This window comes from Pomacea canaliculata, linkage group LG4 (assembly GCF_003073045.1).
Source record: "Pomacea canaliculata isolate SZHN2017 linkage group LG4, ASM307304v1, whole genome shotgun sequence".
Taxonomy (NCBI): Eukaryota; Metazoa; Mollusca; class Gastropoda; order Architaenioglossa; family Ampullariidae; genus Pomacea; species Pomacea canaliculata.
The window spans coordinates 10093266-10648741 of NC_037593.1; the positions used below are offsets into that span (position 1 = coordinate 10093266).

At 40.2% G+C, this 555476-nt stretch overlaps 34 protein-coding genes and 5 long non-coding RNA genes across 88 annotated transcripts; 18 read left to right on the plus strand and 21 right to left on the minus strand.

Annotated features, from left to right (window-relative positions):
- Window positions 1–4211: 4211 nt before the first annotated feature.
- LOC112562651 lies at window positions 4212–14635 on the minus strand. The gene is made up of 2 exons (XM_025236030.1): window positions 13271–14635; window positions 4212–9661 (listed from the first exon to the last, which is right to left on the minus strand). Exons 1-2 carry the CDS (start codon window positions 13402–13404, stop codon window positions 8872–8874), a joined length of 924 nt encoding a protein of 307 aa, XP_025091815.1. The 5' UTR covers window positions 13405–14635; the 3' UTR covers window positions 4212–8871.
- Window positions 14636–16989: 2354 nt separating this feature from the next.
- Window positions 16990–25405, minus strand: LOC112562579. Its single transcript, XM_025235892.1, has 2 exons — window positions 24571–25405; window positions 16990–21337 (listed from the first exon to the last, which is right to left on the minus strand). Exons 1-2 carry the CDS (start codon window positions 24717–24719, stop codon window positions 20527–20529), a joined length of 960 nt encoding a protein of 319 aa, XP_025091677.1. The 5' UTR covers window positions 24720–25405; the 3' UTR covers window positions 16990–20526.
- Window positions 25406–37749: 12344 nt separating this feature from the next.
- On the plus strand, window positions 37750–45459 carry LOC112563107 (2-(3-amino-3-carboxypropyl)histidine synthase subunit 1-like). Of its 2 annotated transcripts, none has more exons than XM_025236851.1 (12): window positions 37750–37883; window positions 38858–38931; window positions 39389–39522; window positions 40817–40938; window positions 41476–41630; window positions 41765–41883; window positions 42655–42723; window positions 43075–43231; window positions 43549–43649; window positions 44079–44157; window positions 44529–44732; window positions 45186–45459. In XM_025236851.1, the coding sequence occupies exons 1-12, from the start codon at window positions 37784–37786 to the stop codon at window positions 45267–45269; spliced, it is 1398 nt and encodes a 465-aa protein (XP_025092636.1). In that variant the 5' UTR covers window positions 37750–37783; the 3' UTR covers window positions 45270–45459. The 2 variants fall into 2 exon arrangements, with proteins under 2 accessions (XP_025092636.1, XP_025092637.1); XM_025236852.1 differs by having other exon boundaries at window positions 38861–38931.
- An 852-nt stretch (window positions 45460–46311) lies between these two features.
- Window positions 46312–49698, plus strand: LOC112561348 (SRR1-like protein). The gene is made up of 7 exons (XM_025233767.1): window positions 46312–46920; window positions 47217–47257; window positions 47531–47730; window positions 47864–47962; window positions 48454–48605; window positions 48896–48938; window positions 49465–49698. The coding sequence occupies exons 1-7, from the start codon at window positions 46745–46747 to the stop codon at window positions 49645–49647; spliced, it is 894 nt and encodes a 297-aa protein (XP_025089552.1). The 5' UTR covers window positions 46312–46744; the 3' UTR covers window positions 49648–49698.
- Window positions 49699–50440: 742 nt separating this feature from the next.
- LOC112561347 (phosphorylase b kinase gamma catalytic chain, skeletal muscle/heart isoform-like) lies at window positions 50441–69982 on the minus strand. 2 transcript variants are annotated; one of them, XM_025233766.1, is made up of 13 exons: window positions 69842–69982; window positions 66434–66668; window positions 63707–63882; window positions 61914–61968; window positions 59186–59251; window positions 58773–58845; window positions 58098–58188; window positions 57654–57744; window positions 56518–56547; window positions 55508–55631; window positions 55124–55204; window positions 54820–54861; window positions 50441–54231 (listed from the first exon to the last, which is right to left on the minus strand). In XM_025233766.1, exons 2-13 carry the CDS (start codon window positions 66529–66531, stop codon window positions 53989–53991), a joined length of 1170 nt encoding a protein of 389 aa, XP_025089551.1. In that variant the 5' UTR covers window positions 66532–66668; window positions 69842–69982; the 3' UTR covers window positions 50441–53988. The 2 variants fall into 2 exon arrangements, with proteins under 2 accessions (XP_025089551.1, XP_025089550.1); XM_025233765.1 differs by lacking the exons at window positions 66434–66668; window positions 69842–69982 and adding an exon at window positions 64547–65894.
- Window positions 69983–75641: 5659 nt separating this feature from the next.
- Window positions 75642–83604, plus strand: LOC112561346 (cartilage matrix protein-like). Its single transcript, XM_025233764.1, has 12 exons — window positions 75642–75761; window positions 77126–77166; window positions 77704–77744; window positions 78380–78510; window positions 78630–78781; window positions 78974–79177; window positions 79558–79631; window positions 79987–80001; window positions 80419–80611; window positions 81439–81619; window positions 82360–82558; window positions 83221–83604. The coding sequence occupies exons 1-12, from the start codon at window positions 75729–75731 to the stop codon at window positions 83262–83264; spliced, it is 1308 nt and encodes a 435-aa protein (XP_025089549.1). The 5' UTR covers window positions 75642–75728; the 3' UTR covers window positions 83265–83604.
- A 4434-nt stretch (window positions 83605–88038) lies between these two features.
- Window positions 88039–113186, minus strand: LOC112562640. 7 transcript variants are annotated; one of them, XR_003098889.1, is made up of 4 exons: window positions 112849–113186; window positions 111784–111931; window positions 95528–95774; window positions 88039–90449 (listed from the first exon to the last, which is right to left on the minus strand). XR_003098889.1 is itself a non-coding variant. In XM_025236015.1 (4 exons), the coding sequence occupies exons 1-3, from the start codon at window positions 112470–112472 to the stop codon at window positions 95530–95532; spliced, it is 438 nt and encodes a 145-aa protein (XP_025091800.1). In that variant the 5' UTR covers window positions 112473–112548; the 3' UTR covers window positions 88039–90449; window positions 95528–95529. The 7 variants fall into 7 exon arrangements, 6 of the variants coding, with proteins under 6 accessions (XP_025091800.1, XP_025091796.1, XP_025091798.1 ...); XM_025236015.1 differs by lacking the exon at window positions 112849–113186 and adding an exon at window positions 112428–112548; XM_025236011.1 differs by lacking the exons at window positions 111784–111931; window positions 112849–113186 and adding exons at window positions 104003–104132; window positions 104417–104659.
- A 3926-nt stretch (window positions 113187–117112) lies between these two features.
- Window positions 117113–125633, plus strand: LOC112562633. 3 transcript variants are annotated; one of them, XM_025235990.1, is made up of 7 exons: window positions 117113–117769; window positions 120901–121838; window positions 122152–122265; window positions 122928–123155; window positions 123320–123614; window positions 124389–124511; window positions 125244–125633. In XM_025235990.1, the coding sequence occupies exons 2-7, from the start codon at window positions 121038–121040 to the stop codon at window positions 125426–125428; spliced, it is 1746 nt and encodes a 581-aa protein (XP_025091775.1). In that variant the 5' UTR covers window positions 117113–117769; window positions 120901–121037; the 3' UTR covers window positions 125429–125633. The 3 variants fall into 3 exon arrangements, with proteins under 3 accessions (XP_025091775.1, XP_025091778.1, XP_025091777.1); XM_025235992.1 differs by lacking the exon at window positions 117113–117769 and having other exon boundaries at window positions 117816–121838; window positions 123401–123614; XM_025235993.1 differs by lacking the exons at window positions 117113–117769; window positions 124389–124511 and having other exon boundaries at window positions 117809–121838.
- On the minus strand, window positions 123520–125768 carry LOC112562641. Its single transcript, XR_003098890.1, has 3 exons — window positions 125627–125768; window positions 125262–125468; window positions 123520–123656 (listed from the first exon to the last, which is right to left on the minus strand). It is a non-coding gene; the product is annotated as an uncharacterized LOC112562641 (long non-coding RNA).
- Window positions 125769–131471: 5703 nt separating this feature from the next.
- LOC112562637 (proline-rich protein 11-like) lies at window positions 131472–138561 on the minus strand. 2 transcript variants are annotated; one of them, XM_025236004.1, is made up of 9 exons: window positions 138445–138561; window positions 137734–137896; window positions 137486–137593; window positions 135389–135679; window positions 134612–134719; window positions 133882–133979; window positions 133233–133289; window positions 132928–133027; window positions 131472–132561 (listed from the first exon to the last, which is right to left on the minus strand). In XM_025236004.1, the coding sequence occupies exons 1-9, from the start codon at window positions 138450–138452 to the stop codon at window positions 132472–132474; spliced, it is 1023 nt and encodes a 340-aa protein (XP_025091789.1). In that variant the 5' UTR covers window positions 138453–138561; the 3' UTR covers window positions 131472–132471. The 2 variants fall into 2 exon arrangements, with proteins under 2 accessions (XP_025091789.1, XP_025091790.1); XM_025236005.1 differs by lacking the exon at window positions 138445–138561 and adding an exon at window positions 138002–138397.
- A 26-nt stretch (window positions 138562–138587) lies between these two features.
- Window positions 138588–144434, plus strand: LOC112562638 (spindle and kinetochore-associated protein 2-like). The gene is made up of 9 exons (XM_025236007.1): window positions 138588–138662; window positions 139302–139385; window positions 139666–139761; window positions 139994–140074; window positions 140639–140855; window positions 141382–141515; window positions 141998–142041; window positions 142156–142231; window positions 143083–144434. The coding sequence occupies exons 1-9, from the start codon at window positions 138630–138632 to the stop codon at window positions 143140–143142; spliced, it is 825 nt and encodes a 274-aa protein (XP_025091792.1). The 5' UTR covers window positions 138588–138629; the 3' UTR covers window positions 143143–144434.
- On the minus strand, window positions 144389–150738 carry LOC112562636 (RING finger protein 215-like). Of its 6 annotated transcripts, none has more exons than XM_025236003.1 (11): window positions 150225–150738; window positions 149734–149871; window positions 149161–149232; window positions 148559–148644; window positions 147899–147907; window positions 147599–147653; window positions 147256–147360; window positions 146849–146896; window positions 146437–146559; window positions 146094–146196; window positions 144389–145421 (listed from the first exon to the last, which is right to left on the minus strand). In XM_025236003.1, the coding sequence occupies exons 1-11, from the start codon at window positions 150525–150527 to the stop codon at window positions 145384–145386; spliced, it is 1080 nt and encodes a 359-aa protein (XP_025091788.1). In that variant the 5' UTR covers window positions 150528–150738; the 3' UTR covers window positions 144389–145383. The 6 variants fall into 6 exon arrangements, with proteins under 6 accessions (XP_025091788.1, XP_025091783.1, XP_025091787.1 ...); XM_025235998.1 differs by having other exon boundaries at window positions 146849–146968; XM_025236002.1 differs by having other exon boundaries at window positions 147256–147363.
- LOC112562634 (GTPase Era, mitochondrial-like) lies at window positions 150736–159453 on the plus strand. Of its 2 annotated transcripts, none has more exons than XM_025235995.1 (12): window positions 150736–150830; window positions 151050–151271; window positions 151885–152012; window positions 152469–152546; window positions 153772–153818; window positions 154305–154366; window positions 155695–155807; window positions 156325–156529; window positions 156968–157218; window positions 157687–157836; window positions 158271–158351; window positions 158669–159453. In XM_025235995.1, the coding sequence occupies exons 1-12, from the start codon at window positions 150800–150802 to the stop codon at window positions 158807–158809; spliced, it is 1509 nt and encodes a 502-aa protein (XP_025091780.1). In that variant the 5' UTR covers window positions 150736–150799; the 3' UTR covers window positions 158810–159453. The 2 variants fall into 2 exon arrangements, with proteins under 2 accessions (XP_025091780.1, XP_025091779.1); XM_025235994.1 differs by having other exon boundaries at window positions 150739–150830; window positions 151047–151271.
- Window positions 159454–162096: 2643 nt separating this feature from the next.
- On the minus strand, window positions 162097–177749 carry LOC112562635 (signal peptide peptidase-like 3). Its single transcript, XM_025235996.1, has 14 exons — window positions 177455–177749; window positions 175266–175317; window positions 174610–174687; window positions 174259–174341; window positions 172878–172997; window positions 169586–169664; window positions 169127–169239; window positions 168818–168924; window positions 167743–167814; window positions 167446–167534; window positions 166778–166823; window positions 166239–166389; window positions 165650–165759; window positions 162097–165281 (listed from the first exon to the last, which is right to left on the minus strand). Exons 2-14 carry the CDS (start codon window positions 175301–175303, stop codon window positions 165213–165215), a joined length of 1155 nt encoding a protein of 384 aa, XP_025091781.1. The 5' UTR covers window positions 175304–175317; window positions 177455–177749; the 3' UTR covers window positions 162097–165212.
- A 3064-nt stretch (window positions 177750–180813) lies between these two features.
- On the plus strand, window positions 180814–183708 carry LOC112562642. The gene is made up of 3 exons (XR_003098891.1): window positions 180814–180982; window positions 181878–181962; window positions 183101–183708. It is a non-coding gene; the product is annotated as an uncharacterized LOC112562642 (long non-coding RNA).
- A 192-nt stretch (window positions 183709–183900) lies between these two features.
- On the minus strand, window positions 183901–191943 carry LOC112562639 (ras-like GTP-binding protein rhoA). The gene is made up of 3 exons (XM_025236008.1): window positions 190939–191943; window positions 187948–188120; window positions 183901–186486 (listed from the first exon to the last, which is right to left on the minus strand). The coding sequence occupies exons 1-3, from the start codon at window positions 190970–190972 to the stop codon at window positions 186016–186018; spliced, it is 678 nt and encodes a 225-aa protein (XP_025091793.1). The 5' UTR covers window positions 190973–191943; the 3' UTR covers window positions 183901–186015.
- A 3877-nt stretch (window positions 191944–195820) lies between these two features.
- Window positions 195821–229575, minus strand: LOC112561808 (clustered mitochondria protein homolog). 3 transcript variants are annotated; one of them, XM_025234549.1, is made up of 37 exons: window positions 229299–229575; window positions 224903–225023; window positions 222432–222673; window positions 220170–220341; window positions 219220–219363; window positions 218808–218920; window positions 218159–218228; window positions 217845–217929; window positions 217284–217362; window positions 216936–217086; window positions 216085–216221; window positions 215812–215903; window positions 215425–215527; window positions 214365–214485; window positions 213953–214044; window positions 213715–213755; window positions 212897–213030; window positions 212563–212668; window positions 212084–212195; window positions 211784–211916; window positions 211272–211337; window positions 210767–210828; window positions 210520–210597; window positions 210010–210080; window positions 209775–209847; window positions 209295–209456; window positions 208895–208955; window positions 208550–208640; window positions 207998–208184; window positions 207374–207565; window positions 206830–206910; window positions 205039–205164; window positions 204364–204449; window positions 203509–203638; window positions 203036–203170; window positions 202378–202451; window positions 195821–201138 (listed from the first exon to the last, which is right to left on the minus strand). In XM_025234549.1, the coding sequence occupies exons 1-37, from the start codon at window positions 229344–229346 to the stop codon at window positions 200886–200888; spliced, it is 4224 nt and encodes a 1407-aa protein (XP_025090334.1). In that variant the 5' UTR covers window positions 229347–229575; the 3' UTR covers window positions 195821–200885. The 3 variants fall into 3 exon arrangements, with proteins under 3 accessions (XP_025090334.1, XP_025090333.1, XP_025090335.1); XM_025234548.1 differs by having other exon boundaries at window positions 222432–222676; XM_025234550.1 differs by lacking the exon at window positions 229299–229575 and having other exon boundaries at window positions 224903–225230.
- On the plus strand, window positions 226056–228538 carry LOC112561809. The gene is made up of 2 exons (XR_003098728.1): window positions 226056–226218; window positions 226608–228538. It is a non-coding gene; the product is annotated as an uncharacterized LOC112561809 (long non-coding RNA).
- A 180-nt stretch (window positions 229576–229755) lies between the features above and the next one.
- On the minus strand, window positions 229756–236502 carry LOC112562318 (keratin-associated protein 10-7-like). 3 transcript variants are annotated; one of them, XM_025235507.1, is made up of 7 exons: window positions 236349–236502; window positions 235858–235989; window positions 234490–234633; window positions 232820–232885; window positions 232418–232456; window positions 230170–230755; window positions 229756–229913 (listed from the first exon to the last, which is right to left on the minus strand). In XM_025235507.1, exons 2-6 carry the CDS (start codon window positions 235948–235950, stop codon window positions 230201–230203), a joined length of 897 nt encoding a protein of 298 aa, XP_025091292.1. In that variant the 5' UTR covers window positions 235951–235989; window positions 236349–236502; the 3' UTR covers window positions 229756–229913; window positions 230170–230200. The 3 variants fall into 3 exon arrangements, with proteins under 3 accessions (XP_025091292.1, XP_025091293.1, XP_025091291.1); XM_025235508.1 differs by lacking the exon at window positions 229756–229913 and adding an exon at window positions 231819–231896 and having other exon boundaries at window positions 229945–230755; XM_025235506.1 differs by lacking the exon at window positions 229756–229913 and having other exon boundaries at window positions 229945–230755.
- A 128-nt stretch (window positions 236503–236630) lies between these two features.
- LOC112562319 (NADH-ubiquinone oxidoreductase subunit 8-like) lies at window positions 236631–242127 on the plus strand. The gene is made up of 6 exons (XM_025235509.1): window positions 236631–236724; window positions 239880–239942; window positions 240433–240522; window positions 240923–241095; window positions 241468–241596; window positions 241716–242127. The coding sequence occupies exons 1-6, from the start codon at window positions 236688–236690 to the stop codon at window positions 241845–241847; spliced, it is 624 nt and encodes a 207-aa protein (XP_025091294.1). The 5' UTR covers window positions 236631–236687; the 3' UTR covers window positions 241848–242127.
- A 124-nt stretch (window positions 242128–242251) lies between these two features.
- Window positions 242252–247111, minus strand: LOC112562320. Of its 2 annotated transcripts, none has more exons than XM_025235510.1 (2): window positions 245699–247111; window positions 242252–244068 (listed from the first exon to the last, which is right to left on the minus strand). In XM_025235510.1, the coding sequence occupies exons 1-2, from the start codon at window positions 245839–245841 to the stop codon at window positions 243723–243725; spliced, it is 489 nt and encodes a 162-aa protein (XP_025091295.1). In that variant the 5' UTR covers window positions 245842–247111; the 3' UTR covers window positions 242252–243722. The 2 variants fall into 2 exon arrangements, with proteins under 2 accessions (XP_025091295.1, XP_025091296.1); XM_025235511.1 differs by lacking the exon at window positions 245699–247111 and adding an exon at window positions 244834–245687.
- Window positions 247112–248590: 1479 nt separating this feature from the next.
- On the minus strand, window positions 248591–255239 carry LOC112563352 (developmentally-regulated GTP-binding protein 1). The gene is made up of 11 exons (XM_025237272.1): window positions 255212–255239; window positions 254922–255037; window positions 254452–254617; window positions 253831–253961; window positions 253340–253409; window positions 251573–251742; window positions 250975–251160; window positions 250255–250367; window positions 249667–249789; window positions 249392–249487; window positions 248591–248906 (listed from the first exon to the last, which is right to left on the minus strand). Exons 2-11 carry the CDS (start codon window positions 254958–254960, stop codon window positions 248900–248902), a joined length of 1101 nt encoding a protein of 366 aa, XP_025093057.1. The 5' UTR covers window positions 254961–255037; window positions 255212–255239; the 3' UTR covers window positions 248591–248899.
- Window positions 255240–255380: 141 nt separating this feature from the next.
- LOC112563349 (eukaryotic translation initiation factor 4E transporter-like) lies at window positions 255381–288999 on the plus strand. 4 transcript variants are annotated; one of them, XM_025237263.1, is made up of 26 exons: window positions 255381–255608; window positions 258196–258335; window positions 258742–258815; window positions 259131–259300; window positions 260180–260354; window positions 261101–261320; window positions 261496–261553; window positions 264048–264326; window positions 264584–264753; window positions 265289–265493; window positions 265842–266054; window positions 266473–266601; window positions 266802–267025; window positions 269583–269645; window positions 271538–272039; window positions 273615–273721; window positions 273955–274103; window positions 274423–274507; window positions 277505–277610; window positions 278080–278303; window positions 278422–278545; window positions 279085–279441; window positions 279684–279938; window positions 281766–281929; window positions 283441–283477; window positions 288579–288999. In XM_025237263.1, exons 2-25 carry the CDS (start codon window positions 258231–258233, stop codon window positions 283462–283464), a joined length of 4182 nt encoding a protein of 1393 aa, XP_025093048.1. In that variant the 5' UTR covers window positions 255381–255608; window positions 258196–258230; the 3' UTR covers window positions 283465–283477; window positions 288579–288999. The 4 variants fall into 4 exon arrangements, with proteins under 4 accessions (XP_025093048.1, XP_025093047.1, XP_025093046.1 ...); XM_025237262.1 differs by lacking the exon at window positions 288579–288999 and having other exon boundaries at window positions 283441–285018; XM_025237261.1 differs by lacking the exon at window positions 288579–288999 and having other exon boundaries at window positions 281766–285018.
- A 106-nt stretch (window positions 289000–289105) lies between these two features.
- On the minus strand, window positions 289106–310214 carry LOC112563350 (tectonic-2-like). 3 transcript variants are annotated; one of them, XM_025237268.1, is made up of 19 exons: window positions 310030–310214; window positions 309491–309575; window positions 308955–309058; window positions 308652–308710; window positions 307228–307339; window positions 304360–304448; window positions 303937–304123; window positions 300960–301069; window positions 299021–299207; window positions 298637–298752; window positions 297600–297850; window positions 296332–297152; window positions 295984–296097; window positions 295148–295265; window positions 294230–294334; window positions 293486–293740; window positions 292811–292892; window positions 290110–290256; window positions 289628–289769 (listed from the first exon to the last, which is right to left on the minus strand). In XM_025237268.1, exons 1-18 carry the CDS (start codon window positions 310094–310096, stop codon window positions 290119–290121), a joined length of 3000 nt encoding a protein of 999 aa, XP_025093053.1. In that variant the 5' UTR covers window positions 310097–310214; the 3' UTR covers window positions 289628–289769; window positions 290110–290118. The 3 variants fall into 3 exon arrangements, with proteins under 3 accessions (XP_025093052.1, XP_025093051.1, XP_025093053.1); XM_025237267.1 differs by lacking the exon at window positions 292811–292892 and having other exon boundaries at window positions 289106–289769; window positions 300960–301006; XM_025237266.1 differs by lacking the exon at window positions 292811–292892 and having other exon boundaries at window positions 289106–289769.
- Window positions 310205–328356, plus strand: LOC112563351 (pre-piRNA 3'-exonuclease trimmer-like). 3 transcript variants are annotated; one of them, XM_025237271.1, is made up of 22 exons: window positions 310205–310268; window positions 311069–311120; window positions 311424–311497; window positions 311728–311764; window positions 312593–312668; window positions 313868–313915; window positions 315435–315529; window positions 315829–315929; window positions 316216–316307; window positions 316513–316595; window positions 319079–319139; window positions 319529–319598; window positions 319820–319905; window positions 320269–320342; window positions 321295–321362; window positions 321702–321755; window positions 323216–323258; window positions 324052–324151; window positions 324466–324555; window positions 324699–324787; window positions 325740–325838; window positions 326877–328356. In XM_025237271.1, the coding sequence occupies exons 5-22, from the start codon at window positions 312624–312626 to the stop codon at window positions 326944–326946; spliced, it is 1368 nt and encodes a 455-aa protein (XP_025093056.1). In that variant the 5' UTR covers window positions 310205–310268; window positions 311069–311120; window positions 311424–311497; window positions 311728–311764; window positions 312593–312623; the 3' UTR covers window positions 326947–328356. The 3 variants fall into 3 exon arrangements, with proteins under 3 accessions (XP_025093056.1, XP_025093054.1, XP_025093055.1); XM_025237269.1 differs by lacking the exon at window positions 310205–310268 and adding an exon at window positions 310433–310559; XM_025237270.1 differs by lacking the exon at window positions 310205–310268 and adding an exon at window positions 310583–310864.
- Window positions 328357–331736: 3380 nt separating this feature from the next.
- LOC112561732 (sterile alpha and TIR motif-containing protein 1-like) lies at window positions 331737–356525 on the plus strand. 4 transcript variants are annotated; one of them, XM_025234381.1, is made up of 12 exons: window positions 331737–331838; window positions 332256–332290; window positions 336463–337628; window positions 338183–338338; window positions 338624–339100; window positions 346276–346452; window positions 347883–348007; window positions 348291–348526; window positions 349858–350029; window positions 350868–351057; window positions 351377–351498; window positions 351829–356525. In XM_025234381.1, the coding sequence occupies exons 3-12, from the start codon at window positions 336669–336671 to the stop codon at window positions 352037–352039; spliced, it is 2826 nt and encodes a 941-aa protein (XP_025090166.1). In that variant the 5' UTR covers window positions 331737–331838; window positions 332256–332290; window positions 336463–336668; the 3' UTR covers window positions 352040–356525. The 4 variants fall into 4 exon arrangements, with proteins under 4 accessions (XP_025090166.1, XP_025090165.1, XP_025090168.1 ...); XM_025234380.1 differs by having other exon boundaries at window positions 331746–332290; XM_025234383.1 differs by having other exon boundaries at window positions 331746–332290; window positions 349873–350029.
- A 2041-nt stretch (window positions 356526–358566) lies between these two features.
- On the plus strand, window positions 358567–379400 carry LOC112561045. 2 transcript variants are annotated; one of them, XM_025233202.1, is made up of 18 exons: window positions 358567–361293; window positions 364775–364989; window positions 365227–365307; window positions 366408–366528; window positions 366800–366975; window positions 369195–369370; window positions 369754–369832; window positions 370015–370116; window positions 371417–371568; window positions 372233–372270; window positions 372443–372548; window positions 373119–373277; window positions 373626–373752; window positions 373973–374095; window positions 374829–374880; window positions 375626–375792; window positions 376070–376379; window positions 376740–379400. In XM_025233202.1, the coding sequence occupies exons 1-18, from the start codon at window positions 361206–361208 to the stop codon at window positions 377783–377785; spliced, it is 3318 nt and encodes a 1105-aa protein (XP_025088987.1). In that variant the 5' UTR covers window positions 358567–361205; the 3' UTR covers window positions 377786–379400. The 2 variants fall into 2 exon arrangements, with proteins under 2 accessions (XP_025088987.1, XP_025088988.1); XM_025233203.1 differs by having other exon boundaries at window positions 370033–370116.
- LOC112561051 lies at window positions 361227–366875 on the minus strand. The gene is made up of 4 exons (XR_003098645.1): window positions 366738–366875; window positions 365265–365464; window positions 364794–364902; window positions 361227–361329 (listed from the first exon to the last, which is right to left on the minus strand). It is a non-coding gene; the product is annotated as an uncharacterized LOC112561051 (long non-coding RNA).
- A 92-nt stretch (window positions 379401–379492) lies between the features above and the next one.
- LOC112561046 (nibrin-like) lies at window positions 379493–384379 on the minus strand. Its single transcript, XM_025233204.1, has 3 exons — window positions 383610–384379; window positions 382598–383165; window positions 379493–381731 (listed from the first exon to the last, which is right to left on the minus strand). Exons 1-3 carry the CDS (start codon window positions 383888–383890, stop codon window positions 380109–380111), a joined length of 2472 nt encoding a protein of 823 aa, XP_025088989.1. The 5' UTR covers window positions 383891–384379; the 3' UTR covers window positions 379493–380108.
- Window positions 384380–384570: 191 nt separating this feature from the next.
- LOC112561047 (translation initiation factor eIF-2B subunit delta-like) lies at window positions 384571–395112 on the plus strand. Of its 5 annotated transcripts, none has more exons than XM_025233209.1 (12): window positions 384571–384687; window positions 385262–385794; window positions 386329–386380; window positions 387145–387316; window positions 388337–388454; window positions 390055–390131; window positions 390554–390656; window positions 392578–392702; window positions 392960–393048; window positions 393326–393411; window positions 394039–394219; window positions 394591–395112. In XM_025233209.1, the coding sequence occupies exons 2-12, from the start codon at window positions 385315–385317 to the stop codon at window positions 394791–394793; spliced, it is 1686 nt and encodes a 561-aa protein (XP_025088994.1). In that variant the 5' UTR covers window positions 384571–384687; window positions 385262–385314; the 3' UTR covers window positions 394794–395112. The 5 variants fall into 5 exon arrangements, with proteins under 5 accessions (XP_025088994.1, XP_025088993.1, XP_025088992.1 ...); XM_025233208.1 differs by having other exon boundaries at window positions 385307–385794; XM_025233207.1 differs by having other exon boundaries at window positions 384571–384631; window positions 385307–385794.
- A 177-nt stretch (window positions 395113–395289) lies between these two features.
- Window positions 395290–406540, minus strand: LOC112561049 (sorting nexin-17-like). 2 transcript variants are annotated; one of them, XM_025233210.1, is made up of 16 exons: window positions 406323–406533; window positions 405528–405602; window positions 405162–405279; window positions 404754–404818; window positions 403712–403822; window positions 402831–402921; window positions 402098–402188; window positions 401595–401664; window positions 401060–401152; window positions 400398–400535; window positions 399821–399883; window positions 399314–399427; window positions 399006–399083; window positions 398337–398420; window positions 397530–397583; window positions 395290–396575 (listed from the first exon to the last, which is right to left on the minus strand). In XM_025233210.1, exons 1-16 carry the CDS (start codon window positions 406380–406382, stop codon window positions 396489–396491), a joined length of 1392 nt encoding a protein of 463 aa, XP_025088995.1. In that variant the 5' UTR covers window positions 406383–406533; the 3' UTR covers window positions 395290–396488. The 2 variants fall into 2 exon arrangements, with proteins under 2 accessions (XP_025088995.1, XP_025088996.1); XM_025233211.1 differs by lacking the exon at window positions 397530–397583 and having other exon boundaries at window positions 406323–406540.
- A 31-nt stretch (window positions 406541–406571) lies between these two features.
- LOC112561050 (adenylate kinase 2, mitochondrial-like) lies at window positions 406572–412020 on the plus strand. Its single transcript, XM_025233213.1, has 5 exons — window positions 406572–406818; window positions 407228–407273; window positions 407692–407882; window positions 408916–409083; window positions 409612–412020. Exons 1-5 carry the CDS (start codon window positions 406726–406728, stop codon window positions 409837–409839), a joined length of 726 nt encoding a protein of 241 aa, XP_025088998.1. The 5' UTR covers window positions 406572–406725; the 3' UTR covers window positions 409840–412020.
- Window positions 412021–415812: 3792 nt separating this feature from the next.
- Window positions 415813–426078, plus strand: LOC112563089 (carbohydrate sulfotransferase 9-like). 3 transcript variants are annotated; one of them, XR_003098961.1, is made up of 6 exons: window positions 415813–415978; window positions 416384–416460; window positions 421435–421552; window positions 421826–422870; window positions 423526–425080; window positions 425606–426078. XR_003098961.1 is itself a non-coding variant. In XM_025236818.1 (5 exons), the coding sequence occupies exons 1-5, from the start codon at window positions 415963–415965 to the stop codon at window positions 424109–424111; spliced, it is 1842 nt and encodes a 613-aa protein (XP_025092603.1). In that variant the 5' UTR covers window positions 415813–415962; the 3' UTR covers window positions 424112–426078. The 3 variants fall into 3 exon arrangements, 2 of the variants coding, with proteins under 2 accessions (XP_025092603.1, XP_025092604.1); XM_025236818.1 differs by having other exon boundaries at window positions 423526–426078; XM_025236819.1 differs by having other exon boundaries at window positions 415958–415978; window positions 421521–421552; window positions 423526–426078.
- Window positions 426079–431334: 5256 nt separating this feature from the next.
- LOC112563088 (MFS-type transporter SLC18B1-like) lies at window positions 431335–447418 on the plus strand. Of its 2 annotated transcripts, XM_025236817.1 has the most exons (14): window positions 431335–431411; window positions 435694–436220; window positions 436695–436790; window positions 438818–438891; window positions 440514–440661; window positions 441024–441092; window positions 442974–443064; window positions 443452–443591; window positions 443771–443869; window positions 444184–444278; window positions 444499–444594; window positions 445053–445127; window positions 445501–445594; window positions 446431–447418. In XM_025236817.1, the coding sequence occupies exons 2-14, from the start codon at window positions 435876–435878 to the stop codon at window positions 446578–446580; spliced, it is 1572 nt and encodes a 523-aa protein (XP_025092602.1). In that variant the 5' UTR covers window positions 431335–431411; window positions 435694–435875; the 3' UTR covers window positions 446581–447418. The 2 variants fall into 2 exon arrangements, with proteins under 2 accessions (XP_025092602.1, XP_025092601.1); XM_025236816.1 differs by lacking the exon at window positions 431335–431411 and having other exon boundaries at window positions 435647–436220.
- Window positions 447419–447628: 210 nt separating this feature from the next.
- On the minus strand, window positions 447629–455090 carry LOC112562262. Its single transcript, XR_003098831.1, has 3 exons — window positions 454960–455090; window positions 450883–451004; window positions 447629–448250 (listed from the first exon to the last, which is right to left on the minus strand). It is a non-coding gene; the product is annotated as an uncharacterized LOC112562262 (long non-coding RNA).
- Window positions 455091–463968: 8878 nt separating this feature from the next.
- LOC112561923 lies at window positions 463969–507980 on the minus strand. 5 transcript variants are annotated; one of them, XM_025234783.1, is made up of 38 exons: window positions 507604–507980; window positions 501863–502333; window positions 485591–485912; window positions 485410–485478; window positions 482972–483057; window positions 482002–482069; window positions 481642–481814; window positions 480854–481216; window positions 480168–480407; window positions 479515–479643; window positions 479173–479412; window positions 478686–478862; window positions 478171–478407; window positions 477912–478019; window positions 477381–477488; window positions 477145–477255; window positions 476591–476701; window positions 475601–475711; window positions 475276–475390; window positions 474664–474765; window positions 474116–474162; window positions 473548–473710; window positions 472806–473077; window positions 472235–472380; window positions 471864–472020; window positions 471547–471651; window positions 471169–471300; window positions 470644–470973; window positions 469963–470082; window positions 469596–469736; window positions 469213–469346; window positions 468732–468951; window positions 467772–467882; window positions 467388–467498; window positions 466830–466991; window positions 466117–466485; window positions 465719–465781; window positions 463969–465182 (listed from the first exon to the last, which is right to left on the minus strand). In XM_025234783.1, the coding sequence occupies exons 2-38, from the start codon at window positions 501899–501901 to the stop codon at window positions 465067–465069; spliced, it is 5808 nt and encodes a 1935-aa protein (XP_025090568.1). In that variant the 5' UTR covers window positions 501902–502333; window positions 507604–507980; the 3' UTR covers window positions 463969–465066. The 5 variants fall into 5 exon arrangements, with proteins under 5 accessions (XP_025090568.1, XP_025090567.1, XP_025090566.1 ...); XM_025234782.1 differs by lacking the exon at window positions 507604–507980 and adding an exon at window positions 505656–505797; XM_025234781.1 differs by lacking the exons at window positions 501863–502333; window positions 507604–507980 and adding an exon at window positions 496111–497187.
- A 5733-nt stretch (window positions 507981–513713) lies between these two features.
- Window positions 513714–519330, plus strand: LOC112561990 (cholecystokinin receptor-like). Of its 2 annotated transcripts, none has more exons than XM_025234884.1 (2): window positions 513714–513924; window positions 514708–519330. In XM_025234884.1, exon 2 carries the CDS (start codon window positions 514750–514752, stop codon window positions 516247–516249), a length of 1500 nt encoding a protein of 499 aa, XP_025090669.1. In that variant the 5' UTR covers window positions 513714–513924; window positions 514708–514749; the 3' UTR covers window positions 516250–519330. The 2 variants fall into 2 exon arrangements, with proteins under 2 accessions (XP_025090669.1, XP_025090668.1); XM_025234883.1 differs by having other exon boundaries at window positions 513715–513924; window positions 514680–519330.
- On the minus strand, window positions 516808–529129 carry LOC112561991 (oxalate:formate antiporter-like). 2 transcript variants are annotated; one of them, XM_025234886.1, is made up of 12 exons: window positions 528958–529129; window positions 527485–527718; window positions 525710–525899; window positions 525075–525201; window positions 524605–524744; window positions 523804–523924; window positions 523463–523530; window positions 522722–522866; window positions 522270–522392; window positions 521641–521850; window positions 521108–521207; window positions 516808–520282 (listed from the first exon to the last, which is right to left on the minus strand). In XM_025234886.1, the coding sequence occupies exons 2-12, from the start codon at window positions 527681–527683 to the stop codon at window positions 520227–520229; spliced, it is 1479 nt and encodes a 492-aa protein (XP_025090671.1). In that variant the 5' UTR covers window positions 527684–527718; window positions 528958–529129; the 3' UTR covers window positions 516808–520226. The 2 variants fall into 2 exon arrangements, with proteins under 2 accessions (XP_025090671.1, XP_025090672.1); XM_025234887.1 differs by having other exon boundaries at window positions 528954–529129.
- A 1268-nt stretch (window positions 529130–530397) lies between these two features.
- On the minus strand, window positions 530398–548206 carry LOC112561992 (16 kDa calcium-binding protein-like). Of its 3 annotated transcripts, none has more exons than XM_025234889.1 (5): window positions 547962–548094; window positions 544049–544332; window positions 533792–533966; window positions 532425–532516; window positions 530398–531791 (listed from the first exon to the last, which is right to left on the minus strand). In XM_025234889.1, exons 2-5 carry the CDS (start codon window positions 544063–544065, stop codon window positions 531587–531589), a joined length of 489 nt encoding a protein of 162 aa, XP_025090674.1. In that variant the 5' UTR covers window positions 544066–544332; window positions 547962–548094; the 3' UTR covers window positions 530398–531586. The 3 variants fall into 3 exon arrangements, with proteins under 3 accessions (XP_025090674.1, XP_025090675.1, XP_025090673.1); XM_025234890.1 differs by having other exon boundaries at window positions 547947–548030; XM_025234888.1 differs by lacking the exon at window positions 544049–544332 and having other exon boundaries at window positions 547962–548206.
- Between the last annotated feature and the right edge of the window lie 7270 nt (window positions 548207–555476).

The window sequence follows — 555476 nt, forward strand, 5'->3', positions numbered from 1 at the left end:
GTGTATATATCAATAGCATATTTATAGATGGGTCAGATTACTGGTCGACAGGATTCAGTAAACAAAAATGGAGAGTTGGAAAAAGCTAAGGAAACAGTTTAATCTTTTAACCCTTTCAACTGACATTTAAGCAGATAATTGCTTTTAATCTTTGCATTTTGGCAAAATGCTTGTGATGCATTGGGCCACTGTTGTGATCGTTAGAAGAAACTGATGTTTATTTGCTTATTTTAAAGACGTTTTAAGGCTACTGCCTGAGCTCAGTATGTACCCGCCAAGAACTGACGTGAAAGTGGTTGTGCAGAGGTGGGACTGAAAAGCGAACTGAATAAGCTGACACTCCTAAATACCTGTATGGCAAAACAACACATTTAAATAGCAGCTGGTAATGAAAATGTTCTGGATTACTATACAGAGAGTGGTGTGGTCCTAAGAAGTGCCCTTTTAATTTCATTAATTTGATTTAGAAATCACAAATATTTGTTTTTAATACCAATGCTACGTTTTCACTTTAAAGAAGATTCTGACATCTTCATCGCCTTAAGCCGACGACTTTCTGAAACTTCTGTTGTTGTGCTGTATGCAGGCCTAGCACTATAATCTGTGGAGGCCGACCTTGTTAGTTGGTCTACGAGAGTTTTAAAAAAAATGTTCTCATGACTGGGTTAATCTCAGTTCATGATGCTATTTCACGAAGACTGAATAAATAATCCCTCTCTGTTTTCGAGATAAAAGCCTACATTAAATCCACGAGGTCACAAATATCCACGGATATCCTTAATTGACATACTGCTCCAGCTGTAACCTTGACAACCTCATGTACATGTTTTGATTCTGATAGAGCACGGAGGTAAATCTCTGCACACCCATCGGTAGAGGTTTTTACCTCTTTATGTGCTCGTGGTGACATTAGTGGGCTTGTATCTACAGAATGGAGGGGTGGGGGAGGGTTGGAAAGTGGATTTAAATTTCGAGAAGATACTACCTTAAAATGAACATCATGCCTCTGTAGGCAACTATGTCAGCTGTAGCACCTATGCTGTACCCCTCCCACCCCTGACGAGGTGTTCGCTTAAAACAGAAAATTCATCCAGTTCGGGTCAATGGACTGATTTGAAACTGGACTGCCCGGTCATTTTTGAGGAAGAAAAAGAAAAATAACCTATTTCACTCATGTAGACCTTTAGCTCCTTTCACTTTTCTTATCACCGTTGGTATCAGTTGATTGCCCTTAGATTCTGATCCTGTGATAAAGCTTCTCATAAATTAGAGGACCAGAAAAAAAAGTCGAGGCGCCAAACTATCATTGCCTTATCTTAGAACCAACATAGATGTCGTGGTTGTGTTGTATCTCTTGGTTTTTCCCATCATCGTGAATTTAGCATGATGTGGCATGAAATAAGTGGTTTGACTGTGATGTCCATGGAAAGGTTTTTCATCTCACTGAAAGGAGAGAGAGAGAGAATGAGAGAGACAGCATACGTGTAGAATCATGATCTGCAACGACAGTGTGACTCCATTTTCACTGAAATGAACTTTTTCAGCTGCAAACACTTGTGCTGTATTCGTTCTTCATTATCTATTCGGTTAGATTAACGGGACTGAGGTCGGCTTAAGAGGCTGAGACAATGAGCTTAGGGTGACGTGGAAGGGTTAGCACTTTATAACACAGGTTTGTTGCTAAAATTAACAGGCCATGCTGATAATGAGCGAGTGAAGGTGAAAAACTAGCTAGGCGGGTAAAAGGCGCCAGTCGAAGCTCCAGGTCACCCTGAACTTTTCCCCGCCGAGTGCCGTCGCCACCCGAATGTTAATATTGATGTTACTGCAGGCGCCCGTCCGCTGGCACCCGATGGCGCTCTGCAGCTCCAGGATGTCGATGCCATTAGGGAACTGCTCTTAAACATTTGTCTGAGGGGTAGAATGTGCACTGGGTGTGAACTCTTTTAAGTAGGCAACACAGCCACTTTAGAGCAGGTCAGCGAGTTCATCGAGTGCAAACTGAGTTCTCCTGTTTAACATGTAAACAGTCTCGGCGACCGTTAAGCGAAGATTTCCGTTCTCAAATTTGGTTACAGTCAATGATAAGCGAAACGAAGGTGTAACCAAGTTACGCCTGACATTTGGTTTCACCTGACATAACGGATTGTTACGCGCATGTCAGAATGTTGATGGTTTAGACTTTAGAGACTTGTTTCATCAGAGTTATTCCCTCGGGAATTAATATCTTATAACAAGCTTTACTAAATCATCCGAGTTGAGGGTTAGGGGGAGGAGGAAGTTGCGTTCAGATATTTTGTCTTGCAGAAGCGAGGGAAAAAAAACTACACAGAGGTTTTGATGAAGTAAGAACCTGTCTTCATGGCTAGGTATTCCAAGCTCGTCCTCTTTTTTTGACGATGCACAGCCATCTTGGGAGAAATTTAATTTCCTTGCTCTTATCATGTTTCTCCTTGATATAAGGTGTCGGGTATTGTTCTGAGATTCGCAGTCAAGCGTGACTGTGACTGGGACAAAAGCTGAAACCTAACTTCATCCCATTGCTACAAATGTTGAGAGTGATTATTGTAACTAAACTTACTAAAAGAAAAGACTTAACAGTTTCGCAAACGGTGGTGACTAGGTCACATTATTGAAAAGCTGGAAATCTGGAAAACAAAATATGTGCACACGTCGGCAACAGAGCGGTTGATTGGCTGTCGTTGTTGGGTTTGTCTACCAGTCTGTTCGTCTATCTGTCTGTTAACCACTCTGTCACTATCAAAACTTCGTGAAGGCTTCAGATACAACGAAAGAATTGTTCAACACATATTCAAGTAATAGACTGATATTATGTTTATCGACTTATTTTTAATTCAGACTTTCTTTGATTGTTAACACAGTCCGTCCACGTAGGAGGGTCCGATGGTTAGAAGGAAAGGAAAAAGGGAAATAGTCGGGGGAGGAGAGGTGACGCCATGTACAAATCCCGACAACTTAATCTTAAAATTAAATAGTATTCTTAATTGGACACCGATTGTCGAAGTTGGAACAACGGTAACGTTTAACACGAGGGTCATAGCCAATTATTATGATTAGAAGTCCCTTTACACACACATGGCGAAGTCACACTACGTTGTTGACACAATATTAAATGTTTGACTTTAAAAAATCGCACGAGAGGTGGACTTCATGCCGAATCAATCTTGTGTAGAGATGTTTGCATTAAAATGTATTTCCTGTTAATTAGGTTCTTATGAGCGGCCTATTTAAGTGGAAGCGAATAGCCAAGTAGTGAGAGCACCGGCCTCCGAGGCTTAAAGGGCAACACGAGCGCTCAGCAAAAATCGCTTTAAATAAAGTATGAGGCATCATAAAACGTGTTCTGGTGGTATTTTATGACGAAGAGGCAAGATAAATTTCTTTTCTTAATCACACCTAGATTTGTCGAGGAAGTGAGGAAAGGGTAGTATTTCTAAAAATAGCATCGTCTGCATGAGCGGCATTCGAAGAGGAAAGATGCAATGCTGGGTAAAAGAAAACTGATCAGGACACAATGTGCTGTTGCTGAATGTTCACTCCCCAACAGCTGAAAGGTTGTGGGGTTACTTTTCTACTTTTGTTGTTTCCCTATTTTCCGGGCTTGATGCTAACAAAGTCTGAGTCTTTTTGTCGGAATATTATACTGTGTGAGGTTAAATTTAAGATTTTGCGATTGACAGAGCAATACACATGCTTTAAAAAGTCACTTGATTCATCACATTTATTCAGTGGTGCTTGGTCATAACATCAATGCATCTTGCATTTACATCAGAAAAGACTTGTCAATGAGACTGGAAAGTATGTTTCTTTCTAACTTAAAAAAAAATATTGTTGCTTAGAGGGCCGCACTTTAAGCATCGCCGCAGTCCACTAACGTGTTTCAGAGTTATATTCTATCTATTACAATGTCACGAAACCTTTTAAAAGAATTAGCGTGACGAATATGGGAACTAGAATAAATTGTTTACTAATCTTGAAAAGATTTGTTTGTTTGTTTGTTTGTTTGTTTTTTTGTTGTTTTTTTTTTTTTTTTGGGGGGGGGGGGCTTTTTTTCTTTGCATTTGGGGTGTTGAGTAAGCATCGAAAGACATCAAGATAAAAAGTCTTTCAAAATCTGACTCATTTACAAAAAAAGGTGCAAAATTACAATCCATACAAGAAATTCACCAAATCTGAAACAAAACACTGAGTTTGCTCACACAATATTGCATTATTTATTTTTTGCAATTAAAAGTGTATGTGCTCAGCATTATTTACATTCCACACGTGGTCATGTTCATGCTCAAATCCAAACAGCTGCCATTTTTTTATTTTTTTGGGGTGCTTTACACCACAATATATGACACCACAATTCATGACTTTTATAATGCACCATATCACTGCATATATAACATCACAATACATGGAATACAGTACACAATAACGCAGAATATCGCACACAACAAAATCAAAATGAGCCTGTGAGCTGTTTCTCTTAGCACATTGAGACAGTAAAGCTTTCCACGAAGTCCAACATACCCCGGGCGGACACCCTAACCTGACACCGGAGTCGTTTCGTCAGGAAAGGGGTTGCGGGGAGGAAGCTGGTGTCGCTGCGTTACTGACACCCGGGTGGACTGAGTTCACGGTGCTGTGAAGTTCACGGATCTTCAACTACTGGATAGACACTGCGCACCTGTTGTCATGTAACTTGCGGAAACCACCAAGCAGCCATCTTACCATTCGTAATGTTATTTAAACCAGCATGGAAGATGAACAGATTGACATTTCTCCTACTTCTTCAATTTTGAGAACAAACAACTCAAGCAGTTCACGAAAACAAAAAACATGCAAGTTTGAGAGATTATGGAAAATATGAAAATGCAGTGGCAGGGCATCCCCTAGGCCAAAAAAAAAAGACAAAAACAATACTACATAAATAAACAAACAAACAAACAAACAAAACCAAACACTGAGACTGTATCGTCTTACAGGTAAGAAGCTACTCGCCTTTAAGCAGACCCAGCCAGGGTTTGTCCATGAGTTTCAGGTCAGTGGTGGTGTCGCATTTTCCTCTGTTCCTACAACCACCACAACCCTATTGATAAGTCGCTCAGAATGAAAAGTCTACAGTTTATGTTCACAAGGAAAAACAATAGAAATGTTTGGAGATACATGTGTACACCAGCTTCCAGTTTCACAATATTGTGCACACGAGTTGAATGAATTATTCATTCTGCATAAACATTAATGTTTATTTCCGGTGGTCAGGCGAAGTGAATTCCGAATGATTTGTCACGTGACAAAGAACAAATAAACTGGCTAAACGAGAAAACAACGTCTGTACTTCCAAGAGAAAGTACTGAGTATACATTGACAGCATTATCGAAAAATTATCATTTTATACTTTTAAAAAAATGCTGCAACAAAGCATCAAAAATTGAGCCGAAAACAGGATATCGATAAAAAAAAGTCAATCACATGTCGCTAAATTATCAATGGCAAACATGATAAAGAACAACATAGGTAAACGTGATGCTGACAGATAAAAATGGATGTCTATAGTGGATCTATTCTGTCCCACCTAACTACGACAAGGTCTAAGTAAGTAAAGTAAACATGATAAAGGGAATCTAGAGACGGCATATTACGTATGTAATTGTGTTAACATGTGTCTACCTTTTACCTATTAAGTCAGCTGTTGGCTATACCTGTCATGGGCGATATGCTTTTTTTGAGTCCGTGTGCATATCAAAAATAGTTCACACCTATTGGGCAGAACTATATTTTACTATGTCGTGCTCACCAGAATTACATTCTAGTATTCTACTCCACATTTACAATGGAAGATTGTTTTAAGAATTACAAAAATTAGGGTTTATTATTATGTTCCCTCCATCGAATGGAGTAGGAATAACATGACAGCGTTCATAAAACACTTTCACTGTAAGTTGTCAAACGACATGGGCGTCTCTAAGAGGGGCGCTGATTAAGGGACAAGAGCGCTCATGCAGCCGACCCCATGCTGTTAGTGTCTACAGCAACATCGATATCGTCACATTGACTCGACTTGTGGTACAAGGCCCACGGACACTTGACTTCAGGGTACTCGAGCTGACGACGGTGAGCTCTGCACACCCCCACCCGACTCACCCCATGCACCGACTAGACAGCTCGTCATGCCACCCGACTTCTACCTCGTTATTCTAAAGTTTGGCTCTGAAGTCGACCGGGGGATGGGGCAGGTGAGGAAGGGGAGGGGGCTAGCACACGTGTCCCGATATCACTTGACCTACGAACCGTTGCAATATCTAGCGACGAGTCTCACCTCTATCGATAGCACCCGTGTTTCTCAAAAATTGACACGTCACAGCGAAGGTGTTTCTGAGAAAATGGCAGCTACACTGATCGTGCATGATAATAAATGTTCGTCCTCGTACTTCTCCCCTTCTGCTGTCACAGCCAGAACACAATCTGTACAACTAATTTATGTGTAAGTCATCTACGTCAACGCAAGTGGGATCATTTCGCTTGTTTTTTTGTGGTTTCTTTCTTTTTTTTTTTTTTTTTTTTTTTTGATCTGCCCGTTGAACATTATAAAACTTGATTGTGAGGATTTAGGTCGGTCGGTGAAAGAGAGAAAGAGAGTTTACCCTCTCCACACACACACACCTCCCATCTCCCACCCGTGCAGGGTGGAGAGAGGTGCAAAGGACGACAGGTACTGAACACGTGACAGCGTCCGGGTCAGGTAGAAAACCCACAAGTAGACATGTGCCATGTGCCATGTGTCATGTGCCAGAGGTTACCTTGTCGTTGTTGTTGCGCCACGTTACAACTACTCCCTCAGCTGTTTAGATTAATTCCTGCTTTAGGGTCCGTTACAGGTCGAGAAGATTACTAACCAACAGAGAAGAGCAGTCCGACTTGTGTGTAGTGTGTAGTCAGTCCTTAAATTGTGTGACACACGGATAGTCAGAGATGAAGAAACTCAAACTTTGATATAAATCGTAACGGAACAAAGGGCATCAGAACTAATTTCTGGGACAGGTACAAAGAGGAGGGGTTGGCACAGTATTTGCTCACTAGAACAAAGTGACATAGACTCACTCTGATTACGTATTAGAAATGTCGGCCAGAACACAATAAAATTATACACAAATATGGACATGGTGACAAAAGTTTGCCCATGTACTGAGCTGAACATAAGAATAAATTATTATTAGTCGAAGTAAAATACATTTAAGTTTAATGATTTAAGAAAGTATTTGTTTCATACTGTATTGAAATCATTTTAAAAACACCCTGAGTTGTGGACATTTTCTTTCGATAAAGGATGGAATTGAATATGCTGCCAATTGTTTTCGAAATTGTTCTGTACAATGTCCTCAGCAAGTTATGTCACACAGACATGTATGGAAATGAGTTACATGACACTCAATATGACCTTCAGTCCTTTTTTTATAATTTTGGAAATTTTCAGATCTCGAGAAACATGATTGCACCACATTGTGATTTCTCAAAAATGTTTTGTGACTCAGAGGCAATCGTTTTTTCTGGAGATAAAGGTATCTCGTGTTGTCTAATGCCAAAAAACTTTTGATCAGCCGATCCATCGCTGATTACTCATTCTGGTCCGGCTTTTGGCACCGTCTGATACCTCCTGTACAATATATTTACAGAAAATAAGCAGTAAAGGAAGTCTTTGGTTACTACCACCGACGACTACGGGACCAGTGATGACTAGGATCAGAAGGTGGTCATGGTGGCGGCGAGGTGGTGGGGAGGTTGTTGGTAGTGGTGGTCAGGTCGGTGAATGGCGGGGAGGGAAACTGGTGGCAGACACAAACAAGTGATGGAATGTGTCATTGAATCCTTCTATTTCCACTTTACCCGAGAGGGTCGTTCTCACGGGTAGCTCGTATTATCACAGCTGTCCTGTAGGTCAGGTAATACACAGGGATTATCCAGGTCGTCTGCTGTGTGATCATACAAAAGATTCAGGCATGCGCAGCCTTCTCTAACATGCCATTAAAAGGCCGACCAACCACAAAACAACACGTAAATGTAGTCCGTAAGACATATTCCTTCCTATCATCGTGACATGTGTCTAATATGTCTTAGGTTGTGGCTTCATTCGTTGCTCTTTGAAATGTCGTACTGTAAAAACTGGACGTCTCCCTTTTCTGCAGTAATGGCGCAGCAATGTAAGTCACGAACTCTCAGTTCCCTTCGATGAAAATCACTTGCTTTCTAGAAAATTCTCACATGTCATTTTCTTGCCGCGAAATTCATCTTATGATTGGACCTTATGTGCGAGATCAGAGAATTTGAGGAATGATTTCTTAACTCCAACAACACCAGCAACAACAACAGCAACAACAAAATTATCTTTTTATAACCTTGCCATGTGGGTATTTTTTTAAAGTCGTCTTCTTTTTTTCGTTTGAGCAGAGCATACAGAAGAGTTTAGTTACCCTGTCTTCTTTTCCTCCGCTAGAGGCGCTGGGGGACAAGCAGGTCCAGTGAGGGCTAGACATGTGAAGTGTCAGAGTTTTCCGCTGATCCACAAGCAGATGATACTGTAACACATTAGTCTAGCATAAGTCTCACTTCATTGTCAGGCTGTCTGTAGGTTTGATGCCTTGAGATCATCCGCTCGTAGATTGCCCACAACGCCGGTAGCAACGACTGTCCCTTATGTCCTCTACAGTCCTTCTGCTTCAACCACTGTTCTTTGAAGCTGGTTTCAAGAAGAACACCAACTTTTTTCTTACTGCAGTTTCAATTCAATTTTTTGTGTAGTCTTTTATCTTAAGCTCTTTTCACTCTGCAAGTAATTTACAACAAGCAGAGGCGAGAGTTTATAGACTATCGAGGATCACCCAGCTCTAGCAGGTTGCCGCCTCTCTCTTGAGTTAGTCTCCATCTCATCCGCCTTTCTCTGATGTACAGCCCGCTAACAACAAGCAGGAGGATGCCCAGCACGGGATAGCCCAGCCACACAAAGTTCCTCTCCTCATCGACGACCTTCGGTCCCTTGTACGATTGTGCAGGATTGTTGTCAGGTGAGTATCTAGGGGTGATTTCATTATTCCTGGTGATTCTGCAGAAGTACTTGGCGCTCGAGCTAAAACGCTCCGCCGGTTGGGCGACGATCAGAGAATAGCTGGTCCGCAAGAACACCGTGATGTTCGTCGTCCGCCCCGCGCTTTCGTTTTTCAAACCATTGAACTGCTGCATCCCTTCATCCACATCCTTGATGGAAGTTTTCTTGGGACCAACAAAACTCTCATGGTCGCCGTTAATCTCTACGATCTCCATGTAGATGTCATTGGCTGGCTTCTCGAGCTCAAGGTCGCATCTGAAGATATCAACTGCCTGAACAAAGCGATAGGGTGTGACATTATTTGGTGTGTTATTTTCTTTACCATCTCCAAATAACTTGCACATATAGTTTGGGGCTATCTCAACAGGAAGAAATTCTAAGAAACTGATCTCCAGAAAGCTGCGGTTCTTGTTTGTGTCGATGAATCCATGCACGGCTACCTCCTTCGACGCCTGCTGTCGCTCAGATTCCGGGCTTTCATTGGTTTTGACAGTGGCTTCTTGGATCTCGTTGCACCCATCTGTCTTCCTTTCAAGAATCATACTGGAACCTCTGCGAGAAGAGAAAAAAACCGTTATTCGACATCGAACGTGAGTTCAAAAGTATTAACAAAAGTGTAATGCTAACGAAGGATTACAACAGGAGCTTCAATTCTCGTTTTCCGTGCGACTAACTGTCCAAAGGTTTCAGAGGGTCAACAGGTCAGGAAGTTGATAGGTGACGCCCCACCCCCATGTGTGGACTGGTGTGACAATTGGTGGGAAACAATCATGTCTGAGATAAGGCGAGATTTGACTTGCCCTCCTTCCAGTAGGTTCTGTAAAAACTCAGAGTGTGTCTCAAATGTTCCACGTATATTACTTACTCAGTCACTAAAATTAAACAAATCACCAGATCCACATGATCAGAAACTAACTACAACTATTCATTTTTATAATCAACTTTGGTCAAGATACAACTAATATTACACAGTTACCAAATCCACTCTTAGTCAGCATGTAGCCAGTATTGTTAATTACTACATCGAAAAAAAATCAGTTATGTATTATATAATTACAAACTCATGCTAGAGCGACAAAATCTCTCAAGCTCTTGGTTAAAACTTATAATGGCTGAAAAATGCTCAAACAGATTCGCTTAAAAAGATACAATCGAAAAGTAAATTAATAACAAAAACAAGTTTGCTGGTATTTGAAAATAAAACTGTGTCAATCCAGGAAGCAACCAGCACAAGGCAGCGAAAAATAATGCACATATTTTAACTGAGAGATTATACTGGTCAAAGAAATGTCTGTTGGGTGGCAACTGTGATCACAACTTCCTGGAATATTCCTGGTGAACCAGCCGAGCTCTTAGACACTTACGTCAAGATTCACAGTCTGGGTGAGGTCAGCCGAGCGTGAAGCACAGCAGCTAAAGTTTCCAGGGCATTCCTTAGAAACGACATGCAAAATAGGCCACGCAAAGCAGCCGCTGTTATTACTTATTATACCTGCTGTAATATATCTATTGGCGCCAGGAGTGTAATTTTCGAATATGTCTAACCTTTGATCCTCCATTTTTTTCTACGATAAAATTTTAACTGTTCATTTCCATGCGCTCAGAAACACACTCTTCCAGGAGCCAAAGTTAGACATTGGTCTAGAGACTGGTGGGACCTCTATGGCATGTATATGTACCTCATGGGGGGGGGGAGAAGTGGTGTTTTACGCCGTGCCAGCAACTGAGGCTATATTACGGCAAGCAGCCAGCCCTGTAAACAGATGCCACGTGCAGAGAAAGAACAGCATGCCCGAGACGAGAAATGAACTCTGGACAGCCAACCTTCACTGTATTGATGACAGGCGCTAACCGTTGCGCCACCGGACCGCTGTGTACCTCATGGGCCTGAGCCTTTCTGTAGTAGATGTATAAAAGGGATATGCATGAGTGTATCCATGCGTGAGCATGTTTGTATATGTCCACGACTATATATATCTTCAATGTAGTCCCTTGACCTAGCTAGGTTTTTGGAGAAGTAGTGAGAGGTGGTGGGGGAGATAGAACTGAATTCATACAGAGTGGGATTTTTTGTTTTTTTTTGCCATTGAGATATTTGTTATACGGTGTTAAGGACGTCAGGTCTATTTAAGTATGCACACCCGTATTCAAGCACGCACGCACGATCGCGCGCAACACACACATCTTTACGGTTTAGTATTTTGCGCCACCAGGAAGAGATCAACATTTTACAGACGTAAACACAGGTAAGACACCTGCATCTTCCCACCCTCCTGCCACCACTTATGTCAGGCTTTGGACATACCTGTTATACACTTATCATATCACATTAGCCCAGATGGATGATATCAGCTCGTTATGATGAGTATCAACACAGAGAACACCTGCCTAGTAACCCACCCACCAGTCCACCTGCCTAGAAATGAGCCGCCGGGAGCGATTATCTAATGGATTTCGGATGCATCCTCCTCTGTTCTCGGACATCCAATGTTCTTTCCGCCCTAGAATGGCTTTGACTTTCCTTTTATATTTGTTTTTTGTCCTTTACGTTCTAACCGTTCATCGTTAGGACAAAGCCTAACCCATGTCTCTACCTCTTCAACAGTTTCATGGCTGGTAGGATCAGACAGGAAGCTCACTCAAGAGCTACTTTCCGTCGTGTCAGCAGATACCACCGTTTGGAGATGGGGTGGGGGGCGGACGGGAGGGTGCAGACTGGTTTAAGATGAAAGTTCACGAGAAAAGGGTCGTTGAGCAGAGAGGAAACCAGGGTACCCTGAAAAGAAGCCTGAAGGTCTGCTGTGAAGTAGAACAGGTGTCGCAGCCAAAGAGCATGAACTGATTTGTTGGTTGGATGGTCGAAGGTATAGTGCTTCTATCCTGAGATGTATTCGCACTTTGGAGGAAAGGCGATGAAAAAGGATACAAATGCACCAGGAAATTTCCCCGAGGGTGGATCTTTCAACAAACTTTTTTCGAGATACTCTTACGTGCTCGTTCTCTAAACTGCTGGTATTCTCGTCCTAAGAAATAAATTGTCTGTCATTTTTACCATTATGCACAATCCACAACTAAACTTCTGATGCTGTATTTGTTATGTTGAGTCATGAGTAGGATTAACTACAAGAGGAAAAGAAGATCATTGGGATCATCAGCATCATCATTGTTGTCGCGTCGTCGTCGTCGTCCTCCTCCTCCTCTTCCTCATCATCATCATCATCATCACCACCACCACCACCACCACCACCACCACCACCGAAACATGTCACCTGAGCATATCTGTGACCCTATTTTATGAAAGTAGGGTAAGTCGTTGTCCTGGGGAAAAATATGGAATTTGAGGACAAACTTCTTGTCTCCGTAGTTACGATGCCCCGTCCAGACCCCGTGGATCTTGTTTTATGTTACTTTACTCCAGGAAATATTTGCCAAGAACTAATGTCCCAGTAGTAAAGCAAAAATCCACGGAGTCTGGATATCGTATTTTAAGTGCTGACACATTACACCTGCCCTTGATTTCCCCGGGACAATGACATACCCTCGCTTCGTGACCACAGTCCCATTGTCGTTAGCAATAGAAGTATTACTGCGCTCGTGACTGTAACTCTAGCTTGATCTCCCTTTTTATCTTTTCTACTTTTCTTCTCTCTTAGTTTCTCTTTCTCTGTTTCTCTCACTCACAATCAGCATTTTATTTAGGCATGCATGCACATATAACATCTCTCTTTCTCTCATTTTCTCTGTACTCAACCACTCACATGCATTCACTTGTTTACTCAGGAAACGAGTGGACAATAGACAAAAATCTAATGCGCAGATATACCCCTTGCAAGAGGAGATTAGGGAAAATGATAAGTCGAAACAGGCAGTTTTAGATTATTGCATTATCTATGCGTTTTTACTAATAAATAATGCCCTCAATCCCACGGTTGAAAGCCAGTAAACCAAAGCATAAAAGACCAACTTCCTGTCAAAGATTACGTCATGCCAGGTAGGCTCCGATACCAAAATAATGGCGCGCATTTACTTTAGCAACGAGCTTTGGTGCATATAGTAGCAGTCAGCGCACTTACAGCAGCAACTATTTTACACGAAATGTTGTGTAGATCATCACACACCTGCTCACCCCAGTACAAGCACAAAGAAATTGTCTCTACTTACGTTGCCTTCACGTCACAAATGACTCGTACAAGGTGTCCGCGCATGACAGACAAGCTTGCAGCAGGTGCAGTCATCGCTGATCTCGTCATCGCAGCTGTCATCAGAACCAAGATGCAGATGGTAGAGAAAGCCATTGCGACTTGCCTTCTACTGCAGATGTTACCTAAATAAAAACCACGCAACCGCGCGAGGTTTGCTAATAGCTGACAGTCCTACGATTGCGAGGCTGTCATCTAGGCTGTCATCTAGGCTCCGCCCACAACTTTGTTGTCAAAGACGACCTGCTCCACGTCCTGCAGACATAGGTATGATCGATCGAGAAGGCAGTGGACTGAAGAACGGTTTCCAGAAACAGGACAGGTGTGACCTCTGTTGGAGCTGGACGAGAGTCTAATGAAAGATAAAGTTGTGTATCCGGCCCTGCTTGTGACCTCCGATTAGTCCGCACGACATCTCCAGACTGCTTGAAATGATTTAATGTCACGCTCTTGCAACCAGAAGATGGCAAGATACCAGGTGAGCTTTTCGGTGAACGTTGAGATGCAAAGCAGCTAGACCAGCTTCTGACACAAAAGGTTGAATCCGTCTACCTGCAGTGTCTACCAGCATAGCTTATATACCTCCTAGATAATGTTTTTTTAAACAAACAAAAAAACCTGCTCGCCTACACCAATCAATGATATGATAAAGCTTGTATTTTCCTTTTACGAAATGAGCGAGAGAAGGACTTATCAAAATTGTCCAAGCACCCGGAAGGACGAAGGACGTGCAGGCGGGTAGAGCGACCTGTAGGTTGTGTAACTCTCCTGCGTGGAGTGTAATCAACCTGACGCGACACGCGCTGGCGTGGCGTGAGTACATCTACGCCAACAACAAACTTTTTTTTTTTTCTTGTTAGCTTAGTCGCTTTAATGTCTCTTCGTAGTCCTTTTGTAGCTAATGTTTGTCGACTCCCGTTGTGCATGCCTTCAAATTAATTTTGAATATTACGCATTACCTGCCCAATAACATTTATTTCTAAACAGTGTGGTGAAGAGGTTGGTGTGGGTGGGTGTAGATGTGTGGTGTAGGGGGAGGTCTGGTGTTTATACCCTGAGCTAGCAACTAGGGAGTTATCACCACAGCTGTTGTGAGCGATAGAAATACGTTTGACCTAACAAGCAAAGTGTGTCACTGTATTTACTCCCCCTTGGTGGATTACACTTTAAAGATCTCGTAGGGTGCACATATTTTTCCTAGTATATCCCTCGAGTTCTCGAAATACACGCCTACAAATATTCCGTGCACAGAAAGAGGTCAAACTCGTGACATCAGATTTGTACACAGACATCTAATCCCAGCTGTTCCACTGGGTGAAGAATTCACGAGGTAAACGTATCGATGTACTTTCATGGTGTGTTGTTGTTGTTGTTGTTGTTGTTGTTGTTGTTGTTGTTGTTGTTGTTGTTGTTGTTGTTGTTGTTTTTGGCTAATGGTGATGTTTGGAGCCATGTATCTGGAAAAAAGAATTGAGGTATTCAACCATATCAGGGAAATGGTATCTTGTACTGAGATTTACCCAGCCATTAAAATTATACCTCACTAGACCTTTAAATTAAAGACAAGGAGTCAAATAAATAGGTTGCATAGGATTGTTTGAAGCGTGAACAAGAAGCCAATTTGTTGCAAGCGAGAACAATGAGCACCCGTAGGGTGGAAGGCAGGAGTGACTTTGACTAGGCAGACGGTACTATTAATATAGGTTTTCTTGTATTGTATGTTGATATATTTCCGGCGATGCTTGAAAACTGTGAAGGAAACTAGGTAACTAGGATAACACAAGATGATAACAACTGGCATAACCGACGGGATATGATTCACACATTTCTCTCTACAAACGTTGCTGCAGGAATCAGTGTATTTAACACCAGGCTGATTGTAATTATTATTTAAATGATGACTCGTTTACCTCCATGCACGATACATTTTCTTAAATTAAGAAAGGATGTACTCCTTTTCTGACTGAAAGATGAACTAAACTATTTCCTTTTTCTTTTCTTTTTTTTTAAAGGAATGAGACATAGGGGGATGCCCGTTTATGTGACAAACATAACATTTGTATTCTGGTAGACTTGGGAACATATTTTCTTTGCACCCAGCTACTTTATTTTGCTCACAACAGCCTATAAAGTATTCCGTTTGATTTTTTCAATTCAAATGTTGATGAAACTCAGATCCTTACAACAGCATCAGCCACTCTAAATAATATGGCATGTCTGTTGCCATTGGAAACTTCTGAATACTGCCTAAACACTGCATACTTGAATAGCATAAACAATTTAATTTTCAGTTTTCCTATTTTCTTTATGCTATTCCCTTTTCTGCATATCAATCTCTTCCTCCTCAGATTTTTCGGTCTGACACTTGTCATTTTCTGCTCTAAAAGCTAATGTGCAAGATGTTTGTTTATGTACTTATTGGCTTGTGCCAAAGTTAATAGAACACTGAGCAATGATGTTATAATTTATTGTCATCTTTTTAAGATAAAAGCAATAATTTTTCAGAAACATAGATAAATAAGTTATCACAGGCGTCAGACAAAAGTACTATGTCAAGTAATTGATAACAGCAATCATTTGAACTCTGTGATTGTTATTATTTGTTGAATGTTAATGTCTGTAAGTCATTCTGGATAGTTTTCATGGCAACTAGTCATTAATTTCACATAAACAATGTTTTATTTTAGCATTGTCAACATAGACTATCGACACAAGCATATGCTAAATGGAGAAGGTGTAAGTAAACTGGTGGAAAAGTTTCCAGTTTAGCCGCAAAATGGATGGCAAATAATTATCTTTATATCGTTCGCTTTCTTTGTCCATCTTTCTTTCTGTGTATGTGGGTGGGTGGTGTGGGTAGGGGGAGTGTCTGAGATGCTTTAACTTAAATAAAAAATGGACCCGTCACGGATACACAAGTGCTCCTTTTTAAATTGTTGTCCTTGGTTTGTGCGTGAATTGCATTAAGAAAGCCCTAATTGTTCCACATGCTTGTTTAAAATTGAATTCTGCATCTCAACACATTAATAAGCCACTGCTTACTTGACCCCCATACTTACTGTGACCGCCAGAAACGCTCCAATAGAGTGAGAGACACACAGGTATCTTTCCATGTTTCTCAACTTGCATTTTGATTGCAAAGCTGGTTGAGGTCTGGGACTGTCCGGTAGGTTCTGGCTACTTTCTGACTCATTTCTGTGCTGGCAGTCTTTCTGTCGTATTGACATCGTTGCCACACTCTTGTGGAAATCTTTTCCCATTCCTCCTGGAATTCTCTTCCCGTGAACAACTGTTCACACACCTCAGAGTTTTGTGGACGTCTTCAGCGCCACGTCTCTTCTGTCCCCTGCCAGCCTTCGAGACGATGAAGAGGATGTTTTTCTCCTCTCGTCTGACGGACACCTCAACTGTTTTCTCTCGAGTATTATTTTCTATCATTAGCAGCATGTGTGTGTGTGTGTGTGTGTGTGTGTGTGTGTGTGTGTGTGTGTGTGTGTGTGTGTGTGTGTGTTCCTCTGTGCCTTTGTGTGTATTGTGTGTCTGAGGATAGTGAAAGCAATTAATTCTTTTGCCTCCAGTTATCACATCGAGCACAATGATGAAAATCCCTTGTGACACCAGACAAGCCCCTAGATGTTGACATTACACTCACACAAGTCACTGAAACGAGGGTAGTCGACATACAGTATTTGATATTTATTTTTTTATTTTCGTGGATAAATCAGAAATCACTAGAAAACTACAAAAGCAAAACAAACAAAAGATGGCTTAACTATTTTACTGCATACTGCTACAGCTATTTTTACACTGATTATGCTAGTTCCTAAACACATTTATTTCAGTTTAATATTTTACAACACTAGTATGTTACCCTTTAACCAGAAAGGCTCTGTGCACGTTGATATAATTGTTGTGATAGTTTTAAAATTGCACAACAATGTGGTTTTCTTTTGTTGCGTAAAAAACGACACGAAATGCTGACCAGGTGAACACGCCCTATGAATTAACTTCACATTTCTTTAACTCTGTTTTCTTCTTCCTTTCTTACTTAGAAGCAATATCAACATCAACCATTACAAGAATAAATGATACAAGCAGACTGTATGCACTCACTAGTAGGATTCCAGAAATGTGCTTTGTGAAATCACTACTGTGATCTTGCTGACCGCCAACATTCAGTGACATCCGAACACTGAACTCTGGTTCTTATGAACGGCACTCACTCTGTGCTGTCGGCCAGTGTTTTATCAACATGGACATCAACAGCCACTGTTCTATCCAAAAGAAAACAGATGTGATTTGTGGGGCATGGATACCTGTAATTCTGTGTTTGTATTGGCACATCCTCTAAAGTCTTCAACTTCATAACTTCAACAGCCACTAAAATTACTCACTGTATGCAAACAATAATAATTACAAAAACAATCATCATAATAGTCATCAGCAGCAGCAGTAGCAGCATTGTCATCGTCGTCAACAATTGTCATCGTCGTCAACATATTCTTACCCCTTACCATTATAATTAAGTGCCCTTAACAAACTTTCCATCATAATTCTGTTATACTATTTCGATCGTTCTTATAATAAACAATGTGAGTGACTTTACTTAAGTCTTCTTGTTTGTAACAGAAAGTAATGCGAGAAATACTCTTATTACACCTTTCACAACAGTAAATAAAATAATGTACTAAAAATAAAGTAAAGAAGATATTCTTGCCCTTCCATTTATAACGAGTGGCAAGTGTTGTTTGTTCTCTCATCAGGACGTATAGGACAAATAATATGCGTGGTTTTCTCGTTTCTCTTAATGTAAATATATATTCACATATATTTTCAAATATATATACACATATAAGGTCTTCTTATTATAATTATGATTTTGTATATCTATTACTACAATGAACATTTGTGTCATTGGGCAATTGTAAATATTTTGCAACTTTTAATAATAACCACAACAATAAAAAATTGCAAAACATCATTAAAAAATTTATTACATTTGAATAAAATATCAAAACATAAACTCTGAATCGTCAAAAAATAATTCTTAAACGTTATAAGCAATGTTAAAGAATCGCAGAAGAGAATTGAACAAATGGCACTTTAAACTGTAAAAATATCCTATTTGGGAGCAACATCATTTACACCGAAGCTGAATAGTCAGCTGCCTCCCGTCCTGTGCCACCTGAATGTTTGCATTGAGTTCACCAACGTGACGTCACATGACGGCAGTAGGAGGCAGCACCACAACGTGAACTTACGGCGGCTGTTGTGGTTAGTGAGAGAAGCAGAGACACACAGTTGGCCTTTAATCTGCTGTCTTCTTGTGACGGGATGAAAATGTGGCCCTTTAAACAGCTTGATTAATTCACAATGGATTTGTTTCTTTGGTATACATACTTGGTCATTTTTTATTATGTGTGTTGTTGTTGGCTCGACAGACATATATATGACAATTATTTAGGGTTTGTAGTTTCGACTGAGCAGACACGGGTTGTTGTCAAAGACAACACAATCCTTTCTTATGTTGCCCGACTTGCTTATCATTTGACTATTATCAAGGGGACGGAACTGTGAACAATACACTTTGAGCATTTATTCTAGGTTCCATGCGAGACAAAAATGGGGACAGTTGCACATTTTATGTGTTTGTCGTCCTGACCATGTGAATACAGAAGTGCAAGCCGTTAAAGAATGTATTCAATTTACAGCGGGCACTTTTTCTGTAGCCAGTGTGGATGGAAGTCATCATTTGTTCTTCCATTCGGTGACCCTTGGCTTGTACCACCTTATGTCCAGCTCTGCTGAACTTCAGGTATTAGTAGCCAGGGGTGGGGACAACTGACAGGTGCAGAGGCTGGCAAGGCCCATCCCTGTATGCAAGTCCTATGTGGTATGGCCGCTCCATTCATTTATGTTAGGAAGCCAATTTTTTCTGTGTTCCTCTGCATCCATCACTTTCGTAGGTACGCTGAAGGACGGTCTTACACACAGTGTCATGCCGGGTGGTATCCATGGCCAAACCATACCCGCAGTTTCACTGGGGTTCTTGGTGGCCCGTGAGGTTGGTTCCACGTTGTTTATAGAGGGAATGCCATCACTCGTTTATTGTTGAAACTTCAATAGTCTTTTATTAGAATCGTCAGCTGTGAGAACATTCACAGCTGTTCATTGTTGGAATGTCGACAGGAGTTTACTGAGGGAATCTCAGCTGTGGTTTGTCGTTGGACTGTCAATATTATTTCACTAAAATAGGGAGAATCAACAGTGACTCATAATGAAATTGTCAGCACTGTTTTCTATCGTCAAGCTTGCGCGTTCTTTGACCACCAGATCGTAGAGGGAGGGGAAAGGGTGAGAGGGGCAGGGGCTCTTTTCCTTGATGACAAAAAAAAAAAACCCTCGCCATTTCCCCATTTTAGCAATACACCACACAAAGCAGCAATGGTGGTCATGGGATTACTAAACTGACCTAAATTTTCAAAAATAATTAATAATAATAATAAAGAAAATAATCTGTAGCACTATATCTTTAGATGTGGACAAAAGTCTGATATCTCCATAAGTGTTTATAATTTCAGAACTCTTTTCGATCACGTGACATGGGTCGTCCACAGTCCAGGACCTTCATTGTGACTGGTTATCGGGACCCGTCCTGATCACGCGCTCGGATCAAAGTCTCGGACTGGCACGCGCATTTTTAGCCCACCTTTTCGCTAATGGAGATTCTTGTCTCCCCTCCTTCAGCGTCCGAGCAAACCAAAATAAAAATCTCCCCCTCCCACCACACAACCGCTCGTTTGTCTTCAATGAATGATGTAATACAGATGCACTTCTGGGATAGGAGGAGCGGTGGGGTGGCATTTCCTGTCGTTACCCGTGGAGTCCGTATGTCTGATGCTGATAGAATCTCTCTGAAAGTCTGGATAGGAAACACCACCAGACTGACATTTGGAGCAGGCTATGACCAGCACACTCAGGCTATGACAGACATCCTGTTTCACCCTGAAAGACGGTAAGGGACTGTGATGCTACAGGAAGCACAGGGAATGGTATTCTTCCATTTGCTTAAATAGATGAATTGACTCGCTCAGAAAATAGTGTCGTTATTGTGATGAGCTGAGATCGATGTCAATTCAAATAATCTGTGAGCTCGGAATGAGGGTTAGATAAACTGTTTTCCACTCTACACACTCATTTACACTGTCTTTCACACGGTCAGACTTGGCTCACCTCTGACCCATTCGACGGATCAGGGATTAACCTATTTTGGCTCTCCGTATTCGATTGATGATGCCGAGTTCTGGATCTCCAGTTCCGCTCCCTAACGATGAACGCCGCGATGACAGCGACCAGAATTAAAACAAGAAAAGGGTAACCAAGCCAGCTATAGCTTTTCTCAGCCTCGGCATCACCCTTGACTCTCGAGCTATTTGGGAGGATGAACCCCAGGCTCATCGGGAAGTCTTCAGTTCCCCCCGTCTTTGTGCTGATGCGGCAGAAGAGCGAGTCCGAGTCCGGATTATGGGATGTGATGACGTGAAGCATCTGCGATGATCTCTTGACCACCACCCACGTGGACGCTCTCTCATGACCACTGTCTCCCCAGTATTGCATTTTGTTAGCAACATCCGAAGCCGAGGTGCTGTTGGGCCCAACGAATGACTCGTTCTTTCCGCTCTTTCCGTTCTTCTCCACCACCACGATGTTGGTGATGTCGTCAGGTGCCGCGTCTGTGCCGCAGACGTACACGACAGCATCTTCCCACCGTTCGTTCAGCTCGCACTTGTGAGGAGTGTCAGAAATGAAGTTGCAGCCGCACACAAAGGTCTTGTTGGCATAAGGTAGCTCTTGGTAGCTGATCTCGAGGTAAGCCGACGGTGGGTTGCCGCTGTTGTTGATGTAGCCATGTACGGCGACGTCTTCTAACCCTTCGTGGACTGCACCATGTTTGGAAGCGTGCACAAATGCCACCTGTTCGTTTATGCTGACGTTTTTGCTGATGTTGAGGGTGATGTACGTTATTTGGCTGCAACATACACGAATATAGACATGACGTCACACAGAAGGTCCTACAAGTATTCTACAGTTACAACGTTACGCACACAAACGCTCGTGCAGCGTGAATAAATGTCAAGTACCCAGTATTCCTACAGCAGTACTGACATCACGAGCGTAAACGAACAACGAGTACTTACCTGCCATGTGAACACTGAATGTCTGTCAAGAAAAAGTTTAGCATTCCTCCCTTCACTCTCAATACTATAAAAAAAACAAACCGGAAAAACCCGGGTAAGTTTATTTTGAAATAATTTGAAAGGGAGACTCCTTAGTGTGAGTCAAATGAATTTCCTGTACCACAGTTCTTGGTCCTGCTGAAACAATCTTGTTTGCGCCACACGCTTGAAGTGAAGTGCACTGCCTAAGAAAAAAAACCCCAATGCATGCCGGTCTGAACTCTCGGGTAGAAACGTGGACAACTGTGAGCCGAGGCCAATATATTGGATCGCAGACAAGTACTGTAGCAACTACTAAGAATGAACAGCAACCATAAATTACATTTATTGATGATGATGATGATGATGATTGATTGATGAATGATGATGATGATGATGATGATGATGATGATGATGATGATGATGATGATTGATTGATGATGATGATGATTGATTGATTGATTGATGATGATGATGATGATGATGATGATGATGATGATGATGATGATGATGATTGATGATTGATGATTGATGATGATGATGATGATGATGATGTGATTTCTACAGCGCTTTTTCCCGTCATCATCCTAACGCTTTACAAAAACAATAAGACAAATAAAAACTGCTAATGGCACAAGGTCTATTCTCAGAGAGTACAAGACACATCTGAATAACAAAAGTAAAAATTGACCATAGTGAATGAGTGTCTGCATTACAGTCTACATCAGATCGTTTGTCATCAAAAAGCTCGTTTGTCAGCTAAGTTGCACTATCACCTGAAGGAAGATAGCTCTTCCAAAAGGCAGTCGCATCTTTATACTGTGTTTTCTACATTTTTAGTTACATGACACAGACCTAACATACAGCGAATGGTACTTTGTCTTCTCAGAGTTTTTTGGGGAGAGGGAGGTGTTGTTTTTGACAATTTCTCCCTCCACCTTACCCCCAAAAAGAACCCAAGAGTTTTGTAAAGTTAATGATCCAGAAACGGATAAATAAAAGAAGGGAAAAATTTTTAATCTGCTCCTTTTTATAGATAAATGGCCATCTGACGACCATCTATTCTATCTGGATGGCCTGTAATGCAAAGGCATCAAGAAAGACGGGATGGGGACAGGAGTAAGAAAGAGAAGACTAGACTGCAGCAAGGTTAGCTACACTTCTCGTGACAGTCTCGCCTATTTAAAATAAACAGTTCGTCTCCCTATTAGCACTAACTGTCGTGATTAGAAATGCTCTCGACACGGAATACGGTGTCTGTTGTCTGGTCAGAAAGTGAACTAAGAACATTTATGTCCAAAGAGACATCCACCTGGAGTTGAGTCCGCACAAGATGGCGACGGAATTCCACAGGACACAGATGGAGATGTTTGTGTTATTGAGACATGGACGCAGCTGTTGCATCAATAAAGTTTTCGTCACCCCTGTTTGCATGATAATAAAGGTCACTTCCGAATAAGAAATTTGTGTTGCCTCACACCCATCTTTCTTTGATATCCCTTCATTTGTTTTACCTTCCTGCTTTCTTTATCTGTAAACCACGTGGTCGTGCACTTTGGCGCCTTAGACACTCTTGACACTTTTATTTTAGGCACAAGGCGAGCTATTTGGTTTCAACACAAGTAACACATGACATGCCTGTTTCTGACACAAATAACCGATGCCACACTCGTATTAGACAACTACACCAACCAACACTTTCTTGAGACACACGTAACTACATGACACCCTACATGTCATGTGACCTGCTTGTCTTGGCAGTTGTACAGTTACTAGTCAAAAAGTGATATAGATTCCATGTCTACTGCTTTTATTCCAGGTTATTTGCATTTCTGGTAATACTTTCATAGACACGAAGTATCATGCAATCCGAAAAAACTAAAATAAATAAAGCTCGAGAAACGAAAGTGGGGTGAAATCAGCCAACCATGTCAACAACCCATTTTCTCGAAAAGAACCTACCCAACGTAAACAGCTGAGTGAGATAGGACCGGGTGCTCGTGAGCTCAAATAAAGTACCTCGGCAATTATGTTAAACGGTAAATATGACGCTAATGACAACTCCCTTTTAAACTATGGCCATTTCTGGTAATGTGTGGATGGCCGGGCACATTTCTAGAAAATTGCAAAAGTAGACCCAGATCAAAAACCCAGCTATTAATTTTTTTTTTTTTTTTAGGATACATAATAGTAGTTTGGGAATATCTACAGTAGGTCATAGACTAGATAACCATGGTCTAGATAACGTATGCAAGCAAGTCTTTGTTTATCTCTTCTTCCGCCATGCCACCCAACACCCCTTGTTTGATATAGCAGCCACCCTGAGTTAACAAGGGGACAAATCTTCTCTCATGGCTTTCTCGGTTACCACGTTAGACAGGAGACTACATGTAACCACATGACAGCCAACATGCGATAAATCGCAGGTGCGTGCATATGTTAGCAAATCACGTCACACAAGGATCTGGTCCTAACCTGAGTCCTCTATTCATCTGCTACCCTCAATCTACCCGAGGGGGAAAAATCAATCGGATCAGGTGTTAATGTCTTTAACACTAAGCCTCGTTAAGTACAGAATGTTTTGGATATATTTTGCATATGTAAAAAGCTAGCGGTGGGCTTTGTCACTACCTGCCTTTTTTTGGTCGTAAACCTAAAAATATCTTCAGTGCTTTCTCTGATTTTCAAGTGGAATGCTTCGATCATGTGAAAATAACCGCCGTTATAAACAAACTAAAACTTTTCATGAAATGTACCTAGCCTAAGTATGAAATATTAATTTAGTCCCTTAAACGCAGGTAAAAAATGTAGTTTAGAAATTCAAACAAAAGAAAAGGAACAAAACGTGCCGATAGAAACCGAAACTCAGCCCACTGTCATTACAAGGATGTTCTTTTTTAGGTTTCTTTGTTAGGTTTCAAACAGAGGCTTAGTCTGATCTTCATGTGTTTCAGTGAATACCAAATTACAAGTCCAAAACATGTTACGTACGTAAGGTTTCAGCCACCATAACTGTCATGAACAAGAGAAAGCAAATGCTAGTTACTTTTCTTTGCCTGTAGTCGCTGAGCAGCTAACGCGCAGGAAGCTGCTCCTCTGGACCAAAGATGTGACACCTGGCCCGCTTCCGTCAGCTTTCATCGAGTTCATCGGACCAACACACAGCAAGAGAGCACAGATCGCTAGAAAGGCCATGATCGAGTCCTGCCTGCTTCCGGTCTAAATGTCGGTTTTGGCGGTAGTGGCTTGGTTATGTTGATGTAGAGTTGCACCTGAAAGTCTGAAAGCATCAGTAGAACACAGCACAGCCAGCAATGACAGTCGTCCGTTATACGCTGCTGTCTCGTGTCAACTCTGCAGAGGCTTTGATGACCGGCGAATGATGTGCGGATGAATCAAATGAAGTCCCCATTCAAACGGGCATTCCCAAACCGCTAGACCGGGTGGTGGCACGTTAATGACTGGATTTACGTCACGCTCACCTGTACAACTTTTGAGGACTTGGTTGGTTGGTCTCGATAGATGCCATTTTGTATGCAACCCTTCCTCCAGTCTTCCCACATCCGTCTCTATCCCTACCTCACTCTATTTCTTTGACAGTGTATCCTACCACCTCCTCTTTCACTCTCCCTTTCTCACTCTCTGATTATATACATATATCAGAGTTCTGTATAGAGAAACATTTTCTATCTCATATGTATATAATGCATGCGCAGCACACACTTTGCTTCAATTTAATGCGCTTGTTATCGCCATCAGTGCCGGATGTTGCACACCAAAAAAAACCGCAAGACCTCAATAATTATTTATACTGTGGAGGGAAATTCCCACATGCTGCAGTGAAAACGCCTACTGACAATCCAGAGAAACTTTGTTGTCCAGACTCGTGACATCACATGACCCAGAAAGCAGTGACACAGCCAAAGGCTAGTCTCGGAAAGCAACAAAATTTATTTTTACGACAATACAGCTTCCTAGAAACTCGAACTCTTTCCAGTGACGTCATTTCCGAATTTTCCAGAAAACGGGGCATTTCCGAAAAACATAGCTTTCCTGAAGTAGCAAGACAAAAAGATAGAGGCAGGTATAGACTGGGAAAGAAAGAAAGACGAACGCCGCTAAAAGCAGTTAGCGGGTATAAACATAACCAAAAATCCCATTCGCAGTATTTTACAAAAGGGGGAGGGGAGTGGGTACAGAGGGGCACACCCGATGTACACGCAAGTCGCTTGGTGATGTGTGCAGCCGTGACACATTATGACCTTCGTCGTTGTTTTTTTTTTTTTTTTTTCTCCACGGTCGTCACGCAGTGACCTGTGACGTCTGCTCAGCGACGGCGCGATCTGAAGAAACAAGATGTCACTAGATGTACCCGTATAACCTGCACAACGGGTCTGATGCCACAGACATTTTTCCAGGCCCACGTGCAGTGGGAGCTGCTCCCATCGGAAACGCCAAGAACATCCTGAGATAGTTATTCATTGAATTGAAGGAGAAGTTTTAGACCAATCAAACATCTGAGCTCAGACCAGCCCTCCATAGGTAGCAACCCTGACCCAGATGCTCCACTTCTGGCAGCGAAGGTCGGCCATGTTTTTGACTGTGGCAAAGGGCACTGACATTTCCTATAACCTTTTGATTCTGGTTTGTGGTTCTCTGAACTGGTTTACAAACGCAGTTTTTGTATACTTTATTGTCAAATAATGAAATTTAAATATTTTATACCATCAACTGTCACACTTGCTGTGGCTGGGTTCCGTAAGTTAGTTTCTCTCTGTCTTTCTCTATTTTTAATTTTTTATGAGTAGTGCATAGACAGAGCAATTAGAGCTAGAGATATATAAATGTATATTAAGCGATACATGTTGTATCGTCAGAGACAGGCCTGACGATGTGTGTCGATGGGTGGTGGGGAGTCAAGTGTCCTCCGGCCCGCGGCCGTTAAGGGGCTCAACCTTGGTCACTGGATTTTGTTACGTTACTGAATGAATTATACATACTGCCAATCAAATTGTAAACATATTATATCCTGGGAAACTAATTTATGATAGCAATTACAAGAGGTTTGGAGAGGTGTCTTCCGGTGCTGGCTCTTGGCGGCCCTGGTCAAAGTTGCAATGAGAGCTAGAGATACAAATGTATATTCAGAGATACGTGTTGGATAGATATGCAATGAGCGCCAGAGATATATAAATGTATATTAAGCGATACGTATTGTATAGTCAGAGATGCAATGAGAGCTACAGATAAAAATATATTAAGCGATACGTGTCGAGACCTGGAGATCGATCAGCAGTTTGCAGTCGCTCCAACGGGAATTGTCGAAGGTGGTTTTCATCCTCGCTGCCTGTTTCAGCCAAGGTCTTAGACCTCAGAAAAATGGTGGGACAGGTCTCGCCATCGCCAGTAATTCAATCCCAACCTTTTATCAGTCCAATACGTAAGTCACGTCTTTATCATCTGAGACTAACGAATACAGTTGATCGGTTCAAAGTGTAGACTTTCATCCTTCGGCCTTGTTGTCCAAAGGCTTACCTTCCAGCCTATGGCTTCACGAACAACGTCTTTATCGCTTTTCCAATCCACGAAAGCTTCTAGAAATGTGTAAAGATGAACAAGTCCTACTAATACAGATATGCATGTATGTGTCAACAGACACGCATAGAACAGATACACTCTCTCTAGTCTCTTCTACAACAGACACTACTCATACACAAAGTAAATTACGCTCAGGGTCAGGACAGGGTCACAGTGAAGAACCATAAAAATACGAACAATGACACAAACGTAGCAAGCAGTCCATGGAAGGGACCTATAAAAGTATTAACGACAGTCCAAAAGCCTGAGTGGCATGGATTGGTTATCAATGTCAACATTGGATTTTACTAAAATGTGTAATAGTCCAAACTTAATGCTCTCAAGACTTGAAGTGGCTGAACTCTCCTCACCTCCTAGCCTGGTTTGGATTGGGATTTTCTTTCCTTGATGTGTTTTATGAGGATTATTATTTTTATTTATTTATTTATTTATTTATTTATTGGTTAGTGAGCTGGTTGGGACTACAAGTTGAAGGCCATTACGCCCCTGACATTATTACATTATACTACCACTGCTCTAATACCTCAATGATGGAAAGAAACTTGTTTTGTATACAAATCTGTCTTGTGCGTGTGCTCTCCTTTCCTTGGTGCACCGGAATACCTGGTGTTCACCTGTGAAAACTTGACAAGTTCGTTCCTGTGCTTACCTTCGATGTATAAATCGTTGTCTGATCTTCACTTGATCTTAGCAACCGCTCGAGTGCCCATTTCTTCAAAGGCGTTCATCGTCGAGGTCACCGATATTTCTTTCTGACTGTGAACTCTTCCCCGCAGACGGTGGATTGCGTCTGACAGTTTAGAACTTTTCACAAGACTATAATACGGCAGGGCGACAATACCTGTCAAAAATTAAGATCTCGAACTTTCTATAAGGCGTCTTTCAGGAGGCCCAACGCATGGTAGAAGTCACAGCTGGGTAAGTCGAGACACAAAACATTGAGATCAGATGAGAAATCTCATATGACAACCTAACTTCTTAAGATGATAGTAGCTATACAACTGTTGTTCTACTCAGTACCAGGCTGGTCGCTGTACAACTCTTACTGTTTGGATCAGAGCCTAAGACAGCCGCTCGAGCTTTGGTCAAAACCTGATACAGTCAAATCTCCCTACTATGCCACCTACCGGGACCGAGCAAAAGTGGCATAGTAGCGAGAGTGGCATAGTAGAGAGGGTTCGTAAAAACGGCTTTATTTGTTCAAGTTACCCATCAGTCCAAAGCAGGGGTGGGCAATTAATTTTCCCAAGGGGCCGCATGAGAAATTGGGATGGTTTTAGAGGGCCGGACTAATATAGTTAACTCAGTTTTACCTAATACTGTATGTATAGTATATATACTGGCGGGCGGGCCGGTCAGAGACAGGAGTCCTTTGCCCAGGTCTGGTCCAAAGCTGTCAAGAATCGTCGGCTTCGCTAGCTGTCTCCTCTCATTCTCCCCCTCAACTCTTCATCCTCCACCCCTCCCAACCACATCCGCGCACCTGCATCCTGTCGCTAGTCGACCCCCTCACACTTTCCCTCTGTCACGTGGCTGTCACCCGGCCAGCGACCACCACCCCCCACATCGCCAGCCTCCACCCTCCCTGTGTGCGTGCTATGTTCCATCCACCTAACTGCGATGTCCCACACTACCATACAGTATAGTAATCGAGCACTGCGCGGAATTTCACAACTTGTGTCTTTTAACAGTCACAAAAAAGTGGCATAGTAGCGAGAGTCTGGGTGGCATAGTAAATTTTTTTTTACATTGAATTTATAGTCGGGACCGAGCAAAAGTGGTATAATACCGAGAGTGGCATAGTAGAGGGGTGGCATAGTAGGGAGATTTGACTGTATCTACTGTTTTGCAGATGATTCCTGTTGGTATCGTCAAGTCCAAAAAGATTTTTATTTATTTGTTTGTTTTATTTTGGGGTCAAATGACTGAGACGAGCTCAGAACACATTATTGCCTCCCAGCATGTCGGCTGTCATGTATGAAACGGGCTTATCTAAACCCCGTTCTTTGGACAGATGAGGGAAGGAATCAGTGTTTTATGTCGCGCCAACAACTAAGGCTACCATGGCAACTCGCCAGCCCTGTAAAAATGTGCCACATACAGAGAAAGAACAGGTTTGAACCCAGGCTAGCCAATCCCCATTGTGTGGGCGTTCACTGGATCACCCTTTGGACGGTTCAGATACTTCAAAATCCGAGGTTTACAGAACATGAGATGCGTAGACTCGAAGTCCGGAATAACGCTTGTTATTTATTTATAATTTGGGGAATTCTAGCTTTTGTGCATACTTCAGACTTAAGCAACAAAGAATAAAAATTTTCTCTGCATGTCAGCGCACTAGGTAACAATGCAAAATCCACCCAAAGGCTTGTTTATTGCTGTTGAAAATTTTTTTTTAATGTTCCATGTCGTTGTCTTTGTTTATAAGGAAGCAATAAATAATGACAAAATAAGTTAAGTAACAAAAGGAAATGTAGTAGACAATGAAGTTTTACTACCACTAACACGCTTAGACAGAAGGGAAAATTATGACATTTTATAATTTATTGGTAAACAAGGGGAAAGCCAGGATAGAATATGCCATTGTAATAATAATAATAATAATAATAATAATAAAATAATAATATCATCATCATCATCAACAACATACGTGTGATTTATTCAGCGCATACTCACGCTCACGAAGAAGCGTAATCTTAGCCCTTGAGATAAGTAGGAGACATGAACAGAACGAAAGGAGTAACAACAAATTAACAATAAAAGACAAACATGTAAGACACAAAGAGGAATCAGGGAACAAATAGTAGGAATAGAGAGTGTCATAAATCTTCAGAGGAATAAGAGAAGGCGGGCTAGTCAATGGACTATTATCATATTTATAGACAATAATAATAATAAGTGGGAATTTATAAAGTGCGATATCTCAGCCAAAGGCGGACTCACTGCGCTGAACAAGATCACAAAAGAGTAACAAAAATGTAGAACAAGTCAACAAAAAAGTAACAAAGATGTAGAAGGAAGAACAATTAACTCGAGGACTCGCTGAGCTCTGGCAGTAAAGGGAGATCACTGTAGATAACGGAAACGACTCCAGAGAATGAGGTCGGTGACATCAGGAGAATACTGGGACGATATTGAGTAATCTTGAGAATATAAAGAAATGTTATGAAGTGGAATCCAGCCAACAGATCCCAACAGTTCGCACTTCAAAATAACATTATATGTATATTATATACATTATTATAGTCCTGTTGCAAACCAGCAGAGGAAGGAAAACGCAGCAGAAGTACATGTAAACATGAAGGTCCAACACTTTTATCCAAATCGAAGCCCGACAACAAAACATAAACAAAATCCAGGAGAGACGAACCCCTCAGTCTGTTACTCAAAGGGACAGACAACAATCTTGTGTAAGGAGTAATGCTCGTAATATTTCCTTTCGGACTGCCGAGACCAATGCTTAGCCTCTTGCGAAGTTCTCCTGTTAGTCTTGACGAGCCTAAACAATGAATTTGACAAAACCGGAAGCTTTGTATACACCAGCCTCGTTTTTGTAGTTAACTTGTAGGGGGAAAAAAATCTTCTGCAAGCAGTCCAGTAATATAAGTTTGTGGACGAATAAATCATTCCGGTTTACCGATTAATGCTAGATAAGAAGAAAGTTCCAGTAACATTCTTCTTCGCTTTACCCTTCCATTGGATTTTTCGATCTTCGCAAATCAATTGTCTTTACGTTGATGCCGTCTGTTACATTATGAATGCGTTAGAATAACAATTTAAAAGAGGTTAATAAAAAATTCTGTCTGCTCAAATGGCAGGTCGAGTTTTTCATCAGACCATTCGGTAATAATGAGAGACCAGTTTCTGCAGTTATCTGTTTTCTTCAGTTTCTTCAGTACCTTTCTTTAATTTTGCAAATATATCTTTCCTAATTAAAAGTCGAGCATATAGATATAGAAGTTTCCCATAATTAAGTGAAGCTCAAGATTAGGAGTCTGCCAGGAATTTTTATGTGCCCTTCATGTAGGTGACAGATATGGTATCCTTGGATACGCAGCATCCTATCTGGCGGTTATTTCCGAGCAGACGCTAGAGTTTTCCGGAGAGTGGACTCCAGTGGCTTATAATCACTCAGGGTCTTCATCACATCACCTGGCCAAGTGTGCATTGGTGACATTTCCCCAGCGTATAGACAATGGCAAGAAGCTGAAATTTAGTTTGACAGTACTTAGTTTCAGTCTCTGCTATAAGAAGCTCATTTTGCATAAGCAAGGCCCCACGTTTGGTGCTATTAGTGTCACACTGAACTGCCTGCTTCATGAGCTTCAAAAGTTTCAAGACCACTTCAGAGCTAGTGAGTTGTCTAACTGGCTCAAGACAGATAGTAATTAATGTGATCGCAAAAGTCGCAGGTTTTGATCATCTTCAAAACATTCTTCATTTAGACCCACGATTAGCCTCGAAATAAAGTGCGTAGTACCCAGATTTTGAAAGAAAAATGGCGGTCGGATACAATACAATTTTATTAATACTTAAAGGATGTTACAGATTGTAGCATGGTTCCTTGGCGTCTCATTGTTTGCGACATCATAAAGGTGGGCTGGCTGACGAGGTAACGCCTCATTTGTAGATACTGGATGCTTTCGCATTGACTGCGACCATCGGGGACATCAGAAGTTAGAATTTAGGTCAATCACACTTGTTTATGTTGATTAAAACTTCGTAACGCATTTTTACAACACAACTAATGACAACACTAGTGTCTGCTAGTTTGCCTGCAGCTCTTTATTTCAGGCTACCCCTTGATGCATGAATTTTTCGACTCATTGCCAAAGCCCTAGGAGCGCGTGGAGTGTATAGTCTAGACTTGCCCCGTGTCGCTCGACAGAACAGAGTCATTCATGGAAACATGAGACACCAAACCACGTTCTTGGCACTGGTTTTGAGATGATACACTCAACGAAGTCCTTGACACTAAACATGTCCAACGCAACACCGTGACTGAACTGTGGTCTGAAGCGAAAGTAGGAAAAAATAGGTCAATTAATAAAAAGTATCTCTGTTTTATAAGTCCGAAAAATAATTTCTACATTATATAGAAAAAAAGAACCTGCTCAATTTTAAATCTTTGACGAATCTTTTTGTTGTTGTTGTTGTGACGCATAGGTAACAAGACTTGAATCAGCAGTCCATTGACATATAAGGTACCTTCATTTGAGCTACCTGATTTGGTGCTCGATGTTTGTTTCTGTTTTGAGTTGTCATTTATACTGCTTTTTCTCTTTGGGCGTGAGAGCTTGTGTGGAGAGGTTTTATGGTGCAGTCTCTCTTAGTCTTGCTTGTTTAAGGTTTTTGGTAAATCGTGTGTCCACCTGGCCTATGGTATTAGCTCGCCTGAAGTTTGTTGTTCACTCTGAATAAACTGGCGACCATAAACTTTCCGATCATTTCGTAAATTATTATGCTCAAATATAAAACAATAAGTCACATTATTGAACATACTGTAACAACAGTCCAGCTGTGTAAAGTATGGAAGAATTTGTATTTTACGCCGAGCCAGCAGCTGAGGCTACGAGAAAGCATATAAAGAACAGTCTGCACGAGACGAGATGTGAACCCAGGACTGTGTTGGTGACAGGCGTTAACCGTCGTTCTACCGGGCAGCCCCGAGAAAATTATGGAAGGGAGGAACACGAGCAGATGTTATGAATACTTCAACAGTGGACCATAGAAACCAAGCAAATATTTAATATGCGAGTGTTTGTGAACTAACCTCTTGTCAATAGCATGGCCCTGATGAGCATATGTGGAAACATGTATTATTGCGTAGAACTTATTTAAAGAAGTCAGACTCGAAATAACAAGAACTAGTTATTTATGTAAATTTTAAACTCTGGTGTTTTAAGAGCATGCCATTATTGCCATAAACAGACAAACAGACGACAGGTATAGATAGGATGTAATTTATCTGGCCTTTTGATTACTTTGCGCAATGGGTCAACCAGTTCTGACCTTGAGTCGAGTACTTTCGTCAACAGTTCTTGTCATGTGATCATTTGCCGAGCTCGACCTTCCCTAATCATACCTTTACCTGTGTAAACCTGATCACATTTTTCTACTGCGCGTCTGAAGGTAGCGCTAAACATTTTTGAAAAATGTCATGTTATATCCAGTTACTGCAATCTTCGTCCACATGTGGTGCTACAGTTGTACCTTTCAAAGCGAAAATGTGACGTGCATACAGGGCGACAATCAGAATTTGTAATAACTTGAATCTTATCTATATATATGACTAATCCTCAAAATGTAAAATGCATTTAATTTTCTCAATTTCAAATGAAAGATTTTACTCATGTCGTCGGGAATGATGGCTGGCTTGTCCTCAGATGAAGCCAGATTAAGCAGCTAAAAGTAGAATCGTAATGAACAATACAAAATAAACAGAAACAAAAAATATTAATAATTGAAATAAAACCATTTTCCCTAACTTAAATTCACATGCGTTTAGATATTCTGATGTGGATTTATAAACTGAAGGTTCAGACAAGATCGGGTGACGGGAAGCCTATAGATGTGTGGACGGGCACCTTGTAGTTGAGGATGAGGGACAACAGAATGTGGTCTCACTGCACCTGATGACACGGGTTCTTGAAAAGCAACACTAAGATTGAAAGGACTATTGGAGAGCAAATTTTTTTTGTAATCTCAGAGCAAAGCTCAATGCAAGATACTGTTTACCCAAGTCTGGGTGAATACCCCCTTCCGTTCCCGAGATACACACCTACAAATAATACAATGCAAAAAAAAAAAAAATCATCACTACAGATTCCATGCGAATGCGTTAATAAGTTTACGAAGGTCTCGGCTAGAAAAGCTGTCAATGTCAGCTAATTAGTCAGATTGGGACATCACAATTATATCTTATTTTTGTGCATAATGGTGTTAATACGTTAATGTGAAGAAATAATTAAACATAGCATTGACCCAGATTGGAGGAAATAGCATTTTGCACTGAGCTTTACTGGCCCAGTTATTAGACATTTTGCCCTCAATCTGTCCTTAAGAAAGGCTTGTTTGCTCATTGTATCCTGTTCCTCGTCTTACAGCGTTTACTAATAACCAGGTATTCCTCGGAAAAAAAATCTCAGTCCCGTGGTTGACCTCAGGACTTGACTCCCTCGCTTCAGCAGCGATGTGCACCGACGAGGATATGTCACAGACGTCGTGTCACCGTGTTACCTGTCGGCGCGGAAATTCCATCCTGTGCGCGCAAGCGATACCTTTATCGGCAAGGAAGACAAGGAAGTCTTTTGGCCAGTAAATTTCAGATTTGTGTGTGTGTGTCTCTCTGAACACAATGAATAAAACGTTCACATATATGTACAAATCGAAACAGCATATCCTAACTTGACCATAGTTTTAACATGCCATGGTGTTAGGGGTGATGATGGTTGTTGGCGGATTATTTTTTACACCGAGCAAGCACACGATTATTTCACTGCTCTTTTTCACATCGGGGCACTTAAAAAATGTTATCTTCCGTGATACCTGACCTTTTTTTATCAAATGACTAGGCTGAGTTCAGCGCACAGTATCATTTCCCAAAAAATCTACAAAACAGGTACAAATCATTTCTCGAAATTTATGTATTTAAAAAATCTATTGTCATGCGCAGCAAGTATTCAACAACAAAGCTCTCCTCCTTGACAACGTCATCGCATCCACACAAACTTGTGATGTTACAGTTTTCACTCATGTAATTCTCTGTGTGATGTTTAGGTTGGAATTTCGAGAATGGAAGAGGGTACCTTCGCCTTCATTTTGAAAATAGTATTATCCTGTTCCGAATTGTGCAGTCTTTAGGAAAAACAAATGTTGCGCTCTGCAGACCTTTAACAGTGAGATCATTGAAAATCTGAGGCAAAAGGAGTGGACTGTGAGCGACCAGCAGATTGTCTCTTTATCATCTCCGTATAAAGCAGAAGCGGGGGACGTCTGGCCCGCGAAATTGTATAATCTGGCCCGCCAAGGGAACCTCATGTTTCAGTAAATCTGCTAACATTTTTCATACCAACATAAATATTTGTATTAAGTGAATAATGTAAATTTTGAGGGACAAGCAATGAAAGTCCATTACGTCATGCCAGAACGAGTACACGAGGATACAGACACGTCTGTCGCTTCTAGTCGGCTGCTCGCCGCCTGTATGGACGACTTTGGAGAAACATGAATAAATGTGACCTTCCCCCCACTTCCGGTTTGATGTCGGCTGTTGATTCGACCATAACGGCTCATACAATAAAAGAAATGATCGTTGAGCTTGCTGTTTACATTAGTGGACAGTTCAGGCCTACAAGTATTCAACATTATCCCTTTATGGATATCCAAAGGATGAGCAAATGAAAAAGATTGTGGTGACTCAAAGAACAGCAGTGCCAGGCAAGATGGGACTGTACACGCTGTGGCGAAACAACCGCTTGGCCAAACAGAGCAAACTCAATGGCTCACGAATGATGTTATAAATATCAAAATGGCTCTGGTAGTAAGAAAGGTTCCCCACCCCTGGTATAGAGTATCATGCCTGTCAATCAAACCAAGGAGACAATCTTCACACAGTAATTAAGGGCAATATTCCGGCGTAAAAAAAAATGCAAAAAAAAAAAAACAACAACAAACTGGGCGTAACAGATCCCGCGTGCGACAAACCTCACTCCATTCTCCGCTCCCCGCCGTCCTCATTCAGTGCCATGTCATGGCCTGCCCCTTCTGCAATTAAGGTCATTGATATACTGGCTTTGGTCGGAAACCAGAAAAAATTATTATTTATTTTCATCGACAGCAGCAGCATAATATATCTTGTAACTAAGAGCGTGTGCTCAGTTCTTCGACTGACTACCCGTGATGGGTGTTTGAATCTCGCAGAGTTGGTCTCAGACCTCATGTTGAGAGTTATTGTCGATGGTGATTTAGTCGTGGTATTTTTTTTTAATCCAGTTACTAACTGACCCTGAACTTGCAGAAAACGTTCAGGCACGAACATCTGTTTTATTGTGTCTGTCGTTACAACTTAGTACTTACTCACGATCCAGCAGGTCCCAGCGGACTGACGCCAGCCATATGCATATGATTTTTTTTTTTCATTCTTCCTTCCTATTCCAAAAGATGTATTTCCTCGTTTTTATTAGTAGCAATATTGTTGCTGATGTTGCGATTTTTAGCTCTTTTCTTTAAAAGAAAGTATTTATGTCTAATCATCGAAAACTTTGACAACCAATATACCACTAAAATAATTCACAATGAAGTTTTGAAGCGACGTTTAGTCGCCACGTTTAAATCACAAAGCGGCAAATAGGACAAATATTGCCTGCCCAAGGTGTAAATTAAGTCTGCTGCAGAAAAATATTTCGTTACCGATGATTTATGGCGGAAGACAGAACAAGCTCTTGAAGAAATGTCTGAGTGTCACAGTGAACTGTCCTGTGGCATGGAAATCGGGATAAGACGTGAATAAGGTGTTCTACTATACTAGAAAGACATTCGACATTTATCCCTCTTGAACAATAGAACTCACGATGATCGTAGTTTTAAAGAGAAGAGCAAAAGAGTTCTGTGTATGTGTGAAGGGAGGTGGGTATGTCTAAGTCTGTATGTGTGATCTCTGGCCGTTAAGTTGATAGTGTTCAATTTTTAGCTCAAAGGTACTTTAGGGTACGTATGTGTACACGTGTTTAGTGTGCGCCTTCTGTTTAAGCTAATATTTTGCTTCATAAAAGAAATAAAAACGGAAGAGATTTTTGAGTGTTTCAAGGCATAATTAATTAACTCGTTTCTTTTTTTATATTTGATCAAAGGAATGAATAATGTACTACAGTGCATTCCATGTTTTTTAATATCCCAGTGTATGGCTACCACTTATTTAAATTCTTAGTAACTTTGCGATGCAATGAACAAGAAAATCTATAGTTTTTGATTTAAATTTGATTATAATTACTAACGTGCGTATTGTTAAATGTTAATTTACAACAAAACACACGCACGCGCTGTTCCCAAAATTTCATGAAGTTTTTATAAAAAAAAAGAAAAGAGTTTATATATTTTTTCAGTACATTGTTTTCATATGATTTGTGGATTGGGCTTCTAACAAACTTGATATAAGCACTCGATCCGTTCTCTCTGAGTGGATATTGTTGTCTGTCTCCTATATACGTATCTCATCTTCCCCAGTTGTTAAATTTTGTGATGATAAAGTTGAACAATGGACGTTCGTCTCATGCTTTAACTTCTGATGCAGCAGATACTGCAAAGTAGACTCTATACTTAACAGTTGCTGTGAGATAACGAACTGATAATTTAATTAGAACTCTGCTTCGATCATTGCCACAAGCAAAATGATGGCGAACATAAATACTGCAGTGGACTGTGGACTGTACCGGTACATTGCTTTCTTTTGCACGTCTGTTTTTTTCACACAACAACTCTCTAGGATCTGGCTGTTAGAAAATTCGGGGTTATCAAAATTAATTATACGTGATCTCTCTCCTATCTAAAGACCGTGTTGTATTTACGATCTTTGCTTCCCGTTGATCCAAAACTCAGGCTGTTGACGTTTTCATGGACTGGGTTGCAGGGGAGAACACTCCGACTAGCAGAAGGAGACCCTCATGGCAGACGCTTCTGAAAATCCACCATGCGAACGAGAGAAGCCGTGTGGAAGCGCTATAGTTGTTTCTGCAAATTCTCAGCGAAAAATTTTCACTAGAGGTGAAAGTTATTTCCTTCGAAAGTCATGGTAGATAGGATGTCATTTGCCCAACCTTATCTAAAGAACATTTGAGGGTGGGGTGGGGGAAGTAAACAGCGGGGTCCACTTCACCAAAAACAGTGCATATCAAAACTTCGTGACTTTTAAAGCTTGTTTGAATAGGGAAGAAAACGCGATGAAAGCTTAGCAAGCAATAGAAGCCTATAACACTATCAATAGATGACAGAATATTATTTGCTCAGTGCGGTGAAATATGGATGTGGTTGAAAGTGCTTTTACGTACACATGTAAAGATGGGTATATATATTTGCAAATATTCTGTTCTGGGTAAGTTATTCCCCTCAAACTTAGGCAACCACTATTGCAGAAAATGTTTGATTTATTATCCCTGTTTTGTTGGCAAAAGTTCCACTTTTAAGGTTACAGAAGGCTTATTATACAGCTATGTAAAGTGTGTATCAATTATTACTGTTGAACACTGTAAAGCATAAAAGTAGTTTTTGAAGAGAATTTCCATTGAACTAAAAGTACACAATGAAAATTTTCTCTTATTGAAACTGATGTAAAAATTTAATGTTATGTTTAATTTATTGCACCATTTTTGGGAAAGGTTTATCAGGGCTTCTGCTAAGGCTAAATTCTTTGGGGTCCCAGGGACCCCTTCAGATTTTTAAGGGGTCCCTGTTCTTCGCCCAAATTTGAAGGGGACCCCATTGACGAAAATTGAAGGGGTCCTCCGAACTTTTAATGCGTACTGTACACAATTTTTTGCATAAGCAGAAGCCCTGTTTATGGATTATAATGATGCTACAGTTAGAAAGTGAAAATATCTCAACAACTAGCTTGAGAATATGGCATATTTCTATTTTGTGGGCTAAAAATACAAAGGAACAGTATATTCTGCAGTCGATCGTGCATGTTCTGATGTGCATTACTCTCAGATTATTATTTCATGACTCATTTGATCTTGCAGCAGATAAAAAAACAGCCCATCAAATTCCACTTGATATATTGAATGACCCAGAAATTGAACAATGTATGAAACAGGTAAGTTCTTCCATTACTGAGTCGTGACTTACATACTAAAGTACAGTGATTCCATTTCTATTTCTTTGGAATAAAGTTCCAAGTCTGCCTACATAAATTTCGAATCAGCAACTGACATATGCCTTCCCTCATATCAATCACATTTAGTCACAGTTTTTTTCCTGGTGCTTTATGGAAAGGTCTTGAAATTTTTTAGAATATTTTTCTTATATTTTGGTCATTTTCCTGAGGCCAATTTAAGAAACCACATAGTAAATTATGAAGGATGTGTATAATATATAATAGCACGCGTTAATTTCCGCTGTCTGTCACAAATTTGTTTTCACAGTGGAGAAAAATATCAATTCTTTTCCCTGCAAAAAATGGGGTGGTGAAAATTAATGTCAATTTATATTTCCTTTTTTATGTGTCTTTTATCCTGAGAGATAAATCAGACTTATCTGGATCTGTTTAACAGCTCCCTGGAAATTACAACTTCGAGATTCATAAAACTATCTGGAAGATTCGTCAGATCAATGCTCATCGAGTTGCATTGCAGTTTCCAGAAGGGCTTCTTCTTTTTGCTTGCACTATTGCAGACATTATTGAAAGGTAATTGTTATAGTCAAAATCATGTACAATTTTTAAGTTCATCAGTAATATTATAGGACAAAACCTTATTAAATTGTAATGTATTTTCCTTGTTAAATAAATCTGTTGGTGTATAAGTATTACAACGATATTTCAGCTTTTCTTTGTAAGAAAACATGTCATTAAGAGGAATATTGGGTTTCCTAATTTCTTAAGTTTAGATTGCATAGAATGTGGAACAGGGAAATGAGGATTGTTGCTTCTTGACATCTGAGGCAAGGATTATTATATTGAGGAATTTCCAGGCTATGTATTCCTCAGGTCATTACACAAAACAATCCTACAAAATAAATCTGGTCACACTTGAGGCAGGTGAATTCAAGGGCTGGTGCTACTTCATCTGAGAATTCTTTTATTGCTTGCATGGATTCTGTACTTAGATATCTTTAGACCTCAAATGTGGATTATACTTTTAATCTCACTGCTATACCAATGAACTGTCTTGAGAACCTCCTCACTCAAAATGTAGATCATGTATTGGTGCAGTTTCTTCAGTAATCAGCCCTTCCTTTTATACAGCATACATAACCCTGTCCTTTCAAACATGCTGTTGTCATCTTGTTGCTAATGAAAACTCATTCTGTGATAATCCAAGATTTGATATCTACAGCTACTGACGTGAAATATGGGGTGCCACAAAGTTCTGTTGTTGGGCCATTTTGTTTGCCATTGATGTCCAGTTACTGGGCCCTGATATGTATGATGACAATGTGCAGCTTCTTGTTCTGGACTGGGTGTCTGTCCATGCCTGACAAGGTGGTCTCGCTCTGCTATCATTGTCTCCATGGCCTTGTTCGCGGATATTTATGTTATTAATACCTTAAAAGCCCATTTGGTCTCTTTGATTTGCTTATATCAACCTGCATGTGCCATGTGTCAGACAGTAAGAGTTTGGCCACTGATAATTTTTCTTTCCATGACCCTAGTGTCTGGAATGCTTCACCACCATCACTTCGCACTTACAACCTTTGACGCTTTCATTTCTTGCCTTAAGACCCCCTTACTGTGAATACTTCAAATAGCTGATGGCTTTCTCTTCTCTTTTTTCATGCCTTCCAGTTCTTTTTGCTTATGTAGCTGTTTTTGTCTAGGCACCTTTTTGTGTGCATGTGTTTTGTGTGTGTCTTATGTATATGTAGGATATAGTGCTTTGTGTTGTGAGTAGAGTGTAAGATATGATGCTTGGTTACATGTCTTGTAGTTCATAGGGAGAGTGATAATACATGATATTATTTTGAATGTTTTCTGCTGACAGATTCACAGAAGCAGAGACTATGATTATGGGTGATGTAACCTATGGTGCTTGTTGTGTAGATGATTTCACAGCACGAGCCCTGGGAGCTGATTTAATGGTGCATTATGGTCACAGTTGCCTCAGTAAGTACCAAGTTCCAACACTGTTGGAAAGCATATCACAAACACATTAAGTTGAAGACCAATGATACTTAACAGTTTACTGTTTACTTTTTTAAGCATTCAAATTAAAACTGTTAATTTTATTGGAATTGTTTCCGTTTTCTATAGTGAGTACAGAGTTCACTTTTGGACGTCTTATACTGTAGGTGTGCAGCAAAAAAAGGGTATAACACAGGAAAGAAATATTATGCTCATAAACAATGTTGCACTGAGAAAAAGTAGTACTGTACTTCGTGTTGTACTTCATAAAGTGTCATAAGCACTTTCTGTGCCCTTGACTTGTCCGAATAAATAAATTGCTGTGATTTTCTTCAAGTGTAGCTCTGAAATATTATTGACATCTGGTTTATTAATTTGAAGTTTATTAACTCGTTAGGATTTACCAGTCATATGTTGATCTAGTTTCTTCCATGTGTTTTTGACATCACACAGACTTTGCTAATCATATTGTGAGATATGAGCAACATCATGCTATCAAAATATCTCATGTATTTGCAGTTCCTATAGACCGCACCCAAGGAATCCAGATGTTGTATGTGTTTGTGGATATAAAAATTGACACCTTCCATTTCATTGAAACGCTACGTTTCAACTTTGAACATGGCTCTCACCTTGCTCTTGTCAGCACAATTCAGTTTGTAGCAGCCTTGCAGGTAAGGGGCAGTCAGAATGCCAAGTAGTTTTATGAATATTACTTGAGAGCAATATATATATATTTAAATTAACAAAACAGCAGTGTACTTTGAGCAAATAAAACTCAAAATTTCTTTTGTTGTTCTGTTTACAGAGTGCGAAGCAAGAACTCTCAAAGGATTTTACCATTCTCTTACCCCAGTGTAAACCTTTGTCCCCTGGAGAGATTTTGGGATGCACATCTCCTCATTTGCATAAAGCTGATGCTATCATGTGAGCTTTTTAATGATGGTGGTTTAGATCTCCTTTCTACTACATTAACTATTAATATAAAAATAATAGGGAAAAGGATGAGGCATGTGCATGTGCATGCTTCTTTACTGGCAGCACATAAATGTCATCTTATCATGTAGAATAAACAGTTTCGGCTAAGAGGCACTAAAGCCTAGTCTCAGATTCATCTCCTCTAACTGAACAGACTGCCTACATATCTAAACTTCAGCTAATAGAGCATTTTACAATTTTCAGTTTTTCTAATTATCTGACTGACTGATAGTCACCTCTTACATTATTTTCATCAGTGTTTATATATATAGATACATAATGATAAAGCATGTCTAACGTCTTTTTTTGAGTAGCTTATACTGCACTTGATTCAGCAGTGACACAGCAAGTTGAAAATGTTGTTTCTGAATATCCGTTTCTACAAATTCTTATATTTTGGAAGGTGTTAACAATCATGATAAATCTCCTTAGAGCTTGCAAAAGGATATAAGTCGTCAAGTAAAATTACCAGCGAGGCTGTTACATGCCTAACCTGCTCACTGCCATTCAGCAAAGGTCACAGTGGAAAACCCCATCCAGTTTCCCCAGTTAACAGCTAGTTCAAGGGACTGGACTATACAGAATCTTGAAATGCATCCAGTCTCAGAATGTCGTGTCAGTTTGTTTTTCTTTCTTTTACTTAAGTTTCAATGAAAATCTTCATCGTTATTATTATTAGTAGTAGTATTATCTACTTTAATTTTTCATCATTTTCTGCAGTTATCTTGGTGATGGCCGCTTCCATTTGGAATCCATCATGATCCATAATCCTAGTGTCCCAGCCTACAAGTAAGCTGGCTTTTGATAAAGATTTCACAAGAGACTTTTTTGTCTCAAAAGATTATTACTCAGTGTCTTAAGTAGTCTGGAAAATTGTCACAAGTTGTCCACATTCTTAGGAATTGTAACTGTTTCCTCTTTCCAACGCCTATGTACAAGATATTCTAGTCACCAGTCTAATGTGATGATTCAGGCTGGTAAACACAAAACTGATTTTGCTCTGGGAATTATAACAATGTACAGCACTAAAAGAAGTCAACTTTTCCAGTAAAAATAACAAATAAAGCAATTTCAAGGATATCAGGAGTAAATGGACCATATGTGAATACCTTGAGATAAGTACTTTTCTGTACTTAACAGGTATGACCCATACAACAAGGAATTTACAAGAGAATACTATGACTTTGATCGCATGAAAGCAAACAGACAGGCAGCCATTGCAGTAGCGTCCCAGGCCAAGAGGATAGGCCTGGTGCTTGGAACCCTTGGGAGACAGGGTTCTCCACAGGTTCTGGAGGTGATTGATTTTATCAAAACACATTAACGAAACACTAGTCTGAGATGAAGTCTTACAATTAAATCTTTGTGGTTATTGATTGAAATATCACTATGATTCTTCTGACTTGTGTATTGAAAAAGAATGTTTCTTCTTTAGATCACTCAGAAAGAATTCATAAATAAAACATGCCTATTCTTTAATTTTGTTGTTGGCTATTGAACTATATTAATAAAAAGTTATGTAAAGATATGAAGGTTATGCAATAAACATGTTAGTATGGGTATGCCCTTGTGTGTGTGTATATATATATATGAGGTATATTTTGGTATATACAGACTATGAAAGAACAGATTATTGCTAGTGGCAAAGAGTGCGTAACAGTACTGCTGTCTGAAGTGTTTCCAGACAAAATGAAACTTTTCCAAGATGTTGATGTGTAAGTTGAGTTTTTATTGTTTTGTCTTTTGACCAAGGAACTGCATGAGGAACAACATTTTGTGTGTGCCAATTTGTTTATCAGTGAAGCCTCATTTCCATATTTTATGTTCTGCTTAAAAATATAAAAAGTTAGATAAAGCCAATTGCTGAGACAGGTTCCAGGAAAATCTGTATCTTTTGAAATGTGTAATAAACTGATGTGAGCATGGAGTTGCAAAATAATAAAATTTGTGCAGAATCACACATCCTGTTGAGGCATTAATGTAGCTGTAAATGATTTTGCAAAGTAAGAAAGTGGTTGCATATACAGGTGCCTGAGTCACTTGTATACACATGCATGAAGACATGAAGTAAAAATCTTATCACTTATCTTTTGCCTTAAATGCAAATTATCCTTTAAATCTTAATTCATTTTCTCCTGTGTCAGTTGGGTACAGATCGCATGTCCACGCCTGTCAATTGACTGGGGTACAGCATTTGAGAAGCCATTACTGACACCATATGAGGTGAGTTTTTTCCTAAAAATTCAAGACAGTAGGTTTTTACCAGAATTTGGTCTATGATAACTAGATGTATTCCATGCCAAGTTTGTTTTATTTTTTCCTATAAAAAAAGTGAACATTGCAGAGATTTCAAAACATGGCTCTGAATGTTTACTTTTTCGCTGTTAGATGTGGAATATATTACAGATTTCTAACTTTTAAATTATTTTGCGTATAATTTTTCTTGTTCTTGTTAACAGAGAGCATATGATCTTATAACCAAGCTGTTTAGTGCATAATTTTGGTTGCTGTTGTGCTCAAAAGATGCATGAAAACCAGGCCCAGTGTGTTAACATTTGTTTTTTGTCTATAAAATATGAGATCCTATTTTTCAGCTTGCAGTTGCACTGAAGAATGCAGAGTGGTATGAGACATATCCAATGGATTATTATGCGTATGACAGCCTCGGACCATGGACTGTTAATAATGTTAAGCATCAGTCAAATAGTCGACAGCGCAGACCTCACAGAAAAATTTCTTCAACTGCAGATAAAAGTTCAGCTTTAACAGTACAAGCTGGAAATAGTTCTGCAGGAATGGTAGGGCTTGATTAAATTTTTAAAAGAAAAGATGCAAAAAAGGAGTTGAATAAAAGGGCCCTTGATGAGCAAGGACTTTTTTGTTTAAAATTCTTACATTTTCATATTTTAAGATCATGGGTTTGATAGTAGAGATTGAAGTACCTAAGAGGTACTAGAAATTGGTATATATTAAATCTTTCTCATATTTTCTTTGAGAAGAGGGAGAATAATAAAAAGGGAATATCTCATTTTCCTACTTTGCATAATGACACATAATTAGGGGGTCTAACAAATGTTTAGCATAGAAGAAGCATACTGAATTTTAAAACAATTTTTCTCTTTTGCATTTGCTAAAAAAGTTAGCTTTTATGACAGATTGACGGTGTTCTCATTTTACTGACTCAGCAAAATAATTGGACTTGTTTATGATCAAAGTTTGAGCATAAACCTGCCTTTGCTAATTTTGTCCAGGAAGGCAAAGATGATGCAGCATCAGATATTAAAGGTATCCAGAGAACAACAAACTGTGGAGACAGTTGCGATTGTGACACTTAAGTCTGTGTATATTTGTGTGTGTGTGTAAGAGAGAGACTATTGAAGTGCATGTGCATCAATGGGTACATAAACCGTACATTCATGTGTGCTTGCATGTTTGTATATCTGCATATGTATTTGAGAATGCATGCTAGATTTATACCTTTGAATGTTGCAAATACAAAATGAGAAATAAAGGTTTATAAATCTATAATGCATTTTTCTCATTATCATGAAGGGTTGTAGTTTTTTTTTTGTGCTTTTCAATATCTTTAGTCATAAACATTTTAGGGGGATAAAACACAGAGGGCTTAAGCTAGGGTGCCATGCTATATAAGCTCATTATTATTTTTGAATTTTGTGAAATGGAATGTTTGCGTCATTAGACCAGCACATTATTTTCTGACTGCACAGGAACTCGAAAATACCTTAAATTCTGGTGTTTAGACATCTTTACAGTTTAATATAAAGTTTTTTAATCCAGTATAATGCTACCGTGCAAACATACCCGAGTTAAAGAGCACAGTTTTCAGGTATTAAGAATGTTATGCATGAAATCGACCTATTAATTTTTTGCGACTCCTTATTTCATAAATGCAGTTTGTGCGTGACACAAATTACACAAACTATGTAATCAGATCCAGCCACCTAACATTTGGAGGAGTTAACTCGGGCCAGGGTTAGATGTGTACCTAAATCCTAATCATTTATCTTGATGATGATGATGATGTCGATTTGTAATGCGCAGGTATCCATTCCGAAGAATGCTCATTGCGCAGAAAAAAGAACAAATGAAGAACAAAAAAGTTAACAAATATATAAAACACCAGGAAAAGTAAAAAAATGGACAGAAGTGTTTCTTGGTAGTTTAAGACTGGCTTGAAAGAAACAGATGGGTTTTCAGTTTCTTGCGGAACGTGGTTGGTGAGGTGATGGTGGAGAGTGACGATGGCAGAGCATTCCACAGCTTAGGTGCCGCATTTTTGAAGGCCCTGGCTCCAGTGCGCTTCTTGTTGGTGTCTTCCACTGCAGGGAGACAGAAGCGTGACTGGGAGCCTGAGCGCAGGCTACGTGACGGCTGGTACGGAGGACCTATTTCCTGCAAATCTTCCGGGTTCACCATGATTCGTAATAAGGAGGGATTATTTATTTAGGTTTATGATTAACTTTGACCTAAAATTCTTCAAGTGTCGGGTGCTTGACTGTATAGTCTATGTGATATACTATGTTTCTAACTGGGTGTCGCCTAGTTCCCGTAGCTGCTGTCTGCTGTTCCATTTCTATAACGTCTGTTGGCATGGGAGATGACTCTTCCTAAGCAGGGAGAATACATAGAATATTTTTTCCAATTGTGTCAGTCCTGATAAGATCAAAGTGACGTGACGTTATAAAGAAAATAGCTCTTACTTAAATTAAGTACCTTTTAAAAAAGATTGGCTTTGTTTTCCGTTAAATTGAGTAACGACAGAGACACTCCTAGGACAAGATCTCCCAAAATGGCTGACCACGAGAGAAGCTGCAATAAGCTTGACGAATTCGAGGTGGTGAAACACAGGAAACGAAGAGAAAGACGAAAGATTAGGCCGGATTTGTTGCTTGAGCAGTTGACAATCATGGACAGTGACGAAGTTGTTGATATCGATCGCATTAAAAGGAGGATCCGTCATTGCAGGTAGATCCTGTGATACGCAAATACCGGCCTCAGTACAATTATACACACTTTACAGCTGTTCCGTTAAAAAATGCAATCACTCGGGAAAACTTAGATGCTCATAACATCATGACAAACATACGAGTGTATTTAGTTAGTCCTATTCATCACATGCAGTTCATTGTAAGTTTCAGAAATTATATTTTTGAGAACATCTGAACGAACAACTAGCTCCCGTCTCCAATCCCTTGTTAAGTAGTGAAAAGTTTAAGTGAAAATTGATCACTGATTTTTTCTTTTCGTGTTTCTTTTTAAAGAGAGGATTTGATAGCATCAGACTTTTTCAAGAGAATTGTAGGTGAGTTGGAAAATAGTATCTTTCTCAATCAAAATTTTGTATTTTAAGCTGTACGTGTGTTTGGGGAAACTAGTCTTGAACAGCAGAACATTACTTATGTCAGTGCATTAAATGAAAACAGCGTAAAATTTCAATGTTTAGGGCATATTATTTTTGATTGTGGTGAAATGATACAAATTGGATGAAATGAACATGAATTAGAAGGCCATGCAGAAATGTGTGTTCATAAACTTCATGTTATTTTCCTGTAATATTTAGTACATCTCATGGCAGATACTTTGGAGAAGGCATTGAGATGTCAACCAAGGTTTCCAGTCCCTGATACTAGTAGTAGCATTGGGCAAAAAAAAGGCTTGTCAGCAGATGTTCCCAGAGACTTGGATATGCTTGTGTATGGTCTTGGAAACTTTGCAACATGCCACATTGCTTCCTACCAGCTAGCTTTGATGCTGGCTCTTAGGGATCAAAGAATAGTAAGCACAGAATCATTTTCTCTATTTCCTGTTGCTACACAGATATGAAAATTTCATTCCTTTATTAACTTGGCTGTAGAAATAAAGTTACATATAGACTTTGACTATCTTTGTTTTCTGTTATTTGTAATAGGTATCTTGTGACAGGTGTGATGTGTATGACCCACGATTCACATGGTGGGAAAAGCAAATTCTGACAGATGAAGGCTGTTCAGTTATACCACATAATGAAGTTAGTACTTATTCTTTTCCCAACAGTGATATTGATTATAAATCTTTGTGTGCCCTTGCACAGTTCAATCTGTCTGTCTTTCCTCAAACTGAAGATGATCAAGAGACAAAGTGGAAAATGACAAATTGTTCTCTCTGTGCATGTTGGTGACGGAGAGTTCTAATTTTACAAGTTTTGATAAAATACATACCGTCTAGTTGCATTTAGACAAAGTATTATTTTTGCCCTGTTTATTCATCAGCATATTAAATCTCGCCCTAATTATATTATTTGGCTTGAGCAAAAATTGTTGCATTAAAACACCATTGTCATAACAGTTGGAAATTTGAGCACTTATGCATCATTTTTGTGTGTGTGTCATTACCTAGCATCATGTTATCAGTCTATGATTCATGCCTCTTTAGAGCAGTGCTTTTTGCTGGTTCTTGGGATCAAATATTGTTTGTGGTATCGAAGGTAAATGACCTGTTTTCCTGTTGTATTTGTTGAAGGAAGGGAAGCGACTTTGTAGTCGACCCACTTTGGTGTTTATGCCTCATTGTGGTAAGGCTCTTTTTAACAATTTTCTGTGGGCCAACTGGAAACTAGATGTCCTAACCAACTTGGTCATCCTCGGAAACAGTTTTTCCAGCATTATTTGCAGGTGAGAATCTCTGACAGCTTTTTTTTTTAACTGTATTTAATCTGTAGTATTTGTACTACTAAAATTTCATTGACTTTCCTGAATGTTTATTACTTGTCTTAGTGAAATCACATTCCTAATCCCCAGACTTGACACTGAAGCTTTTTTTTACTGTTAATATGCTGTCAGATTTGTATAGTTCTTTGACATTGTAGATCGTCTGTTGCCATGTACCTTTTCTGACAGTTTGGTATTTCAAATAAAGAATTCTACAGCTTGAAATCAGAAACTTATCTGAATTTTGTTTTCAGTTTACCTCTGCAAAGATTAAAGAGCTACAACTACATACAGAGAGTATCCTTTTGGATTTGAACAGATAAACATACCTTTGTTTGGTAGGGAGGTAAGGAGTTCAAGGGTTTTTTCCAACCCATAAGTTTGTGTGTTCATCTAGTTCTCATTGTATTACAGGTGGAAGAAATTTAACTCAGTTTTTACATCAGAATTCTTCCTAAAGCTTTTATAAATTCTTTTCACTCTATATTTAGTATATGGTATAAAAAATGATCAGTACATCTGATCAATTATGTGTGGTAGTCTATGTTGTGGTATGTTCAGCTGTGCATAAGTGGAATTTTAGTGCTATTAATGTTCATTATAGATTTTAAGAGAAAGCAACCTATGGTTTTTCTAATGTTCGGTACAAATGTATGCAGCATCTTGCAAGTTGGCTTTTTGTTGGTCAGTTTTCTTTACTCAGTGTAGACATGAACTGCTTGTATGTGCACAAGCATCTGAAAACACACACTCTGATGTATACGTACAAGCATGGACTTGCAAATAAATCAAAAAGTTATTGATTCCTTAACTAGTCCCACAGATTCAAGTATTTATGCTGGAAGATCCAGTTACCAACAACTTTGTTCACAAAGACATTTTTAATGACATGAGCATTCACTGGTTTCCTTTCTCAAAACTACAGCAAGCTTCACTCAAGACATGGCAGGATACCCCTGAGCCAGTATATGATTGTGAAGAGTTGGAAATAATTCTTGCCTCTTGAAATGTAGAACATGTACACTCCTTTCTCATAAAGCTGATTTTTTAAATGTTATTCAGATTGTTGTTCTGTTGCATGGTTTACTGTGAAATTTTCTGTATGTGCAGTGCATCAGACAAATCTCACTGGTGCTCCTTATCTGGTCTCTCAATGCCTAAAATGTCTAAACCTGTCACTTCACACAGCGACCACTTTTGAGGCTTAGGGCTGACTTGTAGACATAGACCCACCCTTTCACAGAAGCACACTAATTTAACAAGAGCATTTTTTTTTAATGAGAACTTCATTACATAAAATCTGTAGTGCATGCCATCTCTGGGCCAAGGATTTGCTAAACGGAAACAACCATCAATCATACAAAAGAGTGCACTGGAGCCCAGCAGCAACAGGCTTGAATTATCTATCTGCATAATCAAAGAGCTTTTGCATGCTACGGGAAAATCAAAGATGTGCATAAAAGCTCATCTCTGAGTGGGACCTCTTGTATCTGGCTTTGACAATTCTGGAATATGTAATAGCAGGTAATTCAAAATGACACCTTTTGCAAATGCCATGAAACATGACATTATCTGGCATTATATAATGTACATGCAAAACTTATCAAAATCAAGGTCTTGAGAGTGAAAAATTGTATACCATCATCTCAGCAATACTTTTTGCTCCAGCCCAGTTTAGCAGCTTACAAAATTTACAGGTGCTCTTTAAATCAACTTTTTGCAGGTAAACTACACACAATAAACACTAGCATTATTAGATGGCTGACCTGCAGCTACGAAAAAAAAAACAAAGCCTGTGGTGTTTGATATTGTTTGTATTTGCTAATGTCTCGCAGAAAATGAAATATTAGCTCATTCAATACGTTTGAAATTGATGTGATTGAGCTATACCTGTGAAGAGATTCAAATCTGCAGGTGCAAACTGTAAAGGAGCTTTAATTCTTGCTTCACTACGACTGTTGACCATTCCATATACAGAATCACCAGCATTTCACTGGCGAGATTTTGTAGCCACTGGTGAGGATTCCTAATTCGCGTGATATAAGGCTGATATTAATGAACCTCTTATCACAGGGTCAAAATTGTTAGGTCAAATTTACACCTTAAATTTTTAATATTTCTTGCAGTAGCTGCACAAAACATAGCTGGAGTATGATATGAGAAGTGACCATAGAAGATGAAATCTCAATCGCTTTAAAAACCTTATGAAATTACTGAACATCCATTTTTCTCTTTTTTTTTTTTTTTTGTAATTTGACAAAAGAAAAACCTGCATGGTGAGAAACCCTAACGTCTAGCTACTCAAAACAACCAGCATGGGGGGAAAAACAACAATCCTTATCTGGATACAAACCAATATCATACCAAAAACTAAATCTTTGAAATTGTCTTTAAGAGTTTGCACACTTTTATATTTTCTGTTATGCTTTCACAATTCTCAATATCAGCATTTACAAGTGCTGACATAAAAGCACATCATTCATTGGATTCTGATGGCCAAGATATTAACATCAAAAGCACCACAGTGTTTAAGAGGAGGTGGAGCGTTCATTTTTTTAAGTCCACTCCTCGAAATAAGAGAAGGTGCAAGAAGTTTGTACAAAGTGGCATAGTAGGATAATGACAATCTGGATTAAAACCATCTTTGAAACTTATCTTTTAAAAAAAAAATACTTAAGAAGGCTATGCTAACCAAACCATGAGAACTCTGGGGTGATCTTGTGAAAGGATAACTATTTCATTACATAATATAATAAATATCATTGTGCTGCTGAAATGATTTGATTATAATGTAAGCACTGCCAAAGGAAACATTTTCCATTTTTGATATGCAAGATTTTGGAACTCTGGTCAGTTGTGGTAATGATTCTGTATATTACTGTAGCAATGGAAATTTTTTTTTTAATACTGTCTATTCTCTAATCTCAAAACATCCAGTCAGCATAATCAAAGCACTCAAATTATTTAAACTCTCACCAGTCCATACACTATCAAATGCACACAAATCCACCGGTGTCAACTGAAAGTTATTTGCAGTATGTACACTTCCATGAGATGCTAAGTTTTGTGCAGAAGAAAACCCTTTTGTAAAAAATCACGAAGAAAAACTGTGTAAACCATTTCAAGCTTGAGTATATAAATCATGTGTGCACACTTGCATAAATTATTCTAATATTTTAAAGATATAAAACTATGCACACAGTTTGGAACCAGCTAAAGCAAATCATGCAGCAGTTTCAAAAGATGATGATTAGTTAAAATGTAAAGGGCACTGCCAAACCAAATTTACCCCCCCTTTCACGAACAATCACTAGCTTTCTTGAGCTAATCTGTTGTGCAGTGTAGGTACATTCCCATTTAAAATGTTCTTTATACCCAAGTGAGGTTAATAAAATTTTTATGATTGTCATGTTTGAATGCATTTTTTTTTTAAAAGCAGATTTTATCCATACTTCATCAATGCTCAAAAACATTCAGACCCTTTTGTTAATGTTCCTAAAGTTATACTGCAGACATGATGTATGTGAAAGGCAGGTCATTTAAATTCCATTGCTAAATACAAACCTTCATATGGCAACTCATACACATACCAACTTTACTATTTTGGGTCTTCCCTTATAATGTTCATCTAAACCTTCCAGAAAAGTACTGAAAATTTAAGAAATTATACTTTTCTTTTAAGCAACTTTCTATGAATGGTAACTCTTTAAAAACACTACCACAGAAGTCTAGCACATCGGTGTCACTAAAGTAAAATTACAAGCATTGCTAACACAAAAATGATATGTTTTATGGACTTTGTGTCAAGTTCTGACAACACAAAAATCACATGAAACTAGTGCTTCCTGCTGAAATGTGTTCTGCATCGACATTGACATGCTATAACTGATCAAATGGTCCAGAAAGCTGCATTACAAACAAGTGCTGTGCCTTTGCGCATCACACTTTTCAAGGTGTAAATCTAGCATATTCCACTGATGACTTATCTCAGGATACTGTTTAAGGATATTTTAAACCATCCTTTTCATTTCCTTCAGCAACAATTTGAATAAAATGTGAACTGGATCACAAAAGATTAATCTTCTACAAGCTGAAAGCTATCACAGAATATGCCACATTATCATCATCCACTAACAAAACCACTGGTTGAAACAGGCATACTGCCAAGTATAGCATTCAGTGTAAAAAATAGTTCCCATTACTTCCCTTACAAGAACCTTCTATAAAAGGAAATCAGCCACAAAAAGTTTTCCTAACCTGGTTTTTAGCAAAACTGCGAACATTGTACAACCATGAATGTCATGCAAAAACATCTCACAATAACTTAAAACTCACCATAGTCTTTTAACTAGAAACTGGATGTAAAATATTTTATAAGTGTAACAATGGAAGAAAATACAGTACGTCTTCTGTGCTCCAACACCTCTTGCAGTCTCCTTTGCACACATACACATACATTTATAAATACCACGCACACACAGAGATAGGTATGTATATGTACACAAAATTTCTGCATGTGAATGTATATTCACACACAACCATGTAATCAGGTTTCATCAAGCAGACTTCTGTGACTTTGTGCATGATGAAACTTTCAAAATATTTATAAAAATGGTGAGGGAATCACAAGTAGGAATTATATCCACAAGACTTAGTGAACATTAACGCTGTTGTGATGGTAGCCATCCAAACACTTTTGTTATGCTTTTGTTGATTTATGGTAAAACCATTCTATAAGCATGTAAGCTGGTTGTACAACCTAGGGCATGGGGAAAAATGAACAGTTTGCATTCATTTTAAGCAAACTTTAAATGGGTTGTTACAAACTGCTTTTTATTCCACCTGCACTGTTTGCTGCCACAGATTTAACACCTTTAACATGATTCTCTATTCTTTATGTTGTAAACCAGCTCCTTATTCATGTCAATTCGTTGTTTAGTCTCCTATTTTCCAGCCAGTTTAAAATAATAAGATAAAAAGTATCAACCAAACATTTTTTTTCACAAAAGCTACAGTAAATGAGATCTCCAAATTGATTCATGTAACAGTGAATTTTTTTAAACTAAAATCACTCAAAAATAAACAAAGGAAAAAAAGACCCATGCTTTATTGTTTAAAAGCACGTAATAAAAGTATGACTCGTTTTTAATTCAGGGAGCTTTCATAAAGATAAGTACAGCCAGAAGGGCTAGTAGCCTTAAAGAAAACAAAAATGAAGTGTGGGATGGAAGAAAAATATTTAACATCATTCAGTTTGCCGAGTCCGACCTTCTTACACAGCCATATGAAAGCAACACAAAAAAAAAACTATAATCAGAAATGTCTCTTAAGATGTGGATTGTGCAAGTTATTGTAAACATGGCAAAGTCTTCCAATCATCTCGCATTGAATGTTCGAAGAGAGCGGCACGGTTTTGGTTGTCTCCCCTCTTGACCCAATGTGCATACATGCAGAAAGCGATGCCATCTATCAATTTGCGAAAGTTCTTGACACCATAGGGATTTGTCACCAATACCTCCACAGACACTGGTTGAGGATGATGATAAAAGTACTTAAGTCGAAAGTAAAACCGCAGACAAATGATTGCAATCTGGAAATCAAAAAAGAAGTTATGTTACTGTACAAACAGGCTTAAAACACCAGTAGTTTTACAGATAAAAATATTTGCCATTACTCTTACTAGTGTGTAAATGTTGAAAAACTGTGAATGACAGCTCCAGGAGGTACCACTGCATGATGTCACATACTAAACACTTAGCATTGACAAATATAGTTAAATAAAATATAAGATCAAGCTGCACTACATTGAACTATTCAAACTGATGTGAATTTTTCAAATAAAAGTTTACATTACCAAATTAGTTTGATTATATGGCAAAGGCATGTTAAGCAAACCAGGATGTAAAACGGTGTTAGATCCATGCAAACTCGCAATATGACCAGCCCAACCTATATGTCTCAAACAAAAAGGTCCATTTCCAGTAGCTTATATCCAAGTTAATACAGCTGACAGGACATTTTTCTTCATGGCAACTGTACCAAGAAAGTGAAACAGCTTTAAGAATATTTTTTTCTGTTGTACATTTCAGCAACGGAAAACTATCCCCATCACTCCCACCTCTCACTAGGTATTAGGAAACAATATTAGGCGACAAGACATACTGAATGTTGTTCTTACCCTGAATGTTCGGCGTGGATAGAATGTCTTAGCTTTTTCCACCTGAAATTAAACCACAACTAAATAAGCTATTCACGTCATACTGCTACAGAATAATGAAGCAAAACTATACTGTCCTTATGGTGCATACGTTTGACAATGATTTATATTTATGTGCATAGACAGAATGGGCAAAAAAGAGAGAGAGAAGTCCACAAAGGATTTTTTTAATTACGTCTAATTTACTAAAATTGTTATGGCAATATTTACAAAAATCAATCCTAACTCACTGAATATCTTGCTGTGTTAAAGAAAATAAACAGACCTCTCTTTTGAAGAAAGGATGGTTGAGAGCTTGCTCAGCTGTATATCTATCCTTGGGTGAGACAACCAGCAGATGCCGAATCTGCAAGAATATTTCAGGGTAACTGTTTCTTAAACATTTTTTCTTTCTAAAAGAACCTATTTACATAACCCTTCAACAGACACCTTTCTCTTTTCGTTGTGGGATATGCTTGTTGTCAAAAGAGAACAAGAGACAGAGAAGGCAAGTCACCATGCCCAAACTTGTCATTTGTTCTGTCAGAAATTTTAACCTCATATTACTCTCAACACTTCATGCATAAACTTGCATATATGTATATGTACAAAAGAGCACACAATCTTGCGCATTAACACAAATACAAACACACTGACATCATCCACTGACCAAATCTTTGGGTGCATCAGAAATATCATCCCATTCTGGTGAGCTGAAGGTATAGTTGCCCTGCATAATAGACCTCAACATCATCATCTGCTTGCGGTGCCAAAAGGGAGGAGACCCGCACAATCTGCATCAACAAAGATGATTTTCCAACATCTCAATAAATTAAAAAAAAAACTTCTTCTACGAATCTGTCTTTTATAATCACTAAATTTAAGACTAGACATTTGTACAAATCTGTTGTTTAATGTTCCTATAAATCAGGCAGGCAAGTACAAAGAAAACCTGGTGCTAGTGATAGACGTCAGTTAAACCCCAGTTTTAACGTCTGTCACTAACCTCAAGATCAGGTGAGATTTGTTTTGCCACTCCTGTTTTGACAAACTCTAAACTTAAAATATTTTCTGCTTAGTGGTAAAGATGAATAACTGGAAAAAACTAGCTATACAGGTAGTCCTCGACTTACAACATTGATCCGTTCTTATGCAGCGGCGTAAACCGAATTTCGACATAAGTCAGATCATACATTCATACAATACTGTACCATAATAACAGCACAGTACAGCAAACACTTAGCCTATCCAAACACCTATCCTATCACAGTACCCTACACAATTATCAATAAACATAAGTACAGTACAATATTGTGCAGTACAGTACACTTTGTTATCACTGTCGCTTTCATAGGAGCAGATCCTTTCACATGTTCAAGGATGCGATCTTTATCCTTTATAATCGTAGCGACAGTCGAACGACTAAATCCTAATGACCTGCTAATTTCTGTTGCGGTTTCCCCCTTCTCAGATTGCCTGATGATTTCCGCCGCACGTACAGTTCGACTTACGACGCTAAACCTCGTAAGTCGGAATGAGCGTCGTATAAAGCGTTGTAACCACGAAACGACCTAACTCAAGACTTTCGTAACCCGAGGACTACCTGTATAGCTATATGTTCTAAATTTAAGATAATGGAAACAAATCTCAATTAAATTTAAAATAATAAAATTAACTTACAGTGTATACATGATGACACCACAAGCCCACCTGCAACGCAAAAATAAGTTAAATAATAAGGAATCATGGGAATAAGACCAATGGCTTGAAATATGCAAAAAAAATGTTTGCTCTCCTTACAATGCTAATGAAGCAAACAATCCACTCGAATTAAGGCTATACAAAGTGCTGCCATTTTGAGGAAAATGCTAACATACAAAAATTATAATCCAGCCTGCAAATGCTCCTATCCACTCTACAGTTCCTTTGTTACTAGGTTCCTCTTTGCGCTTTTTGTATTAGTCTTCTATTTGTCATCAATACTGTTGTTTATCCCTCTGTTCATTTATTGTTTGTTCTTCTGTCCCTCGTATGTTGTCCATATCTTGTTTGTGTTCTTAAGCGCTACAAGCATGCTCCTTGTAAGTGCAAGTATGCACTATACAAATCTTGTGCTTATTATTACTAACAGAATGGATGAAAATGGTGGCTTTTTTTGGCTGCAAAATGCCTCTTTAAAAAACCACGATAAGTTCACAACCTGCCGGAAAAGCTGTCAATTTAATGGTCTAAATACGTATCAATAAGGATGGCAAACTTTCGACATCGGGAGTGGGGAAAAAAAATGTTAAAGTTGGGTAGATAAGAACACTTTGTTTAAGAAGTGGAAAGAAAAGTTAATTCAGTGATAGTGTTGCCAGTTAAAGCCATCAAAAGTTGTAAGAAAGAATTTGCTTCACATGCTGAGGAGGAGTGTAAAATATCAATGTGTGAGAATAAAAAAAAGTTACTTTCAAGGATTGATGTGATAGCGTTACTGAGCAAACATATGAAGCCTAGAAACTGAGAGAGATTGTGCCTGCTGTGAGAGGGGCAACCATGGAGTCTTATATCTGTATAAAAGTGTTCTTTCATTAGACTTTACTTCAGTGATGTGAGATATCTTATTTTCTTTACTAACTAGACAGCATATGGATGACACTGGACCGCATTGGACAAACCCTCTTATGGAATTAATAGGGTTGTGAGAAAAAGGGAGACACCATAAAAAAACCACAAAATAGACCTCTCAATTACTTAGAACATACAAGGGATATGACAATGAAGGTGGCAGTTTAACACCAAAGCAATATAAATATATCTATTCATATACTCACATATCAACTGCCAGACCATAGCCAGGAGCATCCTCATACATAGAAACTGACAACACTTCTGGGGCCAAATAGCCTGGTGTTCCACATAGCTCTGTAGGCAAGATCAACAGTTGAATGGGATTACAATACATGTAAAATAAATATAAATATCTCCCCATTAAGTAGCGGTTGGAGCCGTAAATAAAATGGGTTTTTTCAATGACAAAATTAGGCAGCGAACTAAAAATCAGAAATGAATTTAAAAGTCTCCTGGCAACAGGCCACTCTCAAACAAGAACAGTTTCCAATCTGCATGTCTATAGCAAAACCTTAATCACATTAGGAGAAAAAAATAAAGGAAGTGAATGTCACATTTAATGAAATATCAGCAGTGAGGGGAGTAAAAAATTAAAGAATAAAAAAAAAAAAAAAAAAAAAAAAGTGTTTGATCTGATATGTTCTCACCTGTCAGTTCCTCTTCAGGTTTTATCACTGTAGCAAAACCAAAGTCTGATACTTTAATGTTAAGGTCATCATCCAGGAGTATATTTTCAGGCTACAAAAGAAAGTTGTAAAAAAAATGTATGATTAAATTTAAGATTGTCAAATCCCTTCATAAACAAGAGCTCATCATTCTGTCCACATTCTGCATTATCTCCCCTGGATTACCATTGCTAGATACTGTATCAAAAATCTACACTTCAGGTTTAATTTCTGTATAACACAAAATAGTTTGTCATCGCATCATGTCCTTCACTTTAGGATATAGTGTCTGAAGAGCTGTCAGTATGGCAGTCAGCTCAGCTGTGAATATTGAGGTATATGTTGGGAGTTTGCTGGAGATGGTCAGGCTGTCGAGGGAGTAGATGGCCAGTCCAGTTGTTGTGTCTCTGGGTTGTAAAATCCGTCAGCAGAGAACTGTTAATAGCCTTTGTACGTAGTGTTTAGTTTGAGTGCTTACTTTTGTTCTGATTTGATTTTGGTGTTTTCTTTGTTACAGTCTGTGAAGTCAATGTCTATCTGTGGTTGTGTCCATGGTGGTGATTGCATGTTAGTATGTGGGTAAAAGGCTATGATATATATATACACTTCACAAAGTAAAATACAGTAAAATTTTCTTGGGATATTGTTTTCACTGACCTTGAGATCTCTATGCACAATATTACGCTTGTGAAGGTAGTTTACACACTCCAATAGCTGTCGCATGAAGAATCTATATCAAGAGCATGAACAAACTATCACTGTTGTGATCAATATAACAAAATATAAATAAATATCACATCACTATTTGTGCTGTAACAAAGGACTAGTGAATTTTTTTCAAACCTTACATGTTCAATTTCTGTTAGTCTGGCTAGTAGTAATTCTGTGTTATAAACACCTGTCACAATTCAGCTACCCATCCATACCATCCTCACAAGAAACTATCAGCCCTTTGTAATGGCTTCAGAATGTTTGTTCAATGTACCACAACAAAACCCTGCTACTTATTAGGGTTGCTTCTTTTCACAATAGCATTTTGTAACAGGAGTATTTTCTTTTAGGGAACTCACCTAGTTCTTTTCTCTGATAAAGATACCACTTGTGTCAGGTAATCAAAAAGCTCCCCTTTACGACATCTGGTAAAGTAAAAATGCATATTAAAATTCACATACGCAATTAAATATACATGTGTACACATGTATGTATGTGTGGGTGGGTGCGCATGCCAAGTTAGTTTCCAAAAATTTCAGAATGTTTGTTCAATGCACCACAACAAAAGCCTGCTGCGTATAAAATATTTTGGTGAACGTTCTGTCAGGAAACAATGCAGCCTTCATGCAATACCTCGTTCAACCACTAACGTCAAGGGGGGAGGGGGGAATCCAGTTTTGCTAAATACGCTCATGGTTACACAGTCGCAAGGTTGTAGTGCACGCAAACAAGCACTATCTGGTTCAATTGTGGGCCATGCACGGTTTTTGACCTTTTGCACACGGCAAGGTAGATCCTCGCCTTCCTCTTGGCTAATGCAGAACAGATCGTGTTCCCTACCGCCAGACCTACATTTCAGGAGCACGGGGTGAGAAAGGCGCGGAGCTGCATGATGGTTGCCAGGAAGACACGTCTGACACAAGTTGTGTGTGATGCACTTCTTCGACGCTATCACGCGAGATGTGACTAGGTTATCTAGTAATTCCGCTCGAATCTTAACATTCAACCACCGAAGTTTTTTTTGTTTTTGTTTGGCTTTTTTTTTTTTTTTTGGGGGGGGGGGGGGGGGAAGGTTTGCGAGTGCTACCTGATCACAAGCCTAAAAGGTCAGGTGCCCCTGCAGTTTCGGTGCAGGCATCCCAAAATCGAAACTGAAGGCTTTTATGAGCGCGCAACAGCAGGGTGGGAAAGGGAAGGAAGCGAGGGAGGGGGCAGTTGGAAAATCACCGACTTTCTGAGAACCCGCGCCAACCTCCTGCACGGGCGGAGCGTGGTTCTAAACCACTACCTCGTGCAATTGCGTCATCAGACCTGGATTGTAAACAAGCAGCCGCCGAGCTGCCCTAGTTTACAGCGACCCTTCTCCCACGGCATCCTACTAACGCGGTTGATAGAATCTGAAGGGTTTAGGTTGCCTGTCGGTTGGGCCTCCTGTGTGCTTACGTGTGCGCATGAAACTTCGATCTTTCAGAAAGCATTTAATAGTAAGCCTTGGTAAGATTTCACACATGTAACCCTGGATCCACCCTCTTATTGAAAACACAGACGATTCTTGGTGTTCATCACTGCACGTTCTACTGCAAGCGTTCCTGGTTGACGAGTGGTTCAGTGGTACTCCGGGACTGTGGCGTGATGGACCTGACTAACCGACACAACCCACACACACCAACGCACCAGATACTCGAGGATCGACTGGCGGTGTAGCAGATGTCCCTCCCGTTGCGCAACTAAAGCAGCCGTGCGTGACGTCACATGGCGCCCCTCCCGCGGAATGCAGGTGTTAATGACAGTGTCACGCGTCACGACCGAGTCAACGGCTGGAGAGTACCCCGGCTATCACATTATTTTCTCCACACCACACATCCGTCATACCCGTAATGTATCTTAGTGTCATGTCCCTTGACGCGAATACTCCTCTGACTTTGGTTTCTGTCTCAGTGTTAGCATAAATGGAATGTCACCTGCTGCCTCTCACTAATCAGAAGTCCCCGTGTAGGGCTAGGCTAACATTATCAATGTCGTCTTCATCATTATAGCTTTATCATCAATTGCTTCCACAGAGAACCACAGAGTGAAAGCTTAAATTGTTGACTACCAATTAAACTGTAAATTGCTAGGCATCAGTCTTGTTAAAAGCTCCAGGTATATTACCACCAGCCAAAGAACTAATACAGACATAAAAGACAAACTGGAAAAGTCCTATATTCTTTACTTAACAACCACTTTAGTCATGCTGTGAATACAGCGAATAAATGACCTCAAACTGGCTGACCCCTTTATCTTGATCACTTCTGTGGTTAGGTATGCTTTGTGTTTGCTCTTCGCTGCTATCTCTAAACTCCACATAGAGCTTCCAGTGTGAGGGACAGGCACTACCATCATCAAGAATGAGAATAGCTGATTTTTTCCAAGCTAGGTCATCTCATCATCCTCCTTATACTATTATCACAGAAACTACGATCCAGCTATACAAGGATTTTTTGGTCAGTTTCCAAAAAAGTCATGGTTAACTGGTCAGATCACAAAGGAATTTCCTGAAGTGCACCTGGTGTTTTCCAGAGACACAGTAGCACTACACAGGCATTCAAATTTTGAACTGCATTCATTAGCACCATCAAGGATTCCCACTTAAGGCAATGACAGCATAATTAATGAAAATATGCCAATACCAATAATGTAGAAACAAATAATAGGTTTTTAATAGTAAGAACTGTCTCCAGTAACTAGCATGTAAACTATCTATCTATTCTATTCCTCTTCGTGCATCAGATTGCACATAAGGCCTCAACCAGAGTCCGCCACAGATGTCGATCAGCTGAAACCCGCTTCAAGTGACATCCTGTCCAGCCCTTTCCTTTCCTCTCCCTTTCCACTGTTCTTAGCATGTAAACATTCTGTGTCAAATAAATGCTCTTTGAACAGCTTAAAATCTGATACAATCCAGAATGTTACATTTGTAAAGCCTTGTGTGACCCAAAATCTGCATAGACACATACACAGGCAAGGTGCATATGCTTGTGCACTTACAGATTCACAAATGATTTTGTACAGCAGAAAATGCTTACATCAAAATAAATCAATACTTACAGTTCAAAGACTAGAAATATGAAGGTAGGCGTTTCAAAGTAGTCATGAAGCTCAACTGAAAGCAATGAATGAAAACATGAAATTTATTATCAAATGGATCTCATTTTCTGTGACAGAAATTAAGTCTAATCAACAGTAGCCTCTCTTGTTCATGCATACAATAACACACAACAGCACATAAAAGAGCTATGCACATTAAAGAAACAGATGACTAACAGATTGAGAGCCTTTGCCCATGATGAGATCAATGTGCTGTGTATTAAAAACTAGAAATCAACTGACATATACTGACATACAACTTAAAATTTATAACCACACAATGAAGAAACATAAAACATCTAATGGATGACACCAAAGCAAACATAAGTTAACTGCATGGAAGAAGATGGGAATTTGAGATGTGAGCAAAAGAGTTGATTATTAATGCATTCTACCTATGCATCATGCAAGTAAAAACAAACTATGAAAGGCCCCATAACCTTTAAGTTGTTGGTGAGTGAAGTTTTAAAGTCACACTTATCTTGCGAGCAGTTTATCGTTTGTTTTTTGTGGGTGGGGGGAGGGGGTAGTGAGGCAGTGCCCACCTACTCTTGCTTTCTACATTAACTTTTCACAGCTCTCTAGGTGTCCAGTCCCCATTCAGCAGTTAAATCAACTGTGGACAGTATGCTATGCTACTTTGGTATCCAGCCAGCTAATGTGTACACCTGTAGCCTGAAATGCTGGTGCTCTAAACAATCAACTATGCTTTTCTACATACTAAGTGCGATCTAATCAGAAGCAGGAATTTCTCAGTAATTTTGTTGGAATCTCACTGTGTATTACTGTGAAGAGTACTGGATCATCTCACAAAGACAAATCAGATCTATTCATTTCTCTTATAACAGAGATGAAAAGAAAATTGTTCATTACGTACTGTCAGTTTTGAATTTCCTGCACCCACTTATGCTTCACTTGAACAATATTGGATAAGCATCTCATCTAAGTAGGATAACGTCAATAAAAAAAAAAAAATCCAGAAACTTCAAGACCAGGAGATAATATTATTATGCATAACTACTAAGTATTCAGTATTTTCCATGTGCCACAAAAATTGAGAAGTTATTAAATCACACTTACAAGTATGAGATCATAATATATTCTACAAAAGCTTGTGTTAAAAAAATAGAAAAAGGGAAAAAGAAACAAGAATTATGTTGTAGAGGCAGGCTGAGTGCCAAGGGTGAATTGCACAATCATTACTGGCATCAGAGGTGGAAAGGTGCAAGGTGTAATGTAGTCTTCTACTCCTTAATTAAAACATGACTGTGACATCAAACCTTGACAGGCAACCAAAAAAATTAAAGGTAATATGTTAAAGTCAGTTTTCTACAAAAACAGCAAATCCCTCAGCATTGCCATTCTTATTTTATTATTTCCACATGTGTATGTAGCTCAAGGATGCTTTTTTCTATCATAACATTTAATTTTCATGTATTTCTGCATACGCATAGCACACATTAATGATAGAGAAAAGGCCCGAACTTGAAAAATAACAAACAGTAAAGAAGCACAGAAAAAAAGAGCATCGTGAAAAACTGAAATTTAGTTTTTGCTTTAATCACTGACATTTATTGACTACATTATATCACCAGCTGTATTTGTATGATCTGTATAATTTGCATAGTCTGTAGTATTATTTACTCATGATGCACAACTGTGTATCAGTTTCAGAATGTGTTAGTGTGCTGGAATCTGCCATCTGCTACCAAAATATATGCTTGTTTCTTCAAATCATTATAGTGCCAACTTACTGATGTTAGGATGACCATGGCACATCCGCAGAATGTTGACTTCTCGAATGGTATCACGCTTGAGCTGTTCCACAGCCATTCCATCTCCTTTCTCTCCACTGATATCAATGATTTTGACAGCATATTCCTTTGATGTTTTCTTTTCAACCACTCGCCGTACTGTACTGCTCACTCCCCTAAAAACAAAAGTTAAATTTGTAGTCACTTTTGATTCCCTCCTTTATTTCATCTGCATACATAATTATTATAACTACAATGCCGTAAACTAATAATGGAAAATAAACAATCCATACTTGAACAGTACATGACTACAAGCAAACAAAAACAGGCAGCTTCTAAGAATAAAAAATATTCATGGACAAAATCCCTCTTTGCAATATAATGCACGGGAATATATTTTAACGATTAATAAAAAATTGCTTCTTTAATTTATTATCTTTTATGATCATGGATACAAAAATAAGTGGATATTTTTACCAGTGTGCTAAGTTACCAGTGGGCCATGTATACCCAAGTCATATTTGTTTTTGGAATATGTGTGGGCATATACTTACAATGTCAGCAAGTTAGAAAAATATGTATGTTAACTTTAGTCATAATAAGAGTATATGTGTGTGTTTTTTTGTGGTTGGTTTTTTTGGGAGGTGGGGGAGGTGCAAGAGATATGAATATGGAAATGAAAGCTGAATCTGATTGTATAAGGAAATCTGAATCTGTTATTACATAGCTACACAGTCCATAACAATAAATATATCCAATAATACTCTAAAATTATAAAAGCTTGCTAATATGTTTCTTTTCTGCCATAAAAATGCCAGAAGTATAGAAGGGACAGTTTACCTTCCTATCACACCATACAGAATCCAGTCTGCCCGGAATTTGTTAAGATAATGCTCGTGACCAAGTTTTGCATGTGATCTGCAGTCATGTGGCAGTTCTTCCATATGAATGTCTTCGTCCTCCATGGGCACCGGCCCATCATCCAAGTAGGGACTGGACTCAGGTCCATCTTGTGCCGGCACGTTGTTGTTGAGGATGTCACTGGAATCCATTTCAGCGGTATCACGTACTCCTCTAGCTGTGACCGACAAGCACCATGATGCTGCCCGTCTCCTCGCATCCTACCTACCACTACGACTGACGCACCTCATTCTGGCACCAAGCGTCGTCGAGCAGAATTTTCGATGATGTGGCAGGCGGCTTTCTGGTTCTCGAGATGTTATCACACAACGGTGACTTACTCCATTGTTCTCTGTCAACCGCTTCGTATCCGCGTCCCAGTCAGTCGTGTGACCGCGACATCGTCTGTGCTAGTGCAACAACCCTGGTTTCCTGTACAGTTTTCGCAGTAGTCTACATCATTGTCAATACTATATTTAGTTTGACCTAACCTCTTCAAGCAGCAGGTTGTCTGTTTCGACCTTGCTTGGTGAACTTCTCGCAGTTAATCCCACGACTGGATCAGAAATGGGGGGAGGGGGGAAATACACACTCGACACTGTATGATCCGTTGAATAGATGAGTGACACCTCGCAATACGATAGTGTTTAAAAGCTCAATCCAGCTACTTCCCTTGAAACCGGAAACACATCAAAAAGAATAACACGTATGTACAAGTCGTTTACTTTCGAATTTCACGCTGCTTTTCAAGTTAATGGTTGGGTTTTGTTTTCTTCCCCTTCTTAACGATCACCTGTCCAGAGGACACACACAGAGCAGCGAGAGGTTATAAAATCTGGCACGGTTCCGTCAAGGGAGCCTACCATCCGCTGTGCTCCTACTTCTAGCGAATCGGCATGCCGTGTTTACTTAGTGACGGGGCAAGCACGCGCCGCGTGGAGCGACCCACAGACAGCAGCAGCATTCAATCGGATTTTTTTTTTTTTGTAAGATATCCTTTACCCTCCCACTTCCCCTACAAACCGCAGTTTTTGATAGGTTGTTAAGTGGGAGAGGCGGCCATGATGTCCATCCCATGCTCCCCTTCGCACGCCCCTCGCCGTGAGAGCGATGACCTCTGACCGCGGAGCGGAATGGATGCTGATGCAACAGCTGACAAACGTAGCCTATACACGTCCGTGGTTTTCAACACTCGGCTTGGTCGTGGAATGAGGTTAGCTTGCATCGGGCTTCGCAAAGCCTCGCTATAAACCCCCACGTCTGCAAATGACCATAGCGCTCTTGGGCTGTTTAGCCCTGAAAGGACCGTTGACCGTTTCGGAAGTTCTAAAATTCCCCAGTAAATATATCCATACCCAACACGTGTGTTTCTCCACCCACTTCTCTGTAGGCCTCGACTATTCCCGCCTGGTTTACCTTATCGATGAACAGAGGCAGGGGTCGACCAGGCAGCTGAACATCAACAGGATGTGTACTTTACAGTGATAACCAAATTTTAAAATAAGCATGTTTTCGATGTCTGGACATAACATTTAGGTGAAGTCATATATTATGACTCAAACAAGAAATTAAATTTTTATTTTCGCTCATCTGTGCTAAAAAAAAAAAAGTATACTAACCGAAGAAAGGTGGTCACCGATTATTGAACGACGCAATGAAAAATATATGGTATGACTGCCAAACGTCGTGATGCTAACAATCTTGTAAAGGATTATATAATATTTTAAAAAAACCAACAAAAGACTGAAACCAATTTAAGTGAAACAACAGTATTAATAATGTTTAATAAATCTTTAACGTAAAAAAAAATGAAGTCTGTTCACTCACTTTCCAAGAACATTCCTTGGCTCATATCTTGAGTAGAATTCTTTAGCAGAATCTTGTTCTGGAAGATCAGAATCCGCTTCATCGTTTGTCCTAGTCATGTTATCCGAAAGTTTTCTCTACCACTAAGACTACAAGTCCAATTCAGCAAAGCTGGTAATATACTTTGTTTTATTTAAAACTTGTGATCATTCTCTGAGCCAGCAGCATATACATTTTTCTTTCTTCCCGAATATACCTGAAATGTGAACAAACTTGTGTAATTACTTAATAACTATGGCAAGAGCATGTGACAAAATAACTTAAGCAGGGACCATTGTATATAACATATGGTGTTAACGTAAAACACCAAACACCGCTAGATGAGCATGCTGAAACTATAAAATACTAAATTCCTAATGAGAAAAAATCTTTAACAATTAAAGGATTTTAAAATTGCCACCAAAGAAGCACGTTTATTTTAATATATTCCATGCATTTTCTGATGGACATCACACAAGTCATCCCAAGTTAATGTATTAATTTTTTGTCATTGTCAGAGTCCCTGGAGTTCAAAAGTAAAAATTTACTATCAGATTTTAATTAAAATACAGTTGGTGACTACTCTCTTACACATGTTAAGATACTTGAAGATCAGAAGATGTAGTACATGTATCATTCAAGTATTAATTTTTCTTTTTTTCTAAATGATACAATTATTGTTAATGTATTGATAAATGTAACAGCATTGTCCTGCTTCTACTTTACCAACTATGCTACTGTGATACTGCACATATTCTCCCTTATTAGGTTTGACGTATGATTCATAATCTACATCTGGAAAGCAGTCAAATGGTTAGAGCACTAGAATTAGTGGAAGGATTCATAGACTCTAGTCAGTTCGATGTATATGTGGTTTATCCGAGTTCCTCCAGTTTAACCCAGCTGTGAAATTGGTGCATAACTCTTTTAGAGGACTGAGAAAGGTAAGGCAGAAAGGGCAGGATACTCATTAAAAATCTGCCCCCCCACAAAAGCGCCATCTGTAGCACCTCACTCTCCAGTGACCAAAGGGTTTGAGGATTTTATAATCTACAAAATCATACCATTCATGGACTGCACTGTGATGCACATGTCTTTAACAACTGTGTCCTCATTTAAATAAAACTATTCAAATGTGTCTAATACTTTATTTTTTTTTACTTTACTATGATTAACCTAGACAGTCAAAACTGCATAAAGGCAAACTTAAATAAACATTATCTAGCTAAGAAAGTTTAAAAAAAAATTTCATAATTTGATAAAATAAAACCATGGTGTCAAAAGCTAGGACTCAGAGAAAAATAATATTGTAATTTAAAATCAAATTTTTACTAAATTACAGACAATACTATAGTACATATATGTGCATATATTTTAAATGGAGGGATGGTGGTAATGGATGGATGGTTTATCGGATAAGCAAATGCGGTTCTCAACCTGTGGGGCGCGCCCCCCTTGGGGGGCGTGACGTGCTTACAAGGGGGGAGCGAAGGTGGTCATTTTTTAAAAGTTTCTTATACCGGTATTAGTGAAATTAGCATACATTGCTGGCTAAGGGGGGTGCGCGGACGTACCTTTGTTCGTCAGGGGGGCGTCACAAGTAAAAGGTTGAGAACCGCTGCTCTACCTACTGATGATTTCCTATTATAGGGAGTACGAATGAGGAAGAGGGAGAAAACCTCCAGGAAACAGTCCTGTCAACATGTATCACATGCAGAGGAAAATATGTGTGCCCCAAGACAAGATCTCAAGTCCTTATGATTCTCAATTGCATTATGTTATAATATATAATATTATATAGATTGGTACACTATTGGACCATCCCGAAATGGCAGCTGTAGTGGTAGACACTGGACCTTAATTTTTCATGTGCCACATATATGTAAGCACAATCTATCATAATAGCTGAGAATGTGACTAGCAGGTACCATGGAGATTAAATGAAGTATTCGTAGACCAAAAAAAGTCATCTGCCTATGCTAGCTGCAAATAAAATGCTATGCTGAAAATTCTAAGGAATTTAATGTTTTTAGCCATTATTTCATGTGAAACTTTAGCTGTTTGCAATCTATAATATTTTTCAAGCCACCTCTCACTGTGTCACATGCCAGTTATAGCCCTAGTGTTAGTGGCCTAAAAAAAAATTCCTTTGCCTACAATCATCTGCTGCTCACCACAGTTTGAGCACTTTATGTCCAGACATTTAAAAAGTAAAAGAGTTGAGCTGCTGTGAACAGCCACCTATTAATGAACAGTGAAAGATACAAATGAAAATGTCCCAAATTGAAAGTAAGGAGAAGACATTAACAATAATCTTTCCTGAGTATTAAAGGGCTAATAGCTTTTGATATCTAAAGGACATTACCTCATTATGCTTTTTGGAATGTGGTCAACTCTGTACTTAAAAAAATAATTTTAAACGTTGTAAAACTCTGTAAACACTTTAGTATAAAGAGTTATTAGTTGTAGAAAGAAGAATGCACTAGTATTTTCTTAATTAATGTTGCTGTTGGAAAAGGTTAAGAAATGCATATAAAACAAAATGATTTCAGAAGATATGTTCTATGTTCGATTTGTACACAATTTTTCTGGTATACTCTAAACAATGATTTTAAAGGCAAATTTCTGCAGCAAGATTATAATATTCATCAGCAATCAGCAAATGCATCCAGTCTAACATACATGACTGTATTTAAATCTGATTTATAACAATGTGGAAAGCATTCTACTAAATAATGCTAAAAGATATGAGTATATACACATTCATTAGTTACGGTTATGGAATAATGCTGAATGATAATTGCTCAAAGCCCCTTACGTTTATCTTTAACGATAAGAAATGCCGAATATTTGCTATTCCTTTGATTTATAATATGGGTGTTTTCACCGAAACGTCTCCTATCGGTCACTCAGCTATGAACTTTAGTAACAGTGTTTACTGTATGGGTGTAACTCGTCCTCTTACTGTGCTACGATTCAAAATGTATCGCACTTTCCTTTTCGTATTTTATGCGTTAATAATTATTTTGAATGCGCATTCCGAACTTTGAAGAAAGATGTATTTACAGTTTTTGTTTTGCCTACGACAGCACTTACATAATCTAGCTAACTTCTTTAGCCCCACATTCACTCCAAATAAAAACAAATAAGCACTTATAAGAAGAGGAATGCAGATTTAGCATGAAATAACACGAAAAGTGATTACCCTTGCATTTAACCGTTACCTCTACAAATGATTCTTGTCTTCTTGTACATGGCCGACGTGATTTGGGAGTTAGGGGAGGGGGTCTCTTCGTACCTAGACGCTCACTTCTCTATGCATTGATCTGATCTACAATACAGTTCAGAATTGACACGATCAAATGACAAAGAGTGTAAAATCATACTCACGTATAATGGATGATAAAAAAGGAAACTGGCATCTGAGAGTTTTCACGATGATCATCTCATACTCAACTGTCTGACCTAGCACGGGACGTTACTCTCGCTGTAGTTATGCGTTCGCGCTGCGCTTGTCTGTCTTGCGGAACAATTCGGGCGATAGCCTCAGCAACCTTCACCGACTTTCTCAGTAGCCTTATAGGCAGATGCTAAGCTAGTGTTTGCATCTTTCTTCTCGTGGCTGGAAAAAAATCCCCAGTCGAATTACTGACCCAGATTAAGAGCCAGCAGCTTCGAGACCTAGGTTTGAACTTGTCTAATCGACGTTTCGACTATAATATGCCAAACTTGCTTTAGTAGTACGTGTGTAGCTGTTAAAATGATTGATCGCTGGAAGTGTTTCTAAGGATCATTAATCGGCTATAGCGATCAAATACAATCTGTAGCTAATAGCTACACCATCAGGTTAGCATAGTTAGTGTGATTAATTAGGTGATTAATTTGTTAGATCTCCATGTGCACTAAGATTAATTGGCATTTATATATGGTTTGTTTTAACAGCTATAGTGTGGCGAAACTGCATCTTGACCAAATACATATGTATAGAAGCAGGCTAATTTTTCAGTTGATAATTTATTATGGGATTCGAATGATGTTATAAATATACAATCACTACTTGAACATAGAGTTGTTTACACGTGATCGAGTGGTAAGTAAATGAGGTAAAAGCTATATATAGGACGTTACACGCTACACGAAGGTGTGCCTCATTTAAAAAAAAACAGAAACAAACTCTGCATCTCTTTTACAATAAGATCTCTGGACCTTTGGTTTGTAGACTGTGAACGTATTTTTAGTCTTCGTGCACTTACACAAGGAAGTATGAATTTAAATTATTTCTTATCCTTCACATTTCTCTTAATTTGAAATATTTTCTTCGTGATTGCAGATTTTTCATACCTTTAAATTTTTAACATTGAATACGTAGACACTAATGAAATCTTATTTCTAAACTTCTTGTATTTTGATAAGCATAAGGTATTCTGCCTTCTATTGTAGCTGAATTGTTCGTCTGCTAACGAAAATGTAAGAGTACCATCCCCTGAATTTAAAATTGACTGAATCATCTCCCTTTGTATTATCGTGAAGTCAACCTTATAATCAGAACAAGTAAGAAGAGGTTTTAGAACCAACAAAATGTGCCGGGTCATGTGGGATGGACGATAAATTTACTAGGTCACAGGTAAAGCATCTTCTCAACTTTAATTTGGGTCTTACTCAAGCTCAAAAGCCAAACGTGAGAAATATATCAACTTTGCTTTAAAAACACGCTCACACATAAAAAGGGAAAGTTTGCTTTTCACACAGACTTGACGGGTGAATAATCCGTCAGTCGAAAGAGGGATGACTGAATGTTTTTTTTTTTGGATTAGGTGTGTAAAGCTTCGTACAAAATGCACAGGTAAAATTATAGACCCTTATATTAGTCTAAAACTGACAAATTTAGTTTTTGGGTTTTACACACGCATCATCAGCCCCCATTTCCTCTATATATATATACCCCTTCTTACTACATTTGTCAGCAATTTCTTCTTTTGTTTTGAACGCGTTTTTCTCCATTTTTACATCAATTAGTGTTTAATTATACAAATATATTTAGAGCATAAACAGATGAGGTCGTTGATCAAATCTTTTACATTTTTATAGTCCTCAAGACCACGACACTCCTCCTCCTTGAGAATCTCTCCAAGTCATAAACAGCTATCATCAACTGCACATTAGACGATTAGAGGACAGTTTTTTCAATGTCTCCGCCTCGCGCCGGTCGCTAGTGCCCGCTTCTTGCCGTGCTGAACAAGTCGGGTGTGGAGAGGTGGGTGGAGGACATCCGGCCTCCACACCACGTGACTGCAGCCATATGTGACTAAACACGGCCGGCAGATAATGTGGCCACAAAACATTATCTAATTGGGCTCCGTGAACTGGCTCAAACAAATGGGACACTCGGGCTTATCACATGTGGCTAAGAGTGGTGCTTCCGCCGTGTCCATTCCTGTCAAAACAAATAAATATATAGCAAACAAATAATGAAATAATACCAACATTCAATCTGTCATGTCGTGCATTGTCTAAGGGGAAGAAACGAGCAAACATGATTGGAGTGTGTGTGTTATACAGTGAGAGAAGAATGTGCATGCGCGGTATGTACATAAGACGGATATTAGTAACTTAGAAACTAATTTTCATTTAGAGATTCACTTACTGCTTGTAATAATCATTATTATCGTAAGCGGAACAAATTAACAAACTGAATATAGTTCTCAATTTCAATTACACATCACGTAAAATCGCGGGCACGCACTCACGCACGCACACACGCAAAATGTTTCTATGAATGTAGCCAGCAGTCTTTGATTATATTGCCCAGAAAATATTCCAAATACTGAATAAATAAAATAATAAATAGTATTAATAGTGCGCGCGCAAGCATAAACTAATAAAATAGCTTTTCCCCACAAGAGACATAACTGGAGAATCTTTTGATTGCTTTTTTAAATGATGTAAGTATATATATATACGTGTATGTGTATGTTTGTGTGTACGCTGTATATTATACCCTCTTCCAGCACTATAAATTGCTTTCAAATATTAAGCTGTCATGAGAAGCAGTTAGAAAGAGAAAGGGAGAAGGAAGAGGAGGAAAAGTGTCTGTTGCTATGGCTGTCGTCAGCTCACCACCACCCCCCGCCACCCTCCCTTTGACACCGATCACTAAGATTAACTTATTAACTTTTTAGTCACCTGAGGGACACCCAGGTGAGATTGCACACCTCCACCCTCTCTGACACCGATCACCGTGAGTTGTTGTGGTCACACAAAGCAGATGCCGCGGTCTACTCGCCCTATATATAGTCGTGGCCTAATGAGTTCAATTTCTTAAAACTTAATTTGGCTTCACTTAATCACAGAAAATGAGTCTAACAAGTACTCCAGACATCTCGGTTAATATCAATAATTCCACACAAGTCGCCAATACTTCATACCGGGGAATATTGATGGTCTTCATTTTAAAATGACTGACAGAGACTTTATATCATGTGAAACTAAATTTGAGTTCATATACTTCGTTGAAACTTGGATTCTTGAGAGCTTCAAAAACGATCTGTTTGCGTCCTATGATTTTTTTTAAATGCCTGCTAAAATATTATCTACCCAGTGTTGGATCAGGGAAAATAATGCTTTTAGCAAACACAAACCTCAGCAGATTTATAAAACAAATTGAAGTAAACTTTATAGTATCGTGGTTATTAACATCTCGAGAACTCTTGTCAGTACTACAACAGACTTGTGTCTCACAAGCTTCGAAAATAAACACTTCGGTCAGCTTCAGGTCATCTATCTCTGAAATAAAGTGCGTAAAGTGAAAATCATGAGGTTTTTTTTTTTTTTTTTTAAAAAAAAAGGTGATCATCCGTCATGCAAATGAGGATGAAGGCATAACATTAGTCAAGACAGGAACAGGGTCTGGTGACCACCACTCAAGCTGGACCTGTGGTGAGTCTTATGTCAGCCACTGTGTTTAACCTCATCTCCCTCCCCTCCAGCAACCGTCGGACTAAGTTAACTGGTGGCCAACTGGCATCAGTCAGGGGTTGATGATGAATAACGATGATGACTACTCTGGTTTGTCATGACGATAATTCATTTGTACCGAAAGATAAGGTCAAGAGATTTTAATGTAGTGGCTTGGACCCCCTACTGAAATTGGGCTGATGGTTTGTAATGAATTTGTTTTGGCGCCGCTAATTAAACACAACAATCACTCTCTCTGCAGAAGAATGCTCAGGAACGACAATTGGAAACTGAGAAGGGGTGACAATCTTGGTGTTTTGATCTCTGCTTTTGTTTATGGGAATAATTGGTGGCGTTTTGCCAGAAACCAGGAAATTCCAGCATCAGTAAAAATTTCCGTCAGGCATGGTTAATTGTAATTATGCCAATTAGCATCATTGCTGGGGTGGCGTCCTTCACATGATATTAGCACTGCACCTACTTCAGTCACTCAAACTGCCAGCCAGAACACGATTTCGACCTTTCGGAGATTAATCACTGAAGACCGGGGGAGTGATGTATCACTATTCATTAGCTGCATGGCTCACAGTTAAACAGTCAGGTACACGGATGATATTTATTGAGTATGTTTAGCTGACTGCTTTGCTAACCATGCAGCTAGTGTGCCATGAAGATGCTATGCACCTTAAACCAAGAGAGCGTGCAGACGAACGCTTTTGATGGGTCGATCATGTTCAATAGAAGACACTGTACATTGTTATCTACATTTCTAGCTCCTCCTTCATTCCTAGTTCGCTTCGTGGTATTATGAACAGTATGGCAAAATTCTGTGAGTAGCTGTTTGGTCAAAAGAAGGAAAAGAAATTAATATTTCTTATTGGAATAGGTTTAGTTGTTTTATACGCCTGCTCATTCCCTGCTCCACTGAAATATTTTAATTTTTTTCTCTAATAAATAAGTGTATTTTAGCATATCTGTAATATGTAAAAGTCCTACATTAGAGCTACATAAGCATTAAATTAGGTAAATTAATACACTGTATGATGCTTAATTTATAGATAAAACTATTGTATTTTATGTTTTTTATTTTATAAGATATCATTTCTTTCTTGCACATTATTTCTTTCTTTCTTCTTTCTTTTGATCATAAAACATTTTATTACAAGGGAATGGTCGGGCACATGCAGCCAAAAATCCCTATTAACTGTTCTATCCATTTGATTTATCTTGATATTATACCCTATACAATATCAAAACAATGGTCCAGTAGCAAGATGTAGCAACATACACACATATATATATATCATAATCAAGTACTTGTCGTAGTGGCGCATTCTCAGACTTCTACAATCTGTGGCACTTACGGGTAGAAGGAACGAGCACTCCTCACAGTGAGATGTAAATCGTCTCCCCTTTTTTGAACAAGACATCGATGCTTCCTTAGAAGAGGAAGAACAGAAAGAGAAGGAGCAAACTTCATGTGAAGTGGGCTCAAAGAAAAAAATCAGTCGTCTTTCACTAAATCCCACCTCACCTTGACCTTCACACCACTGACATGGCCTTGACCTCTGACGTGCGTTACATTGACCATCTGCCAAACAGAATTAATTAGGCAAACTAATACCACACACAGGGTAAAAATAAGCAGCAAAATAATGTATCCCCCAAATACCTATGGTACTAAATTACCCCAATTAACTGACAATCAACGCCTCTCATTTGTTGTGCGTTCCCGGACGCATCAATTTTTGATCATTAGTTTTTGTTTTTGTTGATCATTTGCAAGAATTACTGTGTTTTTTCTCAAAGACAGCATGCTTGCAGCTAGGAAAACATTTTCATAACAACACTGATGGAGAAGATGGAATATTGGATACCCAGAAAGCGCGGGTAGGGACTATAGGGTGAGCGCGGGTAGGGACTCGGTTCAGGCACGATACACATACATGTATCAGATTACCATACCCTAAATGGGCAAGACTGTGGGGGTGGGATTTGAAAGCTGTAATAGGTGAGAGTTAGCACCACAGTTAAAAACATCACTTACTGGTCTCTGATTGGCTTACACAATTATCCAGCACTTTGCATCTGCAGGAGACATACTCTCCAATAATTTTGGTTCATGAGCTGCCCGTGGAGTGGAGTAATCATTTCATCAGGGCGTGCAATTGTCTCCAATTAAGGAAAGATGGCCGGTTTAATTATTCTACTAATTGAACCTATTAGGGCATCGCGTGGACTATAAATTCTAGCTACGAGACTTGGATGTCTGTCGTCGCCCTCGCAGCAGTGGAACCTTCTCGACTTGCAGCTCTCATCGAACATGTGGCGCTACCTGGCGGTCGTTTCTGTCTTGGTGAGTCCTCTTGTTTTGTCAGGGCATCAGTTTATTGTGTATCCAGACACATGTGAAGTCTGTCTATGCACCTTCTTTGTTGTTTGTCTATACACCTTTGTTGTTTCTGTCAAGCACGTTGTTCGTTCTGTGTGAGAATCTTTAGATGTCCTCTCTGGTGGCCAAGGTTTCTTCTGTGTCTAGACCCCTACTTAACAGTTGTCTTCGTTGCCATTCTTTGCGGAGCATGCTGTCTAACTGCTTCTTATTTCAAATAATGTTTCTCTCTTTTCCTGATTTTCTGGTTTTCGTTATGAGCTATCTAGCTTTATCATTGTCTGACTTGGCGTGTCCCTTGTCCTTGCTGCTGATCATCTAATTCTCTTGCTGCCTGACCTGGCAAGTCTTATAGTCTCTTGTTATCTGTTATCTAGTTCCATCACTGCCTGACTTGGCAAGTCTTATAGTCTCTTGTTATCTGTCATCTAGTTCCATCACTGCCTGACTTGGCAAGTCTTATAGTCTCTTGTTATCTGTTATCTAGTTCCATCACTGCCTGACCTGGCAAGTCTTATAGTCTCTTGTTATCTGTCATCTAGTTCCATCACTGCCTGACTTGGCAAGTCTTATAGTCTCTTGTTATCTGCCATCTAGTTCCATCATTGCCTGACTTGACAAGTCTTGTTTTTCGTGTTGTCTGTGTTGTGTGTTTTGTTATATCATCGCTTAACTTGGAAAGCTCGTCTTTTTTTGCTTTCTATCAAAACTTTTCCCATCATTCGTGTATATATTTCTGTATCATGATGTGTACACTTCGTAATCTGTAGCTTCTCTAGATATTATACGAGACCATGTATTGTTCTGACGTACAAAGTTCTGTGAGTTAGTTATCAGTTATTGTATTTTTGAAACTCCTGTGATCATTTATTGCATATATTACCTTTATACTACACTTACATTACACTTACGTTCCTTCTTGAATTTCTTAGTAATGGATCGTGTAGTCATATCAATTGAAGGGTGAGGGTGTGCGGGATAGAGAGAATGAATGTTGTTCCCCCCTACACACACACCCTTTTTTTTTTAAACTGATTTAATATTCAGAGGATTTGGGGTTTTTTCACGAAACTAAACCCATCCCCTACACAGTCACATATTTTTCCTATTAAGGCAGTTATTGGCTTAGTCTATTCAATTTGAATTTTTTCTGTAAATTATTTTCTTCGCTCGCCCCGGGCGCCCAAACCCTCGACACACTGTAACATGTAGTGTAGCCTGATGTACTTCATGTAGATGCTTTCACTGATGTATCTCATGTACCTGTATCTTATTTCCTGATGCAATACATGTCGTGTATGTTGGCTGATGAGCTCACTGTTTTCCAGCTGGTGGCTTGTTCAGCAGCCTCCTGGAGAGACTTTGAAAGGTAAACATTAGGTCATAGGATGATAATTAATAAATCTTTCACCTCGTCGAAGCGTATATTTTATCACGAGAAAATGAATAAGTGGTAATTAATAATTGTCTTGCTTTCTATCACTAGTAAATCAATAGGTAGTCTTGATTCTGAGTGTAATAAGTAGTTTTCTATTATCGTGAGTAAATAGAAAGTAGCCTTTTCATGATTGTATTAATAAGCATCCTACTGTTATCATGGGTAAATAAATAAGCAGCCTACTTTGATCATGTGTAATTAAATAAGTAGATTTTTCATGAATGCGTCAATAAGTAGCTTTGTTGATATTGTGAGTACATCACAAAGTAACCTTGTTTCTCTTATCAATATATCAAAGATCCAGCGAGTTCATGGTTCCGTTTCTCTTGTTTTCTTTCTTTCTCTCGCCTGTGTACACGTATACCTGTATCACAATCTCTGTATGTGTGTGTGCAGCTGTCTGTGAATTTGTGTGTCTATGATTTAAATGATGTGGTTAGTCACACCCGTATCTCTAATCGTTCGCAGGAACAGGCGAGTGCTGGAAAGTAATAACAACTGTCCCAAAGGTAAGAATCCTTACTGAGCATGGTAGAACTGAGCTGAGATTAAATCGACAGGACTGGGACGAGGTAAATGACTTATTGTTGATCACAAATGAGTGAAACTAATCACATCAAATGAGCAAAACAACTAATGGACCAGCACTGAGTAAGACAGGCAAATGAGTGGGAGTGAGCGAAAATGAGCGAGACCACAACAGAACCAAACGTGGGGAAAAAAGTGAAAATGAGCACAAAATGATTATAAAGACTGATTAAAAAGGTCAGTTTCTGCAGTTGATGTTGAGACAGCATGGAAAAAGGAAGAAGCAAGGCAAAGGGCGAGCTCGGGATGGGGGAGGGAGAGATGTAGCAAATTGCACCCTGGGGGAAAGCGGGTAGTGGTCACAGAAATGTTGTACGAACCCGAAGTTAGGTGCACCAGTCGTTTCGACACCCGTGTGAGGTAGCGTACTTCACTATAATCCCGCCCCATATACATACACTCTTTGAAAAAAAGAAAGAGAAATCTCTGCGAGTGTAGAGTTACATATATAATTTAATACATACGTAATTTTCGCGACTTTTTGAATGTTCAGGTATCCTCCCGATCAACGGATGCCATGTTTAACAGATTTCTTGTTTCTGTCGGTGAACTGTAGAATGCAAGAGCAAGCCCATGGAAATCTCCTTCGTGGTTGACGCCTCTGCCAGCATCTGGCCGGACAACTTCACCCTCGGCTTGAACTTCATCGAGGACTTTGTCGGACTTTTCGACATCTCGCCCTCTGCTGTGAGTTGAGATGTTATCTTCTATATTTTCTATTACTTGATCCTTTTACGGCAAAAATCACAATGCATTCTTAGCTAAAGCTGCTTTGTCAATTGTTTCTTGCTTTCTTGATTGATCAGGTGAGAGTATCTCTGGTGACATATGGTGAGGTGGCCTATGGTGACGACTCTTTTGGCTTCAACGCCTACACCAACAAAGATTCCCTCGTAAAAGCAATATCGGAAGTGCCGTATCGATCAGGAATCAAGACAAATACCAGCGGCGGAATCAAGTACGTGATCGATTCTCGTTAGTTTTACTGCTGTCACTTTTGATGTCTCTCCTCTTTCTTTCTTGTCTTCAGCATTTCATTCTTGACTGTGTTCATTTTTTTTTTCTTTCTTTCTTCCTTTCTTAAGTTGACGGTGACAATCCTATGATGTCGCCGATGTTGATGGACGATTGACCATGATGATGATGTTAGTTTCATGATGGACAACCACAAGCCGGAGGCGCGGCCCGAAGTTCGTCAGGTGGTCATCGTGCTGACGGACGGCAACTCTCAGGAGCCGGACCTGACGGCCCAGGCGGCCAAACGAGCCCGAGAGGCGGGGCTGGAGGTCTTCGCCATCGGTGTTGGCCAATCTGTATCGGCTGAAGAACTTCACAGGATCGCCAGCGACAACAGGTCAGTTTGGGTGGAGAACCTTTTTTCCTGCCGAGGACCATTTGGAAATGTATAACATCATTCGCGGACCTTGTCCGTCCTTCACACGTTACGACATTGTTACGATTCACAAATTATAAATTTCTGCTGCCGCGAAAAACGCTCCCAGATTTATTGAATTTGCTGCAGTCAGCTTCAAGCAAACACATCGAGGGCCTCTATCCATTAGTTTCAGATCAGCTTGCATGAGGCGCCATCAACAGAATTTCATCACACGAGCCATAATCTCAGAAGAATTACACTTCTCCAAATAATGTTCAGGAGTAGTAGAAGACGATTGCGGGGTTAGAGTTGTGGGAATGTAGGATAAGGTTCATAGATGTTGCCTCTGTGTCTTACAGGCATGTGTTTGTGGTATCTGGATACAAGATGCTGGAGGACATTAAAAAGCGCCTCGCATACGAAGCATGCGATGGTGAGTGCTCACTCTTAAGCCACTAAGAGTTAGATTATATATATATATATTGTGAATTTGCAGAGAGGGTGGTCATGCAGACATTTGGTCTTAGTATACACGTGGCTTGTTGCTCATATGACCTGGCTGATCAGAATAAATAAATCAAAGATTTGGGAAAATGGATATCCAATGACATTAATTTGCTAACCATGCTATAACAACACTAATGTGTATACTTATTTGCATCCCTAAGACTATATTGCACTTATGTAAATTAACATATTCTCTTTTCATTTTATCTTTGAAGTTTAATTTCGCACCTTCAAATATGAAACGAATTTTTATCATTTTAACTTGTTCTTCTCTTTTTCAGTGGTCCCTTTTCCACGTGAGTACCCAGATACTATTTATATTCACTGACACAAAAGACTGGACCTACATCACCAAAAAGGATGCATAAACACTCTTTACATAAGACTTCTTCATAGTTAACTGAATTTAAAATATAAAATACTTTGCAGTGTCCAGATTAAACGCTAGTGTACCAATGCCATTCCATAATTTCTAGTCTCACACCTCATTTCATTGTCTAGCAATATCTCAAAGTGCGAGTTCTTTATAGTCTCTCTCCACTTCATCTTTTTTATAAAAAAAACCTGCCGCTCGCTGTTAACACGTGATGACATTTGTCGTCGGCACTAGTGAACAGACCAGTTTGACCCGTTACAATGTTGTGATGTTCGTCTGCTCTAGAATACAGGTCACGTCGACCCAGTTAATTTCCTTGAGTGATTGTGATTCTCAGCGTGCCAGATGGATCCAGTGGACCTTAGCCTTATAATCGACTCGTCACAGAGCATCGGGGAGAGCAACTTTACCGTCGGCATGGACTTCGTACAGAACTTCGTCAAGAGCTTCCAGGTCAACCCTCACACCGTCCGCGTCTCCGTCGTCACCTTTGGGGATGTTGTCTACACTGACGACGCCTTCGACTTCGAGTGAGAACTTTCCCCCAAATATCCCCCTTATTTCTCTGTCAGTGTAAAGGGCCACTTGTTAGAGCTCGCTCTGGTCTGTGGAGGGAAAATTCTAGGAGCCATGGGTGACTTTTTCTTGAGGAAGATAAAAAATGGCGAAGGGAGAGGAGTTGCCTCTCCTTAATACATCCTGACCCTAGAGACATTAAACTGCTGACAACCTTCACGGCTACAAAGCACAAGAACCTTTACATTTTTTTTTTTTTTTTTTTTTACCGTCAGTGTGGTCCATTACTCTTGTAAAATTGTTTTTAAATAATGCCATTCATCTGCTCAATATCTATATAATCAATTATCTCCCAATTTTCATTGCTTGGAAGATATTATTTATCCCAGTCTTTCACTTGCTTAGAACTTGCGTTTCTAGTGACTGTGCTCAGTCTTTCGAAACATTATTGGACGATTTAATTGACATCTAATGCCCATACATTTTTTTTTCACTAGGAAATTAACGTATTCGCTGATGGCACCTACACTATGTATAGATTTTAACATGTGATAGCTAGCTTTTCTTCACATGACCTTTCATCATGTATTTCCTCCACCCCTCTCTCTTTCTCTCTTAAATCTCTTCAATTCCGCAATCGTTTTGATCTTTGTTGCAACTGTTGTTTTGCCTGCTGTTTCAAATAACTTTGGTCTTCCTTGAGACTACGCATTACATTTAGATTTCCATTGGCAAAAATATTTGCTGAGTTTCATATCGTAAAAAAAATACTGCCAGAAAAAAGTATCCATCAGAAAAAAGTCCAGTGAAGATGCCCTCTTTGGTCTGGTTTTTCTTGCAGCACGTACGATAACTCCAAGGACCTGCTTGACAAGCTGCAGGCTATCAAGTGGCGCCATGGTACATCCACCAACACGGGCGCTGCCATCGAGTACATGCGGGACGTGCAGATGGTCAAGTCTCGTCCCACTGCAGCACACGTCTGCATCGTCATCACCGATGGCCAGTCGCAGCTGTGGATGGTAAGTCACCTCCTGCAGATGCCACTTCCGGTTGATTGGCCTGCTGGGTCACGAGCGTTCCTGTCTTGTTTCCACATATAAAAGTCGCCGCTAAAAAAAAGTATGTCTTCATTTTACTTGTACATTAAGATGCCCGTCTATTTCGAGCTGATATGCAAAGGAGAGAGATGACAACGCTTGGTCGACCCAATTGTGTGATTGTAATGTAAGGGTAAACGAACTGGCTCAAATTTCAGATATATGTGTGTGTAATCCTTTCAGTTTATAAAACGTTGAGTACTCTTACCCATCATCGGCTAGGGTTATACACCAGCCCTGAATGTATTGGCAGAGATCGTGTTGCCATATAGTTATGTAGTCTGTAATCAAAGAAAAGTACTGGCTGTGTAGAGGGGTAACTGTCTTGACAGTAGTAACTCTACCAACAGACTAGTGTCATTAATCACAGGGTTCGCTATAGTTAAAGCGTTGTATCTGAAGTCACACCTGTAAGCTTTATCTAGAATGTGTGTCTGAACTTATAGTAGTCACTATATCTAAAGCCGTGAGTCTGAACTCATTGTGGTAACTGTACCCTGCGATTACAGCGGTGTATTTGTCTTTAAAACGGTATTACAGGCTTCATACAACTACGTGTAGCTAAGACAAGTAAGTCAAGGTGAGGCGTGTCTGTGCTCAAACGCGATCATGGTAGCCACAGAGATGGGTGTGTAACCTGTGACCTCTGCCTCGTTCTGCAGAAAACCAAGGAGGAGGCGAAGAAAGCCCGTGAGAAGGGGATCGTCATGTACGCCGTGGGCATCGGGAAGCTCGGCGAGGAGCTGAGTGAGGATGAACTCCTCGGCATCGCTGGCGACCGCAGCCGCATGCTGATTGCTGACAACTACGCCAAGCTCAACACCATCCGCGAGCAGCTCACCACCATCACGTGCTCCGGAAGTGAGTGCGCGCGCATCTTTGTTTACGATCTTCAACCAAAGAACGAAGTACAGCTTTAAAAAGTTTTCAACCTGTAGGGTGGTCTGAGATTACTACAGTACTTCGTGCTGTAGACATTACTTTCTCGCACTGTAAACAATGTCTCAATCTTCGGTAGACACTAATTTACAGTAGCACATTCTTACACTGACTTTAGCGGCACCACCAACACATTTTTACTTGACACTCTCACACTCTCACACTATGACTTTATCACATTTTTTAGAGCACCTTTTGTTTAGGTATCTATCAAAAGCCTTTAAATTATCAGCTAAAACTAGGTATTGGGACAGCCATTGAATGAGAACTTATGTAAGTAACTGTTACACTCTGGGTTTGTGCGCGGAGAGGACGTGGTGGAGTAAGGAAGATAGACGAGAGACGGATGAGAGAAGAAAAGAGAGCTAAACATACTGATCGACAAATGACAAGCATTCACTATGAGCACATAAACAACATAGAATAGAGAAAGCGCAAAGATAAAAGAGAGAAATAGTGGAAGGCACGGGTCAGAGAGTACAAAAAAAAAGATTGAGGGGGGAACAACATATTGGGGCGGAGGAGGCCGAGTTCCACGCCACTCGAAAACTTGTTAACTTGATTATTTATGTCAATTTTTCCAGTCATAAACGCCCTGCACCTTAAGGCTACAGCCTACAGGCAGTAATGACAGCCATCACAGTGTGTGGACAACCTTCGTCTTTTCTCTACTTTGTCATCAACACCAGCTTTCTGCCGCACGTGGAGGCGTGGTGCACGGCAGCAAGGACGGACGTGCATGTGCGCGTGCCACCAAGGCAACACTTTAATTAAACACTGAACACTGAACACTGTGATTGCACAGAAGATATGGCGGTGAACCGAGTTTGCTGCCAACGGAAAATTTGCGTGTGACGCTACATTCAACTGAGGACTGCGTTCACTGTATACTCACCTCTCTGCACACTCTAGAGAAATATTCCCACTTATCAATAAATAAATAGATAAAAATAAATCACTGAAACGGCGTTGCGTTTTCATACTTGGGTCTGTTTTTTCCAACGAACGAATATGAACGAAATTCTAAAGCTGTTTACATGTTGTTCATTTGTCAAGGCGTCTGTAAGGTCTCTGTAAAATGTCTAAAAAGCTTGTATGCAGTCTCGGGAAATGTAATGTTGTGGAAGAAGGTGTTGGGGGGGGGAGGGGGGGATTGTGTTTTACGCCGAGCCAGTAACTAAGGCTATATCACCAGCCCTGTAAACAGATGGCACATGCAGAGAAAGAACAGCGTGCCCGAGAAAAGATCAAAACCCATGACAGCCACCCCTCAACGTGTTGGTGACAGGCCTGCGCCATCGGTCCGCCATAGAAGCCAAGTCGGGAATGCAAAGACAACAGTTCCAAGCGTCGCACATGATCAGTCACAGAAATAGTCAGGACACGATTGACACCAATATCTTGGTAAAGCTCAGGAAATAAAACCTGTACAGCAAATCATGATGATAACACGGCATCTGAGGGCGATGACTTTCGACAATGAAAGTAGCGGCCAGTGTTCAACTCTCCGTGTTCGCGACCATGGCGACCCTTTGGGTAAAGGGTATTCTGTAGTACTGTTTGGAGAGGACACTGGCGCAACAAAGCGCATACGCCCAAAGAAAAAACAAATCAGCCAAACAAACAAATGGTGAAAGGAATACACAGTCGCATCAAATCCATTGCGGAGGAAATGCAAGCAGAATGATAAAATAGCTTCAGACCAGACTGAGGAGACTGGAGCAAGAACAAACAGGCTTTCGTCAGGGTATCATGCACAAACCATATCGCTACACTGAGAATCATTATTGAACAGTTCCTCGAATGGTAGTCACGACTCTACAATGCGGGTCAGCAACAAGCAAGAAGCCCCGCTCCAACTACATAGGAAATGTATTACAGAGTCTGACCCTTTAACCTACCTTGGCAGCATAGTCAGCAAAAATAAATAAATTCCGACTAGCATTCCATACCCTACGACCTGTCTGGAACTCCAAGGGTTTATCTCTACACACCAAGATCCGCATCTTCAACACAAACGTGAAGTCAGTCCTGAAACAAGATGTATGAATTACTGCTATCCACAAGACAAAAATTTGAGAGTAAAATTTTAAATGTGAATCAAGCTATAATTAAGTACGTTTTACTGATAAAAATCATGTAACAACCCTAGACGAGGTAAAGTTGCCTCATTAAAATTTAGCATAGTAAATTTTGTCATAGAGTTATAAAAATCCCCCTTATTGGTCGGCTACTAACCGAATTTTTATAATTATCTCCATTTGTCCACTGAAAGTTTTTATATTTTGCTCTGAAATACTTTACACGTATTGTTTACACAATTGGTGGTGCCATCGCAGTGCATGGGAAGTAACTCTGTAAAGCAGCAAAAGCAAATAAATTTTGTGGTGTGACCTCCCTTGTACAATTTCGCTAAAGGCGGCGGACTGCTGCGACGTCAAGTTTGTCTCTATTTCTCCACAATAAGCCGTGTTTGTCAATTACAGAAGTTTAATAAGCATGGCACGATTAAAGATAGATTCTAAGCTGGCAATAAACAGCTGATAGATTTCGAGAGAAAAATCAGTACCAGGACTAAAATAAAACTGACCTCTCAATTAAGCAGCCTGGTAAAGCAATGTTTATATGGCCCGGTTTAATAATAATAATAATAATAATAATAATAATAATATGCAAAATTTGTAAAGAGAATACTCACACTCATAAGGAGATATAGGAATATATGAGGATTAAAGTATGGCTAGGTTTCAGAGAAGAGAAAACAGAACCAGCAGCAAAAATTATACCTGAAATCTATGTAATGGAAAGAATGGCAACCGTTGAAGTACTTCCACTGATAAAAATCAATAGAATTCTGCACAGGTTGTGAGGATGTAGAAGATTATAAATACATGTAACTATTTCTATGTCTTGAATTGCTCTAGGGGAGCAAGGAACATTTTATGTAAAGTTGCCTCATGAAAAATCAGCGTGGTTATCTATGTTTATTTGTCTGAGCGTTATAAAAACCCGTCCTATTTACTAAACAAATGTTTATAATTAACTCTCTTTTTCTTCTAAAAGGTAACAAAGTGTGGTTTTTTTAATTTGCTCTGAAGCACTTTAGTTTTAATTTTTATGTTACGAGTGGCTCTAGCACCGTGCATGGGGAGTAACTCTGCAATGTACCATCAAACAGTTTGTGGTGTAGCCTCCCTTGCAAACATTCGCTGAAGACGGCGGACAAAACTTTAGTTTGTCACTATCTAACGACACTAAGCCAATAAGAGAGATTTAATGAGTTGGGCTCGATGGAATGATCCAAAGCTGACTAAAAGCGACACACACCCGAACACACCAAGCTAGCGGCCACACACGCATGCAATAGCTTCCTTAACACTACAGCACACTCTGACTCCACAGTCTTGACGCTCACTCTCACCGCTTATATACAATGCATAAAAGGTATCTGGAAACATCCAGCATCTACTCGTTACGTATGCGCTCTCTCGCACTGGACATTCCAGGTGTGAAAGCTTGCGTCAGTCACACTCACTCATGCACTTGCTAGAATGGTCCAGGCGGTTTAGTCAGTCGTTCAGGTCAGCAGGGGTCAGATACTCATCAAAGCGCTGAGGGCGCAGGGTGACATCTTGCAAAGACCGCAACGTACCGCATTTAATTCGTAACACTCATATACCAGCAATATGCAGATAAGTACGTACTTTAATATGCTGACGACAGTAAAAAAAATTCTTTTGTTTTATATATATATGCACACATATAACCAGCAATAGTAAATTCAGTTGGTGACCTTAGGTCACCTCGGGTTACTCAAGATCACGGCCAGTAGAGTTCATCAGATGAATGACACGTGGAACGAATGAGTTGCGGTGACGGTTCGTTCTGCATACAAGCATCGCATACCTGCGACCAGACCGCAAGAGTGAGAATTCACATGCCAACACATGATCAGGAATAGTGAGAATACGGTGTCACCTGCACTCTACAGTGATGTTCAGACGAGATAATAATACAACACAACAACAGCTGAATTTAAAAATAAGTATATTTTGAAAAGAAAAAATTTTCAACCACAAATAATTAAAATATTGTTTGACATCCTCATTCTCAGCGTGCCAGAAAAGTCGGGTGGACCTTAGCCTTATCATCGACTCATCACAGAGCATCGGAGAGAGCAACTTCCCCATCGGCATGGACTTCGCTTTCGTCACTTTCATCGATATTGTCTGCACTGACGATTCCTTCGTCTTCGAGTGAGAACTTTACCCTAGATATCACCCTTATTTCTCTGTCAGATTAAATGTCAGCCTAGGTCTTTTATTGTCCTCTCTTAAATATCTTTATTGCCAGCAAGTATGATAACTCCAAGGACCTGCGAGGGTCTCTCCAGGCGATAAAGGTGCTCTACATCCAGTACATATACACTGGCCAGTGATGGAAGGCACTTGACTGTGGGATAGGACAACACTGAGGGCTAGGGCTGGAGGAGACTAACTTGGTAACTTCATTGTTAATGTCTTTTGTAGTATCAGCCCCACTGCGAGTGATGCCCATGACCTACCGACAGTAACGACAGCCATCACAACATCTCAAATCTGGCAACCTTCTTTTCTCTACTTTTGTCACCACCAGCCTTCTGTGGCCCGATGCGAGTTTTCCAAGAGACAAGGATGTGCGCGAGAGAGAGAGGGAGAGAGTGAGCAATCTCTGTAAATGATTCACAGCAACATCCAGACATCCCTTGGCTTTGAGTCAGGCTGCACACAGACTCGGCAGACAGCACTTTGATTGAACACAGAAGATGGTAGCGAAGCGAACTGGTTGTTAGTGTGATGCAAAATACGATGACCACGAGGACAGCGTTCACTACTTTCTCACTGAGATGTGTTCTCACTTTTTTTATAACCAAAACTATTCTCTTCTTGTAATGAACCACACATGAACAAAATGCTCAAGTTTTTGTTTTTATCTCGGGACGTCTGTCTGTAAAATAACAATACATGAAATATAAATGAAGATTTATATAGCAAATTTTCTCACTCCTTTGGAGCATACTCACTGCGCTTACAACAAGAATGAAACGTGCACAACATGGACAGCATACGAAGGACTGAAGAATAAATAACAGTACTGACGACGAATAGAAGACAAGTATAGAAAACACAAAGAGGTACCGAGTAACAACAACTAAGAAATGTCTGAAACGTGTGTGTAATGTTTTCGGAAGTGTAAAGCAGTAGAAGAACGATTGGTGAGTGTTCCGTTGTTGATCGTGTGATGCAGTTTTGGGAGCATTATTAGGAGTGATGTCATGATAGTATCCAGTGTGAGCACACAATTACACTTCCAGGCATCGCACGTGATCAATCATGGTAGTCATGACACAATTATGGCACATCAAAAGTCACGATATTTTTATGTACACGAATATTAACAGTTTTCTGTTTGAACTGACATTGCCATTTGCAAATCTTCACATGTGCACACACGTATATATATATAAATATCCACATATCCACTCAAACTTGCTTACAAGCACAAAGGCGCTAATACGCAGACACGCTACTTTTCCCACATACCCCATTCACTCTCTCTCACACACACACACACACAAACACACCCACATGCACTCTCTCGCGCGTACACACTCCACCCACATGCACTCTCTTCCGGATGCACAAAGCAAGCACACATACACTGCAGTCACTCATGAATACGCACTCACGCGCGGGCGCACACAGCCCGCGCTCGAATTCAGTCGCACCCCTATAACCCACATAGGAGCAGTTACGGATGCCACCCGGCGGGCACGACCTGCAGCACCGCATTTCAGACTTTTGAATCTGACCCGCGGGATGCAACCTCGACCTACACTCCAGCGCCCTCTTGCAATCACTCTAGCACAAAACCAGCATCTACACCTCAGCCTGCAAGAAATACAGCCTTGTACTGCACGTGGCACGTGGCCATTTCTTCTGCGAGTCACGTGACACCCTGTTTTTCGCAGACATCATGTATGTAATGTTCATGACAAAACAACAAAAAAAATTAAAAAAAAACTTAGCACAACGATGTGCCACTCCAGCGTGACCATCTTTACAATTTTGCACCGAGTGTAATGTACATCATACAAATGCTCGGCCTTTGTTCAGCGTCCACGGTGTCTATCAACATTTTCGGGCGTTTCATAATGGCGACTCTTTTCCTCTCGCCCCTGGTCGACTGTGGGTGGAGTACTGTTTCAGCTGTTTCGAAGAAATATGCTTCAGCTCTGAGGTGGTTTCTCCTCTTTTCAACCTCTGTGGTGATCGGAGTAGCAGCGACAGAATTGCCAGGACTGCTGCGCATGCGTGATCTTCGACCAGCGGAAGCGGACAGTCTGTATCACGTGACTCGTGCGCACAGACGACATTTGCTTCGTCCCTGTCATGCACGATGTGGCGATGTTACTCGCCAGATAAACTGAGCACAGTGGAATAGGGATCAGGGGTTAACGTTAACTGGTCAGAGAAACTGCTTGCTACCCGGGTAGCGTAACGGGAATTCCCGAAGAAAGGGTGGCGCTGTACACGTGTACAGCCGAAGTCGCAAGCTTGAAGCCTACAAGAAAACTTACGAACATGAAAAGAAGAACCGGAGACAGTGAGCAAGAAGTTTTGCAGTCATTTGTATCAACGTTTGCCAAACTGTAATCGGCAAAGAACCAAAATATCTACCGTGAGACTTTCACTGTCTCCTACTTGCCACTAACATCTACTCTCTTGATTATCACTGTCAAATGTCTAGTCTCCTGATTATCACTGTTTGCAACATCTAGTCTCTTTATTAGCACCGATATCTACCTTCCTGATTAGCGTCGTGTAATTATTACCAGCGTCTATCACGGACTCTTCATCGCCGCTATCTAACTTTTAATCATCCGAAACTCACAATCATCTACTCTTCTCTCATCTACTCTCCTGTGTAACATCTGTACTTCTCCGTCTCTCCTCTTAACCTCGAGTGTCTGAGTTTCAGCCTCTTGTTCTCCACATCCAGTCTTTTGGTGTCTGTCAGGCATCTAGCATCCGTGCAGTGACCTTTGATCCTATATCCTGACATTCAGTCCTGCCCTCGACACTGTACACACCCAGCTCGTGTTCCTCCCTAGTTCCACGGAAGGAGAGTCCTCTGCAGGCGAAGGGTAAGGGGTTCATTTCTTACCAAGTGTGGGAGTGTTCGGCCACCTCAGTGTGGCAGAGTGTTCAGGGTGCACGCGTTCTTCCTGGTAAGGGGTGTGGTTGGGCAGGGAGACAAGGGTGGAGTAGGAAGCGCTCACTTACAAGCGTCAGACGGGAGAAAACAAAAAAAGCTACAATTGCCTGCCATAGGGCCGCCTCAAAGTGTAAGGGAGCCGCCGCCTGTAACACCTTGCGCACGCGCACTCGCACTGTGTCCGCCACTCGACTGATCACGTGAGAGGGTGTGTGTCATGACATGACGTGACGTAGAGTGACGCGGCGCCCAGGACAGAACGAATGTCGCCACACAAAGCCTCTGCGTCACGCCTAGTTGTTGTAGTTGTGCTTGGTGTAGTCGCAGTAGCACCCGAGCTTGAATTTCTGGAACATGACGCCGCGCCCTTTGATCTTCACGCGGCGGTACTGGCTGTGCGCCCGGCACAGGCCCGTCGTCGAGTTGCGTCTGGGGTTTCTATCCTTGCAATGGGGGCCACATTCATTGCAGCGTGTCTGCAGGATGAAGACAGGCTGGCGGTTGAAGTCCACCGTCAGCTCCGCCACCGAGGGACAGTACTTCTCTATAGCCTCGTCTGCAGACACATGCACAACGTAGTGATGTTAGAATAGTTCACATGTATAAGTTGGATAACATACCGACATATATATATATGGGTTTGGGTCGGATCAGACCTATAGGTTGGAGCAAAACCTGATATATCTGGAACACTAGGTTGACACATTGTCAGGTTGAACTATCATAACGACATTTTTGTGACGTTAGTTCGACTCACAGTGTTAGGTTAGATCATAGACTGACATATCTGGTTCACTGGGTTAACTACCAAATTTTAGGCTGGATCATAAGAAAATTGGGACATAGAGTCGGATCAGACAGATACGTTGGAACAAAAGCTGACGTAATTTGGACGTTAGGTTGGCTAACACACGTGACTGGACACTTTTGTGAAGTGGTTATGCTCAAATGTGTTAGGTTGTCTCTTACTTTGACATGCTTGGTACACTGGGTTGACACGCACGTTTTAGGTTAGATCATTAACATGAAATATTCGGGACACTAACTTGGATCACACGTGAAGTTGGATGATAATATTGATATATGTGTGATTACTTTATAGCATTAGCATTTACAGCTTAGTACACGTTGCGGTGGATCGTCTATTTATATATTTGATTAGGTTGGTTCATGCATTAAGTTGCATTATCGTTTCATGTCATAAAAGATTGTTAAATTTGATTTTATACGGACGTTTTTGTGGCATTAAGTTATCAAATTAAAAATGGACGCTGTTGCAATATGGCCTATGGATACCTCTATGTATGTGGGAGAAAAAAAAATATATTCTTTGCTTACTTTACGCAACACCAGAGCAATCGTCATGGCACACCTGTAAGGCTCATGGCCAAAAAGCGGGCCTGTTAAGTACAACTTCAAATGGTCTGTAAAAACTGCACAGCATATCTGTTACTCAAATTAGCCATGTATTGTGCTTGCAGAGCGGGGTAGGTGGGGATTGGTGTTCGACACCGAGCCAGTAACAAAGGCAATATCACGGCAAGGCAGCCAGCCATGTAAATAGATGCCATATGCAGAACAAGAAGAGTATGCACGAGACGAAAGGTGAAACCAGGGCAGCCAACCCTAACTGTCTGTGACATCCAGTCAAATGTATCGCATGCCTTAGTCCACTCGACCCTGTCATGACCATAACGCCCCATGTATACATCGTCCTAACACCGAAAGTCGAATCGTCCCAGGCCCAAAAGACGAATCGATTACCGATGACAGGAGTAGTTGTTAACATCAAATATTAGCCCCATCTTAATAGACACAAATGGCCGCTTTGCGATACACATTCTGAGAACAAATCTCACAATGGCGCAAACACGAGATTTTCTCGTAAATCCTTTGTCATCATTGTTCTTTACCTTGGAGATTCGTATTAAATCCGTATGCAAACATTTGGTTAGCATGAAACAGGTATTATTGTTCTGGCATTCTTTCAGCCGGACCGACTCAACTCAAACGGAATATTAGGGATTTGGGGCGGGTTATTATCTCCCTTACAAGAATAGGAAGACGCATTTACGTCCCTTACGTTTGTAACTTTCCGGTCCCACCGAGCGTTTTAAGACGGACAAAATTTGTGTGAGACCTCTTTGATTTGATAGCTACTAGGAACTAGAGGGATGAGGCGTTTTTGTATCTACTTGTTATTCTGATATGTGTAAACAAGGATATTCAAAGCTTGCATCTTACTACCTACATTCTGACTTTATGGCAAGACCTCTGGAACACCCTCCATCAAAATAAATTATTCGCCACTCTTCCCTGTCTTTCTGACCGCCCACCTTTGTGTCACACCACAAGGCGGGAGGAGGTGGTCCTCACAAGACTAAAGATAGGACACACGTATGCCACGCAAGGATACCTCTTGCGAGGGAAGCAACCACCAGGTTGCCCCTGGTGTAAGGGACATCTCAACGTTCTACACTTTCTAATAACATGTCCAGAGCTCCAGACCATCCGACGACAGTGTTTTACAATAAACTCAGTATACATCTTATTTAGGTCCGTCCCATCGGCAGCTATTTGTGGTTTTTTAAAAAAGATAGGACTCTTTCATCAAATATAATTTTTCACAGTTTGATATAGCTCATTTAATTTCTGGGGTGTTGGTGGCCTTTTTGGGCTCCACCACCCTTTTTACACCACCTTTTTTCTTTAACATTTAGTTCATTTATTATCCTGATTTGTTTTTAAGATTAATAACTAGAGAACTATCTTGAAACTTTTAAACTTTTAAACGCAAAAATCCCTTTTATTGCCATGATATAGCCTTAGTTGCTGGCATGGCATAAAATTCCAAAAAACAAACAAACTTGCATCTGATTTTCCTTGTGTTGTCTTTCTCATGTTTCAGAGGATATAACTGATATTGAGATTGCATGTTCTGTTCAGCTTTCCATCTGTTTACTTTTTCAGGCTTGCTTGGTAACAGTAAACAAAGTAACTCCAACATATCAATGTTTGTTGTTGTCTGTACAAACTTTATTCACTATTTCATGTGAATAAAATGTATAAGCACACATGCACATGAAAAACATGTATACCATGAAACAAAACTAGTATTTTAGCATGCTAATATAGATGAGTCTTGGTTCAGTGGAGAATACAGCTTTCTCAGTACATTATGGACTTCCTCGTCTGTACAATACTGAAATACCTCTGTCAGCTTTGTGGGCCTTAAACACAGTCGTGCACTATATTACACTTTCACCATGTGATGAAAGAGATATTACACTCATGCCAATCTTAAGCAGAATACCCACATACCCCTGCATAAAAAAATTCACTAAAATGAGCAAAACAGACTTAAAAGTTATTAGAAATCAAACAGAAAAATTATCTCAACATATGCTAAATTACCATTTATTTCTGACGAAAGTGTCGCAGGCCTTGCTTCGCTTACCTGCAGAAAAACATATTTCCTAATAATAATAAGAAGAAGAGGTATAATTTATCATGCCCTTTACCACCCATTTAAAGCGAGCTAAGTGCGCTTTCCAAAAATACTGCTACAACACAAAATGTAATATCATTGTAAATACTTTGACTGATATATAGTTGATTCATGATAAAGCAGATCCATGATGTGAGGTCAGCAAAATAAATACTTAATAAATCCGTAATTTTACAAAGGGCATCAAAGCTGCCCTGTCACACTCAGGTCAAAGAAGGTTGGTGGCTATGGCTTTAACTGAAAAAAATCGACAGTCAAGTAGCAGGTTTAAAAGTTGCAGAGGAAAGAGCCCCATATGCATTGAAACAGTTCAATATAAGGTTGAAGTACAGGAAAACATAGGAAACTAAACTTTAAAAAATAATACAGATGACTGCACAAGAAAGAAAAACTCAGAGCCAGCCTCCCACCTACTAATCGAGTCAGGCAAAGGGACATCCTTGAACTATTATGCTTTAAATTTTGTAAATATTAATTAGCCTTAACAGAACAAAGCTAGCTTAGTGGCTTCATATCAAAACTACTTCTCTGATGCTGGCCAGTGAATGTCAGTTAACAGCCAACATTATCAGGCAGATAATCAAGTTTTTATCACAAAATGAATCGTAAACTCACCACTGAAGTCTGGCAGCAAACAGTGAAGGTATTGTCGGGTATCTTTTCCTGGGAACCGCTCTCATTAAGAGCGCAGAACAAAGGGAACTGTTTCATGTGTAAATAAGCTTCTTCAACACCAGTTTTATTCTCGCCTTTAACAGATTTTCCACCGTCTGGTCTGCCGAGAATCGATGGAGAGAAATCTTCTTCCCATCTACAACCACACCACCAGTGTTCTGACAGACACAGTAGCAGTGGTCGCTGTTCTGACTGTTTTTATTTGTTTATTGTTTTTGTAAGCCCGTGTTCACATCACTTTTCCTTAGTACGTCAACACGCCGTAGGGCCCGGAAGATGCAAATAAACAAACAAATCTCCACATACGAGAGATGGAAAGGGACAATAACTATGTGAAACTAGCTCCGCCGAACCACTCGAACAGCCGGGGTGACAAGGTTTTCAAAAATGACCGTTCTCCGCTCATTGTAGTCTCTTTTCTTCTCACATCAGTCGACTGTGCTTCATTAACCACCTTTTGCAGAAGTCACGTGTTTATAAAAATACGATTCTTGTGACCGACTATTCGTGCTTTTGTAAGACTTTTTATAGAAAAAATGTTTAAAAACAATAACTAGTGCATTTTAAGGCAGCGGCTTTGTCTACCCTGGTACATGTGTATTGATCCATTACACTTACCTTAGTTGCCCTACAAATCTTCAGTCAAGCGTAACAATGGCAGAATAAGCAAGCAAGACCGAAAACGACAAAGAAAGGCATTAGAATGTGATTTTTAAGAGCTTTATATTAAATATTGAAATAAATGATCTTCAGTCTATAGGTGTTTGAAGTCATGGTTCGTGGAATGAAAGCAGACTGATCGATTTTCTTACTACGACCTTCTCAGTCACGACCGGACTCGGGTGGATTATAGCAAGTCTTATTAGGGAGGGTTTACTCCATCTAGTTAGGTTATCTTGTGCACGTTAGTATAAATAGTTTGGTTCACATGAGTATCAAGACACAAATACAGGGGGTAAAATTACGAACGAACACACACACACACTTTCTCTCACACGTAAACACGCGCGCGCATGTATGCACACGTGTACAGATGCACAAAAAGAATGTGAGACAGGACACATAAGGACTGGTTCTTGCCATTACACCTTAAGTATAAACACATCTCAATTAAACATACAGAACAACACGGCTGACCGAGTCCTCACACCAGCAAACCCTGACAACACGGTAGAGTCCTCCCGGAGAGAAAGCATGACGTAATGGGAAAGCTATGCGTTGTGAAAAGGTGGAGAGAGGGAGCGGCGGCGGAGGAGGAGGAGGTAGTATGAGGAAGCGGGTGCATTTTGGGAACGCGACAGAATCGTGGGAAAGCCCTAAGGGGTGGGGGAAAGCGATAGGAAGGGAAGGGCAATGTTAGAAGGCGGTAGATGTGGAGGCGTTGTGGGAAAATGCAGGAGTGCGCGGTGTCATGACAACGCAAGGTGCTGTGCAGCGGCGCATGTACATACCTCTAGGTGGTTTGTGGCAGCTGCTGTTCTTGATGATCCAGGTGAAGTTGGGAGAGTCGTTGTACAACTTGCCGTCTTCCATTACTAGGTGCAGCACTTCCTTCAACTGCAGCAGGCTGGTGTCGATGCCATCCACGAAAAGCTTCTTGGGCTCGACACTGGAAGGCCACAGCACGACGATCAGGACCAGCAGAAGACAGCCCTGCACACGGCCCCCCGAAAGGGTCAGGGAGGCCACGGTGCAATCCTGCACACAGAGAAAGCTAGTGACAATAAGAAATGGCAGGACAAGCATTCCCTCACAGGAAACGTAGCAGGTTTTCATCAAAAAAAAAAAAAAAAAAAAAAATGAAAACGATGACCGCTGGGTATCACTGCGCATGTCAGAGAGTAATGAGGGGAAATTACAACTGAAGTGAGACCTCTGCATGTCCCGAACAGATCCGTACCATTGTAGGTGTCTATATTCTGAGTTCGATTTAGTTCACTGTCACATATTTTACCAACAAGGAAGAAATATATCGGTTGGGGCAGCTCTGATAAACGAACCGGTAAAACGGTTTGAGTAGGTTTACGTTTAGCTCCATAAAATACGGGGTTTTAGCCGCTGTCTGCGGGTACTCCATTTAACCACCTCGGATAGGGTAACAGGCTGGGTAACCACATTTTGACAGCTCGTCAACATCTGTTCATCAACACATGTTCAACACAGATTTATCGCACGTCAACAGTCGTGACGTGGACACGTGACCCTCCTACTCCTTCCAAGGGACAAGCAAAGTTAAATGGTACGTTTGGCTTAAATGATAGAAACTCACTTTCTGAATCATGCTCCATCAAATTTCAGGTTACAGAGGAATCATTTACTGACAACCGTGTCTAAAACACAACTTCGGACGGCGCATGAATGCCGCCATGTTTGCGGACTCCTTCGTGAAAGAAAAAAGAAAACAAACGGACTCCAATCCGTGACGTAGGTGGACCCACTGGACAAGAAAAGTGTCGAGCGATGCTGGGATGCTGTTAGTAATCTTGCTCACTAGCCAGTGCAACCTTGGTTTCTAGCTAACACAGGAAGCGCTTGCAGTCTGGGGAAAGGCAGAATTTGCGGGACTTGACATAATTGCCTCCTACTACTTTGCCCTACAATCTAAATAAAGAAGTATGTATAAATAAATGTGTAGATAGTCCCTCGTGATTGCGCCGTGTACTGTAAATGTCATCCATTCAATCTCTCCAGCCAGCCGTCAAGTCCTATCTACCCCAGCACTTAGTGTAACCTAATATACCGTGCGGCACGAGGTGGATCCAGCGCCTGTCCCCGCTAATAACTAAAAACTCTTAATCTGTGCGTTGGGCCTCCTGCAGCGATACCGCAACGGTGATTTGTATTTGTTTAGACAGAATCAGCTAGAGCTAGAGTTTATAATTTACTCTGGAAACAGTCTATTCGTCCCGACACCCTCAGTAAGGTGTCTTCCAGTGTCCCCAGTGTTCCAGTGTTCAGATGTCCCCAGTTCAAGACTTTTGCTGGCACCGGTACGTACTTGCATATAATAATAAATAATAATAAATACAAAATTTGTAAAGCGCATGCTCACACTCCTAAGAAGCATGCTGTTAGCGCCTAAGAACAACAACAAAACATGGACATCACGGAAGGACAGGAAAACAAACAAGTACAGCTAAATATATCATCTGACTAAGGTTACGACCCGAAACTGCGATGGTCCACCCCATTGTGAAGGACAAGGCTGGGTAGAACTATTAGACCGTAGCGAGTAAAACACAAACATGAAAAGTAAACACAAACATGCAAAGTAAACACAAACATACAAAGTAAACATAAACATCCAAATGCACCCAGTTCCGGACAGGAGTTTAGTCAGAACAGCACAAGTGCAACACTACTAAAGAGAATCTTTGCAGAGAAGAAAGTAACTTGCAGGACAGCCGAGACGACAGACAATCGAGGAACACGAGATGCATTACAGTAATTAAGAAGAGCTTGGAAAAAAGAAAAAAAAGCCGCTCAAGTTACCATGGCTGCCCACGATTTGCTCTTATCCAGACCGTGGATGCTGTTGCACTGCTGGCCTCGCGTGACAAACACAAATGATGTTGATGAGGACCATCGTCCCCGTGGCTTTGCCCTCGTCTGGCGAATGAAAGCGCACCTGAGCACGTCACTCAAGGTCAGGCAATTCGACACTAGTGGCTCGCAGGTAGGAGACAGACAGACATGGCGAGCTTCGCCCTTGTGGCGGGTGGAGTGAGCGGGTTTCCAGTGGGGAAGGGCTGGGGTGGAGGACGGCGGGGTTCAAAGGGACTGTTCGCAGAGTGAGGTTGTGCGTGTGAGAGAAATTCCTGGACACAATGTCTGGAGGGCAGCGGAGAAATGTGATAGGTCAGGATTACCTACTGTCACAATTAGCACTTCTTGCAGACGCGTAGTTGGCGCCACAGTGCGGGACTTTTTTCACTACGCGCGCACGAGCACACACACACACATCCACAGGCACACATACACAAACACATCCACAGGCACACATGTTATAACACACACGCACACATGCACAGGCACACATATTATATAACACACACAGGCACACACACGCACACACAGAGTGATGCCTGTAGAGAGAAGGTAGGCACGCATGCGTGCGTGCAGTATCATATTTATAAGCAGCAGCCAAACAAATATTTTCACTACGCGCTCGTGTATATATATACAGATACAAACAAACATGTTCATGCATACATAAACACACATTCAGTACCTCGCAGTCATCTAGAAATATACAGTCTGTACCTACAGTTAGTAATGAAAACTATGTGTATGTATATAGATAAAATCAAAGCGTACCTGCAATTTTCAGCAATCATACATACACAACCGAACTGTACCTGTGGTACAAATGGATCACAGACATATGCAATCAAACTGTAATTGCTATACTAAGCAGTTCATATATCAGGGCATAGCATTGGAAAACTTGAGTTCCGCTTACAGGGTCGGGGTCCAGGGGCCGACGTACCCCTGGTGGGGTGTAGGGGCAAAACCCCTACTGGGGGGTCAGCTGAAAGATTTTCAGTTTTTGAAGCATTAATTTCACCCTTTTCCTGCAACGTTTTGCAAATATTTCATTCACAATAACATTAACAAGACACACACACACATGTATACCAAACATAAATCCATTGGGACCAATGAAACACACACACACAAATTATACTTATATAATTATTTACTTGCTGTCAATAAAACTAGCAGGAATTGTCACAATATCAGCTTGCGTTGGTTTTTTTTTCTATGCACTGTCAAAACTAAAGAATGAAGACAGCTTTGTTTTGCTTTGCTTTGGTTTGTCTGCGACAACTGTCACAATGTTCAACTACTTGTCAGCGTTGAATATCCTCCCCAGCACCCTTCTGGCTGCTGACAACATTCACTCCTTGTTAGCATCTTCATTATCCTTGACACTTTACTAGGCTGTCAATAAAAACTAGCAGGAATTGTCACAATATCAGTTTGCATTGTTTTCTTTTCTATGCACAGTCAAATCTAAAGAATGAAGACAGCTTTGCTTGCTTCTTTGGTTTGTCTGCGACAACTGCCACATCAACTAATTGGTCAGATATATCCTCCCCAGCATCCTCCTGGCTGTTGACACATTATCTTGACAGCATCTGCTTCTGGCCGTTGACAACCCTTTCTTGGTCAGGATTGTCATTCTGGCTGTTTGTTTTCTGCTTCTTGCTAGATTTTCTTTCGAGCACTGCTTCATCCAGTATTTTCCTTTTTTCTTTGCTTTAGACGGCAGTTTCTGATCACATCACAATATGCCTTGCCCACTGCTGCGAGTTTTTTAATGCAATGATCGTAGCACAAGATCATAATCTTGGTCTGTTTTCCTTTCTTCCCCTCCTTTTCCGACACGGTAACACTGTATTCTTTTTCAAGCCATTCCCAATTCCACGAATAACGGGAACCCTTATCGCTGAATAGCTCACCGCGCCGTACGATGTCAGATCTTGCCATCGTCGAACGTACCACAAGCTTTTTTCTTTGTACTCGCAAATGCCGCGCAGCGTAAGAACTGACTAAAGCCAACACGTGTGGCGCGCAAAGGAAGTAACACAAAATGCAAGAATCGGAGACCGTTTGGGAACCGGAGACCGTTTGAGTACAAAATGTGCTACTGACGAGGCGAGCGCGATCGGCGTACGCTACTTCGAAATCGGCGTAAGTCAGAAGTCAAGTCGGCGTAAATGCGCCGAACGGCGTACAATGCTATGCCCTGATATATATATATAAAGAATCTGCGGCACAAAAAGGATCACACACGTAGACAAACTGTTCCTGCAATACTATAAGCACTCATATGGATATATATACACACAAGAATGACATGATTGACCTGTGCGGTCAGAGCACTTGAGTCACCCCCAGCCCTTCTTGACACCACTGCACCCTGTCTGATCGTCTTTGTCGGCTTCCTCTTTGTAGTCTAGGAAGTCGACTAGACACCTGCTCTACTTTTCATCTTCGCTTTGCCGCCTCTTCAGCACCATGCAGCATGGCGGTCTGGCACCCAGTACTTCGTAACTCACGGCTGGCTCAGCAGATGAAAGAAAGAAGATTAGGAGGAGGAGGAGGATCTAGACTTCCTCACTGAAAGAGATGAGGAAGAGGAGGAGGAAGGTGGTGATGATGATGAGAAAGAGGAGGATTTCCTTTTGCTCTCTGCAAAAAAGATAATGAAGAGACTGGCTAAAGAAGCAGCACTACAGGACTGTGAAAGGGCTGGAAGTCCCATAACGAGAACATGAAAGAGGGAGATGTTTTGGGGGGAGTTGAGGGTTGTCACTTTAGATAAACACTTAGCTGCTCGCAGAAGAATGATTGTGGCAGCCTCCGCATGTATCAGCACAAGAGATGGGAGGCTCCCAAGCAGAGGGGTGTGGAATGCTCCTGCCCTCATCCCCTTCTCTCCCAGACTCTTTTTGTGTATCCCCCTGGACAAAGGCAGACGACAAAATCTTGGACCGCGAGTCCGACCAGATTGTGCGAAGTGGCTCATGCTTGGGCGCCGCCTGTTTTCGCCTACGTGAAAAATACGTGGCGCGAACGTATGCACAGTTGCACACACACACATGCAGATGACCAGTTGTACCCGTCCCCTGATGAGTGCTCTTTAAGAGAATGAACAAAAGGACCAAACAGTTGAGCTTCAAAGGCACCAACAGTTTCCTCTGTGAGAGACCAACGGGTCTACCTAAATGGACCAACAGTCTCCGCTATGTGACCGACGGAGTAAACATTGGTCGAACAATACTGTTGCGGAGGATAAAAATGAGAAGAAAAAAGTGCACTACAAATAAAAAATGATACTAATAAAAACTACTGCCTTGGTTGATAACAAGATTTGAGATGATTGGTAGTAATCTTGTTATGAAACAGTACTTCTCAGTTATTTAACACACTGTACCGCGCACTCTCATTCAGACTTTGAAAGTTACCGCGCGCTTAATTTAAAGAATGAGAACTAAACTAATTTATAAGTATCAAATAATAGAATGATTAAGTATCTGAACATTGACATTTTCTGAAATAAAGATCTCTAAAATTAAAAATGAAAGTCAATGCTGACTCATCGCGGAAACTAGAGGCGTCAATCGTCTGCTGGGAATTTTCACATCCACATTAGTCACAGTATTTGTGTCTGCTATATTCAGAGCACGAGAAATAAGAGCGAGCATCTAAAACTGATGCTGCATGTAATTACTAACAATGTTTCGACGATAATTTATTTCGCAGTAAAAACAGACGTTGTTCAAATGCTGCACACTATAACAAAACAGTCTGCATCCAAACCGGAAGAAGTTTGGGATGAAGGTCACGTGCACGCATAATTCTTCAAAATTGTTCATAGTCGTTGGGAGACCTTTGCTCAATGCGCAACTGAGGTCCGAATAACCCGGCCAAAAAACCCGTTACAGCAGCGGTTCTCAACCTTTTACTTGTGACACCCCCCTGACGAACAAAGGTAGGTCCGCGCGCCCCCATTAGCCAGCAATGTAAGCTAATTTCACTAATACCGGTATAAGAAATTTTTTTTAAATGACCACCTTCACACCCCCCTTGTAAGCACGTAAACACAAAAATCAACCGTAGTAAACATGAACGAAATGAACAGACGAAGATGGCGAATTGTGGCGAGCGGGAGGAGGACGAGGAGGAAATTGGTGTTTCATGCCGAGCCAGAAGCTGAGGTTATATCACAGCAAGGCAGCTAGCCCTGTAAACGGATGCCACACGCAGAGTAGGAATGGGGAGCTCATTATGAAAGGTATTTCTTACAGAGGTTGAGGCCGGCCTTGAAAGCCTCGAATCCAGACACAAAAAGAGAGAGAATTACAGACGGTGGGAGAAAGCAGCATTAAGCGAAATCACGGATGTTTTGGAGTGGATAAGCTATCTATCCCTCGCCCTCTGAAAGCCTTGTTCACAAGTTTCAAGCACGTGCTGCGGGTGAGACCATAGACATTGTAGTGTGCACATGCAAGAGTGGATGTACCTAGCCTACGTCACGTGTTGAGAGTCGGATTCACGAATGTTAGCAGAAACTTTTTAAAAAAAATGTTTAATGGTTATGTTCAACTAGAATTCAATCAACATCGGACAGATCTTCCAGAGCATGCGTAAATAAAAATGGATGTGGTCGATCTCTGGCAGAGACGTGACGGGTCACGTGATTTGAGTCAGCGATCCTCGTGTAAGTTCGTCGACGAAGTCTTTGCTGCTGTCGGCCAAGATACAGTTTGTAACTACCATGTTCAGTCGACCAAATTGTGCCGTGTGAGGCGGACCTTAGCAGAGGGCTTTGCACCCTGATCACCGGGATATGACATTTCCATTGTGTGCACGAAGGACTCATCGCCTCCTCTGTATTTCCTGGCCTCAACTGTCACTTCATTGTGCTTAAATGAGGTAAATAAAGAAACAGGAACGCTAGATAAGCACAAAGAACCTTGTTATTCACTATTTTTAACAAGGATGTCTAATATCAGTCTGGAGCTACCGAGAAGACTGAGTAGCATTTATTGAGAAAAACAGGGAAAAGCGTTGTTTCTAATCTCACAAACACAATTTTCTTTGTGTCTCAACTTCCTACCAAAGGTTGAGCAGCCAGAGTTGGAAAACCCAAATTTAAAATACTCGACTGTTGACCAAAGGTCCAATATTGAATAGAGCTTCATCTGGTGATGAATCAGATTATTGCAGTACCACCCAGTTCCACCCTTAGTCATAGAAAACATTGTTTCGCCCAGACCCAGTGGTCAGGCTTTTCCCCTCAACCGAGCATGCACTGAAAACAAGGACAGGCGGACCTTCTAAAGCTTACTTCCCGGTAGGTCTTGTTGTACTAAGGGCCCAAAATAGATTGTGTACAGTACAGCAAAACTACATCCCGATCTTATTACCCTTAAGGGTAGGTCTCACGTAAAATAAAACCGCATGTTTAACACCAACGGGGATTTTGTTCTTTCAAATGCTAGAAAAGCAGCTTTGAAAACTGTTTCGGAACTGTCTTGCCACACTGCAGATGGTTCACCCTGCCTAGGGCAGGAAATGCCCAAGGTTGTATTGCAGCTCTCTCTCTATCCTCATACCGCACATGAGCGCGCGCAAAGGACTTCAGCAACATCACGTAAATCTCACCTGCCTGTGACATTACTGAGTCGTCACGGTACGTCACCACAACCGCCCCTCTCCCCATGGGTGACTTTGAAAGGGTCCTCAAGTCTATGTGCACCCAGAAACACAGGTGAGCATCTTTACATCAAGTTGGTCTACATACAGAGGACTACACCTTTAGACACAAGCCAGCATCACACAAACAGACTTTCAAGATTTAAACATTGTTTACCACCTCAGTGAGGGCGGTGAGGCTGGACGTTCCTCAAAACATTCTGTCACTCTCGATAGCTACGACTTCTATGTGCAATTGTCTTTTATTATCCACAGCTTTGTGTCACACAGTATACTTTGACTGTCAATGGTTACAATGTGTACCGCAAACTGTTTTTGTACCGCACAGTTTAACTGTCAATAGCTACGGCAGCGTACCGCAATACTGCTTTGACCTTTAAGTACCGCACCTCGGCTCTCAGTCGCTGAAGCAGCTTTGGACCGAAATAACCGCCTACCTTAATTTAAATAGCTGCAACAACAGTTATGTACCTCGCACTTTTCATCGGCTTTAACACAGCCACGTGGTACGCACACGCGGTAGTTTCAAAGTACCGGCGGCACCCTACCTCGAACCGTTAGCCGCACTTGCTACAGGGCGCTACTTCATCAAAGCAGAGGATTGTGGGAAAAAGTTCGGTAGCGTGTTGTCGTTATATATACATGTAAGCTCCTTGCACACCTGACCTTAAAGACAGCAAGAAATTCCCAGTGCTTACCATCCGACGACTGCGCCGCTGATTTCTCACACTCGCCATCACTGCTGCTGCAGCTTCTCGCTAGCTCACAGGCGGGTACCCTGGTTTTGTCGGCCTCTCCGCGTCCAAGCACATCTGCTATCTGATCGGACTGGAAGAAGGGGGAGATAAAGGGGAATGTGCAGGTCGGTAATCCCCAATGACGTCAAAATGACGCGACGACGACAACGACGACGACGACTGAAACCCAGCGGCGACCTGTCAACCGGCGGGACACCCCTTTACAGTTGACCTTCAAGACGAAGTCTGCGGCTCGTCACGGTGGCGGCAGACTGAGGTGATCGTCTGGCATCTATTCTCCCCCACCACCACCACCACCACCACCTCACCCACTCACCGACAAACTCGCCCCCACCCCATCCCACCCCTATATACCTTCACTCGAGAAGGAGGATGGCTGCTTCAGCGTCGGCGTGACGTGGAGGCTCGCTGCCTCCCTCCTCTCACCGTTGCTCGGAATCGGCGTCAGGCGATAGTCGTTGTCGCCTTCCGCTTCGCGTTCCGGGCTCCGTGCCGCGCCCGACCTCCGCGCCGACTGGTAGTCGACGTGTCTCGGTTTTTTTGTTGCTTGCAGCAGGATGCGACATGAGAGACGCAGCGTGACTGCCGTGACTGTGGGAACATCGTCTCGTCATGTAGTTCCGCGAGGGTCGTGGGAAATTCCAAATCGCAAGCAACCTGCCGGGGAAGAAAAAAAAAATTCCACCGGGAGAGCTTGAATAGACGAGTCTTAAAAACATTGAGCGAGGAAGATGTGTGGTGGGGGAGGTCTGTACAAGGGATAAGCCAAGCGGAAATCACCCAAGACCGTGGACTACAGACACTTGAAAAACTTTCATTGTTAAGGAGAGGTGGGTGTTGTTTGTTGTTTGGTTGGGTTTTTTTTTAGAGGGGGGGGGAGGGGAGAGAGAGTAAGGAGTTGAGGGAGGGTCTAAGGGGTTTTACATCCTTGTTGCCGTTTTTTTACATTGCGGAAAGAATATTTTTGTATATTACGCAAATTCTAACTTTTTCTGGCCTAACGTCTTATGTGTCAAGGCCAACTGTTACTGTTTACATTATCTACACACACTTGCGTCTTTGCAAGTCAACAATGCTCTATTTTCATTAGCATTTTCATTGCCTCAGTATGTCTTGATGTAGACAGATTGCAGCTCAATCTTTTTCGTCGAACAACCCTTTCTTTACGAAGTCCTCCCCTTAATTAAGAAGTTAACAAAAGACACATATATATCATGAAATAAGCTACAACATTGGTGCTTCTGTCTCCTACCCGGGGAGAGCGAACGCGCGGTCAACCAACGCACCCAGGATGGAATCGAGTTGATGAGATGATCTCAAATGTTGCACCTTGGCTATGATTTGACGAATTCTGTATCATGAGTCACAATACTTTTAACAAATTCCTGCAAGACAAGAATCCAATCACAGAAAATGATCCAGCACTTCAGAAATGGAACAACTGACTGGTGGAGCAGGTCAAAGTTTGCGAAGACTCAAACAGAAAACTGACAGACTGAAGGACAAAGAGGAGAACAAGAGAATTAGGACGAGTTAGTCCCTGTCAGCTGACATTGGTCTCTCAAATCTTTGATGGACATAGGAGGACCTACGAAACTGTATCCAAAGATAGAACTTTTGTTTGTAAACCTCAAAACAACATTTAAAGCCATATTCAGTGTATTTTGTCCCTCAGCAAATAACTTTTGATGCTTACTTTCTGGAATGTTCTGATTCAGTCTCCACAAAATGTACCCAGTTTTATACAAATAGAAACTCCTCAAGGATAAAGCATTCCCTTTTTAAATCGGAACACATAACAGAAGATGAAAAAAAATTGACGTGAACATCTGAGCTATGTTAAATGCAGGAGACATTTATATATTTTTAAAAATTCATACACCCAGTTACAAATCCGTCGAGATCCTCACAGCCGCCTTATAAAAGTCAGGCGCTTGTCAGTTGGAGAAAATAAAATAAACACACAGCACTTAAACAAATCAGGCGAAACACCTACACAGCCCCATCACACAGCAAATAACCAGGTAGTGGCCCCAGGCAGGTAGACTGATTAAAGGTATCGCACACACAGGTAAGTTTCACGCAGAATCCACACCTTCGTTTCTCATTCACTCTCACTTCTCCTGTCTGTCCACTCTCTTCCTCTTTCCCTCTCTTCCTTCTGTTTTTCTCTTTTCTAGTTCGCCATTTTTATTTATCTACCCTCCCCCGTGTATACTCCGTTATATAAACCGGTTCATAAATATAGGCTGCCTAAGGGGGAGAGACACCTGAAGCACGCACTTTCTTCCCATCCTTCACTCGATCCACACCTGTTCATTCTCAGCGGGGCTGTCAGGCTGTCTGGTACCCGTGAACATTGTCCCTATCTCTGGAGAATATAATTAACGATATAGCCTTTAAGACAATAAATCTGTATCCAGTTTCACTGTTACATGACAGTTTAACGTTTAGCGGCGGATAGTACACTTGTACCTGTTGGCTGTTAGATAAATAAAATGTGTCATGCGGTCTAATTGGTTCTGATTGATTGTTGCTATTAGTGAGACACGGCTTCTGATTCTGGTCAAAAGTAACAGTCAAGTCAAGCGTGCTTTTGTTCTCAGCGTAAAATAAAATAATTTCTTTATAAAATACCTTTCAATGTACCTTCCAATATACCTTTCTCGCGTTTACTCTTCTACCTTTAATTTTTATCTTATCCGTGATTTTTAACTTTCATGTTATTTCTTATTATAAATTACTGTTCGTAACAATACTGGCAAATGTAACAAATGTAAAGAAGAACGAAGTATGGAAAGCATGCGAGAAAAGACTATTTGGTATGTGTGCAAAAGATGGCGTCCTCCAGGATGAGAGCTACAATGGCTTCTTGAGCTTTCCGCTCTCATCGAGTCCCCCGAGGATTGACATCGGTGAGTTGGCCCCAAGGACAGGTGGCTTGTCCGGGTTCAGCCGGTGCTAGTTAACATGATGATGATTGATTGATTGATTTATGGGGTAATATTATTTCACCCCAGGAAACACTTACAGTAACACATCTGGAAACCACTTTATAACAACAGACAAGATCCGGGATAGCGGCTTGCCCTCGCTCCATGAATACGGCCCCTGGTCGAGTCGGGCATAAAATGGTCGAGACGCCGTTAAGACGAGCGGATTGCTGGTGGATACATTGATGGTGTGAATAGATCTCTCGAGATGTCCTCCTAACTGTCAATGCATCCCTCAGCCAAATGTTTTCTCAGTAATCTAACAACGATCGACATCAAGGGTCCGTACACCACCAACTTTTTCTCAGAACATCAAGAAGGCTGTCCGTGCACGACAGACAATATTACTTCCAGCATCAAAGGACCGTTGTGTCAAAGCTGAGTAGCATGAATGTGTAATCAGGTCAAGCGTGAGACTGTCAAACCGTCCTTCTCAGGTGTCCAGTTCCCTTTGGCCTGCGACACTAACAATGACAATTTTTTTCTGGTCTAACCAATAAAGTTTTGTAGTCTAGCCATCACGTTTAAACAACTGGTCCAACAAGGATGCGTTCGTTTGCTGGTGGCATTGCATTTTGATGATCCAGGGAAAAGCTGAGAGTCCAAAGGTCGGCCTAATTGTCGGAGTGTTGCAAACGCGCGCGAAAACTGCGTCTTTGTGTCCGGCGTCTGCAGCTGCACCGTGTTTGAGCATGCGCAGAGAGGAAGCTTCCGGTGACCCTCGGTTTACGAACTCGGGCCACGCCAAACACGCGCAGACATCTGCTCTTGCTCACTCACGCGAATAACTCTCTTCACAAAGGATGCCGAGGCCCGCGCGTGCACGTACAAAGATGAACTTGCAACACACCATCCCACCCGACACCCACCGAAGCTGGCGACAGCGGAACCTTCACTCACCGGGCGTTGCGTCTTTCCAACATTTGTTGTTGTTTTTTGTAAAGCACTTTCATCCTGATGATGGTCTAAAGTGCTAGATAAATCAGCTTTATTATTATTTATTATAACGCGAAGCTCTTCTCATGGAGAGTCGCTTAAGTGAGGCATGACATCTTTCTTATGAAAGTGCTGTGTAGGAAGATAGTGTGCTCGGCTGCAGAGCAAAAGCTCTCAGGTTCGAGATTTACTCTGACACTGGCTGATAAAATGTGTTACTCTGTTTCATGATTGGAGGTCAAGATTACAGAAAGAAAGGGTTGGGGTTGGGGTTTCCCCTTTTACAAAAGCATGACCTGGATACTCAGCCACAGCTCGATCACTGTCTCTGTGGCCTCTATAGTCTTAATTGTTATGAAACAGAAACATATCAAAAAGAAAAACAGCTAAACAGCGTGAAAAAAAAATACTTCGAATAAAGTAGTCAAGAAAAGGTATAATCGTAGAGCAAACACACCCGATATCTTCCTGCCATCGCACCCTCTTCCTACCTAATGCCATTTTATGGATTCTTGATGTCACGAGGAGAGGTTCACCCAGTTCCTATGTCCATTGTTCTCTTATCTCTGTCATTTAACTCAGTTATTTCTTCACTTTCTGATAACTGTTGGAGTGTGTGAAGGGGGGAAGAATGTAATTTCCTTCAGAGGCCACTCCCTGTGTACCTGGCTCGCCACTCACGAGACCCAAGCTGTGATGACGGCTGTGCTCGGCCTGTATTTATTTACTCAGCACTTACCACATTTCATGGTGCAGTCCAGGAGGACGATACTCCGCCAACGAATCAGCCTACTCTTCCGATGATAATGTCACACCTGATTGACCAACGCCCACTTTGGTTTCATAACTTTCAGTGTCGTTGGACTCCTGTGCATTCCGGTAAAATATAAACAAATAACAAAAAAATTCAGTTCTCAAACCCGGGTTTAGTAGAGCTGTAAAATCCTGTGTGCACTTACCGCCATGCTTAAGGTCCCCTGCAGCTCCCAGGTGATCTTCGAAGTCTTGTGACAGAGGTGCTGATCAGTGGCATGTGAACTTACACGCCGGTGACCTTTCGTGACAGTCCAGAGCAAAGGTCAGCGTCGTCATCTCAAAGCTTATCAGGTTTGACGACTGTGCAGGCGGTGGTGAGGTCGGACGGCCATAGCTTGCAGGTCGGAGGTGTACATCCTGCACTGTCGGCAGTCGGTACAACAAGGCCCGGAAGTAAAGAAAAGAAGGCAGGAGGTGGTTACAAGAGGAAAGGGGTGGCTGTTACGAGGGGCCAGTTGCACCCGACATCGCTAGCCTCCCCCACTCCCTGTCTCCAACCTTCCACGGCCACCCCCTCCTCCGCCCCCTGTGGACTCGTCTGCATCGTGGTGTTATCAAACGCCGGTCTCCTCCGTAACCCTGCAGCACTTCCCTGCTCCCTGACTCATGTTACATCATATACATCCTCGGGCTGGCGTGACTCCGGGGTCACTTTGTGTTTCATCGTGTTTCAGTCTCATTTTGCATTGTACATCATTAAATTTCATCGTGTTTCTGTCTTGTTTTGTGTCACACACCACGAAGTTTCGTCAAGTCTCGTTTTGCATTTACATTTTATGACCTGAGTGTACAGTTTTGGTGATGAATACTCCAAACACCGCCGACCAGTTGAATTTAGGGGCAGGGGTGTCTCACAGTAGTAAACACTGTAATCAATAACTTGTTTAAATAACAGACACACGCTAGAGGTTTCTTTTCCCCTTTTTTATGGGGTGGGGAGTAGGAGTGGTATCCTCGCTCTATGCAAATGAGTCGACTTCCTGGTTGTTGTTGTTTTTTTCTCTCTCTCTCTCGTCTCTGTTACAGGAACGCCAGCACAGACTGGATGTCAGGGAGGAGGGTACAGGGTAATGCTTTCCTGGAATAATCACGTGACCTTTTCACAAACGCTTCTTACAGGTGCCGATAAGCTGCAGATAGCCATGCACAGGTGAAGACATTTATAAAAGTCACGTGTCCTGGAGGTTAATTAACGGGTAGCTTGAAACTTCAACACAACGCGTGCGAATCTTGAATAAATAGCAAGAGTGCAGTAAGCAGTTGGTGCCCGTGTAAATATTCTGTATATTTATTTTGAATGTGCAGAAGATTTCCCGTACACAAAATATTTGCATTGATTGCAGTAAACATAAATAGTTAAAACACGCACAAATATGTGGACGACCCTTAACGCATAACTCTGGAAAATGCATTGTATCAAACTATCGTCGTTGTTGTCGTCGTCATCATCACCATCACCACCACCAGACACCATCACCGATATTTTGTCTGTGGATCTGAGAGGCAGGTGTGAATCATCCATGTGTGTGTTTAACAGGACTGTGGAGTGTGGGGAGTCTAAGTACTCCTGCATTTGTGTTTCAGGAAAAATGAAATAACACTTCTCTCCTTTTCTCAACATTTGTTTTCTGTACGGAATAAAATTAACTAAGTGTGTGAAAACACGATGTGAAGTACATGTATGATGCAATGATGCACACAATGAAGAGAACGAGTGGGGCTTAGGACTTTAGGAGTTCGCCCTACGTGTCGAATAAACAAAAATTGTTATACTTGAATGGTATACCTCGGTACATTATACACGAAATGCAAGAAAACAATCCAGAGCAATGTGGTCTTTACCTTGATACAATCCATCACTCATACTGACGACTGTGATAGCTACAAATCAACTCAAACTACCGTCATAAAAAGACTAACACCCCTTGAACTAGAAAGTACAATGTTACATCTCATCCCATAGTCCTAGGCATTGGAAAATGTCAGCAGTTAATTCGTCTACTCCAACATTCTAACAAAGCTAAAACGAAAGCTGCTGCTGCTGCGGCGGCGGCGGTGGCGATGGTGGACGTGGTGGTGGTGGTGGTCATCTGATCGACAACGAAGAAAGTTCCTCTCAGCACTTCCGTTGATCCTCACCTCCTACACGTGGCACAAGTGGTGTCAAGTGTGTGTCTTGGAGTCTGTAACATGGGGCATTGATCGTACCTGTCGCTTCGTCTGTACTTTTCTCGCACCTGTTCTTCTTACCTGCCAGGTGTTTCGGGTTTTGCTTCTGTACATTATCGCCGGCATCGGAAAACATAGCCGAATAAAGAAAAAAGAAAGTATCGCTGTGCCCTATAAGGGGCTCCGGCACGACAGACAAACATATCCACCTGTGCCAGGTGTGCCGAAGACAAAGAAAAATCAAAATTATCGCTCGACGTAACCGTTAATGTCAGGTGACTGTGGCCGCCATTTTGAGCTGCACGTTGACCGCAGGTGGGCGTCACCTAACCTCATCTTCTGTATAAGAAGCAACCGTTTCAATTCTCGACATTCTGCGTACAGCACTTCTCTGAGAGTTCTTGCAGACGCCGGTCCGTTGCCTGGTGAGTATGACACTCCCTCACTTGCACCTTTTGCTACACCTTGCTGTAAGGGCTCTGGGGACCCTGAGGTTAGGACATGCGACTGGGCAACAGCAGGGCGCTGTTCAAGACTCACGTGCCCGGGTAACCTGTACTTGAATACAGTAATGGGTATTTGATTGAGCAGGAGAGGTGAAGGCGACGAATGGAAAAGGTAGCAGGCTCGACCTTCCACGTCATGGACTAGACACGATAAACCAGTCACTGCCCCTGTGTTGGTTTTTTTTTTTTTTTTATCTTTCAGATTTCTTACACCTCTTTTTCTTAGCACTTACCAGAAGGTCAAGTATTCGTTATAAGTTTTCAAGCTATGTAACACAGACTTCTGAAATCCAGATCATACCTTTCGGGTTGCCAGACTCTGGAGGTATCAGTCGTTCAAAGACCAGCGCCCGATGGCCAATGCCGAGAGCAGCCTGACTTGACCATGAAACCTGCTGCGATCGCCACCTCACGTGATGCGGGTCTGGGGCTAGTTGTATCACATGTTCCTAAAATAAAAGAAGCAAATTTAGAAACACGTGTCCTAAATAACTCCTATCCTATTTAAATGCACAAGCACATCTGAAAACTTGTGCTGACCGGAACAAAAGTCTGTTAAAGTGTTATCTTGTTTAAAACTTTTTAATTTAAAACGTTTTGAAATTGTTCTACATTGTGTCTCTATAAAACAGGTTATCTGAATAGATTTAAGGGCTAAAAGTGTATAAAATTCGAAAGGTGTTGTGCAGCTGGCCCCTGTTGACGCAAATCTCTTTTAGCGATCGAGGTGCCCAACCCCTACCCTAGACATGCAGTACGATGTAGAGAGGTACCCTTGTAGCCATGTAGCCATGTCCTAGGTGTGCAGTTCACTGTCGAGGTTACCCTCTAAGCAGTTCGCCAAAGAGATGTGACCTTTGAACTCACACTTGACGTGTGCCCCGTCTGGGCATACAGTTCGGGGTAGAGGTGCCCCTCTAAGCACGCAATACCCAGGTGCCATACCAGAACGCACTTGGCCCCCGAGGCAAGTAGTACCCGGATGTCCATCCAGACAGTAGATTTGACAGTAGATGTGGCAGCTGTTCAGACCAACCCAACACGCACTGGTTGTTTTTATTTCATTTCCCCGGTTGACCTAACCCCCGCTGGAGGTAGAAGCTGTTTATCCTACACGAGTTAAGACACGGTGTAATGTACAACACAAGTACATTATTTGTATATCAGTTTTAAAATACTGAAACATAGAAACGTAGCATGACAACAAGCGCATGATGTTACAGAAGTCTCTTGAAGAGAGAATTTTTTTTTCTAAAAGCGGAACATGTTTCTAGTTCAGAATAATAAGTGAAGTCTACTTCTCTGTGAAGCTCTCTCTGTTTCGGTTCTCTGTCTTTCTAAAATGGAATAAATAACAGTGACTGACCTGAGCTGGTCTCCAGCCAAGATGTAGCACACCCGGCACGAAGCTAGGAGTCCTCTACCCACTGGTAACAATAATTTCGAGCAAGTTAACTATCCTGACCAGTTCGTCCTGAACGAAGAAAAAAGTCTTTGTTAGAGATGCATCGTCTTTTTATATTCCTGCGTGTCGCTAATCTTAACACCACTTTCTTTCCTTCCCACGTTCTTCAGAGCAGATGGTCCTGAGCACAGGAAATGTTTGTGTTACAGATTCACTGCAATATCCTTTGTAATCAACATTTTTCTTTTTTCCCTCATTTTGATTGGTGCCAGTCTGTCACCTCCTTAAAAATTTATTTGATTCTGTACCTGCCCACCGTCTTACCTGTCCACAGCGGTGTTGACGTCATCATGTCAAAAATAGTCTTGCTCGCCGTTGTCCTTGCGATCGCCATGACGTCATCGGCGTCAGTCATCAAGAGAAATCGGAGACACTACCGGGTAGAAAATGAAGGCATTCGTCGGCCGCCACCACCACCACCACCACCACAGGTGCTACCCGTAGCTCCGCAGACGATCGCCCCGCAGGTAGTGGCCGCCCAGCCGGTGGGCCTCATCACCCCACCGCCCACCACCAGCACCAACACCAACACCAACGCCAACACCGTAGTGTCGGCGATACTGCAGCAGTTGGTTCAGGCCCTCTTGCAATCGGGTCGCTAAGGACTGCATCCTGACAGCATCAACGTTGATGGCAAGTGCTTGCATACTGTATTACTTTAGTCAAGTTTGTATTGTTGTAAAAAGAATTTATGATTCGTCATCGTCCTCCTCCTTCACCTCATCTGTTAGAAAGATGTCTCTCGCAATGTGGTGTAAACCAACAACCTAAGTGTTAGATCTGAAGCTAAAGACCTTTTCAACCTGTCTGTCATCGGTTGACATTTGAACTTCGACATAATACTGATATCTTAGACCACTTTGTTTACGGGTGACACTGGAATGTCGGGCGGTGTAATAATGGTATCTCAGACTACTCTGTTTACCGGTACAGCACGGACATAAACAAAACATCAATTTATCTTTTGATTATCCAGGGTGGATAAACAAACGTGAAAAGTTTAAAATCATCCGACTTTAAGAATAGGGTGAGGGTTAGGGTGGGATTGCAATTGAAATCAAGTTCAAAATTGAAGGGTGGCATAGCTCTAGTAGAGTTTTCCGTTCTTTGTCCTACCTAATTAGTTAACATTAGTCTATCATTACATGTATCATTGGTCATCATTACAAAATTATTTATTTGTCATTTAGCATTGTTGGTCTTTACTGGGTAGTAATAAATAGTCTGCCTTTCACGATTAGATTGTTGTAATACTGTAATAGTCTGCATTTCATGGATCGTGATGGACAGTGACAGTCACAATGGTCTAGCCAGCGGCCTTTGAGAATTCCCCATTTTGATTGGTCCATTATCAGAATGCGAATATCAGTGACAAGAGTAATCTGAGGCGGCTGCAATTTTTCTCCTTAAAATGTTTCATTAACTACCAGAACCCGACAAGTTGTGGAATCAATAAATTAAAAACAAAGCTGTAAGAGATGCCGGTTGTTATGTACAATCATGACGACATACTGCTTGCTCTTCTGTCACAAGGTCAGCAAGGAGGTCATAGGTCACGCATCGTAAACATTACATATGCGCCAGCTGCAAAACTAAGATAACCTTTTCCTCGCCTCATAATTTTTCCACTTCTGATTGCTCTTTTCAGGTGTCTGAAAGGAATCCCATCACAGTCTGAATAATATGTCAAGCGTCTAAATATATCCACTTAACGATAATGTGTTCGGGTTAATGTCAATTTAATCTGTTCTCGAGTTACTCTCACTTATTACTGTCATTGTTGTCTCTTTGGAAGAAGCACATTTATTGCTTGAATTATGCAGGCGGAGTTCGAATGCCTGGATATCTTCGTATTATGCTCGTGAGTGTAGCATCAGAGAGTCGTGTGCACAGCAAACAACGCGGACAGTTGAGCGAACCTGATCTGGCCCTCGCTGTTTTTGGGGGGAGTTTATGTTCTGACATGATAAGCCAGTGGCCGACTTTGTTGATGACAGAGGTCACTGGTGCTGGAAGGTCACAAACGAAACGCCAGAGAGCAAAGTTCAAAGATGGCGACAAAAACAAAACTTGTATGACAACTTTGAAGGATCTGACAAAGCTGTCTGTCGAGCTTTAAAAGGATCCAGACATGACTCTTTGTACATAAATTACCAACGCTGTGCCCGGATGATACCAACAGCAGCTTTTCTGGCGGGAAATGGTGATAATCATCACATAAAGCTTGCTAAACAAGTCCCTTTGTTGGCCTTTTAAGCCCATGCACCCACGCTCCCTCGAATGACAGGTGAAGGTGACAACCTGTACAGGTGTTAAAAGGCTCCACGTTTCTTTTACAACTGAAGCAAGTGAGTTATCCGCTTCAAAAAGTTTTAGTTGTTTTTCAGCTGTCGAGGATCGTCATTTCAAGGACAAAACAGAGATTCTGTGTTTATATATAACTCATAGAGATTAAATTTATGTAACTACCAAACTATATGTCTGAAAATATCTTATTAATTACAGGGGTGTCTGAGCACTGTAGAGGTCACTTTTCATGGCAGTTCTTTTGTGTCTGTAGTTTATAGATCGACTTCAAAGCCTGGTAAACTTTAGCGGACAGCCAAGTGGGTGGAACACTGATGTCCAAAGCTGGAGAGTGCGTGTTCGATACCCATGTGGCGCAGCAAACTTTCCCCCAGTTAATCCAGCTGTCATGAATAGGTGCCTAACTCTCTAGAGAGATGGGGAAAGTAAGTATGCGAGGGGGGTGAGGAGAAACGGGCACCGTCCTCACCAAAAGCTAGCCCCGAGAAAAATGGAGTCTTAAAGATTTCACAACTGAAAGACTAGAGACGACCTTTTGTATCTTAAATTTCAACCACGGAGCCAGACGAACGCACACTAAAGGAACATAAGGAATATCTACAGTCTTTTCATCTCCCTTTTGTGGGAAGGGACCGAGAGCCTCACGAAGCTGTCCATCTCTACTGTTCCCACGCGTGGAGAGAAAGCTTGTTCTTTCATCCTTCACTGATGCAGATGCGCTCGAAGCTTTGTTGCGAGGCCTTATACAAGGAGACAACTTACTGCGCCTGTCACAATTTAGCAGGTACATGTACTTAATAAATTAAGAAATCGGTTAATAATACCTCTTTAGAGACAAACAGCTGGGATCGGAGAAGCAAAAACACCTTTGAACAGTGATGTAACCATTATAATATAATCGTGCAATCCAGGAGAGAGGTCAAGGTTTGACCACAAGTGGTTAGGACATAGACGAAAGATCACCATACCAAGGGTCAAGATACAGGCCAAGGTTGAAGGACAAGATAAAAGGACAAGATACAAGTCACGGCCGAATATGCTGCAAACAGAATACAGACCAAAAGAACAAGAACTTCTCGAACACGCACGTGATACAACATGGTCAGATATACATGCAATGCAACGTGGGTGGATATGCACGCGAAATAACATGGTCTGACGGGCACGCAACCGGGTATGCACCCGATCCAACGCTCCCTTTAACGTAGAATTGAAACGTAATTCGTCAAATCTCTTGTTTAGCAAAACGTGTTTTACTCACTCTTACTGACCTTTCTTTGCAACCTGGAGACACACTCGGGATAAAGTTACCTTGTACAAGGTTATTCCCCGCAATGTGGGGTTATCGTGGGGTCTATCGTGGGGTCTATCGCGGGGTCTCTGTTTCTCGGTGTTTAAACTCGCACGCGCTGTCATGATACTGTTGGTGTGTTGCATGTCGTGCAGAGCTCGCCGGAGCGTGACGATCCACAGGACCCATAGTCACCTCATCGTCGGGTCCTGCAACCTTCATCCCTCACCTTCGTGCCACAGACTGTCGAGGCGAGATGCCGCACAGATGTCGTCAACAATGCAATAAACGATGAGGACTGAACGCCACAGCAGTTGTTGTCTTTGCTCTTGCGTGGTTGTGCTGTGCTTATCATCAGTCGTCTATCATTTGTCGTCAGTCAGCTGCAGCCTTTCTCGTTGTTTCTGTCGCTTTCGTTGTTATTCACGTTGTTCCGTGTTGTCCAGAAACTTGACTGCATGGGACACAACAGACCAAATCATCATTAATAACTAAAATAACTTTGTGTGCGTGCGTGTGTCTGACTAGAAGATGGCGTAAATAATGTTACTGTTCCCGAATGTAACCCAGTGTGTTTTTCTGCAACAATGTGAGAAAGTTAAAAGTACCATCTCAAACAAAACAAAACAAAACAAAACAAAAACAGTCTGCATTCAATCGAAAAATATTTACAACAAAGCAGGTTACAGAGCCGGGAGAGGAAAAGAAGGGTGGGTTGGTGTTTCACGTCCAGCCAGCAAAGCAGCCAGCCCTCTATACAAGTGCCACAAGGAGAGGAGGGGAATCCCCACTGGATCTCTGTTGGTGTGAACTCACCTTACACCTCCACAATACTGACCTCGCGTGACCCAGAAAAGATTAAAAGCATTGAAAATACTTATATTATGGGGGCAAGGGGGATAGGAGCAAAGAAAGTCTTGTTGCTTGGCTGTCGATAAGTGAGCATGCTGGGGCATAAACACGATGTTTTCAGTTTCACCAGCAAACTGCTTTCTGTATCTCGGGAATTTAACGGCGGGCGATGAAAAAATGTGTAAGGGATGTAATAAATCTTGTATTTCTCGGGTGCACATCTGAGAGCAAATTATTCGCTAGCGTCGCTTAGGTAAACAGAAAGCCCTGAGAATGTCAGAGGCCGGTGTGATCGAGTGACTGGAGGCATACAAACACTCCATCAGCTGAGGTTCTAATCTCATCTCAGCGCTACACAAGCACCTACCCAGAGTGAGTAAAAGAGACGGTGTGTGTGAAAGAGAGATGTTTTTTATTGCTTCAGCATAAGTCCAGCCAGCATCTGTAGCTATAATTACTATAATTACATTATTAGAATATAATAAAATGTTATATCAACAATTAAAACAGAAAGCTATAAAATATGCAATACACAATAGACAATATACATACATGTCAATACATAGCATCTAGGATAATATCCACTCGTAAACACACGAAGACTCTTACTCATGCATCATCACCATAGACTTCAAACACACGACAAAGGAAATCCTAGAAGAGGAAACGTCCTCAAGGCCATTGGCCGGCAAAGAAAACTTAACAATCTTCACTCCCCTCACAACACTCCCCACCCATACTTCATATAAAACCACCTCTCATACAACATCTCCACCACCCACACAGAGTTCATGGCCCAGCAAAGCTAACTAATCCAAAAATTAGCACCATACGGAGAGAGAAATAGTAATTGATTGAAACTGTTACAAAAGCCTATCTCCAAACAAGGATATGACAATACATGCAACACATGACACTTATTTCTGTAGAGGTAAGCCAATGCACAAATACAACCCAAAAAATGACTTCTAAAAACATATGTATGTACACATAGACATTATCCACCACATAAATAAACACAACACTAAACAGGTAACACACATGTAGACACCCCACCCCTTACACACACACACCCTATACAGACATACCCTACACAGACACATCCCCCCCAACATAGACAAACACACACCCCTACACACACACACCCTACACAGACACACACACACCTACACACACCCTACAAGTCCTTCACAGCCAGAAAGTTAGACTGAACAATTGATACCAACCTCCTTTGTTCAGAATCAAAAATATAGAAAGACAAAATTGCATAATTTTCTTTTCATTTATACTGCTGAACAATAGTTTCAGGTCATGTTGAGCATCGCTGAGCTCTCAGCTCTCAAGTCATAAAGAGGGCAGAAAATAACACATGTACTTCATCCTCCAAGTTATCTGTACAGAAGGGACAATGGTGGGATATCTCATATTGTGCAGATTTCTGTGGCAATTGATTTCTGAGACACCAACTCTAAAACGAGCATAGAAATGTGAAATCCTCTAATTGCCATCTCTGACACATGCTTGAACATCTCTATACATACTTTTTATTATCCTCCACAATTTACACTGTATACCTAATTTTGCTAGTTCCTGTAGTAATATTACTCGTTGCAGACTATCATAAGCTTTCTAAAAATCTATAAATGCTACAAATCCTCATGTTCTGGAATAATTGTTTCTCTACTGCTGTATATAGGGTGAAAATGTAATCTTTAGTTTAACGGTTCCTGTTAAAATATGCTAGTGCTTCATCTATTAATCAGGTTACTTTCTACCATTGAGTTAATTTTTTATTTAGAATGCATGTGAAGATTTTGCTTAATGTATTAGTAAGAAACACCTCTGGTTGGTAACCTGGTTGGTTGGAGTCACCCTTTATGTAAAGTGGAATAATAATAGATTTAGTCCATGCCTTGGGCCAAGATCATAAATAGAGTTGAAAATTTTGACAATGAAAGAAGTAATAACAATGCTTTTAACATTTTATTGTACCTCTGGGCAATCTACACCAGACCCCCCTGTCCCCCCTCTCGTCAGGCCTGTTCACTCTTCTGATAATAGTTTGATCCCTTAATTAGGGCTTAGGTGGTGAAAGAAAAGTAAGAGAAGAAAAGGTGGAAGGGAGAGAAGCGAGTTTTGATGTTTACGCAGCAAGACCGTATGTTCTCGGGGACAAAAAATACTACTCGGGCATTTAACACCCACACACACATATATATATATCCTTGTATGTATACACAACCACTCTCTCTCTCTGTCATATCTACACACGCACGCACTACACACATTATATTGGGGCCTACAATCTGTGTGTGCTGGTCATTAATTCCTTTTTCTTTTTTTACTCATTATACCGCCTCGTGAAAACACACGCACGCACACGCTCTCTCTCTCTCGCACACACGCACACAGATTGGCGAGCAGAGAAAATGTACACGTACTCAAATACTCGTCTCGCGTGTCCGCGGCCCGTGTACGTCAAGTCTTTAGAGCAACGACATTAACGGCAGTCGTGACCTTCTCTCGCTCCTTGTTTTCTTGTTCTCTTTGTGTCTGTGTGCATGTGTGTGCGTGCGTGCACGTGGTGTAGTTAAGACCGAAATCGACAACAGAAGATAAAGGTCATTAATCGTCAATCGTTTCGTCGAGTGACTGGCGTAGCTACAGTTCCTCAATAGCGCCACTCTCCATAGAGCTGTACCTGAGTCTATGACAACTGGACACACCTACCGACAGGGGGGAGGGGAACAAGGGGGCAGCACAATATCCGTTTTCGAACTTGCCAGACAAACACTCCTTGACACACGACAGTTTGGCGGTATAAGCAATAGAGAGTTCTTTATGGATCACAGTTTCCTTCGGGTGCGTATATCCACCCGCGATCGACAGGCATAGTGAAAGGCGCGGGTTGCCGACAGCTACCCAGGGTCTCTCAGCAGACTGTTCACACGGAGCGCTCGTCAGGTGCAAGGTCGGCGGTTTTCATCAGGGGTTGTTACCACGAAGACGGAAAAGACGATGTCGTTGTTCAACGCCAGTCGGATGTTGAGCACTACCTCACGATCACCCTAGGATTGTACATGCTCTAAGACCGTTAGCCATTTCCGGTTTTTTGCCATCAGCCATATGGCGGTTCACCTGGTTCGTCCTGATACGGGTGTCCAGTCATTTTTGTGTCACCCCCTCACCCCCAGCATTGCTCGAACTTCCGATACTGTGCTTGTAGAACAACGTACCCGACCATCGTTTGGGTAAAGATGTGAGCGTCAGTGACATAAGAGGAAGGTAGAACTGTGAGGATTCAAACAGTCAAGGTTTCGATAAAGGTAAACACAGATACAAATCTTTGTTCAGGTCTGGTGATAGTAGTGAAGCATTTGTCGACGATATACAGTTACAGATAATCCTGCTAACAGATGTATGTTGCCCAAACGGTAGAATGTAAGATTCGATGACCAGACGTGGTCCATGGAGGATTTATTGCTGTTCTTCCGTTTCTGTAGAGAGAATATCTGGGCAGCTGTAGTAAACCGACGAGCTGAACAGCTGCTGTAAGTATACAGTGACAGCGAAAGAGAGACCAAAAACCTACAGTACAAAGATAAGAACCTAAAAAAAAAAAAAAAACTCCATTGCTAGAATGAGCAGCGAATCAGAAACAAGGAATTCTGCTGACGCCCAGCCTCTGGCGCCCCCTGTGCCCCCGGCGAATCCGCCCGTATCGCTGGAATCGGAGCGGCGCAAGGCAATGATGCTGGTGCACGGTGTGGAGAAGGACGTGCATCGCTTCCGAGAGATTTACCTCCAGAACTACCACAACCCCCTCAGCTCCGACATCGAGGAATTCCTGGTCTTCGTGGCGGAGAGGTCGGAGACGCGGCGGCCACCCAGGACGCAGGAAGACTTTGTGAGGTTGCTGGAGAGCGTACAGGACACTGCGCAGCTCGAGTTCCCAAACGAACTACATCACGTGAGCGTTGCTATGGAAAGGGTGCGATGCTTTCACGACCTCATGACCTCCGTCGAGAGCCGACTGAAGGCGGCGCTGGACAATCACGTGGGGCGCTACTGCCACGCCTTTTCGGCGGAGGCGGAAGGTCACGACATCCCGTGCGTGCTGGAATACGAGAATAGCATTGTGAGCTGGCGGAGTGCTGTTGGTCAAGCCTTCGCCCTGCTGCAAGATGTCATAGCCAGTGTGGTGGAGGCCAGCATCTCCTTCGAGAACCTGGTGCTGAACCACGATAAGGTGCTGCAGGGTATGCGGCGCGCGCTGGAGGTGCTGCAGCGCATCTACGCGCCACTCAAAGACTGGGTGTCTGCCGACGAAGCTTACGTGCGCAAACTGCAGGACGAGGCCCACGGTCTCCTCCGGAGGAAGGTCGCCGTCTTGGAGAAGACACGCCGCCAGTCCAGCCAGGCTGACACCATGAAAACTAAGGTTAGTACGTGCACGCAAGCACATTGGGTTTCTCTCTCTCTCTAATGCTTCTCCCTCCGTCAGCCATATTACAGAACAAAATGTCTTGTGGATTTCTTACAAGAAAGAGTTGGGTAAAAGTCACATCTGTACCGGGTCCCTGTTGCTAGCCATGAGCCGCTCTCTTACTGCCATGGCCAAATCAACTTCCGGTAATTGTTGCACTTACGATGTTATGCCTAAGTTTCTACACATCCTGATAAAGATTCAAGTGCACGTGCATGTCATTGGGTTCCTGTCATTTGCTTCTGTTTGACCTCTGTCCTTGACACAGGTGGCGCGTACCAACCACGAGACGGTCAAGCTCAAGGAGCGGGTGGACCAGGCGGAGGATGAGTTTCACTCCACCAGGCGTCACGAGATGGAGCTAGCGGACAGCGCTGCCCAGGTCAGCTTGACCTTTGCTTACGACACTTAACGTCCTACCATACTTGACGCCAGCCTGACATTTAACGGCAGACTTGCCACCAGACAGATCCTGACGTCAGACTATGATCAGTGATGTTAGCCTGCAACACTAAGTCCAGGGCTGCCTCTCAATATGTTGAGACTCACCTGTTGTATTTATGGTACACTGGGTAAGGCTGCAAGCGGGCTGTGAGTAGGGCGCAGCCCACCTTCGTGATTTCACTCCGTAGTCAGCAGTTGTCGTCAAGTATACCCTAGCTTGCCTTCTATTACGGAACTTTCTTGGTGGATATTCATCCCTCATCTTGCGTTTAGGCCCCATTCAGAGGACCTAAATAAGTTAGGTGATGACCAGTGGAGTACTTGCCAAATGTATTAGTATTTTAGAGTTAATGGACAATTTGTTTTAAACATGGATTTATTGACATTAATTTCATCTGAAAGGAAGCCCCATTTAGAGCTAAAACTCCACTAGGCACATCACCCATAGCGCAGGCACGCGCAAACGTCGCGATAGGGCTGGGACTTGCAGGATCATATGATCTAAGTCAGTACTTCGTTAAAAACCTATGTTCGTGCTTGATATCGCTCAAAGCTGCAATCCGCCTGAGGTCTATCAGTGGGCGCCTGGCGTGTGTGCAGGTGGAGATGGAGATGGCCAACAAGCGGCAGGAGCTGCAGGGCCTCGAGCGCCAGTTCCTGACGCGACAGTTCAACTCAGAGGCACGCGACAGGCGCCTGATGGCGCAAAGTGCTGCACTGCATCAGGAGCTGGACACGCTGCGCAAGCGTCTGGACGCCACGCACATGAAGGCGGAGCGAGCGCGCAGGCAGAGGCTGCTGGTTCAGAGGGAAGTGCACAAGCTTAAGGTGAGCGTCACCGGGGTATTCTGCTCTTTTGATTTGTGTAAGGAGCAGTAACTGGTTGTGCATCAAACGTCCGTTTGAGTCCTGAGACGTTGGCGCATATAACGGTACTTATGTGTATGAGCAGCTTATTGCTTCTACAACATTCATACATTCCTCATCTCCAGCACCATCACACACACACACATAGATACATGGACACCCACTCACCATTTCCAGTGGCATCTGATCCCCATCCTTTTCATCAGACCTTGCACGAGCGCAGCATTCAGGCCGTGCTGGTAGCCAGCGATGATGCGGAATTCAAGTCCCATGATGTGCATGAGCTTCAGGAGGCGGTCAGAGTCATCAGCCAGAAGCTGACCGCCGTGCGCAGGATACATGCCCTGAAGACCCGCCCAGACATTTTGAGGAGGCTGTACAGGGAGGGGTATACACCTGGCCGCCAGCTGACCATCATAGGTGGGAAGAAGGAAATTGTTTCATGTGATTGTTGACCTTAACCTGTCATCAAACAAGCAATGTACTCTCACTCCTGAGTGATGCTTATTTATTGTCGTGCAAATATTTTTATTAACTTATTACCTTATATAGCAGGAAGTTGTTAAAGTTCTTACTATTGCAACTGCAGATTTTCAAATAAATAACTGGATTATAAGGTGTTCTGCATTAAAACAAAATGTACATTCTACCAATCTGCTTGCACTGAGCTGAAAATATTTCAGAATGATAATTTATTATTGAGAAAAATTACTTGTATTTATCAATTTTAGAACTGAGGCAGTGCCACTAAAAGCAGTTGCTTCTAGTGTGTGGCCTCCCTAAAAGAACAATTTTCGCCATATAAAAGGTTCTTAAATAACAAATACACTGAAAAAATAATAAGGAACAATCAACAAATAACATGAGATCAAACGTTAAAACTAATGAAATGCATAAAAAAAGCATGAATTAACAGCTAGACAACATAATTCTATGATCAAAGACAAATTTAAGGGCAAAATCTGAATAACTACACAAACAGGTGGTTCATGTGAACACCTTTTATCAGTTCTAATTGGCTGTTTTGTCCATTAAAATATCTGTTCTAAACTATTGTAGACTGTATTCGACCAAAAGCTGAGAAGTAAATGGACACATTTTTTTCTTTATCTGTTGCATGATGCTGCATAACCAATAGTGTTTATTTCATTTCACACAAAGGGATTACTGATATCTTGTCCAAATATTTATTAGATCCGCTTGAGGAAGCATTTAGTGTGGCTGCTGCTGACATTGGCAGAGACTGGGAATGCCTCTACAATAACCTTCCCTTCATCCCTTACCGTGACCTTGTGACCCGTAGCCATGATATCAGAGGTCAGTCATTCCCTTGACAGCTTTTTCAACAAAAAAAAAAATAAATAAAAAGGCTTCCTGCAACACCATTCTCTTGCAAAAAAATTTATTACTGGCTTCGAAAATAGTTCTTTTACGAGTGTACGAGTTTGTAGGCTGCTTTTTTGCTCATTTGTTCAGCTTCTCAACTTTTGCTGTTTTTTGCTCAACGTTTGGTCCCACTTAACATAGATTTTATATTTCTGAATAATTTATATAACTCTTGATATGCATCATATCAATCAAAAGCTTCTTTGCTTTTAACTTTTTTGCCTACATATGTGTATTTCCCATAGTGCCAGTAATATGCTGTCATTTTTGTTTGTTTGGATGGGTTTGTATATTGCTGTATAATGTTAGTCATTCTGCCTTCAGCCAAATGTGAATATTACATTGGCATTAAGATCTTTGTATTTGCTGTACCATCAGCATTTGGCTGTAGTCATCAAGCTCTGTATGCTGGTTTAACCAAACCCTTCCAAGTAAAAGATCTTAACTAGATTTATATTTTTGAACGTGACTTTTTACAAATTTCTTTCACATGACCAGCATATAAAGCAGTCATATATTTAATAATTTAACCTTAATCGCTTTTTTAACTGTGTCCATCTGTGAAAGTGGTATTGTTTTCTAGTTGTTTTTTATGTTAAACCACGACCCCCTCTTCGGTCATTGTATTGCTTTAAAATGCTAATGCCCGCTATCTGTCTTAAGCCATCATGATGGACTCACAGAGAAGGTACATGGGACTTCGTGGTGCAGCGCAGCGCAGCCTGGCCAAGTGGAGGCATCTGAGTCGTGCAGCCTCGGTGGACCAACTAGTGCACACCCTGAGGACGATCAATAAACAGGCTGTGGCCAGCAGGATAGAGAGGCGTGTCAGCTCGATTAGTGTCTGATGCTTTAGCTTTCTAGGCTGTCTGATGCTGGTCATAGTTTCTAGTAAGAAATGGAAACAAGAAACTTTAGCTCCAAATGTGTGTAAGAGTGATAACATGAAGGTCTGTTGTTATTTCTTGTAAATTGAAATACATGCCATTCAGGTTCATGGTGAGAATTACTACATGATTACATGATACAAGGAGAATCATATTTACCTTGCCAGAACCTGCTGCTGTGTGCCGGAGTCAGGTGAACAGTCAGCACCTTTGCTTTATGGCATGAGCCTGTCCAACACCTGCATGCTTAATGCCTTCAAGCCTAGTGTCAATGGCAGGTTTACAGTACAGGCATATTGTGGGCATTCCAGACCCACAGGTCAATGCTACAGACATGTCAAACACTACAGCTAGTGTCATGCATGCATCCAGACCAATTGCATGAATGTCCAGCTCCTTCATATTTGTGCCATGGGCACTGTTCAACAACTTCAGGCCTAGTGTCATGAACATGAACAATGTCAGGCCAGTGTCATGGGCATGCTCCACACATACAGACCTCATTTCATGGGCATCAGTGTCATAATCCTGTTCCAAACCTAGTGTCATAGCCATGTTTACCTACATGACATCACTGGCAGCAGAAGCAACACTTAATACACAATGTTTAGACCTGTCAATTGACTTGGTACACAATGACTTGTCAATTTACTTGATGCATGTTTAGACCTGTCAATTGACTTGATACATGATGTTTAGACCTGTCAATTGACTTGATACACAATGTTTAGACCTGTCAATTGATTTTGATACATGATGCTTAGACCTGTCAGTTGACTTGATGTTGTTGGGTCCAGCACATTAGGTTGACAGCGGATACACTTAGTAGAGTTAACTTCAATACTGTGAACCAAACAACCTCAAACACAGTCTGATCTCAAGCTTCTGCAAGTTATTTATTTCACTAGAATCTTCAAAATTGTATCAAAAATAAGCCAGACTTCAAACTACATGCTTCAAATAAAAATATACTCTCATTTAGAATGTGTTTGCAACCAGACATTCACACTGTTTGTTCTCATGCCAGTCATTAACATCAAAGTGACATAGGATTTCTCCATGCATAAATTACATAAGACAGCTCCAAATAATGCAAGGAAAAATTGCTAAGGGAATTTCAAAACAATCTGGTGTTAGGTGTTTGAAAATGTAAACGTTTAAGTTGGCAGTCGCATTGCTTCAGACATTTTGTTAAAGTTTATGGACATGCTGGATAAGAAAGCATACATTTTGTCATTAATGATTATCAGATTTTGGTGATGCAGATTTATATGAATAAAAACAGTAATAAAAGCAATTTCTTGACACTGAAAATGAACTATGTTCTGAAACTGAAATTTAAAACTCAAACTTTGTTTAAGGACAACTGGGGGTAAAGGGGTAAAAAAAATTTTAACTGAGGGTCTGAAAATTGCCAGCAATTTTTACTGACAACTTGTGTGTAATAGATGGTCAACACTGTGACACATATATCCATGTATGTGTATTTTCCATGTGTGCATCTCACAAACGTCCTTAGTTTATTATTACAATTATGTCTAAACATTAATGAATATTTCTAATAGTTCTGAATGAGAACATGTACATAATAATATTGTACAGGTCTTTTAGTAAACAGGAAACTTAAAAATAATAAAACAGTATGTGCACACAGACCAGTGTAAAAGCATACAGCAGATAATGCCCAGAAGAATTAGAATAAAAGCTGTGATGCTGGATGCAGGGTTCCCAGGGATCAGGGATGGTGCCAAAAAAGGACCTTAAAAGGACCTTTCATGCATTCGAAAGGACCTAAGTGACAGTCATCAATGCTTAAGTTTTTCTCTTGTGTGGTCGGAAAGATGTATTATTTATGAATCTGTGGTCTTCTCTATGTTCTCAAATACATGTATTTCTAGTAATAAATAATCAAAGAGTTAATTTTGATGCCTGTCTGCCATATTTAGATTAGATAACTTAAAAAGTGTCCTTAGCGCGCTGATAACATACACTGTTAATGTTCCAAGTTTTCTAGAAATCTAAGTAATAATAATTGCAAAACCTGAAAGCCATTCTTTGGTGTAATACAAAAGTCAGTTCACGTGTCTCTCTCTCGCACACACACTCTAATGGGAAGAGAGAGATAGAAATAGAGCTATGCACAGTAGTACTAGAAGATCAAAGTTCAAGAAAGAGTAAGTTTCTAAAGAACTTTTGAAAAAAAGAGCGTTTTTTGCGAATACGGAAGGGCAACTAGTGTTGTACAGATGTGTAGACCAAACATTTTCTTGTGACTACAAGGAATGCCAAGGATTGGAGGATCAGATGAGGAATGAAAAGAGTGTGATCCTAATGCTAAACCAAAGATGGAATGAGTCGAAACTGTCAAGCATTACAGCCCATTTATTTTTAACCTTGAGATATTATTTAAGCATTCTTATTACACATACATGTAACACATGCAAACATATACATAAACAGCATGATATACTAATACACATAAGATTAAGATTACAAAATGACAAAGCAATCCATCTACTATAAGCAAAAGTTTCATTGATGAAATTCAATTCTTTGTCACCCCTACAGCTTTACCAATACTAAACAATACAATTTCTTTACACAACCTAATTTCCTCTAAATAGTTCTGGTTTTTTAACATGTTCCATAGCATACATGTACAGAATTGTGCAGGCTTATTTAAACTGAAATAAACATTAATTCTGAATGTCACAATTCAACACCTTTTAATTTCTTCCTGTAATCTATCAATGTCTGACTGAATCTTTGTTATCTCCTTCTTCTTGTCTTTGGCTAACAAACGCATGTTGTTAGATCTTTCAATAAGTGAAAAACTTTTTTGCTCTTCAGCCTGGAAACTATGTCTGTCAGCCAGTTCCAGCAGGTGTCGTTCTTCGGCACTGGTGGTCTTTAGCCTTTTTGTGAGTATTACCAGCTCATCTCCTAATCTCTTTCTGTGGACCTGCTTTTCTTCTGTTTCCTTCTGCTGCTTCTGCTCAGAGAGGTAACGTTCATACCTGCCATAGGCACTAGAAGCGGATATCATCAGTGGTTTGGAGATCTCAACATTTTCCACCCCTCCCACACTGTGAATATGATCAAGAATTACTCTGCGTGCTTTTAGTGCAGTCTGACTAAGATTGTCAGCTACTGTTTCTTTGTTGAATGAAAATCCTCTTTCCACTGTAGCTTGACCATGAGAGAGTAGGAGTAACTGTCTGACAACAGACCACAACACCTGAAACTCTGCTTTTCCAGCAAGGGCATCATAAAACCAACTATCCAGTCTTTGTGTCATAGGGTCAAAAGCCTTACTACCACACTCACCTGCAGAACTGTCAAGAAAATTACGGAACTCTGACAATACCTTGTCACAAGTCACATCATCAAACCTTTTCACACCTTGGCAATACAACAAAACCTTTTTCATTTTTTGTATTGATTTGTCTTTTTCCCCCATGGTCTTTGGGTTTAAGAAAGTTATGTTTCTCACTAGGGTGTACTTCAGTGGAGATTTATCCTGCAATTTTAGAACAACTGCTTTCAAAAAATCTCTGCATTCAGCTCTGAAGGCCATGAGAGTTCCATCGTTTACTGATGACTGTTTCTTAGCTACAGCCAGTAGTCTATCAACCCTGAAGCAAGTTCGATCATGCTCAGATTGACATGGTTAGAACTGTTGCATATATCAACCTGCACAAGTTGGAGGGCAGTTTCACATTTATTAAGTACATTTGACTTGATAAATTTGTGCATCAGATTTTTCATAATGTCATGTAAGTCTAAACAAAGGAAAGGAAGAAGAGGCTGATCAGCTTGGTATTTTCTCAAAAAAGGTTCAAGTATACTGGCAATTAAACTAAAGAAAGCCAGACGACATGAAAGCAAAGGGGTAGATAAGACTCCAGCTTTTACAATATCAAAAGATTTGTTCTTTGGCAATGTTATTTTTTTCTCCATTGCAGCTTTGACAAATTTTTCCAAGTATGGAAGCATAACAATTGCTTTTTCAGCAACAGAATTGTTTTCAAGCCATCGGTGAGCACAGAACTTGGCTGGAAAAGATGTGGAACCAGTTACTTTTATATAATCTTCTCTTCTGGCTGGGCTGTCTCTGAACAAGATATAAGCAGATGTAAGAAATGACTCAAGCTCCCATTGAGAAGCCTCGCACCCACGCCTAAATGCATTGTGCATAACATGGAGTCCACAGCTGCCCACATTTAACAAACCAACATTGTGATTGGTAATCATGTCATTATTAATTTTCTCAAGAAGGTTTAGGTTTACAGAAGGTCCATCCATAGAAATTTGAAGTAAATTAGCTTGCTTGAAGTTTGATTCGCTAATTACCTTACTGAACTTTTGTTGAAGGTCTATGGCCGCGGAATGACCCAAAAATTCCGAGGTCAGGTAATGAGTCCTTACAGCATTGTCACTCCAGTAACGAACATGGAAATCCAGCTGTTTAGTTTGAGTCTTATGGTTAGAAGATTCATCAAACAAAAGAACATACTCAGGCGACGAATTTACACAGTCCAGAAGCAATTTCGAAAAGTGAGGAGCAAGCCCAAATGAAGTTAGATAACTGGCTTTTGTTTGACCGCACTTAAATTCTGCAGCTACTTGGCTGTCTGGGAACATAAGTCGAAACAGTTCAGCAGACTTTTCAGCAGATCTGAAACTGTAGTGTGATTCCACAATCTTGAGAGTCCACAGGATCTCTGCCTTCAATCGTTCATTGCTCATCACGAAACCTATTCAAAGAAAACATTTAAGTTACCATTATGTCTGTAAACATTATGTTCTGTCTGAATAAAAGACAGGTTTCAAAAAGCAATAATTAATGACATGATAATATAAATAATACTAAACTAAGTTAAAGTATAAAGATGGCAGCATAGTTGAAAATGAAAGTTATTTTCAGCTAACTGATTTAGCTTTAATGTTAAATTGTTTGATTTTAAAAATCCAAAAAATAATGTATTTGCTGGTAAAATAGGATAATAAGCATACATTATTAATTATACTTTCTTTTTAATCTTTCCTGATCAGATGCCAAAAATTCAGATCAATTTTCTGCAGCAAAGCTGTAGTAAGATTCGTGATTGTATAAAACTCTATTTGTAGTTCGAATCATGAGAAAATGAAAATCTCAACTTTTTAATTTAAATAATTCTTTGCTATTTACTGATCTTTAAGCTATTGGCTTCACCGTAAATTAGACGATAGGCTTAATAAAGAGTGGAAAAAAACCGCAAAATGTTATGCACGCTTTAATTTAATGTGTTTTTCTAAGTACCCACATCGTTAACTAAATGAATCGCTAAAGATAAATAATTGTCAACTTACTGGACACACTTGCAGAGCTGGTCGGTGCCGTCTGATTTTGAGCGGGCTGTGGATGTTCTCGATGACGAAAGTAATCAGTTACACAAAAGCGCGCATCTTTCAGAAATACTTTTATTTGCCTTTGGTGTCTTTCGGTAACCATGTGCTGTTTCAGAACACTTTCGCCCATTGATGAAAGATTCAGAGATATTTTTGCAGGCAGCACATCGTGCCAAATGTTTATTGCTCGAGTCTTTTATTAACCAATCTTTATACTTGTCTTCCTTTAGCCACTTCTCCTGAAAAGAGCACTTCCCCGGCATCTTTCAAATTGTTAAGCAGACAAAGAAATGTGGTCGACACGACGAGAGTGAACTCGCGAACGGCCGAAACGGACGTTCCCGCCGCGAGCGAGACTGGGTAGTCATGTGATTAAAATAGCAATGCAGCGAAAAATCGTCGGTATTTTGCGCCAAAGTCTACTCCGGAAATAAATTTGTTGTAATATTTTATCGATAAAAGGACTTAAAAGGGTCACAGAGAAAATGTAAGGACCTGTGTGAGAATTTGAAAGGACCGCATGGCAAATAAAAGGACTTAAAAGGCCTTTTGGCGAAAATTCAATATAAAAGGACTTAAAAGGACCTTGCAAGGACCTGGGAACCCTGTGGATGGGACATGAAAAGAATTATTGCTAGGATTGCTTTCCAAGGACATCTGAAAGTCAAAGGCTGCAAAACTAGAACATAACAGCAATTCTCTGCCAGAAGCAGACAGCAGAAAAGTTACAGCACTGGCATCTGAGATTGGAGACATGCACAACAGCCCTTTAGAAACCCATGCAGCAAAGGAAAATTTCTTTCTCCCAGCAGACCCAGCTGTGAAATCAGTGCCATACTCATCAAAGGGTTGGGAAAGGTAAGGCAGCAAGGAACAGAAAAAGCTGACTCTGAGGAAAGTGCAGTCTCTAACACCTTACTCCATAACAACCAAAAGTTAGGAAATGATCTTTATATCTACTCTCATCCTAAGATCACTGATGTCTAAAAGAAACAAAACATAGAAATAGTGACTAGAAAACTGTGCAATAATAGATAGTGCTCCTGCTATCAAAACAAAACTGTAGTGCATTTAATCACAATACCCATACTTCTTACATATTATCACAGGCACCCACAGCAATGCTGATATATTCAAGAATAAAACTAACAGAATCAGGGGGATGGGAAGAAGAAAATGGAATGAAGAAAGCAAGAGAGAACCTGCATTCATGAACAAGTCTACAACAAGCAAGCAGTTGTTCAATAGATGCATATAAATCTATAACAAAGCATGAAGGCAATAACAATGAAGTGAAAAAGCAATAACAATGAAACAAGAATGTGATCACAGCAAGGATGGGAACAAGTCTACAATAAGATGGTACAGAAACAATGCAAGCATGCAACCGTAAAGCAGTGATTCTGTAAACGGTCTATTCTTTCTGAATAGACATCTCTGGCAATACCGTTATTAAGGGATAAGAAAGTCTTCTTCCTGATAAACAACGTACTGTTGTGTCTTGTTGCCATTACTGTTTGACCAGTTGTTTGACACACACCTAAAATATGATATAAACTGTCTCTGTAAAGATTAATTACAGAGACCTTGGTGTTTGCAAGCAATTTCCAAAATTAAAATGAAGAATCAGCAGCTGAACTGCTGAAATCAGGACTTGATGTCGGACTAGGCTCCGAACTAGAAGAAACTGACAGTGTCTTGCCCTGAAACACACATTCACAGTGATGTTCAACACATAATTCGTTTCTACATCAAATTCACCCCAAACTGTATTTGTGCTTGTTAGTATATGTAGTTTCTGTATGCATGCACCTCAATGTCAGGGAGTGGTTTGTGAAGCTCATTTTGTACAAAATTCACACAAACAGCAAACATGACTTTTACTGCACATCCAGAAAAGAATCAGACTGTGCTCTGTGCCTGCAAAACAGGTAAAAGTCAGATGGTATGTCATAAAAAAAACCTCTGCCACTCTCTATGCAAGCAGCTTTCTAGTTGTAGTTAAACATTGGTCAAAAGAGATGAGGATAAAATACAGACAGCAGCAAAGAAAAAGACTGTATTTATACCTGAAATTTCAGACGCAGTGCCCTTGTCATCATGGGTGTCAGACCCTGCCCTGATTCTCGTCTTCGTTTTCTGTTGAGCATTGGTGTTCCCCCTGGGCTCCTGCAACATACTGGCTATCTTCAATGTCAGCTTGGTATTAACATATTATCATGAGGATGTTTGTATATGTATGTATAACAATATAATCTGCGTATGGGAGGGGATGTGTATAGGAAAATATACTTATGAATAAATATGCATGACACAATTGTAAATATATCCTTTAAAAAAATCTTGTTCACTGAGGGCTACAGATAATATATACCTTTTTACACCAGTTTTTTTCAAGTGTTGCTTCTGACGTGCAACATCTTCAAGTGATCTGAAACACGACCCAACAAAAACAAGAAATTCAATATGTGCCAGTGGCCTATATGGCATCTTCAAGTAGACACAGGCATGATTTGAAATGTTGATCCCAGAAACCAAAAAGGATATCTTTATAGACTCACACACCTGATCAAATATTCTGCACAAAATACGTTGTTTTCTTCCAGTTATTTTGTAAATGGAAAGATTTTGGTGAGTATATTTTTCGTTATTTCCTTTGTTGCGTATATCATCAGTTCTTTTAATTGTGTCTATCATCAGTTCCTTTGTAGTCTGTTGTCTACTGACCTGTCATCTATTTTTGTTATTGTCCAAGATATAATTTTTTTATTTAAAACACACACATGCACACACACACACCATAATATTTTTCTTGTTTTCTTTACTGTCTTTTATGCAGTTTATGTGTCTTTCCCAAAGCCTAGATAGCAACAGTTACATGTAGTCACTAATTCTTCTACCCACTTATAGAAACCTCTTATTCTTCCCATCTACATTTGAGTGAAAGCCCAGAAAAAACCAAAAAAAACAAAAACCAAAGACAAAAGTGTTACAACAGGGGCTGAATTTTAATCAGTACATACATGGGTACCATGTTTTCTTTGCCACCAATGAAGACATCTGATAGTGCTTTCCTCAGCACAGGTCTTTGCAGGACTGTCAGCAGTACAGTTGGTTTGACCTAAGATTAAAACAATTTAGATTTTGGCACTGTTCTTGAAGGAAATCAAAAAAACTATTATGAGCATCACCACTGTGACTTGTAATCTGGAAATTTGAAAATAAAAAATGTTAAACAGTGCTTCTAACAACAGGAAATAGATATATATAAAAAAAACATATTTAACGATTAAAATCTATCAAAATAAGGAACTGAATAAACAGATTTACTATAAGGTTATGAAAAATTTATTTTTAGTTTACTTATATCTGCGGTGTTTGTATTCAAGTGGAATAATTAATAATAAAGCACACCAATTCCACAGTCTATACTTCCACCACAATGAACTAAGATGGCCACTGTTGAATACATAGCAGTACTAATCTACAATGTCTATGGTTCTAGTATTTGGTGTTGACTTCTTGCATTAAGTCACAGGCATTGTTCATCAAGCAATGAAGGCCCACAGCAAGCAAGTCAGAACATCCACAAAGCCCATGCAAATTTTGATTCTGATGACTGGAGACTTTGTCTGAACCTAGCAAGGGATGTAATATCTCCTCTTCTAAAGAACAATATGTAGATCCTCTGTAAGCTGTAATCAAACAAATTTGCAATGGCATGCTCATCCATGTGTATGGCACTCCACCTACATTCTCATCTGTGCCGGCTGATGGTTTTAAGACCCTCTCTTCTGGTTTTCTTAACTTTACACTCTGCAGCTCTTCTGCTGTGATGAGAGGTCGTGCATCGGTTTTCTTCTGCCAGGAAAAGTGCAAACATCAAAACAGAATCAGTGTGTTCAGATTAGCATTGCTGTTCAGTGTCATGGAGGATTAATTAAAGGGATGTGTGGGAGTGTAAATTGCATCCTATTAAGCATGATTTCATGCTTGTTTATGATATAAGCATGTGTGTTATAATTTCAAGACATTTTGACACAGTTTCATATGCCATTTCTACACAATACTCTTCCTATACAGTTCACACCTGCATCTTCATAGCTACAACTCAATTCATCTGTATTAATGACTCCTTGGTTATCAGGTCAGGCTTAAAATTAAACTTTATACGCCCATTTCTCTTATCACTGCTAGATTCTTCCCCGACTTATTCCTGTCCCTCACTCCCAAGATTGCTTTTACTTGTTCATTTCAGACCTGAATTTTTTAAAAAGAAAATACATTGCCGTTTTCTGTTATTGTGCCACAGTTGGAGCTTCCATTGAGAAGGATGGGTATGTTATATTACTGGTAAAATTCATCATCATAAAGGACCTACAATCCTTGGATTATCTGCTAAAAAGTAGCTCAAGAAGTAAACATATGAATTACATGCAAAAACATAAATACAATAATAGTTATGTTATCTGCATGATACAATAACTATCAAGATCTATAGATGGAGGTACCTTAACAGTAACAACTCACTCTTCCCTGCTTTCCAGCTGTTGAGCAGTTAGGTTCCTGAGAAATATTCATTGATTTGAATGATCTGCCTGTGAACCTATGTAGTGGTGGTGGTGGTGGTGGTGGTGGTGGCGGTGGCGGTGGTGGTGGCGGTGGTGGTGCTGCTGCTGGAGCATGACCAGAAACAATAAATGATATGCAAGAAGTATCTTGTGTCATGTCTGCTACCAGCTGACAGTGATTGCATACCCATCTTGAACAAGGATGCCCTGACAACTGCTGATGTTTACCAAGGCTCTTCTCAAGAGCTTCCTGACAACACAAGAATTCTCCTATTAAAAGTCAGCACAATGTAAGAAACAGTACAAATTAAATATAAATTATAAACCAAGAAGTAAACCAACAGACAAAAGAAAGAAAAATGCACTAATTGGTTTGTAAATGAAGCAATATACATATTATACTTAGTGGGGTTTTGCTCACAGGACTGACCCCTTTAAACAGTAATGATAAACATTATTCCTTCAAATGCCAAGATGTTGGATGGGAGCTGTTTGATTCTTCTTCTTTCCCTATAATGATTTATAAAATCAGCATACTCCCAAAACAGCAGCTTACAATGTTAAAGAACAACATGAGTGCAATTTTTTTCTTTGTGATCAGGTTAAGTTCATTTCAAAATAATAATTCCCAAAATAATTCCCAAAACATAAATACATAATTATGCTTAATTTTAAAGATATAAGTCTTCAAACATCGGCATTCTAACCTGTCACTAAGAAATCAGAAGAAAGTTACTATCCTACACTGAAAAGTTACGTAGTGTATAATATTTGTAACAGCCAGTCCAGCAAATCTATTCATGTCTTTTAGTCAGATAAAGGAACATTACTCAGTTAATAAAATATAAACACATTTCAAATGTGATTTGCCTAACTCCTGTAATTTTTTTCATTAGATGATTAATTTTCAGCACTTAAATTTTATTTTTTAGTTATAACCAATTGCAGATAATGACGTTGTGACTACTAAAAATATAGCAACATTAAAAAAATTTATACACATTTATCGATGTAGAAACTTACTTTCTCATTTAGATGCATGCAAAATTTACTGTTTACTTACTCGCACATATTCCCTAAGCTTTTCATATGTTTGTCACCCTCACTTAAATTTTATTTTTTAGTTATAACCAATTGCAGATAATGACGTTGTGACTACTAAAAATATAGCAACATTAAAAAAATTTATACACATTTATCGATGTAGAAACTTACTTTCTCATTTAGATGCATGCAAAATTTACTGTTTACTTACTCGCACATATTCCCTAAGCTTTTCATATGTTTGTCACCCTCAATTTTTAGTTGTTCTGAGCACTCACATCAATGGTACCCTCACACTGTCAGATGTTGGATAAGGATATGACTGATAGTGTGTTTCTGACTGGGTCATGATGTTATTTGTAGACCAGAATAGTGTAGATCTTGCAGATCTGGTGCTTGATCTTTGTTTAAACTTTTTATCAGCAATCGTAGTTGGTTTTAACAGCTTATTCGTTTTGTATACTTGGCACTTCTGTAGGAAGAAAATCTCTTCCCTTTATTTAAAGTTCAAAACTTGCTTGTACTGTTTGAGTGACTGGATAACAATCCATTGGTGTTTGTAGCCATTATCTTTGGGGACTAAGTTCATGTAAGTGTCAAAGAAAACATTTAGAAATAGCACACAGTGTCCTGAACTGTTTTCTTTTACTGAGGATTGCATCTTTCCTCTTTGAATTTAGCTCATGCAGACAACACTATTTTTAGGAATACTACCCTTTCATCACTTCCTGTTTTCCGGACAAATCCAGGTGTGATTACAAAAAGAAAAAATTAATATTTCTCGTGCTTCTTCATCATAAAATACCACCGGAATACGTTTTTGTGATAATTTATGCTCTATTTCCAGTGATTTTTGTTCAGCGCTCAATTTGCCCTTTAAGGCGAAAGGCCTATCTAGAATCATTATTATACAGAATGTTATAGAATACAACACAAACGAAACACAACTGAATGCACCTTTCCCAAAGACAACATTCAAAAAACTAGTTGACTATGAAACAGAGACACAAACCTTTTCTGCCATAAGCTGTTGCATCTGCGTTTCCAAACACCTCACTTTTTCCATTGCTTCTGGGTAATGAAATCCCCCCTGTACAAACTCCTGAACACGACTGTAGACCTAAACACAAGGGATACAGTTTATTGCTAAATATATTTTCTAGTAACCTACATTTATTTTATGAATCTAAATATGCAAATGCTTAATTTAAATTAGAATACCTTATGGTAACTGACAATACAAAAAAAATTCAACTGTACCAAAAATAGGATCCTCTGGCACCAACTGGCTAGAGACTCAAGTCCAGTAACACGGGTAGCCATTTGACCATAATGTCTTAAGTTGTGCACAGTAGCTTGTAATGATCCCTGCAGCACCTGAAGTCTTCCCACGATAGTTAGGTATGTTTGTCTGTTTAGATTTCTGTAAGAAACCGATGTCATGACAGTAAATTACAGTTATACATACATTTCCTATATTGATTAAATATTCGGATACTATAACGGTTTTTATATAAAAACTGCAAACCTGTTTCATCTTCGACAACTTTGGTCTTCTATTCCCTTTCTGGCCCCCAGAAATTTTTATTTTCCGTCCAGAATATCAACACATAATGTAGTATAAAGTTCAAGTTAAATTTGTGGATAATTTATATTTAATTTCGTTGCAGTCATTGTGGGCCAGAAGTTGATCTTGTGAACAGGCACTATATGCAAGTACGGTAATCTTTATTTCACTTTCATCTTTTCATTTTCTGTCATTTTAATTGCTTAGCCAACTTCTCCATCTATGGAGCTAGCATCTTCGTGATGGAAACCTACGCTTTGCAAAAATCATTATTTGAACACCTGTTGACATGCGTCTGCGCTTTAGAAGCAGATGAGACTCGAAAGCATGTTGTTATTGATTTGTTTGAAAAGAGAAAGGCACACACACTATCTATATATACAAGATACATGTTTTCAACTTACTCAGTCATTTTTATGGGACGTGAGTGATAAAAATGTTTAGTCTCTAAGGAGCACGACTTTTTCCCATTCAAGTTTACTGTGGGTGGAGTTTACAAATAACAGGAAGTGGTTTTGAAGTAAGCGCGATTCTTCGACCAATCAAAATCCTTTTAACAACTCACGGAGGTTTCAAATGTATTTACAAAATGGAAGCTGCTGCGGGATTGTTGGAGGCACAGGTACAAACCATCCTGTTAAAATAGGGAAAATTGCTAAAAAGTTAATTTTAGTACAGATTAAATGACGGTTAAGAATTATTTAAACAAATTTATCACCGATTATATAATAAAACTATAATTTAGTTAAAATCCACATGTAATAAGCAGGAATGACAGTAGTAACACCTTTACATCAGGAAAATACGTCAAAAGGGAAAGTAGAACCAGAAAGAGGATGATGTAAAGATCAGTTTCTGATCAAGGCCTTTTGAAAGTATCAAGATATAGCTTTATGTATAATTTTTGTAAAGACATAGCTAATTAGTGCAGCCGTCCAACATGTGAGAACAGTGAACAAGGATAGCAGACACTCCTGACTACATACATACCTCAGTGTAAATTGCGGTATCATATGGAGCATTCATGCAGTGTTGAAGTTTCTTAGCCACAGAACGTACAAGCTACACACGAATTCATCTTTCTGCCTGTCATATCGAATGAGCCATTTTCTCTTGCATACCTTCAGCAAAACTCCCTTGTTTGTATTTATATTTGTGTGTGTTAAGTTTATTGAGATTATGTGGAACATCTGTTCATGTTATTTATGTACGTTTTAAAATGAAAATATTAAATGTTTCCGATGTGGGTTTTTCCCCACAGTTTCAGAAAGCAGAATCAGACTTAAATTATCTTTCTCGAAAGTTGGAGCTTCGATGTCAAAACTATGCAGAAGGAGACTGCAGAGTGAGTCTATGTCATGAGTTATATAGACAGATTTCTTGCATATTCGAAGTACACATGCATGTTCTTAGGTGTGCATGAACTTAAGAATGAAATGTTTAGTTATAAACAATATGTTTGATACCTTCAACATTTTGTGGAGTCACCAAATCAATAATTACTCTTTTTTCCTATCCCACAAGGATGATTATTTATTGTGGTGACTGGCTGAATTGCCAACACTTGCTCCTTAATTTTTTAATGTTTCAAACACTTTTTCTCATGAGCTTCTCTCCTTGTGCAGAAAAATCCCATGGAGCTTCTTCAGAAGCTTAAGACTGTAAAGGATCAGTACAAATCTTTAGTGCAAGAAGCTGCAGAAATCCAGAAAGCTCAAGCTGTAAGTTCTGACCATTTAGCTGGACAAAGCTCATTTTCTTAGTGATCACATTACAAACAGTGAAGAAGATTTCAGACAATGATTAACTTTTGTTCTTAAAACATTACTCAGAACCTTGTTCTAAAGATGAAAATATCTTAGTACACTGGTTATCTAGTATTTTTTTTAGAAAGACTGGTAAAATTCCTTCAAATGTTAAAATGTTCACTGTAGCTTCTTGTTGATTTTTTAGGAAGCTATGGATTATTTCCGGATACAGCTACCAATTGTAATGCAGTTACTGCAGGAAATGCAGGCTCAGACACAGATGCAGGTCAGCATATATGATTATGGAAGATCATCATTATCATGTGTTTATATGTACTGGAGACTCAAAGGCTGATGTTTGATGATGCAACTCATTTCTTGTCAGCAGTGAAAGGTTAGGGTGAAATATTCTATCTTGCTAGAGAAAGAGGCATAATAAATCACGTTTATTAATCACAGAAGTCCATGAAATCAAAAGAGAAAAATTTGAGAAAATTCCATTTATATTTTTAGACATTAATATTTCACCCATCTAGGCAAAACAATCCCCGCAACAGGGTTTGCTTCTAGTTACATATCTTTAGCTTAGTAATCTTAGAAATTACCTGAAGTAAGCTTGACTGCCTGCTGTGTATGTAGCAGTAAAGGAGGACCCAATGCGTTAATATGTATGTTTTGTATGGAGATCATTTTCACCGGGTTGCCAGAGTAATTCCGGAAGTGTCACACCAATATATGCTGATGATTTTTTAATATTTTCATAGCACCGGTGATTCTTGCTATCTTTTTTACCAATTCCTGCACTGTGTTATTGACTGCAACTATATGTTTGTTATCAATAATTTGGCAGGGGGGTGAAGGAACTAGAGCGAAAATTGAAGAGCTTCAGAATCTGCTTGGAGCTGAGCTACCATCAGCAGCATTCCAGCCACAGTCTGGGAAACTAACACCTGTTGACAAAATGCCCACAAGTCCCAGCAACCACACATCAATCTCTTGTGTGCAGGAGGCTGACCAAGAAAAATGTGAAGATTCTTGTGATAAAAATGAGGTAGACAATAATCCAGGTAAGTCTTTGTGTAGAAGTGGGGACAAGGAGTTTATGTTTACCACAGCATTTGCCTTCATTCTCAAAATTCTTTAGCACCTGTATTGTCATTTTGACAAGTGCTTATTATGTCCTTGTTACTCTTCAGACTCTTGGGATGTTAAGGAACTGGAATAAATATTAGTCTGCTTCTTTGTATTGTGTTACATATGTAGTTAAAGTCACAGACATCTCTGGATTCTATCAAGAAAAGATTCTAACAAGCTTTAAAATATAATGTATCTTGCCATCTCCAAACTACTGAATACAAAAGCAGTTCTGCAGTATTTAAATATCCTTATTCAGCCCTCTATCTTTGTCTGCATCTTAGAAAAGTAACAAACATGGGTTTCTCTCAAGAGCTTTGTTTTAATCTTCGGCTAGCTGGGGGCAGTTGTACATGTTATGTATTGATGGAAACAATATTTTTTGTGTACGCATGTGCTTGTGTATCTGCCCGTTTCTGCCTTGTGGAATGTGCGTACACATTCACTTGCATGTTGCAGTAAAAGAAGATCCTGTAGTTCTGCAGGCTATGATGCGTGCATCTAGCAAGGGATTTGTTGAAGTCAGTTTGGAAGAGTTTGAATCTGTCTCTGAACTGGTTCGTGGACGTGTCAAGTTGGTGGATGTTAATTCTGTAAGTTTGTGGATGTTAGTTCTGTAACTTGGTGGATGTTAATTCTGTCTGTTGGGACTTACAGTCACTTCCTACTCCCCTACCACCCTTTCCTGGTCAAGACAAGAGTGAGTTTATGCTCCTATCTGGCATTCAACTGTTGCATATAATTAGTAAAATCTCTGTTGCTATTTTCATCATTTTAAAATATTTCAACATTATTTCACCTAATGTTTACAAAGCAAAACAATCTCAAATCGGATAACTCAAATTGAAGTGCCAGACACATTTTATTTTTAAAAAAAAAAACCTGCATAGTTTTGATAGTTTCATTTATGACAGACTCAGATTATACTTGGCCAGGATTGGTAATTTTCACCCATCTAAAATTTGTGCTACTGAAAAAGGCACAGTCTGCTTCCTGTAGATCCTGTAGATAAACATACAGACAACAGCACTTTGACCTTTGAATCAAATACAGAATTATCCTGGTTTGCTTGCAGACATACAGAACTCTTTGGAAACACTTCAAGGAAGGAAACAACAGGTATCTATATCTCACCTTCATTTATGCTGAATATCTTAGTGGGCTTGGCATGTATTGACTCAGTTTATCTAAAAACAATTCAGTAATGATACCTTTTTTTTTTTCAATGTACAGTGCTCTTCTCTCGGTGGCAGACATGCACAAAATGGGTCTCCGTGTTTCAGGAGCCACTGGAAAAGCAAAATTAAAGGTAGGTGTGGATCACCCACCCTTCATCCTGCATTACTGACAAAGTGTGAAGAATCTTCTTTTGAAATTGTTTGTTTATACGTAACATAAGTATCTCATCAGTCTTCGCAATTGGTGAACATGATACTTTGAAAGCATTTTATTTCCTTACTATTTCATTTTTTTTAAACCAAAGTGCTAGGAAGTTATGAAACCAAAGTTTTCTGATAAACCCTCAACAAATTAATCAAATGAATGTGTTTCACTCGCATACAACATCTGTCTCTTTTTTTTTTTTAATAATGTGCATATGAATCGATGTAAATGCTGTTTTATATGAGCCATGTATGAATGATCAACTGAATCATGTCCCTTTGCTTCTTGGCCTTGAAATGGCTTTTTTTGTTGTTTTGTTTTGTTTTTGTTTTTGTTTTTTTGAATTGATATGTTGTGATCTTGGTTTTCATCTGTTGTTTCATTTTTGTTTGTCAAAGTGACTGTATGAAATCAGTGCAATGTGGTCTATCCTCTCTGCCTCCTATTCATATGGATCTAAGCAGCTGATGAACAGTTGTATCTACAAATAAAACTTTTTTGAATATCAATTGATCTGCTTTTGTCAGATTAAATAATGACTTATGAGCAGCAGATCTGCACTTTGAGCTGTAGAACTGTGACTTATCAAAACTTGATCTGAGAAAAGATGCTTCACCACTGCATTTACTAATCATAACACATCATTGTATCCTCTTGCACCTATTCCTCCATTGGTCTTCTGGCCCCTTTAAGTTACCATTAGTAGTGTTATTAGCTGCTTTGACAATGCTCTTACGGATGTTGAAGGGCTCATTGAATTGTTTTGGGTGTTTCTAGGTACTGAGATCACTTAAGCTGATAACCATCTCCTCCAAAGAGGAGGTAAAACTGGTATGACAAAGAAGCACTGGGTAGTGTTACATTGTGTTCAACTGTACCAAGGGAAAGTCTCTTGCCATCCTGCTATCAAGAGACCAGAATGGGAAACCAGGTGTTCAGTTAACCACTGGATTAATGTTCAGACTCCACAACAAGAACCATATGACATTCTATATTTGTATATATAGATTTAAAAAGTAAATCTTATGATGATTGCCTGAGGCTTGAAACTTCAGGCTTATTAATGGCACCTACAGGCTAAAAAGAATCTTGATTGCTTTGTGTACAAGATGGATTTAGTAAAGAAGTTGCTGAAGATATTTACAAACTCATTTTCAGTCTGCACTATCTTTTTTGGATGCTTCCACTGAAGCAGATGTTTAAAGATCTGCACTTTTTACTTTCAATATATTTCTCTCCTGAAGTAACACTTTGTAAGGAAGGACTTTGGTTCATGCCTGCCTTATTTATTTAAAAATTTTAAGTTTACATTTTTAAAGTTCTTTGATGCAAAAATAAAAGGAAGTCCAACTCATGTGCATTCAGCATAAAACAGATTGAGTGAAATACTAAGTGCAGGATTTAGTCTCACACTTCTGCAGTTTATAAATTTGTGTTTGCATATAAACTGCACAATAGACCAACTCATACTTGTTTTGTAGCATATAAGTGAGTACATCAAGTCAGCCTGACCCACAAGATCTTTGAATCCAATGCTGACAAACAGCTATCCACCAAATCAAGGACAAGACTGTATATATTCATGACTGAATGTTTGATCTGTGGTAGCGAAGCAATTTCAGACACAGATGCTTGAAAAAACATCAGTGTATGTTTATTGATGCTTGAAAAAGAAATGCATGCCAAAAAAAAAAAATATGCTTCATAGATAAATGTAAAGAGATGCAGAGAAAACTGTCGAAAATGTTGCTATTTAAGTTTCTTGAACAGAAAAAAATGACTTGATTGTTGTAATTAGTATTTAGTACTTTTCACAAGTACAAATAGTTGTATATATATCGTTGTACAGATTTCTAGATGATGTTTCTAAAAATAAAAAAAATCAGCATAGGAAGCAGTGGTGCAATGTGATGCTACCTTAAATATAGCAAAATTAACTTATCACCATAACCATCCACAAACATACATACTAGTGGATGCACACCCCTCCATAATTTTAGGTATACACACATGCATGCGTCAATTGTGTCCTAAGGAAACTCGTAGCTCATAGTTGTTTCTTTTCATAAGTAATTTTCTTTTCTTTTTTTTTTTTTTTCGGTATAAACAATAAAGTCACCTAAATGTTCTGATTTTATCTTTTGTCACTCTTATTGCATGTGTTAACTGCATCTCTAGCCAGAACCACTGGTCTCTTCAACTTTGTTTTTCAGCTCCCCTTGCAAGTCACAGTCAAATAACTGAATGGGGAGCCAAAGGTAGAGCATGAATTTAAAAGCATGTCAGAGATTTCAATTTTGCTAGCTCCCCTAAACTGAATATGTGTTTGCCTGTTGGATGAAATGTAGGGTTACCTTATGTATGCAATTTACAATTAAAAGCCACACAAAAATCGACATTCATATGTTACTGGAAATGAAAAGGTTGCTTCAGTCAAACAACAAATATAAACTTCTGTGAGATGCATTTCCATATTCTAAAAGTGTTGCAGATTTAAAACATTTTTTTTTAAAACCCTGTGATATACAGACAAACCATTGACTTCTATCTGGTTGCACTTGCATACACTCAAACATGCACAAACTGATGCTGGCATACCACACCATCTGGTGTTGGCTTTTGGCTGAATTCCAAGTCCAATGAATCTGTTATCGCATCTAATTCACATTTTATAATCTATTTTAATTAGGTTGAAGTTAAAAGTTTTATTTGATACCATCATTTATTATCAACCTTGCCATTTAAAATCTGTCTAGTACTTTGACTCTGTTCTGGACTATGTGTATGTATTCTTGCTGAAACAGCCAATTGTTCACATGCACTATTATTATATTTTTGAGTATGGAAATGAGACTCATTTTTTTGAAGTTTATTACACAAATAAATATCATGTAGACTGGGATGCACTGTAAAATAAATATAAAATTTTCTTGACTGAACATTGAATAATAAATCTTGATGTTTAGACTTAAAAAAAAACTGTACCCGCATGTTGTTGACAAGAAGCAAATTACATCACTGCTGATTTCAAAATTTCCCTTGTGCTTATACACATGGCTAAAGCAGTCCAACTACAGCTTAATTAATGTGCCGACTGTTATCTTCCTGCAGTTGGTCTGAAACAGCAAATTTTAAAGCTAGAGATGGAAAGGTTGTACTTCCTACAGGGTGTCAACACTATTGGTTTCCATCATACAACTCTTACTAAAGATGTATGGACAGGAGGCAAGTAATGTGTCAGACCAATTTAGCAAATACACTGCCACAAATGTAATTCATCAGGCACAAAAGATTCAACAATTCAGTATTCAATTTACAGATAAACTTAATGAAAAAATATCAGCCTTACCTCAATTGCAAAACAAGGCAATAGAGCTAAGGCTATGATTTTGTTCATTATGTTCTGCTCCACATTGTGAAGCTGTTTTCTCAGTGTAGAAATTCACTCCTGTTTTGCTTAGCATTATTTCAGTATCTAATTATGTTCGATTATAAATTTTGAGGCTGTTTGCTCAGTGTAGAAATAATAAATGACTGGAATTCACTCCTGTCTTTTTTAACATAATTTCAGGATCTTATTACAACACCTGTCCACACTCTCAGCTGGGTGAACCATAAAACCGCTGAGAATAATTCTGCATCACCCTTCCGTTTACCCCACCTGTTTTGTTTATATAAATATGTTTTCACATACCATATACTGTTCTCTCCTGTATAAGTGTCATTCATCATCATTATTATTCCACAAAACTGATGTTTGATAAACCATCAAGATAGAGACTTCTCACCTATGATGTTGAGTTTGCAAAGTGGACAGGTACGATTGCTCACAAGCCAGGGATCCACACAGCGTGTGTGATACTGGTGGTGGCATGGCAGAATGCGCAAATTCTAAAACATAACCATAGTTTCTCAAAAGAATTGAAAGGAGTAAATAAAAAACTTTAAACCTTCAAATCTGTTATGTAACAACTTATTATTTGTTGATATTTCTTTCGTGGCTGATTTGATTTTGGGGTTAATTAAACTTGCTCTTCATAGTAGATGGATTTTGACAAGTTTTGGTTTTGATAACAATGTTGAATGTGGAAAAAATGCAGCAAGACAAAAATGATGTGCAGAAAACACTACCTGTTTAGGGTAAAACTGATCCAAGCATATAGCACAGGTATCTTGTCCTCGGTCCATTACACTGTGGTATTTACATGTCTGCATCAGAGCCAACGTGTGACACGCCAGCTGACGTAGTGAAGCCTGTACAAATATCTCGTAGATATATAAACACGTGTGCATGCATACATATGCACTCACACACATACCAACAGGTCAACGTTTTCAATTTTAAAACTACTCGCATAAAACAAATTTATATGCATATCATACAAAATGCACCCTTTCCATCAACACATATACAAAATATGCATGCATGCTCAAACATGCACACACAATATGCACTGAATTGTACACATTTAAGCAGAAAATTTCTCATAGTTAATTATATCAACATGAGATGTGAGAGAGATCTATAAAATCCACATCAAACCTCAAGTTCTTGGTCAGCTGGCCCCCACTCTCCATTCCTCATCCGTGCCTTAACCACAAAGGACAACATTAAAAGAAACACAATCAGGTAGTAGCAGTTCCAAAATACACCTGGATCCACCTGCAGAAGTATAGAAGATGGAATTTGGCATCTACAGTACCAAGGTTCTACTAAGCGTTTACTGGAAAATGGGGTCAAATGGCATGTGAATGCATCTTAAATGTGTTAACATCATCCCTAATGTTCTCTCTCTCAACACTCCATCTCAAACTTTTCTGGAGCACACACATTTCAAGATAGGCAGTGACTAGGACAATCATTTTCTTTAATTTTATTTTTTACTGCCAAGATCATGACATTTTTCAGACAGTAAAACCTGAGGAGTCAATTAGAACTACCAAAAATACCTTTACACCTCTCTTGCCAAGTTGCTGGTTGTCAAGGCAGACAACATCGTAACTCTTGCCTGCACTGCGGCCACAGGCTGACCACATAGTGAGAGTAGGTACATGCTGCTTCATACAAAAAGATTAGAACATGGTCAAACACTCGTGTATTAAATGCACAGTATACACATGAATATGTGAGCATCTATGAAAACTCTATGCATATTATTGTAACATAACATTGTCATTAACTTTTTTAAAATTAGCAACATTATAACAGCCTGACAGTTTTCTTTGGTGGATAAGTCTTCTAACAGCCATGGTTTCAGTAAATCTGAAAATGGAATTGATGAGATTTACAAACCATAACTTGCTGATGCAGCAAGCCACGTACAATCTTGGCCCTAAGACGCACTTTGCTGAAACAATGAAAATATTTCCAAGTCCTGGGTTGCAAAGAACTAGGTGCAGAGGAAATATCTCTTATCCACACATACACAAATAATCTGTATTAAGGTTGCAAATATAGCTAAACTGTCAAGGTACTCTAGAATGCTCATTCAAGAGAACACCAACCCCTATAAAGGGATACTCTTATCCTTTTCCACTCAAAGTAAAAGTGCATGCAGCTTGCCATGTGACTTGAATTTGTCCCGATACCTACCTCTGACATCTGAAAAAAACAAACAAGTGTCAAGTGTCTGAATTCTAGTTGAATGTCCTGATCAGCATTTAAGACACTGGATATTCTTGGTAGATCATAAAGTCATTTTCCCCAGATTGACTTTTCTGCATTTTTGGCTGGAAAAATGATTACATCTCAACTGACTCAGTTTTCAGGCTGATGTAAATGCTGAGAATGCTTTTCTCCATCCTGAGTATGATTTTTGTGTCTTCATGCAATGTTTGACTGCCACCCACACCCCCTATCCTGACATCTAGAAGCATCTTCGCTGCCTACTGCCCTGAGAAAAGCTCCTATACTTCACAGTTTTAAATTTCAGCTAGAAATGTACTATTTCCCTCTGCTGTTTTCATAGTTCTTCATTCGCTTTTGTACAATGTATTACTTTTCGTGTTCTTACTGTACAGTTGTGTGTCAAGGATTGTACTTTTTCTGCATGTATTGCTTGTTTTTTGTCTGTGCATGTTTATTAGGGGTGTTTGTGTGTGTACATGTATATCATACTTGTTATGCATGTTGAGTCTTTGCAGGAATAGTGCTCTATGGATGTGCTTTATTAATATTGTTATTAAGAGTGACTATTAGTTTCTAAAGCTGACAAGTTATCTGGTGTGCAGTTTATTTTAAGCTCTTTCTCACCTGAGAACCAGTGTAAGGAGAGCTGTAATGTTGTCAGCATCATCCATCAGCAAGACAGGCTGGGCAAACAGCTGAGAAATATCCAGCTGCCATATAAATATTGTGTCACATAGAGGTCAATTGGTTTAATTAAGTAAAACATGGTGTGCAATAAAAACATGACAATCATTCTCCAGTGTTACTGTCTCACAGTAAATCTTACAGACATGAAAAAACATAATAACACCGACATGACATATTAAATATAAAAAAATCCACTAACAGAAAATATTTATATCCTACACATATTTTATACACTACAATTTATCATAATATATAATATATAATCATATATTACTGGAAATACCACTTTTCATTGCTCAAAGACTATTGCCTATGATGAAATCTTGACTATGTGTCCTTCGATAGCCACAGATTGCTGATAATTGCTTATTTCAGCAGGATTCCACTGTCTGCACCAATCTGAAACTATTACCCTCTGCCATCAAAGTAAGCATATGTTTTATTCATGAAAACAGTTGATTTTCCTTCAGTTACTGCCTGCATGACATGCAGCATCCTAGCTTTCTACACAGGCTTCCAGGCAGCAAACACCAACTTACTTCCTTCATGATGTGTGGATTGAGGGTCAGAATAATGATGGCAGAGGCCCCAAACATCAGAGCCTTTTTGACCTGTCAAAAACATGATGATATGCAGGTGTACGGCTTCAAACTGCAGCTGTAGGTTACTGCACCTACAATCAGTTCACAAGTTCCAAGGAGGACATGTTACGGGGCTGACTTACTTCACTAAAACATTGCCATATAAGTAAAAGAACCCATAAGGCCTATTCACACTCAGCCACCTATGTATACGCTTTGAAGTCTGCAAAGGGGTTATAATCACTTATGTAACCAAGCCCAGAGGAGTTTCATTAACCTAAATGTATCTCATTCTCAGCCTTGCAAGTATGGCCTAATCACATTGCATACATAATAAAGTTAAAGGAGAAAAAAAAAACATTCAAATGTTCTAAGCCAAGTATGCCCCTTATTAAAGCATATATATGGACTGCATTGTCAAAGACAGACTTTCTCTTTGTACTACCCTTTTTTGTGCCCATTCTGTGTAGGTTATAGAGTACTTAATGTTATCTACAATGTTTATTTTATATAGTATTTTGTTTTACCCACCCTATCTAACACATGAGGACAGTCTGATCCTGTTTTGTTGCCTTCGGACTGTTCCATCTGATAATAAAAAACGCCAACCCAGTCACGAGGCAGACGAGAAAATCCTCCCTCATCATCCTGAAAGCATTCACTGGTAACCTGCCAAAACAGTCCCCAGTGGACAAAATAGTGACAGTAAAGCCTATCCGCTGCTACACGATTTTTGAAGAACTATATATATGCACACACATAAGACATTAAAATGTTATTTATTAGACACATGCTTTTATGTTATTAACTATTATTATTTACAAGTTATCAGATTTCATTACCAATTTCTACTCGACCTAAAGAATTACGTTTATCTTAATGCTAATTAGTTTATTCCAGCGTAGGATATGTTGGACAATAAACATTTGTCGTCTGCTATGATGGGTACTAACAAAACAGCTTTCGCAAAGCAATTTCTTTTCTTCTCTTAAGCTTTTTCCTAAGTTTTAATATTTACTCACCCAGTGAATTCTGCCTTCTGCTTCTTTTATTGAGCCTACTTTTGTATAAAATCCTCGAAAGGATTGAAAGTCGATTACCTCAGTAACCTCACCTAACGACTTTGTCGTCTGAGTTGATCGACTCTTTGTATTTTGTTTATCATACTTCTCGAGATGTATATTAGCAACTTGACCACCAGGAAATGCTAGAGATGGAACAAGACACGCACTAAGCAGCACAAATAGTGTGCATATCCTATTACTACGAGGATACCGAATGAACAACAAAGATAACTGGATCCAAACAATTGCCATGTCAGCCATGTCTATGCATACTACTTTTTGCTGTTTCTAATTGAAAAAGAGTGCCATAAACGAAGCTAAAATCTTCATTTTGTGCTTGGCTTTAGTAATTTAGCTTTCTGCACTAATAAAAACCGTGCGTATGCATGCGAGTGAATGCAAAGTATTGTCGCAACTACACTGCATGCAACGGTAGTTTTCACAAGACTTAGCAAAGCTAGCAGCAGAACCAGGGGATATAACTCTCATGTAGTGGCCAAATATAGTCACCTTGCAGCATCAAGAGGATTAAAATGAATTTTCGGACCATAATGCACATGTATGGTAAGCTAAAGACACAAACACTCATTTTTTACTACGTAATATGGTTATTATTCTAGTATATGTGTGTATACATGAAACCACATTATCGTCTGTTTATGAACCAATGCAGCAATTTTATTTTCATGAAGAGTTGCAGATTGTGGTCAGAAGATTAGATTTTACTTAAGAATTGAGTGGTTGATTGTAAATAAACTAAATATATATGACTTGATTCAGCAGGCTTTACATGGTCACATGTGGTCCATGGCCTGAAGAATCAGTCAATGCAGCAAGGGAACAAACCTATTCGTCAGGTGCCTTCATGTTCCCGGTTCAAATGGCTGAGCACACAAACCTCAACAGGACCTCCACTAAACAGCCTTTCAGACCACCAGGTATCATCCTCAGAACATAAAGAAAATCAGGAAATAGGAAACATCCGTGGAGTTGGCCGCAATGAGGGTAATTATTAATAAGTGACTGGTTCTCAAAATCATTATCCACAATTGTTAATGGCATGGTCCTGTTTCCTAGCTCTAAGCACCAGACGTGCAGCAGAGTTCTGTACTCTCTGGAGTTTGTGAAGAAGGTATTTAGAGCAGCCAGCAAGCAAGGAGTTGCAGTAATCAAGTCTGGATAAAACAAACGCACAGACAAGAGTGTGTGTAGATAGCATGTGATGGATGGCACTGATCTTGCGTATCTCATAATCGGCAGATTGACAGACAGCTGTAACTTGTTTAGTAAGAGTCATAGTTATAGTTATGGGATAGCAAAATGTATTTTCACCCCGTAGATGGATATATGGTATAGAACAATCATCTCCCCCTCCCTTGTTGCAATATGTTTTGTATGCATGTGTATGTCATATAGGTCTAATGCACTTTAACATATCTCTAACTCATCCATCAGTTGTAATAGATAAATGCACTGTTTTTATCATTTTTCTGTGCTTTACTTATCTTTATTTTTAGATAGTATATAACAGAAAATCAAGTAAAACTTAAACTGATACAATATATCAAACAAGAAAAAATTAGATGTCATCTCAAAATATTTGAGAATCTTTTCCCAGATGAACAAATCTCAAGACTACTTCTTCCACCTGATCAACCTGCTGATGCCCGAATATTGCGGGTGGCCATTATAGGACTGCCCAACTCAGGGAAATCCACCTTAACCAACAGACTTCTGGGATGGCGGGTATTGCATGTTATTACAATTATTATGTCTTATTATTAGTAGTATTAATTATTATTATATAGTAGGCATCATTTTATTGTATAATTTTGCAGATTAGTGTAATGGGCATGAGTATTATTTACACACATCATAGTCTGTTTAACCTTTGCATGCATGTCAACACAATATTTACAACTATGTTCAAACACATGCACAAGCCCTCTCTTTTTTTGTGCTGTGGATTATTACGCTGTTATTAAGAATAGTTTTGTTTTTTAGTTGTGCAGGAAAATCAAATCTTTCTTCTATTTTATCTAAATTTTCTGGCTCAACTAAAAAACTCGAGCAAAATTCCCCCCTCCCACCCACCATCTAAAAAGCACACAGATATACCTATGTGCATGTCTACTGCAAATTTGGAAATTTCAGACATTCACAGCAAGTCTGTATGTTAAAGATATTTTCTTTCTAATCCAGGTCTCCTCAGTGTCAAAAAAGGTCCACACTACCAGGAAAAATACCTCAGGCATCATGACACAAAGCAATGTTCAGATTGTGAGTGTAATGTAATGAATTTCTGGTGCTACTTGTAATATTTAGACATTAGGAAGAGACTGCAAGACTGCAATGACATCTTTGTGTTTGTGTGTTTGTGGATGCATTTGCTTGTTGTAGTCAACCAATTTCTAAAGAAACAGGGTGTCCCACTCGGGGCTGACCCTTGAAAATTTTGAATAACTTGGGAACGTGTTGGGAAGGTAAGTTGTAAGAACCTGAACATAATTTATTTAATGCAAAACAAGTCTACATGAAGGAAGATGCTGAAAATCTCCTCCCCCAACATCTGCACTCAAGGCAATAGAACGCTCAATTATTGTGATTGTCCTCTGCAACATGTCACTGACGTGGTATGGCTTGATTTTCCCTGGCAGCTCATTGACAGGTAGACTTTGAGTACCCACTTTCTTGAGTAAGCGACATATTGATTTTTGGGGGAAATTTTCCAAAGGGTCCTTAATGTCTTGCACAGTCTCATCAGACATGCGAGGTCATCACCACAATACGGATCCACCAGGATTCCTGTCTCATCCCACCTTTTGGACAAGTTTTTGATGGTGTTCTTGCTAGGTGGAGTTCTTCCTTCAAATTTCTTCCGATATTGTCACTGACACTGTGTTACGGACCATGTGACCCAGTACGTAAAACGCTCTCTGTGGTACTTCATGCTTGCTTTCACCACTCTGCAGGAATGGAGTCTAGGCGTTAGTCATCTGTGCCACGCCATGATGGGCTGGCGCTTTGGAGCCACCATAGCAGCACTCACTACTCTACTGCCTCTTTATGACAATTCTGCATTAAATAAGAAATATTTTGAGCCTTGTTGCATGATGTTAAATGCACATGTTGCAGAGTGATATGCATTTTTAAAGGGTCAGCCCCCAAGTAGGACACCCTGTATAAAACTTCAAAATAAAGAACTTAAACTGATTATATCTTCATCAAATGGATAGCTAACAAGAACTTAAAAGTCAGGCAGACTTTGGTTGACATGGAAAAAAATTTATGTTATTTGCATTTTTTTTCACTGTACATTATTTTTTAATGGATCTATATAATTAGAGAATTTGAGCTAGATAAATGTGAATTCTCGTTCTTCTAAGAAGGGTTTGTTATCTGTTAACTGAAATATTTGGTAATCGGTTGGTTACCTTGTAGTCTATAGATGAGATTTTTTTGTTAATTTTTATGTTTAAAACTTGTCCATTTGTAACATTACTAGGTCTTTTTGGACACCCCTGGAATTTTGGACCTGGCAAGTCGGAAACGGTAAGTAATGACCACTTTCCTATAAGCAATTGGCTTGGGGTCACACTTAGCCATGATTTTACGCTGCTTCCTCAGGGTAAAACATGCCCCCCCCCCCATCCACCCTTTGAGGTCAACTTCATCCTCCCATACTTTGTTCAGAACATGTTACCCTTTGGCTCCTTATCCCCCACAAAATCTGCTGTGCTAGCCAGCTCACCCTTATCTACACAAGTCCTTGTGCTTGGGACAATCTACCCATGCCCTTCTGCCAGGCTGCCTCTTCAGTGGTTTCAAGAAGCACCTTAAAACTCATCACTTTAAAGTAGTATTTGCAAGCAACGAACCTCAACAGCTCCTTTAAATGTTTTATATGATCAGCATTCCATACAAGATTCCTAGTTAAAGGTTTAGTACTAGATTTTTTTTTTTTTAAATACAGTACTGTACCTACTGTTTCATCTGCAACAAGTTAAAATGACCACTGAGGAAATGTTCTGTTTGCAGACATAATCTTGAAAAGGAAATGGTTATAGACCCTGAGAGAAGTCTTCAATACGCCCATCTTGGTGAGTTACAGACTTTTGTTGAATTTCTGAAACTTACGTTTAGCTCAGGGGTGGGCAAATAGCGGCCCGCGGGCCGCATGCGGCCCGCCAAGTGGTTCTCTGCGGCCCGCAGAAGCCCTTTGGCAACACAAAAAAAAAATATTACCGAAAACAAGTTACGCTTAGTCCCTTCCCACGCCTGCTGCGTACGTAATGGCCGGCCTTGAACTGTCTCGCCGGTAGCCAGTGGACCCTTTGTTACACGAGTTACGAAGCGGCCTGACCAACTTAATTTAGGAAGGTCATGACCAGACAGTGCGGGTGGGGGGATGTAGACGCGCCGTTAGGTAAGGTGACCAGACGTTCATGTTGATGATGCACCTGATGAATTACAACTTGAACTGATACACCTTCAATCAGATCATGCATCGAAGGAAAGGTTTTATTCCCTGTCACTGGTTGAGTTTTATAAGTGCCTCTCCAACAAATCATTTCCTTGTTTAAGAGTATTTGCTGCCCAACTATTTTCAACATTTGGTTCAAGTTACATCTGTGAGCAAAGTTTTTCCTGCATGAATATAAACAAGTCAAAGAACAGGTCATTGCTTTCAGATGCAAACTTGCAGTCAGTTATGAGAGTATCTACCAGTAATTTTGAGCCAAATTTTAAAAGAATTGTTCAGCAAAATTGTATTCAAAAATATTTTTCTCATTAAATTGTGTGTGCTTAATTGTTCATTCTGGTTTTATATTTATTCCTACAGTGTTACATATTTCATGTGCTCATTATTAAATAAATGCGTTTGTTTACAATTTGGCGATTTTACGTCGTTTTTGTATTCAATTACAAGGTGCGGCCCTCGGACTAGTCATGACCCAGCAATGCGGCCCTCGCAACAAAAAAGTTTGCCCACCCCTGGTTTAGCTAGTTGATGTAAACATTTACCCTGACTGTCTGAAATGCATGAGGTTTCCTCATGTTAATCAAGGCTTGAAGGATTTAGCATTGTTCTTAAAGAGTAAAATATTCTACATAGACATGCATAGATATCACAACGCTGTTAAATGTAGGATTACAAAATGTAAAGAGATACATGAAATAACTGCTTTTTCTGATCTTTTGCTTATCCTTTGAGTATTTTTTTTTTTTTTTTTTTTTTTTTTTGGCCATTATATGTTTATGTTACCCAGTTGAAATTTTTCTGAGTTTTTGGCAGAGACTGAGTTTAGGTAGGCCTCTTTGTGAAAATGATAAGATATTAGCATGTCATGGTAGGATGTGGATTTGATTGTGTGGTGCGTCTTGATGAGATATGAGTATCCAATGTGGTCTTGACTGGATTGTCCAGTGGCTGTAGTGGTGGATGTCTCCAACAGATGGACTTGCAATTATCTTGATCCCTTAATACTTCAAATACTTCATCTTCACAAAGACAAACCTACCATTCTTGTCCTCAATAAGGTATTATTTCCTATTTACCCTTCTTGTGGCAGCATACTTTTATGCAACACATTAGCACTGTATCCATCATTTGAGTCTGTCAGTCCATCAGTTCTTTATTTCAAATGCGCATGCATCTGAGTCTGACATTGCATGAAAGGACATGGACATCAGATAAAATAAGCATGAAGCAACTAAGAGATTACAGATGTTGGTGATTAAGAGACAGCACCGCTCTTAGGGTTGGGAGATGGTATGATTCTTATTTTTATAATCATTTCAAACAGGTTATTGTAGAGTGAATTGCTAAGGAGCCAGTAGAGTTGATTAAGTAAATGGCACATGGAATAAATGGGTTGTGATGATTTGTTCTGCATACAAAACATATATACTGATGGTGTACATGACAAATCTGTCCCTCGAAAAAAATTTATTCCATAACGGTTTCCATGTGTTTTGCCTCAGTAGCTGTCAGAAGACATCAAGGGGATGTATCCTGTCATGTAAACTGTAACAGTTCTTTCCTCTCTTGTCACAGGTGGATATACTTAAGCAAAAGCAATTGCTTCTGCAGTTAACACGAGAGTTGACTCAGGGGATTGTAGGAGGTAAGCCGTTGCCTGCGAAATCCAAGAAGAAATCAGAAGCAGATCGGGTGCCAGACTTCAATACCTTGTTTGATGCTATGGAAAAACATAGTCAGAACCCACTTGTACAGTCTGAGTCCATGAACCAAGAACAAGGTTTGTGTGTGCGCATGTATGCATGTGTGTGTGCACACATGTCCAAAGAAACCACAGTGAAGTTGCAATTTAAGAGAAATATCATGATATAAAGTGCTGTGAATACTTCATGTACAGCACAATAACCAACTGAGAGATGATGCCATGTTCCAAGAAGTGTGGCATGGGTGACAAGCTTATAACTGAGTTGTAAAAGCAAGAGTTAATTATCACATGGATTGTATTTTATGTAAATGGTGACAATATGACACAAAACAGCGCTGAATCGCAAGTGGTAAGTTTAATCATTTACAGTAATGCTTGTTTAAAATGCATTTGGTATTCATAATAATAATATTACAGGTTATGCTTTGCAATATATTATCCATAAATACTGTTTAAAAAAATAATGGTGTGTTTCTCTAAATGTATGATGTATTGATGTATTACATCACTCAGAGAGGGTACTTGAAGGAGAGACAATTTCACTTCTCCCAACGGAGCCAGAACTACTTTCTACAAGAGCAAAAGATGCAAAACCATCAGAAAACGGAGAGGCAAAAGTGTCTGCAGAGCAGCAAGACTGGACAGATTATTTCAAAAGGGTTCAGCAGGCTCGCAGGGCAGTGCGCAACTTGAAAGGATGGCCACACTTCAGTCACGTCTTCATGGTTTCAGCCCTGTCAGGAGACGGGATCGCAGATCTCAAAGTAAAGTTTTCACCTACTTATAATTTACTTCCTAATTGTCTCTCTGTCAAACAGAACTCATATGAACTGGATTTACATAGTCTGTACGTCTATCTGGCCTTGGTGAGAGGGTTACCCAATATGTAATTTGAAGATCAGAAATGATGGCACTTGGGTTTGTCAAGCTCTTGTACCGAACCATTTTTCACAATTTTCACCAACTCTTAGATTAGATGCTGTTGAATAGAGATAGGCAGTGGTTAGGAAAATATGTAGCATTCTTAAGGTAGTAGCTGTGGGTCAGTGAACTAGGATTGTATGTTTACTTTCATACGAAATACATCCTTTTCCCATTATCATCAGGTATCCTCACGCAAGGTCATTAAAGAAATGACATTGATATGCAGTCTTTAAACTACTGAGACCCAAAATATAACACACTCCTAAATATAATGCTAATGAAAGGTACTACTACTGATGTATTCCCAGGACTTTCTCATCAAAAGTGCTCATCCAGGTGATTGGGACTATCACAGTTCACTGGTCACAACCCAGAATCCACAAGAAGTGGTACTGATGTGTGTGCGTGAAAAACTGCTCGAGCATTTGAAGGATGAGGTCCCCTACATTCTAGATCTGGTAAGTATCTCCAGTAGCTGTAATGTGGTGGTGCTGATGCTGGCATCATAACTGATTATTGTTTTGTCGACTGGAAATTTTATCACAGCTTTTTTATTTTTGATGCATTCCTGCAATTATCAAAACCAACACCAGCTCAATGCCAACACCAAAACATGTCATTGCTGCCATTTGTGTGAATTTTCAAAGTCTTAGTCATGCAAAATGATCCTGGTGCCATTTCTTGTGCAAGATATAGTACAAAAGCATTTAGTATACTTGAGGGCGGTCCAGTATAGTTCTGATTTAGTTAACTCTTTCTATACTACAGTTTGCACCCATGAATGTGAACATCATCATAGTTCAATTGCATCAATACACTCATATCAGACTAGTTAAAAAGTTTATTACACTTCTATGTGGCAACTATAATCACAACAATCTTGTCTGGACAGGACATGGTTCTATGGGAAGTTGATAAGGATGGAATTTTGAACATCATCATGAATGTCATAGGTTTCAACAAGCGCCATGTGGTATGAACATCTTCAACTTTTTTTTTTTTTTTTAAACAAGGGGTGCTGGTGTGAGGCTTGGAATCTACACAGAGATGACTAGTTTTGGCTTCCTCTCTAAACAGAATAAATTAAAATTTGATGTTCTGCATCATTAGAAGAGCTTTAATTTGAAGAATACATTATCATAAACTTGCACTTGTTTATAAAAATTGTCCTTTTTTTTAAATATCTTTAAAATATCCTTTACTAGAAATATAGTGTCCATTTTGTGAAATGAATAATAAACGATTCAATAGTGTCCATTTCACCATAACTTTTTTGTCTTTGATTGCCAGGGTTTTCTCCTAAGGCATCAAGGGAAAACAATTCAGACAATTGCCCAGGAAGCAAAGCAGGAAATGATGAACACATTTCGTTGTGAGATACGGCTGAAATTAATTGTTAAAATGACACCTAAAAAGCGGCGTAGCCTGTGATGATGTGCAACATCTAATGCTTTTTAGATAATGGTTGTAGACTTCTGTCTACAAGCAGGACTGTGTTGTTATCTTTGATGACAGTAGTGCTGACAGAAAAGATAAGATGATAGATGTCATTTTCATCGATTAAATAAAATAATTTTTATGTTTCTACCTTGCTTCTTGAATCAACTTTACAGATATGGGACTTTGCTAATGGGTTTTAATGGAATTTTTGAAAATGAGTCTTGCCATTGGAAAAATCCTTATCAAAGTACTTATGCTGATTAGCCAACATGCTTTCTGGATCAGAGGAAGCTAACTGTCAATCTACTATCTGGGTCACAGCTCTATATCTGTTGAACTCTAGATGCACCAAAGCATTGTGTGCCAGTTTTACACTCATTCCCAGGATCATAAAGTGAAATGCACATCAAGCTGGACATGCATTAAACTCATTTCTCTCACAGTTAAAGAAAATCACACATTAAAAAATTAAGTTTTATGCAAGGAAATGTGGAGTTTTCAAGCTTTAATGCAATATCAATTACATTTATTTTCTGAATAATCCCATACCAAAACATGTTTTACAATCTCTCTCCTGAATGCAAACACACATCCAGCTATGGTATACAACCAAAAAAAAAAAAAATGGAAAAAACTATTGTATAGTGTAGAAAGACAGACACACTAATAATGCACAAAAAATGAGACAATGAGCTTTGACAATTACAATCCAGCAAGAATGAACCACAAAATCCATCTCCTTCAACACCAACTTGGATAGTTACATATGAGCAGTTGTCAAAAATTCTTCCCTACCCTCTTCAACACATTCACATATGCAGGGCAACAAGAAACCTGGAACATTCTGAGGAAATACTGCCATTGACTAGCGAATAGTCTTTGCTTCAATCAATAAGTTTTTGCTATTGTTATTGTTCTATGCCTCTACTGTTGGTAGACAGCTTAAATGACACAGTGTTGATGCTGAGTCAGCAAACTGCTGGTATTGCTGCTGTTATAGCAGTAGGGCAAAGAAAATAAATCCAGTGAACTCTGTATGCATCACTGATACCCTCTTGCATGCATTAAAATATGCCCTCTGATAGTACACTGACACTGAAAATTTCGTGCATTGCTACAGTCAATTATGTTTACGTCTGGTTGCATTCTTTAACTTTTAAAAAAAAGTCTTTATGATAAATTTGTCCACTATTCTAAAACAGAATATTTGTTAATGTCACATATCAAACGTACAGCAAAAAAATCATATCAAAGTTATTATCACACCAGGAACTACTTTTTTTGTCGCAAAAGATATACATTCTCGCCTATTTGATCATGCCACAAGCTTGTGCCCCCCCCAAAACCCCATTTTTATGCTTGCTTTACATCAGTTTAGGGAGATAACCACCAAAAGAAAGTAACAGTGAGAGAGTGTGCATGAGAGAGAGAATGACTCCATAAGCTCACACAGGAGGGTTAATACCAGAAAATCTAAAATAATTTTCAGTTCCTATTATTTTCATTATCTCATCATATATGGTGAAGAAAGTGAACCCTGTGATTTTATGATTCCAAGATCATATGAACAGGTTCTTGCAAAGCAGAAGAGCTACAAAACTGGTCAGTTCTTAAATAATTTGTCAATAATAGCCCATGATTCATGATGCACATGCATTATTTGGCTACCTGACTGCAAGTGTCTTGACAAATCTAAAACACCATTTGATCTAAAATGATGAGACTATTCTACAGATATAAAATGCTACATATAAGCTATTTTGTACATTATCATGCTACCCTGCAACATTACTATTCCAGGATATTTGAGATGTTCTAGGGCAGTGATGCACAACCTACGGCCCGCGAAACTTCTGCCCACAGTGCAGGAAATCGGCATGTTAGTAATAAAAGAAGACCTTAAAAAAACGAAAAAAGGAAGAAGAAGTATTTATCCCCACGTAGGGGAGTTTCCCAATCTTTTTTTTCGATGGACGAACATTTCGATTCAGTGCTCGGACTTGGTGTCTCTACAATGCAGCCGAACATTGAGAAGTTGGTTTCGGGAAAACAACTTCAAATATCCCACTAATTAGTACATAATTAATGGTATCTGCTCTATTTTTTTTTTTCTTTTTTGTATTTTTGCGGTGAAGTGGTCCGCGACACGGCTGTCCGAAATGGATATGGCCCGCAGGCCGAAAAAGGTTGGGCATCACTGTTCTAGGGGAATCTGTTTTAAATCCCAAAATAGTTTATAAAAGTAGACAAAGACCATAACTTTAAATATTATAGAGATGGTAATCTAGTAAGCCCTGTCTTAGTCTAAACAGAATGGCACATAGCCAAATAAATACTTGGTCACCTTATTGTTTTTCTTCCAGGCATTTGCTTTTGTTTTTAAAACTCAGACCTAATACCAACACAAAGTACTGTTAACATCCAAAAGAAAAGTAGCTGCAAAGTACACTGATCTCATCATAATTAATCAATGTTCTGTTTAGCCAAGGTCTACAAGTCATGTAATTAAAATTCCTATCACTCAACATGCTATTTGAGAAGATGACAAAGGCATACAAGAAAGTTGAGGGTGCTAGCTCTCTGTTTCTTAGCGTCAGTCTATTTTGATTTAGAGTGCCTATTGTTTGACCTACACTTTTTGCCAGCATCCTTATCCTTATGCTGGATTAATTCCTTGCCTGTGATCTTTTTATCATCTACTACTTAAAATTTTATATCTGTTGGTCTTTTCCAACTACATAACTATCAATGAATAGGGAGAGCAGAGGATGCTACATCACAGCATATAAGCTGGCCATAGGGTTAACTATAAGACAGCACCTGCTCTTTTCCTACTGCTGCTAACCCACAGTTCTTTGGGTTCCATCACATTTACTTTATTATACAGAGCTTTCATTTTCAGTCGGTAGTTACCATCCTGTAAGAACATAGGAGTCATTGTGTGGTCAAAACAGATGTAAAAAAACTGCATCATGACCTTTGTCATTCATTCACAGAAGTGTATAACGTCACCATACTTATACAAAAGTGTAGTGTCATCATATTTCTACAAAAGTTTATGGTGACTGTGACAAGGGATGTTTGTATTTGGGACAGAAGTTTATGCCATTGACACAGTCAGCATGAAGTGCATGTAATACCATGAAGAGAAAAACTAATGATGTGCCTGGGTCCACGTGTTCATACTCTTATGAGACTTAAGTTTGCTTTATGCTGGTTGCTTCATGGACATTTTGTCTTTTTTTAAAAAATATCAACCAAGTTTTTTTGTTTGTTTTTTTTTTTTAGTAAAGTGCTATGAGCCTGGCTTTGGTTTGAGAACTGCACCATATAAGCTCACTGATTATAATAATGTGATTTCTATTTTATAGCACCTTTTCCCACTATAAAGGCAGACTCAAAGTGCTTTACAAAACCAAGACAATAATTTTTTCTGCAAAAGTTTGCCAAACCACCAACATTCAGTTTGACAGTGAAGTGTAGACATAATTTTTGAAGCATCAATTTGTAAAATCTTTTAATGGGCAACTCCACCCAAAACCTAAATTAGGTTTAATGCATGCCACAGCAGTCATATAGCCTTTAATCATTGCATTTTCATGTCATAGTGATGAAAACCAAGCAGTAAATCACCAACATCCTGGGAGTTAAATAGTAGATAATATGTTCTGAATTGTTTCTGCTCACAAATTCAGTTGCAAAATAGTTGTTTTTAAAATCACTTCTAAAACAGCCCATGCCCAGTTCAAGAAGTCTGTCTCATTTTGTTGGCGTGACTTTATGATAGTTCACCTTTGGTCTCCTTATGGTGGACTTAAATACGAGACTGGATCTGAGTCATGCTATATGATGTCAAACAGAGTGCAGTGAGGAAAGAGCAGAACAAATTGAAGGATGCTGGTGAGACAAAAGATAAGGTTATGAACATGAAGTGCAACTGTGGCAACTCCTATCTCAATATGGCAATTGTTTCCAAAGATAATGCCACTGATCAATGTGTGTCAAAAATATAAAAATGCTACAGTATAATGAAACAAATCTCCTTTTGCATCATTGTAATCATGTTGAATTCAGTGGAACTGGAAGTACAATGTGTACAGTTTTTTGCACACAAAGCCAAATCCCGCATGCACCCTGCTTGCTCAAAGGTAGGATGCAGTCATGACATAATTTTTTAGCAACTCAAAATCATGAGCAAAAATAATTTTAAATCTATGAACTAAACTCAAAATTTCTAGTTGCATTTCCTTAAACCATGGGTGTTAAAATACCTTAAAAGACATGCATCCACACATTAGCAGGCAAAAGACAGCTGAACATGACACAATCATGATGTGTGCTTCGCCACTTCACAAGCACATATGAGGTCACAGATAAACAAATGTAAAGGGAATATAAACTTCAAGTGAAAAAAACACACACAATAAAAAAAATCACAATTTAAAATTTTTCAAAAACAAAGTTTTCCTATGGAATTTAAAAAGCATTCCATGTTTTCATGATCTAAGCACTTGCTTCCTTGCACATCATGCCCTGCAAATCCTCTTTCAATTTATTACTGCTCTTGATCTTTTTAACCCCACACACATTTATCATCACCATTTCTGCATGCACACCTATCACCATCTCAGACACACTCATGCATCCACATAGATACACTTACCCTACTTTCCAACACCATGCAAATTATTATGAAACAAAATTATTTAACACATTCACCTATGTGTCACATCCCTGTTCGTTTTGTAGGATTCAATGAGAGTTAAAATATGTGGTAGGGATGGGATGGATACTACAGCACAGAAGGACCAAATACATAGAGTTTCTGAGCACACCAGCCACACATCTCTCTTGTGCTTGACACTGTTTTCACTTAAGAACCATTCACTGTAGTGTTTTTGAGAACAAAGTTAAGTCACATTTGTCAGTCTCACTATTGGAAAAGATTAACAGTTTATTTCCAGTCTACTGCTATTCACTGGGACTGATAGAGGGCCATTCACCCACCTGCTAATGTCACCAAATCTGTCATCTGTCACCAGATACAACACTGCAAGGTTTGTTAAGTTTACAAGCCCCATCATCATTCACAGCTTGTCGAGTCAGTTGATTCTTCACAGAAAAAAGGATCTATTAATCTCATCAGGTCTGGTCAGCACTGAATGACTTCGCTTGAACTGTCATTTGAAAGGATTTGCCATTCTGAATTAGTCTATAAGAGGACCTTGCACCTCACCACCCAGACTTATTTTTCTCAATACACTCTGTGTACAGCAATACACAGTTACACTGTCTTGCTATTCCTATCACACATGGAAGCACAAAGCTAGAAATAAAGTTATTTGACAGGAAGATAATGCTTCTTTTTCAACTGTTTTCTCACTCAAATCTGATGTCTGAAAGATTATATCCTATAAAGCATCACCAGATGATTGTACTGGTGGCATCATTGAAGCAATCAAGTTTTATAAAATATGTTAAAACAAGTACCTCAGTAGTGCTCGAGTTAAGAAAGCTCAAAGCAACCTTTACATAGGACCTACTCATGCCAAGCTGCTTGTCTGGCATATTATCACTGAAAGCTAGAGTATTCTAGGTAGCAAGTACCTTTGTCTGTGTCTATGCATGCATGGACATAGTGTAGCCATCTCAAGAATCAATGTCTGTGTAACAATCCATCTGCAAGCAACAACTGTAGTGTAAATATCTATTATATACATTATTTTCAGAATGTAGCTCATCTGACTGAACAGCTGCTTTTTTGTGCTTTCTAAAATATTACGCCAATTGCTACTGAGCAGCCTACTGAATTAATCTTTTAGATTTGGATATTTCCTTCCCTTTTACTTTACTAAAAGAAAAAAGGCAATTTCTGACAAAATGTAACAAAAGTTTACTACAATATGTTTTCCTTTTCTTGTCTGGGCACCGATCAAAAATTCATTCTGACCCAACTGTCAGATGGCTTAATAAAAGTAAAAGGTGCAATATCAAACACAAGAAACACACTGTTCACTCACATTCTAAAGATGCAATGATCTGTTCACTCGAATGTCACACTGCATTCTCTTCAGTCCACAACTTGGAAGATGGAAGTACCTTTGTATACTGGCCACAACATGTAGTCCACTGTAGCCTACATAAAGTTTTTTTCTTGATCCAGAAGCCAAAGGAACCCTTGTTTCCTGCAATGCAGTACAGTACAGACAGGATTCCTAATGAAGTTCTTCCAAGAAAAAAGGTAATGAGATATACCCTGGCAGATGACAAAAACCTGACAGCAGAGATCACTGTAGTTAAATCTGTCTGTCATTGTCTTCTTGCTCACAGGGATAATCTCTCTCCCATCATCACACTTGATATCATTGATAATCCAGCAGCAACAACAGCTCAGCTACACCTCTAAATGCTTGGGGGCAGATGATTGAATAAATGGCTCATGCCACATTCGCCGCAGATCACCCTGAAACAGCAAGTAGTAGAATATCTTAAGACACACCAATCTTTTACAATGTATCTTTTGAATGTTGTAAATAAGCTGAGACTTAATCTATTCAATTTAATCCCATACTGCCAAATTTGCCCCTTTTATCCATCCCAAAACAGTTGACATAATAGGTCAAACTATTTACATTTCCTACAGCATGACTGAGAACTTTTGCCTATATTAACATTTGATTTGTGAGCTAATAATCTTCCTGGCAGTCACAAGGAGTAGGTTTAGTCTTTAATTATAACTCTTACTTCTTCACCTTCTACTCAGTACAGGAAATCTAACTACTTCAGGGCAAATGAAATCTACTGATAACATGTCTGAGTCTCCAGCCTGACCTTGAGGTAGGCCATGGTTAGGAGAGGCAAAAGCGTGAAGGGCACCAGATACAGCAGTGCCGGTTGTGCTGCTTTGAAGACCTCTGACGACACTGTTGCTGTGAGCAGTCCTGTAACATCATGTTGTAATGCTTGTATCAAGGCACATTCAATACCTGCCATAAAACTTGTCTACACTTCTGCTGCACTGCTGGTTGAATGCTTAAATTTTGCATTTAGTGTTTATCACAACATAATGGATGTAGGGAAGTGGGGAGCTGGGGAAAAAGTGAGAAAGGACAGGTCATCGGACCAACACAAAGATAAATAGCTTGTTTATTAAAATCTCTATTATTAAAAATCTTTATTAAAATGCAAGATCAAAACCATAGCTGTTATACCCAAAAACGATTTTTTTTTTAATTAAAAAAAAACAACATTACAGAACACCTAACACATAATGGGTTACTGTAGCCACAAAGTGGAAAACTGATGCAGAAAAAAGTCTTATCGTAACGGAATTCCATGAATGCTTTAGCACTTTTAGCAATTTCAAATCTTTTTACTTCCTCTCTTCTAATCACAAACTCAAGCCTTCACACAAACATACCAAGGAAATAGCCAATAAGTGAACAATGGAAGTAGGAGATCCGCTGCACATAGTTAGGAGGGGGAGGCACTCCAGCCTCCACAGATGTCAGCTGGGATTTTTTGTAGGTGTCATAACGCAGGACAAAGCACAACAATAGGCCTGGCATTACCTGGTGGAGACAAATGTCACTGTAGAAATATCACAAAGCCATAAAAACTAACAGTGAATGCAATGGACCAATACAATTGTCAAATATCATCACCATGTGCTATGCTACCCAGGGATGCAAACAATATCATGACAAACAGGGACAATATCCACCAAAAAAGTCTTGCTATCAAGAACACAGTATGGAAAGTTGACATTATAACTGCACGAGGCTCTTCAATAATAAGACTGTCCAAATTCACAGGTATTGCACAAGTAGAGACTCTGCTAACAGAGGGTGGGTTTAAGAGTGGGAATTGGTGTTTAACACCAAGCTACAAGCTACCAACACTAAAGCTACATCATGGCATTCAGCCATCCCCATAAACAGCAGCTAAAGCTACACTCACAATATCACCCAGTCCCAGCATGTTGAAATGGCTCGAGTTCTGTGAACTGTAAGATCAACAGAGGACACAGTCAAAATTTGACAAATGGCATGCTTGCATAAGACTTCAAGAAAGGTGCAGGCCAGCTAGTGGAAGCATTATTCTGACTACGAACACAAATCTAAAATAGTTATACAATGCTTTTCAATTTTTAATGAACAGTAAAAGTTAAAAGTTTGTTATCTTTTATACATAATTAGGCATGAGACTTAAATCATGCTTTACCTCAGGTGTCCCTATTGCTTTTTTAATGTGGAGTAACATCTGTTTACGACATTCTCTAACTGTATTTATTACAGGTAGCTTTGGAACACGATTATTCCAAGAATAATAAAATTCAGAAATAAATGCACTTCTTTCTTGGTCTTTCAATCTTTCAAAATTTACCTATTTGGAAGTTATAACAGTAGAAAATTTGAATGCTAGTCATTTTGGTTTATAGGAACATCCAATATTTACTTTTTATTTTTGGGGGAATTTCAGTGACTTACCAACAAGACTACTCTTGACAAGCTAGAACATTAACTTTTATCACAGTAATGTTAAAAGTTTAACAGTTTTACAAGAAATACAAATATGCAATTTAGAGAAAGGCATATAACTAACTGTAATATATGACACTGCCTCACCTGGGAAATACAAGTTTGGCTGGTAATGACAGTTTTGGAGCATCTCTGACAAGCCCAGTAAGATGAAGTTTTTTAGCAAACAGCCCAACCTAACAATGCACCATTTACAACATCATTTTAGTTATTGGCAAATCAATATAACAATATAAAAGTATATTTAACAAGCCATTTATATTTTACCTCAAAATGATCTGCTTTCTGGAGTCCTAGATTCAAAATGTCAGGAATATAACAGTAAGAAATATCAATCAACATTTGTGTCTAAGCTGGTTATAAACAAAGCTGGGACATACTTACAGGGTTTTCTGCAGGCCTTGTAGCTACCTTGACCATGACATTTGCACTGAATATATATGAGGAGAAAAAAACCTGCAACAAAAAATATTACTTCAAAATACTAGATGGCACTTAACATGCACTACACACAAAAGAGGACTTAGGAGCACCAATGTGACAAATGTATATTCAATATGACAATCACTGCTGAAGAGAAACACTGTTGTCTTGCTGATGATTGCAAGGCAATCGTAAAAAAGAAAAGACAGCAAACTCTAGTGGTTGGCTGCAAAACACATCACTGGTCTGAGGCCTACTTGAACCTGTGGCTGGAAACCCCCCCCAACCAACCCAGCACCTGCTCTGCAGAAATGGGTACCTGATATCTGTGGGAGGGTGAAGACTATAAAGGGTTTGTTGTCACAAATTTGCTTTTAAAAAAAAATATCATTCACAAGGGAAGGGACTGGAAAGCAGAACAGGTGGGTGGATGGTGACCGGCTAAAATTATTATGGCAAGAAATTTGAGAAACAGATACATCAGCTATAAAAAGGGGTGTATTCAAAAACACAAATCAAAAGCATAATGCAGATGGAAGAGTAAAATAAAAATACCAAAGAAAGTGGGTCTCCAAAAGGCAAAGAAATATGACCTAAACCAGTCTTCTTTTGGTAAAATGTTGCACCAACTCAGAAAGACTGCAAATGGTAAAAAGTGATTGAAGTCATGGACTCTCCTCTCTTTTTCTCAGGGGAGCAAGGGGTAGAGGAGGAGGGGTACTACTATTACCTACCCATTTTGAACAGATTGTACACAGACATAAACACTTATTTGTATGATGCAAAGATTACAAAACTATGTGTCTCTTAGTATTTCTTATTTCTGTTTTCCTCTACAAACAGATGAAACAGTGCATCAAAAGGACCAAATGGAGTGGTGATAATTGTAAGCTAAGATACACTTCACAGGCACTAGTGTAACTCGTTCACATAAATGCCATAAAAGCTTGATACTCAGAGGTAAAGCTTTTTCTACACGTAGGTACTGCTAGTACACACACACATATATGTATATACATATTTGAAAGATACAAACCCAGAAGACATCATAAATAAGAAGGCCAACCAAAAGCATGGTGGAGACTTTAAGACTGGGCAAGCGGACCAAGGCAATGAAGGCCACACAAAGACCCATGCCTAATGCTGAAAAGACAAGATTTCAATGACAATTAGAGGTTACTTTTGTATGTATGCATGGATGCATATATAAAGTAGCATAATTTTGAGTGTGCATGTGTATATTACATGCATGTGTATGTATGCAAGATTGTATCAAAAGCATGCACATTTGCATGTTCATTGTAAGAAACTCTGCCATGATATAAGTATGAGTCATGATACTGACCATCCATAAGCAGCCAGTGGCCCGTAAGAATCCAGACACAGACAATCATGAAGGAGAGACAGAAAGCCACAATCTCTGCTGCTGTGAACCGGCCACACATTCCAAATGAGATCCTGCCATATCACATAACTCATGAGCCATTGTACTATATTACTACTAAGGCTTTCTGATTGATGGCAGCTATAGGTAAACATTTGCATTCACATACATGATAAACCCAACTGAACTGCTGCTCTCAATCCAGATTCATATACCACACTCTGCATCATCTGACTATCCCATTACATATACATACAAAGAAATACATATGACCACCAGTCTCAAGTTACAACAAAGAAATAAACACAGGTCTAAGGTATGTTATAACAAGAAGAATCGTGTTCTTATCACACAATATTTAAATATACATCAGCCAGGCTAAAGTAAAACTAGCTGGACATAAATGAAAGCAATACTTACTTTTGGGCCCCAGCACATGGCTGAATCATGTACTGGCACATTGGCAGCAGCAGGAAAGCAAATGCCACAGTGGCAAGGACTGGAGAAAAAAAAGCACACACTGCTTTCTATACATTGCGTTTTGTCTTCAAAGTCATGCACATTTACTTCATGTTAAATGCATGCACATGCATTAAGTGTTTTCCTCCAACATGGATGTCACAGAGGGATGACATGAGGCTAAAAAGCTAGCACAGCGAGGGTGGCCCAGTCCCATCTGTCCCATGAATAATAGGTTTTTTATTCTAGAAGAAAAGGGGAAGACCATATAATTAACTGTTGCTGGCCAGTGCTTCACTTCCCAAGGAGGGGGGGGGGATTGGTTTTTTACGCCGTGCCAGCAACTAAGGCTATATTACGGCAAGCAGCCAGCCCTGTGAACAGATGCCACGTGCAGAGAAAGAACAGCGTGCCCGAGACGAGAAATGAACTCTGGGCAGCCAGCCTTCACTGTATTGGTGACAGACGCTAACCGTTGCGCCACCGGACCGCTACTTCCCAAGGAGACAGGAGACACAGCAAGTGGAGGGACACTACGTGTAGGGGAGTAAAGGCTGCATATTCCAAGAAAGGTGAAGTGGGGTTTGTTTTGTTTTGTTTTGTTTTGTTTTTGGGGGGGGGGGGGTATCTCGGATCGTTTTTTGTGTAAGTTGAATTTTTCCATTATTCTTCATACAGAGATATATATTACTAATTTGTTTCTGGTGGGTTTTTTTTTGTAACTATGGTAAGCGCAGCTATTTGGAGCTGGTTTTATCCTGGAGTATTTGGCCCAGGAATGTTGTGGTCGCTCGTCCCTAAGAGGCAACTCCAGTTTGTATGACCCGTTGGTAGGCGCAGCTATTTGGAGCTGGTTTTATCCTGGAGTATTTGGCCCAGGAATGTTGTGGTCGCTCGTCCCTAAGAGGCAACTCCAGTTTGTATGACCCGTTGGTAGGCGCAGCTATTTGGAGCTGGTTTTATCCTGGAGTATTTGGCCCAGGAATGTTGTGGTCGCTCGTCCCTAAGAGGCAACTCCAGTTTGTATGACCCGTTCCCCAAGAGGAGATGCTATTAAGAAGAGAGTGCAATTGCTCATCTCAAAGTGGTAGTGCCAGTTGTATAACACCTGTTTCCCCAGAGAAGGTGTCTATAAAAGAAGAGAGTGCAGTCCCTCGTTCCAAGAAACAGCGCTGACTTTTTTTTTAATGTCTGTACCCTAGTGGAGGTGTCAGTGAATTGTCAGATTATTAGTGGAAAGTATATAAATATAATTTCTTGGGTAATAATAATAAATGCAAAATTTGTAAAGTGTATGCTCACATTCCTAAGGAATATGCTCTTAGCGCTTAAGAACAAGAACAAAACATGGAAAGCATATGAGAGACAGGAAAACAAATAAATAACATATGAACTATAAAAAAATAACAACCGTACTAACAAAGAATAAAATCAAATATAGAAAACACAAAGAGAAATCAAATAACAAGAACAAGAGCTGAGAGTAATATGATATTGCAAAAGGGTGTGAAAAAGGACTAGCATTATGGGAAAGGTTGTTAGGAGTAATATTTACAGTAAAGGTGCATTTTCAGCTCACATTTAAAGGATTCAATAGTGAGTAGGTGGCAGATATGGAAAGGGAGAGAGTTACATTGTTTTGCTGCACGTTAACTAAAAATCCTGTGGCCATATGTCGTTGTTCTGGTGACAGGAAAAGATGATCATCACATGAGGAGTGCAGTTGTCTAGCTGAAATGTAAGGGAAGAGCCGTTCAGAGAAATAATCAGGGCAGGTGCCAGCAAAGAAATTAAAACACAGCACAGATAGTTTGTACTGGATGTGAGAATGAATGGGTAGCCAGTGCAAAAAACAAAGTAGAGAGGTGGCATGGTCCTGTTTCCTAGCTCTAAGCACCAGACGTGCTGCAGAGTTCTGTACTTTCTGAAGTTTGTAAAGAAGGTATGCAGGACAGCCAGCAAGCAAGGAGTTGCAGTAATCAAGCCTGGATACAACAAACGCACAGACAAGTGTGTTGGTAGCATGCGTAGACAGAATGTGACAGGTGGCGCTGACACACAGTCTGCGTCCTATAAGTGAGATAGGAGTTGAACAACACTAGTGCAGGTCCAGAAATCCCTTAAAGGGTGTGTAGTCTATGAAGGAGCAGAGAGTGGTCAATTGTGTCAAATGCAGCAGACAGGTCCAGTAGAGTTAAGGCAGAAACATCACCACTGTCAAGGGCAGATAATATGTCGGTGGTCGCTTTAATTAGTTTCAGTACTGTGAAAAGGTTTATATGCTGACAGAGCATATAGGGGATGAGCTGGTGCTCTTGTAAGTAGGACTAGAGCCGTGTCAAAACTACTTTCTCTATGATCTTTGAGAGAAAAGACAAGTTGGAAACTGGGCGATAATTGTTCAATACCTTGACATCAAGCATGAATTTTTTAAGAAGTGGTTTCACCAAGGCATTTTTAAACAGAGATGGGAAAATACCTGATGACATGATGACACTTACAATGTTTGTGATGGCAGGAAGTAAAATATCTAAGCACCCAAGAAGAAGACTTGTGGGTATTGGATCTAACTGGTAAGTTGTTGGCTTGGCTTTCAGAATAATCGCCTTTATATTGGATTAGTGCAGTATCAGGCTCCAATGACTATAATTTAACAGTGTTGAAAAAAGGACATTATCAAGAGTGAACAGTAAAAAGTGACTTTGTGATGGACTTTATAAACTTAAGTATTCTTTGTTAGCAATGAAACTGAAAATTAACAAACTTTACTTTTAGAATATTTGTTAGAGTTGCTAATTAGTAACTTTCGGTATTTATGTTTTTCTTGAACAATTATCATAGAATTTTATTAAGTATTTTACAATATTTTTGTTCATATAATTAAATGTATACAGGCCTGCAAAAGGGGCAATTAGATGTCTTGTTTTGTAAAGTAAAAGAATGCACAACTGTCCAGGCAACTACGTGTTCGTGTCTGTGAATGTTCAGTGTGGTACTATTATTGTGCATATTATGCCTATCCACTGCATGGGTCTTCTAAATTTAAAATGCTTGAGCAATTTTCTTTGGTAAATACGTCTACTAAGATTAACTTCTAGAGGTATATACATTAATGGTGGTGTATCTCTAGTGGCATTTAATATATTTGCATGGTATACATGCCTGAACATTTAGCTCTCATCTTTAGCTCAACATAGTACCCCTCCACAAGAATCCAACTTAAAAGGTCATAACTCAATTACACCATACTCACTTGCAGTAAAAATGGCAAAAATCATCTGGAGGGAATCGAAAAAGAGAAACATGATAAGCAGAGATGCGGAGGCTCCAACAGGCAAGAACATGGCTTGGCAAGTGTCAATGGTCTGCATTTCTGTAACAAAAATTGAATCTTTAGATACATTCATCAGATTTTGCAAAATATTTGCACAGACAGGCTAGCAAACAATGGAAGCAGTCTAGTGGTCTGAATACTGGCATTTGAACCTGGAGGCCCTCTGCTTTGACACCCATGTGGTGCAAGCCCACAAGCCACCCAGCCGTTGGAAATGGTAATGGACTCATCCGAGTACTGAGGGACCCATTGTAAAGATAACATTCAGTTAACTAGAGCACCAGGCATAGGAAGATAAGAAAACATAGGGTAGCAAACTGACAAAATTGCAGAGTACCTATAACTTAATAATAATAAAATTTGTAAAGAGTGTTCCCCATGTTGATGCAAGTTTGATGCTTTGAACACAAAAGACTATTAACTATCCAAGAATTGACTATCAAAGAAACATAAGCTTCAGCAAATAAATGACACAAACCAAGTGCATGGATGAAAATAAAGAAGTGAGGATTGAGTGGAAAAATATGCTTGATTATGTACAATATCTCTCAAAGAAATTGGTTTTGAGCCCTGCTTTGAAGGCTTTGAATGCAGACACAGTCTGAAGAGAAAGGAGAACAGAAAACCTAACAGTAGGGCCCAAGAAAGAGTGCTGAATTTCTCCAGTCTAATGTGTGGCATAGTTAGGAGGGCAACATAAGCAGACCAAATAAACCAACTTGAGTGGTAAGGCATCAGTTGCCCAGACAGGTATGCTCAGGTATGCCTTCAAGACAACAATATCATGGTCTATTGTTGTAATCAATGCAAGCTCAACTGGCAATCAGTGATGTTCATGGAGGAGGGGCGTAGTATGGTCTGCTTTTCACCAATGGAAGACAATATGTGTGGCATTATTATGAACCTGTTGAAGTATGTCCAGCAGGCAGTTAGGGAGATCAATGAGAGTTGGAGTAATCCAGCTGAGATAACGCAAAAGCAGACATGAGGTTTTTGGTAGAAGAAAATGATAGGAAGGGTCAAGTAAGATGCGACTGATCCTGCCAAGCTGAAGGAAGGTGGACATAATAGACTGCATTGATGTAAGATTCAGAAATAACAATGAGTGAATTTTGGACAGTTTAGGAAAAAGAGATGTTCACCCCAGAAAAAGTAAAAGTAGCAGAGGATGACACATTTCAGTTTATTTGCAAAGGCTACTGAAATGACCGAATGTAAATAAATGTAAAAATTGCAGACTTTTAGTGAAAATATCACTGCAGATTCTTCCTCAACCGCATTAAAAAAAAAAAATACTCACGAGATTCATTGTCTGTGGATGTGTATGGGGCTTTCTCCTTTTCTTTTTCCTTCTCTTTATTCTCCCTCTCAAGATTTAGTGATCTGTTGACAAATTTTCAAAATGAAAATGTGCCAGCAAAGCCTACCAAAAGGTCACATGTAATACAAAGTTTTTAAAAAACAGTGATTGTTACAACTTATGATTCATCTGTTCTTTTAACAAGCACTTTAGACAAGCAATGTTTACTGACTGTATGAAAATATATAGATTTTACATGCAGAGGCTAACATATTATTTTAATGCACCAAAAAAAAATATGTAGCTTAGACTTTGTGTGGTTTTTTTTTTTTTTTAAACAGTATGCTTTACCTGAAGCTGCCATACACAATCAGCAGGATTGAAATGACGAAGGTTGAGAGGCGCGAGGAGTCTACTATACTAAATGCTCTGTGAAAAATATAAATCAAAAAAGATGTGGCAAACATTTTTTTTAGTCTAACATCCAATTATTAATTTTACTTACTGGAATAGAAAGAAAGACAAGATTTTTTCCTCAAGATTACTAAAAAGGTGTATTATTTCTCGCAAAACAACCCAGATCAGTCTTTGTGTGCTCACTTTCAAAATCAATAAAACTGTTCCTTTTCATGCCACACAACACTTCTTAATCTTTATCACACTAGTTCCATGTAGCACATCAAGTGATCATGACCTAGGCTTATTTGAAACTTCAGCTGGGGTGGCCTCTATAATGCTGTAAATAAGGGTCCATGACGTTTGGGGAATCACTTGAACGATTTAAATCTTTGTAAAATTGCAACAATTTCTCAAAGTCATGGAATGTATAGAAACTAGACTTTTAGTTCCACTGCTGAATTACAAATATATAGAACACTGATCATTTGTCTGCTAACACCTTTTTAATGAAATTTGTTTATTAAGTTTTAAATCCTCTATATCCATCTTCTTAAATACTGTTGCAAAGCACAAAACTTAAAGACAATGCATTTTGGAAGCAGTCTTACGTCACTGTCGTTGTCTCACTGAGCTGTTCTTCACCCATTGTCAGTCAAGGACCTGCAACACCCAAGACACAGGTGCACTCAGCCTTCATCTTCAACAAAATTCTATAAGCAAAATTTTACGGCAAGCAAAACACTTTCCAGTAATTGTAAAACCCCTCCCCACAATCACTGTCGCAAATTCCACACAGGCCATCAAACTTGTAATATTCGAAAATGCACTCCCATGGAGTGTGTATCCCTGTATGCACATAACGATTAGAAAGAAAATGATTTTGTTGAGCAAAGATTAGGATCTTCTGTATTTTTGTTCTTCAGGGTAGGTTACTGATCATAACTAACTGCAGGGCAAACTTGCCATTTGTGATGAAAAAAAAAAAAATTAAAAATAAAGAGTAAAGACCAATAATTGCTTACTAGAATATCTCTAAAAGATATGCTTTTGCTCGTGTTCATAGCAATAATCTAATAAAAAAAAAATTATGTTAGAGTCCAGGAGATATTGTATTCTACTTTTTGTTTTAAAATTTAAATCACAATGTCAAGAAATGACTCTAAAAAGCAGGCACACAGACTTCTTGGTTTAGCCCAACAGAATTAGGGTTACGATTATCATATAAGAGAGGGATAGATATTTTGCTAGCAGTACTAAGCTGTAGTGATTGCATCTATGCTAATAGCATTAACCTTCCTTTCAATAAAAGAACATAATGAGGTCTTTGTTTTGAGACAATTACTATTTTTATGTCTGCGTGTTTAATTTTTTTCTTTGTAAAAAAACTTTGAGCTAGACTTTGATGGTGGGGTAAAGGGCTATTTAATTCACTTTATTTTTATTATATAATAATGGTGAAATCTCTTATATTCCATATATTTTCTCCAGTCAGATACTGTAAAGCTGCACACTAAATTCAAGTTGATAAGTACTAACAAAATATGTCCTGTGATGCAGCTGAATTTTTCGGACAAGATGCAGTATTATTTTCATACAATGTGATCTTTATCCCATCTTCAGAAGTACAGTTCTGATTCAGTAAAGCCTGCACTTTGCTAGGAGTCGCCTTTGAGGTCAGATAACCTGATTGCTAACTTTGTGAATGTGACACTGAAAAATATTACTATGAACAAACATATCATTTACAAATAATCTGAAAGTAGACTGCAGAAAAATGTTGAGTTACACTAACTCCTTTTTAAACCCTATGACAATAACTTGTTCAGACATAATTATATGCAATCATAAACAATTCATCCCACTATAGAAGGATCTGTAATTAAATTTTAATGAGGAAATGACATAAACAGGTGTTACTGATTCTAAAAAATCCTACACTTCTCACAACAGAATGAAGTTCCAGTATATATGATGCAGTTTTTGTTTTGAAGACTTGAGCCTATCTTTGACAATCTATGCAGCTGTGAAAGCAGACAAGATGCACCAACCACCTAGAACAACAAACCTCACACTACAATATTGTAAGAGTTTTAAATCCTCTGAAAATCTCATTCAATAAAATTAAATCAAATTTCCTCAGCATTCCCTGAATCAGAATAATTCTTAAAATTCCAATTTGATTTTTACTTAATTGATGCATCCGAGCTTCTTGCCTACCAACCATCAAAAAATTTTGGATGTACTTTTGGGTGTCAAAAACGCTGCTGTTTATTGCTTTTGTCATTTGTGAAACAAAACAGAAGTAGGAAAAATAATTCCAATGAATTTAATTATTCAATGATTAAATAACGTTATCTGCCTCTGTCCTTTCACTTACCAATCTTACCTAATTCTGCAGCTGTTACGTCACTTTTTTTTTAAACTGTGATCATACGATCATGTAGCAGACGACTTATCCAAACAAAAACAGGAGGGGGGGATCTTGACTCACATAATCATTACTTACATGCGAGGCATAATGCAAGTTCCAGTTCCATAAAACATTTAAAAATAAAAAACTACATATTTCAAATAAAACGTCTTAAATTAAATCACCCATTTATTGCACGTTAACATAGTACTGTACGTTAGTAAATTGCAAAAGGCAACAAGGGTCGAAGTTTGGCTCTCAACATGGCGACTATGGATCAACATCAGTCAACGTTTCTTCAATTCATCTGTTTAACATGATGCAAGAAATGATTGTCTGCAATAGTGTTAAATATGTAAACTGTATGAAATATTAAAAATTGCTCACCCGTTAAACGGAAAAGGAAATTTCCGAAAAGAGCGTATCTTCCATTTAATATATTCTGCTGTTAAAAACCAACCGTGCTTTTGCGCGGACTGGACAGGATTCTTCCTGGAAATCTCTTTCATGCACAACAGTTTTACACGTCGTATTTGATGCTAAAATTCTTTATGAAGTCAGAATATGGCGTGATGTGACGCTGAAACTGAGATTTGTAAATGTCCTCGTATTCTTCTGAGACTACTTTTTGCCAGAATCACCTTTGTTTACTATTGCCCGTCAGGGGTCGCTACACGGAGACACACTTCCTGTATTCTTACGCCTGGACTAACGTTGTGTGTATGGTATATACATGTACATCCTGATTATTATGGTTCATTCTGTCTGATGGATAGCCTTTCATCATCGTAGAAAAAAATCTGCTTTTGTCACTGAGGATTCAATGCAGGGCTGACCTTAGAGTCTGATGATTTTTTTTTTTCTTGTTAGTAAAGCCATCAGACTGGACGAACATTATGGAAGAGGGATCAGGGGACTAAACAAAACGAGGTGTTTGCATGTCTCTAAATTAAACTGTGTACAATATATTTATCTTTTTAAACCGGAGACTGACGTGGACTTCATAATATTTTATCGTTTGTTGATAGCAAGCATAAAAAATCCCAAGTCTAAACTTTAAGCAGCAAATAATATAACCGGTTTCGATCGATCGATCGAGCGTCTTTAACACGTATATAATTATATACCTCGAATTCAACAACAGAAAAAGGGTATAGAAAGTGTTAACTACTTAATAATAAACTGCCCACACGGCCAATAAACCATATGACTTTTTAAACAGAAAAATGAATAAACAGCCATATTTTTAAATACGTATATTAAGTTAATTGTTATGATTTTAATAGCGTTCAAAACATTTATCTTTGATCTTCGATCAATGCATGAATTAAAGGTCGATATCGACCTTATTGGGATCAGTTTGATCACTGATATTTAAGGACATTTTAACGTACGAAACACGTAGAGATTATGCTATACATATATGCATTTGTGCGCAGGTCTTTACACATATATATATATCACTCTCCTGCATATGGGGTGGACTGGACTCTTATTTAGAGACACGTACTGTATATATTATCTTCTTAATCTTGTTTCCTCCATTGGAGCATTTATACGCGGATCTGGTTTTGGGCGTCCTTCTTCAGCTGGGTCCATGCCATCCTGGCTGGCTCTCAGCAGGACCGATCTCCTCCACGTCTGTCTGGGTCTCAACCCTGTGCTTCCCCTAGCTGTGGGTTCCATGCCAGGAGAGTGAGGAGACTATATATATATGTACAATAAACTGTTGCAACGCTCTGCGCTCAAAATAAACACACCACTGCCCATGGCGGAAGTAACACTAAGAGAGCAATGTCAGCGGACCTAACAGGTATCGCCACAGGTACAGACATCCTCAAAAACAGAAAAAAATATTATGCCAATATATGTCTGATGGATATAAAATATACAAAGTCAAAGGAGAAAGAGAATAACAGATGCTAAGCACGCATATATTATTACCTATTCCTTTATTATCTTACTTAAATGCATGATGTTTTATGTGCAATATCTTTATTTTATTGCACTCTAAAGGTCTATTTAATACTTTTGATTTTTATTTTGTCTTTATTTTATTTGGTCTGCCCTGTTGATCTGCGATAGATCTTCCATCGGTACCCAAAAGTCACGTGCTTCAACGTTTTAGTGCAATATTTGCTTTGTGATTATCGGGGCATTCTCTTGGTGATTTGATCCACGTTTCTAATTATTGGTCTATACTGCTCTAGGCCAATAACTTCCCGATCTGTGACCTGTCTCGTTGACATCTTGGTCTATGAATGTCATCCGGAAGAAGAACGACCTGGTATTCCCATTAACCTCGCAGAGAGAGTCACATGAATGTTGTCTGTGTTGTGGTTTGTGTTTGTAATGCTTGGAGAGCCTGACTTTAGCTGGAATACCGCGCTATAAAAGCTTGCATCATTATGTACAACCGAGAACCCAGATTTCTCGGGTATGCTTTATTAATGAGCTGGTATTTGTGCCATATTTATGCGTTTTGATGCGTCTGTTTGCTGACATATTGGACTGTGTCGGTATGAGTGTTGTCTACATTTTGTGCAATAAACTTTCTGCTGCGTAGGGAACTGAGTTATATATATAAATTCGCTTTGTTGTTATTACGGTGCTCCGCTCTCGTGTATTAGCGACCATATCAAGCTCACATGCATTAATTGTGAAATATGTGTACCCGCTTCCCTTAGTTTGGGCCCATGAACAGATTGCTCGATCCTCTTTGAACGAAATGTTCTGGACGGACTCTAAACTTCGTCAATTTGCAGAGGAAGTATGCGCTGCTTGTGTTGCAGGAAGAATGACAATTAAGTCCAGACATGAACCGAAAATACGCGATAAATTTCTGTGCAGATCTTTCGTGCAGCTATTTACGAAAAGGTCCATAGCCAATGGTCTCAAAAGAGCAACACGCGTGAAGTAAGTATATGTTGGTGTTGTTAACAATGCCATCCCCAAAACAAAGATGTTTAGTAGTAGTAGTTAGCCATATTCTGTAGACTAAATCGACGAGCACAATAACAAAGCCAGAGGCAAAGAGACATTCGACCTGCTCCACACATTTTCTTCCCCCAAAAAGCTAATCAAGGTTTATCACACCATCCCATTACCTACTTCCATAGCTATACAGGCACCAAAAAATACATTATTAAACCATTTACATTCAACATATACACTTAATTAATGATTCCGATCGACAAAGCCTAATAAACAACAACGAAAGGGACAAGGACTGGTTGTGAACATGGCCCCCAGAGTATTGCCAATAAGGTGGGTTAGCGTGGCTGATGTCTGTGAGATGATATGTGTCTGGGTTGATGTAGGTTCCTGACCGGCGATGCGCCAAGAACAGCTCTGCGACAGTAGGCGTAAAACTGCTTCCAAAATACGTTATCTTTTAATCAATCAGTTTTGTGGTCTGCAGTCTTTACTAATATGTGTAATGTGAAATTTATGCAATTCCTAAAAATACTGTTCGTAGATGAGAGTTCAAAGCATTCCAATGTAGCATGCCAACACTCTCGTAATTCAGTATCAGAGATGACTGGCTGTCTAATGAAAACTGTATATTTAATTAGTTGTAGTATAGCTTCCAGACTACCTGTTTCATTCCATTCTCGATACACCTCAAGAGACTGCCTCGATCTGAATCTGAAGCGATTAGCAATAACCGACAGGTGTCGTGTGGCTATACATGATGTCAACAAGGCAGTAAACAAGGTCTCAGAATAGGGCGGTGAGGGCGGTGATCCAGTCAACCCTAGGCCTAGACTAGGGTCCGGGTTTATCTTTATACACCCCGACACTATTATCATGGACATTCATGAACCCCTCTGGTCTGTGGTACTCTGAGGCATCAAATATGCACAGATGCGTGCGCAAGCGAATCCACCCGAAGCTGGGATACTTGTGCTTCAGGTATGTTGTTGGTTTCCACTTATTATAATAGTAGAGCTAGTCTTATGGTAAGTTGAGCTTATATGAAATTTGATGGGACATGATTCAGAACGTCGGTGTCTCTCATTTAAGCCCAACTTACCATCTGACTTGCTTTTCCTTTCCTTGCTTTAATTACCCATTTGACTTCTATCGACGCTACACAGACTGTCAATATTCTTTTTCCGTATATACCAGATATAATCTCTTTTTATGGCGGTAGTTAACATTCAGAGTCAGAAAGTGCAGTCAACCCTGGGGCGGTCCAGAAGCGATCCCCCCAACATTCCAATGTTTGGAGTTAGAAAATCATCTCTAGGTGATAGTACTTTCTTGTTAACAAACCATCTAAGCCAGGGATGCACAACCTACGGCCCGCGGTGCCATCCGGCCCGCGAAACTTCTGCCCACAGTGCAGGAAATCGGCATGTTAGTAATAAAAGAAGACCTTAAAAAACGAGAAAAAAAAAGGGAAGAAGAAGTATTTATACCCACGTAGGGGCGTCTCTCAATCTTTTTTTCGATGGACGAATATTTCGATTCAGTGCTCAGACTTTGTGTCTCTACGATGAGGCCGGACATTCAGAAGTTGGTTTCGGGAAAACAACTTCAAATATCCCACTAATTACTACATAATTAATGGTAAGTACAACTTTTTTCTAATAAAAAATGGTATCTGCTCTATTTTTTTGTATTTTTGCGGTGAAGTGGCCCGCGACACGGCTGTCCGAAATGGATATGGCCCGCAGGCCGAAAAAGGTTGTGCATCACTGATCTAAGCCATCAACCTAGCCCAGAAGCATAAACACGATCGAGGAATTTTTGGTTGGTTGGTTTGTACATGTAGTAATGTTTCCTTTTATAATTGTGATTTCAGGTTAGGAAGACGATGTAGGAGGGAAAAAGGGCGAAATTGTTCCTCCCACAGGAAAATTGCAGTGACCCCTGGAGCTATGTGTAGAGTACGTGTATATTTACTAAAATACTTGCTCTGTTTATTTTAGCTTATTATATTACATTATTATTATTACTATTATATTTATCAATTGTATTGGTGTCTGAGACAGCCTAAAGGCAATTGTTTGTGTTATGTAGAAAGAATGCGCGAGTGACTCTGTGCGCGGTGTGAAACACCACAAAGAGTTCCTGGCAGTGACAAAGGGTGCCTGTTGAGTGCACGTGCTGACCGAACAACTGTAGAAACACTTGTGTTCAGACTTACCACCACTGCACAACCAGACTGCCCACTATAGTCATCAACACATTTACTGCAGAATCTCCTAGAAAAAAACAACCTAAGCTGACTGCAGAAACTGCGTTAGTGACCACCAAATCATCTGCAGAAAATACTCTCGTGAATAGTACATTTACTGTGGACGTCGCTGTACTGACCAGCTAATTTACCGCAGAAAAGACTGAGTGATCAACAAGTTTATTGCAGAAAATGTTATGATCAGCTCATTTACTCCGGAAAATGCTGCAGATTAGAGTTACTGCAGAGCAAATTGTAGTGATCCCGTACTGCCAAAACTGTAATGAAAGTCAGTAAAGATCTGTCACCAAGCTTGCTGGGAAAACGGACTAGTTTATGACATACAATGACGGATTGTGCAAATATAGCGCATTTGTAATTGTGAGCACTTATATATATAGAGAAAGAAAAAATGCAACTTGTCTAACGAGAGTGTCCCGAGACGAGATATGAACTCCTGGTGTGATGGCCAGTGTTTTAACCACTACGCTTCCTAGCTGGCACCCTTTAAAACGAGAGTATCCAACGGAATAGAGAGAGAGAGTTTAAAGGAAGGAGTGTGCGTGCATATGTGTGTGCAAGAGAGAAAATGTGAGCATATAAAGATGTATAGGTCGATATGTATTTTTGTGAAGCGCCTTGAGCTTTTCCTTAGGGTAGGAATAAGGCGCTATACAAGCGACCTTTATTTTATTTTATTTTATTTTTTACGCTTATATCTTTGTACAATCTGTATATTTACTCAGATAAGTTTATATTTGTGCTCAGGTATACATGTGTGTGCTCTTCTGTGTAAAGTGCATGTTTATGTGTGATATTATATGAGTATATATTTATGTGTGTGACAGACAAACACGAGACGCCTTTTCCGCCCCGTGGCTGGCGCTGCCAACCTCAAGTCAGGGGAGAGGAGATTACTTTCAAGCCGTCAAGGATTTCGTGTTTACCTCCGTCCCCACATCATTTGCTCTGCTGACTTTTCACCTCTCAAATCACGTGAACTAAGGATGCCTCTTGCGCGGGGAAGGGAAATAAGCTTCAAGAACTTCAACTCCTCACGTTCCAAGCTCTTACACTAGCGGACGGGAGATGGTTGCTTCCCGTTTCACTTATTTTCTCTCTCTAACCCATTGAAGCTGTATGTCAATGTTTCGTTTGCCGCAGTACTATATACATAAATGGGACTTGCAGGATCTGTTGCTACGTGTCTCTAGTTTCTTCATTTTTATGTGAATGTGCATTTAATGAATATGTGTGTATCTGGGTTGAGAGAGTAAGTGGGCAGGGAAAGCAAGTGAGTTGGATGGATGAGAAAGGGAAAGGGTGAGTGGGTGATAAAAATAATGTGAGTAAAACAGTTAAGAATACAGTCACTCCAGCAATAGATTCATATCCAAACACACACAACCCAGGTACACACAGCTCTACCAGTGTGTGGACACTCATTGTCCACAGCCAGAAAGGCAAAGGTATGGATCATGATTTAGCATCACATTGGATACGACGTGTGTTCAAAGCGTTGCGTGCAGGTTCATAAACGGCTAACAAACAAAAAACAAAAACAAAAACAAAAAAAAAACCAACAACAACAACAAACCTTAGTGCTAAATGGCTGGTTTTTGCCTAAAAGGTTATAAAACTCTATATCTCCAGCTCCATGTTTTATTGTCATCCGCCTGCCAAATCACATTGCACCAGCTGAACAGTTCTCGATTGTGCAATTTCACGTGTTTTCGGGGGGTGTGTGTGAGAGAGAGAGGTGGGAGGGATAGTCATAATCAAGCTGTGTGCAGGATGTGTGTGTGTGTGCGCGCTTGCGCTTGAGTTAGTTATACAAATGACATCTGCATCTTCGTCGAATTTTAGTACAAAAAAAGGAGCTTAGGATAAGTACAGCATGCCATGTAGTCTAGAATTTCTTAGAAAATTATGTTTGATAAAATAAGAAAATATAAAACGCGGCAAGCTATTGCTGCAGTTTACTTCCGTTACTGATAATTCTGAATGGATTTCATTGATCTGAACGCGAGCACCCTGGCTGCACCATTCACACCGTACGCCATTTCATCAATGCTGCAGCTCCGAAAGCATCCCCTGTGTATGCCTAGAGCGTTGTCTGACTTTTGTCCCCTCCGTGCATCAACCAAAAACGTCAGGTGTTCGCCAACACTTTGTGCCTCAGCCATATATTTCCACCAGTTATTAAAACTTGTAAATACAAAATTACAGCTATGAGTTTTGAGTGAAGGTGTTTTTAGTGGCTAAGCCATTATTTTTCAGTTCATTTCTTTAGTGACAGCAAGGGAAATTGCGAAGTGCCCGGCTGGCATGCAGATCGTGAGAATGTCGTAAAATAAAGTTCAAGTACAATGCCTGCTGATACGACGCACCGACTGATGTTTCTTTTCACACGATTCTGATGTCACGGGTCGTTTCACTGAGTGTGTTGATGCTTTAAATAGCAAACTCTAGGAAAGAGTATGTGAGATACTAAGATGGAGTGTACAATACGTCTCTATTTTTTCCCCTCTCTCTCACATACCTGACTTTGATGCAGGATGTGCTATACACAGTTCCTGTACACAAGCTGCAGGTAACCCTAATCGGAGTTATTTGCTGATGGAAAAGGGAGATAACTTCGCAGGTGGCGGCAGCTTCCCCGAGGATTGCTTTACTAATCGTTCATTGGTTCATACATAAAGCAGGTGACATAAACTTCTTCCTGCTTCTTCCTCTCCCCTCCCAACACAACAGAGAATTAATTCCCATTCTCCTGAGTATTGATTAATTAATTTTCGCAGATGAAATAATGGATTGTCCTAGCTGTCGATCAAATTAAAGAGTCATAAACATCTTTGGGAGTACCGTGACATCCTGCTGAACAAGAATTCTGGTGCTTGTCTCCAAAGAACAATGCACAGGTGTCGTGTCTTACTGCTGCAATGTGTTGCTTGCTATTTGATATGTTTATGTATGCGTCCCTGCAAGAATGAGTGACGAGTTTTTATATATTTGATTATGTAACGCCTTTGATGGCTGGGTAAACCGCTTTATAAATATTATTCGCGTGTCAAAAATCGCGTGTTGTCTGGCGCTTTCCTCGCACCAGCATACAAGTTGTAGGAAAACCAACCGATGAGCTAAACGAACAATAATAAAAATAAAGGTCTCTCTTTTTTCGAGATGAATGTAGAAATAAGCCATCGGTAACGGAATATTCCGTTCACCTCGTCGACCTCGATCCTTCCTGCACGCACCCATCCCCGATTTTTAAAAAAGTGCCAAAGCAGATCAGCTGCCGTGGCTATAAACTCTTCGTCGATATTATGAAGCTTTTGAATGGAAGTACATAGGCCCAACAGACATCTGCAAGCTTCGGGAGATGTCGGGGATGAAGCTGTGGTTTACCGAAAGAAGCTGTTGTTCCAGAGGTTAGCACTTTTAAGAACTACCACACTGTCTGGCAAACTTGATAAATATTCGAGGCTGGAGGGAAAAAATATACCACTGCAAACCGACTTGAATCTGAGGGCCAAAAACAAAAGACTGCCTCAAGATCAAACTCTGAATTTCGCGCACACTCTAGCTCTGGAGTCTCAAGGGATCACGAACAGTTAAAAGACAACCTGTGGACCTTGCGATCTCGAAACCTTGCGCAAACAATCCGCCCTCTCTAGCACTGGAGGTGTGAATGGCTCCCACCAGCAAGAACGGACAACCGCTAAATGTCCCGCTCCTCTCTAGTGGTGGAGAAATAAAAGGGTCACAACGGCAAGAAACTTCGAAAAGAACGAGTTCGTCGGTGACGTTTGAGAATCAGACGCGCTGTCTCCTGGAAAATCGATGTTAGTCCCTGGTTAATTTTCGCCGAGCATTCAAAGTACGCCTTGGCTCCGATTTCCAAGGCGACCTTTTGACCCTCGTCGTAGCTAACGGGGCGTCTGTGGCTAGGGCTGGCAGGAGACTCGCTGAATCTCGACTCCTCCGGGAGGTTGCCGGGGACCGAAGGATCGAAGAACGTCGAGCGGAGGTCGGATTTAAGCCCCAGCAGCAGGATGGGCACCTTGGCCAGGTGAGTGCGCACCTCAGGTAGCCAGAGGTTGGAGACGTTGCGCAAGCTGCTGTGACTGTCCACGGAGAAGCAGATGAGGATGACGTCAGAGTCCGGATACATGAAGGGGCGCAAGTGTTCGTAACCCTCCTGACCCGCTGTGTCGAACAAACTAAGCATAATCTGAAACAAAACAAATCAAAAAACGAGTGAACTGCGCGTCCGTAACACATACGAACATCAGCGAAGCAAACTAAAAATAGCATCCAAAAATACAGTGGAACCTCGGTTAACGAACTTAATCCGTTCTGGAAAGCTGTTCGTTATCCGAAATGTTCGTTATCCGAAACAATTTTTTCCATAAGAAATAAAGGAAATAGATTTAATTGGTTCCCAGCCCCTGTTGACTCGCTAATATTTGAAAGTTACAGGCTGTATAGGTTTTAATGAGAACAGTTAGAATGCAATTTAAATGGAGTTAAACATAAAAACATTAACGAAAGAATTTAAACATCAGGAAACTTGCCGTTTTAACGGCGTGGTTGGAAGCAGGTGTGGGGAGGAATGGGTGGAATTACTGCTTTGATTCCCCCCTCCATGAGCACACGTGACATTATAAAATCGGGGGTGACTTCCCTTTTCTGTAGCTTTGAGGTTAAAGGAAAAAACTTGTCCAGTGTCTGTTCCTTCTGTCTTTTTGTAAAACTCTTCGATAATACGACATCACATATCCAACAGACACATGCCACCTTCATACTTTGAAATCATTTCCGTTTTCAATTCATTTGTTGGCCGCTTCCTTGTCATTACCTCACTACTATTAATTGCTCTTAATCTTCTTTGGAGCCATGATTGAGGATTATCATTAAAATAAAGCACAAAAATCACTAAATAAGAAAGATGTGCATAGATAAGGAACGACCGATCGTAACTGTGTCTCGAGCGCGAGTGATTACCTGCTGGTCGGTCACGTGTGGTTACGTGGCTGTTCGTTATCCGAAATTTTGTTCGCTATCCGAGACAAAACTTTAACGAAATTTTTGTTCGTTATCCGAAATATTCGCTAACCGAGGCGTTCGCTAACCGAGGTTTCACTGTAGTATCTTCTGTCGTAAGGTAGTAAGCGTAATTCACTATAAAAAAAAAAAAAATTACGCAGAGCAACAACATAGCGGTATTTGGGGGAGGGGGGAGTGTTGCAAATAATTTGAGTTAACCTTTTTCATTCTTAGTAATCTGATGCATGCGCTGAATGAGCAAATACGTATGTTTAACCACTGCTAACCACAATCAGAAATGGAAAACTCGTCTACTCTAAATTCATTTGTTGTGTTGTTGCTGGCTAGTGAAGACACACATACAAATCCGCTGCATATCTAAAACAGCGGGGCAACGTCCTTACACTGTATCCTTCTGGATTACTGCCAGATTAGCGGCTATCAGCGAGTATCTGTCATTCACTGCCAGCCCAACTTGCTCAACCACAACCCAGCACAGCCCCAGACATTCGCTCACTCACCCCAACACCAATCACAAACACAACAACGCAGTCCAACTCGAATCCAACTCACACACGCACTCACTCCTTCCAACCCATCTCACAACAACCCAACTCTCTCACTGATCGCCAACTCACTCGCTCACCTTTCTCTTCTTGAGAAAGACCGGCGCTGCCTGATTCTCGAAGATGGTCGGCTGGTAGCGTTCGTCAAACTCGTTGTTGACAAAGCGCAGGAGGAGGGAAGTCTTGCCCACTGTCCCGTCCCCCACCACAACCACCTTCCCCACCAAATGACAGTCTAGCTCCTCGCGGTCATCTGAAAAACAATATCAAGAGATAAGCTATTAGTCTAGTAAGTGGGATCTACTGAAAAGAAATGCGTGAGAGAAAGGGGTGGATAGGGTTCAAGTATGACCGGACAATTCTCTTGACATCAAAACACATAGAGAAACTAGAGGAATAATTACATACATCCTCCTATCGATGGGACGGAAGAAATCTACCATAATAAAATCATCTGTTCTTCATGTCTGTAATGCCAATAGGTTGTGTGTGTGAGTGTAGGGACGGGCGTGTGTGTAAGAGAAAGAGGTTCTGACCTGTTGATTATTTTAGCATTGATTTAGCCATCTCGTTCACATCAAGCGGTAAGTCCTCAGTTTTATAATAACATTGGGTCCACAAACGTTATCTATAACTATTAAGATAGTAAATAGATAAGGTTATAACCACAGCATAGGTTAATGGAGGATAACAGCTCAGCCAAAGGCAAATAAGACAGGATATGGTCAGAACAGAAGGCACTTCTTCAAACCCGAAAAAAGAACAACCTGAACGATTAAATACGCGTAATACACAAAACAAAAAGAACGGAATTGACATTAGGAACAAATGAAAGTGAATAGGTGGAGTGTTAGACTACACAGCATCTCCTTCAAACAGCATCTCTCAGAATTCTTACAGGAGGAAAGTTTCTAGAGCACACACACACATAGAGCTCGTAAATAACCATGGTTGTACCGTGCAGCACATAATTGTTAACAGACCTTTGTTTTGTACAAGTTTTCCCGCAGTGCTGTAACTTCAGAGACAGAGAATGCACAGAAGAGACGGGTGGCGGTTGTGTGTGTAGGAGAGGGTGGGGGTGATAGTGGGAGTTAACACGCTGCTCTTTTAGACGTTTCCTTCCCCATGAACACTCAGCTGCTATTCAATGCTTATCGTGTAGACGTTTCAATCTGCGAGCAGCCAGCAAACGTTTCATTGTGTTTTGTTTAGCAGCTGCAGCAGGAGGAAGCTACAAACCAAAGGATGCGAGAGTCTACAGTGAGGCTTGTGAGAAACTAACCAAACCAGGGCGGGGGAAGAAGTGGGGGGGAATGACATTGTATAGCTGAATGTACACGCTATACCACGTTTACTTTCTGTGCACTGTATGTGGGGTTTTTTGGTAATTTTTTTTAGATGTTAAGTCAAGATAATATGTCGGTTATGTGTCGACTGGCTCACGTCTCCGTAAGAAAAAAATATTTTTTACCGTGTGTGTGTGTGAGAGAGACAGAGTTTGTCTCTCTCTCTCTAGGTGTGTGTGTGTTCGCGCTTATGTAAAATGTTGGTTATTGTGGACAGTAGTGGCTAAGAGTATCATGACAATCAGGCCAATGGATCATTTGCTGGATCGATCAGCTTTGTGTCTGACCTGCTGATCAGGGAGTTCTACTATGTTAGTGACCAAACGACAGCTGCTGTGACACCACCCAAGACACACTCCTGCTGTTCTCTTTCCTCCTAGAGTCTCGTCCTACTCTGAGCTACATTTACTTTCTGCAAGAGTTTTTGATGCTATATTCTGTGTTCTTATGGTAGAATTCAACCACGTTCTTCCAGAAAATAATCTATTATATTGCCCCAAGACTTCGTTCCACAAAAACTATCTGATGTTAATAGAAGTGTGTGTGTTGGGGGTTGGTGGGTGGGTAGAGTGGTGTTTAACGCGAAGCAAGTAAGTAAGGATATTTCACGGTAAAACAGCCGGTCCTGCAAACAGGTGCCAAATGTAGAGAAAACAGACGTTTCTAGCAAAAATCTCTGACATTAGCAGCAGAAATCGGTTACACATCTAGCACAGACTAGCCAAAACGGAGAGCTAATCGGGGTCTTCAACATCAGAAGTGAGCGTGTTTGTGGGAGTGAAGAGGAGAGGTCGGGTGGAGGGAAAGAACGATGCCAACAGTCGTGAAAAAAGTCTTTACGAAGCCACCATCACCGTGACACGTGCAGTACTACTTTAGCCACAAAATAAAAACTTGAAACTAGGATCGACTTCCTTCTTTGAGGTTTTTGACAGGAGCAAATGCAGGACGTTTAATATAAAGGAGTAGCAAAAGTAAAACGCACAGATTATGTGGATGTTTTATAAACCAAGCTTGTTAATGAATCTATGTATGCATTCTTGTGTGTGTGAGAGAGAGATGACTGGATCCGAGGTGTTACGTGTTGCTATCTATGTAACAGAATCTAGAAGTGTAAGTCGAAATTTGTAGATGTGATGCCAATTGTCCAGGGGATAAAAACGGGATATAGGTCATTAGGGTCAATATAAAACAGGGCTTCTGCTTACGCAAAAAATTGCGTACAGTACGCATTAAAAGTTCGGAGGACCCCTTCAATTTTCGTCAATGGGGTCCCCTTTAAATTTGAGCGAAGAACAGGGACCCCTTAAAAATCTGAAGAAGGGGTCCCTGGGACCCCAAAGAATTTAGCCTTAGCAGAAGCCCTGATAAAAGAACATTTTCTCTTATAAGTTCACAATGTGTCGTGTAAAAACAGAATGTCGTTATTATCATACTCGACCAGTGACGGGACAATGAAGTCTGAAAATGAAGTGAATCACATCATAACCTCGCGTTTTCCTGACCATTTAACACATCTCAATAAACACACCTGTACGTTTGTTTGACGCCCTCACGCGCACTCACCAGTATGCTCATCTGACCTCGTCTCCTCACAAAACACATCTGTCAACTCGTTTGATGTCGTCCACTCACACACTTTATAACGCTCACCTGTCTGCTCGTTTAATGTCCCCTCACTTGCCTGATTTCATCCACTCACCAAGTTCTCACAAAACTCACCTGACTGCCCTCGTCCACACGAGAAGATCGACATTGCAGTGCCTGAGGTTCTGTGATCCCAGGTGGACCAACGGTAATCCCTTGCAGCACGAAATATGGCACCCGGATCACCACCAGTTGCTGCTGTTGTTGTTATCTACCCATGGTAGTTCGAAATGTGTGAGGCCAACTCTCTCTCTCACACACACACCTCCTTGTAACGCTGCGTGGGAAACGGAAACCGTCGAAGATTCCTGATGCTATTGGCCTACAGCTTCAGTTGCGGCGGCTGGGGCGCGAGGAGAGGGCGTTACAATAGTCAGGCACGCGACGGATTACGTCAAGCAAACACATGCGGCGAGACCCGATCGTTTGCACCACAGACGGAAGAATGTCGCAGGGTTTGCACTGTGCTACATGCCACACTCTTCTAATGTCTATGCCTGATGCCACAATATTTATGCTAGATGCCACACAATTTTAGTGTAAATACCGCCCCGATTTCGTATCTTTGCTAGATGCTACACGGTTTCAGCAGATTGTTAGACGCTGCAAGTCATTTATAGATGAAAGTATACCGCGTTGCTTACAAACAACGTCCATGGTAGATATCACGCGTGTCCAGCATATATGCTAGATACTACGAAAGCCGTGCCATCTACAAAATGTGTCAGCTATCTCGGCTAGAAATCACAAAGATACCGGGGTATCTATTCCTGCGCGTCCATGGAGGTCAGTCGCCGCTGGTCGCACGTGAGCTGAGATAACATGCTGTCGACTTGAACGACGCTGCGGTGATGCTGCAGGAGTTCGTCTTTTGGGTTTCTGTTGGATTTTTTTTTTACCTTTTCATCGCTGGAAAATTACTGCGCGCGCAGCTACCAACCCTTCCGATCCCTCACTTTCTCTGAGCTCTCTGACGAATCGATCGGCCGACATTCCGAGGGTTAATTACTTCTCGCGACATTGATCAACAGCCGCCGCGAGCTCGCTCTAGTCACTTCCACAGGTGAAGAGGCAGTCGATGCCCGCCAGCCGCATGCGCACTCACAGGCTTTCGGATCTGTCAGGTTTTGGAAAATGATAATAAACGCAAAATTTATATAGCGCATACTCACACTCTTAAGGAGTATGCTCTTAGCTCTTAAGAACAAGAACGAAACATGGTCAACATACGAGGGACAGAAGAACAAACAACATGTAATGGGCAGGGTGGGGGGGGGGGATCTCACAAGATTTCCAGATGAAAGTATAGAAGTCTGTGGATGACCTTTTACGACCGTACCTGTTGTTTGCCCTCCAACGCAATCACCGGTGCAGTTGGACTTTCCCCGCCTGTTCCTTTTTCTCAAAACAACGATTTTTATCATTCCTTCACTATCAATCCTCCCAGCCACCCAGCCAAGAAGGACGCATATCTTTATTATCGCAAAGTGGCTGTGTCATCCGTTTGACACTGACAACTGTGTCGGTACACCACGCTCAACAGCATTTTAATCACTTATCACGAGAATAGACAACACTGTTCTTTGGTATTGTTTTTTAAATGTCGCAGACAGAGATAGTGTGGGGAAGACTAAGAGTATGGTAACTGAGGGATGGGGTTAATTGGTGTTACCCCAGCCAGCAACTATAAGGCTATCACGGCAAAGCAAAGAATGTCGGAAGAAATGAAAAAAAAAATCAATAACAAAAACAAAATAATGGCCACTTTATTTTTGAATGACAGATTTTCAAGGGATGTTGTTGCTAGCAATATTACAAATAACTTTAGAATGGTTTCCATTTATTTTTCTGATTTCGCCGTCCTATGGAGGGAGCGGCAATGCCTGCCACGATCAAGATTTTACCCCTGTCTGGAAATGCTGCATGCAAGTAAGAGAGAGAGAGGACAAAGAGTCCATTATTTATTCTTGTTTTCAAAGTTAACTCTTGTGAAAAGAAACACGAAATCGTCTTCGACGAGTTTCTATTTTTAGCACTGGTCTCACCAAAACCTACCGCCGCTGATTTAACCGAGTTTTACATCGGTTCCATCCGCGGGTTGTATTCTCCATGCTATTTACATTAATTGTATGTAAAGTATAAATCCATCGCATCGGTTGTTTAATGACTTCCTGTTATAAATCTCCGCATAAACAAACCTTATTTTTGTTGCTGCTCATACTCATATGTCGTGTAATTTGTACGATATGTTGATTGCATTTTCTCATCTGCGATGTATACTCTGCTTCGATGTAAAGTCATAACAAACAAAAAATTCTGAAAGTAATAAAGAGGCATGGTATCGTGAGAATTAGAATTAGGAAATAGCTGTTTAAGGAAATGATGTTGCAAAGAGAGGTCTACTCTCAAACCCATTGTCGGTCTGTGTGTTTATGTAAACACAAAACACACTGCTATTTGTCAATAGATTCCCCACTCCCCCTAAATTTAGGGAGTTGTTTTATACAGTATAATAAAGAGTAATCTCGCAAGACCACGCAGGCACACACACAGAGGCAAACATTCACTCACAGCATCAGAAGGAATTTTGAATGTTAACTCAGAAAGGGAAAGTATAAAATATTTCCTGTTCTCCTCAGACCAGCAGGTGTACAGGTAAACTGTTTACGGAGAGTGGCCTAAGAACAACACGGAATTTCGCATAATCTCCTTTGTTGTCTCCCCCGCCTCTTGTTTACCCGGATGCGGCGGGTCACAGCAGGAAGTACTGACCGCGGGAGATTATACAGAGGGGAAAGGGGTTGGTTGATGGTGTTTAACGCCGTGTCAACAACAAAGGCTAGATCATGGCGAGCAATTGTCAGATTTATTAAAACAATGAAACAAGACTGATAATACGGTGAAAAAACACTAAATAAAGAACATGCACCAACCCCAAAAAGACAGGGAATAATGACATACAACTTATTCTGGCCTAAAGTGTCCCACTGACAAAGAACCAGGTGAATGGCAGACTGCCTTAGCGCCTGGTCAGCAAGAACATTGCCTACGATGCTAGCGTGAGCGGGAGCCCAGATGAAGACAATAAGTTTGTTGCGATGAAGATGACCTGCATGAATAGTATAAAACTGAAACTGAAACGCAGTGGTCAATGTGGTGAGTAAGAAGAGCTTGGAGAACAAATAAATTCTGGTCTGGATACCAGCAAAAAAAGTGCATCAACTTAAAGCTACATAGAGGAAATGGAAAATCCATCAATGTAGATGAAACACGGTATATGCATGATTGTTAGAATGAGTCTTTAAACGACACACATACGAAAGGATAAGTTTCAGAGGGCGAAAAGGAAGGGGAGGTTCTACGGCATCTGTGTAAAAATTTTGTACAAGAGTGATGCACCAGGCAGCCCTTGATGATGAACAGGATGGAGTAGTTTGAGGCAGGAGTCTCGAACAGAGTCATGAATTAATAAACCATAATCAAGCTTGTAGCTGATTAGAGAATGACACAAACGAAGATTCTGCGATCCGTGCTTCCCAGATGGCATTGCCAACTAGACGAAAAACGGTCAGAGTAGTACCTTGAGATAAGAAGTGTTTAAATGACCTTGGGTTGTTTGTTTCCTAAAGTAAATGGCAAACAGCCGCCTGTGCAGGTTTTGAAGTTAACTTTTTCCCCATTAGTGTAATTAAGCTCTTTTTTGTCGAATACCACTTGTAAGTGGAGCCTCCACCCCGACTTCTCCCCACGACATGAACACCATCTCTTTATTTTATAGGGGTTTCTTTTACTAACATGTGAGCGCCACATAACCACAGTGCCGTACAGACAGTGGAGAACTGAATCTGATGAGCTTTCTTGTACCGCCGCCCTTCAAACCTTCCTTGATACCTTGATAAATCAGATACCCGTAATTGTTGGATGGACAAATTCAACAGATTTTAACAGTCACATTACGGTAGGAGGAAAAGTGACTCATCGATACGACGCTGCCCTGGCAGAGTGACCTCGAGTGGTCATCCACTAAAATAACGCAGTGGGTACAACGATACGACAGGAATGAGATACACCTGATGCAAGCAATGTTCGGTGTGACGATAGAGTTCAAGCGGGGTCGTATGCGATTCGATATAGTGCAAAAGGGTTCGTTTACGAATGGAAACTCCAAAGGGTTCGTCTGTACCTGAAGACAGCGACAGTGTGAGTGAATTTGGAGTTCAAATATTTCATCGGGTCTATTTTAAGGACTGACGTGATTCTAAGTCTGTGACATGACAGGGGGACGGTGGCACCTGCTGTCCACACTTCCAGCCGGCAAAGAATGGGAGACCGGAGGGTCTGAATTTTGGGGTTGCAGCTAGTTGTGGACAAATCGTCCTGCAGGTACATGGTGTCATTTGAGAAGAACGAGCCAGTTTTATCATTCATTCCCGTGAGTTTGACACGTGACGCGTCTTCAGGGCCGTTACCTTCCATTAGTAGACCACCCTCCAGCAGACATTCTGTCTTCACGTTAGAGAAAGATATTTGCATTCGCATCTAAAGCAGTACTAGAGCGTGCAAGCTAGGCTGACTTATGACCAAGAGGCGGTTTTGCTACCGTTGTGTGTGCGTCTCACACACTAACGACCAGACAGATACGTTCTTTCCTTAAAAACATTAGCTGTACGTCGTCGCTGAGGACGGGCCAACTTCCAGTAAACTGAAAATACAGTTATTCGTCGTTGGTGGGGACGTTTAAACTTTTACTCCGATTATTTTTCTTTATCTTTCTTTCTCACTAAACATTTTATCCTTCCAGTTTCTTTCTTCTCTACGTCAGAATTCCCATTTTCGCCACTCATCTGTTCTTTTATGTGGGAAATGCGCTTCTAGTGCAAGGCAGGGTGACAAACTGTAGGTCATGGCCTGGTAAATGACATACAACAGACATTTAAACAAGGTTGCACATATTAACTCAAGCTTCTTTTCACTTTATTAGTCACTTTTACAAATCAAACTTCTTGATTACAACCAGAACTCACTGCATCTACAGCACTGCATATAACAAGCCGTCAAGTCTACTCTATCATCTGGTTCTCCTTGCTTACACCCTAGCAAACTGTACTTTAGCATACCCCCAATCACGGCACAAATGGTAGCATACAACCCATCAACAACATAGCAACCAATCATCAAAATGATAAATGTTGACTAATAATTACCAAAATGATATATGTTTACAATGAAACCCACAAAAAACCCTTTGGTGTCAAGATTTAATCTCACTACTTTTCTACACTGAAGGTTTGATTCCTTTAACATTCTTTCATAATACCTGCTGATAATCTGTGTTCAAATTATCTGTAAGTAGCTTTCATTACACTGAATACCATACAGAACACATCTTTGTTATTGTAATGCAGTCAAAAGCATCAAGTGTTTGAACCAAGGCTGATGTTTCTCAATATTTTGCTATGTAACTTGAGATCTGGCATAAGAAAAAACAATTGTACAATGCAGCATGCAACACTCTATGTTGCTAAAACAAGTGTTAAAGGGAAGCCAGCTCATAAAATAGAGTGTATGAAAGCATTCCCAATGTGCTAAGTTCTAGCACCATGAGACCACCGCTATCAACATCCCTACTTCATCATGCACTAAATCACACATATGTACATTTTCTCCAGAAACAAAAAAAAAGTTTTCCCAAATCATGTGCACACCAAAAAATGTAAAATGATGTAAATATAAAGCACTGCAAGCATATGTCTGGCTATGATGAAAATACAATGATAAATGTCCTCATTATTAAAAAAAAAATAATCAAGAATTCTATACTCCCTCATGGCAAGTCAATGTGACATCCAAGCAGGAAATTAAAACTTTCATCCAAAAACCGCCAAGATATAACAATCCTCTACAATCTTAATGAACAATAACTGCAAAAGGATGATAATCATGAGAGGGTGAGAGAAAAGAGAGATGAGTAAAGAGTAGAAAGAGAGCATGGACATTATGTGGCATGTGATGTGTTATATACATTTGAGGGTTGGAATTTAGCAAGAGTTGCCTCAGCAAATCAGGAACAAAGAAACCATCACAAGTAAAGGTGGGTTGGCACAATTGTTAACTGTAACAAAAAGAAGTGGTCTGATCCTAAGACTGCTACCTTTCTGGCTTCTTTGAGCTGTGAGCAGCTAACTGGAATCACAAGGGAAATAAAGATCAAACTGACAGGATTGTCCATGATACATGCTCTTTTTCCGGGGTTTTCACATTGAAAAAAAAGTTTGTTGGGCACCTATAAATGCATCAATACTACATAAATCACATGAATCAGAAACAGTGATATGGACAATCTCAACAAAATTTTGATTTCCTAGGAGTCTACATCTCAAGTCCTGATGCATCATAACATACAGCTAGATAAATATTTTTCAACAAGGTTTTACCAAGCAAATAGTCATGCCAAAACAAATTTTAATACACTCAGAAAAATCAACAGTAACAAATAAAGCCCTGCGGGAATGTTCTAATGACCTGACTACAACAGCAAAATCGTGACATGCTCAGCAGTTTTCTGGAAGAAAGCCACTAGGCACTTTACTGTAAGCACAAAAAACAAGCCTCGGATGGTTTAACCCTCTTACGAGTTCTGCACTTCAGCTTCTGCTGCCAAAGATGATGGTTACAATGATGCCCTGTACTTCACAGCATCCACCAGACTTCAAGTGAAACTGAAAGGCTACCTTGGTAAGGAGTATAGTTTTACAAAAGTGCCCAGTGGGGTATGAATCACAACTCAGCTTATAGAATTTTTATGTACATGGCTTGTTTTACGAACATCAAATCCAAGTTATCAAAATTACTGCCTGCAGCTTTGCTATGTCTTCATGTGGATAATAGCTTGCACAATCACAGTTACCTCCACACACCTAAAACTACCGCTCGACGGGTAAAGTGGGGTATGATGCTTTATTTTCATGCAAATTCTTAGAATGAATGTTCTTATGCTAGATTTTAAAAAAAATGCTACCTTGGTTACTTTTCACTATTAATAAAGTAAACTGTTTGATCATGATTATATGTGAAAGGCATGCATTTTCTGGGCCACACAACAAAACAAAAATCAAATATATGACATAGATGCACAAACTTTTTACGATTGTTAAACAAAGAAAACGCACAATTTTTTTTTTAGACACACTGGAAACAAGAATCCTTGACTAGCTACCTTTTCTGTATGAGCTTGACTCTAAGGAGAATTACAGTGGGGTTCTATGGCAACATAATGGAAATGTCTGGTAAGCCATATACATATCTTAAGACACTCCAGGCAGTGAGATTTAATGTGCTGCCTTAGTGATTCTACCACACCAACTTCAAAGTTCAACTTAGTTGTAACATAAGCAGGGGTGGTAAATCTGTTTGGCCTTTTTTCACTCTCAAGACACCTGTTCATCAGTACATGAGATTTGTGACACAAGATGCCTTATAAAATGCTCTGATTGTAGCAAGCTCAAGCGATGTCACAAAGGCTAGACTGTTCATCAGTTAGGAGGTGCTAGTGAGTGGCGAACAGCTTACCTATTGCCAGAGATGTGATGCAATGTCTTCAGGAATGGCAGCCACTGGAATGTTCAAAACTTGCTATGCATTAAAAACACAGGAAGCCCTCACTATCTTCCAACGTGAAATCACTGCCACTGAGCTCAAGGCTGTGTAGGGAGTTCCAAATCAGCACCAAGCAGACTGCAGCTACCATTCAGAGCAAGGGTAGAGGATCCAGTAGCCTGTTGCAAAAACCTGGCTCTTCTATGGGAAGGAAAACAAACAAAAACATGCCTTGCAAGGGACAACAATCATGCATATGGTCTGGAACTTCAGCCTTTTATAATTTCTTTCCCTTAAAGGCAGTGGGAAGTTGTAGAATATGTTAATGTTTTCAAATTCTCTGTAGCAGTAGGATGGTGCTGTGCAAACACCAAAATACCTAGACAATTCCCCTAAGTGTAAGCAACTTGTTCCAGTTTACCAGAAAGCTGCCAGTGTGTACAAATGTGTTCAGGCCTGTTGGCAATGTAAAATCAGATTTCAATATCACCCTAAGGGCACTATCTAGCTCTTGAGTCAGCATTCTGATATGAGAGCTAAACACTGATATGCATGCAGACAGACTTCTAAACAGAATGCAATCAGAACCAGCCAATGAAATCATTTTACGCATGGACCAATGCTTTTTCATTGGATAAAATATGTACAACAATAATCACTGTATTGGACCTTACATATCACTGTAGCACTCCTCTTGAAAATAAACCTTTGCTGTTCAATATACACTCATATATTAACAACTGCTATTCACAATTTGTCAATAGCTCAGCATGCAACTCATGTCTGCCACAACCATTTCACTCCATTTCACTCAAGCTATGATCTGCCCATACATAGTTTCTCAACATTGACATTCCACAGACATCAGCCACCAGGCATTTTCATGTCATGCATAACGCAACAATTCTTGCATAACACACAAGTGCAGTATAATAGTAATATAATCTCAATATCTCTATCACCTCAGCTTCTGTTACTACAAAAGCCAATCTCACATTCAAAAATTAGTATTCCCTAGAACAAAAAACAAAAATCTGCAGGTGTTCTTTCACTAGAAACTTAATGACTTGTATAAAAAGTCAGGATGTTTACAAACACTGGTAAATAGCGTCTTTTGGATACTAAAGCAATAACAATACTGCACGTGGAGATGTTCTTAAGTGATAGATAACAGGAAGACTTGGATTGCATAGGGAGGGAAGTATTTCCGTCTGTGACAGTTCAGAGATGCCAACATACAAAAAATTCTGGTAAACCTGAGCCAACACACATTTTTGAAGTAAATCCTACTTCTTTCACAAGCATACTTTTGTGGCATTTTCTTTCTACTGAAATCCTTCATATAAAATTCAGGAAAATTATAAAGTTGTTCTGCAGCAATTTCTAGATCTTTTCCTGCTAAGAGTTGGCTTCTATGGCCTTTGTGCCTTCTTCAGCTAAATATCATGATTCCAAAAGAAAAAACAACAAACTTTCTGGCATTCAACAAAAGGAATTCATATATGCAACAATAAATTCTATTGCTGCAATTAAAATGGAATTAAAGAAAAGCATAAATAACATTTTTAAGCAAGAGCAAATGAAGATAGAAAGATAGCATTGATGAATTATTTGGTGCATAAGGCCACAAAAACTAGCTTTGGAAAATTCACTTATTTCCTTACAACTCTCATAAAGTGTTATTATAGATGTTAATTGCTAACAGAATACTTCCATGCACTAATGCTGTAAAAAATGCCCAAGAATTTTCCCCTCTTCAAGGAGCCAAAGATATTTTTAAAACATATTTTGTTTCATGTAACTGTTAAACACTTGACTCTTATTATGGTCATCTCACCAAAGAGGAGATGACTGGTGTCCTGATGGATGAGCACCTTTTACAGCAAGAAGAAAAAAAATTAATCTGTATATTTCATAAACAGAATACTCAATCATTAGCACTTGTTGAGAATGGTCTAGGCTGAGTTCTGGCCAGATCAAAGCACCAAAAAAAAACTCATTCGGGTGATGCTCCCACTTCAGTTTCAGTACTTTTTATAACACACTTGCATGCCCAGATGGACTAACACTTTTATTCCTCTCTGGATCTCCTGAAATGGAGAATTACTAGCAAAGTTCTGACTTGTAGATCATCCACTTCTAGCAAACACAGTTTCTTGTAGTATGGGTAGAATGCACACATGACAAACTTGCAGGCTACACCATAGGTCAAGTTGTGCCTTGATCTGCAGCATACTACAGCCCTACAAACACACTGCAGATCTCTCCAAGATTTTGTTTGAGTGTTTTGAGTCCTTGTAAGGGCTGTCACACTGCTAACAGCCCAGCCACTGGCACTATCATGAACAGTTTTCACAGTAGCAGCAAATAACCATGATATAACCAGACCAGAAGCAGAACACAGATACACTGGCCACACCCACCTTCTAACGCCCAGCGATCAACTCCTCTGGCATATGACACTGAATACTTCCATTTTCCAAATGTTCACAAATCTGCATGGAGCACATCTCATCTGTCTCTTCAGCAGCCTTTTTCTCTGTTTCATTTGTTTCACACCCCTTTTCCCCGTTGAGTTTTGTATCATCTTCTGATTCCTGCCCATTGAGTTTTACATCATCTTTGCCTGTGGGCTCTCGTTTGGCCATCTCCTGTCTAAACTTTTCCAGTTCATCTTGACTGAAACAAAAACATCAAAATAAACCTTACTTTTTAAAAAAGTGGGCTGGGGGTCTCCTATTGAAGTCCCAATTGCAAAATAAATCATATGATCAACTGCTCAAAAATGAGTAGAAAATAAATTGAAAACTGCATGCTCTGACAAAACTTGGAGAAACTGCTGGGTCACACAAAAAATAATTTTCTAGATGCACAACTTTCATGCCAATTTGTGTTTGCTCATACACATGTACTGTTCTGTTAATTCACTCATCTGAATACTTCCCCTTTATTCAGTAAAAAGCACAAAATGATCCACTGGCTTCGTAGATTAAAAGCTTATGATGCTTTGTCACTCAGATACGTTTTTGGTATGCTATGCTTTTGATTTAAACAGCAAATGATTTTTCATCCCCTTCAGCCTATCGCTCAGCGCCTTTCCTATCGTTACCAAGGAAAGTTCAGTTTTGGATTCTCCCATTGGATAGCGTCATGATCAATGACCAGATTTGTTTTGCAGACAAATCTTTTACATAATTAATATCTGAATCAGTCATTAAAGTGATTTAAAATACAGATTCCGGGCTGTCTGACAAAGTATAATACGATGGGGTTCTGAAAGGGAAGTAGTACCGAAACAACATTTGAATTTTATCATTCTCCTGTGGGACCAATCGCCGTGGGGTACCTTGATTAAAATGTATTTGAAGACAATATCTTTTACTTTAACACAGCAGTATATTTTCCCATTAGTTTAATAACCAAGGAATCTATTTTGAAAGAAAAGTCAAACTGCACCAAATTAACCATAATAACCCTTTTGAGGCCTTTACTACGAAACTGCTCAGCACTAATTAAGACTCATTTCGTCATGGCGGGTCGCAAATATTAAAGAAGCAGTCTAATGAAGGTAATTGTGCGCATGCTACCGAAAGGCTATAGTGATTTGTATGAAACTGCAACATTTGACAGCAAGGTGAATATCTGAAAAGACGGGAAAACTGCCACATATACTAAGCATCATTAAAACTGTATCTCTTTTACTAGGAAGCATATATCAGCTTTATATGACAAAATATTTTGTATGTCTCAGTACCATTATTACATGTTTTATCATATGTCAGACTCACAAAGGATGGCCTCTTACAAAACTACAGGGTTTAAGCATTTCACTCAAGTCTCTATCTATACCGCCTTCCTTTCTTTTGGTCATTATCTCAAATGCAAAAGTAATTTAAGCTAGATAATATCACCACATACCTGATCTGTACATAGACAATGCCATTAATGACATTAAGTGTATCAAGAACACTGGACAATGATGGTGTCTGAATCTGAAACATTAAGGAGGGAAAAAGTCGGTTAAAATTTTTGTCAAGGGTCTACATAGGTGAAAAGACTCGGTAAAATACTCCAAAGATTACACTTTAGCCGACATGTAGAAATTAATGTTCAAAAAAAACTTTCAAAAAGTGTAATCTAACTAAATTAAAATACACCAATAAGCATTACCGATGATATGCCAGCTTTTACTTTACACTATATATAAAATAAATAGTAACAGTCTTTGAATTGTACTTTCCTTTAAAAAAAAATAAAATCATAATAATACAAGGTGCACATTTTAAAAAACCAAAAATTACAAATCATGGTTTGAAACAACGAAACTTGAACTATATGTATACGTGCATATATGTATGTAAAGGAGTGGAAAGCTAAAGAATAAATACATTATCCCTTTATGAAAAGGATTTCTATTTACATTCAGTGTTACCTTGATTCTGATGTTCTATTTATAAAGAAGAAATGTGGTTGCCTAGAAGTTCACACCGAAATTATCTGACCAATGTCTAAATACCTGCTGCCTGCCTTGTTCTGCACCAAATTCACATAAACAAATGTTAAAACAAACTCTTACCTGGATAGGTGGAAAGCTTGTGGTCTTGTCACCTTTTTGGATTTCATTCATCTTTTTTTGTAGAACCACAGCCTGCTGTGTAAGGTGCTTCAGGCACTCTGAGCTCTCTTTTGTTCTTTCATGTTCTTCTCCAAGCTGTTATTAACATGTGCAGAGGCACAAATAAATTTTGAAAATAAGAATCTTGTAATAAAATAACCTAACTCACATGAAAATAAAAATGTTCATCACAGAGGATCTTTAAGGAGGCCACAGTCTAATCTAATCCCACAAACAAACAAAAATAGAGTAATTAGTCACAGCAATATCTGTAACAATACGATATCAGTTTATGGTCAACTACCAAGATAACTGATCCTTCTAGAGTGAGAGCACCCATTCCACAGAAACTTAATAGTATTTTTGAGCCACCATTATTATTTTGATAAAATAATTCAGGACGTGCACTGAAGTGACTGGTGCATAGAGATTACCATTTTTCTGTATATGGCAAAGGCCTCCTTTTCACGTCGCAGAGCATCACGGAATTCTCCACGACAAGAATGTGTCCGAGCAACAAGGTGGTAGGTCATAGCCACTTTAAGACTATTAGCATTGTAATACCTGGAAAAATGAATGTTTGGATTTAAGACAAATAAAAACAAAAGTGCAGAAAACAAAATCTCTAAAGGTATTATGCAGTGGCGTTTATCCCAATGGGCACTTTAGGCACCTGCATAGGGGTGGCAGAATTTCACTTTTTTTTTTTTATAATTTAAAGCCTTCAAGCAATGGGTTGACCAGTTGTTGATAGGTTACAATTATGGCATCAGGGAGAACAGATGGGTGCTGGGGCACTTAATGGACAATATAGACTGCTCAGCACTCCCCCAGACCCCCTAGATCAGTGGTTCTCAAAGTATTTCAGACTGCGGACCACTTTACTTAAGTAAAAAATATGGCGGACCACCAAGGCTTAAAAATCACTCTGAACTATGAATTTCAAATTTAAATTGCCGCAATTGTTTCATTACAATTCAAAACTAAATGTACTTCTGTGACAGTAGTATAGTAATAAGTTGACATAAAACTACCTCGTTCTTTGTAATTAAAATGTTAATGCGAGGAATGCATCACTTTAAACATCACTTAATTTGCTGACATATGATGACTGTCAGCCGCGGACCACCTGACCACCTGTCCGCGGACCACACTTTGAGAACCACTGCCCTAGATGGAGGAGGGGACAGTGGTAGCATGAATGCCTATGGGTGCCAACTGGTGTAAATACATCACTGGTATTACGTTATAATACTATAAGAAATGATAGTATTTCACAAAGTATTCACCTTATGTTCAGTGTAAGAGCATGCTCCAGAAAACGAAGGGACAGATCATATTCTTCTACAGCATGAAGAATCAAACCAATGTTGGTCTGCAAACACATGACATTTTTGTAATAACATCTTTTTCATAGTTTTGGTGGCTTACACATAGAAATCTTTTGCACTGGTTCCATTCTCTAACACTTCTGATTGTATGCTTTCTCCTTTCAGGCACCCCTCTGACACACAGGTTCTTTCACGCCCAATACTCACTGCATACTATTTTCAAGATGGCATGACCCTATTTGTACAACACCAACAAAGGCAAGCCAAGCACTGACCACAATATCCTTGGCTCTTAAATACACAACACTTGTTTCTCTTCTTTTAACACTATCTGAATCTTTCCAAAATAAAACTACCACACTTCTTATCATATCTTTAGACCGTATGTCACTCATGTATATGTAATTCTAGCATCTATATTTTCTTTTGTAACTAAAAAAACTCAGCCCTTTTTCAGTACTTCTTCAGTACTATTAAAAAACTTTTATCAGCTTTTTCTGTGCTTGGTTAGCTATTTGGTACATTATATTAAAATTTAACAGCAGTGAAGAGGGGGTAAACGCATCCCTTTATAAAAATGTCACAAGCAACACAAGAACCATATACATTCATGAAAACACGGAGCAGACATACATCAATGAGTGCAATCTCAGGATGATTTTCCCCATGGCACAGCAATGCCAGGTATCGTGCTCGGTACATGAGACGCAAAGCACTGGACACCTGATTGTTGGCAAAACAGTAGAGAGCAAGGTGGGCCTGCAACACAGAGAGTATGTCTGCTAAAGCAAGTTTGTATACGCGGTCAACTTTCTGCTAGTTACCTAGATGCAATGACCATACCAAAAATATTAAGTCAATATTAATCAAAAGCAAATATCACCTGTCAGCTTTGTCTGGGCTTAACTATTAGCCAGGTCAGTCTCAGACAATTTTCCTGACCAAACATATGGTTAAGACTGCCTTGCATTTTATAATCTTATTGATTTTACACAGCAATATGCTCACACCAGTCCAAGCTGCAGTAGCAAAGATACAAACAATAACTGTGACAGTATAATAACTGTAACAGATATTCTTACACAACATATTCTTCATATATGCCCAACAAATGTACATCTTCATGCTTAAAAAAAAAAATAAAAAATAAAAAAAAAAAAACACAAACCACCAACTAAAGTAAATAATAGCTAAAAATGTAGCAGATACAAACTCACATTAAACTAATTTAATCATATAATTCTGTTAAATTCATATTGTTCAAGCCTCTAATAAATCACAGCCAATTCATTTTTTTCTCCAGTCCAAAATGTAATATTTAAATAAAGATAATTCAAGCAAAATATTTCACATCACCTAACAGTTACTTCACCAGTAATACTACGGGGTTTTCAAGTTAAAAGATTTAAAGGTAAATGGTTTGTCACAATAAGCTTTCTTTATTATAGGCAGACTGCTGCGGTCAGCTTCCACCATTCAGAAAGTCACATGGAACAAAGATTAGGCTTAGCAAAGACAACCGGCTCTTGTTGAGCACTGTTTCTCTGTGACCAAATAATCCCCTATTCTCTAGTTGTTTTCACAATGCTGTTAGTACAGCACAACTTTGTTAAGGAAATAGGTCTGTGAGAGGTCAACAAAGGAGAATTTTTACTTTTCTGAACAAAGATAGTTTGATCTTATTCCTTTTAAACATTCTTAGGACATGATTTATATACTGATGCAAAATGAACATATGCATGCACTCTTTCCTATACAAATGTGTAAATCATAAAGAAAACAAAGTTCGCTGTAATCTTTCACTGCTTTTAAGCAACATTTAAGATGGCGTCGTCTAGATTTTGAAGATTACAACAATTATCATTTATAAAAGCCATGTATGCTTGTTCACAACACTCATGCACACAGCAGACATGGTTAAAAGAAGTGACATCTGCCAGAAGGTGGGCACTGTTTAACTTGGCTGAAAACTTGCACCAAAATAATGTCACGTTATTTCAAATAATCATCACTTTCATGTTAATGGAGACATGCAATCATGACTCAAGGGAGAGAAAAAACACCATTACAAACCACTGCTCTGCACAGCCTGACAGTTGCTGCAGTAACCATGGTGATGCTGTCAAGGAAAAGACACTATCAGCTGCTTGAGCTAGAAGCTCCATCTCTCCCCTGATTCAGGTCACATTTATCATGCCACATTTTGGAACTTAAAAGCTAAACCTTGCAATCCATTCTAGCTAATGTAATAAACTACCCAGGAGAATCCTTGATTATTTTACTATGCTCAAAAGGAACGACAAAAAATAAGAATTATGCTGCCTACCGGCATGCACATGCTGATCAACATACTTCCTAATATGCTACACGCAATTTACATGACAGGTCAGAACTGTTTACACTTTGTTAGTAACAAGTACTTACATATTCGGTGATGGTGTTGGGATGGTCAATGCCCAGAACACGCTCACTCATTAACACTGCCCTCTGCTGATGTGACATTGCCTACATAGCATACAGACAGAACTATTAGAACATAAATACCACACATACAAGCCACTATTCACTGCACACACCACTTGTGCCTTGCTACTCTACAACTCTGTAGACATCCAAGTACTCATGCATGCACCCAAACCACTCACCCACCCACCCCTGACAATTTTTCATTCATCTTTCATCCCCTCACCCGCTTCCTACCACAACACTCAATAATACTTGTTACCTCAAAACCACGTCAACTTTAAGACCTGTCAAAAACAGTTGACTCGTTCAGAATGTTTTTCAAATTTTGGACGGATCATTCACAAAGCCCTTCCATCAAGTTTCATCCAACAAGAACACATCATTTACTCCACCCCCTAACCCTTCTCATCATCACTCCATCACAGATAAAACTGTTTCCACCAGAGGTTAACATATTAGTCTGAACTGTGCAGCCTGCTGAACTCCCTTGCAGGTTTCTCACCTCGGGATAGTCTCCCATAATGTAGTTCAGTCGTGCCAAAAGACGGAGACATGCAGCCACTTCAGAGTGCATTGGTCCATACACATTATTAAGAAGATTGAGGGCCTCACTAATCAGCTCATAGCCTTCTCGCAGCAAGCCCTGCTGGATTTTTCCTTGCCCACTTGTGAAGAAGTGATATGCATCTGAAGCCTAAACATGAATCAACAGCACAGTCAGAACTATGCAGCACCTTTATCTCTTCATCACAATCAGGATGTCCACCATTCTCTGACACATTCTCGTAGCCAACAGCCCACAAAGAATATTTCATTCCTGTCAATGAAGCTCCTTTCTCAATAGGCATTTAAACCATAATCAGTTATATGTGTAGCCATAATCATCACTTTTAATCAAAAAACACAGCTCACTAAAATGGGGTTGTTTCTCTAAATAAAATGTCCTGACAAGTTAATTAATTACACCTTTCTACTTTGTACTTAGCCCCGCAGAATCAGCCATGCAGAGCATTTCTAATTGACAAGCATCACTATAACCTGCTAAATTATGCATTTTCTTTTATATACACTATTCAAATGTCTGCTAGTCCAGCAAGCAGCTATAAATCAACTGTTTTGTTCTGACCTTAGGATGAATATGTTTGACAGCTGGGAAGACATTGATGATGTCCTCCTCAGTGAACAGCTGTTTGTTGCGAATATCTAGGTGATACTCTCGTAACAGCAGCTGAACACCAACTGCTCTAGAGAATCCTCGCAGCAAGGAGATACGCTGCATACCATAGCGTTCACAAGCAGTGTCCACAGAGTCACTGCAGAGAAACAAAGCACAAACTTTATTTGGTTCTAGGTGCTAAATCACCTCTTGTTGTTAAGTTGACCAACCCAACTACCCTTTAAGGCAGCTTCAAGGACAAGGATCATGACTTGCAGCCAGATTCTAAGCAAGTAACTAGACATAGCAAACATCCACAAGGTCAATACATTTATAACAACAACTCCCTAACAAACATAAATTTAGTGCACTAGCATGATTAATACAAAGATGTTCTGGAGGTGGGAATCACACTTAAATGGCTTGTATTCATTGAGTCAAGACCTTTAACATATCATTCATATCAAATAATCACAATTTAAATCCAGCTAAACTAACAAACTACAAACTGGCAAAACTCACCATTCTAATGTATAACCATAGTACTCTTCTACTTCATCCACAATTTTCTTCCACAAGGACTTAGGTGTTTCCAACAACCATTCAATGCTGTCTGCAAAGCAATAATATGAAAACTGTGTATTATTCTATAAAAAAAATACCTTTAAATATTGACAATAGGTAATACACTGTACAATCTGAATACTAGCTCTATCCTTCCCCAAATATAATCCTTCAATAAATAGTAAGGTCAACATGGGGAACAATTTATTGAAAGAATCATTTTGTGCTGCTAAGAAAACTACTGCAGGTCATATCTACACTTGGTCTGTACAAGCAGGGCAACAGCGATACAAGGCAACTTACCATTACTGAAGACAGCGCTTTGCTTATTGCGCTTCTTGCTTTTCTTCTTAGTTGCTCTCGACTGCAATACAATGCCATTGGACATTTTAGACACTGACAATCCTTAATTTTCTAGGAGATATATGACCAACCATATAACACAAACATGATCAAATAAAACAAATTATTTTATCTTACAAAAACTGGAATGTGAACATGCATTTCCAAAATACACAGTATCTTTGTTTTTTATATATATATATCACATTCAATGATCACACCTGTCTGTGATTGATGTCTTCTTAAGTAACGTATAAGTCACAAAACTGCAACATTATTACTATTTTTTAACATTCATTTACTATTATTACAAAATTATTTTTTCAGAATGTTAAAAGTCTTATAATCCATAGCTACTTACCTCATCTGCAGTGACTTGGACATGAGGAAATGGATAGGAACCAATCAAGCAGTTCAGGAAGTGGCTAATGGCTGCTGATATATTCATCATGTCAATACCCTGCATGCAACATTTGAAGATGTGTTTTGCCCCTCGGCAGATCAGCTCGCAGATTGCTATTGTCTGCACAAAGATAATGCCATCAGGAAATGCCATTTTTAGTATTTTGTTATTTTTTTGGTGTTAATATTCATTTTGCTCTAATAAGCACAGAAAAGACCACAAATCCCTGAATTTTGAGGCAGTTTAAACTCTGTGCACAAACATTTAACAGCATTATTATAACCCCAAACATCAGATTCACTGAAAAGAGGCATGTAGCATGTGTCTTTGAAACTAGTTATCACCTCATGTTTTAGCAGACCTCACAAAACAAGCATTCTAAACCAGTCTGAAAGGTATTTATTTATCTTTTAAATAATGATTATCCATGTTACTTACATGAACATACTGAACTGATGGATACTTGGCAAGCATTTCAGCTACCTTCCCAAGATAGCGCATGTTGATGCCCCTAGAAATATCAAAATCAAAATCAAAATAAAATCATCATTAGCAGCAATGAACCAGAGTTTCTAAACTAATGCCTAGTTTTTTTCTGGCAAGTGCCACATAAAGATGTCTAAAAATAAAAACAGGAGGAAAAAACCCCAAAGTAAATGAAGACAGACTTTACCTTGCCTGCATAGCCTCAGAGAGCGTAACACCATCTATGGGCGAAGAAGAATGGTCATGGCAGTCTTTGACCTAGAGTGAAAAAACAGCAACAGACTTATAAAGCATTATAAAATGAATTACAAATTACCAAAAGACAAATTAACCATTGCTTTATACTTTCTTCACCTTACCAGGTTCATACACAATCAATAAGCCATAAGCCTTCATAAACTCAAAACTATGGCACTGCTTTCAGCTGTTTGTTTCCTAGTTTGTCTCCAGATTTAATTCATACCTTTCTCACTCACTTTCTCCACATCTTCATATAAACTTATGTGCACATAATGACACTGTAAAAATGTTCCATACATTTGTGTCTGGTGTGAGGTGGGAGGGGGAGCAAAGTGAAAAAATAGCAGCAGGCATGCTGATGCACATATCCATATTTAGATATTTATTTCCAAGCTTTACTGCCATGTTTGCTTATTGTAAAGAAAGAACAAACAGCTAATAAAGAGTAGCAACTTACAAAGCTTGGAATTTGTTGCAGTACAAGGAACTCTGCTGCATCTTTTACTAACTGTTTCTCTCGTCTGAAGTTTTCTCCCTGAATTTCAACAAATAAATTATCAATACCTAAGAAACTTTCAAGTACTGGATGTAAATTCTAGTGTTACAAATACTGACACGTCACTCACATACAAAACTGTTATTGGTACTGGGCAGATGCATGGTGCATAAAGAAGAAAGTAAAGAAAAGTAATGTGAAGAAATACCTCGGCATCAGTATGAACTACATGAGGCTGGAAGACATCTGGGTTGAAGGCAATGCTGAATTCTGTTGAGCAAAAAGCCCCAGTGATCTTAGTGGCAATTCACAAATTCATGCCACCATAAAATAATGAAAGAATGAAAGCTGTGAAAGGTTTTATTTTCTCATACTTCATCACCCACCCACTAAATGTTACTCCCAACCATTTACTCTAAGTGGCTGATGAGTAGCAAACAAATGGAAGGCAACAATTAACAGCAAATACAGCAAGAATGGTTGCCAATATTTCAGCATGCATAATTCCCTACAACACTTGTCCATGTGCTTAGTAGTATCCACATGTATATGCACACACATATGCAAACTCTTTTTCACCTCTAATGATAAAATGTTAAACATCTTTAGCAGAAAACTGTTAAAGAAATATGGTTATTGAATAACTGTTTATGAAGATTTATCTGAAATCTTAACAACTTATCAGCTTGTAAATTAATCAAGTTTTAACTTGCCTGTGTCACTGAGCGACCCCACCAGCTGGGCAGCCTTTCTGACAACCTCTTTAGTATTTTCTTCAACTGAGTAAAAGGAAGAAAATGACATCTCCAAACATGATGAATTATATCAAACCACATTAAAGGTAATAATCTAACAATTAAAACAACCTCAAATACTAGCTTGCAAAGTTGTCCCCTACATTCTACTTTCCCCAATGCAACAAGCTGACTTACTAACACGAATACTTAGCAAATAAGCTGAATGTCCACTAGTGTTTGTGTTACTGTCAGCATGTCAAAGCCTTCAGTACATCAACAATCAAGGCAAAACTGAAAATTAGCTGTTTACATACTTTTGTGATGTCAGCCCATCAAGTATTTGTTTATAAAGTAGTTATCTTTCCCCCAACTTTCTTAAAGATTAAAAGTCACTGATGGAAAACATTGCCAAATACCAATGACCTGCCTGCTGGTTTCAGTGACAGAAATTATCGAAAGGATGAGAAAATCTGATGGGGCTAACTTACATGTCTGACTGTTGGTCCCTGTGAGTGTTTCAACAATCTTCTTTGCCTCCTCAGTCATATCCTCTTGAGATTTATCTTCCTGATCACCGTTTTCATTAACCATTTGGTCAAAAGTGGGCTTAATGGGCAAAGGCTGCAAATGCCAAAAAGAAGGCGTCGACAAACCACCTTAGTCCATCTTCGTTACAACATGACAAAGATGACAAAGACACCCGAAGTCTATCAAATAACTATCTTCTCAGCACATTTTCTTTGCTATCTGTTAGTGTCAAAATATAAAGAGGGTTTTGTAAAAAGCACCTTAATCTGAATGCTAGAGGTATCCTCTTTCTCTTTGTTTTCACTTCGTTTCAAAAGTTGCAGCTGCTGAAAGCGGCATCCTGCTTCACGCACAAAGGCAACATATCGGTTTCTGCAAGACATAAACCAATCTCTATTAGGTAAAATGATAATCACGTCTGTTATTTTTATTTTAAATCAGCTCTCAGAAATAATTCTTTTTTTTTTTTTTTTTACATTTGCATGTATGCACACACACAAACACACAAAACCAAGAAATCGTGGGTAGGAGTATGACACAAAGGAAGCTTTCTGAACCCTTGATGTAAAGAGACATACATGTGCTGGAAATAATCCTTTTTTGTATGTTAAGTAATACAGCTTGATATCATAAATGTTTTAAATACCATGCAATATACACACACAAAAATACATATACCAGTATCTATTTTATGTCTACAAAATATACTAACAGAGAAAAGTTAAAATAAGCCACTCACTCAACAAATGCTTCAATTAGCTCCTGGCGTAAGCAAGCGAGTTTGTGTCGATGAGTTCGTGGGTAGCCCTGCTCAATCATCTCCTTGCTTAACTCCTCTCCTTCAACTACAATAATATATAGTTTTTACCTTTATTAATCTCCACACATGCAAAACAAATCTTGAAGACGAAAACCTTCTTATAACATCTAGACAAAACCTTGTAAAGTGTAAAAAAACAACCAAAAAACAAAAACAAAAACAAAAAAGAAACGGTAATTAGTAAAATGACAATTTTTAGGTGCAAGTAAATTATAAGCCATGTTAAAACAAATAAAAACCTAACTGTACTAACCAGGTAGGTAGTTGACATCTGGTGGGAAAGTGCGCAGCAGGTCTAGAATATAATGCCGTTGGTCATTGCCCACAATGCCTTTGCATTCAATGGATGAAAATAGTTCAATTTCTTCACCTTTGTTGTTCAACACTCTATATGACAAAGGCAAGAAAAGAAAAAAGAAAAAAATGTATGCACTGGTCCCTATTGATGCAATACAGACATATCAAAGGTTGTGAACTGTTAAGTTCATGGCTTACAAAAAAATCAAAAACAAAAAAAAAATCACCTGTAGCATAATGTCAAACAAATGTCTACAGAGTTAGAGGGGAGGAACTTGTGTTTTACACTGAGCCTGCAACTAAGGCTATATCATGGCAAAGCAGCCAGCCCTGTAAACAGATTTCACATGCTGAGAAAGACCATCCCCAAGAAAAGAGCTGAACACTGAACAGCTGACCTTCACTGTATTTGTGACGTGCTTAACTGTTACGCTGCCAGTCCACTCTGTCTAAATACTTAGCAGGATGCACAGAGTAAGTATAGAAACATAGGCACATGCTAACATACACAATCAAGTATATTCCAAAGCATGCGTATGCAAGAACACGAACACTGTCTGTCCCACCACCTCAGTCCTATCAAAGATCAGCACCATAACCTCAGTCATGAGAATGTCTGCAGATAGTTTCATCATTGGTGATAAGCAAACATGACAAACACTCATTCAACTAAAACACTCATGTGAAACAAAAAAATTTAGTGCCCACACCTCCACCATCAGCTGACACACACTCCCCTTGCCAGCTACCTCAAATGAAAAACATTCTTCTTACCTATGTGGTCTGATCTTCAACTGTGATGCAGTCTTCTGAAGCTACAAAAAAATACACATATATTTTTGGCAATGTTTCTGTAAAGCAAAAGATCATCATTAAAATAATATGCAACTATTATGTATGCCAACACATAAAGTAAAACAATCTCTCATACATGACAAAACTATAGCCCATGAAATTAACTTATAACTTAAAAAATACAAAGTAAACTTGTACTGGAGACAACAGTACTCACCAGTTCTTTATACTTGGGGTTTGTGACAACAGTTTTGCCAAAGTCTGCAGAGCCATACACCACGGACTGCTCCTGTTCCCGTTCCAAAATGCCTGTGATGAATTTCAGAAATCCCAGTCATAAAAACATTCAGTTAACAACAAGATCAGCAATATTTTAATCCTATTTTTAAGTAATTCTTCTTGAATTGCCCCTGGGTATTAATAAAGTTGTATTGAAAGTATTGAGCAAGCATCTGGCTATAATGCATGTTGCAAACACATGACGATGCACAGACAGTCAAGATTCTAATTTCCCGCTTACTTCCAGCCCAGTAACAAAGGTCACTCATAACATAAAGGTCACTACATGCTATTTAACAAAAGCTTTCAGTTCTTTAATTTCAAATTATCCCTACAGTGTATGGACCCACCTGGAATAATGGACTGTGCAGTGACACGATAGCCTCGATAGTCCACCACTACTGTGCCTAACATGTACAGCCCCTTTGGATCCAGGTTGAAGTAGGCTTTGACACCTTGAAGATCATTGCCCTAGAGAACAAAAAGAAAAAAATGCTTTCATGCCTTTACATAACTGTATTATGTCATTGTCTCATTTTCAAATGCACACAACACTGTCACTACCAATAATAATAATAACAGGAACTTATAATGTGCAGCATCACTACCAAGATCACACTCTCTGCACAGACCAATAAAGATAAATGAAACATAACAGCCAGTGGACAGTGAGGTATGTATAGGCACACTGACAACATAAAGACGAGGTATAAGAGTAGAATGTAATGCAATGAATGAAGGTACAAAGGATACTGTAAACAGTTAGAACCGTACTAGATGGTTAACATAACAATATTACAAAGGAGTTAAGGATAGTAATTCAGGGATAGTACTTTGTGAACAGACATGTTTTCAGAGAGCGTTTGAATGTAGCCCTTGAGTCCGAGTGGCAAATGTGATGTGGAAGCGAGTTCCATTGCTTAGCAGTACAGAGAGAGAATGTCCATATGTGACTGTCTTTATGGAAGAGAGGGATAGAATGCAGGAGTCTGATGAGGAGTAAAGGTTTCAGGCAGGATTTCAGTGAAATAGTGGGGAGAGGAGCATAGTGAGTTGTGGGCATTATTTGTTGTTAAATACTTTTCATGAGCTAAGAATATGCATTCTTTGCAGAGTTTACCTAAACTGTCCCCTATACACTTCCCATTATGCAAAGCAATCTTTTCCCATAACATACTCCATCATAATGATAGTCTCATCAAGTCAACAAATGCTTTTTTGGGGAATTTCCCTCATGTATGTACCACCTGTGTAAACCAGCCACACTTTTCATCTGAACCAATTAACAACCCTAATATGCTTTTACCACCTGGGAACATTATAATATGCTTTCACCATTTGGAAACATTATCTTTTCCATTGTCTTAAGAGCTTACACCCTGCACATTTGTACTGCACAAGTAAACTCACCGGGGCTGCATAGGCAGCTGCATCTCCTCCAAAATCCTTGTAATGATCTTTGACATCAAAGCCAAGACTGAAGAAAATGTTGTTCCATATAAACATCTGCATTCTGTAAGAACAAATAAACAAATTGATCGTTGACTGAAGACATTAGTCTCTTTAATTTCACTTCCCTGTGTCAGTCCCACATAAATTCACTCTACAGATGAAGTGCAAGTGGCAAAAGCACCCAAATTAAACATATTGGTATAGAACACAGAAAAGATACCCTGAACCAACTTATACAAAATTCAATTTTTCAAAAGCTGTGAAAAAGCAGCTTATTTCCTCACAAAGATGTCACATTGATGTCTTGGACAGTATAGCAAAGTTTCTCAAAACACTTGTACTAACTTGGCATCCTCTCCTGGATTTATAGCCATCACATTGCCATCAATGACAGCCATAGCACCTCGTGTTGCTGCAGCAACAAAATCGCTGTGCACCTGATATTTAGAATGAAAAACAGTGGAGAATGTTTTAGTAGACTTAGTAACTAAATATGTTTGCAACTTAACAACTCTATAATCAAGAATAAAATATGCTGCTGGAACAAAGAATCATTACCTGCTGTGTGTAAAGCTCATCACAAGGATTTTCAACTTTATGGTATGGGACTGCACCTACCTTAAAGATAGCTCTTTCACGTATAAGTCTCTCTGGTAAATGGGACTGAGGCAATTCCCGTGTTGTCTGAATCTCCTCGTTCCAGTCACGTGTCTGACCAGGAATATGCTCTTCATAGCCCAGGCGAGTAGAGAAAGCTGTGAAGAGGAAACGTTATTATTAAATGTTCTGCTTAAATCACCTCAACAATTTTAAGCTTTTCCAGGCATGTGCTGCTGATTTAAGTCCTTGATGTTCTAGGCATATGAATAAATTAGATAAGATATTCTTTAACACTGAGAACAATAATGAAAGATGGAGTAGCTGTAACTGTCCATGATAGGAACAGTTTGAATAACATTGTCCACATCTGTTCCAAGATAATTGGTATTAAACAGAGTGACTTGACTTCCTTCTGTAATCAACAATTAATTAAGAAAGCTTCCCGCATTATGTCCATACCTGAACATGTGCTAGCGGGAGAATTTGTTTTATTAAACTCCGGTAAACGCTATGCCATGCCAGTATGCAAAAGCAATAGGCATCTGAAATCTTTTATGCCATCCGCAGTCCAGCTACTCAATCACAGATGAACTATCAGCAGTGTGTGTGTGTGTGTGATGGGTAGGTGTGCATGTGTGTGGTTTTTTTTTTCATATACATATATTTTGGAAACAGGGCACAGCTCCCATCTAAATTGCCCGTTGGGATTAATAAAGTCGGTTGTTATTGTTATTATTGTTACTGTAGCTTGAGCAAGCTAGGTGCTGAAGGAAATACAGATATATGTGATAGAGATATGGCAAGATCTCTATCATAAGCAAGCAATGTCTAGTCTATGCTCCAGTGTTTGCACTCAGTCTTATGCTTACCATCCTCAGCTCGAATATAATCCACCTGGTGCTCTGACTGTGGAGCCAACCAACTGTACACTTGATATGGTGTAGGTACCCGTTCAAAAGGATGTTTCTGGCTCCTCTTCTTCAGCAGCATTACAAAACTCCGCTTGAAAGTAGGGCTGATCTAGACAATACAGTTTTAGACAATGAGGTACACTGATAACAGAAGAAGCCCAACAGATTGAGATGACCACTATTTTGAGATTTTAGCTAGTGAGTTGATAGCAAAGAAGATGGACTGAGATGAGTCAACATGTCAGATTAAACTGGAAACTGGTTTGTTACACATGGCCACAAATAAAGCAGAAGAAATTGACTAACCTGGTTCAGGAGGTCAATAAGAGAATGTGACAGGTATTTTGGTTGTGCAGGTTTTGGGTTGAAGTTATCTTCTGTTGATCTGCACAATAATTAGCATAAGGAACTAGGAACTAATAAAATGTTTACTTAAATTTTGTTCACATTCTTCAAAAGGTGTGCTTAACTTCATGACATGCATTGTATATGACCAATAGACATAGGAAATTCTTTTATTACACTGTACTTATGCTGCATCCAACATGATAAAAGTCTGTAATACAGTTTTTGCTTGATGCAAGTGGATCAGTTTTACAGACATTTACTTAATGCAAATTTGTCCCTACACACACTTCATGTAGCCTATATAACAATGGCATAATCAAATACCTTTATACCATTAATATACAACAGGTATGAAAATGGACTTTGAAAAATCAGTAGTTTTCCAGCAAAATAATGCTATCATTATTGAATGCCAAAGTTCTATACCACCAACCAGTCACTATATGTTCCTCGTTAATATAACACTTATCTGGGCATTATTTGCAAATAATGGAAAAGAAGTTCTGTGTTGCTACTTACTGATTGAGATAAAAGCCTCGTGTGGAACCTGTGATGTGAAATCGTTTGTCTTCCAGAGTCACAACATACAGGTAAAGCAAATCACCTGTGCAGGACATAGAAAAAATGACCAAGAAAATGCCTTTACCAATAAAAACCAAGCCAATAAGCTGATATGCGATACAGACAGGCTCATTTACACCTACAAAGAGACCACAATCTCTCAATCACACTGTAAACTTGTTTTTAAATTAATAAAAAACTCATTTGCTTTCCTGATGACTATTATAAACAAAGCAACAGCCTCATTTGCTAGTCTATTACATTATACCCACCATGCATTCTGCGGTTGCCAGGTGGAGGGTTCCAGCCACTGTATGTTAACACCTTTAGACACTGAGGTCCCTAAGAGTATAAAAAGACACACTACAGCTTCAGATGTGACTTCTAATGCTATGATTAACGAACTATAAATAATACTAATTTTTATATATATATTAGCATTTAAATGCTTTAAGAGAAGTAGACATATTGAGATTAAAAATGCCCTATGGGAGGTATTTAAAGTTATACTTTAGAAATAGATATTTCAAAAAGACATTCTATACAATCACAAAATGATTTAAAATTCTGTAACTTACATGAAGGATCTAAATGGGCACTTCTACATGTGAACATATGCGGTTTTTTTTTTAAAATGTAATAAATTCTTAAAAAACATTAAAATTTCAAACACCCCAGTTTTAATAAATGAGTCAAGTTTTATCACATACACAATGTTTGGGAAGGGGAGTGGAAAAAAGGTTTTTAACTTAAACACATGAGCCAAGAAGCTTGTTAGCTCCAGCAGCAATGATACCAAGCTATTTGGTACAACAACAACAACAACAACAACAACAAAAAAAAAAAAAAGTCGAGTAAAAAAATAAAAAATATATCTAATGGTTTTAAAACTCCTGATAATATAATTAATCTGCTAATTACCTTTAGGTCCTTAATACCTGGATGAAGAGCCAGTAAAGGACATTCCTTAGCTCCAGGCATAATAAAATCTGGTGGTGTGCAATCCACAGAGTCTGGCTTTCCCCGTTTCTTTTCTGTTTAAGAAAAATATATGTCTGTAAAATACTTCTAGCAACAAATCATTAATGCTTCCATGGATCAACACTTACCAGATATTACAGCAGAAATGCAATAAAATATAATAAAAACTGATGTACATTAAAAACTTTTTATATAAAAAAAAAATCATGTACTGGTAATTATAGTCATTTCACATTCACAGGCAGGACAGCTTAGCAATCACCGAAATCAGAAGGGTGTCAATACATGAATGACTAGAATAGTCTAGACATTATTCAACAGAATAGAGTAAACACAAGGATAAAGAACTAACCAAGAATATCACCACCAGTTACAGTGTTGAGGTAAGATAATGAGCTGCCATCCAGTCCACAGAAGGCATCAGTCAGATCAACAGACTTTAACAAGTCACGTATATGACGAACATGAATCCGGGCTTCACGCACAGTGTATGGTTCTGAACATAGAAATATTAATACTGCATAAATATGAAATTATCCCCACATATACATCCACCATGGACACTACTAGCCTACTTTTGATGTCCAGTTTTGTTTTTATTTTTTTACAACTGGTGTTTTTTCTCATGCCCTAACCTTGCAACTTAATCAATCCTGCTCTGACTTACCCATAAATTTTATCTAAGAAATCAAATTCAGTGCTAAGGTGTGAGATGAACTCACCTACAGTAATGGACACATATAAATGTTCTGAGCAATACTATGTGTGCCAAACTGGTGCATGTCTTTACAGAACTTTACCAAAAAAAAAAAAAAAACTGGTAAATGAGATTCTTCTTATCATTAGCAATTCTGATCGTAGGTTGACTGCCATATTTGCCTCTACTCACATACTTCACTTGGTTTTATTAAATCACTGCATAAAGTACTTGATTATTATGATATTGTTGATTTATAATGTGTATCATAAAGTGTTATTTAGGAGAATAAGATTAATCAACTTTGTAAAGATAAGGTGATCAGATAAAATTTTCCTGCAAGAATAATAGAAACAGGGCTTATGATACTCAAATACTTGCTATCCAAACCATCTTCCACAACATGGTACATTCAAACAGTAAAGTTTTTATAGAACCTGTTCCCACTTTTATAAGGAATAGTACTATAATGAACTACAAAGTCTAGGAAGAACAAGATTTATATAATATAATGACCTAAAAAGTCTCAACCACATTTTAGTGTTACACACTAGTGATCTGAAAATTGTATTCTAAACAAAAATCATTTTTTTAAAATTCCTAACCTTCCATGACTTTTATAACAGAACCTTCCTTCAGGCCCTCAATAGACTTAAGTTCGGCAAAGTTGTCCAGGGTGACATTATCAAGCTGTAAGGAAAAGCAGGTTCGAAAGCAACTGTCTTCACGATCCATGAGCAATTGGTGTATCTCCTGTACCAGTTCCATGGAGCTTACCTGAAAAAAGAGGGAATCATTTTGAGTCATTCTTAATTTGAAAGCAGTTAACAAAACATGCATTATTAAATTAAATATTCAATAATAGTAAAAACAAAAATCCCCAGATATCACCAGGCAAGTCCTGTCAAAAGAACTTCTGAATGTTACTGTTTTTCTTTCCTTGCTTCTATGTAAGCCTGAACCATGAATGTATGAGAATCAATTTGGTGCAGCGGTTATGAATATGTTATGGTATTGTCATTGTGCTTCCATATAGAGTTGCCTCTAAATGCCCTTTGGGATAAATAAAGTCTTATCGTATAAATATTAAACTAAACCGTAAAGAGTTATGGCTAGCTTTGAAGATGGTCACTGTGTGAGGCAATAAGAGCCAGGAACTCCACATATTGACACCAAAGAAGGATTGACACCCATATTTAACTTGTCTGACCATAGGACAACACAGGTCAGAATAAGCAGACCAGAGTGACTGTTTAATGTCAAACCATTCGTTTAACGTACTTCAAGATCAGACTGGTTTAAAAAAAAAAGTTATGCACACATGCCTCCATGTTTTTGGGTCATTTTAACCCCTTCGCTACTTATGGACTGCAAGAAAGAAAGCATGTATGGGAGAATGAACGAGAATGTCAGCGGGGAAAGGGTTAACTGTGACACAGTGTATTTGGTGAACACTGTTAAGCAGTAGAATTTTTTGGCGGGAACGAGGGTGAAAAAGTACTCAGGCCTGGGATGGTGAAGGAAGATGTGTCTAAATCACAACTTGTAAATCTCCCTAGATTACATAGTGGAGCAGGGTAGTGTCCATCGAAGCTGGATGCAGCGCGATACTGACCCTTGGTGGATTAACCTTGCCTAGACAAGGTGACGTCTTTTTGGGTTTTTGCTTATGGAATTGTAATAGAACTCACTTAGGTTAAAAACATGAATATATGAGAAAAATATGTGGTTTAGAATAGTAGTATAGTGTAAATTCGAGTTACAGGTTTTTTCCTGTACGGGCTAATTGAGTTGGAGCCCTTCTGAAGGAGGAAGAATCAGCTCCCTCACATCATTCCTTGATCACCTTCAGTCCAATGCCCAGAACCTGGACTAGGTGCACCATCGGCCTCATGAGGTCACCGTGGAGTACCACTGCTGTAATTGCAGGAACCCCCTTCCTGACACTGCCATTGTGTATGGCATTGGAGTGTTATCTTTTGCTGAGTGATGCGGAGCGACCAAAAAGTGTCCTATCCCCTCGGGGAAGAAAAAATCCCTTCTAGAGGATTATAAATGTAATTTGTGTTATTCGTATTCTGACTGAAGATGCAAAGGGTGACAACCCTATGCTAGTCATGCACCAAACTGTGTGTATAGTTACAGGCAACTGCTATTTTGAAGAGGTACTGAGAAGAAGCTTAGAGAGGTGTGTTGGCAAGTCAGTAAAATTAAGAGTAGAGGCTATTGCATTACCAGATGTTTACTTATGATAGATGGTTTTGACCATCTTCTCTAAAGAACTGTGCATTGACACATTTTTGTATAAATATATTTATCTGTGTTCTATGTCGTAAAGTCCTGAGCCACTTGATAAGGAAAATAACATGATTTGGAGAGCCTCAAGCAATCGTTTTGTGTTGAAAGAACGTTGTTGACATCGTGTGTGGTGCTCTTGTGAGAGGCGGCATTTGTGACAATCATTACAACACTGACAGCAAGATGTAAACCTAATTAAGTTAATCAAAATGCATGTTTGAAATTAAGATCCCTAGAGGTGGTGTGAGGGGGAAACAGAAAGAGAAATATATGCAATTTCAACTTTTCTTTTTGCATGAATTTAGTAGTCTTCTGCAGTCTCATGGGCCCCATACAGTTATATGGGGGAATAGCTGTGCCGCTCTGATTCATTTTACACATGATTTTTGTTTGGGGTAAGTGGACTGGTGCAAAACACTATCACACAAAGGCAGCAAGACGTAATCACCTCAAAACAGCTGTGCTGACTCACAATATATTATGTTATAAATACTAAAGAGGCACAATCTAGGTCAATGAACACAAAAAAGAAAGTCACTCTCACACATTTTCATTTCCACGACACTCACTGTTAGATCAAAGGGCTCACTGCCTGGAAGTGCAATCTGTATGGTGAAACTGGTGTCCTGAATGACAAAAATTTCTTGATCTTTCTTGTCTTTGTCCTCCAGTTTGTCATCCCCCTCCTCCTCTGTCTTTTCCTCCTTCTTGCAGGAGTCAACATCATTTTCGCTGCTCATATCAATCTCACCACTGGAACTCTCAGTAGAAGAAACAGAGTCCATACTGCTGTCTCCATTCATCATGCTCTCTACTGACACACAACAATATTGTGTGGTCAAGTTCAAAGATTACCCTTGGCAGATTAAAAAAATGCTGTACAAAGTAATGAACAGAACTATTGTAACTGCACTTTATACATGACATCTACTGATTAGGACAGTCTTGGAAACATCCAGTGTGACTGCAATGTTCTAGTAAAAAATGCTAACTGTATGCCCAGGTTTTGCTTGCTTACTAACTTCATCAAACTATAAAAGAATATAACACTGCCCCATTGGGCACAGGTGCGATACCCTGGTGTTCCCCAGCAGGGACTGGATTCAGCATCCTATAGCATCATGCCAAATGAATAAAGATTTAAGGATTAGCCTATGAACACTGCAGGGATCTCCAGCTTAATCCCCCTGGAAAAGCTAGACACATGATCACGTGATGCCAGGCATCACAGAAATTCAAGCAACTGTTAACTGTGATGAGGAGCATGTGTGTGCGCATGTGTTAAGTATGTGAATATGCATAATACAAATTATGTTGTATAAAACTATTTAAATTTAAGCAGCATGCTGCCAAAAAAAAAAATGATCAAAATATTTCTGTGAATCCTGCATGCTGATTGCAAAAAAAAAAAAAAATAATAATAATAATAATTATATAGAAAACTGTACTTCATAATGTAGCTATAAATAGTAGATAAATCTGAAAATATTAAAATGAGATGAACAAAATGCTAGGTCAACAAACTATGTCATTAACATATTAGAAACCTAGTGTGGCAACTGGAATCAAAAACAGATCATACTGCAAGATGTAAACCTTTGTAAATGATGGCAGCAAACTTCATTGCCATTACATTAACTATTTTCATAAATAAAATTCACAGAAACAATAAAATGCTTCTATCTGTGGATGTGATTAATTCCACGACGTACATTCTTTACCAAAAGACAGCTTTTTAACAACATTTGTCTAGAGTTCATATCAATGTTTTTATTTGGCCTTTGGGGATCTGATGATAAAGCTACACACATTGCATATACTACTGCAACCACCCAGAAAGAGAAGTAATTATTAGTCATTAATGCTTTTAGTAGATGAACAAACAAAATAGAACAAATCTGCCTGACTGGTGCCAACAGTTGAGTGTTTAATCAACTTATGCTGAGCTAAACAAATGGAAACTATGTAATGCCACATCACCTCCTTCACCTGATCCATATCATAATCCTATGTCATTTATTTTTTTTTCATCTTTTAAAAGAATAAAGCATGCATTAGACCTTTACCCCAATCTGGGCCTAACATTATATATCAGTTCGTAACATAATTCATTCAGCTTTAGATATACCATGATTAAGAAATTATAAATGATGCTATCGTTTCACACTCTACTCGTACTTTTTTCAATATTTGATGAACTTGACGACTGTACTAAACATAATGGTTTTGTTATGCTCGCCCTTGAAAGAGGCCGATGGTTTATTTAATAAAGTGATTCTGATATTAAACAATGTGAAGGATAGCTAACTTTTGATTAAATGAATATGCCAAACTGCACTACGATATGAATCTGACGTCTATTTCTAATAACAACAATGGAGATTACTTTGTTTGGTTAAAAATCATACCAATCTTTTGTCACTGCTTAATAATGATTGGAATGTCAGAAATACACCGACCTCCACACGATATTGCCAACGAAAAATCTCGTCACATAAGTATACGATATCAGATATTAATCCAAACCTATATAGCAGACGACGCTTGTACAAACGTGCTTGGCTAAGCCCGACCCTTCGACCTTGAGGAACCCACATGGCTGTAACTAAATTCTGACGAAACATTCGATCCAGGTTACCGAAGGATATGTCATAAATAAATGTAAGCAATATTAACACTACGACATTCACGTCTTTGCAGACACCCTGGTGCAAACACGCAAACAATTTTGTAGCTGTGTTGGGGAATCGTGGTCTCTGCAACTTCGTTAGTACGTCTCTCATACCCTAAAGCAAACTACCAAAGAAAACAAAAACGGAGTTTTTTTTGTGCCGAATTCTAGATACGCTAAAAATTCAAAAGTTACAAAGAAAAAGAAAAATGCTTGACACTTGTACTTTTCTGTGACTAAATTTATACAATCGCCAAAAATTACAAGTAACAGACAAGTAACTACGAAGGCTGTCCAGCAAGTCGACTTTGCCCTCCCCTTTACACGGACATAAGAAAATAAAATATGTAAATATCAGCTTTATCTCACCATGTCCATTTTGAAGTGATTCGTGTCCATTCTGGCAGCAGTTTTCAACATTTGCCGGCGTTCCGTTGTTTTGCTGGCTTTCTTCAGCACTACTTATTCCAGCCATTCTCTTCTCATGCACCTGCGTTAGGTAACACGTGTGGACACAAGACCTTTGAAGGACGACTTCTCTAGCTAGTTAGCCTCAAACCCAAAAGCGTTCGAATTCAAACACTAAAAATATCAATGCTAGACAGAGAAACGCTAGAGTTTTTTTGCAAACAAAATATTTCTTATCTGCATAAATACTATACATAATACTAATGAGTATTACACACCAAATGTTTTCATTTTTCGCATACAGGCAAAGGTCACTCTATCGGTCCACGGACGTGTACACAACTTATATAATTCGTGGTCTTTTATGAACAGTAAAACAAATAAGACTATATTTTGTTTCCTATTTTTGGTGTATAAAATGAAAGCGAGAAACATTTTAAGTTGAAAACAAAGCTGTTATGTATTTGGATGCTGGGGAAATACGTTTCACTGATTTCAAGAGCGATGGAAACAGTCCGATCATGGATGTGTAATATAAGTTCGTACGGGTCCATTCATATAAAACAACGTGCATTCGTAAAAGCTATGAATAAAATTAGGCTGATATTCATTAACTTATTTTAAAATTAAGTGTGATTTTTAAACGTCGTACAGCGAGTGACATTAAAACTTAAAACAATCGATGTCACGATCGAGAAGCTATATAAAGTCACGTAGCAGACGACACATTTTATGTAAGGTGGACTTCGATCGTGATTAAACCATGCATGGATCTATAGCTGTATCGTCCGTGATGAAACCAAGCACGCATTTCAACGGGAGATTTTATGCACGTATGAACTCATACTCATGCTTAAAAAAAAAAAATAAGTATAAATCTAATCAATGAAGTCGAGTGATCGAATGTTATACGCACATTTATATACATTCATTCCACTCATCGTATAATTGTCCCTGATTCTATATATTATAAACACATTTTCTTCTATATAGGAAGCATGGCTCTACCTAAACTGACAAAACAGCGGATCCGTAGTAAAAAGCAAATGTGTGTATGTAAACATGCCCTCTCCCCTCACTTACATGGGGTGGAGGGGGCGGTCACCACTATAGGCGCCCGCGCATGACGTCACCGAAACTTAAGTAGTGGACAGCAAGCCTCCACAAGCTTTCTAGCCGCGCGTTGTTTTGGTCCGAGTGCACGTTTCAAACCTACAAAAATGGGGAATTTTTGCTGTATTATTGTCTGCGGTCATCGCAACAACCGAGACGAAAGTGTAAGATTTGTTCGTATCCTAGCTAGTTGTACCAAACAAATCTAGTGAGGAAGAGAGAATTTCAAATTAACGAGAATAACTGAGTCAGAAATGATCGAGATTACAGAAAAACATTGCAATACCATATTGGCATCGTGTTTGGTCCGTGCACTTTCTCCCAGGTTAGCGGTAGTAATCTTGCTATTTAAATATAGAAATAAACGAGATTTTGTGCTTTTTACTTTTTTAATGACGTCGAAGATTGCTATAGCCTAAAGATGATAGGTATAAGTACGCATATATAATGTTTACTAATGTAAAACATTGACTGTGCGCGTGTTTGTGTGTGTGTCCGATTTACCTACTAGAAATGAAGACTTCCTCATGAAGTGTCTTTTCATCACTTACAGGAAAACCAGAAAATCCCAATGTCTTCACAAATTCTCACTGGATGCTAATCAACTTGGGTCACAACAAGGGCAAAAAGATAAAACCAGAAGAATTTCAACTCCCCAAACACAGGAACAAAAGAAATTATATGGTAGATGCCTTGGACAATTTACAGGAGATGGAGACTGAGAAGCAGAATGAAGTGCAATATGATGAGAAAGAGACACAGACATGATGGTGGATTATTTAAGTAAACTAGATGATGTTTTAACTCCATCTAGAGACCACCGGGTAACCTGCCGGTTCCAAGCCCGGATGAAGGAGGAGGGTTGGGCATGGGGCTAGCAACCCCATCCTGTAAAGAAAACTGCTGCAGAAACTGCAAAAATATTAACTGCACAACAAGAGCCTGGACGGGAAGATCCCTCTTCAGAAGGGCCTATGATGCGTGCTGGCGAAAGCCCTCGGGAAGCCAGCTGATCAACCCATCTTCTCAAGGCCAAGAAAAAAACCAGGATAGGGACCTGGAACATCAGAACCCTGTACGAGAGAGGTAAATCAGCTCAGGTAGTCCAGGAAATGAAGAACATCAAGCTCCTCGGCCTGAGAGGACCAACCAAAAACCTGCCACCCAAGACATCAAGAAGTGGAAGTGAGGCTGTATCGGTCACACCTTGCAAAAGCCGGCCAACAATTTAACAAGACAAGCTCTGGGTTGGAACCCACAGGGGAGGTGCAGGGTTGGGAGACCCAGACAGACATAAAGGAGATCAGTCCACAGAGAGGCGGGGACAGCTGGCATGGCATGGTCCTAACTGGAAAGGGATGCCCAGAATCATGTCCAATGGTGGGGTGTGGTTCCGGCCCTATGCTCCACCGGGGCCAACTAGGATCAAGAGAGAGAGATGATATTGTCAACCAGTATACAGCAGGAAAATGCTACAGTGAAAAAGAAAATTGACGAAAAAGATATACACACCAAAATTATTATCAACAAAATGCGGACAGAGTTAGGTTCTATACAAGGTTTCCAAATATGGTTGTGCTCTTAGCTTTGGTCAACATAGTTAAAAAAGACTTGAAAAACAATTTGCAGTCAAAGTTTCAGTAGGTTGTTTTAACTTTAATGAGATTGCATCTGAATTTAGCTTTTGATTTGTTATCAGAATTGTTTTTTGTTTCCCAGTGTACAGCAGCCAGAATATTTTACGCTATTCTTAATGTTTATATTTGCATTTACACCATTTAGTGTTTTTGGCCTGACAGAGAAAACATAAGGAAAAACAATGCCACTCAGCTTTCTAGAAAATTTTAAAAGAAAGGTGACTATAATCACTGATTGCTTTAAGATGAGATTAGAAGAATCATCAAATCTTCAAGCATAAAACCAGACATTTTCTAACTACAGATGTGGAAACACTATGAAATTTCACATTAGTATTGCACCACAGTGCATGATCACTTTCATTTCCAAGGCACGTGGAGGCAAGACCAGTGACAGACATAGAACAGAATAGTTTTTTAATATAATTTGCATGTTGGTGACCTTGTTTGGGCAGATGGTTTAATAGTCATGAAAGTGGTCTGCAGAAGTTAAAACCCCAGCCTTTACAAGGATCAAAAAACAACTGCATTTGGAGTGGAATCAAAGATCAAAGCCAATGGAATCTAAGCTAATGTTTGTATTGGAGTCCACATTATCATTAGTAAGTCTTGATGAAAATAATATGCCAGCTTTAGACAAGGTGGTGTTTGTCTGCTGTGATCTAGTTAATTTGTGTCGTTCTGTTGTTTTGTCTGATGAAGAAGCCAAGGTCAAAGTAACTGTTTTTAGTAATGTCGAAAGAGAATTAAGCACAGGTGGGGGAGACTCCAAATAATTAAGGATAATTTGCATTTTGAAATGTCAAGTGCCCTGTGACAATTTGATATTAACTTACATTGATGATACCATTTGGATTTGAGTTATGATTTAACATTGTTTACTTCAAGAGCATCTCTCACTCCAGTCTCTTCAAGAGCATCTCTCACTCCAGACTCCTCTTCCTAATCAGCAATAGTTGCAAAACAACCATATCCAGACATCACAAGGGTCTCTATGGTCATGACCCTGTCCCAGTCTGTTGTGCTATGCTTCCTTCTTCTACTGACAGTTGTGACACCCAGTCATCACAAACAACACAAGCATCTCAAACCACACAAGCATAAAAATGAAGAAAAAGGAGAACAGCGACCCAAAAGCATCTAAAAGGTAGCCTTATCCCTACTGTGATTTCTGTTTTGTATAAGGAGTGCAAAATCCAGATGCATAAATTAAATGGGAAACAATAGAACAGGGATAAATTATACTTTTTTCCTACTATTATCTCATTCTCAACAGTTTTTTTTATTGAAACTGAAAGCTTTTATATTAAACTAAACTAAAAGCTATTAAACTGAAATACTGATTTTTCTTTTTGCACTATGGTGTAACACTGGTCTAATTCACTTCCTATCCTATCCTGCTTCACAGCTGCTGCAAGTGTTTTATGACTATTTTGCTAGACTTCAGACATGGGATCATCTTTGGACTTGATATCGGTGCCTGACAGCATCTCTTGTGATATTCTTCTTGTATGCTCTCAGACCAAATTTCGACCAGTCTCTGATGATATAAATGCGATCATTCTGAAAGCCAAGCCAACAACTTGCCAGTTAGACCCAATACTCACACGCCTTCTTGAGTGCTTAGATATTTTACTTCCTTCCATCACAAACATTGTAAATGTCAGCTTTTCATCAGGTGTTTTCCCATCTTTGTTTAAAAATCCCCTGGTGAAGCCACTTCTTAAGAAATTCTCGCTTGATGTCAAGGTGGTGAGCAATTATCGCCCAGTTTCCAGTCTTTTCTCTCAAAGATCATAGAAAAAGTAGTTTTGACACATGCTCAGTCAGCATATAGACCTTTTCACAGTACTGAAACTAATTAAAGCGACCACCGACATATTATCTGCCCTTGACTGGTGAATTTTCTGCCTTAACTCTACTGCATCTGTCTGCTGCATTCGACACCATCGACCACTCTCTGCTTCTTTATAGACTACACACCCTCTATGAGATTTCTGGACCTGCACTAGCGTGGTTCAACTCCTATCTCACTGATAGGATGCAGACTATGTTTGTTGATGGTCAAACGCGCGCTACCAACACTCTTGTTTGATCCAGACTTGATTACTACAACTCCTTGATGGCTACCTGCCATGAATACCTTCTTCACAAACTTCAGAAAGTACAGAAATCTGCTGCACGTCTGGTGTTTAGAGCTAGGAAAAGGGACTTTGTAAGGTCTGGGAACAAAAAAAAAAAGAGAAAAAAAAATTAAAAGTTTGTGCAAAGTTTATTTTAACTCCATTTATCAACATATAATTATAAAATTTATTTTCTGCAAAAGAAACTTCAGAAAACAGTTGAATCTCCTTGTTGATGGCAGTTTGGCAGTGAAGCTTTAGCATGACAAATATGCAGAAATACAAATGATCAGATATTTTAAACCTATAACCATAATTCATACTTGGATTATATTACTTTTATTTGCACACTAACCTGCACTTTTGTTCTGCAAGCCAAAACACATTCACATTGGCAGATTCTTGGTAAGCACACTTTTCTTTGATCTTTTTACCCTCTCAGCTGAAAATGACATGAAGCTTACTGGTTCTTCCACTCTGTCTGATGTGGTCATCGCTAATGAGAGAAATCTTGGTGACATTGTCATGTTCCTAGGTAACTGACCATGCTGTGACCCTGTGCCAGTTTGCCTGTAAGATGTCATTTCGTTATATGGACTTATGGAAGAGTGCACCCTAGGATTTCTTTGACCCTCATGTTGAAGGGGGTATGAAGCAACAAAGGTATCTGCAGGCATGTGAGTAGCGGGTCGCATCCAGTCCCTTGATGTTCTTGGCCGTTCAAGGCTCAGCATCCTGTCATGTTCATGGAACACACTCTTGGCTGGTAGGGACTGTTGATGAAATGTTTGATCCATAGGCAATCCAGGAGACTTGGCATTACTTGATTGATGGACTGGAAAAAAACCAGCACGCTCTCTGCTGGGGTGTGGTGGGGTGTTCACCAGACGGATCTCAAAGCACATGCAGTTGCAGGTCTCAGAGTCAACTTTCTTGCAACACTAAAGACACAAACGCATGCGCATTATTTACAAACTATACCTAATTTTCACAGAGCAAGTTGATGATAAATTTTGATTTGTGATAAAAAGTATTGTGGAACATTTATGTTTCTCATAAATATAAAAACAAATCATTCTCTCTCTTCACCCTATTATTTGGGTGAGATAATTAAAACTTACATAGCTATATCTACTTGCATCTATTAAGAAAGTTTGTTTTGTCTGCACTAGCATGATAATGCCTGATGGCATATACAGTTATTTGTTATGCCAAGTAACAGTTCTACAGAATGAATAAAAATGCTATATCTAATATTGCCCGATAGGCTCAAGGAAAAATTAAATGCTACATTTTGATCAGATTACAGCAACTTTGGCACTAAACAATTTACCAGTCACATATAAGAGAAATGACAATGCTGAATCCAAGAAGGTAATTACAATCACTATGGATGAAACAACTAATAATCTGCAAATAATTAGTTTCAGGTTATGGTTATAATAAAAAGCCTTCAAAGAAGACAAAGAGTATCGAGCATTTAACCCCCACCAAAAAAAAAAAGATTAAGAATATTCATGCATGAGTAAGCAGTTATTTTCTTCCAGAAAAAGTTTAAACTAGGGGAATTTATACATGGTGCAAACTAGGCAAAGTACAACATTGTCTATTCACCCAAAAGGAAGCCATGCTTGCAAGAGCCTGTATACGTGTCAAAATGTACAGGCATTTTCTTCAAATATGCTTATATAAAATACACGTGCAAACATATACAAAGGCTTTTGCACAAGCAGATGCTTATAAATACTTTTGCAGGCATTATTAAAAAAGCACAGAAATGTTTCTTAACAGCAGTTATTTATTTACAGTAATTTCTCTGTAGTAATCAAGGGCATAGACTCTAAGAATGTTACAAGTAAAATATATCTTGACAATCAAAAGACATGTAAGTCCAAAAGAAGGCAAATGACAACTGAAATTTCTTGAAACAGATAAGAAAAAAATGAAGCTGGGGAGCTATTGGCAAACAAAATCTACATTGTACTATATAAACCATATACTTACTATACATGGTTTTTTTTTCAATCAGAACCCTATAGATTATGGCTTGGGTGGAGGTTGATTTCCATAGTCATAGCATTTCTGATAGGAATAAAATAAATCAGTATGGCATCCAACTTCATGGTAAACAACATGAACAATCTTCTAATGAACACCTAGAAAACGGCACAAGAATTTTCAGTATATTTAAGCAGACAGAGTGCTTTTATGCAACATTTTGACTGCAAATGTCAACTGTCTCAGATTAACAATGGTGATCAAAGTATGGTGATTGTTTTTTAATAGCTGAGTTTATTATGTTCCAGATTTTAACTCATAAAATCAGCTTAGATTTTTCCTTGTTACTCCTCAAGCAGCATAGTGCTGCAGCATAGCAGCAGAAAGAACATAATACTTTTGAGAGTTATCTGTGTAGATCTATGCCATTGATAACTATTTGAAGTAGAATTGTAAAATGCAGCAAAAACCATGAACTGACAATATTTCAATTTAACAACCATACAACAACAAAACACAATTTCAACGAAATAATGAGAAAGCGGAAGGTTAATGTATTAAAATATAACTGTTTTCCACAAAAGGACTACTTAATAGATACATACTTTCTTTGTACATGAGCTTATCTGCTTCTTTTTCACCAGCTACAAGATGTAATACCAATGAAACTACAGAAAAGAGTCTTAATAAAGATATGCTAAACAATGATATGGAATGAAGACATGCTAGAAGAATGAGGTATCCCAGCAATCCTTAATTCATTTAGGTTTTTCTTATCATTTTTGCAAACTGAAAAACTTTAGTTTAAATTTCTACATTACTTTTCTATCCTACAGTGTCGCATATAAAATGAGCATGAATTCTATTATTTGCATTTTATTTCTCATAAGAAATCTTTGAGTAAAAGTCTATGAATGGAAACAAATCATTAGAGAAACAAGTCTTTATAGCTCTTTTTTATGCTTTGATCCTGAGACAAAGCAAATCCTGCTAAGAAATATACTTACCTCCCAGAATGATGGTCCTTCTGACGCACAGCACTGGCACATCAGGATGTCAACACAGGTAATATGCTGCACAGTTTTGATCATGTTCATCAGCTTACCACATAGCAGCATATACTAATTTATGGAATACAATTGTCTACAAGATTGCAGGTCTATTAGTCTATTTACACAAATACATAATAGTTGCAGAAATCATCTTGGTCTGAGAGTACACTAAATATTACACAAAAACATGTCCAAAACAATTGTCTGGGAACTAGAAAAAGGCAACTAAAAATTTTTGCATTATGCATTATTATATACTTACCCTTCCCATACTCTCTTCTTACATCCCCCAACTACCCAAACAAAACACTTTAACTATATTGCTACTAATTTATTAAGACAACTTCATCATGCATCCTACATCAGTTTTCTAACAGCTGATATTCTATTTAATTTGCTTGAAGATAGCTGTAACAAAAACTGTACTTTAGCAAAACAATATTCACATTTCACAGGCAAAACAGAGATTTATTGTGACATGAACATGAACATTATGTAACATCTAGTTTTATTGAAATCAATGTTGTCTTCACAATCTTCATTAAGTCAGAATTATTCAATCAGAAGTAATTTTCTTTATGAATATATTTGGCAAGTACAGAAAATTTTCCGAGATCAGAATTATTGCAAACGTAATTTACAGAATGAACATTTGATGGGTTAAGCATAGATCCGAATGAGCGAACAAAAAGCACCAGAATCAGAAATTAAGATCAAGCATTTCTAGCTATGAAAAAAACTGAAAGCAAAATATTTCACCATGAACAAAAGAAAAGAGGGCCATAATCAGATTTAGAGAAGAGAAACATAGGCTGATTATAACTCAAAATACTTCAACACAGTAGCATAAATAATGCAGTCTGAAAATAGAACAATTAAAGGTGCTGTAAGGAATCTTAATAACAGTCTGCAGAAAAGTGAACCAAAGATATCGTGCAAACTCAAATTAACAACACTATTCAAAACATTACTATTAAGTTTGACATTGTTATCTAGCAAACATCAACTGAATTATGATCCTGTGAGTAAACAGGAAATATTGACAATGATAATGGTAGGCCCCTTTGCTGCTTATGCAATCTCACTGCACACTGTATATATGATTTTGCAATGTCAGACATCATTTGTTTCCTATTTGAGGTCCGAGCTTTTTCAATTCTTTGCCCTGATCATTTGTGACATATAAACATTGCAGACTTTCGTGATAGGCCTAAAGAAACATTAATTTCATGAATACCTTTCAAATACTGTACTATGTATTTTCACTCTCCAGGTCAAGCAGGCACTCGACTGGAATCCTCAGGGAAAGAGGAGAGTTGGGAGACGAAAGCAGATTTGGTAAAGAACAGTGGAAAGCGAGGCAAAAGACATTAGAACCACATGGGCCCAACTGAAGGGGCCTGCCCAAAACTGGGTTCGCTAGCGAGGTGTTTTTGCAGCCCTATGCTCCTCGAGGAGTAACAATTAGGACTAAACTAAGCTATGTATTTTTCGTGCTCCAATTCCTTTTTATTGATGTGTTGTATCTGATTTCTGTATCTTTATTCCTTTCAGTTGTTTTTATGCTTTGCTGTCTTTTATCATATTCCAACATAGTTATAGATTTTGCATCAAATATTTCTTACCTTTCTGTTTGGACAGCAGGACTTAAGGCAAGATTTGAGAGATGGGCTCTCACAGCAATTGCAACTCTCAGACAAAGCAACACAGCAGGGCTGAGATCCCTCAGACTTCACACAGCACTGTGAGCCACAACACTGAATGCGGTCCTAGACACATTTTAGCCAGTTTAGACAATCCCTACACTTAAAACCTGAGAGATAACCAATAATCATACCTGATTCTTGGTAACCAATAGAGTCCATTATCACCAAGGTGTTGCAACCCAATTTCCTTCAGTTTAAAACTATTAAAGTATTTTGAGTCCATGTATTATCATGCAGTAACAAGGATCTGGCAGATTTTACCAATGAATTTGTAACCAGCTATTTAATATCAAAAAATATCATTAAATATGTTTTTCACAAACCAAGCCATCGTGACACAAAATCTGTAACATCGACTGGTCAGAGTATGTAATGGGGATTTAATCACACTGTATCACTCATAAGTGATAAGTGTATCCATAAATACATCTCTTCCATCTTATTTAAGGAAATTGTAGGGAAAACTTTTAGTTCTTAATGATTTTTGTGCATTCCAGTTTGAGTTAAATGTTTAAATAATGCACTGAGAACAGCAATTCAAGCTTTTTAACTTTTCTAATTCTTTCTCACAAGAGACTTCTGCCACATTGGAAAAGCTGCTTTTTTCTGGAAACCCTGTCCATACCGTTTATGATATGATGTTTTTACATTAGCCTTAGTTCTACTTCTGTTGTGGCCCTATGCTCCTCGAGGAGTAACAAGGAATAAAAAATAGTTCTACTACGATCTTCTGGTGCCTTATACTATTCTAGCCATCTAAATTTACTTTTTATTAACATTACTTATAGCATATGTGCATTTCTATCTCATGCTTTAAAGGCAGATGTTCTTGATAGCCTGCAATTATCTTTCTGGCATTCTTAAAAGGAAGACCAGGGATCACTCACCCTGGGTATCACAAGAGAAGTGCTCCTAACAAACTCTTTGCTTTCTTTCTTAAATGATTAAGTATATATACATAAAACTCTTATTAAAACATGTTTATTCTTTTAATATTCTCCTTTTATGTAGTCACAGTATAGCTCTTGCTTTGATATTTAATATTGTTTACTTCTCTTCTACATACTAAGATAATATTTAAATTGATGATGATGATGATGATGATGGGTACAGTTTGTTTCCCTTACCTTGGGTACTGAAAACAGTCAGTACACGTACAGTACTATATTTCAATAAAGATTTCTCACAGAAAGATATTTTATAATGTTGATAATATGAAGAAATCGTATATGCTGATTTTTTAAATTCAGCGAAACATGTAATATTTGCAGGCAAAAAATTACTTACCCTCATGCAATAATAAATTAGCACAACTGCAACCATTATCAAGACATAGAGACCAATAGCAATGCTGATAATGGCAGCCAGAGGAAAAGCCATACCCAGCTTCTGTTTTCACATGTTCATTCCTTCAAGATGCTTTAAAACATGACAAGTATATAGTGATATTTTAATTAAATGTTATGCGTGTAAGATTAAATTACTATTTATTATATACTCTCTGCGACTTGCTGAATTTTGCTACTTATGAAAAACTTATGTCTGTTTTCTAATATTTGTGCTGACAGAAATGCAGACTTGGCAATGAACATAGCTTACTAGCTCACTAGCTAGACCATTGCTAGATAACATGCATCTAATTTTGCAAACATGTAAAATCTTGCATGAAGCAAACTGAAAATAAGCGTTTAAAATACACTATATCTTGTAAGCTTACAAATCGTAAACATGATTAGAAATACATCCCAAAAAAACCATTGCTATTTAACAATGCTGACCTAAATTTTGTTACTGAAAGAATTTCTGCTTTCCCATCCAAAGTCATGTCGAAACAAAAACCTTGCCAACTTCGTCACGTGATATCAACAAACTTCCCCATGATTAATATGAAAACAAAATTATATACAGTTTTAACCATTTACGAACAAAACAGATTTGCTCAAAATCTTCATGGAAACTTTCAATAAAAAAATATTTGTTATTATCACATCATGCTATATCAACAAATATATCGTGGTTTTTCTTATTCCTAAGATCGAATAATGCCGTATCGCCAAATATTAGGTGGATGGGGGCCATTTTCAAGAGTACTCCCCCTTAGATATAATAGGCAAAATATGGCGTCTGTCAAGTTGTTTTATGCTCGAGCAAACAGTGCGTACAGCTTTGTATTTTGTTTTTATTGTGTGTATGCTGTCGTTCGCTAATATTGCATTGTATAGTAAAAGTTGTTTACTGATAAATTGAAGTGTTGTTTTAAAATGTTGATCAGTCTTTAAGTTAATACATCGATTATTTTCTCAGTAGTAAGCTGCATTTTTGTTTCAAGAACTCTGAATGTCAAATATTATATGAAGTCGTCGATCGTTGGCACTCTCTTTATTAGCGGCTGCCAAATATATTTAAAGTTAAGCAGAAAAACGTTAATATAATGAAGAAAATATTACCTATACACTCATACATATCATGCATTTTGGTGGCTGAGATCTGTCAAGTGCTACCTTTGTTGACGCCTTTCTTGGCCTGGAATGATTTTAGAGAATAAAATTGTTTTCCCTCATTTGATCTGTAGATGTACATGTGTTCATTTGCTTGCACATGAACAACAAGCTATTAATCAGTTGAATCAGAAGCCCCATTTAATAATAGTAAAAACTTTTTACAACTAGTTAAAAGCAGTAAAGTACTAATTTCGTTGCGCTATTTATTTTTTTGTTAATTAACAGACTTCTCGTTGTTCTACTTTCTAGGAGAATTATGTTCCCTCACTCTTTCTTTTGTATAGATGTATGTAGGGCTGATTGTAACAATGTTATTTTTAGATTAAGGTAAATCATTTTTATTATAATTTCACATTTGCGAGCACATGCACACTCCCCCCGCCCCGACTCTCAAACCAATTGTCATTTCTTCTTTTACAGATATTTACACATTTCTCCATACACTTGGTATTTTCCTTAATACATCCATTAAATAGGTCCAGGGCCCCATTTATGTCTGTGTCTATCAATTGGATTGCCTGACTTAAACTATATAAAGTCTCTTCTTTATTCATATTAGTTATAAATTTTGAGGCATTATTATTATCCCAGGCAAAAAGTTTTCTTCTGTGTACGTTTCTTTTGTGTTATTTTACATGACTTCCCACTCTCTCTTGCTTATGATTTAGCAGACACATTTCATTTAAATTTAAAAGCAATCGACAAAACATCACCCTCCACATTCTTTGTTGCCTCTGCAAGGATTAATTCCTATGATAAAAATATTTGTTGTGCAGCAGTTCTGTAAATATTTATGATTATACATTTTGAAACAGTACAAAAGTTTACACTTGTAAGGCTCTTGCCCTCAGTTGTTGTTTGGATGTGTCTGTATTGCAGCACACATCTTTCTCCTTGATGGAATCTAGATGATAAAATATAGGGCACTTATCTGAAATCTTGACATGAAATGTTAACTACATACTTTTGAGTTTGTTGTCAGCATGGAGTTCTCTGTGTATAGCTTGCAAGCATAAATTTCTTCTTTATGCCTTTTATTCATTTAAAAATTGGAAAAGTAGGTGATATTAATTAACTTTCTTTTTTTATGTATTGTTGTGACAGTTAATAACACAACAGTAATCTCTTTTACTCATTTGTTTATGTTAATGTCTTAGTAAATCTTAGTAAATACAGTGCTGATAGGCTAACAATTGCAAGTTTTACAGCACATGAGCTGAATATTTGATAAAATATCCTCATTATTTGGGTACAAATGCATTACTCGAGGGCTTGTAATACTAGGCTGACAATGGAAGCAAAAGAGGTGGGAGAGGTTGGAACTGCCTTCATTGAGCTGGGTGATGTGGTTTTTTTAATTTTTTATCTATTAAACTTAGGCCTAGGCCTACACCTTACTAATATGATGATGTTCCTGCCTCACATTATTTTGCCTCTTGCCAATTTATACATGTGCCCTCAAGTTATGCATTTGTTCCAGTTTATATTTTAGCAGTGAATATTTAAAAGTTTCATCTGTTATGCTAAGAAATTTGTATAAACATATTAGAATGGTGTAATTTGTTTTTAATGTTTTCATATGGCATGATATTTTCAAATAGTGCAAATCACACATTGAAGAAAGTCCCACATGGGCACAGTGTGGCTAATCTTTACATCTTGTATCAGAGAATGATTAGTGTCACGCTCATGGCTTGTGGCTATTTGTCACCTGCACTCTACAGTGCCTTTCAGACGAGGAAAATAAATCAAATCGAAACACAGACACAGTTAAAATTTTTAAAATAATATAATTTGAAATCCATAAAAAGGAAACACAAAACAATTCCTAATTTCCCAACCCCACAGTTTGAACACTCGTTTCTTCCAATGTCTCACAAATATTCAATCTTCTTGCCATCAGTACAGTTCCTCACAAAGTCTCCACTTGAACAGCACAAAATCCACAATGTTTCCACTTCTGACATACACAAATACATCCACGTGAAAGTAACACAGAGTTTTCACCTCTTGAAGTTATATCCAACTCAGCCCTGGTCAGTAATCCCAGGTGGATACAAAGAATAGGAACAAACAGAAGAGAAAAACACAAAACACAATAGAAATCCAAAAGAAAAAATCTAAAAGAAAACCTGGAGAAAAAAACAAAACCATTCTTTAGATAAATGCAAATTCAAACTTATAAAATATACACAAATATATCACTCATCCAATACAGAAATACAGATTCACCGAAAAATCAACAAAGATATACACTCACCTCAACAGGTTCAATGTTAACAAAAATACAAACAAATCTGGTAACTTCAAGTGGGTTCAGGACTTGTAAAATACAATACAAATCTGTTCAGGATTTGTACTCAGGTCTACAACAACACCCAGTCCATTCAAGACTGGTTACAAAAACCAACGGCAGACGCACTGACAGAGGAGACTATACCTTCCCCCTGCTCCAATCAAGGGGAAAAAAACCCCAGTCACACCACACACATCCAAAACAATACTACTCTCTTTCCTTTGTTCTTCCAGCAAAACAACCTATCAACACACACTTAATTGAAACAAAGAACGCCGGCCATCCCACACACCTCAGGCTGTTGACACTGACAGCCCACCAATAGGTGTTTTTACCACCTCACCCATCCAATTACTTTCTTAATTAAAAAACAAACATTAAAAAAAAAATACATGCAGCAGGTTTGTGACACTATTCAAGTGACAGTAACTGTGTTAACTGATAGGCACCTGCCCTATAAGTTGATTGACAATTACAGTAGACAATGCTGATCATTTGTTCATTTGTTTCAGCTAATGCCATCTTAAAAAATGTTGCAAGATCAGCTCTGGCAGTACAACAGCGCACAAATTACAGTGAGTTTGACATTTTTACAACCCAACGATTGTATTATTGCAAAGTATGACAAATAACTTTGAATACACTATAAGAATGTAACAGTAAAACTAATGATTTATTTAGTTTAGTTTATTCCTTTTTGCTCTTTTGAGGAGCATAGGTAACAACAACAACACCTCGCCAGCAGACCCAGTTTTGGGCAGCACCCTTCAGTTGGGCCCAGGTGGTTCCGATGTCCTTTGCCTCATTTTCTGCTGTTATGATTTATTTAGCGCTATACAAATTCTGTTTTTTAAGATTTATAAATTTATAGCCTGACTGACCATCTTACACATCTCTGGGAAATGGGAAACAACATCCACTTTACTTCCAGTTTTGCACCATCACTCAGGAAATGCAGAAAAAGATAGCTTTGACTTTTAGCTAGCATATACAGGGACACAAGTTAAATATTTCAGCAAGAACTGAAGATTTATGTTTAGCTTTAATTATGTTTTTGTTTTGTAGAACAAGTGGGTAAATGTGATCCAGATATGGAATGGAAACCAATCATGGACAGAGCATCCCAGACAGTCTTTTGGACAGAACTTCTCAAAGGTAAAAATGACAGAGTTTGTGGGTCCGGATGGCCTGGATGTGTACTATGCTGATCATATACTGATGTGTTCATGTATATGAGAGAGAGACCATGCACAGTTTAATGTCTTTGCTTATGTTTCAAGTTATAGTTGTTATATATATATTGTATTTGACTGCTGTTGTGAGTTAAAGAAAAATGTGTGTTCTGGCTTCATGCCAGGGACAATAATATTTAAATCATCTGTGCCTTCCCCTTATTCTCCACATGGATTTATTCAGTTAAACCAATCCAAAATCACAATTTACCTCAATGTACGAAAATAACAAACAGGTGAGAATTTTTATGTTCCCATGTTTTAAAAGAGTATTTTTATTTTTATTGCTGTTATAGATTGAAAGTTTTGTTTCCTCATTGCAGGTCTGAGCATCACACTTGGCTATCTCTTCAAAGAGCCTGCTACCATCAATTATCCTTTTGAAAAGGGACCCCTTTCTCCTCGGTTTCGTGGTGAGCATGCTCTAAGACGGTACCCATCTGGTGAAGAACGCTGTATTGCATGCAAGCTTTGTGAGGCTATCTGTCCTGCCCAGGTAAGCCAACATACTACTCTTCTGTGATTGTTGCTGTTGTGTAGATATATCACATTAACTTTTGCCTGAATATGATTTTAAACATGAATTTCGGAGTTCTGGCAACAATATTTTCAATCACTATATATGGCCACGTCTAGATAAAGATTTTTAGATACCAAACAAAACAAAAAAAATAAAATAAAGCTAAAGCATGAAAGATCTTTAAAAAAATTTTTTTTTAAGATATGGATATGGGAAATCAGTTGTTAAAAAAAAGCATCAGGTTTTGCTTAATTTAAAACAGCGGTTGCAACTATTTTTCTATAATGTTGCTATTTATAATTTGAGTTTAAATCAATGGCAGCTTAAATGGGGCTATTTTCATGGCAGGCGATTACAATTGAAGCAGAACCACGTTCTGATGGCAGCAGGAGGACAACACGCTATGATATTGACATGACAAAGTGCATCTACTGTGGCTTTTGCCAAGAAGCATGCCCTGTTGATGCAATTGTAGAGGTAAGACAAAATACAGGATGGTTTTGTTCAGAAAATTGCATCATGAGCAACTTTTATTCCTCCTATCAGTTTTTTCTGTTTTAGCCTGTCAAAATAAATTTACTTCTATTTCTGTACAGGGCCCCAACTTTGAGTTTTCAACAGAGACTCGTGAAGAGCTGCTCTATAACAAGGAGAAACTTTTAACCAATGGAGACAAGTGGGAGTCTGAGATTGCTGCTAATATACAGGCTGACTATTTGTACAGATAATACAGCTGCATTTTGTCCATCTGATTATTAAGATTTCAACATTTTTTTATGGCGATGCTTCTTATAGGTTTTTAATTTTGGATTTAAAAATAGGCACATTTAAGCAACCTAAATAAAAGGAGAGATTAAAAAAAAACAAAGACATTGAAAATGCAACAGAAAATCTTTATTATGTTTGATCAGCTTAAATAATAATACTACTATTTAGATTTTATGCAAAATATTCTATGTACAAAAAGTACAGATATGTGTCAGAAAAATAAATTGGTCTGTAAAGTTCTGAGACTGCTTAAAGAATAGTCCTGCAGAAAAGTGTAAATGTTTAGTATTAAGATTAGTACCATCCATTCTAAATATCCATGTGAAAAGTGGTGTATGTATGAATGTCTTTTAAATGTTTAGTCTTTTTTTTTTTTTTGACTCGCTCTTTTCTAAAATTTATGAAAAATTTATACATCATATACAATGTGACATATAGTACATGCATCTTTACAAAATCAGGCCTAAATGTATATCTGCACCAAAAATATGTAGACATGTTCCAAGTAAATAGAGCAATTATATACACCAAAAACATAAAAAATAATATCTAAAACTATGTTGACAAAATTAAGTTGATAAGAGAGTATATGTGCATGTCTAAATACTACTATCAACAAAAAAGAAAATATTTAAGCAACTTTATTAGAAAAAAATTAATTTAATAATATCTTTAAATTAAGGCAACATTATTTGCTAGATCTGCATGTAATCAAGTCTTGGTGGAAAGTTATACTAAGCAATTGAATACTATGTTCCTCTAGCTCTTGTGAATACAAAATCAAGTAAAACAGATTTTATGGCTATTATTTACACATACTTTCTAAAGGTCAGCATCAACATGAAATGAGCCTGCTGACATAAATAGAACAAAGCACTTACTAGTTTGGCTCCAGACTGTACTTTTTGGGGAACCACATGGATTTATCTAAATTCATATTTCTGACATGGATCATAGCCATTGTGAGATCTTCAATATGCTGATTAGGCATTGCCACAGCAGCACACCGTTTCGTTATTTGGAAGGAAATGAGATCTTGATCTCAACTGCTATGTACACAGTCTTAGCTGACAAACATAATAATTACTTGCTCATATTTTGAGTTTTAGTGTCTAGTTATAAACAAAAGCCAGTCATATGAGGAAAAAACTTTAGTACTTGAGTTAGCCTGTAATCACACTTGGAAATACTGATGTATAGTAATCAACAAAGCCAAGACACTTCATTCCAAAGAACGTGTGTTAATCTTTTGCAGCATGGTCATCTTAGACAATAGCACCATAGTACATGATCTGCCAAGACTTTCTATTCTCACTGCAGAATGCTGGGAAACCAGCAGAAGATGCTGCCTTGTATAGTGACAGCTTCAGCTGCTAATGATATCTCTATTGGTATTCAGATATTCAGGGTATCTGACCATAGAGTACCTCTCACTAAGCTGCCTTGCTGTTGCTATGCAGGCAGCATCTTCTGCTGATTTCCCAGAATGACATAAGTCTTCCTGTCAGTGATACTAAGTTTTGTGGTGATTATGCTTCTCAGCATGATTACCACAAAACCTGGGCATTGGCATTAAAATATTCATTTAACTTGCTAGAACTTTGATCCTACTTTAGAGTCTGGCATATGTTAGCCTTTAATATTTGCTATACTTGGATACTGTAACTGACCTTTTTGGGTTACATGGTAAGTACATTGGAACAACAATAGAATTGCCCATTTTACAAAATTCACTTCCTCTCCTATGCACTGGGAAGCTTCGAATACAACTATGTACAAGTGTGGGAATGCTGGGAGTAAGGGGCTTAGAGAAACTCTATTTCTCAAGTTATGAATCATGGCAGTGCAGAAGGTGAGGGCTGTGATCTTTGCACTTGCATCAGTGTAGGCTGAGGAAGCGAAAGAAAAAGAACAGGTCTCTGCATCTGCATTGCTGGTAAAGATGATGGTGAATGCTGCTGAGGTGCTGGCTGCATTAGTAATGGTGATGTGTGATTAAGGGAAGAAGATGCTTGAATTCTTGCAGTGGTGGTCTTTCGAATTTTGATGCAAGGTGAATTGAAAACCCAATCTTCCACCTCCTTTGGGACATCAGTCATTAAAGACCTAGTATAATCTTCAAGTTCTGCTTCAGCCATGGCTTGGGACAGCACTGCCACAGTTCTTGAAATGGGAAATGATCTGAAAGGCATTGAAATACATGTTATTCAGGTATATTTTGCATTTAAAAAAAAAGTGCTTGCTGCTGAGCTCCTCTCCCTTCAAAAGTACTCCTTCACTGAAAATAACCAACTGACAATAAATCTTTTTGAATTTTTTTTTTTTCTTGAGAACAAGTGCTAGTGTGTGGGGTTCCCTTTGTGGTGATTTTCTGGGGAAGGGAAAAACATATATATTGTTGTGGTTTAGAAATTACATGACTAGTAAAAGAACTATAGGTTATCAAAAAGCTTTGCTGCTGTAGTGAATCCACTATAGTCCGGCCTTTCATAATCTAATGGAGAATGTAAAACAAATTTTTTTTATAAAAAGGCCTATAACATATGATGTACGTTTTGATAAGAGGAAGTGGTGATATGAACTGCACCTGATGTGGAAAAAAAAGCCGTTTAGTATTAAACGAGGAAACATAAATCTATTTCAATAAAAAATAATCTCCACGGTTTGTTTTTTTTAAAGCATGCATTTGCTTAGTATTAGGTCTGTGCATGCCTATATTTAGGCTATGCCACAGTTGTCACAGGTAAGATGCTAATTTCTTCCATTTTTATAGTGGTGCTATAATTAGGATGGAATAAAACAGCTACAATACAATACAACTTTATTAATCCGCAAGGGCAATTACAGGTATGATGATACGCCAGCACACTAGAGGGAAGATTATGTAAGAGATTAAAGGGAATAGATTCTGGCGACATACACACACACATGTGCACACATACCCACTCATAGAGTAACACAGCAACAGGAGGGTCAGTGGGCACCCCGCACAAGGTCACATCAGGCTGACACATCATCACAGCTAGTGGAATTGAAGAAGCTCTAATTTATGCTAATAATCTGCTTGAGCATAAGAAATAATTAGTACTACTGAATATTTTCCGCAGAGAAGGCAAAATATATTTCATCCGACCGTTCACGAACTTATATCCTTATATATGAAATACACGTTCATGATCCGTTTGATTAGTTACACTCGCAACCTCGTTCTGAGATGCTTTAAAAAAAAAAAACGCGTAGTGGGGAAAATACGTGTTCTAAATTTAGAACGTGGTTAACCACGAGCTAAGCACATGACTTAGTATTTCGGCACTTTGCATAATTATATTTAACAAAATACAAAACCATTCTGCTTTAAAATATTTATCTAGGAAGTGTGATTTTTTTTTCTTTAGCCACATGTACAATACACCCCTCCACCCGAGCTGTATATATATATACGTTAATATACACCTTTCAAATCTTTTGGGGTCTGTTGTCAGGGATTGCTAAGAATCAACAATATCAAATAGCGTGATCAAGAGGGACAGAATGGCAAAATGTATGCTCATTATTAATAATCATTTATCTTACAATTTAACGATTGGCGCAATAGAAGCGCATCGGACTGCATGGTCTCCGCGTATACGTGCATGTTGGTTCGAAAAGTACGTACGTGCTATACAAATCCTTTTATTATTATTGACTGAGTCACTTAACGTTGAACCAATGGTTCACATGTACTTCTATATATGAGCATGATCATGTGCTAAATAAATCACAGTACGTTTAATTATTTTTAAGTAAAACCGACAGACCATTGCATGATCACCTTTCAAGTACAAGTAGGTAGAATGCACGTCTCGATCTTGTCTCACCCAGCTCTGTGATCTCCCCGACGAGTGGATTTGAGGGTAATTCCTCTTTGGTTCGACCACAAACACTGATAAAATCGTACACAGCGCCAGAACTCATGTGGAGTAAAGCAGACGACGCAGCTATAGGTGACGGCCGTACTCTTGCAGGTTTCTTGTCGATTGCGGAGGTATGACGAAGAATTTTAACGCAGAAATAAGTAAATTTCACTGTCGAGAGTGTATCTGCCCACGTGAGAAAAACAAGACGGTAAATCCCCTCCTGCAGTTCGTTCGTCCGACGCAGCGTATCCGGATACGCTGCAACCAGTTACGTCGAGCCTGTAACACTGATCGAGCTTGTGGGAATGAGTCGCTGTGCGTGAATCCCCGCGCAGACCTGCACAAGTACGCCACATTACTCGATCATGCGACAGTGATGTCGCTTAAAGCAAATCCTGTTGTTTTGTAGGACTATAGATGAAGACGAAGCTATAGTTTTTTTTACGATGTCCTTGAGCAGACGGCGGAGGCGGTGAGTGGGCTCGACCCTCACTGGCTCGTCCGGTAGCATATAGTAATACAATCCTTGCCATCGATACCATGGGTTACAAGAGATGTTCTGATCGAGCTCGTCTCGGACACGGCAATGTTATCTAGGAGTACCCTGTATTTTTGTATGCAGTATATGCTTCCCCTTTTTCCTCCATAGTGTGACATAACCACAGTATGGGAACAGTTTTCTATTCTTGCAAGCAAATAAGACACCGATTTTCACTCCTCTCGTTCAATGCATCTAGAAATAATGCAGAGTGCAGTGATGCATCTATATTTTTGTGTGGCGGTAGTAGCTGAAATCAAATCCACACTGTATTTCTGATATTAGACTATGGATGACCCACAATAACTTAAAATTAAATGACGAAAAAAAAAAAAAACCCCAAAAAAACAACCCCAGAAGCTTTTTTTTCCCAAAGAGATCAGTCAGCGTTTACCCTTCATTGCCTGCCTCTGTTCGGGGAGGCGATGCTGATGATACTTTTTTTTACTTTAACACATAACTTAGGTTACATAATGTCTGCTGACATGTCTCTTGATGAGCATATTTCTCACATCTGTCGTGCTGCATGCTTTGTATTTCGGAAGATCAGCTCCATTCACCATACTCTGATCACAATCTCAACCATCAAAATTCTAATCTGCTCATTTGTTCTGTCTAAACTAGACTACTGCAACTTTCTTCTTGGTGACTGTTCACAGCACCTCACTGATAAACTTCATAAAGTCCACAACTCAGCTGCTCGATCGTTTTCCGCATTCAAAATTGTGAGCTTGTTCCTCCACTTCTTCACTCTTTTCGTTGCCTACCAGTTAAAGCTAGAATAGACAAGCTCTCAACTCTATGCTATGTATTCTTTGAAGGCTCCTCCCCTTACTACTTTACTGAAATCTTGTCCGCTCTCCTGCCTGAAACCTTCACTGCTCACGAGACTCCCGCACTCTATTTTTCCTCCCACAATGACAGTCATACAGAAAACGGACGTTTTCCCTCTGTGCTGCTTAGCAGTGGACCTCTCTTCCACATCACATTCGCGACTCCAAAGCTACATTCAAACGCTCTCTGAAAACATATCTGTTCACGAAGTAATATCCCTGAATTACTATCCTTAATTCCCTTGTAATACTGTCATGTTAATCATCAAGTATGGCTCCAACTATTTATAGTATCTTTCATCCATTGCTTTACGTTCTGTGCCTGTACCTTTCTCACCGTCCACTATCTGTTCATTTATCATTGTTTGGTCTCCACAGTGAGTACGATCTATCTTGGTGATAGTGGTGCTGCGCATTGTGACAACACATTATATTATTATTATTGTCCAATCTTCAGCAAATTTGACAGGAATATTCCTGTAATCTTGAGTCGTAGAGTAGCTTGATTTATGCTTTGGTTCCAGCAATATTTTTTGCTGTTCCCATGCTGGAGTCTGCTGATAGGGAGTGTGGTCATTGTTCATCAGGATCTTGACTGATCTGGCATGATGTCTCTTCTGCGGCCCATATCTATGGTCCTAACAGTGGGCATAATACCCTTGGAAGTGCCCATCTCTTCTCCAAAGTGAACCACAGCCGGTGGGTTGGCCTGATCATAGATGTCTTGTAGTATACAATACAGTGACTGAGCTGTAAGATGTAGCACATCAGCAGCCCTTTTGTGGCCTGTTTACTGCTCAGGTGGTTAACCCACAAAGTTCTTAGACTGACTGCAACCTCTTTATGGTTATAACTGAGCTTGGCTTCATGTCTGTGTCAGCATCAAATTTTAAGCCTTGTAGAAGCATGCAGAACTATTTTCTATCATGTCTTCCTCACTTCTGTTTTGTGCATGTCCATATGTGGATGACTCTTCTTAAGTTTACCAAATTTGTTTTTAAACTTTAGTACTTAAGCTTTCTTCACTTTCACAATGGGACTCATTTTAACAGCCTACCATACTAAACGAGCCAGGGCACGTACTGTCCTTTCCAGTCGTCAGAAAACAAAATCTCAAAAAGTAAAGAACACTCATATTCAAGTATCATACCAGTGACCTGTAAAAGACTAAAGTACTTCCTTAGCTTTCCATTATGACATATTCTACTTTCATGTATTTATAATATAAAACAACTGATGCTTGATTATCAACTATCCTGATATAATCTATTAATGTATCAAGCAATTCTTTCCTGACAATCTACCCATGCTCACCCGTATCATTTTTTTTCTTTTTTTGCTGCACAAATGAAGTTCCCTGCAAATGCACATTCATTCTAATTAAATGATTTGATTATCTATAATTCTTCAGTCGAAAGACAAGATGACAGCAGCCAAATTGCTTAACGGTAGAACCATTTTTATTATTGCTTCTACATGGTTGGATGGATGTAGAAGACAGTCTTTCTGGCACTAGACTGATTCAGCACAATGATATTCCCACACCACCATCATCACCACCACTATTGCAGGTTAGTAAATATTCAGAGCAAAGTCTGTGGTTTGATGGTGAAGGCTTGATACAAGTCACTAGGGTATTTGATGAAAGAAGGTAGGCAGAGGGTGAAGGTCAGAGCTGAAAGTCACTGGAGACTATTGGAACAACTGTACAATACTGGCTGCAGTTTTCCAAATCTCATCTTTAATCAGACCCTGGACAGATAAAAATGTAGACATAAAATGTGTATGTTTGAAGCTCACAATAAACACAGCAAACATGCTCTTTACTGTCATGTGTCCAACATACAAATCTAAGCTAAATAACCAAGTACTATGCATTTGGATCCATTTACTTCATTGTAGCCAAATGTGGTGGTCTTTTATTACTAAAAAAATATTTTAAAAAATTAAAATAAAAAGTGTTGCAAATGTAAAAGTATTCTAAAGTTACCACGAAAACTTTTCTTGAGAAACAATAACAGACACAAAACTTCCATTCCTAGAACCCTGAACTGTGTATTCTGTCTGCCTAGTAACAAACAATTGCTGGGACAGCACTCAAAGCATATTATTTGTGAGTATCATCATCTGTCTGGAAATTAAGAACATTTTCAGTCCCATATAAGCAACATAGTTTAAGAGCAAAATCATAACTGGCTGCTGAAATATAACAAACAAAAAGGTTTCTGATAACTTACTTTTTCAAAATCTGCACCACATCCTCATCATTGAGCACATGTTCCTTTCCCACTTTCTGTGGACAATGTTTGACTGATGTGCCCCAAACCAGAGCACTGCACATTATAAAATAGGGTAAGTTAATGAAAGTGCCCAAGCTTGATCAATTTAACAACTCTTACATTTAGACAACATAGAAGACTGCCAAATATTAAAAATTAAAAAAATAATGTTATAAGCACCTTAACCAAATGAATATTTAAGAGTGTATAAAATAAGAAAACGTCATACTCACTACTTAAATTCCCTTATAATGCTGCGGTGAATCTTGTTACAAAAATCTTCTACGGCACTGTGACCACTCTTCAGCACTACTGGGGATGTATAGTCTGGGAGCTGGCCTTTGGGTTTGGTGTAACTAAGAGAGGAACCAAGAGAAATAAGAGATACACAAGGTTCAATCATTGGTAAATATGCCATCTTCCTCGAATACTTAGCTTCAAACAATAAACTTGAACCACAAAACTGTTTCTCTCTGTATGCTGTACATATCATTACTTTGGTGTGTGGTCAGAGAATGTGAGGCATGCAAGAGATTGGTACTGTTAAGCTTGCATGTGTCTCACTTTTTGTGAAAAAAATTATTTCCTTCAAGGATTTAGTGTCTTTGCTTCGTGTGTCAAGCACTGCCTAAATTACTTTAAGGTATTGGCAAATACCTAATAAATGATGCATGGATGGAGTGAGCAATATATGGGAAGTAACCTCTGTCATCTTTGAATACTTTCTTTTCACTTTACCTATCTATACAATTATCAATAAAGACAAAAGTCTAGTGAAAAAGAAAAAACAACAAAACTGAAAAAAAAACCCACTGGCTTACATGCGAACTAGCTTTAGATAATCCCACATTTTTTCCAGTAAATCATCAAAGTTCCATTTATGGTGTGCTGAGATTGGTACACAATGAGGAATTCGATAAATAATGTCCAGCTCCTGTTACAACAGAGTAAAAGCAAATACTGACAGCAAAGACAGGATATCTTTATACCAGAATCATAATACAATCAATAAATAATAATAAATGCAAAATTTGTAAAGCGCATACTCACACTCCTAAGGAGTACAAAACAAGAACGAAACATGGACAGCATACGAGGGACAGGAAAACAAACAAATAACATGTTATAAAAGAATAAACAACTGTACTAAACGAAGAATAAAAGCAAATACAGAAAACACAAAGAGGAACCAAATTACAAGAACAAAAGAACAAGAGCTGAGAGTAACATGATGTTGCAAAAGGAAAGGTGTGAAAAAGGACTAGCATTTAAATGTGTAATATATATACATAGGCAAAAATTATCTTTTAAAGAAACTCCCAAAACTTCCATGCAAAATCTGTCATAAAAATATTTAACATTTGCTGCATCATAACCTTTGGGAAAATAATGCTGGGTCAAGGGCACAGATAAAGACACACAGGAAGAATGTGCACACCACAGACTGCCAGTCTACCATCCCTTATACTTTTCAGCACTCTTGGTGTATTAATTTGACAAGTGACAAAGATGAGGATGAAGGATGTAGCTTTAGCTCTTACTTCAATAGAGATCTGGTCGATTTTGTTGAGCAAATATATACATGGGATATAGACCCGGTTTCCTTCAATGACATCTATCAAATCTTCAGCTGTAGCATCATAGCGCAGAGTGATGTCAGCATTGTGAATCTTGTACTCATTAAGAATCGTTTTTACTGTATCCTGGTCCAGTTCACTTTGTGACACCTTTATATACATAAAACATTCAAATGTAACTTTCATACACATACAGCATTGTGTTACTTGCCCTATCAGGTAAATAAAGTTCTTTCACCTCCACATAAGACAAGCTTAATGAGGATCATATGAAATCACTCTAAACTGTTTTCTGCATTTACAAAATAATAGTAATTTTGTCATAGAAAGAAATGAATATTTACACATTTTGTCATGGTTCATGAAAAATGAGACACAGCATCCTAAAGGAAAACTAGGTTTAGACTGCATGTCTTCTTCATTTCTTTATGCTATGATCAGAAAGATTCACATAATACATTCACTAAAAGTAAAAAAAAATATATGAAAGAAATATTACAAAATAAAGTACATACAATTTTAACTCCTAATGGTTACTGGCTGAAGATTTGAAAATAATTACCAGAGATGTAAGGTTAAGTCCACCTTTCTCCTTTTTCTTAAAGATGATATTGGGTGGCTCTTTGTTAAGGCGAATTCCAAATCCTTCAAGCTCATGTTCAATAAGGGCCTTGTGTTGTAATGGCTTAAGAACATCCAGCACGATGAAAATCAAGCTGCAAGTCCGTGCCACTGCCAAATCATTTACAAACTGTAAACTGTACCTCCACAATATATGGATTGACAAACTGTAATGTATCATGTTAACAGTGAAAACAACAAGACCAGTTGTTCACAATGATTTTATGGGAAGGTTTTACACTTGTAAGATAAATACCTGACTTACGCGGGAAGGTAAAAGTCAGCATAAGGAGATGATTGTAATTTGCCTCCCACATAAAGTGTCTCAGACACATTGAATCCCTTGTTATCACTTAAGACACTATAGTAACCCTTTATATGTGTGGAAATGTTGAAAGTATGACAGAGTTTGTTGTATTAAATTGTCAGTTTACTATGCTGTCCAAGGCCAAAGATTATATCCACACAGCAGTGTCCTATCCTGAATCTACTAGAGAACTGTTTTACTGATCCAGGATCTTGGCATGCTCCCCCATTTGATTAAAAAGTGAAAATCTTCTATATATGCTATATTCCTACTAGCTGGCCTCTTCCAAACAGGCAAGATGTAAATCTTTTTCCCTGGGCTTTATGGAAGATCTTTGTCAGATGTGATGCCTGTTTCCCCACAAGTTAGGATCGACTCTGAGGTGATTCCATCCACTGCAGCTGCCTCATTCTACAGACTGGTTCATACCACCTGTAGGGCTTCTGATTCAGGTTCCTCCAGATCTGGATATTTTGGAATGAAGTGATGCCAAGTTTGGTGGTCTACGTCTGGGATCAGAACCTGCTTGAATTATTCTTTACATCTCCCTTTGATCTTGCTTTCTTCATACAGTTGGTTGCCATCTTTGTCACTGATAAATGTTGTCGAGATTTATCTCAGTTTCCTCGCCTTTAAATTTCTCTGGGGAACCTTCTGCATAGTGTGGATAGCTCTTCTCCATATTTAGTTCACTTGAATTTGCTGCCTCTATCATTCTTTTCAAGGATCGTCTGGCTAACCTGTACTTCACATAATTTTCACCCCTTCTGAAATTTACCCATATTCAAAACAGTCTCTTTTACTGCTTCTTTCACAATGTCATTCCACTATTCAGTCATCGTTTGAGATGTTTTTTCAAGAAAAGCAAATAGTTTTTATTAAGGAAGTGGGGTGCATGGTATTGTAGTGATTAATACTCGTTCTCATCACTACTGCAGTGAAAAGGTCTTAGTTACGATCTTGTCTAGGGACACTCCATACTTGACACTTGCTTGCAGGGTTGACCATCATGGGTTTTCTCCAAGTATTCCAGTTTGTTCTATCCTCCATCATCCACCATAGTGCAAAATCCCCTCAGGGTGAAACCAGTTTCTTACTAAATCAACTAACTGATAAGGTATTAAGACATGCAGATTAGTCTTACTGACCTCACAACCTCTCAAAAAGGGTCAGAAGGACTGGTGTTTAAAGTCAAGCTAGAAATGTAGCCAGACATGTAAACAGGAGATACATGTAATGAAAGATGAGAACTAAATTATCCTTACTGCACTGGCAACAGGCATTTAACTGCTGTGTGCAGGGGAAAGGAATGCTATCCAAAAAGCACACACAACTGAGAATGATCAAGCATACCACCATAAGCACCAACCTGTACATCTGTTACATTCCATATATATATACCTGCTATCACTTGCTTTCCTCTTCCTTTGCCATCTTTAGCTCCTTCAATGATACCAGGCAAATCCAGAAGCTAAACATAAAGAGATTGCAACAAATAAGTATTACAAGATGCACTGATTCACAGGGCTTGTATTTATTATCCATCCTTTCATTGGAATTGAGTTCACTGAGGTAAAAATCACATATTCACTTTGTAGAAAATGTATTTTATCTGACGCATGTCCAACCAGATTTTAACAGCTTTAACACTTTTTTATTGCAGTTTCTTCTCAAGATAAAAAAGGTTGAATATTGTAGGAAAGTATTTGAAAACACTGATTTGTTGCTAGTTTGATTTAAACTGTTTCATCCATGTATTTTTGTACACACTACTGAACCTTTGTTCTGCCACAATTTTGATAAAAACACACTGTAGGAAGTGTTTGCATTAGATCACACACAACATGTGGTTATAAGAATCTGAATGTTTGTTGTAGATTGAGTAATTTTACCTGAATCTTGGCACCTTTGTACCTGATGACGCCGGGAACTGTAGTAAGTGTTGTGAATTCATAAGCTGCAACTTCTGAGTACACACCAGCTAGGTTACTCAGCAAAGTTGACTTTCCCACAGAGGGAAAACCTGAATGAAAAGAGAGGCACGATGATGCTTCAAACACATTTTTTTGGTTTAAAAATATAAGGAAATAAGATTACACTTGCTATGAATGATTTATATATCACTTAGAAAATTTAAGTGTTCTAAGTAAAAGCTAAATCATATTTAAACAGAGCTCTTAGTCTAAGTAAGGCAATGACTAGACCAATAACCTATGAAGTTTTCCTTTCCCAGAATTTGAGTAATACATCTGTCTCCTATGAACAAATTGGTAAAATGGAAAAGGTAACCGTTCTTACTGAACTGAGATTTTAGATACTCTGAGGGATTTGCAGTAACAAAAATAAAAATTATATGAATACATGTTTTCATATCATATATCAACATGTAATACAAAATCTTCAGGAGTGGCATGCGTTTTGATGCCCTTCCTATACATGATGTTGGATTTTAATAATGAAATAAGCTATATCAGTGTTAGATTTAGAACTAAAACTATTAATAAAGGACCTACCAACAAAACCAATGCGAGCGTCACCAGTTTTGGCAACATCAAACCCCTCTCCTGCGCCACCTCCTCCCCCTTTAGGTTCAATAAGTTCACGCCTTAGTTTCGCTAGCCTTGCCTTTAGCAGGCCAAGATGCCCACTAGTTGCTTTGTTCTTCTGGGTGCGAGCCATCTATTGAAGCATCATTTCAGAGACATACACATTCACATTCACGCGCGCATGCATGCGGAGAGGAAAATCACCGCTGTTAGTCACATAAGTTATCGTACTTATCGGATCAGTGCTAGACTGGCTTCGTAACAGAAGTATACTACAAATCTTGGAGTACGTTGGTTCGCGCGTGTGTGTGTGTGTGAGAAAGTCAAAGACTATGTGTCGTTTTAGATTCTGAAAACCGATGACTGAAAGAGTTTATATTTGCCTTCAATTAGCCAACATCGTAATTTAAAAAGAAGACAACAAACAATTCATTTACTTCGCTTTCAATTTCTGCAATCTTCTGAAGAATAGACATTTTCACAGCCTTAAGTTTTCACAACGTGAAATGTTCCCGAAGATGGTCCGAGACAACTGTCGTATTCAGTCCACGATCTGAAAAGTGTAACACATTGTTCGATGACGTAATAGCAACATGTCCTGTTCTTTTTCTAAACAAACATATGCATAAGACTTAAATTAACTTTAAATATTATAATGCATAATGCGTTTTCTATTTAAATGCAAAATAAAACTAAAATACAGGTTTTTAGCTCTTTGATGACGCACCTATTGTACGCCGGAAATGGCTGTTTCGATTGTGTTTCAAGGACAAAATAACTATTTTTCTATACTTTGACATATCTTCTACAAATTTGATTTTATTGTTGTCTTCTGATTAAAATTCAATCAAAGATGACACACTATTGTAAATTACCAATATTTTATTGACCTTTGATTAGCGCATGCGCATATCCGGGCTGTCGAACATCTGAATGTTGTTCAGCAGCCGTTCGAAGATAGTGTACAGTCTTTCGTTTCTTGTCTTCATTGCTGTTCCTAGCTTGTATACTGTAGCATTTAATTGTTTCTTTTCAATGTCTGTTTCTCATTTAATTATTTCATAATATTTAACTGTTTAACGTTATTATTTACGACAAGAAGCAGTTACAAGAAGCCAGACAAGGTAAGTAAAAGGCCTTAATGTCAACATTCAGTCAATGCACGTCGTATTCATACACAAATTTTAATTTTATGCACTCTTTATAAAGTTCAAAGCAATTTTATTATAAATACTGCCCATAAACCAAGAAAAGCAAATAGTTTATATAACTTTTGCTTTGCTTTCTGTGTATTCGTTGTGTTTTTCTTTCCAGCAGAACGGTTAGCGATTTTAAACCGATTGTCATCGTGAACCATAAAGAATGCAGTACTAAAGTAAAACATACTTGCTTTGACAGAGATGCACTGCTATAAATGTCGCCAAACAGTGAACAGGAATAGAGTTGTACATAAGGGCTATGTATAGATGTTTTGAGACAGATGACATGGTGTTGAAACTCCCACTGGCTAGTTCGACAGTTACGAACATTTAGCATAAGTAGTTACTTCACATCAAAGATGCATCTGGTCAGGTCGTAAGAAAATTACTATTACAGAAATAAACACTATATAAGGAATAATTAATTTTCAGAATAACAGCATTGCTTGTGATGCCTTCCCCAGCCCAACACTCATGAAGTATTCCAGTTTTACACTTTTCAAGAAATTTACTAACAGTGCGGATGGTGATCATTTTCAAAATGGAAGATGAAAATAATGGTAATGGATACCATCCAGGGACAGTTGTTAAGAACAAGGTCTCTTAGTCTGAAATCGGTACCATTTAAAACAAATTCCCAGCGTTAAATTGATAAATGGTCACCATCAAACTATTCTGACATGTCAGCAGCATCAAAAACTTTGTCAAAAGTATTAATTATACCTCCATAGACAAATGCTTTTGTTGAATATAACTAAATTTTAAGATTTTCACAGGTTTGACCAAATTATTTTTCTCATTAGGTGGGATTTTTAAGAGGGACATTTGGAGTTTTTGCAGCAGTCCTCTTTGTAAATATTTTTTATAAAAAACAGCATACTAATTCTTTTAGTCAAATGTGTTACTCTGGTAGAGTGAAACCATGAACTTTATCTTCTTGACCAAATATTATCTGATGCAAAATACTGCTGAATCCGTCTCTCAGCCGAGATGTCTGGTGGTCCAACTGTTAGTGTTTATCATCACCAATGCAGTGATGGTTTGCTGTCCTGTGTTCAGCTCTCATTTTGGACACTGTTCTTTCTCTGTACATGACATCTGTTTACAGGGCTGGCTGCCTTTCCGTGATGTAGCCTTAGTTGCTAGTTCGGCATAAAACACCAGTCTTCCCACCCCTTTCACACAGCCAGTTTATTAACAGTGTCGCATAATGCGATCGGGCATTGCGGCACTTGCTCTCTCACAGGCACACTTGCAATCACACAGACTTTTGCACGCCCGACGTGACCAACGAAGCCAAACACTCCTCAGTGGACACAAAACACGCACACAAGGGACAATACGTAAGTTTATTGGTCACAAAGTACGACCCACCAACTCAAAAGTAAAGGAAAAGAAAACAATCATTACGTCAAAAAAAAATACAAAGCCCGCACTTTGATGGTCAACAGCCCTCCATCCTCACTTCAATGACTGACGGCAATCTGTTTATACTTTGACAATAAATGCCACATCCCCTTGAGCCTGTAGAAAGCAATGTACATAGATAACAAACTTTCCGGCTATGCACGTATAACCACTAAGCTTGCCCCTCAAGCATGTCTCTCATAACATTTTGCTAACAGCATCGTCTGCTACAACAGACGCAAAACACTACATAAAGCAAACTCCCTAATGCAATCTTAGTCGCTAACCACATGTCATCACAATGCAAATAAAAATTCCCCATTATAGAAACTCAGCACATCTTCCCCCCATGCTCTTCGTACACAGTAGGGTCCCTGCCCCCACATCTTACACCAAGGCCAGCAATCGAAGACCCTATCAGGTACGCCACCTAACTTACAATGTGCCTCGAGGCGGCTCTATTACCTCATGACCAGTCCCAGCCAAGAGATGCGCAACCCACTGGCCTTTCTCCTGACTATACTAGATGGCTGGCCACACTCTCTCCTGGCCTCCACACCTTGACCGATACCACTGTTTGATCACCTTAGCATGATATTTCTACCTATAACACAGTAATATAATGTTATTTGTAAACTTTTTGATTTATGAGACTTGGATGATATTGGTGGATTTTTTTTTAGATTTAATTCTTATTAGTAGAGGTCATTTGTGTGTTTAAAAGCCTGGACGAGTGTTATAAATGAAATAATGTTATGCATCTCAGTAGCAGGGCCTGAAAACACATTCCCTTCATATAAGGTGCTGTCCTCATAATTTCACTTGCTGATTCCAACTGGTAAAAGTCAAATGCCTTTTAAATTTGCTGAAAGTGGTTAGAAACTATGCTGTTTACATAGATTAATAATATTTGAAATTCCATTTGTTGTTGAACACTGACAAATTGACAAATTTATTTTAAAAAGTACACATTTTTAGCTGGAAAGATGGTATGGTTATGAGGCAGCTTGCAGATTACAGAATGATTGAAGAGAACATTCACAGCATTTAAAAATGTTTCTGGTGTTTACTCATGCTTTGGAGCATTTCTTGGTTTTGTGTGCAGTTTTTTCCATGCAAGTTTATATGTGTGCCTAAGTAATGGATAAAGAGGACACAGCCAGTGTTTCTGAAGATGAGGATATGGAAGAGCAGCAATTTCGCAGGGACACACCAGGTCCTATGCCTGAGCATCAGTACAGCAGGGTAAATTTTTCGCCTTTTTGGGTTTTTCATTTAGATGGTCGTATCAACATTAACCTAGTTGTCAGGTATTTTCTAGTTCATTTGTGAAAGGCTTTATCATGTATAGGGATGATTTAAATTTTGGTAAAGCTAAAGGATTTTAAGGTGGCAAATAAAACATTTTATTACTGCTACAGAAAAATTGATAGGGTAGTTAAAGTACATTTTTAATTACTTTTGCAGCTTACACATGCTCTACTTGCTGTTTTGCATACAGAATAGAATACAAGAAAACCAGAATCTGCAGACTATCATTCTTAGAAAAAATGCTTGGTTTCTGTTTTAGTGTACATTTGTGCAAGTGTGTAATTTTATGTATACAAGGTACTGTATCTTGTACAATAGACTATTTCGTGATATGTTTCAGAAAAAATTAATTGAAATATCAGAGACTTTTGGAGCCAAGCTACGACCAAGTTGTCTAAGCAAGGAATTTGACACGTGAGTACTTAAAATCTGTCTACATCTGCTGTAATCAGATGTTTAAATTGTTTACTTTGGTGGTGGGGGGTGGGTTTGGGGTTTCCACAATCCATGTTAGTGTCAATATTATTTGTATTGTTTTTGCTGATGTTTGTAGCATCCAAATAGCCCTGAATGATATACCATTTTGTTTGTGTTTTAACATCAAGATATATGTGCTGAAAATTTGGCTTTTATAAAATTTCGGGTGTCTTACAATTTGATGGAAATCTTGTGAAGGTCTTCAAAAATGTTGGTGTATTAAACCAATGTTTTTGATTTTGACCACCATAGGTCAGAGGGGCTCTGGGATCCAGAAAAATGGTTTCGTTCATTTGGAGGTGGCTCAAGAGAAAACTCTCCTCTTAATGTACCTGATGGACGTGAGCGCCGGCGACATTCCGACATGGTTCGACCATCTGAAATTGATCGGGATCTTTGTGCTCGCAATCGAAAGTTTTCAGGTAACATAAAATTTGTCCCTGGTGTATAAACTGGTATCATGTTTAAAGAAAAATAAAAAGATTCTATTTATTTTTGGTGTCATAAGTAAATGAGATGCTTTAATTTTACAGTGAAACTTTAGTGGGTTCAGCTTTAAAGCACTTTTAGATGATTTTATGTACTGGATTTTCTGATCAATGGTAGGATCTTGGCATGTCACATTTAATTAGTGTGGTTTGGGGAAGCATTGCAGTACAAGAGAGTTTGAAAAAAAAATATCCCAAGTCCTTAAAAAGTCCCTTTTTTTTCCATAGGCCAGAGCCCAGAAAAGTTCTCATTTGGGGAATTAATCATGTGCTTTTTTTATGTTTATACAATTTGCATTTTCTGATTTTTTAATTTTTAAAGATTGAATCGGAAGTAAAGTAGTAGGCTACTAAGATGCTATTGTAGTTTGATGCAGCTGTGGGTAGACGTGGCTGATGTAAAGCTATTGGGTATAAAGTCCAGGTCATATAGTAATAATGTTGATTTATGCAACACATTTACCAATTAAAGTATCAGACTCGGAGCACTTCAGAAAACCAAATAATATAAAAAAAAATAAAATAGCCTTAAAAGTCATCAAGACATCAGCCTGATAAATTTATATAATTTAAAGTTTTTTTTTTCTTACATGCATGCATGATAAAAATACAGTAAAATTATTTTTTTCCTTTCAAAATAATAAGCAGAAATCCATTAGTTACGCAAGAGATTAAAGGGCATATGGTCTTGATTCTATGCCTTACACCATAATGAATGGGAAGGTAATGTCAGAATGTCTTGATGGCCATGGTATACTCAATGATCTGAGTGAAGAGAGATTCATTCTTGTATCATAGTACGTTTTTGTGCAGTGGCAGATCCTAGGGAGCGTCTGAAGGAGGAGCGTGATGGCATTGTCCTTAGTCCTCAGCGTCGCAGCTTTGGCACTGGCTGCCACGTGTCTCAGACGTCATCATCCATTGTGATCTCTTCTTCGACGTCAGTTTATCGGCAGTCTAGCATTAATGAACGTGATGAGCGTGAAAGGTAATAAACATGCTGTTTCTGCTTTAAAAAAAAAATATATCTAAGAATAATAATCAGTTATTTCCATTGTACAGGGTTCACAAGGTGAGATTATGAAGCCCTAGGATAATTTTGGTTTTCGGTAACTTCAGATATATGCATGGCAGAAAAGCATGGTATAGAGCAGTGGTTCTCCAAAGTGTGGTCCGCGGACCACATGTGGGCCACATGCTTAAGTCAGGTGGTCCGAGGATGTCAGTCATCATATGTCAATAAAGTGATGTTTATCACCTAAATATCTCATCAAAAACAATTAAATTCATCGCATTAAAGTCTTAATAATAACTTTGCGAAGTATGTAATTTTATGTAAACTTGTTACTGTCACAAAAGTACATCTAGTTTTGAATTGTAATGAAACAAATGAGGCAATTTAAATTTGAAATAACTGGTACAGTGATATTAGGCCTTGGTGGTCCGCCATATTTTTTTATTTTAGTAAAGTGGTCCGCGGTCCGAAATACTTTGAGAACCACGGGTATAATGAATGCAAAAAGTAAAGCCGTGAAGAAATTTATGGTGATAACACATTGAATCTTTTCACTGCAGTTGTAGACATTAAATATTAAGGATGTGCTTAACTGGTAACCTTTATTATTTTATTTATTATTTTATCTTTATTATTAGCATATCTTACAATTGAAAGACTTGGAACTTATATCATGAAATGTATGTCCTCAATTTCAATGATGAGCATTGTTGTTTCAGGGACCGTAGAGACCAGCGCCGCATTGGCAGTGGTAGAATCCAAATTGATCGGGACCAAGGGCGTGATTACCATGCAATCAGGGATAGAGATAGAGACCGGAATGAACGTGATAGGGATAGGGACCGTGACAGGGAACGGCGGTTCAACGAGCGTCCAGATCGCTCAGATAGATTTCGACGATCAGATAGTCGTGATTTTGGAGACAAAATGGCAGAAAGAGTATGTCTAAATTTATTAATTAATATTAGAATGCTGTTTTAGTTCTCATTATTTCCTGCCTGTTTTCAGTCCCTGCCGAATGTCTTTCTTGAATGCTTTGTGTGTGTGGATGCATGCTTGTGAGTGAGAGATATGACTCGATATCATTATTTTTTTTCCTTTCTCTTCATTTCAGAGAGAACGTGACTTCAACCACCGTGAAAGAGACAGAGATGAGAGGCGTTTTGACAGGGGTAAGCATAAATTTAGCTGCAAAGCTCTTGATGTTGTTTCCATAAAGAGTCTTTTTTGTATTTGTGTATTGTTTTGTTTTACCAAATAATTACAGGCAGTCCTTGACTTACGACATTGTTCCGTTCCTATGTCGCGTCGTAAACCGATTTTCGCTGTAAGTTGGAACTTACATGCATACTGTAGGTAAATAACATACTGTAAGCACTTATCCCATCCTAACACAGTAATTATCAAAAAACACATATAAAATACATTTAATTCTTCCACCATGCACACCAAACATGAAGTTCAGGTTACGACGTTTACGACGCAAAACCACTTAAGTCGAAACAAGGCTTTATACAGTAAATGGGAAATGTGTCCTAACCATGAAACATTGTAACTCGGGGCTGACGTAACCCGAGGACCCCCTGTATTGGGTTAGTGGAAAATTCTTCATGTATTTTGCTGGGTTTTTTTTTTTAAGGGGCAATTATATAAAGAACAAAGGTCAATAATATGTTGCCTGTTTTTTTCCAATAACTTTTTGCCATCTTTCAGTTAAATTCATAATTTCTCATTCTTAGAAGAACCTGTCTTTATCAGTGAAAAACTGTATTGATTTAGAGCCTCATCTGAATTAAAAGCTATAACTTGCAGAGAGTTTTGAAGAGAGTGAATGAAATAAGTACAAATTCGATGGGGCTAGGTTAGACAAATATGATGGATGTGTCAATGTATTCTATCCAAACTAGAATAACTTTTGATGAGGGATTAAACTTGTGTGCGGTCTCACATCTCACAACTCCTTTACAATTAATGAGTGCTAAATGTTTCTGGATGAGAGATTCATTCAAATTGTCCAATTGTCGATAGTACACAGTCGATTTGTGTGGTTCCTTGGTATGAGATCATAAAAACATGGCACCTTTAAAATCCCACCACAATGAGGGCATAACTTTCCTCTGAAGAAATGTCTGCTATATCAGCTTGAAGCGAATTGTCTCTTTAGGACCAAGGTTGTTTGCATACCACATTTTTGTAAATGATCCGCTGCTCACCACCAGTTATCAGTTCCAAAAGAGGATCATTTTTTTTCTTTAATGAGCATATCAGAGATGATTATGTTCACTGTCAAACATCTTTCTGTTCATGAGGAACCTGAATATCGAGGCTGCTTACAAATCCCAGCTTATTCAGGTGGTCGTAAACGTTTGAATGATAAATGATTGATGTTTCTACCAGGGCTTCTGCTAAGGCTAAATTTTTTGGGGTCCCAGGGACCCCTTCTTCAGATTTTTAAGGGGTCCCTGTTCTTTGCCCAAATTTGAAGGGGACCCCATTGACGAAAACTGAAGGGGTCCTCCGAACTTTTAATGCGTACTGTACGCAATTTTTTGCGTAAGCAGAAGCCCTGTCTACAATCTTTCATGTTGTGTAAGATAATATGGGTTTGACTCGATCTGTGCCTTTATTATGATGTCTTCAACCTTGTCAAGCCTCCAAAACCAAGGAGCATCCTTGAGATCGAAATCACCAGCACGGAACTTCAGCTATTGTTGGCACTGACGTTCTTATAGAACAGTGATGCCCAACCTTTTTCGGCCTGCGGGCCATATCCATTTCGGACAGCCGTGTCGCGGGCCATATCCATTTCGGACAGCCGTGTCGCGGGCCACTTCGCCGCAAAAATACAAAAAGGAAAAAAAAAAATAGAGCAGATACCATTTTTTATTAGAAACAAGTTGTACTTACCATTAATTATGTAGTAATTAGTGGGATATTTGAAGTTGTTTTCCCGAAACCAACTTCTGAATGTCCGGCTGCATCGTAGAGACACCAAGTCAGAGCACTGAATCGAAATGTTCGTCCATCGAAAAAAAGATTGAGAGACGCCCCCACGTGGGGATAAATACTTCTTCCTTTTTTTTGTTTTTTTAAGGTCTTATTTTATTACTAACGTGCTGATTTCCTGCACCGTGGGCAGAAGTTTCGCGGGCCGGATATGGCCCGCGGGCCGTAGGTTGTGCATCCCTGTTATAGAACATTGTGGCCATAAACTTTATGCAATTTTTCACAAGTTTGACACTTTTTTCTTTTACAGAAGTTAAACAATAAAATATGACAAAAATGCACAGCTTTGTCTTCCATTTTAAACTTATGGTAAAATCTCCAAAATTCAACCAAGTCAGTCAATTTTTGTTAAGAATGAAGCTGCAGATGTCAGATGATGTATAATAATGACTCTAGTACTTTTAAAAACGATCTAGCGCCATATATTGCAAAAATGCGTCGTGACTTTTCCAACAACCCAGTATGTTTGTGGATGTGGCTGTCAATGATATTTTGCACATTCCTAGTTTTTTCATGGGGTAAAGAGTCTGATATGACTTTGGACATTAGTTATGACAGTAGGTAATGTTTTCAGCTTTGTTGGGGAGGATTATCGGGTGTAATGTGATCAGAGATATGCATGAACACTTTTATGCAATGCATTATGATGGGGATTGTTAGGTCGCAGACGTTACAACAGTCATGAAGAAGCAGAAGCACCAGAGTGGTATACTGGGGGACCTACAAGTCAGACAGACACTATTGAGCTGCGTGGGTTTGAGAGAAAAGGACACAGTTCAGACTGGGTATTGGAAGAAGAAAGAGAAGAGGATGGCAAAGAAGGAAAGCAACCAATGGAGGATGATGAAGAGGAAGAGACTGAGAATGGCAAGAAAGGCAAGCTTGTCAATGCTGCTGGAGATGCTAAAGCAAATGGTCCTCTAGTAAAGGTGGACCATGGTAAGTAAATAAACCATAAGATTTCAGCTGTCAGTCTTCTTTTTCACTTCAAATGATTTTTCAGAATCCTCACCCCACCTCCACCCAAAAAATTCAAGGTAGCTTGTTTGCTAAGGTAATGCCTTACTTTTGAGCACATTTAGTTTAAGCACCATTTTGCAGCAGCTTGTAATAGGCCTTTCTTAGTAATTTATTTGTTTATTAAACTCTGCTTTGAATTGTTTCTGATACTACATTTGTTTGCTTCTGAATACCAGGTTTTAATGTTGGAAAGCACAATGGTAATGTGGAATCTGTGACTAACTTTTCTGAAGAAATTTCTGGCGAGTTCAATGTTCGACCCTCACCTCAGCCATCACCTCATCGAATCAATTCTGTTTTTGACCTTGACCAGTTCCTTAAGATTGATCACATTCCTGGACTAGAGGTGAGTTTACAATTTTATTTTTTAAATAATAGCACTGTTAATGCAAATTTTGCTTGTTACAAAGCTAAATGTTAACGGTGAAGCATGGTGATTTTTGTATGTGGGTAAGATATGCTATTGAAATAAATGTCAAGCACTTTGATTACTGCAGATATCAGATACTTTCAGTGCTTTGGATTCAAGGTCCGATCATGCAGATGGGAACATTGCCAGTTTAAAGAACTTTTCTCTCGGCCTTTTTCTTCATTTTTATTTTACATTGTACAAATCTAAGTGAAAGGGGGTGAGTGATATCAAACAGTTTGGAAGTTCACAAAAATTGGTCACAGCATAAATTTTAAAAATGCTGCCAAAAGGAAGGATACTTTTTTTTTTTGTTTTGTTTTGGCATAGGTATTCAGTTGCATTTCGACCACAGTGCATGCATATGTACCTTGTGTACCTTGTGTTTTGGTAAAGGTTTCACAAATATGTTTCATGAGATAAACATTTAAAAAGGACTTTGACACCATCTTTATTGATCAAAAACTCTTAGGATCTGCTTCAGGAGCCACAAGCAGAGGTTGAACCCTATGGTGATGGGGGTGCAGCAGAACCATCTGGTAGTCGTTTTAGCAAGTGGTTCAATCCTGCAGCAGCTGCAGGCATGGCCGATCAGAGTAATGGCACTTTTCATGGCATTGATTTTATCCAACGCCAAAGCCCTGCCAATGTCAGCGAGGATTTTAGCTATCTGCATGGTATGTGTTCTAGCTCAGATGAATAAAAAGATGGAAGGCATATCAGGTCATGTAGGGCCTGCACCTATGGCAAGATTTAACACTGGAAAAGGTGCAGTTTAACTTAATAGAACAAGAAACATACAAATGAATAATTTTTTTTATTTTATAAGATTATTCTTTTGTTCCATACTTTTGACTTGTCATCATAAGGTGCATACAGCTAGTGAAACTGATGACCAGTCTTGTGAAGATAAAACATATATTTGTATGTTACATCCTACTTCCCAAATTTCCCTGAATTTTTAAGTAAAAGGTGTGAAATTGGTTTTTTGTCTACAAACTTTTTGTGACTCATTCTAATTTCAGAAATATTAGATGGTGCCAGAAGTCCAGTCACACACTCTCCGCCTCTCTCTATGGCTGCTCAGCTGTTTGGAGAAAAAAATTTCTTTGCTCCGTTTCCCATTAACCAGGATACTTTAACTCCAGGTCCAGAACATTATACACAGCAGAAGAACTTGCCCCCCATTGTCTCAGCCATGTTTCAGAACAGTGCTGCTGAAAAGTCTGGCAGTGCTTGTAAGTGTCAAAAGATAAGAGAAGTATGAATAGAAAGGAAAAGCTCATGTTCTTGTCAAAGAGCATGTGTATCTTTCTCTAATTTTTATCTGTAGCATCCAGAGCAGTTTGCTAGATCTTTCTTCTGCTGTTTAGGTGACTGATTAAGAATCAAACATTAATGGTTGGTTTGGGTCAGAGCTTGTGGTCATTCTTGTAGCTAATAATGCTGGATCTGCATAATTCTGTCATTTATCTTCAGTATTGAGAATTGCTCCAGTCTGATTCTATTAGAGAAGAAATTCTCTGTAATAGCTTGATACAGAAGGCAATGAAATGAAAGAAAAGAAAAATCTAGCAATTTTATTTTGTGATGTTAGTGGAGCAGTTCATTGCTGTTGAGAGTTATTAAGAAAATATATTTACATTTGCTGTCCAGCAACTCCTAGCTCAAGAGGTAGTTTCTCAACTCAAGATGCAGAAGTTCAACTGAAAGCAATCTTGTTTGGTGGGGCACGAGACAGTGCATCCTCAAGTGGTACGGCCAGTCCTGCCAATGTACCTCCAGGTTAGTTTTGATATTCACAAAATCCTTTCTCGGTACAAACGTGCAGATCCTTTATATTTGAATAATCAAAATTTACCTGGTGTATCTGGGCATCATCTCATGCTGCGTTAGATGATTATTTCCAAGATGTTAGAGGGGTTTTTGAATGTGTGTAACTAAAACTTTATAGCTGTTCAAGATCAATAATTTTATTGTCACAGGTGTACAGCGCAAGATGAAAACTGTGGCTGAGCTGGAAGCAGATATGCACCAGAATTCTCCCAAAGTGGGTGCAAGTCCCTCCTCAACGCCTCAGCATGGACCTACTGCAGCATGCCAGGGAGCTGCCCCAGCAGCTGCACGTTCAGATGATGGGGACCAGACAGCATTTAACAAGCTGCTAAGCTTGATTAAAGGTGGCAGCAATACTGCTTCATCAGTTACGGTGAGTCCCATATTCCTTCATTTCATTTCACTAAACTATATTCCTAACGAGCCCTCTTAGCATGGCACAAAAATATAATTACGTAATAAAACAATGGCGCATAACTGAAGACAGTGAAGATGAAAATGGTTGATGTTTTTATTCTTGCTGTTTTCATGTAAACATTGCACCAAGAATACTATATATTTCTGGGAGAGAGAAAACTTGAACTTTGCAATAAAGGCAATGAAAATTGCCTACTTTCACTCTGATGACAGCAATAATCTAAAAAATTCACAATTTACTATTTAAAAAAAAAAATCAGCACATCTAAGTGGACTACTTGCCTTCATCAAAAACATTGGCAAAAATATATCTCCATCACTTAGCACCAAATAGACTGGCTAAAATATCTTAAAATTCGTTGGCAAAGTTATTTTCAACAACAGACTCTTCACTATGATCACCAACAAAGTCATCCTTGGGAAAATCACTTGATGAGCACTCATTTCTTCACAAACAAACAAAAAAAATCGCAAAATCACTCAGATTAAATTCCAAATGGCTCGCAAATAGTGTAAAGAAGACCTGAGATTAGAAAAAAACTTTCTGATTGGTTGGTTTTTAACTGGCTCAACCAAACGAACTTTTCTTGGGTCAGTATGGCAGAGCAATGATTGTGACCTCTCGTGCTAAGAGGGTAAGCAAAGATATGCAGAGATAAAATGCACAGATTTCCCTCCAAAATATGATTTTAGTCTACTGGTGTAAAGCCAAGATGAATGCTGTTGAATACATCAGTCAGAGCATGTTTTTATAAGAGCATTGAACTTTGCATTTCACATTTTTCTTTAAATCAAGGGTTTATTTTAATTTCTGCAAAAGTGTGTAAGAAAGGAGGCGGGAGCAGTAATTGGTAACAAAAAGAAATTAATTTCTCGCATTCAGTACAAACTGTGCTGTGTATTTTAATTTTTTTTTTTTTTTTGGCTCCTGCCCTAATTTCTCTGAACTTTTCTTATGTCCCATCTGACAACTCTGCTCTTTGATGACCGTTTCCTAATTATTCCTGTCCCCAGAACAACAGCATATGGTCACAACATTTTTAGTGACTTTGCTGCAAAACAATGAAACTCTTTCCCTTTCCATATCCACTAGCTACCCATTATTGAATCCTTTATGTGTGCACTGAAAGAAAATGCACCTCTTCCGTACGCATTATTCCTAACACAGTTCCAACTTGTCCTTTTTCACACCCTTCCTCCCTCATTTTCGCTTACGGTACTTCTCTACTTCCTTTTCCAACATCACAATACTCTTGGCCCTTGTTACTTGGTTCCTCTTTTTTCATTTTTTTTTTTTAATACGTCATCAGTACTGTTGTTTCTCCTTCTGTAGTTCATATATTTGTTATTCTTTCTCTTGTATATTGACCATTTCTTGTTCTTGAGCAATAAGAACATACTCCTTAGGAGTGTGAGTGTGTGCTATACAAATTTTGCATTTATTATTTACTATTACAAAAACAGGAACGAATGGGTATCAGATTTTTTTCACTTTTATTACATTTATTTGCCATATTATATGTATGTGTATGGTGGAATTTTGTAATTGATTTTGACCCATTCCCAGTGCCCTAGAGGTCTGAAATTTTTGCCAGTTATATATTTCCCAGAATAATACAGCGTTAAATCGTTTCCGACAATCTGCAAGTAATAATATAAGAAATATTTTATTCTGTTGGCTGAATTAAGATAGAAAGATAACTGTTGCTGTAGGACTTTTAAACTTTAGGTTATTTTCCCTGTTTTGGTCCATACCAAGGGAATAAAGTCATAATGTAAACCAAAAAATAATCAATATACCCTGGCATGCAGAACTGTGTGTGTGTATTTGCTGTTAAAATTCCTGTACATCACCCTATATAAAAAAATTGATAAATCCTGGATGCAGAAAGCGTGTAGAAACAATGGAGCACCTAAGTCAGATAGCCGCATGCTAGATTAGTAACCGCCACTTTGCTCGACTCTGTGTTGAGAGAGAGAGAAAAAAAAGCCACAGATGGGTGACACCACAATGCAAAGTAAAAGACATCTACAAAAGAAGAGGCAAAAACATCAGGAGAAATTATCAGAGCCTGAAGCCCAGAAGCGTTTGCGATTGGAAGACTGATGTGATAACGACAGCAAAATTATTTTTTTTTTTTTAGTCAAAAAACACTGCAAAGTTGAAAATAAAATACGTAAAAAATGAAAATTTTTTTAAAACACATTTTTATTTGAAATGTACTGAAAAGGGTAAAGTAAATTTTGGCTTTATGTCTTGTAATTTTCAGTAATACATATAACTTAAAATATAAAAGTGTGAGGGGCACTCTTGGAACTTGAAGAGTCTGGGACCCCTCACGTTTATATTTTAAGTTATATATATTAAAGAAAATCCAGAGACATATAAGGACACAATTTATTTTCCCCTTTTTAGTACACTTCAAATGAAAGTGTGTTTAAAAAAAATTTTTTTTTTTTTACTTATTTTCAGATTTGAATCAACTGTTTATTTGTGCCTTTTGACTGTTTAGGTCACAGAGCAGAGGTCACTTTCGCCATCTACAGGGATTCAAGCTCACAATGAATTTACTCAAGTGAGAAATGTTTTTGATTGGAAGCAGTTCAGGAGGAACCAATTGATAAATGTGTGGCAAATTTTTGTAGTTATTTTACTTGTTAATCTGTGTGACAGTAAGATTATAGGAAAGAGCAGTGGTTTTGTTTTTTTTTATTTGCTTTGATACTTGAGAGTTGGGAAGTACAATATTTAAAACTTAGTCCTTTTCTTAAGGTGAAGTGTGCCTTGAGAAGATAGCAGTTTTGGGGTGATCTGGAGATAATGTCACACTCCCTAACTTGCCATATGAGTGAAAGGCCTATGCTAAAAATAGTTTAAAAGCTATTTTTACTATCCCAGATCACCCTTTTTTTTTTTTTGAAATCGTCCATGGCTATTGGCTTACATCACAGTTACCGGTAAAAAATTTGAAACGACGTGATCCAGTTTGTTTGAAATCCTAACAATGCACTTCCCTTAGCAGAATGGCTGACCTTTGTTGATTCATTCCTATTCAGTTGTGATTGAAGTTTAGTTTGTTGAATATTTTCTGATTTATGTATGAGAAGAATAAATCTTGGTGTTAGAAACATTCTCAGAAGTTGCAAAAGTGAAATTTAGTGACTATACAGCGAAATAAAATAAGTCGTGGGAAATACCGTGTGCCGAAAAGTACATCGCAATGATGTGCAAGTAACAACCGTTCCTAAACCATTCTTAAACAAAATTCCAAAAATAAAATCCTGTGTATGTTTGAAAATTCACGATTTTTAAAGTTTTTGATTATGATACTGAAACACAGCAGTGCGACATACTATGAATTTTATTTAGCTAGTACACAAATGCTTTCATTTCTGCCCTCGGGTCCCCTCCCTCACAGTACACTTGTTTTACGATATATACATTTCTGGAGCTTTTTTCTTGACCTGTTTTATTGGCAGAACAAATTATAAAAGTTGTCCGATTGATATTTGTTTTCTTTAATCATTTGTTCCGGATTACATACAAATGGAAACTTAACAGTAGCATCAATATCAGATACATAGTGGATGTTTTAATAAATTTGGTTAATCTGTGATGAAAAATGTTAACCTCTTTTTAATATTGTGACAGTGAACAACAAACCATTAAATAAGGAAGTTTGCATGGAATCTAAGTAAAACAGTTCATAATATAATTCAGGCAAGTAAGATTATATAACACTATACCTGAAGCCCAGACCCTGAGAAAACAAAAAAAGGAACACAAAGTAGATAATGGTTACCGAGCAAGAAAGCGGAGTGAAATTCATAATCCTAGAATACTAGGATAGACTGTAATTACATAGTAAGATGCCATGTGTAGCATATGAACAATGAAATATATTTTTCAAAAATAATCTGAGGCATGATATATTCATTTGAAATTTGTAAACTTAAATTTCTCTGATTTCGATTTTTGATTCGAGGGCTTAAATGCAAAACAGCATGCCTCTACAGCATTAAAATTTTGCAGCTTTATTTAGAAATGCATAACTAAAGATTGTGGTAAGAATATCCTGGTAGAAACATTAATTTGGCTGAAATTGACATTTGAAGAGGAAAAAAATTCCATTTGCCGAGTTCATGAATGGGTATCATGTTTGATTGCTTATATCTCCTAGACCTCTTGAGATAACAAAAAGTTCTTATCACAACCTTTAGATCACTTACAAAAACACCAAAAGTTTTAGTATTTGACTTACAGTATTGTATGCATCCATTCTTGAAATACTTATTTATTTTTGAATGAAAACATATTAAAGTCCAAATTTTCATTGTAGGTGCCCGAAAACATTTTTATGTTCTACATATATATTTTAACACTCTAAACCAATTAAATGTATTTAAAACATAGATTAAAGGTTTTGGAGTATCCTCCTGACCTTATGGGAATCACTCTGTATTGCAGGCATTGCTGAGGAATAAAGAACAGCAGCGCCAGATCCAGCAGATGACCTTGCAAAACATGCACCATCCTATCCCTTCCTCTGTAACATCCCAGCAAGTGTCACAGCCACCTCTGCAAGTTCATCTTCAGCAACAGCAGCAGCAGATCCTGCAGCCTCAGCCTATGCTGGCCAAGGTTCCTATTGTGCAGCATGCCCCACCACAGCATACCCCACAGGTTGTAGCGCCACGACCTGTGCTGGCCCAAGGGCTGGGGCGCTTACCAGTGTCTGGCCCATCATCTCAGGACCCAATAATCAACTTCTTACAGCAGAACCCTACCATTGTCATGAAACCACCTTCACCTACTCCTATCAACCTGGCTGGACTTCTAACTACTCATGCAGTGTCTGCACAGGGTCCCATACCCTCCCCTCTCCCAACAGGACTCCCTCCACCGAGCATACGTGTGACTTCACAGCAGGGAAATACCTCAGCTACTGCTCGAGTTCCTTCCCCCATAAGTGAGTAAATTTGGTTATTTGTGCTTTTGTGAATATCTTTTTGATAGCCCGAATTTTTGTTCTTTTTCTCTTCTTTCTTCTTGCAAATTCACAGCTTTTCAGTAGATTGATACATTATTGTTTCCTTATCCCTTGGAAAAATGTCAGAGGTAACTCCAGAAAATAGCCATTTGGGGTGCCATGGTTGAATTTGAGGTAACAGATTTTGCTGTTTGTTGCATCCTGGTAGAGAAGCATCTTCAGCAGCATTAAGCACTTAAAGATTTGTTAATGTTCTCCAATGACACTCAATTACTACATAAGTAGTTGAAATTTTGCTTGGTTTTTGAGAGAAAAAACACTTTAAATAAAGAAAACATTCAGAAAGGACGCAAGTCCAAAATGTAATGAATACGCAGAAAATAAAGTGAGTGAAAAAATGACCATCCCAAGAGAGCATAGATTTCAGATATATGATGCTTTTGCTTCGGCGAAAGATTTGTGTTGGCAAATTAGCATACACATTAGTGGCTTTCTTCTCTTCTTTTTTTTTTTTGTCAGAGTGGGTTGCTTAAAATTATCAAAAGAGCCTAATTTATTTTCTTAAAAAAATCTTAAATAAAGGATCTAATGATCTTAATAGGGATTAATCATTTTCTTTACTCTCCGAATAAAAAAATACACATATTTCAAATGTTAAATATAAATTGATAATCCCTAAAGAAAAATTGAACAGGTAGGCATGTATGTTAATCTTAGTTGACCCGAGGTGAGTGCATTAGTTTTAAAAAAACAAAAGCCCAGTTCATTCATACCCTAATGCAATGATACGGACATGACAGAAATAATAACTTTTATACCTGATTTGGTTGAAATTACACTGTGACACATTCAGTTCAAAACAAAAACACTAACAATTACTGCCTTTTATAATCTGTCCATAAATTATAAGAACATTAACAGGAAGAACTCAGTTTTTTCCAATCATTTTTTTTGGTTATGGTGCTGATGCATAAATTGCAAAATCTCAAGATTAAGCTGCAGTAATAAATTTTTAGTCTTAGAAATAAACTATATGTGTAAGCATGACTGGTTGATATAAGCGCATTTTTTTTTTGGCTGTAATTGGACTTGAAATTTTTTTTATCTTATCAGGCACAATTTTTTGTAGTACACATGCTGGTTACATAGGTATAAGACAATTAAAGATGCCAGAAAGTAAATGCTTGCCATGTAGGTAATAGTTTGTTCTTTATATAGCAGTAGTCTGATTACTGTCTTAAATGATTTTTGAATAATTGTACATTGTTGACAACCGTGAATAAAGTCAAATTTATGTATAAATAAAAAAATTTTCCTCGTTTCTTATAGTCTGTAAAAATAGCAACATAATTAGAAATTTTTATTTGGAGTAGCATTCTAACCTTAAAAGACAATTTGCACATTGGTGTGCATCTTATCTGTGGGAATTTAAACGATAGCAGTAGCAATAATTTACAAAAGTAAACTTGATGTTTACTGTTAAACAGAACACATCCAGTCCGTAAAGGAAGAGATGGATGCAGCGTTATTAATTCTGTGTTTATTGAATTGCAGTGTTCAGCCAACAGCCACCCTTACATCTAAGTGCACCTTCCCCGATCCATCCATCCCAGTTGGCACCGCTACCTGGGCAGTCTCTTTCACCCACCAGTACACTAACAGTAAGTCGCCACCTAAGTGTGGCTTTACTACATTTTTGCAGTTCTTTCTTTTATCCGTGCCATCTTTAGGAAGATCTATTGAGAAGTTCTGAATAAAATTCAGATCAGAAACAAGCATCTTTAAAAAATTGTTTTACTTGTGTTTGTGTGAAATATTTGTGTGCATGGGTATATTTTTGTTTGTGTAACCCTAAGATTGAAAAGTAGAATTTAAATTGGTTTGCATTGTTCAGACAACATCAGGCATGAGGTCTCCAGTGCTGCAGCGGGTGCCCAGTCCACAAGAGCTAGTAGCACACACACAAGCTATTCTTCAAAATGCTCTTATCAAACGCAAACTGGAAGATCAGAAGGAACGATACCTTAAAAAGCAACAAGAAAGGTCAGAACACTATCAGTAAATCCATGTTTTATGCTGATTTCTATAAATATTGTTTAAAAACCACAAGAGTATAGACTATTTGCCAAGTTTTGCATGGTCAGTCACATGTTTTTATAATAGATGCTGATGTCATTTTTCCAATATTAAAATTAAGTGGGTAGGTATGTGATGAATCTCTACAGACAATAATGATTACAGATAACTTTCTAAAAGCGGATTTTTTTTTTACCCTAAGGATTATTTAAGTTTCTCTGATTTAACAATTTTAAACATAAGGGGGGAAAATGGATTATATCTAAATCTTTTCTGATATCTTTAGAGCAAAATCGCCTTGTGTACAAAGTATGGCCATCAAAACATCAACCACAACCACATCAACTATGCCAGTCAGCAGTCAGTCCAAGGTAAGAGTGATGTTTTGTATTAAATTGACATAACAAATAGTATTCACAAAAATATTGAGAATATAAATCCTTTAAACCCTTTCAGTGTACAGTAGAACTGTAATGGTTTTGTCAGCTGACTTGTTTAAAATCTCTTCTGATGTGTTTACTGGTCAAATAAAATGTTGTCAAGTTTGGCATATGACAATTGTATTGATATTAATTAAATTTATAATGTAAATACATACACAACTATTTACTATAACAACTATTTAATAAATAATTAAATTGTATTGATATTAAATGTGATAAGCAGGCTTTGGATGAAAGTATGATGACCTTTATGTCAGTGATCATTTTCCAATAATATTCTTATTTGCTTCTTAACCTATCTTACAATCAGTAATTTACCAGAGGGAAGGTGGAATTTTATTAAGGCAAAGTTGCCAATTTTCCAGGCCCTCTGCTCTGCCTGCCTCCATTCAGGTTCTAGTTTTAACCTAATTGTTGCTGTGCTATGGCAGGTTTCTCTTACAGGACCACCCCATTGAAGTTTTTATATCAGTATTGCTTTGGCTGCCATACTGTAGTTAGTCACCATTTATGGAAAAGCTCTAGTTCCATGGTTTTTGGAGGAATGCTGGATAAGTCAATGAGCACAGATGAAGAATCCCATTGGTGCCATTACCCCACTATACACAATATATCATTTAAATATTGCTGAATGCAAGCTCAGCAAATGTTTAAACAAGCAAGGAAACTTGCATCCTCCCTGTCCCAGAAGCTGTGGGCAGCCATTCAGAACTTGAAGATGGAGGGACGATATCTCTCATTTTCATAGCTATCTGCAGTTTGTAGTTTCCCAGGGAAGATATCTGGCATCTTCTGTTAGCTATCTGCAGGTTGTAGGTTCCATTCTCAAAGATAAACAGGACGTAGCCAATTGTCTGGGCAACAACTTAACCCATAACTCTTCTTCAGCTCTGTATTGCCTTGCTTTTAAGACTTGCAGGAATCTATCTCATGAGTTTTCTTCTGATAATAGTGAACATGATCATAGTGGCGCTCATCCTGACTTTGTATGGTGGCTTGGCGAACACTTCTTTGTCTTGAATGCCTCAAAGACTAAGGAAATGATTTTCAACTTTCGGACGAACAGGCTTGAGGCACAGTCATCAGTATTATCCATGATGATGCCATTGAGGTAGTTGACTGTTCAAAATATCTAGGTACCATCATTGATAGCCAGCTTAAATGGGACATCAACACTGACGTGATCCTCCGTAAGAGCCAATGATGGGACCTCCTACTGAAACTCCTTTCTCTGTCAGCTCTGCCATCTTCTCTCAATTGAGCGGTCCGGTGGCGCAACGGTTAGCGCTGTTAGCGCCTGTCACCAATACAGTGAAGGTTGGCTGCCCTGAGTTCATTTCTCGTCTCGGGCACGTTGTTCTTTCTCTGCACGTGGCATCTGTTTACAGGACTGGCTGCTTGCCGTGATATAGCCTTAGCTGCTGACACGGCATAAAACACCAATTCCCCCCCCCCCCATCTTCTCTCAATTCTGTCAGTCCTTCATTGAAAGTCTCATCACTTTTTTGTTCATCTCTTGGTTCCACAGCCTCTTCCTAGGGAACAGATCTTGTCTTGTCACCTTCATTAATATCTGTTCCAATTAACCAGAACCAGGCAGTAGGAGTTGGCAGCCTTTTGCCATCAGCAAATCCTCGGGAAGGCATTCAGCATTCTCTGGATTTCTGATCATGTGTTGGCATGTGAGTTTTCACTCTTGCAGTCTGGCTGTTGGTACGCAATGCCTGTATGCAGAACCAATCATCACCCCAACTCAATTTATTCCACGTGCCATTCACTTGATAAACTCTACTGGCCGTCATCTTGTAATAGCCTGAGGTGGTCTGGGTCACCAACTGTATCCACTGTTAGGAACGTGGGTGTGTGTGTGAGACACTATTTTAACATGCACATCTATATTATCTCTTTTAGATATGTATATATTATTTCTAGCACGAGCACTGTCTTGGATAGTGGGGATAAAGTTGTATTGATATTTGTGTGTACAACTCTCTTTTCTGTCTCTCTCATACTATAGTGGAGGTTTTGGGCTTTCTCCTACTTGGTTTTGGCTGTGTTGCAAAACCTTACTGACTAAATGCAAACTTATTGCAAAAGTAGACTTGCCTAAGAAACTAAAAAATGAATAAGCATTTATGATATTAAGAAGAAAAAGCTAGATATATTACAGAAATTGAAATACCTTTAATTATAAATAACAGTTGTGGTCTGCTAAATGCAAAATGATCAACATTTCAAAGAAGGAACTTTTTCTGCTCAAGGCTACCATCTTAAACTTTTTGATTCTATACACCATTAGGGTTTTGTTTGCTTAGTATCGCCATGTTAGCACAAAAATGTATGGAGAAATATGTCAGCTCACATTAAATAATACAACATATACAACAAAATATTACAACATATATCAAACACCATAGTGCAGTCACAACATGCCTGCTAACATACAGTGCCCTCGCCAGTCTAGGTTTTCATAAACATAACAGGTTCCATGCTTTCACGCATATTCCTGTACACAGGTACCAGATACATGCAATTGTGGTAAGAAGCCCCAAAGCAGGGCACATACATTTTCATATCTGTCAAATAATGTTTATTAACTTGTCCAGAATAAACTTTGGTATATCTGATGAGTAGTCAGCATGTATCACATTGATTACATTCCTAGCAGAGGTAGCATTCTTTTTGGGATGGACCTAAACTATAATAAAAGAACATCCAAAAAAATTCCCTTGAGAGATAGAAGGGGGCTTCATAATTTTTTCAGTTTTTGCACAGCAAACCTTGTTACATGCTTTCTAAGCTCTTCAAAATACTAAGTGTTAGTGCAACATTCAAGTGGTGTTTAGTGAGAGGTATTGTTCATCATTATCAATGATGTTACCATGTATTCTTTCTGTAACAAGTACAATGTAGTCTATTTATCAGCCGGCAAGCATGGCCTTCACTCCAACCTCTGTCATTCGGAAGATGCACTCAGATCGTGTCTCTGAAAAGGAAAAGCAGACCAAAGATGGGGAAAATGATGATGGAGGTAAGGAAACCTCTTATACAACTGTAGCAACATTGAAGGCCCCCTTTATTTTTGTGTGTGTGCTTTTTTAATGGCAGTTCATACCTGTCCTTTTACCATATTCTGCATTTGTTCTGCCTCTGGTTGGGCAGCATGACTTGTACTATTCCCAGTATGTACTACAATGTAGCAGTAATATGATTTTGGTTTATCTTCGCTTATTTATCTTATATGATATGCAGTTTCATTATCACCAGCTGATAGCTGTACCAAATTTTTTTCATGTTGTGCCATTAGTGAATCATTTGTTGAGATTTTGCCCATCATCACAAATGATCTCAAAATGCACCAATTGTCCAGAGTATCCTGCTGGGATAAAAGTTATGCCCTATTGCTCTAATTTCAGGCTTGGAACTTTTATCATGCTGAGCCTTTTTTTTTTTCATGCAAATAATAAAAAGAAAAGAACTTTGTTACCATCATTTTGCAGACAGCTCAACAAAATTGCAAAAGCAGGGCTCGGATTCCTTTGACAGCTCTACCGTCAGTAGTGGGGACACTGGGATCAATGAACCAAGTGATCTACACACCCCTTCCTCCTTTAACTCCAACTTGTCTGCTCTCAGTGGTCATCTGGAGGAAGCATTACACTTGGATCTGCGAGATGATGGTCAGATGGCAGCTCAGCAGATTGGAGACAGTTTAGACGATAAGGTTAGTTGCTGCACAATACAAGTGGATGAAGCACTTAATGAGCAGGCTAAGTGAAATTGGAGATACTAAGCTTTTTCTTTTCAAATATTACTTTAACCTATGGTCTTCTTATCAACAGGTGGTCTTTGGAACTGCTATTCCTATCCTTGGACCTGGAAGAGGAGGTCGGCCCTTAGTGGGTCAGGCTGTAGCCCCACCATCCTCTCCTGGTATGAGCCTGGCAGGAAGAGCCATTGTTAAAGGTGAGCATTCTTCAGAATAAACTAATTTTGTATCTATTATTTGACTACATTTTTACAAATTCATAAATTTCTGCAAAGGATGAGAATATATAAGAGAGAATCCAAGGGAAAAAGGAAATAGTCATAACGGAAAAAAGAAAATAAGGCATTAAAATTATCTGCTCTGAGCAAATGTTCCTTGGAGCAAATATAAGTTTTAATAATTTGGGTAGAATTCGGTTTTAAATTTTATGCCTTACTGTCCGTGTTGATATACATTCTTCTTCCATTTCTGCAATTTTGCTCAGTTGCCCTCTTTAAGATTTACTATAAAAAAGCAAAAAATGCCTTCCAGATTAAAACGTGTCCGTGTTTTTATGGATGGCAGTAATTTAGCTAATGGGTCCGAATGGCCCCATGGATCTGTCCGAGAGGCATAAAATGCATTCAATTTATAGAAGGACAATAGAGAAATCTTAATATATTGAAGGTGAAACTATGAATATTTTTTTAATTGTTGGATATTAAGTACAAGTAAGGTTGCTTTTATTTTTGAAAAGGTTCAGCTGATACACCAGCTAGCGTTGCTGCAGCTATTATGTCTCAACCTCGACCCTTGACAGGCTGTTTGACTGGGGTTGTCAAAATGGATGGTGAGCCCCGGCCAATAGTGGCAGGCTCCAGTGGAACTCTTGATGTTGGCAAACTAATGGATCAAAAGCGTCACCAACAGCAGCAGCAAATTCAGGCATCTGTTCGACCATCTCATCTGAGCACTCCATTTCCTCGACCAGTGGGAGCTGCCTCTGCACCACCACCACCATTTATGCCCATCACCGCAACACCACGTCTGTCCTTGCAGCCAGCCAGCCCAGCATCCATGCAGTCAGCGCTTTTGATGCAGCAGATTAATAGGGGTAAGTACTTGAAAAGGAGCTGTTTAAATCTTCAGTTGTTAATCTGACCTAGTCTGGTCTATCCATGACTATAACATAAAATGAAGGGTGTTAAAACATGTGAAGTTAAAAAAAAAGTCTCATGCATGGTGCTATTTAAAAAAAAAACAACAGGTGAAATGTAATTTTTAAAAACCATTTTCGCTGTATTTATATACACAAACACTAATAAAAATATTGATGGTTTTCCTTGTGTTTTGTAGTGAACCACATCAATCAGATGAATCAGTTAGCTGCCCTTCAGGTTCAGCAACGAATGATGCCACTACATGCCATCATGCCTACTGTTACACCAGGAGCTCCACTTCCACAACTTTCCCCTCGTACTTCCACACCTGCCCAGATGTCATCAGTGGCAGCTCTTGGGATCACTCCTAATAGTTCATCAGCTATCAGCTCTGTATTAAAACGTGCATTTTCATCTTCAGTACCCATTTTCACCCAGGCAACCAAACCTGGTAAGTTGATATCCTTGTAAATGTGTTGCTGAACATTCTTGGCTTTTATTAGAATTGATGATTATTCTGGCACAAAGTACATCAATCACAAACCTTGTAGGTATACTCATTTTTCTTTATGTTCACACCTGGTCCTGATCATTACTGAGATTAGCAGCAGATTTCAAAGCTGCTTTTTTTTCTCTTGAGGCACTGACTACCAAATCATTTGATTTTTGACAGTTATCTTTCTAATAATGAATTGGGTGCACTAATCTATGTCTATTTTATTTTTGCTGCTACAAAGGTCTTAGAATACAATCATTATTTTCCTCCTTTCCCATGTGGCATTTTGAGAAGAAATGAGCATCGGATAGTGTCTTGACACTGTGAAGAGTGACTCGCGCTCTTCCTTTCAAACGCACTCAAAATGCTGGGCAAATACGTGTTCTTTCACACACACACACAAAAATGACTTACTTGAACAGATCTGCCTACTTTACTAAACAAAACAAAAATACATATATTTAAAAAAAGTCCCAACTATGATGTATATCCTTTCTTAATTTTCTCTGGGAACAGTAGAATATTTAAAAGAGCTAAATGAACTCGCTAATGAGCGATCTCTTGGGACATACAAATCCTTCTTCTCGTATTGTTGAAAATTCCAGAGAACAAAATGAACTCACTAATAAAATGTCATCTCTTGGGACATAAAAATTTTGATTGGTTATATTCAAAATGTGTTTACTGTTATGAATTTTCTGGCTCTTTGTCTTACATAGAAAAAAGTGGCAATTTGCTGATGGTAATTTCCATTGGCCTTGAATTGACCAAGTTTTTTTTTAAGACTTGCGCTGTCCTTAATATTCTCTATTTTTGCTAATTTTGAGCACAGTAAGAACAAACTTGAAATCAGTCACTTTAAAATATATATATTTCTGCATGGTTTTATTAAAAACCACTACAGAGAGTGGAGAATATTGAACATTCGTATTGTGCTATAATATCAAAATTGTTAAAAAGATTGTCATACGATATCAGAACTGTGTCCTGCCTTGACTAGAACATTTACTAGGACTTTCAATGTCAAAAAAGGAAAACAGAAACAATGAAATATTAAACCAACGGCCTTGTATTGGATTAAAGTAAATGTGAACCTCACAAGAGAACACCTGTTGTGTATGGACAGTGTTTAGCTCAGTAAAGGGTATCCTCATATTGCAGGTTTCACTACCTTTGTTATTTTGTGTCTATTTGACAGCAAAAAAAAAAAAAAAAAAAGAAGAAGACTATGACTGTTGTAAAATTGTACATTAAATGATATAAATAATAGCATTTTTATAGCTTATTTTCCTGCTGGCAGCAATCTTAGTGCACTTTGCCATAAACCATCGGCTAACAGTATTTGTGTAGATTAGTAAACTTAAAAGCACAGTTTCCCTGTAAGTAGGCTTAGTGTGTTGTACAAATTAAACAAGTAAATGCACATTTAATGTGTCTCACAGTCAAACAAGATTTTTCCAGATGCTTCACCTGAAGTTTTAAGACAACACATAGCTCAGTCCTGGCACTAAAGAGGCAAATGCGACAGTAGTTTAAAAATTTACAAAGAACAAGAAGCAGGTTTACACGAGTGTTATGTTGCCTATGGATATAGAGGTTAAAGTAGGTCTAGTAAATGTGATGGGGGGGGGGGGTTGGGGGGAGTCTGGAAAAAGTAAGAAAGTTTTAGGAACACCTTTACGAACTCTGTTGTAATGCTGACATTAAAAAAATTTGAACTACAGGTTGCAAACATTTCAAGAAAAGATGAAAATTTGGTGGACACAAGATTTTTTGTTGCAGCTGTAAATGGACCATTAGCCTCACTGGGGTCCTCAGTGGTAACTTCAACAGCTCCTCTGAACAATCGCCATCCATCAGATGGAGAGATTCTCAAATGGTTTTCACCTGAAGTGCTCAAGACACAGCTACCAAGCATGCCACCACTTCCTACACATGGCACGAAGGTCATGACCGTTGATGAAATAGAAAGAAATTAAATATTAACCTGTTAAGTACATGTCTGCCTCTGTGTGTTGTCCCCATTAGAATATTCCAGTCATCATTCTATCATGTACAGGTGATTTATTGAACTTGAGACAGCATCTGTTGGATAATAATCTGCTCATATGTGTGTCTCCTCCATGCACATATCTGTTGTCGGTGGGCAGCGAAGCACCAACAGATGTTTTGGTTGCAGAGGCATATAGTGTAGCAGCAGCTGTATTAGCTTGTTTTAGTGTATGTCTGATGTGCCTCCACGACTAGTCCACCAGGAGAAATGATGCTCTGATGACAACAAGCTTTTCTTCCCTTTTTTAAAAATCTTGCTGCAGATGTACCATCTTAATTTCATGAGTAAATTTTTTTTTATTACTTGGCTATAACTTTTGGCTGAGTCGTTTAAAAAATAATTACTGCGATCTCAACAAAACAAAACTTTAGGTTTTAGCCTTTCAAGTCTTTGACTTTGTAAAGAGCATAAAAAAATTAATATTAGTAGTTTTCTGTATTGTTTTTGCATTTGCATTGTGTGTGTATGTTTGGTATATGTATAAGTGCATGTTGGTTTTTTTTTAAAGGAAAGGATAATACCCTTAACATAATTTCTGATGAAGACCTTACATTAAAAAACCCCACTGAAATTGCTACTGCATATAAATTTCAAGTTTTGGTTGACAGGATGCAGGTGTTTTTTTTTTTCCCCATGCTTCAATTCCTTTTGATCATGTTTAGGAAACATCGATACTGAGTATGACAGCACATGATTTGATCCATTGTGTAAATAGAGGGTACAAAAGATTTTCCAGATGCATAAGATTGCAAAGAATGTAATATCTACAGTTTTTACTCATTTGAGTGTATGCTGAGAGGTTTTGTTCACAAGTTTTTGTTCTTTTTTGTGTTTCTACCCCCACCATCCAACATCAAGTAATTTAAAGGCTGTAAGGAGAGGAAGAGCTTAACCAAATTTGTGAAGATATACAAACCGATAAAAAAAAAAAATCATACATTGTAAGGTGCTGCACAGCTGTTACATTTCCATGTAAATAGCCATGTTTGATTTGTGTGCATTCTAGAGCGCTAGAAAGCTGTAAATATTTATCTGCTTGAGAACTTTCCGTGTGTTTTATAAGGTGTAAAATAACTGCCAATGGTTTCGCTCTGTAGTACGGTGTGGAATGGCTGTCAAGTGCTTAGAAGGGTTTAAAGTGTAAATGGGACTGTGTGTACACCTGTCTGTTTGAAAGATTTTTTTTTTGTCTGGAAGAGAAAAGAGTAAGTACAAGAGTTGGTAGGAAATATAGATCAGCAGCAATTTTTTGAAGCTGGATGTTACAGCTAGGTAAGAGTTTAACTGAGTGACAGGTTTTGATGGTACAATTGCTTTGGGTGGAGAGGGGGAAATGTGTGGGGGTGGGTGGGGAAAGTTATTTGTACTAATGTGCTCTTGTCCTTGGTGTGCTCATTTCTGCAGGACACCTGCACAGTTGCTGAGTAAAGACCTGAAGCCTGTAAGAGTGACAATTTTTTTGCATCAAATGACTCATGATGCATGTGAGGTTTTTTTTTTTTTTTGGTACATCTGGTTTCTTTTTCAGTCAAGTTTAAAATTTGTTTTGTTACAGTTCATCAGTTGTATGTACATAGTTCTTTACATTTTGGTTACCAGATTGGTGATTTGATGTTGCTGTAACATTTGTCCTGCAATGTAAATATGTGAATAAATTGTTGTTTGAGAGATGTTAAATCAACAGTTGAAGTCTTTGATGTTGCAGTGATGCACACTTGTAGTTTGCTCCATTTTGTGTGTAATGGTTTATCATTTTTTTTGTGTGTTTCTTATGAAATATACATTTCCATTAATTTTATATTGATGGACTATTAAACATTACTTTTTGGCATATTCAAGATCTTGTCTGAGAAGCATTCTTACAACATAACCACTTTACCCTGCTCTGATCTATCTATCTTAGTAAACCTCTTCTAATATTTTGTTCTTTTATGCAATGTGATATTGAGGAAAGCTCTACTTATGCCCTAGTAGTTGAAGGTGTAACCAGGCACAAATCACTAGTGGTTTATCTGTGTTTTGAAGTTGGTGGGGAGATAGAGAAGATGGAATGCTGGTAAGCAACACAATTAGTTTTCAGTATGGTGTGATCGTGAATTCCCTAGGCAGCTTATTTTAGTATAATGTAAAAGCAGTTCCATAAAATACTTAAGGAATACGTTCAAGTCATTGTCGATAGGATAACAAAAACCGTACAAAAAGTAGAAGGGAAAAAACTACTCAACTTTCTATTTTTATGCCATTTTAAGTGATGCAAGAAAATATTTAGACATCACAAAAAAAGAATATAGTGCTTCAACAAAATATTTTTTTCTGTTTCACACTTTAATGCAGAAAGCATACACAGGAGGGTATGCATTTGTATCTGTTCCTCAGAAAAAAATTACCATTTCTTCATATACTGGCTTTTTTGTTGGTTTTTTTTTTTTTTTTTTTTTTTTTTTTTTGTTTTGTACATTTTCTTTCCATTTGTGAATCAGTGCATTGAGGGTTGCAGTCCAGAATTCAGATCTTGTCTGAGGCACACTTTTCTTTCGGTGCATGTGTAACCTGGCTGCTTTACTGTTATAGAGCCTTCATTGCTGGTTCAACCTAAAACACAATTTTCTCTCCCCACCCAGTTGTGCTTGTTCAACAGAAGTACATGTCTCATTGAAATTTAAAGCTGGAAAGGTGCAGCCTTTGTGACCAGCTTTATAACTGTTCTCTCCTTTGGCCTCTTGCATAATGTATGTCATCGTGATTAAAACTGTTAGTTTTGTTATAAGAAATGTTATGTGTACTTTTTACATTTAGAACACAAGAATGGATTTAGTGATTCTGCTATTTTAAGCTTTGACATGTCCTAGGAAAGAACCTTTCCTTGCTCATGTTTTAAACAAAAGAGAAGTTGACTTACAAATAATTTCCCGCTGCTGTCACAGCTGATTTAATGAAATACCAGTTTTCTGTTGATGTTCACTTTAAAAAGAAAAAAAAAAAGCCTAAAAATGTAATGGTAGTCCTGTGTCATTTAGGTTTGAGATGGGTTGAGGAAAGTGCTTTTTCTGGGAACCATCTTTTCATGAGGATGATGCCTATCTCCACCTCGCAGCCTTTCCTTCCTTAACCCTTTGTAAAGTGTCAGGTCCATGCTGGAAATATGTTGTGGCATTGTGTGTTAAATCAGTGAATGTGCATGTCACGGACTTCTGATGCTGGTGCTATAATTACTTGACTTTCAGCTTCCCCTGGGTCTAATGGAAGGCATGAGGAGTTGTGGATATTGAACATGAATTAGCAAAAAGCATTCACTTTACCTTTCAGTGATACATGCAGTACTAGTGCAAGGATAAAGATAATTGTGAAGTGCGTTGATATTAAAAGTCAACATTACAAACCCACCACCTTAAAGTTCCCTCTGATCTATGCTGATTCGATCCTTGGCATGTTGGTGAGAGGCTATGCTTACTAAAGTGCAGAACTGTTCATTTGGTTTTGTTGACTACTGAGTTGTCTGAAAAGATATTCAGCAAATCATCGGGTGGCAGCAAGTCTGAGTTTTGTTCATTGGTGTTTGTAAATCATTATCACATGCTACATTTTACTTACTACTTCAGGGTGAGGCCAGCATTGACGGCCATTGGCACTACTATTTTCATGGTCATAAGATTCACCATGGTTTCTCTGAACCATTTCAAGGGCAGACTTGAAAACAGTGGCTCCATTTTTTTTTTTTCCTTGTAGTTTAACCTTAACCACAAAAGAAAATGCGTAACAGGCTAGTGGTAGAGTAAAAATGTCAGACATATCAGAAATCCTGTGTGAAAGCAACTGAAAAAATTCTTTTCATTTAAGTTGCTTGGTCAACAGCAGACCAAGATACAAAACAAAACAAAAAAACTACTCTAAAACAAAGACATGAACAACTACTTCAAGCATAGAAAGGCTGGTGACTGCTGATGGGACCATTGTACTTCTACAACTATCAACAAACTACTTTGTCGTTAGTTTAGAAGTAATAGAAACTTTCCATCTTATGCGTGTTGGTGGGAAAGAAAATGTTTGTAATGAAATAAACCTTACTAATCACATAAAAAGCATGAGGCCATCGGCATGCCTTTTGATGTTTATGGCAGGTACACTTGACAAGCTGTTATAGCCTCAGCCTCTCATGTCACCAATTCAATCTAAGAACATCAAGGATCAATCATTGCAGTAAAATATCTAAACAAATTATCTTTTAGTGGCATCTGTAGTTTTTTTTAAAAGAACTATTTGTGCTGCATATGTTTTTGGTGTAGTCTTTGAACAAGTAGTGCTTCATGTGCCAGTAATAGGCAGGACCTATCTGGTGTTTTTACACAAGTGGATTTTATTTGACTATGCTCAGACTGGTGAGCCACAATAATAATCTTTTGGCCAATGTTTGCTATTTTAAATACTGAATACCTTTTGTGTGTGTATGGTGTTGGAAATTAGTGAACACATCTGCTAAAGCAGTGGTTCTGAAAGTGTGGTCTGCGGACCATTAGTGGTTCGTGGGCATGTCAGGTGGTCCGCGACTGACAGTCGTCATATGTCTGCAAAGTGATGTTTAAATCGCCAGATATAGGCTTGTAGAAAACTTCAGTTAAGTACGTAGTTTTATGTCAACTTATTACTATATTACTGTCACAGAAGTACATTTAGTTTTGAATTGTAATGAAACAAATGCGGCAATTTAAATTTGAAATTCATAGTACAGAGTGATTTTTAGGCCTTGGTGGTCCGCCATATTTTTTAGTTAAGTAAAGTGGTCCGCAGTCCGAAATACTTTGAGAACCACTGTGCTAAAGGAAAAAGAAGATGGAAGTATTTGGAGTTTTTGTTTTACGCCATGCCAGCAACAAAGGAAGTATTTGGAGAGCAAGGGTTCACACATCACAAAACTCTTCTCCTCTACACACATTGCATGAATGCATAAATCATGCACATGCAGATAACCATGTGTGTGCATGCAAATGTGATGCAATGCATCGATGCATGATGGAAAGACAAGGATGCAAATACCCTCTGAATTGGCGCGGGGGGTGGGGGGGAAATCCATCTTCAGTGGTTTCTGTTGCCAAAACAGCATATTTACTAACACCCATCATAATGTTTTTGGATGTTGTTTTGTGAATAAGGTGTGAATAACTTTTGAACATAGTTCTGTTGATGCTTCTTGCACATGTGATGATCTGCCTGTAAAGTGTCATGAAATGCATGAGACACGGTACACTTGTTCGACACATGAAGTGTCAGAATGACTGATAGACCATTGCAGTATAGATGCACCAAGTTATTTCATCATTATTTAATGGGTAAAAACACAATTATATTCATGTACTTTAACCAGTGCATACACCTCCCTCTACTAAGAACCACCATATATGTACATTTAGTTAATGTTTAAAATGAAAAATGAAATTTTTTTTTTAAAATAATGCAGTTTAGAGGAGGCCAGGATCCTCAGTCTTGAAGTTGCCATTAACTAAACATACAACATACCTGTTGTTATTTAAACCACCAGAAAGTGTTCAACAACTTGCGATTTGTGGAAATAGGTTAGGTGACCAGTTAGCTTACTGTGGCACTTTGTGAAGCTGTTCTTTTGATTTTTGCCTGAAGTTAGGATTTGTGAAACTTGGTGATTTGAAGAGCACGCTTTCACCAAGCAATGCAAAAGAGGAAGAGTACTGCAGGTGTATGTAGCAGTCATCTGCAGTTAGAATACATTTATTTTTATGAGACGAGGCAAGAGGGAAGATTTTTTTAATGGCAGACAAGTGGATGCCAGGGGTTATGATCTCATATATAATGAACCTGATATTTAAGTCTCACCCTAAGCTCCAGAAAAAAAGCTGCACGTGACAAATGGTTTGGGTAGGTGATTTTGAAGGTTTTTGAATAATTTGCTTTATTTGTGGTGGAAAAATGTTTTTATCTACAACAGCTTGGAACAAAATGGATAGGCAGGCTGGCAATGAGTGTTACTCATTATGAGAACATGGGTGTTATCATCAAATCTGTACTGCAGTTTTCCCCTTGTGTCTTCACAAGAGTAGTCATTGCCAGGCACCATTCATGTACCTCAAGCATAGTATTGTGCTGTTGCTGAGGGGACCGTGTGCGTGTTAGACATCTCTTACTCGTCAGAGAGCTGACCTCATATTGGCCATCAGGAGAGGTTTCAGTTTCACTGGGTTTTCTCTTTTACGGTGCACTTAGCCCTCAGAGGCTGTAGTATGTATTAAAACTTTGAACTGGAAGCAAAGAAGGGTTTTACAGGGACAGATCTATGACATACCTAGGAACAGATACCCTAGAAATCCCATTCTTGAACCAAGCCCATGTCGGCAGGGACTGTTTATATGGTCATGAGGTAAGCAGTCTTTGTGGCTGCTGTGCTCAACTGGTCCAAAGCTGTAACCATGGGTCATGGATTGTATTTAAGGCCTTGTCACCTTGGATAAAGATGAAATTAGTCTTTGCCCTATATCTACTTATCTTCTCCATGTTGTTCTGGATCTTCCATGCAGGTTCCATTTGAGGGGAATGTTCTAATAACGTAGCTGAACTGAGGATTGATAATGCTGACATTTTCATGAAAGGGAATTTCGCTGGAAAGTGTGCTTGACTGAAATAATTGAACTACAGTGTGCTAGATGCTGGCACTTGCAAGCCCAAGACTGTTTAAATGTATTGTTGAGTCATTCAAATCATCTCCTCGTTTTATGTTTCATAACTGGACATAGTGAAATAATTCTGCATTTTCAAATGGTGAATCTTGTTGCTGACTTGACCAAGTAACTTGTATTCAAACTTGCTGAAATTGCTTTAGAAACTGGCATGCCCCTCAAAGGATGTGTCTATGCTACTGCTATCAGAAGATCACAAGAGTCCAGCTGAGGGCATGTTTTGAGGGCAAAAGTAACACTGAATAAAGATGTTGAAAATCTGTGAAGTAGTTTGTCCATTTGATCCAAAATTTGTGTATTTTGTGTCTGTACAGTTTACTGGGATGGGTGAGATCATTACCTAGGAAACAAGCACCCACAAACACAAGTCTGTGAAAATAATTTATTAAAAATAATTATATATATACAACTAAAAGGACCAAATGAGAATTCAGTTTTCACATTAGCAGTTCAGTATAAAACTAATAGACTTAAAAATATCAAATGCTGCCACTCTTTAATACACCAGAATGTGAACATCTGGACAGATATGCTTATAATAAAGTTGTCAATACCCAAGCAGATGGATTATGTCACATGCTTAACACCATGGAACACAACATGCACCATCAACAAATGTGCACTTTCTCTTGCACACTGTGACAACACATTCTCCCTAAATTGTCTTGCTTACACAAACCCATGTGGTAGCAACAGATTTATGAAACTTAAAATAGCATTTGTGCACACAACACCAATGCATGGCTGCCTTCGATGTTTATAAATGTTGGAGTTGAACACCTACATAAACAGTTTCAGCTGTCTCACTTCCATGGTTTGCTAACAGCAATATATCCAATGAAGAACAAAACAAAGAGTAAACTGAATGCTCTAGTATAAGAAAGACCTTCATATCCACGATATGCAGATGTCAGAGGATAAAACAACTCATACCAGCATGTGTCAAAATGGCATACTGATGTATCAAAGTCTTCAAAAAACCGATAACAGGAGTTGGAGTCGCACGTTTCTTTGTTGTGGATTGTATAAAATCTGCATGGAGATAACAAGCAAAATTATCATAAATATGCATTCCCTCAAACATAACAAAAATTATATGTTAATTGTATGTGCTATAAAAATGGGACAGTAGCAGTAGTTGGTGCAAGATGCCAGCAAAATGTACAAAAATGGTAGGAGTAAACATGGCTGTACTATACACTTTAGATAAATCATTCTTCTGAGAGCACTGCATATTTAAGAAAATACTGGCCATCTACTGCAATATCAAGCTAAACAAGACACTACCTGGAGCTGTAACTGGTGGTGATTCTTGGTGACTGTTGACAAAGATGCTGCAGATGCACACTTGAGGAGAAAGGTTAGTACTCACAAAATAGGTTTAACTGGAGTTGTTGGTGAGACTTGGGTGAACTGAACAGAGCTGGTCAAAACAAAAGACTGGGTGTGTATGCTGTTGTTCAGACAGCCTGCAGAGTCTGCCCCCGTGCATGACATGCTCCAGTTGCCCAGAGAGTATCTGCAAGTTTATATATGTAGTCTCCATAAAGCCTTGTGGAGCGTCAAATATTCACAACTTTTGTTTCACTGAGGATTGTGACATTCTTAAAATGAAAAATAGTGGGCAGAATAGTAATTCCTTTAAGTCATATAACCCAATGTGTGGGAGTAAAATTTTTTTATTTTCTGTAAAATAATTCGGGGAATTCACATTGTGTTTTGAAAAGAAAAATGCTGCTCTGACAGTAATATAACTTGGGTGTTATGGAAACCAAAAATAATCAGTGGTGAAGTAATACTCTTACACATCAATCGCTGTAATTACTTTCTCAAAACAGAATGCATATATTTATCATAGATATATTTACCATATTACATGAAAATTTGTGTGTAGTTAAAGTACTTTTTTGAATATTATGATCTTTTTAACCTAAAGATTTAAGAACATGTCTACAGGGTTCCCAGGGACAGGGATGGTGCCAAGTAAGGACCTTATAAGGACCTTTCATGCATTCGTAAGGACCTAAGTGACAGTCATCAATGCTTAAGTTTTTCTCTTGTATGGTCGGAAAGATGTATTATTTATGAATCTGTGGTCTTCTCTATGTTCTCAAATACATGTATTTCTAGTAATAAATAATCAAAGAGTTAATTTTGATGCCTGTCTGCCATATTTAGATTAGATAACTTAAAAAGTGTCCTTAGTGCGCTGATAACATACACCGTTAATGTTTCAAGTTTTCTAGAAATCTAAGTAATAATAATTGCAAAACCTGAAAGCCATTCTTTGGTGTTATACAAAAGTCAGTTCATGTCTCTCTCTCGCACACACGCTCTAACGGGAAGAGAGAGAGAAATAGAGCTATGCACAGTAGTACTAGAAGATCAAGGTTCAAGAAAGAGTAAGTTTCTAAAGACCTTTTGAAAAAAGAGTGTTTTTTGCGAATACGGAAGGGCAACTAGTGTTGTACACAGGCCAGTTCTTAGCCCCCGCGGGGCCCGAGGCAAAGGGCATGTGCGGGGCCCTCACGCCACGATCACACGGCTTTAGTTGGGATCTAAAGTCACATATCAATCAAAAGCGCGGGGCCCCTTGAAGCGCGGGGCCCTTAGGCAGATGTCTCGTCCGCCTGCCCCTAAGCACGGCCCTGGTTGTACAGATGTGTAGACCAAACATGAGGCGAAAAATCGTCGGTATTTTGCGCCAAAGTCGACTCTGAAAATAAATTTGTGGTAATATTTTATCGATATAAGGACTTGTAAGGGTCACAGAGAAAATGTAAGGACCTGTGTGAGAATTTGTAAGGACCGCATGGCAAATATAAGGACTTATAAGGCCTTACGGCGAAAATTCAATATGTAAGGACTTATAAGGACTTTGTAAGGACCTGGGAACCCTGTGTCTACTGTGTGAACTAGATGGGTAATTTACTCACATATCTGCATCCATGAACAGGTAATCATAAAGCGCTGCTTTAAGAGTATGATGTGCACTATCTGAATGAACTTAAATTTTACTCCCTGAAAGGAGTTCTGTCCCTTCGCCTAACAGGCTATGGGGATCGGCTTTCCTGGATTTTGTTGCTGTGTTGTGGTTGTCCTTCAATTCGGATAAAAGTGCTGGACCTTCATGTTTACATATACTTCTGTTTTTCAGCTGGATTGTATATAATGCTATTTTGAAGTGTGAACTGTTTGGATTTATTGGCTGGATTCCACTCTGCTGTGCTTCCCTCGATTCGGCATTTATTAAACTGAAGAGATACTTGATTTCCTTTTAGCAGCTTCATATGAAAACATTTCTTAATATTCTCAATATTCTTCTGATGTCACTAACCCTTATTCACTGTAGTTGTTACTGTTAAATCTGCAGTGATCACCATTTATTGCCGAAATGCAGGGAGTCCTCGCATTGTTCTTCGTTCTACATCTTTTGACTATTTTCGTAATCTTGTTCAGCACAGTGAGTCTGCCTTTGGCTGAGATATTGTGCTATATAAATTCCCACTTATTACTTACTATTACTGATATAAATCTCAAAGTAGACATTAATTTGAGCAAATTCATTAGCCTCATGTTGTCATGGTTTAAATAATTCTATACTTCTTTTATGTTCTAATATTGTGTATCTTTCTTCGCATTGGAATGTCTTGATTGTTTTATATATTCTGTGTCACCACATCAGTCTGCAAAATGTAATATGCATATAAGATTCTTTTTGTATGATATATCAAAGATTGTTTTACTATCTATGGCTAAAAATGTCCCCTGGGATTATAAATAAGTAAATAAATGAAAAAAATAAAAAAAATAAAAGGTAGTGCATGTATTTATGCTAATTTTTGTCTTCTTTTGGCGCTAGAAAAAGAATGAAAATTATGAGAAATGTCTTTGTCACTTTACAAAAATTATCCGGTGGCATATGCAAAAACACCCCAAAAACCATCTACACTGCCTGGCAGTCAAAATAGCGTCATGCCAACTACTCTGTTTGCCCTGCATAAACTTGAAGCTTTTGGAGATTTGTTTCCATATTTATTGAGGTAAAATGCTCTAAATCAGTGATGCCCAACCTTTTTCGGCCTGCGGGCCATATCCATTTCGGACAGCCGTGTCGCGGGCCACATCCATTTCGGACAGCCGTGTCGCGGGCCACTTCACCGCAAAAATACAAAAAAGAAAAAAAAATAGAGCAGATACCATTTTTTACTAGAAACAAGCTGTACTTACCATTAATTATGTAGTAATTAGTGGGATATTTGAAGTTGTTTACCCGAAACCAACTTCTGAATGTCTGGCTGCATCGTAGAGACACAAAGTCGGAGCACTGAATCGAAATGCTCGTCTATCGAAAAAAAGATTGGGAAACGCCCCTACGTAGGGATAAATACTTCTTCTTCCCTTTTTTCGTTTGTTTTCGTTTTTTTTTTTTTTTTTATTACTAACATGCCGATTTCCTGCACTATGGGCAGAAGTTTCGCGGGCCGTAGGTTGGGCATCCCTGCTCTAAATGAACATCTTCTGAAGATGTGAAGAATTTGGGACTATATTTGGCTGAATGGTCATCAAAATTAAACTCCAACTGAACCTGCCTAACAGATTCAAAATACTCCGAGGTGCATTGAGACCATATGAGGCTATGCCAAGATGCTACCATAAGGAGTAAGCACTTTCTAGAATGAAAAGGACACCACTTCTTTTAAAATCAGAAAAATGGCAATAAGATCTGCTGGTTGAATTGTGCTTACCTGATCATAGCCCCAACCACCTCCAACAGTGGATAACCCTTGCTGCGACCAGTCTCAGCATACATGATCTCTAGGTGAATGCCAGTAGTGATGTTGTAACAGATGCCTTGACGACTAGACAGTAAAGACACCTCCACATTCTCCATGCCTCCTGCAGTTGTGTTTGCTGCTGTTGGGGTATTTGAAGCAGCAGTGGTTGTTGTGGCAGCTGTTGTGGTGTTTGTGTCTGTCACCTCTTGGTCATAAGGGCTTTGTCTGTGAAAGAATATTTTAGTTATTACTATCAAACACCAAATACAATATGAGAAATCTGGGAAAGAACACATGGTTATGACTGGCCTACATGTTTGAAAAATTGAAGAAAGAAGTTATAATTATGGCTGGGTAGTAATTTTCAATAACCAAGGAAATATGACTATTATAATAATATATTGCTTTTGATGCAGTGTAGCTTAAAAGACCATCATTAAATAGCAAAAGGATCAATGGTGAGACAGCTAAAATATGCTGATGATTCTTGGTTGATGGTATTTTACACAAAGTCCACAAATGACATCATATCATGGCAAGCTTGTCCAATCTTGTTAGCATCCATAAGAAAAAGACTTGTGCCAAATGTGTAATCTGAACCCACAACCCAGGAGCCTCTCTGTTTTGGAGACAAAGATTTTGCCGCTGCACCACCAGACTGCCCAAGCCAATCAAGGGATAACACACAAGATAAGAGAAGCTGGAAATCCTCACCTGAGAACTGTGATCCACATGTTCTTGTTGCTGGAGTTGCTGAAGCCAAAACGCCCAATAACACCAGATGGCATTAGGACATTTAAATGATTCAATATCAGCTGCCTGCAAGACAGTCAGTCACTGCTTACTTTGTCAGTTGCAGTTTATAATTCAAGTAGTATTGTTACATAGCAGGGGTTGTATTACCAATAGTAGTGTGTGGTTGTGACAAGCACAGTCTAAACATGTGGCTAGTCAATCTATCAATGGATCTATTTATGTCTTGAAAGATGTCTGTACACAAAACTGCTGTCATAACTGACATGCTACTGCATGGTCATCTCAGTGTCTTGTGCCTATTTACTTAACACCATCGAGTTTGGTCACACCTCTTAGCTTGACACTTTAAAAAATCTCGCAGATTTCACATACAAAAGAGTACAACAGTCACAATTTCTTTTTTCTTTTACCAAGATATGAAACTAGGAATAAACTATTGAAAACACTGCTGTAAGAACATGTAGGGATTATTTTTCTATATTATCTTCATATTCCTTCACCTCATTCTGACACTGCATTCCCTTGTTGTTTTTCTTTAAAAAACTGCACACTTATTACAGTCATTACACTCATTAAAGTCTTTGCTGAATGCATTCAAAAGAGCAATGCTTTAGTTCAAGAGTTTCTTTTGAATTTACACACCAAACAACAAAAAGGATATCAAAGTAAGAACTGCTTACTTTTTTCTACATTAGTAAGGATAATGTTTTTCTTGGTCATAGCTATTTAGATCTAGGGTTTAGAAAATCCCATGCAATCATGCTGCAGGCACTCAGCATGTACATGAGTCTATGGAGGAGGAATACAAGAATGAACAAAAAAAGGTAGGCATTAGAATTGGATTATAACAAAATTATAAAGTTGAAAACAACTGACTTGAGAGAAACACAGTTACTGATGCTGTTGATGGCGAGTCGTAGGATGCAGCTGGACATCATATTATCACCAAAGGTCAGAGTTCGGCGCCTGGCACTTTCACAAAGACCGTCAAGACCTGCAGCATATAAGAACAATAATGAATGAATGTGTATGTATGTGAGAGAGAGGTTTTGCCTCTGTGTGTGTGCATCCAAATTCAAAACAAATGTAAATTAAAGCAAATTTTTTTAAAATTGCTTCAAATGATAAGCATTCTTCTCCAAGAACAGTTTTAATGGCAGGACAGTGCATAGCAGAATGAAGTTGATGCTGCTGAACAGAAACTCTTTTTCATGTTAAATGGATTTCAAAAGGTATAAAGCTACTGACTGCTATTGTATAAAAGACAGTCTCAGTATACTGAATCTGCAGCAAACTCCATGATTCTCGAAAACATCCAAAAAACATGTTACACAGGACCACAGGCATTTAAAAAACAATCTATTCAACTTTTACATGAAACTTTTGTTCATTTTTATAGAGTAGGATGACATCTGATTGCACATTAACATTAAATATGTATCATATCTGTTCAGTTGAACCCAGCCCTTTGCCTCAACTGCCCACATAGAACAAGATAAAGTAGGTTAAATGTCTTTTCCAATGTCCACCAGGTCAGACGATGAGTGGGAAAGGTTGTTACCCACTTTGTATGACCATGACAGGAAATAAGATAAACAGCCCAATCTCTCCATCCACTGCCCCCATACAGCTCCTGATATGGATATCATATGGAATAAAAACTTTAGGCTTAGTACTGCAACATTTTTATCATAATGTTGTGTAATACTTACCGGGACTGAACACAGCCATCTGTTTTTCCTGTGTTGTGTTTACCCCTTCAAATGCTCCTGTTGTGCTATTGATTTGAGTGCAGCCTGTTTGCAAAGGCATGCCAAGGTCATATCCTGCAAAGACACATTTTTGAAACAATCTAGGCTGTCTGAATAACAACTGGTGGCTCAAGAAGACAGTGCTGTCCAAGTATGTTAGGAAATAAAGTGCATTGTGTGAATACATTTTGCTCTAAAACAGGTAAAAATATTCTACTCTAGACAACACAGAAAAAAGGCAATCATCTTCTCCATGAGACTATGCTCACACTATGAAAGGAGGAAAAATTTTGTTAAAATTGTTTTTACCTGGCCGGCCAGAGCGCTGATACTGTGTGGTCACAGAGTCAAAGTTGTCTGACTGGTTTGATGGCCCGGTGTAGTTGTGGACAAAAGTGACTTGGAAACGTTGTGTGATGTCTTTTGCAGCTGTCATTGTCATATTTGTACCAAGCACCACGTGCGCTGTTAGCCCCACCACATTTTGTCCTGCCCACTTAATGTCATAACGCACTTCTAACACAAAGTTCTGGCAGGATGACGTGATTTGGTCAAAGACTGGGGGTGGAGGCAGGTCAAAATCAGAATCAAAATTACATCTGGCAGGCAGAGGGTTTGAAATCTCCTCCTGTCTGCCACTATTATAAAGGAAACATTCCTGACACGGATCAGTGCATGTGACATTACCAAGGCCTGAGATGAATGAGTACTCTTTGTCTGGTTGCACTGAGTCGGCATAAGTCTGTGCCAACCTAGTGTAGCCGGTGTAAGTGCTGGTACAATAGTAGGCAACATCAACCTTCACATTACTACCAAGCTGACCAGAAGAGCTGACAGTGGTACGTGGGCACGCTGGGTTGAATATGCCACTACTTTCAATATAGCTCTGTGCACTAAACACAGAAAAGTTGCCACAGGTAGCTTCCGTCAGCTTTCTGTTGCATGCTGCCTGAGAGTTGCGTAAATACCGGACAGGTGCAGAGTCAATGCATTGACCTGATGGTGATTGCTGGGGCAAAGACAAGGTACCATACACTGAAGATGAGCCTTCGCCCAGAACTGTGAGAATAACTGAGCCATCCTTGTAACCAGATACTTGATCCAGATCAGCATATCTGTTTTCTGCCTCCCTGTAATAAAAGAAAATTGAATGTTAAAGAAATGTTTGGTTATGGAATGGTACAATGCAGGTGTGAAGGAGTGCCAAACAAGGTCACATGCATTTACATAGCCATATCAGTCAGCAGGTTGTCGAGTTCAGGAGATTGAATCAATATGTTACACAGCATCTTTCACATGTGCAATGTTGTTAACTTCTGGGGAAAATTTGTTCCTTAAATTCTTGCAGGAAACGAAGGGTCAAAAAATTTTTTTGCAAAGGCAAATCTGACCAGCTGCATACAGTCATATCACCATGATGTTGCAGTGCTGACTGTCAGGCATAGCATGGTAAACACTGGATGTATTTCTTGCTTGCTCTTGAATCTCAAGCAACATTCTCTGAAAGATATAACCTATTCTCATTTGACAGCTTACTTTGCTTAAAAGCACCTGCGTTAAAAGTCTAATATCCTCACCTGTAGGTGAAGAGATCTGTCTTCTGGGCAACAAGACTGTTGATGTCGGTCAGTGATGTCAGCTTCTGGGTGTTGGAGTAGAAATAACCAAGCAGGGCATTGCTTTCAAATTGAACACACATGACTGGGAACCAGTCAACCTTAGGAAAGTGGGCAGACTGACAGCTGTGCAGATAGGGATCTTGACCCTGACCACCAGCCAACCCAGGAATACAGGCTCTGAAGGTCTCCTTCTCACTGGCAATACATTCCTGGTAATGCAAAATGAAACCAGAGGTACCAGTGAAAGTAGACTGCACAACTCATTTCACCTTCTTCAAACAGTATGACAAAAATGTGTGTGGTTTAGGGGGAGGAAGTGGTGATGGCTGTTGATTAAAATAGTGACTCTACATGATTAACAAATCTTTCACATCTGAGACACCTTCCTTTCTTGTATTCTTTTATCTGCTTATTAAGCAGAATTTTCTACAAAACTTAATATCTATATATATAAAAGTATATTTTTCTCTGATGGCAAAAATATTCCACATGACAAGGACCATCTCATAATAATACAATAATTATTATTGCTTTGAAGTTTATATGCTGCAAGACAATTTCCCATACTAATTACAAAATTATTTATAAAGCTGCTCAGAGTGAAAATCATTTTTGTGCTGCTGACAGGAATCGCTATGAAGAAAAGCAAATGGACTAATGCGGTTCTTATGTAAAGATGCTATAAGCCTGACAGCAAATGATGAATTGAATAGCACAGAAAGAAAAAAAATGAGGAAGAGAAAGAATGTGTCAAGGAATGTACACACATGCAGTGTGCCTAGAAGAAAAATAATATTTTCTATTATGTAAGTTAGATTTTTAAAAATGTGTAAGAAAAGCAAAAGAAATGGACAATTAACAGCATCATAAAATATCAAATACAAGGTAGGGAGTGGTGATAACTAACAAATATTCATTTACTTTACAGGGCACCCCCAATGAGACTTTATTGAAAATTTTATTTACTGTGTAATAGGAACAAGCATCCAGCAAACCTGGTCACAACAGCAGTTGATGTCACAGGCCCGGAAGGTTAGGTCACAAGGGCAGGGTGCAACCTCCTGATATGCTGGATTGATGACAAATCGTTCAGTTGATGGGCTGGTGTCCGCTAAAAAGATTGTTCCAGTTAGGACTTTTTAAAACCTTTTTTTTTAATTTACAGCCATACATGAGTATGCATGCATTCCCACCCACTGACCTTATCTCCTCCCCACCCCACACATAGGTATATACACACAACTTTCCGAATTTACAACAGCAGTAAATTGTGTATAGCAACCACAGAATATCATGATCAATATCATCCCCACTGCAATTAACACTGATATCATCATCATAATTTCATCTTCTCTTCTCCATTCTTAAAATGCACTCACTGACACCACCACTGCAGTTTGTGCAGACGAGGGGCTGAAGGTCCGCCACAGCTACCATGGCAACTGCTGAACCAGTGTACTTTGATGAGTTGCCGACAGAACAGCAGGTGGTCACCACAATCTCCTGCACTGGTGCAGTCACAAGAAACTCTCTCTTTGTCTTCACCACATAATACAGTTTGCCTGTCTAGACAGCACCAACAAGTAGGTTTCATTGTCTGTTGGGAAGTTTTTACCCAAACAAGAAAAAAAATCACTCTCTAGGGTTACGAGTGACTCTGCAATCTTTACAGTTCACTTGAAATTGTATCCACATCATCTTAGCACAAACTAATATCCCTGGACTGCTGGCACATTCTTAGTTATGGCTCGCCGAGACTAACAACGGACTACTTTGCAAAAGGCTAAGTGCTGGTCTTGGCAGACAGACAGCAGTTCACCTATAAATGTCCTGTAGTGGATGAGAATATCTGAGTCATAAAGAGATATCTAGGCTTAGTAGGATAAAGGAGGACCAGCCATCAAGAAGAAATGTCATCTGGCCCTGACAGCTGCATCCTACTAAAGCAATTACACAGAAGTTTTAGTTTATTCCTTGTTACTCCTTGCAGAGCACAGGGCCGCAACACCACCTCGCCAGCAGACCCACCTTTGGGCAGCTCCTCTTAGTTGGGCCCATGTGGTACAGACACCCTTTGCCTCGCTCTCTACTAGGTAGATTTCCAATATGTATACTATCCAAAGTAAGGTGTATCAAATACTGGCTTAGGCTTGTTAGTATGCCAGAAGATAGATTACCACGTAAAAGTTACAATATGCTGTTACATATGCAAGAGTTAGGTAAGTGCAGTTGGGCTTTTTTTGTAAAAGAACTTCTCTGTGTCAATGGCTTTGGATTTGTTTGGCTTCAGCAAAGTGTCGGCAACAAGGACATGTTTTTAGGAATCTTTAAACAAAGACTTACAGACTGTTTCCAACAGGAATGGCACAATGATATATGCACAAGTGAAAGACTTGAGCTGTATTCTAGTTTTAAGCGCTACGTACAACCTGAGAGATATGTAAATATACTGAGAATACGCTGTTTTAGAGAAGCATTTATTAAGTTTAGATTTGGAATATCACCGGTCAATGTACATCGTTATCGCTACAAAAATGATGTATATCCCAGTATGTTAAGTTGCCCCTGGTGCAAGAATGAGATAGAAGATGAAGTGCATGTTTTGTTCGATTGTCCTGCCTATGTCAGTTATAGAGCGAAAGTTGATGTCCTAAAATATACAGTACCATATAAACAGGGCAATGATGGAATAACGCAAGTTTTTACAGATACCTCGGAAACAACAATAAGACAAATATCAAGATTTTTGTATCTTGTATTTAAAACTAAGAATGAAATAAGCACTTCAAGAAATGTTACTATGCATTGATTAGTAATTTATTAGGAATAATGATGATGCTTTTTTTGTTTGTTTGAAATTGTCTAACCTCCGTGAAACAAACCAAATGGTTTATTCAATAAAGAATTTGTTCGTTCGTTCGTTCGCTCTCTACTGTTATTTTCAGTTACACAGAAGGGTAGGAGCCAAATGAAATATGGTCAAGAATAGGCAGCTGTCATCTGGTTAAGGAATTTCTCCCATTTTTTAATAATTTTTTTTATGACACAACACTGTCAACGTTTTTATGAACAATGTTCTCATTAATATGTATCTATAAATTTTTTCACCTTAACCCTGTAAAATTATTTTACACGCGGTCATCTGTCTCCTAGTTGTTCATTCACTCACAGCACTTGTTTAACTCAATAGTAATGACTCAAGGACGTGTATTTAACAAAGAAATTCATCCCTATAGCCTGGATTCAAAAGGTGTTCAACAAGCAGCCCACTCATTTGTTCACCAAATTTCCCGCCCCATACCCTCCATTAGGACTTACAGGTATATTAAATGAGTTGGTTTCGGCCACCCATCGAGAGGAAAAGCCTGGCAATGATGTGGTTGTTGTAGTTGGAGCAGGAGTTGAAACATTGGTGGTGGCAGAAGTAGCTGTCACAGAACATACAAAGGTTGAAGTCAATAGGTTCACAATCACATTATTTCACCAGAAATCACATTTAAGCAGTTTCAGACTGAAAGTGTAAAAAAAAAAGTAGCACATGAGTAACAATTGTTGTGGGCAAGGTCTGTGTCTGCAGAGGATGGAAGATCTGGGTGTTATGTAAATAATCTATGATTTTTCTGCTGTAAATCATATATATATATATAAAATGCATGTTACCACCATGCAGCTTTCCAACAAATTTTGATCATTTATCCTTTTTTAATTTTGGAGAGTATCTTGAGGTGATACTATGCAAAGCTGCAATTATACAATCCTGAGCTTTTTTTAACAAATTTTTGAATGAGACCTTTTTATATGCTGACCTGGGGTGACATACAGCAGCAAAAACAACAACCACAATAATGATACTCTCTATGATAAAGTTGGGGTTCAGTATGACTTTCACTTTTACACACTCTGTGCTGACTACCTGAAACCTATTACATCAGGAGGATAGGTGAACCTTGCAAAACAAAAAATATGAAGCAAGCATGCCGAAAAAAAAATTATGCATATTAACAAAGAAACAAAATGTAAATGATTAATACCAAGATGGGAAAAATGCAGACCAACATATAACACAATGGTCCAAACACTTCAGACTTACCAGCAGATGGTGCCATAGGTAGGCAGTGTGTGATAAAAGAAAATTCATTTAAAGATTTCATGCAAATGTTATAATTACATATATCACAGTTTAGCTAAGAACTGCCATGATGTTTATTTACCAAGCTATACACCATTCTATGCTTAGAGACAGAATCCACCACACGCACACACATACAGCATCAAGCATCCATTCATGATTTCGTGATGACTCGGGAACCAAACTGGCCCTCTGGCCCTCAACCTCTGCTGACAGGCTTCCAGCTGTTCTCCACTTCATGCTAAAAGCACATGCTCCTGCTGTGTGTAACCAAGTTCACCTCAACAAACACATGCCACAGTACCCCAACATTCGTGTTGAGCTGCGAAGAGCTAAGGCAAAGCGTCGACAAGCTGAGAGGTTGTGGCATATGTCTGGGTTGACTGTCCATAAACAGATGCTAAATGCTGCCAAGCGTGCAGTCATCCACTTTGTTTATTCAGCCATGAATTCCTCCATGCTGACATCAGTACTTGTTTGTCAAGTAGGAGCCTATTTCGGCCCTGCTGGGTTGCACAAACAGGCCGCAACTGTCCACAGTCATTGTACCTGCTTTACTGCCTGAGGCCTTCAGTGAGTTTTTGTCCACAAGATTCTTGAGATGTGGGCTAAACTTGATCAACAGCCTGTGCATCCTTCAGTTCTTGCTAACCACGTCGACGATATGGCAAGGCCAAAGTTTTCCTTTGCTTTCTTTCAGCCAATCTCGGAAAGTGAGCAGAGGACCATCATACTTCAGTCAAAACCCACAACTTGTCCACTGGACCCACTTCCCACTCCACTACTGGTAGACTGTCTTGACGTCTTACTCCCTGCCTCACAGAAATAGTAAATGATAGCTTGTCCTCTGACATCTTCCCAACTACCTTTAATGAAACAGCCTTAGTGAAACTGCTGCTAAAAAACCCTACCCTTGAGATCAACATGCTAAACGATTTCCTCCATTCTCAAATTTGCCATTTCTTTCCAAAATCTTTGAGAAAGTAGTTCTCAAGCAACTTCTATCCTATCTTAACTCTGATTTCTTCATCCCAATCTGGTTATCGCCCTTTTTATAGCACTGAGACTGCCCTGCTTAAGATAACTAAACGACATTTTGTCTCCTCTGGATAGAAGTGACATCTCATTTCTCAATATGTCAAATGTCTGCTGCTTTTGATACTGTAGCCCACACTACTCTCATTCTACACTCAATACTCTCTATGGCATCTCAGGACCCCCACTCAACTGGTTTCAGTGATATCTCTCAGACAGAACTCAAATCAGTTACAGTGGATGGCTGCATGTCTCCACCAGTCTCTATATGCTCAGGAGTCCCCAGGGTTCTGTACTTGGTTTCATCCTCTTTATCATGTCACACCACTTCTTCACTCTCTTAATTGGCAACCAGTTAAAGCCGGAACAGACTACAAGCTCTGTGCTATGGATTCTTTGAAGGCTCATTCCACCACTAATCTACTGAATTCTTGTCTGTCTTCACTCCTGCCTGAAACCTTCACTGCTCATGAGACTTCTGCATTCTATCCTTCCCTCCCACAAAGACAGTCACATACGGACAATGGACATTCTCTCTGTGCTACTAAGCAGTGGAACTATCTTCCACATTACATTCGCCACATCACATTTGCCACTCGGACTCCAAGGCTACATTCAAACGCTCTCTGAAAACATATCTGTTCACAAAGTACTATCCCTGAATTACAATTCTTAACTCCCTGGCAACACTGTCTGTCATGCTAACCATCATGTAACGACTCCATCTTACACTGTTTATACTATCTGCATCCCTTCATACCTTCATCCACTGCTTTACGTACTACTCGTGTACCTCATCTTTATGTTGTTCAGTGTGCCCATACGTACCTCACTGTCCATAGGTGTTTATCTTTTATTTATCATTATTGGTCTGCACAGAGAGTGCAATCTATCTTGGTTGTGATGCTGCGCATTATAAATTCCCACTTTTACTATTAATTTAACACACACATTCTTTCTGCCCTCCCCTTCCCCAATATGCAGTGATACATAAATTTCATCTACCTATACACATTTGTATGCGCACATGTGTGCACATGCATGCACACACACACACCTTTATCACAACCATAATTGTTCTTTAAGTTCTAATTAGGAAATTCTTGTCTGCAGTAAAGATCAAATACCTACTTGTGGTGGTGGTTGTAGTGGTGGTGGTAGGAATAGTGGTAATTGTTGGTGCTAGAGTAGTGGCAGTAACAAAATCACACTGAGGACTGTTTTGCTGGTCAAGCGCCTCTCTGACAGAGCCTACAATGGTGGCTTGGCATTGGAATGTGACATCAATGTTCTGGTTTTTGTCTAGGTACAAAAAAGCCTGTAGCAACACACACATACACACCATGCTCAGAAAGTTAAGATCATAACTCATTCTCATGAAAGATGACATACTGAGATAAGAAAGTGATTCTTTAAATAAATGAGAAAAAGACTATGCTGTACTTAGAGAAAAAAGACAATATAGTGGCTGACTGCTTGTTGTATTATTACTGATTTACAGACAAGAAAGCAGCTGCATACATTGCATCTGCAACACACAAAGAGCTGGCTTACCTGGAAGGTTGTATCATAGACTTGAGCATGATGTGGAACCATCTGGATCTTAGCATGGTCTTTCACAAACAAAGCCTCTGAACTCCAGTCTGTAAGAAACAGCATTGATTTAAAGTGCCCACTGCAGCCCACCAAAGCATCTTTTCCAATGTGATTTTATCCAACAAAAGTCCAAGAATGTTTGGAGTAATCCTTATGCTCTTCCACACATGGCTTAAGTTGAATGTATCCTTACATACAGTTGACAGGTATAGATATAATGCCACCTAAATTATCTTTTAACTTAAGTTCAAAGGATGCAGCCACACTAAAGGTCTGTGAGTGTGTTTGTGTGTGCACATATATACAAGTACCTTTAATTATTTTTACAAGTAGATTATATGTTGAATATGGTACTACTAGACAAGGCCTGCTAGAGATTTATTGAAGAAATCTTCGATATATATCTTTAAAAACAATATTAATCAACAGATGCACTAGTGAAAAATAATGGCTGCATTAATGATAAGTTTCCTTTCCGAAGAAATGTCCACAGTATCTGATTAGCTATTTAGATATGTGCAGCTGTATCTGCAGAAGTGAATGTCTGAAAATGCAATATAAAAAATTTTCTTCCAAGTTGATCCATGCATCTCTAATCGTATTTTATTTAGGCTTGATTCTGTTGCATGGTAGAACTAATGGGCTGATCTAAGCCTGTTTTATTTATTGGGTTGTTGGTAAAGTCATGATGCATTTTTAAAATAGATGGCATTAGTTCATTTTTGGAAGTACTAGAGTCATTTGCATCTATGTTATTGTATGTCATTTTACAGATGACAGTTCTAGCTTCATTCTAAAATAAAAAATTAAGCAATCTGGTTGAGTTTTGGAGATTTTGCAAACAAGTTGAAGATGGAAGACCATGCTGTGCATTTTTGGCATGTTCTACTTCTATAAAGGGGAAGAAAAGTTTCTTAAAGTTTACAGTCACAATGCTGTACAAGAACGTCAGCGCCAAAAATAGTTCACAAAATTACATAGTGGTGATTTCGATCTCAAGGATGCTCCTCGGTCAGGGAGGCCCACCAAAGCTGATGATGTCATAATAAAGGTACAGAACAAGTCAAACTCATGTAACATTATATGAGAGATAGCAGAAACATTGAACATTCATCATTCAAGCTTTTACAACCACCTGAAGAAGCTACCTATTCAACAACCGGTCGAGAAAACTCTTTAGCGTGGACACAGGCATCAAGCAAGGATGCATCCTGTAACCAATACTGTGCTCACTGGGGCTCATGCACTGTGTAGCTCAGGGAAGTCGACAGAGTCTACAGTGGACTCTAACCAGACTGTGTCTTGGAGACCTAGACTATGCCAAAGACCAAGGACTATTATCTCACAGGCACCAAGACCTCCCACAAAAAAACCAAAAACCTAAATAAGACTGCCAGCATGATAGGACTTGGAGTTTACACTCAAAAAAACATGTCCTAAGGAACAACATGATGAATAACAAACCTGTCACAATCAGTAGGAGACCGCTAGCGGACGTAAAAGAAATTTACCTGTGTAGCAAGGTGACAGTGGCTGTGAACAAGAGGTCAACACCAGGATCAGCAAAGCCAACCAAGCTTTTGCAATTTTTAAGCCCATATAGCCTCAACATCCACACAAAGATCAGGATCTTCAAGAGTAATGTCCTTAGTGTCCTTCTATATGAGTCAGACCACAGCCTCTATTACGAGAAAGCTAGAAGAGTTCCAAACCAAGTGCTTATGGCACATACTAAAGATCTTCTGGCCCAACACTATCTTGAATGAAGAACTGCAAGACAGGGCAGGGACGTGCACCTTGGCAGAAACAATCCAACTGTGGTGCTGGTGATGGCTAGGGCATGCGTGCCACATGCCTCCAGACTCAATCCCCAGAATAGCCCTGTGATTGACACCACAGGGAAAGAGGAATAGAGAGGATCCCAAAGAAACATGGAGGTAAACTGTCGAGAAGGACCTCAAGAGCAGCCCCATCACTTGAGACAGCCCTAAGAGCAACAGCAGACAGAACCAGATGGAGGTCCCTTGTCGTCTCACATGCCAGATGGTACAAAGAGGACTGGCTAACCCTGATTGATTAAAAAAGCTGGGATACATAAGCGAGCTCAATATCTGGGTTCCTTAGGAACTCAAAAATATTCATTTTACCGTGTGTATCCTTTTTTTTCCTTGAAGTAACTGATAACTGGTGATGAGAAGTTTTTTACAGCAGTGTTGTGTGCAAGCTGTCTTGGTCCCAACGTGATGATTCGCTTCAAATGATATTCCTCAGAGGAAGGTTATGCTCTCAGTATGGTGGGTTTTTAAAGATGCTGTGTTTTTTTCAAGCTCCATCCAAGAAATTAACCAATCAATCTGAATGTGTGCTCTCGGCAATAGGACAGTTTGAGGGAATCCTCGTTAATCATAAAGGATTTGTGCTATCATGACAACATGAGAGGACACACATGTTTGATCACCTATGAAAAGTTATTCAAGCTCGGATGGGATGTGTTGCCACATCCACCATAGTCACCTGACCTTTTGTAGTCAGATTCAAACTTGTTTTGCTCTTCAAAACTCCTTGCATGGAATAACATTCAATTAAGATTAGGCTGTAAATTAACACCTTGTACAGTTTTTCGTCAATAAAGACAGATTTTTCTATGAACAATGAATTATGAAGCTCACTGAAAGATGGCAAAATGTTATCACACAAAGCGGGCAACATATCATTGATCTTTGTTCTTTACATAAATAAATGCCCTTAGGAAAACATAAAAACACATTATGACTTTCCCGACAACCCAACAGATTTAAACTTTAAGAAAGTCCAAGTAAAGTTTACCTAGAGAGCTGTTTGTCATGTACTGATATTGCCTATCTGCATTCATTTGGTTTGAAGCTGCTGAGCATTGTACACCAATGCATTCCCCTTCAGAGGTCACGTTGAATGTGATCTGTATGGTAAAGACACCAAGTCCTACATAAGTATATAGGTCTCAATATTAATAATCAGATAGGTCAAAAGGTAACCTTCTGTATTCCACAACATGTAGCAGTTTCAATGCTCTGTTGCAGCACCACTTACACATCACACTCATTTCAGTCATTGTTGAGAGATTGTTAATATTAGCAGCAAAAAACTTCACCAAAAATGTTATGCTTATTCAATAAAATACCAAAGTTTATGGTCACCTGCATCACTGTATCAAGAAAGAGTGAATCAAAACCATATCATACTCCATCTTTCTCTCCAGAAGAATCTCCAACACAACGTTGAAAGGTAAAATAAATAATGAACCTAAGTATTAGTTTACTAATTTCAGGCCAGCATCTATCTCACCATCATTTGAATATGGCTGTACTGATGACAGTGAAAACAATAGAGAAACTGTAGATCATCATCAAAATTTAGTCCTTGAACCCAGGGCTTTCTCTAGTCTATAGTAGACACAATGTGAACTCTGCCCTGGGGGCTTTAAAAAGTCTTTACAACTCATTTCAAATAACTGTGCTGCACCAAGAGAAAAAAGATTCTATGTTAACTGCTATTATAACATTACAGATAAGAAAGCAGCTTCACATATTACAGCTGCAGCAATTCAACAATATCCATGACAGACTCCACAATCAAATCCAAAACAGTTGACAAAATGAAAGCTCACTGTATCCTACTGTATTTAAAGCAGCCGCTATTGTGTAGTGAGGTTTAGGTAAACATGATAAACCATAAAAATTAAACATCAGACATATAAGCAATATGCTAATGGATAAGACAAACAAGTCTTATTAACCAGAAAAATGAATATAAACACAAATAGTCATGAATGGGATTAGTCAATGATCACAAGAACTTTGCAATGGAAAAGACAAATGCAGAAAATCTGGGACCAGAAGTCTTTTCATGGACTTTTGTAGTTAGAAAAGGTGAAGACAGACACTTGACAACTGAGAAAGAAAAATGCCTGTCACATTCTCTGCCACATGAAAAAACTACCTTCAAATAGACACCTCCTTTGTTCAGTTCAGAATCATCACCTTGACCCATACATGTCATGTTCTGTTCAGGGTTAAGGTGCCAAAAATCTGGGCATATCTGCTATACCAACACCCAGCACAACATCCTTTTACATCAATACTTCTGAGATTTTACTAGAAGCATATGAGCTACATTTGTTTGCTTCTGTTACATTAGCAAATGTTTCTTAAAGATATTCCTTATCTGCTCTTTCAATATTTTGTTTTTCAATTTTTGTTTACAAGACTTACAGTTGCTGTTGCTTGACCAGCAGAGACTATGACAGTGTCAAATGTCAGCGATGTAAAGTCTGAAAGCAAGAAACAGTAAAACAAATATCAAAAGAAGCTTGATTACTACTGGAAGTAGATGATATTAAAAATCTGGATCTATTTCTAGTCAGTTATACACTTTTACCACAAATCATGGATGACAATTTTTTTGGGGGGTGGGGAGAGAAAATGTGGCAGAAGACATGGTTGTAAGCACTTATCTGTAAATCAAGGTTGTAGTTCTAGTATCTATTAATGGTTAAAAAAAAAAAAAAAACTTACTTGACTTGCAGCAGATTACACCTGGTCTTTTACATATGCTCAGCTTTGCAATATCAACCATAGAGCAGTTCACTGTCACTGTTGTATTCACACTGACAGCCTCACTGCAATAGATAAAACCCAAATTTAAGCCACAAGATTGTTCCAGTCATATAACCTGAGTGTTATCACACTATTCTGTTGTGCATGATAAATTTCTTTGTGCATTAGGATTATAGAAGAAAGTATACACAAACCTGTACATAAATGCATGCACAAACATCTAATCTATGAAAAGATTTTTTTTACAGAAAAGATCGACATGTCTGTAGTGATTAGAGTTATCCTGGAGGGGGGGACATTCAGGGTCTTTTCTTCAGTATCCTTTTGTGCTTTGGGCTGGCGACTCAGCCATATCATGTTATGCTAAGTCAATACAGTTTTCATTTAACTTCAACAGCATCAGGTGTTTGTTAGCTGAAAGCATGCAGCATGATACAATGTCTAAGACATTTTGTTTAAACAGTTAAATAATCAGTAGAAGTTTACACACTCACCTCAACCTAACAGTAAAAATGCCTTGACTAGGTAGAGTCATTTTCTGGTCACAGAAGCTGACAACTGGTGCAGGTTTTGCTGTCGCTGTCATAAGTAAGAACAGTTATATTAATAACATAAATTATTAGGAATGTCAGAATGTAAATTTCCCAGTTATAAAAATAATCATCCTTTAAGTTGTAAACCAAGGAATAAAACGGTAGATACAAACTGCACTTATTTGCAGCAGGGTTCATGTTGAAATATTGATGGTACATTGTCTTTTTACTAATGATGGTGTCATTACCATAATCAAAAACTTTACAAGTCTGCATATATACTACTGATTGACAAGACCTAAGTCGACAAATTTTTACGGCTTAAGTATTACAAAAATAACGCCAAATATAGAACGCTTTCTCTCATTACAAAAAGATCTTGTCATTTTCAACATATGAGATACATACGACTTACAAAAATACCTTGGCAGATTAATAAATATATAGCGCGAAATGTGTCTGGACTAGCATTGCAGACGATCTAAAGTTGCCGTACGTACCGGAAATCTGCGCACAGTTAAAAATAAAGAACAAACTGGAAAATATAACGAGTGTGTTGAATCCCATAGCTTTTGTTTTTCAACTTCAAATTTGTTAGGCAAACTATAGTAGATGGCGGAGAGCTGTAGTCAAGAACGCCAACTGAGACTCGTGTCCGCCATTTCTGTCAACAGTCTGTATATTAATGGACTCACCTTAAGGATTGGACTGCAGGAAGCGAGACCAAAATAACAATAAGGTAAAAATAAGGCAAATGCAATAAAATTTGATGATACACTAATTTATTATATATCATTTTAAAACTTGCAGGTGTAGAAAGCTATCTGAATATCTTTTTTGTCGAATAATTTGATAACTAATTATTACATCACGGAAAAGATTTGAATCCAGAGCCAAGTTACTTTACTATTTTCAGAACTTTCAAACCTCCTAAATTAAAGATAGAACACAATGTGCGAAGTCTTGAGATCAAACTTTGAAACGTTTTTTCCATTAATAGAAAAAGCAATCAAACAAGCTGAGTTTATTGGTAATGACTATTTAAACATAGCTGCGACGTCTTTGTGAATAACAAGATTTTTTTTTTCTTTAACGTTAGATATCCGAAGACTGTGTCTCTGCGTAGTTTACCACACACAACTCGTACACACTACAGATGCATTCATAAACAATATTTTAAAGTTATTAAAGATTATGCTACAATTATTTGTAGCAAGTTCACCAGATCGCTTTACAAATCCAGCTAGTATTTAACATGTTGTACCTGGGCCTTAAAATGAGTAGTACTAGAAGTGAGTTTGAGATGAAAAGATGAATTGGCCACAGAAGGCAATGGTGAGCACAATGTAACATTTGCTCAAGCAATCATCTGCTTGAAGTGTAGTAGGATTTAGGAGTCCAGGATTGGTACCATCATTACGCACCCAGTTGCTGACCTTTCATTTTATTTCTTTTCTCGCTGTGTGACTTGTATACTTTAACATGTCTATGTTAATTTAAGGGTCAGAATTTTTTTTATTGCTGTAATTTGTTTCACAGCTATTGACACAGAATTCACAGGTCTTGTTGTGGAACCAGAGAACAACCCTAGGTAATTTTAACTCTAAAGACTAAAAGATTTTTTGATTGTTAATTTTTTTTTTTTACTATAAGAAAATAGGAATTATACATTCACCAAGTACTTTAGATGCGGTTCATTTTGGATATGTTAATAAATCACTGTTGCTTGTGTAAAATATTAGTACATGTGCTATAGAATACCATCTCTGTAAAATATATTTTCAGTATGGAATCTGTGTTTTAAATCAGAATTCCAAGGGAAAGATTTTCTGTGGAGTGAGGTAACAATCATGGTTAAATTTCTAAATTTATTTTTAAAATATTCTTGTTACAGCCTCTTTGACACAAGTGAAGAGCGCTACCAAAAACTCCGCAAGAATGTATCACGTTTATCGGTTTGTCAAATTGGTATGTAGAGACATAAGTTTGTCATGATGTATTTCTTAAGTATCTGACCAATTGGCATGTAATAAAAACTTCAAAAATATACCAAATATTCTTTATGAAAGATAGTTGAAGAAATAATCAGATTTAATCATCTTTTCAACAGGTGCTCAGAGATAATTAAGTTTTGACATATTGTTGACAGATTCTGTAGTTATGCCATTTATTTCCTGTTTGTTCACTTTTTCCTGAAGGTTTGTCAATTTTCATCCAAGACAAAAGCAGTAACAGGTAAATCCCAAATAGGTTTCCTTACTAAGCTAGATTTTGGGGGAGGAATATTACTTTAGTTTTGTTCATTTTCATGTACGGTTGTTACTGATGTAAACAAAAATTTCTTTCAAGCTCAGTAAACAGTATTATTAGTGCCTTTTTACTACCTTGTTTCCCTGAAAATAAGACTGGTTCTTGTATTAATTTTTGCTCTGAAAAAGGTATTATGGTTTTCCATGTACAAAAATCTACATTTATTCTAATACAGTTATTTCATCATCTTCTGGAACATTGTTATAACACTCCAAATCCTGAATTCCAGCCTGAATTTCTTGCAACTCCCTTTTTATATGGGAATATACCTCTCATCCAAAGGTCCCATTTGGCAAACAAATAATTATAATTTATAATATCCATTATTTTCAGCATGAATGTAATAATATTATTTATGATATATTAATGTCATTACTTTATACTTCCATACACCTGTCGTGTATTTTAACGGATAAATGAAATCTGTTGATCTGGCTGATGATCTTAATTAAGGATAATATTGAGGTAGGGCTTATATCATGAGCATCCTGAAAAATCATTCTAGGTCTTATTTTCAGGTTAGATTTTATTTTTCAGGGAAACATGGTACATTAAAAAAAAAATGCTGCTTTCTACAAACAATTTTAGGGTGATATTTTTAGCTTTATTTGAATTTTCTCCTCATTCCTCATATATGTCACAAACACTTAAACTTGTAAATTAGCACTTGCCTGGCCACACGTTAGGTCATTTTTATGAAAACATTTATGCTAAATGTAAAACCACTCTATTTTCTATGTTGGTGTTTATCAGTTATGAAGCTCACACCTTCAATATACCTCTGATGCCTGTAAGCTTTGGAAGTGTAGATAGCTGTTTTGTATGGCAGGTGAGGAAAATACATTTTTGTTTAATATTTAATCTGGTAGCCCATATTCTATATTGTAGTCATAAGCACGCTGTCGTATTGTAAATAATTCTTCAACATCATAAATTTTAACACGCTTACCTGAATTTTTTTACATAAAAATATATTATCTTTGTTTTATACATCTTGCATGTTTTTACAAAGTAGTATGCTTGAACATCTCTGCTCTGTAAGTTGAATGGCTTGGAACTATGGACTTGTGAGATCAGTTTATTTTACATTTGTCACAAAACAGTTCATTTTATATTATTGTCATATGTAACTCTTCTGTTACTTAGAAAAAATAAAAAAAGCATTAACAAAGGTTTGAATTTTAAAATAAAAAAATAAATGTAATAAATAATATGGTATTGAAAATTATTCAACGCAAAATGATTAATGTATTCTATAAACACATGATACAAACCATAATTCCCCCTTCAACATATTTCTTTCATTACAGTCACTTTTGTAAAAAGTCCTCTTTGAAGGCTACGCCATCAGGCTTGGAGTTCCAACATTAAAAAACACAGATACAACAGTCTTTCCCCAGTTGCTGCCCTTCTTATAGCCCTGTAAGACTGGTGCACCAATATACAAAGAACACACAGATAAAGAAAAAAGTCTGGACATAACACAAGGCCTCTAAAATCTAATAATCATTCAGCTTAAATTTTACAATGCCACTAATCAAATATTTTCCAATTAATAATTTACAGTTAGTCAACCCAACTGACAGACTCACCTCAGCAGGCTTTCAGGTGAATAAAGTAGCACTTCTAACAAGTCTGGTCAGGACTTTGCTCCACAATACTGAGGGGGAAACTGTCAGGTTTTCCCATCCTACTCAAAGACACAAAACTACAGCAAAGTCACTCAGCCCTGATCTTAACAATTTTTGCAAGTGGAGCCTCTCAATGACCACATTACATTTAAACAAAAAAGTGACCATCATAAGACACCCATACACCAATCCCACACAAATCACTCGCCATCCAACAGCCCTTTTTTGGCTCCCATTCCCTTCCTATCCGAATGATTTTAAAAATATAGCAGGTTTGTGACAATTATTGAGATTGTCATTATGAAATCATTTGGAGTTTGCCCTTGTCTTCAGGGTTATCCTCCTTTTGATATAATTAATAACTTTATGCCAACCAAAATGAACGTATATTTTTCAGGCATCCAGCATACAGTTTTTGTGTCAGTTCAACTTTGATTTCAACAAGGTAATTTTGTTATTCTATGTCTTGCTCTATTTAAAGGTGTGAGCATTAGGTTGCAGTATTCATGCACAATAAGCTACGAAAGAACAGTGTTTTCCAGAATCACAAAAAGGACAGGTTTTAAACTGGTTTGTAATTGCTTCAAGCAGTTGTGATCTAAAGCATTAATAATATATGTGGTAACAGGACATCTAGACAATAAAAAAGCAGAGAGGAGAGAATAGGATGGAGCTCATTTGTTTTGGGTCTGCTCCTCAGACAAATTTCCTTAAACTGTTCCCTAACTGGCTCAATGCCATATAACTTAGGACCATTGTAAACTGTATCTGACACAGATGAAGATGGAATAACAGCAGAGTCCAGCTTATGGTGTATCAATACAATCTTATTGGTAAAGAAATCAGCAAATTTCTGTGAGAGTTCTTGCTCAAGAAATACCGACACTGGATTTTCCAAGCAGACTATTACTAGCTCTAAATAACTGCAGTGGTTTTAGAAGCAAGTATTTTTTTTCAGAGTAGAATGTTGACTTTGCACAATGAATAATGTAACATGATTCCTGGCTGTCTGAAAAATCTGACAGTGCACAATGCATGGTGAGTCTAGTGACTCGCTACTCCCGCTCTGCTCATCTCCAGAAGCTCAGGACCCACAGTGGTATACCAAGGAGAATGGGGATACCTGGTGACAAGGCAACAAGTCTGTGGGGCATGACTGTCCAGTATAGTATGGAGAGTGCGAGCAGCTTGATAGTGGTGGATTCAAGCAGAATGTTGATGCATAGGTCGGCTTAAGAACCTTGTTTAGTAAGGCCAGGCTACAGACTTATAAGCAGGCGGCATGGTTGGTTTGGCAAAGTCCAGTGTGCATAACACGCAAAGATGGGAAAACAAAAGTTGACAAACTTGCAATTACAATATTTGTGATGGCCGGAAATAAAACATCTAAGCAATCAAGAAGAAGGTTTATGGGCAGTGGGTCTAACTGGCAAAATGCTGGCTTGGCTTTCAGAATAACCACCTTTAAGTTGGCCCCAGAGACTGGATGAATTTTGGTTAGATAGTATCCCAGGAGAACATCACAAGAGATACTGTCAGGCTTCGACACCTAGTCTAAGGAAGATCGAATGTTTGAGATCTGGCTAGTGAAATACCGAAAACTTGCAGTAGCTGTGAAGCAGGGTAGGTAGTGGGCAGTGGTGTTGCCATGCTGTCCAGCTATTTGACTGCAGATGCCAAACAGCTTCTTGAAGGAGGTGCAATTAATTACCATCTATATGGTCTAAATGAAATAAAACATAAAACTTATTTTCTTTTCTTCAACTCTGATTACAGAATGCAAATTGTAGTTTGTGACCTGATTGCTAAATGTGCAGTAAATTAAAAAATGTCATAATATTTCAGTTGTTCCGAACCATAATGATTTTAACACACATATTTGTGAAAGATGATTTAAAATCTATTAGAATGACTACATTTGATTTTGTGGATTAAGTTGTATTGCAATTTTGATGATATTGCAGTTTGCTTATGAAGGAGTTCCCTTTCTGAATGAAGACCAGGAGAGGGAGTTGTGCCAGTGCATCAGCTCAGGTGTATTATTCTCTGGACTCCACAGGTGAGTGGCTGTGTTTTCTCTTGCAGTCCTTTCGGATTCTTTATTTGGATATTTGTTCTCTGCTAATATTACTGCCAATAAAAGTATCCTGATTTTTGTGAAATGTGTTTTCTTAAATTAAGGATTTTTTTAATCTAATACTTGCCAGTTAGCTAGAAGTCAGTCACAGTTGTTTGCAGAAGGAAATCAGCAGGGGCATAATCTATTAAAAGTTAGCCAAGTGCTATCATTTTATTGTATTTCTGGCTTCTTTTTCCTTGACTTATAATGTTGGTATATGAGTAAATTTCCTTGTACAGACCATTGGATGAAAGTTTCATCCAGTCACTGTGTTCTATGGTGGCAACTTGGTATGTCAGCAGTTCTGTGGGCCAGACCTTCACACTGCATCAGCAGCCATGTAGGTACCACATACTATGTAACACTAATAACTATAATCCCTAACAATAGTCCCTCAAACATCCTCCCATATCCATCACTCTTTTATGTATGGACTGGTGATGGTTATAAGCAGGCAATGTATCTTTTTCATGTGACTTAAAAAAAGTGGATGAAAATATTAATTTTCTGGTAAAGAAATTTTATCTATTTACTAGCAATTGTTATTGAAAAATTTCTCACTAAACTTGGTTGGTAATTCCTTCAATTGTGAAATCTCTGGACTGCACATTGATTTTCCTGACCAGCTGATGGCAAGTTGTGGAATGACTTCATCATCCAAACAGAAATTCGCAAACGGTTTCCTGAAGTCTGGACCTCAATTGATCCTTTTAAGAATGTAAGAATTGCATCTCCTCCTAATCTTTTGAACATTAACAAGCTTAGTGTTTGTCATACCTTTCATAAGTTGTCTTATTTGTGTGTTGCTGTTCATCAACATTGTTACATCAAATTGGAAGAAAAAAACTGCTTCTCTTTGTTGTTATGACCTTTGCCAGTTTATAATATGGACCAGTTATAACATGGTCTTTCTCATCCTCTAGATTGCCATTGAACGAATAACTCCAGAGAGGCGGAAAGAATTAGAGATGAAAAGGGAATCAGATAAAGAAAGAGATCAAGAGAGGTAATTTTGCATGTTGCATGTGGATGTGACAAAATACAATTGAAAAGTTTTCTTTGGGTTATAGGGATAGGCATTGATATTTTTTTCTTTCGGTGTGTCTTAGGAGTTATTGAGACATTTTTATGACTGTAATCTACTCTAATGATGCAGCAGATTTGTCAGAAAACCGATGGGTAGATCATATATCATACGTATAGCCATTGTCTTTACTTCACTGGTATGTTTGTGTTCAGAACTACCTCCTTCTAAACCCTTCCAAAATTGACATGGAAAAACTGCTTTAATAGTATATTGATAGGCTGCTGTTTGAAAATGTATTAGATATGGCTGGCATTTCCAAGTGTCTTCTTGACAGACTTCAAAGTATCCAGAATAATTCAGCTCGCCTCATCTGCAGACCATCTCAGTGTGAACATATATCACCCCTCTTTCGTTGTCTTCACTGGCTGCCAGTCGTGGATTGTATAGTCTATAAACTTTCCACTCTGGCTTATTCCACTGTATCTAGCACTGGTCCTCAGTACCTATCAGAACTCACTCCTAAGTAAATGCCCGCACAACTTCTTTGCTTATCTCCCAACATTAAGCTTCTTTGAGTTCCACTAAGATAAAAACGTTTGGCCAGAGGTATTTTTCCTTCTTAGTCCTCTTTGCTCCCAGTGGAGCATAGGGCCACAATCACTCCACTCCAGTGGATCAAGCTCTGAGCATCTTAAGTTGGGTCCATGTCATCCCTGCTGCCTCTGGTTTGCCATGGACTGATCTCTACCATGTCTGTCTGGGTCTCCCAACCCTATGCTTCCCTTATAGGTTTCAGTCGAGAGCTTTTCTCATTAAATTGTCAGCTGAGTTTTGCAGGGTGTGACCATTCCAGCCCCATGTCCACTTCTTGATATCTTGGCTGGCAGGATTTTGGTTGCTTCTCTCCCACAGGTCTAAGGAGATCTTCTCAGGCCATATGATGTTAAGGATGTTGTGCAGACATCTGTTGACGAATGTCTGAATCCTGTTAGTGATGATCTCGGATCCATGCAGAAGGACTGATGGTGTTGAAGATGTGAATCTTGTTGTGCAGAGATAATGCCTTGGAGTTCCAGACAGGTCACAGAGTATGGAATGCAAGCCTGGCTTTATTTTTCCAGATGAGTCAGGGAAGGACCTCAGCTTGATCTTCATGGCTTCCACAAACCACATGGTAGTCTGAGGGTGCACCTGTGCCACGCCTTACCCTGACATCCAGCAGATTTCTTCTAAACTGGTGATTGATGGTGATGTGGTCAATCTGGTTTTCTGTATTTTCATCTGATGAATGCCATGTGGTCTTGTGAATGGTCCTGTTGGAAAAACTGTACCTCTGACTACAAGGTCATTGAACAAACAGAAGTCTTGCCATTCTCATTGCAGTTGCCTGCACCGTGCTATTCTATTATGTATTCTTTATCTGTGTCATCGTCTCCAACTTTGGCATTCGTGTCGCCAATGATGATCTTCAGATCCCGTTTTGGAATATGATCAACCATCACTTGTAGGGAGTTGTAAAAGTTCTCTTCTTTTGCTGCGTTGGTATGTGCATAGCATTGGATGATGGTGATCTTTTTTCCTTTGGAGTCAAACTGAGCTGAAATGTGTTGTGGGGGAACTGGTTCCCATACTGTTAGTGCCCTTGCAGCCTCCGATGTCATCAGTACTGCTACTCCTTGGGTGTGGTAATGGCCAGAGGCTTCATGTCCAGAGTAGATGATAGTCTTCCCTGATGCAAATCTGGTCTGACTGCTGCCATTCCACCTTGTCTGGCACAGACCAAGGACCTTGATGCCATAACTCTTCATCTCATGGGCTTCATGAGCTGATTTTCATGTCGTACAGGATTCTGATGTTCCAGGTCCTTATCCTGGTTTTGGCCTTGGCCATGAGAAGATTGGTCAGCAAGCTGACTTCCCGAAAGTTTTCATCAGCGCACATCATAGGCCCCCTCTAAAGAGGGATCTTCCTGCCCAGGCTGTCGTAGTGGTAATGATGTAGTTGCAGTTTTTGTAGCAGAGGTTGTTTTTTAGTTGCTAGCCACATGGCCAGCCTTCCTTTATCCAGGCTTGAGACGAAGAGGGAGGGGGGGGGGTTCCAGGTAGAGTTGTCTTTCTAGCTACCAAGCCTCATCAACTTGGAACAGATTACCCATCAGCCTTCATTACTCTGATTAAGGCACATTTTTTTCAGAAAAGAGACTTCACTGCGACCATGTCCTGACCATGAGTGTGAATATATGTGTCTGTATTTACCTTGTGTACGTGCGTCTGGTGTAGAAGTGAGCATGTCTGTTATGTTCCAATATGAGTGCATGGTGTTAGTGATTCTGTTAAGGTCTGATTATCACTTCTGTAAAATGCTTAGATAAAATCTTTGGAAAAGCAATATAAAAATGTTCATCATCATCATCATCATATGGTAGAAAGGAGAAGTGTGTGTTCTTCGTTAAACTGTTTCAGATTGAAACAATCCTTACTGGGGTTTACACGAGTGTTTCGTGTCATGAGGGAATACCAAAAGGTATATGACTTATCTTTAGTAACCAAATTTCTATGTAAAATTTGATAAGATAAGTTGATTGAACCAAAAGCTAAAATACCATGAATGAGAATTTTGTTTTCCAGTTTTGGATGGGTAATGGTTTGGAGTCAGAATGTATCATTCTTAACAAAGACGAATACTTTGGTATCAGTCAGTCGTCCCTTGACCATCACCAGTCGTTGTCGGGATCACATGGATAGAATTAAGTGTGAAGCTTAGGAAATGAAAAGCTGTGCTTTAGGGTGGGTGTATGTGTCTGTGTGTGGAGGGAGTAGTCTTGTTAGAGCAATACTGATAAACCAACTTGAAGAGCAGAGAGACAGCTGAATAATTCTTTCACAAAACACTTGACTTTTCTTGCATTGCAGCCTCTGGTAGGACACAACATGTTGATGGACTTATTGTTCCTTTTTGACAAATTCATTCACCCACTTCCTAGTGAGTGACTATGGCATCTTATGTAATGATAAATGTAACAATATTTCTTAGTCTGAAAAGCTATGCATTTTTTGTTTAGTTTCTTTTTAATTGCTGATGAATTGGCCTGATAACTTGTGAACAGGTAAACACTCTGTGGAGAGGCTATGTATTTTGTTTACCCTTTGTTTATTTTTTAAAAGTTTCAGGTTACTGTTTAGGTTTTACTTTTTTCTTTTTAGTCAAATACTGCAGTTTTAAAAAGCAGCTGCATGAAATCTTTCCCAAGATCTTTGACACAAAGCACATGGCTTTCAAGACAAGGAAAGTATGGCTTAAAATTGTACCTTTTTTGCTGATTAACAATATTTAAAATGCTTTTGAAGAAATTGTTGGTGCTTACCTTTGATTTTTTTTGAAACTTTTATGTTGATGATAAGCTACTATTATGATATTTATGAATCTTGTACTTTCACTGGTTACATGTTAAATACACATAGGTACACTGCTGTTCTTAAAAGAATGAACACGTGCAAGAAAATATTTTTAAAATTGTGAAACATACCAGTGTGTCTGCTTTTTTGTTATGACCAGGATCAGCAGAAGTACTTTAAGATGATGCTGAAATAGTCTGCTAACCCATGTGCTTCCCATAATGTCAATAATTGACACTCTTCAAATGTGTTTACAGGTGCTTGAAAGAATACTAAGAAGGGATATCAATGGCCCTGTTAGTTTGATGCAGTTGTGCCACATCCTAGAAAGGTGTGAATTGACTAACAAAATGTTTAAGCTTTTACTTCAGGTTGTCTGCATACTTTAGTGTTACGTCATTAATCCCTTTATTGTGTCCCCTTACACGTACATTTGCTACTTCAACAGTGACACATGCTTCACAGCTCTGATTACAGCGACACTCGCTGACTAAAGGTGACACACGCCTGACATGACACCTAAACAATCGGTGACACACGCCCACAATAGCGTACAGAACTCTTTGCTATCTCGACTCTGACTACAACATGTGACTTCGACTTCTCTGACATTCACTCTCACCGCTTATATACAATGTACAAAAGGTATTTTAACTTTAAATATCTCTCTCGTGGTAACTTCTTCTTTTCATCCTCTGCCCGATGTTATTTGTTTGGTGATGGAGAAACTGTAAGAGAAAGTTTCACTATGTTGTTAAGTAACTAAGAAAAAAGCATCTTTGACCTCTCGCTTAGAGGCTGCAGCGCCAGGGACAGACCCCCATCCTCTCGGTTCACAGAGTGGCAACACATCAGTAACATTTTACCTCTTCACTGTCAATTCCGAGTTGCTTGCAGGTCCCCCCTAGTGGCACATAAATCCAGCGTTCTCAATGCACGACTGTTCTTCTACACGTTCATGCGCGATAAATCCTATGTGTCCAGTGGCCTTCCGACTCCAAGCACATCCAGCAACAATATGATACCGCTAATTATACTTCACAACCAAAGCAGTTCACATTTTCCATGATAACCGATGATAAAGAAATGCCTTTAAAAACAACATTAACATGTTATGATACAAAAGACATTCAGCCACCAAACCAACAGAATACAGTTAACTAATAAAATGCTAAAGACCTGAATATATATATAGAACTGAATCGTAGAAACTGTGCAATTGAGTTTATGTGTTAATGCATGTTAGTAATTGGTAATTGTTTATTGTGTTTTACTTTCTCCAGTGGTCGAGTAACAAACAGTGTCATGCATATGCCTAAGATTTCATTTGCAAAAGGATTTGACCGATACTGTGAGTTAATACTTGCATATAAAGTAAATTATTTATTTTGATAGAAACTTTATACTAGACACACACTACACTCAATGTCAGCAGTAAATATAATACACTAAAATATAATTGTTATATTTGTTGAGGTTTATTGACAAAATATATCTTGATGGACTCATTGAAACAATTTTATGATTGGGATATTATGTAACTCTTATATCTTGTGCTATATAAATGAAAAGTATTTTGTTATCTTTGTTTGTCAATTTCATTTTGTTAATCATTATTTCTTCAGTGGATGAGACAGCAAGCTGTTTTGCTTATCTTCACCTGTAATTCTGTTTATGCATTTTTATTTAGTGAGTAAGGATGCACCACATGAAGCCGGCTTTGACTCATACCAGTCTGGAATCAGTGAGGAGCTATTTATGTTTTAATCTTTGCTGTCTTTAGCTATGTGGTCATGAACGGAGAAAATCTTAGCTAAGATGCTACAGTCATAGTTATTTTTTCTTGAATGGTTTCACTCTTTTGTAACAACAGTTACAAATAAGTGTAAAAAAAGTAGAGGTAAAAGTAGTTCTGCAAACTTACAGTTGTAGGGGAGTGATGTGTTTAGATGCTCTGACTTAATCTGGGGTCAGTTTATGGTTGTAGGGGATTGAGCTGTTAAGGAGCCCTCATTTATCTTGGGGTAAGCTTTTTTGAAGGTGGTGCTCATCTCCTGTCCTTCACTATCTTACCTTCCCTAGCCTTTCTAGTCAGGTGCCCACTTTGCAAGTGAGTCAGAGAGGAAGTTGCTGCATTATTCAGGTATCAACCTGGGTATAGTGGGTCTGCTGAAGGAAGTATGCTGTGTTACACAGGTATCAACATGGCTATAGTAGGTCAGGCAGAAGGAGCATACTGCATTACACAGGTATCAGTTTAAGCCCAAAAGTGCACACACTAAACACATGTCAATATAGACACCTTTGGGTTCAGACATCATTGCTCTAACCACTAGGTTATTCTAGGAAATGTGCTTCCCTGTAAAGAAAAAAAATTCCCTTTTACTGACCTAGCTGTAGTCAGATTATTTCCCATTTCAGTGGTACCTTAGAACTCGAACTGCTTCTCGCTCCTCCTGGTGCTGTGCTCACATCTTTCTTTCTTTTTTTTTAAACCTACATATGCATACATATACTTTACAGTCTTCAATGGCACCCAAGAAACTTTCTAGTGCTAAAAAAGAAGGAAGTAGTAAATAAAATAAAAATACAATTGATATGAAAAAGAATACACCAAGTATAAGAGTGACATAAGTGTATCTGAATCGGCCATTCAGTATGGCTTATGGTAAAGTCAGCTGCACGAAAACATAGACCATAATGCAGCTAATATTCTGAAAGGAGTAAAAGTAGCAACAAATAGAGGTCTCAAATAATTGAACTAAAAGAGATGGAGAAGTCATTACACTGTATTGGTGTGAGTAAAGGAAAAACAGATAGCTGGAAAGAAACCCATCTTTTTACGGATGCTGTACAATAGAAATCTAACGTAGAAGGTAGTTATTAGTGGGTGCAGGAACCAGTTAAATACATTGATGTTATTTCATGTAGGAAAGAAATATCTCAGCACTCAAACTGTTCAGCACTTGACCAGTTTTCCACAACAGATTGTGGTCAAGTGTCAAGGTAAAAATGATTGATTAAACCAGCAAAACTGTTCTGTGTTATCTGCAAACAGATTAAATAGATTACAAACAATAGCCTTGGTCTTAGCTTAAAGATTACTTTAAAACTTTCCTTTTATGTTGGTGATAACAGAAGTTTCCATAATAATTATGTGTATGTGTGTGTGCATTCATACATGAATGTGATGTATATTTTCAGTTTTTCTACGTTTATGCCACATCATTAAATTTGGAAATGAAAGGTAAAGCCAGTCTTTACAAAAATTTTGTTTTCTCTTAAGTTAAAAAAACATTTTGGGGTTGATAACACTTTTTTCTGTAAACATTTTGATAAGTTTAGTTTTTATTGTGTCAGTTATGGGTTATCCATTTTAATCAAAGACATACAGGAAAGAATATTTGTCCCCTTGCACTCTCTTAATGCATTTACAGTTAACTGTGCACATATACACAGTGTACAGTTGGTGCTGGTGTACCGTGCTCATGCTGTGCACATTGTGAATATAATAATTCAGACATTAAGAGGGGAAAAAAAGAAGCTTAAGTAAGGGGAATAACTCATCCACTGCAGAGGCTTTTTTTCCCCCTCATGAGTATGCTCCCTTCCACTACTTTGCCATTCAAGAATATTCCCACCCCCACACCCTAACCCAATTTTTTTTTTGGGGGGGGGGGAGGGGATGTAAGTGGAAAATCAGGCAGCAGTCTGAGCGTCCATTTGGTGAAGAGTCATTAGGTGTCTATCATGATAAGGATATTAATCGTGTGAGAAGTTTGTTTTTACATAAAAAATGCATTTTGACCTACTATTACAAACTTCATAACTGTTGATCTTAGGTATTCAGTTACCTACTTTCATTTAGATGAATAACACAGAAAATGATGTAATGTAGGACTAGTAGTAATTTATCTTTTGTGTTTGTTGTATATGTGTGTTTGTGTGCATGCTTGCCTATGTAGGTCTGTTTTGAGAAAAAAAAAACTTATTTACAGATTAAGAGAAGAAAAAAAATAAAAACATTTTCTTTATTGCAGGATAATCACTACCTGTCCATGCTCATTTAACATGTACCTTTCAGCTGCTGCACCTTATTGTAACTGTATTAATGTCATCCGGGCCACTCTCAACCACATTGTGAGTATCAAATGATATATTAAAGTAATGAAACAAAGACATTGGACAGGAACTGAAGAAACATTGATGGGGCACTTTGCACCATAAGTCATGTATACTAATACAGAAAAAAAGTCTGTCAAAATCATGCTTAAACTTTTTCAAAATTAATAATAAGAAGGCATGCAGCATAATAAAGTAACACAAAAAATACCAGAGCCAAAACAATAAAATGTGCACACCTAAAAATAGAAACTCGTGACTTTTTGTTATTTTTGTTGAATGACTTGCTAAAACAGGCTACTTGTTCTCTGTTCTTATGTTTTTCTTTCCAGTCATTGGATGGCAGAGACCCTCCTATTACTCGCCCAGAACACCTGTTTGTTACGTGTCGGAAACGAAGTCAAAGGTTGAATATACAGCAGGTGAGACTTGGAGCGTTTAGTCTTTTTTCACTATTAAGTGTTGTGCCTTGGCAGGGTTATGTTATAAAAAATTAAAACGTTGACTACAAAAACATGAAAGCATTCTAATTATAGTGCTTTAATTTACCAATCTTTTGCTGCAGCTAGCTGAGTGGTTTTCGTCATATGGCACGGTAGATGTCCAGTTAAAAAATTCCAGGACAGCACTTGTGGCAGCTGGAAATTTTTCTTGGTAAGTTCATTTTTGTAAAGGTTCATTTAATAATGTAAATATCACACATTTCGCTCTGTTTTAAATTCTCTTTACAGAAGAAAATCTCAAAAGGTTCTTAGGACAACAACTGATGTCGAGAGTTTGTGGACCAGGATAAGCATACTCATTGTCAAGATTTGTGTTTTTTTCAGTTGCTTATGTATAACAGCTGTAAAGCACTGTTGTAGAGAATGGAAGGTGCACAGTGTGGAATGTATTACATATGACTGGTTGTCTAAATATTGAGATATACGAAATGTTTAGTATCAGTTAAGAATACACCCACAATAGGTTATTACTATTGGAGAGTATAATGTATAATATTCTTGGAATGTAAAGTTCACAAATTAACCTGTAAGTAATGTGTAGAAACTATGGTCTTTGACATAACAGGATAAAAACTTATCTGTAATGATTATTACTGTTTTTATTATGATCTTTTTGTAATTTGCCTTGCTTAGTTAGAGATGTAATTATCTAGAAATATAATTTTTTAATGTTGAAATGCCTCATTAGCTAAAAATTATATTGATATTTAGCTGTTTTTTTAAAAAAAAAAGTACTTAAAGAAGTATTGCAGTTTGCCCCTGATATTCATGGGAGTTAGAGGAAAATCCTCCATAACTCTAGGTTCCCTCAGACGTTAACTAATACTGTTGACCATATTTTACACACAAAAAAATGAAACGATACACTAGATATGGTAAAGTAGATTAATAAGGATTGATTATGGATACCTGACTTATTGACAGACTCCATAGAGGGTTTGGGAAGGCATGAAGAGAAAAATGGGCACTACCCTTATATAAACTTGAGAAAAGGATAGTCTCTAATTCTCATTGATCTCATTCCACAACAACCAGAAAAAGACTAATTGTTACCATTTATCTTTACTTTCCTCTGAAAATAAGTTTCTGTCTTGTGAACCTAGTGCTAAGGCAATCCTCACAGCGTTCCAAGGTCACCATTACATCAGAGTGACGAGATATCACTTCTGGAAACATTCACCAGCAGCAAAGCTGGTTTTATGGTGAGTGCTTGAAATAGATAATTATGAGAGCATTGGTGAAGGGACAAGACAGAAAGAAATTATTGAAATTACCATTTCTGTAATTTTCCTTGTTGGTTCAGGGCACATTTGATATTTCACACCAAACAGATGATTAGTTAGTACTTAAACTAGCACCGAGCATCTGCTAAAACTTACTAAACCATCATTAAATTTTGGCCAAAAGCATGGGGATCCATTTAATGGTTCTTTAGCATGTGATAGCGGGGATGGGTCAGCAACAGCATTTCACTGTGGCTTGGGTAAAAAATCTGTCATTGTCTTTTCATAGATTCTTTGGCATGAACAAATGATCTTGCCAGAAACTCATGAAGACTGATGAGCTTCTGTAGTGCTGACAGACCACCAGACTTGAGTTCTAGCAGTTTGTGAAATTTATGGATATGGTTTCCCCCTGACAGCTCAGTAGAGAAGGGATCATCTTTGATGCTCAAAATTTTGATGTCAGTTTATCTTGTAATAATAAAGGACATAGATGTTTAAAATGTCACCAGAAGCATTCTTAAGTTACATTTATATTTTAAGTATGAAATTATTTTTGGGGGTCATTGTATTTATGATCTGCTTAAAGGTCTAGTGGGATGTATTTTTTTGTTTTGTAACCACTGTGTGGAGCTCTGTGCTCATACCTTTAAGCAGCTTCGAGTGCATAAGAAATATTGGAGTGTATTGTAAGGAACTGTCTTACTGGTGGATAGTATACAATATGTTGTGTGTTCTGCATCACCATGCATACAGTAATGCAGGGTATGTGCTAGATAGCATAATCAAAGCAGCATCATGCAGAATTCAACCTGTATGCTGTTGCATGCATCTTCATTTGTACTCCTTTGTATGTTAAACTATTAGATCGTTTGTAGTTTTGTGAGCCCAATGTATCAAGTTTGCTTTCATGCAGGGAAATGTACATTATATATATATTTTTTAATACTGGTATATGCAAAAATATGTCAAAAGAATTCAGAATGTTGCATGACATAATCTGCTTTTATTTTTCAGGTCAGGACTTGTGTTATCAGGAGGAATCTGCATATGGGCCTTTGCTTCTTTAATCAAAACAGATTCCTAGTCTTTGAGTGTGTTTCAGTTGACTGAGAAATGGATGTTTTCTGAAGTGAAATTGAGAGGTTAATAGAACATAGTGCTGACATTAGTTCACAAGAACTTGTGATTATTATCATTTTTTGAGGGTTTTTTTGGCGGAAGAAGCAGACATAGCATGATCTGAAATTTGTTTGAGTCGCTGAAGGCTGACGTGAACAGAGTTGTTTGCTTACACTTTGGGACTATTTGACACCAGTTTACTTCCTGGGTTAACCTTTAAAACTAAAAGGATGGACATTTGTGATCAGCTAAAAATGGGGAAAGCTTGACTAAGCAGCTTCAAAAGAACAGCGTGTTTGTTTTGTCTTTCAAAAAGGTCTTATGTGTGCTGTGATAATACAGTCCAACACATTTATGCATAAGAATACTGGCCAAGGAAACATTATTGACAATACATGCTAATAGTAAACACATTCTTAGGACAAACGATTAAGAAAACTACTAGAACAACAGATCAGACTTCCCTCACTAGATGTTTGTGTATTGGGAAAGTGAGGATAATTTAATTTCAGAAGTTACCTTGATCTGGTAGGTATAAGCGACCATGGCATTTCAATGTTCTAAAAGTATGTTATCAGAAAATGATAACCAACAAAGGGAGCATGGGTATAATTTAAGTAAAGGTACTTATGGTAAACTAAAAGAGACCATGAGTATTTGGGGGTAGCAGGAATGGAAGTTGGCTGGTGCAATATGAAAAGAGAGGTATAAAGAAGTAAAATGAATGTATGAATTAGAAAAATGTGAAAGGACTATGAATAACAAGTAGGGTACACCCTAAAAAGATTTGGAAATATGTTCAGGAGGAAATTATGGTGAACACAGGCATTACTACTTTGAGGAACAAAAAGGTGGCTGATTGCCGAATGATGATGAGAACACAGAGGCTCTAAGTTTGTTTCTTGCCAGTGTTTTATGCATAAAGATAGAAAAAAATTACCCATAACAGAAGGTTCCTATTGAAGAGGACCACTTTTGACAGACACAAGACTAATGGTTTTAGCCATTCAAGAAAAACTGACAGAAAACCCATGTAAGGTCCTGATGATATCTCCAAGACTACTGATTATTGAGTATATAGGGCTATCTGTTCCATTGTGTTCTTTGGAATTGGGTAACAACTTTAAATGTGATCTTGGTAGTTAAAGACCAATGTATTGTGTGTTAAATTTTGGAGAGAGTGGTCAGATGATTAAGCATTTCTTAAATAAGAAATTGTACACAGAGTGTCAACATAGTTTCAGGAAGGAAAGATCTTGTGTGACTTATTTGAGAATGTAACTTCTTTATGAGATAATATTAGGGCATAGATGTTGAATACCTTGAGCTTTTGATTCTGTCCTACATGAGAGTAAAGTTGGCTTCCTATGGAGTTTGTGGAGATTTTCTTTTTTCTGGTGTCTGTTCTTGAAAAGACAATTGATCTTAATAGAAAACATGCAAAGATTGTGAGTAGAATGTAGAAATATGTTCTATTAAGACTTAGCTTGAAGTATTTGGGATTCTGCTCTCTTCAAGGAAGGAGGATCAGTTATCATATGGAAATGTTTAAATGGTTTGTGGATCTAACAATATTGATAGACACTTTTCTCCTATAACAAACCGACATTACTAAAAATTCAACTGGAAAGGAAAAAGCAAATCAAATAGTTTGTTGGGCTTAAATGATACTGTTGTTCTAAATCCTGTCCAAGCAAAACTTTGGGTAGCAAAATGATTGTTCAGTTACAATCACCTCTAATGCACACATTTGACACAATTCAAGTAGGCTGTTGTGTTGTTGAGTGACCTGAACCATTGCACGAGATCGTACTGTCAGTCTCCATAGTACAGTCAAATCACTGGCGTCCTGGATTTTGGAGATGAAAGTAATAATAATGAGCGCCTATCCACAAATCTTTGCTGAGAGCGATTTTCATAAATCATAGACTAAACCATAAACAACCATGCATCCATCTTCGCATATAACAGACACGCTCACTTCTACAACAGACACTACTCATACACAAATTGCAGACATGTCATGCACTGTCAGGGTCACAGTGAAGTCGATCTGAAAAGATGTGTCTTAAGTTTGGTGGTAAGAGAATCAGAGTGACGAAGGCTGATGGGTAATCGGTTTCAAGTTGATGGGGCTTGGAAGGAGAAAGACCTTTGTCCATACATCTTTGTCTCAGTACAGTTAGTGGGACGCGCAGAAGCTTGATGAGCGAAGAGGTCGTGCGGGTGTATAAATGGAAGAGAGTTTGGAGGGTACCGGGGACCAGGGCCAGAAACAGCAGAGTAAGTCAGAGTGGAAAGTTTGTAGGCTATATGATCCACGATTGGCACTTGGCAGCCAGTGAAGAAAACAAATGATAGGTGACATGTTTGTATCTAGATGGTCTACAGATGAGACCAGCAGCGTTGTTCTGGATCCTTTGAAGTCTATCGAGAAGAATACCAGCCAAAAGATAATTACAATAGTCCATCCTCGAGAGCACAAAGGCACAGATTGAGTTTTAGCTGAATCAGTGGTGAGATAATGACAAATGGTATTGATACTACAAAAATTCAAGGTAAGCATTTAGCAGACACGAGACATTTGCTGGTAGAAAGTCAAACTCTGATCGAGAATGACACCAGAGCTGTGGACAGAGGTGGAGAAAGGAATAGCTAAGTTGTTTATAGACAGAGACTGAGGGAGAGAAGGATGATTTAGAAATTTCTTTGGACAAGTAAGCAGCAATTCAGTCTTATCGTCATTCACTTGCAGTCTGTTTTGGAGCATCCAGGAATTGACATCATCTATACATTTCGGTGTCTGTGTCAGTAGTCCAGAGAGTTCAGTAAGCGTAGCTGACTGATAAAGCTGTGTATCGTCAACATAACTCACAAGTGACATGGCATGGCGTGACATAACTTCAGACAGAGGGGAGGCATATAACAGAAAAAAGTATTGGACCCAATACAGATCCCTGAGGGAAATCATTTCTCAGGACAGAAGCGTTTGAGTAAACACATACAATCTGAGTTCAGTCCATGAGATAGGATTGATACCAGGACAAAGCAACATCATGAATACCAAAAGACTGCTGAATTCTATGTAGAAGTATAGAATGATCTACAGCAGGGATGCACAACCTACGGCCCGCGGGCCATATCCGGCCCGCGACGCGGTGCCATCCGGCCCGCGAAACTTCTGCCCACAGTGCAGGAAATCGGCATGTTAGTAATTAAAAAAAAAAAAACGAAAAAAGGGAAGAAGAAGCTGTATTTATCCCCACGTAGGGGCGTTTCCCAATCTTTTTTTCGATGGACGAACATTTCGATTCAGTGCTCCGACTTGGTTTCTTTCTCTACGATGAGGCCGGACATTCAGAAGTTGGTTTCGGGAAAACAACTTCAAATATCCCACAAATTACTACATAATTAATGGTAAGTACAACTTGTTTCTAATAAAAAATGGTATCTGCTCTATTTTTTTTTTCTTTTTTGTATTTTTGCTGTGAAGTGGCCCGCGACACGGCTGTCCGAAATGGATATGGCCCGCAGGCCGAAAAAGGTTGGGCATCACTGGTCTACAGTATCAAATGCAGCTGCCAAGTCTAACGACCTAGATGACTTAGCTGTCAGTCTCTTTAATAGGGGTTGCCAAAAACACTGGCATCCTGGATGTGGAGATGACCTATAGTGATAAAAAGAAAAGTACACTCATGAAAATTCAATTGAATACTTGCACGACAGGACAATGTAATTACAATAATGTAACTATATGTTTTATTATGGCAATCATTGTGGAAGAAACTGTCAAGTCAACGATCTCGTGTGAAAAACAGAAGAATGCCCTTTAAAAAAAAAATGAATGAACTTCCTTCAGCATGACTCATTGAGGCAGCTTGTACTGGCAATAGAATTAGTACAGATCCTTCAGCACTTAATGAGGTCACTGATACACACTGCTTTTTTTTAACAGTATTATATGCAACTAAGTTTGTTAATTTTCTAAAACTATAAATTAATATCGCGTGGGCAAGTCGGCGGAATATTAACATATCCACAAACATGCTGTTTTCTGCGCGATAAATGATCATATAGCAACCCGAAATTTTGGTAAGACATGATCAAGAACGTCAGTATATAATTTATATCATTTACGGGATTTTAAGCGCAGCTCACAATCTGACTTGCTTTTCCTTTTAAATATCACCAAATGTGAAATGCTTCACAACTTTTGTCGGACATTTGTAGACTTTTATGACTGCTTTATAATGATGATGCACACATAGTAACTTCAGATCCATCTGAGTCTGACATTCTGACTCAATAAAAGGATAATGAATAGGCTCCGAGGCCTTGGAAACAATTAACCGATCTAGATATTACTATTCGAGTACATTTCGAAACAGCATCATTTTACTCATTAGCATGAGTTGAATTATTAGTTTTTAGTAACCAGATTTTTATTGCATATTAGAAGGCGAATCCTGTTTCAGATGCAGAAATCTTGTATTTTGCAATAGCATCTTCACCATAACCATCTTCACAGCACTCTACCCTCTGCATGAATAAACTATGATGTGATTTAACAAAGTGTTAAATGCGATGAAACAGCTATCACCGCTAAAGCTAAAACGTCCCAACAAAGTATTTGCCAAGAATATGCACAGTTTCCCTGCCCAACAACCACCCTCGTGTATCAGACGTCCGTTAATCCACCGTTGTTATTCCCCCTTTTAAGCGTCTGCTAATCCGCCATTGTTGTTTATCCCCCCCTAAGAACTCTTTCGGTTTTTTTTTAACGCAATGTGGTCTTCTGCTAGTTATACTGGCGAAAAAAATACTGAGCCTTTAAAAGTGGAAAAGGTGTCATTTTAGGTAATATTGAAGTGCTAGTTCTGTTCAGTGATGTTTCTTTAGCAGCTGCAGGGCTTAACCTGCATTTTTAATGTGTACTCTTGCAGACTGCTTCGACAAAAGGCGATTCCAGCGAATGCCTTCCTGCTATTAAGCTTGTACTTTCAGCACATCAATTTTGCCCTGATTTATTTCGTAAGAGAAATGTGTCTTTCTACGAACTTAGAGAGCAAAAGTTTTAATTCCTTTGTGTCGGATTCAGAAGATCACTTGTATCGAGGTAAATGTGGATCTGGCAGCGGTACATGTGTACTTACAACGGATGGGGTCTTTGCAATCTAAGAATGAGATCGAGTTGGCATCATAGCTGTGTTGCCAACTGTGTGATCATGCCTTTTCAGCTCTGACCTGTGCCTGTTTTATCTGTTTCATTTCTAGTGTTTACTTCGAATCGAAGACCGTGGATGATACAGGTAATACTTATTTTTATGTAATTATTTACTTTCGCAAAATGTTGACGTAGCAAATATATTCTAGAACGCCCTAGAAAAACTGCACCTAAAGCAAACATGATAAGCAGTGCAGCACAGAAGGCACAAAATCATAGAAGGGAGTGGGTAATATTTTCACAGCTACAGTTTTTTTATCAACTCTAAATACTTGAAGGTAACCCTTTTCTTTATTATTATTTTTTTCTGTTTTTGACTTCTGGGTTGGCGATCTTATGAGAACAGGCACTGGTTGCATAGCATAAAATTATACAACATTCTTTTTATAAAAGATAAACAGACTGCTGTGTTGAAAATTATTATTTAAATAGAATCAGTGCACAATTCCTTCTTTAAAGTATATAACTGTCTTCTAAGAATATACTGTGTCAACAGTTCGATTTATGAGTATTGGCTAAAAGTCATAAGCTAGAATCAGCTTTGAGAAACACTGTATGTAGTTGCTTAATGAGCCTGTAAACAACTCAAGTGCCATGTGCATGCTGCACTGTTAAGTAATGGGTGTGATATAGCTGACTTTTTGCCACTGCTTTTTGACAGAGTAGCAGTCACAATTACAGTAATAGCTGAGGTGTAGTTGAAATTTTTTTAATGGGAATTACATAAACTTGTGTTAGCTTCTTACATGGCTTGACTCATGTTGGTACACTGTGCTGGAGGCAAGGCACTGCAAAGCCTTGAAAGGCTTGGTTGATTGCGAATTTTACCACAGGATAGCAGCTCAGGGAATTGATTAATTTTGTACCACTCATGGACTTGGCCTTACATTTTTTTCAGCTTCTGAAAATATTTAATGTATTTTGAAGTAGATTGAAATGAACTGCTGATTGGTAGGTCTTGAGTAAATTAGGTTTTCCTTCTTATGTTTAACAGAAGATTTTATTGCTTTGTTGTAGATACAACTATAGGTAAGGTATCATCAATCATCTCTTTACCTTAGCTTATGCGAACTATTAAAAGTAAATACATTCAGCACCTTGCTGAATCAATGCTTGCAGTTCACATATATATATATGTCCTGTAATTTTCTCAAATTATACTATTTTAAATTAAAGTATTCAGACTCTGTATCCATTTATACCTACAGATTCATCAGTTGAAAATTTGAAATCTAAACAGTTTTAGGTTATTTTCAGAAACTGTGTAGTCATTGTGTTAAAAGCTTGCTGCACAGATATACAGTGTCACAGCTGATAAGAGATTTCTGTTTAAAGGGGAAGAGACCTTTGCCATCTTTGCATTTGTCTGTATTAACTTTGAGACTATTTATAAAGTGCAGTTGCTAGCTTTTAGTTAACCCAGAGAAGGTTGCAGGGAGGTGTTGCTATCTCAGAGGTCACAAGGGTTACTGAGACTGGGACATTATTGGCTGAGCATAAAGCTACATCTATTCAGATGTGCATATTTTCTGGTGTAAAGGCTGACCACACTGTGGAGCAGTAATGTTAAAAATGTTTGGGTACAGGGTTATGTATTGTGCACTCTTTCTAAACAAGGCATAGAGGTAAGTTGTTATTATTATGCAGTGCATTCCCTTGAAACCCTTATCAGAGAGGGGTGTTTGTCAGAGGGAAGGGAGAGGGGCTTGTGGTGAATGCCAAAGCTGCCATTTCTACTCATTATTTTTATTGATGATGACATGTGTCAGTATCCTTCACCAGACAAATATTTCCAGGTGACATGTCACAGCATGCACAAAAGGAACTTAGTACAAAATAAAAAGTATCAGACAGTTGCACACCATTGCTTACCACTAGGTCACACACATGGCAGTGGGTCTGTTTTGCATGAATAACTAGTTTGGTTTTCATTACAGAGAAATGGTTCTGAGTATTGAATGTGATTTTTCTTAACACTCAGTTTTCATCATCCATGACAGTGTGTGTGTGTGTGTGTCTTTCAATTCTTTTACCAGAAAGTGTTTTTAACAAGAATGTTGGAATAATGACAGGATTTTGAAGAAGATGCATCCATATAATCTAGATAGATCCAGTGATTTGTGGTTAGTTTTGATGTTGCCATTTACTCTGTTTTTGTCACCTTCTTCATACATCATGTGATTCAGAGCTTATTTACAGATACTTGCAGCCTGCAAACAGAAAAAAAATTTCAAGATGAAAGCTCTTTATATTCATTCTCTGATATGCAAACAAAGAGTGCATTTCAGCCCCCAAGTTCTGACTGATAAAGGAGTGCCTTCTATATCTTACATCTTTTTCCTTAAGCCTTACATGCTTTATAAACAGCTAGGCTTTGTGGCTGATGCAAAGAGTTTTCATTCCTTGAGTTTGCTGGTGTGGTATGGATGGGATTTCTGCCTGGTCATTACTGTAGTCCTCTCTCTCTCTCTGTATATACAAATGCAAAAGGGGGCTTAGAAGAGAGTAACTAAACATGCATTGTCCTGGGGTCTTGTTTTAACATTAGGTACTATTATTGCATTTGTAACATTGTAGTGTTCAGACTAGGAAAAAATGCTACTAAGTAAATGTTTTATATCTTTATTAAGTTTGAAACTTGTAAATTGCAGATCCCTGTGAAAACAATTCAGAGTGCTGAGGAGTGATTAAAAATCATTTTTAAGACTACAAAAAGATTGATTACAATTAACCCATTCTTGATATACTGGTCCACACTTTTATCTGCTCAGCTGTTCCTGGTTGAGCCTAAAATAGTCTTGCGATTTAACTAAAAAATAGTGTACACAGTATACACATGCGTGGTGTGGTAACTCTCACTGGCACATAAAATAATGACAGTGTTCTCTACAACATACATGGAATCCATAAGATTAGTTTCTAGCGCAGCCATTGTTATTGACCTCTGATTTGTAAAGTATGGTTCACAAAGTTACGCTAAGATGGAAAGATTTATCATTTATTCATGAGCAGGTCTGCCATGCATAATATGCTGTGTTAAGTACCCTTCTCAGACTTTGACAATTATCTGCGAGAAAAGGAAGAGCAGATACTTGTCTAGATCAATTACCATGCAGTGAACTTTACCTCAGAAACTGGGAGAGAGTTAACTTGCACCAGGAAATTGTATTTTGTTATTTAAAAAAATTAATCACATGCCCTTTAGAATTTGCACAGATTTGTTTATGAATAATGGCAATGGTGTAGTGTGTAAAATCAATTGTGCTTGGAAATAGAAAGGCAGCATTTTTTTAAAGGATTTTTCTTTAGGTGACATTTCAGTTTTATTTCTTGTCTGACATACTCAGAATCCTGAGGTTTGTGTTGTTCATAAAATAATAGGTCAAAGAATGGAGAGTTTCAGTACTGTAGGGTACACAAATATAATGGAAAAATAAAGACACTGGAAATGTTATGTTTCTGCTGGTCTATAAATGTTATATGATCAAAGCTTGCATTTATTACTTTATAATAATAATAATACTTTATTATTACATTTATTATGTTTGCATTACATTCAAAGATATTTGGCAATGTGCATTTTTGGTCATTTTGAAGGTATGGATGTTTTATTATTTTTGTATTAAGTTTATGTTTTGACCATATTTATAATGACAGAGTTATTGCATATGCTGTTCTTTCATCATTACAGTTTTTATTCATGTCCCTAATTTGCAAAAAGCAAAGTTATGATTTCTTCATGGTGATGAATTTCTTCAATTGCAGTGGTGCAGAGCCTATAATCACATTCAATTCTTTTTCAGAAAGTTTCTTTTATTATAGTTTTAGAGTGTGCTGATACCATTTTGCAGCAACAATACTATTATCATAATGGTTCATATAGCACAGTATCAAACATGCAAGTGTGCTTGCCACATGTTCTATTACCTTATCAGAATAAAGAATGAAAGGAAATAAAGATGGTGGAAGAATATGTTAAAAGATGTAGATAATTTTGGACAGCAACGTTTAGGCTCACAGAATAATATAAATAGTCAAAATGCTTTTTTATGTGTTTGTGTGTTATCATTTTGCTGTTTCAGAGTTTTTTCGGTTTTGATTTGTGCTTGTGTCCTTGTGCTCTGTCAAAATTAGACTAATCTCAGAACATGTTTATATTTTAAGAAGCTGCTCAACTATTTGTGCACTCATTTAAATGAGTGTTTTTCTTTTAATCCTGACCTCTGACCTAACTATTTGTTGTTTTTTTAAACACAGGAAGCACAGAGTAAAGAAAGGGTTCAAGAAGGTGAGATTTCATCCCTTCATAAAGCACGCAAGCATTTTGTTAGTGCTTCTATTTCTTCATTGAGCATTCATAAAAACTCTGACAGAACTCTGAAAACCAGTAACATTTGAATCAAAATAATGATCAGTAGGGAACTTTGATATGAAACAGACAGGTCCAAAAAACTAATTAGTACATGTTCCACTCAGTAAGTGGGATAGAGTTGGTAAGTAGAATACCAGCCATGGAGCAAACGACGAGGAACAAAAATTCAGCAGATTTGTCATCTGACAGCAACAACAAAGAAAGCACAGCAGTTGAGTTAAGTAAGACATTTGAAAGATCACTTTCAGACTATTCATCCAACAACAGCAACAACAAAGCAGGTTCGATGTTTGACCCAAGTAAGACTTTTGAAAGATCACTTTCAGATGCTACTCTGCTCAGCCTGCCTCTGTGTGCTTTAGAGTCTACATTCAAACTGCAGCATGGACGTGCTGCTTCTGTGGACAACACTCAAGACAACACCAGATTGCTGCCAACCTCTCCTGTCTCAGAGCGTTCCACTGTGTATGAAAATCTGTCAAGTGCAGAAAGTGTGGAAGCGATGCCATTAGAGAATCGTGCAAAATATTTAAGGTTTAGAGAGAGGCATGTAGATTTGGAGACCATTCATCAGGATGACCAGGAAGTAGAGGCCGTGCATCATGATGTGGTATTTCAGGACAAACACTTTGCAAACAACATAGGTGATGTTGATGGAGAGATGCTTAGCATTGAGCCTCTGTCCCCTGAAGACTGTGAGGGAAGTAGGGATGCCTCTTTCTACACCAAATACCCTCTACGTTTTCCACATGGCTATTCCTTAGGAAAGTATCGCCACAATCTAAAGCTGAGCTACCAGACTCTGTCCCAGCGGCTGGAGGGTTTCATTAAAAACCTTCAGGAGGCAGATCCAGCAATTCAGTGCAGGATTCTGACCGATATTCTGCTGCTCATCAAGGAAGCATGGGATACGCCTGTATATGGACGTGACCTGGCCTATGGACTGTGTGATATCATGCGCATGGAGGGGCTGGTTGATATGCTGATTCGCAACTGTGACCAGCAAGATAGCCATGATCTTCTCCTGCATTCAGCTAATCTCTTAGAACAGGTGAGGGTGTGATGAAGTTTACTTGCCTTAAATATTTTTTTTAATGAAGAAGTCAACCAGTAGAGTTTTGAACATGTTGAAAGAAATTGGTTTCCTGATTATCTATTTTAGTAGCTACATATGTACTTACTGTTGTAAGGGCTATTTTGGTGTGTAAATTCTCTGTACTTTGTTGGTAGGATGACTTGTATGGGATTAGTCACTTGGTCACTTTTTGGACTCATTTATGGATGTGAAACTTGTTAAAAAGACTAGCAAATAGACAGTAGTAATAGTATACTTCACTGTGTGATATAAACATAGGAACTTATAAGTAGTTTTCCCTCAGTGGTATTTAGTTGGTTTTTGATTATAACTTCCTTGATATTGCACACGACTTAGTAAAAATGTCTTAAGAGACCCTGTAGATGACTATTTTGGCTAGAGTGAAAAATGTGTAAAAGGTATTAATAATTTTAGCATCACCTAGTCAAAATCAGAACCTGATAAAGCTTGCTTGGAGAAGTAAAAAGATTTTCTCCTTAAAGATCTTTAACTGACTTTTTGGTCTTCAGGTGATGTCCACCAGAAACAGAGAGCGGGTGGCCAGGGATGGTTTGGAAGTGGTTGTCCGAATGACCCAGCGATTTTCAGGTAATCAGCAAATGGCACTGGCTATTACTGGCATCTTGGAAAACCTGTTCAAGCTTTCAGAGGAGACTTGTACCAAGGTAAGCTGCTGCTTGCCAATAGGTGTCTGCACATCTCAGTTATCAGCAAGTAGTACTCTGTTTCTGCTTTTGTGAAATACAATGCTTAGTTAAACACAAATATCAGAATTACTGTCCACCTTGTCACCATATGGATTGTGCCCTTTCAAGTGCATGCATGCAAGTATGGTAGCTTATACAACCCCTTTAGTCTCCCATACATTGTGATTTTTCAACTATTTGTGCATCTCAGTTTCTACCTGAAAAAGTAACAAGAATAAGCTCGCCATATTACTGGTTTTTCAGGTAATAAATTTGGGTGGTCTAGATGTGATTCTGCGATGGTGCCGATGCGGCACAGACTATCATATTTTGCGTCGATGTGCCAAAGCCTTGGCCAACCTGTCCTTATTTGGGGGTGCTGAGAACCAGGAGGTCATGGCAAAACATAAGGTGCCCGAGTGGCTGTTTCCTCTGGCATTTAGTGATGACAACAGTGTCAGGTACTATGCTTGCATGGCAATCTCAGCATTGGTAGCCAACAAAGAGCTGGAGGCTTCTGTGATCAAATCTGGTACCCTTGACCTTGTTCTTCCCTTCATCAACTCTACCCGACCCATAAACTTCGCACAAAGTGATGTCACACACAAGCAGGGACGGGACAAGATCTGGCTAAAACATCTGATTCCTCTGCTGTTCAGTCGCCGCCAAGAGGCTCAAGCTCTTGCAGCCTTCCATTTTGCCATGGAGGCCATTATCAAAGCTGAACAGGGCCGCCAAGATGTGAGTAGAATTTTTTTCTTCTGTTTTGCTTTATAGTATACTCTCTCATTTCATCTCTTAGCTTTGTAAATGAAGTTTTATACCCATTAAGGTCAGGCAGCACTTGCATAACCAGAAAAATGCAGTTGTACGTTGGCTGTTAGAGGGTGTGCAGGAATGGATTTGTGTACCTGCCAGATGCAAGCTGTCAGGACATGAATTTTTTTTAAGTTTTATGTGAACTGTCTTTAAGTGGATTTTGGTTTTTATGTGATACAGTTTATATTGGTGTATTTTTGCCCTGTAGTGTCTTAAGATAAAATAAGATAAGATAAAATAAGATAAGACTTTATTTGTCCCAGAGGGCAATTCTGGTGCAGCTCGATTAAAATTAAAATTCATACACAATGAATGTATCTTAATGCATCTTGTCAATGTCTTTTTGTTTTTTTGTAGCTTGTTTTTGAAGTATATAAGTGGGAAATGCTTTAGAAATTGATCTTTCAACTGTTACTTACTTTGATTTAGTACTCTTCTTGCTGTCACTCAAAATCTGTTGACATTAGACTAGATATAGTCTTCATTGTGGTATCAAGGTCACCACCTGTGCGAAGGTTTTGTATTCAATGTCCATTGTAGATCTTAACTCCAAAGTGATCTTTAAGCTCACTTTGAACATTGAGTACTATACTTAGAATTAAGGGTTTATCCATTTCAGATTTTTATTAGTGTTATTATGTTAATGTACACACACAATGAAAACAAAAAACAGTAGAGAAGTGTATAAAGAGTGTGGATTACCTAACTTGGTCAGGTCTTGTCTGTCAGTCTGTCTGGCTTGGTTAGATCTTTAGTGAACTGACTTTTCTATCAGCTTTTTATTTGGGGGGGGGGGGGGAAGACATCATTGCAAGTGCAGGCTATCAAACTATTGGCACTATGAAAAGAAATTTTAAACCAAAATAGTGCTACCTCACAAGTGTCAGGATGAACACAGTGATGAATACGCTAATCTCATAAATAATACCTAATTGAAAATGTGAATAAATGATTTGAAGTATGAACATTTTCATAAATTGTGTATGGAAAGATCATATTTTCTTAAATATATATTTGTATATAATCTTTGTTTTGTGCATGTGTGTGGTAGTGGTGTAGTTAAGAGAGAAGACAAAGAGGAGAACATTTCCAGAAACACTACAAACAGAAATAAAGTAGAAAAAGTAGCATTTCTGTAAATTCTTCATAGTGGCTTTCGTTGGTTTCACAATGAAATTACAGTTTTCCCTGTTGTAAGAAAATAACGACAAAGTCAAGGACATTAACAGGTGTCAGATTTTCAGCTGGAACTCCAAAAAGGATATCAGTGCCTGGTTTTCTTTTTTTTGTATTCTTTTTCTGGGACCTTTTTATTTGGAAATTTTTAACTACTATTACATTTATTGATGCTTGGCATGTTCTAGTGTGCAGAGCTTGCTTTAGATTGCTGCACTGTAGTGCCATCATCATCATCATAGCTGTGCCTTGTTTCCTACATACACCTACCAGCTGACTGAGTCACTTAGGTTCATTTATGTTGGTTGCCTCTCAGTACCATACATGGACTTGAAAAGTTTGGGCTGCATGGTTTTCTTATTTGAATCCTCGTACAGTATCCAGTATTCCTTATCTCATCGTAATTGCATGCGTCTACAAAAAAAGACACATTGTGTCACTCATCTATACATTACCTACATGAATGCCTTTCATAACAGAATGTTCCCCCATAGTCTTTCTCTCTGCCTATTGTGGCCTCTTTAAGATATTGTTACTACGAAGTCTACATACAACTGCTGAGTTATGACAAGATAAATGACCTCGCTTTTAAGGCATTAGTGCATGAGTACTGTAGTCAAATGTTTTTTTCCCACCTCCTAACATAGATGGCATTGCTGACACAATTGGGGTTTGTGGTGCACTGGTCTTCTTCTTGACTACATAATATTCGCTAAAGGGCATAATATTATATTTTGTAAGAACACAAATTTTAAAGCAACAAAGAGTCGACACTGCTTTATTTGTGCTTTGACAAACCTTTGCTTTCTGCAACACACTTTGAGAACCAGTAGCAGTGTTACACATCAGAAATTTATGTGTTTCGAGGCATTCTTGGTTATCCCACCATTTACACAGTAGAATGAGCCTAAACTTCCTTTCTTTCTATGAATGGGATACACATCTGTGAAAGTATCCTGTACAAAAACTCTTGCAAGAGAAGACTGGTGTGCAGTGTCAAGAAGTAGGTCATTTGGGGCCTCTTTTGATCTCTTTCCTGGTCCACTTGGTTTGCCAGACTGGCTTCAAAGTGTGGTGTGGGCAGTGAGATGCGCAGTTTAGTCAGTTGCTAACATGACATGAGTCATGGACACCCTGCAGCATCACCGTGGAGCTTTTTTTGTTTGTGATCATTTTACATAGGATACTAGGAATTTTGGAATGGCAACAAAACTTACTCTGGCTCAATTTAGCATTAAGTTCTAGAAAACCTACCTTTTTCAGCAGCCAGCAGCAAAGTCAGTTTGAAAGTTCACCCACTGAACAAAGAAGAGACTGTTTGCTAGTGACTATTCACACGCCTCCTGACTTCTTACTGCCTTTTGCATGAGTGTTGGACTTCACTTACTGAGTGACAACAGCAGTATTGTTACAAAGTCCTTTCATGCAGCATGAAATAGAGGAAGGCTTGTCAGAGAGTGTTGCTAGAGAGTATTGGACATTAAAGATATCTTTAGGGTAGTGGCTGTGCTATGGTCACTGCATAGTTGATTAGACAACTCTGCATTTGAGGAAGGGGGCAGAATGCCATGTCAGCATGGGAAACCTCTGCTGGTCATCTGAGTGGAAACGGTCAGTTAGGCCCAAGGTAGTGGGGACAAAACAATTGTCAAAGAAAAAATGTAGAAATTTTAAGTACAGCCAGGGAGGCAGGTGTTCTCATAAGCATTTCGGAAGTGATAATATTCAAGACAACTTTGTGCAGTGGGCTGATGAAGCACAACGGAATGATGAAGCAGGCACAGATACAGAGGTAGGTCAGCTATGTTCTTGCAGAGTCCTGTATTATGTAAGCCATGCATAGCTGGCTTTTCATGCTTTTCTGAAAAAATCTATTTTAATTTGTGCTAATTTTTTTGCATTTTTTTTCTTTTGAGTTTGAATGGCATCAAGGGTCATCTTGAAAGCATCATGACCCGAAGACAGGGTAGGGCTGTGATGCTTGAACATTCTCTCTAAATGTTGCAGTTACTATTACTGTAAATTTTTAAGTTGCTATAGCCATTGACAGAACTTCATGTAATGGAGGCCACTTAGAAGGGTTTTTTGTTTTTTTGCAGTTATGCAGTGATAAAATAGCATTTAGGGAAGTTGTAGATCATAGTAGCAACCATTCAATAACATGTTTTTTAAGATGTTAAAAATACTGGGAAGTATGGCATGCTGGTTAGAATATAGTACAGTAGTAGATGAAGAGACTGCATGACAGCTTGCTGGTAGTCTCAATGACAGTTTAGCATTGTTTAATTTAATACATGGTGTGGTTGTTAGTAATGCAGACAAAATGACTTGCCTGGTGCTTAGGAACCAAACTGGGCAGAATGGCATGCATGCTAATGTGCCATCTCATGGGCAGAATGTATCACAGGGTAACATTTCATATTGTTATAGGACTACATTTACAAGGTCACTCCTGCGAGGAGCATATAAGGGAGATAGAACCCTGTTGAAATTATCACTCTAAGAGACAGGACATAGTATTTTACCAGAGTAGGAGCTGTCAGTTTATTTTTGTACCAAACTGTGATTGACCTTTTTTTTAAAATTTCAAACATGCCTGCTGCCTGTGTATAGATTTCTTAGCATGGCTCAGCTTTGGTGGGAATACTGTTATGCATTTTTCTTAAGTTTTTTGTTTTTGTTTTGTGAAACTGGTGTGGAGTGTGTGCTTGTGTACTGTTTTGTTTACCACTGTAATTACAGTTTCAGGCATTATACATGAATTTCTTTGTCATACATACAGGCTGCTTTGATTATCAGAGAAAATTCTTTTGCTAAAGTAGACAAATTAACATATTCAAAATACATTAGATTTGAGTTTAATTAAATGTTACCCTGATTAAACATCCTACATGCAGAAATATGTAAAATATTAAAAAATTAACAAAACCTTATACCATATAGCTCATGTAACTTCAGAAATTACCAGTAGAATACTTGTAGCGGTGTTGAATTATTTTCACCAAAATTCCTAAATGTTGTATGATGTCTTATACAAGCAGTTTGTCAGAAGAGCCAAGGGATGGGCAGTTCATCTGCTTTTGCTTACTCATTGCTGCAGCTGCAACAACATATAAGCTGAAATCACATTAATGTAGTGGCAGTGGTTGCTGTAACAACATTTTAAAATAATTGTGCAGATACTAACCTATCTTGGAGAAACTAACTGAAACCAGGTGTCTGAAAGATGCAGGTGTGAATCTGAAGTCTCTTGTGTTTGTTACACCTTTGTCATCTGTTATTTTTGCTTTCCCATCCATAGATGTCTACGGTTCTTGATTTTGGAGCATTTTGTCAAAATATCTGTACCACCTAATGCAGTGGATGTGCGGCAAACTGATTGTATGAAAGGGAATACAGATGATTTTACTTGCAGATTCTAATTACCTGATACACGTAATAATACTGAAAAATAACAGAGCTGTGAAAGTGAATGCATGAAATAATATAATTGGGTGTACATACGTAAATGCATGAAATAATGCATTGGTGAGAATGTGTATGCATGAATGCATTCATGTGCATGAGCTTGTACACATAGATGCATGTATTTGCAGTCACCACCATCTATTACTACTATACTACATGCACTACTACAACTGTATTATAGCCTGAGAGTTGCTGTGTATGTGACTTGCACATTGCATATAAAACACATACTTCCAGATATTACATGACTGTTTGGACATTTAAAATTACTATTTCAGACAGTTTTTAATACTTTTTAAATATCATCTCCATTTTTCCCATTATGGGCTACTGTAAGTAATTTGAGAACAGGTGCGAATGATTGCACAGGGCTTGAATGAAATGTGCAGCAGCAGAATAGCTTACTGGACACAGGCTGCATTTGAAGCTTACTGAAAGCAAAAGCGTGTGCCACAATGTTTCAACCGGATGTACTCTAATGAAATACAGCTTTCACTATTATTTGGGTCGTTCTGGCCTTGACTTCACTGTCGGTAGTTTCGTTCGTTCGCATTGACTCCTTCCTGATCACGACTATACTTCCTGCACAGCCATACACACAAGCTGTGTCGTGTGAATCGAGGCGAGTTGGGTGACAGCAGGGACTTGGGTGGGGCGAGTGAAGCACTTCTAGTGCTGGAGGACCACTAACGCTGGTCCACCGTTCTCAAGGCCCTCAGAAGTGGCCGACCTTCTCATTTTCTACAACTCGCCATGCAAGGGCTGGAAGATGCAAAGTGGCAGTAGAATAAGTCAGTGGTCAGCGGCTATAGTGCATGGCAGTTAATTAAAGGAAACATTTTTTTTCTAGTTTTTTTTCCTCGCGTGAAAGTGCCCGAGATAAGTGCATTACCTTCAAGCAAGACTTGCTTATGTAGGTGATCGCATGAATCAGAGAAAAGTTTGTTTTCAAATTAAAGAAAAGTGATAGCTTGATGTCCTAACAGACGCTTGTGTTCACGCGTTCACACCCCAACAGACAACAGGGGCTGAGAGGACAAACACGATTTATTGACACGCGCAGCACAAAAGACGTTAGGCGCGGTTTGCTGCGACGCGCGTCACGTACCTGGTGCAGTCGTGACGTACAACGCGGGGGGTGGGGGACAAGAAGTCTGTTGTCCCGTTGCACCAGCCGGATGTACAAAGCTGCACATATATACTTACATTGCACCACCTGCCACCCTTTACTAACCCCTAGTCTGTCAATGGCACCGGTCGTTAATTCCACCCCTTTTCTAACTTGTTTTTGTATGGAACGGATTTCGTCAACGCCTTAGCGAAGTGTGGAGTAGGGAGAGAAGTAGACAGCAGCAGTAGTCTCACACTGCACAGCCCCTTTAGTGACCTTGTTTTGGTGTCTTTCCCTGAGCTGGCAGCCGTCAGCCGGGGTCTCCCATGTGACAGCAGGCGCTCCTGCCGTTTGTACGTCGTTCCCGTGCTGATGTAAACCACTGGCTTGCCTGATGGGCACGTCTCCGTGAACACGAACCACCCGTCACCCGTTGATATACGTCTTGTCACTCGCAGGTCTTCGTGTGAGCGTCTCGAGCTGGTGGTGGGCTCACCCGCCCTGCAGCTTATTGATCGTTCGTTCGGGGTGGTGCTTGCACTTTAAGGCCAGTTGCCACATCCACTCGACTGGCTGGGCGCTGATCGGCATCACCTGGCTTCTGTCACCTGTATTTGGGATTACAGTGTTTCACGAATTTTGTCTTTTGGGAAGTGTGTCATAGGAATGACGTGCGAAGATTTGCAATGGTGCACCAAGGAATTAAAGTGCTGCACACGTTAGGTCATCCAGTGTTGTGGCCGTTGAGTTTTTTGTAAGGCGAGTTTTCTTTGAGGTCTTGCATGGGTGCAACCGTCATATATGATGTTGATAAGAAGGTGTATCATTGAGATCCATGCATATGGATTTTAATGTGTGTATGCCATGTCATCAACAAAACTTGATCCTAATCTTTACTGCTAGCAGGTAATGTATATAGATATATCATGTTCATAGATGTAATTCACAGTAATGTGCATAGTTCTACATGCTGAAGTTCAGTTTCGGAGGGAAGAGAAGTTTTTTTTATGCACATGCATTTAGTTTAATTCGTTACATAATTAAAGAATGATATATGTCTTACTGCATTTTAGTTGAGCCTTCTTGCAGAAGATTCCCCACACATGTTTCATAATGTTTCATGTTGGATCCTGTTAATTATCCAGGTTTAAATTTTATTTAAAATTTTGGTAATTAATGGTATTTATAGATTACTTTTTAAAATTTACTTTCCAAGCCTGCTTGACACAAGCATCTCTGTTGTGCATTTTTAAAATGGTAAGCAGTAATGTTCACTTTCCCTTCACAGTGGTTGCAAACAGTACCTACTCTTGAGATTTTTCCATACGGCTGTGTCCTCCAGATTTTCCATGAGATTGATGCTGTGGAACCCCTGAAGAAAATTGCTAGCAGCCCCAACACTGTGGCCTCCAAACTTGCAGCAGAGGCACTCAAAGTGATTGGGGAGAAGATTCCTCACAAACTGTCACAGCAGGTGCCCTTGTGGACGGTAGAGGATGTAGCCCATTGGGTCTCACAGGTGAGTTCAGCAGCAAAACCTGTGGAGTAGAAGTGCAGAACTTCATCTGCCTGATAGAATTGAATGGTATTGCGTGTGAGGGCAGGTAGGAGTACACATGGTGCTGACTACTAGTGTCCAGTCGTCTCCAATTACTACCTTGACAATAGGCAGGGTACAGATCACAGGCACAAACAAACAAAAAATAGAACAAATAAAGGAGAGAAGGATGAACAGTGCAAATGACACAAAAATAAAGACAACTGAATTTTCATACTTTATTTTTATTGCTTTTTTATCTTTCTCTATATCTTTTATCTTTTTTCCCTCATAAGTGGGATATTAATGTTCTGCTTGTAGCCCGTGCTTACATCTACGGTCTATGTGTGCATCCCACCTAAGTTTGAGTGCGACGTGGTATAGTGTCCACACTATAGTATTATTATTTTATTTTCCAGTTGTGTATACCTTGTTTCTTACACCCTGAATCTGGGAAATGACAGTCTGTGTCTACCTAACGAATTCGATCTCTTGAATAATTGTGTCATCTGTATTTTTGTATAACCATGTTAAGAAGGAGGCACAGTAGATTCCACAATTTACCAAGTTGATTTGACCACACATGAATTAATTCAGTCACTGCTGTAAGTTGATTCAACCACAGCCAAAAGTCAGTTCACCTACACCATGGGACATTTTGACCAAGGACACTAATGTCACTAACAACACTAATCACTAATGTCACATTTTTAACATTTAAATCATAAAAAAAAGCAAACAAAAGTACAGGTCATTATAATTTACCTAGACTTGGTTTGTTCCCCCTCCATCTTTACCAACTCCCTGCCACACACACACTTAGCTCACTAATAAGAGATATTGAGAGAAACATGTGTAGTGCAACATTTTTATTTTAGGGTGTGATGGATTTTAATTTTACTTGCATGCACATTCACATATGCACAACTGATATATAGGAGAGAGGGATGTGCAGATCATCCAATAATAATAAAGTAAGGTGCTAACTTTGAACCTTAAATTAAAAAAGTATAGAACTGCCTGACTGTCACTTTTTTAATGTCTAAAGCATACAACAAAATAAAAGAGACTACAATGATTTATTTTCATAGTTGAATGAATGGTAGATGTTCAAATGATTCACGACTGTGATCAAATTAACTGAACAGTGGCTGAATTGGCAGATGATTAATTGACCTATAACCTTTATAAGCACATAAAATGTCAGTGGCTTGTTCTTATTTAAATAAACTGCCAAACATTTTCTTGTTTTTGATATTATTTGTGATTTACAGACAGTATTGTCTGCTTATCATCACTGTGCCAGTGATCAGGTTTTATGACTTGTAACTCAAACAAAGCATGAGTTTTGATGGTCTTCATATAGAGTTTTCCAGAGAATATGCAGTTCTTTATATTTTTGTTTTTAACAGATAGGATTTCCTGATTATGTTGAGTCCTTCAAGAACTCTCAGGTTGATGGCGATTTGTTACTAATTCTGACAGCAGAGGATCTCTCCAGTGGCCTTGGGATGATCTCAAGTATAGTGAGGAAAAGGTAGACTTTGTTTAGAGGACTTAGCTATGCATTAATGTGGTAGATTAGCTTTAAACAACATTTAATAGGTTTTATATTTCTGTGTGCTGGTTGCTGCTAATGTTGATAGAAAAGATTTTGCAAGTTGCTTTCTTGCAGATTCTGTTTCACGATGCATTTTAAGATGCCTTTTCGAGAAATGTCTGAAAACCTAAGGTAGAGTTGTCACTGCTGTTAATGTTGAGAAAAAGTTATTGGTTTTTTCTGGGAATGCAGGAAGTAATTGAATAATGCTGTGCTGCAGGTTTATGCGAGAACTAAAATCGCTAAAGATTACTGCTGACTACTCAGCCAGTGACCCATCTGGGCTGGATAAATGGTTGATGGAGCTGTGCCCAGAACTGTCCCAGTATACATACTATATGCTGCGTCAGGGTGTTGACAAGTTTGTCCTCAAGACTCTCACAGACCAGGAGCTGAGGGAAGAATGTGGAATCTGCAACAGCATTCATCGTCGCAAAATCCTGCAAGGGATCCAAGGTAGGCTATGTACCTATCTACATCTCATCTGCATCATCATCATCATTTATATGCACATCATATTTATATGCATCATCATCATCACTTGGACGACTCCGACCCAGTCTTAATAAGAAGACTGCAAATGCAGTTGCTGTCTCCCTCATCGGTTCTACATTAGACTATGCCAACAGCTGCCTCTGGGGGATTTCAAAGAGCGAGTTGTTGAGGCTACAGCGAGTGCAAAATACGGCTGCGAGGATAGTTACAGGAAAGAAAACAACTGACCATATTACTCCTGTACTTCGTGACCTACATTGGCTTCCTGTGGAGAAGCGAATTGAGCATAAATTGTTAACCTTAACCTATGGCTGTCTTCACGACCTTGTGCCTGTCTATCTGCAAGAACTCATTCGCTGTTACCAACCCCAGCGGAACCTTCGTTCAGCAGCACACTTCAGACTTGAACGACCGAGTGTTCAGTCAGGGAATGCTAACAAGAAGACTGCGGGTTTCAGATCCTTCTCCAATGTAGCCCCGCTTTTGTGGAACTCGCTTCCCCTCTCGACCAAGGAGTCTGATAGTATTGCATCTTTCAAGAAAAATCTTAAGACTCACTTGTTTAAACTTTTTTGAAGTTTTCATTTGACCTGCAGTTTGGTGGCTGCTGGTATCACCGCACATTGAGCGCATCTTTGTGATGCGGATACTGGCGCGCTATAAAACTACCTCATCATCATCATCATCATGCCAACCTTTCATTTTTGATGGAAAACTATTAACCAGGTGTTGGTTAAAACCTGATAAAACAAGCGGATGATTTGCCACTGATCTTTTTTGACCATGCATTATTAAGCTTTAGAAATCTTTTCTGCACTAGAGTTCAGAAATGCAAGTTAGCCATGAAAAAATATGTGTGCATGACATATAAATTTGATTTCACTAAAGTTATTTTAAAAGAGATTATTTTATAGACATTTTTGAAATTCAAGGATGCTATTTTTCTGTGGAAGTAAGGTCAGGAAACATTTATAAACTTCTTGTTAAAATTCTGTTTTTAGTAGAATTTCCATTACTAGATACAGCTGCATATTATTAGCACTTGAGTCATAACACTTCATTAAAAGTTACCTGAGAAACTCAAGAAACTGAAAAATTATATCAGATTAAGAATAGATATTGACAAATCAATGAAGTTGCAAAAGTTAGTGACTCAAGCCCTGGCCAGTACTTGATTCTGGTCCCCTGTTTTTAAACACAATGTAAAAAGCATTTTAATAGTTGAAATGAGATATGTTGGTAGACGTCACTTGAAAATTATCTGAGCTGAGCAATGATGACCTGAATGCCAGGTGGTATGTGGACAGAGGTAAATGGCGATGTGAGTGTTTCAACACCTGCAATGATGCCCCATAATCTCCCATCACTTGACTTCACCACTAGTCTAAACATCAACCCCACTGGAATACGTACCATTGATGTTTTCATCTGCTACAGACGCTCTTCTGGATCTCAGCTTGCCAGGTCAGTTGTAGGGAATTTCTTTGATTCATAATTTAAAAGTTTAGTGGGATGCAATTTTTTTCTTATGACTGGATAAAGCTCATTGTAAAGGTACTACTCCCTAAAATTTTGAATTTCTCTTTTGTTCTTGAGATGCATGCTTACGAAAAGGACAAAATTAAAATAACAGAAATAGGCCAACATTGCAGGATTGTCCGTAGATGTATTTAAATTATCAAGCCTTCAGCCAGTTGGAGATTGAGGAGCTTTATGCTAATTAGGCTTATATTAATAGCATTCATTAGTAATTCAGTTTTACCTAGTCATTATAAACGATTGCATCCCACTATACCAATAAAATCTTTGTGCTGTTATGAGTGTTATTATATGCATGTTAACAAAAGACAGAAATCATGGCATATTACTAATGATTTTCGGGGCTAGTCTTCATGAAGCATGTATACCCAGGCTGGAAAGTCATCTAATCACTGGACTGCAGCAAAATATGGGAATTTCAAGTTAATTAATCATTGGGTTAACTAACCAGACCTGTTGTTTAGTGGGAAAATACAATAGGTGATTCTTGCTAATAGTTACCAGCATGGGTAATAACCATTGTGATTGAGTTCAGCATTTACTGCATTAGCAGGTAGTTGGTTCTTTTTTTTCCCATTTGAGTTCATTTCATTATGATAATTTTTTTTCGTGCTGAACTATTTTTTTTTATTTATATCAGAAATAACGGTAAAGGCACTCCCAGCATAATTGTCTGCCCTTTAAACCTGCGGTTTTTGACGGCAGTCTGTTAAAACAGTTTGATGACAAAGGCTGAAGTATGATGCTTATTGCTGTGTTGCAGTCTCCTAAAGGTGCATTTGCAGTTGAGAGGATTTTCTGTCTTTCTGGACATTGATCGTCTGCGAGCTGGCAAATTTGATGAAAACCTCCTTTTTTCCATCCAGATGTCTCAGCACTTTCTTATCATTCTGACACATGATGCTCTGGATCGGTGTCTGGATGACATTGGTCAAGAAGACTGGGTTCATAAGGTGAGAGCAAGCTTCTAGTCTTTTTGTTTTGTGCCCTAAAGTAAGGCAGGGGCCCTCGGTGGGCTGTAAATGTCTTAAAATGTCGTTTTGAAAGTTTGTTTAGGTTTTTTTTTAAAGCTAAACGCAATGATAAACACTGTACTTTTTGTAGGTCAAAAGATTTTTCAACAAATCCTCATCCATCATTTATAAAGTGTACTGTTGATTTCTGCCAGTATTCACATCTTTGGGAGTTTCTACAGATTAATTTCTTACGATCCATTTTATCTTCTTTTTCTTTTCTTTTTTTCTAATTAGGTCATATTTTTCTTTCTTGCAGGAAGTTATTGCAGCCCTGGAGAGTAACTGCAACATTGTGCCTATTTTTGATAACTTTGAATGGCCACCACTTGAAAGACTACCAGAAGACATGAGAGGAATAGTTCGTTTTAACTCTGTCAGGTCTGTAGTCTAGCAAAAGCCACTAGGAAGTTTTTGCACAATGATGGTGTAAAGAAAAAATATGTTCAGCTGTCTAATTGAAAGTTGGTCTGAAAATAATATTTATATTAAAAAAAAAGGACCCTAGTGGTGAAACAACAGGAAGAAGGAGCTGTATTTTAAAATAATATTACTCCATAAAAAACACCTTTCAGATGTTTTATACATCATTTGTATTTGTGTATGATGTGCATATTAAATGTTACTGCTACCATCAGAATGTAGGAACAAGATGTAATATTAGGCTTAGCTGTACTCAGAATTTCTCATATTTTGTTCCTCTCTTTCAAGGTGGGTGCATGAGTATCAAGATGCTTGTGTGGACAAGCTAGAGACATTTTTGCGGCGAGGACGACGGCGGTTGTCTCAGCAGAGTCCAGGTCACCAGTCCAGCTCCCACCTGTTGGGGTCCGACTCCCACCTGTCGGAGCTGTCCCTACGCTCTCAGGTTTCCTACAGCTCCTCTCAAGGCGGGTTGGATGTCTTCTCTCAAAGCTGCTGACAGTTGTCTTGTCTCTTCTGTAATTGATTGACCAGCAACAACCTGTGATGGACACCATATTCAGCTGGATTAGCTAAGGTTCTCAGGCATGCAGCATTGGTTGTGGGTGAAATCTGTCAGTGGTGTAGGTGGCAGGCGGACTCTGTAAGAATGCTTGTAAATGTGTTACAACAGAGACTGGGTTCTTGCATACATTTAACGAAGAAAGAATTATTCAGACCCATAATCTTGCTGAACTCTTTGCCTCGTGACAAACATTGTTCAGCTAAAGCTGCAGGTAACTTTTATGAAAGCAAGTGTTACTTTTTATGGCTGATTTTTTTTAAAGTGCTTCCTTCTAGTGGTGATTTCTCAGCATGATGAGGGAGATGAAAAGGAAGTAAACTGGAATATCTGGAGAATTTCAGTGGCCAGCCTAGGAAAGCAACATGTATCATATCTAGAGAACATTGCAGGAAATTTACATCAGAACGCAGGGCCTCAATTGTTGTATGCTGTTTTAGTAAGAAAATGCGATATTTATAGACTTTTGTGAGAATGACATCCCTCTGTTCTCTCTTGCTGCCTTACTTTCCTTAACTCTCTATGGACCCACACCTGGATCAGCTGTTGAGGGGAAGAATGTTGTGTCATTAGAGTATTCCATGAGTGTACTGGCTATCCTGTCGGCTCTCCATTATAGGTATGCTCAAATGTACCATTCAGTAGACACATGATCCAGACATCTTGGAGAAGAGCTGTGGTAGTATAACTGAGATATTAGGTTGTGAGATGCTGCAGTGAAACTTTTCTTCTGTAGTGGAGGTTGTCATTCATCATTATCACATCTGCCTTATGCAACTTCAGAATAATGTGAGAAGCTTTGGACCCAATTGGCCCACATTTTTACACAAGGTGAGAAACATCTGCAAGTAGAACAAAGACTGAAGTTGAGTATAAACCTATAATCAGCTGTTTCCAGGCACATTTGCCAAGTGTCATATGTTATGGTATGAATATCATTTCCATCTTGCATCATACTATAGCAGATTTAGACAAACATTAATCTATGACTTAAAATGTTTGAAACTCTTGCACAGATAATAATCAATAAGGTGGGACAAGCTGCCTCAGTAAAGGCCTTTTTCATGGTTTTGTGTGTGTGTGGGTGTGTGTGATGGGTTTGTATAATTTCAAAGGTTTCTTTTGTACATGTTTTTGTGTGTCTAGAGGAGTTGATATCATGTTGCTGCAGATTGTTAGATGTGTTGCTTGGGTGCTAGCTTTATTAAGACATTTAGCAGGAGACATTGTTTCTAACACAGCTAAGTCTTCCATTGTGCACTGCATGGTAACTGAGTTTCTTATTTATGGATCAGGCAAAAGACAATCTCATTCACTGGTCTATTCGCAAAAAAAAGCAAATTTATCATAAATATAGTTTTGTGGTCATTTCTTTCAGTATGTTTCATGCATCTGTATAGTCTGAAACAGTATTTTTAGCGAGACAGTCTGCATGTTTATGTGCATATGGGTGTGAGTTGGTGGGGGGGAAGGTAAATCAAGAAGCCTTTTTGGTGAAAGTTTCAGCAAAACTGTTTAATTCTAGGCATCAGTTATTGAATAACTGTGTGTCTGACTGCCTTATGGGGATAACTCTGTAATATAGAGTAGGAGCAAATGAAATACAACTTATTTTAGGTTTTCACATTTTTTTTCCTTCTCACATTTAAAGAAAGGAGACATTTTATCTCCCATTCCATTCACTATATAGACAAGAGAAGTCATAGGACAAGTCATAGGAGACCAAAATTTGTTTTCAGTGAGCTGTCTTTATTGCATCACTTAGGAGTAGGAATAGCTGTTTCACTCTCAGTAATTTAGCAGTTTCACTCAGAAGCTGTAACCACTCTTACTGGTGAACTTATTATTTGTAAGATAGCAAGGCTTTTTTCCCCCTTTCCCACAAACAAATCTTTCTGTTGAGTATGTTAGACTCTGTTCCTTGAATATATGATGATGATTGTATCACTTCAAAAAAGTACTGCATAAAGCTGGATGCCTTTATCTGTTGGTTAATGTGAATCCTGGACTTTGCTCACTAAACTATAGGAGTCAGCAGCTTCTCGAGCACTAGACAAGAAGCACAGTGACTGGTGGGTACAGGGTATATCATGAGATATTTCCTTTAATGAGCTGGGTTTTTTTTTTTTTTGTTTTTTTTTGCTGCTGTGAGTTTTAGAAAACTGATAGTCATCTTAAATGACTTAAAAGCCTAGCATATGAGATTCAAAGAAAAACTAAGGAAAATTCTACCTCTGTCAGAAAGTCTGTCAAACAGGCATCCTAAAATTTCAGCTGCAGCCCAACATTGTTCATGGGCTGCTGTGATTATGTGTGAGCAGGTGAGCATATTGTTCACATGCTGATTCTGTTGACTCAAAAATCCACCAACTACAAAAATATCACAAATTGGATGAAAACAAACTTCTGGTGGTATGACTGAAGTGATTCACACACATATACACAAGCTGACGCGTGCCAAATCTCGCTCAGCTTCTTCACTCCCTCTTTCTCCAACTCAACAATATTGCCATTCCTATTTATGACTGCTAAGAATCTGAGGTGGTGTATTTGATGACACTTTGTCCATGCATCATTTTGTATCCCATACTGCTTTGTGCTATCATAATCTCCAACACAGCAGCCAGATCTGGAAACATCTTCCAACAGAAACCACCACTAACTGACTCGATTATCATCCATATTCTACCGACATCATTTTCTGTAAGAAGAATAATCACAAAACTTCTCTTTGCTGCATTCAGCTGGCTCCCAGTTTCCGAACACTTTCAAAATAAAGTCAACATCTTCTGTTATAAACAGGGCTTCTGCTAAGGCTAAATTCTTTGGGGTCCCAGGGACCTCTTCTTCAGATTTTTAAGGGGTTCCTGTTCTTCGCCCAAATTTGAAGGGGTCCTCCGAACTTTTAATGCATACTGTACGCAATTTTTTGTGTAAGCAGAAGCCCTGTATAAATATCTCAGTGGTTCTGCCCTACCCACCTATCCAACTGGTTTCAGATCTAGATGACTTGTTCTCTCCGCTGTTTTTCTGATCTCTTCAAGATGTTTCTTAAACCTTATCTTTTCCTTCTCCCATAGTGTGTGTGTGGATATACATAGGTGTGTATGAGTTCTTTTATGTGTGCACTGTGAATTGCTGTAGGAAGAGTGGGTGTTTTCTAAAAACATTATTTGCAAGCTGGGATTCTGTATTATGAGCTATTATTGTTATTAAAATTTGCTGTTTGAACTCCTTGAAGTTCCTGTCAGAAAGCATAACAACCACAAAATATAGGCAGTTTCAATTTTAGCACCCTGTAAATTTCTGATAACTCACAAAAGTCATACCTCGTGTTTATGTTTGTGTGGAAAGCAGTCTTAACACTTCCTTCTTAAAAAAAGGCAGCTTAATTGAACCTGTTTTTAAAATATCAATACTTGTTATACTGGTAATTCCCGTGTTCTGATAGCATCTCAGTTTGTTTGTACACCTTTGATTGCAGTGTTTGCTCCTTTACAACCTTTGTTAGAGATTACTTGTGTTTTTCGCCCACCCTATACCAAATTAATTTTAATATTTTATAGACTGTATATCTCAAACTGATGTACCCTAGCTGTTACCCCAATATCAGCATAGCCATTTTTTGGAAATAACTGTAACAGGATGGAAGAAAATTTCATTTGCAGTATATGATAATCAGTGCTGGTAAAAATGATATACAGGTATATCTAGGATAATAATGGCAGATGTTTACAGTGGATGGGCCTGGTAGTGCTTGGGGCTCTATATCTGATTTTATATTTAAATAGCAACTATGTCTTCTCTTAGTATTGATGTCTTTGTACAGGTTTGACTTGAGTGTAAGGAACTTTCTAAGTTACTCTAGTGATGCAATGCAGACTACTATCCAGTCATTTGTTTTTCATTTGGTATGGTGCTGTTCATGATGTATGATCAAGATGTAGAAATAGTACAGTATTTCTAGTATCTTGATTCCACATTGATTCTTTTTGTTCTTTATTTGAGCATTGTATAGGAAACATACTTGCATAATATATGAGAGAGTATGCTATTCAAACCCTCATATTATTACATAGGTGATTAGGTATGGGAGAAGGGGTCAAGAGAAGATCAATTGCTTGGAATGACATTGTGGTCTCTGCTGACAAGTGATTTTTCTTAATTTTACTAGGAAGAGCATGTGAGAGAATTATATATTTTAGTGAAACATCATTTTAAAGTAATTACTACAAAGTTAAATACTGATATTTATAACCACCAACAAAATCATGAAAATTTCTCTATTCAATATATTTAGACTTTACGAAAGTTGCAGAAGGATGGATAGAAATACTTATGTTCATGATGTTCCTTGTCATTGAATTTCATTGTCATGGATCAAGCAGAATGCATAAAAGAGATAGATTTAATTCTCTTAGAAGTTTGCTGAGTGCTATTAATATATTATTATCAGTGGTGATTGTGTACGTGTGAATGTATGCGCAGCATGTTACCATTGCAGTAGCTATAATGTAAGCCTGTGTAAATGCTATTAATAGCATGCATGCAGGAAGACCTTTTCGTCTCCTACATGATAACCCCGAAAGCAGTAATTTATTTAAATAAAACAAATGATGGTTAAAAAACGCGAAGTTGTCAGAAAGAAAAAATAAGATGAGGTAATAATGTTCTCACAACAGGAGCAGTCCAAATCTGAGCTGAAACGCAGCTGGCAGCTTTCAGACATATGCAGTCACAGCATGAATGCAGATAGTTTGTCCATGTCCTCAGCCTCAGCTGAAAGTGTTTGGATCATGTGGTTTGAGGATTAATGCTTGTGTACCCTTGTGATACCTGATGGTGCCCGCTTGAGAACTGGAAGTGACCGTCTGACATGTAGGTTTCTACCTTGACCACCCCACCCCCTGACATTACAGCTTTGGGACACCACAGGCTGTAAATATGCTACCTGACAGTGAAAGGAGACTGTGTGACCTGGTGACTGTGGAACCCGTGGTCATCGGTTCGAGGCCTAATACAGTAAAAATTCCCCCAACCTCCCACTAGTTGCCCACCCAGTATATTTACCAGGAAAGGCAAAGGCGGAAGGAGAGGGCTGAGCTCCGCTCTCGACATTCCGTGCCTTAGACACAGTGCATGACCCTCACATTCACTGCCCTTCGGGTCACTAGGCTATGAGACGTGTACCTTACATTACGCAACAGTGCTAGCATACAAAAGACGTCGGAGAAACTGCCGCAGAGTGTGACAGTGACCAGGTAGAATCCCAAGGATAAGAGTTGAAAACCTTTCCTCAACCGATGGGTGTAACTAGTCTGGAAATACACTGATAAAAGAATGCCTTGAGCCGTCGTTTTGCACGAGTTCCTCTGCAACTGATGAAATACACCTAAGTAGCCATATTCGGTGGCAGGAGTCGACTTCAAAAGCTTTGAAGCTCAGGATAAAAACTGTATGCTGATGAGGCATATGTTGCCGGTAAAAAAGACAGCCAGAAGCGCCTCTTTTTACATGATGTGCTTGTACCTGATGGCTTGTACAAGTGCCTTAATTTCCACTCTCTTCACTTGCTAAGAGGGGCTAGATTGGTCTTATTCGCTCCATCCTTTCTATCGGTCTTGTTCTCGTGGCTTTGGTTATGATTCTTAGTGCTTGATTTTGTGCTTGGTCCAGGGTCTGTTGGTATGTCTTGACTGCTATCATCTAAGTGCTTGACCTATATTCAAGGTGCGGTCTTACAGTTCATTGACAAACGGTTTTGAGGATTTGTTTCATTCCCCTCCCCTCACTCAGTTTGTGCCAGCCAACTTTCTCATAATTTTCTGTTTTTGTTTTTGTTTTGTTTTTTTGTCTTGGCTTCAATATGTTGCTTCCATGTCAGCCTTTTGTCAAAGTTCACACCCAAGTATTGCTATTAATCATCAAAGTTGAGTGATATGTCGCCCATCGTTAGTTTTCCAACTTGTGCTCTGAGGAATGATAATTTCACTTACTTGTGCATAGGCATTGGCAAACGCATTAGCAGCCATTTCCAGTGTCTTTCCTTTCACAAGTGTGATCCTCGGTCTCTTCGATTCTTCAGTGTTCTATAAGCTAGTGGTGTCTCTATGTCAAGGCTTTCATTCTTTTCTCTCGAAATTCTTCTTTTCAGTTCCCTATTAGTTGTTCTTTGTTTTTTTCCTGCAGCTGGATGTTTATTTATTTAATTTTTGACTAGGGTTGGTATGGCCTTCTTTCTCGCTTTGCAGAGCTCGTCGTGTGCTTTGGTTAGCGCATTTTTTTTTCAAGATATACTCTTGAAGTAAATAAAATATCTTATATCAAAATATATACAAAATATCTATCTTTCAATTTATTCTTTATGCATTCTCTCAGCATTCTTCATTCTTGCACTACGAAGCACTTAAAGTGATCTCTTTATTATGATCTAGAATATTCAAATAGTTTCTTAGGTACATCTGCAGTACTATTGTCTACTTTGCTAACTGTTTACGGATGTAAAAAAACGTGCGCATGTTAAAAAAAGAACAACAAAACTGCTATTGTTTTACAAAATGACACAAAGATAATTTTATCCGCTCCACTCACTGCTTGTGCACAAGCGAAATCCGGAATTAGTGAGTCGTAAAAAAGAGTTAACCATTATAGTATATGGTTCTGTGCCAATGTATCCGTACACCAAATCTTCTTCCACTAGGTCATGTTTCAGCGAAACCAAACTTTTCCAACGGACTACAAGCCAGTGCGGCAAAGTTAACTCATCCATGAGGTAGACCGGTACTGGTGGGATATTGTGGGATGGCGGGGTTCAGATGACGAAGCTCGTAACTAAATCGACTCCATCCTGCGTCAAATCCAGTTTCAACAAGGCCAAAACGAGGACATACCCAGGCAGCAACCATGACCTTGTCTTATCGAGCAGCTCAGTTCGCTTTCATTTGGAAAAAAATTGCAAGACCAAAGCGTTGAAGAAGTTTTAAAGGCTACAACTGGAGGTAAATTCGCCACACTGACCTTGTTGGACTATGATGTAGACACCTTTGTAGGAACTTCAAAGAGGTGCTAACCTTGTCAACAGCCCAGGAAGTACTAGGGCGGAGAAAGAAGAAACAATCATGGGTCAAATGGCTACCAACTATTAAGGACCATCACCAAAGATCAGTCAAGACCTCGGTCATCTAAGACAGCAACGGCCACTTTTACAAAGCGCTGCTGTACTTAACCGATGGACTTAATATTGCAGAGATCTATAAAACTTCAAGCTGAAGACAGACGCTAACATCTTTCAAAATAACTAGACTAGAATGTATGAACCTGCAGACATACTAGTCCTACGGGAGGAGGCCGAAAGAGCGGTGCGCCAGAATTGTATAACCATCAGCCTAATTATCCACCCAAGCAAAGTCATACATGGACGCATCAACACCACCACTGAAGAACAGGCTGGCTTCAGACCAGGTAGGATCACGGTTGAGCCTGTCAACTGTCGAATACTAATAGAAAAACATCTTCAGCATTAGCGGGACCTTTATCACAACTTCACAGAAAAATACTTGATAGAGTCTGACACGAGAGGCTATGGTATGCGACGAGAAAATGCAATATTTAAGGTCTCATCCAAGTCATCGAAGCGCTGTATAATAGCTCAGGGAGAGCAATACTGCTGGATAACCAAATAGGATCTTTTTTTTCACACGCGAGCAGGAATCCGTTAAGAGTGCCTGTGCTGTTCAACATCTTTTTGGAGAACATCATGCGTGAAACTCTTGTACAGCCATCTCAATTTCATTTCCATCGGTGAAAGGCAGATTTGTAACTCAAGCTTTCATACCATCTGATAGCAGGCGCAAACAGAAAGTTCGAACGCATATTGGATAGAGACCAGATTTACTACGAAGCATAATCTGTTTAAGTCCCTAGTAGTACCGATCTTCTTTTACGGAAGTGAAACGTGCTCTGCTTGCCGATATGAAGCCAACGATGTTCTTAATTTTAAAATGGGCTGAAATCAAAAGCTATTGTAAAACTTCTTTAACCCGGGTTTCCTGACACCACACGACACAAAGAGAACGCTAAAGCTGTAGTTGCCATGAATTAAATCAATCACGCCTTACGGTTTTTCCCCCCTGTGGGTCATTTATGCTTACTCACCTGTTTCCCCCTCCCAATAAATACACAAGATGGTCCGTATACCTCTTAGTGGTTATCTACCTTATGTTATCGGGCGTGACGGTAAACGCGCTTGTTATAAGTTTGGATCAAATGTCTTGGATTCAGATCCTGAATCCGGCACGCTGCATATAGAACCTGTTTACTTGTCCGGTGCTTACTCTTAAAATAACCTTATGTGGTGTCTTATATGTACATCACCATCCTTGTTCAGAGAACTGAAAATGTTATCATCTCCTCTAAACACCCCTGGGCCCGTATTGCGTGGGGTTTGCTTCTATTGTTACCTTTGCTGTTTTTCTTTAAGAAATTTTGCAGTCTAGCTGGCACTGGATGACACTGTGTCTTGACCGCGACCGTTGCCTGTCAACAGACAACGCCGTCAGTCAGTGATGTTGATGAGTGTGACTGCAAACTGCCGTTCACTCCACATGCGCTTCTCTAGGGGGACTTCGCCTCCGCCTTGCAAACTTAAAAAAAAAAGACCAGCAGCGACATGTTGACTCCAAAGCCCATCCATCACGTCCTCCACTGTCTTTATGGCGCTTTTATCTCGCTCCCCATGTCTGCGCCGCCGCAGCCCATGACAGCGCCCCCTGCCAACGGAAAACGGGGAACAGAAAAACGAAACAAGGTCTTCAGATGGAAACTTCCCCACCGTCCGGAACTCGACGGGGAGCACGAAGGGAGGAGAAAAGGTGGAGGATGGGCGTGACTGCGAATCGCGAAGCTTGTCGAAAGCTGGCTGCGATTTGTGAGTCGAGCTAGCACAGCGATCGGCGGGTGTCTAAGTTCGTGTTGATCGGCACCCGTGTGTGTGTGTGGCGCAGAGCTTCTCCTCGCACGCGCGCGGGGGTGTGATCTTGCCTCACGACCGGAGAAGGTGGTGAAAGTTCTTTACGGCGCGTCGACTGTCGTGCGGCGCTGGACCATGGAGCTGACGTTGCGGCTATTCGCTGCGATGGTCGTGACGCTCGTGTCGCTGTGTGACGCCTTTCCTGCTCACGGAGGCAGCTCAGGTAGGTGTCCCAGAAACATTCTGCGTGGTTTCCTTTCTGTCAGGTAGACACAAAAAAAGGCTTAATAATCTGCGTGCTCCATTGAATCACGGCATTGTCTGTTTTGTTCTTTGTGCTCTAACCCCCTCTCGCCTTCCCTACTCTCTAGCCTCCCTTTGCGTCAACAGTCTAGAGTCTGCAGCAGAGTGCTTTTACTGCTCATAAAAAAGTGGTGTGACTCAAATTAGTATGCCTCCACTGACCCTGGACCCAAGTCGGCAGATGAATTCTATCCGTTTATTTAATATCTGGCCATGTGTTCTTGTAAAGGTCCTTGGGGAGTAGTGTGTTTGAACCCCACTTTTCTCGGGGCTGGCATTTTGCGTGGGCAGTGCATGTCTCTACTACCTCTCTCCCTTTCCTTCTCCAGCCCTCTATGGAATCAGGTCCCCATTCCAGATAGCTGCTTAGGTCGACTTGGGGAGCGGGAGGGAGAGAACCAGTACGCCTCCAGGTTTGGATGTCAATGCCTTTTCCACTCGGAAGTCATTGTGACTCACATATAAAAGTAGGAATAACTTTGGAATGTCGTAGAGTGTCAATAAAGATTATCATTGGTGTCACGAGGTTTCAAAGCAGCACAACACACATCTTCGATCTTCGATAACAGAATTTACACAATTTACATCTCGCAGGTCGACATCTTGTAGTTACAGATTCCAAACTTAATGAAGCTTTCTCTAAAACAACCGAATCTTTGTTACGTGAACAACATTATCGTGTTGCAACTCGGGCGAGGACCCTCGTAATACTAGTCGAACTAGTTCTTCTGGGTTTCGGTTACAAACACTGAATATACAGTGTGGTCCGGACGGTAGACGGTTGCTCTAACTGGAGACTGAACATACGTCATCGTCCTGTCTAATTCACTGACGTCAGAACGGGAACGCTGCTGAATGATTGGTTGAATGCTGTCAGTGTAAATACCTCCAAATTATGTGAGAACTATTGTATTGCTTAAAGTGGCAAAATGTTATACCAGTTATCAGGAATCAGTACCGCCTTCATTTATCCATTTTGGGAAATCAAATATAGGAGTAAATAACGAGAAAAATAGCATATTATTATACTACTCTAGTACTGTAGTACGCAAAGTGTCTTTTGATCTACGTCTGCAAATAACAGTCGAGGGAGGTTAAATGTAGTAGAGTCCACTGTGCGGAATTCGTGCAGAGCAGATGCTATCAGTCTGCTTAGTATTGTAATAAAAATATATTTTATGAATAAATAATAATAATAAATGCAAAATTTGTAAAGCGCATACTCACACTCCTAAGGAGTATGCTCTTAGCGCTTAAAAAACAAGAACGAAACATGGACAGCACACGAAGGACAGGAAAACAAACAAATAAACAAGATATGAACTATGAAAAAATAAACAACCGTACTAAACGAAGAATAAAATCAGAAAACATAAAGAAGAACCAACTAACAAGAACAAGAGCTGAGAGTAGCATGATATTGCAAAAGGAAGGGTGTAAAAAATGACTAGCAGTATGGGAAAGGGTGTTAGGAGTAATGGTTACGGAAGAGGTGCGTTTTCAGTGCACGTTTAAAGGATTCGGGTAAGAAACAGATCTACAGTAAATGGACGAAAAATGCATAGCCCTTCTATCCCATACGATAACCCCCCTCCCCCCCAAACAAAACAACCCAACTGTGACTGATTCCCATAATCCATCTCTTGATGCATATTAAAAAATGCAAAGTTTTAAACTGTTTCTGGTTTTATATGCCAACAGCTTGAGTTGTCTGGAAGGCACAATTTATACAGTACATTATTTAGACAATACATTTGAAGCAATATACAGCGTATACACCTTTTAAAGGTATAGATTGTGCAATATATATCATCTTTGTCTAACTAGATACTAAAGGATACGGTTTACGCATCAACTGGTTTATTGTAATTGCAAATACAATATACATTTTACGCAGAATCCGGTTCACACAGGCGGATGAGGCCTAATGACAGTCTCCTTCTCATTTAGAGCAGATTCAGTGAAACACCTTTTGGAATGAAATGCGATTTGAAATATGCTCGCCGTTGAAGAGCTGGTTTCTCAACTTCTGGTTAACTGACAGACATTTACACCCCCTAGTTCTCCCTGACATTTGCATCTTTTCTAAACAATGTTTTTTTCACCCTTCCTAACGTTGATAAATAGGTGTCGTTTCAAAGGTGCAAAACGTCATCCTCTGTCTGTTTAAGGGAAGTCCTTAGTAAATTACCGCTGCTTACAAATCCTCATTGCATCGTATATAACATCCCAGGTCACGTGGGTCTAGGCTTGACGATCCCGTTGACAGAAGTCCGTTGTGAACGATTTTCGTCTCTCTCATTTTTGTTAAAAAAGTTACTATTATAAGGCCAAAAACGAAAGTATGAATTTTTGGTTTTAGTGTTTTTGAACAGGAAAATATCAAAGTAGTGTCAGCTATCGTTCAACCGGTTGACCTTCACCCAAATTAGATTACTGTTGATTTTTCCTAAACTACATTTGTCAAGTATTACTTATTAACTTTTGCTAAACGGCGGGTCTCTGGTTCATTTTTCTCGACCTCGTGTGTGTGTGTGAGAGAGAGAGAATGATGGGGAAGGAGGATAAAGAGAAATGTTCTTGACCATTGCCTGGCACAATCGCTGGCTTATTTTACATTGCGTCTTTCTGGCCTTTACACATTTTGGACGCGTAGCTTCCAGATATAAAGCTTGTTGCCTAAGATGATAACGCTCTCACATGTGGCCTCATCACCCCTCCTGAAAGGTATGTCTCCAAATTTCGTGTATCCCGTTTGTTTTTTAAATGCAAGGCGAACACTGATGGGGGAGCCCTTCTCCCTGCTGGTAGGGAAGCTCTAGTCTTATGTCCATACCAAAAAGCCTATTTGCTGTTTGATGCATTCTTGTAGCCTTTTTCTGTTGCACTATGTAATCAGGTCATTGGCACAAAGTATAGAGTACGTACGTGTTGGGGAGCGAGTTTGGATGAGGTCACTATGTGAAAAAGATTATGCCAAAATTAAATACAGCATATGAGACGGTGCCCAAGAGGGCCAAGCGTTGACGAAACAGTTGGATGGGGTTGTTAGACGTTGGTATCGACTTTCTACATGGAAAAGGGTTGTCCGGTGGCACAACGGTTAACGCCTGTCACCAATACAATGAAGGTTGGCTGTCCTTGGTTCAGCTCTCGTCTCGGGCACGCTGTTCTTTCTCTGCATGCGGCATCTGTTAACAGGACTGGCTGCCTTGCTGTGATATAGCCTTCGTTGCTTAGTTGCTTGCTTGGCATAAAACACCAATCCCTATCCCCTCCAACGCACACACCTCTCCACATGGAGATGTTCGTAGGAACGGTTTGCTTTCAGAAATTTATTGGGCCTTTTGTGTAGGGAAAGGGAATACGAGCGTGCATACTATCCTAATCGTATTTTGCAGATATCGTACAGGTCATTACCTTGGAAAGTAACGATGTCAGGCACAAGCGCTCCATTGACATGCCGGACAAACTTCACCTCCGATTGGTCGGGAGCGGAATGGAGACGGAGATCCGGGTTAGACGCAGTCTGAAAGACAAACCAGAAGTTACAAACTTTCCGTTGTTTGTCATAGAAAATGGCACCATCACAAGGAGATACCTGGCGCCACTACAGGTAAGTGGCTTTTCTGTAGAACACAGAATTCATGCAGCTTAGTGTGTGTGTATGTCCGAACTCGTATGCACCAATGAAGCTTCATAAGCAAACGCACCACTAATATTAGGAAATCTGTATTTATCTTTTATTTTTTGAAATGTTATTTATATTCGTATTCATATCAGACAATGTTAACACCCCAAAAGTCGCACTGGCTCTGTTGTAAACCAACATATTTGTATCTCTGTCGTACAGACAGCTGCCATCTATTCTAATGACACTCAAGGGCACACTTTCATCGTCCGACGAATGATGGATCGCGCCGAATTCATTCTGGTATGTTATTTGTCCTTTCTGTATCCTCGAGGGGTCCTCTCGATTTCCTTGTTGTGGGTAGGACCACGTCTGGGAAGCAGGATCTTCATCTTTCATTCTTCACATTTCTTATACGGTTTCCTTTAGTTGCTTCCGACATGTAGCAGACGTAAATGTTCTGAGAATCAGAGAATAACAGTTCACCAACATCTTACATCCATTTGCCTTAAGACTGCTTAACGATGTCTTAGAGAGAGAGAGAGGAGGCTTAGAGAGGGGGAGGTGTGGTCCGACGATTGTAATATAGTTGTATAAAAGCGAGATACAATTTGAGGATCTGACGGTTACTTGCCAGAGAAATAAGGTGCTGAGACGGGATTTGCATATATATGTATGCGGTGTCGGTGAGTTTGGTGAGGAAGCCACTACCTGGGGATTTTCGTGGGAAAGGATATGTGCCGTTCTCTGTTGTTGCTGGTGGTTTTTTTGTGTGTGATCTTTATAGTTGACTATACTTAGCTATTCATAGTTCTGTTTGTAGACATTTTTAATAGACTGCATTTTGTATGCCTTTAAATGTGCAACTGCTCCTCGCCTTACCTGTACTTTTTACACCCCTCTCTAAAGGTTTTTAAACAAGACATATGTCGAACATGTGACTACGTTAGGCATAAAAAAAGTAATTTTGATATATCAAAATCCCTGGTGTTGTCGTGTTATACTGGCAACCACCTCATAATATCCCACAAACGACTGTGTTTGGGTATTATGCTACTCCATGCTTTTTTGTTTCAAGTAGTTAAAAGAATTGACTAGTTGCCTCTAACCTACATTATGTTCAGCAAAGTGTAGTTGAGTAGATTTAAGTAATATTTCGAATGGTCCGGTGTTGTCTTTAAAAATGAATATTAGGAACTAAGCTAGCAGACAAATATTAATAATCAAATCCGAGAAAGTTATGGTATTTTGTCATTAAATCACGCTCGTGGAAGATAGGTCATACTGTCTAAAGTTTAGCCTTAGAATCATTGAATTAAAAGATCATTAAATAATAGTGATTTTATGTCGATAAACCCTCAAATAAATACAACTCCACCCACTGATAAATGTGTCATGTGCAGGAAGGAGTATTATGGGATGGTTTGCAACAGTTTCATATTATGCCAGACCATGATGCAGTGCACAGAATCTACAAGCAAGAGCGAGTCATGGACTTTAGAGGCGACTACATCGAAAATACAGGTGAGTCTTCTATTGGCATGATGTAGATAGGCTTCGAGGACCACAGGTAAATCATGTTATACCTTCGGCAATGCATGACAAATGCATTATGCGCTGTTGGTCAGTTTCCATTTGTTATGATTTCGTAACCTGGCCAGGAAAAGACTCCAGCGCTAAGTTGAGATAAAACAGTGTTTGTGAGAATTAAACAAACATTAGAACTAAAATACCTCTTGGTTATTACGGATCAAGGGCTGTATATATTGCGTTTCTCTGGCATGGCATGTAACAGTCTCCAGAAGCAAGGGCAGGCCATCGCAACCGACCAGACGCAGACGACAGTCACAAGTGAGAGAAAATGGCTTCACTTCCGGGTTGAGATTAAAGACAACTGGAGTACCGAAGCTTGCCCGCTTGCTGAACAGATGGGCTAAGAGGCTGGAGGCTACGCTCACAAAGAAGAAAAAGGTATATTAGAACTGAGCTTTGGTATGAGACTGACAGCCTGCCACGACGAGGCGTTCGTGTAGTCATAACGTAGTTACATTGATCATTACCTTACTATCAGCCATTGATTTTTAGCCTCAGCTTTCCGTATGCATGGAAACTACATTTCTTGATTACCGCTCATTTGGAGTAATCACCAGAATGCTGTGACCTTGCTGTAAAAGACAATTATTCTGGTTGAACTGTATCTATATTGTACTCGGTTGTTCTTGGTCCCAGATCTAATGTTTGATCTAAAACTTTGCTCAGGGATTTAATTAACAGACATGCAGACACAAACAGTCGCTGATTATGCAATATTCCGTCATTCCTGAAGAAGGCATCTGCATTCTGTGGACACTTTTATCTGTGGCATCTTCTGTTTTTCGCGCTGCCGCGTAGTCTCCATACGAACTTACCGCACAACGTGTGATGCTGCCCTCTCTGAGTTTATATCACGAACTTGTATTACTGGACTGCTGGCAGACGATTTTCCAGTTTACTAAAGCGAGGCAGGTGTGTAAAAAAAACTTCTGGTTGAGTCATATTCATTAAGGCTCGCCGAGAATAACAGCAGAGAACTTTGCAAGAGGCTTTTGGTCTCGCAGACATATAGCAATCCACCTATACACGTCCGCAGTTTATATACAATGTAGGGCCATTAAACCGTGGTCCAGTAATGCTTTGATCCCAAGTTTTTGACACTAGGTATAGATCGTACGGACTTGGACATGGCCCTTCAAACACTCGAGACAAGTGTTGACAGCTGTCATTTTGGCATTGCCAATATCCGTGATTGACATGATATACACTATCGCGGATTAAATATTTAAATGCTGGCTTATAACTTCAAATAGGTATTTATAGAATATTATTCTTTTGTTTATCAATAAACAATAAAATAACTTACAGTGAAATTAAAATATTAATCTGTTTTATCCACGCTGAGTGTCACTGTTATGGAGGCTGCCATTGTAACCAATTCACACCTTACAATGCTACAAAGTTCAGAGAAAGGATTGTGATAAAAATTATTTTTTATTATTTATTGTAATTTATGCATTATCAAAAAATATTTAAGCCACGGTTAAGCAGTTTGGACGCCAATCACCTTGGCTTAATGGCCCTACACTGTATAATGTACTGTAAAGCACAAAAAGCTAAGCGCTTTTATAAATCCTCTGAAGTTGTTTCATCATCATCATTATTATCATCATCATCATCATCATCATCATCATCATCAACAATAACAACAATAATAATCAAGAAGAAATTCTATAATAAACCTAATTGAAAATATTTGACCACTGTTTTAAGGTTTTCGATTTGTGTAAAAGCAGCAATATTTTATCTTAGAATTGTTTCTTATAAACAACGCACTTAAATAGTTAATATCTTATTATAATGGCCGAAAAACATATTCTCGAGCCAAACAAATGTTAGGTGATTATCGTAAAGCCAGATTACATTGTAGATCTAACGTACGATATAAACAAATGAAATGGTAATCCATCATATCTTAAACAATAACTGCATGAGTTCAGAAAGCAATATAGTCTGCATCCCCTTCACGGCTGCCACTAACAAAACATCGCTGGATTTGTTGTTATTCTCAGAAGTTTGCCCAGATTAAAAGGTGTGTTTGATGGGCTCCTTATTTACTTAGTTTTCTGCGTACCCAGGAGGTACCCGACATCTACTAGAGACCTCCATTTTTGTCTGTCGGCAGCATATTTATTTACGTTGTTCCATGTCAGTTTCTGCTTCTTCGATTCTTTCTCGACTGACCTTCGCCATGTTTGTTTTCGTGACCGCGTTTTCTCTTACCAACAGTTGTTCAGTGAAGGGCTGTTTGGGATGATGCATTTGTTTTCATTCTGCCCTAGCCAACTCGATCTTTTATGGTTGCCATATTTCTGCAGCTGGCATTTAATATTCTTTGTTGGTGAGTATGCCTGGCCAGAACATCTTAAGGTTCAGACATTTGTTTTTGAAAGGTCTCCAATTTCTGCTTGATTGTTACTTCTACCTTCCAGCATTCACTCAGAGTAAGGTCGAAAGGACATTGCTTCTGTAGATTTTTAATTTTGTATGTTTTTTTTAATTAGAACTGTGAACTTTCAGATTTCTTTCAGCGTGGAAAAGGCTTAATTTGTTTTGGCGAGCTATTAAGCACACTTATCCTTTCTGGTTGTCTACAGATGAAGGAGAAGGAGTCATCTAATGACCAGAACGAGAAACAAACAGAGGAGAGGGAGAAGAAAGATGCTGCATTCAACACGGACTGGTGGAAAGCAAGGGGAAGGAGGAAAAGACAGGTGGAAACCGACTACGAAATTGAAATATTTCTCGTTGCTGACTTCAGAGATTATTCTGGGTGGGTGACTATCTACGATATCTGTCGAATAGGCAGTAAAACAAATGAAAAGGACTACTGGGTGATTATAAATAAATGAAAATGAAGTATTTGTTCAGTGTGACGTGATTGCAACGCAAGATCGGCCATTGTTGTCTTCTTGATGCAGAGACATCGGTTATAACATTAGCGTGGTGTTTGACCCACAGAAAGCTCGCTGTTTTGTGTGATGTCTTACTGACGCACAGAAGGACCATGTACTGTCTTGCCGTTTAATACCCAGTAATTTTTTTTAATGTTGACTAACAGAAGGCTTGTAACTGATTTCCATGATGTGCAACATGCAGGAAACTGCTGTTTTACCGAACGCTTACTTACTGCTTTGTACAACGTTTAAAACGCAGATGGCTCAATTACTATGGAGGCAATGCAACCCGCACAGAAGTGGAAATGAATCTTTACTATGCTTTTGTCGCCAACTCAGTAAGTTTTCTTCAAGTACTTTTATGACGCTTCAGTCTACCTCACACTTTATTTTTTAGCAGCATGCAAGATCTGAGGAAAATGCCAATGTTTAAGCTACAATACTTTATAGTTGTGTACACGGATAAGAGACAGAATCCTTTTCTTCTAGGAATGGATTGCACTAGCATTTGAGTCTTCAGGTGGATACTCTATTTCAGATCTCGCAAAGGTACCGCAGCATCGGCAGTGTGGACCCTAATCTCAAGATCGATGTTATCATCACTGGACTCCTCATAGTCAATGTGAGTTGCGTCCCCAGTCTCAGAGAGAAGGAGTCGGGGTGAGGGGGGGGGGGGCGAGGCTGAATTGGCGAGGAGGAGAGAGAAAGGGGGGGGGGGAAGAAAGAAACCGTTAATCACCGTGTAGACATTTACTGAGAAAAGCAGTTTCTTCTGTCGCTTTCAGCGCTTCCGCAAAAAGCATTCATCCGCGTATGTGTGTATGCGTGTGCGTTCGTCAGTGTGTGCCTGTGGTATGATCTATACCATATGGAAGATTTCTTCTGCAGTAACAGCACTACCGACAGTCTAATGTTGACAACCATTCATTGTGACCTGCTGTGTTACGACCTTCCCCCCTCCTCCTCCTCCTCCTCATGCCAGTAGGTAAACGGGTAGAGGTTAAAGAGAGGTCATTAATTGCTTCTGTCACATCATCATGTGTGTACTTAGCTGTTTGCGACTGACTGGAGCAAGGTCATTCTTCTTGTCACTTTCATCGCACGCAACGTCATGTTCCGCTTCATAACCTCCTTCTCTCTATGTGTGCCAGCCTGCTTTTGTGTGTGTGCGTGCGTGTGAGAGAGAGCAACAGAGAGACAAGAAGGAGAATTCAGAGGGATTCATTCTTGCTGTCCTGCTGTCATGTTCGTCAGTCACCATGAGACATTTACAAAGGGTCCATAAAAACAGGAAAAATATTTTTTCTGTCACTTTCAGTTCTACAGAGATTTCATTTTTTGCCATCTTTCCTTGCCTGTAGTTTGTGTAGTTACCACATTCTGTGTTTTCGTGAAGAGCTGAAGGACCCAGTATACCTTTTTACAACTGTACCGGAATTTTGGCTTTGGTTTTACTTACCAATAATGGTGTTAGCTACAGACTGGGGAAAAGAAGCCTTCGGTCTTTGAGATGGGATAAGGTAAAAGTAAAAGGTGCTCCCCTAACCTTTTCATGTCGTTGGGAGTGAGGTGTTAGAGATCACACTTTTCTCGAGTGCCAGGTTTATGTGAGGGCGGCGATATCTTCTTTCAACAACCCTTTATATGTGGTTAGGTACTCATTCCCAACAGTTGCGCCACACGGGTTTGGACGCCAGCTTTCTGTTTCTCGGTTATCTGCTTCCCCTACATGTCAGTGTACATTCATTGTTTGGAATCCTACTTGTAAAAGGTCTGCAACATTCTGATATACCGTGTACATCCTGTGACATGTTCTATTTAAACATGGTATGGCACGCTGGCATCTTGCTTATTATGCCGGTATAAACCCAGTTCATGCTGCCTCACATGTCAAAATCTCACTCAGCCTTTTGTTCTTGCAGTCTCGCGATGACTCATACTGGACCGAGAATCATGTCTTGAGTCCAGGCTCCACGTACGTCGAGGCCAGCGAAGCTTTGGACAGCTTCCGGACCTGGGTACGGAACGCACGCTCCAGCCTGCCGCCTTCTGACCACTGGATGCTTTTCACCGGGTATGCTCCTGATTTTGTTGCCCTCTAGTCTGTAAGTAACGGGAATGTGAAACAGAAACGCGTGTAATGGATAAGGGTGCAAAACCAATTACATCGCTTTCTCTCTCTTCCCTTGAAATGGGCTCAGGCCTATTCAACACACACACAGACTCTGCTCGTCAGGGATGAGCAGGGTGAAGGGTAAGCGAGAAGAACAACAAAAACAGCAGTAAAACAGCGATGGGATAAATCTCATCTTGCAGTCGATTCTGCGGTTAACCCAGCTTCTTTTGTTTTTATCCACCCTGCGCGCAGCACATGGTGCTCATCTCTTGCCGGCAGGTGGCGCTCAATTTCTGCTTAACCACGTGACAACCTACCTCTCGTTATTTATAAATATTACGTTTATTTTATTTTTTTGCTTTGTTTTGCCATTTGTCATCTACGTTTACTTCCTGTTTTGTGACGTGCACGCTTATCTCTGGTTTTGTCATTTGCAAGCTATAGGCTTAGCGACTTTTATGTTCTGCTTTGTCAGTTACAAGTTACTTTTAATATCTGCTTCGTCACTTACAAACTACGTTTATTTATTTGCAGACTACGTTCAGTTTTTGTTTTGTCCTTTGCAGACTATGCTCATTTAATGTCTCGTCGCCTCAATGGCACTGCTGTTCTCTCGTTTCAGGTACGACATCTACACAGACAAAAACCCCAACATCGCAGGTGAGCAAACTTGTCATTCCATTCTTGCGAACTTGTGTGAACATCCACGCTCAAGTCCACATGCACACACACACACCCTTGCAAAAAGTCTGTAAAAATGTTATATGAATAGAACAAGTCACGTATCTCTCAGTTCGTTCACACGGCAAATTTGCAACACTGGTGTCTGCAGGTCTGGCCAAGCTGGGTGGTCTATGCAGCTATCTGTCCGTGTCCATCGTCGAGCAAGATAACACCGCCAGTGTCGGCGCCACAGCTGCACACGAGCTGGGTCACAGGTCAGTGGGATGACATACTGATATGGTGACATATTGACTCGGGGACACCGGTGCACTTTGGCCACTTAGGCCACCTAGCTGTACAAGTACCTGACTCGGATAGGTAGTAATCTACGGAAAATGCGTGTTGTTTGCTATATCCGAGTTATTAAAACAACAACAAAACTCTTTGCACAGGGGCATTCATTTTTGTTTGTTATCAGACACTCGTTTTAAACGTGTTTTTCGTGCATTTGTTCGACTGTACTCGCGTAAAGGTGAAGTAAATGAAGTGAGCGAAGAACCAGTGAACTGTAGGTGGTTCACTGTGGCTAGGACACAATATGTAGAAGACAGAACCCAACCCTGGCCTTCCGTCGTCTTGTACCTTCCTTTGAAAATCAGGTACACGTCAGTGCTGGGTAGACAGGCGGGGGAAGAGTTGGAGGGGCACCTTCTTCGAAGTCGATTTACTTTAATATTATTATAAAGATCTCTCTCTCTTCCCCACCCCACCCATTTCAGTTTACGTGGCAAGCACGTAGGTCGGGCCTGATATTCCCTGTGACGTTCTCTCTCTATACTCTATAGCCTATCTGCCCGTCATGACGGCGAGGAGAAGGACTGTCGTGATGAAGACAACTTCATCATGTCCCGCAAGCTCAAGACGCCTGATGCGGAAAAACTGGCCTCGCGCCCCTGGCAGTTCTCCCAATGTTCTGTGAAGGCCTTCCGCGAGTTCCTGTCACAGTGAGTATCCTACGAGTTCATGCGATCCCAAGTGAGTCACTAGATGAGAGCGTTTGCCACAAAGACCGCATGCAAGGTTCACAGCGAGTAGAAAGAGACGGGTGCTGTTTTGTCACAGCCAATAGCACATAGTCAAAGTTTATTTTTTCACATCCAATAGAACATGGTCGTGTAAAAGCGCGTTGAGTTCACTGCGCTTGGAAAATGCGCCACATAAGTGCTAGATGACGATCATCATCATATAGCCACTCATTGCTATTATTAATAGTAGAATATTTCAATTGTTTATTGATTTAGCACTTATTTGAACTTGATATCGGGTCATCTTTCTCATTTTACATGTTGCAGGGTGAAGTGCGGACAGCGAGGTCCTGCACGGGGATCAGCGCTGGCGACCGAGTTGGGTGGGGGTCAGGTCTTCTCAGCTGACCTTCAGTGTCAGCTCGCTCTAGGCAAGCATTCGTACTTTGGCAGAGTGAGTACAAGTTATTTCTTGCACAGTTAGGCAGCGAAGGCCTCTCCACTTGGTACAGATGTTCTATGAGTACTATGGAGGTAGTTATTGACGGCTCAAGGCTAGAAGTAAGAAAGAAAAACAAATAACAACAAAAAGGCCGAGAGACATAGAGATGGAGGGAGAGAGAGAGAGAGAAAAGTAAAGAACAAAACGTATGTATATTGCTACATTCCCACAGAGTCTTCAATCGACAGAGTCGTTCAGCAGCATGTGCCGACGGTTGTACTGTGCCGTGCCAGGCGAGCCAGGCCTGTACCAAGCCATCTTCGCCATGGAAAAAACTACCTGCGGCGATGGCAAGGTAAGTCCAGCTATCCCCCATCAGTTATGAATGTAAGTACATGAAGGTGTGATGAGGGTTTTGAAATACATTAAGTTCATACAGTATTACTTGAGCACTACCTTCCTCGATGGCGAGTTTCCTCCCAAAACGTGCATTCAGTAGCTCAAAGCATACCTGCCAGTAATGTTGACAAGACTACGTAGCTAGTAATGTCACCTGAAGCCGTATTCATGAAGCAAGGGTAAGTCGTTATTTATAGGCAAAATGGGGGCATCGATGAAAACAGCTTGTCAAGTTACGACACACGCGGATATTGCTTCATGCTACTTTACTCCTGGAAATCTTTGCCACTTACTTATAACTACGGTCCCAAGGGAGTCTGGACCTTACCTTTTCGTATGTACACAAGACGTTTGCCCTTGATTCACCTTGAATAAGGCCCCGTAGCAAACTCATTGCCACTTTCAGTACAAAACAAATTGCTCTCGCAACTCAGTAGGTTAAAAATATAGATGCCGATAATATTAATAGGAATGCACATTGAATATCTTTTAAACTCAATTTATGATGTATGCCAAGACACCATTAAAGCTATGCATTTATAAATTATGCCAAGTGTGGTTTAAGTAGTGTATCTAACGTGCGGCATAGCGCCTAACAAAGGGTTGTGTTTAAGAAGTCTACAGAGAAGTTTTAATTTTGAAGAAAAAGTTATGTTTTTTTTTTTTCGTTCTATTCTCTCTGTTTGCAGTGGTGTATACAGGGAAAGTGCTCACCTGATGCACGCGCCCCAAAAGTGAAAGGTGAGAGATGACTGGAGGCAAGGGTGAAGGGTCAGGGATCGACTGAGTCTGTAGGTTGTTAAAGTAGAAGCACGAGTCATATGTGAAATGTCAGGTGTAGTGTATTCAGAAAGGAAGTATGTTAGAGTGAAAAAATGGGATAGTATTTGAAAACGAACAAGAGGTTTGTCTTTGGTTATGTTAACAACTGACAAATAATGTTAGGTCAACATAAAAACTGATCAATAATGTGCGTTGTTTTGAGAAATGAAGGCAGATGAGGTAGGCATAGTGGTCGCGATAAAAGAAAATTTTTAAGTATTGTAAAAAAAAATGTAAAACTTTATAGCATCATACTAAATAATGAAAATGAAGGTACGTATGGACACGATGACCAAAAAAAAAACAAAAAAAATTTTTATGTGTGGGCGTGATAGAGACGAACATTATCCCGTCAGAACGACAAAATGTAAAACTCTGTCTGACCGTGAAGAAGAGTGAGAGGAACGCTCATAATTATGATAATAAAAATGATAATAAAAATGTTAACGTAGATGTTGAAACATAAAAAGATAATATGTGTGTATTATTCGGGATGAATAATAAAGATTCAAAATTTCTGGAGGCGAAAGTAGAGTTTATTGTAGTATATACCAACTCACTAATTCACCACTAAGTCCCTTAACACTGTTCTTAAGTCGATCATCTGTCTGTTTGTCTCTCCATCCTCCCTTCCCTGATGCGTTTCTGCTGAGGGGCGTCGCAGACACATGTCCACAGGGTGATGACCCTACCGCCCCGTGTGTGGAAGATGACTGCCGGTACTACACACAAAAGACACGTGACATCTACTGCTGCCACACCTGTCGCCAGTATGTCACCAGGGAAATTATTTTGTCGCCTAGTAACGTTCCTGTTTTGATTCCCATGCAGGTATTTTGTCTACTTACTTTTGTTTAGTTCTCTTCGTACCTAGGTTTTTGTTTGTCAGCAGCAAGTTTAACTATGTTAGCTATGTTTAACCAGGACAGTTTCTGGTCGTTTTTGGTTCATGTAAGGATTTCTTCATTCGTAGTTGCGTTCGACCAGAATATCTTGAAAATTGTCCTCAGAAATTTGGTTTGGAAGGTCTCTTGTTTCTGTTCTTATTATAATACTCTTTTGTTTTCTCTGGGGTAAAGTTAAAGAAGTCTCTTTTATTATTTCATAGAAAGAACAAGGCTTACCTGCCTCTGAGGCATCTTCAAACGCTAGCAGTTCTAGTCCGACTGCACTTAGAGCAAATTTTACCAACACTGCAAGCCCACCCACAGACTCATCGCTATCACCAAGCACGACAAGCTTTTCTACCAGCGTAGAAACTTTCTCAGATTTGTCATCGACCACCAGCACACTTCCAACGTCATCAACACCATCGTCGACCTCCACATCTTCAGAGGGAGAAGTCTTTTCTTTCCTCACTTCTACTAGCAGCTCTAGACCGTCGTCTCCGACGACAGAGACTAGGCATGAAGTTTTGGGTACGGTTTTAGCCTACGACATCTTATCACAGTTGAGACACTAATAGAATATTCTAGGTACTATAGAATTCTATGACAATAATAATACTTAACAATGGAGACATCTACCACATAACTTTCCTGGACGTCGCAGGTTCTTTAGAGCGCTAGACGATTTTGCATTTAGTTTAGTCTTTAGGGTGTATTTTGGGGTATCTTATGGCATTGAGCGTGTCTTAAAGTGTTTTAGTTTGTTGTAAAACAAAGCCTGTTTTATGTAGCTTAGTGTTAGTCTGTTTTACCGTGTTTTATATGTTGTTAACACGTATTATGATGCTGTTATTGTGTCTTCTGGTGTTTCATGTATCTCTACAACTGCAGCGTCCACTCCAGCAACGACAACGATATCTGAAAGTGCGTTGAAAACAACGCCTGCAAGTCCCATGGGTTCAGAGGCCTATTCCACTGCCACCGCCAGAGACAAAATTCTGGAAGTGTCTACGAGTCGCACGTTGGACAAGACAGAAAAGTACCTGTCTCCTACACAAACTTCTGATCTGATGACCGGCACAGTCGGAAAGGTTTTAACTTCGAGATTAACAACGGACACGTCTAATAGGTACACGCCCAGAACAACAGTCTCTAGCAGTCCAGCAAACAGTCCGCACCCCGCAACACAGTCGCTGAATGATCTACGCTTGATCGTCGCGCTGCATGGCATAGAACCAGTGCACGCGGCCAACGTTTGGCACGTCTACTATAGTGTTCCGGGCCTTAGTCATCCACCTACCGGCCCACATACTTCACGTCCTTTCACTAGCCCTCCAACTTTACTACCTTCAGTCACAGACCTACAAACTACACCTTCAGCCACCAGCTCACAGGGTACACATCCAGCCCCCGACCCAAAAAACATTTATCCAGCCACGGGCCCGCCCACAGCACATTCAGCCAGTGATCCACACACTACAGACCCAGTCACTGACTCGCACATTACTCGTTCACCCATTGACCCACAGACAGCGCATCTGGCCGAAGACCTTCAGGCAGGATACTTCCCACCGTTTCAACGACTTGCCTCTGCAGCTCTGTTCCCACAGCACATCGCACGCTCAGCAAATGGAGCGCCGTTTTCACACTCAGCGAACGAAGTCAAATTGCCGGATTCCAGAACAGATCGCCATTCTGATGTCGTCACAATAGCGCCAAACCTAAACTTTCGTGGTCTGGAAGGACTATCGTTGCTGCTAGACCACCGCCTCAACGTTAATGGCACTGGATTCTTCAATAATGTTACGGGGCCTATAGTCAACACCACACACGGAGAGGCAGAGTCTCCACAAGCTGGAAAGACCTCAGCTTCCAGTCTTTCCCTCGAAGCAGAGACGATGAATCCCGTGGCAGAATGGAGGACGTTTGGTACATAGGAGCAGACGGTGGTGCAAGGCCCTGACCATCAGTTCGTGCGCAGAACTGCTTAACCCATTCGCAGATTTGACTCACGATGGTGCAGCTGGAGAGTGTGAGTTATGGTTAGGGTGCTAATGTGTGAGTTTTTAGCATGTTTGTGCGTGCGTGCATGTGTGTGTAGGTGCTCGAGCGGTGCAGATCCCGTGAGTCCTCGCTCCTAATGGAATACTCGAGTACCAGAATAGCAGAACAGAAACATCTGTGACCAGACGCTGTGAGAAACTGATCTAAGCAATTCATCATTAGCTTGCTTAACTAATTTATTTGGATCTCTATCGAAAAGGCTGTTAAAAAAGTTTGACTCATGAAACACATTTCGCAGCAATATATAAGGAGTTTCGATGTTTAACAAGTCAGTCCTATATAGAACTTTGTTTTACAAAAAATAGTAAAGGAGGCATCGTGGCGTATGGTCCTCAAAACTCATTTATCTCGAGGCCAGCTGTTTATGAGGACGATGCCCATCTCCTTACCCTAGCTGCCTTACTTTCCCAGCACTCTGCAGTCAGGTACCCACACCACAGCTAAGTCGACTAGGGAAATAGAGCTTTGCCAATACACGCTTTTGTAATTGTGTTCAGGAAAGTGCGTGTGTGCTTGTGCGTATACATAGTGATCGGATTATTAAGATTTTAGAGTCCGTAAAATGCGTTGCACATGCTGTTGGGAATACATATGTACTTTTCATGTATTTAGCATCATTGCTGTTTGCCTCCTATACTGTTTTTGATAATGTTATCGTCACAGTTCACGTACTTTTCGCAAATTTTTTCTGCTCCATGGCCGAAGGGTTTAAAATTGTATCAAAAATGTTCGCCTACTGTAAGCTGTTTCAAACGTCAGATTCCTATTACATTCAGTTCACAGTTGTGCCCAAACTTAAAACTTCCCGTTTATTCGCCCATTTAGCAAGAAGACCCACGCGATCCCCGGCCTTTATTTTCTGGCGTCGTCTCTCTCTCTTTTTTAACCAGTGTCGTGCACTGCTGCTGACGTTCTCTCGAGTTTTTGAAGAACCAAATTATGACGGTACAGTAACCGTCACCACTGTGTGCAAGTTTCAAGCGGATAGACCTAAACACGAATGGATCGTTAAAAAACGTGACCCTCATGTCCCAGTCTCATCATGGACTTTCGTGGTCTCACCTGACAAGACAAAGACGACCACGACGCCGTGCCTAGTGCTTGCGGATTTTCTCTCAAGTTCGTTTTCACTCATTTAACCACTTCACTTCTGTCTCATGCCTGCAGGCTCTTTATTAAGTTCGCGATTATATCATAAGGAATGCCATATTTACTAGTAAAGCCCAGACTTTCGGATCTTGCAAGTTTAAGACAGCAGCATTTAACATCTTACGGTCACCGCTCTAGATAAAGTTCGGCATAGTCACCAAGATATTTCCGTCTTACACCTGATAATCATCGTCACTGTATCTATATTAATAAGTGCCTCCCTTTTGTCTCACTTTTTACTATGTTCACTTCTCCAAAAAGTGCACACACTTCCTTTTGTGTGGTGTCTACGTTACGTAATGTTCCAACTCTTAAAATAAAATAAAAAAGTTGGCAGTGGGTGAATCGTGTGACTTTTCTTTCCGTTTGTACTGCCTGATTATAAAAATTAAACAGAAATAAAACCTGATTATAAAAAAAAATTCTGGATGTGCAAACATAAATTCAATTTATTGTGATTAGTGGACAGATGATGAAGGCACAGTACTGATCATGCACTACAATTATTCTTGATATTATATCAAGTCATTTAACAGTTATTTAAGAATCAAATTATATGAACATGGTACCATTCATTTCTTGCATCAATGTATATATATAGATCCACTACAGAAATGTTGATCTAGCAAGAATCTTGAATTACCTTGCAGGTTGCAGCTGGAAATTGTATCAATAACATGTTTTCCCATCACAATAGGTTTACTAAGAAAACAACATAAAACTACAAAATCAATATTACACCAAAATAAAGCTACAAAATCTGACCATTTTTTGCAATTACTTCTTTACCAATTTGTTAATGTCACATATATGAATCAGTGAACTGGAACAGAGTAGTACAGGTTTTTCTACACGAGAGCTTTACAAAAAATTTACGAACATACCACATTTAAAAAAGCTCTGGCAGAAACCAGGTAATTAAAATATCAAAACTATAAAATATTGTTTTCAGCATTGCACAAAGGTACTTGCTGATGTGAGTTATAGTTCTTTGCATGCTGCATCTTAATACAGTTGACTGAAAGTTTGCTGACCTAATCAGGAGATTTAACGCTTCCTTTTTCCTGGCTTACTGCTGCATGGCCAATCAAAGAGTTCCTGCATTTCTTTCTCTCGCTGAGACTGCTCATTCTCAATCTGTTGAGGTTCCATCAGCCACTCATCCATCTTTGTCTTGGATTGGGCACAATGCTCCTGCAAGTCCCTCCCACCAATGATGCGAGGCAACTGGTGAGCACCTGCATGCAGGACTTTGCAAAACCTTTTCACATTGCGCACCATGTGTCCATTCCATAACACCATTCCATCTCCTAGTGCACTTAATCTGGGAAATGCTGGAATTTCTTGGCCAGCTGCTCTAACAATAAGATCTTGAATCTTTACCCCTACTGATGACACCACTTTGTCAGTCCTAGAATAATCACCAGCATGCTCTTGGGTCTTTTGAGCTCTTAGAAATCCCTCAAGCAAGGGCACACCGAAACTCTTGGGACCACACTCAACAATACGACCTTTTTCTTTAACTGCTTTGCTTTCAAAAGTTTGCTGACTGTAAGCAGAATGTGGAGGAGGTTTTAACTCCTGACTAAAGGGATCTATATTTTCAGGTTGCTGATGGGAAGTTTTCTGCAGATAATCTCTTGCGGTAGTTTCTCTGATACCACTTGGTGCTGAATCTGTTTCAGGTGGTTTGATTATTTGACTGGAGTGTCCTTTGCTGTTTATATTGTTAACTGCTGAGGTTATCAGTTCTTGTCCATAAATGTTCTTTGACCCTGACTGTTGGGCTTCTTTTTGTTCATGTGGGGAAGAAAAAGGGTTGGGTCTTTTGGGTCTTTTGGGTCTTTTGGGAATGTGCTGGAATGGATTGTCCTGCTTGTCCTCATCTGAGGAATCTGTTGGATGTCTTTTCCTTGTAAACAGTGCCAATTTTCTTGAAATTTTGCTTGTCGCTGTTTCATCCTCATCATCACTGATCTCAATTATCATTTCTGACTCTGCACCTGAAGACACTGCCTGACATTTAGTTTTGACCTTTTGACCTCTGCTAAAAGACACATCAGACTTGAGATCATTCCCATACCTGGTATTTACCTCCGAGACATCTTTTTCAATCTTTATACCACATTCTGCAAAAGCCATTTTAGCAGAGCAGTCATGTGTCTCATTGTTGTTTGAAATTAGTGAATCAGGACTGTGTGTTTCAAAACTGTCTGGCACAGTATTCTGACTTGGCTGAAGAAGCTGGTTTGTTGTTAGCATGTCTGGTGTTTCTGGGATGGAGAATTCCAGGTATCCTGGCAACATTGGTGGCTCACACTTAACCTGTCTAATCTTTCCTGCATGCAAAGGGTCATCAACAACTGCCGGTGACAATCTGGACATGTTTCCTGTGCATAGTTGTTTCTCTCTCTTTGCCACATCATTATCTACAGTGGCAGTAGCTACAGTTGATTTATCTTTAGGGACATTTTTCATGTCAGAAATAAGTAACTGTGAGCTCTGACCACCTGCCTGTGTCAGGTTCTGAGATGATAAAGGTGCTGGCAATAGATGTGAAACATCTTTGTTAGCATTGCAATAATCACAGGTGGAGCTGTACAGGACAGCATAGCCAACTTCTGCTTCTTGTATCAAATATTTTCCATGTTTCTTCAAAAGGTTGGTCACCTATCCATAGAGAAACACCCATTTTAAAAATAAAACCAAAAGCATACAAATATGAAGTACTAAACAAATTATTTTTAACATTCTCTTACACGCATACATATCATATTAATCAGTGGCCATAATATCTGAACCTGCAATCTCAACTCTGTACTATATCAATACAAGAATTATGTCATTGAAATGACAATGGTTTCAACAAATATATAAGATATTTTTTTAAGTAGTTCTGTACATGTATATTTAATTGAAAAGCACTTGTCTTATAAAAGTTCTAAATTTTGATGAACAGACTCAGATGCACAGTATTTCTAAATTACTACACTGCAACCATCTAATACTTTATTAATTTGCATAAATTTTTGTTCATGATCAACTTGCACTTTGCTAAAGTTTATGTAAAAAAATTTAAATAGTTTCAAAATCATTTAACAATTTTCACTGATAAATGTTTACAAAGCATGTACAATTTTGTCTAAGCATGAGATGACTTAAATATTTCTATTAATTTTAAACTGACCCCATTAGTTTTTCTTTTCTAAATGTTAAAAACCCTGTAAATACCGAATAAATTATACTTTATGTCATTAAAATGGTGCCAGCCAATAAAAAGTTTCTGTTCTCTGAAATGTAACCCTTAGAAATTTAGCTCTCTTATAGAATTCATATTATATATATTGCTGTGAGATGAGTGTGATGCAGCTTGGGTTAATGATGATGTGCTGGCTAGACTGATCCTGGTCTGCAGTGATAAAAACATTCTTTCTCAATTAGACTCTTAGCATTAGCAAATGGTATCAAGTCGCAATCTGTAAAGCCACAATAAATAGTCTGTGTGATGTCTATAATACAAAGCACAGCAAGCCCACCTTTGTTACCCATTCCTTGAGCTGGTCCTCTATATCACCCTGTGAAGGGCACATCACCAATGCCCTCTCTTCCACAAAGCTGTCAAGGTCAATGCTCTCATCTGTGTCGGTCAGAATTGGAACTCCTCCAGCTGTTGTCACAGCAACATTCATCTTTTGAAACTGCTTGGCACTAAGAAAGTAAAATATGGTCCCTTGAAAAACTGTAGAACGCTTTCTATCTGGCAGGAATGACACATCAGATTTTATATGGCGTTCTGTGACACAGGGAAGAAACTCTGATGGGTCTGGTGTGTTTCTTTCTCCTTTGAGACTGAGGAGGAACTCTTGTAGATATTGTGGTGTCACGATGGGAGTCTGAGATGCAAGGGCACAGACAACCTTGATAGTAACGTTTATGTTGCTCATGACTAAAAGGCAACAGTCAGCAAGCCACTCGCCCACAAAGTGCCCACCAAGCTGCCAGATAATATTTCGAGCTTCTTTCTTTCCTGTTCTATCTAAACATGATGATGTTACCACAAAGGGTTCATATATCACACAGTAAACTGTATGTGGAGAGCCAAACCTGAAAAGTGCATATGGTATACATTTTATCATTACATATGATAATATACAATAATATGACATTATAATATTAACAAAAATAGAAGCAAATTCTCTCTTGAATGGTTGAATTTTTATGATCCAACATTTTGAACTGTTTGAACATTTGAAATATATCTATTATAAGACTACATCGCCATATTTAGCAATTTTAATTTAGCTCATTTAATTAGATTTTATATATTGAATGTACTGATGTCAAAATGCAGCAAGCATACATCTTTTCACTTGTCAAAATAATAGTACCATCAGTTTCAGTTTGCATGGACTTTGTATATATTCTAGAAGCGTTGAAATGCAAACCAATCTTGTACAACACTATACATTGCATGCACTGTAATACAAGTCTATATGTAAACCGCACTGTGTAATTCGTGATGTCTAAAAGTGCACCGTTTGGGCTAACCTTATCTCGTCTCCGTCTGCGAGGATGACTTCTCCGCTGATTTTCTCGTTATTAATGAAAGTGCCAAACTTCGATATATCTCTGAACGTCAAGTTTGGTCGCCTGTCCACATGGATTAGATTTGTCTGTGGATGCATCACTTGCAGGATTGCGTGTTTACGACTTACACTTGGATCATTTTCGATCAGGATATCACAGTCTCGTCTGCCAAGAACATATTCCTTTCCAACAAGAAGAGCAATTTTTAAACTCGAAGAACCTTGTGATTTTAAGTACCACATTTTGTAGCAGTTTCCCTGCACACGCGCACTTTCCTGTCAACAGGGTTAGCTGGGTCAACTCTTCCTGTTTTCGAAGTTCCCTCTCCGCTTGTCCCACCAACACGACAGATTTTTCTTTGTGCGTATATGTGCTCCTCATATAATTTTTGAGTTGAGGAGGAAATTGACTTTCAGACTCTACAAGGTGTAATTCATGGGGATGAAGTGGGTTCACAAACCGTCATTTTCCCCCGAAAGAGAAAGTTGATCGTGTAGCACATCGCGAACTTGTATTACTGGACTGCTGGCAGACGATTTTACCCCCCACCCCAGTTACCTACTAAAACGAGGCATGATACTATAAAGCTTCCGGTTTAGTCACATTCTTTGTTACGGCTCGCCGAGACTAACAGCCAAGAACTTCGCAAGAGGCTAAGCGTTCGTCTTGGCAGACAGACAGCAGTCCACTATGTTACATCACTTCTACTGATATCCATCCACCGTGTCCATAAAGTAAATAAGAAACGAAATGAACTGGAAATCAAAATACTGAAATCTTTGCGACTTCGAAACTAATGAATTTCTTTATATGTCTGCGCTTGTCTTATAACGAATGTATCGTATTTCTGATGGGATAACCCTTAGACTTCTATGATTACGTGTGGGTTGACCTGCGATGAAAGGAAATGAACTCTTTGCAGGAGGGATAACTCTTAACTCACGACTGATTGCTGCGACGTCTGATGAAATATGAAAAACAAGGTTGTTATCGATATCTGCTCCTAAATTTTGTTGATTAATTAATAAATTCCTTTGTGGTAAGTTTTTTGTTACACTGTTAAGTATGTGATTTTTTTAATACGGAAAATACTAATTTTGAGCTAGAAAGTATGCTTTGTATCGTCACAGAACAAATTCTGGATTGGCAGACGCAACATTAAATAAGTAAACTTACCAATACAGTCGCAGTGATGTAAAATAATATATACACATTAGATAAATTAGTCACGTTGTAAATACATAATTCTTGTAATAAAAGTCAGTATTAGAGAACATTATGGGCCGATGATCTTATAAAGTGAAATATTACAGCCAGCAGACGTCAGATGTCTTCAAAACACATGCTGAGTGGTAACCACTGTACTACATGCTAATTATAAAAACCATTAAACAGTTCGTCATCCAGTCTTATTGTAAGAGCCATAAATAACTTATTATTTGCTTTTTTCTCGAATTTGCTAATCTATTTTGGTGTTGGTTTTAACAGTTTACCAGGTAATATTTCTCGAACTTAAAAAAAAAAAAATTAATTGCAGTGAATGTTCCAAAGAAAACTTTCAGTGAAAGAAAATAAAGAAACCACATAGACTGGTATTCCATATTTTTCAATAGGACATCAAAATAGTCTTACAGGAAGATTTATTTCCAAAAATCCAGTTTGCACAATGAGCAGTTCTACTGATACTGGTGCTGCTTCGGGGGATGGAATGCCATCTGGTGTTCCTAACAAAGAGGAAGATGGGAAGAAAGAGGCAACCAAACATACCTATAAAACAGGGCAGGACAGGGCATCAAGTGGCTCTAATAACACTGGCCAACGGCAGAAGAAACCTCGAGAGGGAGAGAAACAGAAACAGCCACCATTATCAGAGCAGAAACAGTCAGCCTCACCAGGGCAAAAGCAGCCGCAACCAGGGCAGAAGCAACAACAACCAGGGCAGAAGCAACAACAGTCAGGAGAGAAGAAGCCCTCCCAACAAGAAGACAAACAGGCAGGAGCGCAGAATGCAATTCTTAAACAGCAAAACATGCAGAAAAAAGGTCAGGGTCAAGGGGAAGGATTTGCTTCTGGACAGGCCCAGGCTGATGGTGTGCAGCCAACTAAGAGTAAAGCAGAGCTGAGGGCTGAGAGAAGACTAAAGCAGGTAGGTGCTGTGCGTGTATGTTGTGTTCCTATAAAAGCTTGAGTTTCTGAGGGCATATATGTATAGTCATGCCTCACATGCATGTATATATGTTCTTGTGTACGTAGGTGCACCCATACATACTTGTTATTATGCATTGTGTTTATAATTATTTCCAATAAGATTAAATATTTATTTAAAAGATTCATTTCTTTGTCTCATATTAATCATACGATTTTAATTTGTGTTTGGTGTGTCAGTTTGTAGAGATAATCAAAATATGGCACATTGCTTTCATTAGCTATTTTTTAAATTGCATAGCTAACAGTATTTCATTTCCTTGGTAAACAGTCTTTAAATATTTTAGTCTTTAATAGGTTTCCCACTGCCAAGTAAAGCTGTCATAAATAATTCTTTTGTATTTATTTATACTGTTTCAGTCTTGAATTTTGATTCTTCACACCTATTGCTTCCTTTCTTTAGGTTGTGTGCTAGTCCTATTTTCTGTATGCTGTTTTTAATCTCATGGTCCTTATAGTTCTCTGCTTTCTGCAGGAAGCGCAACGAGCAGCAAAATCCCAGAAGAAGTCAGAAGCCAGTACAGCACGTAAGACTTTTCTCTCATAATTTTCTCAGCACACACTCCACTTTATCATTCTATGATTTTGTGAGTTTTTAACAATTCTCCCTCTTACTTCCTCCACACACACAGTTTAGCTTTCATCTATACCTAATGCTTGTGCAAGGTTTTCCCCAAAATTCCACCTGCATCCAGAGACTATTTGCATCCATCTTTAGACGTCCACTCTGGGACAAAACTCAGAAAACTGTATGTACACTCAACTTTTGGTCTGTTCACAATAGGATTCTCTCTTATTCGATTATCATTTTAAGAAACGTCTTACCATTGATAACTTTGCCTGTCTCTTTGATTTTATTTTGTGTGTTTAATTTTATTCCAGTTTTTGTTTTAATCGTGTATGAATGAGTGCACAGCTATATGCATGAGCAGACAGGCTAAATTATTCAGAATGCTTTTTTGTAAAGGATATAGCCTTTTTTTAGAGGTAGAAGGTGGCATACAATTATCATAGTTTACTGATGACACTTCATCAGAAGTGGCTGCTGCTGTCTTTATTACACACATGATCAAGGAATATTTCAAGCAATGTTTATTATTCCTTATATTTATCTTTTAACATCAACAATGTATTTAGAAGTATCATTGTACCTTATGTTTGCAAGCAGTTTTCTTTTGTGTTCAAATGTTGTAGAAGTTTTGCAATCTGTTTATGTTTTCTTCATTATGGTTCTTTTAATATCTTAAGTATGTAACCATTTTAAATGATAACTTTTTGTTTTTTTTTGTAGCTGCTTCAAAATCTGATAGCTTGCGTGTACCAGCTAAGGTTCTTGGTGATGACCCAGCTACTCAGAAGCGAGAGGCAAAAAAACTGGAGAAGCAGAATGTTCCACAGCGATTGAGTGTAAAGCGAAAGGATCCACATTTTAGTCACTTGCGACAGTATGAACGGGAGCTGAAGTAAGAATTGACTGTATTCTCACTGTCCACATGTTTTCATCTACATTATGTAGAAATAATGTTAATCTGTATTACAGATAATATTAGCACAAATTAGAAGATTCATATTAAGGAACAAAATAAGTTCTTGGAAAGATATTGATGTTCTACTTTTGGTATTAAATTCTGTGTGTCTTTTTACCACCACGAAGCTCCAACATTTAAAAACAGCTAATGACTAGTCATCAGCTTCAAGACATTTATACAACCCCCATCCTCTTCCTAAAAAAATGTAAAAATAACAAAACAGAAGAACAAAAAAAAAGTAGCCCAAATCCTGTTGGTCAAGTTGACTGCTTGTTGCACAATTATTAACATTTGAACATGCACAGTTAAGTGATAGATTAACAAATATATATATAGATCTACTTTACATGCATGAGTATAACTTTTTATGGATTATGATAAAACTAATCAAATGTGTGTCTATTGAGGCTGGACAAATTAACCATGAACTAAATTGACCAGATAAATACAACCATGATTTAAAGACAATTTGACCTCTGGCAAGACTAAATTGACCATGTCATGAGCAAATCTATCATGGTAAAAAAACAGTGGGTTTCTCAGCCTTCTAGCAACCAGCTTCATAAACTGAAGCTTCCAGACAATGCTATTCTGGAAAAACTGAAATAAACAAGTAACTTTCAAAAATTGATTTAGTGCTTATTTTAATGGTCATATCTCCATTAGGCCATCAAATTGGCTTGCTGGTTTCTAAGGGTTAAACTCTGCTTAGTGTCACAGTTTTTTAAAAAAAATTCTAAGTCACTTATCCCTTAATCTATAATACAAAATCTGTTAATATTGTCATACAGGTGGAATTTTTTAAATAAACAAACTCATATTTGGTCTGATTTTAGTATATAATGTAGACAGCAAAAACAGCAGTCTAGGTGTACAGGTTAGCATAGTACTCTTTGATGTTAATGTAGGTTATGCCTTTTTATTCACCCACCACCTATACTATGTGTTTATCAGACTTCCAGCCTGTGGAACACTCCATCCAGACATTTTGCGGCTTGGCTTAGAGTACTTTGAGGGCTTTCTGCAAGGATCCAATGCTCGAGCTCTTGGCCTGCTGGCAGCTTTTCATGAGGTAAGCAACAATCTTGTAGGATATGACAAATGCTTATGTTCAAGGGAAATGAATAGCTGAGGGATTAAACCATCAACGTCTGAGCTGGAGGTGTGCACAATAGTAGATTCCATACCTCTGTGGTGCAGTATACCTCTTCCACCTGACCCAGCTATTGATGGGCACCTGATACCTCAGAGGTTGGGCAAGAAGAACCAGTGATAAGCGCACCTTTTTATCAAAAAAAAAAAAAAAAATCTGGCATACTGATAAGTGCAGTCTTGCCTCATTTTCCAGTTCTTAAAGGTTACTGGACAACCTTTACCTTGAAGCTGCACATGTTTTTGAAGAGTCACTTTAATTGGGCAGAGCTATAACTTGAAACACCTATAAATTTGTTAATTTACTTTTATGTTAAAATAATGCTCTTAAAAAACAAATAATTCTTTTCTTTGTCATCTTTGCCTTCACTTGGTCGAGCTTATTCTGTCATTATTGCGCTTGACTTAAGATTTATAGGGAAGCTAGCTCGCCAGGTAAGAGCAATCAATCAATGCGCATGTACTGTGGTAGATAAGGACAGTCTTTTAAAATACACTATTTATATTTTTGAAGATTATTTTTGCAAAACATCACAATAAAGCACAATCAGTCACAACAATTTTATAAGCATGTAATGACTTCTGGGGAAAATGTCATTTATGAATAATTGACGATGTGCGCTGGTAAAGCAACAATAATGAAAAGGGGGAAAGAAGTGTCATTTCGACCAAAAACCATATCGCCTGGGATATAACGACCCCACTGTGACCATACCATCCCATGTAAGACCACATCAATCGTTCCCATTACTGACAGTCCAATCGAGTTAGTTCCAGGCTGAATGAATACCCAAGCAGTGACACATGTTTTATATTAATTGGTACATTTAACAAGAACCTACTGACTAAAGAAAGAATGATGATCACAGATGCTTTTTAAAAAATTGATCAAAGAAAAAATCGCGTTTATCTACCACTAAGAGAGTTTAACCAAACGTCTGTATATATATATATTTTCATTTACTATGATCCTCTAAACTAAAGAATAATGATGATGAGGCTTTTTTCAAAAAAAAGATGATTTAAGAGAAAGCACTTTATGCACTATTGTGTGATTTATTCTCTGAGCGTGCATTGTCAAGCTATATTTTAAGGTATAATAATAGAGATAATGCTTATAAAGTGAAATAGGTGAACATTTTTTGGGTTATAAGTAAGAGGGGGGGGGGTGTCAAAATGAGAAAGGTCTTAATAAGGTTTTACTGTAAAAATGGCAGCTAAGCTAGATATCATGTGATAGATTCATATTGAAAAAATAGTTTTGTCCTGTTTACATACAATGTCAGAGCAATGAATGTGCCAGTTTGTGATTAATTTGAGTATTAACTTCAGTAATTGATGGTCAAATAAACTTACTGCTGTGGTTGAATTAGTAAATGGTCGAATTGCCTGGTGATCATATTTACAGTAGGAATGCACAGAGTAGTTGTAGATATTGAAAGCAGCAATTTTTTTTCTTTCTTGTCATATTGTACAGCAAGTTATTGTTATAGTAATTTGGATTAAATGCTCATCACCAGGTGATCTTGTCATACTCTACACCTCAAAACAAAGATCTCTCCCGTGATCTGGAGGCACGCATCAAACCCTATATATCGTAAATATCTTTATGTTATTTACTTGTGGAAAGTTACATTTTATTACGACCATTCAGTGAATAAATACAGCCATGTAGGTGGTTTTCAGGCATCAAAACCACTGAGGAATTATTGTCCAGTATAAAGTTGAGGGTAATTGGCAATAATTCATTTTGCTTTTCTGTTTTTCTTTTATGTTGAATAAAGCAAGTCAGGACTCTAAATATTACCATAGTGCAAGTACTTGCAGAAAGCAAATAAAGTCCTTTACTGTCAGAAAACTTTGATTACGAGTCCTTCTTACAATTACAAGGTAAAAGACATTTTGTCCAAAGTTCCTTTGAAAATACTTTCTGTAATATTTATGAGGCTCAGTAAATTTGAATGAGCAAGCATGTTTCATATCCTGATGTTTGATATTTGTGTTGATGTATTTGTGCAGATTTTTGGACATCTGCCGTCCATTGTCTGTAAGCATGGGAAATGCCATCAAATTTATCAAGTGGCAGATAGCACATGTAGCTCATGATGTCTCTGATAAGGAGGTTTGTTTATAATATTTTATTTGACCTTGTTTTAAGTGAAAGGGGTTGATTGATTTTAAGGAAAGATTCCGTAAAGTATTTTGTTGTTGCATTAGGTGGGTTAATTACCTATTTCTCAATGAGGGTTTTTCCTTTTTTTTTAAAAAAAAGAGGGAGAGAGGGAGGTTTTGGATTTAAAAATGTTCTTAACAGCTTAGCACAGGTTAGTTCTGGACTCTTATTCATAAAGCATGTTACCCTCCCTGAGGTGGGTAGATTGGCTAACTGGAGATAACAGGTCAAACCCGATAATCATGGACTTGGGGTAGACTTGCCGAAATTGTTTTAGCAGCTAATATTGTTTCCTGTTCCAATAACTTTATTCCATTTAGGATAAATGTGGCAGATATCATGAATGATTTAGTTCAACTTGAGAGAACACTAAATTTTTGTAGAACTAACAAACTGGGTAGATAAATGATCCAGAACTTTTTGGTAAGTAGTCAATATAATTGATAATCGGAGAGTAGCAGACAGTGTAAAAAAGCAAAACTTAAATAGATTTATTTATTCTAACCATATGATGTTTCTTTAGTAAGTATTAGATGACAAAAATATTTCATTCAGAAACAAATGACTTGCAGAGAAAACCAAAATACACAATGTTAACTGCAAAGTTCATGTCACAGACTGTATTACTTCCTTCTTTCTCTGGGCATTGTTTACACATAGTAATCAGGAAGGCAGTTGGGGACACATTGTGATTTCTTTAGCTTCTGATTTTTGAAAACACATTTCTAGAAAGAGGGGAATTTCTGGACCCTCTGTCAGTATGATAGGGGATAAATAGGCATAAAGGTGTTGAATAAATGCACATTGTGCAAATATAGTAGTGTTTTATCTGTTTATTGTACAGTATCAATTAAAAAAAATGAACAAAATTTTTAATTGCATAGAATGGCTGCAATGAAGCTTAAATATATAGATTAAAAAACTTGTTGAGCCATTTTTCTCGAAAGATATTTTGCCAGTCTCTTCTGTGGCAGATAGCTTTTAAGTTTCAGTTTTAGGCTGGAGGTCAGTCACTGATGGTGTAGGCCTAGTGATAAAGAATCCAAACTCAGCTTTTGCTGCTTTCTTTGGCTGCACTTAGTCTCTTTATTTTCTTGATGTTTTGTGGTTTTCACTGGTGCTGGTTGTTGGATGTTTGTCATCCTTATTTTCTTTTTGTGTCAGTGACAATGGCCAACCATAAGTGTCGGTACAAACTATAGTATTTATTCCACATGTGATTGACTGTTTTTTTTAGTTTAGTTTAGTTTATTCCTTGTTGCTCCTTTGAGGAGCATAGGGCCGCAACAACACCTTGCCAGCGGACCCGGTTTTGGGCAGCCCCCTTCAGTTGGGCAACTTTTTTTTATAGCTGAGGATAATCTCACAAGCATATATGTAATGCCATGGTAAACCATACACACAACCAGAACACTTGTATGTGATGATACTGCAGAGTGACTATTCCTTGTTTTTATAGCCTAAGTCACAACAGTATGTTTAAAACTTCCAGACAATTTTAACAATGTGATTTTCTTTCTTAACATGCTATTAACCCTAGTTTTACATGAACTTAATCACCGACTTGGAACATGGGAAGATCCACAGATTGCTTAATATCAAGGCAGTATCATGTACAGTGTTACGCTGTTCTCTTTTTAACCTCATTTTTTTGTCATCAGCTTTTGGTTATAATAAAGCACGAGTTTGTGGTCTGTAAACTTCTTTCATCGTATGCTGTTACCATGATTGTCTCATCTGGTTTTAGTAGCTGAAGCCTGCAGACATGCATTTTGGAAAGTTGTTCATAAGAATATCAATAAAGGTGTTCTGCAGTATGTTTTGAATGTTCTGTTCAACGACAGTGCTACTGCTAATGTATTTTGGACAGGCCAAGGAACGACTTATTTCGCAGATTGATGAGTATGTGAGAAAGATTGACCTGGCTTCATCTGCCATTGTAAATTGTTCAAAGAGTAAACTTACTGATGGAGATGTCGTCATTGTCTATGGCTGGTAAGTCAATTAAAAAAAAAATTATATTGTGTGTGTATATATATATAAAAGCTTATATACAAATGTGTGGGCAAATATCAGATTTAGCTTCAGGTGTCGAAACACAAAGACTGACTAGCTAACCTTCTAAATGCCAAGACTTTTTGTACAACTGAATGATGTATAATTTGTCATTTCTGCCACAGAACTTACAAACTACTTCTAAAGGAATCTGCATCTGATTATATGGCAAATGCTCTGATTTAAATCTGTTTCAGTTCCTCTCTTATCTACAGAATCCTCTGCTCAGCCAGAAAATCTGTTAATTTTCGTGTCATTGTTGTTGATGGAAGACCAAGATGTGAAGGTGTGTTTACATATAGTTAGTTTTAAACCTATGATTAATTTTTTTTTTCTTTGCCTTAGGTCTTTGTTTATGCATACTTTTATCAGATAAAGTGTTGTGATAATTCTGTCAAAGACTCATTCACTTAAGATATGGCTGGAATGGTAAAAAAAGTCCTTTGTCTTTATTACTGCTGCATTTTGATGGTAGACTGTTGGCCAACTCTGACACTTAGAATATGGAAATTAATTTTTTAAATTTAAACAGTATGTGTTAAAAATGTTAACATTTTTTAAAGGTAAGAAAATGATTCAGCACATGGTAAAGGAAGGAATAAAATGTTCATACACAACCATCAGCAATGTGAACTATGTTATGCAGGAGGTAAGCAGACTGTTTCTTTTGATTTAATTTGGAATGTTACTTTGAATAGCTGCAGCTGGTGCAGGGGTGGGGGCAGGTAAGTGACACTATGTGTGCTCTGTAGTTTTCAGTTATCAGTTTTCAGTTAACATGGTAGACGTGTGAGAGTAACCTGCTCCCATCATCTCATGCTTGAGGTGGTACCTGTTCTATGTGTGTTCTGTGTGCTGCAGAGTGCATCTACAAAGCCAAAGTAACACACTTTCAGTCCTAGATAACTTGCACCTCTTCCAAGAGTGACAAGCAATTGAATGACTGGATGTACCAAAGCAGCACCACTGCACCATTAATGCAATTAATTCTGTCATCGCCTATGTTACTCCATTCTTTCTGCATCATTTCTGAGGACTTTGTTAGTACTATTGTCCATCCTTCCATTCCTTTGTACCCTATGTCCTGTTTGTATCTCAAGCACATCGATCATGCTCCTTTATAAGCATGATCCTGTGCTGTATAAATCATTTGCTTATTTTCATAGATATGTTCATTTTTAGGTTGAAGAAATTTGATTATATAGCTCCTCATTGCAGCTTTATTTGCCATATTGTCAGACATCTTTTTCCACTTGTTTGTGAACTTTTACTGCAGGCAACCAAAGTCTTACTCGGAGCTCATGCACTGATGGCAAATGGGTGTGTGAAGTCCAGATCAGGGACATCTCTTGTCATCATGGAGGCCAATGCAAACAATGTTCCAGTCTTAGTGTGTTGCGAGACATACAAATTCTGCGAGAAGTCTCAGGCTGATGCTTTTGTCTTCAATGAGCTGGGTGAGCAAGGTTCACAGTGAAAGATCAAACTATAATCTGTGGTCAACAAGTCAAAGTTATGTAATATCAGCAGTCAATATTATATGTGTCTGTCATATTCATAGTCTTTATAAATCCATATCAGCTTTAAAGACATTTTTTTTTTTTGGGAGACGGGGGACACCAGCTCAGCATTCAGGGATGTAGGGCTCACTGTTGAAGAGCATTGTGTTAAAAGGAATTTTTGTCCTCTAGAAATTACAGCCCGTTGGCAGATCCTTTAAGTATCATGAGACCAGAGCAGTTTCTTTGCTTGCGGTTTTGATGTGCTCTGTTTCAGCTTGACTTTTGCCAAACCCTGAAATCTTCCTTTCCTTTGTTGTTCTTTGCAGGAGATCCTGATAGCCTTGTCAAAGTTGGAAACAGAAAATCGGTATTAGCACAATGTCAAGACAACACGAACCTCTTCCTGGTGAACCTGGCATATGATGTGACACCTCCAGAGCTTGTGTCTGTGGTCATCACAGAGCTTGGTATGATCCCCTGTACATCTGTTCCTGTGGTTCTACGAAAGCAAGCTTTCAGTGAAACATGATTTTGGTTTTTTCTTGTTTCCTGGAATGTAATGAGCCCTCATCAACATGTGAATACTTGTTTGAGTTCCAGTTCCTTTTGTGCTTTGAGTGTATCCTGAAATGTGGCAAGCATGATGGACATATAATGAAGTTTATCACAGGTAATAATGTTACCTTGCATTGGGCAGGCCAGCATCAACTATTAATCTTAAAGCCGCTTGGTCTTTTGTCACAATTTCCCGTTGGCAAAGCATGCGAATTAAGAATGCCTTTTTCAGCAATACTGCCATTGACCAGAATTGTACCTGCATGTCAGAATTACAGTCTTTTCCAACCTTCGTTTATTTGTGTGGAGTATTTTCCAAAGTTTGTTGTTACAAAAATTTGTGTTTCGTTTAAGCATGCTTGATTGCAGGTTGTCTAGGCTGCAGCCAGAAGTTCTTGGAAATGAATGTGTTAATAAGACATTAAAAAGGTAGCTAACATACACTAGAGACATTACAAGGAGATACTTCCTTTTCTTTTGAAATATTAAATAGATTTTTTTAAATACAAATTTTAATTTGTTACAAAACCAGTTGAATAAGTACGTAGTAATGGCATTTTTACATTTAAAACAACCCATGAAATTTATCACACACAGCGAGACATACAGTTCTCCATTGGCGAGACAACTGTTTTAGCATAGCTCCAGACCTTTGCCATTGTCTTGCTTCAAATCTTAGGCTTCTGGTTAATAATGAAATGGTACAAAATACATTCTGATTCCGACATGTGTTTAATAACTATATCTGTGCTGTGATGTCTGGCATCAGTTCAGCTTCAACAGTAAATTAGCATACATTCTCAACACTTTCAACATGACAAAAATTTTTCAATGGTCAGATAGGATTTAAGCAATTATAATAATGATGATAGTTATCATCAGCATCACAACTTTAACAATTATATAATGCCAGCTGTGCAGAAGAAGACAAAACCTAAAACATGGGTGACTATTAACAATGCTCCACAAACCACTTGATCCACTGATGACAGCTGTGTAGTACTACTACCACTACAGTAACACCATTGTGGATCATCATGCACCAGATCAATCTGCCACTGTATCAATCAGTTCAGTATGGTACTACACAGCATCATTTATCTGCTGTTTCTGAGCTTTCATGTTTTCAGTTTAGTCCACTCGCCTTAGTAGCATACTGTAAATGACTAGTGTTTTGTGTCCAGTTCCTGCTCATGGCTGCAGAAAATGGATTTGCTTTCAGCCTTGCCCTTGGCACAGTCTCATGAGAGGGTGAAATCTTGTTTAGCATGCCAAGAGGTTTGATGAAGTGGAAGACTTCCTGAATTATCTTAAGATACAATTATTTCTTCAGTATATTTCGGAAAGAAAGTACAGATCGCATCTGAACTAAAGACAATAGATTTTATTATTCTACTTACACACAGCACTACATTATTTCTTTTGCCACAGGTAATAATTGCAGCTACCCTGAAGTCTTGCTGAAGACATCCCAAGCAAGCGTATATCTTGACCAGTAATTTTGAACAGCACCACCAACAACATTGTATAGTAGTTCAAAAATATAACTAGTGAGATTTCAAGCCATAGAGCTATATCAAAGCAACACCCCCATAAGCTTATGCCATGATTGTCTCCCCACCAGTCACCTGGCTGATGTGCTGCCTTCCTATGCAGCTGTCCACACCACTCAAAGGTCGTCATCGCCAATGCCCTCAAAGGCATCATTTTCAGTAACTCCATTTTCATTGGTTTTCCCATCTTGCTTTGCTTTCTCCTGAAAGTATCAAAAAAGAACAATAATACAGGACTGCTTCATGCTACAACTGGAAACAACAAAGTTCCTAAACTCGTGGTAGATTTTCAAAAATCAGTTTGGCCTGGTGCACTGTCATATGATGGTTGTTGGTCACCTGTGACTAAATGATCTTAAAAATTACAGGTGGAGGCTTGAAAAAGTATGCTCTCAAAGACTACTAAATGACTGGCTGCTAAAGGCTACAAATTGTACACCCACAAGGAATATGCAATGTGCATTCCTAATGGAAATCTAGCTGTATGCCACGACATTTAACACAGGTACCACTCTTCTTATAAATGACAAAACATTGAGTTTGTTGACAGGTAACGCAACAGATGTTACATAAATATTCCTGCAAATTTTCAACAGTGCTGCATGCTGAAGTACTGTCAGCAGCTAGAGCATACCTACACACTATCAGCAGCCTGTCAGCTAATAGTAAATGCATACCCACTGATAAGACAAAACAATAACTGACAATAAAAGCTATGCAACTATGCTGTCCATGCTGCTTACATAGAAACAGAATACAATATGTGATTTACAAGATTTTTAGTCTGCCAAGGTATGTTTACTGCACACATGACAAAACATGAACAATAACAAAAAATAGAAACCGGAGATATAGAATGATTAGAGGACTAAGCAAGAGAGAAAGAAAACTACTATCCAGTTAACAGCAAGAGTATGCAAATGAGAAAAATAGGGAACAAATACAAGGATTAAAAAAGGATATAATACAAATGAGATTGAAGACTGCACAACAATTACTAAGCTGCAGAAAAACCAGAGCTAAGCAAATAAAAACAAGCCATAAAACCAGAATAAACAGAAACTGCACTCAGCTACAGAAACAAACGCTAAGAGTAAACGTGCACCAAAGTGCAAGCAAATGAAACAAGCAGCAAGATGAAGGCTAATGAGAGTCACCCCAACGACTGTGTGTATCAGTCGCTCTGGAACCTCAAGTGGAGAAAGTGGGGCCTGCACACAAGTTTGTGGTGAAAGTAGCACTTAAAAAGTTGACCTTTTGTGTGATTGTAATTACCATACTTAAACATGGACTCTGCCTGTAAAAAATTGAAATGGCTGACTGTGCATATGGTGACTATTATGTCACAGATGCACACCTTGAAAACCTTACATGCACGAGACTTTTCAGCTAGCAGCTCCTAAGGCTACTTTTAATGATGGTTACCAGGTATTTTCCAAATAGAAACATTACACATGTAAAATATATGTGAGCAAATATTTTTGAAAAATGTCTTAGTCTTAGTGAAACATGGCTATGTCCACCTCTGTTGTTTGAATGATAGTGAATAAATTTGTAACGGCAGCCCTATGCTCGTCGAGGAGTAACAACGAATAAACTAAATTTGTAAGGCACAGATGATGCCTATTGAGAAGTGTGTGCTTGTGCGACTTCAAGTAAGCATCTTAAGCCCACTCTGTAAATAAACATTATTGTTGTTAACTGTTAATCAACATCTGTTTCAAGAGCAGGATAGCTTTAAAACCATTTCCTAACTAAGAAAACTTACAAGCTCATATTGATCATGTCTTTGAACATCTTATTTTTGGCCAAAATTGAACAGTCTACAAAATATTATCAGAAAGAATATATTCTTCTCCTTCCCCAGTAATACCTGTAAATTTACTATAAATATCATCTTCAACTTAAACAAGAAATGCTAGATGAAAATATCAATGATCTATGAACATAAGGTTATTACTCACCTCGGGACTGTTAGATGAATCGCTAGTCCCTGCTGAAAACGTTTTTCCTGCCTTCTGCCCTTTGTGGTGATGTCGCTCATGTGGCTGATAATGAAAAGTACACATTATGAACAAAGAAATCAATCATATGGTTGATAATGAAGACTACAAAGCAATCAACAATTTGCAGTCTAGTGTCATGAAAATAACAGCTAAACCTATGTACTTTAGTTTTGTTGCTTTGTAAAAATTATGGTGGTTGCATTAACAGTCTTATATTCAAGCAGGAGCCCAACATGTATTTGACTCACAGGCATTATCCAATTATGTCCAGCTAGAGAAAAATGATTGTATATTTTTATTGTTGGTTGACGTTCACTGAAAAATAAAAAAGTTTAAGCAAGGTAAGGGAGGTGGCGGAAGAGAAGGGGAATTGGTGTTTTATACCAAGCCAGCAACTAAGGCTATATCATGGCAAGGCAGCCAGCCCAGTAAACAGGTGCCACATGCAGAAAAAGAACAGAGTGCTTGAGAAGAGTGGAGCCCAAAATAGTCAACATTCACTAGGTGTTCATGGCACTGGACAGCCTCACGCAAGGTAAAGAAAAAAGTAAGTTTCCACATAAGTTACAATGCAAAGAAGTTATCTCACTACTCAAGCTTCACACACTTTGTCAAGAGAAGCAATACCTTTCTAAATTTGCGACCTTGCTTCTTCATAATCAGTTCATCAACCATACTTTGAAGACACATGCTCAGCAACATAGCCTGCAACCCAAAGAAATGAAGCTATGAATGAAGTGGGAACTTCACAGCAAAGGAAGCTGGAATATTAACTAAAATTATATTCAGACATCTTAAACAAATTACATAACAGACTGGTGCTCTGAAACAAAAGTATAAAACTAAAGATTCTTTTCACTCATCCCCTATTTAACTCAGGCAAGTCAGAAGTTAGAGAACAAAGTTGGCTAATCTGACTACAAAAGAACACTCACCTGATCACTGGTTATGGTGATCCATCGAAGAGTATCCCGAGACATAAGGTACTCAAATGACAATTCCAGCTTTGGAGAACTGCTGCTGTCGTTATCCCCCCTTTCACCTGGATACTGCAAGTTTGATATAATCATTACTGTCTATTATCAACAGGATGATTCTCTTTAGAAACACAGTTAACAAATATGGACACTAAAAGTAATCTAAATATCAGTTACTGACTCTAATGCAAGAAATTAAGTATGTATTGCAGTTTAGCGCAATTGATTACTTTTTACTTTGTCAAAATAGTGACTAGTACTGATTTTCTAAATCATGTCTCAGTGGCATAGTCCTGGGAGTTTAATGATAAGTCATCTACAAATGGCTCAATCATATTACCGTAGGTATTTGTTAGGAAGTAACTTATTGCAATAATGCTATCGTTATAGCAGAGGTTCTAGAGAAACGATCGATGTAATGACACTTTTAAAAAAACAACAACAAAAAAACAGAAAGATACTCACAATTGTAGTTATTCTCCAACATCTCATCCTTGTGATTTTGAAGCTGCCTTCTTTGACTTGATTCTGACAAAAACATAATTATATAAGTAAACAAGCACAATAAGCAGCTATAAGAATGATCTTATGCCACTCTTTCTCAATGATTTAAGCATGCATCACTCAATGTGCATTAATGATTTGTTTCGTAAAAAAAAAAAAAGCATCTCACAAACCCACTATTACACATCTTATGTGCACAAGTTATGCAACACGCTTCAATCACTTGCTTTCTAATAAAAACTGTTTAATAGTGTTGAATTCTTATGGAGATGTAGAGGACTGCACAATCAAAACTACACAGAATGTTGCTGATTATGCCATTCCTGATGACATGCCAGTATTTAGATTTGGAAAACATTTCTTCATAAACCAGAACTGTATACACTGATACAAGATAATTCTGGTTCCATTTCATGTTAAGGTAAAGGGACCATGTGATTGCATGCAGCTGTAGAGTGTAGAGCTTCTTCACCGAAAATGGCAAACTAGAGGAATACGAGTGTATTTTATTTATTTTAATGGAAGGTATGCCACCTACTTCAATGTGAACCCTAAAATTAAGTTCCTTTCCACCAGCTGCCACACTGACTGGGGTATCATTATTGGGATAATCAGTCAAACATGGCTGAAACTGCATGTAGCCATAGTACTTCAGTGTGCGTGCAAAACGAAGGTACTGCAATAAATCATGACATAAAAAATTGTAACATCTAAAGAACAAATAGTGTACTGCTTAATAAAAGTAGGGTAAGATGTATAGAATCTGATGGTGGTTAAAAGCTGGTCACTAACACACCTGACATTACTTCCTGATATCAAAATACCTGATAATGTGTAGACTTAAGCACCAGCAACCTGCCTGCTTATGGCCTCACTTCGCACAAGAACTTTTACTCAATCATTACACTAATATAATAAAAACACTGGCCTTGCTTATTACACAACATTCTTTCAGAGCCCTTTCTTTGAAGGAATTATGTCAGACCAGCCTTCATCATAACACCTGTCTACACATGTACTAGTTTACAGAGAATTGATCAGGCCATAATCACCACAGTTACAACCATCTTGACATGAACTGTTTCAAAGCACTAAAGAAATCTGCTTGTGATACACTGCTGCTGCAACTGACACATGCAATCTCATGACTTGTCTGTATAAAAGCTATTACTGTTTATCCCAGACTGAAAGATGACAAACCTCGCGTTTAGAGCCCCTCTGCTGTAATGTTTGCAGATGTTTCAGCTGTTCCTTTGTGGCCAGAATCCACTGTCTCTCAAGGTCACTCACAGCCTATCACATAAATGTTATCATTAAGCAGTGAGAATTAACAAATTAACAAACATATTATACTGTAACATGTCTACCTGCTGTCACATGTACATACATTTTGAGTCAAAAGAATTCTTCAAAACCAAACTCTCTAACAGACATGCACTATGATAAGTACACAAACAAGCATTCACATAAGCGTGACACATTGCTTGATACCCTAACATGGAACCCCATTACAGCTGAGATTCCCATTCACATTGCAACACTGGGAAGAGTTAGATGGTCAACTCTAATAGCTAGCATCAAGATATTAGTGACTGTCTTAATAGATTGCAAGAAAATCTATCAAACCTGAAGATATAGCCAGATAATACATTGTAAATGAAATTTAATAAATTGTTACCTGGAAAAGAAGACTGCTATCTGAGTCAGGGTTAATATCTGAGTGCAAGTGTGTTACCTGAATGTAAAGCAAGTTCATGGTGATTTTATTCTCCATTAGGTCTTCATCATATGCAGAATCCCAGTAGCTGAAAAAAAAGTTTTGTTATGCATCAGACTGTCCACAGTTATTAGCTATTAATGTTGGTCCCTCAATCTGCACTTTACTATAACTGCTATCAACAAAGTTGAGCCATCCATACAAATTCCCATCCCACTTCCAAAGCACTTTCCTTGAATGCTCTGTACAGCCACACACACTTTTAACATCTACAAAACATGTACTTCAGTGGAAATCCTCTTGTATAATATGATTTCATTGTTCACTGCTGCTCAGTCAGCCTGTTTGTTTGCACACAACACCATGACATCCCCTTCCTCTTTCTCAGAAAATGGTGCCAGTAGCTTAGTCTCTAAATAAATAGCTCTGCTTCTTTTACCTTTGATATTTTATGCAAAACACACATACTGACTACTTTAAATATAGCTACATTTTATCACATATTCAAAATTCAGCCAAACCCTTTCCTCAGCACAATCCGATGAACGCCATTCTTATTAGCAGTTCGCAATGAGATGTAAGGGGACTCAAAGTCTTGTAGCCTGCGAACGACTGCAAAATAAAAAAGGCAATAATATAATAATCCACATAAATATAAAGATATATTTTGAAATGCATATCAAAGACAATGGATGGAGGAGATAAAAATATTAGTGAAAGTAAAATACTACAGTCCAAGGCCTAGTTTCTGTCACAAAGCACACTGAAGACACATCTAACATAGAGGAATATTTAAGCCAGTGATGATTACACACATAGTTCCATGTGATCACAATACTAAAAGTAATCATGAGGACACACATTCACTGCCACTGACTGCACATTTAAAGCAGTAGACAAGCATGCTACCATTAATGAACATACATGCTAAGCACAGGACTGGATGTACATGTGACTACAACAAAGTCAAAAGACACCCAAATGTTTTTTAGAACACTTACGCTGATATGAGATGCTAAAAAGATGTGTCCCAGATGTTAGCTGTCAAACCATGCAAACCACTAGCTACGTGTCTAATTCCTAAATTACTGTTCATGTGATATTATCACTCATGTGACATCACCATTACACAGTCAGATGTTAATGATCAAACAGTCTAAGTATAATGCATGTGTGTTAAGAGTTCTGGCATTAATTATGACCAAATATTTGTTTCAAAGCAACATAAAAAGCACTATTTCACAAAGAACCTACTTGAATTATTTCCCTTGTCCTCCTTCTTGACGAGAAACAAGCCAAAATAGTAGACAAATTCATTTGGAATCTCAATTTGTGAAGCCACCCCCTGAAAAGTACAAAAATGATTAGAAAACAGTTTTCAGCGCCAGCATCTAGAACAGACCTGGGCAAATGCCGGCCTGCAGGCTGGATCCGGCCCGCCTCCTGTCTCTGACCGGCCTGCCCGCCCGCCAGCATATATACTATATATACAGTATTGGGTAAAACTGAGTTAACTATATTAGTCCGGCCCTCTAAAACCATCCCAACTTCTCATGCGGCCCCTTGGGAAAATTAATTGCCCACCCCTGATCTAGAAGAAAAGAAATATGCAATAAATTTCAATTGTTCATGTTGGAGGTAAACTGACAAAATCTCTTTGTGTTAATGCCTGCATGTAAAGGCAATAACAATCCCAGAAAAGGAATTCACTTTTGTGTGTGATTACTGCTAACACAACAGCAGAGAAAAAAATATCATTTCATCTTTAGAATACTAACAAAGCATACAAAACATGTGCAAATATCAGTGTTGTAGTAAATCAAGCTCCTAGCCATGAACAGAATTTTAATTTCAATCATTGTTATGAGAATGTGACTTATAAACACCTTTTTGCTTCTCCACATATAAAATATAGAGAATTTCTATGTATTTCTGAACATTTAAAATATTAAATATGTGCACCACTGATCTGACAGGAGAGACTAAATTTCTATTTAGTTAATAGTTACAGACTTTGAACAGAAAGATAACTGGCAGCCAGTTCGAAAACAAAAACATACAGGAATAAATGACAGCCACTCCAAATTCCTTATCACACACATCCTAAACATATGGGTAACAACAGACCATCTTACCTCCAAAATATCATCAGTTTGGTCTGTAGATGTGATGTTGACAGTTATTTTGTGACCGTTCATTAGAAAGACATCTAAGGTCACATGCTCTGGCACTTCCTTCTGTGACTCCTGTTTACATAAAAACGTCATGTATTACATTAACTAAATAAGCATTACACATACACGAATGCATGCATTTGTACCCACTCTTTCTGAAAACAGGCTTATCATGCAGCGTTGCAACCAGCAAGGATCTTCACTATGGGCTAATAAACAATACATTACTGTTAACAAGGAACAACTTGGAACACGTGGAAAAGTACCCTGAATTTCCAAAATCTCACAAGAGAAAGATAACAGCATATGGCACTAAGTAATACAATTTGTAAATTCACACAGTTGTCTTGTAGGAAAAAAGGTAAAGGGCTAAAGCTCAGACTGTGCTCTGCATTATCCATATACATGCATTGCAAATACAAAAAAAAACCAAAGATACATTTCAAGGATGATACACCAAATACACTCAAACATTGCACAGATATAATAAGCATTAATTATGCTTGGAGATTTGGAATGCTTAAGCAATTGGAAAAATTCAGTGTTGTCAGTAGCTGAGCAAATCTTTCACAGAAAATTAAAATATACTCTTAAACCAAAAAAAAAAAGAGACCTTTTTTAAGGGAATACAAATTAGAGTAAATATGGCCTGCAAAGTCCAAGTTACAAACTTTGTGTAGGTTGTCAGTGATTGATAAAGATATAATATATAAAATCAATATTAATAAACTTAAATGTGACTGATTAATAATGGCTTTTATACATGCATATGACTTACAAGTGAAACGTGAAGCCTGTGCAAGAGCGCAATATAGTGGATATGAACATCCGTTAGTAAGACACAGTCAGTGCAAGCAGGGCACATATCATGCAGGGACACTGCAATACACAAGCAGCTGAGACATGCATTAACAATGATTGCAAGATGCAACCATCACTCATGAAAAAAATGAGTGTAAGAACTGTTAAGTGACAGAAGGTTGCTGTGGGCTGTCGACATCACCTGCTGAGCTGTGTGCAGAAACGTGTTAAAAATGTCGCTGGATCCCATGCGTTGGTCTTGGCTCACTGTAACAGACACCAATGCCATTGCTTTAAAGGTTAATAATACAGTGTTGTCCTTTCACAGAATCCTATCCTCTCACAAGCACATTAGGTAGCAAACCCTACAGGAAAGAGGCAACTACTCTGCTTTGTTAGACAGAATGCCAATGAAAAGAGGGAATAAAAACCGTTTTTGGAGTAATCTCTGGCATCAACTGTTAGCAAGTCCAAAACTGTATGTATTCAAAGAGGGTTTCCTGGTCTCCTACAAAATGCCAAATCACTAAATACAGTAAGAGTCTTGTTTATGTCTTGCTAGTCAACAAAAAACAAAAACAAAAACAAGAAAAGGAGAAAAAACCCTCACCTAGCTGTATGTATCTCTCCAACATAAGACGACGTTCTTCCACCTCCTCTGGTGTCAAGGACAACAACTTTTTAGGTGGAAAAGGAGGAAATGTTGCACTTTTAAAATCCTTCCTCAGCTATGGCAAAAGGAAGGAAAAGAGATTTGACTACAAATTCATGTACATGGTTTTGTATGTATTATGTTCATGCACATATGCTACTTCCTGTATATTATAATTCTAGAAAGCTCAAGTTGTAGCTTAACTGCTGATGACTATGGCCATGGCTCTGGATTCATTACATCATGGAATAAGTCATAGTCTGAAGTTCATAAGCAACTGAAATATTTAAGGACAAATTATTATTTTTTTATCAGCATGCTGACCTGGTCATGTAGCTGACGCATTTGTTTATAGCGAGCACTGCAGTGAAAGACTCCATTAATGTATATGTTGTAAGACTGAAACAGATGACAAACATAGCAATAATGGTGATGAAAGCATTTTGCAAAGTGCTGGGTACTAGACAGAGATAAATAAGTATATGTTAATGACACAAAACCAAGGGTACTGGAAGGCTCAGCAAGAGTAAGAAATATATATATCCCGTTAGAGCTAGCCACTGGTCATCTAGCTCATTATGTAAACAAAAAATGCATTTTGTAAACTACTGTTTTTTATACTCTCTATATATATTAGTTTACCGTCCTCCTCTCCAGTGTCATTGTAACTAGAATCTGAAGGGGAAAAATGTGCATGTACGATGAATTTTATTTATCTCACACATGAGAAATCTACTCGCTGAAAGGATTGAATATATAATATTAATAATGGAATGCTACAAGGACCATTTTTCATATCATTCAGTGGGAGAAAACATCAATCTCAGCACATACACTGCGGTCTGGACCATGTCGTTACAAAGTAAACAAAATTCCATTACAGTTTGAGGTGAGGTGAAAGATTCTAAAAATGAAACACGGGGTAAAAAAAAGTAAATGCTTAAGAGTTTCGACACGAAGACACGATGTTTGTCTAATGTTATAATAGAATTAACTCTGCTGTAAACTGCTTCCTGCTTCTTTTAGGAAACTGCTTGCTACACCCATTTCTTGGCTTTCTTTAACAGTTAACGATTCTTCGAAATGAAAAAAAATCCAGTCGAAATATGTGTTTCATACCGTATAGGTAGAACCAGTTTCTTCTTTGACCTCCTGCGTGTCTGGAATTGAAAAATGCATTCTGGATTGTTCTACCTTGGCTGAAATATTTACAGGCGTACTTCAAACAGATTCATGGGTGTTTACCGCATTGAGAACACTCCCCTTCCACCATGTTCCAAAGTTTTGATCACGTGACCATGTTGAGGTTAGTTAGTGGAACTCGATAATTGAAATAAATTTTAAATTCACCGATATATTGGATACAACTTTGATTAATTAGGAAAATAGAATGTGCTTTGTTGGTTTCTTTCTAAACAGGTACAATTCGACGGAAGTAGAACAAGTGTTTGATGTGGACGCATGCGTCTAGCAACAATATTTCCGGTGACAAGGTAGCTTGCTCAAAGAAAGCACTGCAACAATGCCTTCAGTGCCATCTCCCGCACCGAGAGAAGAGCCGGATGGCGTGAATGCCATCCTTCTTGGTCCACCTGGATCTGGTAAAGGCACCCAGGTAATGAATACTTTTTTGTCGTCCGTACAATTCTTATTGCTAGGACAGTGACTTAAAATCCTTTATTTTGACCCTGAGGCAGTGGATATAGCTCGACCTTGGCCACATGGCAAATACTAAAATCGATGACAACCAAATGAATTTTTCGTTAATTAAAGAGAAGATTGAACATTTATAATAGGAAAAAAACTTTGATTTCAGGGTGTGGCGATATATGGCAAAAAAATACTCCATCTTGCCAGCATACACCTTGACCATTTGGCTGATTGTCTCCCCTTATTTCACTCTTACATCGTAATGATAGACTGGAAGAAATGGCATTCCTTAGTTTTTACCAATTTTTGAATGTGTGTGGGTTTTTTTTTTGGTTGTTGTGTGTGTATATATATATAATGTCTTTGTTTTCTAGGCGCCAATGCTGGCAGAGAGGTATAAAGTGTGTCACCTGTCGACAGGTAAAGTGGCGATTTTTTGTAGTTACGTTTGACCCATTTGGGTGTTGTGATGATGCTTGTTGGTGTTAAAAGCCTTGACTCATAAGCTTTTAAATTTTAAGAGTCCATTCAATTTAACCTTCTCTTTGTCCACTGTACAGTGTGAAGCTAATTTAAAGCCATGTAGGGGTTTATAAAAATATGCCCATCTTTTTTATGACTAGTTTGTAGGCAGCAGGTTAAACACAATACCATCAGAATAAACTGCCAGATGAACTGATGACATAAAATGTATTCAAACTGGAAACTTCTAGCTACTAAATAAAACCTCTTTAGGAATACCATTAGAAGTGAAAAAGCATGGAATCCTTAGACAAAGCCAATAGCAGGAACTATATAATGGTAAGTAATGATGGTTTTTCTTTTTAATTTGCTACAGGTGATATGCTACGTGCAGTAATTGCGTCAGGCAGTGGACTTGGCAAGCGAATCAAGGAGGTCATAGATGCTGGCCAGCTGGTCAATGATAGCCTGGTTGTTGAGCTCATTGATCAGAACTTAGACTCCCCTCCCTGCCGCAACGGCTTTTTACTGGATGGTTTTCCGCGAACTATAGGACAAGCCCAGGCAGTAAGTGTCACACACGCTCATACAAAAGTAAAATTAATAGTGAAATTCTGGTTATTTAGGAGGATCATCAAGCAGAAATAGGGGATTACTTTAGTCCATTCCTAACTGAGACCAAAGGATGTTGTAAAAGTAATAAAAGAAACAAGAAGGAAGTCAGAAATAACTATGTTAAATGATCCAACAAACAGAAGTCGGTCATTTGTCCCTTGACTGGTACTAGTCATTAAGGAGAGCATATGGAGAGATAGAAGCTGACAAGGCATGCTACAGTTATGTCTTAGGCGATAGCAGGTCTTGCATGGGATGACCAGTCCATATTTTCACATTCATAAACCAGTTCTTACTCTGGCCAACACATCTTGAACAACAGTCTACCACAGAATGTTGTGCCGGTCACATGTGAGTGACCATGCTTCATAGAGAGAGACTCAATAAGTGGTGGGGCAGGAATCAATGGTAGAAATGGTTTCACTGTTTTGTTAGGTACACTTAGGGAGTTTGCATGAACTACTGATGGGGTAAGAACCACCAGTTGCCACTTTAGCTGGAGAATTAGTGGAAGTTAAAAATGCAGGAAAATATTTCATTCTCTTATTCTTAGTGTGCTTTTTTAAAAACAAAGTGTTGTCATAAAACCTAGCAGTCAGAGTAAAAGATCATCATCATGCACAAATATGTATATTAAAAACATCTGAGTAGCACAGATCAGTGTTACAAAAATATGTAATGACAAATTAATCTTGACTTTACGTTAACCTGCTCAGAAAGTGATAAACACTGAAGAGAGGGATATCAGAATAGTTGGTAAATCACCCGCACCCCACCTCAATAAATAAAGAGGAAAATTAGCAAATTATAGAAAAGGACTTTTGTCCTAGTTTTTATATATATATGTATTTAGTTGCTGTAACAGTTTCCTCAGCTGCCATCATTTTTTGTTTACATTCTCTTAATAATTAATTTTATGATTGTTAAGCTCAAGAAAATAGGACAGTCTGGCACCAAAAATAGAAATATTTTGTGCTTTGTACAGTTAGACAGCCTTCTGAAGAAGCGTCGCACTCAGTTGGATGCTGTTATAGAGTTTGCAATAGACGATGAGCTGCTTGTTCGTCGAATCACTGGCCGACTCATCCATGTCCCCAGTGGACGCAGTTACCACACAGAGTTCAATCCTCCCAAGAACCGTATGATAGATGATGTAAGTAGCTATCTGTGTTTGTTGATGATAGTTACTTAAATCTATGTATAGATATAACATTTTGTTTTTGGAGGTGGGGGGGGGGTTTACAGAGTTCAGTCGGATGGCTTGAGCAAAATGGAGCATTCAAATGTCTACGAACAAGATAAAACAGCTGGTCATTACTAAGTATCTTTAAGCAGTGTAGAACGTGACTTTATGGGAAAAGGTAAATTCTTTGTTTCAGTTATAGACAACATCTATAGACATAGTAGGTGGAACATGTTTGTCAGATAAAAACTTAAAAAATAAAGTTGATGTGCTGTTGGAAAGGGGAGATAATTTCCTTGGTGAGGTTAGAGGATTGCTTTGATACTTGCATTTTGGTCCTGACAAAACTGCTCGAGCAAATTAAAAAAAAAAAAAAGCAATATACTGCTTCTGCTGACTGGGTTAAGACCGTTTTTACTGGCATTGAAATATTCAACATAAAGCTTATACTGTTTTCTCCCTCCCCTCCCCCACCCCCACATACTGTTTTCTGTTTAGGTGACGGGAGAACCACTGATTCAACGTTCTGATGACAATGTGGAAGCACTGAAAAAGCGACTTGAAGCATATCACAAGCAGACCAAGCCACTTGTAGATTACTACGCTAAGCAAGGCCTTCACATGGCTGTGGATGCATCTCAACCTCCAAAAACTGTCTTTGCCACTATAACTGCTGCATTTGCTCAGGCATCAGCAAAAGACAAAGTGATGTTCATGGCACAGTAATTTCTGGCAGCAGTCCCACATAAAAATTTTCAAGCCCTCTTGCCTTACTGATATTACAATAAGGGAAAGGATGCTTTGTGATTTTTATTAATTTTTATCTGGCACTACATAAATATACTACCGTGCCAAGTGACTAGCACATGCCTGTTAGCTTGATTAGTTTGCCTATGGATTAGCTGGTTTATAAACATCATTGCTTGGGACTGTTCATGAATAATTTTTATTTTTGTTTGAAATGTGAGTGGGTATTTTGTTTCATCTTTGAAGCAATGAATGGATTGAGAGAGTAGTGTGTGTTCAAGCAACTAGGTAAGACCTATTTTGAAAGAAGTGCGCAAGATATTTTTTAAAAGGACTGGCTTGGCAGCAAGTAGGAAAGAAGAAAAGCATTCTGATGTTGTTTTGCAGTATGAAGCAGAAAGTAAGGGGCCTCTTGCACACAGCGTGTGTAAAGAAGAAATTAACAATATATTTAAATCATACTTTAGCTATATTGAAATATTAAAAGTATAATTAGTATTGAATGATTGATGCCCATGTTTCAAGCATTTATTTGCTAGAGGATTAAGACCTTAAGGAGAAGGTATAAGAAAACACAGATTGCCAAGAATGAAATCACTCATCTCTAAAGGCAAGGAGGATTTGCTGCATGTTATGATAGTGGGGTAGTAGCTATTTCAAATGACAGAAGAATTTACAAATACAGCAGAATTTAGATCATAGTGTAAAATACAACAACAAAGACTAGAGTCTTCATGGAAGTCTGCCAGAACCATAAAAGCAATGTTTCAAGCAAAATCCTTCATCAGACCTTGCAAAAGAGATCGAAATGCTTAGAAATCATTCGAGCATTATTTCCTTCTGCAGGCTGCTAGATAGGATTAATTTAAGTAGAGTCGTCTATACTTTTTTGAAAAGTCACAGAGACCAACCATGCAAAAACAAACATGCAAGTGAACAGTCATCTCCAAAGTACCAAGTCACCATGTATAACATTGCTGTGCTTTCTTTAGTCAATGCCTGTGATGTATGGTGTACCAAAGGACAGGTTACCATGAAAACCTTTCAAGTGCAGTGCTACCATTTAGCCCAACCTGTGCTAACCCATGTTAGGTTTGATAAAACAAATGTCTCACTCAAGGTCACAGTCTTATCTCTATACACCCTCCTTGCTTGCTTCCTTGTTCTTATTGTATCCAGTTAGTTCCCTCCTACTTCACTTGAATGATTCTTTCCAGCTTAGGTTTCCTGTAACCAGCACACCTAATCACAACTGCCTCCCTGAACTTTGGCTGGTTATGGTCCATTTCAGGATATTTGCATTTCATGAAGTACCTTTTCTTCATGCTTCTTCTCTGTGGCTGAGTGATCTGCTTAAACCCGGCTGTGACAATTGCTGCATGTGTTGAAATTGATTAAACATGCCATGGATGCTTATATTTGAACAGCTACAAGAGCTGCATTATCAGTTGGAACAAGGCCAGCGTTAGTTGATAACAGCACACCGTTAGCATATCAGGTTGTGAGTACTGTAATTCATTGTTTCCAGACTGTGGGAAGTTTGATGCAGTTTTTTTTTCAGATCACTTTAGGTGTCTGATGTGGAGGGTTTTTTAAAATTATTATGGATGGTTTGTATTACGGGCTCTTAATATTTTAGCACAATCCTTGATGGCTAGAAACTCAGAAACTGAATGACACAGTTTCTACAGCCTAATCTAATTTGTACTTTGTGTTATACTTTTGCATTTAACATATTTAGACAGTGGATTTTCTGTATTTGCGCTAATGTTACTTGGAATTCTGTTTGATGTAACAGACATTGTAATCTTGTTCTAAAACTGGAATGGCATATTGTATGGCAGAGCATACAAGGCACTAAAAATCATTCCACTTGCAATACCTATTACAGTTTCTTATGTGTAAGTATTCCCCTCGTGTTTCTGACTTAAATGGCAGCCTGGTAAGTTCACAAAACTGTGATACATTTAGAACTATCTGAGAATGTGATTGATGAGATAGGTAAAAGTGTATGTCCCATTATATTTTGCCACTGTTAGTTCATTTTATCAGAAACACCTGCCTTTGTGATTATCATGAAAGGATGAGTAAAGTCATGAAAAATCAGTAAAGTTATCATAAATGGATCAATAAAGTTGTGAAACATCTACAGAATTAAAATCTGATGTTGTGTTTTTTAACGTGAATTATGAAAGCCATTTCTTTCTCCTTGCAAAAGTTTATTTTGTGAAAACAGAAGGATGACAAACAAACAGTCAGGACATGCTTTTTTGCAAATTTCAGTCACTGCTGGTCATTTTTTAGGGAATAAACCCAGACTCACTCAGACTCTGGCGATTTTATTGGACTGGCTCAAAATAGTTGACATTTATCTTGTCATTGCAGTAATGCATCAAAATGGGGTAGGTCTGATTACCACTAATTGAATATATATTCTTGTAAAACAGCTTTGGGCCTTTTCCTGTGGTATGTTACTACATTTTCTGATTAGTTCTTGTTTTAAATTTACTTTAAGGCACTAAACTAAGGATATATATGGCATATAGAGGGAATTTGGTGCATGGGTAAAATGAAACGATGGGCTCCCATATGCGCTTCCTCACATTGCAGAAGCCTTGTAAAAATTTAAAAGCCAAGAATTGCTGTTCATTTAAAATGTTGATATCATTCATTCGTCCCATGACTGGTGCCAGTCATTTAGAGAAACACAGATGCGACAGTTGAGAAAGCCTGCCACTTAGACTGGTAGCTATAAGAAAAATCAAATATTAAAGGACAAAAGTTTGCAGAAGTTGCAGTGACCGCTACGAATTAGCGAAGCTAGCATCCCTCAGGGGCTGAAGTTATGAAGCTAGGGCAAATTGTTACCCTGGGACAACATGGGGAACTCAGGGACAAGTGTCTTGTTTCCAAGGCTACAAAGGGGTGTCCAGACCCGCAAATGTTTTAGCCTTAGAGCTGCAGTTATAAAGCGGTGGCAAAGGTGTCTTGGGATAAAATAACATAAAGTAGTGCCTGTAGGGTCTGGGCATTGCCTTCTAACTTCAGAAGCAAGACGATTTTCCTTTAGTTCTCCATTTTGCTCTAGGGAAAATCTTACTCTCGTCTTATTAAGGCCCCAGGAAGCCCTACGGTTTGAAAGATGGCGGGTTTATCTCTCTGTCGTCCTGCGTACTAACGACTACCATGAATTGTCAGGTATGTGAAGGATGTGCACTGGAGATAGATGCCTCCATAATCGCTCGCGTGTGTGTGTACACTGGAATTTATTTCTCCTTAACTGCGCCCGAGTGTGGGTGAACGAAGGGTGCCTGTGCCTTTTCGTTGCCGATTATTAGAAATACTTATACTTTCTTGATCTTCATCGCCATGTCAGGATTAGTATGAAAGAACGGTAAGCCATATCTGTTGGCGAGGTGCATCGTCGAATCCATGATGTCTCCACCCAAACTTTTTGCAGTCAATACACACTCACCACACAGCGAGGTCTACTTGCTGTCACACGCTCTGCTCATTGAGCGAAATCCTTTTGCTGAGTCAAAGCTTCCCGGGATTTTTCTTCTCCAAGACCAGTTTTAACCGTTTCTCGGCTAAAGCAGTATAAGCACATTTACCTCGGTAAAACGACAGAGATTCATTGCCTGAACCCCAACTTCCGCTCTATCCATCGGCAAGTGTGAACTGCGCATGCGCTGAATAACTGATGAAAATACCTTCATTAAAATGCGACCAAGTCCAGCTCGTTAGTGTTTCACGCTGTCAGCAACCGAGGCTGTACGTCATGGCGATCTAGTTTGTGAACAGATACCATATCCAAAGAGAACAGACGTGCGGCGGAAGCGAGATCTGAACCCCTGCCCCCCAAGTCTACCATCCTCACTGTCTTGATGACAAGCGCTTTACCGCTGCGTCACCGGGTGGCCCTGCTTTTAGAAGGCCCGTAAAAACGAGTAAATTTAGGTTTTAGTTTGACTTCGTCGATAACGCAGCTAAAGATTAGATGATGACGATGACAAATAAAAGCTAACTTACGAGTCACAGACTTTAGAGGGCTTCTGTGTGTGTGTGTCGAGGTACCTCGCTCGAAATGGGAGGGGGGGGGGTGTTCTCCATTCACTCCATTCTGTAGAAGACGATCGTTTTTCTCAGAACAGTCTTCTTAGCGCCCACACCCAGTCGCGTGTTGTATGGTGGTGTCACACCATGAATGTGTATATATGTGTATATAAAATACAAGTTCGTGGTCGCACTCACGCCCTGCCCCCCTCCGACTCGTCAGTCAACGTGCGACCTCCAAACAGAAATAATGGCCGTGTTGTGGCAACAGCGAAACATGTTGATATAGAGCTGAAAAAGGAGGAAATAGATCAATGAGGAACGGCAGGTTGTCGATTCCAATCGCTTTTCACACACATATGAAAGAATCACAGAACACAACCAACGTCCATTGTATGAAAATAGCCATCGACCGCCACACTTACCAGGCTGAGAGATTGGATGAGAGGTTATCGTTAAATAAAATGCTTCGATAATCTCAAAGAAATGGAAGATTTGGGTTATATTAGTCGACAGATATACATACTTTTCTTCTCGTTACTGAAATTCTTTGCTACCAACCTCCACCAGCAGTCTTAACTTGGCATCGACAGGTAAACTTGCCAGCCTATAAAGTTTTACTTCGGTCTCATTCCATTTTACTTAGACAAAGCCATTTCCGGAATTCACTCTTTGTTGTTTTTAACTGTCATGGAGCTTTGATGGTATAAAGGTATAAAGGTATAAAGCCCACACTTTGGGCTCTCGGCTCCGCTTCTGTGCAAGTCCCTCCCCCTCCCGGTTCTACGCCACCGCTGATAAATCAAAAACCGCAAAGGATGGGTGTCAAAGTAAGACAAAAACTTTGTTATTTCATATAGATTGAAGATGATTACTATTCTCCTTGCACTCCACTCAAGCGATGATGTGCTGCACACTCTATGTTCGGTAAATAAAAATAGTTTATTAATTCATGCAATCAGCTTTGTTATTACAATGGAAAGGAGTATGGAACTAGACAGAGATCAACATCGGTGTTGATGAAGATTAACGAAACTTAAAATATTGATTTCTCGACGAAAAAAAATTTACGAAAAGGTTAGAGCGATAGTATACCAATTGCCAAAAAAAAAAAAAAAAAAAAAAGGCTTTGATACCGACATTGCCTCACTTCAACTGATTTGAACACTGCTCATAGTCATCTTGATTGTTATCACTAATGTATATCCCTAATCCAACTAACGGCACACCACCGATCACTTGAGTTCAAATCCTAACAATGACCGACTCTTCCTGTCCCTCGCTGACGTCACACAGCACGTTACAGCCTTATCACCGTCACAGCCTTGACTCTACCTTTAAATTAACTACCACACCAGGAACTGATGGCAGATTTCGACGGCTTGATCACCAGGCAAGACCCGAGAGCTCTTTTGCTGCTCTCCTAGGGTCAGTGTTAGACAAGCCACTGGCTTTCTGCGACATTCACACAAAACTTTACCAAACTTAGTCAAAAGATCGATGATGGTATTTTCCCGGTTGAAGAACGATCTGAAACACAAGCGCGCACAAACGTATACACGCGCGCGTACGCACATAAAAGCATAACATCAAAGATCTTTAGAGTTCGTACTTTCTCTGATCACTGTTGAAAAAAACTAATGAAGCATTCACACATCATGGCCATGCCGACTAACCTGTTTAATTAATATTATTGCATACGATTCAGGTAACTGTCATCATGAAGGCAATTCAAGAGTGTTTATTATAGCAACGGCTTTGTCGCTCACATCGTTCCGCCTCCCGCTTCTCACCCACAGAGCTGGTTGTGTGAAGGGAGGAGGTGTCAGGCAAGCTTGGACCCGTTGCTTTTTCTTGGTATAGTGTTCGCCACCCGCTACCCTCCTACCCACGTTCCCTGACCCCAAATTAATTTGGACCTGGCAGCCGAAGGTGCGGCGAGTACCCGACTTTCCTAAGTGTACTGTGAGGAAGGGTTCTTGAAATCACGGAGAGCAGTCATCGGGTGCAGTGGCATTGCTCTGCCTTGTGTCTTGTTCACCTACCATGGTGTGGCCGGCCAGTAAGTCACTTCATTGTTCTGTGTTAATATTATTACTACTGTTACTATTATGACAATTACCATGTTGTATAAAATGCATGAAACATGAAGTAGTATCTCTAGTAGACAAGCACAGGTGAGATCTGTAGATAAGTTCAGTCATTACCGGACGGCACAAGATTCGATGAAGGGTCGATATGTTGACAATACTTCAGTCTACAAGAGAGCTATGGAAAGCAGTATAATTCATCGGATTCTTATGTATTCACACATTATGGCCTTGTCCTCTTTAACAACATCATTAAAACAAGTCTGAGGATGTTACAAGGCGTTGCTAGATGATTATATGTATTAAGAATAGTCATACACTTTGTTCTTGTTGCTGTAGTGATGTGAAATGATTTTGTGATGATTGCACATCTACAGAGGTCGACGGGAGCCGATTCTTGACGGGAAAGCAGCTGTGGATGGCGATCTGCGGGATCAAGCGAATCGCCAAATGTGTAAGTCAGTCACGTGAGGTGTCTACATAATGCAGTGACGTAGACAAATAATGCGGACACTGCATCGTAATAGTGATAAAGCGCCTGGTCCTTGCTAGAAACGACTAACCACCCACAACATATACATATAAACACATGCACATACATGCACGCACAGTTAACCTGTAAAGTGTTCTGAAAAATGTAAGCTTTAAGGCTTTTTTTCAAAGTTCCTTTGTCTGGGTATGTAGACGTCAGCATTGTACAATGATATGTTTGAATGATGAGCGCCTCAGCCAGTGGGAGTGCTGCAACTATATGTTAATTAAGCATATCGCGATGTCACGATTTTGATATCTGTTGGTGCTTGTTAATGGTGATGTTTGAAAATAATACATACACAGACGCTTGCACGCACGCGTGAGTGTGTCAGTGAGTTATTCTTACTGATGAAGGTAATATTTATTTCACCTGGACGTGTTTGATGGTTTTGAACTTTTTTCAAATATGGTTTTATTTGACATTATAGTTCAACACAGTCGAGCAGTAGAACCATAACCTTCTTACGATCTTAAGATTTATGAAACAATTGCCTGTGAGCGGTTCCTCGTGTTCGCCATCGTTAGGAAAGCAGATACAGAATTATCATGAGGGTCTGCAGAGAGCAAGTACCTATGTCACTAGGCCGTCCTAAATATTAAACACAGACAGCTCTCGCAGGACTGTAACACACCTAACGGGTTATAGGAATAAGTGAAAGAAGATAAGAGATTGCTGGAGGCCTCTGTAGGTCAGACATACCGAATACTCGCTGACAAGTCAAGTGAACGCTCTCAATCTCTCTCTTTGTGTCGCCACTAAAGCCTACGCTGCTGTCTCGTTGCCCCTGGTTACCTGCGTGAACACTGGCTTTGCAAAAGTTGCGAAACATTTTTCTCGGTTGTCACCCATATGTATTCATAGGGACATCTCGTACCCCTGTACACGAGAAGCCCCCAGCATTGCACCAATAACCTTTTATTACATCCAGCTTGTTCCACATCCTACTCCAAGCAACTTTACGGTTGGCCTCTCTGGCATTGGGCAAAGTAAGCAGAGCGAGCGCGAGCACTAAAGCGCGAGGGCGCCGAGATGGGAAAAGAGTCAAAGTTAATAAATTTAGGATTTAATTTAAACTGACGAACTCTGATGGAGTTCAAGTTGAAAGAGTTTCCATGAAACATTGTCACCGTCATTATTAATGTCATCTAACTGAAAAGAAGAGAGTTTATTTCCAGGACCGGAAGCTGAGGTGTAATCATTACCATTTAAACTATTTTGCAAAGAAAAACAATGTTTAATGTGTTGTCTGCTTTTTTTGCTTTGAAGCGGAGAGGGAATCTATCTATTCCTCTTCGTGCATCAGGTTGCACATAAGGCCTCAACCAGAGTCCGCCACCGATGTCGATCGGCTGAAACCCGCTCTAGGTGACCCCATGTCCAGCCCTTTCCTTTTATCTCCCTTTCCACCGTTCTTCTCCAAGTTTCCTTTGGGCGGCCTCGTTTTCTTCGGCCGTCTGGAGTCCATCGTAGGGCGACTCTGGAGAGGTCTGCTGTCTGCTGGCGGAGCACATGTCCAATCCATCGCCAACGCCTTCGTTGAACCTGCGTGGTGATGGACTCGGTTTCAGTTCTTCGGTGGAGTTCTTCGTTGGTGATGGTGTTTGGCCAAAAGATGTTAAGTATGCGCCTGAGGCATCTGTTTTGGAAGACGTCAAGCTTGTTACTGATGGTTTTGGTCATCTTCCAAGATTCTGATCCGTAAAGGAGGGTGCTGATCACATTTGACTTGAAGATTCTCAGCTTGATCTTCTGGCTGATGTTTTTTGCCTTCCATGTGCTCCTGAGTGAGGCGAAGGCCTGACTAGCTTTCGCCAGTCGGGCTCGAATCTCCACCTCCGCATCCCCGGTGTTTGACATTTTGGACCCAAGATAGGAAAAACTGTCAACTTCCTCAATCTCTTCTCCATTTAGTTTGATGCTGTCTTGGACTCTGGCGTTCACTCTCATACTTTTCGTTTTCTTTGTGCTGACCTTCAAGCCAAGGTTTCCAGCTGTTTCTGAGAAGGCCTTTGTTTTTTCATGCATGTCTTGGTGGCGGTGTGACAGCAGGGCAATGTCATCAGCAAAGTCCAAGTCTTCCAGTGCTGTTGTTGCTGTCATAGTCATGGTCCATCTGATCCCTCTCCTCTCACTGTCGGTGGAAGTCTTCATGATCCAGTCCATGGCCAGGATGAAGAGGAACGGCGACAGAATGCAACCCTGATTCACCCCGGTACTGACGTTGAAGGGGTCTGTAAGCTCCGTGTCACAGACAACCTGGGATTTGAAATCGCTGTACAGCATTGCAATGACCTGAACAAGTTTTGCAGGGACTCCGTAATGCCTCAGGATCTTCCATAAGGACTCGCGGTGGATGCTGTCAAAAGCCTTCTCCAGGTCGATGAAATTGATGTACAGCGGTGTGTTCCATTCGTTGCTCTGCTCCAGAATCTGTCGCAGAACGAAGATGTGTTCGGAGCAGGATCGCCCAGGGCGAAATCCTGCTTGCTGTGGTCGGAGGTCTTTCTCAAGAGTTGCCGTCAGTCTTGACAAAACAATCTTGCTGAAGACCTTGCTGGTGAGGGAAAGAAGTGTTATGCCCCTCCAATTATTGCAGTCTCCAAGATCTCCTTTCTTGGGTAACTTGAAGATGAGTCCTGTCTTCCACGCAACAGGGAGCTGCCCTGATTCCCAAATTTGCCTGAAGATTTCAGTCAGCTTGGGAGCTGTCACATTCACATCTGCTTTCAACATCTCTGCTGTTATTCCATCTGCCCCTGGTGCTTTGCCGCTCTTCATTGTCTTGACTGCTGCTGTCACTTCTTCCAGGCTTGGTGGGTATGTGCAGATGTCAAGGTCTATAGCTGCTGGCTGGATGTCTGCAAGCTGAGGGGGATCTGGTCTGTTCAGAACCGACTCAAAATGTTCCTTCCAGCGCTGTAGTTTTTCTGCCTCTCCCTCGATGACATTACCGTTCACGTCTTTCACTGGCACCTCACTGTTCTTAAACCCGTTGTTTAGCTGTTTGTTTATCTTGTACAGTGTCTTCAGGTCATTTTTACTTGCTGCATTTTCTGCTTCATCTGCCAGTTTCTCTATGTGGTATCTTTTGTCGGTTCTTGCCATCCTCTTTACCTCTTTGTTTAGTTTTGCATATCTTTGTCTGAGTTGTTCCTTCAGGCGTTCAGATCTGGTGCTGTTGATTCTTTGTTTGGCTGACTTTCTCTCTTCTAACTTCTTCCATGTCTCTTCTCTGATCCACTGTTCTTTCTTTTTCCGTTGGAAGCCCAGTATTTTCTCTCCTGATTCCTGTAAGACTCGATTGAAGTCGCCTAAGGTCATCTCTTGTTGGTCTCCTAGTGCCTGGAACCTGTTCTTTACTTCCATAGCAAAGGCTCTTTCGGTGGCTGGATTTTTCAGTTTGCCGGAGTCCACTCTCTGCTGACGTGCCTGTTTTCCTCGTGATCGATGTAGCTTCAGAGAAACTGTGGCTATCACAAGAGTGTGGTCACTGGCAACGTCTGCTCCTCTGTAGGCTCTAACATCTTGAAGTGAGCTCCTCCATTTTCGGTTGATGATGACATGGTCTATCTGGTTCTTTGTGATCCCATCTGGTGATGTCCACGTTGCCTTGTGGATCTCTTTGTGTTGGAAGAGTGTGCCTCCAATCAGTAGGTTGTTTTCTTCACAAAAGTCTGCCAGTCTCTCTCCGTTGTCATTGATGGTTCCGATTCCATGGAAGCGGAGAGGGAAGGAAGAGAGTTTTATGTGGCTTTCGTCTAGGACACGAAATAGCTGAGCACAAGCCCTGAACAGAACTTAAAGATCTAGTGGGGCGCAATTTGTTTCTAACGACTGGATAATGATGACTGCAAGACTCTTTCCTCAGTTCTGGGTGAATGCCCACTTCCCCTCCACAGAAGTTTATTCCTTGTTACTCCTCGAGGAGTATAGGGCCGCAACAACACTTTACCAGCGGATCTGGTTTTGGGCAACCACCCCGCCCCCCTTAGTTGGGCCCATGTGGTTCCGATGTCCTTTGCCTCGCTCTCTACTGTTCTTTTCCAAGTCTGCTTTGGCCTCCCAACTCTCCTCTTCCCCTGAGGGTTCCAGTCAAGTGCCTGTTTGGCAATGGTGTCAGCTGGTTTGCGCAGGGTGTGTCCTATCCAGCCCCATTTGCGCTTTTTGATGTCTTGGCTAGTGGCATTCTGGTTGGTTCTTTTCCACAGGCTGCTGTTGGAGATCTTTCCCAGCCATCTTATTCACAGAATATGGCGTAGGCATCGGTTGGTAAAGGTCTGGAGTTTGTTGTTGACAGTGTTTGTCACTCTCCAGGTTTCAGAACCATACAGCAGGACTGCCTTCACACTGGTGTTGAAGATGCGGGTCTTACTGCGGGAGGATAATGCTCGGGAGTTCCAGATGGGGGATAGGCTGTTGAAGGCATGCCTGGCCTTGTTGATGCAGCTTTTGATATCCACCGTCCTTGTTGACAATGCTCCCCAGACACGTGAAGCGGTCTGTTTCCAGGGTATTCTCTCCCTCCACAGAAAGTAGGTCAAAATCGTGACGTACTGTTTGTGCACAGATAAGCACAATTAACATATGGTCCACGCTCTTCCATTGGCCGAGTGCTTTACAACTTAAATATATCCACGTTAATTCTTTATGTCTGTGTTGACCTCTTGTTGCTCGTGAAGGCGTTTGTAGCCATGTAGTTCGAGAACAGAGGTGGGGTACTCACCTAGATTTGGGGAAATAACATTTTGCACTGAGCTTTACCAAATCATTAACTGTTCTTTGCACCTCACAATACGCCTCAAACTTTAGACTCTGCTATATAATCACTATAGTTGCGAAAACCTATTTCCAAGTTCGTTTATATTCCATTATATTACGTTATATTGATTTCAGCGCCTAGACAAGGTTTACATGTTCACATTTGTCACGTGCTTGTGCGCTCTCTTTCTGATATCCTGGAAACGCCAAGACACCTACAGAGTCTCCAAGGAAATCGAAGTTCCCAGTTCAGGTACATGAATGAGTGAGCTTGTGAGTGACAGAACAGCGGAGTGAATGGCTGGTTAAGCGAGTGAGTGAGTAAGCCAATTAAACACTCTCTTTGTAAAGTAGTGCCAACAGAAAGATACGCACAAGTGTCTACAGAGATAATGTGCCTAAAGATCACGAGATTGAAAATATGCATGCAAGACATACGCGCGCGCGCGCACACACACACACACACATACACTTTATTCGTTACTTTCACGAGATGGAGTTTCCCTGAGATCTTTTTGTCTCCCAGAGTGTCATCGCTGGTGTTACGAGTACCTTTTGGAGACAGAGGGCATGCTGCGGCATTTGCTCAGCAACAAGGGAAATTTCACAAGCACCAGGTGGCAGCACGAAGGAAGCCGCAATAATGGTGACAATACTCAGGTGACAGACATTAAGCCAAACGAGGGTGGATGGTCCAGTGCCCTGGACACGCAACACACATTCCGGCTCGTGGAGAGGCTGCTCAAGAACGCCATCCCGGGGCAGGGACCATATCCGTGGTCAAAGGTCGTGCACTCTGACCAGAAAGCTGCTAGAAAGGTCGAATCCGTCAGCTTGACTGCGAGTTTAGGAGTGATCGGCAAGCAGGAGGAAGAATTATTTGTTATTCTTCCGCTCCAAGGAGTCAGAGGTCAAACAGAGCAAGGTCAAGAGAGTGGGGTGGGTCAAGCCCAAACGTCATCCGAAGCACGAGGAGGGGTCTCATCTTCTGCCTCCCAGCAGACTGGGGGATTGGCGCCATCCGAGAAAGACACGGTGACGCTCGTGAAGGACCTGCGGGACCGCGTCCAGCGCATCGCCGCCCTTTGTCCTGCTGTACGCAGGAACCAGACTTCTGCCGAAGTTAATCGCGATCACAAAACCGCGGTCGGGCGTACCACGGGTGCTGTGTCCTCTGTGGAGAGAGTAAAGGGTGTCTTCTACGACCCGGGTAGCCGCACCGCCTACTGCTTCGTGCCTAAAGCTGGATGCACCTTCTGGATGCGGGTGTTCGCTTTTGTCACTAACAGAACGGGGTCGGCCAGGTCGCCCTGGGATATCCCTCGCCTGACCGTGCACGCCGGTGGCAACAGCAGCAACAACGAAAGTAATTACCCCCACGGTGGTCCTCTGTGGTACTATGAGAAAGATGCCATGGCCCCCGACACCCTGCGCTTTGTCGTGACACGTGATCCGTTCTCGCGTCTGTGGAGTGCTTACGTGGACAAGATGATGTTACCCGATTTCTGGAAAACCATGGGCGTGCCAGCTGTTCGTCGTTTCAGGACACACCCGAGCCAGAAATCCAAGAGGTAAGACAGTGGTAAACTTGTAGACAAGAGAAAGACTAATCGCTTCGAGACCATGACATCTTATTAAAATATCTCTGGTGCATCGTACCAAGTACCTCCATTAGAAGCTGGTCTCCTTCTGTCACACCCTCCCAGTCCTCCTGTAATTGGGTTTGTACTTTACAGTGTGTACTACTGTATGTGTTCTAGCGGGGAAATGCACTACATAACTTATTATTTTGAACTCTTCTGGTGATGAGCAAGATAGGTAATTATGCGATAGCATAGGAGATTTGCTGCTAGACAAACTGTTGATGGTTCAGATCCAAAGGGCGACAATATTTCACAGGTGGCGCAATTCGTGCAAACAAAAGGGAAGGGGTTTGCTGTTTTACGACGAGCCAGCAGCTAAAGATACATCACGGCAGATGCCACACGCAGGGAAAGAACAGCGTGCCCGAGATGAGAGTTGAAACCAGAACAGTCACAACCTACAGTCACAGCAATTCCTCTGTGGACTGTAAATGACTCGATTATTAGCTCCTATACCTGTGGCTTTCTAATTAAACAATTTCGATCCAGACCTAACCCTGGGTTAATGTGATCCTTATGTCTACGAACCCTGACTAACGTTTGAACTTTTGGTAACAAGGTCATTGTGGTTTGTCGTCTGCAGGTGTGGCCATGACGTCACGTTTTCCGAGTTCGTTCAGTGGAGTCTAAGCGTCCGCAACTCCCATTGGGAGCCCATCCATCAGCGCTGCGACCCTTGTCGTTTCCGCCCCCACGTCGTCTCGGACCTTCACACCTTCTCGCGGGATGCACGTCCGGTCCTGCGGCGCATGGGCGTGGAGTGGGTGCTAACCAATCTGACGTCACGAGGACAGCGCGAGGCCGAGCTGCGGACGCTGATCGAGTACAACTTCGTCCTCCTTGACACCCCATCCTTGCCCAGCGACTGTCTGACTGAGACGGAACTGGCCCGCCTGCTGTGGAAGACGTTTCAGATCAACGGTTACCTCCCCATAGAGGTGCAGTACGAGCAAGCTCTGACGTCGTTTTCAGTGACGTCATTCACGGATCACGTGATAAGCAGATTCCGGGCATCGGAGGGCCTGGAGAAACGCCTGAAAGAGCAGAAACGATACCTGATGGAGGAGGCGTATCGGTCTCTATCACCGGAACTTCTACAGAGCCTCAGGGAGAAGTACGACCTCGATTTCAAGTTGTTCGGGTATTCGAGTTCCCCTTTTCGTGCCTAGAGGTGGTGACGACACTCTTCAGGGTGCTTAGTGGAGGAGTTCCTACCTTACAGACGCTTAGTCGCCTTTCACCTGGACTTTCGGGACCTGCATTACGGGTTGAAAGGGTAGGTAACAGCGAGGAGTGGAATGTGGCGAGTAGGTTTGACAATGACCAGAGGAGTCTAGACACTCTGACCCAGTGATATGGGGTCAGGAGTAAAGGAAGTGAACAGTCGGCTAGGTTGAGGTGATTAATGTAATAGTGGGTTGACATAAACCGCAGAAAGTGTTTTGATACCTTGGTAAGTGCATGTGACACCTAGAACTAAGTGGTATACAGACCAGCAGATTAGATCGGAGTTAATGAGCCTGTTGTTGGGAGTGTGTAGCATTGGTGCAGTGAACCTTACAAAACAAACCAAAACGGCGGGGGAGGGGGAGAGGGAGGAAGAACCGAGGGCCAAAAGCAAGAGAGAAAGAGAGAACACAAAAACATTTTCCTGTGCAACACCCAACTGCCATCCAATATGTACACGCATGACTATGCCCAGGCACTAGACTCGTTGTCACATGACACATTCTGTGCACGTCACAGTCATCTATCACTGTAACAACGAGTGTCACGCAGTCGCGTGACAGCGCATGCACGCATCGCACTATTCGCCAGACCTCGCTACACAACGATACGGTTGTTGCCATGAAAATGTTTTAGTTTTGACGAGATATTTTGTTATCGCCTATCGGTAAAACCGTCACTTATCTAACGTCATATTTTGTGACCTGGCTTTATCCTGGCTGTGATACTTTTTGATCTTCTATGCGAAGCTTTGAGACGCTTTTCCCTCGACTTGCATATTATGTATGATGTGAAGACCTTCGCCCCCAGGACATGCGCCGACATGTGAAAGTTGTCGGTTGATGACCTTAATATGAGACGTGGGCAGCGACAAGGAAGTGGATAAAAAGAACATGACGGCGTTGCGAAAGGTAAAGCACAAAAAAAGTTTTCAAGACGAGTCAAATGCGAATCATTTCTTGCGTGTAATGACGGAGGTTTTGAAAACAGAAAAAAATTTCTGGTTATAAAGAGTCCTCTATGCTTTTAGGAGGGCATAGACACGATCCCGGGGGAAAAAAGAGATAGTGACAAGCGCCAGTTTATTGAGGAATAAAACTGAGAAGGGGACTAAATGAAAAAAAAAAAAAAACAACAACAAAAAAAAAAAACAAAACGGCCAGATGAATAGGGCAAAAGCTAAAGGACAAAATCATTGCCAGTCATCGGCAGTGAATGCATGTGGAGACCCGCGCGCATATGTGTGTGTGTGCGCTGACACGCAGATCTAGTGATTAAAGATGAAAGAAAAACGTCAATCAAAATTATAAGTGTGACATAGCCGTCGTTATTTTATTAGCCTCCTCTGAGTCCCTGACCCTTGAAAAACCCCAAAAAAGTCAGTAACGGCCACAATACTGTCGAACCTCTGACCACAACTCGTTCTTGACCAGCAGATTCCCTTCATCCATGTCTGACCGCTCTATGGGACCAACCACTTCAGCCAGTTCTGCCCACGTCACGTCAGCTGGAAGCTCCATTCAGGTTCTATGGCAGGTGGTCGATGTTTGACCGACTCTGACCTCCTGACCTGATCACGTCAGTTCTCATCGGCAGCAACAGCATTTCTATGCAATATCTGTAGCTGATATTGTAAAGGTTTTTTTTAAAAATCAAATCACAGCGAGAGCTGTCAACTTTAAAAAAAAATTATTTTTACACTGCCTGCTCCCGTTCCTTTTAATTTCGATCACGACCTCTGTGTGAGAGAGAGAGAGAGGAGAAATTTTTATTTATGGGGTAACAGAATGAGCAAAAGCTATTACACATCAAAGGTGTTAATCAATGGACATGCTTTTTTGGCACACTGACTTTCAAACCTGGAATGTGATTATTAATTATTATAAAGTTTATCTTATTCTGAATATTACATAATTTCTTGTGATTGTTTAATTGGGTGAGTATCTGCATCTACCTTGACTGCGGCATTTACCTGGTACGTGAAAGTCGTGAGTCCCTTCCTGCCAGGGATGGGCAAGCTACTTTTAATTTGTAGCCGGCTAGGCTACAGCTACTTTTTTTCAATATGTAGCCGGGCACACTACAGCTACAATTTTCCAAAAAATAGCCAGCTACTTTGGGCTACTTTTAAAATGTAGCCAGCTTCTTTTGGCTACTTTTAAAAGCGTGATGTTATAACAAGTTAGCTGTAGCCAGCTGGCTGTAGCAACATACACAAACATCAAACATACATACAAAACACTATTACTTGCTTTACAAAGTTTTTATTATAATAATGAAACGGAGAACTGCGATATACCGACAATTTTATTTAGTGAATCCATAAATGCTTTCATTCATTCCTTGCCCCCTTCCTCCCCCGGCCTTTTTCACACAATAAGTACACGTATTATACGATTATATTAAACATTTCTGGATCTTTTTCCTCATCCTGTTTTAGTGACAAAAGAAATTATATAAGTTTTCCAATAAACATTTGTTTTCTATAACTATTTGTTCCCTATTACTTAGAAATGAAAACTAAACAGATGCTTAAGTATCAGGTACCTGGTGGAATTTTCAATAAGTTAGGTTATGTGGTGATGAAAAATGTCAACCTCTTATCAATACTGTGACAATGAACAACAGACCATTGAAATAAATGAGTTTGCATGGAATATAAGTAAAACACTGCTTACTCTAATTTAGGCAAGCAGATCATAAGGCATTTTTTTTCTAACACTGACAATGAAAACAAAGAAAGGAACACAAACTAATTGTTTCCAAAAGCTGATAGGGTGAAAAGTATAGTCCTGGCATACTAGAATAGACTTTAATTATATAGTAGGATGTCAAATGTAGCATATAAACACTGAAATATTTTAAAAATGATCTGATACAAGATATATTTATTTTAAATCTTTAAGCTTGAATTTCTCTGTTTGTCGTTTTTGACATCCAGTCCTAAACTATAAAAACATATTTCTCAAGATTGGCTTGTGCTACAGCAGTAAAATTTTGCAATTTTGTTTAGAAATGCATAAGCTACAAAGTGATGCATTTGAGAATATGGTACAAACATTACTTTTGATAAAATTAACATTTTTCTAAATATTTTCTAAATATTTAATTGCCACATTCAAACTGAGTCGGGGGGTACCATGTCTGATTTTTTATATCTCCTAGAAATCTTAAGATATCAAAACGGCTTATGCATCAGTTTTTTTATCAGTGCCTCTAGTTTACAAAAAATCCAAAACCGTTGGTACATGACTTATGGTATTGTGTAAATGTGTTTTTTAAATGCTTGTACGTTTTGAAACAAAATCGTTGATTAAAGTCACAATTTTCACTTTAGGTACTCAAAAACAGTTTTAAAGTGCTATATGTATGTTATTTTGTTACTCTATATTTAAAAACCCTTAAAGATATTTAAAATATGGATTTTAATTTTTGGAGTGTACCGGTAACCTCAAAACAAATCTACATTCTTTTAGTCCTTCATGGAATTGAATTTGACCAGAACTTTGGCCTCGAAGTTGCTGTCTGTCACCCTAGTGCGCAGCTTTTGTCATGATAAGTCCTGCCAGACTGAACAATCTCTCAACAGGTGTCCAGTCACTTAATCCCCAGACACTTCATCCCCGACACTTCATCCCCTAGACTTTTAATCCCCAGACATTTCATCCCCAGACATTTCATCCCCGACACTTCATCCCCGACACTCAAGAACAATTTTCATATCATATTGTTGAAGAACATTAAATTTACTAGCTTATATGAACTTTAACTAATGTTGTAGATGTTCAAATGACGTTGAAGTTAAAAGCATGATTTGAATTTGAATTTCAATTAAATTTTTCGCTGACTTCATAATTTTTATAGTTAAGGATTTAGTTTAGGGATTAAGTGTCTGGGGATGAAGTGTCTGGGGATTAAAAGTCTAGGGGATGAAGTGTCGGGGATGAAGTGTCGGGGATGAAGTGTCTGGGGATTAAGTGACTGGGAACCCTCTCAACAATTATTGCATTTGAAACTATACCCACATTTTGTGGCTTCGCAAAATGTAAAAAATTTCAAATAAGGCTGGAAATTGATGGGTACGTCCATCTTCGTTTTTCAAATCGCTCACGCCACGTGGACGACCTGGTACTTGCGGTTACTGAGCGTGTGAGACACGTGGTGTCTGGCTGTCAAGACACCGAGCAGTGAGAGCAGTGGCTGTCGTCGTCTTGCTGACATGCTGTCGACAAATGGTCGTGTAACCAACACGTCAAATGGCTACGTAGAGTGGGCTGTCGTACCAGAAATAACACAGAGATTGAATTCCACACTGAAGTTTTCTTTAATTCAGTATCTTTTTCTCAGCAGCTGGCCTAACTTCTCTCTCTCTCCAATTCACAAAGAGGTCCCACACCACTGTCAGCCCTGCTATTTATTCTCCCTCCCCTCGAACATTCTAGCACAGACATTCTATTTCGTCGCAATAAAGACATTTTTGAACATCGCTACATTGTTGAACATCATTTCCTCCCTCGCACAAAGACATTCTATCTTTTACATTGCTGCCGTGCTGAACATTCTGGAATATAGATGCAAATCTACAACCCAAAGACATTATACTTTGTACACTACTAGAGTGCTACAGTCGTGAAAGTAGCCAACATGTAGCCAAGCTACAGCTACTTTCTAAAATGTAGCTACGGCTACAAGCTACTTTTTTAAATTTGTAAGCTACAAGCTACAAAATTTGTAGCCGACTACAGTAGCTGTAGCTAGGCTACAGCTACTCCCCATCCCTGCTTCCTGCCTCCTCTTGCTCAAACGTCTACCTGTCTGGAGTCTATACCTGTCGGTAGTATACCTTTTCATTTTCAATTACACGATGCAGAAGCAGCAGGTAAAGAGCACGAATTGATCTGACCGATAAGAAACCTCGGTGATTGAGATTGGACTACATTTCAAGCAATTTCTCTTGACGGTTAACTCGGCACTCGCGGACTAGAACATTCTAGAGCAATCTCTGACTGATGGTAAACTTGGAATTTGAGTGAAGGACTGTTCTAGACACGGACCTACATTAAATGAAGGTATGTAGTTCTATATTAGTCTCTATGCACGAAGGCAGCGTGTACAGCCGCAAGCAACAGCCATCTCCACAACACACCCACAAGGTCACCCAGTTGACTAGTATAAATATGTCTTTTCTTACAATTGTAAACGATATTTGGAGCACACTTAATTAGTAATGTGTACAAATGTAAGCAATGTTTGCTGCATATATGGAAGTGCATAAATCTGTTAACAATATGGTTGGGGTTGGTTTATTTAGTAGTAAAGCGCATGCACCTGGAGGTGATTTCTCAGTATATAGGGGGAGAGGGAGGGGGAGGAATGTATACATGGGACATTCATCGGAATAAAATTTCATCCATATCATACAAAACATGCAGGTTGTTTAGTAAAGTCGATTCTGCTAACTTGGTACCTTACACAACATTTGGTACTCACACACACACACACTGATGTACCCAGTACTACTAAGATTCTGTGAAAAGCCGGGTATATTTAGTCAACCTTTAGGATGGCGTGGAAATTTTGACTGCCTGTATAAGTGGTCAAGGGGAGATATATCCAACCATGGAACCACAGCTCTTTCCTCTTCTTTGGGCATCACATCCAGCACCACTGACAAACTAGTGGAAGTGAGGTCACCAAGGAATGTAACCATCGCTGAAAAATACGGTGTTTCCTTCTATAAAAGTCGATTTCCATCAACAGCACTTAGTCGATGTTATCTTTGCTGTTAATGAGGTTGCTGTCGTGTGCATGACCTGCCAGAGTAGTTATGGAGGCTTACGATGCAAGGGAAAGAACTGCAAATTGCTGAGCAGAGGAGGGTGCACGAGTTAGTGTCCCTGAGAGTGCAGGGTCCGCGGTGAGCGCGCTTTCACCTGAAAGTTCGCCAAAATGGCAAAATAAAGCTAGCAGTCGTTTGCTCCAGACACTATTAAAACCAGTCACAATATTTACTAACAATGTCTGCAGCTGTTCGTGTGACATTCATTGCGGTTTGCTCACTGCTGCTGCATACTCTCGGTACGTTGCAGGTGTAATTGAACCTTAAAGTAACGTGACCAGATGTTTCGGGAGCAAAAGCGGGACGCGAGCCGATCATAGTGTCGTCACCGAAAGGCAGAAACCTAAGAGACAAATATGAAATTATTAATCAAATTGCGATAGACTAAATCCCAAATCAAAGACACCGATGCAAATCTAGCTTTGTACGGCAATCAGATTTTTCATTGGGCGTCCCGCCGGGACATTTTATGAGCAGGTGGGACACGCGGGCAAAGGCGAGACTGTCCCACCTAAAACGGGATGTCTGGTCATCTTATAAAGACAACATGAAGACGTTGTCGAAAGGGAAAGCACAAACAAGCTTTCAAGACGAATAAAATACAACTCAGTTTATGCGTGTAAGGATGAAGGTTTCGAAAATGAATAAAAATTTCTGGCCACAAAAAGTCTTCAGGAGGGCATAGACATTGCCCCGGAAACAGAAGAGATATACATGTATTGACGCTAGTGGAGGCGAGGTCACCAAAGCATGTGCCGTCGCTGAAAAATACGGGGTTTCCTGCTATATAAATTGATTTCCATCAACAGCACTTAGTCGAAGTTATCTTTGCTGCTAACAAGGTATAGCTGTTGTGTGCATGACCTGCCAGAGTGGTTATGGAGGCTAGTACGGTGTAAGGGAAAGAACTGCAAATCGCTGAGCAGAGGAGGGTGCACGAGTTAGTGTCCCTGAGAGTTCAGGGTCCGCGGTGACCGCGTTTTCACCTGAAAGTTCGCCACAATAAAGCTAGCAGTCGTTTGCTCCAGACACATGTGCCGTCGCTGAAAAATACTGTGTTTCTTACTATAAAAGTCGATTTCCATCAACAACACTTAGCTGAAGTCATCTTTGCTGCTAAGGAGGTAGCTGTTGTGTGCATGACCTTCCAGAGTTTTCGTGGAGGCAAGTGCAATGTAAGGGAAAGAACTGCAAATTGCTGAGCAGTGGAGGGTGCACGAGTAAGTTCCCCTGACAGTGCTAATTCAAAGTTCGCCACAATCTGGCAGTTGTTTGCTCCAGACACTATGTATACCAGTCACAATATTACTAACAATGTCTGCGGCTGTCCGTGTCACGTTCAGTGCGGGGTTTGCTCACTGCGACTGCACATTCTTGGTGCGTTGTCCGAAAAAAAGTTGCAGGTAAGTGACTTTGCCAGTCCTTTTCATAGACATTTCATTGCTGTAGCACTCTGCCCATCCTTGCCTGTTCATCTCGTGAAACAGCTGTAAGACGTAGACTGGCGTCGCAGTTAGAGGGGTTCATGTAAGCACGTGACCAAACAGATTTACCAACTCTAGATAGAAGGCGAAAGCGTAAGATGGGAGGATGTTGGACAGTCGCTAGTCAGAGGGAAGGTTAACAGCGCATGCGAGTCCCGAGAATGTGGGGTTGTCCGCAGATACGCGATGCCTGTATGCAGAGTGAATCGTCATACATTTGATCAGTTCTAATGGCCTGGATGTCGTGCCATCTAATCCAGTTCAACTGTATCTACTGCTGTTGTGTGTGTGTGGTAACAGCTTTATCACCACGGCCAACAAGTATATGTTCTCATCTCATCTTGATAGTGCATGAGCACCTGTAAATCTCCCCTGTAATTGCCCTTGTGGATTAACAAAGTATATTTAAAGGTGTACAAGCTCTGTGACAGAGTGTTTATAAGCTCTGTGACAGAGTGTTGAGTCAGCGGCTGTCTGTTTTCGGCAGCAAAGTCTCGAGGATTGTGTGACGTTGCTCGTGTTCTCGCTAGGCACTATGCACTCACAGGTGTCGGTGCAGGTGGCAGAGAATTCCATAGACACGACAGCGAGAGCTCTGTCCGTTCCGCGTGTCTGTTCCCCAAGGTTCACGACAAACTTATTTTAAAGGAAAAGCAAAGACAATAGTATGATGAAGTTAAATGATAGATAATGACGTTCTGAATCGTTTCCGCTAAAAATTTCCGGTTGCTAAACAATCGTTTACTTAAACCGCTCTCGGGTTGGACAGGTAGGCAGCCATCTTGTCCAATGGCGTGACTAGAAACATCGGACGCGAAATTAATAACGTTCAGTTTTCTACTCCGAGGTCGTCACAGTTCTGACATCCGGGACTTGCAGTAAAATTGCAGGATCGTGCAGTAACATTTCGAACCAAAGCAAAGCGAGAGAAAGTTGAGCAAACATGGGCATGACAAAGTCAGAGGCGTAGGAACCAGGGGGTGTAGCTGACTCCCTCAAAAAAGATACCGAGGGGACAAGAATGTGAGCGTCGTTCACTCTCGGCATGGAGTTTGCCCGCACAACCCCACCCCCCACCTCCGATCATCTTCCTATGCCACTGCAGAGGATACTGTTACAAACAGCAGCACAAGAGTTTGTGTTTGGCAACTGCATGCTTCAATATTGTAATTTTTAACGAAAAAAAGTAAGGGGCAGCGACTGCTACGTAAAAACAAACAAACAAACAAACAAACAAACAAACAAACAAACAAACAAACAAACAAACAAAGCAGTTCTATTGCAAAACTAAAAGGACATCCTTCTGCGTCACTTGCCTTAAGACTGATGGCGTAGACAGAATTTTGACAGATCCTCTCACCAGAATGAAGCCAGTGTCCTCCATGAACCATGCTCTCTCAAAGGTCAAACGCAACAAAGTCTCAAGACTGTTAACATCCTTCACGCAAGCTACATTCGCCTTCTTACACAGATGGCAAGTTCTCCGTGATTCTCGCACATTGTCGGCAACGAATCCACGCCACGCTGGCCAATCGGCAAAGATGAAAACAATGGACCAGCATCGCTCGACATGTTTCTTGTCCGCCGACATCACGCGTTAGACTCAATGCTTTTTCTCTGACGAAAAAAGTGCGCTAACAAAAAAAACCAGATTTTCTTGCGGCCCGAAATTTGATCCGACATGATTCAGAACGTCATCTATGTAGCTAAGCACAACTTACTAGATACTTCTCCTCAAGGTAATTCAGAATAATAGTTCATCTTGATTTAAAGTATGTTAAACACACAAAAGTATATGTCTGGATTATCTAAAACCCCTCGACTGATTTGTTTGTTTATTTGGCGATGAGGCTGTTAATTCTATTTAACCATCTCCCCGCTCCACATTTCTCCCCCTCTTTCAGCTGTGGAAGTCACGTGACGAGAAAACAGATGTAAGCGATGCGTTTGTCGTTAGGAAATGAGGTGTTTGTTACTTTTAAACAGACCTGGGCAAAGGCCGGCCCGCCTCCTGTCTCTGACCGGCCCGCCCGCTGGCCCGCCCGCCAGTATATATACTATATATACAGTATTGGGTAAAACTGAGTTAACTATATTAGTCCGGCCCTCTAAAACCATCCCAATTTCTCATGCGGCCCCTTGGGAAAATTAATTGCCCACCCCTGCTTTTAAACGAAATGTTCTCCACCTGTAAACGAACTGTTTTTCAGCTTACACTAGATGTTTTCACCTGTAGCTGAGATGCTTGTCTCAAGGATGAGATGTATGTCGTTCGTTAAGGAGACTTTGTAATGTTTTTTCAGGTGTAAATGAGACCTTTGTCATTTATAAACGAAACTTCTGTCACGTGTAAACAAAACACTTGTATCGTTGTCTAAGTGTATGTAGAGGCGACACATTCGTGACTCACTCTGTTACCAGTGGCTGTGTACACAGAGCATGAACACCCTTATCTTGAACAGGTTCGTGGTCAGTGTCTGTAGTTCACTGTAGTTCGTATTACCTAAGACAGAGATGCAGTGAGGCCTGTCTGATATCCATTGTGTACTTCTCATACTTTGTAGTCGCCCCGCTGCCAGCCAGCGACACACAAACACCATCTTCTTGTCACGAGCGTGTCATCGCGAGGGTATCCTCATGTTTAGTTTGTCCACTCTTCTGAGAACACAGACAACAACATTTTGTTTGGCCCAGTGGCTTGATGTAAAACACTGAGACGAATGTTTAAATGTGGTCAGTCTTTTATCGTCAAACATTGATAAGAACATTTCTTCCGCGAACTCTCTTGTCTTGAAAATTAAAAAAAAAATGTCGTCCCGTTGTCTTATCATAAAACCTACAAGAACGTTTGTTCAGGACACCCTTAATTAAAATACTGGCCTATAATAGCGATTAGAACATTTATTTTGCTTTCTGGTCTTTAAACTCAATTTGGCCACTCCTTCAGACACCGACCAGAACTTTCCCTAATTCGGAATGAGAATGGACACTCACGGCTCTGTTCGACAAACATGCGAAGAAAACACGCGTGATCGTCCCAAGGCTGCTGATGTCCCTCACCTGCTGATGGCTCTCACCTGCTGATGGCTCTCACCTGCTGTTGACCTGTTTGCTGCACTGAGAACAAACGCATTTTTCCGCATGTCAGGGTACAGGCGCCCACTCCAGTACGCACAGTCGGGTAGCGCTGACACCCGACCTCTGTGTGTGTTTGGAACGTTGCACAAGCAGCTTCCGCTTTTCTGTCGTGGCTATACGGAAACATAAAATTCGTGGTATACAAGAAATTAACTCCTGAGACATGCTTTTCCACATCTATTTATGATAATAGAGAGGAATTAGAAAAAATTCAAAGAAGCGTCTCCCTACATTAACTGTTGTCTCATAATATTTATACATATTTTCATGTTATGGTTGCGATGGTTTTGTCAGTGTGCTTACGACAGTTTGTCCGATTTGACTTAGTTCAAAGTTCATGCTAAGGCTGCCAGGACTGTATCTACATTTCATCTATTCCTCAACGTAAACTGAATTTGTGATGACATTGTGAAGACAATAGCTGCCTTCGTACAAGAAAGGCACCATTAAGATATTTAATGTAATCTTATTAGTGTCGATGAAATACTTATTAACAAACAGATTTACACTCTTCAATATTTAATTATTCTCTCTATTTTTAATAATTTCCTAGTGTTTATAATTTTACTCGCGATGACTTGCGGCGTATTGCGGGTCTGGAGTCAACATCATTCAGTTCGCCCCTGGAACATTCGCTTTGGGTTTACTAATATTTATATTTCGCTGTTGAGACGATTTTTTTTATGGGAGGCGGTCTATCACTGCACCTGACTGATGTTGTCAGGTCTGTGTTTGAGAAAAGTGATTTAGTATTTGTTTACTTCGTTCGTCAAACATCAGGAAATCGTTAATGTTCTTCTCGGGGCTGTTTACAATCAGGGTTGTTTATCCCCGAGATTGTTTACCTTCAGGACTAATCTAGGTTTTAAGTGTAAAAATGTTTAAAATTTCTCATTTCTTCATGAACTTTATTGAGTGTTACAGTTAGCAGTGGTTTATAATAGTACAAACCGCTGTTTTCTCTCTTTCACTGTGTGCGCGTGCGGCGTGCGTGGCAGTAAGAGGTTAGCACCTTAGCACAGGTAAGAAACATTTCGTGTCAGACTGTGTTCGTGCCTCTCAGGTAGATAAGACACGGAGAGCAGGCTGCGGTTCGCCAGATAACCGTCGTTACACCTGGACGTCAACCCAAATCTCCGCATCAGTAGCATCAGCAACATCTACTACTACTTCGTCTTAATGTTCCTACTCACCATCAGTGGAGCATAGGACCGCAAACAACATCTACAGCAGCACGATATTGCCATGACGGTCGAAGGCCATCAGCACCGGCCCCACAACTCCGCGCTTAGCAACAAACACAACGGCGACAGTCAGGACAACAAGGAGGCGGCACTGCTGATAGACGACGACTACAGCAGGTCAAGCGACACCACCTCTGTCAGCGCCAACGGCCACATCCTGGGTAACAGCAACACCGCCGCTGTCGTCGTCGCTAATGATAATGATGGTGGACACACAGAGGGTGCTGAGGCGTCGTGGTTCCGCGGTATGTCGGCGGAGAAGCGGTGGACGCTTTGCCTGACGGCGTTTGGAAACTTCGCCGCCTGCACGTGCTTCTCACTCATCGCCCCATTCTTCCCTAACGAGGTGAGCAGTCACTCGTGTGATGTTCTTTCCGCTCATTTGCTCACCTACCTACCTTTTATTACTGTTGACTTTTCGAGTCATCTTTCCCTGCCTACCATTCTCTGATCTGAGTGAGTGAGGCAATCAGTCAGAAAGTGATTCGGTCGGGTAGTTAGGGAGCCAGTCAGTCAGACAGTAAGTAAGAGATAATGAGAGTGAGTAATGGTATATATATATAAATCGTACTATAAATGCAATGTATTGCACGTTTTTGTACTTAAATATATCATGTTGTGTATGTATTATGTCGAATAATATGTTACAGATGTAGACATGATTACTATGTATGTAAGTAAAATAAGTAATGTTTGAACTACACAGACGGGTATACAGGGAATATGTATGTATTAATGTTACATGATTGCTTTATACATATGAATAAGTAATGTTTGAGCTACACAGAGGTGTACACAAGGGGGCGCTGTATCCTTGCAGGCGGCTCTCAAGGGCATGTCGCAGACGGTTGTGGGCGTGGTCTTCAGCTGCTTCGAACTCGTCTTCTTCCTGTCAGCGCCCATCTTTGGCACCTTTGTACGTGACCTTTTCCCTTGTTTATTTATTCTGTTTACTAATAGTTTACCTAGTGTTGTTTAACGTTCTATGTGACATTTCCGCTTGTTTCTTTAATGATTTTAGTAAAGGTTACCTACCACTGTTGTTTAATATTCTACGTTCAAACGTTCCTTTATTCTATTAATAATTTTCTAGTTGTCTATTGTCAGTCCAACTCTTTCACCTTATATACATACCATGTACATATTATAGTCAATGCTATTTTTACTCAAACTCTCTCAGTATATATATATATCTAAAATAGGGGAGGTGGGAATGGTCTCCTCCCACTCCTGTGGACAACTCGACACAATCTTTGGTTCAGGTGTTTATTGCTGGACGGTCGATGGTTTTGACCAGGGTGAAACACACTAAGTGATGGGAGGTTTTATAATTACAGAATGAAAGGAAAGGTAGAAAAGCCAATAACTACAGAAGAATCTCACTCAAATAATTGCATCAAGACTAAGTAAATTGGTAGAAAAATACTAAAAAAGTAAAGATGTACAGACAGGCTTTCGAAGAAACTATAGCACTATTGACTTCATCTTTATTGTATTTGCGTGAGCCCAGAAGCAACTTGTTAGCCGGTAGAAATTGTAGGTGGTTTTTATAGACTTTCAAAAAGCATTCGACTCAGTTATGAGGGAAATACTCTGGAGAATATTAAACAAGAATAAGTTGAGAGGAAGAATGTATAAAGATATAAAAGGATTATATAATAGCGCTAAAGTTAAAGTAGGAGGTGACGTAACAATCTTTTCTGTCCCAGGCGCTTAAAGCAGGGAGAAGTTTGTAGCTGTTTGTTTTCACTACTTATTAATGAGTTAGCAAAAGATGTAATTGTCGGAAGTAAACATGGAATTCAGTTAAATCCAGATATCATAAAACTACTTATTTTGCTTTTTTGCAGATGATGTAGTATTAATTTCTGATACTGTCACTGGTTTGCAGAATCAGCTTAATGTTTTAAGGAAGACATTATGTAAATTTAGGTTTAGTAGGAACTTTAGATAAGTCTAACACTGTAGTATTTAGAAATAGCGGTTTTATTTCTTCCTATGAGAAATGCTAATTTGGAGTCCTAAATATATGTTATAAATATGTATAAAATTTTGGGTATCTACGTCTCCACTCGTATGTCCTTCTCTCGTGCTTTAATTGACATGACTAGTCGTGCCAATAAAGGTGTAGTTGGAATCCTTGGGGCGTTATGGTCTATTAAACAATATGCTCCTGATGTTTTCCTAAAACTGTTTTGTAAAAATTACAAGAGTGATTACCAACCCTTGTAATATGGACCGGTGATGTAAGCAATAATTTATTTCGTTTGTTTTCTCTTTCTCTCTTTCTCCTTATTTTATTTTACGTGTGTAGTATTTTTATAGCCATATAGATGTGCTCTAATAGACAACTATATAATAACCAAGGTTTAAATTTGTATCATTGTATGCTCTATATATTACACATGTTGCAACATACCTTTATGTAATACATTAGAAATGTACAGTCATTGTGATGTCACCCTCCTGTTAGGGGTTGATGACTGAAGCAATAAAAGAAAAAAAAATGATTCTCACTGATCCAGGCATGACAGCTGTCTATTGTCTTACCATAGTAAGCCTTCCATATGTAGACAGCTGTCTATTCTCTTACCAATCTGGATGCGACTGTTGTCTATTGTCTTACCAGGGTATACCTTGTACATGTAGACAGCTGTCTATTGTTTTCTCAGGGTATACCTTGTACATGTAGACAGCTGTCTATTGTTTTCTCAGGGTGTACCTTGCACATGTAGACAGCTGTCTATTGTCTCACCAATCTGGGCATGACAGCTGTCTATTGTTTTCTCAGGGTATACCTTGCACATGTAGACAGCTGTCCATTGTCTTACCAGGGTAATAGACAGCTGTCTAATGCCAACCCCATTTTCTCACTAGCCGCACCTCTCCCCGGCCATTTTCCTTCAGTACCTAATGCTCGTTTTGACACGTGACATGTCACAGGTGACACAGCTCGGACCGCGTTTCTTGTTCTTGTCGGGGTTGTTCAGTGCCGGGATTTGCTGCCTGCTTTTTGGGTAAGTACGGTATTATTCTTTTGTTGGCTGAAACTTTCTTGATTAAGTACGGTTAATGCGGCAATGGGGGATGAGAGGCAGCGGTAGGGAGGTCACCTCTTTAGAAACGGAAGTGGAGATGGTTGTGAACTGTTTTGTTAATTTTGTTGTCGTTCCGCTCCAGGTTGAGTTGATATTAAAGGTCTTGTAGTGGAAAACTAAAACTACTTACAATCTCGTCAAGAGTAGAGTCAGTTTGAATCTCGCTATTTTCGTGTCTGTTCTTGTGGAGAAAGTTGAATGTTGTATAGGATGTGGTGTTTACTAAGAGAAATTACACGGAACTCTTTCGTCTCCTTTGTCCTCCGATGACGTCATGTCGATCCCAGTGTCAGCTGATGCCATGATATGATTGGACATCGCTCACAGCCATCTTGATTGTTAGTACTAAAAGATAGATATAGATATACACCACTAATCCAACTGACGACCCACCACCGATGTCTTGAGTTCAAATCCTAACAATGACCGACACTTCCTGTCCCTTCGCTGACGTCACACAGCACGTCACAGCCTTATCACCGCCGTCACAGCCTTGACTATACCTTTAAAAGAAATTCACGCACGCAGGCACTTCCCTGCATATTCATATGCACGCAATCACGCACACAGATACACACCGGCAGCAAGATGATAAAGCATGCACAAGGTCAAGGCTGTAGACAATAGTTCAGGTTGTTGATGATAAGGTGGAGAGGAGGAGGATGTGCTTTATAAGCAGATCATGTTGCGCAAAGTAGTTCAATGAGTTCGTTTTTTAAATAATTGTTGTATTGTGACGTCATGCAATTTATGATAATGTCTATAAATAGGTGAATTATGAAGCTGTTAAGAGTTGTAGCCTGTGATGTCACCGTTATTTATTCTGTCGTCTGCTATAAATATTGCATTCTGTAACGCTGTTAAATACGTGTATACGGCTACAGCACAGTTGTACCCTGCAGACCTGCACTGTGTCCTGCTGACAGGTGACGTCTGTATAATTAGGTCATGCTATGCATGTCCTACTGACAGGTGACGTCTGTATAATTAGGTCTTGCTATGCATGTCCTAGCGGCCCGGTGGCGAAACGGTTAGCGCTGTTAGCGCCTGTCACCAATACAGTGAAGGTTGGCTGCCCTGAGTTCATTTCTCGTCTCGGGCATGCTGTTCTTTCTCTGCACGTGGCACCTGTTTACAGGGCTGGCTGCTCTCCGCCAAGGACGGTCCCAAGCCCGGCTGAAAAAGGAGGAGGGTTGGGCGTGGGGCCAGCACCCCCACCCCGTAAAAACAAATCCTTGCTACTAAAACATCGACAACAGTAAACTGTCGTCGATGGCCTATGCACCAGGAGGTGCGAAGGGCAATAATAATAAATAAATATGCATGTCCTGCTGACGGGTGACGTATTCGTGATTGTCTGTACTATGCATGTCTTATTGAAGGGTGACGTGTTGTGAGACATCTTGTGGTAAGATGACGATTGTGTTCTATGCTATGTCTTACTGACTGGTGACGTGTTTATGATTGTGTCACGTGCTATTCATGTCTTACTGACTGGTGACGTGTTTATGATTGTGTCCTGTACTACATCTGTCTCGAAGTCTGTTGGAGTGGTGTCCTGCGGGAGCCGTGTTCACCGTCCTGTGCTTTCTACTTCGGACATTTCTAGCGCTTGGTGCCGCCTCCTTCATTACTTCCAGCTTTGCCATTGTGGCCTCCCACTTCCCCAATCAAGTCGCCACAGTCTTTGTGAGTATGAGTCAGGGTACAAATCAGGGTGTATTGCTCACCCCGCACTACTTACAACATTACATCTCTCATTATCATTCTTTGAGATACACATGTTACTGTAATCAATGAACTTCTTGGGTGTCTTCAGAATGCTTTTATTACCATTTTCGACGCATATTTCTATCTTTTACTCTCACACACACACATATATACAACCGCGCACTGTAGATATACATGACTGTCCTAACACACGCACATGATTTTTCTGACCTTTGACCTCTGACAGACAGCGTTGACAAAGCGGGTGAGACACGCTGTGTCCATGAGTGAGATGTTGTACTGACACAAACCTAATGATAATTTTGTAACTTTGTCTACAGGGTACCCTCGAAATATTTACAGGAGTCGGGTGGATGATGGGACCGTTAATAGGGGGCGTGCTATTCGAGGTGAGCCCCCCTGTTATCCAAGAGTCCAAATTGTAACTTACTGAACTTCTGGCATTACTGGCATTACTGAGGAACTTAAGACTGTTCTCAAACAAACAAAGTACCAAGCTATCAGAATCCTGAAGTGTACTTAAGTCCCATTGTAATAACAAATGTAACAGCAGACAATGTAGGACTTACTATGTCGAGCTTTTGCCTTATTAAGAGGGGCCTTCGGCTAGTTTGAGACCTTTGACCTCATGCTACTGAGGCTTTGCCATAACAGCAAACCATTTTAGTTGACCCAATAACCTCTTTCTATAATACACCTGAGAACTGCGATGTACAAAGGTTATTGTCTCGGGAACATTGTCAGCCACTCAGACTTGGGGGACTTGTTATCTTGCAATGACGAGCTCAGCCACACGACAATAATTTTGAATTGTCATTACCTCAACGTCTGGAACAACTGTATCGTTTACACTTGACACCAAGAATGTTTAGGAACACTTTTAATGTTTACTTTTCACACCAAGATGCAACATGGGGTAAGATTGCAACACTTCGCGCAACTTGATATCAAGACTTGTTGGTTGAAGTTCTTCCTTCAAGACAAGATGATGGGTCGTGTACTTTAGTATTTATAATCTCCATCAATCAAGACAAAACAGTGTCAACAGGCCTGGTAAATGAGCACTTTTTTATAATCTTTATTTTAAGACCGAGGGGTCACAAAGGGTCATGTGCTTAAAGAACATAATGGCGACAAAACGGTATTTAATTTTTTTTTTAACGATGACTTCACGTTAAGGAATAATGTCCGAATTCGCGACCCGAGAGTCTCAGATATTGCGCAGAAGTTCTATTCCTTTGTGAGATTGTGGGAATAGTTTTCCACCGCCGAGAACATTCTAACAATAATAAACTCGCCAACTACTTGTGTACACGTCACCAGACTTCTAACACAGTCACGGCTTTGTCACGGCTTTGTCACGGCTTTGTCACGGCTTTGTCACGGCTTTGTCACGGCTTTGTCACGGCTTTGTCACGGCTTTGTCACGTCTTTGTCACGGCCCACAAAAATATCCGAATATTTAGTTTAATAAAAATAAATAACTGATTTAGGTGTTCGTAAATCATCATCATTCTCATCGTCGCTGATTTGTTTTCCTCGTTACATTTTCTGTGACCTGCTTTGTAATCAGCTGCGTGGCTGTGATTGCACAACAAGCCAGCAACGACTGCAACCACTCGGCGTAGTCACAGCACCTGTCTGACAGCTGAGTGTTGTTGACCGACAAACAAAATCCAGGGTAACGTCCGCTAAAAGTCTGCGCAAAAGCAACACTTAAAAAAAAATTATTTGAATCGTAACGGTCGAGCGCAGAGAGAGATTTCTTCAAGTCTGAGCGAGTAGTCTCCCGTTATTCTCCCGGTGGCGCAGTGGTTAGCGCCTGTCACCAATACAGTGAGGGTTGGCTGTCCTGGGTTCAACTCTCGTCTCGGGCACGCTGTTCTTTCTCTGCATGTGGTATACAATACAACTTTATTAATCCGCAAGGGCAATTACAGGTATGATGCAACGCCAGCACACTAGAGGGAAGATTATGTAGATTATGTCTGATTATAGGGTGTAAAATACTATTCTCTCCCTCCCCCTCTCTCGCGACAAGGAATCCACTAACATCACCCTGCGCAACATCACAATGTCCACGCGTTCGCCTGATTAATTATTAACATAGTTGCCAGATGTATCCCTGATAAAAACTTGTCTCCTAGAGATCATGGCGTTTGGCATTGTTTGTACATGTGGGTGTCGGTGGGCTGTACATAGTGTAGCACGTGACGTTGGCAACCAGTGGATGTATAGTCTACATTGTGCATATGTTGTGATGTCATCAGGCAGGCGGGTTCAGTCTTCCTTTCTTCGTCTTGGGCGGCCTGCTACTTCTGTGCTCAGCCTTTGCAGCCATCTTCCTTCCGCTTCGCGTGGGTATGGCGCTGCATTTTTAAACACACACGTGTGTGTGAGTGTGTGTGAGTGTGTGTGAGTGTGTGTGAGTGTGTGTGAGTGTGTGTGAGTGTGTGTGAGTGTGTGTGAGTGTGTGTGAGTGTGTGTGAGTGTGTGTGAGTATATGGTTATGTGTGTCTGTGTGTGTGTGTTGTGTGTGTGTGTGTGTGTGTGTGTGTGTGTGTGTGTGTGTGAGTGAGTGTGTGTGTGAGAGAGAGAGAGAGAGTATGGGAATGTGTGTGTGTGTGAAGAAGTTGACGTGGACGGGTAGAGGGGTTTGTGCGATCTTATTTTCTCTGTGCTCCTGTGTCCGCCTGGCCGTTGTGGTCCGTGACGTCACTGTGTAACGTAGTTTGTTGGATGTGTCAGACATACACAAGGGCAACAACTCAGTGTCCATGATCCGGTTGCTGGCCAGTCCACTGGTCTTCATCTGCTGCTTCTCCATCGTCTGCTGCTCTTACTCCTTTGGCTTCTTGGATGCAACTCTTTCTACGCACGTTAATCAGGTAATGACACGCGTTCTACACGTTAATCACTGACACTACAGCCTTGTCTGTCTGTCTGTCTGTCTGTCTGTCTGTCTGTCTGTCTGTCTGTCTTTTTTCGTTTTTTTTTCCAGTTTGAAAATTTATTTACAGAGTAATCTGGTTATACTGTGAGTTGCAAAAGTGTCCCTGATCTTCAGTTCCAGCTACGCGCCACCCTGGTTGGCCTCATCTTCACGCTGGTGGCGGCGCTCTATGCCGTGACGTCACCAATGTTCGGGTGGCTGAGTGACAAGAAGGTAAGCCTCTCACCTGGCACTCACGTGGTCATTTGTGACGTAGCCAGTGGTTTTAACAGTCAGGTCCACAATACAACCCGCTAAGCCAGCAAGTTTCTTGCATCTTTTTTGGATCTTGTGTCAGAGATTAATTATTGCAGACGTGGCAACATTTTTATTTTATGCGTTTGGAGAACTGTTCATGCATTGACACAAAGATATACAGACACAGACACCGGTAGCTACATGGTTAGGGATATATGTAGGATGTGTACAGATATAGAGATGTAGACATATTGGGTGTTTAATGATCCTCTCAAACTGTTGTGTTTCAGGGTATTACGTACCCGCTAATCATTGGGGGCAACCTGGCTACAGGCGTTGCATTTCTCCTTATAGGACCCTCCCCTCTTCTACCTTTTCTTCACACGTGAGTAGTGATCAACGTTGGTAAACAGTGGGAGGCAGTAAATGGATGATAAGGCTAGATGTGACACACAGAAGAACGAGATGTAATATCTCTCTGGTTTCTGTATCAGTTCCCCAAAGGCAAACATGCAAAGTTTTGTGGAGACGTGGGCGTGTTGATCTGTGTGTGTGTGTGCTCGTGCAGGTGGGTGCGCGCTCATTGTCTGTGTGTGCGTGTGCAGGGAGCTGTGGCTGGTGATCGTTAGCCTGGTCCTCATGGGCCTGACAGTGGGAGGAACCGTCATCCCCACTCTCACCTGCATCATGCAGGGAGCAAGGTAGCTCAGTTTATTCATCTCTTTCTCGCTCTCCCTTCCTCTCATTCTCTCTCTCTAACCCAGCGGTTCTCAACCTTTTACATGTGACGCCCCCCTGACGAACAAAGGTACGTCCGCGCGCTCCCCTTAGCCAGCAATGTAAGATAATTTCACTAATACCGGTATAAGAAACTTTAAAAAAATGACCACCTTCGCGTCCCCTTGTAAGCATGTCGCGCCCCCACAGGTTGAGAACCGCTGCTCCAACCTATCCGTCTGGCGGTTCGTCGGTCTATCTGTACGTCACACCAGTATCTTGTTTCATTTTACTTAACTGTGTGTATGACATTTTCATTCAGTATTTTGTTTTACTACAATATATTTAGCTGTCTGTATGCCCTCCAGCATCTTGTTACACGTCTACAATACACTCAGCTGTCCACGTGACATTTCCCTCCAGTGTCTTGTTTCTGTGACAGGGAGCTGAAGCTTGGCGATGGACTGGAGATCTTTGGAATAGTTTCTGGACTTTTCAACTCGGTTTTCCATATGGGGTCTGTCACCTCTTACCCGTGTACCTTTATTTTGATTTGGTCTGTCTGTCTCCTTTCCACATTGTCACTGCTTATAAATACTTTACAACACACGTGAGTGAGAGTCTCGCGCTTACGTGTGACTGTGTGTGTGTGTGCACTAGGAGGGGGGGGGTGGTCTACGGAAGATCGAGCTCTTGGTTACACTCGTAGCAGCGGTAGATTGGTTGGTTGGTTGGTTTGCTAGTTTACTGTTATGAGTGGCTGGATGGTCAGCTGACTGGATTTTGTCCACGACTGTTTTAGCTGCGATGTGGTCACATTGGTGTGTGTGTGGCGATACGTATCGTTTCTGTGCAAATATTAATGTACTGACAAGTCTCTTTGTCTCCAGAGCCTTCATCGGCCCCACCATGGGCAGCGCGTTGCTGGAGAGCCTGGGCTACGAGTGGTCGGCTACAATTACCGCCGGGTGCATGTTCCTGGCCGTGAGTACTTTCTGCTCGTCACATCGCTTCTGTTCACTCGGGGTAATGGGGGGTGGGGGAGGATGTCTGCTGTACCCGTGACTGGTTGTGTGAACGTGACTGTAGGCATGACTGGTTTTAGCAAATTGCTGCATGGATGTTCTCATCGCAATCGTCGTCATGTATTCGCACCTGGCGTAGGAACCAGGGGGACGGACAACTACACGATTCTGAGGCGGCAAGGGCAGATCAGCAACTGTTTTGACATCTTTGTACTGATATCTGTCATTTATTATCACTGGTCTGCGTAGAGAGTGCGATCTATCTTGGTCATTATGCTGCGCGTTATAAGTTCCCATTATTATTATAATATAAACGATTCGATGATTTTAAAAATTCTATTCTCTCCCTTTAATCACACAGCACGTTGTAAAGATTTTGTGTAGATCTAGAAAGTGGACTAAACTTTCGGATTGTGTATCAGATTTCTTTTGCTAATTGTTGATAATTTCACTGAGAATTTTTATCAATACCTAGATGAAATTACAACATTCATTCAACTTGATACAGATACTTTACCTCATCAAATATTTTATCATTGTGAAAATACAGATTGTTAGTGTCAAAAATCCAAGTACTCTTGCCCTCCGTCTATTTACTCGAATTGTTTGGGAAGATTTACTAGAGAAAGTGACGAAACTTTATTCTCACATAAATTCTCCTTTTAGAAATTATTTTGAATCATGTTCATCTCTGCTGAAGCCATGAGGTTGTGGTAAATTCACGTTAACTCGAGCAGACGATTGTCGGTCAGGGGACACAAACGCTGAGAGTAAGTTGAGTTACGTCCCTTGCAGGGTATAGCGGTGCTGCTGTATCTGGCGGCGCGCAGATGCTGCAAGTGTGCGCGTCCACCTGAGGAAGTGGAGAAGGCGCCGCTGGTGTCGTCATCCTCTCGAAGCGAGGCAGGCAGAGCCACCTACGGTGCACAGTCCAGTCAACTGTGACAGGATGGAGCAGGGAAGACAGGTCTGGGGACCAAGCAGCGGGCACCTCGCGTCTCAGGTCCGTCACCAACACCACATCGCAGCGGCTGTCTCGCACCGCTGTTTGTGTCCAGCATCGTGCCAGACTTGGGGCAGTGAACAGTCCTTGAGTACTGCCAGCATAAGTGAACGCAGGTGGAGTTCAGGACTGTAAAGATCAGTGAACGCAGGTTGCTTTGCGGTTCTTAACGGCTTCTTCGCATCAGAAGCAAAGAAAGACAAATCAGTGCCTAATGTGTGTGTGTGTGTGTGCGCGCCTGTGCATATGTCTGTGTGTGCACAGTATTTGATATGTATTTATATGGCATGCTTTCCTGCCTGCCAGAGTTATCTCACCGCTTTCCTCCCCCTTATTACATCGTTGCCTACCTACATACATGGGTGGATCACTGGAATCGTGCACGAGAGATTTTGTGTAACGCATTTTGTTGGTATTTACTCCAAGAACCTAAAATCTCAGGAAAATAGGTGTCTGCATGCTTTGGTTGACATTTCTACGACTGCGTGAGAGTCAGAGTTGAAGAAAATGTCTCAGAATAAACACATGAATGACGATTGTTGCGAAAGGTTAAATGTCTGTATACCTCACTGACATCGCTGATTGCATATTTAGCTTATTCTCATTCAGAAACTCTTTATCTTTTGTTCACAACTGACACATCGGTAATTACTGGAAATTCAGTCGTCGGTATTGAAGTAAGCACTGTTGACGACAGCTAACAGAAGCTGCAATGAATATTTAGTTGTTGTTAATGATGATGGTGATGATGAAACAGAATAAACTGAGTATTCCTCCACAGTATGTCTATATGTTGTGCAATGCGTATACGTGTGTGCATGAGTGTTCATAAAGATGCATCTGTGTGTATGTGAAGCGCTTTTAGTCCGGTTGGTGCTAATAAAAGGCGCTATATAAATATACTTATTAAATTAAATTAGTTACAACAGCAACACGAATCTCTCGGACTGACATATCTGGGTTCTCCTGTCTCACAAGTAAACCACAAGATGGCCAGCAGAGGGATCTCTTTAATGTGGAGTAGGTAATAATTCCAGCCTACATACCGCGTGAAGCAGTGATAACTTGGAGTTTGTCCCCCTCAGTGTAAGCCCACGTATAAAGCAGTTGCTAAGGTGTACACAGTCGTTGTCCAGGCAACAATCAAAGTACTATGACGACAGGACTTCATCTCTAGCAGACGGACAACAGGCTTCTGGTGATAACTCACGAATAAATAAAGAAAATTTGACACCGAAATCAATGATTTTACTTGTTAAATGAACGTGGACCTGGACTACTCGCCAGAGGGTGATAAAAACAAACAAACAAACAACTGCAACCCGTGTTAATTCTGTAGCTCCTCCGCTGAGAAAAACTCAGTTAACCATGGCTGTGGAGTCGTTCTCAGCTGACCAAAGCCACGATGGAAGTCTCGGCTAATGAGACAATCAGAGGGCAGGTCTCGGCTAGCCATGGCGGCTGAAGCTGCAGTAGCAGACGTAGGTCCACCTCTGGGTGCTGAAGAGACACAGCCCGCCACACTCGGCCTGACAGGAGGCGGCGCACGGACCAGAATCGAAGATATTCACGCGCTTCTCCATGTATTCATCATCCATGGCGCGCCCCTCGCCTGTCGAGGCAATAAAAAGAAAGAAAGGGCAATGTGGCGCATTTTGAATCTCCCACAGCTCTCCTCTTTCACTCCCTACTCTGAAAACAAATTAATTTTGCTGTGGTCCCAGTTTCACTTGCTCCGAAATAAGATGTAAATAAAACGAATATCATCCATTATTTCCTGTTTTCAAATTTATTACTTCCTGATGCAAAGACATTACGATAAAAAAAAATAATCTTGAATATTGTTCTCGGTATTTTCAGGGCACAACCTAAAACGACTCCACGAATGGCGCTTTCCACAGATGACGTCACGATCTAGCCGCGCAAGGGCTTCTGGGAATGCAAAGCGGACAAAATATATTCCCCACATGTACTGCGCCAGCGTTTGCAGCGAATGCGTTGCTGTGCAGTTTATTGTTCAAAAAAAAAAAAAAAAAAACAACAAGTGAACGTGTAAAAATGCGGTTTTTATTTTTTATTTTTCTCTTTGTTTACTATGAAGCAGAACAGTACTTGTAACCTATAATATTAATTACTATACAGATTTATTTACAATACTTTTCTGTCATATGCCCCTGAATGAATTGATAGGTTGACCATCAGTTTAACACCAAAAATTCTTTTCTGTCTGTTTTTGGTAAAAATACTCCCACGTTTCTATCTTTGACCAATCTATGTGGTACATTAGCATTTCACTTGCTTTTAAATACATTAGCTACTCTGAAAATTTACCAAACAGCATCCAAGAAAAACCATTTGGGAGGCAACACAACTGAGGCTTAGCGGGATAGTTCTACTGAGAAGCATGAACTTTTTCAGTCTTTCATTAAAGCGTTCTACATGCCTAGGCTACCCTCCTTGTATCCATCTCCTGTTCTGCAGACAGGCTAGCTCGCTTACTTAGAAATACAGGGATTTTTATAGTAGCCTCTCTTGACAAAAGCAAATCCTACACTTTAAACCCTTGGTCCACAAGCAAACTTGTTCAATGTGTTGTAGAATGCCACATTTCTCAAATATATCAACAAAACCTGCAGCACCTTTAGGGGTGACTGCAATCAGTCCTTTCATTGTGGTGTGGTGCTTGTAAGAGGAATACACATTGACTTGCTGCTCATAATCCTGGGTGTCTGACAAAAGAATTGTGTGCAGTCTACAGAGTATCTGACATTTTTAAACTGTCTAAACACTCTTTGCAAAGATGTTTTATCTATATATCCTTTGTTGGGAATATAGGGACATTCATAGACTTGAAGTGTAGGAACATAAACTAATAAAAAAGTTGCTCTCAAACGATTCAGATGTGTCAAACATTTTCAGTGAAAGTCCTTTTCGCAGCCTCAGAAGTGTAATGAACAGTTCCTCTTTTGGGGTAAAACGCCTAGAATGCCCTAGATGGACCAGTTTTCTTCTCATTTGTCCCGTTGATAATGTGCAGGTTGGTCGCCACGTTGAACTGGAGCCCTCCTGTTACCTCCCTGTCGCTTTTGTGTTTCCTCCTCTGTAAGCGTCGCTAATACTGGTTCGTCGCTCTCAGATGTTGGGCCTTTTCCACCACGAAAATGCAGAGAGCAGATATATGTGTTCCTGGTTATTTTCTCTTGGAAATCAGATCGCCCACATAAAAACTGCCGGCGCTTTGCTTTCTCAGTCTTGAACTTGCTCTGTTGTCTTTCCCACTAGGTCATTTTGTCACTGGTCTTACCAGGCTTTGGAAATGGAATAAAAAACGTCCCCTCCGGTAACCGCTCTGGATATCTGGAGTCCCATTTACATAAACCCCAACAGCAGTGCTTGGTTCCTCCTGTTTTCAGCATTGTTTCAGAGATTAATATAAAAAAATGTCGCTCTTTGTCAGTCGCCGTAGTGTAAACAGAAAGAACAACGCGCAGTGTTTGGCCGCAAAGCAATCCCATGATGCTCTGATGCGTGACGTCACAATCTATTTTTAGTAACCCTAGAAAGCGCTTTTGCGGGTTATCAGCTCGCTTTCATCGCCGAGGACATTCCTAGTTCCGAGTAACTGCTTTATAACTCCCCTTGCTATCTTTCCATACTGCAATACTTTTATTAATGTCGGTGACTTCTGGAAAGTTCCTCCCTGGAGACCTGACAATGAGATACTCTCTTGTCTGAACCAGATTACTGTGCTGGCTTGTCGCCTTCCATTTGTCTCTTGATGCGACAAGGGACAGAAGACTAAATCCCAGAACATGTTTTAACCCAATGGCAACCACTTCTCCACATATTCCGTGTTGTCAGTATTTATTACTGTTTGAGAAAATCGCTTTCTCTGCTGCATACGTTAGAGTTTGGAACAATCTCTCTTGTGTTTGCAATGCTGAAGAAACATGTCTAGCAAAATCCTTTTCTTCATAATTAATGCCCCCTGATTTCCGAGAACATTCTACACAAAATTGTACAGTTCATTTATTTTTCGCACTTCTTTTGTGCTGCCTTTTGAATTATTCTCAGCTTTGTTTAATGTAATTATTTGCCGGACTTACTGGACATAGACACCGCGGGTTTGGTGTCACATAAAAAGTGAATGTGTCTAGAGGTGCAGAGACGGGGTTCAAAACTCATCGCATTACGTTGTCTGTTTTTCTGTTACACTCAAAGACTCGCCCACACGTGCTACTTACCGCTGGGAAGGGAGGCGCACAGAAGTATCTGGAGGACAAAGAGCAGAGTGCGAGACATCACAGCCACAGACTTTACTCCCGACCACAAGGTGTCACGGTGTTGACAGGACGAATTACTTGGGCTGTGCGTGCAGACAGAAAGTCACAACAAAAATAAAATTAGCTGGTCGAGTCGACAACGATTAACAAACGTGTTGGCTGATGGTCTAGACACCAAGCTACTCAAATTTCGGCTGCTTGTTGAGACTCGACGGAAATGACATCTTGGCTGAATGTTTAACCGGCAGGCAAGACTGGTCTTTAAAAAATAATTAGAAGTCTGACAAATGGTCGCGCAGTAAAGACGTTAAGATACGGTTGGCTGGTCAATGGTCATGACGACAGTGTCACGTGTCGTACTCACGACTAGCGTGTAAATGTTCGAATCATTAGTAGTCTTCGAAAGCTGCAATTACAAGGCTGAGGTACACAAAGGTCTCCGAGATAACATTGCCATTAATTGTACAGATCGGTCTCAAGCCATAGTAACGGTCGCAGCACCAGACGGACCTTGAGGGTTATCTCCCGATCTCGTTTTTCTCGTAGCCAATAGCTGCCCCCAGTGTGACTACCTCTGTAGTTGTTAGTCCGCCATTCGATCTGACTACGGTAATGATGGTGTGTATTAAAAATTATCTACAATTATATTAATGCGCAGTTCGATTCGACCTGCTATATTAGTATTAAATTATAGTTCGATGTGACTACGGCTATTGGTTCGCTGTTTTATGTGACTATAGTTATTCGTGCGCAGTTGACTGAGCGGTGTGTAGACTACAGGATTCGATAGTCATGCGCAGTTCAAGCTGACTACACGAGACAACCCATACAACAGTTTAGACTGGCTACAGCTGACTAAACTCTACATAAAGGCATTTACGCAGCTTCAACTGGCCATAGTTTACAAAACTGCATGTAGATGACAGATTATTTCGTTAGACTGCTGTTGGAGATGACAACAGTGACGGAACTGTGCGTCGACAACGATCGCTACTGGTGCGCAGCTCAGACTGACTACAGACACAGAAATAGATATAGATATTATAGATATCTTTATACAGGTCTCTGGTTGACTGCACACCATAACAGAATGCACTAGTGTGCAGCTCGACCTAAGTACACTCGACAACACCGCACGTGCAGAACAGGGTTCGCTGCCAGTGCGCATCTCATTTGCTTGATGGCGATGAGCCCAGGGGGAGACAACAGCTGACAGCACGCATTGTGATCCACAACCATAGCGTGCCAACGATGTTTGCAGTCGTCTTCCTTTGTTTTGTTTATTCTCCCTTTGTCAAGTCATAAAGTGTTTTTCTGAAGACCCGAAGGCATGGGCGTCCTCTAGCGGCGAGCGTCGACTTGAGTTATGTCCCATTTCCTGTGATTGCAGGGCGTCTGGTCTTTTAAAAGCTAGCAAGCTGCGTGATCGTTATGAGCAAACAAATTGATGGTTCACGTTCAGGGTCTCCCACCTCACCCCCATGAGACCCCACCAGGAACAAGGACCGCAGTCGTGCAGTCGTCGTCGTCGTCGTTAATGGCCGTCAGGGGAACCCCACGTGTCGCCAACGGTAGGCCGCGGCACGACTCGTGCATTAATTCCACTCGTGATTTTTCTGACTTTAGTCTCAAGATTTTAGTTCTAAAAGCTTTTATTTCAATAACATGTTATTCTTCCTTCGAATTTCCTGTTTCTTTCCCGTTTACAAACGATCGTAGTTCTGCCTGTGGGTTTGGACACAATCCTGCTAAGGTTCGTCTACCCAGTATTATTATTTGACATCAAAGAGATTCACAGGGTGTGGGTAGGATATGTTTGAACAAGAATCACAATATGAGATTCTGATATATTCCGACCCTTATTATTTCTTGTGTTTATTTTAAATTTGTGTTACTTACAACACATGGCCTAACACTTTGTTTCGTTAACATTGTTGTATCGCTACACACTTCTGCTGATTTCTGTTCCAGAAATAATAAGATGTGACTATTGAATCAGTGAATGTGATGCATTCCATCATTAAACATATTTAATCCAAATACTGCAAACATGATTATAGTGGGCAATTCCATGTTCACTTTCCTTGCATTTACTTAAACTACATTTTTTTTTTTTAATGAGTAAATCCGAGTCTCATTTCTTTCGCAGTCTTTTGTTTACCATCACCTCGCGCCATTGCGCACTTTAAATAAACATTTAAAGTAACACCATTAAACTGAAGATAAAACTTTCAAGTTCTTTAACATGCTGGGGATACATGGCCAAGTGAAAATGTGAAATATATATTGAGATGCGCTGTTTGTATATTGTAATTTTAGTAACTAAAATGAGAAAATGTCATAAATAAGCTTACGATTAGAGTGTCATAAAAATCCTCAGGCATCCTCTGGTGTATCAGTTTAATTTGTAAAATGTATTAAACGACCTTCTAGACATCAGGGCAGCTGCTTTACTTACTTCAGCTGTGATGCCCTGGTGCTACACCACAGTTCATGAATGAGACAGCCTTCTCTAGCCTGTTGAGCGACATGGAGAAATGTTGAGCCAAATTGTCCTCAGTTCTTTCTGGTCTTTGATCAGGTTTGATCCATCAGAAGTAAGGAAGGGGGAGCAGCCCGATCTTGCAAGCTTTAAGACATCGAAGAACTGCCTTGTGTTGTGGGTGAAGAGTTTTCTCATCTGTTCCACGCCCCGCCGACCCTGCATTTCTCTCAGCTCCTTTTGCACTTTAGCCTGCAGGGTTTTTTCACTTTTCTTTCTTTCACAAGGGCAGGAGACCATTTTGCCACTCATCAAATCCTCCCTTTTATTACTTTTTTTAACCAAGGCATATTTGATGAATACGTGATTCTCATCAAACCAGTCTGCGTGTCCTGCCTGCATTGGGGTCCTGGCTCCCCTTGGCGATGGCCGTGGCTGCATCTCTGAACTGAGCTCATTTGTCTGAACTGGATCCCGAGAGACAAGTGTCTTTAGCAAATTAGTCCTTTGATACCGTTTACAAGCGGAGGAAGCAGGATGGATTCGTAAATTTTGCCGCCAAAAGACGCCATCGCAATCTCTGTGGTCCTGCGGCTCTGGGTAACGATATACAAATGTACAACTGCCCTGACTAGTCTGTGGTCTGTCCAGCATCAAAGAACGTTCTTATCAATGCATATAAATACTAAATGTCTGTCTAAGCACACCATGTCATAAATAAATACTAAATAAGGTTCTAAACATACCACATGGACATATCAATAACAAATCTTGTTCCTAATCGCCCCCAGTGGAGCATAGTCCACAACCACTAACCCGCCATCGAGCTCGGTTCTGTGCGTCCCTGTCCAGTTGGGACCATGTGATGCCAGCTGCCTCCGCCTCTCTGTGGACCGATCTCCTCCACGTCTGTCTAGGTCTTCCAATCCAGCGCCTCCCCTGTGGGTTCCAGGCCAGAGCTTGTCTTGTTAAATTGTCTTGTAATGTGTGACCAGTCCAGCCCCACTTCCGCTTCTTGATGTCTTTGCTGGCAGGTGTTTGGTTGGTTCTCTCCCACAGGTCTGTATTGGAGATCTTCTCGGGCCATCTGATGTTGAGGATGCGGCGCAGACATCTGTTGACGAATGTCTGAATCTTGTTGGTGATGTCATCTGTCACTCGCCATGTCTCACATCCATACAGAAGGACTGGCTTTACATTTGCGTTGAAGATGCGGATCGTGGTGTGTAGAGATAAAGCCTTGGAGTTCCAGACAGGTCGCAGGGTGTGGAATGAAAACATGACTTTATTTATTGGGCTTCTGACATCTTCATCTGCACCTCCATCTTTGCTGACTATGCTGCCAAGGGAGGGGGAACGGTCAGACTCTGTAATACATTCCTCATGTAGTTGGAGTGGGGCTTCTTGCTTGTTGTTGAACCGCATCACCTCATACATCAGATTCCGTGCTAACATTTGCGCGATGGGTGATTAAAACATTGCATGGGAAAACAACAACAACAACAACAACAACAACAAAACATATATGAGGGAAAATATCGTAACAGGGTACTTACATCGAGCGCGCAGAAGCAGGAGATGACCTCACAAACAAGATGAAGAGCAGCTGATAAGCAGAGAAGAAAGGTCTTCGTGGCCGACGGTGATGACGGAGCGGTCCGTTTGTGACGTCTGCGTGCGGCCAGCCTCAGTCTGGTGCTGAGGGAGTTAGGGGGGGGGGAGAGGGCGGGTCGTCGGGGGGTCGCCCAGTCTCGCGCCGACTGCACACCCGACCTCGGGCTCAGCACGCGTGCTGCGGTTACCGTGCATTGCCGACTGTAAACGCGACTGTTGTCCACAGCTTTAAACCGTTGGCAGATTTTTTTAGATTCCAAGGTTCATGTTAAAATGTTTACGTTGTTATTTTGTTAACTGTTCACATGTTTAAATCAATTTTAAGTACAACTGAAGCATTCAGGTCAGTTGCTGTAGCACACACCCTCGTCATGCCGAAATACTTTCAAATTGTTTATATCTGTGGCTTATTTGTGAAAAAGATTTTAAAATATTTAGTGGATGCGACTTGTATACAGGTGCGCTCAGTAGAAATTTACTTACGTGTGCAGTTAATCAAGCTACTGCGTGTGTGTGTGTGCATGCACACGAGTTTGTATATTTGTACATATGAGTATCTGCAAGTGACGTCTTAATGAAGAGAGAAAGGAGCAGAAAAGGCGAGGCAAAGAAATTTAAAAAAAAGGAAAAAAATGCTTTTTACTTAAAAAAGTCACCCCCCAAAAAAGGAAAAGAAACCACCACCGCCACCAAAAAAAAAAGAATAAACCCAGACAAAACACAGCTCCCCCCCCCCATCCCCAGAAAAAAAAATGTAGGACTTTGTAGCTGCACAAATAGCAAAAACGATTTTCCTCCATTTCTCAGTATCAACCATTTAAAATCGAAAAATGTTTATTTTATTACTTGTCCAGTGTACAAAATCAAAACAGTAATATTGTATACTTTAATCGAATTGATTCTTACAAAAATATTTTCTATTTACTTACATTGCAATGAAACCTTTTCTAAAAGAAAGGTACAGCGAGTACTGACAGAGGCAACGAACAGACAAATAAATAACAAGCAAAGTACTTCGTTCCTCCCTTCCTTACCCCCCACCCCAGGTCCCAGTCTGTGTTAACTAATGTGGATGTTATTTCCAGAGCTAACAAACCCGTAACACTAACCGTCCAACGACGCGCCCCACTAAGGGAAACAACCGTTGAGGAAAGTTATTCCCCAGTTAACCATTTCTCCCCTAAGGCTAACCCCTGTATAATGATATCGGCGAAGGCTAACAACTGTCTAGTGCTAGACACCAGGGTTAGACAGTGTAGTGCTGTCCACGACAGCAGCTTTGTCCGTCTCATCCTCAGGCCGGTGCACAGGACCAACACAACCGGAAGTCAAGGACCGTGCTTCTCCTGCACAGGTGACATCCGTCTCAAAATGCCCCGGATTAAGGGGTCATAAGGGCACTTTATGTACGAAAACACAGTGCGAACACTTATGTAACCTGGTTTCTGTAACTCTTCAACCACATCAAGACCAACCACCCAACCATCTTCTACCAATAATCTTACCATTTCCAGCGTGCGCGCGCACACTCACACGCGCGCACACACTTTCCAATAGTTGTACATCAGGGCTCCGGTGCATAGGCGGTCTTAACTCGAGTTAAGACAGCAGTTAAGCCAAGCACGCTGTCTTAACCTAAGACGCCTGCTAAGCGCGGTGCATGGGCGGTCTCAACTCGCTAAGCAAGCGGTCTTAGTCTTAAAATTTAAGACTGGTCCCCACCAGGCTTAACTCCTTGCTTAGCCGCGACACGCTGCTTACGCATGACCGTACGGCGGCTTTCGTAGTAACAGAGGCGCTTGATCGTGTTGTTTACTGAGTTGTCCTGCGTATACCATTGACAAGATACAGATTTTTCACTACTTCAGCGATCCATCAAATCCTTTTGAAATGTATGACGTCGATTTGTTTCATTGTTTTCGATTTCGTCGAGCGAACATAACAATGGAAAATGATTTCGACCATCATTTTCAACGAAAAGGCTCTACTCCGCCTTTGTTGCAGGTAAGACTATAGTCACCACCACTATATAAATATATAATTAATAAGTGTAATTGACAGCATTACGTTAAAAATATTTAATAATGTTAGAATGACATCAAAATATAGTTACATAATAAAACAATGGCGTATAACTTAAGACGGTGTTGACAGTGGGTGATGTTTGTTGTTATTATTGCTGCTCTCAGGTAAACACGAGACCACAAAACTTATATATATTTGGAAAGGAAAAAACTTGAACTTTGCAATAAAAGTAATGAAAATTTTCTACTTTCACTCTGGTGACAGCAATAATCCAAAAAAATTCAGTTTATATAGCTATACTTGGGTCATATGAGCAGACGCACAATTCTTGCCCATCCACTGTGCTCCAAGTGTTGTTTTAGAGTATGTAAACATTATTTAAAAAATTGATGGCATTGTATTTAAGTAAAACAACACAGAATAAAGTAGCAGAGCACCCATAATCTCTTATATAGTTTGATTTAATACATGTTTATCAATTTGACAGGCAGTTCATTGCAGTATGTCTCAAGTTGTAAACATATGGCTCAAGAGGTAAATAATCATAATAGGTTAATGTTCACATCGTCCTTTTTAACTAAAAATGGACAGTTTTGTTTAGATGTGAATACTAAAATATATAAATCACTGAGGTCAATAATATTTCCTATGTCTTTTGCAGGTGATGGTGGCATTACAATTTTATGCTACAAGCAAGTTGTAGTGGCTGACGGCATTGACATGGGATGAATATGGGAGACAGTGGCTACCCGCTGAGGGACTGGCTTAGTTTCCCTTTTTTTAAATGCAGAAAAGGAAAAGAACTCCTCCCCTTTAATATCATATGCTTCAGAATATATTGTGTGACTTCAGATACATCCCTGCCAAAGCAGCAAAAATCATCATGTGTTCCATTGTGCTGTCATAATTTCTAACTGAATGGTCACATTATTATTCAATTTGACTTTGGCTGAATAGCAACATCCACCCCAATTAGTTGGTGAACACTTTCAGCAGCTGGCATTACCAATTCATTTTCCATCTGTTTTTCTGTCTAGTATTTGTTACCTCAACCTGTGCCAGATTTATTTTGATTTCCATGAATTGCAATTCTTTTTTAACAAGATTCAAGTTCACTGTCCAGGAGCTACAAAGTTTTTTGTTCTCTTATCTTTGTTGTGCATTCTTTTGTATCATCAGGTATTTTGCTTTCTTCGGGTGACCCAGTTGACGGATGGAATTCTGGCTGCTTGGTACATCACCTGTTGGTGTGTTTTATCTGAGAGTCAAAAATATTTTTTTCAGAAATGTGCAGCTGTCTAGGCCTAAGCCGCTTTGATGGCTTTGAATATTGCTGTGTGGCTCTCTGTGTGGTCTTGATGCTGCAAGAAAGAAATGTTTCTTAGAACAATTGATTCATGACACTTCTACTTGGGAGCACTGAGTACTTACCATCGCATTAGGTTATGTAAAGGTATTGTTTGAATTACTCTTCTGTGTAAGGTTTCTATATAAATAGATTATTGTGTTGCTTGTTATTCTTTGTGATGCCAAGTAACTAGTAAAAAGCAGTTATGTTGATATTTACTATATGCTGCTAGTAGGATTGTGAAGGACATGTTTCTCTCTTTAGAGTTAATATTTAGCACTTTTCACTGGACTCAGGTGTAGCCATTTCAGAACTTCATAACATCTTATTTGCAACTGTTTAAGAATGTAGACACTGCAAATCCGTGTCATTCAGAAGCTGAGTGTCTACTGGAATCTAAACTGTAGAACACTGGTACTGTAACATGTATTAGACTTGTAGTTAAAACTTTTTAAATGTCCAAACTGACTGTGGATGTAAAGACAAACCTGCTGCGTACATCTCCCAAATTATGTCATAGTCTGTGTTTGGCACTTGAATTAAACAATTTATAATTTTAAGCCAGCTGTGGAAAATTATATGTAGCTGCTCTCTCTAAAGTACAAAAACCTTGGTGGCTTTTCCTTAATATTTCATGTTTTGTTCAAAAATACCATCAGGAATATCTGTGATATAAAGTACATTTTTTAAATTTCCCATTTGAAAACATAATCATCTGAAATGTTCAATTCATTGTTGTTTGTTATGCATGAAAATAATAAATCTGCATATACTTCTAACAAAAGCATTTCCATTGTTGAATTAGAAGATTGAACTGGAGTGTTCTATATTGCACCTCCTATATATGTCAATATTATTATTTTATTACTCTCCCCTATCATGAAAGACTTCTGGAGGAACCAGCGTAAATGATTCATCACCTGTAACAAAAACTAAATCAGAAATGTATCTAGTTATTTTAAATAAATGTATTTCGGATGGAAATACTTATTTTCAAACTGGCTGTTGTGTGCTGACTATAGGCTTTGCATTGGCATTCTCTCGGTATCTAGAGCTTTTTCTGCGGATGACACAGACGTAAATAAAATAAGTCTACACAGGTAAACAAAATTACTAACCTTCGATGTTTGTGCCTTCCATCAGTTCTCTGAAATCATCTACCAAAATATTTATCACTTTCTCCATTCATCACGGGTGTTTCTGGTGGCCCCCCTGTCCATGGGTGGATGTTTTTGACGACTGAGAAATGAAATTATGGAAGATCTTAAATCCGCTCATTTCTTTCTTATTTCATCTTTTTCTTTTTTCTGGTAAAGCCTCTTCTTCTCCCTGGTAACCTCCTCGATTAAGACTAATAGTTCGCTGTCGCACATCCCTACTTCATTTCAACCATGGTGCGCAGACGAATTTCGCGGCTCAGCACCATCGCTGTAGCGCAGTTTTCATTGGTGGAATATACGGTTGGCAAGGCCGCTCCCGGACGAATTTATTTATATCACTGACCTCGACCGCCGCGCTGACCTGACCCGGTTCTCAGCTAAGCAAGGGGCTGAGCTCGCTCATGCAACAGGCTTGAGACCGCGAACTTAGCCAAGACGAAAAGCGAGTTAAAGGCCGAAGTTTTCTGTCAGGACAGAAGACAGTGGTATCGCCCGTGCGAGGGAAGGTAGGAGTACACGCGATGCTATTTGTGTCCAGTCGTCTCAAATTACTACTGTACCTGGACAAAGGCGGGGTAGAGATCAGAGACACCGCCGACCCGCCTGGCAACAAAACTTCTTCCTCCTCCGACCATTGTACTTGCCGCAGGGTCTGAGCGATGAGGCGAAACGGCTTCTGTGTGAACCTACTGTCACAGGCTCTAGTCTAGCAATGCAATGTCTTTCTGAGCTGAGTACTTGGTGTTGGCGGTTAGAAAGCTGAAGTGAAACGGTTTCCAACTGAACACACTGTCAGGGTTAGGACTGAATGTATTCTCCACCAACAAACAAAACTAGAATATACAAAACAGAGAAGAATGAACAGCGCAAGTGACACAAACATAAAAACAACTGAATTTTCAAACAAAATCAGTGGCTGGAGGCACTGCCGTACAGATTGATACATAACAAAGCAAAATCACCAGTATAACAATGGAAGCACAAAATTTAACACTATTACTCATCCTTCAATTGATATCACAGAATAACAAACATGTAAAGTGAACAAGATAAAAATCAGCGATAACATACGAGTAGGTCTTGCAGTTTTAGACTGGAAGGAACATGTCTATATAGACAATACATTTATCGGTGTGGAGCTGTACCGTGGTAACAACAATTCAGTTTTGAAAGTACAAACATTGATGGTAAATTATTATCTCATTAATGAATGATGGTTGGAATTTGTTATTTAAATTATATTATTAATTTCCGAATCTTCATCAGAACTACTGTCTGTTTCAATTAACATATTTTCCTCATGTTCGGAATCAAATTTGTATTGTTCAACGACACATCTCCAGATATCCTCTACTAAATTATAAGTTTTCTTTTTTAATGTGCGTTGTCCAAGTTGTCTCCGATTGTGCTGTACACTTGCTTTGTTATAATTGGAAGTAGAGTCTCTATCAACGTGTTCATTCCAGTCTAAAACAGCGAGACCCATGCGCATGTCATAGTGCATCGTGTTTTTAATATGAACACGCTTAGGCAGATACATCAGACATATATTATTAAAACTTTCAACATAAAATGTGTCCCTAGACATCACGTAGTCCTCTGGATGCTTATACAAAACATGGCCGTGTAGAAAGTCGCTCAGCAGCTTGACAGCAGCAGGATCAGTCAGCACTATTAGAGATGGTATATAGAGCGATTGCCTGCAAGGTGAGCCTTGGTTACACTTGTCATGGATGTTTTGGAAATGTGTAATACATCCATCCAACAAGTGCCTAAGTCTCACAGGGTCGCCATCGCAATGATCTATACACCAGTACACATGATCTCTGACCGCTGCTGTCTTGTCGCTGAGCTGAGGATGCACGTCTTGCCGATGTTGACTTTACTACCTTGCGCCAGTTTTTTCATCCCAGCTTTGATACTCTTAGCGACGTGCCACCTCTCGTTGATGTTTCTAACACCTTTATTTTTTACTAACTTATTTATTGTCACGTTACGATCGTGAACGTGTTCTTGAATTCTAACACCTGACTCATTCATACTTGCATACATCCTCTCACATCCCACTGCCTCGTGCCGCTGGGTGCACACGTCGTCCTCTTTGGTGATATGTTGGAGGTTTACAACCTTGTGAGTCGACAGTCCTAAAGTAACATGATCAGTGTGATACGAATTTTTCCGACAAGCGTGCCGTGCATCTGTCATCACACTGATCCCATCGTCCACAGGAGACTGTTCTGCTGCAAGTGCAGCTGCGACGGACTGGCGCTTCAAGACGTCAACGACTGCAGAAAACCGTGGCAGCCTTTTCCTCAAAAATGTATCGTTCACATGTCCCAAATTGGCAAAATTAGAAATTTTTTTATATTGAATGGGGATGATCCCCGACGTAATGTACGCAAGGTACATTCTTTCATTTGCAAAATAACTGTCACCTAGTGGGGATGACGAGCTCCAGATGATAGTATGTCTGTTGGCACAGCCAAAGTGATGATCAGCACATGCCATCCATTGTTGAATTATTCACTTCGAGCGAAGAGGTGCACGAGACTGAATGTGCATGAACTTGATCAATAATATCCTTCACCTTGTCGTGCTCACCAACAAACAAACATGGGATTGCTGATGATGTTTGTTCTTGTATGGGTACATTATCACTATCTTGACTGCAGGGAAACTCAGGACTTTCACCGCTCAAGAAATTATCCAGTAGAGAGGACACAAAAGCAGACCGGGACTTACATCCCGATTTTTTAGCCCAAGTTCAAAACTTATCATTAAATATTTTTTCTTGCTTCTTCATCATCAAAAAACAAGCGTGTATCTTTTGTACAGCATTATACTCGTAGGTTTTAAACAGTGCCGTCCGCCAAAGTTTTCTTACTGCGTTTCTTCAGTGGCGTTGGGTTTTTCTCCATTGTAGACTGGTCACACTGTTTGGTAAATCCAGGTAGCGAAGTTTTGAGCTGAGAAATCACTTCGATGTTCCTCCCAAGAGTTGATCGCAAAAAAGCCTCGAGTTTGCCTTCAAAACTCAAAATCGAAACATCTGGCACGTGGCATTCATGCATTCGATTGGTCAGACATACCACGTGTCCTACCATTTACAACCAATCACACACTACAGTTAGTGTATGACGTAGGTCCATCAGCCTCTGCGTGTGTTACGTAATTCAATTGCCTAATTGTCACTCGTTTCTAGTTCGCGTTGCGTAACATTGTCCTTTCTCTTACGTAATCAAAGTACGTATGTTTCGCTCTAAGACTTGTCTGTTACGACGATAACACCTCGTGGCTACATCTCACCCTGCCTTACGTCACCGTCATGACGTGAACGGCCACGTGACTATCTGACTCTTCCAGACTCGCATTCTGTCCGCGTCTGCTAGTTTGAGTACAATTTTTTTTTTATTTCATTCACAATGAGTTTCTCTGCGATACTGTGGGTCGATACTACCACAGTAACATCATCAGTGTGTATGTGAAGTTTTTTCCACATGTGTGCCTGCATCTGTCATCACACTGATCCCGTCGGTCAGAGAAAACTGTTTTGTTTGAAGTGAAACTGTTACAGACTGGCGCTTTTCACAAATGTATCATTTACATGTCCCACATTGGCACAATAAACATTTTTGAAAATATTGAATGGCGATAATCCCCGATGTAGTGCAAGGTACATTCTTTCACTTGCAAAAATAACTGTCACCTAGCGGAGACTAGTTACAAATACAAACGATATTATGTCCGGTAGGACAACCAAAGATGATCAGCACGTGTCCACCATTTTTGAAATGTTCACTTGAAGCCAAGAGGTGCACGAGACTGAATGTGCATGAACGTGACCTACAATTTTCTTCACCTTGTACTCACCAACAGACAAACATGGACTCTGAGTTACAGGTGTTACAGGTGTTACAAGTGTGAATTGTTCCCCATTTGTAAAGGTACGAACATTGCACTCAAACAGATGTACTTATGTCAGTCACCAGATGAATAACCTGAATATTGTGAATATTATCAACCCTTATGAGTGAAGAAAGATATAGAGAGATGAAAACAGATACACGAAAGCATCAAAATAAAGTTTAAAATTCAGTTGTCTTTGTGTTTGTGTCATTTCCGCTGTTCATCTCTTTCTCCCTTATTTTCTTTTTATTTGATGGAGAATACATTCAATTGCCGGTCCTAACTCTGACTGTGACAGTATGTTCAGTTGCCAACCGTTTCACTCCAGCTTTTCTCACCGCCAACCCAAGTACTCGGCTGAGAAAGACGGTTTATCGCCTGCGATCTCCACCCTGCCTCGGGGCCAGGGTAGCAATTAGGGAAGACTGACCGCTGGTACTGACCCCGTGTACTCCTACCTTCCCTCGCACGGGCGAAACCATTTGAAAACACGCCCATTTCGACTTCGGCCTTTAAGCAAGACGAAAAGTTAAGACCGCCTATGCACCGGAGCCCAGGTAAGTACTTGCTACGGTAGCAACAGACTGTAGAGGTAACGCCAAGCCAATAGTAACACGTAACAAGACAGGAATGAATGTCGGAGAGTTTGGTTTCCACCCTGTGTACACGTCATCAACACGCGCCGTCTGTCTGTCAGCTGTGTAGCACTTGGTCACACTTGCACACACGTGTGTCAGACTTGCAGTGAAACAGTACTGTCACGTAGTGCAACACAGGAGGCGAACGTAACGTGACCAACGTGACGTACCTCTGGCGCACAGTCACTTGGCTGGCTTGCTGATTACGTCACTGTCACGTACACCACGGCATCGATACGTGTTCATCACGAGACTCACACACATACACACAGAGTTCATCACAGCATTAGTGTTTTTGTTCACCAGGACACCGTCGTGACAATCGCTGCATACCCGCCCACCCACCCACCGTACACGTGACACACGTGACTTTGTCACGACCTCGTCGAGATTCCTGCTGTTCATCACGAAGCTGGCTCACATTTCTCGTCATCACGTGTTCATCACGTCACTGATGGCAGTTCAAGGCTTCAGAATTAACATCACGTAGTTGCCATAGCAGCGCCAGTAATAAATAAAATACGCTGAACGGGCATCTTTTTAATAATAATTCAAAAATATAAGGGAATGGTTGGAAAATCACAATTCGGACACCTCACTGACCTCTGGTCGGCAAAAGTGTTTCGGCATAAAAATATTTACAACAACAACTAAAGTCACGCGCGACACACACACACACGTGCACACACAAGCACGCACGCAGATACACACACGCGTTTGTGCGAAAATCTTGTCAGTCGAACTGTCTCGCCATGAAGAGCAGCAGGGGGCACTACCCCGCGGAGTCTAGGGGGCACGGGGCACACCCTGGCGGAGACAAGGGGCACCACCAGGCCGTCGTCAAGACAACGCATGTCCTGAAGCCAGAAGTGGAGTAGAAGCGACGCGTGGCACTACTGTGGCAGGAGTTATCTGCCTCTACTGATATGTTGAAGCGGAAGTGCTCGGGAATCCCACACCCGACAATCCTCGTCAGCTCGGGCAGTTGGCTTCGTCGGAGTTGTCGATGCAGTCCTGGATCCCGTCGCAGAAGTGGGTGAGGCTGAGACACATGCCGTTGCGACACGCCTTGTAGCCAGCGAGACATGCTGCAACAACACCAGCACCACACCGTCACACCTTGCGGCATGCTGCAGCAACTACAGCACAATCAAGTATCAAGTATTCATCATTCTCATGCCGTGCCATGCTCATGTCCGTCTCTCATATCCAGCCCTCAATATTACTTATTATCATTTCAGTTTCACATCTACCGCCACAATCAAGTATTAATCTCTCATTTCTTCTCTCAATCTCTTTTCATTCGTTGCCAACAATTTCTCTTGTCGTCCATCTACACCTTTGCTGGACACGCTGCAGCTTCACCAGCATCATACCTGAAGAGTTTTCTCCCTTTTGTTTGATAACACCCAGTTACAGGAAGCAAAATGTCTTCATTTCCAGAAAAAAAAACCCAGAGCAGCTGCAACATCTCTGTTGAAAGAGTTTTTACATCCTAAAGGAGAAAAGTTCTTGCCGTTGTAATGACGTCACAGCCAAGCGGTTTCAGGTCTAAGGGAAGGGGTCATGAGTGCATGCAAGAGGTTGGTGAATAGTTCCGGTGATCAGAGTGTAGATTACTGACCTGCCGTTTGTGTGCTCTCCTGTCTAGAACTCTCCGCTACCGGCGCATTAGGAAGACGAGATTCTGTCGACAAATCACGTGACATGGTGTTAATAGTGTGGAGGGGGCGAGAAAAGAGAACTGTTTAACAACTTTAACAAGCAGGGCTCAACTCCACTCCCACTTACACACTGGGGTCCAACGTGTGAAACGAACCGAATCTGGGTTTTTACAAGCACAACTGATAATCCACACCCTCTAAAACAGGGGACAAGGTTTTCTGTCTTCTTGGACAAGCAACGGAAAGCAGCATGGCGCCCTTTACATCTTACAGTTTTCCGGGGGCGGCACAACCTTTCTCTGAGTCTAGTTGCGAACTAAAGCCACTCTGAGTACAGCTGGCATGGCTTACAACTCACTCTTGGAAAACTCGTCACAGCTTTTGTCCAGGAGCGTGACGTCATCGAGGGCCAGGTCGGCACGCTGAGCCTTGCCGCGCGAGGCTACGAACGTCACCGACAAGCTGTTGCTCGCCGGCAGCTGCACGCATGCGCTCCGCCACGTGCTGTTGCCGTCCGCCCTCAGCTGCCACTGCACCACCTCACTTCCGGTCACGTGGTCCTTGGTGACCAGCGCCAGCGTGCCGGTGATGTCAAACTGGTGGAAGATGTTGTAGGCGTGGTAGTAGAAGGCCAGTGACGTGCTGCCGTTGGACAGGAAACTGCGCGACTGCAGGGCCACGTAGTCGTGGGCTTTGCCGTTCTCCCCATTGGCCATCATGTAGTAAGCTGCAACGAGACAAGACTACGTCGTGACCACGTAGTGACAGAACAGTACAATGTCAGGGACCACTACGTCAGCACGTTATCGTTTGATGATAATGCTGGCATTGTATGAGTGCATGTTTGGAAGAAAACGAAAAGTGGGACATTGTGGAGGAAATGGCAAAAAAAAAAAAGTCGGAGAAGACCGAAGCACTCACTAGCGTCTCCTGGCATGCGGAGAAAGGAAAAGGGAGATAACTATGTCATGTGAGGGAATGGAAGGAATGCGAAGAGAAAAGAACATTTATGTTGTGAATGTTTCGCCTTGTAACCCTGGCACCTGTGTCAGCAGACCTGGCATTGCTTACCTGAACTATTGCCAGTGCGGTCTCGGTCAGGCCCCGTCCCGAAGTTGAGTGGTCCCCCCTTTTCACGTGACCACCTGTAGGCCTTCTCTTCTGACGAAGCGTTCTGAGAGTAGCCACAGATGAACGGGTCCTCAAAGTCACATGTCACCGACACAAGGTGGTCTGTGGACAGAAACACGGCAACCAACACGTCACATATCTATAGCGGTGTGGAAGGCATAACAACATCACGTGACAGAACTGTTTACGTGTGCATGGCTGAACTCATCAACTACGGCATGCTTCTTGTCACTCATGTCAGGGACGAGGGGCTGAGAACATTTCACAAAGAGAAACAGGAGACATATTGTGGATGTTCATCACCTGTGAAAACATTCTCCGTGTCAATGAGGATACTTTATTTATCCTTACGGAAGTGACGTATCACCGGAGCTTGTCAACAAAATGCCTCTTACACATCAACAAGCACTCGTCCGCTCATATGAGCTCACGGACATTAAACGCAGGTACACCGGAACACACACACACTCTCTTGCCTGCGCACGCACGTGCACTCACCACAGATGGCGCCCTCGTCGCTGCCGTCCGGACAGTCACGAATAGTGTCACAAGTGCTGACTTTAGGTATACACTGAGCGTTGGGGCATTTGAACTCCGCCGTTGTACAATCTGCAGCACGAAACACAAGGCATTATAAGTAAATACACTTCACAGACACACACATAAATGAACAAAGCTACAATAACCTAGACATTGCATCTTTCGTGACGTCACACCCAGACATCACGCGCCACGTCACAGTTGCACCAATCCAGGCGGGTATGTACAGGGTGGGCCGCTTACAAGTAGCTCGCCTCCTATAACATGCTCGAATCAGGCGGACCAGTCACATCTCACGTCACACTCAGACCAGTCACATCACGTGACGTCCTAGCTACTCACTGCACGGACGCTCATCCTCGCCGCCCCTGCAGTCGACGACCCTGTCGCACATCTGTGCCGGAGTCAGGCAAAACGCTTCGCTGCTGCAGGCCTGCTGGTCCGCTGGACACGCTGTCAAACAAAACACTGCCGTTAGTCGCAAAGCCTTCAGTGACGTCATCCGTCAACTGTCTGTTGATTCGTCAAGACATCAGGGCCCGTATGCATGTCCCGTCAAGACACCAGGGCCCGTATGCATGTCCCGTCCACAACTATCCATCCGGTAAACCCCACGGCACCAAGTTAGAGGAACCCGAGTACCTAGTAGGTAGCGCTCTCCCATCAAACCACCCGAGAACTAAACAAAGCGGAAAGCTTGAACAGGGCAGCGATTATTTATGTGTGATCTCTTGTCCCCACCCTATCCCTAAAAAAATGTCTTTATTTCCTGAATGAGACCAGTCAGGTACCGACGTGTGTAGCTGTGACCGACCTTAGGGAACTCCCCCGGTCACAAGCTATAACCGACATGAACACCGATCGAAGAAGATGGATGGACGCAGGAGAAACAGCGTTGCCCACAGATTATTATTTGGCGCCTTGAGCAAGTCCTGCATTTTATGATTATTTGATTGTTACTCGCATCTAGTAATGTTTAAAGGCCGAACTTTGAACTCATAGCGAGAAAGAATGGTTTGATCCGAGGGAGGAAGTTGAGGGGAAGGAAAGACGAGAAACTCTCGCAGCTCCAGGTGCCTTAGATGTCATTCTAGTTACTTCCATCTGGAACGAGGAGTACCCCCAGGGTCTCATCTCCCTCAAACCGGATCGAATCCATTTTTCCCTGCCAGACGGCGAAAGTTGGGCCTTTAATAAAAAGCAAGATTGATGTTAAGCTCAGTGAAGTAACTACATTTACAGTCCAGTGAACACACACCCTGTCACCCCACACACACACATATCTCACAACACTTCACTTACTGAAGGTCGGGCAGTCGTTGCGGTCGATTCTCATATCGTCGAGGGCAAACATGGGGTGAAGTATGCTGCGGTCAAGGCGATTCCCGTACACGACATATCTCAGCTGACCTTTGACCGCGGCAGGGATCTGAGCCTGTGTCCGGCTCCACCCAATCGTCCGGCGATCGGCCATGAACCAGATGACTTGCGGGGCTGATGAGGTCGTGGGCAAGAACTCCACCTGAAAACACACAACAGCTCCTGGAGTTGTCCTCCCTGGGCAATCTGTCTAACTAGCAGGCTGGAATGTTGATTGAATGTGGAATGAATGATGAAGAAACATTGATTTATATAAAAAAAAAAAAAAACAACAACAACAACAACAAAAAAAAAAAACCAAACCAACAACAACAACAACAACAACAATTCAGGTTTTAATATCGTCCTTAGGTTCGTATTTTGTACCCAAAGTTTCTCACGAGAAGTGTAGACAAGTAAGTACCTCCACTCTAACTGTAGAGGTGGAGAAGAAGGAGAAGCTCAAGCAGTGCGGCCGTCCTCCCAGGTACAGCTCGTGGTACATGTACACCGCGTCGGTACTCAACATTCGCTCTGTTCCCAAATGCATCAGGTGGCCTGCACACCAAAGATGATCACCTTCAGCAACAGTCAACAGGCATGGCGTAGATCTCACAAATAAACAAACAGCTGTCTCCTTCCATCCATCTCTCCAACAAATCAACCACGAACGAGTCTTTATGTCCAGAATGACAGCGAGAATGGCAACTTGAGGTAATCAAGGTAATGAAGGACAAAGGGGAGGAAAAGCTTGATAAAGGAAGCACATGCGTTCATCACGTGTGCGAGGTGCGAGGTCTCACTCACCTTTGCTCGTGTTGAATGTGACGTCACGCATGTCCACGCGCGAGCCGTTGACGAGACGCCACTCGCCGCTGTTGGAGTCGGAGGAGTTCTGTCGGAGTCCACACTGCACACCGTCTTCCATGTTACAGATGTACAACGGTTCTGAAACAAGTCACGTGGGGACAACATGTACTTACCGAGTCTGATACGATAAACAATACAAACGTCACACTCAGTCTCACAACAGTCGCCGGAAGTGGACACGCCGCGGTCATACGTTGGGTGGATTAAACTTCACAAAGAAAATCTTTTTTGACTGTTTTCTCAGTTTAAAAGTTAGGAGTTAATTAAGGTTGGGAGGCTGTTTCCCAGGGGTCAGCAAATTTACCTTTGCAGCCGACCTCATCACTTGCATCATCGCAGTCCGCCACTACGTTACACCTGAGTTTAGACGGTAGACAGTTCATCTCGCCGTTGGTCTTGCAGGAAAACTCATCATCAGTACACCCTTAACACACAAACAAACACATGTAGCAAAGCAGCTGATTATTTTCACGCAAAGATCGCATACATGATTCTTGTGAAAAACCTAAATAAACATCCCCAATTTACTGAGATAATGGTTTAAAAAAATGTAAGGCGACATTTTTAACGTTCAAATTATCAGCACAAACAAGGCGGGTATCTTATACAACAGACGAGCAAAGAGAAAAATACTTGGAAGCAAACTATCGCATTTCTTAGTTCAGAAACGCTCTAACCACTCGGCTATCCGCTCGAGGGTAGCTACAGATAATTCCAGAGCAGTCTCAACGGGCTAGAACTTCTCTTTCTAAGCTGGCATTGGCAGATAAGTCATGATCAAATGCACGAGGGATTCTTAAAAAAAAAAAAAGAAAGCTGCTTTTCTTCCATAACAGGAATTTGCAGCTGCAAGAGGGAGTCTGCACTGGGAGCAGTCGCTCACTAGAGTCAGTCCAAGCTTGTAAAGAAGTACCTCCCTCTTTTTTCCCTCCTCAACCATCTGATTGCTCACGATCGAGCACTTGGCCAGGTAGGCGTCACTCACCTGCGGTCGCCGCGCACGTGCCGCTCAAGAGACGAACGTCATCCACCGAGACCACGCCGTCGTCGTAGGGCATGATGGCGATGTCGAAGTGACCCTTCCCGAGGTTAAACTGACCCAGCTGCCAGATATCCTCCCCCCAGCCGATGTTGGTGATGTTCCTGGACCACACCATCTTCCAGCCCACGGTCTCCAGCGCATGCACGTGTACGGACAGGCCCTGCACGACCATCCCGCGCATGTGGTACCGGAAGCGGAAGCAATGGGGTGACGTCAGGTCTATTCTTGGCGTGTGCAGGGTTAACCCTCTAAAGGGACCGATCAAGAACATTCCTGGAAATGAAAACAGAAGTGATGGATCATTGTAAATTAAAGTCTGGAACCTTCCCCGTGTCCACAACAAACGTGATTATGAAGATTTCACGAGTGTGGACATTGTCAGGTGCGCTCTAGTTATTGTACAAAAGTAGGATTGGACTTGCTGGACTGGATGACAGACTTTGTCTGCATCACCTGGCCTTTACTTACCTGGGTATCTTCCCTGATTGTAGTCGTAGAGCGGGTACCGGTTGTTAATGACGGTTTCTGACACCCACAGCCACTGGCCGCTGTTGTACCCACACAGGTACCCGTCTTCAAAAGTGCAGTTAGCAGAAATTTCTGCAATAAACAGAGAGTGAGACAGAGTTAGATACAGAAAAACTAAAAAATTATTATTAGAACATTGACTTTTACGACTGGATTCGCGACCATTCTGTTCCGGGGCAGCCACGTCATTTCACTGCCAATAATATTAAAATGTACCACGTGACAGGAACTGAGTGCAGTAACAGTTTATAAAGGGAAAGATGACAAAAAGAAAGAGAGAAAGAGAGAGACTTATAGCGAGAAAAAAAAGAGACTTACCGCACAGGTCTATTTCATCGCTGTTATCGCCACAATCATTCACTTTGTTACACACCATGCTACTGTCGTACAGGCATCTCCCGGTGCCACACTGAAAGCGGCACTCTGTAACATACGAATGTCATGACACTGTCACACATACTGGTCATACAGTCATTTGTTGATTACATGGTTGATTGGTTTGACTGCGAGGGTGAGTTTTCCACCATGACAGTAGAGAGAAACCATATCAAGACACCACAGACGTTTCGACCCTCGGGAAACACTCGGCTTGTAGCCCTGAAGATGTCATGAGTGTGTGTGTGACAGTGTCTTACCTGTGTTGTTGTGGATCCAGCCGTTGTACAAAGAAACGTCGGAGAAGACCACTGGTTTCTCAGGCTTGTTGCAGCCATCGTGCACGTACGAAGCCACCCCCACCAGCACCCAGTTGTAACTGAGGGACAGGCAGAACAAGGGCCCACCACTGTCTCCCTGCAAATAAAAAAAGAGGCCATGACAACAGGCCAAGCAAATGGTAATGTTGCCAGGGATGTCATACAGATAATAAAAAAACTACAGAAATAAATGATGTATAATGATTAATGGTGATGAGGAGATCAGAGGAGGAGGCGCAAAGGTTTGTAAATTTGTAGCCGAGAGGCATCAGGTGACTTTGATGAGAGGCCTAGTAACCACCAGCCTGTACCTGACAAGGAGCTCTTATTCCTGAGTAGTAGCCGGCGCAGATTTCCGTAGGACGGATGCCGCCATCCCAGGCGTAGGACGAGTTGCACTTGTTTGTGTCCCACAGCGACATCTTCAGCATCTGCAGCCGCGTTGCCATGCTGGATACTGGCACACACACACACAAACACACAACCATCAGTCTACAATGTCTGCATTGCATTATTCTAAACGTATATCAATAAAACATGACAGACAAACCCACACAATATATTTCCCTTACTGCCTCAACGCCCTCAAGATATTACAATCACGTTTTAAAAAATGAGGATTATTTAAAATGAGGATAATTTAAAATGAGGATAATTTAAAATGCGGATAATTTAAATTGAGGATAATTTCAATAGAAAATAGTTCGCTGCTCAAGTCAGCTCTTGTCAACGCGAACCCATCTCGTCACACGCTGGAGAGGTCGGAGAGAGTGAGATGAATAAAAATGTCATTTTTGGCACAGCATTACTAGTGATTACAAGTAGCGGTTAATGTGTTTGTGTGTGTGCGCGCGCGCACGTGCATGCGTTCTGACGACTTACTGCTGGGATCCATGCGGCCCCAGCCGGTGGTGAAGCAACGGGAGAAGCGCGAGAACTGATGCTCGGCGCGCGGCAGGCACAGCGGCCCCACGTAGGCCGTGAAGTTAACCGGGGTGGCCAGCTCCACCAGCGCCACGTCGTAGCCGTTGAGGGGCTGGTACTGCGGGTGCTTGATGATGCGCTTGACGCGCACTTGCTTGCGGCTGGCCTCGGGCTTGGAGAGGTCCACCGCCCCCACCACCACATCCAGGTTGGTCAGAGTGATGTATTGGCTGGTGACAGACACGTGACAGGTGTAAGGTCACACACACACACACTGAAGAACTCACGGTAAACTGGCAAACCACAGACAGAAATACAGACTAATTAATCTATGGAGAGAGAAAGATGAACGAATGAGAAAGAGGAATGGGCGGGCACGTGACTGGAAATACTGACGGACACTAGCATTACGGCACAGCAGCCATATACTGTATATTTCTATATATGTGTCACAGAAACGGAACAGGGTGGCCGAGATGAAATGATGAGATGATGATTTAATTAATAAATTATTAATTTATTTGCGCGTGTGCTATTTAGGCGTGATGTGAGATAAGCTACCGGTCCGCCCACAATGCAGATGGAGAATGGGCGATAGACAGATGGAGAAATGTTAGCAAGTAGACAGACATACGGCACAGACAGAAAGTAAAGAAGATAAGCAGAGGAACAATGACGAGGGGAGGAGGAGGAGACTTACTCCACACAGTGTGCTGCGGTCACCACAAAGTACTGGTGGATGAGCGAGCCTCCACAGAAGTGTTTGCCGAACTCCTGGATGGACACCTGCCAGGGAGCGTTACCTGGATTCGCATCCTGGCCATTGATGATGAAGTTACCCATCATGTTGTTTTCCCCGCATTCTGCACGTGGCCACAAACAAATAAATAAGATGATGATCCATCCACACACAATTTTCACTACTGCTGTGCAGTGTTCCTCGTCAGATAGTCTTGACTGTCCTAACCGTTTCTTTACTTAGTCGGCTTGAAATGTCGACCTAACAGTCCCCTAGAGGAGACCCCTTGTTTAGACTTCACTTTGCATTGCACGTGACCGACAAGGTCCTGCTCTACAAAAGGGGCCTTGAAACTTGAAAGTGTACGTCACAAGGACTTCTCGGGTCCTGTTAGGTCACAGGTCACAAGCCTAGACACCGGGCGTCACATGTCCTGCCACCATCCCCTCGCTCACTAGATGTCTCCACCTGACAGCAGTTAATCTGTTAATGTCTCCATGTAAATCAAACTACCACGAGCTGTACTCACCAGCAGGCGCGCAGGTCAGGGAAATCACGCGGTCATCACAAAAGTCCCTGCAAACATCACGTGACCAGAGAAAGACATTAGAACCACTAGCCGTGCCATAATAATGATAATAATTGTAATAATAATAATGATGATGATTTATGTATTGTTTTATCCCACCATCAAAGGCAGGCTCAAGCGCTGTACAACAAGAAAACACCCCGCTGGTATAAACAACAACAGTTCACTGTGAGTTCTGTTAGTGTTCAGCCGGGTGTGAGAGAGAGTTACTCGGGTTTGTTCATTGCTAATGAAGGGAGAGGCTGCAATCCTTTTAAAGCAGCCGTAGAGGGTTTCATTATCAACAAAACAAAAATTTAATTTGTTTCAAAAATTACTGAAAAATCTCTGAGCAGTCTGAAGCTGTAACATCTAAGATTCTGTCTTCCCTCTCTCATTAACGCATGCACGCGCATGTACACACACACACACGTAAACATACAAACAAGCAAAAGACAATTTATGCACACTGCGGAGTTTGCCCGATCCGAGAATTTAAAAAATCTTACACAGGCTCGCCACGACTGATGACGGTTTTAAAGGTTCCGTTGGTGGATACTTTGTAGTACATCAAGTGCGGATATATCTTTACTTCCATGGTGATGGCCCCACTGTAACCATGACAATGCATGCCTTACATCAAACACGTAAAACTCACGTAAAAAATCACAGTTTACTCAATATGCTTTACGTTACAATGAACACAAAATGTAAAAATGAGTATGTGACAGTCAGGCGCCGTGAAGGGGTCGAGGGATGCTGACCGTTGTCTATTCAGACTTGTGTTGCTTTGTGTCGGTCAGACCTTCACTCCATGACAACGATGATATCATTGGGTGACATAACAAAGTAATGTGTGCAATCAGCGGACTAGGTAGTCCAGACTACAAGCTACCCCCACACATCAAAGTTATGTAAGTTCATCGATATCAAACGAACTATAAATTACTACCATTGAACAGCAAAGATCACGTGACCTGCGCAATACAAACGTCATGACACTCATTTCCATAGCCCTGCCCAGCATTTACAGTGTCCACTAAACCCCTCTTCGTCTCTGCTCCCCTCTCCCACCCTCATCATATCGAGTTTGGGCTCGGACGTGCGCTCACGTGACTTACGGGTATCTCAGGTACTGGCAGGCCAGGTCAGCATGTTGCTTGGTGAAGCCGTCAGCACACACCGCATGGGCCCCGCCATCCACGAACAGGAACAAGATGTCGTCAAATACCTCCACTGCACGTCAGCACATTATACACAGCGTCAACAACACCACAGCGTCAGGCGCTCGCGTGACACCATGTCACGTAATACTACGTCCAGCAACGTATACGTGTCACGTCACACGTCGGAACGAAAATAGTTTAAACAGGATGTTGAAATAAATTTAAACATCGAGAGAGAGAGAGGGAGGAAGTATAGGAGGAGTATAGGAAGACAACTCACTGCAGTTCTTCTCGTCTGTCTGATCCTTGCACTGGACGACGCCGTCACAGCGCGCGTCACTGGACAGACACTCGCCACTGGTGCACGCGAAGCTCGGGAGGTCACACGTGCCTGTGACAGGAGGGCGTGACACTGTAGTACCCTGTGTCTAAACTGTACCCTGTCAACTTATACACCCGGTAATGATCGTCGATTTACCCACATTTCAGCTTTTACCATGAAATGTACGATGGTTTCAGATAAAAATTAATTATCATAAGATTTTATAACAAAATTGTTAAGGAAGACTCCCGACCTCACCTATGAAAACATTTTGGGCTTTCTTATAATGTTCTTATTGTGATCTTTGTGAATGCCGTTCAGAAAATGTTCTAATTATGAGTGACATTATTGTGCATATGTGACATTTGATAAGAAGTAATGACAAAATGTCGCCGGTTATTACAGTTATTACTGTGTTACGATGTCCGATCCCCCGATGCTACAGTTCACATTCTCAGACCCACCAGCTCATAATTACCAGTGACTAGAAGCAAATTATCTCACACAAATTTGGATCTGTCAAACCATGACCATTTGGATAATTGTCCTCGCTTTTGTGTTCCTGATTCAAAAGTTGCTGATTACATAATGTGAACCAACCAACCGTCAAGTAAATACAAAGAAATTAAGCATGAAGCTGCGTAGGTTGCAATATATCCAGATGGCCAAATGGTGTTCATCGAGAAAATATTATTTTGAAACCAGTGATCAACAGACAATAAGACGAAGTTCATCAGGTCGCCTGCAATGTTTAGTTTTGCTTTTTTTTCATAGCGTCTGGTCGTTTCAGGTTTTGAATTCAATAAAATGATATAAAAAATGTCCTGCATCTTATATATATAAGTGTGTGAATGTGTTGTGTATACATGTGCATGTGAATGTGTAGTTTTGTGCGTGTGCTTTTTTGTATGTGTGTAGTGCTTTTCGTGTGTGTATGTGTATGCTTACCACAATCAGCTTCGTCCTCTCCATCTGAACAGTCCATATCTCCATCGCACACCCACTCAGCCATCAGACACCTCCCATCCCGACATGTGAACTGGTTTCTGGTGCAGTTGGCTTCAGAGAGAAGAACAAACATTTCAGTGAACAGGGCTGCTGTCTATTTTATCTTTCTTGTCCCCCTTTCTGTCTGTCTTGTCGATCTTAGAGAGTCTGTATACCTCTGCCTTAGTGTGGTTGTATCTGACTGTCTTGTCTACCTTCTCCGTCAATATGTCTGTCTCGTTTGTAATGTCTGTCTTGTCAAGCAGTTCAAACACACACCCACACAGATGCAGTGAAGGTGCAGACACGCAGGCATGCAGACAGGCTATGTCACCAAACAGACAGACAGACACGCTGGCAAAGAAGTTGCTAAAAAAGTTACACGAAGAAAGGGCATCAGACAAACATGAGGGCAGATACAGCAGTAGACAGGCTGCTAGACAGAGCCTTTGGTTACTGCTTTACAGCCAAACAGACAACTAGACAGCGGGGCAGAGACAAAGGAGAGTTCTTACTGCAGTTGGCCTCGTCACTGGCATCCGGGCAGTTGATCTGGTAGTCGCACCTCCGATAGTTACGAATGCACATTCCCATGTCACACTTAAACTCGAAGTCGCTGTTGCATGCTGCAACACATCAGATGTAAAAAAGGTCTAAGGTCAGCGACATGACAGAAAACACGAAACCCCAGACAGGACATCAGACAGAGACATCAAACACATTCAGACAACGCTGACGTTTCAATACTTACTGCAGTTTCGCTCATCTGACCAATCACCGCAGTCGTTGGCTTGGTTGCACACGGCACTCTTGGGCACACACAGAGGAGCGCCCTCACAGCGAAACTGGTCACCGCAGTCTGCAACAATCATCAGTTGAGTTCAATATATGGCCACGATGAGGTTACACAACAAGACCAAGCGATAATCAAGAGACAGGAGATCACATCGCGAGATCATGAACCAAGACTGAGACAGAAGATTACACACTGAGACCAACAACGGAGCCAACAGACAGGAAATGACGATACGAGACAAGAGTCAATGACCAGGAGTGTCTAAACAATGTGAGACCATAAACAGGAGGTTTGTGAGGAAACCAACAATAAAAAAGAAGAAAGAAAAGACAATTAAACTTCTTAACAAATCAAGTGCCGGGTTTTTTTCTTCTCTATCCCACACATGCACACTCCCCCCGCCTCTCACCTGCTGTCAAAATCTTATTCCAGAAAATTAATGGAAGGCTTCCGGAAGGCAAGCAAAACTAGCAGAAGGCTCCTTACCTACAGGTCTAGGTGGTTGGAGACACTCTCCATCTGTAGCCTTGTCCGGCAGCAGCGAGCAGTTCTGGGGAAAGAACCTGGGAGCGTTTCTGCACTTCCTGTCGTACTCTGTGGACAGCATAGAGTAAATCGTTGAGGTCTGGGGAGCAGGACACAGCATAACTTTAAAGTTTGCAGAACAAAACACTTGTCAAGCTTTGAAAGTTTCTTTTAAGGTCATTGAAAGAACAAAAGTAAGAGAACACCAGAAGCCACTCACCCTCGCAAACACTCCGGCAGGGATACAGGAAGACGCCATCATCACAGCGCGGAAACAACATCGCGCATGCGTAGAAGAGAGCGACCTCGGAACATCCGGAGGACACGACAGGGTCCACAAGATACAGGTACTGCTTCTGTATTGTCTCGACATCCGTCGCACCCCAGGTGCTGGGCACACTTCCATTCAGGTGACCAAAATGGCGACACGCCTCGATGGAGATGGGCAGGCACTGGTCTACAGACAGGTTGGAACAAAAATGTTTTCTAATAAATCTGTACGTTGTACACACTAACCAACATTATGTATGTGTATCTGTCTTCACAAGATTGTCTTGTCGGACGACAGTTTGTCTCAGATGTGTTCGTGTCCCTCTGTTTTATTTTTATTCTGTGAAGAAGCCCACTTTCACAATCAATTATCTTCTTTAACACCATTTCATCACCAAGGGTGGTTGTCTACAACTGTCAAGGATTCAAACACACTTCTTGTAATCTGTTCCCCGAGATACCTACGTGGTGTGGGTGTAGTCGGCGGCGTGGTGGTGACCTCGGTGATGGAGGACTTCCTGTTGCTGATCGTGCCCAAGGGGGTTGTCATGACTGGAGGGAGCAGGCAGGTGTTCGGGTCTGTGTTGAACAGCGGACAGTAGGGGTTGAACTTGGCCTGTGAGTAGCAGGCTTCCTCCACCTCTGTCAACACATCGGCCAGGTGAGGAGGGTTAGCATAGCGCACCTGGTCGCGAGAGCGAGAGAGAGAGCGGTGTGTGTATGTGTGTGTGTGCGTGCGTGCGTGCGCTTGTACAGGCATGTGCATGTGTCAGTGAGTAAGAACTGAATTTGAACTTATTGTGGGGTAAAAAAAAAAAAAAGACCCAAATAGCAGCGTCCCCTATTGTCTAAGTCAGTCCCCTTTGCTCGCCTGACATTCCCGTGGTCTAGGTCTTATCTTTGGTCTTGACCTCGCCTTGACCGTTCTCTCGCTTAGTCCATGACCTCTCACCTTCACAAGTACTGCGACAGGGGCGGGTGACGTTGTTATGCTCCGCGTTGCATGACGGGAAGAACATGGCGCACATGAAGTACTCGGCCACGCGCGAACAGCCCGATTGGATAGTCGGCATGCCCCACGTCTCAAATGCCCGGATGTTGGCGGCCTCGTCTTCAGCAAACCACGTCGGGTACATGGTTGATGTGAAGCCCAGACTCCTACACGGCTGGTAGTTCTGACTGACGCACAGCGCTGTAAAATGAGCGAAGAAATAAAATTTTTTGGTAAGTGTCATCTATAAGGTAAAAACAGCGACTAAAAGTCAACAAACTGTGACGAGGAGGAAGAACTCACAAGAAGGCGGAGGGGGTGAAGTGGAAGTAGAAGGCGGCAAGAAGATGCTCTGGAGGCAGGGTTGTTCGTGGGGGAAGCCCACGCAGTCTAGCGGCCATGGCAACTGGTCGTTACACCTGGACACCGTGTCTGCAATGTTCGAAGACACAGCTGAACCCTTCAAGTTTGTTAAACAATGCAGAATTATTGCTCGTAATGCAGCCCACATCAACAGGTAAACAAACAAGACCACAAAGAAACGTCTCTAGTGATAATGATGATGATGACGACGACGACGACGACGCTCATAAAGACGACGATAACAATGATAATGATAACAACGACGACGATAACTAAAACGATCACGATGATGACAACGACAATGATGATAGGTATAAGAATCAGGAGGAGGTGATAAACGATTGTGTTCATCTCCTAAGCGGCGATGTGAAGGGACCAAACTAGACAAATGAAACACTGCGCCACCTGCAGGTGAAATGAATGAACTTATCAGTCATCGCTGATGACAAGCATCTTGAGGAAATAAACTGAACGTGGTAGACTGGCTGGATCACGTGACTCGAGTCAGTAGTTACAAATGTCGAGTTGTTGTTGCAGTATGGTCTTAGCAGGCCACTCACCTGTCACGTGCTCTCTCTCTCTCCATCACTCACCTTGGCAAGTTTCCAGACACGGCATCCAGTTACTGAGCGTGACGTCACAAGGGGGAAATGCAAATGCGCAGAAGAAGGTGAAGTCGTTGGTGCAGGCGGTCGCGAGGCTGTTGTTGAACATGTAGAAGTCCTCCTCAGCCTCCTCCACGCTTTCATGGCCCATTAGGTTGGGCAGCGAGAAGTGCGAGTACCCCAGGTCCAGGCACGGGTCAAAGGTCAGCTCCAGGCATTCCTCTGGCACTGCGGCACAACCATTCATTGCTTACTCGAAACTCAACAACTGTCGTGTTTCCCTCGAAACAGTTTTTGTGCGCAGACAACATATACAATTACACACACACCATACACACGATAAATTCTTTCCTTTTTCGTTTACTTTTCTCTATTTCTTTTCTTTCAGTCCTTTTTTTCTATTTTCTCTTTTTTTCTTTACTTATCTCTCCTTTATTTCTTCCTCCTTTTCTTATTCTTTTCTTTTTTCCTACTTTTTCTTATCTATTTTTCCTGTCTTCTTTCTACTTTCGTGCTTCATGTTTTGAATGCCCGTGTTTCTAAATTTTCATTTTTGTATTTTTGTCTTTCTCTGTCATTCCGTTCGTTTTTCGTTTGTTTTTTTCTGTCCAACAGAATTGAAAAAATTTCGCCAATTCACGACAGACAGAAAACAAAAGTAACCTTTGACCTACCTGTAGCAGTCGATGTTTGTGATGTCGCAGTCTGTGTGGTGGTCTGAATCTTTGTCGATGACATCAGTGATTTTTCTGATGAAGACACGAATTCTGAGGATGAGGACGACGAAGTTACAGATGCTGTCGTTGACGCTGACGAAGTGGACGGAGCAGCCGACGAGGTCGACGGTGTGGAAGAGGCCGCAGCTGTTACTGCAGCTGACACGGAGGACGCTGAGGGAGTCGACGATGTGGGTGAAGATAACGGCAGCGACACTGCGATGGACGACGACGAGACAGTTGATGAAGAGGTAGAAGTCAGATGCCGTGACGTCACAGTCGTCCATGGCGGAGCCGAAGTCGAGGATAATTGTGGAATATCTGTTGGACAGACGTCACTGAGGTTACTTCAACAAGGAGACGACAACTTCTCTATCGTCACTTCTCAACGAAGTTGAACACAAAAAGGTCACGAAACTAAAATAACTTTCATCATCTATAAATGTTGCTTACATAATTTATTTGTGGCACTGACAGCGTTACTGCAATAGCAACGTGACTGATCGTCTGCATGAACTGTATATAGTCACACATAACTGTAGCATCACGGCCGTTACATGTGACTGGATGCAGTTAATGCAGATTTTGTGTGTGTGTACATTTATGTTCTTGCTAAATTCTTGATTTATATTTCCCTCTTCTGACTTCCACTGTCCAGCCCGCACTCTCCTCCCCACGCACAAAATAAAAGTCTGAAGTACCAGCTTTAGTCACGTGATGCTGTAAGACATGTGAACTGTACTCACCATACAACACAAAGGACTCGGGAATGATACCAATCACTGTTTGCCCGTTCCGTAGCAGATGGTAAATTTCTTGCTGCAAAAAGACTTTCAGATGCTGCACAGGCTCCTGGGCCGTCAGCTCCGTGACGTTCTGCCGGAAGTCCAACTGGAATGTGACGTTCTGCGTTTCGGGCCTGTCAGACGCCAACAGCAAGTGTTTCAATGTTATGGACAAAGAAGTTAGCACAAGATATCCCAGTGTTTTGACCGAGTATTTAGGAAGATATACCAATGCTATCATCAAGTAATTAAGAGTCTGCTGTACGAGGATTATCGAGAGCGATAGAGTCAATTGTTAAACAAATTCAAGAGTTCACTCACTGAAAATCCTCGACTGACAATCCCAGGTAAAACGCCTCAAGCTGTGAGTTATTGACGATAGAGATGAACTGCAACCAAACATCTCTGTTAGAACATTGGACAGTCTATCTATGGACTCCAGGTGCATTATGGGAAAATATTCACTGAAGTAACAGGTTATTCACATGAACCCACAATCACTGACTTGCTCCGAGAGTCACGTGAGCGATTAGTCACAGAGGCAAGTAACTCCATGTGCAGACACATTGACTATATATAGTGAGCGAATAAAGTCTAGCTGATGCAACTATATATATACAATATTGCGAGGTAGATACATAACACTGTGTGGATACACACACACACTGCACTTCAGGGCAAGACGAGACCGGGGGTGGTTGTTTCCGAGTGAGAGGAAGAGAAACAAGAGAGGTGACAAAGTGCAGAGGAACAAACGGTGCAGTCAGCACTAAGTACAGTTTCTCCCACCGACTATTGTGCATCCTGCTGTGTTCAACGTGTGTGTCGCCACAGCCCTCCACATGCTAACTGCAACTACCACTTCAGAAACCCGATACAACTGTTAGAACACTCCCTCCAACCCCTCTAACATCTATTATCCTCCACCTACCACCCGACTATGTCGTCAACATTCAGCAACCACCGAGTGGTGTGGCTCCAAGAATGCTCACCCGATTATAGCTCACATCAGACAGAAGGAGTCGGGTGGGGAGAAGGGCATGTACAGGATCGTGAGTAGAAAAGAAATAAAGGAAGGAAATATTATATTTAAGGCCATCGACAATAGATTAAATGTAAGACCATAATGAATAAAAAAATGAATTATTTGTAAAACCACAGAGAAAGGCTTGACTCATACACCTACAATTCTTGAAAAAAAAAAGAGAGAGAGAGAGGGGACGGGGAGACAGACAGACCAAAAACAGAGATATGACATGAAGGAATAAGTTCAAAAGTAATCCACACTCACATCTTGCGACAAGCTTGTCTCAAGCTGTTCCCGCGTACCCGGCCACTGCGATATCAGCAAGAGGTTGCCGCCGTACGTGATGATTGCTGCAACGAGAGACAGCACCATGATGAACCGTCAAGCGAGCACTGGCGACGTCCCCCGATGTTTCCACCACCACCACGTCATCACAACCCAGGCCGCAGTCACCACGCGCCACGCATGCCTGGCAAGCCAGACATTCCCGGCCTGGCAGTTACCTCCCCCCTACCCACACTCCTACACTTCCACTCCCGTGTCACGACGCCCGGGTACACACCCCGCCCACCCACACTCGCATCCACCCACCCCGCCGGTCAGCACCCCAGCACCCACACAGCCCTCGTCATTGATCGCCGCAGGGTCGCTCGCGCGCGCCCGACTCCGCGAAGCTGTGCACGTGAAGCGTGACGTGACGCCCGCCGAGTGTCTTGCGACGTTACACTCTCTTTCTTTTCTTTTTTTAAAAAAATTTTCCCCCCTCTTTGTTGTCCGATGATGTGGACAAGGCACTCGCTGGCACACTTATTCAGGAGACCCGCAGGTTGTCATGGTAATCTCCGACAGCATCTCCACAGTCTGGCTTCCAGTGACACACAGCGAGCTATGGCCGCCTGCCCCAGCTTCCGACTCTAGTTTATCGAACGCTCCTTCTCTCCGTCTGTCTGATCTTCACTCGTCTGTCCTGTGAAGTGCAGGGAATGACAGACAGTACAGGTCCTGTGGCTGCTGGGCTGTCTCGCCATAAAACACTCACCCGCTGTAATTCCACCTGAATATCCACCTGAAGCTGTTTACCTGTGTGGCAAGGTCAGGGCGACACGGTGAAACTAGTTGACAGTTATTTCACACAATGTAAAGTCGACAGCTTAAAACCGGTTTGCACTAATTTTATATAATCACGCCGACACTCAAAAACCTGTTATTGCGCAATGAGAGGTCGATCCTTCGAACTTGTTTACTTTATTTCATAAGAACAAAGCGTCACACGTATACCTGTACAGCAGGTAAATGTCACAAGAATGTGTGTTCGGTAATTGTCCAGTATCACGCCCGTTCACTCACGCCTGTGTACAGTCGATGTTTCCACAATGTCTCACCACAGAAATCTGTTTACACTCTACTTTCTTGGGTGGCCTGTAGCTTTGGCTGCAGAACTTCGTGTAGCCCACCGATACCTGAAGTCCATCAATAGAAAAACAAACTAAAATTCCTCGCTAGAGTTCGTCCAGAACCAATATCTTCACACATTCGTTCGCTCACAAGATTTCAGTGAACAACACTCTCCTCCGACTGTCAGCAGGATGCCTGTCTACTGCAGCTGCACACCTCCGTCTCCAGACGCAGTCAACAAGCCCTCAGCCACCCAGCGACCTGGTAGTCGTGTACCTGACGTAATTCATCTCGTCTGACAGGTAAGCGAGCACGTGATTCGTTTGCTGGCCAATGATTCGACGTTTACCTGTAATAGCCACCTCCACCACCTTGCACCTGGATGACTGCACAGTTGCGAGAAATCAACCTTATGAAGATAAATAAAATTTACGGTTTTGTTATTTTGCTTGGCAGAGAGAGTTTTCAACAGCTGGCCGTGACGTCTCACGTGAATGTGGCTCAACAACACGAGACAAACCGTTTGAACGAAAGCCTCTGGTCACTTGTCTGTTCGTGATCATCTCTCGATCCACAACTGCTTTCAGTCCAAAGTCCCACGCAGGTTCTCGCACGGCGTGGTCCACGTTCGGTGACGTCACTTCCGGAGCTTTCGTCGTTTCCGCGAGCGAGCGAAAGAACAAAGGAGGCGGCGGCGCGAGCGAGAGGCTGACCGTGCAGACGCCGGGCGACGTCACGGGTTGAACGCGTCCAGCTGCGGGCGGCGCACGTCTTGAACGTGGCCCAACCCCGGCCCGCACTTTCCTCGCGTTGCCCCTAGCAACGCCATCATCCCGCTGCGATCGGACGATTAATGGCTTGGTGAGCCAGACGTGAATGTCCGACGTCTGCTCCTTGAAGTCGGACAGTCCGACGTCACCGGTGATGACGTAACGGGCCTCCCTGTCTAGCGCCCTCCATGGCGGCTCGGAGCGCGAGCATCTCGCTGTCTAATAATAGCCGCGCATCACTTGGCTAAGTAGAGTTCTCGCTGGTTTGATAGTGTGCCGTTGTTTATATAAAATAAGTAATTTAAAAAATAAACAAATTATAAAATTATAACAATTATAAATAATTATATTTATTTGAAATGTGCTAGGAGGGTAAAATAATATTTGTCTTTAGGTCTCGTGATTTCCTTTACTACACAAAAGTATAAAAGTGTGAGGAGCACTCTAGGATCTTGTAACGCTCCTGGACCCCTCATATTTTTATGAGAGACAAACAATGGAGGGACAGAGGAGGAGAGTGAGGCAGGATGAACTCACGTGTCTCCATGGTGGATGTGAGATATGATGTAGAGGTCTGATGGATCGGTGAAGACTCAGCTTCTGACTCTGGAAAACAAGAGTTTAAAGTTTACATACTTTCTTCTTGAGTCACTAGCACTCACACAAGCACACACACACACAGACAAACACACACACACAGACAAGCACACACACACACCTGGTCTGACGAGGACGATGGCCAGTCCCACGCCGGCCGCCAGAAGGACGACGGCTGTGATGCCGGCAGCGATGAGCAGACATCGCCTCGCGTTGACCGTCTTCTTGGGCCACGCGACGTCGGGGGGAGGGGCGGTGCCGGGGGTGCGAGGGGGAGGGGCGAAGTGCGGGAACTCGTTGTTACCGGCCTTTAGTTTCTCGTCCACGAACACGTCGTCGGCCTCCCCGCTCTCTGGCAGAGAAGGCACCCGCCCCACTCCCCCGACATGGCCGTTGGGTGACGATGGTGTGGGTGTGCGAGGCTCGGTGGAGGTGGAGTAGCGCTGTTAGAAAAACAAAAATAAGTGTACGTGTTGAAATAGCTGTTGTACACAAGAAGAGGCAGATTCCAAAACAACAAATCTATCTCCGTCAACCTTTCGAAAGCTTTCGCCCTCCCCCTTAAAAAACAACAAAAAAAAAAAAAACAAACAAAGAAGAAACTAAATGTGTTTGTCGAAACAGTCTCTCAACATATATAGAAAGAGAGAAGGAATACAAAAAATAAATTTTTTTAATGAAATGCACAAAGGTGAACTTGTTACAAGAACCTTTGAATACAAACAGACAGAAAACAATCGCAAAGAAAACACACACACACACAAAATGTTGTTGAGACAACTTTATCCGGAAATGGAAGCAGCGACAACAGTACAACTTCAAAGTGTTGTCCGAGAACAAGACAGTGCTTGTTCGTGTCAACAGGAAACAACATGGCAAATGTATTTGCACAATGGCTAACGTGACAAGAACGTGACAAGAACGTGACGACCGCAAGCCTTGTGACAACAGAATGCTTTGTGATTATCTTTCTCGTGCTTTGTAACCATGTTTATCGTGACGACCATCCCCAGTTCTACCACCTACACACAGACACTGAGGGAATGGAGAACTATGGTTTGCATACTTAGTTTGAATGGACAAGTAAGCTGAATGATGTTAGGATGCTGTGTACATTCTTTTTATGGAGCGAAAATCCACAGGTCTCAACACTGGCATCAAAATCCGGAGACGCACCGGTTCGACACCCGTTTGGCGCAGCGAACACCGACCTTCGAACCCGCAATTCCAGTGAACCAAAAGGTTCAAGAACAACCTTCACCTTTCACAAGGAATGCTCGTGATTATTGTGAAATGCAGTATACAGCTGTTGTAATTACATACTTTTAAACGTAGAGAAATTAAATCATGAAAACATTCAGCCTTCCTGATGACAGAAATATGTCGCGCCGTTAATTCAACAGCAGGTCGTGTTCTAACAAACATTCCTATTAGTTAATTAGTAACACAATGTGTTATTGCTAATATGTCATCAGATTCCAGCTGGAAAAGTATCAGATGGACTTCATCAAGTACTGAGATCGGCAGATGTAGCTTATTAAGCAGTAAGAACGACTTCTACTAAGACAGTTGGTGTCATCAAAGATGGAGACGTCTTGCCTTGTCTTTTACTTCTCGTCTTTTCCGAGTATTTCCTTCTTGTTTTCTGTATTTAGTCTGACAACAACATCGTCTGAGTCGACTTGGTAAATGTTTAGCCTGACAGAAACGATCCAATCACTCCACGACAACGACAGCACAGCAGGATTGTAGTCTTTCCTTTCTGCTTTTATTTTTTCATTGTTTGTTTGCATATATATATATTGGAGTGTGTCTGTATGTGTGATATACACATTTGTTTAGCCTTGGAAATAAACTATCTTGTCTCAACTTCTATTGGGGAAAAAAACCACAACCTTCTGTCGATTCCCTATGTGACAAATATTTTGATACGATTATTTTTCTAAAATGGACGGTAGTGTTGGCACCATGAAAACCTAGTAATAAAATAATTTACCGAACATGTAAATAATTTCCGCATCACAAAGGAAATGGTACCTCAATGACTCACTGCATACCCTGTGTATCCAATGACGACCTCACCTGCCAGGACACACTGTCAGCCATCATACGTACTCCAGTGACAGTCGTACATTGACACAGTGTAAACTGTATCCCAGTAAATCTTTCTGTACCAAACCGTTAATTACACTAATTGTGATTCCGACCTCGCCTAGACACGCCGTCCATCCATCCCATCCCTGTAACATGTACCTCCCACTCCCCATGTAAAGCCTCGTACTACATGTATCACGACCGGAAAAAATAAAGTCAGTAGTTGTGACAGTCAGTCACTGTGAGAGACCTACCTCTGTCCACAGTCTATATCTAGTAAGTAATCGCAAATAAAGCCGGATCTGACGTCAGACACAAAAGCTTTGTTACTAGAGATGATTCATCCAAAACATGGAACTTTGACACACACACAGTAGCAAGCGTACCATCCCCAATCACACACACATATATATAAATAATAACATCACATATACGTGTACTCAACCGTCACGAGCACAGATACATGCATTCGTCAGTTTCCGATATGTATATACACGCACACACACACACTCACGCACGCACCTTGCGCAGTGCTGGGTGACGGACAGACTCACTCCGGTACGAAAACGTCTGCATGGTGTGATGTCACACAGATGACGACCAAATGAATAATCGAGAGGACGATATACTGTTACCACGGTAACCACATCAAAGGTGTGTATAGCACAGGTAAAATGTTGTTTATGCCAGTCCCTTCTTCACCGGGAAAAACTCACAGAATCTTGTGCTGTTCGAGGTGACGGATAACGAATGCGACGATAACACACACGGGCTTCCTCAGACGCAGGGATCAGAGATCCCACAAAACGATTTCGTCTGATTCTGGTGACTGAAGTTCCTTCACAAAATGCCCTCAGTCAAATTCTACCAATTAAAGATTATCCCAATGTGCAGGTCCTGCTGATTAAAGATCCTCACAAAATGTCTCCTCCAGTGGATCTCTTTCCCTTCTGTACCGAGGAGTTACAACCCTCGTTGACATGTCTCATCAGCCCGATGTGACGAAAGCTTCACAACAGTCTTTTGTCAGTTGCTGGTCCTGATGTGCCAAATGCCGATGTTGACAGAACCTTTGACAGTTTCTTGGCCTGTCACTGATATAGTAGTGGACGGTGACGCCACTGCTATCTACTTCCAACAACCGCCTCATCCCTCTTTCCTGCGCTGAAAGTGAAACCGTTCAGTTCCGCGAACGTCATTCACCGTACTCCAAGTCACCGGAGGTGAATGGTCGCACAATGTCATCTACCGGCCCTTTGCTGTGCGTCTCCATGACAGGAGATGAGGTGGTGGTGACGTCACCTGTTTACTAGATGCAGTGACACTTCAGAGTTCAAAACACTTATATATTGACGCCAATCTCCTGATTCTAACTTTGATTCTGATTTTGAAAAAAATAAGTTTCTCGTTATAGGTATTTCTAATTATAGATCCTAAAATGGCGCCGCTTCGTAAACCTTGCGACTTTGCTAATAAATGAAAACAAAACTGTGAGCATCAGGAGTATTCACATCTTTCATCACGCCAGGGTCAAAGTGCCCTCGTCCAAAATAGGGGCTGCTGAGCGCCGGATGAGTTCCACGCTGCTAGTCCCTCACAGATATTAAGAAAACCCTCTTTACTTTGATCACATAGTCACGTGGTAAGGAAACAACAGTTTCGAGATTTTCTTTCAATTTCTAAGCTCCACAAGGCAAGGAGCACCCGCATGCGTCTGTACACGCACCACAAACGCTCGACGTGGCAGGAGGCCGCAGCGACTTCCGACCGGAAGTGAGAGAACTGCGCGAACCTCCTCTCTATCAGCTGACACTGGACTTCCGCTAGGGACGGACTTGCCGAATGCTCCGTGTCGCGCGACCAACCGACAGTGTTGTTGTTACCGGAAGTGCTTTTATCAGCAGCAGCCGCAGGTTGGCGCATCGTTACGGGTGCTGCACCTCGTCATGCTTCAGTTTGGTCCGGAGGGAGAAGCATAGGGTTGGAGCTATAGGTTGTGTAGGCAGCTGTAGGTTGTGTGTAGGAAGCTGTAGGTTGTGTATAGGGAGCTATATGTTCTGTGTAGGGAGCTGTAGGTTGTGTGTAGGGAGCTATATGTTCTGTGTAGGGAGCTGTAGGTTGTGTGTAGGGAGCTGCAGGCTGTGTAGGGAGCTGTAGGTTGCCACCAGCTGGAGCTGTTCATGCTAGCAAAATGACCGTTCTGTGTATGTGTGTGCAGAAGAGGGAAGAAGAAGGAGTTAAGTATGTCAGTGTGCTGATTGGTTGGTTAGTTTAGTGGGCAAGTGCTTCCACCTAGAGGTGATTTCGCTCTGTGACGGAAGAGGAAGGAGGAGAGGAAACCAGAAACCAGCCCTGCAAATAGATGTCACAGAGTGTCCAGAGACGAGATCTCAACTCAGGGCCTCTCACTGGTGACAAGCGAGTGGTTTCCCCACTGCTGGGTGCTCAGTGACGTATGTCACAGGACTAAACTAGAAATCAAGGTACACAAGGGTGGTGGCACCCGGTGTCTGGGAGCATTGTCGGGGGGTTACCCAGGTCCTTTGCAATGACCGATCATGTCTGTGAGGTGTTGGAAACCCTGGGTCACGTCCAGGGGCCTTAGGGAACTCAAGTAAAAGTCGAGTACAGTAGGTGCTGGCATCCTAACCTACCCTGCAGTCAGCTGGTCAGTCTCACTCACAGATGCTTACAACAGAAGTGGAGTGTTTCCTGAAGTGAAAATACATACCTAATATATAGGTAATATATAATATGTCGGTAGTGTCGACAGTATGTGGGTGATGTGACTGGCACACCACGTGATGATGCTGTCTCCGAGTCAAATTTAATACAGACATACTTGTCAAAGGGAAGAAACCCTGTGTACTGCACTACCATGGCTGAGACCCGAAGGTCAGGCGAGTCGCGTTGTGCACCGACAATCGCGTAGTTACGTGCGGAGTGAAGTCCCTTAGTTTGTGTTTGGGGAACCTTTCATCCTCCAAGGGCCATTATGATATTTATAACATCATTCGCGGATCGTACAAAATTATTTACTTAAAAATCAGCTTGTGGTGTCTGGTCAAACTGTAGTTTGTATTGTGTGAATAGTTTGGCAACGTTTATCGGCCCTGTTGTCTTCTGTCTATGAACACTTGATATACAGCAATTTTGACGATCTCTTTTTTTTTTTTCAATAGTGTGAGCAGACGTGGTCGAAGAATGCTACACGCATCAACAACCGACATCAAATCGGAAGTGGTCTCACCTCGGGGGAAGGTCACATGCTCTAAATTCTATCTCGTCATGTGTCCTGTCCATCCCGTTGGACTACCTCCTTGACCCTCAAAATCTACATTATTACTATTTACTCAGTATACATTTATATTGCTTTTAAAAATAACTTATAGATTAACTGAATCCGCGGTTGCACTGACAGTGATATTGCGGACCCGAAGTTCCCCACCCTGGTTTATACGGAGCTGTTAAGGCACGAGTGAAGAGAGCCACCTTGCTTGTCTGTAGGCCACCACTTATGCCAAAAAGAAAAAAAAAAACACTACAAAAACAAACAAACAAACAACAAACCAGCAGCTACACATCTCCTAACATGATTATCCGATAAACTTGACAACACAAGTACCCATCATATTTTTTTTCAAAATAAAAGATTTTAAAATATTTACAGTATCTCCCCCTGACTTCCTCTGTTGTTCTGTCTCTCCTTCACTCTCTCTCCCTCCATCTGTCCTTCCCTCCTTTTTCTTTCTCTCTCTCACAGACCTCTTCCTGCACGACAGTATCTCCCCATCCATGAATGCGGGCGTTAAAGGTCAACAAGGCCCGGATGTAGGCACAGGCCACGAAAACAATGGTGCAGGGCTACGAGACAAGTCAGCAAGATACAGGAATTAATGATCCCTCCCAACAATCAGGTAGCCTGAGACCTGTTGAGACGGTACGCCGGCGTTGCCATGGTTACGTTGACCTGCACTACGAAGTCGGATGCGATTGTCGAGCCTCATTCTGACCTTACGCAACAGCTCGAAACGTGCTTTTTTTTTCTCTCACGGTACATCAAACGTTCAGCCTCATGTAACTGCTGTACAGTATCGGACGGTCACATGATCAAGTCGCTGTCCACCTGACCTCTGACTGTTTAGCACCGACCCCTTCAGTCTCAGACAGCAAACTCTCAGTAATCACCAACACCTACCAAGACCTATCGCCGACATTCGCTATCGGTTTTACCCACAACCATCATTCGCCATCAGCCACATGTTTGCATGACCCCCGTTCTGTCATCACGCCAATATTCACAATCAGTCATCGCCAACATCCACTCTCGGCCATGCATAGTGTCAACAACATTCGCAGGGACTTGTACACAGCTCCATTGACATCAACTTGTACATCGTCAGAGTTTCCTACCTTGTACTCGACAACCAGTTGTTCTCGTGAGCCCAGCTCAGCTCTAGTCTTCGACCAGGACAAGGTCCGCAAGGCATTTCGGACAGGATTCATGTGGCCAGTGTCAGGAACTACACCAAGACATAGCGACAATGAACGATGAACAGGTCGTCACGGTCGACTGGACATCGTGATAGCATCCGAAGGTTAGTTGTCACAATCTGCTTCCATCAACAGACTAGATTCACAGGTCACCGAACGTATAACCGTGTCGGGTACACAAACATGATGTCACCGAGAAACTGCGATGGTCCACGTCATCACACCTTGCACAAGATGAGAATGCGCCTCGCTCCGTCGCAGTCCGCGAGAAGTGGATGCAACATGGACACTGGGCGCCTGACCCTTGTGAAGGACTGCAAAAAGGAAAAGGCAGGAATTTTATAGCAGACTGGCGCCGCCCTCGTACAGGCCTCGAGCACCAACGGTCACGCCTTGTTGTTCACACACCCACGACGATTGCAAGTGGACGTGACAAGCGGATGTGACCCCATGACATGGTGCAACGGGACGCCAAGTACTGTAGGATCTGCCCGGAGACGGGTCAGTTGGACACGGAGGAAGATAAACCCCCGTTACGGGAGAAGCCTGAGACCAAGTTGTTAGACTGCAAACGTTTTGTATCGAGGATGACCGGCCATCACAGGTAGGTATCGTAAAATGTCACCACAAGTTTGTATCGCGATAATCTAGGTCTCGTGAAATCAGGTCATCACAGATATCTCGGAAGCCGAGACACCCGTTTCAACGTTTTTTGCGGGTGGCGCGAGATTTTTTTTGTCCGCATCAAGAAGAAGTGATGGATCCTGCTGTCAACAGGTACCCGCCTGAGCAAGAGTTATCCTCCACCAGAAGTCGATTTGTTGGAAGATGGACTCCAGGCGTCAATGGGTGGACATGTGAAACATCACACAGCCCTCGTCATCAGACGTACAAAGAAGTGAAGCACGCGGCGTTACGCCAAGTCCTTGTGGCCTCTGACCTCGCGATGCGTGAGATAGGGAGGCAGGTGACGTCTCTCGCTTGAAGATGCCTCACGTCACTTCTGAAACGTTACGACCGCACGACAGTTCTGCGCAGCTTCATGCAGCTCTCGCCAAGTATCGCCGGTCGGGCAGAGTGAATGTCCGCCACGTGTCCAGCATGCAAGCAGCAGCGATGAAAAGCGATGACGTGACTCGTTCAGATGTTCAGATATTCATACGTGAGGATCACGTCGCGCAGCTGTTAGAAGATGCATCGAACTGTGCTGGGTGGACGGCCGGAGGCAAAGGCCTGAGATTTGGCGCTCATTTTGTGTAAAGATGATGGTGTCTGTGTGGCTGGACGGCCCTCTAATCACGTGACAGGCTGCAGGAAGTTCCGCCGGAACAGAAGCCGCCTGTGCGCGCGCTTGTCTGTAAACCTGCCAGCGTGTGGAATGCGAGAGAGAGATACAGAGTTGCAGACCGGGAAAAACGTGTGAAGGAGATGAAAGCAAGGAAGAAGTGTGATCTTTTGACAGAAACAGAAGAGAGAAAGAGATGAAAAAGGGATGGCGGCAGCGGGAAACGAATAAAGAAGAAGAAGAAGAAGAAAAAAAAAAAAGAGGTACACTGTATATGAGAGTGAAAGTCGCGAAAAGAAAACTTAAAGAGAAACAGAAAGAGAATGAGAGAAATAATTTCCACCCGTGACCACCCAATTTGCAACAGAAGCTCGACAGGCCAGCATCAACATAAATGTGGAGTGGAACACATCAACACCATCAGCCTCGTCAACATCACTTCCAGATATATATAACTCGTAGGAAATCCCCCATCATCAGCCATCTCCCTCCACTCCCACCCCTAATGTCCGTTCGTCTGACTCTGCCGGAAACTCTTCATGATATGTGTGACCTCTGACAGTAAAGGGAAATTCTTCATGACACGTGTGACCTCCGGGAAACACTCCATTACGTCTGTGACGTGTAGTAACACAAGATGAAGGAGCATTACAGGGCTACAGCCTACCTTATTAGGAAATGTTATTACAATCAAGACAAAATATTTCAGCAGCAAGATGTTAACGACAAGTGGTGTGGCCCACCAGGCAGACATGTCAGTGACGGGAACTGCCAAGTGACGTCTCCTGCAGTCACGTCACATCAACAAAATAATGTTTGTCTCGTGTGGCAACTGTCTTTGCTGTGGTTGCTGGATGTCGGAGTGGTTGCGGGTGTGCAAAACTCACACCCAGCGCTGTGTACACGACTCGTGTACACCACAGTACACACCGCGTATTCATCGCCATGCAAACCTCGCGAGGGCCGCTCGCTCGGTAATCACTGGGCTTGTGAAAGGTCAAAGGGCGACGCGAATTGCTTTTACCGTTCAAGGCACACTAGAAAGCAAACTGTTTGTCAAACGGTTGGGTTGATAATATTTGCCACTTAAATGATTTCGCCAGTCCCCTTCTCTCTCCTGTTTATCAAGATGCGGACCAGACACAGAAAGAAGTAACACATAGGGTCACATAATGAATGGATGTAAACAATTAACTAAAGGTCACAGATTTCGACTCTTAAAGAGTGTCCATACACATTTCTGCATTCAGAGGTTTTTAATCCTCTTTATGACCAATATTGCAGGCCAGCATCTCGACCACCCGCGGCGGTTATTGGCTCAGAAGTTGGAAACAAGTGTTGGTGATGTCGGTGACAGGAGGATGCGCTGTAGTAGGCCTTTAACACAGGGGCCAGAGGACAGGCTGGGCGCGGAGCAGACAACTCGCAGCCACCACACGGATTACACACACACACAGATGCACGGCGACACCTCGTGCAGACCCACATGCACGCACACACTGACTAAGACAAAGAGACAGAGACAGTGACCTTAACGGCTGAAGAAAATGGTGGCAGGTGTCAGGTGTGTGGCGTCTGGCGAGGCAAGCAGCGGGGTTTAAAAAAAAAATGTCCGTTAGATTAAGTAACAATAGTTGGTGGAGGCCATTGTGCAATGTGCTTGGAAAGCAAGTGAACACACAAGGTTTTCTGTAATGTATCCAGAAGTGAACATTTCCACTGTATAGTCGTACAGAGCGAGAGCACTTGCCGTCAGATGTTTATACTTTTAAAGTGAACACGTGGTGTGAACTCCTGGGGTCAGTGAATGCACTCTGGTGCACACAGACTGGTCTTTCTTTGCATGTAGCGCATCTCTTGTATACGTGGGCGTGGTACAGCTGACCACGTAGTTGTACAACTGGCCACGTAGCTAAACAACACGCAGTTCAACAGCTGACCACGTAGTTGAACAGCACGTAGTTGTGCAGCTGACCACGTAGTTGTACAACTACATTGCACGATCTTGTACAACAGAGTAACTCGTTTTTGTACACATTGTACACGTGTGGCGCACCTCCACATCCTCTCGTCTGCCTCACTCGGGATTATCACAGTGTCCGACGTCATCACCATTGTCAACCTTTGACGACACACTGTCACCATTCCACACTTGTGACATGACGTAGATCACCATTTGTGACACTGTCGTCACGTGGTCAGGAGCTGACAATGCTCTCCACAATCTATTTCCTTTAATCAAAACATTACAGGACACACTGACAGTACTTGCCGCCCTGTCACCTGTATTCTCCTTGTGCAGACATTTTATATATAACTGACCTCACACGCTGACCTGAGGTCATAAGGTCATCTTTATGTACACACATCTATAGACTGTACATTTCCTGCCTCTACCTTGAAAGTGTCTGAGTTGTGTAACATTTGACTCCCCCTGTGCCACCCAGTGTAGGTTGCCGGAAGGTAGAGGGGTGTGGTGAGCTGCCTGCATGTTTGTTTAGAAGTGAGGGAGGGAGATGTACGCCGTGTTACACACCCTGTTTCTGCAGCGACTACCATGTGACTCATTCTTTCTCTCTCGCGCGCGCATACCGAACAGTTTTAGGGAGTGTAAACGAGTTTTCTGTCCACTGCTGTCTCTAAAATCTCTCAAAACATCTCTCTCTCTCGAGTGTCAATGATTTAACAACAAACGAAAAATATAACAGAAATATGCACAGAAAAATAAAGAGTAAGACAGACCGGGGTTAAAACTACGTGAGACTTACGTGGCCAGGCAGTTTGTTAGCCTGCAGTCCCCGGGCCGTGTGGGTCATGACAGTCTACTGCACGCCCAGCACTCGAAGCACCACTCGCAAGCCACACATTAAAAATGAAGTCACTCCGCTCATGGACGGGAATTTCGATGGAAGACCAACCGACGACAAACACTTGCAGGACTACAAGCTTGCTCCCTGATGACAGCAGCGACTGACAGCGAGTGCCAGTGACATGAAGTGGGACATGCCTCCTCCTCCTCCTCCACAATATCTACGTCAGGGCGGGGTGGCTCAGTGTCGGTGGAGGAGGATTCCAGTCCACTGGACCGCCGCCAACATGTCACTCGACGAGGCCAGCAAAGACAAACAGCAACGATCCACACAATGGAGTTTTCTCACTGTTGCCTCCAACCGTCTACCGTGTCGCCCGGTCCTGCAATTTTGTTGTCGCGTTCCTCGGGCAGTGACGTCACACGCCAATCAACGGGGTGTTCAGGGGACAGGGGAGAGAATAGAAAGATAACTCCTATTAATTGAGGCTAATTATGCGACGTGTCACAAGGGGGCAGACGACCGCCAGCTGACACAGTGACACAGCTAACGTTTCGTGAGAGAAAGAAAAAGAAAAAGAGAAGGGGGGACGGTATTTTGGCTTCCCCGCTACACGAGTTATCTTTCGGCGGAAGTTGCACATCGCTCGCCCACGCACAGGAAGGAAGGAATTGCTGAGGCTAATATTAAGCCCGGCGTTCTCCTGCAGAACCTCCAAACACACGAAGGTACCCTGACCTTGCCTCGTTCTCGAACCGATCGTCACCGTCGGCCGACGAGGACGAGCACCGCCGCCATCCTCATCAGCTTCTCGTCGCCGCTGTGCGCAGCTGACGTCACCAGTTGCAGCTCACGTAACACACGTCCCTCCTCAATGCACATAGCGGGGTCCTGAAAGCCGGGAACTAACGTCTGGACATGAAAGGTGTGCCGGGTGGATCACAGGTAAACCTTCCAGGTGTATGTATTCTCCTCCACACATGGACGCTACACTGCTCCCTGTCCAGACATCGACACTTGTCCTCGAAGAATTCTCAAGAAATGACTTTGTTGAAACGGCGCAGCAGTTGCAGATGTCAAACGGTGGTAGACATGCGTTTGGTGGTGGGGAGAGAAGAAAAAAAAAACCAAAAGAAAACAAATCCTGCTGGGTAAGAGAGTTGTATATGTACACCACAAACACAACACTACACCACAGGCCGGAATATTCCTCGCCGGGCAGAAAGCAGGCTCACCAACGCACTGTACACAATGGGTTCGCTAGGTTGCCGAGTGCGACGGGTTTCCCATGTTTCGGACATAACAAGTTTTGTCAGGTCACCGAGATTGTTGAGGTTTGTTTAGGTGGCTGCACCCAACATGTTTATGTCCCGTACACAACAGGTTTGCCGCCCACTGCACGCACCGGGCAAATGCAGCCTCACACTGCGACGAACTGCAGGAGGGAAGGAGTGATGGTGGTGGAGGTGGTGGAGGTCGGGAGTTGCACGGGTCACATGACGTCATCCACCGAGCGGCCTTCAGAAGGCGACGTCATCAGTGATTAGCCCTCGCGTGTGTCGTTTGCCACCGCCAGCCAGTCTCGCGTTGGTGACCCCGTCTGCTGAGGTCACGAAGTAGGGAGGAAGAGGAGAAGGAGGGATGGGGAGGGCTGGTTGTTGTTGGTGGAGGGCTGAGGTCAGTCACAGAACGGTCCAAACATCAGGTTGGCGAAGCGGAACAGTCGTTAGCTCACCGAGGTCGTCACGGAAAGTGTCTCGGCCACAAAAGGCATCCAAGACAAAGGAGGTACTCGTTCCTGGGCGCTGCTACCTCCGTGTGAATCTCCTACCCTGATTTAGCCAGGCAACTTTTTCTTGTATGTGTATGCTGTAACTCAACTGCCAGAAGCACATGCACCCAGCAACCTCCTTCCTTGAGCAGGGATGAGCGCAGCACACGCACCTGGCAATAGGCCGACTCCATTACTGCGCTCACCTGAGTGGAGAGCGAACTTCTCGACAACTCGCACAGGTAGAAAAGAGGTTGTGAATGGAGAGAGCAAAGACATTGTTTACGCCCATTCACTGACAAAATCTCCGTTAGGGGGCCAACTGCTATCACACACAGCTGCCGTGAGGAATGTCAGGACAAAGCTGCTCAGGTATGTTGATAGAGAGAGGGAGGGGCACAGGGGGGGGGAGGGGAGATTAAAACTTACCTTTCACCCAGGTGTACACACCTGGCAAAGCCAGATACCCTGCTGATGTCATTTTTACACAGGTGCACCAAGCAAGCGAGTATATCTCGTTGGCACACGTATAGGGTGGATCGTGTGTGACGGGTGGAGGGGTAGCCATTCAGTCATACAGTTATATTTAAGACAAATGGCGCCAGCGCCAGGAAGAAGAAGAAATAAAAGGTGGGATGGGGGGACTGGAATTCGAGGCATGTCATTGTGTGTAGGCGAGTGTGCTCACAGCCGTTCACACCCCCACCCCAACCTCTAACGATCAGTAGCCAGCCACCCATCCCACCCCCTCCCTGGCATTCGGAAGTTTCCTCTGATTCATTCCTTGCAGGCGGAAAGCCCCGCGCGGCACGGATTGGTGGGCGCGCCTCTCCTCGGCGCTAGTCCGTCCGTGTGTGCGTGCGTGTGTGTGCATACCATGCGTGGCTCTGTGTGCATCCGCATCTCTGTGTGTATTTATAGCTGTGCGTGTTTGTGTATCTATATCTGTATCGCGTCTGTCCGTACTTGAGTATTTATATCATGATTGTGTCTGCGTGTGTGTGTACTTGTGTAGGTTATGTCTGGGTGTGTTAGTGTGTTTGTGTGGATGGTGTTTGTAGTGGGCAGTGCCCTCCGTGTCCTAGCATCCAACTACTGTCCTTGATGCATGCTCCTCTCTCCTCTCCACCCGATGATGACCCCTCTGCCCCAGGGCTCACCCCTGAGGTAAACACTGCACACAGAGAGCGCGGTGTCGCGCTGAACATCGATGGAGGAAGACGGGCTCATCAATTTTTCTGTGACGTGGGGAGATCGCGAGGCACTGGACCATGGAATTAATTTTATGAATATAGGATTCTATAGTTTGAATGAATTCTCTAATTCTAGAATAGAATTGTATATCTAGAATGAATTCTATGTTATAGAGTTGAATTGTGTATGTAACCAATTAAATGTTGTAGCCATTTGTGTCAGGTACCAGCATTATGATGGGGTATCTAACCCTGCATGACCTAGACATTCTAGCAGGTGCGTGAGACCATGCAACTACCCTCTTCTGCCAGCTTCATTGGCATCAACCCTGACCACCTGAGTCGGTCTGCTGGCGTCGTCCTTCTCTCGGTGCAAGGGAGCAGACGGGAGAAATTCAGAAGACACTCCCTTTACTTCTAAAGCCTCAATGTCTGGAATTCTCTTCCCTTCTCTCTTTGAGCTGTCTATATTTGAAGCCTTAAATCCGGCCTCAAAAACCATCTATACATATAGCATAATCAAGGGGAAAGATAAGGCAGTGAGGGGGGAGGTGGGAACCACCCTCACGTAAAGCTGACCCAAAGAAAAGTGAGATCTCTAACATCTCACTCTCCATCGCCCCGAACAACCTTTACCTTGTGTTATATTGCATACATATATAAGAGAGAGAGATGGAGGGGGAGGAGAGCGATACAAAAGCCTCAGACACAACCTTGTAGTCCACGACCTCGACCAAGCTGACGTCACAGAGGTTAGGCAGGTGTCAGCATCTACAGGTGGAGGATGTCAACATGTACAGCAAACCGAGCGTGCTGTGTCGCACGGACCACACTGACCTTTTGACCCCCTGAACAAGCGACACGCCCTCCTGAGGTGAAGAGATGGCTGCACTCAACAGCTCCTACATTCAGTGCCTCATCACACCTTTGTCTCTCTTTAGTCAACAACATCGGCTTGGCGATAGGCTTCTTGACTCCTCCACCCCCCAATGCAGTTTTACTGAAAACAAACTTTATTGCTAGAAGCAAAAATGCAGTCTCAGAGGCCTCTTCGCTGAGTCCTCCCATTGACCAAAAACCAAAAAAAAAAAAGCTTGTTTGCTTATAAAATCCTAGCAGCAAACTGATCCCTAGACCCTCTGGTATTTTTGTGAAAACGTGCAAATACCAGAAAGTCTCTCAAGCATATGCCCCAGTCCCAAAACATTTCCTCCTTGAAATACTCCGGGAGTTTCTGTGGGAGTGTTTCTCACCTCCAGCAAGTGAACTCTCTACAGTCTAGACTGCAGGCGAGGTCACCGGTAGTGAAAGGTTAAAACTCTCGCTTGTCACAATGGTAGAGAGGCCCTGGGTTCAAAACTCATCTCGGACTATTGTCTGTATGTCGCACTTGTTCGCCGTCTGGGTTTTTCCCTGGCTACTCCCGATTCCTCTCTCCCCCATCTCCCCCCAACCTCGAAAACAACTCGAAGTGGAAGCACAAGCCAACCAACCATGTAAACTACTTCGGACCAAAACCTGATTATTTACCGAAGCCTCATATCCGTCGTTGGTGGACTTGCCAACACACACATACACCATCACCATCGCCATCTATGTCGCAACCGCTGTCGTCGTCTTCGTGGTGACAAAAGGAAACCAAACCTAGGGAAGGAAGAAGGTAGAGAGGCGGAGTGTGCGTATGTGTGTCTGTGTGTGTGTTTGTGCGTGTGTTTGTTTGTGTGTGTGTGTTTGTTTGTGTGTTTGTGTGTGTGTGTGGGAATGTCATCAACAGTCGCTGTAGGAAAAAGCCTGTTGCGTGCGACGGCCCCTCCCTGAACATCCATGGAGCAGGCTCCGAGCAGTCTATGCGGACAAATAAAGGATGCTGTTTTCCGCCTCCTCACAGCGGCAAGTGAGTGTTATTAATTTCACAAGCAGAGCAATGAGCTGGGAGTCGGAGGTCGGGGGTCAGAGGTGGTAGTTGTGGGGTTATTGGCGTGTAACAGGGGACCTTTGTACACGCAGCTACGCAACCACGCAGCACGAAGAGGCCACATCCAGAACCCTGGCGACAAAAAGGCCACCGGAAGTGACTGCCAGTGCGCAGGAGTTATCGTTCGGGTCAGGACCATGCGCCAAAATTTTATTTAATTTTTACAATTTCCGCAAAACTCTTTCGCAAGCAGACAGCTGGAGACGGGCGAGTGAGAAGTCATCCGAGTATAGGGGAGGATAGACGACCGCTCCATACCAACGTTTCCGGTGAACACAGAACAGGAGAAACAAATGAATTAGCAGACAGTGAAATGCAGAGTGAAGTTCAGAGTCCATCACACTGCTGACAAACAACTTCATTAACTACGCCCTCTGACCCTGATAATACAAAGTTGTAGATGGCTGTACAGAGTATATTTGTATACACATCTATAGTGTATTGTGCAGAGAGCTGCGGTGTTCATATTGTGTACTTATTGTTTATAATAGTTGTGTTGTACATATTGAGTAGCTATAGTGTACTTGATGTGTATACACTGTACAAATTGTACGTGACAGACTAGTAATAAACTGCATAAACTGAAATGTGACTTTTCTTTTGGGAATAAAGTTTTATTTTTCATTCTTCCTAAATTGCAGAAGAGCATTAAGAATTACTTGTGCTTGTGCATGTGAATGTACACACGCACGTGTGTGCGTGTGTGTGTGTGTGTGACAGTGAGTGCGCATCACATCCAGTCTACACAAGTAGTAGTTGATACTGTCTTACCTTCAGAAGAACATTGCCATTAGGACTTGTGAAAGCCATCACTCAGAGGTCCTTTGCCCAGTTTGAAGGGAAACAAGGTGTGATGAGGTCAGAGGCGTTGGCGTTGTGAAGACGAGGTGATAATAAGGCTAAACACAGTCGTAGGGCGAGTCACAGGTAAGTCACACGTACACCAGAGTGCAGGTGTACAAACAAAAGCACAGGTGACGAAAAATCAAACCATGAAACATATACATCCACGTTGTAGTCTCTTCACTTAGGTGTTTTCAGGTGCATCAGCCATGAACTCTCGCACGAGCACGCAGTAACATACGAGATTAACGTGGTGTAGCTTAGTAACACGTCAACGTTGGTGTGCACGTATCTTTCCTCTCTTAGCTAAGGCAGGAGGTTCTGACAGATTTCTTCCAAGCAGGGTGTATTCCGGGTACGTAGTGTCAAATGACTTCACAGTTTCCGAGTGCGGTTTACCTGCAACAGCATGAACGTCGTGAGAACATCATCACCAGAATCACCTCATGAATCACCACCTCCAATGACGACGATGATAATAATAATGACTATGATGATTATATGACGATTACGATAGCGATAACATATAGGCCATTTCAAAATCTTAGAAAAAAAAGCGTGTCCTATGCCACTGTTTGCATATGTTCCATGCTAACTCGCGAACCTCGTCACACCTGACCTTAGGACTAGTCGTTGACGAGTGGCTACAGTTTCAGTGCTCAGTTACTTAATAACTCAGTTTAGGTTTTTCAATCAACTCAAGAGTTAATTCAATATTCATTTACAGCACCAAAAAGTCCAACAAAAAGCAAACACTACAAACCGACTGGTTCAACCAACTCCTGACTGATATCAAACTACTGTACTTGTCGCTCTCAATAAAGCGAAGGAGCAAGGGAAGCAACTCCATTAAGCGACATGAACATTTTGCAGTGTGACTTCCCTTTGTGGCGAGTCGTCAGACAGGTATCCAGAAAGAAAGAAGTCAGCTCACCTTCACCCGTCTGTGTTACAGTTTCTTATTAATGCACTGTGCAAATAAACATCGATTTTTTTTTCAATTTTGCATAACTTTGTTGAAGTTCGTAGAATATATTTGAGTTTTTTTCCGAAGAATATTCTAATTCTTGTGATACCTGTTATACAATGCTTAACCGGTAGCTCAACACAGAGAAAAAAAAAATGGCAAAGATTTGGACATCACTGACATTGACCTGGGTTTTTTTACATCTCTAATATCAACTTCATCTCAAAGGGCGCTCTATAAAGCCTCTACCAGTACTAGAGAGAGGGAAGGGCGCTCTATAATGACGAATGGTGCTGCTCCTAAGAAGTTCAAGGTAATCAGTTCTGCACACACGAGAAATATGATGATAGAAGGTCAAACTCTGATCGGCAATGACACCCAAGTTTTGGACAGAGGTGAATAAAGGAATAGTTGAGCTGTTTATAGACAGGGACTGAGAGAAGGCTGTCAGTAGTCTAGTGAGTTCAGTAGAAAGGCGGCACATAAGAAACTGAAATTTTTACTGGAGATATATTTGCCAATATTTATCGATACCAGTAAAAATATCGCGAACATTTCAGTAAGGTCTTTCGGGTAGAGATGGGGATTGTTATTTTAAGATGTCTACAACCACAGCTTGGGTTCGTCACATAAGACCCGTTGACTGATTGATATTATTTAGTTCTCTAGAGCAGGTGCTGGTTGATGCGATGAACACGGAAGTGGGTCGAGTGGACCTAACGGCTCCTACGGAAATCGTGCGACTGACAGTTGCAGGCTCTACGTGAATACCGTTTGACAGTGGGGGGAACGATGTCCTGACTCCTGACATATCCTCGGCTGTTCTGTGGTCTGCTGACTTCGGTCTCAACGCGATATTTCAGAGATGTCATTGTAACCGGTCTCTACAGAAGCTGTTTATTTATAGTTTTATCTACATACCATCATTAGAAGCCGAGACTTCTACCTAAATATGATTATTAGAAGTCACACACCGATAAACCTGTGTAAATACGATATTTGTAATTCATACATTGAGACTTCAACCTTCAAAACTATCTTCAAACCAGTGTCTTATAACGGTAACGAATGCTAATTTTAGAAACAGGACGAGACGGTGGACGTAGGACTTGAAGAAAGAAATACCTGCCTTCTACTGAGTCCTCCAGGTTGTGTTTGAGATGTCTGTTACACAAACAACACGTCACAGACTGGAACAGTCAGCTTGGACATCTGTCACACATGTAACACATTGCAGGTCGTGGTGTTTGTCATTGTCGGAGACCACATCACAGAGAGAAACGTTCGGTCACGTGGGGTGAAAATTGTAACTGTGGGCCTTTATACGGCGAAGAAATGAGCGCTGGACAACTTCCAAATCAGATAACTTGACGATAATATTTGAGTGAGAAGCGTTGGTGTAGACATTCCGAGTCAGGTAACTCTTGTATATGACAGGTAGAGCGGTTATCTCAGCGGAAATCGTTTCCGCGGACGAGGCTTATCCGGGTACACCAACCGCTGTCGCTGACACTGCTGGGACAGGTGTGTCAACCCCAGTTGAACAGGTCGAGCCTGTCGTGCCGTCTAAACATGACTCTCCTTCCAGCTTCTATATAAATGAAGATGTGTGTGTGTGTTGTCTGGTCCAACACGCAAGTTCAGTTTAACGCAAATAAGAGAAACTCAAATAAAGAGAGCAAGCAATGGTTGGACAGATGTTTAACATGTAACCTTTGACCTGGCCAGGTGCCTGGTCATTTCTAGCTCTCGGTCTCAAAAGGTGGTCAGTACAAAACTCCACGTCAACCGTCAGAACAGTTAAAATCCAGTTGTAACTGTTTTTAATTAGCCATGCAGCTGACAAATAACTGGGAGGCCAACACTGTCAGGAGTAGAGCATGACCGTGCACAAGACACCCACAGCTGACCCACCCTCAACTGCAGGTGTTAAGCCCTTTAAAAGTTACCTCAGGGTATCTGCACATTAACGCTTGTCTCGCGAGATCTCGGCTATGAAGGGAGGATATGTTTTCAAGTAGGCACCCTGTTTACGAGCTGGCTCGCAAACACACACACACACGTCTGTAGGAGCGGGTGGCCTTTAACGGAAGTGTCACGGTTTCACGCATGTCAGACAGGCAGGTAACGAGGGTGGGTGGGGGCGTGGTGGCGAGGTCAGTGACTGCCGAGGTCACGAAAGCAACGGTGTACAGCAGACACTTCACGGCGTTGTACGGACGGGGGGTTGTGTATGCCCTGCGGTGGTACAACGTACGACGGAATTTTAAGAGTTTTTTGTTTTGGAATTTTTCTCTCTTTTTTTAGGTGGTGGTGGAGGTAGTGGTGGTGGTGGTGGAGTGGGTGCTCGTGCTGTAAATGACGCTCACGTACTGCTGAGGCCCGCTAGTTGCTCGAGTTGTTTCCCCAGCAGGTGTCGCGACATGCAGCAGGTTCTGCACGAAAAATAATTTGTCAAGACCCCACTACCCCCTTCTTCCCCAGGAAAAAAATATTCACCGCTTAAACATCACTTTCGCCTCTTTCTCCTGCTGTATACCGGCTGACCGTACTTTATATTTACTTGCCAGCAAAGCCACGATACAGCTGTGATCTCGTCGGTGACCGGGCGCTTTGAAGTTCACTTTGAAGTCCGAATATTTGCACGTTATTGCTCGGCGTAAGCGCGCGAAGTTTTTTTCAAGTCGGTAAACAAGTACACAATCCTCTCTCTCTTTCTTTCTGTCTCTCTCTCACGCGCGCGCGCGTGCCTACCTGAGTAGATTACGGCGGCCAGGTATCCTCTCCTCACCGAATTCTTTGCTTCAGCAGCACACAACTTGCTCAGCAGGTAACCGCAGGTGAATGCGAGCGACGCGACGCAAGAAAGCCCCCTTGCGTGGCTGTCTACCTGTGTGACCTGAGCACCCAATCGTGCTACTGATAAACTGGCTGAGCGTCAACCCCCGCCGGTGCCCTCCCGCCCACACCCCCTCGCCAACTCCTTGTCAGCCACTCCCCTCCCCACGCCCTTTACAATCGCCATCTTGTGCAGCAGCATAGCTCTCCCTCCCACTGGCCTGACCGCTCGTCTGTCAACTGGCCCGACCCCTGCCCTTCCCTTTAAAATTTCCCCCCATTTCTGTTCTCTCCTTACGATTCTTCTTTGTGTGTGTCGGTCGGGACAGGTGACGGTAACTGAACGTGCATACCTGTAGATTGCCATACTTGGGTGTTAGGCTCGCAGATTGAGGTCCACGAAGTCACCCATGCATAACCAGGTCACAGGTCTTGTTGTGACTCCAGCAGACTGCACTTTCTGGTGCTCACCCCATTGGAACCCAAGCTTAACTCGTAACCGTCGACACTTGTGTAAATGACTTTCGGTCTCAGGTATCAAAAGAAGAATGTACACACCTGTCTTCAATTGCAACACAGGTAGGAAGAAACTGACCTTTAGGGATTAACTGTCAACTCATTTTGCAGACACTTCACCTGACAGAAAGAGTGGTGGGCGGGGCAGCTCTCGGTGCTCTATACATTGTGTAATCAACTGTCAACTTTATACCTGTCGACATGGGGGTGAGCCGTTAACTTTGCTCACCGACACCTGTGGGAATGACCGGGCAATCTTTTGTGAGAGTTTGTCTATTTATGATAATCTGACTGCAAAAAAAAAAAAAAAGAAGAAAGAAAAAAAAAAGAAAAAATTAAAAGAACAGAAAAATCTTGTTCCTTCGGAACATGGAGGAAGGAGAGATAGAGAAAGAGATTTGTCTTCTACACCGTAAATCGCTTTCTCGGTTTTTCCATTGACCGGCCTGTTATACCATGAACTGATTTGTCTGGGCTGGAGTTTGTATTCTAGTCTCTTGATTAGTCTGGGTTCGTGGGTACAGGGTGGAAGAAGTCTTAGTTTCGACAAACTTTTCAGCTGAAGACAGAATAAAAGCTTGAGTTCAGACGACGGTTTCTCGGCGAGAGACTAGAAGATTCGTCGATTCAGACTAAAAAGGTTTCGAGTTAGAGAGTAGAAAACTTCTGTATGCAGACTAAAACCATTTTAATTTCAGATCATAAAGTTTCTGTTTTCACTCTAGGCTGTGTTTCCACACTAGAACTTTTCTAAGTACAGAGTATACAAGATTCTGGGTTCATTCGAAGCTACTGCACGAAGACCTGAAGCTTACTGGACCCGAGGCTCATTTCGACTACCGGTCAGTAACTCCTTCCGTTCATCTCTCTCTCTCAAAAAATGTCCACAGTCGACACTATCACGGTGCTATAGTTCTCAAGATTCTAGTGTGTAAAAAGCTTTGTTGGTGTGTGTAATAATTGTACGTGACCACCACGTATAAAGCTCAGAGGCCTTACGTCAATAAAGTTCTTTTTTCTTATATATATATGTCAGAGTGCTTCCTCACTCTCTACACACCTCAAGGGCTCCACCCTCTATTGCACTGGACGTCTGGTCTGACCAGTGTGGTTGAAATGTCACAGAATACCAGGGGGAGGAGAAGAAGCAAATGTCCACCACAGGGGTCGTGACTGGCATGTCACGACATGCAGACCAGAAACGGCTGTAGCACCTCCCGATATTCGCCAGAAAAAGTAACAAGAAAGAAAGAAAGAATAGAAAAACTAATAAGAATAAATGAATAAATAAATAATGAAATATTTTGAATAAACCAAGAAATCAAGCAGTTATGTAAGAGCTACTCACCTGGCTGGAGGGGCACGTGATGGCGTCTCCTCCTGTGGTCACCTCTTGGCTTTACTACCTGACAGTCTGTGTTCAAGTTATTAATGACAATTCCAGGATTCAGCGCTAACCATGGGACTGTTTTTTCTCTCTATTTTTGGAAGGTAGGGGCTGTAAATGTCTAGAGTGTGTCAAGTTCTGTGGAAGATGGACCTTGTCACCAGAAAAGTCAGATGAACGCGACTTGTCACCTTGTCACAGGTGAGGCGACAGCTAGCACTTATCGTTGTCGTGTGGTCGTTGACGCCAAACACCGGTCGGTGTTGTCCATACAAGACTGTCGTCTGGAGGCGAATAGAAAGGTGGCAGGGAAGGTTCTCCACAATGTTCTGCCTCTTATTGCGGGCTTACATGTACCTCCGCTAGGTGTCACCCGATCCAGTCCACCCCCCTTTTTTTATTGCCGAGCTGCTGCGCCCCAGAAATATTTCCGCCTGTTGACGTCGGTAATAGAATATGCGAACAGAAATTCTTTTCTTGTAAACAGCACCTTGACTGGGCTTCCCTACTCCCGCTCGCTGTTGAATCACCTGCGTGGTGTCAAGCGGTTCCAGCTGAGTGACCACGCACAGCCTCCGCACATGGCGAGTCATCGGCCTGCAAAGTCATCTCGACTACCCGATACCTTCAGCCTCGGACACCCGAGTACACTCTCCTTCATCCCTCTTTTATCACAGGATGTTCATGGGCGACTCCGTTGGGCTTCGCTTACCAAAGTCCAACACAACTACTACCATAGGGATAAATATTGGGTTGTACTTCTTTAACTAGCAAAATATTCAAACCAGTCATTAGGCAATTTTAACTGGTGTTTTTGAAGGGGAGGAGGGAGTATAGGGATACTCGTGGATTGACCTGAACTTTGAACTTTGCCACTGGAAACTGAAGATATTTTCAAGACCTCACAAGGTCCAGGCATTACGGTAATGATGTTGCCAAGCGTTGGTATCACAACGAAACATTACTGTCATGTTGTCAAGTGTAGTACCCACAGATCGTCACGACAATGTCTACACTGGAGTCACAACAAAACATTTCTGTCTGCCGTGTTTTCAAAAACAATGACAACATATCTTTACGATCATAAACCATTTATTGCCTGCCGTGGATTTAAAAAAATTCTTTGTATAGATCGCAGATAAAGTATACAATCCTATTCCTTCAAACGATTTTTATCGTCCTTTTTCTCAGCAGCACTTTGTGTCGTTGATACTTGCATCTCTTGTGTTTTACTTACCTGTCGCCCCCTAAACCCACGTAAGCTTTTACTTTTACTGTGCTGCACGGTGTATGTGCTTCTTTTTTTTCTCTCTGCTCAGTGTTTGTCTTTATTGTTAACGAGCTGAGCGCTCGGTGTCTTGTCATCACCGGCCTGCAGCCTGACTGTACCTGTGGCCCTCATATTACACGCATTGTGTGTGGGCTCAACATATTACTATGTATGTATGTGCATTTCACTTTCGTGACAATTTTTTGTGCAGACCTACAGAGGCCGTTGACAAATTATTGCTTGAGTGGAAAGGAACTTAAAAAAAAAAAAAAAAAAAAAAAACCAACACGTCCAGAGCAACACAATGCAAAATACAATGGAAGGTATTGTATATTGTATTAGATAACACTAGAGAAGCATTAGACATTATTTTAACTCACATTCGGTGAGGAAAGTTTAAATATATCATGAATAATATATAATGAATATATCAGAAATATACATCGGTACTAGCACGAGCTTGTATTACTGGACTGCTGACAGACGATTTTTTTCCAGTTAACTACTAAAAGGAGGCATTAGACTACAAAGCTTCCGGTTTACTCACATTCTTTGTTACGGCTCGCCGAGACTAACAGCGGAGAACTTGGCAACAGGCTAAGCGTTGGTCTCGGCAAACAGACAGCAGTCCACCTACACACATCTATGGTACTATTAGTAGTCGAGATATAATGCTACATTTACGATAGTACACTAGGGATGGGGGAAAATACACCCGTGGCAACTCAGAACAAGAAAAATATATAGAGGGGAAGGAAATCTCTAGTACAAGCCTCCGAGGTAGGCAGATAGGAGAGCTTTGAACAACCCACGAATATTAAGTCAGTTTGTGATCCCAAGACGCCATCTTTGCCGTGCACTTTAATTTACCTTGTTGAGTTTATTTTTAATTTGTTATGATTTTTTTGTAGGGGTTGGCTTGCTTTGAGTTGTATTTCATTTTATCTCTGCACAGTGGCTCATCTGTCAGTTGACAGCATGCTGCACGTCTTGTCTGAAGACGTCGGCAGACGAACAACGGGCGTCCTCTCCTCGCTTCGTTGGCGCAGAATAGAAAGTCGTTGAAACCCTCCATGCGTGTGTTTGTGTGTGGTGGAGGGAAGTGGGGAGGAGGTTGACAGCCTCCTCTCTGCCCATTCCACCCCGACAACAGATTATCTGGCGAGAGAGGTAAGGGTGGGGTGCATGGTGAGGTCCCGACTCGCCACTTGTGACAAAAAAGCTGCGACGGGTACGGCTAGGATCTCAACCTTCTTCCTCCCTTCCTCTCGTCTCGAGGGCCTTATTTTTCTCGTTTACCCCGAACACCGCCGTGACGAAGCCGCCAAGTAATGAAGCAGTAATCCGTGACACGTCAACCCGCCCACCCGTACTATTTTGAAGTCTGACAAACATGCCAGTGTGATTTTATGAAACACTCGAGGGGAAGGATTGTGTGATTAGGGGAGGGAGATAGGGTGGGAAGAGGTTTGGGAGAAGAAAAGGGAAGAGTTGAAGACGAGAGCAATGATGACTGGATATCAGTTAGTAAGATCGTCTGGCAAGATCATTTTCGTGAACTCCAAAGTTGGTGAAATCGTTGTCTTACACTCCGGTATATTCAGTAATAGTAATAACAACAACCCTTCCCCACGTTTTTATTTTCACGAGTGATACCCTCGAAAAGAAACCAGCAAATAGGGATGGGAGGAAGACAGACAGACAGACAGACAGACAGACGCCGTCGTGCCGGACACCTTCATTATGTGGGGATTAAGTTAATGGCTTCCGTTAATCTGAAAGTGGATTAATGAGAAAATCAGACTTAATGAATACTTTTATGCAGGTTTAAGAAGCATTTTTGTTGCCGGCGAATTGAGGGAGTTTGACAGTCGCTTGTTTTGATAACAACATCGTGATCGTCTGTTTGTGTAACGGAATTTTTGAAGGGTTAAGGTTAATAAGGCGCAGGGGTCAGATGGGATCCGAGGGCGTGTCGTGCATGGCACTACCGTTTAGTTGGGTGGAGGGCTTCAGCATCTCTTTCAGCTTTTCCGTTTTGAATCATTCATTCATTGAGAGTCTTTTATCTTTGACCTTTGTTTGCTGGCTCCGCAGTCTCTCGGTCCATGATAACAACAGTTTCAACAGCATTGTATATACAATGAATGTACATGTGTGTTCTCAGGTAATAGGTTGTCAGGCGGAGGGATTTGGTTGTCTTTGTGATTAGCAATTGTCAGAAAGGCATCCTGCATTTTGTCCATAGCAGAGCATGTACTAGCAGAAAAAATTGTTTTGTTGAGCTCAGGTAAACGGTGAGCTGTCTGTATGCAAAAATAAGAGGCACTTGAAATCATTTGTTCTGTCAGCAGTCCAGCTCATCAACCACAGATGACTTTTCAGTTTGTGTGTGTGCGCGCGCAAGGGAATGGGTGTGTGATGATGTAGGTGTTTCAAGAAAGGTCTACATTTAAGATTGAAGTTTTCTATGATGAACAACCTAACTCTTATCTTTCCCTCATCATTATCTAGTAACTTGCAAAAGTTTGTTTATTGTTTTGTTTATTTTTGTATTTAATCATACTTCCCGAGTATAATTGCCTACTGGGATGAATAAAGTTGGTCATTGTCATTTCATTGGTCTTCCCCAAAGAAACAACTGCAAGAAATGATGATATTAGACAAGTAGACAGCTATCGCTTTCATGAGCATACACTTATAAACAACAACAATAATAATGTGGACTAAGGGAGACAATACTAGTTTTTCCTCGGTGAATATTTCACGGTTGTCTCCCTGAGTCCTCGGTCACTGCCGACTCGTTTTGATGTTGTCCAGACTCGTGAACATGGGAATACACACTCACGCACTCACACATTGTTTCCCCTCCCACTCTCTCCATGGCTACTTTAAAAGTGTTTCCATGAAAAAATGACTGATATCATTACTGTAAGTTACTCCCATCGCAACAAAATTCATCAATTAGAAATGTCATTCTGACAAAATAAAAATCGCTTAAAAACTTTACGAAACTGGGAAGAAATATATAAATAAAATATTCTCACAGAATCGAATTAGATGTTTGGTTAAACTTGTGAACGCATTTACAGAATGGGTGTGGGAATAAAACTGCGGCGAATCCCGCACCAAAGTTGCCAAATACATTTTCTTTAGTAAGGGTGGTGCTGCTGTCGTCAAGAGGGAGAGACGCTCGTCAAATTAAATGTCGTCTGCCTGCCTTACAACGCCCAGTAACCGCCTTTCAGCGTGCCTAGAACTTCGTTGAGAGGATGACTGGTGAGCCACATGAACTCTTCATCCGATGGACCCTGTATACACTCACAAACACAGTCGAAGTCAAAGGTACACGAGGAAAGGTCAAGTGCGTCGTGTAAGTACGGCGACGTCAAGAACCGTCACTGCGGGAGACGAGTTGTCTTCCCCCAGACTTGAGTGTGCTTGTGTCCGGGCTTCCGGAGCAAAAGGTCTCTGATCTAAAGCTCCCCGACATCAGACCTACCATATGAGTATCTGATAATATATGAAAGGGTGGTGCAAGGAGACAGCTACTTTTCATTGCCGGCCGTGGGAGCCCTCGTTCCTCGTTCTTTATATTCATATTCATCTCTAACACCAGACAGAAGTGAAGAAAGAAAAACTTCACATGAACAATGAAAACCGATAAGCGGGTTCTCGTGATCACGATTTCAAACTCCACCCGCATAATGAAATGACACCATCCATGCCCAACCTCATCGGTGTCAGCCTGAACAGGATTCTGTAGTCCAATCCCAGCATCTTGGTTCTAAATGACATCAACTCTAGAGTCTTATACATATATATATATTAAAAAAAAAAAACCAACTCAAGCATTTCACAGCTAAGTAATGTGTAGGATGTAGGATGTAGGACGTCACGATCCACCCCAGCTTAGAGGACTAATGGTTTCTGAAGATACCCCAATCTTTTACCCTTTATGTCCGGGTCGTCCGTGATCGCCAACTCTAATTTTAAATTATCTCTAATGGGTGCAGCACAGCTAGTGTGACGGTGGACAGAATGATGTGTTCGTCTTGCAACTTCCGGTGCATCTTTGACCCGAACCTCAGCGTTTGTCACAACGAGAGGCGGAAGCTGCGAGCACGAATCAGAAGTGCTTTGAGCTACGACAGGAAATGGCGCACAATGAGCCTGAGTCCCTCCAACACCAACACATAGACACATAGACACACATATAGCATCCATGTATCTTGGATGCTGCAAGTGCAGCCAAACCCACAAACAGGCGTTGACCGAGTACAGACGCCAAGTCCTGCAAAGCATTCTTCTGTCGTGAAACATTCGTTGGGTTTTGTAGGAAAGTAAGTGCAGTGTAAACTTGTCCCTCCTCAATTTTGCGTTATCTAGAGTCGACTGTTAAACTAAAGTTTGTTATTTTTTCCGCTCACAAATGTGTTCATCTGCATCACCTACCTCGTACCCGTGTACGTGCCTGACTCAGGTACTCGAACTCTCCGTCCTCGCCCCCACACATAGGCACATACAAAACACACACACATATACAAACAAACCAATAAAGATATCTCGGAAAACATACAAAGTTGGGGAGAAACAGATATATTGATGGAGTTAAGAATTAATATATATCTCCAAACATGTATTATAAATATATGCAAATGTACATGAGACGTTAGGACTTATTTATTAACTGCTGACAAGAAAGTTACATTAGGTAGTGTTTTTTGTTGCTTTTCGTGTTTTAAAAAATACACGTATGACAGCAAGCCCAGCCTGCATCTGCATCACGAGAAGCTACATGAGCCAGTCACCAAGGGAGGCGCACACCGTACTGGTCACGTGACATGTCGCGCGGCCGGTTCTGCTTCGCGCTGAACTGTTTTCCGAGCGACGACATTCGCCAGCGGATATTCCTTTGATAAATCATTGACATCGAGAAGGATAGGCAACAAAGGTCATCATCTGTAGACAACTCCCACGACCTACGAGCGCATGCCTCTACAAAAGCTGAAGTAAGTCGATGTATATATGTACTTATTCTTTTTTTTGTTTTGTTTTGAGGGGATGGGAAAGTCAAACGTGAATCGGGTGATGACTGCTGTTTCAGTTTTTCAATATCTACTAGGGAACATTTTTTTCAAGCGTTAAACCAGAACAGGGTACACATGTCTTCAGTAATTTTGATCCGTTTTTAATCATTAATTAAGTCTTTATCTTTTACCTTCGTGTGCTGGTTCCGCAGTCTGCCAACCCTACACCGACATGAAACCGAAAGTAGTCTACTAAGACCTTCCATTGCCTTGGCGGACAGGATAAAATAATTCTGCGAGCCGGAGGTTCCCCATCTCCACTCTAGACACTGTAAATCACGAAATCTTGCAATATCTGTTTTTGCCAGACAATCACATATTTGACAATCTGCGTTTTGAGTAAGAAGGGACTTTCATCCGAAATAGGCGCAAACCTTTTGAGCATCATGGCCCTCAGAAGACCTTTGAGAAGCTTCTTTGCCTTGAAAACACTCGTGATTTAAACATTCTGTGTTTTTGTTCAACGTTTTACTCAGTGATCATCGGTTTGACTGTGCAAAAGATTTTTAAAAAATGTTAATATTGGAGGTGAAAATAGGTTTAACAATGTTGCATGTGACATTATTGCGTTGTGGCTAGCTGAGTTTTTGAAGTTGTAGGTGGATGAGTGAATTATATATTAGGTGTATGGGTGAACTTTCAATTTGAGATGAGCGCGTTTATTGTGTCACCAATAGATGAAAGGAAGGCCTTCCTGTCCTGCAGTTGTAGAAGGCCCACCCTGACCCTTGGCTTCACACGAGCACCATGCTGGAACTGGCGACCGTGGCATCCATCGTGACCGTGACCTCCACCAAGCCTCTTTCCTATGACGATTCTTCGACTCTCTCAGACCTCGGCATGTGGACGAGCAGCAGCAGCAGGTGGGATGACGTGGCACAGAACGACACACAGTCCTTGCTGCGGGAGCAGAGTGATGCACGCTCGCTGCAGCTGCTGCCCGTTCTCGTCATCCTGGGGCTGGTGATGCTGATGGGTGTGGTGGGCAACTGCCTCATCGTCTACATCTATTGGAACAAGTTCAAGGCCAGCTGGTCGCGCACGGCCATCGTGGCGCTGGGCCTCTTCGACCTGGTGAGCTGCACGCTGGGCGTGCCGGGCGAGATGGTGGACCTGCGTTTCTCCTTCGACTACCCCAGTGACGCCATCTGCAGGGCGTCCCGTGCCGTTGCCACCTTCCCTAACATCGCCTCTGGCATCATGTTGGTGGCCGTAGCCTTCGACCGCTACCGCCTCATCTGCCTACCTCACCGCCCCAACACGGCTTCACGGAACGGCGCCCGCCGTCACGTGGCCTTCGCGTGCTTGTGTTCCCTTCTCTTGACATGGCCGGCGGCGCTGGTGTACGGAACCAAGAAATCTGAGGTCCCCGGAATGACTGGGTTGCCAGGACAAGAGTGCTCCACCAGCGAAAGAATGGCAGGAACGCACTTCCCGCTGATCTACAGCGGCATTCTCATGCTGGTCTTCCTGTCCACCTTCATCTCCATGTCCGTCTTCTACTTCCTGATCGGGCGCCAAGTGTACCGCCAGGGGGAGTTCCGGAAGACGTTGATGCAGCTCCGCGATTGGAAACGCAAGAACACGCTGAGCGAGCTGGAGGCCTCTGCAGCCTCTGATCCCGACGCTGGAGGTGGAGGTGGAGCAGGAGACGTGTCCAATGGGGACTGCTCTCCTTCCGGTGTCTCCTACCAGCCGGACGTCGTCGCAGCTGCGGCGGAACTCTCGCGGGGGACATCGCCGGAGAAAGTCTCTGCTTCGGAGGAGCCAACTTCCCCCGTGAGCCCCCCCCTCTCACCTGTTTTCTCTCTGGCCTCGCCTCCCCTGTCGCCTAGCGTCCTGAAATTAAATCATCACCGCAGGTTCAGTCGTTCGACTTCGGTCTTGCGGCGCCTGCGCGGTAGGACTTCCGGTGACTCGGTAATCAACTCGCGCACGCGCAAGACGACCTTCATGCTGTGCCTTATCTCCATCGTCTTCGTCTTCAGCTACCTGCCTCACTTGGTGGTCAAGATCGCACGCTCCAGTAAAAAGAATTTTCTTGCCGACGACAGCACCAGCAGCCTCGTCATCTACAACCTCTGCGTGCGCTCATACTTTCTCAACAGCTTCGCCAATATCTTTATCTACGGTTTTTGCAGCTTCCGGTTCCGGAAGGAGTGCTGGAGTCTACTTCGGGGTCTGATTCCGTGGAAGACTTGCAATAGAAAGTTTAGGACATGTAGAAATGCAGACATAGATTCGTGAAAAGCTAGGATTTAATTTTACCAAACACATTATCATCATTGTCGTCTTTTCAGCAATCTTTAACATGATGGTGGTTTATACATGTGCAGTGGAACAAACATTTTTTGTTGCAATACAGAGACAGAGAGGCAGAATGTTCAGCAGCACCTTTAATAATAATAGTCAGTGTAATGCCTGCACCAGAGCAGAATATATGTATTACAAGCCGTTTGACTTTCATCATCGCCGTCTCGAGGTGTCAACTGAAAACTTCAAAACACTTGTGATCAGCAGTAGAGCGAACAGGTCATTGGTGATGAACTCGCAGCCACTCTTCTCTCCTTCTGGTCGTCTCATGATTCTCTTCCAGTTGGCACAATGGGTGGGATAGAGGGAGGGAAATAAAGTGGAACACTTTAACTGACAGACTCTAATGTCCATGATATGTGTACAATAAACTAGGAAGAGGAACAAAGTCCTTGTTTATTTGTCAGTTGACAATCAGCTGTTTACTCATTCTGACATAGCCTTGGTCTGTGGAAACTCTATGAAACAATTACATCTCACGTTTATTATTGTGGTTCTTTGTGGATTCCTAGTTATCAATACACAAACACGGTGTGTCTTTATAGTTCAACAATTTCTAATCCTCTAAGACCTCATACATAGTTTGAGGGGTGGGGAATGAAGTGGGGATGATGAGTGTGATGAGCACATACGTAGGTGAATGTGACTGATGTAGTGTGAATGTGACTGATGTAGTGTGAATGTGACTGAGGCAGTGTGAATGTGACTGGTGTAGTCGAGTTCTTGAATGTGACATGCAGCCAAATATGAATGACAGTGTAGTGAGTTGTAGTAAGTCTTGTGTTGTCTCCTGTATGAATGGTGTTTTGTGTCTGACGTCTTGTGTGCGTCATTTGTTCCACGTCACTTGAAGCAGAAAAAGACGTCATGTATAAAAATAGCCAAGTGAGAGGGAAAACAACGGACTTCTCCGCCATCTTTATGACTATCTCAGTGACAATTCTCTGAATTTGTGCCTCTTTGATTGTATTCATGTACAAATCTCTTCATCCTCATCGTCATCTGAAGGGGGCTCGTCAAGCGTTGTGTGTGTGTCTCGTGAGTGTGTCATGTAAATAAGATAAGTAAATGTTCGTTCGTCATTACATACAGCTGAATACGAATGATACAGCCGAATGTGAAGTATACGATTTAATGTGAATGTTGTAGCCGACTGTGACTAACGTTGAAATAACTTTGTTGTAGAAAACAAAAATCAGACTTTAATAAATGGTTTCTGTTAGGACTGAAATATTTCAGACCCTGACATCAGTCACATCAAACTGAGGTTTTGTAAACAAGTGTCAGCTGACTGCGCCTTTGATTATTCCGTCGTTTAAAATACGTGAGTGAAGATAATAGCCCTATTATACAGCTGCTGACTTATTACTCGAAAATGAGGATCTACCACAGGCATGCATAGGAAATGACTTCTCTCCTCGTACGTGTCCTGTACACACTGGCCAGTCTGATCCTTGAGTGGTCGTTCTCAATTTCCAAACTCTTCTCAGCAATTTTTTTTCTGAAATTGTGACCAGCCTCCTTCAAGAACTTTGTTGCTTCCTCAGCTCAGGGATGTTTGAAGAATTATCTCTCTCAGACCACAACCGGCTACAGGAAAACGTTCTTAATACCATAATACAAAACTTGTCATCAGCAAGCTCGATCTTTCTTGGTCGTAGGTGAATAATGAAGGCTTGCTTGAGGCATATTATCACGGTGTGTGTGTGTGGGTTTTTTTTTTTTTTAATATTTGGGGTGTTGTAGTACAGAGTGTAGTACATTTTGTCCGGAGTTCTGTTGTAATGAAAGTTGTTGTTGTTGTTGTTGTGTGTCAGTTCAGCTTTAGAGCACAACACAACAGTCACACTGTAACAGTCAGCTCAAAAATCGTATGCATTGCTTATATTACAATGTTTAGCTGTATTCATGATGGTGGTAGAACTGATGTGTTCACTTGAACACTGCCGTGACGCAGTGTACTACAATGATAGAGATGTCAGCTGATACTCACCAGGCTCCGATTTCTCATCATGTAAAATAGAATCGACTCTAAATTGCATGCACTTTGAACCCTCTTTGTCAAGCCCTGTGCCCCACACTTGTTTGCGTGCGTGTGTGTGTGTTTTCCTTTGGAACTCGCTGTCTACAACACTTACATAGCAGAAACAAAACGGAAGTGACTCCATCAGTCGTATGACTTCCGCTTTCCTGTCAGACTCATCGCCTGTAGCCTCCCCGTTATTACTACTGAAAATGATGACCTACTGACGAAAGGTGCCCTTTTGTTTCTACATTTAAATTCTTAAAGTCAAATAGGTCTGAACTAATCAAAATAGCTAGAATTTCAGAGTCTGACTAGGCTGGTCATCTATCAGTCTCTTAGTACCTTTATCTTTGTAAATGAAGATAACTTATAATTCTCTTGCCACCTTAGTTTTATTGCTGTGTTTATGGCCATTCTTCTCTCTGTTGGTAAAATAATGAGGTGACTTAAGGGTTTGCTTCTTGTTTTGTTGCCAATTTAGCTAGTTTATCAGCCTTTTCATTTCCTTTTATTCCTATATGAGATGGAACCCAAAGGAACTTAATATTTCTATTTTCTTGCTAATCTTCGTTGTAATAGATACTACCTTATATACTATGTCTATTCTGCTTGAGGACTTGGTTTTTTAGAGACTGGAACGCTGATAGCGATCCAGATATTAGTAAGTATTGTCGCTGCATGGTGTCCTTCATTTTAAGATGAAGTATCTGAAGTGCTGTCAGTATGGCACTTAGTTCCGTCCCTTCCACTTATCAATCCTGCACGTCTTCGCGAGTGGTGGCTTAACGACATTCGCGTCACGTCACATAATCAAATCACAAGCAAGTGTGAAAATTTACTCGAAAGACAAATTTTATTAAAATAAATAAATAAATAAAGCCAACATGAGAGTAAACTGAAATAGCATCCTACTTTGTGGCTTTATAACCTTTATGACCTTATAACCCTTTTAACACTGAGAACAAAACATAAATAAACAATTTACGTTATTTTTATTTGTTGTTCTTATTATAATGTTTGAAAGGGTTTGTGGGGTGCAATAGTTTCTTTCTAAACGTGAGTGAATACCCTCCTTTCGTTCTCGAGATACACGACTACAAATCTCATCATGCACGATCAGAATCGTGACGTCACATTGGTACACAGATAGGACTGATCAACATATGTTTGCTGCTCTCCCACCGGCGGAGGCCTTCAAAACGAAAACGATATGTCCAATGTATGCTCTGCTTGCTTTCTTCTGTGCACAGTGATAATAAATAAATCAACAAACAAACCAACCAACCAACCAACAAACAAACACAATCGCTAGGCGGACACATTTCCCGAAGAAGCCTTAGTGTTGCGTTATCTCAAGTTTACGTATCCAGTGTGAACACTTGAAGAGAAGAATTTTGAAAAAATCTCTATGCCATACATGTTTATCTATTGAATATTGTTGTCTGACATCTCTCTGTCTTCTTGTTCAGCTCTATCACTTCCTCCGTTGTGGACCACTTTCCTCCCATCCCTTGCTTCCTATTGTATCTTTTCTCCTCTAATTCTGCTACAAGACGGTTTTTCGGTGCTGGGGAGTTTTTTGTAAAATGCACAAGTAGGTTTGACTTTATACATGGTCTGTTCACGTGCCTCTGTTTATGTGCAAGAATGTAGTCCACGCGCCATTGTGTGCATGTGTTTTGCACGAATCGCCAGATCAGAGCCACATCCACAATCCAGTTTTCGTATAGAAGATATAGTCATAGCTATGTCAGTTATACATCGCTGTACATCTCTGTCACGTTAACAACTGTCGTGTGGGCACAAGGAGGTTACTGACAGCACCACAGACGTCTTTGACCTCGGTGGACAGGACATTGTGATCGCAGTATAACACGAAGCTTTACTAGACCTCTTTGCCGTCTGGAGTTCTCGCGTCCAGGAAGAAGGTAACAATAAAACCTGAAGAGAAATAAAGCACATAAACATGTACATAAACAAGCAGTTTAAACCTGTATGTAAAAACACAACAAACCTGTAGACAAACACCCCACATAAGGTTGAATATGTATATAACACATAAATCTGTAACCAGATAAATTTAACGGAGAAACTAGATAAATATTAGGATAAATAAACAGTATTAACATGTAGATTGGGGAAAAAACGTAAATATATATATATATAAATCTGTAAATCAACATATAGTATAACCACCACAACTCCCCACCCCTTTATAACTTTATAATCTGTACATAACTAAGCCAAATGAACTTAGAATTTTTGCACGACGATCTGTGCATGAATAAAACACAAAATCTGCGGATAAATAAACTGCGTAAGGTCAAAGCAGAGATTGCACGCGAGTTGCGCGCCGGGAAATGTTTAGTGAAAGGGCAGCTACTCAGTGTCGACAAAAAGCCACTTATACGAGAGTTCAAGTCCGCTCTGCGTGCGAGGAAGACGAGTAACAAATCAACCGAGAGAGAGAGAAGGGAATTGTGTTTAACGCCGATCCATCAACTCAGACTACATCACGGCAAAGCAGCCAGCCCTGTAAACAAATCTAAGTAGGGAAAGAACACTGTGCCCGAGACGAGAGCTGAACCCCGGACAGTCAACCCTCACTGTATTGGTGACTCGCGGTTACCGTTGCACCACCGCGCCGCCGGGTATTTTGTCTGTTTGACAAAATTAGCTTTAGGTGTCAGGGGTCGGTAGGAAGGGCAGAAGAACGTCATACAAACAATAATAGACGAGTTCCTGATGAGGAAGGGTAGCACTCACCGACACAGGCAAAGCCTCCGATGAAGAAGAACTGACCGGTGTAGTGCAGCATCTGCTGCAGGGTCACACCCATGAAGGCGCTGGCTGCCGAGGTTAAAACCTGACCCACAAGCGTGCGAAATATGAGTCAAATATAAATACTTCCAATCGTAAAAACTGAGTGTGCTAGACACTTACAGATGTAAACACTTAAAAACATAAAGAAGTAGTTAGGCAAACTTTATAATAATACTTGCAGATTTGACCACCTTACTTACATAAAACCCCAAATAAAAGCTGGATATTATGAGTTGGCAGCAGAAAGAAAAGTGTGTGTGTGGGTGTGTGTGTGGGTGTGGGTGTGGGTGTGTGTGTGGATGTGTGTGTGTGATCCTGCAGAACATCATGAACTACGACGGCACAACATGACGCACGACATCAGAACTTGATGTTCCGGTATGAGGTAGAGCAGGACATTCATTGTTCTTGTTTAAAACACGTGAAACATTCAGACAGGACTCTTACCCCGACATCCTGGGTCAATGACAGCTTACCTGCGAGGTGTACAAAAGTCCGTAGTTGGTGCTCATGTAGGTGTTGCCGTACATCCGGGCCACAGCGGGCGGCATGATGGCGTACTTGCCGGAGATGGCGAAGAAAATGACGCACACCCAGATCATGAAGTATGGCTTCCCTCCGTGTTCAGCGCCTGAGAAGGTGAAGACGGCAGACGCGAACATGACGTACAGAATCTTGGCTGCCACCTGTTCACAGGTGTAAAAAAAAAAAATAATAATAAAATAAATAAAAACTGCCACGCACATATTTTCCCCTCCGAAAGGAGAGCTTATAGTGTCCCCCCCCTCCAACACACACTCACGCACGTACACACGTACACACACACACACACACACACACACGTAAATCTCTGTCCAACTGATAAATTGGCCCATAGCATACTGCATAGGTCAAATGTAAATACCATTAGCAGGAAATACAAAAATTTTAACTTTTAGTACACAACCGCATGAGAGATGTGTGTGTGTGTGTGCGCACGCGTCAGAGTGTGTGTAAGGCATAAAATGGCATAAAAATTATTTTTAAAAACGTTTTTAAATTTGCTTTTTCATAACAGTTTTAAGTTTTAGAAACACGTTTTCAACTAGCCCCACAGTCCACTTACATTAAAGGTGAATCTGTCGGCCACGTGACCCCAGAAGATCCCGCCCACTGCGTTGAGAACTGCGGAACATGACCCCACGATGGCCAGGAACTCATCATCAGCTATGAAAGATTGTCCGTAGGACTGCAATAGTCAGCAGTGGGATTAATTTTCTTTCAGACTTAGGACTTCAAATTTAAAGAACTAATCTTAAGCACGTTTCTCTATTTGCCCCCAAAGCGGAAAGAAAATCTTGAGCCACTCACAGGTTAGTTCGACGGTTTATGCATCGTCAGGCTCGACGAATACAAAATAGTTTTCTGAAGTCTTACAACTAATTATGGTTTTGTCTTTAGCATGGACACTAGCATAACTGGAAATTTATCTGAGTCGATCCAAACGCGGTTTTAAATATGACTTCATGCTATACCTTGTACAAAGTATGCTATACCTTGTACACACCTTGCACATACCTTGTACAAAGCTACTACAAAGACACCACCCATGCCGCCTAAGAGGAAGAGAAACCAGAGCAGGTAAAAATTCTTTGTCTTCAGCATCTGTAGAGGCGGAATATCCAGGTTACTACCAGTCTCATTACATAGGACATTTTCAGGGCTGCAAATAATGAAGATATTAGACAATCTTTGGAGTCACTTTTGAAATCTTCTGGTTCTAATGTGAAGTGATTAAAGACACTGTTCGCCGGGTTAATCTACCTGTTGTCAGCCATACCACGTACCAGCTGACTGTACTGTTTGTTTGTTACACCATTACACGATCTGTTACATTATTAGATCACTTATCGTCCGTTACTGTATCAATATATACGAATTGTCTGACAATACACTACTCGTCAGGATTTTTTCTCTCAACAAATTCCTTTGTGGATGTGGACATTTCCTGTCTAATGGAGAAATTTTTATTTAGAGTTTAAAAATTAGGTGATAATTTCCTATCTGAGTAGGTCAAATTATTATCTAAGTGTGACAATTTACTGTCAGAATGGAGATAGCTTGTTATCTGGCAGTAGAAAAATTTCTGGCTGTCGCAAAATTTTTATCTGGATTTGACAAATTTTTCCCGTTGATAAATAATGTCTTGCATATTTAGCATTGTCAGACTAAAATTTCACACACACATGTCAGAAGCGAACGACCTTTGACCCTTAAACATGCAGATCTGTGGAAGTCATGAACTTCAGAGCATCTCACCTTTCACTACTGTTGACAAAGCCTCGCATTTCTGGGGAACCTTCAGATGACACAGCTTCATGGCTGCTCTGCAAAGGACATTCTAACATTGCAGACGACGCTCGTGAGAGAAAGACGGAGGAGAAAGCTAACCAAGGAGGAAAAGCATCCCCCATTCACATCCACACAGCTTACCTGATATTAATCGTTTGATTGATTGGGTCTTTATTTTAATCAAAGTAATACTGTAGTGGAAAACACAAAAAAGATAATCAATTTTGTTCTCAGGTGTCTAGCTATTATTTTCAGACACATGTCAATCAATGTATCATGGTGCGCGGGTAGATCAATGACATATTTACCTGCGGGGTCACGGGGTATATCGTCAGCAGAGCGCCGATGAGCTGCATGACGGCATAGGTGCCCCCCAGGACAAGGAAGAGGTTAGGCACGCGCTGGAGAATCTCCTCCTGTGTAAAGTACCTGAAAAGAGAGAGGAGCACAGTGTGGGAAATGTCTTCAGAAGCGGTAAGAGGGTGGTCAAAGGGTACGAAAATGGGATGAATTATGGGAACTTAATTCTGGTGAGTATGGTGACGCACAGAAGAAAGAAAGAGAGGAAGATAAAGAAATAGAGAGATAATGAAAGAGAAAAGAATGAAAAAAAGGAAGAAACTAGAGAAAATAAAAAAGTGTTTGGGAGATTGTTCACAGACGTGCAAACGCTGTGGTTTCGTGCGAGAATGTCTGTAGGTCTGCACGCATGGGCTTAGTATCTTAAATCGAGAAGGCAGGGGGCAACCGTTGTTGTTGTTGTTGTTGTTGTTGTTGTCGTCGTCGTCATTGTTGTTGTTGTTGTTAATGCGCGTGACTGTGACCCCTGGGGAGTGGTGGTCACAAGGAAGGGCACCTTTTCAACAACCCCGCTGCATCACTGATTATAAAACGCAGGTGACAGAAGCTATTGATATTTGTGTTGATATTTCTAATGAGACTCCATTAGACTGATTTCATTAAACTACACCGTACGATAAAGACGTTCATTGCTTATTGTTTTATCAACAATTATCGAGTGATGTTTTTTGTTTCATTGACTTTGACCGAGGTGTGTTTTTCATTGCTATCATTACTGTGAAGGTAAGAAGATTAGAAAGAAGTCATACACATCATCCTGTCCTTTCTGAGTAGGCGGCAAGTTACTGGGGTTTAGGTAGAGGGTGATCACCTGGTTGAAGACGATAGGACCACATCCAAATCCAGAAAACACGATTCCGCCAACTAACCCTCGATGTTCTGGGAACCACTGAAATCAGGTAGCACACTTCCAAATCTCTGCTAAATCACAAGAAACAATTTGATTTATTTAAGTTCAAAAAACAAATAAAATAATGTTTCATAATCGAAATTCAGCATCGAAGATATCAGCATGTTCTAACAGCAGCACTATCAAAATTTCAACTATTTCTAAATTAAAATTTTTAGACGTTTTTTAATGAATATAGTAAGAACACAATTTATCGAAGAATTTAAATTTAGAAGTTTACACAAGAATAGGCAGGAAGATCAGGTCAAGCTTTTTGAAGATGTCTAGAGGGAGATGAGTAGGTGAGATAATGACAGGACCAAAGCCCACCTTCATGGCGCAGGTGACAGGAATGGGGTAGGCCAGACCGCAGCCAAGTCCAAACATCATGCCGTAGGTCAGGACAGACATGGCGAAACTTATTTTTATTGTCAGGTAGGTAAGTAACACGCCAGCGCTGAAAATAGAAAACCCAATTGAATCATTTCAGTTCACCCACACACATATTTCGTATTAAAGACCATAACCGAATGCAAAAGAATACCTAGGAACACTAATTAACACCTCGAACCACTAATATCAAAAACAAAAAAAACTTTTAATTTTAAAACTTTTACTAAAATGTTCAGAAGCCGCCGCGGCCAAATTATAGGGGCTGGCGTCAGCTTGGTGTTCACATGACCTTTTGACCTGGTCATAGCACGTCTCTAAAAAAATTCTTAGGCCTCCTTAGTTGTTTCGGGTATTTCTTTGAACTAAAGGAAAGCAGTGAATGATTGTCCTCGATTGTCCGCAAAGACCAGTCACACTCAAGCTTTTCACAGCTAGAAAAACATTCCCCCTCGCACTTTTTCTTACGATGATTTTTTAGCAACATATTAACACTTTTTAGAGCTCTGTGTTTGACAAGCGTTCCACTAAACGTTGACAAAAATTTTAATAATAACAGTCTGGAGGTCAGCTACCTCAAGCACCAGCAGCCCACAAGGGAGGCAATGCGCGGTCCCAGCCGGTGCTCGATTATGCCCCCTGCAAACATGGAGACGCCCTGGCCCATGAGCATGCAGGCCTGGATCCAGATGCCGTCCACGTAGTGGATGTCGTCAGGACTGGAGTGGCGCCGGATGTAGGACACGAGGTAAGGGTTGGTGTTACCTGCACACGGGTGGAGGAACGGGTGGCCAGAGTTAGTGCAAGGAGGGTGGAGCAGTAGGGTGTATGTGTGTGCTTGTGGGAAAAAAGAAATCCTTATCAGGTATTGAGTACTCGAACAATCAAAGATTTTGTTTCAGGTGTCATGAGCTGAGTTCGAACGCTTGAACCTTTTAGCCTTATATGCGCCAGATTTCTGCTTTGTCATCGGTAAAGTAAGACAACTGTTTATCAGCTGGAGGGTGGGAGAAGCACTTGTCAAGAGTAAAATAAGAGAAAACATTGCACACACAATAGTAAATATAGTTGAAGGCAAAAAAAGTTATAGTGAAAACTACAGCAATAGAGAAACCAGCATTGCATCATCATCGGGTAACAAGGTGGGGTGAGGAGTGGGGTACACCACACATTTTTTTGCTGTGTCATTCTCGACAATCTGAGCAAACTGGGCTTTTTTATCGCTGAGAAAGGCGTCGTCGTTGATAAATCTTTGTGATATTGAGGGCCTAGTAAACTTCATGCGTCACGTGGTATGGTGTGGGGTGTACTAGGGCAAAATCAGTAACACGAAGAAAAGATTTGGCTGGTTGGTTGATTTTGAGTGGGAAAGTCCTTCCATTTCGAAGTGATTTCACACTCACACAGCGAGTGTCTCGTGACGAGATAGGAACCCAGGGTGACTTCCCGGCTCCCCATTCAAGCAGGCGGTCCAATATAGTGAGGGTTTGCTGTCCCGGGTTCAGATCTCATCTCGGGCAAGCTGTTCTTTCGGTGGCATCTATGCTTAGGGTTGGTTGCCTTGCCATGATATACGGCCCCTGGAGACTAACATCACTCCCCCCCCCCAGACACACACATACACATCCCTTGCTCCCTAAACAAGTTGCTGCCAGCTGTAGGCTGACAAGAAAGTCGAAATACAGATATCTCCTGTACACCTCCCGCTCTACACATCCTATTCCCTCACTCGAGGTGATTTGCTGTGACCCTAGGAGTCCAGAGGTCGCTTGTTGTGGCACTTTGCTGCTTTGGCACAAAACACAGACACTTGACAGCTACCGAATGATCTGTCAGTCAAGTGGTCTGACCACGTGCACGTTAGCGAGGACAGGAAAGATAGAACATGGAAGTATGTAATACTAAGAGAGAGAAAAAAAAAGTTACGGTGGCCAACAACACACGCGGGCAAAATGCAGGACAGTTCACACGCTAGTTACACAATACAACACATTGAAATCTTGACAGATGCCACACACCGTGCCCGAGACGAGCTCTGAACCCATAACAACTAATCCTCATTGTATTGATGATAGGCGCTAACCGCTGCTCAGCCTCTCGCTTGTGGGAGACAACCGCATAAATTACATATAGACATAGAAAGTCATACAGAAAAATACACTAGTCACACCTGCACAGGACATTAGTTTAAATCAGAGAACTTAACATTTACAGACAAAACACTTCGGTTACCTGCAGACATGTTGTTAGTCTCACTGACAGAAGAAGCGGCACACACACACACACTGACGAACAACAGTCAGACAGACTGACAGACATACAGGTAAAAGGACAGACCAACAGGCCTCACCGTACGTCAACTGTGTCCCCAGCGTCATGTGCATCAGAAAACCACCCACCACCACCAGTATCCCCCTCACCGGCACTCTTCCACAACACAGGGTTGCTGGTGCCGGAGGGGCGAGTCGCTGGCTTTGCATCAAAGGCTCCTTCATCCTCACAGTTCCATCTCCAGTATCACTGGAACCCGTGGTGCTTGTCACAAGCATTGTTTACAAGGACAGGGGACCGAGAGCTCCGACACCTGGATGTAGATCGGTCGGTTAGATAAGCAGTTATCTGTCTTGTTAGTATATATCTGTCTCATAGGTGGACAGTAGAGAGGTGTTGTTGGGCAGACGAGGAATTGGTCGGCTGGTATCTGCTCCAGCAGGAGATGCCAGCATCTGACTAGGGACTCCGACAAGAAACTAGACAGGAGATGGAGGAAACTGTTGGGGACCTGCTGTCATCTGTAGTAACAACTGGCACACGTCTGCTTGCATCAGCGGCAAGCGTCAGCGAGACCAGACGATGACAACGGCGCTGGACACGAGGCTAAAACAAAACCTCGCTGACAAAACTCTTATTTATCGAATCGTCACTCGAGAGCTGACGAGATAATGTAACCACTCCGATTCGTATCACCTGCTCATTTGACAGGTCATATGCTTCGTAGTGTGACCCAGAGCCCGCGTGACAAGTTGCTTTAAAAAAAAATCCAATAAATTGCATAACTGGTTGCATAAGGGTCACAGCAACCCGATGTCAGCAAAATGAAAGTCGGTCGGAATGAAAAGTGATGAACATCTGTTCACACTTGTGGAAACTCTCACCAAACACTGTCCTTGTGCGGAGGGGGAGAAGCTGGTTCAAGAAGCAAAGGGGAGTGTATTCTGACTTCTCTAGTGATTTCTAACGCAGGGGTTCTCTCCCCTTCACGTTTAGTAAAGTGCAATCCTATTTAAAAATATATATATTACAGTATAGTACAGTATGCAGTTTCATTCTGTAATGATGCAGTAATCCACTAGAGCGCTTACAGCAAAGATTTACAGTATCTAAGATATTTACAGTAGCAATATAATTATAAGGCTGAATGCATGCGTTGAATACAGGTAAATCAAATCAAATCAGACTTTATTGTCTGTCGAGGAGACCCAAGACAGAAATTTTTCTTTTGCTCACAAGGGCAGGCATACATACTCACACAGACATTTAACACACAGTTAGGAGTAAAGATACATTGTCATGGTAGGTTAGATCTCCGTCAAATGGTCAATGATATTCCAATACTTATATTTCTTGTATATATTAATAAAAAAAAAATAAAAAAATGCGTTGGCATTGCAGAATGCAACGAAAATGTCTGAACTGCATTTTCTTCATCCTCCTAGTACTAGTTTCTATGTCAACAACAGGTACTGTAATACGGAATAAAAAGTTTATATATATAAATAGAATATATAAAATAGAAGTTTATTTATTATAAATACATACACACCAACATCAGGAAGTAAAGTTAATCCCTGCGTGAAGTCATGGTAAGCTGATGCAGTCACCACAGCAAGTGGAAGTGTCCAGATGTGTGTACTGTCACTGGGTGGCGGGGACAAATGTTCTACCGACTGGCAGCGTGTACCTGCCACCAGACCGCACTGGGACTCACAATAGTTTGTGGTGATGTGAAGGTGCGCGCGACGTGGAGGTCAACCGTAACCAAACAGGTCATTTTGTAGAGCAGATGAAAAAAAATATATATGCCAATACAGTGCTTTATGTTTTATTTATGTGAGAACCGGTGTATTTTTAATTACTCATATCTACGTGTAGGACTCACGTCTGCGTGATCAGAGTTTGTTTTTATTTTTTTAAATACAAAATGTTCTAGAAGGGGTAGTGGGGGACAGATATTACCTCCCTTGCTTTTGAAAATCTGAATAGGCTTTAGCAGAATTATGTCTTTAATCTGACCGAGTGACTCATACATAAACTATAAAGCTCTGATGCCAATAAGTGAACATCTGTTAACATTTATTATTATGTCTATTTTAAAACATTTACTGCAAAACGAATTATAAACTCACTACCGCAGTCTTGAACTGTTTAAAAACAGTCCTGTCCTTGAGCTTGCTTGTTTATTCATAGAAAAAGTCTCATGTGGTTTATTTCTTTGTGAGTTGTAATTGCATTAAAATACTTTTTTGCACTTTTACATTTAAAGTGGATTTATTCTATTTTAACTTAGCAAGAGCCACTACTACTGTATGGGAGAAGGAAGTTAAGTGAGTTTAGGAAGTGGATCAGTGAGTGTGGTTATTTTTGTCCCTTCCATAATCTATGTTGTATGTGTATATCTGTATATAAAAGTAAACAGGGCCTGTAGGACACATGTTGTTTGTGTTGAACAAAAGAATGCACACATGTGTGAATGAGAGCATGAGTGATTCAGGAGCACACGCCAGCACCCTTGACAATTAATATAGAAGCTTGAAGCGCCGAGTCCATACAGTTATCATAAAAATAACTTTAATAAAATATAGCTGAATGTTTATGTGTTGTAGGGAGGGCAGATTTCACTCTTCTTGATTCCCTCCCTCCTCCAAACATACATCGTGTAAGGAGAAGGGCAAGGCTTAGTTCAAAGTCAGCCATACGACTGCTGTTGTCGATGTGGAGAAACAAATTCTAACCTACATTCTGCCTTGAAAAACTGCTGTTCTGGTTGGGTGGGTTGTGTTTTCTTCTATTATTTACGATTTTCCACTATGGGGGCAATATGAGCAGGGAGCTTTTATAGAAAAGTTGTCTGCCGGCACACAGCATGGTTCTTACCTACACTCAGGGCGTTACTAATGATCTTTACTATAGCTACCTCCGTCAAGAACAAAAATAAAAACACAAAACAAATATTAACAATAATAATAGCGACACCTGGCAATGATAAAAATTACATTCATTGTTTATTATGTAAAAAGTAATAATTTGAAAACATGCACGTTTGAAAACAGCCCTCGTGAAGCAAAGAAGCTAAGCAAGTAAAATAAATTATTTAGTGAAATAAATTTCAAAATATATTAGTTAAAAATACCATCGAAAGAACACATCGAACATAGTGGTTATGCGTACAATCATTAAATATTAGTGCAATGAGGGTTTTTTTAAGAGAACTGAAGATTGATGTACAATTATATGAATATTTGTTTGTCTCTGACTTTTCCTTTCGAGCCTAATTGGTTTTTTTTACTTATCTTAAATATTGTTTGTATATTCGTAGTGTTACACAAATATTCTGCACTCTCCAGTTTATTTACCTCGCTATGGGGAAAAAAACATAATTCGAAGAACCAGTTCTGGGTAATTGTGTTGTGCCGGGTACTCGTGAGAGTAAACAAATGGCAGATAACTATGACCCTGCTCTACACTGTGCTTTAGTTGCTGCTGGAAAGTCATGTGACAGTCATGTGCTAAACATATCTATACATTTATTAAAAATAAAAAAATGAGGACATGTTAAATCAGCCGACATTATATGATCGTCTGTGATGATCTCGTTATATTCTTCATGCACGTGGGAAGATGCTTCTGTCCCCTCAGTCACACCTCCCGCACTCGTGTCAGAGATGTGCGCGCCAAAGCTCAGCACCGACCCTTGATGACGTCACACAGTTGTACGGCATGATTACCACAGGTGAACAGGTGTGAATGAATATTACAGGATGCGGCAGACTGAAAACCCAAACCCAAAGAAGGTGCAAGTAAAGGAAAAAATAGCCGACACAATTATTCAGAACGCAGCCACCGTACCTAAGATGGATCACGGTTGATGAACGTTGGTACTAAAGATGACGCCATGAGGATGACGTGACGTGGCAGTGACGAAGGCCCTACGTCGCAATGTTCGCTAGTGTGGATTTTCGATGACGTAAGTCCAGAGGTAAGTCTCTATTGCTCAGCAAACCACAGAAGTACAAAATCCGTCCGAGTTTAAAATAGGGAAGATGGGGGGGGGGGGTGCGGGGGGAAGGTGCCATGTATTTATGGTAAGACAGTCAAGTCATAGTGCAGCTTGTTTCTCGACATCTTTCTCCGGGTAGCCCCCTCCTCCAAATATTTTTCCCGCACTTATCTCTCTACTTGTTCAGCAGCTGCATTTTCAAAAATTCTCCGTAAAAAATGCGCCCGTCCTTGTCCGTGTCCATGTCCTTTATCTTCTTCTTCATGGCGTCGTTGACCGGAATGCCCATATCTGCCAAGCCTGATATCACTTCCTTTTGTGACGCATATCCGCTTCCGTCAGTGTCGAACTTCGCAAACAACTTTCTCCACATGCTGGTTCTGAAACAAGATGGATATATCTTTACAGAAATTAGTTGTCTTGCTGTTAGTAAAAAAATATAATGTTTTACTGGGATCAATTGTAGCTGAAATGAGGTTAGTGAACAGTGAACGGAATAAACAGTCATTTGTTGTAGCAAGTTAGTCAAGCTGAAGTAGCTGCAGCAAACAAACTATCCTTTGTTACGAAATGTAGGGAGCTGCAAAAGCTATTCTCTAAAAGAATGCAGCTGCAGCAAGCTTTTCTCATCCGGACACTGTTTCATTTGTAAAAAACGCGGCCATGTACTTTTCACAATCAGTTGAGGCAGCTTACATTATCTCATTAATACACGAGCACCCTTTTGGACTTTGATTTATGTTCGTACTAAATTGTCTTTTTCTCCCCTGTCCTCGAACAATAAACAAGTGACATGGGTCAGAGGTCAAATCAAGGCAAGTGGAGTGGGTCAGAGGTCAAATGGGAGAAATCTAACTTCACAGGTGTACGAGACAGTGCACGACGAGAATGGATGTACTGTGACTGCAAAAAGAAAGAAAGGAAGAAATGTAAAAATCAAACACTGCAAGCAATCCTGCTACCAGACTAAATATTCCAACTGCTAATCATATGTGACATCACACGTGACGTACGTCTCGGCCACGACGGGGTTCGACATGAGCGCCACGTACTCAGCAGACGACATCCAGTCTCCCGCTGCTTTGGTCTGTCTGTCCCACAGCACCTGCAACAGCCATGTTGGTACGTCACACGACTTGGGACTAACGTGAACGAGGAACTTCCCGTAACGTCACGTAACACTTAACGTGCATCATCAGCGGTATGAAATCACTTCGGGGGATACTATTTTGAAACGATTGCTTTTGATACCCAGTTTCTCCTAGTAAACCATGAGCTATTGCGAATACAGTCAAATCTCCCTACTATGCCACCCCACTACTATGCCACTCTCGGTATTATACCACTTTTGCTCGGTCCCGACTATAAATTCAATGTAAAAAAAAAAATTTACTATGCCACCCCCTACTCTCGCTACTATGCCACTTTTGTGTGATTGTTAAAAGACACAAGTTGTGAAATTCCGCGCAGTGCTCGATTATTATACTGTATGGTAGTGTGGGACATGGCAGTTAGGTGGGATGGAACATAGCACGCACACAGGGCGCAGTGCTCGACTATTATACTGTACGGTAGTGTGGGACATCGCAGTTAGGTGGATGGAACATAGCACGCACACAGGGAGGGTGGAGGCTGGCAATGTGGGGGGGGGGGTTGCTGGCCGGGTGACAGCTACGTGACAGAAGGAAGGTGTGAGGGAGTCGACTAGCGACAGGATGCAGGTGCGCGGATGTGGTTGGGAGGGGTGGAGGATGAAGAGGTGAGGGGGAGAATGAGAGGAGACAGCTAGCGAAGCCGACGATTCTTGAGAGCTTTGGACCAGACCTGGGCAAAGGACTCCTGTCTCTGACCGGCCCGCCCGCCAGTATATATACTATACATACAGTATTAGGTAAAACTGAGTTAACTATATTAGTCCGGCCCTCTAAAACCATCCCAATTTCTCATGCGGCCCCTTGGGAAAATTAATTGCCCACCCCTGCTTTGGACTGACGGGTAACTTGAACAAATAAAGCCGTTTTTACGAACCCTCTCTACTATGCCACTCTCGCTACTATGCCACTTTTGCTCGGTCCCGGTAGGTGGCATAGTAGGGAGATTTGACTGTAGTGTGACATTAGACAGTATCTTTTCAACTAACGAACTCAATAAGTGAAATAGGTTTCTGTAGAACCACTTCAACAGCCCATCGCGAGAAAGAAAGATGAATGTCATTATTTTACGAATTAAATAAATTACTAGCATGATTCAGTGTAAAATATGTGAAATCGCGTTTGTTTGAATTTGAGTATATATATAAGAAAACGAATGAACTTTATGCAAGAAAGAGAGATCAGCATTAAAAAAGATTCATTGTTGCACATGACTCCCCGCCCCTTACCTCTGCTTCCTCGGGGTCGGACACGCCGAGGAGGCCAATGAGTCTCAGGAACTCGGCCTTGTTGAGCATCCCATCCTTGAGCACGTCCCCCACGCTGGTGAACTCCGCTCTGTAGTACACTCCTGGGTCAGCCGGGGTCATGTTGCGCCGCTTCTTCTTCGCCTTCCGCAGCTTGCTGTGTCGACACAAGAGTCGGAAATGACGTCATGCAGAGGGTCGCGATCATCACCACTACCACCACCACCACCAGTAACCCCTGTCGTCGTCGTTGTCACTATCGTCATCATGCTTGTCGTCAATGTCATCTTAGTCGTCGCCTGTAGATGATTACCCTCACATGACCTTGTCATTACCGCGGGCCGCACAAAAATGTTTCACGGGCCGCATACGGCCCGCGGGCCGCGTGTTTGAGACCCCTGCTCTAAATGATGTGTGCGACGAATGAAATGATCCGTTTAATAGTACAGCTGTGACGTGAGTGAGTCACTCAATAGCGACAGCGGCTCGGAAAGCTCCCAGGTTATTGGCTTGGACTGTTGCCAAGGTTACTAGGGCCAGGTAGGTCTATCATGCTTTCTCCCGTGGCGTCCTAATTGTCCCATCCTATTGTGTTCCAACCTGTTGTGTCACATCCTATTACGAGGGACTTCGTTCCCTCCGCCTCCATGGCTGACAATGTGACCCTGAACGCTTGCACGCATTTAGATACATAACTATTATAAGTATGATCTAGTATACAAAATACTCCAGGCAGATGCACGTGAGGACCATGTGCTCGTAAACGCCCGCTCTCTCTCTAACACGCACAGAGATTCATTCCTGCCTCTCTCTCTTACGTTTTAACATTCCTCGTTAATTCTAAATGGATCCCTGGTGAAATGTTTGTCATCAAAAAGGAATTTACTGTGTCTTGACCCCTGTACAAGCTTCCTCGCTGCATCCTGCCATCCGACTTCCGAATAGGGAAGATTATAGCTTTGGCACGCGAAAATTTAGTAACCCTATCGGTAGCAAGGTTCAGTCTGTTAAAGGTATATAAGAGTACCAAAAAAACAAAAAAAGACTGGGCTGAGCTAAGAAATATAGTATTGAACCAGGTGACTAGTCCTGCCTTCATTTTTTTGGAACATCTGTTGTGAGGGCAGCTGTTAATAATAGCCTTAAAGGGATTCTGAATGCTTGTGATAAGGCTCTGGCGACGGTCAAAAGTTTCAAAAATATATTTAGTTACAATTACAGAGCACGAGAGCAACACAGGAGAAATAAAGGATTCGTTTCTCATTTAATTACCACTTATTAGCACTATTTCGGTTGCCGATATTTATAAAAATATAAAAAAAAATCCAGTGAAATCGACCCTTGTGTCCTTCCGCCGAGTAACCGCGATAGCTTCCCGAGATGATCAAGCAGAGGAGTCTGGGTGTGACGTCAGTCAGAGACGTACAGGAATTGTTTGTGGTCATTGCGAAGATTTGACGTCATCGGTGGTGTCACGTGAGTTTATTTAGGTTTTAAAGTGAACTTTTCAAAGCACAGTGTTAAAAATTATAGGAAACAGTCTGTTTTACTTGGTAAGCAGTCTTGGTCATATGTCATAAGGTCACGTGACCGAGAACGAGACTTCGTCTAAGTAAACGAAAGAGTCCTATATAATTTCTCTTCTTAACCACAACAAGCTACAAAACCTTCAACTTTTCCCACAAGAACAGACGCGAAAATAGACGAGATTCGAGTGGATCCTACTCTTTGCGCGATTCTAAGCAGTTTTATTTTGCCTTTACAATCCCTTTTGAGGCCAAAACAGGCCAGATGCTAAAACACAGCATAGACACAACACAACATCTCTCGCTAGTAGTGTGTAGGTGTAGGTGTGGAAGATGAGAGAGAGAGAGGACAAATGAAGAATGGTTGGTAGGAGTGTAAGTGTTAGGTAATGAGTGATTGAAACGATACGAATATATTTGTGACCCTCCACGACGAAATAAGTCTTTGGTCGCGCGGAACACTTTTGTGCCAAATGCCCCGAAAGATGATAGGGGTCAATTTTGTTCAGTTTGATTTTTCTTTAAAAAATGGATTCCGTTATTAAACTATCAGGAAAATACACTGCGATGTTAAAATAAAAGTTAGAAATCCACTTTATATACGTTTTAATCGAGGTACCCTACTGCGATTCGTGCTGCTTTCAGACGAAATTCAAACGCTGTTTCGATACTGTTTCCCTGTCATAACCCCACTGGGTTACACCTTGCCAGAAAGCGCGGAGTCTGTCTGTCAACTTCTTTAAAGAACGATTCAAATATATATCACATATCAAAAGATTTGTCTGCAAAAGTTTAGGAGTAAACAAACCTGGTCGGCCATCTTGACGCTAATCTTTGAACCCTCTTTTCTCAAAATGGCCGCCACCGTACCGTCACACTTGAAACGTTTATAACTCACTCAATGTTAGGACTAGAGGAACAACTTGTAAATCAAAAGAAAGTTCAGAACCTGTATCTTTTAAAAATATGCAATTTGGCAAATCTAAAATTTCCGACATAAGGCCAGACACCGGTCATAAAATTGTCAAAAATGTTACATTTTAGCCATTTTGAGATTACTTCATATTGTGAAAGTTCAAATTCTGTTCTATTCACTCGCCAAGTGGTTTTTCATAGAACAATCTATAAATATGTCTATTTTGTCAATAAAAACATCTACTTCTATCCTATTTACTTTTCCCGAGCGGAGAATTAGGGAGAATAGAGAATGTTTGGGACATCAACACACTCCGCTAAGTGCGAAACATCGTCACATCGTATATCGGTCGAAAGGTCATTGCGTCACTTTCAAACAAAGGCTGGGTCAAGACGCTATGACTCCAGCTCCTGTCTAGACGACACAAAGGGTACGAAATGTCCTTATATGGACGCATGCATAACATACTTTGCATATAGCCAATCAGAATTCACTAACGCTGACCTAGACGGGATCATAGGTCACAAAAACAGGCATCGGAAGTGGTTGGGTATCCCATAATGCAACTGTCATGGCTTCTGGATGTAAGCAAATGTCGACAGTAACTCGAAGCTAGTTCTGGGATATTTTCTTTTCTAAGACATTAACGTTAATATTAAATGTTCATTGTGCCTGTCAGACACTCATTTCTTCTCAAAATACCACGTGCGAAAGAATAAAAACCACGAGGATAAGGTGACCAGACGTTTCGGGAGCGAAAGCGGGACGCATGCAGATGATGGTGTCGTCACCGACAAAGAACGCCGAAAAAAATGGGGGGTGGGGAACCTTTCCTCTGAATTTTGCCGAGTAGTGGTGCTTTCAACGGCGGATCTGTCCACGCCTCTACAGTATTCCATTTTAAAAAGAAAAATGGTATTTAAAATTTAAATTAAAATATTTCTACCTTACCTCCGGCTCAGCCAATTTTGCGGACGTGAGGGGAAGCACTGTAACAAATTATCGTGCCGACGATAATCCGGCACCTTCGTCATCTTGCGAGGCTGGTGCTCCCAAACCGTACTTCATAGACGAGAGAATCTCTTTGTCAAGTTTCGGTTCTTGCAAGATAGTGTCCTAAATTTTTTCACAAAGATTTCCTGAATTTTTGCTGTCAAAGTTGCACTTCACAATTAAAAGTCCTTTCAGTGTTTCCACTTTTCACTGGCGATGTTCGTTTCGTCACCGGCGATGTACCAGCGGCGCGTGCAATAAGATATCGGCCGGCAGGTCATTATCGTTACGGGTCAAACACCGGAGTCCGCAAAGCAACGAAAAATAAATCGGGATCAACAAGACACCGCCAAAAAGGCAAAAGCCAAAACCAAAGGCGCGGATGCGAATCAGCGTACGGTATTCAGATTTTTAAAGACAAGCGGGACATTTGATGGACTTGCCAGAAAGCGGGACATTAGGCGTCCCGCCCGATGAGCAGGCGGGACAAGAGGTCAAAAGCGGGACTGTCTGGTCACCTAACACGAGGACATTCTTAGACCGTTGTAGCAGCTAGAAAAAGTAATGTAATGAACCGAATTCTGCTGTCGAAATCACCATCATGCAGTCATGTGGTATGCATCTTGAAAATAAAGCGAAGTTTTCATTTCTGCTGCAAATCTCGGTAGTAATCACGACTATATGTGAACCTTTACAAATTTGAGTGAACTTGCAATGCTTGTTATTTATGTACTTTGTCTGCAATTTAAGGAAACAGAGCTTACATCATTTGCACAGATAACAAAGGTTGGGTGGGGGCTGGATTGTCTTACTCAAACCAAATGTAACAAACAGAATGTGAAGACAATTATGTGTAACATTCCTAACAAAACAATGAAAACTGCTATCTAGTCAAATTTGTAGCCATTCAGTGTCTAGATAGCACATCATTGTCAGCCCCCTAAAAGGCAAGACAGCTGGTGCTTTTCCCATAAAATCTTTGATGGAAAATAAGAAACCACTTAGCCACAAAAATCAAACATCTTTAATCCATGTGACTACAGAGGTAATTCATAAAATAATCCTAGCATACAGAGGAACAGAACATGAGCAGCTGCTTAAATTCAAGTGCACTCAATGATGTATTTCTAGATTTCATGAATATGTTATTCTTATTATTCCTATTCGCCCCCAGTGGAGCATAGGACTGCAAGAATAGGTTATACTCCCCTATAAGCTTTTGAAATAATTTCTTTAATGAAAGAATTATATGTTGATTATATGTTGATGATCATCCCATCACCCTGCAACTGAAGGCTAAGAAAGATGAAAGTGTTTCCTACTCATGCTGCTACTTCAGTAGATGCTCACAAAAATTGGAAGCAATATGTGAGACAGCATCACTAAGTGATAGCAAAAGACCAAAGATGGCAAAAACCATGAAGCTACCCAGCGTGCATGGGCTTTGGGTGTTTGAACGGCCCCTATAGGGAAGTGAGACTTTGGGATGGGAAGCGTGTAATTCGATCCTAAACGGACGCGTCCATCGCGCTTTTTTTCTTCAGCCGCTCTCGATTTGGTAGCCACGTGATCGTGTCGCATCCTTTCACCCGCTGTTACCCTCCCCCCTCTTTCGCCATCGCCGCGTGTAGGGTTAATCAGAGGTCACATCGTCCGGTTCAGCTTTGACCGGCGCGCAGACATTTTGAACTGTACGTCCATCTTCAAGTGAAACACCGCCGATTTCTGAAGTAAGTCTTACTAAAGTTAAGTGAAAGATGCCATTAAAACAACTGTACTTTATAACAGTGGATAGTCATGAATAATTTATGATCATATATAAGTATTGTAGTGCTTTTTGTGAAATGTTTCACGTGTTGTACCCGGCAGGTCTCACACATATACATCGCTAGCAACTCGCTTTTACATGACGCTGTCTTCTATATGTGCTGTAAATAATTTAAATGGTTTAACCATATCCTTCTTGTTGTAAATAATCAAATTGCTTAATCGTATCTCTTGCCTACTAATTGCACGTATTTACTAATTACAGAAACGAAATGTTGAGCGCGAATACGATTGGCAGAAGCAAGAGGACAGTGCATGATGGGTTCAAATTAACTAGTCAAGAGGTAAAGTACACACACACACACAATCTCTCGTATCATTGATGATTAACTTCGAAGTTGAAATCTATGACATGAACTCATTGAGTCATGCTTGAAATTCGTCGTCTGCTTTCTCAATAACAGCGGTGCGGCGATTACCAAACGTTTGTGTCCGTCTTGGTGCATTCTAGGGGAAAGCAACAAGACAATCACATTGCTTTCTGAACAACTAAAATTTTGGAAAATTAATGCAAAGCAAAAGAAAGAATTTTATTTTTGTACTTATACACTTTGAAATTAAAACAAAATGTATTAAATCCAATGCTATGCAATGAACTTTGTCAAAGTCTGTCATTTTTCTAACAATCACTTATCTGATCACATATATTTTCTTTGTCTTTAAAATGCTGCATGCCATTTTTTCAGTTTATTTTACATGATTTACAAAAAGAACTAATTATAACAATCTTTAATTGCAGATCACACTGACTAGGTCTGGCTCAGTGAATTTTACCAGTAAGTTTATTTTGTCTCCCTCTATGATTTCATCAGGATCACTATACAAGCACAGGTTTTGTGTTTTTAGTGGTCTACATGCACATCCTTATTATATCCATCTAAACATTTTCTGTTAATTAAAAAAATTGTCAATAGACTTGCATCCATAGTTTTGTTTTGTCATTACTTTTAAGACTAAAAGTAATATTTTGATTTCAAATACATTTTTGAACAGAGTTCTCAGCAAAGTTGATGAGCAGAGCAAAACACTACAGAATGTAGTTCACAAACTGAATCAGGTCACCCTGCTTCTTCAAAATATGGGGAAAGAGGAGCTGATGAAGAAAGGAATTAGAACAAAGTGGTATGTCATTTAAGTATAATGTGTTAGTACTAGACACCTTTTTTAAATGTTACCTTTAGCTTTAGCTAATATATCAGTTAATATGTATGTTATGCTTTACAGTCTTGATAAACCATTTAACAAACAGGCAGGCATAGCATCGGCTTACAGGTTAACTCTCCTGACAAGAATGTGTGGTCAGTGTAATATTTGCATTAAAAATAATACACATTTTATGAAGTACAAAATAATGTAGTATTTTATATGCATAGATTTTATTTATAAAATAATTCTGTCACTTGCTTTTCATGGTGTCAAAATGAGCAGTCTGTGTGTCTATTAACTATGACCACTAAAATTGTTCTACTTTCATAAAGAACAGCTTTGATTAAACTCTTAATTAACTTGGTGATTTGAGTCACTTAATGCCATTATTTTCCCTGAAGTCCCCAAGGGTTTATTTAAGAGACTGGGTATCTTTTGTAGCTATATTCATCATGCAACCATTGATCCCTCATCAGTGGAGTAGGGTTCAGCATTATATCTTAAACATATCCAATCCAGTGAATTAATTTATTTTGCATTTGTATTGTAGTATTTTACATGGTGGAAACAACTAAAGATTTTTTTTAACAGGTTCAGCACCTCTCGTGCACGGAGAATTTTAAAACGGCTGCTATCTTCAGAGTTGGCTCAGTGGAACCAAAGGGGAAAAAGTTTCCAGTCACTTCAGCTGAGAAGTATATTAATTGGTGTGTAGTTTTTGTTTGGTTTTGATTTCTTTGAGGTGTACGTCAATATGAACTTAAAAGACAAGTTTCCGAACAATTTAAAAAAAATAGTGAATCTAAGTATTATTTTCTCTACATTTACAAATTTATTATTGTGTACAATAGCATTTAAGTCTACCTTACAATTTCTATTTGTGCACAGCTGCAGTCCAAGAGACATGGATTGAGGAATGATTCGAAGGGTGATGCCATCTAATGGTGAGTGGAATTACAAAATGAGTTTGTCAAGTTAAAATTATTAATGTGAGCATTGTTTTCTTCTTCGTGGATTTATTCAGTAGGCCTATTTACTTTACTTTTTGTACTAAAGATTAATTGGTTACTTTCAGATATTATCCAAAACTTCTTATACACACAAATGGCCATCAAGACATTACCGTTTAAAAATCTTTTTATTCCACTCTTGTTCAAGTTCTTGTAATCTCACTAGTAATTAGTAGATTTATGAAAGCTTTAACTCTTTCTTTACACAAGGCTAAAGGCGGTCAAACCCCCCTGTACGCATGAATTTAACCTTTTTCAAAAAATTATTAAAAAATAACTAAACAAGATAGAACAGAAATTTAAATTGATTATGACAGATCAAAATGTGTAGAAGTGGAACAATTTTACCGTAATCTTGCTCGTGAACTCACTTTTATGATAATCCAACCAAAATTAGGTATATTATGTGAAGTTTGGAAAATTTTTTTTTTTTTTTTTACACATTTCAAACAAAAAATTCGGGAGCAGATGAAAACCATTTTTACACCATTCGTGGTCAAATTCTCCTTCATCTGAAGCAGGAATATCCTCTGGGATGTTCTTTCTTTTGTTATTCGACGTTTCAGATGCATGATGTTCGCAATGTGTACCATCGAAAAGGACAGGTAGTGTAGAATATCGGCGAGACTTTCGTTCAAACGTACGTCCTTCGTCATGTAAGGGAGATAATTGTGTTCATAAAGGCCTAAACTATCATATTTATTAATTTTTTCTTTTAAACCACGAGCTGTAAAGGCCTAAAAAAATTACAACAATGCATAAGCCCAATGTAAATACTGCGTAACAAGTGAGCAGGGCAAAATCGGCCACCCGTGTTGAGTGCATAAAGGAAGAGTTAAGCTTTCATCTATGTGAGAGGTTAGTTCTACTTACATAGCAAAAATCAAAATATGTAAATGCATTGTAACTTTTTTCTTTTCTTCTACAGGGATTCCACCACTCATGGATCGATTTTTGGTGTCATATTTTTCTATCTTTTATGTAAATTGTTTGACTTTATGTTATAAATAATTATTTCAAAAATAACTTTCATGGGGTAAAAAATTATTGACTGCAATTTTTATGTAAATAATTGGATGAATGCTTATGTTCAAAAACAATTTTAATGCTTTAAATAATGTAAACTGCTAAAATAGTTTTTTTGGTGTAAATAATAAAATTGTTTAATGATATCTCTTGCCTACTATTTATGCGTTGTGAGGAAACGAGATTTTGAAAAGCTGTTGAATGTTTTCTTCATGGTGTGCAAGCCTGTGTACCAGTGTAAGTAAAAGTGAGAAAGGGTGAGGAATGCAGCAAGAGGGGAGTGGGAGTTGGGAGTTTGATGGGAAAACACGACTTCTCATGGGCGATCGGTGGGTATGCAATGGTTTTTTGGTGGGAAGGTGGGTGGGTCTTTCGTGGGAAAACATGGCAACCCGTGGGAATTCCCTACGAGGTCCCCTTAGGGTCCCGCTTCCAAAACCCGAGAGGGACCCAACTTTCTTCCCGAAGAGGTCCCATGAGGGACCCAAGAGTTCTTGCAGGCTGGGTAGTGGACACTGAACTTCTATATAACTAACTAAACCTTTAACTGTGTTGCTCAATGTTTACAAACACCATTGTTTTTATTACTGTGTACTTCTCTGAAGCCCAGTCAAAATTTGGGTACACAATGCAACACATGTTGACTTTTCTAAAAGTGAACAAAATAATTAATTTTATTAGTAATGTTAAAGTTATATGTAGTAACACATTGAAAGGTGTAATGATGTCATTTACATATTCTACCTGTGTATATTCTATTGCCGAGGACGAAATGTATACCACGCCCTGCTTTGAAAGGATCGTCGACCCACCAAATAAATAATTCAATTCACTAGCTTATATACCCGCAAACAAAAGTCTTCCTGCGAAACAAAATGTCCGCGGAGAGAACACCAACTGATGTGCTGGCCTCCACGAGAATGCAGACGCCGGGTCTTCTAGTGTTGCTGAATGATTTAACAGACATTTTCGTGGTATTTTTTTATCAAAACCAAAAATAAATCGTGAGTTGTATGTGCTTAGCTTTTTCGTGTTATTTTTTATTTAAATTTGACTTGTAGTTATTTATAGTTACTCTTTGGCAGACGATCAAACACCCTCTCGCGCAGTGATAAAAAGAAAATAGTGCACTATCCACATCTCTTTGCAAGCTGTAATAATTTGAACATAAAAGTTTCCTGTGTTTCTCAACTGTTAAATTTAATTTTGTAGTATGCACAGAACATTGGCTCTCGCTGAGAGTTCGGTTCTGTCCTAACAACAAGACACATACCTCGCCGTGACTAATTCTGGGACAGAAAAAAATTCTCGCTGTAATGGCGTGTATGTACAACTGCGCAGTCATCGAAAATTAGATGTCAAAACTGGGAGCTTGTTTCATCGTGCACATAACAATTAACAAGCTTTACCTTTTGTTTATTACAAGTCTTACCTCTTCATGTATGCTCACGTGTTTATGCCGTGTACATACTTTGTATCTGCCATTGTGTGTGTGTGTGAAATGGAGAGAGTCGGAGGGAAGTAAGAAAGATTATGGAAAGTGTAGACAGATAGACTGATGCTGCATAAAATACTGACAGATTCAACAGTAGAAGAAGACACAAAGAAATACTGGCAAAAATAGTAATCGACATTAAGTAAAATCGAAGCATTATCAAAATTTTACTTTAACCTTAAGAGCACTTCTGTAAATTGTTTAGACATTTTCTATGACACTCTAATGCTCTTAAAACAGTCTAAACAAAAGCATACAACGTGCAAATAGCGTACGAGCCTGCATGGAGGTGCTACTCACCCAAACTTGCTTCCCATAGGCGCTGGTCGGAGGAAAATGACCGGCGAGCAGGCGGCTGGATTGATCCCGACTGTGCTGGATGGGTGTGCGACGGTGAGGTGAATGTCAGCAGACCACCTTGACACTACGTCATGAGCTTGGACTGACTGACTGACTGAGGGAGGGGAGGAGGATGCCCGTCAGGAGACCCGTCCACCAACTGGAGGCTCGATGTCGACTTTGAGGATGAAGAAAATGGTTGATATGTGTAATGACACAACGAGGTCAAAAATGTCTGGCACGTCCTGCGGAAAATATGTATAAACGCTTGACTAGTGATACTTATAAGCTTCAACAACGCTTACATGCTTATACATGAAAAGTACAATGCTTACATTTCAGACAAATTACTTACAAGGCTCAGTCTGAAATCTACGAAAAACGTACGCGTGTGTGTTTGTGTGTGAGTGTAAATTCGGATATACATAAGAATTTTATGCAAGAGAGAAATCGGCTTAAAAATAGGTTTGTCGCACATACCCCACCTCCTACCCCGCTTTTCTCTGGGTGGGACAGACCGAGGAGGGCATGCACGCAATTACCTTATGAACGGCCATGCTCGATGGAGATGAGTCACTAAAATTTTCCGTGAGAAATGCTTGTGAGGATGTCACGAGGCCATGGAAGCCACATTGACAGTTGCCTCCGTTAGGAGGGCGATGTACTGTAAATTAATTTATTTAGCAAAGCCTGGTGTCCCTCTCCTCTCGTCTCCTCTCTGTACATCACCTAGCACGTACACAGGACCCGCTTGCTACCCGTGTGATGCAGCCTACCCCGCCACCCTATTCCATTCAGTTGACCTGGCTGCTGAACGGGTACCTGACTCCGTAGAGAGGTGGTGAAGGTGACGTAGAGAGGGAGAGTAGTCTGGCACCACCACAAATACTGGCTCAAAGAAACGTGAGGGCTTTAACACCTGACCTCTTTGACCGCAAGGTTAACAGGACTGCGTTTACCTTTGTAACATTATGGAAGGCCCGCCCAAGGCAAAACAAGGCAGAGATGCTCCTCAGGTTTGAACAAAGCAGTTCTGTTCGACATGAAACCTGTTGCCTCGAGCTCGAAAAAATGCCGGTACCCCACATCATTTGACACCCAGCGCCCTCCTCCCCTCGCACCATTATGACGTCACAGCGAGTGTTTTGAACAAGCTGAACTTTATTTTCAGCCTGATTCTGACCTTTGTTGCACGAATAGGCAGTGACAGAGAGTCACGTGACGACTTGACAGTTGATAGTTGCAGCTCGTTCGGTTTTACCCACGGATATCTCTGAAATGATGGCGAATTTATTCTTTGTCTTCCTCTATAGTTTGCAACTGTTTTCCACCAGCTACCTTACTTTGTGTCTGGAATTGGCTAGAGACGAACGTTATTTAATTTCTATGTTTTGAAGGTTTCGTTGCTACTGTCGTCGTCGTTGTTGTTGTTGTTGTTGTTGTTGTTGTTGTTGTTGTTGTTGTTGGTTACTGTAATCTTTTTAGCCCTGAGTCAAAGTCAAAAAAATTTCGGCTGTCTCTAAAGGACTCCTCTTGGCAATCCCCAAAGAACTTTCACAGCTGTTCCTGTCTTCTATCCCGACCTAAAATAAAAGGGGAAAAGGTGTAGCAGGGGGCTGAGGTCTGGTGTCACACCACCTCTTCACGATTAGTTGAGTGCACAACATGCAGGATGCATGCAGTACTACTATTATGTTTCAATGTTGTGTGTCTATGCTGTCACACCAGGATAATGCTGTTATCATATTAACAAGGTTGTGAGTGTAATGTGATGTCAACATCTGTCAAAGCCTTTACTCCTGAGTTCACTGGTGTACTGGGAAATGCGCCGTTATGATGTTCTTAACAAAGCTAGAATTGTTGTCATTGTCAAGTATCATAAACAGCACATAGTTGAACTTTGTGCTATATTTGTATACGACTAGCCGCGCAGTAGGTTTGTTGACAACATCGTTACAAACTCGTGAGTAGGCACAGGGTGATAAGAACTCTTAGCTCCTTTATAATGTCACGTGACGCGACCATACTTCCCTCAGAAACATTCGTCTCTCAGGAACACAGTCTTTTAGTTTGTCCGTTCGTGTTTTGGGATAAAAGGGCAATAGTTTAAATAGATTAACGGATAACTGGATTTGATTGAATCTGTTATAGCGTAGTAAAACCACAGTTTGAATGCAGCGAGTCCAGGTTTGATCTTGAATGGGAATAATTTCTTTAATATACATGTAGAGAGATTGTGTGTGTGTGTGCGCGCGCGCGCGCGTGTGTGTGTGCATATTTTGACCATGGACATAGGTAGACTGCTGCCTGTCTGCCAAGACCAACGCTTAGCCTCTTGCGAGCTTCTCCGTGTTAGTCTCGGCGAGCCTAAACAATGAATGTGACTAAACCGGAAGTTTTGTAGTCTCATGCCTCGTTTTAGTAGTTAACTGGAAAAAAAAATCGTCTGCCAGCAGTCCAGTAATACAAGTTTGTGTTTTGACTTGTTAACAAGACAGCGTTAGGGCTTAGGTTAAAGGTCAGATGCAGGCGTATGTTTTGACAGAATGATTAAGCAGAGAAAACGCTCAGTTGAAGTCAAGGTTTGGCAGTTGGCTTGTTGGCGCATGCGTAGAGCAATCCAGTGGCAGTACTTAGTGGGAAATATAATAACAGTCGTATTTGGGATCACCAGGAATTCAGGAATTATTGAAATCCATTATGATCTTACGGGACAACCGTCAACCGCCATTGGGCGAAAGGAATTGTTCATGTTCACTACGATCTTACTGCACTACCGTTGCTAGGTAACAGGCATTGTTCAGCTCCATTGCCATCTTACAGAGCCACCGTCGTTGACCTGAACGAGGCGATGCGGCGCGTGACTCTCTCATCACCTTTACAATGCTGTCGGTGATAATTGTGTTAAGGACAGCTGTGCCTTGGGTCGATGCCCGTCTCAACCTTTGTCACCTGCCTGCGCGCGCTTAAGCTCTTTGCATTGGAGTGCGCCCTCCTTGCCAAACACTAATACTTTTAAGACGTTTTTTTCTATTTATAACATGTACCCGATCATGGACGATATGTTCTATGTTTAAGTCTGATCAGTTTCTGGGGATCGACAGGCAACAGGTATGATCGCTGATCTATTCACGCTGACGTCATTAACGGGTGTGCACAAAATCAATGCGTCGCCTAAAGATCATGTGACCCGGAGGGTTGGAGGAGAGGGATTCAGTTCATGAATAAGCAAGCGGTTGTAGCTGCCTCTTTTTTTTCAGAAATGTGTTGCACACCTGTATGGCTGTATTTCAAGAGCATTGTCGTAGAAACACAAACAGACAACTGTGTATATTAATATTTATCGGCCAGCGTGTGTGTATCGGTGGAGTAATTTCCTTGCTTTGCCTTGGTTTGTTTGTTTGTTGATTCTATATCACCCACAACCGTTACAACAGCACCAAGAGGCAAAGCAAACACAAAAACAGTTCTAGCTGTGACAACAGCAATAATTGAAACAACAGAAGCAAAACAATGGGTACAGCCGCATCAACTGCAACATTAACTACCACAGCTGAAACATCAGCCACAACAAACCTAACAATAACATTAGATTCAACAATTAAAAACTATCAATAGATTTTTACACAAATCCTTTCATTTCCTAAAACAGCCGCAACACCATCCACAATAGCTACAGTGTGTGTATAAACATATATAATGATCATCATCCAACCCCATTTCATAATGGCACACTTAATGTTTTCTTCATTAACTTTGACACAGATAAAATAATCCGCAAGAGATGCACTACTGACACCCAAGCTAACTACTGATTACAGAGACACCTGTCGAACTGTAGTGAAACTGTTGTACTGACCCACGAGTGACCTACCTGGACTCGTTGCCGTTGCACCTTGCGTCCAGCAGCAGCCCGCTCTCAATGAACACTGAACAGGAGGGAATCTTGTCACGTGACGATAGGTAGGGTATTGGAGGGGTGAGGACACAACGAGCGTGGAAAGAGAAGAAGGTCAGAGTGTTGAAGTTAACAGGCTGTTGCTTTGCAGGTGTTTCTGCGCATTTTGTGTGTGCGCGCATGCAGGCCATCTATATCTACCATCGACCGAATGACATGAGATCTCCCTTCCTGCTACCCCACCCCAGCACCCTCCCACGATCTTCTAATGGGGACATGTTGTTAGTATTAGTAATGTGCTGCGATCACTGGTGCCACTGATGGCTGACTCTATGGCAGCAACGAAAACAGTTTATTTTTCTGGGAATTTAAATGTGTGTGCCATCGGTTTTGTCAAGACTGATCTAGTCAGATAGTCACACGAGCAAAGCACGGGACGAACAGCTTATCTCAGTGGTAATGAGAAATATAGAATGCCGTTATCACACTATGCTAAATATAGACCTGACCTGGCCCTTGGTCACAACTGGAACTTCCTGATCAACACGTGTCACTACAGGTACGTGCAGTGGACTGGTTTTCATGCAGGATAGGGGTTAGAAACTAATTTCATGTGATGCTTGAATGCAGCGACTCTACGGTCCAGCGCCTCTTTGGCCGCCCGGTAGCGCAGTGGTTAACAACAATCGCTCGTCACCGCTGCAGAGAAAGGCCGTCGGTTCAGATCTCGTCTCGGGATACTCTGTGTATGACACCTGTTCGCATGCTTGGCTGTCTTGTGTGTGTGTGGTACAGTTTCCATCCCATCCTAGCCCTACACGCGCGCACACACACACACACACAAACACACTGTTCCAATAACTGTTGTCGTACCGCCTGCCACGGTTCCACATGGAACTGAAGTGAGTTGTCAGGCACTTATGATGTTGATGAGAAATAATTGTTCTAAATAAGGAGCTTACCTGTCTACATTATGACCTACAACGGTGTCTTCCGTGAATCACTGCCCCACACCTGTGTCGCGGGCTTTACCCACAGACATTATTGCTCATGAAGTGCTTCCCTATAATCTTTTCGTGGCAGAATACTATCTCTGCTACCAGCAGGGTTTACTTTCATTCGTCTATCGTTTAACTGGTGACAGCAACATGTGTTGTACAGGCTCAGGCGGGTATGAGGAACGCTGATTCACTGGGTGGGGCCAGGTGTTAGTGGGACTCACCTGACCCTCTCTCATGCTTTCCACTGCGGACAATCCCCTCTTTAACACACACGAACAGGGCCAGCAGTACTCATATGTACCGATCGTACATGAAATCGGAATTATGCTTTCTGAGACGAAGATGTCACGATTGTGTGCGAACAGGTCAAAAGAGGTCAGAGGTTACGATCTTTCTTTCCTAACAGGCTGCACTCCAGTCTTGTTAAAAATCAACGAAAACAACACGAAGCAAGGAATCTGTCTCTTAACTATCTAGCAACTATTCCCATGACAACATCCAACAGGGTTTTTCAGGGTGGTTTGTAAGAATTTCAATAATAATAATAAAGCTTTAGCATGCCTTGTGAACACGAGGTTATCTGCCTCCGCTGAGTCAGCGGTCCCTTGGTCGGTACACTCACATGTTCTGCGTGGAATTCTTTTCTTCTTCATTATCACTCATTCGTAGAAGTAGCCACTTACTAATATACTGCTTCATCTACTGCTGCTACTGCTAACCCTGACCACTAGACTAACCTTCATTGTCCTAGCTGACGTGTCAATTAACAGCCACCCACTTCTGGCCCTGTGATGACCACTGCTTGTATCTGTGAGTGGGTGTAGCTGCGAGGCTAATGTCCTGTACTTGACAACAAATGATAGTTGATTCTCAACAGCGACTGGGAAACTCCCTGTGTTCGCCCTTTGTTTCTTCTTCCTCAGTCGCACAGACTTTAGCTCCTCCTCTCTGCCGAAAAGTCCTTTACTTTCATTTTCTTCACTGGTGTGGGCGTGCGGCGACTTTCCTCACTTTTCGTTTATTTTCACTTGTTGCGATTAACCTCTAACTGAAATCCAAACCTTTGCCCTAACAGTCTTTTTTTTTTCAACGAAAGTTATCAAAAAACCCAACGCAGGTGGAGTATCTATAGGTAGAATGTAAGGATGCATGTGTAGGCGGAGTGTATAAGCCTGTATAGATGGAGTGTATAGGCATGTGTATATATATATAGAGAGAGATATATGCTGGCGAACTGCATAGATATATGTTATGGGCGGAGCTTTCATAGCTAGTGAAGGGATGAGGACTAGGTTCTTTAATGATGTGCTCATCATGGAGTTGAACAGGCAAGTACAGGAAGCTTCTGATGATAGCAAGTGATTGTTTTTCCCTGGTCAGCTGGTCACAAGGCAGTTGTTGAATCCATTTTCTATATTTTCCTCTGATGATAGTTTTTATTTCCTCATTGGAGACTTTTTATCTCACGGCGAGAAATTCTTCCTCCTGTCAAGCATGTCGGCTGCTTCATCACCGAGTGTGACTGTCAATCAAGTCTTTATCTTCCTGAAGGTCCTGTATGACTACAGAAAGTTCATTTATATACCTTATATGTTATCTTCAGTTTAACCACTGTTTTATTCGGTTTCTGCTTGTCACTGTAGCAGAATGACCAGTTGGCTTTTAGTATCATTGGTAAGTTCGGCTTCCATACCATCACGTCCATTCCTTGAAGGTTTCTGCTGAGTTCTGAGTACTGACCAACTGTCGTTGCTTTGTGTTCTTCACTTGTCCTGTTCTTCCCTCCTCCTTGTCTCGTGAAGGCCAAGGAGGTCTTCCTAATTTTCTTAAGTAAGTTACTCTTTTCCAGGCTAGGGTTGTGTTATGTGTCTTTAATGGTTTCATTATTATCGTTGGCCAGCACAGAGAGTGCGGCCTGCTGAGGCTGTGATGGTGCGCAGTCTATTTTATTTGCTGTTGGAAGATGTCTTTCTCTTGCCGCCTGTGGGGGAGCACAGTCATGTGCCGCATAGCGATGATTGAGTCAACGATAAGCAGCAAACACCATTTTGGTCTCACGAGATTATAACGGAGCCGAACAACTCCCATCGCCTCATGACGTCACTGCGCAAAGTTGTGATGACGCTGCAAGCAAAGCTAGAGCGAGGCTACTCGTGTACAAGTGTAGCACATAAGTATAGTTCATAACACTTAATAATAATTGCTATAATAATTAGTAGTATAATAAACAAGTAGGTTTATGTAAGGTATGATAATCGCCGAACGTGTTTCTTACAACATATTGTAGAAAACGGATGCACTGGTCAAGTTGTCCGGCTAATGACAGGACAGAATGGTCAAGGCGGGGCCATAAATCTGACCAGTGACACGTGACACGCTGGTGTGAACACAGGGCGCGGTAGAATAGTTTTAGTCACTTCGAACTTCCCTGACTCGGTCCAAGATCAAAGGGTGACCAGAGACGCCCCACGTGTGGGGGGAGGGACTCAGCCTCGGACTGCGAGGGAATCTTCACTTTCCGAGTTCGCATGATGGCGAGCGGAGGTCCGTCTCAACGAGACGCAATAAAGTTGTTTGCTGGACTTAGTATATGTATAGTATATTGGAAGTCTACACCAGCAAGAGTTAGATTATTTGGTGTAAGTAAAGAAGTGATTTGTGAGCATTGGATTTTGAACTGTGAATATTGGATTACTAACTGTGAACATTTATGAGGCGAGGGACATCGAGGAGAGATAAGTTTTAAGATTAGGTTTGGACCTAACTGTAAAACATTTCTGTGCGTGTGTTCTGTTTTATTACACTCCTTTCATTCATAGATATATTGATCTATTTTACTGATTTGGTGAATGGACATGCAGTGATTGCGATGTAATTAAGTGTGGTCGAAAGAGTTATCCATTGCACGACAGAGCACTCAGCCTGCGGAACCTTTACAACTGGCCAACACACCAACCTTTACACATATTATCTTTTTTTATTAAGTCACGCATGACGTGAGCTAGGAATAGAATTATGTATATATACACATATCTTAATTAATATGTTAAGTATGGTCTAGTAGCGCTTGTCAAAACTATTTTGAGGATTGTAAATCTCGTCTCCAGATACATTACTTCTAACTAGATGTGGCTGTCCTCGCGAGGTTAGTATGTTGCAGGACAGATTTTCGTAACTTTTCATCATATATACCTCATGAAGTGTGAAATCCTTATTAAGTAGAAGAAATTCAGTACAGTGGAACCTCGGTTAACGAACTTAATCCGTTCTGGAAAGTTGTTCGTTATCCGAAATGTTCGTTATCCGAAACAATTTTTCCCATAAGAAATAAAGGAAATAGATTTAATTGGTTCCCAGCCCCTGTTGACTCGCTGATATTTGAAAGTTACAGGCTATATAGGTATTTGTTTAATAAGAACAGTTATGATACAAAATAAATGAAGTTAAATAAACATAAAAACATTAACGAAAGCATTTAAACAACAGAAAACTTGCCGTTTTGACGGCGTGGGTGGAAGCAGGTGTGGGGAGGAAGGGGTGGAATTACTGCCTGAATTCCCCCTCCATGAGCACACATGACATAAAATCGGGGGTGACTTCCTTTTTCTGTAGCTTTGAGGTTAAAGTAAAAATCTTGTCCAGTGTCTGTTGCTTCTGCCTTTTTTGTAAAACTCTTCGGTAATACGACATCGCATTACGACAGACGCATGCCACCTTCATACTTTGAAATCATTTCCTTTTTAAATTCAATTGTTGGCCGCTTCCTTGTCATTACCTCACTACTATTGCTCTTAATCTTCTTTGGAGCCATTATTGAGGATTATCTTATTAAAATAAAGCACAACAATCACTAAATAAGATAATGCGCACAGGTAAGGAACGACTGATCGTAACTGTGTCTCGAGCGCGAATGTTGACATGCTGGTCGGTCACGTGTGGTTCACGTGGCTGTTCGTTATCCGAAATTTTGTTCGCTATCGGAGACAAATTTTTAACGAAATTTTTGTTCGTTATCCGAAATTTTGTTCGCTATCCGAGGCAAATTTTTCGCGAAATTTTTGTTCGTTAACCGAAAAATTCGCTATCCGAGGCGTTCGCTAACCGAGGTTCCACTGTATTTTGTTAGGTAGGGAAGATAAGGCCCCGCCTCACTCTCTCTCTCTCACGCAATCTCTCGCTTACTCTCAGTCTCTCTCTCTCTCACACACACACACGATACACAGCGATACGACGTACGTCGAAAGAATTTACACAAACATATACAATCATACAGAAAACATACTGCTACATGGCAACAACATGACACAAATTCATATTAAATCGCATGGGCTACAGAACAGTAACACCTGCCGCCTTTTCTCACTGCGAAACTCTTTATCAGCATGGAAAATGTCGGAGTCAAGTTTAATTCTGTCAGGTTCCTATCAACATAACAATGCACGCATTTAAGATGCCATCCACTCTCAATGCTCTTGTCACTGTTTTAATGACTCATGCATTACCATGCAACATCAATCACGTGACACTTTAACAAATGTACAGCTGCACCTGCATTGCTGTGTAACCACCAGTCCATGATTCAGGATTTGGCACGAGTAGTCTTGTCCCTAGTGGCCCTTATCTTTCCATCTATTCTGTCCACATCGTCATCTGCATCCATCCTTACAGATGTCGCTGACATAGCCTTGCACAAGAATGAACCTTCATTTAACACGTTAGTATAATAATCATATGTTATGTCTCTCTATATATATATTTGTGTGTCTATGTCCCATAGCATGGGCAGGAAAAAGGAAAGATAACTGATTTCCCAATAAAGGCTGAAGGCGAAATATTCAGTTACAATACCAGCAGCAACAACAACAACAACAACAACAACAACAACAACAACAACAAAACAACAACAACAACAACAACAACAACAACAACAACAAGAAGCCAGGAAGACGGCATTTCTTAGACCTCTCAAGTCATCTTCTCAAAAAGTAAAGAAAGAAGGAGAGAAAAGAAAATCCAAAAATCAAAATAAAGGAGCAAATTCAGTCAGCGCCTTGCTTTAAATATTGATATGCTCATGGTCCAGAGGTGTGTGAGTGTGAGGCTGGAGCAGGGTAGAGCATTAAACTTTGTTAGCTTCTACTTCAACTTCTTTATGCTCTTATTCTTAGCATGTGAAGATCCGGCCGTATGCTAGAATTCCACGCTATGCAGTCATCGTCGTCGTCATCAGCAACAGAAGAAGAAGAAGCTGCAGCGTTGCCAGTTGTGGCTTATCCTGTACACTGTCATTTACATGGAACATTTACATAACAATAATGTGATGAGGATCAACGTCACCTCAACGACTCTGTGTCCACGCCAGTTATACAAGTTCAGCAGAGTTCAAAGGCTGGCCATGTCCAGCAGCTATACTACAGCTTCCACGACAGACTGGATAGTGTGCTACAATTTATTAAACATTCTGTCTCACCTCTGACTCCACCACCTGGCTAAACTGGTTTATGATGCGTGGTGTGATCCGTCAAAGTGCTCAAAATGTCATCTGCCACCAGTGCCACGTGATTGGCCTTTTCTGTGTTACCTATATGCCATCTACACAGCACGTGCGGCATACTACAATCTGCCTGCGCTTGTCTAACCCCGTATGCCACCCAGTCGGGTCCTGGCCAGGGGCCAGCGTCACTGACTGTCCTGAATGAGAGGTCAGTGCAGGGTTGGGATGGAGGGAAGGGGAGTGGTACTGTCCTTGAGTCACCATTGCGGCAAGTAATGTGTACACGGGTGACGTAGGTTTGACCCTAGCTAGGCACCTCGGAATGCCACCCCGATAAGTGGAGATTGTGGGTGGTGTGAGGTTTGTTTTCACTCAAGACCACGTCCTAGCTACGAATATTGCGATAGTAGGCCCACGCACCAGAAAGCCAAATTTAGGTTAATACAAATTGTGAATGGGAATAAAGAGGACTCAATGTGCTATAAAATAACTTATTATAGCAGATCTCAACATTCCTCTCTCTCTTCTTTTTTTTTTTTTTTTTTTTTTGTTGAAGTTACATTAGTAGCCAATTTGTATTCGAATTTCGCCTCCCTCGAAGCTTTTTTTTAAAGCGATACCCATCGCGTTTAATTTAATCTATGAAAACTGTTCTCAAAACAAAAATAATCTAAAATGGTCAAATAATTACAATTTATTAAAGTTAAATTAATGTATCGACAAAAAAGATCTCATGTACATTAACTATTGTATAATTTTATACTTTTCGTGGAAGTGAAAAATCATATATATAATTGTAAAAAAAATAAAAAATAAAATAATAATAATAATTGTCGAAATTCTTAATGTTTGAAACGTTTCAGTCCCTTAAATTTCGTACCTGTAGGTTATTTCAGCTTGCACAACCCAGTACACGCTCCTTCGTCTCACACCCCATTATAAAAATATAAAGCCAGTATAATTAATAATGATAAATCGCGCATAAAATAAAACTCT

Coding starts and splice junctions, on each gene's coding strand:
- LOC112561808 (XM_025234548.1), bottom strand. CDS start 229,346: ATGTTTGTGATGGAAGGAAGTAAAATATCTAAGCACTCAAGAAGGCGT. Junction 205,165..206,829: donor CCAACACCATCACCGAATAT/GTAAGTACTTGT, acceptor TCTGTGTTGCAG/GCCCACCTTGCTCTCTACTG. Junction 203,171..203,508: donor TTGCCATATACAGAAAAATG/GTAATCTCTATG, acceptor TGTTAATAACAG/CTTGGAGAAGAACATGAAAG.
- LOC112563089 (XM_025236818.1), top strand. Junction 416,461..421,434: donor TCAAGCGAATCGCCAAATGT/GTAAGTCAGTCA, acceptor TATTGATTTCAG/CGCCTAGACAAGGTTTACAT. Junction 421,553..421,825: donor AATCGAAGTTCCCAGTTCAG/GTACATGAATGA, acceptor TTTGTCTCCCAG/AGTGTCATCGCTGGTGTTAC.
- LOC112561347 (XM_025233765.1), bottom strand. CDS start 64,758: ATGGATTCCAGTGACATCCTCAACAACAACGTGCCGGCACAAGATGGA. Junction 63,883..64,546: donor CTGTATGGTGTGATAGGAAG/GTAAACTGTCCC, acceptor TTTTGTTTTTAG/GGGAGTGAGCAGTACAGTAC. Junction 55,205..55,507: donor CTGATGCACCCAAAGATTTG/GTCAGTGGATGA, acceptor ATATTCTTGCAG/ATTCGGCATCTGCTGGTTGT.
- LOC112561047 (XM_025233205.1), top strand. Junction 385,795..386,328: donor CTGAGAGAAGACTAAAGCAG/GTAGGTGCTGTG, acceptor TGCTTTCTGCAG/GAAGCGCAACGAGCAGCAAA. Junction 390,132..390,553: donor CGCATCAAACCCTATATATC/GTAAATATCTTT, acceptor GTATTTGTGCAG/ATTTTTGGACATCTGCCGTC.
- LOC112562651 (XM_025236030.1), bottom strand. CDS start 13,404: ATGGCTTTCTCTACCATCTGCATCTTGGTTCTGATGACAGCTGCGATG. Junction 9,662..13,270: donor ATTTGTGACGTGAAGGCAAC/GTAAGTAGAGAC, acceptor CTCTTCTCGCAG/AGGTTCCAGTATGATTCTTG.
- LOC112562638 (XM_025236007.1), top strand. CDS start 138,630: ATGGAAGCTGCTGCGGGATTGTTGGAGGCACAG. Junction 139,762..139,993: donor AAATCCAGAAAGCTCAAGCT/GTAAGTTCTGAC, acceptor TTGATTTTTTAG/GAAGCTATGGATTATTTCCG. Junction 142,232..143,082: donor CTGGAAAAGCAAAATTAAAG/GTAGGTGTGGAT, acceptor GGGTGTTTCTAG/GTACTGAGATCACTTAAGCT.
- LOC112563351 (XM_025237269.1), top strand. CDS start 310,481: ATGTGCGAAGTCTTGAGATCAAACTTTGAAACGTTTTTTCCATTAATA. Junction 313,916..315,434: donor TCAACTTTGATTTCAACAAG/GTAATTTTGTTA, acceptor ATGATATTGCAG/TTTGCTTATGAAGGAGTTCC. Junction 325,839..326,876: donor GCAGCAAAGCTGGTTTTATG/GTGAGTGCTTGA, acceptor TTTATTTTTCAG/GTCAGGACTTGTGTTATCAG.
- LOC112561050 (XM_025233213.1), top strand. CDS start 406,726: ATGCCTTCAGTGCCATCTCCCGCACCGAGAGAAGAGCCGGATGGCGTG. Junction 407,883..408,915: donor CTATAGGACAAGCCCAGGCA/GTAAGTGTCACA, acceptor TGCTTTGTACAG/TTAGACAGCCTTCTGAAGAA. Junction 409,084..409,611: donor AGAACCGTATGATAGATGAT/GTAAGTAGCTAT, acceptor TTTTCTGTTTAG/GTGACGGGAGAACCACTGAT.
- LOC112561990 (XM_025234884.1), top strand. CDS start 514,750: ATGCTGGAACTGGCGACCGTGGCATCCATCGTGACCGTGACCTCCACC.
- LOC112562636 (XM_025235997.1), bottom strand. CDS start 150,527: ATGGCTGACATGGCAATTGTTTGGATCCAGTTATCTTTGTTGTTCATT. Junction 149,872..150,224: donor CAGAAGGCAGAATTCACTGG/GTGAGTAAATAT, acceptor CTGTTTTGGCAG/GTTACCAGTGAATGCTTTCA. Junction 146,197..146,436: donor ATCAGTTTTACCCTAAACAG/GTAGTGTTTTCT, acceptor GTTATGTTTTAG/AATTTGCGCATTCTGCCATG.
- LOC112562318 (XM_025235507.1), bottom strand. CDS start 235,950: ATGGCTTTTCCTCTGGCTGCCATTATCAGCATTGCTATTGGTCTCTAT. Junction 234,634..235,857: donor TAATTTATTATTGCATGAGG/GTAAGTAATTTT, acceptor AAATGTGTCTAG/GACCGCATTCAGTGTTGTGG. Junction 230,756..232,417: donor TAAGCTCATGTACAAAGAAA/GTATGTATCTAT, acceptor TTGTGTCTTTAG/TGTTGCAAGAAAGTTGACTC.
- LOC112562639 (XM_025236008.1), bottom strand. CDS start 190,972: ATGTCGATCTTCTCGTGTGGACGAGGGCAGTCAG. Junction 188,121..190,938: donor GTGTGGACGAGGGCAGTCAG/GTGAGTTTTGTG, acceptor ATTGTTTTTCAG/ATGACCGCGAGGAGCTAGAC. Junction 186,487..187,947: donor TCTTTCTCAAGAAGAGAAAG/GTGAGCGAGTGA, acceptor GTTTTGTTTCAG/ATTATGCTTAGTTTGTTCGA.
- LOC112561346 (XM_025233764.1), top strand. CDS start 75,729: ATGTGGCGCTACCTGGCGGTCGTTTCTGTCTTG. Junction 77,167..77,703: donor TCCTGGAGAGACTTTGAAAG/GTAAACATTAGG, acceptor AATCGTTCGCAG/GAACAGGCGAGTGCTGGAAA. Junction 78,511..78,629: donor TCGACATCTCGCCCTCTGCT/GTGAGTTGAGAT, acceptor TTGATTGATCAG/GTGAGAGTATCTCTGGTGAC.
- LOC112562319 (XM_025235509.1), top strand. CDS start 236,688: ATGGCGTCTGTCAAGTTGTTTTATGCTCGAGCAAACA. Junction 240,523..240,922: donor TTGGACAGAACTTCTCAAAG/GTAAAAATGACA, acceptor TCCTCATTGCAG/GTCTGAGCATCACACTTGGC. Junction 241,096..241,467: donor AGGCTATCTGTCCTGCCCAG/GTAAGCCAACAT, acceptor TTTTCATGGCAG/GCGATTACAATTGAAGCAGA.
- LOC112561045 (XM_025233202.1), top strand. CDS start 361,206: ATGGAGCTGACGTTGCGGCTATTCGCTGCGATGGTCGTGACGCTCGTG. Junction 366,976..369,194: donor CGCTCACAAAGAAGAAAAAG/GTATATTAGAAC, acceptor GGTTGTCTACAG/ATGAAGGAGAAGGAGTCATC. Junction 369,833..370,014: donor ATGCTTTTGTCGCCAACTCA/GTAAGTTTTCTT, acceptor TTGAGTCTTCAG/GTGGATACTCTATTTCAGAT.
- LOC112563349 (XM_025237261.1), top strand. CDS start 258,231: ATGGATAAAGAGGACACAGCCAGTGTTTCTGAAGATGAGGATATGGAA. Junction 264,754..265,288: donor ATCACATTCCTGGACTAGAG/GTGAGTTTACAA, acceptor AAAAACTCTTAG/GATCTGCTTCAGGAGCCACA. Junction 273,722..273,954: donor CACCCACCAGTACACTAACA/GTAAGTCGCCAC, acceptor TGCATTGTTCAG/ACAACATCAGGCATGAGGTC.
- LOC112563352 (XM_025237272.1), bottom strand. CDS start 254,960: ATGTCTATTCTTCAGAAGATTGCAGAAATTGAAAGCGAA. Junction 253,962..254,451: donor CGCTCGCATTGGTTTTGTTG/GTAGGTCCTTTA, acceptor CTTTTCATTCAG/GTTTTCCCTCTGTGGGAAAG. Junction 251,743..253,339: donor AGGAAAGCAAGTGATAGCAG/GTATATATATAT, acceptor ATGATTTGGCAG/TGGCACGGACTTGCAGCTTG.
- LOC112563088 (XM_025236817.1), top strand. CDS start 435,876: ATGACGGTCGAAGGCCATCAGCACCGGCCCCACAACTCCGCGCTTAGC. Junction 436,791..438,817: donor CGCCCATCTTTGGCACCTTT/GTACGTGACCTT, acceptor GACATGTCACAG/GTGACACAGCTCGGACCGCG. Junction 444,595..445,052: donor TGCATCATGCAGGGAGCAAG/GTAGCTCAGTTT, acceptor TTTCTGTGACAG/GGAGCTGAAGCTTGGCGATG.
- LOC112563107 (XM_025236851.1), top strand. CDS start 37,784: ATGGCAGACGCTTCTGAAAATCCACCATGCGAACGAGAGAAGCCGTGT. Junction 42,724..43,074: donor CCTAGTGTCCCAGCCTACAA/GTAAGCTGGCTT, acceptor TGTACTTAACAG/GTATGACCCATACAACAAGG. Junction 43,232..43,548: donor GTTCTCCACAGGTTCTGGAG/GTGATTGATTTT, acceptor TGGTATATACAG/ACTATGAAAGAACAGATTAT.
- LOC112561049 (XM_025233210.1), bottom strand. CDS start 406,382: ATGCATTTTTCAATTCCAGACACGCAGGAGGTCAAAGAAGAAACTGGT. Junction 404,819..405,161: donor GGAGAGATACATACAGCTAG/GTGAGGGTTTTT, acceptor TGTCTGTTACAG/TGAGCCAAGACCAACGCATG. Junction 397,584..398,336: donor ATTCATCTAACAGTCCCGAG/GTGAGTAATAAC, acceptor ACTTGTGTGCAG/GCCCCACTTTCTCCACTTGA.
- LOC112562320 (XM_025235510.1), bottom strand. CDS start 245,841: ATGAGTTCTGGCGCTGTGTACGATTTTATCAGTGTTTGTGGTCGAACC. Junction 244,069..245,698: donor TACCTACTTGTACTTGAAAG/GTGATCATGCAA, acceptor AATGCCTTTCAG/ATCATTTCCCATTTCAAGAA.
- LOC112561992 (XM_025234888.1), bottom strand. CDS start 548,176: ATGGCCTGCATGCGCGCACACACAAAATGCGCAGAAACACCTGCAAAG. Junction 533,967..547,961: donor TGCAACGGCAACGAGTCCAG/GTAGGTCACTCG, acceptor GTGTCGACACAG/CAAGCTGCGGAAGGCGAAGA. Junction 531,792..532,424: donor AACCCCGTCGTGGCCGAGAC/GTACGTCACGTG, acceptor ATCTTGTTTCAG/AACCAGCATGTGGAGAAAGT.
- LOC112562635 (XM_025235996.1), bottom strand. CDS start 175,303: ATGGGTGAAGAACAGCTCAGTGAGACAACGACAGTGAC. Junction 168,925..169,126: donor CCACTGGCTGCTTATGGATG/GTCAGTATCATG, acceptor TTGTCTTTTCAG/CATTAGGCATGGGTCTTTGT. Junction 167,535..167,742: donor CAAGGCCTGCAGAAAACCCT/GTAAGTATGTCC, acceptor GTGCATTGTTAG/GTTGGGCTGTTTGCTAAAAA.
- LOC112562633 (XM_025235990.1), top strand. CDS start 121,038: ATGAGCAGCGAATCAGAAACAAGGAATTCTGCTGACGCCCAGCCTCTG. Junction 123,156..123,319: donor GGGAAGTGCACAAGCTTAAG/GTGAGCGTCACC, acceptor CCTCATCTCCAG/CACCATCACACACACACACA. Junction 124,512..125,243: donor CCGTAGCCATGATATCAGAG/GTCAGTCATTCC, acceptor ATCTGTCTTAAG/CCATCATGATGGACTCACAG.
- LOC112561923 (XM_025234779.1), bottom strand. CDS start 492,069: ATGAATCCTGTCCGAAATGCCTTGCGGACCTTGTCCTGGTCGAAGACT. Junction 480,408..480,853: donor ACAAACATCGACTGCTACAG/GTAGGTCAAAGG, acceptor GTTGTGCCGCAG/TGCCAGAGGAATGCCTGGAG. Junction 470,974..471,168: donor CAATCAGGGAAGATACCCAG/GTAAGTAAAGGC, acceptor TTTCATTTCCAG/GAATGTTCTTGATCGGTCCC.
- LOC112561348 (XM_025233767.1), top strand. CDS start 46,745: ATGGCTGACCACGAGAGAAGCTGCAATAAGCTTGACGAATTCGAGGTG. Junction 47,731..47,863: donor CTCTTAGGGATCAAAGAATA/GTAAGCACAGAA, acceptor TATTTGTAATAG/GTATCTTGTGACAGGTGTGA. Junction 48,939..49,464: donor GCTACAACTACATACAGAGA/GTATCCTTTTGG, acceptor CTAGTCCCACAG/ATTCAAGTATTTATGCTGGA.
- LOC112562634 (XM_025235994.1), top strand. CDS start 150,800: ATGAATTTTCGGACCATAATGCACATGTATG. Junction 152,013..152,468: donor ACAGACTTCTGGGATGGCGG/GTATTGCATGTT, acceptor TTTCTAATCCAG/GTCTCCTCAGTGTCAAAAAA. Junction 155,808..156,324: donor CCATTCTTGTCCTCAATAAG/GTATTATTTCCT, acceptor CTCTTGTCACAG/GTGGATATACTTAAGCAAAA.
- LOC112561732 (XM_025234381.1), top strand. CDS start 336,669: ATGTTCCACTCAGTAAGTGGGATAGAGTTGGTAAGTAGAATACCAGCC. Junction 337,629..338,182: donor CAGCTAATCTCTTAGAACAG/GTGAGGGTGTGA, acceptor TTTGGTCTTCAG/GTGATGTCCACCAGAAACAG. Junction 348,527..349,857: donor AATCCTGCAAGGGATCCAAG/GTAGGCTATGTA, acceptor CCTGAATGCCAG/GTGGTATGTGGACAGAGGTA.
- LOC112561991 (XM_025234886.1), bottom strand. CDS start 527,683: ATGCTTGTGACAAGCACCACGGGTTCCAGTGATACTGGAGATGGAACT. Junction 524,745..525,074: donor CTGTCACCTGCGCCATGAAG/GTGGGCTTTGGT, acceptor ACCTGATTTCAG/TGGTTCCCAGAACATCGAGG. Junction 522,393..522,721: donor TTGTAGTAGCTTTGTACAAG/GTATGTGCAAGG, acceptor TGACTATTGCAG/TCCTACGGACAATCTTTCAT.
- LOC112562637 (XM_025236004.1), bottom strand. Junction 133,980..134,611: donor CAGCCGGCACAGATGAGAAT/GTAGGTGGAGTG, acceptor TTTTAATCTTAG/GTCAAACCAACTGTACTGCT. Junction 133,290..133,881: donor AAAGAAAACATGGTACCCAT/GTATGTACTGAT, acceptor GTCGTGTTTCAG/ATCACTTGAAGATGTTGCAC.
- LOC112561046 (XM_025233204.1), bottom strand. CDS start 383,890: ATGTGGTACTTAAAATCACAAGGTTCTTCGAGTTTAAAAATTGCTCTT. Junction 383,166..383,609: donor GCAGACGGAGACGAGATAAG/GTTAGCCCAAAC, acceptor TGCACTTTTCAG/GTTTGGCTCTCCACATACAG. Junction 381,732..382,597: donor TCAAGGAATGGGTAACAAAG/GTGGGCTTGCTG, acceptor CTCTATGGATAG/GTGACCAACCTTTTGAAGAA.
- LOC112563350 (XM_025237266.1), bottom strand. CDS start 310,096: ATGGGATTCAACACACTCGTTATATTTTCCAGTTTGTTCTTTATTTTT. Junction 297,153..297,599: donor ACAGATCTCTTCACCTACAG/GTGAGGATATTA, acceptor CTTTTATTACAG/GGAGGCAGAAAACAGATATG. Junction 294,335..295,147: donor AGTAACTGTGTTTCTCTCAA/GTCAGTTGTTTT, acceptor ACTGTCTTGCAG/GCAGCTGATATTGAATCATT.
- LOC112562640 (XM_025236011.1), bottom strand. CDS start 104,041: ATGGCGAGTGTGAGAAATCAGCGGCGCAGTCGTCGGATG. Junction 95,775..104,002: donor AGCGGCGCAGTCGTCGGATG/GTAAGCACTGGG, acceptor CTCTGTGTGCAG/GATTGCACCGTGGCCTCCCT. Junction 90,450..95,527: donor CTGCCACAAACCACCTAGAG/GTATGTACATGC, acceptor ATGTGTCTGCAG/ACGAGGCTATAGAGAAGTAC.
- LOC112562579 (XM_025235892.1), bottom strand. CDS start 24,719: ATGGCCTTTCTAGCGATCTGTGCTCTCTTGCTGTGTGTTGGTCCGATG. Junction 21,338..24,570: donor GCGACTACAGGCAAAGAAAA/GTAACTAGCATT, acceptor TGTATGTTGCAG/CCAAATAACGTACATCACCC.